This window comes from Thermobia domestica, chromosome 13 (assembly GCF_964235325.1).
Source record: "Thermobia domestica chromosome 13, izTheDome1.hap1.1, whole genome shotgun sequence".
Classification (NCBI taxonomy): domain Eukaryota; kingdom Metazoa; phylum Arthropoda; class Insecta; order Zygentoma; family Lepismatidae; genus Thermobia; species Thermobia domestica.
The window spans coordinates 193574429-194079290 of NC_137466.1; the positions used below are offsets into that span (position 1 = coordinate 193574429).

Consider the following 504862-nt stretch of genomic DNA (forward strand, 5'->3'; position numbering starts at 1 on the left):
GGAAAGCTTTTACGCTAAGTGATACGACATGGCTATCGAGTTACAATAACTGTGCATCCATTTCACCTGCGGCTCAAAAAAAAAAAAATAAAAAAAAGTATGTTCATTACGATCATGGCAATAAATACAACCAAACAATGGCAACAAAATAAATGCAACTTTAAACGTGATCATTGCATTATTCTTGGGTGTTCAGTTTACTACACAACACACCAAAAAAACAAAAAAAAAAAAAATAAGTACAATAAAACCCAAGAAGCAAGTGCTCATAGTATAACAACTGTGCTTGATTTCCAGTAATACCCATACATTAATAATCCATGGTGTATATCACTTATTATTTTTTTGTGTGTGAAGGTAAGACTTTTTAAGGTGTAAGTATATGATTGTACACATGCCCTAACCTAATTTTTCATACTGCATACCTTCGTATTTTATAGTTTATGTAAGCTTGAAGTAAGTCAATTCCAATTGAGCAAAACAACACACATATATATATATATATTGAGAGACAAATAAAAGGAGAAGTGAGTGGTAAGTACGTTCAAAGTACCCATTATTCGGCGCTCTCAGTATTCATTACAATTCTCTTCAAATCATTCTGTCGTTTTGTACGCTGCAATGGTACGTTGTTGCTGGATTTGAGCACGAATAGGCTCTGATTGCCATAAGATCATTGTGCGCTTGTGAACGAATTTTTTTTTTCTCTTTAATTCGTAATTGCGTGTAAGCTGGACTTTCATTAACGTTAAAGCAAAGAATTAAAAGGTAATAAATTAATAAATAAATAAATAGATTCCCTTTCTTAAAAGATACTTACATTACGTACGTAAAAGATACATTACGTAAAATATACTTACGTACATTACTAATTACGGTGTGGCTTTATAAAAAAAAATACATTTTAAAATATTATACAAGAGATGCACACACACATTGGTAGCAATTGCTGATTCAAACCGGGTGAGCAACATTTTTCTACTGATAATTTGGAATCAGACCCATAGCCAGAACACAAAATAAAGAGAAACTGAGATCCTTTGTATGTGGTTCGGATTCCACGTTAATCAATATGTCACGTCTCATATAGCCTCGTTGCTGAAAGAGACGTTAACCTAAAAAAAAAACAATCAAAATCAAAAGTATGATATCATTTGAGGGGAAGGGGGGATGGCCAGTTCTTTTTACCTTCATATACATACCAATAAACAACTCAATGTTTTAGAAGGGGTTAAAGGTGATAGAGTGTGGGACCTATTACGGATATACATTTGGTATAAATTGGAAATGTCAATTGAAACATACGTAGTGATGATTAGATCTACAACTCACTGGTGACCCAGGGAAAATTTCAATCAGAAATAATTCCATTTTATGCTATATACTATTCATTATGGATCTCAAGAAGGAATTCGATTCGATTTGATATGGAGTTTAGCGTCCCGTTCAGCAGCGAGGCTATATGAGACGTGGACCTAGAGTTTAACGTGGGGTGCGAACCACATGAGCTCCCATCTGGGAATCGAATTAAGAAGGAATTGTCTTTTAATACGATCAATTTATTTAGTTGTTATCCCCAGCATTTGTTTTGTAGGACTGGTTGAAAGTTCAAGTAGATTAACCGGTCACAGGATTGAACTCTTCCTGATTGTGAAACAAGAAGAGAGACAATTCAACTATGATTTCTACTATTCCGATCTATAGTCTAACAAGCAACAGTGTCACGTGTACACCACGTGAAGGAGTTTGGTCGTATGGAGTAATATTTTTCTGAATTACCGTAATTGAAACAGGAAGTAGTAGCAGTTCTTCACCACTTCCGATCTAAATAGAGAGATTAGAATAGAGAGAGAATTGGTACACTTAATAAATTGATTACAGAAAACCGTTGCTCGCTATTTATTACTGTTTTTTTGCTCTATAGTGACCAACATAAATATTGGAAATGGTTAATTCCTACCACTTCCGGTTTGAATATAGTATCCAAAAACGAACTTGGTTCCTAATTTTTATCCTCTACATCCTCATCAAAATTTGGTGATGATCCATCAAGTAAGTCTTGAATTTTTTATGTCTCCCGGACAGACGGACGGACACGCGGACAGGGTAAAACTAAGATTTTTTTTAAAAAAAAATTAACACGAGTTTAGCTCACGAACTTCAGCAATTTTATGAAGTGAGAGGAATCTACCATTCTCGAATGAGAAAAAGGATCTTGTTTTTTGGTAAAATCAATAAGAATTGGCCAGCGTTGTAATTGTAACATTTTCATAGGGTACACAGAGGAAAATAAAATGTAGGTGGCGTACTTAAAAAGACAGGTTACATGCGTAATTCCTGTAGTTTTTGGACTTAACGTACAGCAGACGTATAACTGAAAACGCATGTTTTATAATACTTTCTGTATAAGTGTTCCATCTATACGTACTTTCCGTATGAAACAATGTAGGCAACAGGATCTCACATACAAATGGACGTATATAACATATAGCTGACGAAGGTAACATAAGTATATGCATGTGATATACGGAAAACTGTTAGATGTCAGACATCCGGCAACGGCATGATGTAACACCTAAGGGCAGTGCCTATGTAGCATAAGGATAACGTATGCTCCGTACTGATTTCTATAGTAAGCAAGAGGATACCGTATATTTGTACAATATACCGCTGTCCGAAGAACGGACTTTTTTCTGTGTATACGCTGTCTTGTGAATATCTTATGAGTGGCATAAAATTCATAGACTATATGATGACAGAAAAGGCATTTAAAAAAATAACAACTCAAAACGCATGAATTAACAATGCTACTTTTTTTGATACTCTTTAGATAAATCTATTAATAAAAGAAGTGGGTGTAGATACGCAGAAGGAACAGCCGATTAAAGCAAGGAACAGTGAAAATCGATGTACCAGAAGGAATTACGAAAATTTAGTGAGTTATAGTGTGGAAATGCTATTATTATCTAGTATATTCATTCGGATTAGGAATTAGATTTCTGGTCTTATGGCATCTAAGGCCATTTAGCCCGACCCTTATATGAGCGATGAAGTCCCTCAAGGAGAATACTACCCGGAGAGAGGGAAGAAAGAAGGGATTGGAGAAGGAAGGAAGCGGCCTGGGACCTATAAGTTTGGTACCACTCTGACATTTTCCTGGTATGAATGAGGGAAATCCAGGAACACCTCACTCAAGATGGCTTGGCCCGAAAAAGCTGTTAGACTTTGTCGATCGAGCGTCCCCACCGGGAATAGAACCTGTGATCGCTCACACCAAAGGCGAGAGCGTTAGCTACTACCCCATGCGGGGCCACAAGCATATTCATAGGCAGTAATTTATCATATCATAGAATAAAGTATGTTTTAATTAATCTTCTTATATTGAGTTCCAATTACAAGGGATATCACCCAATTGTCCAGCTCCGATTTCAATTTTTTTTTTTTTTTTTTTTTTTTGCTGATAGAGGACATGTATTTATTACTTAAGATGACAGAAATTTTTGCCATGGTGCATGTTTTCTATTTTATAAATATATATCATTTTTAAAGGTTGTGATGTAGTTAATAGAGATTACTGCAGAAGTCCCTTACTAGTTTACCCTTTGTAAACGGAGTGTTAATAATAAAAAAAAAAACAACCATGTAGATACGTATAAGGCTTAGGGGAAGTCGTATGGTACTTATGACCTTGACGGCAACCATCTTGAAATCCGCCATTTTGAATTAAGGCAAAGTTTTTTAAACGGTAATAGGGTAATATGATACATAATTTCGGGCTAGAATTTAATCAGGAAGACAATAGTGAAGTTAGTTTTAAGATACGCCCATTTGGCAAGAAGTTACAGGCATATTCATTGTTTATACTTGCTATGTGCGTAAGTCCCTTACCTCCGCTTCTACCCCGCGTATTAATGATAATAAGGTGGATAAAGGTTTCGATAATACATGTTATGCCTAGAGGGAAGTGATACGATTAGGGTATCCTTGACGACCTCCATCTTGAAATCCACAATTTTGAATTAAAGTAAAGTTTTGAAAAATGAAAACCGTAGCATGTGATACTTCATTTTAATAGTAAATTTTCCCCAAAAGCCAATGGTATGCTTATTTTTGTTCTATAGTTAAGCAGTATGAATTTAGGACTCTTCTAATGTCCACCAAACGTCCATTATTCGATCTTTCAAATTGGCAACACTCCTAATTTTCACCGCATGTTTTAAGATTCCAATTGGCACTTTGCAATTGTTGCTATGCCTCATGTTTTCTAAATTTATTAAATTTTTTAAGAGTTGCCATTTGTCAGTTCATGAGTAGTGTTGGGATAAGCATCCAGCAATCTTTCTGAATTTTGAAGACGATAACGGAAACGATCACTACGTACTAAGTTACAAGAGGTTTACGTCCTATCTGAACGACGCATCCACCGAATCAACTTTTGGAATATCCCATTAAGTTAGCTTTCAGCGTAGCTAAAGGAAACTATGTAACGAGTACTTAGAGTTCTCCGTAGCTGAATGGATAAAGTCATGGTTCGATAACTACAAGGTTCGTGGTTCGAAACCTGTCTCGGAAGTTTTAGGTTCTTTAAATTCTTAATTCCTCAATTCTCAAGATCTTTCTCTGCCTTCGTAATCATCTGATACTCTTAAAAGAGTTCACCTTAATTCGACAACTGCCTAATGTAATCATCGCAGTTCGAAACCTCCCCTTCTTCTGTTTCACAAAATCACAATTTTCGTCATAATACGAATGCTGTCCGATCATTTTTCCCCAATTCTAAATCTCTGTATATAAATCATCCCTCTCTGTCTCCGTACTTGAATCTCTCTCTCTCTCTCTCTCTCTCTCTCAATGTCGCCCAGGAGCTCATATGGCTTGAGATCAAACCTTCGACTCTTGAAACAAAATGTGAACTTTCTAGGAATGTGCTATTGTAACTCTATAGGTTTTTTGCTAAAAGCAGCATCTTTTAGATTTTATTCGGGGGGGGGGGAGAATTCTCCGCCGACATAAGATTTTCACTTTTTAATTAGTGTATTACTATACATTTGATGCGTATTTATGAAGCTTAAGGGAGGGGGAATTACACCCTCCTGTCCTGCCCAAATGACCCCCCTGGAACATTTGCTTGCAATTACTGAAAAGAAATGAAATGAATCATTGAATAACATTCATTTCTGTCAGTAGATATTCTCGAGCTCTGTGCGTGCATTACAGACTTTAGGAAGCACAAAACCTACTGCCGTTATTGGCAATATCCATAGATTTCTTAGGGAGCATCTTACTAGCTTGCAGTCTTTAAAGAAGGGAAAGAATGAAACTAAAGGACTTTATGAAGCTCTGGGGACATTGTGTGACTTTTTTTTTAATTAGGCTCTTAAAAATATTTCAGAACAAAAGAATGGAAAAGACGGTTTTAAAGCTATAACGTTGTAAACTTGATTCCTGTTTCTTTTTCAGCTGAATGGAAAGAGTGTACTACGTCACACTCACTGCTTTAGACAAGGAGAGGGGGAGGAGTTGCATTGAATATTAGAAGTAACTAATCGATTGAGACATGTATTTCTGGATGCATAAGAAAACGGGGCGAAAGTTTGTTATTAATTTGGACTTAGAATTTTTGTAACAATTTCTATGCCGCGAACTGTACCATATGGCTTCCCCTAAGCCTTATACGTATCTACATGGTTGTCCTTTCACTCCGTTTACAAAGGCTAGTAAGGGAGTTCTGCAGTAATCTCTATTAACCACATCACAACCTTTAAAAATTATATGTTATTAGCTTTCAACATGGATATATATATATATAATAGAAAACATGCACCATGGCAAAAATTTCTGTCATCATAAGTAATAAATGCATGTCCTCTATCAGCAAAAAAAAAAAAAAAAAAAAAAAAAAGGAAAAAAGAAAAAATCATTGAAATCGGAGCCGGACAATTAGGTAATATTCCTTGTAGGCCATATTCAAGATCATTTAGTAAATCGCACATCGCACACTAAACATCTCGGTAGTCTCGTTAAGAAAGGTTCAAATGCAATTACAGTAAAAATTCGTTAATCCGCACGCACGGTATTCTTGAGTCTTCGTCTGTACATACGGAACGGACTGCATTTTTAGATCAAAAAAGCAGGTCAAAGAAACGATTAAAGACTTTTTCAAATTACTTTTGTTTATATAAAGTTACTGTATTGTAGTATTTAAAGAACAGTAACATACACTTCCATTTTGTAGTAGGTTTTTATTGTGTAATTTTTAAATTTATTGTACATACATAGATATTAAAATTATGTACGTGTTTTAAGCTTGTTTCGGGCGGTTTTTAAAACATGTCTTACTAATCCGAACTTTTTAATAATCCGAACAGCTCGAGCCAACGAATATTCGGATTAACGAGGTTAAACTGTATACGTTCAAAAATAAAAAATATTAAAGATTGAACGCTTTACTTGGGATTTATACTTTATTTTTTGCTTAGAATCAACTGAACCTTTTATCCTTCATTGACAGTATTAGATAAATCAATTGATATTTTTTTCCTGTACAGTCGTTTGGCCATAATTTGGACTCGATTTCAGATTACTTTTCGTAATTATTTAAACAGCAGAAAACAAAGTTATTATACGTGCAAAATTTCACAAACGCGGTACAAGTCTCCAATCTCTTGTGGATATTTGCTAGTAAAATTAAAAGTTAACTACACCACACAAATACTTTGTGAAACAAAATCACTCATAAAGGAAGTCACGTGCTCTTGTGACACTAGCCCATAGACTTGTAGCTAGTATTTTATTCTTGTAGGTTTGGGAAATATACACTCGTATATAAGTGTATGAACAAGTATTACTAATCTAGTAGCTTTTAGGAATAGGCCCCACCACGGAACCACTGACAAGTGTTAATCCTATATCTGATGTGGTTGCACTGCACTCTTCGAGCCGCATACCAAAATGGACATGTACGAGGTGAGGCAGACAGCATAGATCTATAATCATTGATATATCATCTTCGGCTGATTGAGACTGGACTAGGGCTGTTCCTAATTCCGGAATCCCGGAATTTTTCGGAACGGAAATTCCAATTCCGGAATCGGAACACAGTTTCAAGACGTTCCGGAATTTCGAAACGTTCCGGAATTTTTCGGAACGAAACTTCCAATTCCGGAATCGGAACACAGTTTCAAGACGTTCCTGAATTTCGAAACGTTCCGGAATTTCGGAACATTCGGGAATTTCGGTACATTCCGGAATTTCGAAACTTTCCGGAATTTCGAAACGTTCCGGAATTCCGAAATTCCGCAATTAGATGAATTCCGAATTCCGGAATACGAAATCGAATTCCGAACACCTCTAGACTGGACAATCCAAGGTGAAGAGTGAACTCCGCAGTGGTCAACACAACTAGCAGTTCGGAGAACCTTGCAGAGAAATACTAAAATGTGGATCCAGGGAAGGAAGAACGTTCATAAAATGAATGCTCCTGAAAATCTGTTGGTATCCCACGCATGCAGATGTGCTCTAATTGCAGAGGAAAATGTCGTCATTGGGATGAAAACAACCAAGTATTTGTTGTTTTACTTTTATAATTAAGAAAGATTATTTAATCTTGTTAGTCCTTGTAACGTAATATTGTTAGTCCTTTGAAACAAATTGTGGTTACACTTAAGGTTTATATTTAAATTTTAATTGGGGTGCATTGTGAGGGATTTTTAGTGATTTAAACATTTTTTTTTTTTTGATAGAAGAGTTATATAACATTAATTGAATTTCGTAAATTTAGGTATGAAAAAATATACAAGTTTTAATGTGTGATTGATTTAATGTTTTTGATTAGTTGTTGTGTGTTGTTTGTGAATTGTTTATATGTTGAGACTTACTTGGCAGTTGACATAATTTTTTAAAGCACATAACTGCGTTTTTTAATTGAAATTATTTTTTATAACATAGTTATTTGGTGCATAATTTTAGCGTAAGTATTTAATATTGTTCAGATTTATAGGGAGGTTTGATGTTTGATGAAACTTTTTTTTTTAATTTTAATAGATAGTAGGGGGGTCTAATTATGATGTTTTGGAGTTTGAACATAAGATGTGATTTTAGTTTTTGAGTTATAGTGATGTAGTTAACGATATAATATTTGCTAATACATCATACTATTTCGGAAGTATTATGAGGTTGTTACTTAAAGTGTCCATGTTTATGACGTAGAACCACGAGATTGCAAGATTGACCCAGAAAATTGGGTTTATGCACAAGATGGAATTTGGTTTAGATGATGAAATCTGTTAACGCAAGATTTACAGTATACAATGAGAAAGTTCATTCTATAAGTTAAACTGTCTTTAAAACGAATTTGCAGGCAAAATTATATATATATATATATATATATATATATATATATATATATATATATATATATATATATATATATATTAAATATTTATATATTAAATTATATATATATTATATATTAAATATTTTCTAATAGATTTTTGTCGAATTATGTGAAGGATTATTTTTGTTTTGTTTATTTTTTAAAAATTAATATCAAATTTGAAATCCGGGATTGCGGTGGCTCAGTGGTAGAGCGTTCACCTCTGGTATATGAGGTTCTTGATTCGATCCCAGATCACACCAAGTGAGCTTTGTGGTGGACAAACGCCGTGTGCACGGGTTTTCTAGGAGTTCTCCCGTTTCCTTCCACTGTATTCATTCCACCATTTTATTCATTTCTCAATGTCACCGTCTCCTTTAGCCGGGCCGGTATAACCGTGGGACGTGAAACTTAAATATTTCATTTCATTTCATAAATTTGAAATTAAAGTACAACAGAAATAAAAAGTTTATAAGCGGTCGGTTACAAAATGTACGTAGTACTCTCTTATTAATGTATCTTTTCATTTATTTTTAAGCAATTTGGTCTTCTGGTTTGGAGCTTTATTTCATTTTCTCACTGCTTTGGAAGAAGTTAATACAAAATATACTAAAAGGTTATGTAATCGCCAGTGAAAAACTTAAAAGGATTAAGCTAATAGATAATGAAAATGTTATGAAAACCGCAAAACGTCTCAATGGTTGTCAGGTCCTGATTTGGAGGACAAGTTTGTTTGTTTCATTTTTTTTCCCTCGATGTCTTGTCGGTAGGTAGGCGGACCTTTTAAATGAGAAGAAAAAAATGTTTTGAAAGATTACTACGTTTAGATGAAAGCAAAAGATGGCATTTAGAGCTAATGGCATGGCTTCGCTCTCATCTTGTTGGTCGACAGTAATAGATTAGAAGTGAGGAAAAAGGGTTTAACCTCCCAAGGGAAGGGGAAAAAGAAAGCCCAGCAGCCGCACACATTCAATGATGCCTTTCCTCTCGACTTGCTCGGGTTATGTCAATTCACAGCGTTGACAAACGTTAAAATCTCCGCCGACATTGCACCTGCTCCCATTAATTCCTCTGTGAAAGCGAGGTTGGCTCCCGATCTAACGATTTGTTGAGAAGGCCAATTCGTAGAGTCGGGCTGTCTTCTAGCTTCTTTACTATCACGATTCTTTGCGTCGTCTTCTCTTAATCCTGGATCAGTGTTATCATCTCAAATGTTGTTTAAAATATTTATTATATTCGTTGCTTCTGTCACAATGAAGAAAAAACTCAAGTACTTTTAATTAGAGGCGACGAGAACTATGAATACATTGGATATCTATTCTCTCAACTAAAGTTCGTCCATTTTGTTTAGACGATATTTTCTTACTATAATAGTACATAAACTGCAGTGGATCAGGACTATTCAATTTTTCTTTCGCGTACACTTAATGTTGCTTTTTCATTGAAACGTGTGCCCTCAGGTTTAATTTCTCTTTAATTCAAATTATAGTTAACTATATAAACAAGAATTTTTGGAAAATTAAAAATGGATCAAAAGATTATGATCTTGGGCAAGAATTTGAGGAATAATAAAAAAAATGATCAAGAGATTGTGATCTTGGCTAATAATTAAGTTTTTGGATCAGAGGCCACAAAATTTTTGAACTGCCGCTAAATCGAGTTTTCGTATTTTCTACGGAATAAGCTAACCATGGTGAATTAAGTGATAGTTTGGGTTTGGCTACACTGTATGTAGTTCTCCAGATATAAGACCTACAAGAAATTTTTTGATTGATATATAATGGATCTTTTGATCCAAAAATAAATTCTAGAATTTATGAATTAAATAAACCCAGATTTACTAAAAAAAGAGGAGAATCATGCTTAAATTTAATATGTTATGTAATAGAACAATATTATTTTAAATTTTACGTACAGTACCTTCTCTAAAAAGTCATCCCCTGGAAGTACGCGTACTTTAGGTTGAATACAACTACCGCAAAGGTATAGTAATAATAATTTTTCACCCTTACTTGCTTAGCATTAGAGATGGAAGAGCTATTTTTTTTTTTTAAAAAAAAGCTTCTTTTGAAATAAATCCAAATTATTTCCCAACAGCTTTTATGCCTGGGAAAATTTAGGCTTTTCTGAGATCTTCCCATGATAGTAGCTCGTAAATGCATTTCATTACTGCATCTTGAAGAAAAAAAAATATGAAAAAATACGGGTTCTCTTGTTCAATAGAAGGAATGAAAATGAAATGAAATCTTTGAGTTTTACGTCCCACGTATATGCCGGCTAGGCTAAAGGAGACAGCGATGATGAGAAGTGAATGAAATGGTGGAATGAAGTAAGTGGGAGGAAACGAGAGAACCCCGAGGAAACCCACGCACGCGGTGTTTGTCCACCACAAAGCTCACTTGGCGCGAGTTGGGGTCGAATCAAGGACCCCATGCACCAGAGGTGAACGCTCTACCATTGAGCCACCGCGGCACTCTGAGAAATTCAATGCATAATCGATTACATGACATCGATGGATTCAAGGATAATCGATTACATGACATCGATGGATTCAAGAATAATCGATTACATGACATCGATGGATTCAAGGATAATCGATTACATGACATGGATGGATTCAAGAATAATCGATTACATGACATCGATGGATTCAAGGATAATCGATTACATGACATCGATGGATTCAAGAATAATCGATTACATGACATCGATGGATTCAAGAATAATCGATTACATGACATCGATGGATTCAAGGATAATCGATTACATGACATCGATGGATTCAAGAATAATCGATTACATGACATCGATGGATTCAAGGATAATCGATTACATGACATGGATGGATTCAAGAATAATCGATTACATGACGTCGATGGATTCAAGGATAATCAATTACATGACATGAATGGATTCAAGAATAATCGATTACATGACATGAGAGAAGAGGAACAAATCAGTGAGCACAATGAGTTTCCTAGTTCGAACAAATGTTTTAGGGAAAATTTATAGTGATAGTAATAACTGTTACGGAGCAGTAGTAATTAGACTTAGGGGAACAAAATTATTCTTTAGAATTTATGCACAAATTAAATTTCTTTTAAAATTTCAGCCTTTTGAGAGTTAGACTTCTTGAGTAGAAAGTTACGTATAACAAATGTGTCCATATAAATACCTAGCATTAAAATTGAAGGTCGTTAAAATTCAAGATGCTCCGTACCCAATTTTCCTATTTCAACTATTGACGCAATATAAAGAAAGACTAAATTCTGTAAACAATGAACTTTTAATAACAGTTTTGAACATCATACCCAAAATGGCCGCTTATAGCTTTAATTTATATGAAGTTCTAAATAAGTATCTGAAACTCACAATAAAGTGCTTCCCGAGCAAAGAACGGATATAAGCGGAATTCTACACCAAGACAAATATAAATTTGAATCTGTTTCATGGTTTATGATGCTTTTATCTTGCCTGTCAGTTTGAATTTAGGCCACCCTTACAAATACATGATAAGCTGTATAACTTTCAGGAACTTGATACAGTGGTTAGGCAACCACAATGACTCATGTGATATGTTAGGTTGCATATCTTACATTTGCTGTTCACCAATGAAATGCTAGTTCTAAAACCAATAAATATAGTCAATCCCAGACTGAACATATTCATAAGTAGTGAATGTCGTAAAGGCGCTTTTTTGGAATCCACTACAGAAAATAAAGGTGATACCTGAATAAGGAAATCATATGAAGTCACAAAAAATTCCTTGTTTCCATGTCCAATTTTTTCTTTTTTTTTAAATAGAAAATAAACTTCCATCCCCAAAATGCTCGCTTTTTTTTTAACATTACTACTTAAAGTACACATCGACTTTTCACTTTACTTCCTAGCAACAATAAGACAGAAAGTATGGTGATCGTTAAAAAAATCTAATTCGAGATTCTAGCGGATTTACACGTTTCATGATAGGGTTATGCGATACCCGACTTTGAATATCGAAATTCGATGTCGATAAACTATCGTAGTTGATCGATGTAACGAAATATCAAAACTATTGAAAAATTTTAACATATCTAATATCGTACTCTGGAATGGAAATATCGAAAAATATAATATTGAAATAGTAAGTGTCGAAGTATCAAAAAATATTGAAATATAGATTTCGAAACATAAAAAATAGGAATAATAAAAATATCATAATATCGAATTGTCGAGATGTTAATCAGTATATTTAATACATATTCTTCGTTAGAAATACTTGAAAACATCGATTAGTCGATTGATGTGTTGAAATATCGAATAGTCTTAGTTTCATGTCTCGCCGAAGTTTTTTTTCTACTATTTGTTAGTCTGTTCGTAAAACCCATACCATTTAACGTATTGAAACAAAATTTTAAACTTAAGGTTTTTATAAAGTTCCATTTTTTTTTTTTCAAATTTTCTTCCAATCCCTCAAAATTATGGCATATCGTAGGAAGGTAGAAGTAAAAAAAAAAAAAAAAAAAAAATTGAAGTTTTCTCAGAAATTGCTCCAATGATTTTGTTTATATTTCATAAATCTCAATTTCAATAACAATCTTAAAATATGCTGCGAGACATTTTTCGTAAGAAAGTCCAAATGAGGTAGTTTAATCTTGGGGTTGTGAGGATTTTCTCCAAATCGGACTAAACAGTACATCAAGTAGTATTACATTAACACATCTTACAACTTGGCAATACGTTAATCATCATTAAATCACAAGATGTAGTTAATTCTTGGGGGCGTTAATTTCGGAAGATTTTCTCAAAAAACGACTCACACGATTTTTGTATTTCAAATAAATATTTTATTAACAATCCTGTAACAATGACAAACTATTACGCATGAAAAAAATCCCCAGTTTACTCTTGAAAGTTTTTTTTTGGGGGGGGGGACGAAAACTTACGAAAACGCCCCATTAAAATATTGTTCATACGGTACTTCATAAATAAATGTTTGTGTAATTACTTCAAAATGACATAATTCAATTTGAGAAGTGAGAGTAAGCAGTCTAGTGTCGTGGCCCATTATTATTATTATTATTATTATTATTATTATTATTATTATTATTATTATTATTATTATTATTATTATTATTATTATACAAAGTAGTATTATGTTAATTAATACGAGGTTAATTGTGTGAAAATAGAGTAAACAGATATTATTAAGGATCTGGGAATCACATTTGACAGACAAAAGTAGCAAAAAACCGTAAGTAGCGAAAAACAAAAGTTCTATTTTTAACACATTGACTGCCATGTGTATGGAGTTAATACACATGACCCCCTCCAGCAGCACCACATGTATGGTTTTCCATACATCAACAATATAATTCATTTTTATCGCGTTTGTTTTATAGGTGTGTATGTAATGACATACACATGGATTAGAAGTCAAAATTTAATTTCCGTGTCACATGTATGCAAAACCATACACAGAGTACAGCATACATATGTGCGTAAAACAAACGTGAAACCAAACTATTATTGATGAACTGTTGCTGGCGGCGCACAGGTCATGAAGGTTAATATATATGGTGATAGTCTCTTAATGGAATATATATATATATATATATATATATATATATATATATATATATATATATATATATATATATTAATGGAATATTAATATATAATCCATTAATATATATATGGAATTATTTGTTTTTCAGAACGGTAGAAAATATGAGCATTTGTAGAAATTAATTTTTAGACCTAAATTAAAATTTGAATGTATAATATGGTACAGTATTTCTAAAACTTTGACAAACAATTGAACATGTATAAAAAAGATTATGTTTTAAAATGAAAATGAACTATGTATTATTTTGACACTTATAAACACTGGGATACCTATTGGGCACTATAATAAAGATTAGATTAACTTACAAACACAAGAATTTTGTGATAAGGTTTTTTATAGAAAAAAATACTTAATAATATATATATTAAAGTGAATAATATTTACACAACATTAGCTTCAAAGTTCCAGACGACAGCATAAGAAGGAGTACAATTTTAGTCCCTCTACACTGGAAATTTTAAGCAAATTGACTCATTCTTTTACGTAATTTGACTTATTGTTATAATGTGTCTTCTAGAAGCATTCAACTAGTTGAAATTTTCGAGCTTCTTTTATTTTATTTTTTGTCTGTCTGTTCATTTTTAAATATATATATTGAATTTAAAAAGTTTAAATGTTATAACAACGTAACAAGGCCATTCTACTTTAATTGGCCTTCATTTTCATTATAGTTCGTACGTTACGTTAGTTATCTCCTTTTTTTCTTTTTTCTTTATAATCATACTGTACAGGGTAGCCAGAAAGTCCTTTTACACGAACTAGATGCGTGTAACAATGTAAGATGTTAAGATATTTAAAATTTGAACCTCCCGTCCTGATCAGTGCTTCTCATGTGAATTGTCAGGTGATTGCCACTTAAGAGTCTTCATCCCGGCGAAATTAAAATACCGCTAATTTTACAGTAATTATGTGATATCTTCAAATAGATAAAAGATAATCGAAATGTGGAACAAGAGCGCCCTAGACAATATTATTTTACATGAGATACCTTTATCACGACTCACTTATCTGGTTTCGATTTCGAGCCATTTTGAAAATCGTCATTTATTTTCGCGTTTCTAAACAGATGAAAACGGAAAGGCACTAGGTGACTTGTGATAACGGTACCTCACGCAAAATAATATTGTCTAGGGCGCTCTTGTTCCATATTTCAATTATCTTTTATCTATTTGAAGATATCACATAATTACTGTAAAATTAGCGGTATTTTAACTTCGCCGGGATGAAGACTCTTAACTGGCACATGAAAATGGACTTAGGCCTGCACTCATTCCGGCCAATGGCTATCAATGAACTAACTGACCATGACATAAATCGCAGGCAAAAAACATGCAGGATTTTGTTTTTGTTGGAGGTCTTTCCGAACATTTCAGCTCGGAAATGCGCTTTTTTTTTCTCTGATGAATGTGCTATTTACCATTGTTTACAGAATAGAAACGTCTCCATATGAGCAAAGAAAATCCCATATATATTTCTTTTTTTTTTAAATCAAGAAATTGAGAACAATCCTCTCTGCACATCATGCTTTGGGAGAGAATGACTAAACAAGACATCTTTGTTGCGGTGGCTCAGTGGTAGAGCTCTTACCTCTGCTGCGAAGGATTCCTGGTTCGATCCCCATTCTGATCCATTTCTGAAAATTTTCCGCTATATTTTTCCGGAAAATTTTCCGTTCTAAAAAATATCTGTAATCAAGTAACAATTCCTCAGCAATCATAAAATTGGTTGAATTCGTACAGAGATGTAAAAAAGTGAAAGATCTTTTAAAGAATTGAAAATTTTCATGGCTCAGACAATTTTCAGTATAGTATGTAGGAACAAGTTAAACAATCTTTCATGAATGGAATTATTTTCTCTTATATGGAAAAATTGAATAACTTTTTATGAGTCGGAAAATTTTCATCATTTAGAAGCAAAAAGTAAAACAACTTTTTGTGAATCGGAAAGTTTTATTGCTCTGTAGAAACAAGTGAAACGAATTTTCATAGATCGGAAAATTTTCATCACGATGTAGAAACAAGTGGGAAAAACTTTTAATAAGCCAGACAATTTTGGATATTATGTATAGTGATGTTAGGTGGAAAATTTTCCACTATATTTAACTGCACATTCAGCTACAAAATTGAATTTCTGTAGAGGAAAGTTAGTCAGCAACAAATTATAATTTTCCAATTAGCTTTCGGTAACCAGAAAATTTTCTAATATTTCAAGTTGGGAAGTAAACTTTTACACAGTGTTTCTCTCTCTCTCTCTTCATCTGCGAGCTCCTTCGTTGCTAAGCGGTTAGCATACGCGCCTTTGGCATGGAAGACCTGGCTTCGATTCCCAGTGGGAGTCATGTAGTTCGGATTTCACGTTAATCAGTTGGTCCCGTCTTATATAGTCTCGCTGCTGAAAGGGACGTTAAACTCAAAATCAACTCAACTAAACTCCTCTCTCTCTCTCTCTCTCTCTCTCTCTCTCTGTGTGTGTGTGTGTGTGTGTGTATGCAAAGTGCAGAGAACATACATCAAGTTCATAGAGTACAAATATCCCATTCTATTCTTTAAAATTTCAATTAATTAAAAGTCATGAATGTTTTCCGATTCATAAAATCATACTCCACTTATTCCTACATCGTTGTTTAGTCGTAGAATTTATTGGTAATAAATATTGTCTTAAAAAGTTTCATGAAGTGAAAATCTAACTATTTTTCATTTCAAGAATGTTTCACCATGTAAATTTTTACTTCCCAACTTGAAATATTAGAAAATTTTCTGGTTCCCGAAATCTAATTGGAAAATTATAATTTGTTGCTGTCTAATTTTCCTCTACAGGAGTTGTATATCTCAATGTGCAGTTAAATATAGTGGAAGATTTTCCACCTAACATCACTATACATAATATCCAAAACTGCCCGGATTATGAAAAGTGTTTCACTTGTTTCTACATCGTGATGAAAATTTTCCGATTCATGAAAATTCCTTACATCTGTTTCTACAGAGAAATAAAACTTTCCGATTCACAAAATGTTGTTTTACTTTTTGCTTCAAAATGATCAAAATTTTCCGACTCAAAAAGTTCTTCAATTTTTCCATACAAGACACAAAATATTTCGATTCATGGAACAATGTTTCACTTGTTCTTACATAGTACTGAAAATTGTGTGAGCCATGAAAATTTTCAGATTCTTTAAACGATCTTTCACTTTTTAACATTTTTATACATGATTTCAATCAATTTTATGAATACTGAGGAACTGTTACTTGATCACTGATATTTGTTAAGAACGGAAAATTTTCCGGAAAAATATAGAAGAAAATTTTCCATCTCACATCACTGCTAAACAACGCTATATTAATACGTGGAGTATGTTTTTATGAATCGGAAAATTTTCCGTTTCAAAATTTTCCGGAAAATTTTTATCGCTGTACAGGACAAACAATTCTTCGATTCATGAGACATTGTTTCACTTGTTCCTACATAGTACTGAAAATTGTGTGAGCCATGAAAATTTCAAATTCTTAAAACGATCTTTCATTTTTTAACATTTTTATACATGATTTCAATCAATTTTATGAATACTCGAGGAACTGTTACTTGATCACTGATATTTGTTAAGAACGCAAAATTTTCCGGAAAAGTATAGAAGAAAATTTTCCATCTCACATCACGGCTAAACAACGATATAGGAATAAGTGGAGTATGTTTTTATGATTCAAAATTTTCCGGAAAACTTTCATCACTGTACAGGACAGACAATTCTTCGATTCATGAAAAATTGTTTCACTTGTTCCTAAATAGTACTGAAAATTGTGTGAGCCATGAAAATTTTCAGATTCTTTAATCAATCTTTCAATTTTTAACATTTCTATACATGAATTTAATCAATTTATGAATACTGAGGAATTGTTACTTGATCATTGATATTTGTTAAGAATGGAAAATTTTCCCGAAAGTATAGAAGAAAATTTCTCCCCTCACATCACGGCTATACAACGATGTAGGAATAAGTGGAGTATGTTTATATGAATCGGAAAATTTTCCGGAAAATTTTCATCACTGACGCCACATACGTTTTTTCTCTGTGTATATAGTCAGTTTTCTTTCTGAAATGATCACTGCCTTTACTTTATTTAGAGAAAGTGACAATATATTTCAACAGAAAAAGGATAATATAAGAATCCTAATATAGTTTTGACTGACCCATTATAGTAAACTATTTTTTTTTAGTCAAACTCAAAGATATTTAGGAGAATTACCAGTAGTTGCAATTGCATTAAAATAGTACTGAATGCACAACTTATTTATCAACCAGTATTGAATGAAATAAACACTCACAACGTATTTATCAACCAGTACTAAGTTTATCAATGTCTTAGTAGCAACATGGCTACTACTGAGAAGAAGTTTTCGAGTAGAGAGCCCAGGCCCCCTATAGCCCCGCCACTGTTTCATCACTACGTTCCCTGCATCCATGTTTATATTTTTCTTGTTTCGTTTTTCAAGAAGCTCAAGGACAGCAAACTAAATTAGGTATTCCATGTAATGCTTGCATACTGCTGTTAAGAGAATTAATACGTTTTCAGGGTTTTTCAATTTCAATTTTCAATTTATTAAAGACTGAGTGAAGGTTTGCGCCTTATCTTCCACTCAGTCTGACATAGTTATATTGTCAACAATAACAAATAAAATTAAAATAGAAAAAAAAATCATGTGCAAAATTTGACAAATATTGTCATGAACTGAACCCATGCATTTCTGGGATTAAGAAAATATCTGCAACTATCCAATGAGTAAGTAACTTACCTATGAGTAGTTTTGTTAATAGTATTTAGCAAATAGCTACAGTATCTCATTTTCAAATTTTGAATATTCTTCTCTATCTTTGCGTTACTCACAAAAATTCAAAATCATTGATACGGAGCGTAGTAATGAAGAGTTTATTCCCAGCACGTGGTTAAACTTCTAAATTGACCGTATTGTGAATAGTTTGTCTTATGATTTGAAGTTTCCTGTTACATAATTATTTTCTGTTCGGACATTTTATATAATAATACAAATGAAAATATTTTAAAATTGTCATATTATTACAGGATTTTCTTTAAAATTATGAACAAATAAAATTTAGAGGTATGCATTAATAATAATAATAATAATAATAATAATAATAATAATAATAATAATAATAATAATAATAATAATAATAATAATAATAATAATAATAATAATAGAGTTTATATAATTCCATCTGTATAAATTACATACTTTAAATATTATCGTGGTTCAGTGATTGAGCGTTCATCTCAGGTGCGTGGGCCCCTACGTACCTCATGAACTTTGTGGTCTCAGGGTTTTCTGTGGGTTTTCTCGGGATTCTTCCGTTTCATCCAACTTTTTTTCATTTCACCATTATCATCCATCTCATGATCACTATTGCCCTTACCCTGAGTGCATAAATGTGAGACGTTAAACTAAGAAAACCTATTGCTATATTACCACCATCATGCCTTTCCTATATTTACTTACTCACATTATGTATAGTAATTAAATATATATTTGAACGTTTACATATTATTATTTATTATTATTAACAATTTACTAATGTACTCTATTTTTCTGACAATGATAATATGAGGTTTCAGTCTAACTAAAGTGCAATAAAATTCACACTTTTAAAATACTACCAAAGAGAGGGCGTAACGATATGAAGAAGATTGAAGAAAAAACACGTTGCAATATTAAATATCCAATCTATTCAAGCCGAAATAGCCAAATTCTTTTTAAATCTTAATTGAGGGTTTATATCTTCAGATGCAGGCCTAGGTCCTAGTTATCTATATCACTGAGTGAAATAATTGTTTTCTAATGTCCAGTAAAAATCTAACTATCCAAACTCTAAGCATCCAGATCTCTAAATGTCTGGATCCATATCTGGAAATAAAAATTACATTAAAAACTTATTAAAATGCGGACTGTATATAGTCGTTCATAGAAATATAATTTGCTTGAAATCTCTATTTAAACCAAAGTTAACATTTATGTTCAGTTGGGATTTTCGAAGTCGATACACCTAACAGCACACAAGTGATTATTTACGGCAGAATAATTAACTTCGTTGGACATATTCAACTAACCTTTAAATGTATGTGAGTGAGTTCTATTATATTTTTGTTAGGTTAGTGAAAAATTAGTACAATGGTATTTACTTTTAATTAACCTTCTAAATTACTGTAATTCCCAATGAATGTTGAAGCAACTTCCAGATTATTTCAGCCCTTTAATGCACTTGTATATTTCTGGGTAATTAACATACACTTTACAACCACTAAGGTTCAGAGATAACTACATATCAACAATTAACTTCGACAATTATACAATAAACTCAGCCACCTATGGCTCATACCTAATTTACAAATAATCTCAGCCACTAATGGCTCCATTCCAACCAAAACACAATTACACATTATTTATAATCCATAGTTACGCTAGTTACGCCCTTCATTTGTTCTTATAATTTCCTAACAATTTTGAAACTTGTTTGTGGTTAAAAAAAAAGTGGTCTGTTTTAAACGTACTTTTTATTAAACAAAAGCGATTTTAAAGAATTTTTTGTTTAACAACATAATCTATTTTTGACGACTGTCCAAATTATCTGGATATCTACATATCTGGATTACATCCAGAATTTGTTAGTATGGATAACTGAAGTTTCAATTATTAATTTTAATGTAAAAGTTTATGGAAATGATGGGTGGTGGTGAAAATTGGCGGACGAATTATTTTTCTCTGAAACAGCCAAATTATTCAATTGTCTCGCTTTAGGTGTATGAAACATAGTATACGCATTTTGTATATGCAGGGTTATCAACTTTGGTGAAACCTAAAAAGAAGTAAACATATTTCAAGCATTCTTTGGCGCGGGAACCCTGAGTTCGATAGAACCTGCTTTACTAAAAAAAATAACACGAAATTTACCATTTTTCTTTTGGTTGTTTTTCATAAGTGAAAGGAGATAATGAAATGTAACTTACCACAACCATAGATAATGTTATTCTACAACAGAACATGTGAACCTGAAGAGTTTTCAGTGTTACCACCTATAGAAATTACAGTGTTGCCAGAATAACATTTCCTCCAAAATGTATGTTAAGGCAGAGACTAGAAGAACGAACTTCTTTTTAAATAATAGTTGTATTTTTGTAATAAACAAAGTAGTTTTAACATACAGTTATTAAGATTAAATAACAATGTTATTTAAAAAGTAATTCACAGAATACCCCAGCAACATGATACGTAATCAAACTCTGTTGAGTTCGTTCCTCTAGTTGCTGCCTTAACTTAGATTTTTGGGGAAATGTTATTCTGGCAACACTTTAATTTCTATGGGTGGCAACAATGAAAATTCTTCAGGTTCAGATCTGTTGTAGGTTTAGGATTTTAGATTTCTGGGCTTTCGGCATCTAAGACCACTTAGCCCGTCACGTTTGAAGGGATAACGTCCCTCGGCGAGCAAACTATCCAGGGAAAGGGAAGGAAGGAAGCGGTCTAGAACCTATAAGTTAGGTACCACCCCGGCATTTGCCTGGTGTGAATGAGGAAAACCCAGGAAAACCTCATTCACGGGTGGCCTGAAAAAACGTTGTAGACTTTTTCGACCGAGTGGCCCCACCGAAGATCGAACCCGGGACCAGAACAAAATCGTATGACAAGTACAGTGAAAAGAGGACTTTCGGGAATCCTTAGTATATGTAGGCCTATGTTAAAAAAAAAAAAAAAAAAAAAAAGTAGAATTAGCTTGGATTTACGTATATTTTATGTTGGTTAGCAATACTGCTTTCATTCTCGGAACTGCCCTTTGTATTTATTAGAGAATAATTTCCCTGTGTTGTTTCCAAAGTGTTAAGAAATATGAGGATTTTCGTGAGAAGCTGTTGCCGGTGACAGTGCAACAAATAAACCACTCTTCTTTGTATGTTGTGTGTGCTCTAAATAGCTCGTTAGAGATGTTGGCGGTCTTCTCTACACTTCATGCTCCTGCTCAAGCCCTTTTATCATGGAAAAGCACAGATTGCAGAAGACAGGGACAATTTTGTTACATTCAGATGGTTGTGTATGTAAATAGCTCACTTCATTACCTAATCAGTAATCATTTATATTTAACGGCATCCTTTTGTCTTCGTTTATGCAAAACGAAAAAGAAAGAAAGTAGAAATTAAAAATTAACGTGATGTCTTCGTTGTTTGTCATTTGTTTATTTCAGCATTTTCCCAGTGAACAGAAAGAAAGAAAGAAAGAAATTATGTGGCATACGTTTTAGGTAACTGAAAGCGTTTTTTCTTCTTTTTTTTTTTCCATCAGTGTACTTGTGTTAAAAACAGTCCATCAGAGGAAAGAAAGTATTTTGTAACAGTATGTAACTATAGCATAAAATATGTTCATGAGTATAGAAATTAAACTGAAAGCTTTGGATGGAAGAAAATAATCATAAAGACTCAAAGGTTTGGATTGTAAAACAAATAATAACAATACTAATAAAATATCAAAGATTTGAATGTCAAAAAATAATAACAATAATAAAATATCAAAGCTTTGGATGTGAAACAAATTAATAAAAATAATAAAATATCAAAACTTTGGATGTAACACAAGATAATAATAATAAAATGTCAAAACTTTGGATGTAAAACAAAATAATAAAGACTCAAAGCTTTGGATGTCAAACAAAATAATAACAATACTAATAAAATATCAAAGCTTTGAATGTCAAAAATAATAACAATAATAAAATATCAAAGCTTTGGATGTGAAACAAATTAATAAAAATAATAAAATATCAAAACTTTGGATGTAACACAAGATAATAATAATAAAATGTCAAAACTTTGGATGTAAAACAAAATAATAAAGACTCAAAGCTTGGGATGTCAAACAAAATAATAACAATAATAATAAAATATCAAAGCTTTGGATGTGAAACAAAGTAATAACAATAATAAAATGGAACACACATACGAAATATGCATCTAAAACCAGTTTTTAACATTAACCTGTTTTTGAAGTATAACAAAAACATGACATGGTTTTCTGTTTTGGAAATGTGAGATCTATTTTGAATATAATAGCTAACTCAGAACATGATCACCAATGACATTAATCAAATATTTTTTTTTATCTCCAACACAAGATGGCGCTACTAGATTAGTTTTAAATAGCCTTATGCAGCTGACAAATGATCATAACTTAACAAGAACAAATTTCGTATTCTTAGTCCTTGAAGAATGAATTCAGAGATTCTTGCAATGGCTCAGAAGTAGAATTCTCTGGTTCGATCCCAGGACAAGTACGTTTGTGGTGGATAACACCGTGTCGTGGGTTTTTCAGGGTTTTCCCGTTTCCTCTCAACTCTCATTGCTCCATCCAACTCTCTCATTATTATTCACAATTAATCATTCCTCTCTTCTATCCTAAATTTCTTAACTTTCGGACCTATTTCATTTCATTTCATTTGGCATTATCGAAGTGTAGTGTGTTTGTAGTGTAGTGTTGTGTTGTGTCTAGTGTATTATCTTGAAAAGGAAAGGAAAATTAACATTCGAATTTAGTAGAGGACCACTTAGCAGCAACAGGATCGGAAGTCCAAATTTAACAGAACAAACTATATTAAATAGAAACGGTACGGAGGACCGTCAAGAAAGTAATTATTAAGTCATTGACTTACAAACTATATAATACAGGTGAAACCAAATAGGTTCCATAAGTAACAAAAACTTTATCGATTAATCTAAAACAGGTGAGAAACCAAATAAGTTTTATAAGTAAAAGCAACTAATAAATAAATAAATAAATAAATATTAATCCTCAATGTTTTAACACAGGAGGGAAACCAAATATTTTCAAATTAATAAACCTACACACAGGTGAAAAAAAAAATTGGTTTCATTGTAAAGAAACAAAAACAATCAAATATATTTCTTTTAATAATGTTTTATTAGTAGTTGACATGTGACTTTGTGAATGTTGTATTTTATGTATGTATGTTATGTATTATGTGTGTGTGCTTTGTAAATCATGTAATAACAAATGTATTTATTTCAGTTATGGTCAATAAAAAAAGAAGAAGAAAATAGACCTGAGGTAGTTAGCCAGAACTCAGGTCCAAAAAAAGCCCACCCCCTACCCAAATAGGGAAGGATAATACAGCAAGAGAGAGAGATCTCTATAATAGGAGAGAGATTATTCAAAATCGGCAGTTGCGTCTGCCGATAAGACCAAAATGTTTGGCAAAGGCAGGGGTAGTGGAAGAATATCGAAGCATTGTAAGAATTCAGGAAATTTAAAAATACACATGTACTATGAAGGAAAGAAGTACAGGCCCAGAACTAGTTGTAATTAGATAATTTCGCTAATAATGAACAACTCTTCAATTGATGCTTTTCTATCTGTTAAATTGACTAGCAACACTGTCCAAGTCCAAAAAAAAAAAAAAAAAAAAAACGGCAGCAGTCGAAGGGATCGTCACATGTATAAATATTGTATTACTGCGTCGTTCTCTTAAATAATTTCACTTTGGAAAGTAAATTTAGACGACTGTAAAAAAAAGGAACGGAGCGAAAAATATATTGATTTAGAAAAAAAAATTGCATGTGTGATGTGATCACAGAGGAAACACAATGCTCACATAAGAATGGTTTCTTTCTCCCCCTATGTATGTGGCTGAAGTAGGAGAGATTGGTAAGAGCAATGCAAATTTAATGTTGTTCCAGCAGTTGGTAATTTCCTTCACGTTCATCACGTACGCTCTGCTATAATCAACACTCGATACCAAACAAAACTCGAAGTAAAAGCACGAAACAATTCTACTTACATTCGCATTGCAGTACGTTACGCAGTCTTAAAATATTGACTGCGAAATTCATGCTATAATCATCATGTTTTCTGTGTTTTTTTTTTCTTGTTCTATTTTAAAGTATAAACTTGTGTTTCCTTACCCTATCTGAGAAGAAGAAGAAGAACAAGAAGGTGGTGTCAGAGATAAGTATCTTTATATTTAAGGAGAAAATTAACCATTCATTAATGGCGCTGAGTGGCTAATACAGGAGACATTTTGTTGAAATATTTTCTAAAGATCGTATACGGTATATATATTTTATTTTCCTTTTAACAGAAAATGAAAAAACAAGTATGTGTAATATTTGAGCAAACCATAAATTAATTAGAACCTAATGACTTAACTATTCATATATAATTAAATTGCATGACAATGTATAAGTACAAGGTTTTAGAACTCATTCAGAAAAAGATTCACGCTGCATTTAGCGTACCAAATATAAAAAAATGTTTGGAGTAATCAACTTCTCAAAATAAGGGTTATTACCAATAATTTCGTATTCTTTCCATGCGATATTTTTGCAAAATATTTAGAATGTCGTTTTCTATATTGTAGCTAATTCAGAAGTGAAACATGAAAAAAAAAAAATTAAAATTAATGGACTTAAAAAAACTCTTAAGCAAATACATAGAATAATAAAAGCACTATATAACAAAGCTTCCAGCAGTAACCTTTTTTAAAATCAATTTAACGTATAGGCTTATACAAAACAAATGATTAATTTGCAAATAGGGGAGACGGGGATAGTAGGCATCAGCTGAAGAAAATCTCATAACAAACGGAAACAATTAGTATGTGCTTTTAAATATAATTCTAGCTGAACCTGCGCTCTCTACACAGTGCATCATTCATATATGAGCATGAATCTCCTTGTCATTCCTCACATCTGTACATGTCCCTGTACAAACACAACCGAAGGACATCTTGATAAAAATCAGCAAGGACTGTCATAAAGGGGTGATTTTTTTCAATTATTTTTTCAATATGTTGCACCGTTTGCAAGATTTGAGCCTACTTGCGGTTGGAGTTTCTGATTTATGTATGATCAGTGTTTTGTTTCTTCTTGCATGCAGTAGCTATGTAATAAGCAAATACATTACACACACAATTAATTATAATGACAGTGATAGGCCTATATGGTGTTCATTGGGTAAAACACTCCAAACAATAAAGATTCATCTTAAACTGGAGAAATGGTTATCCTTCCTTTTTCATTATCATTTGGCCATGAAACAAACGCCTGACAGATATACTACTTCCGTATACAAATGTATGTTGTTGAAATACATAACTGGTAGGATATGGTGATTTACGTTTTAAAATACTTCCAGTGTAACCCTGAAAAATATAATAAAGAAATAACGGCCATTTTTTAAAAAAATGTTAAATTAGGACTGAACAATCATATAAACTTTTCTTGATCACAAACATATAAACCTAGTATTTTAATGTATAGATCAGTTATTTGCATACTAGGTACCTTCTGTTTTGTATATGCGTGTATGTTAAGATAAATTCAAATAATAACTACAGCAAAAAAAAAAAAAAAAAAAAAAGGTAACTACATTGATCTCCATTTCCCACCTACGGTAATTTGAATGAATAACTATCCTATAATAATAGGCCTAACATAACGAAAAGATAAAAAAAAAATATAAAAAAATAGGAATCACTGTTTCTTAACACGATAACCATTTTAACTATAAAAATCATCAATCACCATTATATATTAGATAAAGTTAAGACTGTTGAAACAAATAAAGCAGTTTTTCTCATTTTATTTTTTTTTTTTTTTAATGGTGGGTATTCGCTTAAAAACGCAGAGCAAAGAATCATTTTATTGTTGGGATCTGTCGCGGACCCGTGAGAGATATGTGTTGTTTATGGGCTAGATACGTTACCAAAAGCAATAGTCAAAAGATGTCGTTCTGGAAACTTCGATACCCAAAGATGCTCCTTGCAGTAGGCGATCAATCACAGCAAAAATGAATGAAATTCTGGTCAAAAGTGTAGCAAGAGCGGCATCTCGGACCTAAATGAACAGTGTTAAGCCGTTTTGAGAAAGATGGCTACAAAAGGAAGCTTGATGTTTGTGTGTCACATGCATGGGCGTCTCTGGCGGGGGGGGGACGGGGGGACGCTTCCCCCCCAATATTTTGAAATACGAAATATTCAATATTTTACTTTAATTTAATTTATTTAGATACTCACTAGCAGTTAGATCATTTCCTTTGATGTCCCCCCCCCCAAATTTTACATGCCAGAGACGCCAATGGTCACATGATCTGACAATATATATATATATATATATATATATATATATATATATATATATATATATATATATATATATATATATATATAGGGTATGTATATATATATCGAATTTACGTATAGCCCCATCTGCGAATCTCTACTGAAATCTAACGAAGTTGTGCCACTTCTGAAGAGGTTGATTACAAGAGCTGAAAAGTGGATAACCTACGTCATCAATGTGTTCAAAACATCGTGGTCGAAGAGAAGAGAAACTCCACAGCAGTGGCGTAGCTAAAAGCTTGGGCGCCCTCCTGCAGACAGCGTGGGATGGGGCACCTTCTCTAAGTCCCATTTCATGATTTTGGGGCCCCTGACGGCTTGGAGCCCTCCCGCAATGCGGGGCCCTTATTTACGCCTCTGCTCCACAGTCAGTTCCCACATTGCCCAGATGGGTTGTGCTTAGGTTTGGTGGGTCTGGAAGGGCATCGTGCTTCACTAACTGCTGCCAGTTGGCAAAACGATATACTTGAACCTGTACTGGCGACCATTATGGCGAGTACATAAACAATAAGCATGTATTCATAACAGTTCAGTAATGTATGTTGAGCGCTATAATTGCTATTTGTGGCTTTCTAGACTGAAGTTTGCTTACTTTTGTATTAGCTCTGTAAACATCTCACGATACTGAGCTACATCAACAATTCTGTATTCATTCAGAGTCGAATCCAGGACCACGCGCACTATTGGTTCGACGACACTTCCCAAAATTTTAGTTTCAGTTTCAAATATTAACGTTATTAATTTTTAGGAAAGTTTCCGCACGTAACTGTGCACAATATACAGGAGGTGGAAATGAGAGGGAACGTGAGGGGACGGCGTGCCCTTAGTAAAAGTCAAAAAGAAAAAAAAAGAAAGTGAGGAAGAAAAAGTTATTAGAACCCCACAAGGCTATGGACACAGGAACCTTTAGTTTTCTTTCTCTTTTTCGTTCCTTCTTGGAACATAAGGATACTGACTCACAACAAAGTGATTCAGATTACTAAACAGCCAGAATTTTCGTTATTTCTTTTCTTTTTTTAATGTACTTATATAATATTAAAGAATATTTCCGATATTGTATTGCAATAATCGATGATCGTGATTTTATTTGGTTGTATTTATAGTTTGTTCTGCATCAAACGCTGGCGCTCTATCTGGCGTCCATGAAATCTTGCTTGCGCATCCACCCCTAAGCTTGTGTTCTCGTGACGTCATAGCCAAATTAGAGCTGTGCGATATTACGATATATCGATCCATATTTTTCAAATATCGAAAGATTTCCATCTTTTACAATATGTCGAATTTTTTGACATAGCGATATTTTGGGGTATTTTACGATATTTTGATATTTCAATACATCCATCATGTTTTAATATTTTGACGATATCGATTTCCGATGTTCGAATTCGGATATTGCACAGCGCTAAGCCCGATCAGCCCATCTAGTAATGACCTTTCCCTTAGATCTGCAATTCCATTTCCACAGCTGATAATATATATTGTATTTACACAACTATCAGGAAGTCGCGGTCGGAAAGAGGGATTGCCGCCGTCGATGGTGGCGGGCCGCCAGAGGCAGCCGGCACCCGTCCGCGGTGGCAATACGATCTACTTATTCAAAGATGCCGACCTTTTGCCGATGCGGCAAGCGGTCGAAAATCGTAAAATAAAATGCCCTTTGCCGACTCTTTGCCGACCGTCAGAGTTGGCAAAACAGTGGGAAAGGCGTCTTTCCGACCCTGTGCCGACTCCTTATGCCGGCCTCTTTCAGACGGCGGCGCCGACGCATTTTATGCTCATTTGCGACTGTTTACCAACTGCTCGGCAAGGCAACTATTCGTCGCGGTCGAAAATCGCGCGGAAAGACACCGGTGTCCGGCACCAATCCGACCACGGTATTTGGTCGGCATGGACAAATTGTCCGACTACAGGCAGCAGGATCCTGATGGGATCTCTCTCTGGGCAACCTCCATATACAGAAGGTTGTTCGCTTTATATCAGACAATTTTTGACAGGTACTCACCTTAAGAGTTACCCGCCGACACTACCGATCATGTTCTATTGGAAACCTAGCATTGTTGTATCAGACGGCAACGCAGTTTCCATTGCAGCAAACTCTGGCGCAAGACAGGCATGGGAATTCTGCCCACTTTTATTGACCATCCAGGGTGCGCGCGCGGCTATGTTGCATACGTCGTTTCAACAGTACAAATGCGCAAAAATCCATTGGACTGGCATCTGGGCTTTTTACAGTCAGATACAACACTGCTCCACCAGCAAACCCACAGTTTGAGCATGATACACTAGGTGGCAGCACCTAATTGAAAATGGTCGGATATACAGCGAACAACCTTCTGTAGCTTTGAAAGCTTTAAGTTTTACGTCCCACGATTATGCCGGTTAGGTTAAAGGAGACGGTGATGATGAGAGATGAGTGAAATGGTGGAATGAAGAAAGTGGGAGGAAACGGGAGAACCCAGAGAAAACCCACGAGCATGGTGTTTGTCCACCACAAAGTCCACACGGCGCGAGCTGCGATCGTACCAGGGACCCAAAGCACTGGAGGTGAACGCTCTACCACTGAGCCACCGCGCCCCCCAACCTAGTATAGTATTCAGGGAAGTGTAACCGACCAAAATTTCTGGTTTCGTTCCGTGAACAGATATTTTATCACTTTAATAAATACTGTCATTTCATCTCCCATAATAATTATTTAGATAAAAAGAAAAATTTATCTAGGAGAATTATATTTTTATTTCCAAAGATGTTTTATATTTACAAAGGACATGCATCTATATAATATTAGGAGAGATTTCGATTATTTTAATATTTAAAATTATTATACCATTGAATTGATTTCCGTTAAGCTATTAATATATAAAAATTATTATTGTAATTCAGTACAATGTAATTACGTTCTCTTTCGATAACTGTAATTATACTAGGTAGTTATGATGTTATGACTATGATTTAACCTTTAAGAAGAAAAGGAAAAATATATATGCTGTCGTTGATTGAAAAAAAGAAGTAATATATAGATCTAGTTAAGAAAAGACGACAGAATGTAATTAAGAAAATGTTAAAATTGAAATAGTTCGATGAACAAGGATTCTGTTCATTTCTATTAATAGTTAATACTATAAAGTGTTTGAATTTTATTGTGAAATGAATAGCATTATAAACATGTTTGAATAAATCAGTTTCGGGTCCCCTCAACTTCTTCTTTACCTTGCCGTATAATGTGATCATTTCTATATTTCTGGTATATCTATGTATAGGCGTTTTATCTGTCGTTTAAGTAATTTAAGGCGTTTAGGCTAATTTAGGCGTTTAAGTAATTTAATAAAATGCCATAAGGAAGTTAACTTTCGACGTTGAAGCTGTCGTTCTTTGATGGATAGAATCTTGTAGTAGTGTAGAAGTATATATTTATTTCTGACATGTATGGATGGTCAAAAAATATATATATTAGAGTTGACGATTGGTACTGAAACCAGATTCCACATATAAATAATATTTCAAGTTCGAGCCGTAGTTATGCCGAGCTAAATAATGGATGATGTTGAATCCTATGTAATTAATTAGTCACCCTGTTGACTTTATTTTATGATCGCCCCTGTGCATGCAGTTATATTAGTATGTGGTTCCACACTCCTTCGCAAGTTTCAATCTATTAAAATGCTACAATAGCAACAAAAGCGCCTGACCTCCAACCTACAATTTTGCATTTCAACCCTTTCATTTAGGGTTATTTGTGATTTCACGTTTAACAAAGGCAAATATTTTAAAGTATGTGTACTTTAAAAATTATTTAAATATACCTTTCCACAAGCAATGCAAATGAATTGTGCTGCCATCTTTAGAGTTCTTTTAAACTTTACGTTTGTGGATGTTTATATATTTGTGGCCAATCCTTTCAACAATGAGATCTCGGAAACTACAGGCTCTACAAAGATGACGTTTTCACTAATCGATTGCAAATTTTGTGTAGATTGTCCAGTTCTAATTGAATATTTAAAAAAAATCATGGCCATTATTTCTTTATTACATTTTTATGGGTACACTGGAAGTGTTGAAATTAAAAAAGAAAAACTAAAGCATCATATCCTACACGTTATACATTCCAACACCACATAATTGTATACGTGGGTCGCATACCTCTCAGGCGTTTGTTTCATTGTCAAATTATAATGAAAAACGAGAAATAACCATTTCTTCACTCTAAGTTTAATCTTTATTGTTTAGAGTGTTTTGTCCAATGAACACCATATATCACTGACATAATTAATTGTGTATGTAATGTATTTGCTTATTACACACTGCATGCAAGAAGAAAGGAAACACAAATCATACATGAATTAAAAACTCCAACCGGAAGTAGGCTCAAATCTTGCAAACGGTGCGAGATATTGAAAAAATAATCGAAAAAAATCCCCTTTACGGTATCTCCTGCCGATTTTTATCAAGACGTCTTTCACTTGTGTCTGTAAAGAGACATGTACAGATGCGAGGAATAACAAGGAGATTCATGCTCATATATGAATGATGCGCTGTGTAGAGAGCGCAGGTTCAGTTAGTACTTTATGAAAATCCTTACGTCGAGTAAACCTGTTTTTTGAAACGCCTTGTAATACTGAATACCATATATCACCATAATTACAGTCAGGGATTCAAATCTGAAGCGAACCAGGAAATGCGATATCCGTAAACCAAAAATCTTCTGAATTCTTTTTTGATGTTATAAAATACAAAAAAAAATCCTACATTTTAAATTTTATGCTTCTCTATTCGGTGGTTTAAATAAAAACATAATAGTACGTAGTAAAAATATCCCTATTCCCCTTCGGAATGGAATATTACAATTGCCTATAATTATACTAAAGTGCGTAGTGTATTTTAACGGTTAGGAAGAAACACGAACTAATTGTAAATATTTTCGTCTCCTCCACTCGAAGTGGAATTCTGAGACCGAGAAAACCCGTGTCCACGTTACTGGTATACTTTGTCATCTATACGAAAAAAAAAATCATTGAGCGTCTTCGTGGCTAAGCAGTTAGTATACGCGCCCTTTGCATAGGAGACCCGGGTTCGATTCCTTGCGGAAATTCATGTAGTTCGGATTTCACGTTAATCAGTAGATCCATGTCTCATAAAGGCTCGGTGCTGAAAGGGATGTTAAACTCAAAATTAACTCAACTCCGAAAAATCGTTGTCATTCAGAAAATAATTTTAATAGGAAGTAACCAGCAGTTTACAATATTAATTTTCAATGCTATTTCTCATTTAGGGTTATTTTTTAAAAATTAAGTATGATTTTAAACGATCCTTAATTGTTGACATGCCACGATAAAATAATAATAATAATAATAATAATAATAATAATAATAATAATAATAATAATAATAATAATAATAATAATAATAATAATAATAATAATAATAATAAAAGTCATTATCACCAGTGTTCGAAGTGGGAAAAAAGCAGAGGCGGTATGTTTTATTGATTTTGACTCAACATACCGGCTATTTAAATATTGTCTTGATCACTGAAAAACCAGAGACGGTATGTCTTCATTACTGAAAAAGCAGAGGTGGTATGGCATATCATCGCATACCGTCTCACTTTGACCACTGATTATAACAGTTATGTAGGTTCCAGGCAGTATACGAGCCGTGAGAAAAGTCTAAAAAGAAACCGGGGTCTTCCGATCCCTTGTCTCTCTCCGTGAAAGTGAAGAAACAATTGAAATGAAATCTTTCAGTTTAACGTCCCACGTTTATGCCCTTTTAGGTTAAGGGAGACGATTAAAACAAGTGAATGATGATGGAAAAACAGGTAGAATGAAAAAGTGGGAGGAAATGGGAGCACGCCGAGAGAACCCACGGACATGATGGTGTCCCCCTACAGAGCAAGTGATGTACGTATCGTCTCGGAAAATGTATCATTTTCACTTGGAAGAGCTTTCCCTCGTCTGTAACTCCGCGTCACCCGAACTGGCGAACGGCCTCAGCCAATAAGCTCGCAGTGCGCTGTTTGGTACCAAACCTTCAGTGACGAATTTCATCATTCATAATTGTTCACAAATACGAACAAAATCAATTATGAATGATTCGATTCCTCTCTGAAGGTTTAAGAATAGCGCGCTGTTAGCTTATTGGCTGAGGCCATACGCCAATTCGGGTGACGCGGAGTGTATTACGAAAATTGTTTCGTCTTGTCTCATGGACAGCCGACGCATGCACAAGATGTGGACAACGAAGAACGCAGGTGCACCTATGGATAATAATTATATGTAAATGATTAATATTATAAATATCTACTTGTATGTAATTATATAAATATGTAGGCTTACTACGTTATTTCTTCGTATGAGATATACAATAATTTGTGTATGTGTTCCAGTCTGAGGAAAAAAAAGTAAGGGATATATTTACTTCTAAATTTAACCAAACAATACACTAAAAGCCAAACATTTTTTTTTCTTTTTGAAGATTTGAAATACTGTAAAATCGTTAATAACCATAAAGGAGGCTCTATCTATCATGCAGATTCATACATATATTGGAATTCTTTTGCTTGTTTCTGGCGACCCTATTCTTGCTTTAAGAAAAAAGAACAAAAAAAGAAAAAAAAACAGAATTCTAATTAGTTTCGCGATGTAAGATGAACATTAATAACAAAATCTTCACTTCAAATACTGCAGTGTGAAAATCGAAGTTTTAGTACGTTATTTTTATGTTTGTTTCGCGAAGTTTTGACTCCACTGTAAAAACAGATATAATGAACGGTCACTAAAACTGTGACGTTTCTAATTAGCGAAATTATCTGCGCAACGAATGAGTGCAGGTGCGTAGCAATTTGAAGCACGCATCACATATCTTTCTCTCTATCTATCAGGCATTTTTTTCTCGATCTTTGTTTTCCATTTTTTTAAACTGCTTTTAAAGCGCGGTGTACAGAATTTTAAAAAAGAGATATTTCAAAAGTGTTTTAATATCGTAATGCAAAAGTTATATACCTTAATTTCTGATTTTATTTTATTTATTTATTCGAAGGAATCGGTGTCAAATATAGAAATAGGAGGGGAGAAAATAGAACATGTAACTAGTTTTCGATATCTGGGTAGTATTATTACTAATAATATGAAATGTGTGAAATGTGAACGTGAAATAATATAATAAAACTGCATATTATTTGTTTTATATAACATTATATTTCTTGTATTTACAAAGTTACTTGACAGTGTAAAAATTCCCGTTCTATTGGGACTGAGGAAGCAAGCTATGGTTTTTGTATTGTACTTATAATTGTTTAATTGAACAAACAAATTAGTTGGCAATAATCGATTATCATTAGTCGTCCCTAGGTACCGTACAATAATTTAAGTCCCTTAGTGCATGCCCCTCCACCCCCATACCAAGAGACGACATGACTTGCTCGGTTAAAATTGCTCTGGCTCTTGTTATTGCTACAATACCTATATAACTCTTACTGTATGAAACTAAAATATCAGGTTATTAGGAACATATTTTTTTTTCTTTAGCATAGCATAAATATACTCACTTTTCAAAAGCAAAATATAAAAAGTATTCCTGGGGTGCACGACTTCCGCTATTTGGAAATTATTTATCGAAATTTTACTTGGTTGCGGAGTAACGTCGTGTCTGTCTTGCGATATTTTATCCCTCCCACCTTTCGACACCCTGCACAAACATTTTTGGGTGCGTACCTGGTTACAGTTTATACCTTCAAAACCATAAACTTCAATTCATAAATATTATTATTATTATTAATAATAATAATAATAATAATAATAATAATAATAATAATAATAATAATAATAATAATAATAATAATAATAATAATAATAATAATAATAATAATAATAATAATAATAATAAGAAGAAGAAGAAGAAGAAGAAGAAGAAGAAGGAAAAGGAACAAACGATATTGAATAATGACTTTCGAATGGATATTATATGCGTATACAGAGTGGCCCAAAAGTAGGTATACAGTCCCATACTGATCAGCTCACTGTATTTCATATCATTTCTTATTGTTATCAAACAGGTAGACCTAGTTACTTTATTATTTGTTCTTTAACGTCTTTTTACTTATAACTTAAGCCCGGAACAGTCGAATCAAATAAATTCATAAACTAGAATGTTTTACTTGATCAATGCAGGGGTGTATATCTACTTTTGGACCACCCTGTATGTAGAAGACAACAATCACTTGAGTTTAGCACTTCAAGAGTTCGGTTTCCTTCTTTCCTTTCTGTTGTTTTTAGTGTACCTTAATAATTTCCTCTGAGAATCTTAACTATTCAAACATTACTATGCTATAAATAATATAAAAAAACAATAAGACTGGTTTATCATACATATATAAACAAGAAAAAACTTATTACGTCAACTTGAAACAATTACTGAATTACTTGAAACAACATAAAAATAATTTATATTAATGAAGCTATTAAATAAAAAAAAAAAAGAAACGCATATAGCGCAAATTGAGAGATCGCTATACTGACGACTATCACATTGGTCCAGGTATTTTATTACATCCAAGCACCAGACCAGATTAAAAAAAAAAAAAAAAAAAAAAGTCGATAGGAAGACGAGTACAGACACTATTATATATTTCGTGCCTTACTTTCAAACATTTGTTGTGACAAATTCAAAATTTATTCTTAGAATTTTCGCTATACTTGACATATTTAAACATTTTTTTTAAATCTTGATCATTAAATCTTTTCATTTACTGTTGATGGAAATTTATAAGCATTTTCTTTCACAAATAAGTTATGTCCCTGACCTTAGTAATAATTTGTTTTAAAAAGGTTTGTCAGGCCAAAATTAGAAGAAATACAGGCAGTTCCTGGTGCAATCGGTTACGGATGAACTAACTTGACTTTTATGACTTCCTTCAGTCGAAATTTAAGTTAAAACCATTTAGGCCTATTTACTTTTCTCGACACTTTTTTTTTTTAATTTAAATTTTATTTTTTAAAATCTCCAAGTTTCAAGGAAACTGAAAATCAGCATAATTCGTCCCTGTAGACCAGAACTTAGAGCAGATTTCCTTTTCAACTTTACAGCGTGTGAACTTAGAGATACACTACAGTGCGTAAAGTAAATAATTTTTCATTTGCCCTTACGGTTTATAGGAACTTATTTTCCTAAAGCCCTGGAATACTACGGGAAGATAGGATTTCCATTACCGTACAGTCATTCTCTAGTTCTTTCTTTAAAAATACATGATGCTTTTATGTATGGTCGTAAGTTCGAAACAGTCAGTTTACTTTTCTAAATTTCATACTTTAATGTCAAGCATTTCTTCTAGACGTCATGTGGTTTGTTTAGGTCAAACTTTCGGTTCATTAGCATACAGGAATATATTCTCACCTCCATCTCCCATCATATTTGCATGCTTGACGTCACATACACGACCGCAAACAGTGACTTTTTACTTCAGGGCAAGCTATATCTGTATGTGATCGCGGGCATTTTTTACAGAATGTGGATAGTCTACGCAGCCTTAATTCTAATGAGACTTGGTAATTCGTGAGTAGTTCTTGAATACTACTTGAATTTTTACACCGATTCAGGCATTTTAAGAAAAAAAATCTTCCTTTAGGAAATCAATCTGCTTCTCAAGTTGCTGTAATTAATCCACCTTTTTATACCAGCATTCATCAATTGCTTCAATTGTTCCTATAGCATAAGGATGAAAGCATAGATTTACTAAATAAACGCTGCGCCATTGTTGGTTCAAAACTAAGGTTTATATCTACTCATCGTGGCTATAACTTAAAATCTAATACTATCCGAAATAGTTCTACTCAAGTAATCTGAACGTATGTATTCACTAATCTATAACACTTCGTCTAAGAATCTTATTATAACTACATTCTTCCTTATTTTAACTCTACATTCTTCCTTATTGTAACTCTACATTCTTCCTTATTTTAACTCTACATTCTTCCTTATTGTAACTCTACATTCTTCCTTATTTTAACTCTACATTCTTCCTTATTTTAACTCTACATTCTTCCTTATTTTAACTCTACATTCTTCCTTATTTTAATTTTACATTCTTCCTTATTTTAACTCTACATTCTTCCTTATTTTAGCTCTACATTCTTCCTTATTTTAACTCTACATTCTTCCTTATTTTAACTCTACATTCTTCCTTATTTTAGCTCTACATTCTTCCTTATTTTAACTCTACATTCTTCCTTATTTTAACTCTACATTCTTCCTTAATATGATGAACTGGCTACAATACGACATAAATAATCTAAATCTTCATCCATATTTCCTATGTCCGTACGACATATATTATCTCCAATCTTGTTCGGACTATCTTAACGGACAATCGCAAACTAGTGATAAATGCATAATTTTGTGACGCTTTCCGCCAAAAAGATATTAGACAATATCTTAAGACTTTCTTGGTATGTTTTCACAAACGTCAGTGTATTATTGGCCTGTAAGTATACTTATGTCCAAAATGATTGTCCCATATTTATAACTGTCTTCTTGTAAGAATATAATTTGATAATGATTTTGCAGGGTACTTTTACTACTGATACTATGTGTATAATCGGGAAATGTATATTTGTGGTAAATTTCATAGGAAATGAACCATAAATACGAAAATTAGAATGAGTAAAACAAAATGTTGCTTAATGGACAAGAAAAGTTTTATTTTCGTTTTATTGCTCTTATTTACTGCTCTTTTGACATGAAATTTGCCACATATATGTCTTTGCCGATTATACACATACTAACATTATAAGAAATACCGGGCGAAGTCGTTATCAAATTATATTCCTACAACAACATATTTATAAACATGCGACAATAATTTTGGACATGATTGTACCTTGTCGCATATACTATATTTGACTTGTTAAACAAGAAACAATGCATTTACCTTACAATTCAGTTTGAGTTGAACGTGCGGGTACATAAATTTACATAGCGCATGAAATGTTAAGTGTCACAACCAATTTAAGTTACTATGATATCAGTGGCGGCTTTAGCGGGTAGGCCGGGTAGGCAAGGGTCTACCCAAAAATTTTGAAAAATATATAAATGCTGAAAGATACAATAAAGAGTAAATATATTTTTCATTATTTATATTAATGGTAGATAAGTATTTATCAAATATCATCAAACACTACTGTAAAAGTAATTTTCTACTATCATTAAGCAATCAAATGTGTATATGTATCCATAAGTGGGGGAGTGGGCCTACCCAAAATTAAAATCCTAAAGCCGCCCTTCTATGATATAATAAAAATGAGAACCATAGTTGGAACTTTTTTTCTAATGTTCTGATCTGAATTTCCCTTTAATCTGCACCATACTCAAATCAAAGAACATGGTTTCATTTTACAGCTTTCTTTTCTTTTAGAATTCATCTATTTAAAATTTATCCTATTCCCGTTTTAGATGAGTTATGTATTCTGCCTCACGTATTGTTTCTGTCATAGACAATATAACAGTACTATTCTTTTTATTCATTTGCTACTCTATTTATTCTTCCATCGGGAAGCGAAATTTATTCTTCATCTTTTCATATCATCCAACGTTTTCACCAACTTTTATACTAAAATTGTTATACAAATAGGTTCGCCAGATCTTGAGTTTTCCGTAAGTTTTATGTTTTTCTGGGACTTTTACGCTACACTTTTTTCCCCTGCAAAACAATTTCTTCTGATTTTTAAAATTAAATGATAGAAATGATATAGTCCTGGACACTTTAAAAATATTTTATTTAGTGTTTTTTTTTAATTAGAGGAACATTTTTTACAGACCGTCAATAACACAATCCAATGATGGAACTTAATATTCAGAAAGAAAATGGAACAGGTTGTGTTTCTATATTCCATCTAACCGTTACCACAACCTTATCTTTAAGAATAATTTGATTTAACATCTTAGGTTTCGGCTGTCAAATGGCCATTTCCGGAAAAGTGATTTTCCGGTTTCCGGAAATCACATTTTCCGTTTTCCGCTTTCCGGAAAATTTTCCGTCCTCCGTTTTCCGGAAAAATTTCCATCTTCCGTTTACCGAAAAATTTTTCGTCTTCCCTTTTTCCGGCCGGAAAAGCTTCTGTCTTCCATTTTCCGGAAAATTTTCCGTCTTCCGTTTTCCGGGAAATTTTCCGTTTTCAATTTTCCGGTTTCCGGGAAATATATTTTCCGTTTTTTTCGAAAATGTGGCCATCCCTACTGTCAACACCGTCTCATTGATATCGCAGTTTTGACTGATTGTGGTATACCTAGTTATGTCAGGGACAGAAGCTACTGCGAACTAATGAAAACAGGACTCCAAGTGGTTGTGTTTTCGATACTGCTTGGAGCTTCTTCGTGGCTATATAGATAACGTACCTGTCTTTGGCACGGGAGACCCAGGTTCGATTTCCGGCTGGAGCTCATGTGGTTCGAATGCCACGTTAAACTGTAGGTCCACCTCTTATATAGCCTCGCTACTGAAAGAACACTAAACTCACAATCAGAAATCAGAAATCGATACTTTCTGCAGAATTTTTTTGAATATACAGCAAAATGAAACGAGAATGTTAGATATGTAAAATCTCCATTAAAATGCAATTAAAACAGATACCAAAAAATGTTTGTATAATATACTTGGTTTGTGAAGCGCAGGAGGACGGTGACCGTGCTTTAACGCGAAGATGCGTTCGTAGGGAACGGACGCGTCAGCGACGGTGGGAATACGCATAAACAACGATAAAGGAAAAAAGACTTACATATGCATAAAAACACATTTTGCGTGTGTCACATATTTGCGATACTTGCATGATCACTTTCTACATTGTCTTTACGTAGTACTTCATTTCATCATGTCTTCCGTATGAAATACTACGTGGTAAAGGGCACACTTTCTGTTTTGAATCTCTATTTGTTATATATGTGAGAGCTAAGATATCGATATTTTGATTGCTAATAAATGTTATTGTGAAATCAAATAACATTTTTTTTTTAGTAAATTTTACAAATTTATGCCGCCATAAAATGGGATGTCAGCAGAATCCTATTGCAGGATCGAAACATGCTTAAGATACTGATTGAGACATTCGGTGGCCCATTATTACGTATATGATGTTTGAGTGACTGTAGTATTTGGAATATCAGACAAAAAGTTTCGATATGGCAATACTGTGTAGCCTGAGAATGGGGATAACGATCACTGGACTTAGAACCGTACGTGTATGACAGACAGGATGGCGAAATGGTGGGGCTGAACGAAAGAAACATTCACGAACCACTGGATAGCTCGACGTGGGTCTGTGAAGTGGCCTTGCCGAAGACGTTGAAACATCATATGTACATAATTATAGAGCACCCTGTATGTAGTGTTTTTGTTTAAATGTATCCTAAAGTGCTCTTCCGCTCTTCAGTAAAAAGTGTTCGACTCCAGACCAGAGCAGCAAATCACCATGGTTTGAGTTTTGAGTTCTTATACAACATCGAATATATAACAGAGGAGATTTTCTATTATTAATATGAGCTCCGACCAATGAATGGGATTTAAATTCGGTGCAGTTGGCAAGTACACAGACCATGAGGCAAGACCAGCCCTCATAGTATAGGCCGTTTCCCACTGCGTTTTCTCGCCTCCAAAAGACGGCTGTGACGCTAACAACCCATTTTAGAGATGGTCTCTGTAAATTTCGTTTTTCACAATTATTAAAAATAAGGGATAAATAAAACTATTTTCAGTTTGAATTCTGTACTAATTTTTACGCTTTTACTTACATGCTATTTTGAAAGTAAATGTAAAAAAAAAAAAAAAAAAAAAAATCACAAAATCGATAGCACGGGCGCACACATGATGTTCATGACACAAAGTGCGCATTGGAGTAACTAATATATATTTTGCTAGGAGAGAACTGTTCTATACTTCTGAGAATTGAAAGAAACTTACCTATGGTCGAACAGTATTCTATGGAGGCTGGCCCCCTCTTGGTACGCCTTTGAAAGTGCGTCGTTGAAATTTGTAAAGGATGAAAGTTGAACCAATAAGCATATTTTTTTAAAAATCTAAAATGTGTAAAATTTACACAAGAACAACTTTTATCAATCAATCCTGTACACTTAGAAAAATCCGTTATCCGGACAGCGGTATATTGAACAAATATACGGAATGCATATGTTTACTACGGAAATCTGTACGGAGCATAAGTTATACATATGCTACATACGTACTGCCCTTTTCCTCCTTAGATGTTACATCATGCCGCTACAGACTGTCTGACATTTAACAGTCTTCTGTGCATTACATACGTCAGATATGTTAAATACGCCTATCTCTATACGAGATCCTTACCACCTACATGCAGTCATACGGGAAATACGTATAGATGGAACACTTATACGGAAAATACGTATAGATGGAACACTTGTACGGAAAATACGTATAGATGGAACACTTACACGGAAAATACGTATAGATGGAACACTTATACGGAAAATACGTATAGATGGAACACTTATATGGAAAATAAAACATAAATTTTCAGTTATACGTTTGCTGCAGGATGCTATATTTAGTCGTACGTTAAGTCCAAAAAATACAGGATTTACGCATATAACCTACGTTTTTACGTACGCTACATAAGTTTTTATCTCTGTGTATCACAAGCAGGTAGAATAAGGGGGTCAAGGGGCTTAAGAAAAAGAACGACTGAGAAAGTTAGTATTAGATATATGGTTGGTTACTTTTGTGCGCGCACATGCCATTAGAATTTCGGGATGCTGCACATATCTTGGAGGAGAAGAGTATCTCAGATCTACAGACATCTCCTTTTAATAACACACGCTTTGTGTATTGAAGTAAACGTATAACATGGTTTACCAATTTTACTTCAACTTATTATTACGAAAACTTTCTTTTTTTTTTCCTTTTTGAATTATACCTATAGGCAGATTCTTCATAACTTAGACTAAAATTAATTTCTATTAGATTTTAGATTGACAATAACAGCTATTCACGTTAACGAAAAGTGTTATTACATATTAAACATTTTTTCACTAACAATAATAAAGATAAAAGCTTTTAAAGCAATGCTTTTTATAAAATTCACAAAAAAGGGCAATATATAGGGAGCTAGCTTGTTTACCAGCGGGGGCTGAGGTAAAGGGGGAAGAAATTCAACAATTTTTCTGCCTGACTCTTGCAATACTCCCTTACCCTCCTTCTATATGTCAGCGTTGCCAGGGTTAAAAATTTGTCACATGAATGTCATTCTGAAGAGTTAGTGTGAGTTGGTTATTTGTTCTGTACTGTTTTGGTTGCGGTTTTGTTGCTTATTATCCATTTGACAATGGCTTCACAGCGTAAGAGAGGGCAAACTATACACAACGAAGCTAGAGAAGTAATAATGAAGGTCATAGTGCAGTGCGACGAAGCAGCGAGGGAGAAAAAAACCTGAAGCATTTGTTATCACAGCCTAATTTGCGTGTGTCCACGTATACAGCGATCTTCGATAGGGATTGCATAATTGCATAAACTCTTTGAATTAAGTGAGTATTAGCTGAATTTTTTGACAACGTTCTGGCAACCCTGCCCAGGAGAGTCGAGTGGCCGTTTCTTGACGATGGGGTGGGGAACCTGCCAATCAACTCTGAATTCCTCAGCCTCGCATTAAAGCTAGTTCCCTATAATATATATTATTGATTTTAAAAAAGCATTGAACGTGATTGAATTAATTGTAATGGATATCTAGAAATTTCTCGGTGTTTACACTCCGGAATTTTTTGCTATATTATTATTATTTTATTTTATTTTAAGATGTTCTCTGATTCTGTTCTTGATTAAATCTTAGGAATCTGGAGTTAGGGATCATGTAATAACTAGGATTATACAATTATATTATTATCTGGTTTTACGATGTTCTAAATTTTATTGATATAAAGTCAACATAACGCCTAATGGATTGCAACCAACCAAACCTCTAATTACTTGGGTTGCATAAGTAGCAGGCGTTTCACAATGATCTAATTTCTACATATTTTCTTTTTGTTTTACTGTAAAAAAAAAAGATAAGTTAGAGTAGAATTTATGTAAAAATATTGAATTTTCATTGAGTTTAGGTATACGTATAAAATTTCAAAGTTCCAGTTTGGAAGTGCGATAAAGTTAAGTTACAAGATTTGACCTTATTAATAAACACAAAGGAACAAAAGTATTGTAATAACAAAACCACCAAAGTTGTTGTTTAGAAATTTATTGTTTTTTTGAAGTTGCATCACATTACGACCACATAATAGAAGATACATCATATATATACCCTGCTTTCCGTTGTTATATTTTTAAGAAAAATCCGCACAGCAGCTGTTTTCTTTAAATTTAACACTTCTTCATCTTCTTAACATCATAGGGATGCCAACTTCGACATTTTACAACATAGAGGAAAAATGTAATAAGAAAATGAAAACGAAAAAAAAAATACTATTTCAAATTCTACTCTGAAATACAGTTTGTATCTAAATTTTTAGTATACGTTTGTACGATGTTATACTTAGCGAATGAAAGTGATTTTTGTGCTTTTCTTCTATTTGAAAATGTGATTTGTCTCTTTTTTTTTTTAAAAAAAAGGAAAAACGATAAAAAGAACAAATAAAAATCTGAGAAAAATTAAATTTTTAAAAGTCTTGTTAACACTCGCGGCGATCCTTCCATAATCTTTCATGTTCTTCCACAACAACGTTCCAGCAACGTACGAAGAAGATATATAATCACAACATTGAAAAATTGGTTTGTTTAATTTCCTTAATTTTTTTTAGCAGTTTATTTTCTTCGCTCTGATGCACAAAATATACAGTTTCTTAGGCTTTTCATTAAAGCTCGCCGTTTCCTTAAGAATTCATACAATATATATATAATCATCTCTCTATATATAGATAGATATATTTATAATATATTTTATATATATATATGTTTGTACACCCACTCACACGCTTAACACACAAATATATTTATATTTATATATAGATACGCATCGTCCCATAGTCAAAAGGACCAACAACCATCCTATCACACATACACACACGCACTTTGAAAGCACTCGATTTTTCTTCTTTTTCTTCTACAAAAAGTGGGGTTTAAATTCACATGAAACACTTTGGTCTTGGAGATGCGAAGCCTACTCCCATTCCAAGTCGCATTCCTGGGTCCCCGTACGTTCCTGCCTCGTCCTTGATCACTGTAATAATAATAATAATAATAATAATAATAATAATAATAATAATAATAATAATAATAATAATAATAATAATAATAATAATAATAATAATAATAATAATAATAATAATAATGTTATTTCAAATGTTCTTCCCGATTACAAAACTGAACAAATTTCGCTTAACAACACTCGGACACGTACAGGTGGTAATCAGCGGAAATGGAAAATAAATATTAAAAAATTCAAACCTAGTAAAATTGTCGTGTAGTTATTGTTTCTGCTACTAGGGCAATAGGACAGGAAATGGCTGCCAACAAATACAGTAAGGTGTTTTGCCTTGCTTGCTGATAGACGGAAGGTTGACTTTAGCTTACAGATGCATCCATTTGCTTTAAATTCAGAATACCCCCTTACGGATAGCATATTTTTTACGCTCGATTCTAGCCACAGGAACTACATACACATTTCTGATTGGTTGCAGTTTGCGATTGTCCAAACCTTCTGGTGTATGTATTGTGTATTATAGTGATAGAAGAAAACTGTCACTTTGTGTATTGATAAAATAAAAAGATAAAATTATGTTTGGGTTACATTTCGTAAGAACATGAGGCACATTTTTTTCACGTTACTCTAAATATATATATACATTTTGGTCACAAGGAAGCGGGCGGGTGAGGTTCGAAGTTGGACCACCCGAGTATGACGTAGTGTCACGTGGTATTATCACGGGGGTAAAAGTGGAACAAAACGAGCCCTGCGGGGCTTCGAACTCCCTTCACTCGCTGACGCTCGCTCAGCTATGTTTCATAGCGTAAGTAATAATTTTTTATGCATTATCTATTACGTACAAGGGCAAATTAGTATTATTTTTATCTTTCTTTAGTGATAAAAGTGTTACGAAAATTTAAAAAAAAACTTTCTCTGCGCCGGGTTTGAACCAACGCCAAAAGCGACTTTTATTACTAGATCGTTTGCTAGAACGCTCGGCCACGAGGATCGACACCAACAGGCGTTTGATTTGTGCTATATGTATACTACGTGGCAAGAAACTGATAACTTCAACCAAACAGAACCGTGTATTTAGCTCCTCTGGCTAGGGTCGAGTATGATAAAAAATATATTCTTACGTATACTGTACATACTGGGTCCATTGTTGCACAGTGATCACATACTGCCATCCTGTTTTCATTGACAAACAATTTCTCTTCTATTGACTTAGCGGGGTAGAACGAAAACTACACGACAGCTTTACCAGATACTGTTTCTGGAATTTCCGTTTTCATTGATACCACTTTCCGTTATCTCAGTATTGCTAAGTAAGATTTATTCAGGTTTGTTTAATCAGGAAGTTCATTTGTACTATTCTATGTAGAAAATAACGTTATTTTTACGTCTAAACCTGTTTTCAACTAAATTTATAAATGGTATACTAAAATAAGACAACATTTTTCGGTTTTCCAAAATTAGGAATGCGCAGGTTTGATCTGATTTGAGAGTTTTTTGGTTGTATTTTTCAATTTCTGGATTTTTTTTTTCGAACCTGCACTATACGAACTAATTTATTATAAATTATACTGTTTATACCTATGGATTTGATTAAACACCTGATGTTGAAACTAAAGCCTGTGACAAACATCTTGGCATTTCAGCTAACGAATAAAACGCAAGCTCTAACGCGATGTTGCCGACTGCTAAGGGGTGTGGTTATGGCTAAGCAGATGAACTACAGCACGATCAGGTGGCAGGGGGTGAATGTATACAAGATAAACGTGGCAATACCGCTAGCCTCTCATTTGCTAGCAGCATTTAAAGGGAACTTGAGCTCCGCCTTCAAATTCCAAGATGTTTGTCACGCGGTTTAGAAACAGCGAATATACTAGACAAATAATAGTAACTTTAGATAATCCAAGCTTCATGACTGAATTTCTAAACTAACACCTTACTGTTGAACATAATGGTTATTCAGTGGCGTACTTAGGGGGTGGCTATCGAGCTTAATCCCCCCGAAATTCCACGTACAACAATAATCCTTCTTACCATTTCTAAGCAAAAACATTAGTGCCTATTCACGTGTTGTGCATAGCCCCTCCTCCGAAACAAAATCCTAAATACACCACTGGGTTATCTAATTCAGTGGCGGCGATTGGACGTTAAAAATGAGGGCAAGATATGATCTAAATATTTGTATATCAATGTTAGTTTTCCTGATTATTTCTAACACTTTATTTGACGATAGGTTGTATAACTAATAGGATACTATCTTTTTCAGTTAAAATACTATATATTGTATTTCATATTTTATTAAGTAAATTGACAAGAGCAACGCAAGTAGGTACTAGCCCTTTGTACTCTTAAACAACGAAACTGTAAGAAAAGGCTTGATTCCTTTATCATGAACATCCTAAAATTCTGTCTCGAAAATTGTGTAATAAGATTATTTAATAACAAACTTGCAAAACTAATAAATAAAAAGCATAATATTAATCATAGTAATGAATAATGAAGCTTGTTTTGTAGAAGTTATACTGAAACTGCGGATCAATGAACAACTTATATTTTTAATTCCATACATGGTATTAAATGTATGTTACTACTTTTAGAAAATGAATACTACAAGCCTATGCTACGACATTTAAAGAAATACCCGATTGCAATATTAATTGCTTTTAAATGCAATTAAAACGCAATTTCTGTAGCTTTCTTAACTCCAGGGGAAGACAAATAATCAAGACGTACTCTGCAACGGCAAATATTATATGGCATCATTTGTTTTTTGAACAAATAATACATACAAAAACTTTAAAATTCCATGTGAAACTATATACATGAAGGGGTCACTTAAAAAAAAAAAGTGGGGAGAACTGCCCCCTATTTCCCCTAATCGCCGCCCCTGATCTAATTTAAACATAAATCAACATGTTGAACTATGGTAGAAACCAATTAACCCTAGTATATTTCATAGCATGCACATACATATAACACATATATAAGAAAAGACATCACTTGAAGCTATAACATGCAGAGTGCTGGGGTGCAATGCGAGTACATACGCTTTCCTCATGTATATATTTTTTTTTCTTTTTTTGAAAGTGCCAATTACAACGTAGCACAAGAAAAATACTTAAATTGGAAGTACGCTAGGAATATTGTAAGGTGATGGATTTTCGTCTTCCTTGTAATTCTCAATCAGCGATTCCCAAACGTTTTACAAGTAAGAAAATTTATCATTTTAATGATTTGAGTATTTAACAGCATATCAGTACACAGCACATCTCAGTGTACTTTATTTATTTTTTTTAAATATATATTGAAATTCCCTTAATTTTACTGTATATTGATGTTAGGTAAAAAAAAAAGTAACTGCCTGTAGATACTAGATTTTTGAATAACTAAATGCTACTAAGGATCTATAGACTATTAGAATGTATATAATATTTACTTAATTAAAACTGTATAATTAGTTATTTACATAATTTATCTCTGTTTCAGATTAGTGTGTGATACACAATTCACTTGAATGTTATTGCATTTATTTAGGAAGTCGCGGTGGCTCAGTGGTACAGCGTTCATCTCTGGTGCATAGGGTCCTTGGTTCGATTCCAGCTCGCGCCAAATGAGCCTTGTGGTGGACAAACACCGTGTGGCTTTCTTGGGGTTCTCCCGTATCTTTCCGCTTTCTGCACTCCACCGTTTCATTCGTTTTTCATCATTACTGTCTCCTTTAGCCTATCTGGCATAAACGTGGGACGTAAATGTTAAAGATTTCATTTTTTTATTTTTATTTATTACTAGCATTGAGCACTCTTCGTTGCTGGATTTTAATTCCGAACCTAGATAATAAAAGGAGAAACAGGATTTCCTTATAGGAATGTCCAGACAAATATTCCATTGCCCAGATATTTATCATCTGTTGTTAAGTAAGTACACATAAGATATGTAATGTTGGTTGTGTCAGGCAAGGCGTTCTTAAAAACAAGAAATTATGCATACATTTTCGTTTTCTTTTCTTTAAATAAAGCCTTTTTTCCTAGCCCTTGCGTCTCTACCCGTAAACCACAATTAGACAAACGGTATTCCAAATTAATATTCAACTTTCAGAAATGAAAATGAAATGAAACCTTTAAGTTTTACGTCCCACAATTATGCCGGCTAGGCTAAAGGAGACGGTAATGATCACAAATGAATAAAATGATGGAATGACGAAAGTGGGAAGAAACGGGAGAATCCCGAGGAAACCCACGTACACGGTGTTTGTTCACCACAAAGTTCACTTGGCGCGAGCTGGGATCGAACCAGGGACCCCATGCACCAGAGCTAAACGCTCTAGCACTGAACTACCGCGGCCTCAACTTCCAGAAAGAATAGGTAATTATAGAGTATGTAGCTACAGAATAAATCGATGAACTAAACTCCAGTTTGTAAGATCAGAACGCAAGCATCAGTAACACAGATGTCTTTTGGAACTGGCGAAGAATAAAAAGGAATTTAAAACTCCTGTATGCGATCTCTCTTTATTTTTATACATAGCCTTTATACGCTTACGCGGAATCGATTTATTTTCGACCTTGCTCGGTCAGGGGCGGGGATTCAGGACGGACTTCTGTGGGGGGGGGGGCGGTGAGTTGTAATACTGCTACTTAGAGCTACTTTTAAGAGCTTCAAACTCTGGAATGGGTTTTATTTATATATAAAATAAGAGAGCTCTCTCTTCTGGGGGGGGATTGCCCCGATCGACCCCCCTGGATCCGCCACTGTGCTCGGTTTCCTTACATCATTTTCTCTTAAACTCCATTTTTTCAAATCTGTATTCATACAATCTAACAATTTTCTTTTAAGGTAAACGCTAATAGAAATATCACTTCTCTTGCGAAGGATTCCTGGTTCGATTCCAGGTCATGTGAGTCTGTGGATTTTATCGAATATCTCCCTTTCCCACCACATTCTCATTCCACTAACTCTTCGAAAATCGTTCACTTTAATTAATCATTCATTAATCGGAAAACGACCATTAGGAAGACCTAGGCGCAGATGGGAGGAAAATATTAAGATGCATCCAGACGCAGAAATAGAAATGCAAAGTAGAAACTGGATCCAGATGGCTCTAAGGATAGAAATTCATGAAAAGCTTTTGTGAACGCGGCATTGAACCTCCAGGTTCCGTAGGCTATAGAGTTAGTTAGTCAATTTACTCTAAAGTGCATGATCATGGGTAAGACATTAAATAACAGACTTCATTTTCACTCTGGTCTCCCTATTCCTCTTTTACCTTCTATCATCAGTTTCCCCATTCCCGTCATCACAATCCTCATTTCCTCTCCTGATATGACCATATGCCCTTATAATATTTTTTTTTTTCCTGCAGAAGTTGAATGTTGAGGAGACGAAGAAACTGCGATGGATGTTTGTGGAGTGACGCGGAAGGACAAAATTAAGAATGAAGTGATCGGGAGAATAATAGAGATGTAAAGGTGAGACCAGGAGTAGAAAAACTGCAATAAATTAGACTGAGATGGTTTAAGCATGTAAGAAGGAGAATTTTGAAATACGTAGTTCACCAACTAGATGCTATAGAACTTAATGGTAAACGAGCAAGAGACCGGCAAAAGAGAATGATATGATGCAGTGTGGTGTCACGGAAACAGGTTTTAGTGTATCACATTCTGGCATGTATGACTAGAGTACATAACTTTCAGGGGCTATGGGAAAACAATCATTCTACTTCCGGTTCTACGACGTTGCGAATCGTAAGAGTAAACATACTTCCATCTTTCAATATGTTCTTCCACTTGTGCAAATTTCAATGCGATACTTGTCGAGGAGTTGGATAGCTTTCCTTGTAAGATAGAAACAGGTGGAGAGCAGCAATTCGAAAAGCTGACTCCGGCTAACTGGGAAAAAGGCTTAGAAGAAGATAATGATGATGAACTATTTTTAAATTTCAGTTATCTTAGTACACCCTCTTATTCTTTCGTTCTACACAGAACAATGATTTAAATTTTACTGCGCTCTTCTCTCAGTTAATATCTTTAGTGTAGTAAAGTATTCATCCATTTAATCATAGTTCCCATTAATTTCTGTGGCAATTATTTACCATAAAATTTTTCTGCATTCAGTTTTTATAATCAGCTCCGCAGACGGTTATATCGTCTCTCTGGAACGGAAGCTCCTTCGTGACATACACGCCTTTGGAGTGGGAGACCCAGGTTCGATTCCTGGCGGGAGTTCATGTGCTTCGGATTCCACGTTAAACTGTAGGTCTATATCTCATGTAGCCTCGCTTCTGAAGGAGATGTTAAATTCAAAATCAAATCAAATTAAATCTCAGGAAGAGTTTTGCGTGTGTACATTTCTTTAAATGTATTTGTGGTCTACGGGATTTTACTTATCGTTATCGCGGAATTAGCACACATTAATTATATCGAAAATAAATAGTTAACTGTAACATTAATATAATTTGTAAGCGTGTTCTGTAATAGTGAATAATAATAAAAGTGGATGCACAACATCAAAGAATGCAATGTGAAATGTATTAAATATTAATGAATTATTACACAGAGGAGCTTTTTATTTATATAATTAAGTAATTTAATATATGTATTATTAATTTTATTTTAATTTTAGGCACAAAAAAGTATATGTCAAGTCGATTTTTGAATATACATGAAGTATATTAAAAAGGAGCAGAAAACAAGTAGGTCATTCAACAATTTATACGATAAGTTTTCAACTGCTTCACGATTCTGAGATTTGGCCGAAATGGCTCAATGGTAGAGAGTTCAGCTCTGGTGCATGAAATTCCTGGTTCGACTTCAGCCCGCGTCAAGTGAAGTTTGTGGTGGGCAAACAACGTAGCCTATGCGTGGGTTTTCTCGGGGTTCTCCCGTTTCCTCCCACTTTCTTCATATCACCATTATCATCGTCCATCTCATCATCACCGTCTCCCTTAGCCTCGGTGCATAATCGTAGGAAATAGGACGTTAAAAACTATATATATAGGACGTTAAAAAAGATTCTGGGTTGAAGATAAAATATTGTAAGCCAAACTATCGAATCAGAAGCAACACTTACATAGAATTAAATGTACTCTTAGTAAGTTTCCATTAAAAAAAAAAATGCTCTCTCTACAGTAGAAAAAGATTGATGAAGAATTAAAACAATACATTTTTTTTCTATCTAATCGAAAGTTAAAATTTACGATTCCTAGCGTACTTCTTTTTGAACATAGTACTTTGTCATTACCGAAGACGGAAAGCGTCATTTGAGACCTATCTATTAAAAAAAAAAGTGCTTTAAAGCAACCCAAAGAATAGTGATTGTTCACAATTTTAATAAAAAATATAAAATTTATATACACTTAAAAAAAACTGTCCATGTTGGCCACCGTAAGTTGCATTGACAAGTGGTCAAATTAGACAGGTTAGTAACTTACAGAAAATAAGCACATTTTTGAAGAAATAAAAACTATTTTTAGATTCTAATATAATATAATTATAGTTATTACGTCTAAGTATTAACTTGTTTACAAATAGTTGTTGGACAACTATTTCTACAATATAAGAATAAATAACTTTTTTCCCTTCTAGTTTTTAAGCATTTACAAGTTATGCAGTACTTAATAAAAGTACATAATAGTTTGAAATGTTCGTTATTGAGCAACTGGTCGCCTAAGCCTGTGACGTCCACATTTCTTGACAATAAGGAACATTTTGACGAATTTAAATACTACAAGATAACACAGATATGTGATATTTTTTTTAATAATTAAAAAATGGGGAAATGACTACTTAATTACCTTCTTCATAGTATAGCCTAATGCAAATATCATATTGCTGTGTTTCCCTAATTCAATATTAATGAGCGAGGGGCCGAGGTGGCTCAGTGGTAGAGCGTTCACCTCTGGTGCTTGGGGGTCCCGGGTTCGATCCCAGCCCCAGCCAAGTGCCTCGGGGTCCTCCCGCTTCCTCCCACTTTCTTCATTCCACCATTTCATTCATTACTCATCATCACCCCGTCTCCTTTAGCCTAACCGGCATAACTGTGGGACGTAAAACGCTTTTATTAATGAGCGACTTTGGTTTGAGGATCATCCTAAATTAAAACAATTCATATACTCAAATAAGGTTTCACACCATAAGATACAGATTCCTTTTGAATCTTGTATCTCTATTCTTAACACTTGTCTTGAACAACAGTTTTTAGCCGCCCTTTACTTTTAACAGCATACATTTCCCTTGAATACTCCAGGAAGGGCATTCATTGGGGATTGAATCCAATGGGGGGGCGGTAGGGGAGGGCGATCCAACCACATTATAATTCATCACCATATTATAGTTCATTTCCAAGCCTACCGTGAAAGTTTTAGAGGGCAACCAAAATTTAGGGGGACCCGAGCCCCCTAGACTCTCCGTGGATACGGGCCTGGATTCAATTATTGTAAACTATTCTATCGTATTCCGAACAATTATTGCATTTGTCACATTCTTCTTTCCGGTACCCTGTATGTGACTTTTCTAAATCCACAAAGTCCATTCCGTTTCATTTACGCAGTTGTCCACATTTACTTTAACTATGGGATGTTCTATATACGTCCTATGCGTGATACAATACAAGAGTAAGGCCTGCTATACACTATAGGATAGATCCTAGGAAATCTCTTACGATTTATCCTAGAGTCTAAATCTCAATGTGTATGGCATCCGATCGCATGTCATTTCCTACGTTCTGAATGATTCTATAAGATTTCTCTTGTTTGGAGCATGCTCTATTTCGGAACGAAAATTCATAAGATTTCGATTTAAGCGACATCAGGTGAGATAAAGTGAAAACAAATTTGTTTTCTCCCCGCCAGCCGTATATGGGTGAAAGAGTACAAATACTCGTCAAAATAAAGAGTGGTGCAGGGACTGATGAGGTGTTTTGCTAATTTATAGTCTGATTTTTATGCTTTTTAAAGACGTGTGCAATTTAACAACATAGCGCATGGTATCAATATCAGTAGGACGTGCAGTGTAGTTTTGTGTATGGATTTCCTACGAGATATGTTGTAACATTTTTCCTTAGATAAATCTTAAGATATTTCCTAAGACTTAAGAGTCTTCATCCCGGCGAAATTAAAATACCGCTAATTTTACAGTAATTATGTGATATCTTCAAATAGATAATCGAAATGTGGAACAAGAGCGCCCTAGACAATATTATTTTACATGAGAAACCGTTATCACGACTCACTTATCTGCTTTCGATTTCGAGCCATTTTGAAAATCGGCATTTATTTTCGCGTTTCTAAACAGCTGAAAACGGAAAGCCACTAGGTGACTTGTGATAACGGTACCTCACGCAAAATAATATTGTTTAGGGCGCTCTTGTTCCATATTTCAATTATCTTTTATCTATTTGAAGATATCACATAATTACTGTAAAATTAGCGGTATTTTAATTTCGCCGGAATGAAAACTCTTCACTTATAGTGTCTAGCTGGCCTAATTCTTGTCAGTGTTGCTTTCTTGAGTTTTCCTAACTTCAAAACGTCCAAAAGTAAACAAAAGAAATCAACATTTCTGAGTAATTAAGTGTTGTATCATAAACTTTTATAAATAAAGAAAAATAATAATTACACAATAATAATTATAATAATAAAAAGCATTTGCGTTAATAGATAGGTCTCAACTCATCGCATCATGAGATGCGTTGCCAAAGTGCTTCAATTGGAGAATTGGCCCAATGATAGAAAAGTGCGCCCCAGAAACTCATGCCTTTCCTACCCTTCACTGTTTACCGTCTGGCCAGTAGGAGTACCGCATGGCAGTGGCGCCGTCTGTTTCATGCCGACGTCCGCACGCAGGAAACGACGTTGCAAAACCCGAAGAAGCGTTCGATGCACCTGGAATCAGATATGAACATATTATAAACTTCCTGTATTTTTTATTTGTTATCTTGTATTTGCGTTCTCATTATAATTAGCTTAAAAAGCGACATACGAGGCACATCCAGAAAGTAAGTTTCAAAAGTGCTCCAAGATGGCACGAGTGGTCATAGCGGGACGTGCTTGCACAACAGTGGAAAAGAAACATGCAGCCACAACCTGGCGCGAGTGCGGTTGTGGGGAGACCGTGTGGAACAACCGTCGTACGATAAACATTGCTAAGCGCTTAGTCTCATGCTAACTGCGAAGTACGTGCGGTAATCAGGTTTCTCCATCCTAGCGTCAGAGATCGACTGGTAAGTTGTGTGAAGTGTATGGAGCGGATTTCATGAGTAAAAGTATGCTCAAAAGATGTGATTTTGATCTGATTTGGAGCTTAGCATCTCTCTCAGCACTGTGGCTATACGAGACATTGATCTACAGCTTAACGTAGAATTGGAACTACATGATCTCCCCAGAGGACTATTCAGAAGATACTGCAGACAATTCAGAACAGGCTGCATCAAGGTGTACGACGAACATCGTAATGGTCGACCGTCCATGATTACGCCTGAATTGGTGGAAAATGCATACCAAGTAATTCTGCGGAACCAGCGGTTTACAATATCTGAACTCTCATGGCACTTTTCGGAGATCTTGCTGCATGAGATCGTCAACGACTACAGTTTCGCAAGAAACACTATAAGTTCCAAAACAACTGACAATAGAACACAAGTACAAGCGCTTCGAGTCTGCTTTGACCTTCTGCTGCATTACCACTTGGAAGGTGACGTAGCTCCTCGGTCGCATCGTCACTAGAAACGAAACATGAGTTATCTTATATCGCCAACCTCGTGCCCAGCGACTTCAACCTGTTCTTCCACTTGAAGCGATTTCTGGTCGGACAACGTGAGAAAACAACAGCAAAGATGCAGACGGTTGCGACATCTTGAACCCTGACCTTGTGGCAGAATTCTTTGACACACACATAAAAAGTTAGTGAAGCGTTACAACAAGCGCATCAACAAGGGTGATGCAAATGTTGAATAGCAGGTTACGTATCAGTAGTTTTACACTTATAAAATCATTTTCTTCTGATGTCCAACTTTCATTTCCGGTACTTACATTCTGGATGAGCCTCGTATTTTCATTATACACTGTATTTCCTTGAAATTACATACAAGTGTTCTGTATGCTTATCATTTCCTTTACATCTTGTGTAAAAAGCAGTAAAAGTTTGTTAGTCATTATATGCATAAACTTGCCAAACGTAATTACTTAAAAAAAATACTCTTCCGCCTAAAGAATCACTGTATCCTATTTATTTAGTCAACAATGCACATAAACAGGAGTGGACTGGCTCCATAAACAGGGCGGTGGCACAAATATTGGAAGGGTGCCATACAAATTAGTCGTATAGTAAAGAATATTATGTGATTTATAAATGTCTGTTGCTAAAGGTATTTCATATGTATCTATTGTGCAACTACATATACTCGTAACTTGAACTATAAGATAACGTTGAAATAAAAATATTTCAAACAAAAGTGTCAAAATAGATTTTACTTTCACTTAACATTTATAAACATTACACTGCAAAAAAATGAGGTGTTGAAACAACACAAAATGATACCTTTCGCGTGTTACTTGTGTATTAATTCAATATCAAAAGCATCGCCTTCCGAGCATATCAGATATAACTAGTTTACTGGCTGTGAGAATTTGCATTGGTTTTTATTATTTGGTTAAGCAAGTTTTACGCAGTATACTTGCATTTAATGGCCCGTAACAAATAACTTTCTGTACTTTCTGCACTTGGTCACAATAATAGTTTTGTAAACCTGTGAATTTTTTGACAACAGTTACATGAATAGTAGTGCTACCATCTGTTTTCCTTTCTGCTATTCTTATGTCTTAGCACGTAGGAACAGAAGATGGCAGAACTGTTACTCATGTAACTGTTATCAGACAATTCACAAGTTTACAAAACTATTATTATGACCGATTATAGAAACCAGAACGTTACTCGTGGTTTGGTATAAATGCCAAATATACTGCGTAAAGCTTTGCTCATGCCAAACAATAAAAACCAATGCAAATTCTCACAGCTAGTAGCTAGTTATTTCTGATATGCTTGATATGTGATGTCCTTGGTGTTACAAATTACACAAACTCCGGCTCCCGATCTAATTCATCAGACTGGTCACCCACTTCCTTGCAGGCCGAATCACGTACATATCCATCCACTCCAGTCTCTCACATCCACTTTTCTTACTCTCAGGTGTTCCTCAAGGATCCGCTCTTACGCCGTTACCTTATCTCCTCTACGTTGCAGACATGCCACAGCTTCCTGACCACGTCTACAGTTTTCAGTACGCTAACGACACAGCCTTTGTAGCACTAGGAACTACCATTCAACAAATCAATGTTAAACTACAAACTGCTATTAACAGTTGCCACACATGGTGCACCCGCTGGCGCCTCACCACCAACGCCGCCAAAACTCAAACAATCGTTTTCATACCTCCCAAACAGACCACTCTTGTGAGACGTAGTCCACGTCGCCTTTCATTAACATTAGATTCTGTTCCACTTCATCCTAGCAAAACAGTTACATATCTTGGCATTACTTTTGATCCACACCTAACCTGGAGAAAACATCTGCAACAAGTCACTAAGAAAGCCTACAACCGTGTAAATTTACTTAAACGATTGACTGGAACAACATGGGATCTAAAACCACACACCATTTTAAATGCGTATAAGGTCTTTCTTCGCGCAGTATTAACATATGGATTCACCGCTTGGATGTCTGCACCACTCACGTATTACCAAAAACTACTTATCTTGGAAAGGCATGCTTTTTGCATAGTCCATCGCATAAAGCTTCCAAGTCCGATACAAGATCTCTTATCGCCTCATCACTTTTCCAAACCTTGAATTTCACTTTGAAAAATTCAACTGAACGTGCATCAACAAGCATAACATCCCCTTCTATATGACGCCATACATTACATCGCCCTTCATCCTTTCACTCTATGATACTATCATATTCCAATTCCTTACTACTTACTCTTTATCAACTCTCCCTACCGCCAAACGATCCACAACTTCTCTTTCTGAACGATTACATTACTCATACTCATCTTCCTCATAGCTTTCCGTCATTTTCTGCACTCTAACTTTCTCTTGGCATAACTTGGGCTTCATCCGTCCTTCATCACGGTCTAGAGTAGCCCCTAGACCAGAAGATAGTCTCATTCGTCTGTTTAACACATCCCACGTGTTCACCCTATGCACCGCACTTCACCTCATCCTGCATCCTCATTACATCTCTGTTCTATGATTATTGTCCACTTTGCACTATGCATTTTACTACATTATTATGAACTTTCTCTCTTGCCTATTTGTTTATCATGTCAATTCTCCCGTATATGATTGTATTCTTTTGATGTTACTAAGTGTAGTTCTCTGCTTTTTCCCTTTAAAATGTTAAAGAACGCAAAGTTCTTTAAGTCCGTTATTACAATAGAGATTATAAAGCATCCCTTAGGCCACAAATAATAAGATCTAATCCCGCCAATCCTTCTCTCATCTCCTCCCTAAAAGAGGGCGTAACCCTCTCACAGGGTGCTATCCTCCAGGCCAGCCTTTCAAAAATCCTTGGAGTTGAATTAACACGCTAGCAAACGCGAACTGTAGTCATTTTGTGTTGTTTCAACACCTCATTTTTTTTTGCTATGTAGAAAATAAAATACAATAAATACTTAAAAAATATACTTACAGGCAAAGCCTATTACAAAATAATTTTACCTAACTTTACAGAAGCCTTTGCGTTTTCTATTCCTTTTCACATATTTGTTGTCTATAATTACTTTATTGTCGATTTTAGGAAAATGTCTAAGTCATACACGAAATCTGGTTTTCCTGAACTTAATCTTTATTAGAGACTCTTCACATAATATTTGAACTACAGGCAATATAAAAAGATATCTCGAAATTAACTAATTCTGTGTAAAGTCTTGAGTACATATATAACGTTATAGAATCATACCGAAGGCACCCTTGAAGTACAAATTGCATGTAATTCCTACCTTCCATTTCATGGATTTTAAATCCTTCATTTTTAAATTTCTCCTCAGAAGCCGGGCATGATTCTATCAAATCTGTCAGTTCGTCTTCAGAATCTGAAAAAAAGAAAAGTTCGTTTTCCGAATCTTTTGGGGGTGTCATAATGGGGAGAGCGAACCAGGCCAGTCCACCCCTGCAAATATATTCTAATGCATACGACATTTGTCCAGAAAGAAACAGAACTTTCAAAAAAATACCATCAACGAAACTGTCCTAGACTTTCTGCTTGACAGTGCGATGTAATGTTATTCTTCTCAAAGCATTTTAAATAGCAATTGTACCATCCTGCCTGGTGTCATATAAGACTACAAGCATTGAAGTGAAGTTATGTTCCATACTTGTGGCCATTTTGTGGAATTACGAAAATGAAGACTGGAAGAGCAGGGTGTGTGCATAAAATTGAACACGAGACTCACAGAAACTTTGAAAATCTTGCAGGAAGTGTACGGGGAATATGGTTGCCATATTTTTTCCATTGTAGATACAGGACATTAGTACCATACACCACACATCATACACTGCAACCTTCATACAAAGATGAGTGACTTTGGCGTTTCAAAGCAGGAAAAACATCATTCAAAGACAAGACAACACCTGGACGCCATCATCATCATGTGATTACGTTCACGTCGAGAAACTGCACGATGTTGTACGGAAAAATCGTTCTACCGTCTGTGAAATAGCTGAGAAAGCAGATCGTTCTATCATGGGACCTCAGCTGAAAACCTAAACATGCATCGCGTTCCTGCAAAATTCGTTCCAATGTTGCTAACAAGTGAACGAAAAGAAACGAGCGGAAATATGTGAAGTTCTTTTGAATTGTGCAAATGAAGACGATACCTTCTTGAAAAACTTCGTAACAGGTGACGGAACTTGGGTCTAATGTTGAAACAAAGGCCTAATCATCCCAATGGATGGGAAAATCTTCGCCGTGGCCAAGATAGTATGTCCAAGTCACTCAAACGTTAAAGTGATGTCTATTAGTTTCACTGATTTTTGAGGCGTTGTTCTTTATGGATATATCCCAGGTGGTTAAACCACCAACAAAGAGTACTATTCAGAAATAATAAGCCATTTGAAGGAACTTGTGAAAAAGAACAGACCAGATGCTTGGAAAAACGAAACATGTTGCTGTAAAATGAGCTCCTAGCCACTTGGTGCTCCTCATTTATGGAGTTTTTGACCAAGAACAATACGACTATTGCACCACAACCCCTACTCGCCTGACTTGGCACCTATCTCTTTCTACTCCCAAGCTGAAATCCACCCTGAAAGGTCGCAGTTTTCAATCAATAGAAGAGAGAACAAAATTCGCCACAAGATCTCCAGGCTATTCAAAAAAGGAAAAAAGAAAGAAAAAGAAAAGAAAAAAGTGCATTCCAGAAGTGGAAAGTGCGCTGGGAATGATGTATTAATAATCGAGGGAACTATTTTGAAGGACATAAATCTGAATAGCTACCGCAAACAGTGTCACTATATTTAGAAAGTTCGATCTCCTTCTGGACATACCTCGTATTTATATATATATATTTATCGTATGAAATAGTTTATCAATTAAATAACAAAGAAAGATACATTTATTTAGGTAAGCCCGTAGCAACAATACATTAACAGCTGAATGAATTTGGGTATGGATTATCTCAAATAGTTCATTTGTAAAGTACTGATATATGTAGATAATTCCATCGTCATCATTTTATGCGAGAATTTCCATCGCGTCTAAAATGGCGGAAATTCTTATCTTAGAGAAATCAGTGGCTGAAAAGCCGTTAGGCGTGATGAAATTGAACTATTTTCCATCACCGCTTTGGAATCTAGCGGAATAGATTTCTTTAATAGTGTATCATTATCACAATTCAAGTCGTACAGCAGTTATGTATCAGTGGCGGTTCTTGAGGGAATTCACATTAATAAAAATTTCAAGCGTACCGCTACAAGCTAAAAGAGAAAACTTACCTAACGTACCAATTCTTGTATACAACTTTCTTTTCTTCGCTTGTAGTGAAATTCTTAATGTTGTGACTTACCTCAAGAGACGCCATTGTTCAAAACGGTAAAAAAAATTAAAAAAAGTCAATAAATAAAATTACGGCTGTACAATAAGGGCTAACTCTACTTTTTACAGGGGCTGCAGTGGCTCAGTGGTAGACCGTTCACCTCTGGTGCAAGAGGTCCTTGGTTCGATTTGAGCTCGCGCCAAGTGAGCTTTGTGGTGGATAAACCCCGTGTGCGTAAGTTTTCTCGGGTTTCTCCCGTTTCCTCCCACTTTCTTCATTCCACCATTTCATTCATTTCTCATAATCACCGTCTCCTTTAGCCTAGCCGGCATAACCGTGGGACGTAAAACTTTAAAGATTTCATTTTTTTCTATTTTCTTATATATGAAAATTCTTATAAAATCCGTACAGTCCTTACAGTTGGAGGTAAAACTTCGCGGATTAAATTAAGTATAATTATAGCCTGAATTAGAGGTCTGCACGGGCTCGGGTCGAGCCCACGGACCAGACTCAGGCCTACAACGCGTATATCACTTTGGGCCCGGGCCGTAAATTTTAAAATATACAACCACATTTCTCGGGCCTAACTTTGCAAATATAATATACCGTGTACAATGATATTTATCAGACCGCTCTTTCTGGATTTTTAAAGCACAACTGCAAAATTAAACCTCTAATTGCTGTAAATAAAAATACAATTTTGCGTTAATTATTGAGTTTCTATAATTCGGGCTTATTTCGGACTCACTTGAGTATCACACGAGCTCAGGGCTGCATTCGGGCCCAAAAGCTAAACATATTTCGGGCTTCGGATCAGGCCTCACATCACAAATGCACGGGCCTGACGGGGCCGGGCCCGGGCTAAAATTTCTCGCTCGTGCAGACCTCTAGCCTGAACCCAACATTAGCCAAAGGACGTAGCTGAATGTATATAACATTCTCATTTTACAAGCAGGAGGTCCTGAATTTAAATTACATGGCCTATCATACTAAGATTTTCCCAGGGTTTTCCCTCAGTCCTACCTGGTAAATGGTGGAAGATATCTTCTTATTTGAAGGGAGCTTTAGTGCGTTTAATTGTAGTAATCATTAAAATACTATAAATAATTAGTTGAGAGAGAGAGAGAAAAAAAAATAACTTACCGAGACTTGAGCTCAGTTGGTTGTAACCGTTCATAGGTGAGATCTGCATTGGTTGCATCTGTTGGGCTAACTGAGACTGCAGCTACAAAAAGAGAAATACAATAACTGAGACTTCAGCTACAAAGAGAAATACAATAACTGAGACTGTAGCTATAAAAAGAGAAATACAATAACTGAGACTTCAGCTACAAAGAGAAATACAATAACTGAGACTGCAGCTACAAAAAGAGAAATACAATAACTGAGGCTGCAGTTACAAAAAGAAAAAATACAATAACTGAGACTGCAGCTATAAAAAGAGAAATACAATAACTGAGACTGCAGCTATAAAAAGAGAAATACAATAACCGAGACTGCAGCTATAAAAAAAAGAAATAAAATAACTGAGACTTCAGCTACAAAGATAAATACAATAACTGAGACTGTAGCTATAAAAAGAGAAATACAATAACTGAGACTGCAACTACAAAAAGAGAAATACAGTAACTGAGACTGCAGCTACAAAAAGAAAAAATACAATAACTGAGACTGCAGCTATAAAAAGAGAAATACAATTGAGATGCCATACTTTCTGCAATGATTTGTTTTTAAACACAGAGACAACATTGTGAATATTAAACCTATTGATTAACTAAACGCCATGCAAAACATATGTAACCAGTGGCGTAACTGAGGAGTTAAAACGGGACTTGTGCTTCGGGCGCCGGATTGAGGGGCGCAAAATTGGTCATATTGTCATTACAAGGCAAAGAAAGGAGTTTTAGCAGACTAAAGATAATCAAAAAATATCTCAGAAACTTAACAAAACAACGACTCACCAACCTTAGGATCATATTCATAGAGCATAAGTTAGCTTCAAAGCTATCTTTTGAGGACATTGTAAAAGCCTTTGCAGCCAAAAGAGCACGCAAAGTTAAATTTTAGTTCCAGTTTTTTGTGTTTTCATTTAAGAGATTTACAAAATGTCTGAGTATAATACTCGAGACAATATCTTGATTATTTGTCATAATTAAATATTCTATTCTAAAGCAACAGACTGTTGGTTCATTCTTCACATATACACATCCCGATATAATTCCAAAAAACATTGTCATTGGCAGTTATGAAAAGACTATAAGAATATGTCCAGCACGCTACTCTCAGATTATTTGGCAATCAAATACTAATTAGTTTGGTGTTTTATCTTGTACTAAAAATTAAATTATGTACTGCAATTTTGCTTTACCACTTGAAGAAAAAAAATGGAATAAGAGAATTACTTTGTGATACCAATATCAAGTGTAGTCGGGGAGCGGTTTGGTTTGGTTGGTCAAGGGGGGGGGGGCGCTAAGGCGAGTTCTTGTCCCAGGCGACAACTAGCCTAGTTGCGTCGCTGCATTAAGAGTCTTCATCCCGGCGAAATTAAAAAAGCGCTAATTTTACAATAATTATGTGATATCTTCAAATAGATAAAAGATGATCGAAATATAGAACAAGAGCGCTCTAGACAATATTATTTTACATGAGAAACCGTTATCACGACTCACTTATCTGCTTTCGATTTCGAGCCATTTTGAAAATCGGCATTTATTTTTACGTTTCTAAACATCTGAAAACGGAAAGCCTCTAGGTGACTTGTGATAACGGTACCTCACGCAAAATAATATTGTCTAGGGCGCTCTTGTTCCATATTTCAATTATCTTTTATCTATTTGAAGATATCACATAATTACTGTAAAATTAGCGGTATTTTAATTTCGCCGGGATGAAGACTCTTAATGTTATGTTTGGTCAAGAGGTCACGTGTGTTAAAATACAACTCACACCGCTATCTGGACTCAGTGCGTTGGATAATACTCACATTTAATATTTTTCTCGAATAAGACTCTGGGGACCTTTTTAATGCAAACGGAGAAAGACCGAGTCTAGGTCAGGCACAATATTCGAAGTTTGAGGGAAACTTCCCTAATCTAGGGAAACTTCGTACGTAAATTTAACAAAAAAAAAAAAAAGTTTTTTCGATAAAAAGTGAAAACCCAAGGCAATTCTAGCGTTGATTGATTGACCAATATAAATGCTTTTTATTTGTTCTTCAGAAATAGACCAATAGAATAGCAATAGTGGGTATGTGTGTTCAAAGTAGCATAATTTGCACCCATTATTGGTTGGGTAATTTGATTCTTTTGTGAAAAAACGAGTGAAGGAAATTTTACAAAATAGAAGCAAAAAATAAATGTGGCCTCTATTGTTCCCTTAATATAACTAAATTAATCATGTCACATAATGTCTGTCATAGGAATTGGACACTCAGCAATCTAGGGAAAATTTAATAAGGGAAAATTTTTGTCAGTCGAGGGAAATTTTATTAAGGAAACCTACGAACAGTGATCAGTAGAGAGCAAATTTTAAGGTGCAGCACCTTTTCTTAAAATGTGGTTATTATAACAACCAAAGTTGAAAATTTGTATTTCTGGGCATAAAACGAACTGAAATGAACGCACTTTGTTGCACCTTTTTCTGTGAACGTTGCACCTTTTTTTGCTAGATTCATAAAAATTTCGCTTTTTCTTACTTCTTTTAGCCTTCAGCGCCTTTATTGTCCCTTCTTTTCTCTCTTTTTTAAAAATTTGTACAGAACAATATGTTTTATTTTTAATCTAGTTTACACATAACATTCCATAAATTTAGAAGCAATCTTGTCGGATTTGCTAGGAATGAATTTGAACTGAATTTGCGAAACAATTCGAAAAAAAAAAAAAAAAAAAAAACCTTTGGCAACGTCAACTGAACTTCCTGTCCATGCCCTTACAAGGTGTGTACCACTGGTTTCCGTTGATGTCGAGCGAAGTTTCTCCACATACAAGGATCTCCTGAGCTCCAAGCGACAGAAACTCATTTGAAAATATAGAAATGTTATGCATAATCAAATATAACCAGTTTCTGAAGACCTAAAAGTATGTGAAGGTTTCTCAAGCCACAATAGTGCTAAATTAAAGTTTCCCTTTTTAAAACACCGAGTTGGTTTTAACCACAATTTTATTATAAGAATGTTGAATGTTGTACAAGTTTGGGATTAAATAAAACAATTTTGCAATCTATGTCCAATGTTTAAAGCCAACACTTTAACAGTATTTGTTGGTGTAATGAATAAAGAATGTTCATGTAATTGTATACTATAGCACTTAATAAAGATATCCTATTAGTACCTTTTTTGCACCTTTTTGAATGATTTTTCAGCACCTATTCTTCCCTTTTTCCTACCACATTTTTGCACCTTAAAATCCGGTCTTTATTGATCAGGTATAATGTAAGTTTCTCAGAGACCTTCCGCAAGTAGTGGTTGATTAATTGATTTTTTTTTTGTTTGTTTTGTGATAAACTAATTCGGGTTCACTCGCAATTAAACGAAAATATTTATTTGCTTCACATGTAGTGATGAATTGTGAATGGCTTTTGTATGATGAAAGTTGTCAGTTTTTGTTGTTTTGCGGTACTTCGCTGATGAACACAGATGAATATTGTGTGGTAAGTCGTTTATACTTTTTCCATGCTTTTTTTTTTTTAACTGCAATGGTTCAACCGTGGCCTGAAATCTTGAAATCTTAATTTAGCTTCTTTTTTCGATGTCGTCATTCAATGGTCAAATTTTGAACAGCGATATAAGTCTGTAACAACTCAATATTCCATTATTACTTTTATGTATTTCCAGGGGTAAAAGTGGATCAGAAAATGTAGGCTAGCGGTAGGTAGCGGCATGTCACGCCGTTTCCCCTGTCTATCTTTGCCCATTGTAATTTTCTAGGAACTGGGGGGACGCCGTATACATTTTTTCCCGGGATGGCGTCTCCCTGCGTTCCCCCTAACTTTTACTCCTGTGTATTTCTAAATAGTGTCGAAAGACATCGAGTCTTGGGACGCATGTACGAAACGAAACAAACAAAATTGTAAATTGTACAACGATAGAAAATATATTCAATTATGACAAAAAAAAAAAAAAACGAAAATAAAATAAAAATATTAAAAAACATGTTTTCTTTTAAAAAAATAAACAAAATAAAATTATCTTCACTAAAAAAGTAAACAGATTGAAGAATATAGTGGGTGGCTTTCTCTCTCGGGGATACAGAATCGCGAAGTAGTCTCTCGGGCACCATTGCAGAAAGATGGTGACCATCAGTCAGATAAGTATTTTGTCCTTCAGTAAGATAAATATTTAATATAATGCGCAATAAGGTCCATATAACGAAGGTTCCGCCCGCTGAGTTCCGCGCTTGTTAATGACATTCCAAATGCAACATGGGAAGGAGGGTGCAGCGGAAATGCTTCAACCTCTGCAGTGCTGTTCACAAGAACCTTTCCAAAACCTGATCACTATGGATTAGTGCTAGGTGTACCATTACAACCCAGAGACGAAAACGTAACGCAATCAGTGGTGACAGATGAGCCATCAACCTACAAAATAGTTAAGCCCTTGACACCTCGAGAGAAAATCTTCAGTGAATGCTGTAGTGTGATTTTGCGTGATTACACCCACAAAGATCAACCCATAATTCGTCGGCACAACTGGAATCTGCTAACAAGTTATGAGATGCAGTTAAGACGGAACATTGTGGAGTCTCTGCAACAATGTCTCCGACTATTCCGCTCAGAATATGGTAACTCATATAGCCGTTTTAGTTTTCGAAACTGCCCCTCGCCCTACGCATTGCCTGGATCTTGCATTGAGCGACTTTCCTGTGGGAGGCGCTTCAATGATGATGTTGACTTCACTTCTGCGACGAATGATTTTCTGGACAGCCACACTCAGGACTTCTACAATAGCGGCAGCCACCAATTAGTACATAGATAGGACAGTGTCTTACTCTAAGTGGAGGTTAAGTAGAGAAAGACTGATCCATTCACTAAAACTTCGTATGCATTACTTTATTCTTTCTCGGCAATAATTATCAAATTATGAACGTTCCTCGTATATAGTATTCATAATTTATACTTTAGTAATTAATATACACATTTACCTGCGTTGGAAGCTGCGAGTATGCGTTTAATGATTGCGTAGGTGGTGCTCTAACAGCTGCCGACGCTGCTTGACACGATGTGTAGCTGAGCTGAGGATTTTGGACAGGAGGCAACGGCCATGCTCCACTGGAAAAGATCAAACAAAGGAAAGAATTTATTACTCCAAAATTATTACTTTAGCTTCTGATAAACATACAGGTTAAGAGAACTTCCCTCTGCCCCAACCTTATTCTTGGCAATTATATTCGTACCTTTCGAGACAAGAACTACTACATTTAACTTATCCACTCCTCGAGCAAAAAAAGAGAGCTGTCTGCCATATATGTACTGTTGCTGCATTACTGTTGAAGGGAGATCCAAAGGGTTAGAAACTCTTACCAAATCATAACATCACATTTCGCTAGCACATTACTTCAAACATATACAGCAACTAAGCATTGAAATCGGGCCTAATTCAGTTCGCTGGCTGGTAATCGACGTCACCCTACGGCAGGGGTGCCCACAAGGGGGGGCTATGACGCAGACTGCGTCATTGAAATGTTTGGGGGGGGGGTAAAACCTATATAAATATGTTTGATGAGGGGGGGTAAAATTAATCGAAAAGAAGATTTTTTCATGGAAGAACACCTACGGATAGACAATTGGGGGGGTGCGTCATAGACATAAGGGGGGGGTGGGCACCACTGCCCTACGGCAACAAATTTAAAGTATATTGGATTGTCTTGTACACAAGTACTGTGGCAAAAACTTCTTATGTTAGTAGATCAATCAACTCCTTTGGTGCGAAGAAGCTCAAATTAAATATTGCCAACTCTAATTGCTGAGTTTGCTTTTAATATGCGAGAATTTAATCTTGATTAAAATAACGTCTAATATATGTTAGTGTAATCGACAAAACAAACTACAGGGCGTTAAATTAATGAACAATTAGCTACAAACTTATCTATAGTAAGTTAGGGTGACCAGACGTACTGATTTCTGCAGTACAGTACTGTTTCTCAAAGAGTTGTCCTGCGTGTTGCGAAGAAAATCGAGAAATGTCCTTCTTTTTTAAATGTCCCGCGAAATGTCCTGAGTTAACTTACTTGCAATATTTTAATATTTCATTTTTTATTCACAATTTTTAATCACAGGCACTCTTTTCCTGAATGATCAACCGCTGTGTATTTTTTAAAACTCCTCAAAAGGTTAGGGAAGGAGAACAACTAACAAACCATTGTTTGTCAATACATTGTTTCTACTGAGAAGGGCTTGTTGAGATATCGGTAAGATAGAAAAAGTTTATTTTTCAACTTATGACAATGGTGCTAACCAAGTTAATCCTCCTATGGCCTTGGGGTCAATATGACCCAAAGGGACACCTATTTCTTAAATAATTTCATTGTGCGATGTTTTCGGTTACTGATTATTTTAGTATTCCTCGATCTAATCTAGTTCTTTATATAATACAAATATTAAAAGTTTTTACAATACCGTTGTTAAATGAGAAGGTAACGCATTAGACCTTGGGGTCATATTGACCCCAATATCTAATATTATATTTCCTGTTATTATATTTTACTTTTGCACGATGTTTTCGGTTACTCGTTATTTTTCTGTTCCTGGACCTAGTATAGTTCTTTATATAATCAAAATATTAAAAGTCAGTTTAAGTAAACTTGTTAAATAAAAAAGGTAACACTTCAGACCTTCGGGTTGTATTGACCCCAATATCTAATATTATATATTTCCTATTATTCATTATTATTATTATTATTATTATTATTATTATTATTAGAGGAACTGTACCAAACCCGGGCCCGGGTCCATAAAGCGGGCCCCCTCAATTGCTGCTCCGGGTATTGGCGTAGAATGCTAGAAATAAGCTGAATTGTAGTTTACCGTTACTGTTGCATGCAGCGCTAGTTCCTGTGTTGATCAGTTAATCCTTTGTTCTGCAATAAACATCTGACGAGTTTTCATGCAGTGGAAAGTTTTGAAGCTCCGACGAGCAAGCATTGTTTTCCATAGTTAGTAAAGAGATAATTGAACCAACTATTTATTTATTTAATCGTAATGGTAAGAGGTATGTTCTATGTAATTAGCTAGTAATTTAGACGTAGGAGTGACAAATTATTTGCAGCGAAAGTAGAAACATGTATGGTCGTAAAGTGGGCCCCCTTGTCAATCCTAAAGCGAGCCCCTACTATGTTGTGCAAAATTAAAAGATATGTTTCATACCAAATTCTCATGATTCGTGCAATTTATTTACAATCTTCAAGAGGACCAAAATGACCAAAACAAAGCCGAAGCTAATAACTCAATATTGTGGTCGAGGACATGGTAGTGTCAAGTCATTATCAAGATCCTATGATCCAGGAAAGTAAAAGATACCGCTGAAGGTGAAAGGAAGAGCCAAGGAAGACGATTCTAATTGTGGCTCAATCTCTGATATAAGGAAGCATCAACAATATTCTCAACTTTAAACGTTCCACCGGGGAAAACATCGTCCACGGATAACGATGCCACCTGCACGTTCTGCACTGAAACTTTTTTGAGTGATACGAGAGTTGAACTTTGGGTCCATTGTGTCATGTGCTTTTAGTGGGCCCATGTAGATTATGAGGAGACTACCAAAGTCGTTTATATTTGTGACTTTCGCCAGTAGAAGTCTTAACTTTGTGAAACATTTCATTTATCACGCTTAATGTGGAAGTTTTGGTTTTGAAGTTTGAGGATTTTTTTTAATGCCAAATAAGTAGGTTGGAGAAAGAGAGATGTTTAGATTTCTTATTTCTACCAGTAGAATATTGAATATTTCAGTTTTGAAAGTTTCAGTCTATTTGAAAGATTGTTCTAGAGCTTAAAAAAGAAAAAAATACTTTTTGATCTGCTATTTCCGCCAGTAAACTGTGGAATATTTAAGTTTAGACATTTTCAGTTTACAAGTTTAATCTAGAGTGGAGGTTGTGCTGGAGTTAAGAAAAAGACTCTCAGATTGCATTTCGGCCACTAGAATGTAGAATATTTAAGTTTTAAGTTCAATTTTAGTGTGTTCTTTACTTTTCGGAGTTTGTTTCAATTTCTTCTAATAAAGTCTTTTAAACATTCATATTTCATTTTATTTCAATCCCCAGTGTTTAGGATGTTGTTTTTAGCTTCAATGCGTAACTCATTTAAGTAATACAAATTTTCGTTTTGTGCAATTTATCTAAATTTAAAGGGGCCCGGTTTTGGAACAGTTTTTTCGAATGCCGAAAATGCAGTCCATATGAAAATCCATTTTTTCTCAACCTATTTTTTTCTTGATTGTTATGGGAAGAAACAAGCAAAGCAATTACATATCATATTATTTTCAGCCTGAATATTATTTTTTTCTGGTCGATATTTTCTTAGATATATGGAAAAAACAAAATGGGGGCCCACTTTTGGTACAGTTCCTCTATTATTATTATTATTAAGCCATCTCAAGATAGTAGTTTAACTATTACTTAGTATATCTTTCATGTTTGCATGCCCTTATGAGAAATTAAATAATTGGGGTCAAACTGACCCCAAGGACGGGCGTGTGTGTAGATTTGAAGGACCATAGGAGGGTTAAGTAGAAGTTTCTCATGCCAGCCTAAATTTTCTCTCATTCCTTAAAATAATACCACGCTCCGAAAATCGTTTAAAAAAATTCTTTAGCCCTATACGAAGTTTCACTGTTCTTTCATAAAAACAAACTTTCATCATTCATCAAAGCATTTGGAGTTGTGTTGAATTTCTTCAATACTTTTATTCAGTACTTTTCTTTTTAACTAAAACGAATGATTAACTTAAGATAACGTTAAATGAAACCAGGACATGAGTATTGCCAACGCAGTCAGTAAACTAACGTACACTATTATATTTGTGTTCTACTTTTCACTTGTCAGAATCTGGTCACCCTACAGTAAGTACAAATTATCTAAATTCTTCAATTAAGATTTCAATAAATTAATCTTCTTAAAAAGAAATAATAAAGCAAGAATAATACGAAATCTGGATATCATATAACAGTCCATCATCTACAATATTCTATAACAGACTATACGGTAAATATCTTTGATGTATGAGTATTGTATACCACGAAGTAATTATCACTACAAAAAAGTTTGAAGCCTAACCACATTGCCTTCACTGTGTTGTTTCGTTTGCGGTATTCTTATCAAGATAAAGTAAATTTGGAAACAACTTCTTCTTTCATGTATTTTCCTACTCTGAAATAACCGTGGTATTTGGAATCGACCCGACATAAACCAACGTTTAGCGTTCTCGTTCCCCAATAGGAATGTCCCAGGTTTGAATCACATGGTCGGCCATATTGACTGAGCAAGAGTAGAAAATAGGTCGCAGGATAAAAAGACTGTGGAAGAAAGGGAACAAAAAGGAAATAAATGCAGAATGAAGTCGTGATGATGTGAAAAAAAAATCGTGAGAGAGGCCTCGTTTGCACCCAGATCCGGAAGAATCTTGGAATCGGACATTAACGACGGCGATGATTGGTTACTGGGTATCTCTTAAGTGGCGTTTTCACTTAGTCGATTTGTGGTCGATTCAGCTCAACTGATGTCATTTTCTGACTCAGTCAACTATGTAAACAGAGCTTCGACTGAATCTCCTAGCGACCAAACGTGGCGAATCGACTATCAAACTGAATTTTAACAGGTTCTGTGTATTCTCAAAGGATCGATTCGATCTGATCGAGCAGCATAGTCGGCTAGATCGCCTAGCGGAGAAAACATCTGTCGCCAGGAAAGCTCGGTGGAACACATGTGAGTTCCAATCACAAATAATCTTAAATAATGGCCTGTAATGGAAGTAATGATAAAATATTATTTCTGAGTTTGTATGATAAAAATGAGTGTCTATGGAATATAAAGCTCACTTTTTATCAGAACGTTGCGGTTAGAGAGACCACACTACATAGAAGCAATACATTGAACTAGAATGAATAAGAAGCAACTAACTTCGCTCAGCATGGACTCAAAGCTTAAGTAACTTTACTCTTACTAAGTAATAAAGAAAATTAACATAAAAATGTCAATCGTTGAACTACGGACTAAAATTATTACGGTATATATAATACATCAAAATCCTGCAGAAGCTCTTCTCTCGGGCATCTTTGAAATCGATAGTCAATTTCAAATCGACCAGAGAAGAACGAGTCAACAAGCAGGATTCAGTTTTGGTTGAAATAATTGAATAGAACAGATTCAACGTAGTCGATTCGATTTAGCAGCAACTGCAAATAGCCGGAGCATGGCCTTGTGACTAAGTCGAATACGTGAAAACAGGGCTTTCGCTAATCACCTACTTGAAATACGAATTGAAAACCCATTACACATTAACAATATCATTTCCTACTTTCAAAGAAGTTTCCAACACATGACTATCCGTTGAGTACCCGTACCCTAATTTTTGAGTAAATTGAAACATCAACGCATATGACAACATAAATTTTCTACGCTGAAAAGGTTTACTGAATATCCTTTAGGTAATACTGGAATGGAATAGAAATACAACACACAAGAACTTGACAATGTGGACTTATAAAAAACTGACAGCTATTGTCTGTCTACTGAGTACCACTCTCACACTGATGAGCGAGTAGTTAGTACAAGTTGATCAATTCTTGGATCAGAAGCTTATGCTGTAAGCCTAAATTTTAGACCAGTGGTTCTCAACCTAATTCCTATGACGACCCCATTTTATCACATTCTCTTGCCAGCGACTCCCTTATAGTTTCTGGTTTGTAATAATCTTGTGTGGAATTTTTAATATACTTATTGCGGAGATCTCACGATATCCATTTATTTCTATAATAGTAGAATCCATTTCTTGTATATAGTGGATACAGTAACTTCCCTGAAAGCGAAAGGATTAAACTCAAATTTGGTCAGTTCATTCATATTACAAATATCGAATCCGATCTGTCGCACTGTTTCAAAATGGAGATCGTTTGAAAATTTTAAAACTTCTTAACTCCCTTAATTTTGGATCAAAATTTTCCATAATTGGTTAAAAAAACGTGGACAGTTGTTAGGAAAAAATTATTGAATGTTTTAAATGACTTGATAATGTGCGTCACGAAGATTGAACCGGACATTGCCGCACTAGTGAAATCACACCATGCTCAGGTATCCAATTAGCTTTCAATTTTAATTGTATTTCAATATGTAGGTTTTGTTGCATTTCTATTTTTCTGGTATTTCAATATACAGTTGTTATTTTCATATTATTCCTCTTTCATTTAAATTGATTTTTAAACAACTGTGCACCGGTTGAAAATGTTTAGTAGACCTATTATTTTGTTGTTCTTAACATTATGTATAAAAATAAAAATATACCTATCAGAATAAAACTCAAAATAATATTTAAAAATATTTTCCGGTATTAGATTCTAATTATATTCATCTCTTCCGCTTATCTTCGTGATCCCCAGGTTGAGAATCCCTGTTTTATACAATGTATGAAAGCTACCCCGTCAGTGTGAAAATGAGTGGTTTAGCAATAGAAAGTACATCGTATAAAATTAATTATATATATTCGATATATTATATTATATTATATTATATTATATTATATTATATTATATTATATTATATTATATTATATTATATTATATTATATTATATTATATAAATTCGAATCTCTCTCTTGGTACTAAATGAAAATAGCGTGTTAATTTCCATAGTTTGCTGTAAACTGGATTTGTTCATTTTTCACCAAGCAACGAAACGAGTTTTTCTGCATCATAAGGACAAAAAACAATAAAATGTTAAACTGAACCTGTCTTTCTTTGCAGCAAACTCTTCAATTGTTTTTATTTTTTATTTTTTTTTTTTTTTAACTATTGGAGCTCCACATATTCCTATTGGTTGGTTCTTGTCCTGACAGTAACTGTAGAACTTTCCACATTAACGCATCTATAATAATTAATCTGAGAACTCAATATCTGTTGTTTTTTTTCTCTATAGATAAAAATCGAAAGAGAAGAACTTAAATCCTTGTAAACAACAATTGTTACAAAGCGTAAGGGAAGATAATTTGAAATTATTTTGGAACAACCGAAGACAAAAGAGTTCCTCTGTCGTAATAATGTATTATTACCTTAGTGCGTTCCTTTTCCACCAGTGGCCATTGTCATAAGAACATTTTGTTATTATTTATAATCTACTAAATGATAACGGGAGGGATTGTCTTGTAAGCATACAGCATCCTATGGTACTTCTCAACTGAACAGGACAAAGCTAATTGTTTTTATTGCGCTAGATAGCTATATACAGTCGCATATAATAACTAGTACGCTAGGAATAGCCACAGAGTATGTGTATAGTTATCTACGCGTACACAGTATACATTCATCAAATGAATAATTATTGTGCAAAATATTTCGCTTTTGTATTACTATATACAAGGTATTGTTCTCTTCAGGCAGCATCAAATAGGAGTCTTTATAGGTTAGCGTTGCCTCTTGTCCACAATCGCCCACCATTAATAAATTGCAATTTTCTTTGTATGGATATACATACGTTTTGTTCTTTGATTTTAAGTCTAAATTGAGAGGAACAAAAAAAAAATCATTTTATTTCTGAAACTATTGTGTTTCATTTATGTGGCGTTTAATTCTCTTTGTTTTCTACCGTAATGGAATATTGCGGAAACAGGAGTCATATCGAGTGGGATACGGTGGGGATCTGAACATACCAAAGAGTAGAAAATGTTTGCTCCGTCCGAATTATCGAGTAAGCTATTGCTTGCTGACACAGCCGGTGAGTTTTAGTGGCAATTACTCCCTACTTGTATATTCTCTGCTAGATAAATACGACTGCAATGCCTCATAAACAACATTGGCAATTAAAACATTTTCTCCATACCTAAGTGGAATTGAAAAAAAATATTTTATTTTCCGTCGTCCACCAAGTAGCCGACAATATAAAATCCTTATTTTTTCTTAACCTTCTTTTTGTACTAAGAAAAATTCACACTTACATAAAGAAAAAAATGCATATATATACACTATAAGCACGCGCTTATATGTCAATACAATGCCTTGTTTTAAGAACGAAAAATGTTTTTAAATGTGTACTTAACAAATATGGCCAGCAATATAAATGGAACATTTCACTGTTTACAACAACAAGCCTTGTGTGATTTAACTACACTCAACTAAATGCAATTTTATTAGATAATTTACGGTGTTATTTTTTGTTTTGTTTTGTTTATCAAGATTTAAAAGACAGATTATTATGTAATTAAATCCTACCTTATTTTTTTAAATCAAAATATTATTCTAATTCTTTACCATTTTCTTTGCATTAAAATATTATAAGTCAAAGAAGTTTTAGATAATGTCGGACTTCAGCAATCCTAAACTGATATTTTTTTTTTCAATTGAGGAGTTTGATGTACCTAGGTAATAAAGGCGTAAGCGAGTTTACGCCCTTTTTCCATCAAACGCATTTATGGCTTCTGCTATGCTTGTTTAGCCTCCTGGTAACATTTCAATTTAATATCGGAATAAAATACTGCATATTACATTGTTTTATGTAAAAAAAGAAAAAAAAACTACTTATATTTTCAACATCGTTTTTCTCCAACTGTATGTTTCAGACTTACACCTTTATTATATCAATCTCCTCAATTGTCACTCCATGAGATTATTTAACCGATCTGACTGTTTATAGGATTAGATAGGATAGAAGATTAATCTACATATTTAGAAACCCAGACAGTATATTTAAAAATTTGTAGCCCAGAACAAATCTGAAATACATTTCTTGGATCAATGGATCGAAAGATCCAATATATCGCACACCCAGTGGAAGAGTGTTACAACTCAAAAAAAAAATAAATAAGTAAAATAAATAAATAAATAAATAAATAAAAAAGAAAAAGAAAAATAAAAAAAGAAATTTCAGTTATCATCGCTTAAAAGAGAACACAGAGAGAAGAGAACCCTACTTGGTGATATTTTCGCAAAAACGTAACTAAACAAATTAACCTCTAGATGGCAGAAATAACTGTATTCCAGGGAGCGATTTTGATAGGATAACAAACTTTAAAAGTCATGTTTCTACAAATGTATAATTTTGACTTGTAACAGTCTTGCACTGGGTGTGCGATATTTCATTCAATTAAAAATTTTCTTGTACGCCTTACACCTGGAGAACAACATACAGTGTAGCCAAAGCCAAACTATCACGCTTATTCCGTAAAAACTACCAAACCTCGTTCAAAATGTTTGTGGCCCCTGATCCAAAAACTAATTATTGGGCAAGATCGCAATCTTTTGATGCATCTTTTTGGATCATACCTAATTTTTTTTCTTTTATTCAAGTCCGTCCCATGTTTAAATAAGCCCAAATTTTCGGAATCTAGAAATTCAATTTTGGACGTGTCATTCTTTAAAATAAAACAGTTCGAAAAATCCTTACAAACGATCCGAAAGGTTTGAAAAATATGTGTTCGAATTTTCGTACAAGTCCGGCTCAAAGCTAAACTCGTGAATAAGCTGTAATCCTGACCCTGGTCCGAACTGTAACTCAATAACAGGATATAGAATTGATCCAAATCTTCATTCCTTTATACCAGTGATAGCCAAACTGTCGATCGCGAGCTACAAGTAGCTCGAGGGGACACTTTCGGTAGATCATGTGAACGCTCAAGTTGGCTAATCTTGATCCAACAACAAATGTAAGATTTAAAAAAAAAATGTAATTCTTTTTGTTGGAGCTCATAATAGGATTTAGAAACGGTATTGTAGTTTAGAAACTACGTAAGTTTGGCGACCACTGGTTTATACCTTGTAGGTCCGCGTAGACCTCTAATAGTCATATCAAATGTTCATTACTAACTATCGATACAGTCGTCAAATCAGAAGTTGAATTGGATTGGTATGACGCTGAAATCTGGTGACAGTCTTTTAGTACAACGAAAATTAAGTAAATAGGAAAGTAAGCATATCGTACAAATTTGGTATGCCATCCCAATCAACAGAAATTTTTCGTATGTTTTAGGCTTTTCCGAAATAAACGGTTGAAAACCACAGTTCTAGGAAATATAACTACTAATTACGTATCCTTTCCACAATGTCGACGAAAGTGTTATTAAACCAGTTATTTCCAAACGGTTTACTGGGAGAAAATATATTACACAATATAATGTACAATCACCAGCAAAAGTATCTCTCCCCTAAGTGTTCTAATTCTATTACTTGGGGTCCAGATAATTTACAGTTGTGAGAACGCCTGGACAGATGCAACCCAACTTACACGTAACTTTTCTCGACACTGACAGTAGTTGGTAGCACTGAGTCATGTCTTTATGCAAGGAAAATTGTGAGTAAATGACGCATGAAACACTCCTCCATTGTAAGGTGAATCTCTATGGTTCAGAGCGTATTGTCTATTGAACACCATATATTCTCAATATTGATGTGTACGTTATGTATTATTTCGTTATATATTGCATGCTCTGAGAAATAAAAATACTGACCACACATGAATCAGAAAATTCTTGAAAGTAGATGAAAATATCAAATATAGAACAACTGCTGGAAGTAAATTTGATAATGAATGTCTCCATTGATAGAACTTCTCCAATTCCTCATTCCAATATTTTTTCTTTCTGGAGAGAACTTGAATCGAACCCATGACCCCAACGTTGTGAAACTAACGCTTAAGTCATTACTCTAAGATATCACTGTTCTGGAAGAAGGAAAAAGCTGGATGTGCAGTGAATTCAGTAAATTACACACTTTTACGATTCCAATGTGATAATGATAAAATTTTCTGAATGTGTTATGTAGAAAGAATAGTACAGAGAATTCAACTTTAACCCTTATCCGGACAACCATGGCCTCCCAGGCCCACTAACTTCATTTCTTTCGAATTTCTCAATAATCATACACATTTCGATGACATAAAATTCTGAATTCTTCTATCCTTGGTCGAAGTTAAAATCATGAATATATCGAATTGGTAAAGCTAATGGATTATTATTATTTTTTTTTTTTTAAAGTTGAAAACCTTTTCCTGACGTAACCGGGCAACCTGGGCCTATTAGGCCCCTACGTAAACAAAACGTTTGGACCACAGAAAATAGCTCAGTCAAGGGTTTTTGACAAATGAAAGAATGCCGAGCAAGAATTTCTCATTCTCTCTTTCCGTTTCGAATCACCTTTTGTACCAAAGAAGATTTTCGTTTGAAGATATTTTACAGCACGTACATCAATCAGTCTCTACAAGCTTTTTGGCTGTCAAAAAAAAAAAAAAAAAAAAATCCCGTTGGACTATAAGCAGCATCTTGTAGGTCGAACATAACTTCTCACGCAAATTGACTTATCATTAGTAATTCGATCATTTAACTTACAATGGTGTGTGTCTCATCATTGTGTGTGCCTTTCTCAGATTGGTTTGCGGACTCCTTGAGATCGTCTTGCGGACCCCTTGAGATCGTCTTGCAGACCCCAAGTTGGGAAACGGTGTTATAGACCAAAAAGGGTAGTAGATAGCAAGAAGTGGTTTCCTGAGACCGATTAAGCGTCCCAAGAATATATTTCAACTCGATCCATAACTCTCTACTAAAACAGGAAGTAATAGTAATCCACTACAACTTCTGGTTTCATTACTGATCTACATAGAACAAAAACGATAAGAGACCGAGAAGCGTTTTTTCGGTTGATTTACCGTCCTAAGAATAGGTACAACCTTTTTCTCTTAATCTTTTCAAACAGAAACTGTGGAGATGCGGTGGCTCAGTGGTAGAGCGTTCACCCCCGGTGCTTGGGGTCCCTGGTTCGATCCCAGCTCGCACCGTGGGGACTTTGTGTTGGACAAACACCGTGCTCGTGGGTTTTCTCGGGTTTCTCCAGTTTCCTTCCACTTTCTTCATTCCACCATTTCATTCATTTCTCATCCTCACCGTCTTCTTTAGCCTAACCGGCATAACCGTGGGTAGGGATGCGCTCGAGTCGAGTCGAGACAGAACTTTCCGGACAAAATTCGAGTCGAGACACAGCTCTTCCAATAGAAAAATATATAATTTTCGAGTCGAGACATCACTTTTACAGCACATTTTCGAGACGAGACAGTCTCAAATCTTGTCTCGTGCGCATCCCTAACCGTGGGACGTAAAATAAAGATTTCATTTCATTTCATTTTTTAAACAGAAACTTGAAGAAATTAACCACTTGCGGTTTTGACCTTGATCGCTATAGCAGGAGTAAAAGTGGATCTGAAAGGGTAGGGGGACGGTAGGTAGCGGCATAGCGTCAAGCCGTTTCACCTGCTTATCTGTGCCCATTGTAATTTTTTAGAAACTGGGGGGACGTCGTACATACAGATGGTGATCAGAAAAATGGAAACACCTGTAGTTGGCAACACGTCAGATATATGGGTTGGCAGTGGTGTCGGGCGCCCGCAACGCCGAACCGCTGGTGGTGGTGTGTTAGGTCGGTCATCATACTAGGTCAGGCGCAGTGGAACAGCAGTGTCCAGTGGCTGAAGCACACGGAGGTAGTGTAAAATGGAAGACATCTCAGATTTTCAAAGAGGGCAAATTGTTGGTGCACGGTTATGTGGAGTGAGTGTGACGGGAGTGGCTACTGTGTTAGGTGTGTCGCGTGGGACAGTGTCGAAGGTGATGACGGCCTACATAACACACGGGAAAACCACATCGGGAAAGCGGAACAGTGGGCGGAAGAAAATCATGAGTGACAGGTCACTCCGGGTATTAAAGTGCATTGTCACGGAGACCCGTCGTGCCACTGCGGAGCAAGTGACGGAGGAACTTAATCAGCACCTCCCCCACCCTGTTTCGACAATCACAATCCGCCGCGAATTACATGGCATGAACTTACGGGGTCGTGTTGCACGGGCCAAACCGCTCATCAGGGACCATTACGCTTTCGCACGCCGCAACCATGCAACTTGGACCGTTGAGGACTGGAAACGTGTGATACGATCGGATGAGTCATCCTGCACCCTATTCCAAACCACGGGCCGTGTTTATGTGTGGAGAACCCCCAAAGAAGCTTATGATCTGCAGTATCTCCGCCCAATTGTGAAACATGGCGGCGGCTTGGTGATGCTGTGGGCCGCCATATCATGGTTTTCATTGGGTCATGTGGTCACACTTAGCGGACGGATCATTGCCAACGATTATGTCGCAATTTTAGGAGACCACTTGCATCCTATGGTCCCGATGTTGTACCCGGACAATGACGGCATCTTGCAGGATGATAATGCCCCCATTCACACAGCTGGCTCTGTTGCAGCGTGGTTTGAAGAACATCGGGATGAAGTTCAACACCTCCCCTGGCCGGCCAATCCCCTGATCTCAACATAATTGAACACCTGTGGTCCGTCTTGGAAACATGACTCCGGCGACGATTTCCACCTCCATCCTCTCCCACAGAACTGGCCGATGCCCTGCACGAAGAATGGTGTAAAGTTCCACTTACTACCATTCTCGACCTCTATGCCTCCATCCCACGTCGCATCAAGGCTGTTCTGAAGGCGACAGGTGGCCCGACACCATATTAATCTGGTAAGTTGCAATTTCGTTCAGGTGTTTCCATTTTTCTGATCACCATTTGTACTTTTAGAGGTGGGGGACGGCGTACCCCCGTTTCCCCCCGCACTTTTACCCCTGCGCTATAGAGTAAAAAACGCTAATAGATAGCAACCAGCAGTTTTCTGCTATCAATTAAGTGTCCGAGGAATATGTCCTATCTTTAATCTCTCTACTAAAACCAGAAATGGTAGAAATATATTACCACTTCTGGTTTTAATAATAACTGAAGAAATATCATAACATATCAATAAAAGTTCTTCATGTGGTGTACACATTACACTACTAATTGTGTTAAATATGTGTACGTTCCAGTTTTTGACAACATGGCGGCATTCTGAAGAAAAAGCACCTTAAGCCAAACTATCGGTAATGAAAAAGTAAAAATTGTTTTAATCTTTTACTGAATACTTCCTTCACAAATGATTATCCACCGAAAATATCTCAAGAGGAAAAAAATTTCCACTTGGCTGAAAAGTGTTCGTGTAGTTGTCTCCACCGCTAATCTGCAGCCGGTGGAAGAACTGTTGAAGTTTTCTTCTCCAAGTAGAAACTTAATTAAGCGTTTGTAACTTACGAGCGTTCTTCCAGTAGACATTTGTTCTCCATTAGCTGCAGTTTCAATGGACAATATCGTTGTGATTAAAACTCAAATCAGCTAGAAATGTGTTGTCTCTCTCAAAATAAATGTCGGTTCGACGCAATGTCAGCCTATAAAGTGATCTCGATAAATCTCTCCTCCATTAGACGGTTCTGCTACTGACTTAATCAACAATTCTCTTTTTGAAGTCGTTAAAAACAACAACAACACACACAAAAAAGTGGGTTTCAATTGTTAATTAGTGTGACTTTTTCCAATTTTTCCACCGTAAAACGTCTATGGACTATGGTCGAAATTGTCCTTTCTCTTGAAATTTTTGCGCCACAATTGAAACCGACAATAAGAAGTCAATATCCCTGAATTTTCTTTTTTCGTGTAGTTAGCTCTACGAATTAAGTATTACTACCAGAACATCATTTCAAAATTACAAACGCAAAAAATCAACAATTTCACAACGGATTTTTTTTAAAAATTTGAATTTCGCTTTTTTTAACAGTCCGTGAAAATTGGTTATATCAAATTATGTCTCACGTTCACATGTATTAATACATTATTCACATTTTAAGCATTATTGTGAAATAACTGCTGAAGACTAGCAAGGCTGTACTCAGGAAACAAAAAATAGAGACAGGATTATTGCTTAAAAAGGAAACAGAACAAATTTAAGGAACTTGAATCGCCATTTTGTTCAATGTAAACTTAAGAATTTCGACGATGTTGAATTTAATATTATCTCTGGGGGCGGTCTTGAGCTGCAGTGTATTTTTCTGTTTTTTTTTTTTTTTTTTTGTGGGGGGGTCAACACTCTTCCAATTGTTTTTATCTTTCTACTCTTTCCTATCCTCCTTGTAGCGTTATTTCCCAATATCATTCAATTCCTCTATATTCCAATTTCGGTCTTTGTCTTGGGATTTTTCTTTACTTTTCTCCATAACAAATATGATTTTACCATACCTCACTCTGTCTAGTCTTTTGAAATAGTGGTGATTTTGATATGGTTACCTTAGCCCTTTGGTGTTTTCCGCCAGAGACGGATGAAATGTAATACTAAATAAAATTTTTCTCTGACGACATTCTTGTAAAGACTGACAATTTCAACAAAATCAAAACTTATATGAAGAGATATCCAAATAGTACACAGTACCAAATAAAGTAAACGTGGCTTTTTTACTTCCTCCAAAATAATCCGTTGTTGAAAATTGTGTGGACCATTAACCCATTTTCTTTTAACTCTACATGCTCAGGAGTGAAGAAATCACATATATTCCAATAGATTATACGTAGACATCATTAATCTGAAGACGACTGTCTGGTTTATGATTTTCTCAACATTTTCGGGATCATGTTTGGTACTTTCTTAACAGCCAAAAGTCAAAGATACAAAATATAACGTTTAAACACTTTCTTCCACTACATGTATTTCTGAGTGATCTTTGGGAGGTCCACGTATATAAAGAAAACAACGGAACCCAATGCATTTTCCCTATCTACTTGCCGGATCTACTGTCTTGCCGGATGGGTATCAAGGAAAGTGATGTTTACTTCGTACAAAGAACATTCTCTGTTTTTTTTCAAACAAATATAATGTAAAATTATTTCTATACTATATATGTAATAATTATTATTTTATAACTATTCCTCCTAAGATAGACTAAGTACTGCAACGAAGTTCTAGTACGGGTTCATCATAAGAGAGTAAAGGTTTACATCCATTTACAATAATAATAATAATAATAATAATAATAATAATAATAATAATAATAATAATAATAATAATAATAATAATAATAATAATACAGTAAACCCACGTTAACACGAATTCCAAGGGACTGAAAAGTCAGGTGTTCGTGTTAAAAGAATTCGTGTTAACCGAAGACCCAAATTTTATTATTCGAATACATTTTCTCCATACATACGACTACAGTATACAGACTATACATACCACTACAGTATATTATGTATGTCATAGAAAACACTAGAGATGGTATCGAGACGAGACTGAATAGTCTCGGTTCCAAATTCGAGACGAGACCAAGTCTATTCTCCGTCTTGATACCATCCACAGAATTGTATCGAGACGAGACTGAGAGTTTCAGTCTCGTCTCGATTTCGAAAAGCACTCCTCGGTCTCAAATTCGAGTTGAGATCGAGACTAGTTTCGGTCTCGGTACCATCCTCTGAAAAGTGAAAACACTACAGTGAGTTTATTATCCTATCTTCTAAGATTAAAAAAAAAAAAAGTTTCCACACAGAAAATCCAGGTCAAGTTATAAAATGTATAACTCCGCTAGCAAGGTGAGTACCGCTAGTAACGGAAAGGTATTTATGATTGCTGTCGCCAGTTTGGAGTTACAGAGGAGAGAAGATGTTTTGTCTCGAGCTGTCGCCAGCTCGTCTGCCAAGCACCTGCATGTTCAGCGCTTGACGGAGGACAGAATCAACACCTCATAAGAGAGGAAAGATACCTGTTTCTGGTTTTTCTCTTATTTACAAGGAAATTTTCGTCTGTATAAATACTGTATGACAAAAACTGATCTGGAGTGAAATCTGAAATAAGAAAAATGATCTGAAAAAAACAACATCAAAGGATTGAAAGTTCGTAATTCGTGCTAACCGAAATTCGTGTTAACCGATAAAACTTCCTATAAGATAACGTACAGCGATGCCGAGTAGAAAATAGCATAGATGTCCTCAGGAAGTCCGGGTTTGATAAGACTTTAATTCCCATATTAAATCGTATAGTATAGAGTGGAAATTATCATTGTGTGTTCCTTTGAATAGTACTGGGGGAGATTAGACCCGGAAGTGATAAAAATTATCAAGATTGATTAATTTTGTGAGTCGATAATTGGAGCGGAAGAAAGTTTGATACTTTGAAAATCTTTTATGATATTTTAATTAGAGCGGAAGAGGCTGTGATATGATTTCTTTTTCCCCCTTGTAGCGGAAACTGAATATAAGATATGAATAAAGTCACGGAAAACAATATATGCTTTGAGTCACGTAACTTGTGTGTTCGATTAGAATATCAAAGGAAGTAATGATATGTGTATCATATTGTTTTAATTGGAGCAGACTTCCCTCCTTTTGCGTGGGCAAAAGGGAAGTTTTTGGATAATAAGCATAGAGATATTGATTTCGTTTGCATGAACGTGGGATGAAATACGTAGGCGAAGATAAATTCCTTCTCCTTTTGTGGATAAGAAGCAAAAACTGATTTATAAATAAAGTATATTGCCTTACATGATTTTAATGTTGTGTTTTAAGTGCTAAGTTGTTTGTAGACGGTGTAATTTGATTGGAACGACTGGATTTATTATTGAAGGTAAGGAATTTTATTTATTTATTTCAATTGAATATTAAAAAAAAATATAAGATGAGATAAATGCCCTGTTATTAGATATATAATGATAGTACTTTGATTGTTGAGTTGCTTTTGAATTAACTCAATTATTGGCAATTATTAATTATTGGCAGCGAGGCTATATTGTTGTATATGCTTACAAGACTTTGCTTATAATGATTATATTAACAATTTGAAAGACATAAGATGGCGCCGGGAATGGAACCCGGCTTTGCTATGGCAAAGACGCGCACGTTAGCTAATGCCGGGAATGGAACCCGGCTTTGCTATGGCAAAGACACGCACGTTAGTTAACGCCGGGAATGGAACCCGGCTTTGCTACGGCATAGACGTGTATGCTAGCCGTTGCCGCGGGGAATGGAACTCGGCTTTTGTACGGCAAAGACGCGCACGTTAGCTAATGCCGGGAATGGAACCCGGCATTGCAACGGCAAAGACGCGTATGTTAGCTGTTGCGGGGAATGGAATTTGGCTTTTTAAGGAAAAAAATGCGTACGCTAGCCACAACGGATGTTTATTTTGGTGCTGGGGTTTGAAGCCAAGCGATTTAAACTTGAAAGTTAAAAGAGCTTTATTTGAAAAAAAAAAAAACTATTTACATGTAATTTTAAAACAGAATTATAAAAATAATGAAGAGACTTTGCTTGGTTTTTAAAATGGCTGAAGTGTTGTTAAGTATTACTAGCGTTGAATGACAGGAAGGCGGGGCTAAAGATATTGCTATCTGGCAGGGGGTTTGAAAATTGTTCTGAAGGAGTTTTAAGCTGTTGAATGACAGGAGGCGGGGCTGAAAAGAGTGCTATCTTGGAGAGGTATTGAAAATTGACAGGAAGGCGGGGCTGAAAATAGTGCTATCTTACAGAGGGTGTTGAAGACATTGACAGAAGGGTTGACTTTAATGGGTGGAGTGTCGATTACGATAGATTGGTCATTGGTGGTTTTCCACCATTTTGTTTTTTCTTTTAGCAGAGTAAGAAGCAATGGCGAACATAAAGATTTTGAATGAATGAATAAATGGTGTACAAGTTTTAAATGATATTGCCTTATTTAAATATGTAGGGGAAAAAAAGAGACTGTTTTAGCATACAAAGTATGGTACATTTGCGAAATGAGATGTGTGAGTTTAACGGGAGACGTATGATTAAAGTAAGTGAACGATGACGGGCGGAGAAGGGGAAATATTGAGAGAACTATGTAACGATTTTATTGTGTTACGTCCGATGATTATGTCGGTGAGGTAAAAGGCACTATTTATTGGTTTTATGAAACTTGTAAAGAAAAAAGTATATAGAAAGTGGTAGGAACCACGAAAAAAAATGCACGCGCACGGTGTTTTTCCACCACAACGCTCACCTAGCGCGAGCTGGGATCGATCAAAGCAGGAACCCCCAAGCACCAAAGACGAATGTTTTAACATTTTAGCTTGCAGACAATAATGAAATTTAAGTTAGTATATTGTTGTGTTGGTCCGAGCTTATGAATAGTGGAATAAAACAAGAAATAGTTTACTTACCTAATGTGCATATGGCAGAACACATTGATGGCTTAACACACTTTACGTTACGGTAACTGATACTAATGTATAGTAGAAACTGTACATGATTTGAATGAAAGAACACAGGAATTTACTTGATTTTATATGTATGCGGAATATACTTTTGTGAATGATTTTGTTTATGGAACCCTATTTGTTTTGCGTGATTGCTATTTTTGTTGAATAAGAGTTTGTACTGGTATGCGGAATTTTTGTGACGAAGTATATGCGACCCGCCTTTTGCTGTGGTGCGATGAAAAAATGCGGGCATTGCGTATATGGTTTTGACGGTACCGTATTATGGTGAAGCGTGCGTAAGAGATATTTGTGGAAATGGCCGCTTATAGTATGCAAAGTTGCAGATTTAAAACAAAGATGGCCGACATTGCCAAGTTTTATGTACAGTGAATATTAATGGCAATAAATGATTATGACATTGTGAAAAGTATATTATATTGCGTATAGGTACACCGTGAGTAGTAATGTCATTAAATATGCACAACAATAGATGTTGTGCTATATGCAGTATACTATATTGCATATAGGTACACCGTGAGTAGTAATGGTAATAAATGACCACAACAATAGATGCTGTGCTATATGCAGCATACAATATTGCAAATGGGTGAACAGTGTATAGCAAATTCAATGGATAACAGCGGGAAGGCATGATGTGTTGTATATATCGTATGGAAAATGCAAAATACATGTATAATGCGTGTTGGGTGACACTAGTATTAATTGATGATGTATATAGCGTACGGAAAATAGATGGATGCAATGGGTGATAATAGCATGAACGGATGGCGTATATAGCGTACGGAAATGCAAATTTAGCATTTAGTAAATATGATGGTTGAGAATTATATTAAGGGATGACGTATATAATCATATTTATGGATATGTAACTTAGTTGTATAGTGGGTGACAGTAACATGGTATGAAAGATACAGCATTAGCACAGCGGCGGTATGATAGCGAGTGCTATCGTGTACATAGTATACATTAGATTTTATGGATACGGAAAATAGACGCAAAGCGCGTACTAAATAGAATAGCTTTCACATTGTTTATGTTAGCGACTGCTATCGTGTACATAGTATACATTAGATGCTATGAATGCGGAAAATAGACGCAGAGCGCGTAGTATATGCAGTAGGTGGCACACTATTAATGTTAGCGACTGCTATCGTGTACATAGTACACATTATTGCTAATGGATGATCAGTAAACGTATAACATAAGAAAAGAATAGCGTGAGGAATTTCCTTATATACATTATGTGTAATAAACATGGCGATCTTTTATAATACAGACATTGGCGTACACTGGGTGGCATGGATACCTTATAATTTAGTTTGATTTTGTTTATGTATAGCAAATAGGGGCGGTTACCACTTAGTATTGGCACAATTTGATTTTTATACCTCGTATATATATTGATATACATAATACATGGGAAATATACCGCATAATACGTAATATTAGCATAAAGGGTTTATATTAGAATATAATAAAGTATTGGAGATTTGTTACTATAATAAAGTATTAGTAGACCATTGTACATTTATACATTGCCCTGCTAGCTTTTAGTAATCGTGAAACTTTCCCGCCATTTTTATATTAGTACGTTTTAGGTGCTATATGTAATAAAGTATAGTAGATATGATCAATGCATACCGGATATCAGTTAGTACTAATATTAATGTGAACATTTTTACCTTTGCTACGGTATATGGAATAAAGCACAGCACAGAACCGTAGTGGTTGCCATATGGGCCGTATAATTTTACTATGTCAGTGAATAGATAGCAAAACAGTTTGTATTAGGTTTACAGCATAGTTATATTACTATTTGAATGAACGTGTACTAGCTACCACTTTATGTGATACCGACTCATATTGTAGACAGCAAGGAAATATTAACAGGTTTTTATTTTATGTGTATAGGAAATATATACAATGGTTGGCTAGCACTTTGTATGAAGCTTACATGTTCATTTTATAATACATATATTAATATACCATTGCACGTATACGGCAAACATATTTTATTGCCTTTTTTATCCGATATATTATAAACTGTAGTGGGTAACGATAACATTTATAGTAAACAAATATTAACTTCTGTTTATGTATAGCAATTGGTTACTAATTAGTATTCATGTTCCGCCATTTTTATATTTATTTGTTTTATATGTTGTACGTATTAAAATAGTCATAGTGATTGGTATATGTACAGTATGAAGTAGTTAATTTTTCCACCATTTTTATTTTACGTTTGATTTTTAATTATAGTACGTATAGCAAATACGTACAGTGCATATTAATTTGTATTGGGAATATATTAGTTTGTTGTAAGTGGAATGCACAGGATACGTACCGGTTAGTATTAATGTGAATGTTGTGCGTACTATAGGATGTAGTACATATACATATTTTAATTGAGTTGATTATTTAATACTGTTTTAGTATTTTATTGAATTTTAATTGGTTCACTTCATGTTGAAGCTCCGAACAATCTATGATTGTTATTATTTATTGAATCGCTTCTTATATTTTATATTCTCCTTTTCTTTGAAAAGTCGTAAGAACACTTACAGTGTACACTTATAAATAGTTGTGTCGCTTGCTATGCAACTGAGAGCAACATAGTTGCGAGAATATTAAAATTCTTATAGAAGCTCTGAACAATCGTAGTTTGTGATTATTTATTGGATCGTTTCCTTTGGAAACTCGTTGTTAAAATTGATTGTGATCGAATAAAATTATATGTTTCGAACTTGTAAATAAATCGTTTGTTATATTTTATATTCTCCTTTTCTATTTTTCACGGATCGTTTGTTATACAAAGTCGTAAGAACACTTACAGTGTGAACCTACAAATAGTTGAATCGCTTTTTATAGCTCATAAAGAGAAAATGTTGAAAAATACTGAAAGTTGTAAAAGTAAAGTAATAAATAATGTTTTTTTCTACCATTAATAAAGTTTTGATTGACGGTATAAAGAATGCTTGTTTTCGGTATTTTTCCTCCTTATTATCAGTAAAGTATTTTTATTGGTGCGGTATTCGTTTGTTTTTTTCCCCTACTATTGTTTTATCAGCGATTTTTTTTGTTTGTGTTGGCAGATGTGTTGAAACATGCTGAAACTGGTTTGAACCAGTTTATTATCTTGTAGTGTATATATACTGCATTGTTCAGGGAATGTTATCATAGATTTGTTGGCGAGGATAGCTGTATGACGTGTTTTATTGCTTGTGCAAATTTAAGCTAATATTTTTATAATAAAGATATTACAGTTAATACATAAAAGAAGTATTGTAATATTCATTATATTGTTGCAGTTGTACATATAAAAGGAAGATTTTAAGAATAGCAGAGAGTGCAAGAGACAGCATAGAAAACGCTAAAGGGAAAAAGAAGAATTGTTGTGAGACTTCCAGCAGAGTTAGCAGATTAAATTAGAAGAAAATCGTAAGTACATTTATATTCTACATACTTGATTATTTAAGGTTGATTTTGAAAGAAATATTAAATGTTAATGAAAATTATAATTATTAGGTTTGATATATATGCGAGTATTTGAATAATGCAATACAATTATTTAAACTTAATACATTTATGTATAACGATTTTAGCGAACACATGTATTTATTATTTTCAAATCATATTTTTAAATATTTTTTTTGGTTTACACTCATTAAGTGTTTTATTAAAATTTTAATATTTTCACAGTATAGCTGTTTTGATGTTGATTTTTAAGATGAAAATTCTATTGTATATGTTGTATGTATTTGTTTATAAAATACTCAAAATTATTTTATGTATGTTTTTCAGATGGAATTCCTCGGCGCATCGATGGTAAACGAGTTCAATGAAATTGACGAAATTTACTTAGCTGCTGTTATAGAAGGCCTGCACACGAAGGAGCGCGTGTTGGAGACTTGGTGGCGTATTATGGATAAGCAACGCCAAGGCCTACGGGGAACTGAAAGGTATGATACCTTGCTTTCCACTCTGTTTCAATTTTATCAAAATGATCAGGCGGTAATTTTACAATACGCAATGTCTAGTGCTGACATTGTTGATTTGTTTACACACGGATTTTTCCGTGAACAAGTCATGTACCAGTGGGCACATGATAAATTTATACATTTAAATTATTTTAATCAAGGACAGGTTGATAGAATAAATGCAGCAGAGGTAGCCGAATTTTGTAATTTTGGTTCGCGATTTATTTCGATTAATAATGTGGTGCCATCTGTTGTTCAGAATCCCGTAACTTCGGTCCACCAAGAAAGTGAACCCTTGGTAAATACACTTCAAGAAGAAGACTTTAATTTAATTGATGAAATTCTTAATGAACATTTAGTAAATGAAACAGATGGTACACACATGAATCAAAATTCCGCTGTGGTTGTGAATCGTGATGAATACGGAACATCTGACTATGTGGAGGCCTTGTTTAATGAATTATCTGAAATTGGACAAAATCAAGTGAATGTTGTACCTGAGGAAATAGAACAATCAAGTGTACAATGTTCACGCGATACTCGGGGTTACGGGGTGAGGTCTCCACAGCCCGGGACGTCTGGGTACGTCCCTATGGTGCAACGTAGCGCACAAAAAGATGTTGAAAATACAGGGGAAGGTAACTTCGAAGTGGTACGTGAAAGCAGAAAAAGTTTCACTAAGTTTAACTTGGTGGGACATGAAATTGCGGTTAGGCCAAGGGGAAATCAAGACATTAGAAATCCTGCGGCCTATATTGAAAACTTAATGAACTTCGCATTAAATAATGTACTTACTGATGCGAGACCTAACGATTTTGTTGGGATGTACATTGATTCCTCAAATAGTAAGGATAACAAGGCAATGTATGTTCCGTGGAGACGCCGCAAAGATATTTCTGCACAATCCATCTTAGCTTCTATTACTAGAGTGTTAAATAGTAATGAAGACTTCCTTTTAGGTCATCATGTTCTGTTTCGTTTTCAAATAGTAAACGTAATGTTTGGTGCTGGAAAAAGTAGAAGTAATAATTCCTCACTGAACAAATATTTACCCCTGAACGAATTTTTAGTTCAACATTTAGTAGATCTTCCGGGGAGCGATACGGACAAACTTTGTTTGCCAAAGAGTATCGCTTGGGGCATAGCTAAGCATACTGAAAACCGAAAAAATTTAAGTAATTTAACAGACCCTGATCGAAAGACATTAAAGCATAGAGCTATTGCCCTCTGTACGCGTGCAGGTGTTAGTGTTAAAGGAAGAAATGGTTGTGATTTTAATGATGTTGAATTATTGCAAAAACATTTAAGTCCAAACTATCAAATTATTATTTATGAAAAAGTTCCGGAAACAATACGGGAATTTAGAGTACGTTACCCAAGAACAGAAGTAGAGCGAACAGATTTACAGGGTGCAAAACCAATTTACATTTATTATGACGAAAGGGGGAGTATTGGTCATTTTAGGCCAATTAGAACCATTACTTCATTTTTAAGAAGTAGAAAGTATTGTTTACATTGTTTAGTTGGTTATAATGGAAATCCTCGAACACATAAGTGTGAAGTAGTGTGTTCATCTTGTGAACATTGTCATCAGCGAGATATTAACATGTATAAAATGAAATGTAAAGCATGCAACAGATACTTTACTAGAGGTGAATGTTTTGACAATCACTTAAGAGGTAATAAAGTTGGCAAAAGTGTGTGTGAATATGTTAAAGTTTGCACCAACTGTAATGCAATCTATGATTTAAGAAAACGGAAATCGGATCATACATGTGGGGAATACTTTTGTAGTACATGTCATGAACATGTACAGGAAGGTCACACATGTTATGTGAAGAAACTGAAACCAACTCATATCAAGAGGTTTCTTTATATTGTTTATGACGTGGAAACCATGCTCAAGCCGGAAAATGAGCGTGGGGAAAGGGAACATGAAGTTTGCCTAGTTTGTCTTAGACATGTTTGCCATGTATGCATAAACAAAAACATTGATGAGCCCTGCACTACATGTGGTGATGAAAACGGTAATCGTTCGTTTTCTTATAAAACCATTGATGAGTTTATTACGCATATTTTATTAGATAGACCTCTATTTATTAAGATTTGCGTAGTGGCACATAATGGGGGTAAATATGACAACATTTTCTGTTTGAGATCTCTCATTGAGTCCCAGCATATTATTCCAAAAACTTTAATTCAGGGTCAAAAGATTTTTAGTATTTCTATTCGAGATAAAATCATTTTTAGAGATTCTTTTCTTTTTCTTGGATGTAAATTAAGCAAATTACCAAAGACATTAGGCCTTTCTGGAAATTTGAAGAAGGGAGATTTCCCATATTTGTTTAATACTTTAGAAAATCAAAATTATGTAGGAATCGCGGAGTGCTGAAGAAAAGCAGCGGTTGGAGGCATGGCACAAAGAACGTGTGCGTTTGGGAGAGCAATTTAATTTGCAAAAGGAAATGCTGGAGTACTGTGAAAACGATGTGAGAATTCTCACAGAAGCTGTTATCAAATTTACTAATATTATAGAAGAGAAAACGGATGGGTTACAATGTTTTCTTGTTTCGTCTACAATTGCAAGTTTAGCCATGCAAACGTATCGTACATCATATCTTCCTGAAGAAAGTATTTCTGTTATACCACCTTTGGGGTTCCATCATAAAACTAAAACTAGTGAAAAAGCAATAAAATGGCTAACATATATGGAACACCAATTGGGTATAGAAATCCAGCATGCTGGACGAAATGGAGAACAATCTTTTGGAAGGTATAATGTTGACGGATACCACGCAGAGCTTAACGCTGTTTTTGAATTTCTGGGCTGTTTCTGGCACGGGTGCCGGCTTTGTTTCCCGTATAACCGTAATGCCGTAGTAGATAACGCACATGGTCCGTATAGCACATTCGAAAAAAGATACGAACATACGGAACTCCGTCGTAAATATTTCAAGGAAATTCTAAAAATGAATTTGTATGAAATATGGGAGTGCTCTTGGGATGATAAAGTTCGCACAGATGTACAGTTGCAAAAGTTCCTTAAAGAACATTGCACTAATGCAAGCGACTTTCTTATTCCTAAGAGTTGCTATAACGGAGGACGTACAGAAGTCTTTCGTTCGTATGTGGATTGTACGGATAATGAAACCGTAAAATATTACGATATTACATCGTTATACCCCCATGTCATGGCAAGGAAACCTCTTCCGGTGGGACCACCTAAGGTGCATAAGGGGCCAGTTTTCCCAGATGTGGGAAAAACAAATGGGATTATAAAATGTACTGTATTGGCTCCAAAACAACTCTTTTTTCCCATTCTCCCGTACGTGGCACAAGGTCGATTACTATTTGGACTTTGTAGAACATGTATGGAAGAAGAAAGTATTGACAATTGCACACATAGCGATTCTGAACGCGCAATGACTGGAACTTTTTGTACACCAGAGCTTCACCGTGCTCTTGAAAACGGTTATCAAATCGTCAAAATATATGAAATTTGGGAATTCGAACTTATGGGTTCTGAAGATCGGAATTCACATAGTTTATTCCGGGACTATGTGAATACGTTTCTTCAAATGAAGCAGGAAGCTTCAGGCTATCCTGCTTGGTGCAAAACTGAAGAAGACAAACAAAAATACATTGACGATTATTATGATCATGAAGGCATCAAATTAAATAAAGAAAATATTAGGACGAACCCTGGACTTAGGCAATGCGCAAAGTTGTACCTCAATTCCTTATACGGAAAATGGGGACAACGTACAGATATGACGCAGTGTGTGATTGTTGATAGTGGGGCAGAGTTCCATAGGTATCTTACAACACCGCGATATGAGGTTCATAGTGTTATTCCAGTTGGTGACGAACATCTTATTCTCACATACAAAGACCTGGAAACTGAGAATGTACCTCTGGAATTTTCCAACGTCATACTTGCTGGGTTTATTACCTCATGGGCTAGGCTAGAATTATATGACTTGCTTGTAACTGTAGGACCTGATGACGCAATTTACTGTGACACTGACAGTATTATGTTTACGTGCAGAAAAGATAAGGAACCTCCGTTAAAGCTTGGAAACTATTTGGGTGATCTGACTGATGAAATAGAAGAAGGGTGGGAGTTTGTAACATTTATAGGTCTTGGGCCCAAAAACTACAGTATTAGGCTTAAAAATGCCTCTGGGGAATTTCGATATATACACAAAATTAGGGGAATTACATTGAATGATAGAACTTCTCAAAAAATAAACTTTGAGAGCTTCTATGCATTAGTTAGTGGTGAAATAAATTCAACAACTATAGAGAATCCAAATAGTATTGTGCGAAAACAGGGGTTCAGGATCTTTTCACGTAAAGAAACAAAAACACACCAGGAGGTAAACAAAAAACGAAAACGAATTGACGACATACATTATACTGGACCTATACCAAAGACACGAAGTTTACCTCATGGTTATGTACAGTAATTTTAGCCTGACCTATAAGTGATTATTTTATTTGATCGTTTCTTATATTTTATATTCTCCTTTTCTTTGAAAAGTCGTAAGAACACTTACAGTGTGAATTTACAAATAATTCGTGTTATTTATAATAACACTCGTTGTTAAAATTGATTGTGATCGAATAAAATTATACGTTTCGAAAATACTAAAATGTGTGATTATATTAAGAGCTCATTGTAAAATGTTAAGTCTGTGTGTGTGTGTGTGTGTGTGTGTGTGTGTGTTTGTGTGTGTGTGTGTGTGTGTGTGTGTGTATGTATTTGAATGAATGTATATAAAGTAAAGTATTTGTTGTATGCATTCAGTTTAAAACAAAATGTTAAAGTTTCAACATCCTTCTACTATTTTAATTGCTGGTCCTTCACGTGCAGGTAAAACCTGTTTTGTGAACCGTTTATTAAATGAACGCAATGAAATGTTTACTATAAAGTTTAATGAAATTGTATGGTGTTACGGTGCAGTAATACCAAATTTGGATGCAAGTGCACAAATTAGATTCGTAGAAGGAATTCCAGATATGAATAATTTTGAAATACAAGAAAATTCATTACTAATATTAGATGACTTAATGTCTGAAACCAATGGTGATGTTGCAAACTTATTCACAAAATATGCACATCATAAAAAATTAACTGTTATATTCATTGTACAAAATTTATTTCCAAAAGGAAAACATGCACGTGATATAAGTTTAAATGCACATTATATTATAGTATTTAAAAATCCACGTGATAAATTACAAATACAATATTTAGCTAGACAAATCATGCCCCGATATAGTAAACAAGTTGTAAATGTGTTCGAAGAAGTAACACGCCAACCTCACACTTATTTGTTATTTGATTTAACGCAAAAAACAAGTGATGCATTACGATTACGTACAAATATTTTTCCTGGTGAAACACTGCACGTATATGCAAATGTAAAAGACAGTAATTCTATAGTTTACGTTTAGTTTAGTTCAAGATGTTGAAGGTGAAACAACACATTGATAGTCTCCGTGCTTTGTGCAAATGCAAAAGTGCAAAGCGGAAACAAATGATTCAACATGCGTCTGGTGATTTAATACGTACTATTTCACAAGTTGCTAAAAATACAATAAAAGGAAACATTCCGTTAAATTCGCGTCAGAAGCAACGTTTACGTAGACATAAAAAGATCTTGCGTGCTTTATCTGCGCAACGTTCATCACTTAAAAAGAAAAAGAAAATTTTATTACAAAAAGGAGGTGCATTTTTACCATTAATCTTAGGACCATTACTTGGTGCAGTAGCAAGTAGTTTATTTGGAAGGTAGTTATGTCAGAATTTCGTAAAATGATATTAGTTCCTGAAAATGCTATGCAACAAATGCATACAAATATGAAATCAATAGATTCACATCAATCTCGTTTAGATGAAGAAATGAATAATATTTTAAAACGTAATGATCTTAGTATTGATGAAAAATGGAAATTGTATCAACAAGCATTGCAACAGTACTTAAATTATACTTCATCAGTTTCACAAAATCCTATCACATTGCCTATTATTGAAAAAGATGTTGAAACAACAACTGAAGAAAAGAATAATTCTATTTTACCCTTTGTATCTGATATTTTACAATCAGTACCAAAAACACAACGAAGGAAAACAGACCTATTATTAAAACAATTAACAAGTTCCAATAAAATTCATTGGGATCAATCAGGAACAGTGCGTATTCAAGGAAAAACAATACCAGGTTCTAATATTATAGATTTAATAAATGATGTTGTACGTACACGAAAATATTCAAGAAATCCAATAGGCATTCATGAATTTAAAAGTTTATTAGATGATCTTAATGTACCACGTGAATTTATTTCTACTCCTATAGTAAAATCACATAATAAAATTAAAAAATCACGAAGTCCGTCAATAGTAGCCAATATATTTAAAAATTGGAAAGATTATAAAATGTGAAAATGGTAAAATTATCAAAATTATATTATGATTATACCAATCCTGCTTCTTTATCTAGTATTAAAACAATACAACAGAAAACCAAATTATCAAAAAAGAAAATTAAAGATTGGTTAGCTTCTCAAGATGCCTATACATTGCATGCACCAGCACGTAAAGTATTTGAACGTAAACAATATTATGTTAGTGCACCAAATGAAACATTACAAATGGATTTAGCAGATATGCAAAATATTGCAAAGTATAACAACAATTTTAAATATATTTTGTGTTGTATAGATATTTTTTCACGATACGCATATTGTGTTCCCTTAAAAACAAAAACAGGTCCTGAAATGGTAAAAGCAATCACAAAAATTTTAAAAAACTTTAAACTACCCGTGTTTAATGTACAAACTGATTTAGGTACAGAATTTTATAATCGTCATGTAAAACGTTTATTTAAAGAATATGAAATTAATCATTATAGTGTGCATTCAGAAATTAAATGTGCATTAGCAGAACGGTTTATAAGAACATTAAAAGAAAAATTGTATCGTTATTTTACTGCTAAAAATACATATCGTTATATAGATGTTTTAGATCAATTTGTAAAAAATTATAATCATACGTATCACAGAAGTATTAAAATGGCACCTGCTAAAGTAAATGATTTTAATGTAGATCAAGTGTGGAATACGTTATACGGTGATAAACTGGATAAAAAGAAATTAATATGTAAATTTCATCCAGGTGATTATGTACGTGTTAGTAAATATAAACATAAGTTTGAAAAGGGGTATTTACCAAAATGGTCACAGGAAATTTTTATTATTGATAAATGTATTCCAACAAATCCTATTACGTATAAATTAAAAGATTGGAATGGGGAAGAAATTAAAGGTATATTTTATACACAAGAATTACAAAAAGTAAATCTTAATTCAAACAAAACATTTTTAATTGAAAAAGTCTTAAAACGAAAGAAAGATATGATGTATGTAAAATGGTTAGGTTATCCGTCAAGTATGAATTCATGGATTAAAACGAGTTCTGTTCAGTCTTCAAAATGAGTTCAACGATAAAACATGATTTCTATGTTACTCTTCCTTCAAATGCTAGTAGTGATATTTTTAGTAATAATACAACGTCATCATTTACAGTAAAGCTTGCACAACCTATTCACTTAAGTGAAGGAGAATGGTATGTTGCATTAACACAACTTAATATACCATTTAGCTTTTATAATGTTCGTGAAAAGGAAAAAATTGTAATTCAAAGCATCATTGATGATGAACTTGAAATTAATGATATTCATATAATACCAGGATATTATTCTTCCGTTCAATCTATTTTAGATATGATTCCGGAACATGTACGCATGTTAAAATATTATAAAAATAAAAATCAAATTAACATTAAGCATTCTTTAAAATTAAAAGATCAATGTATAATTGGTATAACAGAAGGATTACAACATATCCTTGGATTTCTAAATGAAAATACAAGCTATGCTCACGATACTGTTTTTCTAAAACCTTTTAATATAGAAGTTCCATCAATAACACGAGCAAAATTTCCATGTAATTTAGAGTACAATATACCAAACATTATTAATGTTTGTGTTGATATTGTAAAACAGCAAGAAAATATTGGTCCGATACTTCGTAAAATTAGTGCGTATAATATTGAACATGGGCATGTAAAATGTTTTCTATTTCACACACCACATTATGTAAAAGTTGAAAAATCATATTTTAACACAATTGAAGTAAACTTAAAAGATGAGCACGGTTTAAAATTGCCATTTCAATTTGGAACTTCAAACTTGACACTTCACTTTAAACGAAAATGATTTCTGAAAGTATAGATGATAGTTTTTACATCACATTAGTTTCAAATGCTAGTACCGATGTGTATCCTAAAAATAATCCGTCACATTTTATAAATCAACTAAAAAATAATATTCAATTATCACAAACCGATTGGCATGTAGGATTAACTGAATTACACGTTCCTTTAACATGTTATAATGTTACCGATGGTGAAAATGTTATTTGGTATAAACTAAAGAACAATGAACCGCAAAAAAGTAAAATTGTAAGTGGATATTATCCATCTGTACATCATATCATTGATGAATTAAATAAAGTGTCAAAAGATATAAAATTTTCTCTATCAACTATTGTGCAAGTAGATTGTAATGAACGCGTTGAATCGGTTACTTTGTCACCAACATTAGCGTTACAATTAGGTTTTCCTGAAAATAAAAATCTTGTAATTTATCCTCGCGGAATTAAACAACCGTACGTTGATATTGGTTATCCACATCAAATTTTTATTTATACTGATATCATACAATATCAGTTTTTAGGTGATACAAAAGCACCTTTATTACGTATTGGAACAATATCAAATGTGAAATACGGTAAAGTGCGAACATTAACATTTCAAGATATTCATTATTTACCACTTGCAAAATTTTCCTTCAACACTATTGAAATACTACTAAAAGACCATGCAGGGCGAAATTTGCCATTTCGTTCTGGGACGCTGAGTGTAACACTTCATTTTAAGCGTGCTCCTAATAAAATATAATTTATTTAAAACATGAAATTTAGACGACATTACGGGCATGGTATCCCATACTTTTCAGGACCTGTATATCAACGGGGACATGGCATAGGTAGTTTTTTCCAAGGTTTATTTCGATTTGCATTACCATTTCTTAAACAAGGTGCAAAAACGATAGGTCGTCAAGCATTACAAACGGGAATACAAGTAGCGGGTGATGTATTACAAGATAAACCGTTTAAAGAGTCTGTTCGCGCACGTGTAAAAGAAGCTGGTGAAACATTAAAGACAAAAGCTGCTAACAAAGTTGGTCAGTTATTAACTGGAAGTGGTAAGAGACGGGCACGCAAACGTAAAGCTCCGACCATTATTCGATTTGGGCCTCCAACAAAACATAAACGCACAAACAAAAGTAAAAGCAAACGAAAAAGGAAAATAAATCGTGTTAAAGATATATTTTCATAATGGCATTACTTAATTCAGGCAGTGTAGAATGTTGCACCAATGATTTTGATTTATTTAGTACGCCAATGACACAAACTGCAATTGAGTCTTCAATCAATGCTGAATATCGTCCTATTTCTACATTAACTTCTGATGGTCCTATTGAATTTTTTATACCGGGTGAAACAGGTGAATTTATTCATACTGCATATCTTTATCTATATGTTCGTTGTAAAATTACAAAACCCGATGATACACCTTTAGGTGAAAATGATAAGGTAGCACCAACCAATAATTTTTTACATTCATTATTTAGTCAAATTGACATTTCATTAAATGATAAATTAATTACTTCATCATCAGGATTTTATCCTTATCGTGCATACATTGAAACATTATTAAATTATTCCCGTGATGCTACTGATACACATTTAAAATTAGGTATGTGGTACAAAGATACCGCAAAACAATTCAATACATTAACTGCTGATAATACAGGTTTTCAACAACGTGCTAATTATGTTAAAAATAGTAAATCGTTTGAAATGTATGGTCGTTTGTATACAGACATTGCTGGATTGCCACGAGCACTGGTAAATAAAGTAGGTCTTCGTATAAAATTGCATCGTACTAAAGATGCTTTTTGTTTAATGTCTCCTGCAAATACTTCTTATAAAGTAAAACTTGAAGATGTAACTTTACATATTCGACGTATAGATGTTGCACCCCATTTAGCAATGGAAATTAATACTAACATGGTTCGGGAAACAACAAAATATCCTCTCACAAGAGTTCAAACCAGATCTTATACTATTCCTGCAAATGTTAATTCATACAATCTTGATAATATTTTCTTGGGTAACGTACCTAAAGGTCTCGTTATTGGGTTTGTTTCTAATTCGGCATTTAATGGAAAATCTGAACTAAATCCATTTCATTTTCAACACTTTAACGTTAACAAACTGCAGCTACAGGTCGGATCAAAATCTTTTCCTCCCAACCCTCTTACCCCTGATTTTAAAAATGATTTGTACCTTCTAAGCTACCATTCTCTGTTTTCCGGTACTGGTTTATATTATAAAGATGATGCACATACTATTACTCCTGAAGAATATCCACACGGCTATACTCTTTATGCATTTATCCTATCACCTACAGCAACATTAGATGACTGCACTTGGGACCTTGTGCATGATGCACCTGTAAATATCAAAGTTTCTTTTTCTGAAAATTTAACTGAACCTATAACTTGTATTGTATATGCACAGTTCGATTCCTTAATTCAAATTGATAAAGATAGGAATATATATACCGATAATACTTTTTAAAATTATCATTTTACTAAAAGAAGTATAACTGTAAACTTCTAATCAATCAATCAAATTACATGTGTTCTACTGGTACAAAGTTGGCGCTAGACATTCTATATTGTAATATACTGCCTGATTATTAAAAGAGTTTGCAAGGTGTCATACCATGAAGTGTGTGAAAAGTATTTTCCTATCGTTAGCACCATTTATAATTATTGGTAAAGTTATAAAAATATCTGTCAATAATATTTTCAATATGTTAATTGAATTCATGAGAATATTTCATATACGTCACTAAGTCTTCCAACATATACGCACGTATGTATAAAATGTGATGTGTTCCAAAAAGTCATGTACACGGACGATATAATAAAAGTGTTACTTCGTGATAAACTCACTGGTGCAAGTGTTACTGGAATTTATGCAATTGATAGAATACCTAAAAATGTGCAACCACCGGGTGGACTTATCATAAACTTGGACAGTTCTGCTTCTACTGGATCACATTGGGTGTGTGTATTCATTGATGAAAATCAAAGAGGCTATTACTTTGATAGCCTGGCATTACCAATTCCAAAAGAAATAAAAACGTTTTTAAATAAAAATTGCAAAATATATTTTACAAACAGTTCCGCATATCAAGATGGAAATTCAATCTTGTGTGGATATTTCGTTCTATATTTTCTTCATCATATTGTACGCAAGAAAAATTTTCAAGCATGTTTAAATTTATTCAATATAAATAATCTTAAACAAAATGATAAAATTGTATTTAACCATGTAACTAAAATATTAAAAAAGAAAAAACAAGTAAATTAGATTAATAAAATGTTTTATTAACAATTTTAAATCTTGTGTTTTTATTTACAACAACAACAATAATCACATTCTTGCAAATGCATTAGTTAATGATGTTGATCTTACATGTTTCCACCAAGAACATAATTGTTGTGCATTACGAAATGCACATCCGGATTTTTTCTCAAGTTTAATATTTTGTTCATGAAACGAACACAAATCATTAAATACGTTCGCATGCAATGTGTTTAATGATGGACATTGTTTCCTTTCTAAATCAATAACATTATCTAATGCAAAAATCTTTTTAATCCAAACTGATTTTTCTGCACCTTTGGAATAAAAGGTTGCATCTTGTTTACAAAGTTGATATACAAGGTTACGTATGTGTGATACAGTATAACCACATTTATCATTCCAACTTAGTCCATGTAAGTGTAATGTTAACCAATCAATTTGTTTTTGACAACCTAACGGTAGTAAATTATATTCTATTGGTGATCTTATTAAGCAATGCAAATTTACTGTATCATCACATGCAGTTAAACAAAATTCACGAATAATAAATTCATGATTTGAAATCTTGAAACCTTGTATGTCAATAATGTATTCATTAGCAAATGGTGAAATTTCATGTTTACGTTGCAATAAAAATGGAATAATTTGTCCAACAAATTCAGTGTTCTTTAAACATTCACGCGTTTTTCGTATAAAGTTTATACTTGAGATTTCACTATGTCTTTCTTCAAACACTTCAAACAAATCAATAAGAGTTATTTCATTGGATAAATACTGCACTGCAAAATCACCAACGTTCTCAGGATTCAGTACAATTGGATTAAAGAGTAAGTATACGTTTATAGTTCTCAAAACACATTGTTCACTAATTTCATCATCACTACAATATACACATATACTATTTTCGCAAGACATTTTGTTAACACAGTTCAATCACATTCACTATCAGGATTATATCTGTCTTTTTCAAGTAATATGCGTACGAGATCTTCTCGTGCATTCATATCAACCGTCAGTTCACCATATGTAATATTAAAATAGTCTCTTGTTAATGGACCAATAGCATGAGTTAATCCGTAAATATAAAACAATTCGTCTTGTACACGAGGAGTCATCAACACAGACCATGCACGTATACCTAAAATGTCATCCTCACAATAAAAACATTCATGAGCCCACTGAAATGTTTCATTCCAATAACATGCATAACATATCACATAACCATCGGGAATCCATTTCACAATACAATCTCTAATACAGTTTACATCCACCTGGTTATCACTACATTCACAATTCCAAGCTAATTCCGATGCAGCAGGTGATGGTGCCGACGTATCCACATTTGATACCACGGCTTCGTGTGATTCCGCCTCAAAATCCAATTGATCCTCCGAAAACTCGTATACTTCGTCATCGGATAAATCATTTGTTTCTTCACTATCTGATGATAAGCAAGGATAAACTTCTACATTATTTGCATATCTTTCTAACAACGTTTCATTAAATGATGAATCGGGAGAATCTGGATGGTCTTCTATTTTTAATTTCTTTTTACAAGATGTTTCATTCTCATCTTCAGACTTTCGCTTCTCAACAAGTTCTTCAACCAAGTGATGCTTGTCCATGGCTAACAAAACTATACACTCAAATTTTAACAGTAATATTTAAAGAAAAATTTTCAATGACGTCACGCGCTCGCGCCCGCGCCCGCACATATTTCCCGTTCGCGTCCCTTGCGCCCACACCCCCGCGCCGCGTCGCGTTTTCCGGAACTTATCTTTATTATTATCATTTATATGATACTCACCCCTCTTCTATTACATCCTCTTCCTATTTATCATTTTCTACTTATCAACAACATACCACTCACCCCCTTCCACTACATCCAATTAACCTTTATCATTATCAACATCCGGAAAACATTGATATCAAAACATAGGGTCTCTCTATAACATAATGTATACCAATACCGGAAATACATTGATAAATCAGTCTTATCAGACCGGATATCCTGAGGACATCTATGCTATTTTCTACTATGCCGAGACCAAAATTTTTTCGTCCTAACTGAGTGTTCGGCTTAAGCGAGTTCGTGTTAACGAGATTATACTGTAATAATAATAATAATAATAATAATAATAATAATAATAATAATAATAATAATAATAATAATAATAATAATAATAATAATAATAATAAAGTAGTTCATGAAAATTCGAACCCTAATGTATAGTATACACTATACATTATGTATAATTTAAGAAATCATGGCTCTAACTTATTCTGTTACAAAATTTTTATCTGATTTCTTTAAAGTGAGTGGTAGTTCCGGGATTCAAGTAAGGTCAGTTTCATCTACTAGCTATGAGCGCCTGCGATATGATTTAAAAGCATCTAATTACTTTCACCGTAATCATGTGCTGGTGCAGATATTGCTGCTCTTTATTGTTGAACGCAAGTGCGACTGAATACTACAGGCTTACTTTCATTCATATAAACATTCTCAGTACATCTTTCAGGGTCCTGGAACATTAAAAATAAAAAATAGTGCACACTGATCACAGAGGTAATTCTGGAGCTAAAATCCTGTATATACGAGGGCAAAGCCACTACTCGCATTTTTTTTAAAATTTTGTGATTCTGGCAGCACTTTCTCTTCACAACTACATAATTTAACATCAGGACAATCACAATAAGAAGGAAAAATCCCCTGTTACAGCCATCAACTTTTCAGAACTTGCGATCATCTTGGTGGGTTTGGTCTCTTTCTGCGACTCGAATCGATTATCATCTAGCTCGACGCATCTATTTGCAGAGACCCTCACCAAAGAAAAGGGGTGTGTTGATTCTTTAGCTCCAAACGCAAAACTCCACTTGTGAGAGCTAAAATCGGGGATATGGATGGCTCTACCGATTGTTCTGTATAGGCACTTTTTTTTTTTTTTTTTTGTCTCTCTGGCTGGTTGGGATACTATCTTGCGTGTATCTTCTTCCATGTCTCTCTTCTGTAACTTTACGTCCTCTGACTTGCAGGATCCAAGATTTTATGAAGGTACGCTGATACATAACATTTCCGGGTTGTAGGGTTTTCGGAGGGGGGAGGAGGGGGGTCTTCTATAGTGTAAGCGGACTTGTCTCACAATAGAAGTTTCTTCTCTAGGCAATAATTTCTTTCATGCTTTCATGGTTTACTTGCAGCTTCGTTTTGTTGGACCAGTGAGCCCCTATTATACTGTTTCTTGCATGCCGTAATTCTGATACTTCTGCTTCTAGTTACACTGTAATGGTTTTGGAACTAGTGTGTGTGTGTGTGTGTGTGTGAGTAATGTTATTACCCGCGTACATTCTTGCGAAGTACCACTTTTCGGTGTTCTAACCGAGCATATTGGCAGTTTGCATTTCTACATAGAAAAAAGTCACAAAAACGTATAACTGTATGCGTGTGTGGTGTACTTGTCGTGAAATTTGCGTTTGAACTGATTAGACTCCCGGGTATTGATCTGTCAAACTATATTCCGAAACATGGTTCTTTCTTTGGTGTCGTCCTACTTGCGACAGTCTTATGTGCGACAGGAACTGTTAACTACCTTATGAGCGACCGATTCGATTTGTCAACTGGCCTATGAGTCACCGATTCGTTCACCTCTCGCAGGACTTAACAGTTCAGCTAGCTATAAGGGATTATATCAGGTTGCTATACGACAAGCTTTCATGTATAACGCAAAATAAGGGGGAAGGCGAATTAAACAATTAGTTTACGTTTTGTAGCTTAGAACAGGGAGGAGGTAATTTAAAGAGTTTGTTTACCTTTTGGATTGTTTAAAGTGCACTGCATTGTAATTGGTGGGATTGGTTGGAAATAGCCTATCAGGTGTAAGGGATCTCACAAGCTGTCTTTTATTATTGAAATGTTTTTATCATTTTATTCATAGTCGTAGAAAGTCTTTAAAAAGTAGATAATTGGCGAAACTGTTACACGTTTAAGCTTTCCAAAATAAAATATATTCCTTTGCTTAATGAGTAATTATGCAAATTTGAATTAAATTAAGTACAGGAAGTAGAGCTTTTGAAGAAAGGGGATGTTACCATTAATTTTCAATAATTATTTACATAGAAATATACTTTTCGTGGAAATAGCCCTGTTGTCTCGTTAAGTTATTTGATATGTTTTATGTCAAATCTAACTCAAAATTAAGCTAAGTTTTATTTGAACTCACAGTAGAGGGAAAATATATTTGACGAACAGTATCACTGGCACGTACATTTTCCATAGCAAGTTGTACGGACGCTAATAACGCCAGAGGCAAACATATTTTACGAGAGGAAATCATATCATCTTCCATCATCTCAATGTTAATGAATCGGTCGCTCATAGGACAGATAACAGTTCCTGTCGCTAATAGGACTGTCGCTTCTAGAACTAATTCCTTTCTTTTTCCCATCATATTTTGAACATTGCGAATGCTTTTGTTGCGTTTGTGGCTTTTTTCTTTTAGTTTCTCCAAAATTATGTGTTGTTGACGAGAGCTGGGCCATAAACCCATTTCTTGAACTTCACGTGCACCGGAGTGAAATCACATATATTCTAATAGATTATAGATATTAATCTCGAGACGACTGTCTGGTTTGTGCTTTGCTCATCATTTTTTGGACTCATGTTTGCTACTTTCTTAATAGTCACAATACAAAAATACAAAAGAACGTTTTAGCACTTTTTTCCACTACCTGTATTTTTGAGTGATCGATGTGGATGGTCTATGTATACAAAGGAATGAACGGTATGCAAACGTGTTTCGTTCAGGGAAATTATCTAATAAAAAATAAAATCTTGAAATCACAGAATACGTCATTTTCTACCTCTTTCTACATGTTGGACCAGTACAAATATGAAGCCCAAATTTTTATACTGATTTTTTTTTCGTTATTTAAAAAATACTCTAATATAATAAAGTATGACTGCAAATACACGACGATATTCTGTGATAGTTCACTGTATGTATCACATTTTGAAACACCCGGTGACCACAGAGGATATCCCTGGGTCGACGAGCAGAAAATGAACTAAATTAGCCTTATGGATAGTAAAATTCTTACCTTGGGTCGTACCTGGAGTAACTGCCTGGGTAGTTGGGTGGACTGAAGAGATTGCGAGCTCCCAACGACAGCTGAGATCCGAAGGAATCACCGAAAAGACCTTTAGGATACGGGGCCGTTGCTCTGTACGGTCGTTTCATTCGCCGGCGGCGTCTATAATTTCCATTCTCAAACATGTCTTCGTATTGAGGATCTGAAATAGAGAGAAAATATACACTTTTAACTAATTGTATAGAGCTTTTACATATCTTCTTCTTCTTCTTTTTGTTAGAAGAGGAAGAACAAGTACGGTAATAGTCACAACTTGAGACATGAACAAGTAGGATACCATTAACTCAGCTCAATGTCTTGAATTCTAATATACAAGAGTTACTTTTGCATAGTTCTCTGGTTTTCATTTTAAGATCATTTTATTCGGTTGTTTCTTAATTTCTGTTTTAAGATTTTAACGAATACAAGTAAAAACGCCTCTATGAAAAGAAAATCATAATCGACTTTGTTTCTGAGTTATGAATTCGTAATATGTGGGAAGATGAAACGGTACTGAGTTACGAGATTCGCAATATGATATGTGGGAAGATGAAACGTTGCTGAATTTATGAGATTCGCAATATGTGGGAAGATGAAACATTGCTGAGTTACGAGATTCGCAAGATGTGGGAAGATGAAACGTTGCTGAGTTACGTAATTCGCAATATGTGGGAAGATGAAACGTTGCTGGGTTTACGAGATTCGCAAGATTTGGAAAGATGAAATGTTGCTTAGTTTACGAGATTCGCAATATGTGGGAAGATGAAACGTTTCTGAGTTTACGAGATTCGCAATATATGGGGAAGCGAAACATATCTGAATTGTGGACTTCGTAATATGTTGGGTAAATGAAGCGTTACAGGGATTTGCAATATGTTCGAAAATAAAACTTCCTGAGTTATGCATTTTGTACTATATGGGAAAATGAAATGTTCCTGCATTACGGGAATTCGCAACATGTGGGAAAATGAAATGTTTTTTGAGTTATAGATTTCACAATATATGGAAAAATGAACTTTGAAACCACATAGCACAAACACTTTAGTCATAGTTGACTTACTAATCAATTGTACTTCATTCAAAACAATAAGTATCAATGAGTATGCAAGGATATTTTATGTTGATTATATTTGCCTGGGAGATTATTCGCAATTCTCTACTTTTAATGGAAATTTCTCCTAGTATTATTAATTTGTTGACTTTTCCATACCGCTTTGAGTAAAATCAATATATTTTGTGCTATGTACCTTCAAAGTGCATTTATTCACATATTGGGAACCCATGATACAGAAACGAGGCCGATTTCGATTTTCCTTCATATAGCCTAGATAGTTTAATTTGTTTTGTAACCAGAATTACGTCCCAAACACTGCAAGAGAAATTATATCTAAAATACCCTGTATTTTACTCTTGCCTTACATTAAGGGTAAGGGTGACGCAACTTTAGAGGCAAACAAACAGGAATTTCAATGCAAATAATTCAAATATACAAAACTTACTAGGCGAGATATACGAGAATTACTCAGGTTATATACGATTAATATAGAGCTGCAATATATATATATATATATATATATATATATATATATATATATATATATATATATATATATATATATATATATATATATATATATAACCGCCATAAAATTAAAACATGATCTTTGTGCACGCTAACTCTTGTATGGTATATTTAAAATCCAGTTGAGCGATCCCTTTCATTATATAACAACACGTGACAAATTAAAAAAAAAAAATCTAGAGAAGAATATTTGCAGAAATCGTCCATAATATGAAAACAGACAACTAGTTCAGTTTACTTTAGTTCCTGTTATCAGAAAGAAAGTTCTGTTATTGTATCTTGGAGTCCTAATATAACCTAACCTACTACAAACAATATTAGCTAAACTAACTCTATGGCCTATGAACCCGGAGGTTCAATGCCGCGTTCACAAAAGCTCTCCATTGACTTCTATCCTTAGTCAACTGGATCCAGTTTCTACTTTGTCTTCCTATTTCCTGCGAGATACTCATATTGTCCTCCCATCTGCGCCTAGGTCTTCCTAATGGTCGTTTTCCAAATGGTCTTCTAATCAAGACTTTGAAAGCGTACCTACTTTCTTCCATCCTGCGGCTACATGACCTGCCCACCTGAGCCTCCTAGACTTGGGAGATCCTAACAATATTTGGTAAACCGTATAAATTATGTAGTTCCTCGTTATGAAGTTTCCGCCATTCCCCATTCCCGTTTCTCTTGGGTCCGAATATTCGTCTCAGGATCTTGTTCTCAAATACTTTCAGTCTATGTTCTTCCTTCCAAGTAAGCGATCATGTTTCACAACCATACACAACAACAGACATGATTATCGTTTTATATATTTTAAGACGAAAATTCCTCGACAGAATTCGCGACGACATGAGATTTTGAACTGAATAATAACACGAATTTCCTGCTTTTAGTCGACATGTAGTTTCTTCGTAAATATGGTTTCCGTCTGTTAATATTGATCCTAGACATTTGAAAGTATCCAATTTATCAAAAGTATTATTCGATATTTTAACGCATCCATAATTTGAGGTATTATGATTCCGACGAACTTCCATGTATTTAGTTTTATCTGCATTTACTTCTAAACCAATGTCCCTGCAAGTGTGTAATAAGACCTCTGCATTTCTTTCTATTATTCTCCTATCATCTGCTATTAAATTTACATCATTAGCATATGCCATACCCTGGTGAACCCCACTCAACTCTAGGCCCTGGTTGCTATCTTTGATTTTCCTTTTGCGTATTTCAGAACAAAGTTGAATAATAATGGCGACAATGCATTTCCTCTACAAACAATATACAATTCATTTATACTTTTCGTGTCTTTTTAAATAACGAGAGGATATGCAGACCCTACTAACGTTGTTAAAATTATTCGTATATTTTTTTATCCCGTTATTGGATTATTCCTTTAAAATATACGGATCATTATTAGAATATTAGAGTAATTATTCGTTTTCATAATAATTACTGAAATAACGAACTTCGACCCGAGTATTCGACTAACAAATTTTCGAAGAATTCACTATTCGAATTTTAACAGCAACAATATGTTAGAAAGATTGTGTTAATTGTAACATCAATGTTGCTGCTTCTGTATAATTGCATATTTTCTTAGTTTTTGCGTATTTTAATCGAGAGACGGATCTAGAAGGTGAAAACTGTGGGAGGGGGAGAGGGGCAGTCAGAGCCCAGACTATGATAGGTATATCATGAGTTTACTACAAACTTTAAAAAATATAATAATAATAATGGCTTAAATTATTTTTGTTACTCATAAAACTGGGGGCCTATTCCCCCGCGCTAGATCCGCCAGTGTTTTAGTTGATGTTCTTACACTTATGTTAATTTTTTTCTTAATCCTATACTGTATTTGGCAATCGAAGTTTCTACACATCTTACCTTCCTATCTATAGAGAAACAATATTTAAAAAAGTTCATTTTGGTACAGTCATTTCCCAAATTGTGAAAGAAAAAAGTTTTCGAATATTCAGTCCGACAAAGAACGTTCTCGAACATTAAGTGCAGCTGTGGCTTTAGCGGGTAGGCTGGGTGGGCACGTGCCTACCCCGAAATTTCGAAACATATATATATACGCTAACAGATACAACAAAGAGTAAATGTATTTTCCACTATTTATATTAATGGCAGATAATTATTTAACAAATAGCATCAACCACTACTATAAAAGTAATTTCCTACTTTCATTAATCAATCAAATGTGTATATGTATTCACAAACGAGGGAACGGGCCTACACAAAATTAAAATCCTAAAGCCGTCCCTGAGTAAGTGCTGTCTAAATACCCTGATTTTAACATGTCTTTATTTTAAAAATAGTCTTGTAGAATTGATAGTTTTGCTCGCGAGACCAGAAATAAGGTTTTCTCGTCTCGCTTTGTAAATTTTGTGGAAGTTTCGTTTATTATGTCCTGTTTTTTTTTTTTTTCTTTCTTAATTTCATTCAGAAGTTATTAGAATCTCTTCGCGCCACGAGATGTTCACAACAGAATTCAAATCATATTTAGGGTTGCCAAGTGGACGGTTTTTGACCGGCCTGGCCGAAAATATTGCTATTATTTTGATTAAAGCCGGTGATCGGTACGAACTTCTTACTAACCCCTTTATGGCCGTTTTTTTTTCTCAAATTTGTATCTAGTTCGAAGCAATTTCATCTAGTTCGAAGTATAGATTTAAAGAGTAGCTTTTATTCTGTAAATCCAAAACTGTCACCTTTCACCATCTGTCAACGAATTATATATTTTGTTCATCAGTTTAGATATAATTTTAGAGAGATGACAGGGACTGTATCAGAGAAATTTTGAAATTTGCTTGAATTTGAATTTTATACATTTATTGAGAGTGAAAAAGAATTTCTTAAAGCAACTTCCTGTATAAGTTTAAATAATAAATTTTCATTTTCCAAATCCAAAATTGTCACGTAAAAATTATACACTTTAGTTCATCTGTTTTGATGACTTTAAAGAAGTGGTAATTACTGGTAAATACAATAAAATGATCAATGCCGATTTCAGTTTCTCATTTATAGCACAATATATCTATTAAGATTATCAGTGATTGTACTAAGGATATGCGGAATAAAGGTGCTAATGTACTTTTGTTCACGAAAGTACATTTCCTTCCCATGGATGGGTCCGAACAGAGATACTTCACACTTAGACCTATACCATAGGGAATTTTGAGGGGGTGTCGTTTTTTTATTTTCCAGAGTTGGCAACCCTAATCATATTTATTATTGGAGTATATATTATGTAATACTTGCGTATCTTTAAATATTGATAAATACTTTTCATTATGTTCGTAAAATCAATTTATCAATTTATAGTTTTTTTTAAAATATATTAATCATGCAACATTAAATAAATATTTTTTTTTAGATCTAAGACATGAGTGAACAAGTATTCTCCACGAGACTCGTGAAGATGTTTGTTTCGTCTCGAAAATGAGACAAAGATTTCTCACGTTTCTAGTACCGTTTGGAATTTGAAACTTTACGAGACGAGACATTTCTCATTTCGTGCAGACGTGAGCAACACTAAAAATGAATACATGAGCATGATTGAAGTTGATCGGCGTTGGTCACCAATAAGTAACCTAGATTGGGATTGGATTTGAGTTTAGTGTCCCGTTCAGCAGCGAGGCTCTATGAGACGTGGACCTACAGCTTAATATGGGATCCGAACCACATGAATTCCCGCCGGGAATAGAACCCTGATCTCCCACGCAAAAGCGCGAACGCTATTCTCATTTGCAACTTAGCTATTTAACAGTGTTATCATTACAAATTCACGTTAATAACATGTTTGGTTCATATATTTTTGTTCTGAATAAGATTATTATTATTATTATTATTATTATTATTATTATTATTATTATTATTATTATTATTATTATTATTATTATTATTATTATTATTATTATTATTTTATTATGACCTATTATTTTACAAAAAAATGACTATGTTCACAACCAACTCGGAAAATTAGGACCTCTAGACCAAATTATTTCATATATATCTTATCTCGTCAAGGACTACCGAATCGCCAAGTTTAGTCAAGATCCGACGAGTTTCATCGATCGCGTACGTAGTGCTGCCGATGAGACGAGCTTGGATTAAATATCAAGCAAAATCACGCATTATGTTTAGCTAAAATATGAGTATTTTTTAAAACCTATTTCTCACGGAAATCCTTTATTTACAAACAGGGGAGTGGAATTCACTCTATATTAATGATCACTTCATCATATTACACCAAAATCAACAGATTTTATTTTATGTAAGCTCTTGTACACTTCTGTCCAGCTCTTATCAGACAAATTCGATCAGGTTGAGATCCTGCCCACATATAAAGAAAGGGAGAAGTATCTCCTGTTCGTTGTAAAATACTTAAAATTATATATCTTGGAAGACATTGAGAGGGAGTTTTAATTACAAAACGGATTTTACAATTATAATAATTAATCGTAACAAGACAAATGGCCCATCTTGTGTATAAAAAATTCACATTGTTGAGTAGAAAACAATAAGTAAATAAAAAGCGAATGTTTAAAAGCACTTCCCTTATTTTCAGTCACAGAAGTGTCTCCTTATTAGTTACTTAGTTGGTTTCAAGTGTTGTGTTCCTTTCAGCACAGAGGCTATATGAGACGTAGATCTACACCTTTGTACTACGCATGTCAGCAGGTGAAAGCACCTGCCATGCACGTCACCATATTAAACACAGGCTTTTTTTTATCAGGGGTAAAAGCGAGGGGGTTACGCCGTCCCCCCACTTCCAAAAGTATGTACGCGTCCCCCCAGTTCCTAAAAAATTACAATGAGCAAAGATAGGCCGGGGGACGGCGTAACGTCATGGTGCAACCTGCCCTCCCCCTATATTTTCAGATTCACTTTTACCCCTGCTTTTTATCCATTTGTAGCAACATTTATCGTAAACATTACTACAATACATGAGAACAATGAAATCAAAATTCTGATTCCTAGGTCATATGCAGAAATAAAAATATACATCAAGTATAAAATTATTTAAGAAATTAAAACAGAAATATGGCAATATATTGTGCCATTAAAATTTAGGATTTAGATTTCTGGGCTTTCGGCATCTAAGGCCATTTAGCCCTTCACGTTTGAGGGATGACGTCCCTCGGCGAGCACACAATCCGGGGAAAGGGAAGGAAGAAAGGTTTCGGGGAGGAAGGAAGCGGCCTGGTACCTATAAGTTAGGTACCACCCCGGCATTTGCCTGGTGTGAATTAGAAAAACCCAGGAAAACTTCACTCAGGATGGCTGGCCTGAAAAAGCGTTTTACACTTATTTGACCGAGTGACCCCACCGGGAATCGAACCCGGGACCGCTCGCACCGTGTGTCACTAAAATGTTGGCATAAAACGTATTGCTTTTATTTTAGTTCATTCAAGGGTTATGTGCAGAACGATATATTTGTTAACAGGTAGCATATGTAGACGAATACACTACAAATATTGTTCAGTATGTGTGTCAGTCAGCATGCCAATCAACTTTTACAGAATGAATTGAAATGTGAATATGAAAGACAACACTACCAGGTAGTAATACTCTCTATATAGCTAAATAAAAGAAATTGGTCACCATTTCGATTGATTCAAACGTTTGGTTCAAAATGACTACAAGATTAGGGCAAGCATTCATTTGGTAGGAATAAGCAATCAGGAAGATAATCTGGTACAGTAGAGTCCCGATTAACCGAGCTAATGTGGACCGGATCTAACTCGGATAAGCAAAGACTCGGTTAACACGGATGAATACATAGATAATTTTGTACAGTATTTATTATTGTTGTTTATTGATTATTTCTCTTTACTAGATTAATTACTATTATTGTCTTTATTAGTTTTATTGGACTAACACTACAGTCATAAAGAATTAGCCATAATTTAGTAAAGTGAAGGTTTGTTTTTAAGTAAAACACAACACGAATAAAGAGTGTTTAGCATACACATGTCATATTTTTAAGAGAAAGCATTTCATAGTTTTCTCCGTTGATATATTGCGCAGGCGTCGTAATATCATAATGTCAGCTGGTGCCGTGTCGTCTTGCTGTTCGACGTACAGTACTGCCTTCTCAATCTCGCTCAAACCACCTGTGTGACTGATTCTTTCAACATTTACCATTTCATTATAATCTTCATTATCCGAGCTGTTATCTTCTATGACCAAATTGACAATAGATTCATCAGACAATACATATTGTTCATCATCTCCCATCCAATCACTCATATCTTCATCGTTGTAATCATGATAGTTTTTATTCCGCCATTTTTTTTTGTTTGTTTGGATTAAGCTCAGATAACACGGAACCTCGGTTAATCGAAACTCGGATAATCGGAATTTCACTGTAATAGGTAACATAGGTTCCGTAACAATGTTGGCACTATGCCCCCGCGAGTCTTGCAGCCATTTTTGATTCATTTGTTTCAGATATATTGTTTATAGTCATTGGTCAAAATACGGTGTACTACATTTACATTTCAATTCTGGTACTATCTAGGAAGCGATACTTAAAGTACGTGATATGCATTATTTAAAGTAAACTTAAATACAATAAAAGATCATTTATCAGCTTTTTAAAGATACGAGTATCATTATACAATATCCATACTCAATCTTGCAATTTAATACATTATAATCGTGTTCTATTTCCTAAATAATTTAACCCAATATGAATACATAGTACATTCTGAATGGTGTGCTCCTATCTCGGGTAACAGGCTATCAACCACTGATTTCTTCAAGATATCTATTTCCGCCATTTTAGGTGAGTTGGGAATTCCAATCTTGCGTGCGTAATCTTATCTCGCCTAAAATGGTGACAAAGGCATTTCTGTACTAGATTAACCACTAGCACTACAAAATTGTTAAATCATAAAACGAAATCTTAATAGCTTGATTTCCTTTCAATTAAGGAAAAATTAAAAAAAAAAAAAAAAAAAATAAGATACACGCAAGTACCTCGCCTGTATATGTGCCTCGAAAGGCTAGCAAAAATTTTTCGACCTTTAAGGAGTAAAAAAATTTGCGATAATAACAATAATAATAATAATAATAATAATAATAATAATAATAATAATAATAATAATAATAATAATAATAATAATAAGAAGAAGAAGAAGAAGAAGAACTAGTTGACCCTGCGCTATTTACACAACGCACAGTTCTAATATGAGCGTGAATGTCCTTCCTACTTCTCACTTTATAAACGCAAGTCCCTTTACGTATTCTCTGTCAAGAAAGTTTATGCATGTTTTCCGCGGGATAGTATCTTGCCCCTTGCTGCTATGAAAATAAAATACTACACATTGCCCCATATCATTTCGCCAGTAGCTTCCTATTTGCTCATCAGTTAAAACAGTATTCCTGGGCATTGTGGCGAAAAATGTATTTGTTTTTCCGTGCATTCTACGAAAAACACAGAGTGAACGCAATAAAAACGAAACAAGGAAAAAATACAATGCGATGTAATGTGCTTGGACTCTTTCGACAAATCACTCAATGTAGCGCTTTGTTTGCAAGCAGGTCTTGATGGTGTAATCGGTAAGACCGTGGGCTAAAGTTAACGGGGTTTTCAGGTTGGTTCCCCCTAAAAAAAATACTTTTTATTTTATTTACAACAATAGAACTATCCAGTCATTCGAGAAACGGTAATTGTGTAGAAACACAACATTTCGCTTTTGTATTCAGATTATCGCAAAGAAATATGATCATTTCTTGTAGTTCAAACCGTAGACAATCAGTAAATAATGTTTTTCGGTCTTTTTATAAACAATGTCTAGTGTGTTGTCGTCATAAGAGCTCTACACTGTAGACCTTAAAGTCGCAAGTTTCTGAGGAAAACAGTGTCCATGAACTACTACTACTATTATTATTATTATTATTATTATTATTATTATTATTATTATTATTATTATTATTATTATTATTATTATTATTATTATTATTATTATTATTATATTATTATTATTACTAGAATGACAAAAGAAGGAAAGAAAAAGACAGTTGAAGCTATTGATAGGAACAGAAGAGATATACTTTGTCAGATTCTTTTCAGGTTTACACATGAACGTAACAATATTATTACATTTATGGATTGAAACATAGAATTATTATTTTATGAGAACAAAAAACGGAGTATAAATATGAGTTAGCTGGTAGCATTAATGAATTTTGTTTCTCCCTTCTTCTAGATAGGTTGAGTTGATTTTGAGCTTAACGTCCCTTTCAGCAGCAAGGGTATATGAGATGGGACCTACTGATTAACATGGAATCCGAAACACATGAGCTCCTGCCGGGCATCGAACCCGGGTCTTTTGCTAGATAGGAAGGTGAGGTGACACCTTGAATGGAATCCTTCTTGTGACTAAAGTTGTAAGTTCGATCACTATTTGTAATCTGTGTTATTTCTTTAATCCTTTATCAACGTTGCATGTAACGTTGAAGCTAATAATAACTTCTTAGCGAAATCACGTTTAAAATTTGAAGACTGAGTTAGTTGTGTAAATTCGCACACAGGTCGAGGTAACGAAGCCAGAGTAATGTGCGTATGTGTCTTGAACAAAGAAATAGTTTCTCTGCTCTGGTCATCCTCCCTCGTAGTGTATTCGATAACAAGGTGGTCTTAAGATCTTGTAGTCCACGGACGGATTCCCGCGCACGCAGAACCATTTTCATTTCTTCAGCACAAGTAGGAAATGAAAAAAACAAACGACGCAAGAAGTTTAGAGCTAGCAAGAAAGACCGAACCAAAGATATGGGTCATTACGTGATTTGTTTAAAGAAACAATAAAATGGAGGAAAGTTATTTTGTTTGTGTCTAGAATGGAGTATAAATAAAAGAAGAAACTACAGTTCTGTCCAGAATTTCTTTCGCATATCTTTCAAAATAACTCTTTCTTATGTTAGATAATGTTAAATGTCTTCTTAGAAATATGCAAAAAAGGGAACCACATATTTCATATATATATATATATATATATATATATATATATATATATATATATACACTGTATGTAAAAATTTAAGAATCCTTCCCGTTGGTCTAGCGAATTGCACGTGCGGCTTTGATTTATGCGGTTCCGGGTTCTATTCCCGCCAGAATACTAAAAATAATTACCTTTTCATTTAGTCTTATTAATTGTCTATCATTTTTAACCTGAAGAGCATAAACGTGAAAAATTAAACTAAATAATTCCGTTTCAGTATTGTCCAGTGATTTCATTGTCTTAATCATCAATTATTGCTATCGTACTATATACTACCATGTGTATACAATTGGCTTGTCGCAGCTGATCCGAATTTGATCGTGGTTGTTCAAAGATTCAATGCTTGTTTGTGTTAATTCTTCGGCTATCACTACTGCTGTGCCAAGCTGTCTTTCCTTTAGGCAGTTACCTGCGTGACATGATCTAACTAACCACTAGCTTGTTGCTCGTGCCTACGTGTTCTGTGTTGTCCTTAGCACAGTAGTCTTAACACCAATAAAGCAATCTTTTATTTTCTACATGAAGTCTATCACACAAATCAAATATAAGGAAATTTATTTAGAAACGTCAAAGTTTTCACACGTCATTCACTACAAACGAACTTCTATTATCCAGTTTTGATTGCTGGCAGAAGCTAGTGTTTTATACTGAAAATTGGCATTCAATACACAAATGAATCAGGTTCACTTTAAGTATGAGACTTCCCAACTGTGCTATGGTTAAGCATCTAAAGACTTGTGGAACAGCTATGTCCGTTCGTCCGTCCGTCGACAGGTATCATAGGAAAAACGGTAAAAGATAAAGAGATAACGGATCTTACAATCGATTCACCGTCCCAAGGGTAGGTTTCATTTCCTCTGTTTACTCTCTGTTCAACTCGGAAGTTGATCAAGTTAATCATTTCCGGTTTCAACGTTTATCTCCATAGAACAAAATGATTATTAGATAACAACAAGCGGTTTTCTGCAAATGATTCAGCGTTTCAAAGCAACGTATCATGACAATGGCGAACACTCTACCAATTCTGATCAGCTGCGACAAGCCAATTGTATACATATATGGTAGTATATAGTACGATCGCAACAATTGATGACTGAGACAATGAAATCACTGAACAATACTGAAAGGGAATTATTTAGTTTAATGTTTCACATTTATTCTCTTCAGATTAAAAATGATAGACAATTAATAAGAGTAAATGAAAAGATAATTATTTTTGTGTTCTGGCAGGAATAGAACCCGGAACCGCATACACCAAAGCCGCACGTGCTACTGGCTAGACCAACGGTAAGGGTTCAAAACTAATATTTTATCTGAGGATAAAAAATCTATTCATAATTATTTACAGTACTTTACTTACAGTCATTTACCTCTAACAACAAAAAGAATAAGCAATCTAAGTTGTACGTCCCATAGTTATGACGACTAGGGTAAAGGAGGAGGTGGTTATGAGAAATCAATGAAATGGTGGAATAATGAAAGTGGGGAAAACAAGAGATCCCCGAGAAAACCCCACACACACTCTGTGTCCACCACAAAGTTCACTTGGCACAAGCTGCGATCGAACCAGGGACTCTATGCACCAAAAGTGACCGCTCTACATTGTTTACTTACTGACTTATTCTCTATTTCCATCACATTTCAGGACTCCTAGAATGGACATGGACATGCATTCAGAAACATCGAGGACAATTACAATTCTTCCCTTCCTACTACAGAGGGACTCGAAAACCTCACGCTCGTAAGTCTAATAGTGATGTCAACCGGCTCGGCTCGGTTCAACTGAGCCAACAGCTCGAGCCGGCTCGGTTCGGCTCGGCTCAGCTGACTCATCGGCTCGAGCCGGTTCTATTGCGATGAGCCATCGCCTCGGTTCGGCTCAACACAGGTGAGCCATTGGCTCGAGCCGGCAGTTGGAATAAGCCATTGGTTCTGCTCAGGTGAGCCATCAGCTCGAGGTGACTCGGTTTGGTCCAACTTTGCCGAGGACTCAAGCAGGCTTGGTAGGGTGAGTGTGGGCTCGGCTCACTTCTCGGTTCGGCTCGGTGGCGACTGAGCCGTGAGCCGAGCCGTTGATAACACTACAATCTAACACCTCAGGCTGCTCAGCTACACCCACCGACTTCCACTGGGCCATTGCGGCCCCTAGCTTTGTACTAGTTTGTAGTAATATTCATTATCTACGATACTTACGATACAGCCAAAAGATCATTATTTTTGTAAAATGTTTATTATTTTCATGAAGCAAAGAATGAATTGTCTACTTGGATTTAGAACTATCGCTACTACACTTTTAATTCACAACTAATATAATAGTTCATGTTCATTATTTCTGTCCATTTTCTGTAAATGTTTTACTTTAGTAATGTTTGATTAAAGTTTAGTCATGTGTTAATTACCGTTTAAAATATTTATAAGTTTCCACTTCCGGTCAGAATAACGATTAAAAATCGTTTCCTCTTTTTATAAAATTCTTGATAATTGTAACACTTTATTTAAAGGACGTAATCCTGTATTACAAATAAACTAGAATTAAGACGATAATACTAAGCAACATTATTAGAACAAAACATTGACGTTTAAGAAATTGACAGAATCAAGCTTTTCTTAAAAAAACAGCCTAGGGCATGGGATTCGAACTAATGATGGTGGACAAAAACAAAATCCTCAGGGAGCGTGCGTTAGCCGTCTACTCTACGAATGTATGTTAAGGTTCATTCTCTTAGTAAATACATATTAGAAAATCACTGCAACAAACTGCCAGATCGATTTGCATATTTTGTGGCTTACTTTTATTTGTTTGTTTACGTATAAAATGTTTAATATCTATTATTATTAGAGCTATGCAATATGTATAATAACTAACATTATGTAAGATTCACGTTGTATTTCTAATAAAGCATAAATTTCCCTCTGTGTAAATTTCGCCGCGCTGTTGCCACGCTTAGGAAAATGGAACTTAGAATTTGGCGATGAGTTTCGGAGATTTCTTTTATTAATTACAATTTCTTTATTACTTAAATTTTTACACATACACACACACACACACACACACACACACACACACACATATATATATATATATATATATATATATATATATATATATATATATATATATATATAGGAAATATGTGGTTCCCTTTTTCTGCATATTCCTAAGAAGACATTTAACGTTTTCTATTATAAGAAAGAAGTAATTTTGAAAGACATGCGGAAGAAATTCTGGACAGAAGTGTAGTTCCTTCTTTTATTTATACTCCATTCCTAGACACAAACAAAACAACTTTCCTCCATTTTATCGTTTCTTTAAACAAATCACGTAATGACCCATATCTTTGGTTCGGTCTTACTTGTTAGCACTAAACTTCTTGCGTCTCGATTCATTTGTTTTTTTTTTTTCTACTTGTGCTAAAGAAATGAAAATGGTTCTGCATCCGCGGGAATCCATTCTGGACTACAAGATTTTCAGACCACCTTGATATCGAATACACTACGAGGGAGGATGGCCAGAGCAGAGAAACTCTTTCTTTGTTCAAGAGACATACGCACATTACTCTGGCTTCGTTACCTCGATTTGTGTGGGAATTTACACAACTAACTCAGTCTTCAAATTTTAAACGTGATTTCGCTATTGTTAATCAATTTAATTCTACCCAAACAAAGAGACAGGAAGATCAGTTCTATGATCTCTTGCGTTACAAAAAGTGTATGACTATCGTGACACTACCAAAACTCTTCGATAACCACAAAAGACAATATCTTATTAAATCTCTTTATTTTCAATCTATACCTTGACTATGTTCTGATTCTCTCAACTCTACATCATTCATAAATCAATTATCTTAGCATATCATTCCAATATTTATCGTATTTCTTACATTTATAACCTTCTAAGTAATCTTGAATCACAAGATCAAACCATCTTCAAAACTGTATCTAATATGCATTCTATTTGCACAGGTTATCTCTCATTTTACCTAGTAACAGTCAGTGTCACATTCTTAAGCACTTTGTACCACCATTCCCATATTCCATCATTCTTCGTGTCCATGGGTTTTCTCGGGGTTCTCCCGTTTCCTCGCACTTTCTCATTCCACCAATTCTTCCATCATCGTTCACTTATTTCATTCATCGTCTCCCTTAGCTTAAATGAATAGTCGTGGTACGTTAAACTAAAATATTTCATTTCATTTCTTATTTATACCAAATAAATGCTTGTCCTAACCTTGTAGCCATTTTGGATCAAACGTTTGAACCAATCAAAATAGTAACCAATTTATTTAATTTAGCTATATATAGAGTATTACACCGGGTATTTTCGTCTTTCAAATTCATTGCGATATCACAATTTTTTAAAAATAAAAATTCATTTTATCAATTACGTGCAAATTCTCATTGCTTATCATTAATTAACCTAAAATACATCTGTTGCAGTTATTTTACGACAACGTTGTTGCCAGGGGGCGGGTTTCTGTCAAGAAAAACACCCATTTTTCGTACTTGCATTAAATAACCTTTTTATATGGCAACACTGCATCAACCTTGTTACATTTTCGCATCAATGGATAAATGTAGATGCTTACTGTACATACACACAGGAACCCACCAGTAGGAATTCAGTTTTCTGCAAATGAATATTGATTTCCTTCATTTTGCACATTTTTTTTTTATTTTTATTTTACAGTTACAATAATTTCTTTCATTACTACACAAAAACGTTGGTCATGATTTCGAAAATATCTACATAGACCATGCTTACATTTGTTTAAAGTTTCAGGTCTTTATCACTCTTAGATCAAAAGATAGACTATACGCAATCAAACTCTGGGTTGCGCAATTTTACGGACACACTGTGTAATTTTATACTCGATGTATATTTTTTATTTCTGCATATAAACTAGGAATAAGAATCTTGATTTCAGTGTTCTCATATGATGTTTACAATAAATGATGCTATTACAGGATGTCGAAAGTTTTGAATTTACATTGGAATAACTAATGAATATCACAAAATAATAATAATAATAAATATTAGTAATAATAGTGTTATATCTTAGCTACAAAAAATAAATTGTTTTGCTTTTCAGAAAAAGAAAACTATTGATAAAAATGCACCTGAACTAATAACTTGTGTGTTCTTTCCAGCAATTCAAAACAACATAATTAGTCTTGGCTTGATTAGTGTGTGACACGATACAACTAGGTTCATGGCGTATTTCCACACATGTTATAATTAAAGAGAACATTAATGTAATCTTAGGAACGCATTTTCTTCAGTCTTAGTTTTTTTTTTTTTTTTACAACTGTAGTAACAATTCATATTTTGAAGCGTGCACGACTCTTCTGATTGGAAAATTGGAACTTATTTGATAAGTTATTTTCGTTTCTTTTTTCTTTTTTCATCCATACTTCCTTAGTTTTTTCTTTCTTTCCTTTTTTGGTTTTATTGTCTGTACCTTGTACAGAATTTCCATACATTAATCCGTTGCGAAACAATAAAAAATCTTCGAGCTACAGTCACCATCGTTATTAACTCGGGTCGATCCATAACTGAACTGTTAATAGAAATTAGTGATGCTTTCAGCACAACGCCATTTCAACACTGAAAAGTTTAGTTTTTTTCGTTCTTTCTTTCTATTTATTATTACTACTACTACTATTATTATTATTAGTTTTTCAAAAAGATTCTATCGTATGATGCATTTATGACACATTTTTACACAATACTCCCCCTCCTTTCAACTCATTTGCTCCCTTTATTTATCCAATAGCTGTTAATTATACGTTGAAATCTTTTCATACATTTGCAACATTGATTCATTCGATATAGTTTAAGTATGTACGCTGTTCAAAATAAGAGTACTTAGATCAGGTTGAGTTCACGTCGAATGAACATTTACTATTGAGACAGCACAATACATATATATGCAGTATATATAAGGCTGCGTCAATCGAAATAATTTCCGTTTTAGAATATCCGGGTTCTTCAGTTTGCTCAAATATGAGAAGAGGAACGTAACGAATTAATTAGAATAAAAGTTGTTTAAGAGGGAGAAAGGGTGATTTTATTATGTGCTTGTACGGTTGTATCCATCTATAATATAAAACACGTTTAATGCTTATAATGGAAATCCTTATTAACACACCTCTCTTATGTATATGCATTTACAACATACTTTGGGTTGCCTATGAAACAAGAGGTGAGGTTGTGTCATCAAAATGTGCCTTGAAAGTGATTTCTTGTCCTGAAATGTGCATGTTTATCTTAAAAGAATTTAATTTCATCAAGAAATGTCTGTCTCGTCTCGTCTCGTGCGTAAATCTATATACTACTTATGAACACACACACACACACACACACACACACACAAACACTTTAAAAGAACGAAAAAAAACTGTTTTTTAAAACTTAAAAACAAACGGTTCGTTTTCGTTTTCTAAAAAAAAAATCCTTTCCAAACAGGTTTAATTTTCTATCAAACACTTGTTACGATTTTCCACCTAATTTTTTGCTTCTTCGTGAACTTGTTCTGAGATGAGTACTATAGTAAATAAGAAAGAATACCGGCTTCAGTGAAAATCACCAGACTGGCTTTAGCTTTAAAAAAAATATATTGGAGAAAAAGTGAAAACAGTTTCGGTGAAAAACTTACAAACAGTTTCTGGAAAACCGAAGTCGGTTTCGGCCCAAAATTGAACCGGTTTTGGAGAAAATTGAATGTCGGATTCTTGTTTTCTTTTGTAGAAGCCGGTTTTTGGGTTTATAGAAACCGATTTTGCCCACCCCTTCCTCTTAACATACCTGATGAACTGTGTCATTATCCATTTTCTTAAGTTTCCAATTAACCTTTCAAAGGCTTACTCCACTTTTTTTTTGTAGTAAATAACGATTTGAGATTTTTAGTGTCTATTTTATTAATTTCATTATGCAAAAATCTTACTAAGTCCAAGCAAAGACCTGTGTCCCATCATATTTTTCATATCAACTAACCTCGTCACAGTTACCCAGCATGCCAAGTTAGCTCAACATCGGATGACATATCTAGATTGCGTAAGATATACTTTCATGTGATTTTTATTTATATATTAATCAAATTAAGGGTAAAACTAAATAAGAAAAACAACCCTTAATAAGGCTAAAATAGCGCTATACTCTCCATACCTACGGGTTAAATTCCCGGCGGGACCTATGTAGTTCGGATTCCACGTTAAGCTGTGGGTTCACGTCTCATATAGCCTCGGAGCTGAAAGGCACGCTAGAATCTAATCAAACCAACTAACTCAACTAGTGTTTATGTCATTAGAGTATTAAAATTACGATACCTAGTATTGTGAACGACATTATGATACATAATCATGCAAGGGTAATAATAATAATAATAATAATAATAATAATAATAATAATAATAATAATAATAATAATAATAATAATAATAATAATAATAGACTTTCGAAGCCATCATTTATGGACTTCTTGATCCACAGACCACTATTTGGTTATTAGAACAACATACACTTAGAAGAATTCCACATGCTAATTCTTGAAACGAATGCGAATTTTTGAATCTTGTTTTTCGTAATAGATAGATAGAGAGATCATCTCAGCCGAGGTCGTTAATGGATTCAATCCATTAATATATTCACGGGTACCGATGAGTTTATCGTACTTTAGTGTTTAAAAGGCATGACATTCCCTAATTTCTTATGCAACCTGTACAGCAGCAAAGCATTGTTGGTTGCCTGCAACATAGGTACATTTAGTTTCTCTTAATGCAGAAAGTTCATTAGCTTCCCGTGATTCTCTTTACTGTCTTTACCAAAGTTTATTCAGATTGTTATTAGTACGGCTGGATGAATACCGAAGATTCTTAACTGCCCCAACATGAAACCGAAAGCAAGGTCCTGCTAATCAAACACAAGCACTGTTACGACTAGTCTACACGAAAGCTCTAAATTTTAATGCAGTATGACATTAAATTAAATTAAATCTTTAACGTCGGCTGTTATATCCTTTACGCTGAAGATCAGGAACGATCAGTAACAATTTCAAGAATAATGATGTTACATAAACAGGAGAACCTCGACAAAGCCGATATGATTGTCCAACAGGGATCAAGAACGCTTTACACTAAAGGTTAGCGCTCTACCATCGACAGCCCCAGTTAAAATGTTAATGTAAGGAGAGTTCTCACGTAACATTATGGGTAATTTAAAACTCTAGACATTGAAATGCTATGCTGTAAATGACAGGACCTCTTAAAAAAATTTCTCAATTAACAAACCCTTTCAATTATTTGGTTGACTCGAGGCAAGGGTGAATTTTTTGTTACCTCATCACGCAATAATTACTAAACTAATTAAAATGACATTTTACATGATAAACAACTTTAGACTACAACGATCTTCCTTTAACTACTTTGGGCAAAAGGTGCTATTTAAAAGTGCACAGGATGTGATTACGAAGAAGAGAAAAATATATAGAGCAATATGTTGATGATGTATGATTTTTAACTAACCGCTGTTACTGTAACAACAGATTTACCGTTTTGGGGTTGCTATGACAACCTGTTCTTGTTGATTAGGTGACTGAGAAGGTAGTTATTAAGAAGTTGACATGGCATAAAATTGATGTGTATTATTTCAGTGTATTGCAATTGATATGTCTTGCGGAATATATAGATATAAAACTCCAAGTGTTTGATAGTGTTGTGTGGTTTCATTTAACCTAATATCATATGTATTGTATATCGAACTGGGTAATGTAACGAAAATAAGAAAATATTGTTACAAGACATCCCTAAAATCTTAGGATATTAAGTTCTTAACTTTCGGTATAGGCTGGGCGGGGGGGATTGAAAAGGGGTGACACGTAAAAATAATTGAAAACAACTGATGTTAGTATTGAATCCATAGTATTAAGGGATTGCTGAAATGGAAAGTCCAAATTCATCCCCGATTGGCATGGTGGCAAGGAGTGCTCGGAGAAAAGGGTAATATGTAAAAATAATCGAAAACGACCGATATTAGTGCCCAACCCATGGTCTTCGAAATCACTGAGATGGAAAGTGGTACTTGCAAACCCGTTTAAGGGTCTTCACTACAGCGAAATTAAACTACCGCTAATTTTAAGGTTTTTCTGTAATATCTTCAAAACAAATAAAAAATATTCGAAAAGCAAAAACTAGATAGTACGATTTTGCATGTGATACCGCTATCACAATTCATGTATTTGCTTTCAATTTGCAACTGTAGGTAGATTAGCATTTTTTGCGGATTCTGTAAATAGCGGCATACCAAAAGCAGATAGATGAATTGTTCACTACGTTTTCTGCTTTTCGATTATTTTTATTTGTTTTGAAGATACTACAGAAAAACTAAAAAAATTAGCAGTAGTTTAATTTCGCTGTAGTGCAGATCCTTAAGTGCAGGTTCGGCCCCATCGACATGGTGAGAGTGACAAGGAATGGCATTACGAATTTTTGTGATTGTGCTTTTATTGAAATACATATCCTAAGGCGGGGAGGGTTCAAGTACTCTCCATAAATCTATTCTCCCCATGCAAAAAAGGAGCGTTTCAAATAGTATGAGAATAATCAGTAGAAAAAGTTAAAGAGTTCCGCAAAGAAAAGGACATTGCACGCCAGTGTCTTTGCATACCAAAGTATTAATAAATTTATCGGTTTTGGAAAATGCAAAGAAGATAGCAAGATCCTTCCTACAGACAGATAAAGAGGAGAACAGGAGAATTCTGAAAATCTCTGAATTTGACTGAAGCTGGAAATTACACCCATTCTCAACACCAACACGCTTTTAACAATCAAAGAAAATCTCAGAATTTGACTGAAGCTGGAAATTACACCCATTCTCAACCTTAACACGCTTTTAACAATCAAAGAAAATCTCAGAATTTGACTGAAGCTGGAAATTACACCCATTCTCAACCTTAACACGCTTTTAACAATCAAAGAAAATCTCAGAATTTGACTGAAGCTGGAAATTACACCCATTCTCAACACCAACACGCTTTTAACAATCAAAGAAAATCTCAAAATTTGACTGAAGCTGGAAATTACACCCATTCTCAACACCAACACGCTTTTAACAATCAAAGAAAATCTCAGAATTTGACTGAAGCTGGAAATTACACCCATTCTCAACACCAACACGCTTTTAACAATCAAAGAAAATCTCAAAATTTGACTGAAGCTGGAAATTACACCCATTCTCAACACCAACACGCTTTTAACAATCAAAGAAAATCTCAAAATTTGACTGAAGCTGGAAATTACACCCATTCTCAACACCAACACGCTTTTAACAATCAAAGAAAATCTCAGAATTTGACTGAAGCTGGAAATTACACCCATTCTCAACACCAACACGCTTTTAACAATCAAAGAAAATCTCAAAATTTGACTGAAGCTGGAAATTACACCCATTCTCAACACCAACACGCTTTTAACAATCAAAGAAAATCTCAGAATTTGACTGAAGCTGGAAATTACACCCATTCTCAACACCAACACGCTTTTAACAATCAAAGAAAATCTCAAAATTTGACTGAAGCTGGAAATTACACCCATTCTCAACACCAACACGCTTTTAACAATCAAAGAAAATCTCAGAATTTGACTGAAGCTGGAAATTACACCCATTCTCAACCTTAACACGCTTTTAACAATCAAAGAAAGGCTCTCAAATACGTCAGATTTGTCAGTTGCAACAAGAATGAAAATAAATTATCGGATGATGGCAATTTTTGCTTACAATAGCACAAGTGTTACAATAAGTTTTCGATTTTGTCGCAGATAATACGTTTGGACACGATCCAAAATCTTGTTATGCGAACTATAGTTACGGTACATCTGGCAGCTCTGCAAACTATATGCAAAGGATACATATTATATATAATTCTGAAAATTACATAGAGAAGCTTGAAGTTAGGTAGGCAATTTTGAAGTTTAAAGTATCGTCTAGCACCCAGGCTATAGGCGACGTGGACCTACAGTTTGACGTGAAATCTGAACCACATGAGTTCCCATTGAGATTCAAAGCAGAGTAACCGTGTGAAAAACATGTACCCTAACAATGTAGCCCTGAAGTAACTCGAAGTATTAGTTAGAAATAGCTTATACAAGAATGCTAGTAGCTTTATCAAGTCTGTATATATCAGATATCTGATCAAGCATCAATTTCATTATTTTTCTGAATAATTATAAACTATAAATGATCATTTAACTATGATTCGAGTAAATCTCATTTCTTTCTAACACAATCATTTGCAGGTTTCTGGCGTCGAGGTTGTTTAATCGTAGAGCGTTCACCTGTGGCGTGTGGGGTCTCTGGTTCAATTCCAGCTCGTGCGAAGTTAACACCATGTGAATGTTTTTTCTCGGAGTTCTCGTATATCCTCCCACTTTTTTCTTTCAACTATATGATTCATTATCATCATCATCATCATCTGCTTTGCCCGGGGAGCATAATCGTGAGACGTTAAACTAGAAACATCATATCATTTAATTTCAATTTCAGATTCCATGAAATGGCATTTTCATGATATCAAAATGAAACACGACTACGAACAAATCAGTCCTTTCATGATGCAAATATGGGTGGATTAGAAGGTATAGCTCATAACTACGTACAGCACAGAGCTGGATTTAGGTTTGGTGGGGCCCTTTGTGTGTCCAAATAAACACAGGACCCTATATACAGAAATGAAGAAACTAGTGAAATTTTAGGGAGCAGGCTAGCAGAAGGGGCCCCATTACTTACATCATAGGGGCCTACACGAACGTAGCACTTTGGCTATAGGGCTGTGTAGATTTTATTTTATTATTTTACTTATATTTTGGAAATGTGTATTCATTTTTTCCTTTAATTTTGGGCGCCCCCAGGAGCGTGGGGCCCTGAGTTATAGCTTGTTTAGCTTATACGTAAATCCGGCACTGGTACAGCATACCGTCCTTTAGTTCTAAAATAACTCAATGATATGGAAAAATACTCGGCAATTGATGAGAGTTCAGTTGTGATTGTGCCACATATGGTGACTATTGTATGTACTTAGTCTATGAATATTACCATATAATTTTCATTACACACAAAAGTGCAACCACGTGAGGGTTTACCGGCCCCGGACCCCACTGAAACTTCGTAGCTCGAAATACATATATATATACTTTCTTAATAATACTATACTTGTTCGGCAAAGAACTGATTAATGACACGAATCCTGCTCGAGCAATGCTGTCAATTCTTCGTCTTGAAATTTTTTTGTCTGTCCAGCTCGCTCTTGGTTTGCCAAGCCGAAATCACCACTTCTAAACCGTGCAAACCACTTCTGACACGTTCGCTCAGCTAGAGCATGGTCACCATACACTTCCACCAAAATACGATGACTTTCAGTCGCACTTTTCTGCATGTTAAAGTAATGCAGCAGGACACCCCGCAAAAACACTTTATCAGGCACAAATTGCGCCATGTTTACTTAACTACAAACTGGTGTTGTTGACGCTTTAATCCACTGCCCTATACTACGAACGATACGCGATGACAGGGGTTTGCAACACATGTGTGGATACACGGAACTGTGGGACGCTCCGTTCGTTGCGCCATCTCTTGTCCACCCGCACGAATTAATTCCTAGACCAAATATTATTATTATTATTATTATTCAAACTTTTCTCTAAAATTTGTGAAGTACTTACAGCTAAAACTGTGTTGATGCGGGAGTGGCATCGTAACCTGAGACATGTGGTTATGTCTTGTTCCAACAGATTACAGGTTAACCATCTATTTCATTACTATCCTAAATAGTTAAACTCTAATTCATCATTTCATTAACAATTGGGAGCAAATCTATATAATTATAATGTAGGAACAAAATACTCTACTTGCGAATGTGTACAGATACCAGCAAAAGTATCTCCCCCCTCTTAAATGCTCTAATTCCATTACTTGGGGTCCAGGTCATTTGCAGTTGTGAAAAAGCCTGGATAGATCAAACCCGACTTACACGGAACTTTTTTCGGCACTCACAGAAGTTGGTAGAACTGATTCAGGTGTTTATGCAGCTAAAATTGTAAACTAGGTGACTAAAGAAACAGTTCTCCATTCTGAGATGAATCTCTATAGTTCGGATCGTGTTATCCAATGAACATCATATATTATTCTCAATATTGTTGTGCATGTAATGCATTATTTCGTTATATACTGCATAGTCAGAGAAATAAAAATACTGACCACGCACTTATCAGACAATGGTTGAAAGTAGATAAAAATACCAAATCTAGAACAACTGCTGAAAATAAGTTTGTAAATTATTGCCTCCATTGACTGACCTTCCCCAATTCTCCTCATTCCAACATATTTTTCTTTCTGCAGAGAAGAAGATCTGGCTTGTTACACTGAGTATGCATTGACATAAATTTTGAATCATTTTAAAAAGTTAGAACCTCGCCGGAATTTGAACCCGTGTCCGCTAAATAGAAGTTCAATGCGCTAACCACTTACCTACGGCGTCACTTCATCTTCCCCCTAAGCTAATAGCTAGATAAATCGTTACATGTAAGACTATACATTAGATAATAATGACCGTATAACGAGACGTTCCTTATGTGAGTGTCACAATCACTTACTCGAGATTTCCTCCTTTAACTTAAAAACAAGTTATATAGACCTTCGTGAATGAGGAAAACATCACGAAACGTTCTTCAAGTTAAGGCTACCTCATCGTTTTTAACGATGGTCCCGATTTATGTAACTATTCTTGCTCATCTTAACTTCTAATTTCCAAAGAAGAAGAAAAGACGGCAGACCTTATTTTCTCATCCTTTGAATTTTATCAACACGTATAGAAATAGAAAGTTCTATTTTTGTCTTCCGTAACTACTAGTTTATTTTCTTATCTTTGTATAAGGAATTTGTAATAGAGTGGTAAAGTATGGAACTCGTATGGCAGAGACCGAGGTTCGAATCCCGTCGTGGCAATTATTCTTTCTTTATTGCAAGATATAGTTTACGTAATTGGTATTGTAAATCTGTACATTACGTAATTGATATTATTATTATTATTATTATTATTATTATTAGCTACATATTTTATATTTTGTGAAGTTTTTGATTGAATTTCAAGTTTTTTTGTTAGTATGGAACGTATCTGAAATGTTGAATTGCTTAAAACATTAATATTTCTAGCAGTAGTAGAAGTTGTAGAAACTTACAAGCGATTGCTGGGAAACAATAACGTTTATGTTTTATCAGACCTATTTTTGACCCTTACTAACGATATACCTCCTTACGTATTCATCAAGTGTTCGCTAAACACGTTACGTTCCCAGACAGTACGAATCAAGATTGATACAGTTGGTGTGATCTTGTAGTTGTGTTTCACAGTTCACTTTTCTATTGCGAGTGCACTGAAGAAAGTCATTTCAACTACGGCAGAAAGGAACTGAATATTTTCCATGTCATCTTATATTGAAAGTATCAATGTTACAAATGATAAAAATTGCTTTAACCACCCAGCGGGAATTGAACCCACAACCAACAGGGTGTGAAATCAACGCTTATGAGACAACTGTGAGATATAGCTGTTTATTAACGGGGGAAAACTTGGTGTTCAGTGTCTTCAGCAAAGTCCACTCTTTTAAATTCCAATATTGTAAAACTCTCGTTTCCGTCATAATAAAATACAAAGAGTTATGTAGAAACAATACCCAAGAGAATTCAAATTTAAATTGTCAAAGTAAATTGTTGAAAATGAGTGATAGAATTATTTTTTTGTGGATTGTATTGCTGTATTTACACATGAGGAAGTTTAGCGCTCTGCTTGAACATCGAGGCTAAACGTTACGTGAAACTACAGTTTAAACGTATGTCTTAGAAAATGAAATCATTCCCTGCCATCTCGTTGCATAAGTTCGAAGCAGTGCATTTGTAGGCATCTTCGACGCATAGGCATCTCACCTTCACCCACTCTATGTAGTTCCTCGTTATGAAGTTTCCGCCATTGCCTATTCCCGTTCGTTCCTCTTATGTCCGAATGTTCATCTCAGGATGTTCTAAAATACTTTGTCTACGTTCTTCTCTCAGAGTAAGCGACCATGTTTCGCAACAATATAGCACTACAGGGATGCTTATCGTTTTATATATTTTAAGCTTTAAATTCCTCGACAGAATCCCTGACGACAAAAGATTTTGACCTGAATAAACCGGTATATATATAGGTCCATGAAGTGAAATCTGTAAGTTTTATATCTCACGGTTATGCCGGCTAGGCTAAAGGAGACGATTATATATATCTCTTCGGATATTTCTTTATAATTATATTATTTCATGAGCCATTAATATACATTGCAGATTGTCGAGTTCAACATTTTATCTAGTCTACTCGATATTGGAGAAATCAAAATCTCTAACCGTTGGCCCGTGAAGACGTGATGTATGGCCCGCGCACTCAAATGTACTTTTTGTACATATTTTCCGTTTATTGCGCTATTTTGTATGAACGTTTTTTCATGAAATGTAAAAAAGAAAACTTATAACGTAAGCAACTTGAAACTCTAGCAACCTCATGCCAAAAGCGTCGGTGGACCAGCGATGGACAATTAGCGACTTCTCGGCAAAAATTGAATATCCTGTAGCGACGATCCGCTGTAGCCCTACTTCCTTTCTGAAAATTATACCACCAGCGTCGGTGGACCAGCGATATTTTCAAAATTGTCACTTTTCCGTATAAATTGCAACATCATAAAATTTTAAGTTCATATTAACAATTTTTAAAATTCAGACAACTGCTGAACCTCAGATTTTGGTATTTAACTTTTACAAAAAGGTTGACACAGTTTTAAGAAAGTGATTTTGGAAAGACAGCTTTCAGTCTTTTAATTGTTGCCCGCAACATGATACCCAACTGCTCAAGTGGCCCGATGGGTTCGAAACAACAATAGACAATAGAAAGAGTAACTACAGTCTCTTTACTACAAATGTTCCAAAATATTGGTTAATCGGTTAACCGGTTTGATTACGATTTAAGTTTAAAAACCGAATGTGTTGGTTTATTTCAGAAACCCAACCATAATTGGTTCTGTTCGGTTTGAAACAGACACTGGATTGAACTTTTTGAGAATATCCTTATATACAGTATTTTGATACAAAGCTCGAACTACATGGAATAATTTCTTTTTAGATTAAGTAATTCTGGGTCTGCTATTTCAATTTTGAACGAAATTACGATTCTTCATGTCTTTCTCTTAATAACTAACTTTGGAAGAACACGTGAATGATCAATAGAAAATAGGACTATTTTTCGGTTCGATTTGGTATCGGTTAATCGCTTTAAAGCAGTTTGTATTTCAAACCGAAACTTCGGTTTACGATTCCTCTAACCGTCCAGGTCTACTAGCTTTGACCATTCTCTGGATTCGCGCCTCTCTCTCTCTCTCTCTCTCTCTCTCTATATATATATATATATATATATATATATATATATGTGTGTGTGTGTGTGTGTGTGTGTGCAAAAGTAAAATGTAACGAATACGGTCTCTCAATTGGTCAGGAATGCCCAAAATTGTTTTCAATCCATCGAGTCACTTGCCCAGTTGAGCATCAGGTTGCGGGTCACAATTAAAAAATGAAACCAGTGTCCTTCCAAAACTTACTTTCTCAAAAGCATGTGAAAGTTTTCGTAAATGTAAATACCATAATCTGAGGTTTAGCACTTGTCTCAATTTTAGAAGTTGTTAATATTAATTTAAAACTTTAGTCTGCTGAAATTTACATGAAAAAGTTTCAAATTTGAAAATATCCTTGTTTTAACATTTTTCCATAATGGACATCATTACAAATGTTATTTATTTCAAAATTATTTCAGGTTTCCTTGGGTCATAAAAGCAAATGGCTTGAGTTTTAGTTGTTTATATTAAGGAGCACTGATTGGCGAAATAAAAAAAACACCTCAATGATTTATCTCTACATACGATGTCTCCTTCATCGCCTCCGTGTGGCGAAGCCGGAAGAACACCTGCCTACTAATCGGAAGGTTGGTGGTTTGAGCCGACTCCGGAGCAATTTTTAGTGTTTTTTAAGACACTTTATTGTAAACAAATCATGCATATAGGTGATTTAACATATGGAGCAGTAATTTTGTGGTTCATTTGCGTTTTGTCGCACCTCTGCCGTTGGTGGTATAATTTTCAAATCAAAAGTGGGGCCACAGTGGATCGTCGCTGCACGGTATCCAATTTTTGCCGAGAGGTTGCTAGTTGCTCATCGCTGGTCCACCTACGCTTTGGGCATGAAGTAGCTTGAGTTTTAGGTTGTTTACATTTTAAGTTTTCATTTCCTACATTTCACAAAAAACGTCCATACAAAATAATGTAATAAACGGAAAATATGTATAAAAAGTACATTTGAGTGCGCGGGCCACATATGACGTCTTCGTGAGGCCAATGGTTAGAGATTTTGATTTCTCCATTATCGAGTAGACTGGATAAAATGTATAACTCCACAATCTGCAATGTGTATTAATGGCTCGTGAAAGAATATAATTATAAAGAAATACCCGAAGATATATATATATATATATATATATATATATATATATATATATATATATATATATATATATATAACTGCTCCTTTAGCCTAGTCGGCACAATCGTGAGACGTAAAACTTACAGATTTCATTTCATTTCCTTTTCGATTTAAACTGTAGTTTCACGTAATATTTAGCCTCGATGCTCAAGTAGGGCGTTAAACTTCCTCATGTCTAAATGCTGCAATGCCATCCACTAATACTACTTCTATCACTGATTTCCAACAATTGACGTTGACAATTTAGATCTTAATTCTTCTGATTATTGCTTCAATATAACACTTTAATTTATTATGGCCGAAATAAGAATTTTACATTGGAATTGTAAAACTGTGCAATTTGCTGAAGACACTTCAGCCAAGTTTTCCTCTTAATTAACAGCGATGTGTTAGTGTCATCCTTTTGGTCCTGGGTTCGATTCCCGCTGGGTAACTAAAAGAATTTTTTACCATTTGCAATGTTGATACTTCCAATGTATGATATCATGGAAAATATTCAATTTCTCACGGTCTCAGTGTTAAGACCATTTGATTGAGTTCACTCGCAATAGAATAGTGACCTATGAAACACGTCTACAAGATTACGTCAGCTGTATCAACCTTGATTCATACTGTCTGGGAACATAACGTGTTTGGCGAACACTTGATGAATACGTAAGGTATATCGTTAGTAAGGGTCAAAAATGGGTCTCATAAAACATAAACGTTATTGTTTCCCAGCAATTGCTTGTAAGTTTATACTACTTCTACTACTGCTAGAAATATTAATGTTTTAAGCAATTCAGCATTTCAGATACGTTCCATACTAAAAAAGAAGAAAAGACTTGAAATTCAATGAAAAACTTCATAAAATATAAAATATGTAGCCAATAATAATAATAATAATAATACGGGAATAACAGATCTAAAATACCAATTCAGGGGCGTCATTTCAGACTTTGCTTGAGGGGTGCAAGGGCACCATCGACACAAGACTTTCACGTTTTGTACTAGTATATTAGTAGACAATCAATTAAAGTATATGTATTCCTCAAAATCTTGGGGGGCAAATGCCCCCTCCTGCCCCCCATAAATGACGCCCCTGTACCAATTACGTAAACCATATCTTGCAATAAAGAAAAAATAATTGCCACGACGGGATTCTAACCTCGGTCTCTCCCATATAAGTTCCATACTTTACCACTCTATTACAAATTCCTCATGCAAAGATAAGAAAATAAACTAGTAGTTACGGAAGAAAAAAATAGAACTTTCAATTTCTACACATGTTGATACAATTCAAAGAATGAGAAAATAATGTTTGACGTCTTTTCTTCATTGGAAATTACAAGTTAAGGAAGGTGAGCAAGAATAGTTACGTAAATCGGGACCATCGTTAAAAACGATGAGGCAGCCTCAACTTGAAGAACGTTTCGTGATGTTTTCCTCATTCACGAGGGTCTATATAACTTGTTTTTAAGTTAAAGAAGGAAATCTCGAGTAAGTCAATGTGACACTCATATAAAGAACGTCTCCTTATAGAATCATTAGTATCTAGTGTATAGACTTACATGCAAAGATTTTAACTATCTAATAGTTCGAGTGAAAGCTGAAGTGATGCGATAGTTAAATGGTTAGCGCAATAAAGCTTGGCGGACCTGGGTTCAAATCCCGAACAGGTTGAAACTTTTTCAAAGGTTTCAATTTCAATACATATTCAGTGTGACAAGGATGATCTCTTCTCCAGAAAGAAAAAGACTTTGGAATGAGGAGAACGGGAGATGGTCTGTCAATGGAGGCAATTATTTACAAACTTATTTTCAATAATTGTTCTAGATTTGATATTTTCACCTACTTTCAAGCATTTTCTGATTCATGCGTGGTCAGTATTTTTTATTTCTTTGAACATACCGTACAGTATATAATGAAATAATACATTACATACACAATATTGAGATTAATATATGATGTTCATTAGAAAACACATTCTGAACCATAGAGATTCATCTCAGAATGGAGAAATGTTTCGTGCGTCATCTACTTACAATTTTACTTGCATAAAGACCTGACTCAGTGCTACCAACTGTTGTCAGTACCAAGAAAAGTTACGTGTAAGTTCGGTTGCGTCTGCCCAGGCGTTTTACAAACTGCAAATTATCTTGACCTCAAGTAGTGGAATTAGAGCTCTTAGGGGGAAGATACTTTTGCTGGTGGCTGTACAAGCATATCCTTGAAGATTCAATAAAATTGCGTTTTTGTTTAATTTAATCGTAGGTTAAATATTCCTTATTGGGGTACCACCCAAATCATCACTGCAAATTTTGGCAAGGCAAGGCGGGAAACTGTCAACCGATACAAGAACTTAACGTTTTTTAGTAGTACATTAGTACACAATTTATTAAAAAGGATATGTTTCTCAAATTGGGACGGGGGGGGGGCTATTATCCCTCTCTTCTTCCCTCAAGACAAACCTCATTAGCGAAGCACGTGGCAGCTGTCAGTGTAAGTAATATTATCCAATTTCAAGGTCCTGTCTACTGCATCAGTTGGAGAACTCTGAACTGAAGTTTCATTCGCAGTGAAGTACGCATGCCAGAAAAGCTTCACATACCCCGAGGGTACGATACGACCATTAATTCGAAAAGAAGACGAGGATATAGTCCAAAAGGAATCTCATCCGTTGATATCAAAAAAGCTCTGTATAAAGGTTATGTATCTCATAAACTGTCACATCGCACTCCTAGCAACACTTCTAAAGTTTTTCGATTTTTGTTACGCGAGAAGATCAAATGACACACGTCAAATTCTTGTCAATTCTACCTGGATATTTTACTTATTGGATGTTCTCATTCTAACTGCGGCTAATTCGTCTGCTTATTACAACTGAGTTTATTCTTGTAGTGTATGTATATTCATTGTCCTTTGCAAAGTCAATACATGGATCTCTCTTTCTTATGTTGCTACAATCATTCTACAGGGACTACCTAGGGTTGCCAACTCTGCAAAATAAAAAAAGCCGGCACTCCCTCAAAATTCCCTATGATATAGGTCTAAAAGTGTGAAGTATCTCTGTTCGGATCCCCCCCCCCTCCCATAGGAAGGAAAATACTATCGTGAATAAAAGTGCATTAGCACCTGTATTTTGCATATCCTTAGTACATTGACTAATACGCTTAATAGATACATTATGCTATAAATGAAAAACTGAAATCGGCATTGATCATTTTATTGTATTTACCAGTAACTGCCACTTCTTTAAAATTACCGAAACAGATTAACAAAGGTATATTGATTTTTAGTACGCGACAATTTTGGATTTGGAAAATGAAATTTATTCTTTAAACTTATACTTTAGCTACAGGAAATTGCTTTAAGAAGTCTTTTTTTAGTCTCAATAAATGTATAAAATTGCTTACAAATAAATTTGATTTTTTTTCCTGATACAGTCCTTGTCTTCACTTTAAAATTATCTAAAAAGATTAACAAAATATATTAATCGTTGATAGATGGTGAAATGTGACAGTTTTGGATTTACAGAATGAAAGTTACTTTTTAAATCTATACTTTGAACTAGATGAAATTGCTTCTAACTACATACAAATTCGAAAAAGCCGGTCATGAAGGGACTGGTAAGAGGTTCGTATCGGTCAGGGGACTTTAATCAAAATCTGGGGGTAAAAGTGAGGGGGGACGCCGTCCTCCCGCTTCCAAAAAATATCCGTGGTGTCCCCCACTTTCCAAAAAAAAAAAATCACACTGGGCAAAGATTGGCACGGGAGACGGCGTGACGTCATGCATGCCCCTATCTTTTCAGGTCCACTTTTACCCCTGATCAAAATAACAGCAATATACTATATCCATGAAAAACCGGCCAATTGGCAACCCTAGAACTACCGTACCTACCGTATAAATATTATCCGTTATAGGTTGTTACATGAAAAGAAGTGAAATTGGTAGTTTATCAATGAGTAAAGCTAAACTTAGATCATTCCTTTAAATCTGAAAAAAAAAACTACAGTGAAACATCGGAATAACAGGCACCAATGGTATATGATCATTTTAATGAGAAGTGTCCGTTACTAAAGGGTTATCACAAATTTAGACTATCATAGTTCTTGGGGTATACAATAAATACGTTAGTCATAAAAAAAATTAAATATTAGCTAATATGAAAATACTGTATGTACAGTTGAATTACTGTGGGTGTCTGAAAGCGAATGAGATTATAAATATCTGTTTGAAATTTTATCATAAAACAAATGATGTTTGCTCCTCTATCTTTTGAAATTGCAAGGAATTTGTTACAATAGAGAGAAATTCCACAAAGAATTCTTGGGCACAGGCGCGCACCTAGAAATTTTTGTTTAGAGGGGTCCAAACTTTGGAGGGAATCATTATGTTTATGTAGTACCTTAAATTTATGTAGTATTGAACGGGTATTATTCTGCACTCGAAAAGACGATATGCGATATGTAATTTTAAAACACTTCCACCTATATTTTCATTTTTTAAAAATGATAGAACTATATTGTTTTTATAAAAGAAAGAGTACAGATGAAGTGTAAGATCAAATTTTCATGCTACATCAATCATTTGCCTGTTAAAGAATCATAGGAAAAGTGTAAAAATGTATATCGAGATAGGATGTGTTTTGGGTGTCCGGAACAGTTGGAACCCCGTTGGTGCACCCCTAGTTGGCATTCGGCTAGCTTTCAACGATTGTCTCTACTCATTCGAGATGCCCACAAGAAAGCAAATTATTGTCGACAGAGAGAAGAAAACTGTGAATTCAGCTTTAAACTACGTGATTATAATAGTTAGTGGTTTATCAAGTCACTGACTTACCACAAAACAGTTTGTGGGGAAGAGATTTTCTGTCTACTATACTTTGTGCAGTTTATTTTCAAACTACAGAAAGTACTTTTTTGAATGCTAAATACGTATAGAGGATAATTTCTGTCCACCATGAGAAGGTTACTAAACGCTGGAAAGAAAAAAGAAGAAGAAAAAAACAGGACTGATTGTCCGTGTTCGTATTTGAGAGTGACAGTAAAAAGAAAGTTCTTCCCGTAATAATAGACATATCAGCGACAGAAAAATATGTCCGTATCATGGAGGCATCCGTTAACGGAGGATTCAATGTACTCAGTGGCATGTTTATGATTTTGTTTCGGGCTGGGGGGAGGGGCTTGGCTAACTTTGTTCCTGGAAATGTGAAAATTCTGCAAGATATTTCATTTACTTTAATATAGTAAATACAATTTCGAGGGGAGCCTTTAGCCCAGAAGCCCTCCTTTACATACACCACTGAATGTACTAAATTTCTAATTAGAGTATTAAAAAGAAGAATAGCTGGGTCGAATTAAAAACCAATATTGAAGGTAATTATACAGAGGGAAAGAAACTGATTCGCGCAGTATGTATTTATGCATAACCTATCATGGACCTATATATATATATATACCGGTTTATTCAGGTCAAAATCTTTTGTCGTCGGGAATTCTGTCGAGGAATTTAAAGCTTAAAATGTATATAAAACGATAAACATCCCTGTAGTGCTATATGGTTGCGAAACATGGTCGCTTACTCTGAGAGAAGAAAGTAGACTAAAACTATTTGAGAACAAACTATTTGAGAACAACATCCTGAGACAAACATTCGGACACAAGAGGAACGGGAATAGGCAATGACGGAAACTTCATAACGAGGAACTACATAGAGTGGGTGAAAGTGAGATGCCTATGCGTCGAAGATGCCTACAAATGCACTGCTTGGAACTTATGCAACGAGATGGCAGGGGAATGCCCGCAGCGGAGAGAGAATTGTATGTCTGTTATTTTGCCAAAACCACAAGGTAATTGAAGTAGTGTGTGAACGAAGAGAAGAAAAAAGTGAGATATGCACCCTTTGTTATTGCTTAAAATGGTAGATGAAGTGCACATAAGTCATGGTTAATAAGTAGCTATTAAAGTTATTATTCTGAAATTGCGCAGGAAACGTGAAGACAGATTATGCCATGAACTGATATGAGTCAAATGCAGTTGGCGGCACATGACGTGTAGATAAGGGATTAGACATCTTGAACCGCTGAATGAGATGGTTGCCTAAAAAGTGCGGTGCAAGATGCCTATAACGTTTGATTTGCATGCTGTAGCACAAGATGCCCAGGACAGCAGAAAATGCAAGAGAAATATGTGGATACCTGCAGATTGATACAAATGTAAAAGCTAAGATAACAGTTGCTTTTCTCATTCGATATACACGATTATACTGCTGTCATAGTGACTAAGTATGCCCCTTTTTGTCTTTGCAGATAATTTCACGGATATATCAACGAATGTCTCAACGAGCGGAGTGGTCGGGAGAAAGATTGGAATTCGCAGTAGAACAAATACGAACAGGAGGGATGAATGCATTCCAGTCATCACAATTCTACCAAATTCCATTGATGTCGATGAAACCGTCTCCAGATCAACGCACGTGTAGAACACGTTATTGGTGTTAAACAGTCTCCAACGAAGCAAGTTACGTCTGGCGAAAAGGATGAGACCATTTCTGTCATCATATCTTGCAGAGCAGAAGATGTCTTTCTGCCTCCTACATGCATTTTTAAAGGTAAGAACAAAAAGCAGGAGTGGGCAGACTATGCCCAATGGTGCAACCATAATAACGAATCAAAACTCTGCATACGTCAATTCTGACATTTTCATGACCTGGTTACAGCAGCACTTCATTTCATGTAGACCTGCGCAGACCGGGAAGGTATTACTCATTCTTGACGGCCACGCTTCCCACTGTACAAACCCATATATATATATATAAACTCTACTGATGCTGAAGACATCTCCTGACTAGCTTTCACATGAAGATACGCCAACAAACTCTGCTTCTTCTGACCGCTCTTCAACCAATGTAGAGTTGACTGCTGCAATTCAAACGTCTCCGCAAGTATCTTTCAATGATATTTATCCTCTATCAGATCTCGTACCAAGGAACGTCCGATGTAAATGACAGGCGTCTGTATTGAATTTGGATGTTCCGGACACGTCTGCGAAATAATTTTCCACCAAAACCACCAACAGCACGGAAAGAAGGAAAAGTACTTATGCTGCACAATCGGATAACTATTGCTGTGTTTGTGGGTTGTATTATTTTGATCCAGATAGTCCTAAAGTGGATTGGATAAGGTGAATTCCTGTCAGAAATGGTTTCATGCTACATGTTCTTAAGATCCTGCTAAGTGCTCTAGTTGTTTAATCGTACAGGCTAAGGAAATCCTAGACCCTACTTGTTTTTGCATACAGGTTAACGAGCAGATAAGGTTGTGCTCCTGTCACACTATGTTTCAAAATAATACACCACATTACGTTTACAAGTACCTGTTTGTACGTTATAGTTCCCTGAACATTTCTAGTGCCTAACTGTTTAACATTCCTGACATTGTATTCATTGTCCAAATGTTTATTGTAGTTTCCGGTATTGCCTTAATGTTTATTTAACCTATTATAACTGTATCAAAATTACTTTGCTTTCATATTAAAGGTGCGATTTTCTTTATGTTTGATGGTTTTTCCTATAGTGTGTTGCCTGTCGTATTATTTGCACGCATTCTACATAATTTATTTATCTACATTAGATTAAGCCGCATTCAGTATTGTAAGGATACATAATATATTATACTACACAATAAAAAAAAAATCGTTTTATTTCCCAACGTTACGGTAATAGCCATGCCAAAATGTGTGGCATCTTACCCACATGAAATAGGCATCTTACACCGACAGTGCGGGAAAGATGCCTAATTGGCGATGTTTACTTATCCGCTTTTCTACACCTTACCGTAGACCGTCACACAGGGTCTGGCGAAAGGACTAAACTACTTATCCTGTAAGTGTCAGTCTTCAAGTCGTATTTTTCTGTTTGCTATTGTCTTATGATTAAAAACTATGGCATCTTCCCCCCACCAACTCTAATTTATACCGTTTACCAAACATTATTAAGGACATAAAGTCTAGGTGGCTGAGGTAAGCAGGTGATATACTCAGAATGGAAGGAAAGTGGGAACATTTTCAAAGTTTTGATTGAAAGTTCAACCGGAAACGACCATTAGGAAGTCCTATGCGCAGATGGGAGGGCAATATTAAGATGGATCTCGCAGAAATAGGAATCCAAAATAGAAACTGGATCAGTATATATACAAACACAGAGATAATTTTTTTCAACTTCCATAAAGGATTAGTCACTTGTCTGTCACTTTTTTACACCAGTATTTATTGATATTGTGGGACGCGGTATTTTTAATAGCTCGGGGCGGCAAGGATGTTAAAATATGAACCTGCATTCGGGTATTGTTTGAGAAGACATTGTATGGTAAAGGACAGGACAGAAGGCATAGTGGACGAAAAACTAGGGGAGGGAAGAAAAGAGACCACAGTTGACGAGTGGTATTAAAGTGGATACAACCGAAAACAAAAGCTGAGGTTCGCAGTCAGGGTTCCCAAAGGTCCCAGATTTTAAGGGACAGTCCCTTATTTTATGATTTTGTCCCGTGTCCCGGGAAGCTTCGATACGGGACGGTAAAAATCCCGTATTTTTGTCCAAATGGCAAAATCCCCTGTATGTTTTAAGATCAATGGTTCTAAATCACAAACTCCAATTTACCGACTTATCGGCTGTTGTTGAACAGTTAAAACTTGAAGACAAGGTATCATTAGACAACTTACATGACAAATTTTCTTCAGTAGAAGACTTTATTGATATCTTGGTGGCGGAAAAGGACATAAATATGGGCAGTAAATGACAAATCGTACCGTATTTCAGAAAAGGTCTGAGTTGCTACATTTATTTAAGGTCGTCTCCTTTTTTCTAAGCATCCCATCGTCAAATTCATTTGTGGAAAAAGTTTTCTCATACAGGAATTTGAAATGGACTGACACAAGAAATAGGTGTTCTGACCAGTTGATGAAAGCTGAACTTATAATAGCAATCAACTCTTCACCTTTAAGCTGTAATGAGTTTATCAACAACTTAAAGAAAAATCAAACTTGAAAAAGTTCATAAGTGCAGTTAAGTTAAGCGTGGAGTATGATTTTTTGAAGAAAGTTTAAGTAACCAAAATCCATTGTTTTAAAAGTAAGATTTACCTATTTTTTTTCTTTCTATAATATCTCTTTGTATTAGTTCATACTTTTGTATTTCTTTCAGTCTTTTTATTTGATGCCTGGCTCATTTCTTTTTACCACTGTATCATGTTTCTCAAAACCGTTCCCGTGATAGCCCTACTTATTGAAACTCATCAGCCTATCCCTTATTTTGACTAATTGTATTTTTGCAATCCTGTTCGTAGTACATGGAAACTTGTCACGTTTCGACCAGTAATGAAAGGGTAATTAAAAATTATGGTACTTAAACTCCATCATACGTGCCTAAGCCACCTATCAAAATTCGCCTTTATATAGTGCTGCCAAAATGTCTTGAGCCGTGGCAAAAATGTGAACTAAAGCTCGACCATCCACGGTTGAACTAATAAGGGTTCAGCTGCTACTATGCGAGAGAGCCTTGCAGCCATCCACACCAAAGGGAATGGAATTCCTTCAGCCAATAGCAGCGCTTGAAACGGAAGATCAGGTATCAAGTCCATGTGGTATATCTATACACAGAGAGACTTTTGTTTTAACGTGAAATTAATTATTGAATACGAAAACATCTACTTACCTAACGTCCAGTAGTTTCCTTTCCTTTCTCCACCACCCTCTCGTGGAACTTTGACGAAACACTCATTGAGAGAGAGATTATGCCGTATGGAGTTCTGCCAACCCTTTTTATTCCTTTCGAAATACGGGAATTTAGTGGTGATGTAAGCGTAAATCTCGGATAGCGTTGCTCTTTTCTGTGGACTGTTCTGAATGGCCATTGCGATAAGGGCGACGTACGAGAACGGGGGTTTGGAATTGGGGTCGGAAGATACGGCGCTATCCTTACTGGAATTCTTCTGTTCATCGCTAGTGGACGTCGACACTTGTTGTTGTTGTTGTTGTTGTGATTCCTGGCCTCCTCGACTGGGGCTTTGTTCCACTTTAATAGGCGCCAACGGGGGTGGGTCCGCTTCTGTGTGTGAAGTGAATGATGGAACTGAAAAAAAAATAAAATAAAAACATACTAAATAAGTACGGCACATCATTAAAATAGGATGTTCGTAAGAAGATTAAGTGTAAGTTTAAACTAATTTCTTAAAAAATAATTTCTTCGAGGAAGTTACAGAAACAAGCGTCTAAAGTTAGCTAACATATTACACTTGCTTTTTCTGTCCAAGGATTTATGTGGTTTGTGCTTCTTTCCCTTGAAGTTGGTTAAAAGAGACAAGTTTTGCCGATAGATGGCACTACAGCCTTTGTATCTCTCCCATGTATTTTTTTACCTTTCACGAAAATTCACGATTTCTCTTACAAATTTCAACCTAGTACATACTTCAAATTTTTAGGAAAAGAACTTCATAATTTATCGAAGGCAATAATCCGTGCCGATTTTTTTATTTAGAATTTTCTTCATTGTTGAAAGGCTTGATTCTTGAAATGGATATCCAGACCTTTAAGAATGGAACTGTTTCAACAATGAAGAAAATTCTAAATAAGAAATCGGCACGGATTGTTCCCTTTAATAGGTTATGAAGTTCCTTCTCTAAAAATTTGAAGTCTCTAGGTTGAAATTTGTAAGAGAAATTGCAAATTTTCGTGAAAGGTAAAAAAATGCATGGGAGAGATACGAAGACTGTAGTGACATCTATCGGCGAAACTTGTCCCTTTACACTAACCTTAAGTTTCAATGATATTCTTGTAGCCAGTGCTGCAGTCCTAAAATTTTCAGAAGGTATACGCTGATTTGTGATCATCTATCATTATCATAAAAGACATTGAAGGCATTTTTTAATGAACAATTTAAATCGTATGTATTAATTAATTCAATATAAAGAATATGTCACTGTTTTATAGTCTAAATGCATTTCATGCTATTTTGTTGACACTCTGTACTTAAATCACACCATTAATAACAAATGGGTGTAGGTATGGAGAAGGAACCAACTCACTCCGAGAAGGAACAGAAAAAATAGCGCTGTTTTTTTTTTTTTTTTTTCATGACCCATATATTTGAACACTTGCTAATATAAGAGGAAAATGGTGATATAGTCACTTTATCATTAGAGTCATGGCCCTATTAAACAAATAAATAAATAAACGAAACTATACACTTTGAATCATAATATACACTCTAATGACTAAGACTTAGCAGAGGGTATATGGCATGTACCACTGTGTACCCTCGACTACAGCCCTGCTTGTAGCGTACAATTTTAAGTACATCGAAAAATAAAACAAGTACGACAGCATGGCCACCTGACTTCAATCTCTAAATTTTGAAGTATATGACGCGAAAAACTCGGCGAAATCTGAACCATTTACCGGAAAGGATAACTATTTCTACTCGAATCCTCATACGTCAAATACACTTCAAAAAAACATGATGGAACGTTTGAGAAATTTCATTTAAAATGGCGTTTGGACATTTAAAATACGTATATTTCGCATTAAGATAATATGATGTTTCATAATTAAAAAGAAAAAGAAAGTTTCAATTCATCTTGAAAGAGTGCAACTAAGTTTAATGCAAGTGAGAAAAATTTTCTTGCTTCACTGATTTCAACAAAATATTATTCTGACCTTTGAATGCACCAAAAGAATTATCAATATTGGCAAATTTGATAGTGTGAAAATTTATTTATTTTGCCTGGAGATTTATTTTGCTTCAGAAAGAATTAAAAGTTGACTTCAATACAACATTTCTTCTCATCATTTGACTCTAGTTAGTATGGGAGAACGTAAAATTGAAATTTTAAAATTTGATTTTAAACAAACAAACATTATGCATAAATTATGAAATGAAGTCTTTTAGTTTAACGTTCCCCAAATATGTCCTTTAGACTAACTGAGATTATGATTAAGGCAAGTGAATGATGATGGGAGAATTGGTGGTATGAGGATGTAGGAGGCAACGGGAGTACCCTGACAAAACCTATAGATAAGATGTCGCCTTCCACAAACTTACTTGGAAGGGAATCGAACCAGGGACCCCATCCTCTACTACTGAGGTGAGCGCTCTACCACTGAGCCCCGTGTCCCCTGTGTATACAGTAATTTCAAGACAAAATAAAGAATATCAAATCTTCGGAAAATAAGTCACCTAAAATCTAGAAAATGCATTTAAATGGAAAATTAATTACAACTAGCGAAGCAGCATATACGTAATGTTGGGAGTATCTGTGTCACAGTTCGCAGAACATAAACAAAAGATACAATCTGTTAGTTAACAGTATATATATATTTTTTACATATACAGTACAGAAATAAACAAACTATAACTTGTGGTTGAATAAAAAAATCCTAATTAATACTGGCAACGATTGACATACTTGTTACATTCATAAAAATTATATTTTCTTCCGATTTTCTCAAAAAACCACACATAAGAATTTAACCTAAAACATTTCATTTCGTTCAACTTGTTAAGGATGGCCAATTCCGGAATGTTTAATTTCCGGAATCCGGAAAGTAAAATAAAAAAATCCAATTTCCAAAAAAAATTTTGAAATTAAAAAAATTAAGGAATCAGAAAAATTCCGGAAAGTGGTATTTTCCGACTTTCCGGAATCCGGAAAATTTTGGTCATTCCTAACTATTTATCGACTTATACATATATATCAAGTTTGGACTAGTGTAAAATTTCAGGAAATTTTGAACCGGCTGGTAAAAAAACAAAAAAGTTTTGTTTTTCAGTTTCTTTCCGGAAACTTTGGAAAAATAACAAAAATCTTTGTATTAAGTTAGTTTTAGTAGTAATGGAACCTTTTTTCTCTCCAACGCGTGAAAAATTTAAATTAAAAAATTTCAATATATGAATAGTTAAAAAAGAATTCGAAAATAAAACTGTTGTAATTATCCTTGAAAATTAATAGTCTGCACTCATGTCCTTTATGTGCCTCTTAGTCGTTTACTCCTGGTTGTGCATTAATCACAGAACTTTTACAATTGCATACACATCTACCATCATGAAGCGTTTCTGTTGCAACAAATAGGGCTCTTGAATGAGCTGAGTTTTTAATGTGCTCTTTGTTCTGGTGAAATTTTGTTAATTTTAACCAAATTACTTCTTAGAAGAAAGAGCAGTAGGCAAATTTCACTAATACTCATGCACTAAGACATATAATTACTATTATTTAATATTCAAATACATACTTTAATATAAATTTTATGTACAAAATTTTGTATGTACACAAATACTTGTTTTCCAGTGCGACAAATTATCTACATATATAAAATTGTAACTTAACAACTCCTGAATCACCAGACTGATCTCGATAAAAATTTTCGACATACAGCGGGTCTGGGATGGATTTTATCATTTCACTTTGAAAGTGCAACTTGGAGGAAGGAAGTGGGATATATATTGAAAATTACCGATCTTAGTGTTCAATTTACAGTTTTAGGAATTGCTGAGATGAACAGTGACATTTTCGATAAAGCTTAAATTCAAATTCAGCACTGTAACTTGGGCGAAGAGGAGAGGAGATACATAAAATGATCAAAAATGACCTATATTAGTGTCAAATCCATAGTTTTCGTAGTTGCTGAGATGAACAGTAACACTTCCGATGCTGTTTAAATAAAAATTGAGGCCCGCAACTTAGGGGAGGGAGAAGGGGAGATATATAAAAATGAAAATAGCCGATATCAGTATCGAATCCATAGTTTTCGGGATCGCTGAGGTGAACAGTGACACTTTCGATCCCGTTTAAATCCAAATATATCCCCGCAAACTGGGGGAGGAGGGACATATATAAAAATGATGCAAAATGATCGATATTAGTGTGAATCCATAGTTTTCAGAGCCGCTGAGATGAGCAGTGACATTTCCGATGCAGTTTAAATCCAAATTCAACGCCAAAACTTTAGGGAGGGGGAGGTGTGAAATATATGATCGAAAATGACTTGATATTAGTGTCGAATTCAAAGTTTTCGGGGTCGCTGAGACGAACAGTGACACATCTAATGCCGTTTAAATCCAAATTCAGCGCCGTGACATGGGAGCAGGAAAGAGGAGAGATATACAAATGATCAAAAATGACCAATATTAGTGTCGAATCCATAGTTTTTGGGATTGCTGTGATGATCAGTAACACTTCCTATGTCCAAATTCAGACCCGCAACTCGGGTAGGAAAGGACATATAAAAATATCTGAAAATGGCCGATATTAGTGTCAAATCCATAGTTTCCGGGGTCGCTGAAATGAGCAGTGACGTATCCGATGCTGTTTAAATCCACATTCATCCACGCAACTTGGGGGCGGGGAGATATATAAATATGATCGAAAATGACCAATGTTAGTGTCGAATAAATAGTTTTTGGGGTCGCTGAAATTAATAGTAACACTTCCGATGCCGTTTAAATCAAAATTCATCCTCGGAACTAGGGGGTGGGGGAGAGGGGAAATATATATATAAATGATCGAAAATGACCTATATTAGTGTCGAATCCATAGTTTTCTGGGTGGCTGAGACGAACAGTGGCACTTCCGATGTCGTTTAAATCCACATTCAACACTCATTAGTACTCCTAAAGGGAGATGGTGACATGTAAAAGTAATTGAAAATGACCGATACTAGTGTCGAATTCATAGTTTTTGGGGTCCTTAAGTTCATTGGTGACAGTTTTTGTGCCCTTTATACCCAAAATTAAACATATTTTCCCCGTGCGAGGAATGGATATTCAGTTAGTCTTTAATAATAACAAACGGGAATTTCACATGTTAAATTCTTCAATATATTTGTCGCTGCTCAAATTTACGCCCTTGTGCGGTGTGTGTGTATATGTAAATAATATCCTCTCTCTTTTTAAGTTGTTCGAAAAATATACAAATAATAAAAAGGGGCTTTTATCAGAAATCAGAAAACTAAAAAGTAAAATTAAAAGCTGTTGCTTTAAGTATTTTTCCTGCTAGTGAAATACCTCGTATACATACATGCTGCAGACACGTTACAGAAAATAAGATTAGTATCACGCGATGAAATAGTTTTTAAATTATATTTTGTGGGTTTTGCCAATATTTCCGAACAAAAGATTTTTTTTCTAATGGATTCAAAATTTCCGGATATTTTACACAGCACAAGGACAATACATATCTCCCTAAAATATATATTTGATTTCAACATACTGGTATTAACTAAAATGATTCTGGCCCTGTTATTTAACACTTCCCTGCCATAAAACGGTAACCTTATAAGATTACTTAAGATAATTTAAATGCGTCTTTATTAATTAATCTAACTAGGATTATAATTTAGTATCTTTTGTAGTCATAATTTCAATCTATCACGGTGCTAACTTTAAAGGAGTGATCTTTAAAGGAGTGGTACAAATATATTTGTTACCACAAAATTTCAATATTTAATACAAGAAACATAAATAATCAATGATCTTAACTGTAAACTAGTTTTGATTTTAAAAGCATAACATAGTAAAATATTCGAAAAATTTCAATTTTTCAGTTTTCTTCCAAGCTCGGAAAAAAGGTAAAAAACTTTTTTTTTTACCCAAAATTTCCGTTTTTTTTTTTTTTTTTTTTTTTTTTTAAGGCATTTTCAACACTAGTTTGGACATTATTTTAGTTAAACCGAAATGGAAGTTTAAGAGTTGATAATACATGTAGTTCTTGAGCTATATTAGCCAAGAGTTCTTGAGCTCATGTCCTTTATGAGCTTGACAAATAAAGGACATGAACATGTCATCCGGACATCCGAATCAAACCTAGTTCATTCAATAAACCTAACAAAGATATGTTCATGCACAAAATATTAGGTACCATGGACAACGGAGTAAGTCTCTGGGGCCCATTAAGAGTCTTCATCCCGGCGAAATTAAAATACCGCTAATTTTACAGTAATTATGTGATATCTTCAAATAGATAAAAGATCTATTTTATCTAGGGACATATTTCCTTTAGTTAAGGAGGATGTGTACCACCCAGCATTATCCATAACAGTAAAATTAAGCAAATTATTAGGTATAAACAAAAAAAGTAACATCAGCACATATAATTTTAGAAAAGCTAATTTTAGGCAACTCTATTCTGAACTTCAAAATATTGACTGGGCATTCCTTAGCTGTTATTCTGAGGTTGATACGGTTACAGAATCATTTTATAATACAATATGTAATATTTTTGATAAGTGCATTCCTCTCAAAAAAGAGGTAAATAGAAAGTACCCGTTTTGGTTTACTAAGAATATAATTAGGAAAATAAAAACAAAAGCCCATCACCACAGGGCAATTAAGCACAATAGCAGAAATACAGCTTATCATTTCCTAGAATTTAAGAAGTTACGAAATGAACTTAAAAAAGAAATTAGAACAGAATATAGTAACTTCGTTGCGAATACAGAAAACACGTTACAAACTGATCCTTCCCAGCTCTGGACTTTTGTTAAAACTAAGACCCAACACCTTAATTGTAACACGCTGACATACAATAGCCAAGAATTAGTTAGTAATGACGAGATTGCAAATTCATTTGCTACATATTTTCAGTCAGTCTATAATAAGAAAGATATCATGGATAACAGTAGTAATAGTAACAGCTCATATGAGACACTGGACAAATTAAGGATTCTAAAAATTGAGATGACTGAAATTAAAAAAGCAATAAGAAAACTGAAGGGGAAAGGAACGATAGGACCTGATGGTATTCCAGATTATATAATAAAGGGATGTGAGGAACACTTTCTACTTCCACTCTATATTTTATTCAACCTAATTATTTCTACTTGTAAATTCCCCAGTAAATGGAAAATAACAAAAGTCTGCCCCATTCCGAAGTCTAATAATGGTAAAGATATTCAAAATTATAGGCCTATATCAATATTGAGTACTTTTGCTAAAGTGTTTGAATCTATTATTTATAAACGGATTGAAAATCACATAAAACTATCAATTTCAGAATACCAGCATGGTTTCGTCCAGGGTAGATCGACAGTCACAAATCTCAGTATTCTTAACAATTTTGTAGCAAGAACCCTAGATCAAGGTGGTCAAGTAGATATTATCTACACCGATTTTGCGAAAGCATTTGATAGAGTAAACCACAAGGTACTAATAGAGAAACTTCGTCAATTTAACTTCTCCGCAGAGTTAATTGGGCTCTTCGAGTCGTATTTGAGAGACCGAAGGCAGTTCGTTGTATATAAGGGATACAAGTCAACCGAATACTTGCAACTATCTGGTGTTCCACAAGGGTCAAATTTGGGTCCACTACTATTTGTAATATTTATAAATGATCTTCCTAGATGTATAACGTATTCCCACAAATTGTTGTATGCCGATGATCTCAAACTTTTTAGATGTATAAATTCCATAAATGACTGTAATAAACTTCAACAAGACATAAATTCAGTGGTGCAATGGTGTCAAAGTAATTTATTGAATGTAAATATTAGTAAATGTAAAATCATGAGTATTACAAAACGTAAAAAACCAGTGCAATTTCAATATTCAATTAATGAGACTCAACTACCCGTTGTAGGTACTGTCAATGATTTAGGAGTAATGTATGATACGAAATTTACATTTGAACCTCATATTGATAACATAATAAATGAAGCGAACAGAAGTCTTGGGTTTATTCTAAGAATTAGCAGGGAGTTTCGTAAACCTGCCACACTTCATAAATTGTATCAAACTTACGTTCGATCCAAACTCGAATACGCGACGCTTGTATGGAACCCAGATACAAAAAATAACTCACTAAAAATAGAAAAAATCCAGTCCAAATTTCTTAGATATCTTGTATATAAGGAAACAAACATTTTCCCAAGAACTGAAAGCACTAATTCATTAAATAGGAATTTTGAAACTTTAACCCTGAAACAAAGAAGAACGTTATCTGACATGATATTTTTGTACAAGGTACTTAATAATAAGTTAGACTGCAACGAATTGCTTTCGAGCTTTCAAATAAACGTTCCAGGTAGGAAAACACGTCCAGAAAACTATAACTTCTTTTATTGTGCAAAAGCAAGCACTAATATCCTAAATAAATCGCCAACATGGAGGATTAGTGCAACCTACAACAGACTCTTAAAAATGACAAATATAATATAGATATTTACGCTGATTGCCTCACAAGGTTAAAAAGGGAAATCGTAAATATATTATTTCATGAAAGATGAACACTGTAATTGGGTATAATACCTGTTGTGTTCTGTTTAAATAAATAAATAAATATCTAAATATCTATAATCGAAATGTGGAACAAGAGCGGCCTAGACAATAGTATTTTACATGAGAAACCGTTATCACGACTCACTTATCTGCTTTCGATTTCGAGACATTTTTAAAATCCGCATTTATTTTCGCGTTTCTAAACAGCTGAAAACGGAAAGCCACTAGGTGACTTGTGATAACGGTACCTCACGCAAAATAATATTGTCTAGGGCGCTCTTGTTCCACATTTCGATTATCTTTTATCTATTTGAAGATATCACATAATTACTGTAAAATTAGCGGTATTTTAATTTTGCCGGGATGAAGACTCTTAATGGGCCCCAGAGACTTACTCCGTTTTCCAAGACACCTAATATTTTGTGCATGAACATATCTTTGTTATGTTTATCGAATGGATTAGGTTTGATTCGGATGTCCGGATGACATGTTGATGTCCTTTCCTTGTGAGTACTCTAATGTCATAATGGAAAGCTTTATAAAGTTATACTTTAGAATCAATTGTATATTAACAGCTGACGTGCTTATCATACATCATTAATATTTATAGATTTACAAAAAAAAAATTATCAATTTTCTCGAAAAACTACAGTCTTGGGTTCGATTCCTGATCGGGACATTCGGTCGGAAAGATGTAAAACCCTTTTCAGGCCAGACATCCTGGGTGAGGGTTTTCCTCATTCCCACCGGACAAATGACAGGAAAGTGCATGACATGAAGGTACCAAGCCGCTTCCTTTCTCCCTCCCTAATTCACCCCGATGCACGTCATTACCCCCAGATTCACACATAGGCTGACGTTCCTATGCTGCTTTTTACACCATTTTCCAAGATGGACTGCAAGAAGGAAGACGCTAGTTAACTTCGTGTCGCTTCGTGTACTCCGAAGAAAGCCGAAGGATCGCTGCCGAGAGCCACAACCAGAGTAGTTTCTATTTTAAAAAAAAAGTCAGAACCCAATGAACGTTCAATGTCAGTCTGAAAAGAACCTTCGTAGACCAGAACACGGCATGGGAATGTGTGAACTAACCTTAAAATGGTCATAGATGTCCAGAAATCTAATTTCTAATTGCAATCGGAAACTACGCATGAGGATCCAAACTAATCCATATCGTTTTGTTCAGCTCATAGAGATCTGTGCATTGATACTCGTATATGCTTTATCTCTGGACATTTTCTGCCTTTAAATTTTAATAATATTCTAGAATTATTTTCTACTGTCTTTTCTTACAGCAAAAAAATGTCAGTATACAACTTTTGACGTCACAATTGTTTCGTGCTCGTTTCTGTACACAGGGTGTTCGGAAACAACACCAAAAGTTTTTTGGAAAATCCTCACATGAAAACATGAATAGAAAGAAGTTCTCCAGAAGGGTGCACACAAGTGCGCCATTTCAGAGCTGTAGTCCGCCGAAAATTAGCAGGAGCGATATAATAATAGGTCATAATTCGCTAAACGAATCAAGGTTAAAAAAAGATCATAATGCTTATTAGTGTTGAACCCAAGACGAGACGAGGAATAAGGTTTTTTCGTCTTTCTCCTCTGGTAAATTTTGTAGTTCGACCCTGCCACGAGCTGGACACTGTCATAAAATCATAAGTTGGTCTCTGCTACGTTTGAGTCAAACCGTGGGTTTCGGTACGTAAGGGGGCTGCGCAAACACTAGAAATGGTGGTAGATTGCAACTCGCTAGGGGAGTTTCCTCTAGCAATCGATAGCCTATAACTAGGATATACGCTTCAGTTTATCGCTGTTGATCTGATAAGGGAGAAACTTTCCATTCTATATACATATGAAAGGGGAATTGCGGTTGTCCTTGAATGTGATGCAACTCGGTCACTGGGTACAACGAAGTTTTCCTTTGATTTTTTTTTTAAAAGTCTCAACTTCCGAGTGTAAAAATATAATTCCTGTAATCCGAGATTAGTTTAGGTATAGGACGTGTACAGAATATGAAAAAATATATATTACGTTTACTAAATATGAAAATTTTACCAAAATATTATGAAATATAAACTTTTAAAACACACCATTTCGATTCGATATACCATGAAACTTTAAGATCTTTGTTCCCATTGCTCTATGAGTCATGGTTTAAAATGTGAATTTTAATATTTTACCTTCCTCTACTATTGACCCTCTCCGTATCGTTCCGACCAATTTTCGGCGAGCTATAACTCCGATGATAATTTGTGCACCCATGCTGATCCCAAGGATGTTATAAATAGAGGATGTGCCCATATGTCCATCTTCATCCTATTAAATCGGTGAAGCCAAAAAGCAACCGAGCATCGGCATGTCTGATTGGCTACTCTCGTTTCTGTCATCGTCTGATTGGCTACTTTCGTTTCCGCCATGATTGTTGGCTCAAAACATTGCGATCCTATTGGGCGGAGTGGGCAGAGTAGGGGTGGTGAAACTGTGACGTATGGCTTCAAGATTTTGTTGTAAGGGCAGATCCTCTATTTTATAAGATCCTTGGCTGGTCCGTAATTTTCTTAATTGTAGCGCCGCAAGAACCCGTCAGGGGTTCGAGCTCAAGCGGAACCACCGGTAGGATTTTTCTAATAACAATCTGATCTTGATAAGGTTACACCCGTCCTTGCGTGAAAGGCAAAAGGCTCGTCAAACAGTCGCTTCCTCAATATTACAAAATATTACGAGGTTCTTGAGACAGTATCAAAGTAATAAACTCAATTAATACGAATAAATAATAATTCTCTGATCACACCGATAGCAGTAGTCTGGACAGGGAGTGGTGTGATTTATGATATTAAGTCTGAGACGACGGTCTCAGTACGAGAAGGGTCGTTCAAGCCAAGAGTGGCACAATAATTCAATAACCCGACAGAGGTTATATTACAATATCACCGAGAGATACTTAGTACTTGACTGTCCGTCGGGATGTTCACTTAGACATCTTAATAGTTAATGAAATACATAGAAGAATATCTATAATTATCGTCTGGCCACACAAGTGGCTAAAAGAATCACTTACAGATTAGTACATCAAACAGAGAGAGGGAGGCGCAATAACTCCTTAACCCGGCAGGGGTTATATTGCAATTTTACAGAAAGATATTTAGTGTTAAACTGTCCGCCGTGATGTCTACTCAGATACATTATTAGTTAAAGAAATACATAATAATATCTATAATTTAGGTATGGCCACGCAAGTGACTAATAGAAACACTTCTAAATTTATAAATCAAAAGAGAGAGGGAGGTCAAACACATCCCGCTATAAATGATGACATCACGAGGGGCGGACTAAACAACAAAGTAAAAGTGCGCCTCGTTAGTATTGACAGGGTTCAAGCAAATGGGCAGTTACAGCAGTTAGGTTAGTTGAACGACCAAACGATTAGAACCAAGGATCATTTTTATTCTATCAAGTGATTTACTAGGGCTTAAGAATATCCATTTATATACTAAATATTAAGCCGATTGAGGAAGCGACTCCCCTTGGTTAAATGAATTACTACATTACAAAGAACATATTGAAAAGCCGCAAGGATAGGAAGTCGGTTCGTTGAGATGAACAAACGAGTAAGGAACACATGATTTACACTAAGAGGCACTTTCCTACCAAAGCCCTCTTACACTATGCACTGGCGACACACAACACTACTGCAAATCAAATTACACATTTTAATCACAGATGACGCAATTAACTCCTTCACTACATTAATCTCTTGGAGTTGGCAAACTAGTAGCGGTAGTTGATAGCCCGAGCGGATTGGCTGAAAAGATGTTGCTCTTACCTGTGGATGGTTCAGAGAGGAGGTCGGCATCTGGCATCTCTGTCGGGACAGGATCTTGACTTACCAGGCTCATTGGTAGTCCCTTGAAAGGGGGACGGAGGTCCCCAGGAACAGACAGAACTAGGATCTAGAATATCAGTAGATTTACTCTCACGACGATCCACTGTAAGGTGTCTTACCACTTAATCGCAGTGCGTGATCTTAGCGGAGGCGTCTCTCGATAGATACGAGAGATTGAGGATTTTATATGGTCTGTTATAGTGATAATAATATGGAAGCAGTATGATTATGTTGCGAGTTATTTATTATGAAAGAGTTCAGTTTATTTACAGACCATAATATCAAACATTAAATAGGATCACTATAATTTACTAAGCAAGATTCAGTTACAGGTTTCTACATATCCACAATTTGTACACACACAGGTGTGACGACGTCCAGGAAACGGTTCAACGAAATTAGGGCGAAGTAATTAATTTAGTCCATAAAAGAATTTAAGTCTTGAGTAAGGATAAATGGCTCTCTGGAGAGCTAAGAAACAAACAGTACTTACTCACAATACACAATATCAATTCCAAGAAGTTGGCGTGGAAACGGTCAGCACGCCTGATAGTAAACGCAGCACAGTTTGGCTTTTTATAACTTCCTAGACAGGAACTTCACTATACGGCACTAGGCAACATATATTAAGTTACCACTAAAGTAATGAGAGGCTCTCTCTTTCTCTCTACAAAGAGTGCAGAGGACGGCCCCCCCCCATGAGGGGAGAGAGAGAAGCACGGACTATGTGCTCTTCGGATGTTCGGCGGTAATTGACCAACCGAAAGATCATCCTCGAGGTTTTATGTGTCAATTTAGGATGACTCAATGTTACGACTGATTGTGCAATCGTTTAGAAAAAATTCTTTAGAATCTGGTTGGATGTAAATGATGTAATGGTTCGGAACACTTGGTGAATTCTGATTGGCTAGAGGTGATATCATACTACTTATGATAGGCGCGCGACATTTCTGATATCGTATAGAGTTTCCAGAACGCACACACCTTCACAAAAAAGAAAAAAAATACAGATATGGGTTCCAACTAAAACCAGTTAAAATTACACAACATTATACAAGGAAAGGGTGACACAAGTCCCTTACTAATAATCGGTTCAAGGGTCAATCTAGCAGCTGCGAAAGTATGAAGTCAGCGCTAAATATAGAATAAGGAGTCATATCAGAACTAAGACTCTAAGAGGGTTTGGTAACATTAATATCAGACTGATGATTCACCGGGAAACAGAGAAGTTGTTTTAAAGGGGAAAAAAAGAGAGAAAAAAAAAAAGAATAATCTTATCGTCTCGTAGTTGGTTGGGAAGGGTGTCTGGAGCAGAATGCGACAGACATCTATTTCTGAATACCTCTCGGCTTCCAAGAGTTTTTAAGAAATAAAGTTGTTCCTCTAGATTAGTAAGTGAAGAAATTTGAGAATAGATCTGGGTGATACTCACATAGCAATTGATTTACACAAGTTCTCGTAGGTTATACAAGGGAGAACTTTGTCGTGGAGTACAGGGTGTTTGCAAAAACACCGCAAAAAGTTTGGTCGAAATTTTAGCCACGACATAATGTTTTTATGTGAAGACTTAAATCCCAGTCTTCTGGTATTGTTTCCGAACACCCTGTATACTAAATCTTCAAAACAAATATTAGTTCATATAAATGGAATTCCAAAAAAAAAAAAAAATCTACTGCTACTTGAATTTTAAAGAAAAAGAGGTAACATTGCATTGAAAAATGATGGGAAGCGTAATCCTACAATCTGAATATTTCTTCGGCTTCGAGAGTCCGTGAACTGCTAACGGTTGAGAATTACTCATATCAGGGGCACACCCACACGAGGGTCCACCGGATCTGGACATCCCAAAACTTCCTAACTCAACATATAATTGTACACTTAACTGGAAAATGATTGATGTAGCACGAAACATTGATCTCACACTTGATCTGTACTTCTTTCTCTTATAAAAATATTATAGTTCTATAATTTTTTTCTGAAAACAGGTGGAAGTATTTTATTAGGGATGGCCAGAACCGCTTCCTGTTGGAACCGATATTCGGGTCGGATTTCTAGAAAACCCGGTTCCGGAACCGGTTTTTGGGATCCAGGCCTGGAACCGGTTCTTCGAATCCAGGTCTGGAACCGGTTCCGGAACCGGTTATGAAAACCGGATCTCCAAAAACCGGTTCCACTGGTACCGTAACTTTGTGACCATCCCTACGCTAAACCCGAGCTGCTGGCAGGCTGTGAACAGTGTGCTAGATGAAATGGTGGAAGCGACAGGCAGGCGCCCAGGCCAACTCATTTGGCTAAACACCCACTGGTGGACCAAATTTTTTTTCTGGGGACACAAGCGAATCTGGGCGAAAAGGGCACAAGCGCATGGTCCTCTTTGCAGCGTTTTGAAGGTGAAATTTTGTGCCTCCTTTACGGGTCTTTGGGGGCTTTCGGATCCAGGTCTGGAACCGGTTCCTAAGATCCGGTTCTGGAACCAGGTTTTCGGATCCAGGTCTGGAACCGGTTCTGAAATTCGGATCTCCGAGAACCGGTTCCTCGCGGAACCGGAACTTTGTGGCCGTCCCTATATGTTATTACTCGTCTGATTTTTATCTGCATGTGGGGAAGTTGGGAACTACCTTGTTTACAAGTGGTAGGAACAACATAGCAGAGTCGCCAGTGGTACTAGTTTCTTGAGATTTATTTTATGGCCAGGTTTCCGAGAAAATCAAAAGGATATGAACAGAATCAAATTTGCGTTAGAATAGTGTTTCATATTTCAAGTCGTTTGCGTTACATATTTCAAGTCGTTTTGCGAGGAATATGTAAAACTACGTATTTGATATAAAATCATGGCAGCCTGACCTGAAGACGTCCTGGTAACCCTGTAAAAGAATACAGAAAACCATTCCTGCCTTCCCTCCCACCACCCCCTTCGCCAAGTGCCAAGACATAAACACAACATCAGCGCCACTAGAAAACAAATGCACAGACTCGTGCGACGAGTAATACAATTACTTATCGTCTTTTCGGGTGCAGTATAATATCTGTTTAATATTACATATACGTACTGACATGTTGTATTCCCCCCCCCCCCCCCGAGAGGTTTGAAAAAAATTTGAGTACGTGCCCGACTCATATTAATCTTTCTTTGTATTTGTACAATTCTACGTTGACATCGAAACAGGAAACATCGTTTGAAATATTAGTCACACCTTTTAATATGATAAACAACACTGTACATACTTGGATAAACTGCATAATGTCTGGTGTGAGAAGAAGCACTTTCATTTTGCTTTGCTTTGAGAAGAAGACTTGGCTTCCTGTAACAGAAATGATCAAAGAGCTTCTGTCATTTCGGAGAGAGGAAAATATGATGCGTACGTGATAAAGATCCGCAACCACACAATAGCTCTGTGTCTCTCTGTCTAACCCCTGAAAACTCAACTATCACCTTTTCCCTCATCACTCACGCAAACTCTGCCAGCGATCAACATTCGAATGACCATGAGGTCAACTCCAAAACGTGCTCCTAGGCCTTACTTTGCTTTTCTAAGCGCAACAGAACCACCTGTTTGTCATAAACAACACTTCGTAGTAAGCATCCTTTTTAGAGATAGGACTACATGTGAGGTCATTTTTTTAAAGTCATTTTTAAAATGGAGAGAATCTTCTTCTAAATTAGCTTCTCGTCTCATTTAGCATCCTTCAGTCTAGTGACATACAGCTAGTCCTTCATCAGTAGGGTGACCATAATTTTAACAGTTAAAATCGGGACAACTAAACAGAGAAAAGCAGGCCCGTATCCATCTCTTTTGCGTACCACTGATCTCTCAGCTACTTTTCGAGCTCCCTCGTGGCTAAGCGGTTAGCATACGCGCCTTTGGCGTGGGAGATCCGGGTTCGATTCCCGGCGGGAGCTCATATAGTTCGTATTCCACGTTAATCAGTAGGTCCACGTCTCATATAGCCTCGCTGCTGAACGGGACGATAAACTAAAAAATCAACTCTAAACTACTTTCTGTTCTATGTGTGTGAAGTTGTTAAAATAATAAAAAATTGAGTAAAATCGATGTGCAATCATAGAATTTACGGTGTGCTTCAGTCAACTAGTGTTCTATGTCTTAAAATACAAATGTTCGTGGATAATTAAGTAAAAAGTTCGAGAACAAATTTACTATACTCACTGGCGTCTCTGGGATGTTAAATTTGAGGGGGACACCAAAGAAAGTGATTTAAATGGTGCTACCTAGCCCAACCTGTTTATTATCTTCGATTCCATTCGCTACTTTTCTGCTTACATTCACGGATCTCCTGAGGTATATCAAGAATTATGTTATAATCGTTTCACAGCCTGTCGTTAGTAAAATTAAATTAGAATAAAATATTGAATATTTTGTACTTCAAAATATTGGGAGGGACGCGTCCCCCTCGCCCCCCCCCGTCAGAGACGCCCGTGACTATACTTATACTATTAAATTTTAAATATTTTCCAATCAACTGATTTGTAATAATAATAATAATAATAATAATAATAATAATAATAATAATAATAATAATAATAATAGTAATAATAATAATAATAATAATAATAATAATACAGAAATTGAGAGTTTCCAAAAAATACATGTAAACACAGGCTGTTGGCTATTTTTTTTCTTTATTTCTGACCTACTTTATAAAAATTGCGAGGAGGATCTAATATTATCAATTACCATATTACAGTTTGCACGGGGTTATCACAGAACATAAACGCATTAGACACATATGAAAGAAATACAAAATAGCGTAAAAAAACAAAGATAGGGAAAAAAAAAAGATTGAATAAAAGGCTTGCGAAATATATTAGGGGATAAACTCGTGTTTACTGACGTTAGGACGCATTTTATTTATGTCTCAAAATAAAGCGTATTATGTGCAGCTGTATCTAACAAGTCAGAATTTTATTATCACGGTAAGGAAGGAAGTGTCCTCATTCATTTTGAAGTTAAAATAAGTGAGTTCCGTTTCACATCGCGCAATCTCGGTAGAAATAAACAGAGATGGAGGGGTCAGTGGGTCAAGTTTTTTGAGTGATCAATGGGTCGTGGGTCAACGCATGTGATCTACTGCGACCCATCATTCATCATGACCCACCGACTCAATCTGACCCACCGACCCTGGCTCAGTGGTAGAGCGTTCACCTCTGGTGCTTGGGGTCCCTGGTTCGATCCCAGCTCGCGCCGTATGGACATTGTGGTGAACAAACACCGTGCTCGTGGGTTTTCTCGGGGTTCTCCCGTTTCTTCCCATTTTCTTCATTCCACCATTTCACTCATCTCTCATCATCACCGTCTCCTTTAGCCTAACTGGCACATAACTGTGGGACGTAAAACTCAAAGATTTCATTTCATTTTTTCCACTCTGCTCAGTGCATTGTATATAGCATCTTCTGGACATTAGTGAATTTGTCTACGTTTTACTTTCAAGGGCTCAATTTCCCTTCGTTTTTCATTTGTTTCTGTTTACTTACCTGAGATGAGTATATCTAACTGAAAAAAGAACTTCCGGCACTGTTGGATATTGATATTTGTAACTGTAATAATAGCAATAGGACTTTTGACTTTGGAGACACAGCCTGTGAATTTTTAGAGGAGCTAACTACTAGGAAAAATACATTTTTAAATCACTAATTATATATAAAAAATGACTGTAACTGTGTGCCTGATCATCACGGTCAAATTGCAAAGTCAAATGAAACGACTTTTGGTATATAGTTAGGCCTTAATTCAATCTGGGATGTTATCATATCGTTTTCATTATAATACAGTGAAGGGGCAATTTGGATAACGGCGCATCGATCTATTTCCGGTAAAATGAGATGTACATATTTTCTGCAAGTTTGAGCATGTCCGCATGTGTCTAGGTGGTGTTAAGGTAATATCTCTGCTCTGTAGCGAACGCCTGTCTCCAAAAATGGTGTGTGAATACGTTGGTTAATTGGATAAGTGCGTTTGTTTTTCTGCTCTCCTGAAAAATTGAAGAATTGCTAGTTACGCACTTATCCAAATTTACTCCTCCTAAGGGGTAGTGGGGATCCGAATTTTTGCGAAAAAAGAAATTGAGTATCTTGCAAAACATTAAACTTAGGGAGCTGAAATTCAGTATATTGACTCTTTATTTATTGAAAATAAACAGAACATGTCCTAGCATTTTTTTAAAAATTCTCCTTTATGGAGGGAGGACTTTCTATATATGGAAAATTGGTAGTGGGTTGGTTTGTAAAATAATCGAAAACGATCGATATTAGTTGAGAAACAAATTCAGAAATAATTATTAATTGAGAATCAAAAATACAGTCCGCTTCACATATCGATTGCTTTCTACTATAATAATTGCTGAAACTTATTTTAATTATATGGAGCGCTTAGAGCACAGAGCAATCTATAACATTTTCTCCCTGATCCTTAAAATATTATTGAGCCATTAAGAATAAATCAAATAATTCCGTTACTTTTTCACGCAATATGTCGTTTATTCCAAATATTACAAATATTTAACGTGGAACAAGTTAAAGCAGTATAATTTACGTCTTTATCAGAAGAATCAGCAAGTAATTCGTCGTCTTGGATACCAAAAACATTCCATTATCTATATTACAAAAAACATTTTTATCCTCTTCTTCTTCTTTCCCGGCGGGAGCTCATATGGTTCGGATTCCACGTTAATCAGTAGGTCCACGTCTCATATAGCCTCGCTGCTGAACGGGACGCTAAACTAAAATCAACTCAACTCCTCTTCTTCTTCTATCGGAATAACAGGCTAGTGCATATAAAAATTAAGTATCGCCCAAGAAAAATTACAAGCTTATTGCAAGAAAATGATACAACGAAATGCCCACATTTCGTTGTAAATCAACCAATAAAGTTGTGAGAAAAATAGACATAAAAGTTTGTACTGTAACTTTTTATTATCGTACTCGGAAATTTTACGTTTGGATTGGACGCTTATGGAAAATTTTATATTTTTTCCCCCCTTTACGTTGGTCTACTTACCTTGATTTGGGACTAAAAATTTAGTCCTTTTTTCCACTGAAAAATATCGATAATTCACTAAGGAAATAATTATACTATGATAATTTAATTGAAATTCATCGTAATTTGGACAATGATAAACTCTTTAACATTTTATATCTCAAAGGTCAGATTCATCATTATTGTAACAGAGCGGTCCTTGAGTGATTGATCGTAGAAATTCAGGCTCCGATTAGTTAGAATTTTGCAGCCTTGTTTTATTACAAATGTAAATTCTTTAGTCAGTAGAGAAGAGGCCGTGGATCATGTGTCAGAGTTGATGACGATGGGTTTTGATAGGTAGGAGTGGTCATGGTGGGTGATGGGTCAGAGTGGGTCACGGTGGCTGGTGGGTCAGTCGGTCGTGAGTCAAGTTTTCATTGATCCATGCCATCTCTGGAAATGAAATGAAATTAAATATTTTAGTTTTACGTCCCATGTTTACGCCATGTAGGGTAAAGGGGATGTGATAATGAAATGGTGGAAAAATGAAATTAAATCTTTGAGTTTTACGTCCCACGCTTATGCCGGTTAAGCTAAAGGAGACGGCGATGATGAGTAATGAATGAAATGGTGGAATGAAGTGGGAGGAAACGGGAGAACAACGAGGAAACCCACGCAACTCGGTGTTTGTCCACCACAAATTTCACTTGACGGGGACTGGTATCGAACCCGGGACCCCAAACACCAGAGGTGAACGCTCTACCACTGAACCACCGCTCCCATTGTCGTTTACTGCCGCCCCGGCATTGTTGTTTACTTGCTGTTACCGCATTATCTGCTTTAGAGCTCCGTCATGTCTTACGTCGTTTCTTTCGTTGTGCTTTGTCTGTATTGTACTGTGCAGTTTTAGTGATTATTGTTCGTTGGTTTAGTGCTGAAAATTCGTAATTTTCTCTATTTTCGGATAATCCGACCTGTTTTTTTTTCTTTGCGTTCCGACCATACCCATAGTCCCAAAGATGACGGATTACAGAGGTTCTACTGTAATTTGAATCATACGTACTATTACTGGGAATCAAACCCCGGTGTACTATGCCTGGTATTAACCATATATCATGAAGAAGCTTGAACACATGTGGGAAATTCCGGAAGACTACCGGGAACCGAAACCTCCTATGCATAAAATGGTGGATATGCAGGGCCGGATTTAGCATTTTGGCGCCCCTAGGCCCAATAATTTTTTCCGCCCCCTAGTCTGGTTAAAGTTACTTTCCTAAAAACCTTTATTAAATAATTATATCAGGCCTATATGTTAATTGCTTAAACACCACTGCACGATGCAATTTTATCATTGCAAGTTTTTTGAGGAATTTACTTGGTTCTGGGCTTAACAAAATACCGTTAATGTATTAACAAAAGATTGGTGAATAATTTTGGTTTTGTTCAATTTAGCTATTTGGGCAAATAAATAAAAAAAAACTGTAGTAAAAAATAAGTAAATAAATAAAAAAAAAACAGCCAGTTCTCCCCTGTTTGAGATCAATGTTGTAACGAAGTTGATGCATAATATTGAAAAATAGTTTAACTTTACCAACAATTATTTGTTCCAATGAACTTCAAAATCAGAATGCTTTATTAGCCTGATTTTTTAAATCAATTCAAAAAATATGTTAAGTTATGGCTATTTATTTTTATTTCTAGATATTTTTAAATTTTTTTTCTCTCGGCCGTGCGCCCCCTGGGAGCTTGCGCCCATAGGCCCGGCCCTACCGGGCCTATTGGGAAATCCGGCCCTGTGGATATGATTCTTATGTATGAATGGCAGATGATTATAAGTGTTAAGTAAAATGAGAATTAGGTGAGGTGAGAAGACACCGTTAAAATATTCCTTACTTTTCGTTACATAAAATGCAGGAAAAGGGTGAATTCTCTGTCACTCCTACTTCAAGAAAACTAACATTATTCTGGACCTCTAAAATAAGCCAATATAGTCCCAAACAGGGACGGCGTTAAAGGTGGGCGGGGAGTAGAGTAATGAAGGTGACATCCTGTACTTCAAAAGCAATAGATATTACTTTGGATTCCAATGTAAAAGGTTCTAGGACTCTCTGCAATGAACAATGATTTTAAGATAGATACTTGTAATAATATAATGATGCCAAAAGTCGTGATTAACCTTTAAATTACGAGGGCTTTAAATTCCAGCTCCTCGTGAACTATGAAGCCTTTTGAACCGATTTCGTAGGGTTGGAGAAACTGTAAAAATAATCACTCGTAATTGCCGCAGACACATGAAATAATAATAATAATAATAATAATAATAATAATAATAATAATAATAATAATAATAATAATAATAATAATAATAAAACTTTTGTTACTGAGTATCTCTACTTGAATTTCAGTTATGGACATATACGTGATTTTTATTGTTTTGTGCATTATTAATATCGTTGTTACTGTAAATTTCCTTTTAGGAAAGAAAACTAAAATCCCCCCCCCCCCTCCTCAAATATACTGATAGGAGGAATATGTGTTTATTATTCCTTGAAGTTTATTATTTGACATCACAATCCATGTAAACCTTCCTTTCTAATTCCAGTTTTTACTCCAAAAGAAAATAACACGAAAAAAGTAAAATTTACATGGTGTATCTAGTTTTAAAGGGGGATTTCTCCATCATTCCCGGATAATTCGCAAATTGCTGTGAACCAATTAAGTTAGCATGGCTAGAATTGCTAATATTGTTTCCCCTCGCATGGTGTAAACATGATTGGTAGCTTGTTTTATTGCACATGAGTATAGCTGACTTGCTTTTATCCGAGCTCATCCAGGGGGCGCGGTGGCTCAGTGGTAGAGCGTTCACCTCCCGTGCTTGATCACTTGCACGCCATTATGGATGTGATGTCGATAGTGTAGAGATGGAACTGAAACTTTTCCCGAAAGTTTTGAAACGTTATGAGGAGGAAAAGCAATGCAAAATTACCTCCGTTTCTCAGGTTACTGAAGTAATGGTTCGTTTCAAAATTGCTTTCGTGAAATTCACAAATTAGCCGTAATTGTGTCACCATCCCTGTATCTAGTTCACCATGTGAGCGTTCTTTCTCGTGTCTTAGACAGGTTAAAACATATCTAAGAAATCGAAAGGCAAACGGTTGCCTAAGCGATCTTTGTTTCCTCTCAGTAGAAAGAAAACTTGTAATGAATATTGTTGTAGAGGATGTGGTAAACGCATTCGATGCTGGACATAAAAATCGACGCATTGCTCTTCATTAAAGTGCAGGTATAAAAGTTTATTGTAAGCTTGTTCGTACCATGCGATCACCCCTTCATAGTTTAAAATACATTGCTCTTTCTGTGGATCATGATGAAGTTTTGTTAATTGATATTTACTTCTTTATCCAATTTATAATTGTTTTAGTCGACCTATTTTTTTGCTAACTTGAGTTTCAGTTTCAAAGATATCTATGTAAGCTGTGATCAAACAATCATGCTGTCGAATTTCCCTATTCTTTAATAACATAAGTCTTTGCTGCTACATATAGAAATTACGTCAAAAATCTTGTTTTACTTTACTTACTTATTGTGTATTTTATGTTATTAACGAAAGGTAGAGTATTATCTGTTAGTCTGTGTTGTTTAAACCTTCTTTTATTTCTACGCATTCATGTGCATTCTTGGAGAGAGAGGAGATAAAGCTGTTTTGAACTTAATCGACTACATAGTACACACCGTTGTTATTATTGTTTTTAAAAAAACGAAGTAGAGGTAGTGTGTCTGCCATGCGGAATTCGGTAGGTCGAGCATATAGCCACGAACTCCCGTAGCCCATCCTAAGTCCTGCATTTCTTCAGTTTCCCCAGGCGAATGCCGGAATTGTACCTTCTGTAAGGCCAAAACAGCTGGTTTCCACATCCTTGTTCCTCTTCTATTTCGGTCTGAGTCTTAGCTAGCTAAAGAGTATAAAAAATGAAAATTATTGTCAAAAACATATCTACATTACCCAGTTCTCATTTTCATTGTCCGCCCACCTATCAACTAGGTCCGCCTCTTTCCGCCCACCTCATCAAGCGTTTCTGGCGCCGTCCCTGGTCCCAAAATAGTTTTCAGATTTACGAAAAAAGAAGTTGAAAAAACACGTTACAGACTAACAAAAAGCCTCATTTCCAGTATAGAATTGATTTAGATTTGGTTTATGACCGATAACGATGTGTTACTGATTTTTTCTGCTTTAATTCGGAATAAAGAACAGCACTTACTTTCTGCACCACATTCATCGCAGATGAGAAAACAAAGGTAACTAAAGGTAGGCCTATGCAGGCACGCAGCCAAGGGGTGGGTCCGGGGGGTCCGGACCCTCCCCTTCGAGACCAGAAATAAAAAAATTAAGGAAGGATGAAACAAAAAGAAACAAGTAATAGGAAGAATCAGCGTTAAAAATAAAAACAAAAAACAAAATAAAAATAATTTTTCATCATCACTTCTCTGCAGTATCAAACATGTTATTTGAGAAACAGTTCTCTGCCTTTTTAACTTGTCATTTGGAACAGACAGCAGTTGACGAAATAATAAAAAAAGAGTTATGTGGAAAGAAAGTTCTAGTAACATTTTATTCAACAGAGAAAAGAACCCAGATATAATAAAATATTTTACATTATTGGATACGTACTTTTTTTAAATAGTTGAGGTCATAATGAAAGGAAAATTGTTATATTTGGATGAACAGAAGAAGGAACGTAGATATTGTAAAATCTTTTTTTTTTTTTATCTCTCTTTTTTTTTGGCGCGGTGGCTCAGTGGTAGGGCGTTCACCTCCGGTGCTTGGGGGTCCTGGTGCGGTAGCAGCACGCGTCGTGTAGACTTCGTGGCGGACAAACACCGTGCTAGTGGGTTTTCTCGGGGTTGTCCCGTTTCCTCCCACTTTCTTCATCCCACCCTTTCACTCATCTCTCATCATCACCGTCTCCTTTAGCCTAACCGGCATAGACATGGGGCGTAAAACTTAAAGATTTCATTTCATTTTTATGTCCTTTTTTTAATATTCTTTTATTCGAGATTTCTTCATAGTTTTTACTAAAATACTTACTAACATGTCCTAATTTTAAAGTCTTAACAAACTAATATATGTTGCTATTAAAATACTTTAAATTGATCAAGCCCCTGCTGTGATAACAACAATATTTCGTGTCACACCCCCCCCCCCCCTTCATTACGAAGTCCTGACTAAACGAACCATATGTTATCAGTAAAATAGTTTAGAATAATCGAACTCTAATGTGATAACCACAGTATTTCATGTCTCGGACCCACCCTATTACGAAATCCTGGCTACGTGCCTGGCCTATGTTCTGTTAGGCAGTTAAAATAGGCGAATGTGATTTCCCAAATGAATAAAGCATTTTAAAACAAGTCCTTGTGTGAAAACTGAGACTGGAACCCATTCATGACTCATGTTTCTCTTCGTGTCGAGAATTTGGATCACAGTTACTAAAACCCAAGTTATATAGTCAGTGAATGATCTTTGGGACAAAAGAATAAAAAACAAATCCAATATGACGTCGTTACACGACTTGTGAATTAATTTGTCTTTATAAAAAAGGTTTCGTCGGCCATTTGATACACAGTTTTAACTTTTATTCTTGTTTTCTATTTCCATTTTTTTAAAAAACTCTACATTTGATGTTTTGTTTTGAGTGTATTTGGTATGTGTTGTGTAATAATGTATTGTTATGTATTATTTTTATTATTATTATTTATACGAAACAAGCATTATTTAATGTACATTTTGTTGGCTAGCAAGGGATAACAACTGCGAACTCATAATGTTAAGTTACTGCTTTGAACGGTTTAGTAAACAACTATACATAACAAGGGCTATTAAAATCTGAATAGGTTATTTATTTATTCTGCGAAATATTTTACACACACACACACACACACACATGTACGAACGTCAAGTATTCATATATTAACTAGCAAATCAAGATTGTAAGTAGGAGAAGTAAGTGTGTACCACTGCAAATGGCGGAAATAGAGTGGGGGAGGGGAGGATACTAGAGTGACCAATAAGATAAATCCCCTTGATGATCGACATTAACCACACTGGAATAAGATTGGTTTCCACTAATTGGAGCTTTATAAAGCAGTTTGCTATAAGTAAAAAAATGTCTTCCCTTCCCCATTCTACCTAAATGGTTCAGCTCTTCCGTAGTTTAAAAGACCCACAGTATTATTATGTCAAAGTCGTAACAAAAGATATTGAAAAACTATCATCATAATATCTTTTTCTTTTTCAATTTTTTTTTTAATCTTAACGTTAAAAATTCCGTAGCGTTAATTTTTTTCACAACCCAAGCAAAATAGCTTTTTCTTCTTTCTTTCTTTTAAAGCACGGGGCAACTACAATATATATATATATATATATATATATATATATATATATATATATATATATATATATATATATATATATATATATATATATATATATATATCGTTGGACGTCATTTTGTTTCAGACTTTTATGGTTTACGACTCGTGATCTTGATTCGGTTTTTCTTCTCTTGCCTGTAAAGTTGGTCGTTAACTCACTCGCGACGACAACAGAAGAATGGTTTTATAACTAATGCTTCAACTCGCTGGCGATGCTGGAACCAAAAGAAACACACAGACATACACTAATATATATACATATACATACATCACCAAACTTGTCAAATTGGGAAGATGAAGGCTATTTTCGGTAATTTTTGTCCTTAAGATAGGTAAAGAAGGAAGAACACATTTTGATGTTGAGGCAAAACATAATTCATACGACTAAGTGGTGTGTTATATAGACAGCACAAGTTTGGGTTAAAACCGATTTTTTTTTTTTTTTGAATGATACTGTTATGAAGAATAAGCATATTACTATTATTTGTTATTTACAGTATTTTCTTCATGATTACCAATTTGAAATTAACATAGTAGTAAAATATCACTATATTTGGATCAAAAGATTCAATATATTTCAATCAAAGATTTTCTTGTAGGTCTTATATCTGGAGAACTACATATAATGTAGCCAAACCCAAACTATCACTTAACCCAGTATAATGTACTTATTTCGTAGAAAATACGAAAACCCGATTTCGGGGCCGTTCAGAAATGTTGTGACCCCTGATCCAAAAACTATGGCCAAGATCGCAATCTTTTGATCCATTTTTTGATCATTCCTAAAATCCTTATGTTTTTATCTAGGAAGTGGAGGAGCAATCTTTTGATACATTTTTTGATCATTCCTAAAATTCTTATATTTTTTTAGGAAGTGGATGAACCTCGTTCCCTCTCACTTTTACCCTTGCTCTACAAACAATATAATACCACTCTTTAAATCCGATAATATTTTATATTTTTAAATTACGTGTGAGCCTAATGAGAAATTGTGTTACATCTTCACCTGTCGATTGTGTTTTTATTTATTTATTTATTTTAAGCATTCCCCGAATAACTCTGTACGGCACATTTTCGAATTTACTGAGTTACATCATTCTAAACGGAACATTTTTGATATATACTTAAAGGATCGTTTCTTTTAATTAACCAAGATATGGCAGGCACTATTATACTGGCAAACTGCGCCGGGCATTGCTGTATATGAAAAAAAAAAAAAAAAAATACTACAGTTTTCGTCGTTTTGAAATGTGTCATACAGCGTTCTACAGAGGAATGTTTCAATATACTTTTGCATACAATTAAAAGAAAAAAGAACAAGTAGTAATTATGTTTGTTTTTTTTACGTCAGTAATAAATTTAATTTCGAAATGATATCAATCCTTTTAGAAACAAAGAATAAATTTACGTTTGTATCTTTCCTTTTGTTATTATAAATACACTACAATGGGAAACCAGAATATTACAAAATAGTCAGCTTTAAAAAAAATAAATACACGAGATTTAAACCGTTGTACTATCCTCTAGGGAAAATAAAAAATTGAAAAGCAAATAACTAGTTAACTCTTGCCGTTCTGTGTTTACATTATGAAATAAGTTTAACTCTGTATGACTATCTACAAGGACGAGACGAGACAAGTTTTCGCGTCTCGTTCTCGTAAATTTTGCAGACACCCCGTCTCGTGCAGATTCTCGAAGAATTATTTCGCCATTTGTCTCGCTTTGTAAATTTATGTGCACACAATTTAAGACACTTTTTTTTTTTTTTTTTACTTAATTTCATCCCGAAGCCTTTAGAATCCTTCTACATTACGAGAGCTCCATGGAGGGTGTGATATAACAACATTTAAACAAGGGCTGCCAATTTTTCAAACCTGTTAACCAGTACATTCATAGTTTGAGTGGGGAAACGTCATGCTAAGAATAGGTACCGTGGAGCCAGGTAACTCAACACCGGAAAACAAAATTGCTAGTGGCATGGGGGTAACACAATTACTATTGCGCTTATACAAAGTTACTACTCTGTTCATATCTTACTTTTTGATTCTGATCACAGTAGGATAGGCAAATACGACTATTTTTTATTTTATTTATATATTTTGCTAAATGATAACAATAATGATCGAATTGCTTTTAATAAATAAAAAATCAGTGTCAAAATTATTAGTTCACTCGTACATTTTGAACAGCAACCCATACACCCGTATCTGAGTTGTTAAACCCGTACAGTTGGCAGCCCTGATTTAACCCAGATATGCCTACCGTCCTTTCAAAAGGACACTCTGCAATACTGACTTTAAGGCGTACTCGTCTATGCTCTATCAATCCAATGTGCTTTCTACTGGCCCTTTTTAAAGCACACCCCCTCCCGGTGAAACTGGAAGTGGGGGATCATCTTTTTTGCCTTTTTTCGTCATAAGGCAGTAATATGAGCTAAAATAAAAAGATTAAAACAATTAATAGTAGAAATTTTTTCAGGCATAACTGGGTTAAACCATATTTATTATTGGGCCATTTTATATAATGACTTGCGTGTGTTTAAACGTTGATAATATGCTCTTCAATGTACTTACGCAAAAACTTTTATCAATTTATAATTTTTACACTATAAATCATATAACACTAGACCAGTGTTTGAGATCTTAAAGACTTGGGTCAACTAGTGTGGCACACGAGATTTGAGAAATTCTTCTTCTCGTCTCAAATTTATAAACGTACTTCTCATCCCGAAGAGACAAGAATCGAGACCAGTCGAGAAATTTCTCGTGTCGTTGACAACATCATTCACGACAAATTAAAATATAAAATTTTAACTGAGAAGGGCAAATGAGTGCTTCCCATGCAATCAACTTTAGCACCATTCAATAGATATTATTGAACAGATGGTATAGTGTTAATTCCAAGGATCTTATAAAATAGAGGATCTGCCCTTACAACAAAATTTTGAAGACATACGTCACAGTTTTGCCACCCTTACTCTGCCCACTCCGCCCAATAGGACTGCAATGTTTTGAGCCAACAATCATGGCGGAAACGAAAGTAGCCAATCAGACGATGGTGGAAACGAGAGTAACCAATCAGACGTGCCGATGCTCGGTTGTTTTCTGGCTTCATCGATTTAATAGGATGACGATACATATGGGCAGATCCTCTATTTATAACATCCTTGGTTAATTCGATGTAAATTAGTGAATTGCCAGCAGATTTGTTAATGGTGTCGAGTAAAAAAGTCATCTTTGATTTTTACCCCACTGACTGATATGGGAAAGTACGCCTATTCGTTACTTTTCTTTGAAATGAACTGAAATTTGAATGTTTCACTTTACTGATTTTCCCCCTTATAATATATTAAAATATTCCTTACGTCGTCACAATTAAATTGTGTCATGTATAATGTAAATCTGTAGCTAGATGAACTTGTGCTATTGATACACGCATCATTCTAATATGGCCATTAAATCTTCTTACTTCTTCACTATATCTGTAAGCTAACCAAAGCCCTTTATGGACCTGAGCCCCTCCAACGCCATCTGTTAGCGACCGGCCCAACTATGTCCAACCTAGCGACGAGTGACTGTCACATCTTTTATTCACGTGACTCCTTAGATTGTCTCACGACGTTGGGCGGACGCCGAAAATTGAGAAGCACTGAAAACGAACCCAGGACCACGCGGACGTGAGTCCAACGCTGTAACCATAAGGCTACGCTGTTCTCTCACTATATCTGTACATGTCCCGTTGCAGAAACAAATAAAGGACAGAAGGCTTCAGAAAGAGAGTGAATTCCTATAGACAAACTAGAAAGGTAGAGTTTTAATATATATCGTAGATGCTGGGATGGTTTGTGGCAGACTTGGAGAAGTAGCAGATAATATTAAATGGGAATATACTGTATATACCTTATTATTTTTCTTCTTATAAATCCATACCCGAGTACGCTTCATTGCGGCTCTACAAGCATTTGAATAGATTTTGCCATTCACATTACAGCAAAGCGCCTGCAATATCTATCAATCCTGATACTGGTTGCTTAACACAAGGATCTCAAGCCCAGTAAAGCCCCAACAACAATGTTAATCTTACAGGCTGGGCTCAAAACGACTCCCAAAACGTTGAATAGAAGACTAGACGTTTGTTGAAAAACTGAATCAGAACTGGCAAATCTACACAAAATTTTGGGTCGACCAGCGAAAATAGTTTCTTACGCTTGTAGTTTCCGAGATTTCAATTTCGAAAGAGTTTGGCCACAAATATATATACACATAACTACTTAATAAATTCAATCTGAGAAATAGAGTATTTACCTAAATTTGAAAAAAAAAAAATACGTAAAATCACTTTTAAATTTTAGTTCATTTAAAAGAAAAAAAAAACTGAAAAATAATTTTCTAGATAAATCAATGGACTAGAAAAAACAAAAAATAGTATAGGAAATCAACACTGTCAAAGTATGCATCTCGCCAAGCTTTCTTTCTATGTGTTATATTTGCAATGTAAAATTGAGTTTAGAAGACTCAACCTTAATTATAGCTAGAAATGTCCGTTATATTGTACCTAGAAAATGCTTATTTGGACATTCCTGACTATATAATTCAATACATTTAAGGATCAAGAAAACAGGGAAAGAGAAACAATAGTTTTTGAGTTGAAATCGACCTTATACTTTGCACTCTATTATGACCCTATTAAAATCCTATCTAAACGGAAGAAAGAGAAACGAAGAAACAATTATATTTCTCTATTTTCATTCAATGATTCTCTATTGGTGTGCCTAAAATCCATTCCTAATGCCACTACGAGAATAGAGGATGCCTTATGGACGGAGTGATAGAATGGGTCACGAACCGTGACTCGTGCTCCGGAATATCCATGGCCCACCACAGAACCTGTGACAAGATGTCGTCATATACTCTACAGGGAGACCCAAAAGTAGGTATACAATACCGTACTGCATTTTATATCATTTCTTACTGTTATCCATCCGGTAGATTTAGTTTCTTTATTATTTGTTCTTAATGTGTTTTTACTTACATCTTAAGCTCGGAACAGCCAAAGCAAATAAACCCATAAACTAGAATTTTATACTTAATCAATGCAGGGGTGTATACCTACTTTTGGACCACCCTGTACATGAGGAGTATTTGAGGGCCTGCTAATGCAATTCTAACAAACATGATTCTCTTCTCTCTCTCATTGCCTATTCATTAAATATAATTTTCTTTCTCGCTTGTTTGCGTTGTGTCAAGTGTTGCACTGATAGCTAACTACAAGGTTTATCAGAGTTCACATGAGTCAGAATCACAGAAAAGGTAAGTTACATGTTTCTCTTATGAGGGATCATCAAAATTTAATCAATTTATAAAACTTGTCGTTTAGAATATACAATATACCGCTGAGCCCAAATACTGTATTGTTAATTTTTGTATAGGCTATGTTCTAAGACCAAGATGAATAAACATGAAGTTTCATTTGAAATATTCAAAACATGATATCTTCATTAAGAAATGTGACATCGAGAATCAAGCAACGAACGTTTAGCTCAAACAGTAACTAGCATTAATCAACTATAAATTTTTGAAGAGATATTTCGGCTGTTTCTGGGCCACTGCACGGTGCACAGTGGTCGGAAACTGGGAAAAAGCAGTCAAAAATCGATTTTGGCAACTTCGCCGCCTATGAAATCGGTATTGATATTTGATAATAAGTATCTCTTCTGCTTCCAAACCAGGAGTTTCAGAACATAGGAATATTTTAGCTGTTCACAAAAAGCATGCAAATATGAACAAATAAAAGAACCGAAAATTCAGTAAAAAATTAACCAAATAATATATATTTTAACCATTTATGTCATTTCTGAGGTTGATGAAAGTGGTTGAATAGTACATTGAACTCAAATATTCTGTGTTTAGTGAAAAAATTTATTTGTTATCCATTGTCATATCATTTATATGATACGAGTTTTGTTAGTGCTATCGAAAAGTTACATATACGCTGATGTTAGTAGCTTTGCAGTTTAAGCTTATCCTTGCTTATCTGCAAAGTAAGATTTATTGAGTTGACCATGAATAGTACAAAGGTTGAGCATTGGAAGTAGCTGCAGCCAAGTGTAGCTGAAGGACTCAGCCCCATCTAACTTGAAATGTGTAATGAGTAATGTTGTTGTAGTTGCAATCGAGATCCGCTATCTGAGCCTTACAAAGAGAAGAGAAATATTGTCTCATACGTAATTGGGATTGCCCTTCGTTCCTGAATCAAAGTTTTAGGGAAAGTCTCATACATACTACAATGATAACTATCAGTCATTGGGAGCTACTGTATATTACACATCAGTGCAGTGGTATACATGAAAATTCTATACTAAATCTTTTAATCTTACCGAAACAAAGTAATTCTGAACTAAATTACATTCCAGTAAGTATTAGTGTTTCTTCGAAGATGGTGCGAGTGCAAAATCGCGAACTTTAATTTTGTATCCTAAGGCCAAACACACATTTGTTTTACACTGTCTTTTAATTAGCTGCACGTACAATTAGAGGAAGAGCACATTGAACCTGTAACCGCTTCTTGGATGTATATTAACACCTGTCATAACTTCGTACTGGCTAGCGATGTCCAATTCACATAAGGCGTCAACATGTTATGTTTTCAAAGAAACTGTACGTATGATTCACGATGCTGGATTTCAAGATGGCGGCTTTCACTTTTCTGTATCCTCCTCACTTTCTTTTCACCATTATTACTTCCCTACATTGTTCCTTTGGTTATATTTCCCAGTATTTCACATTTATGCGAGGGGTTTTCATACTTTTGGACCACCCTGTATATATAAATGCACGTATTGCAACAGAAGTTCTTCGAACCACTTTCGCAGTAGTTGCAATCGATTTAGAAAGGACAATTACGTATAGAATGATAGAGAGACGTCAATTTCCATTATTTCGGAATAAACCATTTTTGTCCGCTTTTCCCAAGTTTCCGACCTGGGGCCGCGGTGGCTCAGTGGTAGAGCGTTCACCTTTGGTGCATGGAGTCCCGGGTTCAAACCCTGCTCCCGCCAAGTGAACTTTGTGGTGGACAAACACCGTGTGCGTGGGTTTTCTCGGGGTTCTCCCGTTTAATCCCACTTTCTTCATTCCACCATTTCATTCATTTCTCATAATCACCGTCTCCTTTAGCCTAACCGGCATAACCGTGGGACGTAAAACTCAAAGATTTCATTTCATTTTCCAAGTTTCCGACCACTGTGCGCCGGTTCTCTTCGTGTCACCGGGTCAGACCGATTCTGAGAAGTGAGATCCAGACCAGATGACCCGGACAAAAGCTGTGACCAAAGTGATCTGGGACCAGATGATCTATTCCATGCCTGGGGAGACAGGCAGTGCTTTACGCAAGGAGGGTTCCGGGTTTAACCCCTGTGAGCATGATATTATGGAAAAATAAACAAACACTATATATATATATATATATATATATATATATATATATATATATGTGTGTGTGTGTGTGTGTGTGTGGATATAAATCACGCTTATCCAGAAAGGATATAAGATTAAGTGCCTGAACCCCATGATAAAATTCTGCCTACGCCACTGGAAACAGAATTCCCTTGATGCAATTCTGCATACTCCACTGGAGACAGGTAATTTTTACTTTCTGGTTTTAGAGTCTATTTTTACCATTTTCAAAAGCTAACACTTTGAAAGCTCTTAATGTCTAAACTCCTAATATATATAATCTGTTAATATATATTGGGAATGTGTATTTTGATCGCGCAAATAGTGCCATATCTAAAATTATAACACAAGTATGGGTGGAAGATTCTATCATGAAACCAATCAATAATGTACGTAACGTTTAATATACATCAAACAAACGAATGCTTCATTTCCACTTAGTCTCCGTTAGTCTCGAAAGCTAATCGTGGGACATTGAACTTTAAAAAAAAAAAAAAAAAATGTACATGTAACAAAACCTGATAAAAGTTAATACGAGGAATAAGAAAGTAAAAGATGAAAAGATTGATCATGTTGTAAATGCAGTGTTTACGTATAATAATGATTTGCAATTTTTTAAAAATGTCTGAAGAAGGGTGAGGCAGCAATTGAGTCCCTTGAGTTTGAGAAATATTGGGTAGTATTATAAGTGTTGACTAGCCTTTGGCTAGCTGGGAGCTCTGCCCCTAGTCCCCCAAGTTTGCTCGGCCTACGGCCTCGCATTTCTTACCTATTGGCCTTTGCACCAACAGTGAATTTCGTGAACTTGCTCTTCATATTTCCTGAATTTGCCGATTCGGAGGCTTCGCTCCCACATAATGTCCCTACGGTCTTGCAGCTCTTGAACCCATAATTCTATCGCTTCTTTTCCTATTTCAACTATCTAAAAGATAAGATTTTGTATCCCAAAAAAAGTCCATTTAAATAGTATGGAAATTTCTTCATCCCCCTTTAGATCCCTAAAAAATTAAAAATATTCACTTTTGGCAATTTTCCTGTTGGTTAGTCCTGAAAGGCTATAATCATACCAAATTTCATGATTCTAATCCTGCCGGAAGTGTCTAAACATTTTGGGGTGTAGAAGATGTCCCATATAAATAACACGGGAAAGATTTTTTAGTTCTCCATAAAACCACTCTATTGTTGGAAATTTTTTTATTTCTGATGATACACTCAGGTAACGCTAATGAAAACTTACAAGCATACCGAATTTCAACTTTTTATTCCAATTCTAAATACTTAAAAAATGAGATTTAGATCCAGAAAAATTACCATTTAAATAACATGGGGAAATTCTTCATCCCCTCTTTAGACCCTCTAAAAATTAAAAATATTCACTTTTGGTAATTTTCCTGTGGGTTTGTCCCGAAAACCTACAATCATGTCAAATTTAATTATTGTAGCCCTACAGGAAGTGCTCAATAATTTATGTCAGCTCATGTAGTTTTATATATAGTAAAGATATGAAATATGAACGCGAAATAAAACCAAGGATAGGGATGGCGAAAAAAGTCTAAGAGGAAGAAAACACTATTTTGTGGGAACTTGAATAAAGAGTTGAGAAAAAGACTCAGAAAACGCTTCGCGTGCAGTATTGTGCTGTATGGGTCAGAAACATGGACATCACGCACAAATAATGAAAAACGACTGGAAGTTTTCGAAATGTGGGTGTGGAGAAGAATGGAGCGAATTAACTGGGTCGAGCGGAAATGGTGTTAGAAATGGAGGGAGAGAAAAAAACAATTTTCGATATTATTAAGAAAGAGAAAGAGAAACTGGTTTGGATATTTGCCACGAACGAACTTATCATGAAGGACGTTTTAGAAGGTACGGTGGCAGGAAAGAGAGGAAGAGGGCGAAGAAGACTACAATTAATGGACGATATTAAAACAGAAAAATCGTATATAATCAATCTTATACTAATATACTAATAAAAAGACCTGAAAGTTTTATGTCGATGGAGAGTCCTTGACCCTCCCTTCAAGTAAAATCTGAAACGACGCTGCTGGAACTTACTAGTTATAAAATTATAATTGTTAGAATGAGCCCTACTTTTAGAATAACAAAAATAGTAAATAATAATTTGCGTTGCTTTGCGGTTAAGTGAGACGTCGTTTCTTTGTCGTTGGGGTTACTTCAGTGGAAGCGATATCACTGTGAAAAGAGTAGGCGAACTCTCTTGCTACAGTTTCCTCGCAGTGAAGAGAGACGACGACTGTTGAAAATGGATTTGCTAATGGAAGGGTCGTTAAGTCTCAACCAGATACAGGTGGAAGGATTGAATTTCTTTAATGTACCAAAAAAAGATGGGAATGAAAGGTTTCTTTCGTTGAGGTATTATCTTTCATAGCCTAGAGATACGGTATCTTCTCTCTGGATACGAGTGAGTCAAGTTGGATTTTCTCCTACTTTTAGAACAGTGCATCTCAAGTTATATTATAACTATAGAGCTTTTTTAGAATGTTAATTTCTGTTAGTGATACAGGGAAGTTTTCTCCATGTTAAAAAAAAAAAAACTTGTTTTACATATTCTTCATTGGAATCCAAATCTGACAACAGCATAGAAGGATACTAAGTAAAACTGTTAACTAGTCTCTGTCCCCTCTTAGTTCTAAATGAAAGTAAACAAAACTATTTGTATTCTTCCGAGATTCCAAAATCCAATTGGCTAGTGATAACTTACTTCCACGCTTATACAAGGAGGGGGAAAATTATGCATGTGCCTCTTAACGAGTTTGGATCATGTATCGAACATGCAGCAGAAATTAAACTGGCAGTGTTTTGTAAAACATTTTTCTTTCCTAAAATTAGCTAAGTCCAATGATTATGGTGATTAATATATTCAGCACAAGTGTTTTATTATTATTATTATTATTATTATTATTATTATTATTATTATTATTATTATTAACAATAATACGTAAATACTTTCCTTATTGTTTCACTACAGGACCAACTTAAAACTAGAACATATACCTGTACAGTTAAACTTGCGTCACGAAGAAATCTGCTGTCACCATATTATTGCTTGCAGTATTATTAGGTAATTTCTACTTTCTTATCTCTATACATGGGTGATTTTATTTTAAATTCACGTATTTCATTTGGATCTAGAATTTCTAACTGAAGTCCGACTTCCATGCGATTTGTGGCAAACGAACAAGGAAGGATGGAAGATTTATGGGACTATGTTTACTTGTTTAAATTCATCCGGGGTAGTATCGACCACGCCTCAAAAAAAAAAAAAAAAAAAAAAAATATTAGCCAGTGTACCTTACAACTGGAATGAGGTTTTCGATTTTTGAAGCGAAATTGCAGAATACAAATGAAGTGTTAGTGAGAATATAAATTAAGTGTTAGTTATAACAGCAAAAATTACATGTTGAATAGCTATAGCCGTTTTATATAACAAACGACGGAGAGATTTCTTGGGTGATATAAGGAGTCGATAAGTAACATACTTCACATCTGCCTGAGGGATCCGATGTTTCCCTGTTTCTTAATCCGACCATATTATGTTCCTGTCTGGGGAGAACGTGAGGCAAAGTTGTTTCTAAATGCCCTTTGCGTAGAAACAACAGATTCCGTTCTCCAAAGACTCTTTTAACAGTAAATTCATGTTGCTCCCAAGAGTACACTATTCCCATTGTGTCCTGATCATACTAACACAGTAGCACAGAATTGTACAGCACGATTCCCAATAAGAGGACCGAGTTTTCTGTTTCTTATTGACCTTGCCGAGATTGACATCTAACGAAGAAAACTCTAATCTCCACACTACAGCCCTCCTCATTTCAATATAAGGTACACTGGCGAATATTTGCTGTTTTTATTGAATCGTGGCCGATATTATCCCGGATGAATTTAAATCAGTAAACATGGTCCCATAAATCTCCCATACTTCCTTGTTCATTTGTCACAAACCGCATGAAAATCGAACTTCAGTTAGAAATTCTAGACCCAAATGAAATCCGTGAGTTTTAAAAGAAATCACCCTGTAGTATGTTAGTTATGTTACACTCTTTTATGGTAAAACTTTAAACGATGAACTATTTTGCACTAACAATAGCTCAGCAGCAAATGAGCGTATTTTAAATACACGAGACTTTGTTTGTTGTCGTTTCGAAGTAAGACAGTACAGATAATAGTTTTGGGTATCTGAAGAGTAGCCTATTAGTAGTGTAAAATTTGAACTTTGAACCTCAAATAAAAGCAAATAGGAATAACATTTGTGAAAAATAGAATTTTGAATAAAGAGTGAAAACAAAAACAGGTCAAATGTTTGGATGCAGTATTATATGGATACTGCGCAGTCTAGGGTTTGCGTGTATGTCTTTGGTGCACGTGGTTCCGCGTTTGATTCCTAGTAGGAAAGCACATGAAATTCAATCACAGTTATGTACTTTCATTAACCATCCGTCTCCTTTAGCATAAAGCGCATAATAGTGGGAGTTAAACTAAGAAATTCCATTTCATTCCTAAAAACAATATTTGTTGATATTTTACGTTTTAGTATAATCTGTTTTATTTTGTTTGTTATATATATATATTTTTTTTAAAAAATAGAAAACGTGTTTTTAATTTTTTTCAGTGTGTTACGAGAAATATTGAAAATCTGAAACTTTGTTAGCACTTGCGAATGTTAACTCCTGTGTATTAGATAAACCCGCTGTATTCAACAGTAAAGATGGTTGCATAAGAAACGGCTGATGTCGATCTTTAACCTAAACAAGTGATCTAACTTAAAAAAGTGTATACTGGGCAAGTTAAAAACGATAGATCCAATTTCAGACATTTATTCTGTGAAATCTAATATACATATGTTATTGTGAGGCATACGCTTCGAAAGGTTAACTTCCAGAGTTTAGTTTCCACGCAGTGTTTCCACGTTTACAACTAAGTCAACACCGAGCTTGAAATGAATTGTCGATATTGATCACAACATGGTATAAACATGTACAAAAAGGTTTGGCAGAAGATAGAATATCGCCTTGATGTGTGCTGTGTTTCGTAAGGTGCTGACATAGTACGAGTGTGATATGTTTGAAGCAAACGTTGAAATTTAACCTCTCGAAGCGCATCTCTCACAGTAACATACGAGTCGCTTATTGCAGAAAGCAAATATGTCCAACATTTACACATTTGCTTTTTTTGTGACGAATTGGTTTGTAATAGGTCAATGAATCGTTTACCACCGAAATGACACTTGTCCGCTCAATAACAATGGGTATTACGACGCCTTCAATTTTCATGTTATGGTGGGAATATCGTAAAGATACAGTAGTTTTCTTTAGTTATTTGCCTCTGCTGCAAACATTACGAAATGTGGACATGTTTGTTAGATTCACATGTTTGTTAGGTTTCACAGAATACATTTCTGAAATCGGGTTCATAGTTTTGACTTGTCCTGCACAGAAATAGACAAAAGTAACAATGGGATATTGCATTGTTATCTGACTTCTGTCGCTGTGCAAAATTTCATTATTGTATTACGTCGGAAAGTGAGTTAAGGTTGCGATATTTGAGGACACAACATTTGAGCCATTGTATAAGTGAAAGAAAAGCATTTAAAAAGCACTGGTTACCACATTAGCTGATTTACTTTGACCTACGAGTACAATGTACAATATTGAGAAGAAATACATAATACATAACATACATATAACATAAGAAATACATAAGAAGAATACATAAGCAACAACAACAAAACCTATTTATTAATGAACTTGAAACAGATCTCTAGATAAATGAAAAGGAACACAAAGAAAGAAAGTATAACGTTGTGCAACCCAGCTCTTTTTATTTGAGATTGCAGGCTCTGACATACATTGAAAAAGAATTGCTGACAGAGCTCGACACATAGTCTACGAAATCTCTCCTTTAGATGTGATGACTCCATCTGTGTTAAGTTGTTGCACAACCATTTCTTCGGCTTCTTCTAAAAAAGAACATCTGCACACGGCAAATTCGTGACGACATTAGCTCATGTCAATGCATAGTATTTAACAAATCTTCTTTTGTTGTTGCATAAGTAAATAGTGAGCATATTCACTGTTGTCTAACTAAAATCAAGTTTGATTTAGAAGTAAAAAAAAAAAAAAGAGAGAGAGAGATTAAAACATCATTTTCTACAATGCACTAAGAAGGGGAAATTAACTTTTTGGTGGAATAAAATTTTTAAAAATCGGAAAATGAAAAATGAAACGAAATCTTTAAATTTTACGTCCCTTGGCTAAAGGAAACGCTGTATAACTGAATACTTTGTTATATTTTCCTGACCCTTAACGATATTATTATCTTGTTGAGCCACACAATGAGTAAACTAAATTGACATAATACAAAATGTCGTTTATTGTATACCTTCCTTTTATAAACGTTATGATTCTTAAAAGGTAGTTGACATTATGTCTAACCTTGCTTCTGTTACCATAGTAATTTATAAATATGTCGTCTTGGTGATAATAACAACAAAAAATTCATTGATTTAATACATTGATTTATAGTATATATTTTCTTTTTCTTTTTCTTAACCTAGCTGGCTAGTGCGTATCTTATAGACAAGATCACACATTTTGCCCAAAGAATACAAGAATACAATTAAAAATACAACATATCTGAAATAAATGGAAAGGGGGAGTGAAGAGAGTGTAGGAAACGGGAGAACCTCGAGAAAAGCCACGCACACAGTGTTTGTCCGCCACAAAGCTCACTTGACGCTAGCTGGGATCAAACCAAGGACCCCATGCGCAAGAGGTCAACGCTCGACCACTGAGTCACCGCGGCTCCAATGAAAAATGGACTGAGGTTAAAAGCAGCATTGAGCGCTCTTCCTAAGGTTACGGCCTAGATTTCTGGGAGGCAGGGCTTCACCCCACATCGGGAGGGTCCAGTTCCGGACTCCGCCAAAAAGAAAAATTCCTAACTGAGCATGTATCTGTAGAGATGCAAGGGCTCGGAAAAAAACCGGCTTTTTTGGAAAAAAACTCGGTTTTTTCTGCTTCGCTTTTTTGCTTCGGAAATTTTGGGCTTTTTTCAAAATACTGCTTTAAATTAATAAAACCGACTTTGTATCGCTTCTCTATAACACAAAAAATCATTTAATTAGTGGTTGATGCTGATAATAATATAAAACATCGAAAATAAACTATGAATTTCGAAAAGATATTTCAAACAATTTTTCTTCAACATATTTACATTATGAATTCCACAGGATTAACCAATGTATATAATAAGAATTTTTTAACCTCCTATATACAAAAGTAAGCAGAGTTGGCAAGAACCGTGGTTGTTTTTGAAAATGCCAAAAACCCGCTTTTGGGGGGATGTTTAAAACAGGCTTTTTTGATTTAGATTTTTTGCTTTATGTATTTATATTACATATTCACAGAAATAAGTTTGTTTCGCCTTGGTGTTATTATGCAACAGCGGGGTTATGCCGGAAGAACTCCCATAAGCTTAAAGAAGTCCGGTTAGTAAATTTCTTAAATTGAGAATCTCCCGCCCTAGCCATTGGCAAAATCCCATCATTACTTCAATATAAGACAATAACGGGAAAATCCTGTTATTGCTTTGCATGTAAAATTTAAAGGTCAACGTACCATAATCAGTACGCTAAAACTGAGGTATTAAATTACAAATTTAGTACGTAGATATCATTGAAAGTCCAATCCAAGCTAATGTTGGAAGCTACGTAGGCAATCGATAAATTTTGCCAATTTCTATCAATATATTTAAACAATCTTGGCTTCTTTATAAAACAACACGCATTTAGGCATGCAGAAATATACAATGTGGTTTGTTTCGTATATTTAGGCTTAACATCCTTACGAAATACCGAGGTTATCAAGGAGAAAACTTTCGCTTAAACTGACATCCGAACCGCTACTTGGGTTACGCACGAAAGAAGGTTTGTGGTTCGACCGAGAATTGAACATGGGACACCTTGATTAAAAGGTGAAAGGGAAATAAAACTATTGCAGGTGGTTTGATACCTGGAAACGTCACCATGAAGTTTACACGATTCGCATTTTTCATTCTTTTATTTTTGTGGTTTAAACCAGTTATTAAAAAAAAATTGGTGTAAACCAGCCAACCCTAAAAGTAAACACTTCTTTTAAAAGAATACACAAATAACTAGCAAAATAGTATGTAGTATTTTTACTTCAAAATATTCCATACCCTCTTTTTGAAACAAAATAAAATTAAAATAAAACATAAGAGAAATACTTAGATTTATATGATACACTTAAAGGCTGCACATCTAGAGCTTTTGGTTCTGTATATTCTTGAAATTCTACAGTTAGGACCACCATCACAGTTTACCCAATCCTCAAGTTTTCTGAATTTTTAACAAGAGGGATTCAACAAATCATTACGGAACTCCCCCCCCCCAAAAAAAAGGACTACGGAATATATTTAAGTTAAGCTAAATACAACTGCGCAACAAACATGACTGAGTGATTGGCTTTTGCGCTTGTATCGGGAAGTCCGGGATTCAACCAGCATTCGACCATTCTGACAAAGCTTTTCTTCATTCCATCTGTGAATGTAGAAATAGTGCGTGTACTGAGAGTTGGGCGACTTCCTTTCTTATTGTTTTTAAATCGTTATTATTACTAATTACCAGCAGTGACGGTTTTGCGAAGGTTAGGGGGGGCGGTCTTTCGGACTGAAGCCCGTTCCTTAAAGTTGCGGAATGTCTGCAACAAATGAAATATCTATTATTTATGCCTTTACTCATAAACTTTAAGCTCCCGTCAAATAAAAATTACAAATGTTTAAAAAAAACTAAACATTAGTAAGAAAAACCCTTCCCAAAATACTTTTCTAAATCCGCCATTGATTCTCAGTATAAAATGATTTTTAAAGTTGTATCCGGAAGATTATTGCTAAACATATAAACGAAACGAAATATTAGTTATGCCTGTACTCAGTGGTGTAATGCAAGAATTTTAGGTAGGTATACGCTCGATCATTTTCAAAAGTATAGCGTATACGCAAGGCTACTGGGCGTATACGCACCCCAATATAAGTCATGTTTCTTAAATTTAAAATGAGTATACGCTGGACTATAAAAATTTTAGGTGGGTATACGCCGTATATTTCCGTATGCGCCCCATTACGTCCCTTCCTGTACTCATAAACTTCAAGCACCTCCCAAATAAAATTAGGACTTGTTAGGAAACGAAACAATCAAAAAAAAAAAAAAAAAAAAACCTCCTAAAGTACTTTTCTAAATCCGCTACTGATTATTTGTATAAAGTGGTATTCAAGGTTGTGTCCGGAAAATTATTGCTAAATCACTTCACAACACACACTTTTCTTAATAAGGCAGTAACAATAAATTACTCCACACACATACAAACAAACAAACAAACAAACAACAAAATAACCCCGTTTTAGTGTATTTTATAAAGCAATGTTTTAAAAAAATTTACACATAATAATAATAATAATAATAATAATAATAATAATAATAATAATAATAATTATTATTATTATTATTATTATTATTATTATTATTATTATTATTATTATTATTATTATTATTATTATTATTATTATTATTATTATTATTATTTATTATACTTTATAGTCTTCATTCAATATGATACTTCTAACCTCCTTAACTTGGAAATACTACACGATTTCGATATGTGAGTTTTCATAATTTATTTTCTAAGAATAGTTTGCAACACTTAACAATAGTTCATTCAAAATGTTCGAAAAAGAATAATCTTATACGTATATAAAAAGGAATTTAGTGTGTGTGTTTATTTGTCCGGTTCACAAGTCCCACCGTTGTCTTGACACACTTCTGAGCAGTATCAAAGAGAACGAAGTCTTGAAGACACTGTACACTATTAACAAGTTCTGATGCATATCCTAATGGAGGAGGATAGGGCTGCAAACCGGAAGAGACTGCTTAAAATCTATGCCAAAGAAAGGGTCTCACGATGTTTAAAATTTATGCCAAAAATAGTGTTTCACGATGTTTAAAATTTGTCAAAAATAGTCTCTCGCGATGTTTAAAATTTATGCCAAAATAGCATCTTATGATTTTTAAAATTACGCCAAAACATTGTCTTAGGATGTTTAAAATTTATGCCAAAAATAGTGTCTCACGATGTTTAAAATTTATCCCAAAAATTGTGTCTCTCGATGTTTAAAATTTCTACCAAAAATAGTGTCGCACAATGTTTAAAATTTGACAAAAATAGTGTTTCACGATGTTTAAAATTTATGCCAAAAATAAGTCTCATGTTGTTTAAAATTTATGCCAACATAGGGTCTTACAATTTCTAAAATTACGCCAAAACAGTTTCTCGTGTTTAAAATTTATGCCAAAAACATGTTTAAAATTTATGCCAAAAATAATTGTCTCGCGATGTTTAAAATTTATGCCAAAAATAGTGTCTCCCGATGTTTAAAATTTATGCCAAAAATAGTGTCTCTCGATGTTTAAAATTTATGCCAAAAATAGTGTCTCACGATATTTAAAATTTCTACCAAACATAGTGTCGCACGATGTTTAAAATCTATGCCAAAAATAGTGTCTCACGATGCTTCAAATTTATACTAAAAAATATAGTGTCTCATGAACTCCTCGTGTTAGGGAAAAGAAACTCTGTATACAAACTGTTTTTTAAAACAAATAAACATACATATTTGACTTAAATCTTACAAAAAAAAATTACTGTGTAGGTAAGACATTCCTAGTACGCCTAGGAGGTTGGAAAAATGCATAAATAATCAAATTACCGATATTAGTGTTGAATCATAGTTTTTGGGGTTGCTGAGATGATTAGTGGGACTACCGATGCCGTTTAATTTCAACTTCATAACCTTTCTTCGACGATAGCGGAGTCATTCTCCAAGTCACAGAGGAATCTTGAATGTGAGACGCGCCATCGCTTCTAGCATTTGACGAAAGTAAGACATGTGTAACGTTGTAAATATAGATTTGCACCGATGAAATTATTGACGGTATCCATCTATATGCCCTTGGGTTCGCTACTAAGATTTTACCCCAAACAAAATAAACGCTTCTGGCTCTAGGAGAGAAGGGTCTACTCCAGAAGAGCGACGTTGGACAATAAGTAAACAATCTAGCCCGAAACGCGGATAACATACAATAAAGTATTATCATCATATCTAACAAATTAAATGAAAATACTATATATTATGCACTAAAAAATAGTTCAAGATTATCATGCATTGACAACATCTGAGAACAAAATATGCATGAAACGTATGGAAGTATCAACAGACATTTTAGATTTTATATGCAACATATTAAGGGTCTTCACTGCAGCGCAATTAAACTACTGCTAATTTGAGCGTTTTTTTCTATATCTTCAAAACAAATAAAAAATATTCGAGAAGCAGAAACGTAGTGAATTAGATAATACGATTTTGCATGTGATACCTTTACCACAATTCACCTATCTGTTTTTGGTAAGCCGCTATTTACAGAACCCGCAAAAAATGGCAATACATTTGCAAATCGAAAGCAGATAGATGAGTTGTGATAACGGTATCACATGCAAAATTGTATTGTCTAGTTCACTACGTTTCTGCTTTTCGAATGATTTTATTTGTTTTGAAGATATTACAGAAAAACTCTAAAATTAGTGGTAGTTTAATTTTGCTGTAGTGAAGACCCTTAATACGACAACAGAACAAGAATCATTACATATATAATCACATTCTTCCCAAAATAAAAAAATTCAATTATCACATATATTAACAGCAATTCAAGAATACATAGCATAGACAAGACACTGAACGTTAAGCCATGCAGTTAATTGTGTCAAGTGATGAAGTGAGTTTGCTAGCTATATACAGGATGCACAGAACTTACAAGCAAGGGTTTCCAAGTGTCACACTTCGATTTGCTTGAAACTCCTATAGTGAAAAAAGGAATCAAAAGTAAGACACGTGTTTTATATATATATCGGCCTACGTGGAGGATGAAGGGGGTATACAACCCCTAAACTGCGAACATAGAACAATATGACACATTTCTTTAGCAAGGCCATAACTAGCAACGCACAATGCGGATTTGCTTGAAACTCCTATAGTGAATAAACGGGGAAGGGTTCGCCTCTTCAACCCCACGTTGACCGATATAAAAAAAACACGCACATCCTACTATTACTTACTTTATTCAATGCAGAACTTTAAAACAAATCCGCATTGTGCGTTGCTAGTTATGGCCTTGCTAAAAAGGTGTCATATTGCCCTATGTTCGCAGTTTAGAGGGGTCCACACGCTGATCGATAAAAAAAAAAAGTATGTCGTACTTTTGACTCCTTTATTCATTGTAGGAGTATCAAGCAAATCGGAATATCACACTTGGAAAACTTGCTTGTTAGTAACAGTGGTTATAAATACAGTATAACCACTGTTGCTAATACGCGCTGATATTAATAATGCTCAAAAATAATAAATAAATAATAAAAAAATAAAAAAAGTTAGATGGTTGAACCTGAACAGTGCAATCTAAACAACAAAAAGCGAACGATTTTTTCACTGTTCAAAACTCGATTTTCTCTCTCAGTACGGGACACAATCGAAAATACTTTATATCGATTAAATAAGAATTCGTGTGGACAGCGTATGAAACACATCTAGACAGGACGTAACAGGTAAAATTAAATGTAGCGACTGTCTTATTTTCTGGCTTATAAAATGTACACAGCTTAGAAATGAGGATATTGAGTTTATGAGATCGGAAAATAAAACATTACGATGCAGAAGTTGCACAATAAAGAGACGTACAAGCTTTTATAATGAGCATTCTCCTTCAACAGCGTATCCATCATTACAGGATGTTTACGAACTTATACAGAAGTTAAGCAATGAACTTACAGAATTCAAAAAAGGAAATCGTGAAAGAGAACGCGACTCTGGGAAATCATTCGACGTTATGCATGTGCATGGAAAGCTAGATGTGACTACTACTACTATTATTACTACACTACTGCTACTGCTACTATTACTACTACTACTACTACTACTACTACTACTACTACTACTACTACTACTACTATATTATTATTATTATTATTATTATTATTATTATTATTATTATTATATATTATTATTATTATTATTATTATTATTATTATTATTATTATTATTATTATTATTATTATTATTATTATTATTACTAACAATGTAATAGTCTGAAACAATCCAAAAATGCGCCGAGAAAACAGATGCATTAAAGGAAGTAAATTTGCAATTAAAAGAACACATGAAAGACACACAAGTGAAACTCGAAGAATTAGATCAATACGGAGGAAGAATATATGTGTGCAACCGTAAAAAGAAAACATTGATGGCGCCCTGATATGGAAATTACGAATAAAATGATAAGCGTGTCATCGGTTAAAAAAAGAAAAATTCACAACACAGAGGGAGTTATTGTAAATTTTTTACGCGCACGGATAAAGACAAGCCCATGCGGAGTATAAAGGTAAAATAAATCTAAATGCAAGGCATTTGGGTTATTTCATGTAGTGAAGTAGTATAAATAAATCATAGTCTTACTCCCTCCCGCAAGAGCTTGTTTGGCCAAGCTAGTAAATTAAAAAGTGAGAAGAATTTTGTATAGCTGTGGGTGGATCATGCTGGATCAATTAAAATAAACAGAAGTCAAAATGATGATAATATAGTTGTACTGAAAGCAATTTAAGATACTGAGAAATTATATTAAAACGTATAAAACAAATAAGGTCAGAATTTATTATCAGAATGTAGGGGAATTAAGAACAAAAACAATTTTTTTTTTTTTTTGCTAATACGTTCTTGAATGAGTACGATATTATAATGGAAACAAATATGGTTACATGATAGCGTTTGTGATGGTGAATTATTTAATAATATCTATACAGTGCAAAAATAAAATAGAGATGTTCAAGAAAGAGGGGAAGATGTTTTAATTACAATAAAAACAAATATAGCACCTGCAGATATACACTAAATGACAAACTAGAAACTATTTGAGTGCAGGTGAGTTTTCAAGGAAGATTGTATTATATTAATAATTTGTATTTTACATCAAGATCTAGGGGCGATAAACATATTGGCTTTCTTAAGTCATTCAAAAATGATGTTGCATTTCATAATAGTAGTATTACTATAACAAGTAATTTCAATCTTCCTTTCAAATGCGGGTACTTAAAGGAGCAAGATATAGAGCAGTTGATAGTTTTATGAATTTTTATAATTTAAGATCGATTAATGATGTTAGAAATAAAAATGGAAGAATATTGGACCTAGTTGTAGCGAACCTAAGATTGTTTTAGTAACTGAAGAAGACTCACCAACAGTTCGACCAAATGAACATCATCCTCTATTAATGATCAAAGTAAACCTTAATAAAAGTAATGATTACAGGTACACGAAAAGTAATTCAGGGTACAGGTATAACTTAAAAAAAACAGATTTTCTTTTTTAAAAATGTATGAAATATTTCGTGAAAATGGTTAATCATTTCTGGAGAGAATTAAAACTGTAGATTAGCTGCAGAGCAGTTTAATAAAGTAGTAAAAGAAAATTTTAACATTACTGTACCAAAAAGGAAATCATCTCAAGGAAAACATTTCCCTGTTGGTTCAATAAAGATATACTAGACATGATTAAACTAACGGAATACTATAGAAAACACACACACACACACACACACACACAAAAAAAACAATCGAAATATAACACAATGTTGTATAAAGAATGTCGAAAACAATTTAAAATAATGATGAATAAAGTATATAAAGAGTACGTAAGGAAAATGGAAAATAATATTATTGAGGATGCAAAGGCAATTTGAAAGTTCGTTAATTTTTTTTTAAAAAAAAGGTTTATTTTTATTCCATAAATAAACCAACTAAATAATAAGTATTTAGGTGATGTTAAAAATATACCTGATGGTTTTTATAACTATTTTTAGGTCAATGTATTCTAAGAAAACGCACATCACACTACATGCGAACCTAGCAAACTCTACATAAACAATTTTTTAGTGTTACATTCCTTAAAAATATATGGATATATAGCTGCAATAAAAAAAATTAAAACCGAAGAGGGCAAGTGGGCTGATAATATATTACCACATGTACTAAAAGCTTTCTCTGAAGTATTGATGTATTCTTTGTGTACAATTTACGCTCTAATCCTGAATTCAATCATTACCCAGTACCTGAAAAACTGGAAGAATTTGTCCAATTTGTAAGTCGGGAGAAGAAAATAAGGTAGAAAATTATAGACCAGTAAGCGTAATATGTGCACCTGCGAAAAAATTACAACAAATAATATGCATGCGTATTTTTAAGCATATCAAATGTTTTGTCTCAGAAAACCAGCATGATTTCTACCCGGGTAGATTAACATTGACTAACTTGATAAATTTTACTCGGGGTATATATGATGCATTCCACGGGAAGATCAAGTGAATACTGTATATACAGATTTTGCTAAAACATTCGATAAAATTAACCATGACATCTTATACAAAAACTTTGTAGCTTTGGTAGCCTAGTCAAATAATAAATCTTGTGGTTTCGTATCTTAGTAATAAGAAACAGTATGCAATATAAAAGAATGTAGAATCTTATAAACATGACGTAAACTCGGAAGTTTTGCAAGGGGACATTTAGGAACATTCGTTTTCTTCTTTATAGACGACCTATCCACTAAAATTAAAAGTCCAAATTTTCTGCTATCTGCTGATATCAAAATAGATAGAGAAATTGGTACCGGTAGTTACGAAGATACATTGCTGCTACAATATTATATTAACTGCTAAATACAATTGGAGTGTAGATAATGAATTCTATGCTATAGCACCTTTGGTGCATAGCTGTTTCATTTGTAAATATTTTTGTAATTAAATTAGTATTTAATATAATATTAGTATTGTTTTAGTGGTATGAAAAATCCTTGGCCAAGGTACTTATGTATATAGTGCTAATTTTTTGCTTTGTTTTTATATATTTTAAAATGTTAAGAATCTTGTTTAAATGAATTCTTGTTATGCCTCTAACATTTTTTTTTTATTTAGCAGTTTTAGAAAGTTACAAAATGAGCTCTGGACTTGACTCCCCTATACGCCGTGGGAAGCTTCACTTTCTATTTTTCGTTTTGTTTTTCTTTCTTTACAGGGAAGAAGGGGGAAATTGTGTGGAAAGCTGACCACTTGGCGAGAGGCTTGAGACTATATAAGTCAACCCACCCCTTCTTCCAGGATTCATTTCTTTTAAGATTTTCTTCGGGGACTCTCTTGTTCCGGTAAGAGGGTTGTCTCTATTTCCAGACATAGGTGAATAAAGTACTTTTTTACTTTAAGAATTTTTTGGACGGAGCGGGCGGAATGAGCTGCTCCTGATAGTTTTGAGCAGGTTTCTAAGTGATGAAGCCTGCGACTTCGTAAACAATAGCTAGATCATTATTTTTTTTTTTAGGGACATAGGCCAGAGTAGCCCGTAACGAGGGTTTCTCTTTAGATTTTAATGCTGGCACTGGTTCTGTCTGAGAGAGTGACTTGGGCAGTTACCTTTTCGGTGCTCGCCGGGATGAGAATTTTAATGAGGTTCTCGGATGATTTTAAGGGCTCGGGAATTCACGAAGGCTGGAGTGAGGCTTGAGTTCCTGTTCGAGTCCATAATAATAATTTAAGGTTCTTTAGAGAAATTAGAGGATCTTGTTAGGAGACAGCAGGCCTAATAGTGGAGGTCTCTGCCTTTAGGAGAGCTTGCGGTTACAGAGCGAGTAACCTCATGGTACAGATATTTTAACTAGTCAATAAAGAGTTATTCCAGGGCAATTTCAGGTTTTTATTTAAGCTGATACTCTTTTGTCGACCTTAGTTTATGTTTATAAATTTTTTCCTTGATAGGCTGGAGAAGCGACGAAGGGGGAGGCATTCCTCCCATAATCTATGAATCTTGGCTTCTTTTTTGTTTTACTTTGACATACCCCTAGAGAGCTAAAGAAGCAAGATTCCCGCTTAATACTCTCTTCCAACCTTACTTGTTACTTCTGTGGATAAAAGGTGGCGGATGGATAGGAAAGAAGAGAGAGGGCGGGCTAAGGAATAGCATCTATTTGAATTTTAGAAAGTGTTACTACTTAAAGTAAGCAAAATATATAATGGAAGATCTTTGTATAAAATTAATGGTAATACCATGTCAAGAATATATTAAATGAAATACCTGAGACTTACAATGAATTTTAATTTGTCACTTTATGACCATAAACAAAATAATATAAAAATGCATATAAACAATTTATATACTATTATATATATTTTAAAAAGTATATACAATATGTTTGCTTATGAAAATAAAATACCTTATGTTACACTATTGAAGAAGTTTGACTTGCATCGATAACTAACAGTAGACCACATTTTGAACAACTATTTCTTTACAAAGTCATAAATAGAATAATACAAAACAGTCTCTCTCTCTCTCTCTTTTTTTTTTTTTTAGATAAAATTAGTTTTAATGAAAAACAAAATCATTTAAGAAGTAGAGAATTATTTTATTACAAAGTAGCCAAGACAGAAATTTATAGAAGTTCGCCATAGAAGAAAAACTATGTTCGAAGTTGAATGGAATAATGAATAAAATAGATAGATAGATTTAAATTTTAGTTACAATATTGTGAATTATGAGCAAAAAAATAGACAAAAATAGAAAAGATTTATAGAATTAAAATATTTTATAACAGATTCGATATAATGTTTAATAAGTAAATGAGTACGTAAAATAATTCTTGTTAATATTAAGTTAATTCTCCCCTTCCCTTAATTTTTCCTCTTATTTTCATTTATTTTTCTGTGCTAAAGTGAAAAGTAAAGCTATTGAGGAGTTACATTTCTGTAAATAATGTGGATATTTCCGTTTTTTAAAATTTTACATTATTTTTTCCTTTTTCATTTTGTTTGTATCATTGCAAATACGTACAAATGTATCTGATGTAAGCCTCCTGTAACTGGAGTTTGTACTCTGCTGGGGATAAATAAATCAATATATGCAACTCAGCATATTATTTATGGCAGTAATTGTTAATCAATATAGGTAGACAATTTGTGAAATCCACATGAGATGAATGATTTTCTGCAGAAGATATTTTAGAACCAATAACCTACTTCTTAACAACATTAATGATATTTAGTATGATCTCTATTATGGATTTATTAAAGTATGTAATATATCTATTAAAATTCTAAAATAGCAACGAAGGCGCCTGAGCTCCAACCTATAAGCTTTGATTTCAAATCTTTGATTTACGGTTATTTCTGATTTCACGTTTAACAGAAACAAATATTTAAAGTATGTGTACTTTAAGTAAATTATTTAAGTAGACGTTTTTCATATAAAGTTTATTTTTTAAATTATTGTTCAAAGTCTTTGTATTTTAATAAGCCTTTTCCAAAATCAATGCAAATGAATTGTGCTGCCATCTTTGGAGTTCTTTTAAACTATACGCTACGTTTGTGTGCGTTTATATTTTTGTGGCCAATCATTTCGACAATGAGATCTCGTACACTACAGGCTCTAGAAAGATGGCGTTTTCACTGATCGATTGCAAATTTTGTGTAGATTGTCCAGTTCTAATTGAATATTTAAAAACATGGCCATTATTTCTTTATTACATTTTTACGGGTATACTGGAAGTGTTGAATTTTTTTTTAAAAAAGAAAATTTCCGCCAAGTGAACTATATTGTGGACAAACACCGTGTGCGTGGGTTTCCTTGGGGTTCTCCCGTTTCCTCCCACTTTCTTCATTCCATAATTTCATTCATTTGTCATTATCACCGTCTCCTTTAGCCTAGCCGGCATAATCGTGGGAAGTTAAACTCAAAGATTTCAGATTTAAAACAGAAAGAAACTAAAGCATCACATTCTACACATTATACATTCCAACACCACATAATTGAATACAGGAGTTGCATACCTTTCAGGCGTTTGCTTCATGGTCAAATGATAATGAAAAACGAAGGATAACCATTTCTCCAGTGTAACAGTCTAAGTTGAATCTTTATTGTTTAGAGTGTTTTGCCAAATGAACACCATATATCATTGAAATTATAATTAATTGTGTGTGTAATGTATTTGTTTATTACATACTGCATGCAAGAAGAAAGAAAACACTGATCATACATGAATTAAAAACTCCTAACCGGAAGTAGGCTCAAATCTTTTAAATGGTGCTTGCAAAAGTAATCGAAAAAAATCTCCCCTTTATGGTATCTCTTGCCAATTTTTATCAAGATGTCTTTCACTTGTGTCTATAAAGGGACATGTACAGATGTGAGGAATAACAAGGAGATTCATGCTCATATATGAATGATGCGCTGTGTAGAGAGCGCAGGTTCAGCTAGTATAGATGTAAAAAGGTCACGAATATAGATTGAAATGTATGTATTCTGGTTATATATATTTAACTTCAATCATATATTTTTTATAAATATTACTTTGTATATATTCTTATAAATAAATATTTATCATTACTTTTATTTACATATTCATTATTTATTTAATTTCATTCTTCATATTCTCATTTACTTAGCTATGGTCCTATATAGGCTATAAGGCTGTGCTAGCAGAATACCCGTTCATTGCACGGGGAGAATACGTTTCATTTTTGGACATAAAGCAGTGAATTAGATTTAAATAGCATCGTAAGTATCCGTGTTCGTCTCAGCGAACCTGAAAACTATGTATTCGACACTAATAGCGGTCATTTTCCATCATATATATATATATATATCCTCCCTCAACCAAGTTGTGGAGCTGAATTTAGATTTGAACGGGGACCGCGGTGGCTTAGTGGTAGAGGGTTCACCTATGGCGCAGGGGTTCTTGGGGTCCTTACAACCGTAGGGCGTAACATTTAAAAAGATTTCATTTCATTTTTCGATTTAAACGACATCGGAAGTGCCACTGTTTATTTTAGCAGCTCCGGAAACTATGAATTCAACACTAATATCTTCGATCACTTTTAAATATCTCCCCCTTTCCCCTAAATTGCACCATCAAACTGAAATAATAAAAACCATCCCAGGCCCGAACCTCATCTATGTTGAAAATTTGATGGAGATTGGTCGAGTCGTTCAAGCGGTGCGAAGTCATAAATATAGTCACTTTCATTTATATACCTATCTTTATATCTCCCATTCAAATTGTATTAATCAGGACGCTTCGCTAATTCGTAAGAGATGTTAAGAGTCTTCATCCCGGCGAAATTAAAATACCGCTAATTTTACTGTAATTATGCGATATCTTCAAATAGATAAAAGATAATTGAAATGTGGAACAAAAGCGTCCTAGACAACATTATTTTGCGTGAGATACCGTTGTCACAAGTCACGTAGTGGCTTTATGTTTTCAGCTGTTTAGAAACGCGAAAATAAATGCCGATTTTCAAAATGGCTCGAAATCGAAAGTAGATAAGTGAATCGTGATAACGGTTTCGCATGCAAAATAATATTGTCTAGGACGCTCTTGTTCCACATTTCGATCATCTTTTATCTATTTGAAGATATCACATAATTATTGTAAAATTAGCGGTATTTTAATTTCGCCGGGATGAAGACTCTTAAGGTTCAAAGCGTGGAACAAAAATCATGATATCTCAATCTTGCAGTCTGTAGGAATCCATATGTTAGATGTTAGATGATATTGTAAAATCAATCATTATCAGCCGCATAATCTGTACAACCATTATGAAATATTATTGTTTGACATAACTTTATTTTCAAAATGAGAATTTTGTGGAAGGCTGTCTTAATAAATCCGTAACGAAGAAGTACTACAAATTTTGGCTTGGTTCAAATTACTTATTCGGAAAGATAGATTTTATGTAAGGATAAATCTTCCGGTATTTTGCATTCTACTCGATCATATCATTTTAAAGTATATCTTGTGCCACAGACGCATATTTTAGGTTATGTCAGAAGAAGTTCACTGAATGCAGTTGAAACTACTCAATTCTCACCGCTACTCTCTACAAATCCAATCAAATGTCTTCGGGAATAGTAAGCAACTAACCACTGTTTTTATTTTGAAATCACAAGAATGATTTTTTAAATATATTTTACGTTTTTTTTAACAGAATTGTTTTTGTTACTGACAAAAATTAAAAACATGGGAGATCTGATTTATATTTACTTCTTCTTCAGTAAATTATTTTGAGATTGAAAATTAAAACAATTCACCTACACATAGGTAGATATATGGATTAAACGTAACTGGAAATGCATAACAAATAACACAAAATATGTGAATGAAATAAGAATTTTAGGAATGATAAAAAAAATGCATCAAAAGATTGCGATCTTGGCCAATAATTAGTTTTTAAATTAGGGTCCACAAAATTTTCGAACGGCTTCTAAATCGAGTTTTCGTATTTTCTATGGAATAAGCACACCATACTGAGTTAAGTAATAGTTTGCGTTTGGCTACATTATATGTAGTTCTCCAGATATAAGGCCTACAAGAAAATTTTAACTTGGGCAGGATCAAACCAGAGACCCACGCACCAGAGACAAGCGCTCTACCTCTGAACCACTGTGTCCCCTAATGAAAATGGAAGAAATGGAAAATTGACGTAATCTATAAATGAAATATAGATAACATAGATAAATAAGAAAATATATATAACAAAATCAGTAATCGATTTCAAATAGAATGGAGAAATTGGAAGCAAGGAGTAAGACGATCGAAGTTAACCTGAAAGGAGTCAGACAAGCAGTAATGACAAACAGTCCCGTATTGATCAACTCGTTGCTTTTTATATCATTTCTTTTTGTTATCCATTAGGTAGACTTAGTTTCTTTATTATTTGTTTTTAACGTCTGTTTACTTATATCTTAAGCTCGGAACAGCCGAAGTAAATAAACCTATAAGCTAGAATGTTATACTTCATCAATGTAGGGGAGTATAGACCTAGTTTTGGGCCACCCTGTATAACAAGTGAATAAAATTAGGGCAGAAAGGAAGACAGAATCTCCAAGAAATTAATATGACGAACTGTGAAAGTAGCAAACCTAACACAAGAAAAGGTTATAAATTAGAATTTTTTTAATAAAACTCCAGGCTAAAAGAAGCAGTGGGGGCCAGACAGACGTCAGAGAATATCGTACGTTGAAATAAAGATACTGAATTAAAGAATAAACTCCAACCAAAAAGTGTAAATATTATCAGATATGTGTACACTGAGTGTTTTGATATAGTATGTGTGTAAGCAGCATAGGCAGTTCGGACAATAGGACGTTTTCATTTGGGAACAGGGTTCAGGGTGGCAGAACTTTAAAAGACGTTAACAATACATTAACCACCATCGACGACAATGATGTTTATTCTTTGGTCGAAGGATTTGATGGTTTTCTTTACGCTCGCTAATTGTGAGCAGTTTTGAAAACACAAAAAGCATATCTGCAGCAGTTACCTCGTGTTACTTCTGTTCCATGGTGTAGCCTTACGGCGTGATAACAACACATAGAACTATTCAAATCGAAAACAATAGCATGGCTGCAGTGTTTAGAAAACATGTGTACTAATACAAAGGAAATAAGTGCGTCCCTTTCCCCTCGCACAACTCGCTCACACCGCCCGGTGCCAACCGCCAATGTTCCTACTAATCACCTTGGTGACAATGGGCTGAAATTTTGTTTGATATCATTAAGCGTTTGAACACAATAAAAAGAAATTCTGTGTAGGGCTATTAAATACATTGTATGCATACTGTGTTCACTAACTAACTTCAGTTATGCTTTTAGACTCCGAAAAGTAGTTTCCACTTTTAAATGTGAATTTCAAGCAGTATAACATTATAGACTAAGATATATTGTTTTAGTCTTTCATCCATTTGCTGTATTTGCATAATTTTTCTTGTGTCTGAGGAAGATGGTCATATAGTCAGAAAAGCGTTTATCAATAGGATGCCTTGAGTTTGATACCTGGCGGTACGTATTCTCTCCCTTTACCGGGACCGTGATGGCTCAGTGGTAAAGCGTTCATCTCTGGTGCGTGGGGTCTCCTGGTTCGATCCTAGTTCACGCCAAGTGGACTTTGTGGTGGACAAACACCGTGTCCGTGGGTTTTCTTTGGATTCTCTTGTTTCCTCCCACTTGATTCATTCCACCATTTTATTCATTTCTCATCATCACTGTCTCCTTCACCCTAGCCGGCATAAACGTGGGATTTAAAACTGAAAGATTTCATATCTTCCTCTACCGTTGTGCAAATGCGGCTCACGTGTTCGCCCAGTCTCAGAAAGAGGTGCTTGCTTGTAATTGGTCAAATATTTCACCACATTATTTAATCGGAACTGTTATATATTAATTGTGATTTTCTAAATAGCTTTCCATTAATAAATTCTATTTTGAATGTCAAATAAAATATATACTTTTTCTGTATAAGGCATAATACTTAATAATATACGTGAGGAAAGGATTCATTACTTGTAATTTTTTTTTCTAATCAATGGTCATGAAATGAATAAAATTAATAAAATGAACCACACAAAAAATCTTACTGAAAACGAGTTCAATTACAGTACATAGTGTAACATTTACACTGGCGTCTCTGGCATATAATTTTTTTTTTGGAGGGGGGGCATCAAATAAAGTGATTTAAACGATAGTACCTAGCCCAACTTGTTTATCTTCGATTCCATTTGTTATCTTTCTGCTTACCTTCACAGACCCCCTGAGACATATCAAGAACTCTGTTATAATCGTTTCACAGCCTGAATATTATATTTTAAATAAATATAATTATTATTACTTGGTGTCCCGACAAAACGTACCAGCGACAAAACGTACCACTTGAATTTTCGCGACAAAACGTACCACTTTTGACGACCTGTCATAAATGACAACCTGTCATGGATTAATTAAAGCATTTCTGATATTTATTCCACGACAAAACGTACCACTTATATAAATTACAACCTGTCTTGGACTAATTAAAACATTTCGGATATTTAATCCGCGACAAAACGTACCACTTCAAGCATTTTTTTGTAGCGTGTCCACAGATTATTCTCCAGATCGAACAAACTTCTCTTAAAGGTTCTGTACGTGACAATCGTAACATTAAACACGTTTATCAGCGAGTAAGAGAACACGAGTCTTCCAAAATACATTAGACCAATGTGGGTGCTTACATATCTAACAAAAGAGAACACAATGTTAAGAAACTACTTCCTCATGAACAGGTAAAACAACGGCAGTATAAGGTTAAGAAGAAGAGACAGGTAATGTATCAAGTTGTCAAAGTGCAGAAACTCATTGGTAAAAGAGGGCTCATTTACAGAGGAAATGTAGCAGCCTATAAACTGAAAGACACAGCTATAGATCATGGAAACTTTTTGGATATTATTCCTTTCTTAAGCAAATTTGATCTTCCGCTTAAAAGTAATTTAGATAAGGTCACCGAGAAGAGTCATATATGAGGAAGTAAGCAGGATAGTGGTCGCATAACTTTTACTAAACACGGTGAATTATGTTTTGAATGCTACCAGCACACTTATCAGAGAAGATATTTCGAAAGAAGTCTCTCAAGCTTCAATATTTTCTGTTCTATTAGACACTACTAAAGATATAGTAGTTTCAGGCCAGTGCTCTGTTGTTTTACGGTATGTTGTTAAAATGGTTGTTAAACAAAGTATTGTTGTCATTGTAAAATGTATATCTACTACAGGCCAGTGTCCTTGCGGTTTACTGCTGGAAATTCTGCAGAAGTTGAACCTTGATATTAAGAAGTGTATTGGAAATTCAACCGATGGCTCAAGTAACATGCAAGGACAATATTAGGATTTTTTCAATTCACTTATGATCAGTTACACGTGTGATTCATTTGATTTTGAGTTTAACGGCCCTTTTAGCAACGAGGCTATATGAGACGGGACATTCTGATTTACGGGAAATCCGAAGCACATGAGCTCCCGCCAGGAATCGAACCCAGGTCTCCCACGACAAAGGCGCATACGCTAACCGCTTAACCACTAAGAAACTCAGTTACACATGTGGTGTTACGCTCATATACTCAATCATGTGATCTGACAAAAAATTGCATTGATTCTGTGTCATTTAGGGATGCGCACGAGACAAGATTTGTGGCTGTCTCGTCTCGAAAATGTGGTGTAAAAGTGATGTCTCGACTCGAAAAATGTATATTTGTCTATTGGAACAGCCGTGTCTCGACTCGAATTTTGCCAGGAAAATCCTGTCTCGACTCGTCTCGTGCGCATCCCTAGTGTCATTGTTCTGCTGAATGACTGTGCGATATTTATGCGTGAGCGTTATCAGCGAATGGACTAGGGGCGTCATTTAGGAGGGGCAGGAGGGGCAATTGCCCCCCAAGAGTTTGAGGAATGCGTATACTTTAATAGATTGTCTACTAATATACTAGTACAAAACGTGAAAGTCTTACGTCGGTTGTGCTTTGCCCCCCCCCCAAGCGAAGTCTGAAATGACGCCCCTGGAATGGATATTTGGAAGATCAAATGTTAACAAAGACGTCTTACAGTTATTGCGGAAACAAGATGGTAGAAAACAAACTGTTTTTCAGAAAAAGTTTGGTCATTTTTCGAACCCAGAAAGTGCTTTGTATATAGAGTTGACCATAATAATTAAGAAAATTGCTTCTGCAGAAAATATCAAACCAAAAGCTAGATGTAAAGCGAAAGGATATATAAAAGATCTTCTCAAGTTCAAAACAATTCGGACAGCACAAATGTTCCTTAAGATATTTCAAGTGACGACCTCGCTGTCAAACTATCTCGAAATAGGGGGTGCTGCTAGTGTAGTCCTATCGGATGGTGCAGACTACTCTGTTCCAAGTGAAAGTGTAGAGAGATGATTTTGAATCCGTTAAGAATGCAGCATTAAGATTTGCAGAATGGGCCAATAACAAATTTGAAAACTTAGAACGTGATTTCTTTTCTTTCTTTCTTTTTCTTTCTTTTCTTTTTTTTTTTTTTCTATTGACCTGTCGACAATTCGCCTTCAAAGATGGACAAAGATTTTCCTGTGAATATGAAGATGAAGCTGTTTCTATCCAATGACCAGGTACTGCATGGAAGCATTCAACACAATATTGGACATGGTAGTTTCGAGTATTTCTTCAAGATTCAAGAAGCAATGTACTTTGTGGATTATTTGGACCCTAGACACTTCAACCAAGTAACAGAACTTCCAGACGTGCCTTTCGATAAACTTACATATTTTCTGAAAAACTTCAGTTAAGCAATGAAATGAAAAATGAAATTTTTGAGTTTTACGTCCCACGGTTATGCCGGTTAGGCTAAAGGAGACGGTGAAGATGAGAGATGAATGAAATGGTGGAATGAAGAAAGTGGGAGGAAACGGGAGAACCCCGAGAAAACCCACGCACACGGTGTTTGTCCACCACAAAGTTCACTTGGCGGGAGCAGGGTTTGAACCCGAGACCCCAAGCACCAGAGGTGAACGCTCTACCACTGAGCCACCGCGGCCCCTTCAGTTAAGTAGTTTCCAAGGATACTATAAATGTATTCTCTTGGACTTTTGAAGGACGTGGATATCCTTGAAAGTCAGTCTTGATGACGAGCACAATGGAGAAAAAATGACTGTCCTGATGATGCAAGTGATTCAGAATTAGGAGAAAATACATTTGTTTACAAGGAAAGCGAATACAAAACGTGTTGCAAAATTGTCCAATGTGCTGGTTTTTAATTTTGCAGAATTGTAAATTTTGCAGTAATACTTATCCAGGTTTCCAGCATACAAATTTTTGTTGACTTTGCCTGTAACTCAGGTAACATGTAAAATAAATTTTTCAAAACTGAAATACATTAAAAATAGGCTAACGAGTACCATGTCTCAGGAACATTTGAAAACATTTTGTTGATGTCTATTGAAAAAGATTTATTAAAAAATATTTCGAATGCAAAACTGATAGATACAGTAGCATCAAAAACTAGTACACTAAAACATCTGCTAATTTTGTAATATAGTAGGCCTATACGTTCTCCTTAAACTTCATATATTATTTTGAACAATTCAGAATAATATACTGATGAAAGAATATCAGGTTTTAATTGTCAATTGTTAATACTATTGACTTACTGCAGAAAGAAAGCTGTGCAACTTGATTTGTGACATTGAGATGCTGGTGGCCCTTGTGGGAGAAAGCGCCCGCGCCCCTCTAATAATACCTATCCGTCCCTGGTCCAAAGCCTGGATAAAGTGTGATGGAAATCAGCAAATATTCAAATATTGCATATGCAAGATTCTTGCTGGTCTGGCGAGAATCTTGCAGGTAATGTCTTGGTGTTGCGAGAATCTTGCAGGCATGGTCTTAGTCTTAGCATTAGTCGTAGTCTTGGTCTTGCATCGGTACTTTTCTTACCACCAATCTGTTCAACTTTTAACCTTATTTTGGCCGATATATATATACATATATGCTGTCCTATCAAGTGGTACGTTTTGTCGCCTGTCATTATTTGATGGCTGATTGGAAGACTTTTCGCAAGTAGCCCTCCAGGCAAGTGGTACGTTTTGTCGCTTGTCATTATTTAAAGTGTTTTTAGAAAACCCTTCACAAACATCCCTCAGGGTAAGTGGTACGTTTTGTCGGTGGTACGTTTTGTCGCTAGTACGTTTTGTCGCGTATTCTTATTACTTATATCATATTCTGTCTTTATTAAATAAATTAAATTAGAATATCGAATATTTCGTACACCAAAATATTGGGGGGTCGCGTCCCCCTCTTCCCCCCGCCAGAGACGCCCATGAGCACTTAAAAGAAAACAAATCTGCATTCAAATAACACAGCAGATACTTCACCATATCGTATGAATCATTAAAATAGTTTTTACTGCAAAACTAATGTAACAAAGAATAGTTCAGCGGTAATTTTGCACGGAACGTTTATATTTCAACAGTAAACCATTATACATTGTATATTATGGTGACTCGAAAAAAAAAACACTTCTTTCGGTTCGTTTTTTATTCATTAATTCTTATCACAGAATAAAAATGCATCCAACTCAGATGGATTCATAATGAATCGAATTGGATCGAATTTAATCTAACAGTTCCACATGACAGCAAATGACGCATTTATCTTCTGGTATTTTTTTTTTTTGCAGGTAATCATCCATCAATGGCCGTATCTGACGCACCCGAACAGGAATTTTCTCCATGGCCGCAAATGATGTTAAACCGAAAAAAAACACCAAAGTTGTAATAGGTATATCATATTATTATTATTATTATTATTATTATTATTATTATTATTATTATTATTATTATTATTATTATTATTATTATTATTATTATGGATGTGCCGATTCCGATTCCGATTCTGAAATTTTACTCACGATTCTCGATTCCGGGCTCGATACTGATTCTGGGTAAAATAAGTAATAAAAACATTTTATTAGCCTATCGCAAATGAACAAAAAGTACGTAGCGTAAATTATGTACTTTGATTTAAGCTTTCTGGATTTACGTAGCTTTTCTTTGCAGAAGGTATTTATTTATGGCTTGTTTAATACTTTAAACAGATAATCTGTACATTTCTTAGTGTTTTCGTAAGAAACCATCATAAAAATACATGGTTTTGAGAGTTTTCATTATATTTTCGTCGGAATCGAACGTAATCGGTATCGAACCCGGTAGCGCAAAGAATCGAGAATCGACGATTCCTCGATACCTCCGGTATCGAAGAATCGAGAATCGGAATCGGCCCATCCCTAATTATTATTATGCCTTTTGGTAGGTACTGGAGACTAATGAGTTTTTTTTTTTTTAATTTTAGGTCTCGGTTTCTGTGTTTTTACCTTCCCCTTTTAACTTCAATATTTTCTATTTTTGAAACCTTCCCTTCTATGGCAGTATGAAGAAGACAACTTCTTCGCAAGATGTGTCCAATCCAATTGGCGTTACTACGAGGGATGCTGACTAAAAGCGTCCTCTTCTCTCCTATCCATTTCAAAACATCCACAGTTGTTACTCTCTATGTCTGATTTTACTTTATCAATCTTCCTCCAACACCGCATTTTGAAGTGCTCTAAATATTTATTCTCTAACTTTCTTAATGTTCAAGTCTCTGAACCATACAGTCCAACTCCATATACAGCACTTGACCAACTTCTACCTTAGTCCAACATTAAGGCTGCTAGTTAATACATCATCTGGCCACAGTGGCGAATCCAAGGGGGGCTATAGCCCCCCCCCCTTGACGCTCAAGTATACACTTAATAAAATGGGCTTTAATTCTGCTTTATACTGGATAAAACTGCAAACTATGGTTTAGCCCTTCCCTTGATCACATCTTGGATCCGCCACTGTCTGGCCACATGTATTTTACGAGTTTCCTAAATTCAAACTGGCAGGAAAGAAAACAGTACTACAAACCGAGGAACATATATAAAACCTTTTTATTTTGGTATAAAATTTTGCTTACATCTCAATTAGTCCCTAAAATGTAATTAGTTTTGAAATGTAATTTGAACTCCGTATCTTTTAGCTACATCAAATACCTCTTGTTTATGAAGGTTGTTTTCATAATACATTTGCTTATTTTTTAAAAAATACTTCTGTAACCAAAGCACGTAAATATAAACCACCCAAGTAATACTTTTTTTTTCAATCAAGATCGTACCCACGGAGCGTGAAGCGGTTGGATGATTGAAGATTACTATTGTGTGCGTTTAATACCATATTATATTTTTTTGGAGGGGGGGGGGGAGTAAAAATGGTGAACACATCAAACAGAGATGTGTAGGTGCAAGAAATGAACAATAAAAGGATCAAAAATGTATAGTGGCAAGAAAGGCCTTGTTAGAGTGCCACTGAATTTATTTATTAAAAAGACAAATGAATAATTATTGATTTTAAATGAAGAATGTTTGTTGTTTAATGGTTACGAAGTTGTGATATAAGATGATATAGTGAGTTGAGTGGTTGATAGCACAAGCTTCGTATTGATGGGCGTCGGACATCTTTACATCTGGAGTATCATGCTCCTTCAATTGTGCAATTGTGAATTCGTACATAATTTTAAATTTAGACAAAATGTAGTTTCTTTACAATTTTTATATATTATTACATCTTTTTTATTTGTCCTGAGCCTCTAACTCCCAAGTAATTTTACAAATTGTGTGAAAACAAATTACTTAGAACAGGCGAATTCGTCCATGTTGAAACGCGCCATTTTATTAAAAACTAAGTTTTCAAAAACAATTAAAACAAATTCAGTGAAGCAGTCCACTGGGCTATAAGGCCGGGACTTTCTTTATAAATCTCCCGAAAGGGAGATAACTAGAACTAGAGTTGAATGTTTAGTGGAAGAATTGAGTATCTCAAGAGTCAAAAAGAACGTTAGAGTTACAGTCGTAAGTTCATGCAAGGAATTATATGAAAAGAGTATGGAATAAATAAGTATGATTGAAAATACTGTTAATTCTAAATGCTGTTAATTCTTCATATTGATACGTATGAAGGCGTATACAACTGGTTGTATAAGTTAATGATATTAGAGTAATTCCGGGTTAAGTTCCAAAGTTGGGCGTCCGTTTCCATGAAAATTTTTAAAATTTACAGGAAAGATATGGATAATTTAATCGTTTGTGTGCTTGATAATATATAAGGGTCTCGAAAAATCTGTTTATTTGTTATATATAAGCGGTTATAAATATGGGAATATACGGCGAGCGGAGGGAATTACTTGGCGGAAGGTAATCGAACAGTTGCATTGTGGGAAAATAACGAGCATTTATGTTATCAACATGGCGAATGTACAAGGGCAATGAAGTAACATTTTTAAACATTTGTGAAGCAATACGTCGATAACGAGCAAAATCTTTTAAACAGTTTGTGAAGAGTACGGATTAATGAACCTAATAACAAATTGTAGGAAGTGTGCAAAGGAGATAACAGAGAAAAAACGTGGAGAAAGCGGACGCCCAACTTCGGAATAAATGCCTGCTTGGGTATAAGTAGTAGTAGCGGTAGTAGTAGTAGTAGTAGCAGTGGTAGTAGTAGTAGTAGTAGTAGTAGTAGTAGTAGTAGTAGTAGTAGTAGTAGTGGTAGTTAGTAGCAATACTAGTAGTAGTATAGTAGGAACGGGTTAGAAGCCCCGCAGGGGTTGGTTGGGTTCTGTTCTCGATATAAGTAGTAGTAGTAGTAGAAAAACGGTAGTAGTAGTAGTAGCAGTGGTAGTAGTAGTAGTAGTAGTAGTAGTGATGGTAGTTAGTAGCAATACTAGTAGTAGTAGTAGGAACAGGTTAGAAGCCCCGCAGGGGTTGGTTGGGTTCTGTTCTCGATATAAGTAGTAGTAGTTGTAGTAGTAGTAGTAGTAGTAGTAGTAGTAATAGTAGTAGTAGTAGTAGTAGTAGTAGTAGTAGTAGTAGTAGTGACTCTTCCAGTTCCGGTGACAAAGAACTGGGGGGAGCGGGCTATACACAAGCCTCGGAACGTAACGTAACCTAATTTAAATAGTATCAAGATGTAGCTACGGGGTAATGGGGCCCATACCCCCAAATGAGGTTGATCTGTTATTTGTTTATGGAGGAGAGTACAACTGGAAGAGAACTTCGAGAGGGATGCTGCCTCTCGCCAACATTACTTAATATCTATCTACAAGAGATAGCTTGGGGTCCCGGGTTCGATCCCAGCCCCCGCCAAATGAACTTTGTGGTGGACTAACACCGTGTGCGTGTGTTTCCTTGGGGTTCTCCCGTTTCCTCCCACTTTCTTCATTCCACCATTTTCATTCATCACTCATCATCACCGTCTCCTTTAGCCTAACCGGCATAAACGTGGGACGTAAAACTAAAGATTTAATTTCATTTCATTTCATCTAGAAGAGATAGTGGAAAAGAGCTTACAAAATGAAGACACCATTTCAGTATGAGGTAGAATGATTAGGTGTGTACAGTTTGCAGATGATATGATGCTTGTTGCAGAATCTGATGACAAAATCAACAATATGTTAGAAGACTTGAGGAAGGGCTGTGAAGAATATAGGATGAAAATAAATGTTAGAAAGATAAAAGCCATGGTGATTGAAACGAAGCGTCAGTGTCAAATATAGAAGGAGAAAATAGAGCAGGTGACTAGTTTTAGATACCAGCATAGTATTATTAGTGATGATATGAAGTATGAATGTGAAATAAATGCAAGGACAGGAATGGCGAAAGAAGCCTTCAGAAGGAAAAAAAAAGTACTATTTTGTGGAATTTTGAATAAAGAGTTGAGGAAAAGACTCATAAAATGCTTCGTGTGCAGTATTGTTCTGTATGAATTAGAAACATGGACATTATGCAAAAAATAATGAAAAACGACTTGAAGCTTTCGAAATGTGGGTGTGGAGAAAAATGGTAAGAATTTGCTCGATCGAGCGGGAAACGAATGACAGGGTGTTGAAATAGTGGGGAGAAAATAACAAGTTTAGATATTATTAAGAAGAGGAAGAGAAACTGGTTGGGACGTTGGTTAGGAAGGACGTGCGTATCATGAAGGACGTGCTTAGAGGGTATGGTGGCAGGAAAGAAAGGGAGGGAACGAAGGAAACAACAATTAATGGACGATATCAAAATCGAAAACTCGTACGTGAAGACGAAGAGGTTAGCGGAAGACCGTGGAGCATGGAAGCTTCTGAGTCGCGGCGAGTGACCTGCGAATAATGGCAGAATACCTATGATGATGATGATGATACAGGAAATGAAGGGTATTTATAGTAGAAAATGAAAGAGAAATACTAAAATAAATAAACAGATACGCCATGTCAATACGCTAAAATAACTGAACTAACTCAAGTTAATCAGCCACTTAATACTCTAATTTGCCTTACATGGATGATCATAGTTGGGAATTTATTAATATATTATTCAGGGGCGTACTTAAACTTTCCGTGTTTTAACCCTCCTTGAGCAAGATATCCAAAAGTAAAAGATTTGCCACATTAAGGTATGTATAAAAACACCTTAAATAAGCACTTGGCAGCTTGAATGCCCTTTCCCCATTGATGAAATTCTGTGTACGCTACTGATACTGTTGTATAGCAGTGCCTGAATTTGTTCTTGTTTTTTCTTAGACTTTTTGTACAATTATTTATATCTATATAAACACAGTCAAACAAAACAACTCTCACTAATCGGTGTTTGTTTCCTTATGAATTGCTTATTTGTATATTCCCTACAACCTGTGATTCTGATTTCACACATTGTTAAGATCCTGTTTCAAAAAAGATAACATACTAAAAATATAATAATAATAATAATAATAATAATAATAATAATAATAATAACGTAAATGAAGAAATACCTGATGAAAAACACAGAATATACGGAGACACATCAGAAACTACCGAACACAGGCTCATGCCGTAGAGTGACTCCCACGGACTATTGTAAAAAGACACAACAATGTTGCAAAAGGCATTCACCAGTTTTTGGTACATAATGGAATTGATTGCCGATATCAAGCCATACTACAAATACCAGCCAAGTCCAGTACTTGAAAACGACAAATACAAATTTTACAGGGATCGGGAAATAAGAACGGATGTCACGACGGTACCTGCAAACAGACCCGACATCACTGTTATAAATAAAACTGACGAAGATATAACCCTCATAGATGTAGCAGTACTATACGTACAACATTCAGTACAAAACTAAGTAAATATAAAGACCTAGCTGACGAAATCAAGAAGCTATGGGAATGTCAAAAAGCTACAGTAAGACCAATGATAATCTCAGCTACAGCTATTGTCTCTAAAAGTACTGTGATGCAAGTTGAGCAGATAAACGCAAAACATCTTCTAACAAACCTACAAAAATCAGTAATACTCGACACGTGTCATATGGTCAGGAAGTTGTTTGGAGAAGAAGAACTCTTCAAATAATCTGCACTTGCCAGAGACGGTCGTCAGATAATTAAGACTCTTAATTTAAGAGTCCCTATCACTGCGAAATTAAAATACCGCTAATTTTACAGTAATTATGTGATATTTCAAATAGATAAAAGATAATCGAAAAGTGGATCAAGACCTCCCTAGACGATGTTATTTTGCATGAGGTACCGTTATCACGAGTCACCTAGTAGCTTTCCGTTTGCAGTTATTTAGAAACGCGAAAATAAATGCCGATTTTCTAAATGGCTGGAAATCGAAAGCAGATAAATGAGTCATGATAACGGTATCTCACGCAGAATAATATTGTCTAGGGAGGTCTTGTTCCACTTTCCGATTATATTTTATCTATTTGAAGATATCACATAATTACTGTAAAATTAGCGGTATTTTAATTTCGCAGTGATGAGGCCTCTTAAGCTGAAACCGGTTTAAACTAAGATACATAAATAATAATAATATGTATGCCTGTGATTATATATATATGTTTGAAATTAAATGAAATTTTGCAGTTTAACGTCCCACGTATATTTTATACCCTTTAGGCTAAAGCAAGTGAATGATGATGCAAGAGGTGGAATGATAAAGTGGGAGAAAACTGTAGTACCGCGAGAAAACCCACTGACATGATGTTGTGCACTACAAATTTACTTGGCTGGGGAACGATCCAGGGACCCCACGTACCAGAGGTAAGAGTTCTACCACTAAGCTACCGTGTCCCCCCTTTCCTAGTTTGAACAGTAGAACAACTTGTTGGCTACACCCCTAAAGTCTGGTGAAATTAGTGGATGCGCCGCTGACCAAGCATGTATGGACACTTCCAAGCTGGCTTATGAAAAGTGATCGCATCTTGAGGGAAGGAGAAAAAAAAGAGAGAGAGAGGAAATATATTCCGTTTATAAGCTAAATTTATCTTCCAGCGTTATCTCCACTAGTCGTGCTGTGAAAGAAAGATCTGCAACATTGTCAAAACCGGAGGAAGGAGAAAGATAAAAGGACGGGTGACTGACTCTGTTTAATGTAGCCGAATTCAGAAAAGAGCGACCGCACACACGGACCGCCATGTCAGGTACCTGAGTATGCTCTTATAAAAACGTAACTCTACACTTACCTTCCGCTCGCAAAGTGTGACGTAGGCATCAATGATCTTTTGACCGGAAGTTCGAAACGACCTGCTGAAGGGTCGTGGGAAATTGTAATGTTACACTCTGCAACGACGTCAGTGAGCAGCCGCACTTCTGCAAAATAACGACCTTCACTAAAGAAGAGCACGTTGGTCATCGCCTGTGTCGAGGATGAAGCGTGTCTTGTGTGGCTTATATTGCAGAAGGAAAACTGATACAATGTTATGTATTTATTGACTATCTTTTAATGGATCATGTGTACAATCGTATTCTATATATAAATTTTTTATTACCAGTATACACTATAATATAAACACGAACAAAATAAACACGAATATAAACATTTTAAATGAATAAACGAATATTTAAAACTAAGTTCACTGTGACTTAGCCAGAAACAGGGAGAACTCACTAATTTGATTGGGAATTACGTCACAACAAGTTAAACAAAAATATCTGGCATAACGAAGTTCTGAATAACAGATATTTTCTTCTAAGGGGATTTTCGAAAGGTGTTCGCTTCTTCGAAATATAGCCAATTCCAGGATGACCGTACTTCTACACTGCCCGTGGGCATTGAGAACATATCTATACCTTCTGATTTAACAAAAGAAATGTTTTTCATTGAGTATGTATTCTGAACTACAACTACTGAATTCATAAAGGAAGATAGTACATGATGTATCTGTTCTAAATTTTAACTACTGAATTTAAAAGAAACATTAGATACGTATATCATGAATACTTTTTCTAACTTCTTCATAAATGTAGAAAAGTACGTTTAACAATGAAGAATACTAATTCAAGTTCTATTATATAACAATTAGACCACAAATTATTTAATTTTTAAAATCTTTTTAGCATTTTTTGGTTACTTTCTCTTTTTTTCTTTTTTTTTAAACATTAATCTAAAGTTTGTTAAATGTTTATAATGTAAGGCGCTGGTGCCTAGATAATCCCAACCAACTCTCAGGTTTAATCTAATATCTTCCTCTTCTCATGATCTATTTTATTCCGGAACACCTGTTTCTATTTTACTCTTATCTGAAGATTTTACCCGAGTTTCGAATGAAAGTCTGTGCCTTCTTTTATACGAATAGTTGCAGTAAAACAACAAGAAATTTTAAAATATAGGCTTATATTTTTCCTTGGAAAATTGCCCAACTGTATGGAGATGTGGGAATTGAGACCTTATGTATTTGATTCGCGAAATTACGTAAGTTTTGGAATATGTATTGGCAACATGCTTTTTGAGTACACATGCAAAATAAAATGGCTGAAAAGTATTGAATACATTGAATTCCAACCGCTAATTTTACAGTAATTATGTGATATCTTCAAACAGATCAAAGATAATCGAAAAATGGAACAAGACCGCCCTAGACAATATTATTTTACATAAGATACTGTTATCATGACTCACTTATCTGCTTTTGATTTCCAGCCATTTAGAAAATTGGAATTTATTTTCGCGTTTCTAAGTGGCTGCAAACGGAAAGCTACTAGGTGACTCGTGATAACGGTACCTCATGCAAAATGATATTGTCTAGGGTGATCTTGTTCCATATTTTGATTATATTTTATCGGTTTGAAGATATCACATAATTTCTGTAAAATTAGCGGTATTTTAATTTTGCAGTGATAAGGCCTCTTAAAGCTCTTGCGATATAACAAGTGATCAGAACTGAAATTTACTCCTTCTGCCCCTTTTCCGGTGTATACGCCTTTGGGAACAATCAAAAACAATCATTCCACTATCTTAACGCAGCGGAATCAATCAATTTTGAATAGAGGACATTTTAGACTGGGGTTGGTTTTGTCAAGAATCACATATGTCTGTCTCGATCTTAATCTTGTCTCGAGAAAATCTCGATACATTGAGTCACGATCTCATCACGACTTATAAATACCCCTCTCGATCTCGATACCATTCCTGCATAAATTGAATTCTTACACAATAAGAACTTGAGAGTCTAATTTACTTTGGTCATCATTTAATTCATTTACGATACCTTATAACTGGATTTTGTGAAATCCTACGAAAAACAGTTATGTGCCTAAGACAATAGGTAAAGTAAATGCAAACTAACAAACATGTAAGTGAAGTATTTCCAAAAATTAAAGCGAAATGTAGTATTGAATTTCATTAATACTGCACACTATCATATCATACTCACATGATGATGAACAGGTGCGCATCCAGAAATTTTTGTTGGGAGAAGTCCAAGCTTTGGGGTGGGGGTGGGGGGTGGAATCCAATACCACAAACCATTAGGTGTATGTAGTATTACACGGGTATTATTCTGCATCCAAAACGACGATAAATAATTGTAAAATACTCCCAACTATATTTTTAGGGAAAAAATATAGAACTAGGTTGTTTTTATAAGAGAAAGAGGTAAGGTCAAATTTTCATGCTACATCAATAATAGGTATAGTTTCATTGAGAAAGTGTTTATGTATGTTGAGTTAAGAAGTTTTCTTTTTTGGGGGGAGGGTGACATCGGGGCCTTGTGGTCCCCCCGTGAGCACGCCCCCGAGATATCCGTGTATAAACTTTGGTGGATCTATCTAGCCTCTTTCTATGCAAAAATGTGGTGAGAAACATACATTATATATCGTGAACAGACAGAGACAGTCATGCATTTATATACGTAAGACGCTAGGAATGTATGTTTATGTAATTATAGTTTTGCACTCCTTTATGTACGAGTACTAATGTGCAAAATGGATCATTATCTGAAAATTGCAGTTTGGCTTTTAATCGTTTATTTCCATATAGCCACTTTGTTTAGAAGATTATAAGGAGAAAGAATTAAAAACACAACTATATTTTTGCATGGCTTATTTCTTTTCTTCGTAACGCATTATGACCACAAGGCAATATTTCTTCATTTCCTTCATCCCTGTTTATTCTTTCTTTGTTTCTTCCTCCTTTGCTCCTTCCCTCTTTAAGGCTCTTAATCACAATACGCAAAGTGGTAACAATTACAGCGATATCAATCTCTCTCTCTCTCTCTGACTGGCAAAAATTACCGGTGAATGCCAATTGTTTCCGCGCTACTGTGTCATATGTGTGCACTTATGAATTTCCAAATGATAACAACATATTGACATACTACACATGCTACCTCCGTATATAGACAATAAATATAAGCATAGAAAACCCACATATGTACATGCATATATATATGTATACATACATATAGTCAGTCAGTCAAAGTCGTTCCAACTGCCAAGAAGTATAATACTCAACACATGCTCACAAACCGCAACGAACGAGTTAATAGTGCAAAACGAAATTGTGAATAATTTGCAGACTTCTATTTCTTTCTTCTTTCTTGTCTTTTTCCATTTCTCTCCTCATTTGCTCCTTTTGCTATAGCTTTTCAAATGGAAGACTGAAAAACACACACTCAAGCCACAAAAACTTGAATAATTTTCTACTTTTGTTAACGAAATTACATAATAATAATAATAATAATAATAATAATAATAATAATAATAATAATAATAATAATAATAATAATAATAATAATAATAATAATATGAATTTTGTATCTCCCACAATGATGTCCTTTAGGTTAGATCAATGAAAGCTAATGATTATGAAACAGCTGGTAGAATGAGAATGAGGGAGAAAACGGGAGAACTCCGAGAAAATCAACATAGACCAAGTTTTCTACCACGAACTCAAATGGCCTGGAATCGAACTAAGGACCCCTAGCACTAGAGGTGAGCGCTCTGTATATCATATGGTGGTCAACTTTTGGAGTTATCGATTATTCGCACGTACTTCTCTGCAAGTAATATCGAGTTCGATTCCTAGCGGCTGTAGATACAGCAGTGCGGGATACAATTACTTATATTTAGATGTAGAAGAGTGTAGTACATTTAGATGCAGTTATGAGATAAAGAAACCAGAAATAAGGTATTAGGAATCGATGCCTAACTACCTATCTCCTGCTTCAATGTGACCCAATCATTTCTTATCATAGGGAACAAACTTGGCGTCTTGTCAACGAAAATCAGACTATGGATAACATGAACCAAACATAAAAGTAATCAACTAAGAAGCATATACGATGGTGAATGATAAGTTGGTTTAACCCATTCGATTGTATCATATTGTTCCTGTTACGTGAAAGTACCAAGTGTAACCATGAGTTAGTTTGACGTGTACTGCATATCAGTTACCAAGTAGACATATCTACAACACCTCTTTCTGCATCATAGTAAATTTTAGACACTCAAACTAGGCTCGATCAAATGGTTGTTCGAATAATGTTAAAATATTATTGGAAGAAATGAGATAATATCTACGGTAGCTCCAGAGAAAATCTGTGAAGTGGAAGGGAAGAGAACTGTGAATATTCGAACAGCTCAAGAAAGGTTTAAAAGAAGACACCAGCGTTAAAGGCAAATCACGTAGACCGTTTCCTATGCGACCAGCAACATCCTGGAACATACAGTAGCGGATGATCCATATTCAAGTATCCGTCAATTCACAGCACAGATGGAATCATCCCAAAACAAGTGTGTCGTTAACTATAGTTTGTCTTATGCCTTACGAGATTACACAACCGAAAGATCTACTTTGTGTCAACAATTAATACCGAATCATCATGACAACAGGTTTTGATATCAAATCGTTCCAGGTAATGTAAAATGGATCTTTCTGCAATATACCGTTGGTCATCAAAGCTTGTAAGTAGGCCAAAAGGCATTGCCAACTGTCCGAAGGGAAAATTTTGAAGCAAATCTAATATTGTACGTATATACAGTGGAATATGTGGTCCAGTGTTCAGGATATTAGTTCTCATTCGAATTGGGGCCGCGGTTGCACATTGGTAGAGCGTTCACTTCTGGTGCGGTGTAGGTCGATCCGCGCTGACGCCAAGTGCGTTTTGTGGAGTCTGACAAACACCGTTTTTACAGGTTTTCTCAAGAGTCCTCCAGTTTCCTCCCGCTTTCCTCATTCCCCTATTTCGTTCATTCTCGTCATCATAGTCTCTTTTAGCTTACATGGCATAACTCTGGTACGTTAAATAAAAGAGTTAATTTTCATTCGAATGTATGATATTGATCCTGTTACGTGGATGTACCCAGTACGTCGTGAGGATTATATCGCCCTTTGTAGTACGCAACCCAACTGTACCTAACATCTGGTTGGTTGCATACTATATTGAGTTACTTTCAGTACTACAAACTAGTGTTGCCACGAGACGAGACGAGACGAGACTTCAGGCTGTCTCGTCTCGTCTCGTGTAAAGCGTGTCTCGTCTCGTGTCTCGTCTCGAAAAAATGCGCTCGTCCCGTCTCGTGTCTCGTCTCGAGAGGTTCTGTCCCGTCTCGTCTCGTCTCGTCTCGTCTCGTTTTGTCTCGTCTTGTCTCGTAAAAAATATGGCAGCATACCATGGGAACGAAAGTTAAATGTAGCAGGCTGCCCCATTCTAATCAAGATACAACTAAGTTACAAGTATTAACCAGAACACAAATACAAGAAATGTCACGGTAACTACACCGTGAAGCCTTCACCTCTGGTGTATGTGGTAGTCGGTTCGATCTCGGTTAGTGCCATGTAAGCTTTGTGGTGGACAAACATCGAATGTGTGTGGGGGCCGCGGTAGCTCAGTGGTAGAGCTTTCACCTCTGGCGCTTGGGGTCTCGGGTTCGATCCCAGCCCCTGCCAAGTTAACTTTGTGGTGGACAAACACCGTGTGCGTGGGTTTTCTCGGAGTTCTCCCGTTTCATCCCACTTTCTTCATTCCACTATTTCATTCATTACTCATCATCACCGTCTCCTTTAGCCTAACCGGCATTACCGTGGGACCTAAAACTCAAATATTTCCTTTCATTTCATTTCATTTTTCGAATGTGTGTGTTTTCTCGAAGTTGGCTAGTATCCTACCACTTTCTTCATTCCACTAATTTTCCCATCATCATCCATTCGGGGTGGGCCAAAGTTGCCTAAAGGTCTTAAAAATAAATTCAAATAAGCTCACAAGGCAAGGGCAAATAGTTTACAAGATAATATATCTCTGCTGTTAGTTGTCTGAGGCTTCTCGACCCTGGCTTTTTTTTTTTTTTTTTTTTTTTTTTTTTTTTACATTCTGAAACATTGAAATTTGTTTCACCAGTTTCAGTACACGAATATACAGTAAATTGCCCATAGGTACGTTGAAGATGAAGACACTAATGTCAAATAATGTTTACACGACAAGCAAAGTTCGATGTAAAGGTGTCACCATCCGCGACACTATCGTGTACTATCAGCCCACTTGCTTTATAGTGTCTGTATACATATATATATATATATATATATATATATATATATAGAGTGAGAGAGAGAGAGACATACAGACAGACAGAGAGACAGAGAGATGGAAAGATATATAGATAAATAGAGATAGAGAGATAGATATGTGTGTACACTTTGATTTCATATATTCCAGCCTTTAGGTTTCTTTACCAATCCAAAAACTACTTTTCATTTTAGCATGTTGAGATTTGTTGCAATAATTTTTTTTAAAAAAAAAAAAAAGCTCGGAACCAAATAATTTTATTGAGTAATGGAAAGTATTTGATTGAAATTTCATATGTTACTGCACAGTAAGCTCTACTTAAACTGCCATAGTAATGGGAGCTGAACGACACATCGGACCATAGAATGCTTGGGGCCAGTCTTCACCTCCATGGTACAAATCTGTTCCCATAACCGCAGGGTGTGTGCCATTATATGGTGGTTGCCCCGTTTGTGTAACAAACTCATGACAGTACACCCAGATTAGCTAGTGGTCTAAAAAAAGTTGATTTTTGGGTGGCCATTTTGGATTAAAGTTTCTTATATTGTCGTGATCTATTCGCAATCATACAACGTCGAAATGTTGACACATTGGGTACGGGGATTCGAACTTGTAACCGCAGATGATTGTATAATTTATCAATGAGGCATGTTGTGTTAATGTACGAATGATATCTTAATCAATCCATCTTAGTTTTTTCTTGCCATTCATTAGCATATTTACTTGGCCCTGTATAAAACTTTTTCGTAATATATCCACCACCGGTTATTAACCACTTTATTGAAACGATCACAATATTATATTTTAGAACTGGCCTTTGAAATTAATTCTTTATTATATTTGCTTTCCAATTCTTTTAACTTCGTTTATAAACATATTATTTTGGCTTTGTACATACTGTTAGACTTCAGTTTTTCGTTCTCTTTACGCAAAAAGGAGAGCTCTTCCTTTGGTTTATGCCCCTCACTCTCCACAAAACAAACGAAAAATAACATAAACAAAGAGTTATTTTTTATTTCAGTCACAATAGTTATTTCATCTGGCTGCACCCCAATGTCTGATTTGTTTTTTCTTTAAACACCTAACTTCCGTACATTTAATTCTTTCATTATTTACATCAACACGGTTCCGTATAGTAAAGGTAAGTTTAGTGAAGGCACGTCTTGTTTAAACTTTTTCTTGGGTAGAATATTTAGAAGCTCACATTTTAAATTATGTCCATAAACTTCGGGAATAAAATGATCGGAATAGACGCTGGCGTTTTCAACTTTAAAGATATCTTTCCGACAGCATTTCTTTCGCCAAACTTTCCGCAAAGGAACCGAGGGAAATATATGATAAATAACTTTGGAACCCGTAGTATTTCTACTATAATTGCGACAAATACTTAGTGTAGAATTCGACATGCTTATAGGCTAACACGAGCACTACAGTAATTAATGTTTTCTTAATACAGGAAAGCAAGAATCACTCACTTTCCTGCAAAAATCAAAGAAACAAACAAGGGTGAATGACAAGGACCTTCGGCGAAAGCTGTTTCTGCTCCCGCCGTGACGTCACAATTTTACTGCATCTTCGGTTTTCAAAGAAGGGTAGTTATGACGCGACCTTAAAAGAGGAAAGGAACAGTAGGGTCGGCGAACCTTGGAAGCAGAGGGCAATTTCGCACACTGGTCAGATCAAACATTTCCGCGTAACAAAACGAAGGTCCCCCTGTAAAACCTCTTCATTTAAAATGTTATTGTTAGTATCATAAATTTGCTGAAAGCAAACAATTTGAAGGGTTCGTCGATAATATCTGCTTTTTTTTCCTGCGCCCGCCTTCCAAACGAAGAGGTGAATTTTACAACATGACTGCTGTATAATAAGCGAGCGATTGGTAAAATGGTAAAAGCGTATTTTTATGTGTATGTGTGTGTGTGTGTGTGAGAGAGAGAGAGAGAGAGAGAGAGAGAGAACGAGAGAGAAGACAAAATATTAGTTGCAAGATGACATACTTCAATTGCCGTTTTCGGTTAATTTCGGTTCATATAGCAAAAAGAATACCGCCACCAGAGAATCCGCCATCTCAACCAGAACTTTCAACTACAGCCTGTAATGAGTGTAGACCTTATCCAGTTTTCAAATTGAATAGATGGGGTGGTAGTTCGGTTTCTTGACCTTGTAAAAATCTTCCCTGTCTTTGATTTTGTTTGTCATCATTCCAGCCAGAAATGAAAAAAAAAAAAAAAAGAAATGAGAATTCCTCAGTTTACAGCAAGGGGAATTGGGGACAATGACATTAAGGATGATATTCCTGGAAGCTCATGTATCACGATTGATTCATTCAATAGACAGAGGACACTTTTCTATGAAGGCTTTTCAACATGTTTTCTCACAAAGGGGATTTTCCTTTTGCAATCTATATGACCACTGGCAATTTCAATCTTGGCCATTCCCGCCAGCGTTTGCATTTTCGAGACACGAGACGGGACGAGACATTTCACGAGACGTCCCGTCTCGTCTCGTGTCTCGTCTCGTTTTCGAGACGGGACAAGTAGTCTGTCCCGTCTCGTGTCTCGTCTAAAAGGGTTCCGTCTCGTCTCGTGTCTCGTCTCGTTTACGAGACGAGACGAGACGGGACACGAGAAATGTCTCGTCTCGTGGCAACACTACTACAAACCAAACACTGTCTCATGGTATACATGTGACACTGCTACCTTTTTTTCTTTTTACTTTTAAGAACTTTTGAAATTCTGGTATTAGGTCTTTTGATCAGAACCTTCTGACGCCGGGCCATTTTGACCAAGATCCTTCCTTCTTTGTGGTGTTTTTGATTGAGGCCCTTCTGAAGAGTGGCAGCTTAAACGCAGAGCTCTTTCCTCCAGGAGACTTTTGATGTGGATCTTTTCGACGTGGAGCTCTTCTGATGTCAGACCTTTTTTGACTTGTACCCTTCTTACAAGGGGCCATTTTGGCGCAGGAATCATTGTTCCAAGTCGGACTGACTCGGACTCTTCTGTTCTCGCCCTTGTGTCCGGTACCCTCTGATATAGAATTATGCTTTCAGACGTTAGTTAACTTGTAAGGAAAGCGCTGAACTGAAAGGAAACATTAGAAAGCAACGGAGCCAGAGCATGCACATATATAGATCCACATTTATGTTCAGGGGGCACGTTGGCTCAGTGGTAGAGTGCTTACCTCTAGTACGTGGGGTCCCTGTTTCGATACCCCGCCAAGTAAGTATGTGGTGGACAACATCTTGTCCGTGGCTATGCTCAGAGTACTCCAGTTTCCAGTACAAAGTAGAAATTGAATCCAGCTGACTAAGGACAGAAGTCAATGGGGAGGTTTTCGGTTAACCACTGGGCAGGGCTGGACTAACCAATCTGGAGGCCCGGGGCTAGAAAAAAATATGGGCCGCTACTGACTTCACCTAATACATTTCTGTGAAAGTACAGTACGAAAGCTAAGGGAATATGTTTCATATTTTTGGTCATATTTTATTTTATGATGATGAGTGTATCTTCATTATTCTTTTTAGGTAGCCAATTGATATTTTGATAAGAGTGGAGGCCCGGGGCTATAGCTCCTCCCTTAATCCGGCCCTGCCGCTGGGTTCCATATGCCAAAGATATAGTTATTTTAGTTAGTTTACACGTATTTACCACGAAACAGAGACGATACTAGTTACATATTACTGATTCTCCGAGTTATTCGCAGGTAATTTTGCTTCAGTCGCAAGTTCTGTGGTTTGTTAATTCAGCAATTATTTAAATGTAAGAAATATTTATAGTGGTTTGTTGCGCATCAACTTTCCTTGAGAAACTAAATATAAACAAACTGACGTAATGTATTGTATAAATAAATAAATAAATATTGTACGATCCCTAGTGCTTGGCTGATGATGCGAGAGTAAATGGGTGGAATTTCTTAAGTGAACCCTTTTTGCTTAGAATTCATTTAAATCCTTGGCTATCTTTGTCTTTTGTGGTGTACATTTTTGTTTCATAATGCATTGTGCTATTAAGCTATGTTCTTCAACTTAGGCCTCCAGTGGCCGCTCTGTATGCCAACAGTGCTGATGCTGTAAATAGGACCTATTTATCAATCCAGAGTTCGAACGCATGTTCTATTGTAATAGTTTATAGTTATTGAGCGTTAGTCTTATTACCTTCTATGTTTGTTTAAATATCAGGGACTTTTTTTTTAAGCTTTCGGCCAAAGTTTTGACCGCTTAGAGTTTTTCTTTTTCGAATGTGATACATTTTTGATGAAGATAGGACAAAATACTATGCTATAAACAATAACTGGAAGGCCTGAAAAGGCATTCAAATATCTTTGATATTTAGAAATAAGTTACTTCAAACTTAGGCCTCCAGTGGCCGTTTCGTATGCCAATAGTACTGATGCTGTAAATAGGATCTGTTTATCAATTTAGAGTTCCAACACATGTTCTATTGTAATAGTTTATAGTTATTTAGCGTTAATTTTATTACCTTCTCCTATGTTTGTTTGAATATGAGGGCCTGTTCTCTTGTTTTTCCATTTTTTTAACGTTTTCGGCCAAAGTTTTGACCGCTTGTAGTTTTTTCCTTCTTTTTTTTCGTATGTGATATATTAGGATTAAGTTCACAGGACAATATACTATGCTATAAACAATAACTGGAAGGCTTGAAAAGGCATTCAAATATCTGAGATTTAGAAATAAGTTACTCCTTATTTTGCGTAAACAAAGGTGTAATTTTTTTTCTAGGCCACATAAAACTATTAGTTTCTTTTTAAGTGGAATACAAGTTATATATACCAAATGAAAGCTTGAGTTTTCTTCATTTACACCAAAGCACCCCCGCACCGGCAATGGCTTTATGTGCACCGGGCACCCCCGCACTGGTTTATGTGCACCAGCAATGGCTTTTATCAGTTTGCACCCAATTTCCCCTTTGGGGGTAATTGGGAAATCAGACCAACATTAAAAATGTTGAAGCATCAAAAGTAAAGATGCCGAAAGCTTACCACTACCACAACAAGTGCAGAAGAACCTGCAACATACAATCAGTTCTTAAAAACTCATGTGAGGAAAAAAGGGTTGACAAAAACAATCTTCCCAATTCCCTCCTTCTACCTTAGTTATGACAGATTTTGCCGCCCCATCCAATTACACGTGTTACACATATAGTAGAGGCAGCCCTAGCTGTGGAACACAGCCTCTGTTGCCGTGCCGAGCCTGTCCCTAACCGAGCGCAGGTACCAAATTTTGCTTTCTTTATTCCATAGATGATGAACTATTTTCCAACTTAACTTGGCTCATCCGATTCGGACAATAGTTACAAAGAAATAAAATACCATATACACTCACACATCTGTATATACACATGGAATGAAACTAGATGCGTATGCTTACGCCGGGAACTAAAAATGGGTCTATAAATTTTACTGAACAATACGATTAAAGAAAGTAAACAAAATGACATGTTAAAAATAATGTTTATAGTTTTACCCTCCATAACAACAAAATAATTTACAAGAACATGTTCTTTTTTTCTTACCTTTATTAGTATAACTAGCTACTTTTGTTGTGTAATCAGTTAAGGAGTGCTTTGTTTTTCTTGTAGATAATATGATGTCATTTGTTTGCAATTATATTCTGATCATGAGTAAATGCTATACGGCGGTTCTTTTATTTATTTATTGATTGATTTATGTATACTGCATTTGAATTATTTACATTACGAGAATTCACCAAGCTACTCACTTTTTCGTTTCATTTAATTTATATTTTGCACGTTAACATAAACTAGTAAGTATCCTACAAAAATATTACCATTTTGACCGTGAACAATTCAAAAAAAATTATGGATTCTGGATGAAGCCCAATCTTCAATAACCTCTAGCAGGTGAAACTTAATATCAATAAATTTGTATTGTTTCCTTAAGTAATTGAAAGGTTCATCGTTGCAGAAGCAAAATTTTCTTCTATTAAATTATATTCTGTACGATTTCCCGATTTGAAGTAATCTTCTTTATATCTTTCCACCTTTTTGGCCTTCGAAAAGGTTTCTTTCGAATGTTTCATTATTACAGGAGGGGTAAGAGTGAGGGGGAACGCGGGGATACGTCGTCCACCCACTTCCATATAATATCTATGTCGTACCCCCACTTCCTAAAAATTACAATGGGTAAAGATAGGCAAGGGGGACGGCGTGACGTCATGCATCCTCCTACCTTTTCAGATCCACTTTTACCCCTTGATTACAGGTATGTGAAGCCTGCGTGTGTGATTCCTATGTACACGACGAACGACGAAGGTGTCTCGTTCATTTCCGATATTTCGACTCTATTACCCTAGAGGTCTGCACGGGCCGGAATTTTTAGCCCGGGCCCAGCCCAGCCCGTGAATTTATAATGTGAGGCCCAACCCAAGTCCGAAATATATTTCAGCATTAAGGCCTGAGCCCGGCACGAGCTCGTGTGATAGTCAAATTAGCCCGAAATAAGCCGGAATTACAGAAACTTAATAATGAACGCAAAATTGCATTTTTTATTTACAGCAATTAGAGGGGTTTAATTTTGAAGTTGTGCTTTAAACGTTCTTCAGAAAAAAACGGTCCAATAAATATCGTTGTGTAGTATATTTACAAAGTTAGGCCCGAAAAGGCCCGAGAAATATGGTTGTATATTTAAAAATTTACGGCCCAAGCCCGAAGTGATATATGTTTTGTAGGTCCGAGTCTGGCCCGCGGGCCGGGTCGGGCTTAAGCCTGCGGGCTCAGCCCGAGCCTGCGCAGACCTGTATATTATCCGTATGGCTTTCAGTTGCACATAATATTGAAATATGCATGTTCATCAAGCTAAAATATCACTTTGTTGTCATATTGGTTAAAACACACTGATGTGCAAAAGTTAAGGACGCAAATTTCACATGCTGTGTCACTTCTAGATTGATGAAACTTGAATCATATATAGAAAGTTGTGCTACAGTATGACACAGCAAACAACAGAAAGACGTGATTCGAAGAACAAAAATGGCACCGAGGCAATAAACTTACACTGAGAGCACTGCGATTATTGATGTCTTCCCCTAACATTACAGGCGAGAAATGGTTTGAGTTGTTGATCACCACGGACAGTGATGCATGCGCTGCAACCTGCTAGCGTGCTACTTACGAAATTGGTAATGAGTTGTGGTATGGAGTTCCATTCCTCCAACAGCGCTGTTGATAACTGCTGGATGGCTCCTGATGAATCAGGACGTGCTGCTCAAGACTCTCCCATAGCATCCCAAACGTGCTCTACATGATTCAGGTCGGGGGAACAGATAGACCAGTTCATTTCCCAAATATCCTTTTGTTCGAATAGCTCTGTCACCTGCGCTTTGCGATAGAGTTGCGCATTATTATTCATAAAGAAGATGCACCCCACTTTATCTCTGAAAGGACGCACACGAAGAAGAAGAGTGTTACGAAAAAGTTGACAGGAGTGTATGCTGCGTTCAAAAATTTAGGGGTCGGTATGCCCATGCGACATTATGTTTCCTCACGCAGGAACACAGAACACCAAAATAAGCATGTTCGACAATGTTTCTGGGTTCAATGGTCTTCCCACCTCTCACCAGATGATATCACTACTCAGACTAGGTCAACTCACATTGAAGAAGAAAACGCGACCCCACTCTTCCTTGATTCAGTCCTGATGATCTTAGCACCACCAATGTCCGAAATACAACGTAATGGCCGTCAGGCAAAGAACCACGTTCATGCTGTCGACATGCCACTGTGGAGTGCAAGATCGGGCAACTTGCAATCCTCTTCGGAGTGTTTGCAAATGCACTCGCTGTTTCACGTCAGTTCCTTCTTGCCTGTTTAATGCGGTTGTCCTCTTGCTGTAGTTGACCGTGGTCGACACCACCTGTCTTTCGCACAGCATAGCCTGTGGTTAGGAATGCTCCTCATGCACGTGAATGCTCCTCATGCATGTGTGGGTAATACCAGACAACTAGGACACAGCCTTCACACTTCGAACTTCTTGCAGTTTTCTGACGATTCTTTTCCGTATGTTATTGTAACACCACCCAAAGCACATTAATAGCTTTCTGTCGGACAATGTCTCTTCCTTTTCATTTAAGTGCTTCGCGTTAAGGAAGCAGTCCCATTCGGCGCTACGGTCACGCTACGCAAAGTCTTGAGATATGTGATTGTGTGGGAAAAATTTGGCAACATGCTGCCAGTCTTTCATTTATTTCAATTTGTTACGCGGTATTTCGTGTTCCTTTATTTATTTCGTCCTTAAGTTTTGGACACCAGTGTACATTGGATATAAGCATAACAATAATATCAGATTCACAGATAATTTCTTGTCATAAACTTAAAAGATTCATTAGCCCATCTGGCTAACGGTCCATGATTGTTTTTCATATGTTTAGTTTAAATTATACGATTTTTTAAAACTCTTCTTAATGTATCAGATTTCGAATTTAATGGAACCAATGCCGATCAATTCCTTATTCTGTTATTCTGTAACTCTTTAACTGTATTTTCTAAACAATATTCGGGAAATTATTATTATTATTATTATTATTATTATTATTAATAATAATAATAATAATAATAATAATAATAATAATAATAATAATAATAATAATAATAATAGTTAAATTATTGGGGATTTCAAAGTCTGTTTGACAAGAAAATCCATTAATAAATATTTTTTTTTAAATGGTATTGGAAAATAAGTACCGAAGCAAAGTATTATCGAGAAAATGTAGGTATTAAGTTATAAGGGATCATTCAGAGGCGGATTTGGATTTGATGGGGCCCTAACTATTGAAGGTAATGTGTCCCTTTGTATGTCAAGCTGTCCTTTCTCAGTGGCAAATTGCCTGCACTGCAGTGTCCAGCTGCATCCTACATGTTGCCATGCAACCAGACAATGAAGAACAAAGGCGCCCTATCAGAAATGAGCAAAACAGTGATAATTTTGGGAACAGGCTAGCAGGATTGGCCCCACTACTAATACAGTGCTGGAAATTGGTATAAAGCCAGAGAGACATTTGCGAATAGAAGAAGGCAAGAATGCCGAGGTTGGATAAATGTGATATATTTACAAAGTAATGTTGTATACTGTACAAAATGAAAGGCACCTCGTTTGCAAATACGTCACTGGCACGTGTAGTTTACACAAAAAGATAAATTAGACGATTTTCGGATGGAAATTAGTATAAAGGCACCCAGTGTCTTTGACAAAAATAAAACTATAATTTAAAGTACAGGATGCAAAATGAGTGTCCATTACTTGATTGTCCCTCCCTTCTTCTGAATGAGTTGGAATATGCGCTTCGGCATTGATTTTATGAGATCTGTTAGTTGTTGCCCTGGAATCGCTGAATGTCTTCTCGTATCGTGTTTGTCAACTCAGCAATGGTCCTAAATTGCCGTCCATTGCGATAAACATTGCGCCCAAGGATGACCCATAGGTTTTCTATCGGGTCAAGATCAGGGCTTCTCGCTGGCCACTCCATAACCTTAATGCCTTTGACTTGAAACCACTGTAGAGTTGCTGCTGCCCTGTGGATAGCAGCGTTGTCCTGCTGGAAAATCAGGTTTTGATCGTCCAACTCCTCATACATCCTCAGTAATTCTATTTCTAGCATCTCTGTGTACGTCGATAAATTCATCTTGGTGTTGAGCCATGCAATGTTGGATGTACCTTTAACACAAAACGCTGCCCAAATCATAACACTTCATTCACCAAAATGTCTGCTCATTTGCACTTGCTCTTCTTCACTAAGGTCACGCCAATAGTATTGAAAATCATCCGGACTATCTAAATTGAACTTCTTCTCATCACTAAACACAACGTGATTCCATTCGGATGTCCACAATATATGTGTTTGCGCAAACTGGAGTCGCGCCTGCTTGTGCGTCGCACTGAAGGGTGGTTTACACTTCCGTTTCGTGAATGTAAGATGTGGATCTTGATTCAAAATTTGACGCACTTTCTGGATGTGAAAGGTAACTTGCAAGCAGCAACAATTTGGGAAGATGACATATTTCCGTCCCTTGCCTTGCGCACAATTAATCGTTTCGTCGACTCCGAGAGTTTTCTCGTTCTACCATACTTCCCGTTCTTTCCATATTGTGCAGCCAATCGAACGTAACTATCAACTACACAAGTTCAACGATTTAACTGTTTTGCAATTTGCCGATTTGACAGGCCCATGTCCTTGTACATACAGACACGTGCTTGTTCCTCACTCGACGACAATTTTCCACGAGGCATGGCACACACAACAGCTCACAGACGTTCACACCTGCGCTTCTCTTATCGCACTGTGTCAGCTGAATCTCAAAGGCGTATCAGGGGTAGTGCTGAACGTGTAGAGGGCGCCAAACGACAAGTAACCTTGGGTACCTTTATACCAATTTCCACCCGACAATCGTCTCATTTCTCTTTTTGTGTAAATTACGTGTGCCAGTGACGTATTAGCAAACGATATACCTTTGATTTTGTACAGTATACAATATTACTTTGTAAATATATCACCTACATCCATCCTCGGCATTCTTGCCTCCTCCTATTTTAAAATTTCCCTCTGCCTTTATACCAATTTCCAGCACTGTATATAATAGAAGGCTACTCAACACAAAACACTGTTGATGTATAAGCTTTATTTTACTTGTAGTTTATCTTATATTTTCGAAATGTACATCCGGTTTTATTTTGTAAATTTTTAGGATCCCCAAGAGAATGGGGCCCTAAGCTATAGCTTGTTTAGCTTATACGTAAATCCGGCTTAGGATCAATCGATGATAGTCCCATTAAAATCGAAAAAGAGTTACAAAATGATATAATTTTAATTGACCATAATCATATTTTTAAAAACCTTAGGCTATTTGTCACATAGATTACTCAATATTAAATTTATGACAAAAATTATCTGCCAATCTTAAAAAAAAAAAAAAAAGTGTTATATTTATTTCAGTATATTTTAATGAATACGACAACAAAATACATATTTTAACTTCAAGGGCATGAAAGTTTAGCAAGTAAATACTAACTTATTTTAAATGAAATTTTACTACATTGTTTAGACAATATTGTAAATATTTTTGTCCTTAAGGACAGAGCTAAAACATGGTACATGGGCGATTGGACTTTTTTTTACCACCTAGGAAAGAGAGAGAGGGGGCGAAGGAGACTAGAATTAATGGACGATATCAAAACAGAGAAATGGTACGTGAAGACGAAGAGGCTAGTGGAAGACCGTAGAGCATTGATGGATCTGACTTGCAGCAAGTGACCTGCCAAAAATAATGCCAGTACCTATTATTATTATTATTATTATTATTATTATTATTATTATTATTATTATTATTATTATTATTATTATTATCTCATTTTAAAAGAAAGGAGTTTAATTCACAAAATAATGAATAGGCCTCTCAATAACTAATGATGTGTAGAGATTAGAAATTTGCTTAGGATTATTAGGTAGAAGGTATAGATCAATATCTTCTATATAAAGTATAGAAGTCATCTCAATTTTCTTCACAATCATACCTAAAATAACTGTTTAAGCATAATATTGAAAGTATGGAAGATTTGATTATTTTTGAAGTGTAGTTAGAATACAAATAAAAGAAATATCACAAAAACAGCAATGGAGATTATTAAGTACAGTAGAGTCTGTAAAACTCGCCACTCGATAAGCCGGTAGTCCGGATAACTCGGTTATACCCTGGGAAGGTCAAAAAAAAAAAAAAAAAGGCACGCACGCAGACTCCTTTAAGGTCATTGCCCGTGCGCTTGCAAAAAGGTATTACTCGTCTGATTTTTCTCTGCATGCGGCGAAGTTGGGAACAAACTTCCTTGTTTACAAGTGGTAGGAGCAACATGGCAGGGTCGCCAGAGGTACTGGTTTCTTGAGATTTCTTTTATGGTCAGGTTTTCGAGAAAATCAAAAGGATATGAACAGAATCAAATTTTGCGTGAGAATAGTGTGTACATACAGATATTTCAAGTCGTTTTGTGAGGAATATGTAAAACTATTTGATATAAAATCAAACATTAAAATATCTAGATGGCTGCCTGACCTGAAGACGTCCTGGCAACCCTGTAAAAGAATACAGAAAACCATTCCTGCCCTTCCTCCCACCATCCCCTTCTCCCAGTACCAAAACATAAACAAACAGCAGCGCCGCCACTACAAAACAAATGCACAGACTCGTGCGACGGGTAATAGCTTGGTTTTCCAAAGTCGGATAGTTACGGTAATTTTCATTATAGACATCTTTATGCCTTCATACAATATTTTTCTGAAGTCTGTCTTATCAGGTAAATTACTGTACAGTGTGTACAATTCATTTTCATTAATTAATTTTCGTTTTCATGTATAGTAAAGGCCCTATGCCTTCATAAAGTACGTACTTTCCCTTTGTTTAAGGGTAATTGGGCAGTTTATTCTCTCTTGTATTCTCAAGCAACGAATACATACAAGTAGAGTACTGTATTTTCTGAGGAAATACGCATACTCATTCTTTTTTAACCCTATCTCCGATAACACGGCATTTTCACAAACTCGGCCACCCTTTGGTCTACATTAGGCCGAGTCTTCGGTACTCTACTGTATTTAAAATGGAAACTAACAGAGAGAGAGAAAAAAATAAGACAAAGCGTACACCTTTCTCCATCAGAAAGATAATTATTTAGTACATACTATATAAGTCAATAATGATGACGCATATTGTTGCATCGACAGACTATACAATGTGTTTCGTCACACGTTTGTTTACATGCACCATCTGTCAGTGGAGTGGGTTTCTTTTACGAAACATAACGCTTGTCAATGTCATGTCCAATGCTGTCATTGCAATTTCTTAACTTCTCTCTCTCTCTCTTTTTCTTTCTTTCTAAACATTTCAAAGTCGTAATACGAAGGCTTGATTGCTTTCATTATTGCCTAAGTTGATTGCTCATATTCTTATTTTTTAAAAAATGTACACATTAAGCAAACACATTTTAAAAAAATATTTCATTAAACGTTCGTATCTAATACATGAAAAGCATATGCAATTCGAAAGTATACTGAAAATATTTATTTTTATGCATTAAATGTTATATATATATATATATATATATATATATATATATATATATATATATATATATATATATATATATATATATTTGTAACTTCGCACCGCTTGAACACCCACCAATGTCAATAAAATTTTCAACATAGGTGCGGTTCGAGACTGGGGTGCTTTTTATCATTTCACTTTGGCGGTGTTACTTAGAGGAGGGGAGGGGGATGTATATATATATATATATTAATATATATATATATATATATATATATATATATATATATATATATATATATATATATATATATGAAACTTAATAACTCTTGAACCACTCAACCGACCTCGGTCAAATCTTCAACATAGACGAGGTTCGGACCTGGGATGGATTTTGTCATTTTATTTTGACGGAGGGGAGATACTTAAAAATGATCAAATATGATCGGTATTAAATAGTATCGAATCCATAGTTTTCGGGATCGCTGAGATGAACAGTGACACTTCCAATGCCGTTTAAATCAAAATTCACCCCCTTTATGTCCAAAATGAAACGTACATATCCGGTGCGAAGAACAGGTATTCTGCTAGTGATATACATAGCTTAACAAGGTAAAACTTGTGGATTCAAAAGAAAAAGTACGACAAAAGTGCACTCCGTCTGGTTGATAGTTATACAGTTCAAAAATCGAACTTTCCGATGAAGTTTTTGCTACGTTACGTTAGCTTCCTTTTTTTAAAAAAAAAAATTTCTTCACAGACAATTCTACAAAATAATTAGCGTTTAACAACAACAAAAAGCAAACAAACAAAACAAAACAAGAAATCTTAAAAATAACACATGTATCAATCGAAGATCTTGTTGAGCTGAATAAAATTATATGCGTCAAGCAAAAGGCCATGCGTAGTTTTCGAAATAATGAAAAAAAAAATGAATTCCTTTGTGAAGCTACAAATTGATTCTGTACGAGAACCATGTCAATTATTGAGATGCAACTGATAGGAGCTCTTCATTACTATCAAGATAATAATACATAGTATGATCAATGACAATTACTATAAAATTATCATTAACTCTTATAGTTTAATTTCTGTTTAACTACAATGATGTTGAAAGATGGCATATTGTCGTTTGAATATTCAACAAGAGTATCTCATAAATTGCTATTTTCTGTTACCACCGGTATGTTATATAATTGAACTAGATCTACCGTTCGCTGTAAGGATCTGTAAGAATCATAGCCGACGGAGGCTTTATGCCTGATATATCGAATTGATCAGGAGAGCGATCGGTAATCTCGTACAATCACAGGTAAAGAGGGTTTCATTACTGAGATATCGAGTTGATTAGAAGGGGAGCAAGTAGTAACTTCGTAAATAAAACGCGAAGAAGGCTACATTACTGAGATATCGAGTTGATTAGAAGGGGAGCAATTGGTAACTTCGTAAATAAAACGCGAAGAAGGCTTCATTACTGAGATATCGAGTTGATTAGAAGGGGAGCAATCGGTAATCTCGTACAATCACAGGCGAAGAAGGCTTCATTACTGAGATATCGAGTTGATTAGAAGGGGAGCAATTGGTAACTTCGTACAATAAAAGGCGAAGAAGGCTTCATTACTGAGATATCGAGTTCATTAGAAGGGGAGTAATTGGTAGATCTCGTACAATCAAAGGCGAAGAAGGCTTCATTACTGAGATATCAAGTTGATTAGAAGGTGTTGCCATTGGTAGATGTGATCGAATCATATAAGGTACTGGGTTTGACTCGAAATAGCAATTTTTGAAAATTGGAATAGTTCAGTTTCAGATCTTACGATTATGCTTGTTAGACTAAGGAAGACGAATGGTTAAGTAAGTGAATGATGATGGAAGAATATGTGAAATGAGAATGCGGGAGAAAACGTAGAGTACCCCGAGAAAAAAACACGGGTATGATGCTGTCCACCACAAATTTACTTGGTCGAAGGTCACTGCTGACAAATTTGAATGGCCATCTTCGTTTGCTACATGTCTGTGCTATTCCCCCAATGCATGTTGACTTCGATTGTCATCACCCCGATTTTAATGTGTTTTATACGGATGTTTCCCAAAATGAGAATACTGCAGACGAAGCCCGTTCTGAATTTAGTCTCCATCGCCTGTGTTCAGTATTCACAGCTGAACTAACTGCAATTAAGCTTGCTCGCGACCATGTGCTTCATGTTTCACTGCGCGCCGTGCGCTTATTTGTACTGACTTGCGAAGCGTTAGAGAAGGCTTGCAGAATGACATTAATAAACATTTTTACTCGTACAAGACATTTCTGAGGATTGTATCATCGATATCTACTGGATGCCTAGACATGCTGGCACAGTAAGATCGACGTGGGTAATATATAGAAAGAAGGATAGATAAATAAATAAAATGCAATATGTTTTGGTGAAAATAAATAAAAGTGATGAGACTATGATCTCAAATCGCACAATCTATAGCCACTCCTGGGTTACAGCACAGGGGTGTCATTTGGGGCTTCAGGGGGAGCAATTATTACCACCCGGAGTCTGAGATTAAGGCCCGGCATACACGTTCCGGTATACCGGTGAGGTTTCCCTGTACAGATAAACCGAAGTGTGTGTGCCAGCCGTTGCAGGCCAAATAATTAGATAGGCGTAGCAATTTGTGCAAACGACCGGAGAAGAATAATTAAATCTTCAGGTTTACCCTTGCGTGTGTGTGCTCTAGCCTGCACAGGTATACCGGTGAGGTTAACGTGACAAGTATATCGTAACGCCTGTGCCGGGCCTTATACACATTTTAACCAATAGGATAATACATATTATACCAATGAAAAATACGAAATTTTTATTATATAGGAGCGTCTCGCCATCCTTCTCCCCTCGTCAAGCAAAATCTGAAATGACGATGTTGGTTATATATCAGTCTGATGACTACATTTTCAATGAAGGGAATAACGGAGAAGAGAATATACCATAATATTTCAATCAGAGATTAATAAATCAGAAGATGAGAGGTAGTTAGCTTAGAACATAATGATACTTAATAACCATGTGTCCTTGTAAACGCAGAAAACCAGATCAGTTAAGTAAAAAGAAGAAAGACAAAGCTATTCATAAGAGTCAAGTACGCAGCAAAAAATCAGTAAAAACTATCCAGATAGCCCTTAAAACTCTGACAATCACTATTTTTATTTTCGTATGCTATATTTGAAACAATGCTCATTTACGTAATCATTTTCTCCCTTAATTAGTTAGAGTGAATGAACACTTAATTCCTCTAATGATTCAACTTAGCTTGGCTCCAACTCTCTTCATAGCTAATAAAAAAGAACAGGACAACACAACCAGTACAGAAGAGACAACTAGTATCATGATCTAATGAGTTTTAATGGGTCAGATTATCTTGACTTTTTCTGTCAGCAGACATGATCCAAGTACAAACGATCTATTAAAGAGCTTTCTTGTCACACAATAAAGATTATTCATTATGAACAAACACCAAACTGCTCCTTGTTGGAGTGCAAATGCATTCTTTGGCACAATTAATTTCGTGGAATGTCTTTTTTTTTTTTTTTTTTTTTTTAAATCTCTGTCCTATTTATTCTTCAGACGCAAATTCAGGACTCCATGCGAAACACAAATACACATAATTGTTTTCTAAATTTGCTTTGTTTTTGGGAAACATTAACATATTAACGTTCACATTAATAGTGTTATTCTTTGCTTAAAATACCTAATACAATACCATGTAATGCCATCTGGATCCACAACCGACAATGAGACATCACAAATCAAACTCTCTTCGAGCGGACGGTGTATCTCTACTGGTTTGCTCTTGCATGATGATCAATCATTAACCAACTGAAAGTACACAACCCCCGATTGCGGTTAGTAGCTTCTGTCCTACATAACTTTTGGTCTTGCATTAGGATTGGAATCACAAAAAGTCAAAATCGAAACTAGGGGCACCGTGATTCAGTGGTACGTCGCTCACCTCTGGTACTAGGGAGACCCTGTTTTTTCCATCCTTGCCAAAGTAAGTTTTTTGATGAAGTTCGTGCGTTTTAGTGTTATTCCCTTTCCAGTGCCGTGCCGTGGAAAATCAGCCCCCGCGGCGAGAGTATACGACAGCGGCTCCGTACATATGAGTGAGGTCGACAGACCAGCCGCGAAGTGTAAGAAAACTTTATAAAATAAACCCTGCTTTTCCTTAAGTTTGAGCACATTTATTGCTTTTTCCTTCCATTGTATATACGTGCACATGCATTTTTCTAATGTGAGTAACATTATAGGACCACTTCCTCAAGCTGTTGTTAAACACTGCTGTTGATCTAAAGCAGTGGTTCTCAAACTTTCCGATAGCGCGGACCCCCTGTTCATTCGGGAAGGGATCTGCGGACCCCTTGTTAATTCGGAAAGTGATCCGCGGACCCCCTTGCAATGCTATCTGAAATTTCACATGGTATTGAAAAATATACTAATTAGAATTATTATTGACAAGAGAAAGATCAAGAAAAATAATGCAATAAGTAATTAATTCTAAAGATACATGGTTGTTTCCTAGTGAACGAAGTTTCAATTGAAAATACAGTAACTTTCAAGACTCGAAATCATTTTTAAAAGAAGGAAATTCATTTGATAAACAACGTTCTCAAGTGTGGAGTCACTAATGTGAGGAATGAAAATCTGTTTTTTTTTTTTTTTTTTTCATAATTGCATTGAAATCTGGAATAATTTTTGTCACCATCAATCTTAGGTTTGATTTCACATTAAGAGGATTTCGCTTTAAAGTTTTAATACTGCAAAGGGCAGAAAAGGTCTGCTCACGTAAGTAAGTGGTAAAGAAAGGCATCAAATGTTGAAATGCCATTTTAGACAACTCTTCGTACTCACAGCGCGGATCTAGGAACATGTTTTCAGAGAGGTTTCTCGTCTTTTTTTTTTTTAGAAATCCCAGAATTGCTGGAGAGGCTTGATGTTTATAAGCATAGGAATGACTAACATTTACTTCTTTTTTTTAAAAAAAAAAAAAAAGAAAAGAAAAAAAAGATCTGGAATTGATTATTGTGATGGGAGCTTTCTGCCACTTGAAGATGATGAAATCCACGAAATTCCGAGGCGTCGTACAGTTAATGTACAACTGCTTTTGAAAAAGTGCCCCAACAAAGAAGAAATTTCTCTCTCTTCAAGTAGTCCTATATAACGGTTGATCAGCTTCAGGACAGAAACTTAGTAAAGTAGGAAAACATTTAAATTTACAAACGTAGGTATAATTTCTAATTGCTTTCTTTTCAGTAACTTAAAAAAAAAATACTTCTTGCATAACAGCTTTGAGTTCCATTTTATTACAACACATTTCAATTTTTACGCGTCGCGGACCCTCTGGCGAGGTCCCGCGGACCCCACTTTAAGAACTACTGATCTAAAGTATTCCAAGTAATTTTTCCTATCTCTTTTTTCCTTGTTTTTCTTCCCGAATTTTGCAACCCTTACTTTGGCGCCCGGGGCCGTCGCCCCGCTCCCCTCATGGCACAGCACTGCCCCTTTCCTCCCCCATTCTTACTCTCACCATTTTTTTCATAACTATTCACTTTCATTAAAAACTGAACTGGAATTTTTCAGTTTAATATCCCACGATTATGCTCTTTAGGCTAAGAAAGACGGATGATTAAGAGTCTTCATCCCGGCGAAATTAAAATACCGCTAATTTTACAGTAATTATGATATGTTCAAATAGATAAAAGATAATTGAAATATGGAAGAAGAGCGCCCTAGACAATATTATTTTGCGTGAGGTACCGTTATCACAAGTCACCTAGTGGCTTTCCGTTTTCAGCTGTTTAGAAACGCGAAAATAAATGCCGATTTTAAAAATGGCTCGAAATCGAAAGCAGATAAGTGAGTCGTGATAACGGTTTCTCATGTAAAATAATATTGTCTAGGGCGCTCTTGTTCCACATTTCGATTATCTTTTATCTACTTGAACATATCACATAATTACTGTAAAATTAGCGGTATTTTAATTCCGCCGGGATGAAGCTTCTTAAGGCAAATGAATGGTGATGGAATGAGAATGTAGAACCTCCAAACAATCAGTGTCTCGAGAAAACCCACGGACACGATGAAAACCCAAGTTTTCCACCACAAATTTATTTGGACAAGGATCGAACTAGGGACGCACCTAAGTTAAGTGCTCTACCGCGAATTCAGGATTTGTATTTGGTCACGAAAATGGACGAGGAATAAATACGTGCATATGTCATTTTGTCAGTTGTGAAAAGGATTATCAAGAGTCAAAAATGCTATTCTATCCAGTGTAAAGTTGGGGACTTGAAGCAAAAAGAAGCTATAGTCCCTACATTTCCCGTTGAATCAACGTCTTTAAACGCCAAGGCTATTCAACATCAACCCAACGCTTAAAAACGGTAAGAAGAGTGAGGCCGTCAGGATACAGTGGGTCACGAACTTTGTGACTTGCGACCTGGAAGACCCAGTAGCAGGCAGCCATGACCCACCAGACCTGGTAACTCAAAAAAACCTATATGACCTGTATGACCCGGAGACGAAACATCGTTATGCACATTTGAAGTGTGAATGACGATATTAATGCAATTAAGCACGATTCTCTCCTTTCTCCTTGCTATTTGAATACACAATGTTCTTTTTCACCTGTTGTTTGCGTCTCTATGTATGTCAAGTATTGCACTGAAAGATAACTACAACTAGTGTTTTTGTTGAAATCGGTTAATATTGTTTTTTTTCTTTCTTTAAATTTTTATTGATTCTTCATTGTCTTTCAAGTTCTTTACTATTATTTTTAACATGGAGATAAGATTGGCAAAGAGCCTTAAGAAACGCAGAATGGCAACCCAGAATCGGAGTTTTTAAGAAGTATAGAAAAAGAAAGTACTATACATAGTGTTAATCTGTCAATAACTAATGTTTTAGCACATCTAGCACTACATACACATTCCGGGTGCGAGCTCGTGTGATTCGGACTCCACGTTAAACTGTACATCCACGACTCATGTAGCCTCGCTGCTAAACATTCCGCTGATCTCTAATACAGTGAAACTTCTATGCATAGCGGACAGTAACGGAGAACGTAAAACTGTCCGTTATTAGGAAGTGTTCGCTATTCGGAAAAAGAAGTTTAGGTTGCCACAGAAGAAAAATTACTGCAATGTACACACAAATTTATGCAAAATGTACACTAATACAATTTTCTCAGTAAAAGGAAATTTCAGTATACGTCCTTCCTTTATACTATACTGTACTCGATGTCTGCGTCTTGCAAATGGATCACTTTTAGCCAGCGAAGATAAAATACACGAGAAGTAATTTCATTGTTCAAATTATGCTGAAAATTGCTACTGAACAATATGCACTTAAGAAAAAAAAAGAAATAGAATACAAAAGAAATACAATACCTTACTCAACAATGAGCGATAATGTTAGAAATCCTGCCCGCTATTGTTTGAAATTCCAGAAAATAGATGAGTTTTAATCCTGGTTATCCGTTATTTAGAAGTTCTGCATAAGCGCTGGGGGATAGTTTTCAGTGTCCGCATCCGTTATTTATAGAGTTGCCATAATTTTTTGATTGAAAATACGGATAGGCCTTAAAATGACGACCTATCAAACATACAGTGTCCAAACACAAAACACATTTTAAAATTTCTTACCTAAAAATAACCTTTTTAGGTTATTACACGCAATTGTTTACTGTAATACTTAAAATACTATTGGAAACTAACATGTTTTATTTGTTGTTCATTAACACAAATAAATAAATCATGCCATTCAATTACGTATACTAAATTTAACCAAAAGAACCCTGGATTGGAAAAATGAGACACTTTTCAAAAACATAACCTACTTTATTAATAATAACTAAAATACACCATGAAAACAATTATTTTCGCCCGAGATTTTAGCAATTTCCGACTCGGAAATTTTCGGACAGCTCCAAAAACTGTCAAATACGGACATTTTCCTATTTCATGCTTTGTACGATACAGACACGGACCCAAAAATACAAACAGTCCGTACAAAATACGGACATATGGCAACCCTAGTTATTGAGAATGTCCGCTATTCAGAAATAACTTTTCCATTGTAACGAATGATATTCTGCCGGGTCATTGAAAAGTGGCCGTTATTGAGAGGTGTCCGTTAGGAGAAGTTTTACTGTAAATACATACACATAATAACAGCTAAAATTCAGTCTTAGAATTGTACATTCCCTGTGAATCTTTAAACGCAAAAGATGATGCGAATGAAGTCCAGAAGTGAAGTAAAGGTAAAGGTTGTTATTCTCGACTTTGGTTCGTATAAGACATAAAGTATCTTGCTGCCGCTATATCCAGCGTCCTTTATTCACAACCTGCTCCAGATACTCTGTTCATTTTGCAGAAACTGAGTGGATCTGAACCGCATTTGGGATGAGAATATAACAAAGAATAGACTGATATCTGCCACAACCGGGATTCGAATTTAAATTGCCTGACCGACTCTTAATTATATACATTTTATGAGTTGCAAAATATACATTCTTTTCAAAAGACTGAGATTTTTTTTTTTGGTGGCAAAACTGTAAAGAACAGAACACATTTGACATCACGCAAAAAATAATGGAAAACGATTAGAAAGTCATCGAACGTAGATATGAACAAGAAAAAATGAAATAAAATATTTGTTTAAAGTCCCACGTTTTATGCCCGTTAGGAAAAAGAAGACAATGATTAAGGCAAGTGAATGATATGGAAGAATTGGTAGAATGTCAAAGTGGGAGGAAACGGGAGTACCCTGAGAAAACCCATGAACACGATGTTGTTCACCACAAACTCACTTGATCGCAGATCGAACCAGGAACCTCACGCACCAGAGGTAAGCACTCTACCACTGAGCCACCGTCTTCCCGATATGAACAAAAATGAAGAAAAAAATAGCGAAACCCTAGTCTAAGTCAGAGTCTTCTTTGTTCTTTCTATTCGTTCAGAATTTCATACTAATTTTTTTCTTTCAGAAATTAAAAAGAAAAGAGACGCAAGATGTGCAGATTTTCACAATGAGTCCGGAATGTATAATTATACTGTATTTCTTGTATAAGTAGCAAATAATAATAATACAAAGTTAGGAAAAATAAAACTAAATAATCTTATAAATGTATTAAGATGTAATGTATGTAATGTATTTGTAATGTATTGTAATGTAACGTAAATGTAATGTATTTTAATCTTGTAAAATATTAAGTCACTTCTCACTATTAGCTTTTATTAAGATCAGGTTAGTGTGCCTAGGCCCTGGGAATGTTAACATACGGACATTCGTTACTGCACACAATATCTCTTGAACAAAGAGAAGTTTTGAAATCCTTTTTTTTTTTTTTTCAGTAGATAGATATGAGCGATGATCTGGGTCGAGATCATTAACGGAATCAATCCGTTAACATCTTCGAGGGTAAAGGCAACATACATATTCATTCATTCATTCATTAATAAAATTTTCTCCTACACTAATATGCAAACCTCAAAACATTTCAGACGTGCGGGTTGCATAGACACATAGGCAAAAACACTTATACACTTTAACCTCGTTAATCCGGATATTTGTTTGCTCGAGCTGTTCGGATTATCAAAAAGTTCGGGTTACTAAGGAATGATTTAAAAAAAACTACCCGAAACAACCTTAAAATACATAGTACATAAATTTACTGACAGTAGTTATCACTGCCCATTATTTCTCTGTAAAAAAAAAAATGTAGCCTTCTCTGCAATAATGTCGCCACTTAGCATGTTAAGTTTGACTCTCTGCTGCACTATCCATATATAAAGTGTTTGTTCAACATCCACATTTTCAGCCGTTCTCAATTCTCAAAGTTTGTCCCTTTCCCAGGGAGTACATTCCGTACGAGAACAGTGAGAGATTTATCTTATCTCACGTACTTTTAATGTCAAACACGGTCGATTTTCCAACACCGTATTCTGAAGCAAGTTTTCCTAAACTTTCTTCATTGCCCAGTCGCTTGATAATCTTACACTTGTCTTCTGAAGTTAGAGTAACATGTTTCTTTTTTGACGACATCTTGGTAACGCACACCTACTGTACGAACTACAGTGCGTATTGTACTACATACTGTACACCCCTGAAAATGGACTGATCTTACTAATCCCGATAGCTTTGTTTACATTTGTTTGCGGTTGAATTGTGACATGAAAATCTAAAAATATAGTACGTAGTAAAGACGACGACTGAAGGGCGTCCGGGATACCGTGCGTGCGGATTAACGAGTTTCTGCTGTATTCTTAATCGTTATTATAAACACTTAGCATTCATAAATACGTATGCACTTTACGTCAATCTCTTTACTGTCTTTGGCAGAGTGTTAGTATTGATTTACTAGTATTTTTGTGCAGAAAAATAACCGAATTCTGGCAAAGTTTTAAAATAAATTATGAATTCCCACTCATGATGGATGATTGATTAGTGTTTATTATTAACTAAATAGGTTCAATAAAAGACTAACATTAGTCAATCTAAGTCTAAATTCTGCGGCGCACAGTGGGGCCAAAACAGGCAATTCTTGGCAAAAACTCGAAAAATGAAGTAAAAGATTGACTCGATATAATTTGTTATAATGAAACCTTAACAGTGTACACATACGATAGTGTGCAGGAAAAGAAGTGATAGCAGTTTACAATGAACTCATGGGACGTGTAAATTTGGTTATCCGCCGAAATCGGAGAGGCGCTGCTTAGTGACAGAAGATAGCAAGTTGACTTTGAATGCGACTATCCCTACATTGCGTATAGATATCCAGTGGCTGGTAAATATGGTGACACGACCCACATATATGTCTAGTTTTGTATATTTAGAATATTGATGTGATGTGTAGTAGTACTACTTAATATCATATTTGGAAAATGCTGTGGTACTGAATGCATATAAACTATGATCAAACGATAGAATGGCACTTTGGTAGAAAATATGGTATAACATGTCTGTGATTTTTTTAATATGTCGTAGCAGAAACAGTGTTCTTACTGTATGCGAAGAGAAAACCTGCACATTGCACTTTTGGGAATTATAGCTCATGAAAATGTTTGAGGAAAAACGCATTCTGGATGTAGTTCTGCTTTTGAATTGAGCTGGGATGAATGTGGGAGCAAAGTTAGGTTATTAGATGTATGATTCTTATGCATGCACTGAAAAACTTGAATATAAGTCGATTCTCGGAATTCGGCCCTCAGACCTCATTGGGGGCTTCGTCCCCAAGCAACATCATATTTCCAACATCTAGTCAAATTTCTCTGGCATTCACCAGCAGAAATAAACTCTAGTAACCATATTTGATTAACGGTAGCCAATGTTTGCTAAACAATCTACGGACGATAAGGTAGCACCATATTAAAAATGGTGTTGATCAATTCTTTTTCTTTTTTCTTTTTACTTTATTATTATTATTATTATTATTATTATTATTATTATTATTATTATTATTATTATTATTATTATTATTATTATTATTATTACGTGCACAGAAGTCACATTGGAATCAACTCTAATGAGCCTCCGCTCGCTCCAGCTCAGAGTGTTCCAATCAAAGCCCTGAAAAAATGAGCCCACGTATTGCACGATGCAATATACAAAACAATCTGAACAGGTTACCGATATGTTTAATATATCTGATAATACATTCATATCGAGCTCATTCGTGGCTAAGCGGTTAGCGTACTCGCCTTTGGCGTGGCAGACCCGGGTTCAATTTCCGGTAGGAGGTCATGTGGTTCGGATTCTACGTTAAACAGTAGATCCCGTCTCATTTAGCCTCGCTGCTGAAAAGGACGTTAAACTCAAATTCAACTGAACTCAATATATTCATATCGAGAACTTGTGGTGAGAACTACTTCAATTTTTATGTACTGAAGCGTCCTTGCACCTTCATTGTCATAACGAATCCTCCACAATTTATTTTTTATTATTCTTCAGTTGTAAATTGAATAATTATACATTTTCCTTTCATGCGTAAGAATGTAAGCCAATCGTAAATTGCCAAATCAAAGCATACTGTCCACGTGTATGTTTATGCTAATCATACAATCTGTTATATAATTTAGGCGCGAATATAAGGAATATTTCGTTTGGTGATGTAAAACTCTATATTCTTGATGAAATAATGTCGAAATAACATAAACATTTCAGTCCACGGATCTTCTTTTCCACTTTAAAAGACATGTTCATAAAGCGCATCTTAGTGCGTGCCATCTAAAAATTGTATTTCTTTGTTGTTTGCTTGTAAATTTATTTTATGTCCAAATATTTCTTCTACATATTTGAATACATTATTGTAGCCACTGCACAAACCGAACTAATTGGTTTTCTTACAAGTTTCTGCTTTATATTGCGGATTTCTACTTTTTGCCAAGAATTCAGTGCTTTTGCCCCACTGTGCGGCGTAGTTAACAGAAAAAGAGTACATTTCAATAGTGACTGATTATTATTAGCTGTTATGTTCATTTTCACCTCTGAGTTTATATGAGACACAAAAGTGAAATTCCAATCATTACTCAGTTTCGATTTGAGGCAAACACACCCACCGGATATCGATCCGGGAGCTACGCGCAAGAAAACACCTTAGTTCGCCACTTTACCAAAAAAAAACACACATTGAATTTAGTTTTCAATAGAAGAAAACAGAGCTAAGTTAGCTGCATCAGAAAGAGTATATGTGATTCGTCAAGTTCTAAAACTGTTCTTGTTCATTTACAGCAAATCCCAGAATACTCAATAATAATAATAATAAATAAATAAATAAATAAATAAATAAATAATAATAATAATAATAATAATAATAATAATAATAATAATAATAATAATAATAATAATAATAATAAATAATGTAGGATCTACACGTTTTGTAGAACTTCAGTGTGTTCATGCGAAAAATTTGAACATCCTGAAACATTTCCAATATTATAAAACGCATCGATAATAGTTTTTTCTCCGTTTTATGGGATTTGATATAAATGGACAAAAGCCGTTTTGGGACTGAACGACTCATGTATTCTTTCAGTGTTTCTCGACCTTTTCAAGTATGAGACTCAAATCTATTATTTCAAAATTCACCAAACCCAGAGAATAGAAAGAAAACTTAAAACTCGCTGTAACTGCAGAAATCAAATGCCTCTTAATAAACCAAATGTTGAAAATTGGAACCAAACAGTCATTCCTTCTCTTTCTGTGGCTAGTATGTGAGTCTTTGGTGTACGTAATATCGGGTTCGATCCCCGGTGAGAGAACATTAACATTTGAACGCATTACGGTGGTTCAGATTCCACCTTAAACTCTAGGTCTACGCCTCATATAGCCTCGATGCTGAAAAGGGACTCTGAACTTCAATAACCAAATATTTTCATATTCACAGAACGTTGAGCTATATGTTAAGCTTTCCATCTCTCTTTCTCTCTCATAAGCATGATATGTTGTGGCCAAAATCTGAAAATGTATCAAGCTTTATTTCTGTCCTTCAGTTTCATTTGAATCTTTGTTTCATCCAAACCTACAATGGGCCGCGGTGGTTCAGTGATAGAGCGTTCATCTCTGGTGCGTGCGGTCCATGATTCCATCCCAGTTCGCGCCCAGTAACTTTGTGATGGACAAACACCGTGTGCGTGAGTTTTCTCGGGATTCTCTAGTTTCCTTCCACTTTCTTCCACCATTTCCTTCATCTCTCATCATCGCCGTTTCCTTTAGTCGTAACACTTATAAGATTTCAGTTTTATTTTTTTTCTAAACCTACACAGTAAAAAATGGTTGTGTTAATTCAACTCAATTTTAACACAGGGCAGTGGTTCCAGCGTGACTACCACTATGCGGTGTTAGTTCAACACATACCCCGCGGTGTTGGCGTTTAACACAGGGGGTGTGTTACGTCTTTAACACACAACCGGTGTTGAGCCGTGCCGTAAGCGTTAATGAACCACAAAATTACTCCCTCAAAATGTGTTAAAACGCCTATATGCGTAATGTGTTTACATTATGCTGTCTAAAAAAAAAAAAAAAAAAAAAAAAAAAAAAAAAAAAAAAAAAAACCTCTTTAAACAAGTAAAGAAAATGCACTCCAGTGGCGAAAGGGGGGCGCACGAACCACCAACCTTCCAATTACTAGCCGCGTGCTCTTCCGACTTGGCTACGGAAGCGATGAAAAAAACGTCGCTTGTAGAGGGATAAATTGTTGAGGTCTTTTGAATTTGGCTAATCAGAGTGCTCCTTTAAGCCGCGTATATTCGACGATAACCGTTCGGGATAAGATAAAATCTGCTCGCCATGTAGACCTAATTTTATAACAAAATAACGACTGTCTATTTATTTTATTTTATAGTTCTTCCATATCCACTTTCAAATGATCGGCGCCAGTTGCCATCTAATAAAATTGATGCGTTTGTTGCTTCTAGTACACAATCGCTTAGAGAAAGAAGCGATAAATACATCAAATGTGGGAGATGAATTTAGAACACCTAAATGGCACATTCCTATCACATCTTGAGCTGTTAGGGTTTCTTCAGAAACATTATGTAAGACAATTGAAAACACATCGCGCGGTTTGCATTTTGAAATTTTGCGTATACCTGGATTTGTTTAAGTATTTCTTTCTACTGTGTTTGTCTGTAGCTTCGATTCATAAGCCTTTATAATTAGATGCCCAACATATTTGGCAATCACGCAAAAAACAACACCGAAGATTCTACACTTGTGTTAATTTAACACACAGATTGTGTGTCATTTCAACTACCGGCATTTGATATACAACTCCAAATAGAGAGTGAGTTGTTCTAACCACTTGTTTGTGTTGTATTTTAACACAATCGTGTTAACACATAGGCATGTCGTTGAAATAACAAAACGATTTTTTACAGTGTATAGTAGACGATAATCTCATCCGAATTATCAGAATATTGATCTTTTCATGACACAAAAAAAGGTTAAGAGCTGAGTCTGATGCGAAAACTTCGCGACCCACCAAACATTTTGTCGGCCCCCACTAATGTGTCGCGACCTATAGCTGCTTTGAAAGAATAAGTTTAAATCTACTGCATTTCGGTGACGATAGATTTTAACACAACAGCTCGTAGCTCTAAGACAGAGACAAAAACTTTTAGACTTGACTGCTACAGAAAAAGAGAATGTGATGAAGTCATCAAAAAAGCAAGGTTGAGTATCAGAACGCAAAACAGCATCGAAAATGAGACTTCGGACCCAACCTGATACGATACAAAGCGATGAACTGGCCGATCGTAATCTGTCAGTGACCGACGTTAAAAAAGATCTCAAGTATCTCCCCCGTTGGCTTATCGTCGACAGGCAACCAGGTGACACCTTACACCACATGCACTTGGACTCCCCCATACAATGCTAAGTGTCGTCACGTGTTACAATCTCAGACGACACACAATAAGAAACTCTCGCACGCAGCTGAAAGTCCGGGGTTCGGTTCAAAGCGTGACTTACCTATGGACAAAAGAAAGCTCCAAGGAAAAGAATGGCTTTATTGAGTGGATGGAGTCAGATCGTGCTTATAGTCATGCTGGCAACATACAACGACCTTGACTCGCTGTACTGTATGCAATTACTCATTGCACGCTGGTCATGTTCTCCTGTTCATAATGCCAACTGCAACGACCGTGGCGGTACATACTGCAATTACTCTTGGTAACACGAATAACGTTTTTTTCCAGCCGTCCTTTTTTTTTCTGCCTCTGAATTACCTTTCAGTTGCATAGGCTTGCGAATGCATGTTAATCTGCTTCTTGCTGCAATCTCCTGTTGCATACTATGCACTTGGTGTTCAGTGTTGCCACTTTCGACACAAAGAATCATACATTTACTTCCTAATGCATAGCAGTGTTTGTCAAGTTCGTTTTCCTTCCTCTTTCAAACAACATTGTAATTCTTTTGCATATTTTCTATAGAAATGAAACGAAATATTTCAGGTTAACGTCCCACAATTGTCCCTTTAGGCTAAGGGACACGGATGATTACGACAAAAAAATAATGGAAGTATTGGTGCAATGAGAATGTGGAAGGAAACGGAAGTAGTCCAAGAAAACCCATGGGCACCACCATAAACTTCGCCGGAGATCGAACCAGGCACCCCCATATACCAGAGCTAATTACTCTGCCACTGTGCCTCTCCAATATTTTCTATAGGATAAAGAAGATAGATTTGAGGGTTGCAAACATACAAATGTGATTCATCAATTTAGAAAACTTAGTGAGCAAAACATTTCTTCATTTATTTATAGAGGCATTGAGTTTCAATGTTAGAGCTCTCATTTCTCAAGCAAGGAATCATTGGTTTGATACCAGCCATGCATTTGATTGGTTAAGAGTTTAACGCCCCTTTTCAGCACCGAGGATGCATGAGACGTGAGCTTACATTTTAAGGTGGAACCCAAACCACTGTAATGCACGCAAATTTATAGACTCTTCCAACGGGAGTAGAACCTGGAACCTTATGCATTAAAAGTGGGAGCAATAACCACTAGACCAGCGAGGAGAACAGTAAGTTTGTAATGGAAAATATCATATCCGTAGGGTTTTCCCCCGTTTCCTCCCACATTTTTATTCACTATTTTGTTACCACTATAACCGTCTCCCTTAGCCGCAGTAAATGTAAAACTCAAAACGTATGTTTTATAATACGGTACTTATCGCATAAGTGTTCCATCTATAGGTACTTTCTGTATGAAACAAAGCAATATATATAGACGGTGGGGTTCTCACATAGAGGTGGACGTATATAAGATATAGCTGACGTATGTAACAAACGTAAACGTATGTAATATCAGACTGAGAGATGTCAGCCATTCTGCAGCAGCATGATATAACATCTAATCGGATAGAATATGGATAACGTATGGTCCATGCAGATTTTCCTAGTAAACTTATCGATTCTGTATATTTATACAATATACCGCACCGCTGTTCGGATAATAGATTTTTTTAGTGCATAACACCAACAGAAAAACGAGTAAACCATTTGAAATGAATTTTTGATTATAGTATCTACCTGAAACTTCTTTTTTTTATTGTGTCACTTTGAATAAAATGCGTATCTCAAGAAGAAGGAGGGAGGTTAAAAAGTATGCCACTAAAAAGTAAGCCAAAACTAGGGTATCTCACTAGACATTCACGTGAGGGAGATGAAACTTGGTATATACACTACTTATTAAAAACAAATATTTCTCATATACATAAATGATTGGCATTGCACGTTTCATGCACGGCAAAACCGTGATTCACGCTGATCATGTTCAACGAATAGTTAGCAGTTGGCTTGAGTCGGGATTTTATTATACCACTTTCATTAAAATGTATCCTAAAGGGGGAAGGGCGATGAAATTAGATGCCAAAATACAAAGTGGCCCAAAAGTAGGTATACAATACCGTACAGATCAGCTTATTGCATTTTATATTATTTCTTATTATTATCCATCAAGTAGGCTTAGTTCCTTTATTATTTGTTCTTAATGTGTTTTTACTTGTATTTTAAGCTCGGAACAGCCGAAGCAAATAAACCCATAAACTAGAATGTTATTCTAGGTTGGTTCCTGCCTGTTCTGCCTAATGACCCTCCAGCCCTTTGTAACGCATTTCTGATTTAATCTTATCTCTAGGCAGAACAAGAATTCCTGTTCTGCCTAGTTCCTGTTCTGCCTAATTCACACAAAAAGGGATATTTAGATTTGAGGGAAATTTATTAGTACCTATTTCTCCTTGATTTTCAAATATCACTCAAGAACTCTTTAGATTGAACACGCGAGTAGAACGAATTGTTTCATGTGACCAAATATCCCTAAAAATCATTTTTAATATAACAAATGTAGGGAAAGTGTCCAGTATAATGTAAAAAGCAAAACACCACAATTACGTTGAGTAAAATGATTACACAATTTATTAGAGATAAATACTTCCAAATATCTACAAAGGAAACTTTAGAAGAACAAAGTTTGCTCTAGAATAACAAATTAAAATATCGGAAAGGAAATACAGTTTTAACTTCTTAAAGTCACATATATATCTTTTCAATTTGAGAGAGAACAAAACTTCGAAACACATACTAAACCCACACACAACCTTCATTGTTATAAATGTAAACTGTAAGCTACAGCGTCTACATAGGAAATCAAATCCAATTGACCCGACTCTAATCTACTTTGCAAGGACTTGATTCTCTGCTGAATACGCTTATATTTTAGTTTCTGTTCTCTTGGTTTCTTACCAACTTCGTAGGGACTAATATGTGAGCTATCCACAAATATATGTTTTAGAATCCTGCTGTAATCACGCAACAACTTTTATAGAGGGTGTTTGATTATGGACTCACGAACTACCTCTATAAAAATTGTTGCGGAAGTACCGCAGGATTCTGAATCATGGATATTTGGATTGGACACATACTGGTCCCTAAGTGAAGTCTTGACCCAATTACGGTAGGCCCCATAGTTTTGGAGCTATGGATCTTTAAAGTTCAGTTTTTCATGTTTTCGGCAGCCTATAATTACGAAAGGAAGCACTTGTGCACCCAGGTTGGTCTATACTTTTCGTTTTATCTTGGTTTCGAAACACCCTGTATATATATGAACATTTTGTACAAATTATTACATTAGATACACATATTTAACATGTAAATCAGAGGATGACGCTGTTTTTTTCGATTGTTTTTCATTATTATCTACAATCTCCTTCTGTCTATGTGAATCTCATTGAGTGAAGCAGAGCTCCCTCGTGGCTAAGCGGTTAGCATACATACATTTGGCGGGGAAGCCAGGGTTCGATTTTCGGCGGAGCTCATGTGGTTCGAATCCCACGTTAAGCTGTAAGTTCATGTCTCATATAGCTTTGCTGCTAAAAGTACACTAAAACAAAATTAAAATGACACCCATCGTTGAATCAGCTTTCAAAATACATGCCAAGTTTTTTATGTATTTTATTTTATTTAATAAGTGATTATCATCCCACAGTGCTACGTGCTCTTTTTATTTTTAAGATATCTCTGTATGCTATGGAGCTGAAACGTTACACACAACATATTTTCTTTTGCTTTTGTTTTTAACTATATTGAACTTAAAAATTTTGAAAGTGTCTCGATGAGATTCATATGATTTCTACAAACTTCGCAATAACTTTTATTAACATTCCTTAAGAATTTACTCGAAAGTTTTCAATTTTCTAAAATTTGAAGTAAATTACATGTACCTATACGTTAACTATAGCATCTAGGGGGGAGGGGGAGGACCAAAGAATATTTCCCATTTGAGGAAGGGACGGAAGTAAATCTCCATATTTCAGCGATTTCGGCACTTAAGAACAGTTTTTCTTCTTCTTCTTATTTTTTTTTAATTTTTAAGGCATACTTCCATGGGAAAGAACGAGATAAATTAAATGCGACTACATGTCACTCTTGTGCGAGGCAAGTTCTCTAGCAATTAATCTGCCAGTGTAGCCTCATCATATTTTAATTTTGCCCTCCTGGACAAAATCTTCTGGAGGAAAACCTGGTTAAGAAGATGATGTAATCAGCATCACACTGTCTATAATCCTTCACCCCCTATACTGGCCTCAAGTACGTATTTCAGAAAGGCTGAGTGACTGAAAAGCCCCATTGGAATTGGAACGAGAGTAGAGTAAAAAAAAATTCCCGCCCTTCGGTCGACCAAGTTGGTAGGTAGACAGATGCATCGCAACTCTTTATCATCTGATAATGTTAAATATTTGTTTCCTGTAACGTTTTGTAGAATATGATCTTTGTTTTATTGTTATTTGTCTGTACTGTAACATTTGTACAATATAATCTTTGTTTTATTGTTATTTGTCTCGATTGTAAAAGCATTGTTATTTGTTTCCATTGTAACATTTTGTAGAATACGATTTATATCTGTTGTAACGTTTTATAGAACGTGATGTTTGTTTCAGTGTTATTTGTCTCTATTGTAACTTTTGTAGAATATATATTCTTTGTTTTATTGTTATTTGTCTCTACTGTAACGTTTTGTAGAATATGCTCTTTGTTATAGTGTAATTTGCCTCTATTGTAGCATTTTGCAGAATGTGTTCTTTATTTGAACGTTGTTTGTTTCTTTTGTAACGTTTCATAGAATATGCTCTTTGTTTTAATATTATTCGTCCTTATTGTAACGATTTGTCTGTTTTATTATTATTTGTCTCCATTGTAACATTTTCTAGAATATGGCTTTCCTTTATTGTTATTTATCTTGATTATAAAAGCGTTGTTATTTGTGTCGATTGTAACATTGTTTAGAATATACTCTTTGTTTTGTTGTTATTTGTCTCTACTGTAACGTTTTGTAGAACATGGTCTTTGTTTTACTGCTATTTGTCTCTATTGTAACGTTTAGTAGAATACGATCTTTGTTTTACTATTATTTGTTTCTATTGTAACGTTTTCAAAATATGCTTTGTTTCATTGTTATTAAATAAAAAAGATAAGTAGCTAAACGTTAAAAAAATGCATTCTCAGAATCTATTTAAAATGATTCCGGTACTTAATTACCTTTCATTAAGATTTAATAACTGATTAAAGATGCAGAGTGATGAAATCTAAATTGAACGTGAATGCATATCAAAACTTTAAACAGTTAAAAAAGAAAAGAAAAAAAAAAGTGCGTTTCCTGGTTCATGGCTACAGTTCAGATATTCATTTACTTTATTAGAATTCCACGTTCTTTGAAAGGAGGAAAACACGCTTAGCCATAAAGAGGGCAATGAAATGTATCTGGGGTCAACTCACTTATCTGCCTCTCAATGATAACTCAATAATACCCATCCAAGCTTTCTAAGCATTCAAATTAAAATTATATTAATGACACTAAAGAATACAGCATGGTCTGAAAGTCTTGTCGACCCCCTTTTTGTTTGTATATATGTGTATTTATATTCCAGTTTCTTTTCCAATGGTTGACACCTCCTTTTTTTTTATATGTATATATGTTTGATTTTCTTTTTAGATGACTCGCTTTTTTTTGTACGTACACCCTATGTGTATTTATTCTCCAATTTATTTTCAGGTGGTTGATACAAGTACTTACACAGAGAAAAATCCGTTCTCCGGACAGCGGTATATTGTACAAATTTACGGTATCCTCTTGCTCACTATAGAAATCAATACGGAGCATACGTTATCCGTATGCTACATAAGCACTGCCCTTAGATGTTACATCATGCCGTTGCAGGATGTCTGACATCTAACAGTTTTCCGTATATCACATGCATATACTTTTGTTACCTTCGTCAGCTATATGTTATATACGTCCATTTGTATGTGAGATCCTGACCGCCTACATTGTTTCATACGAAAAGTACGTATGGATGGAACACTTATACAGAAAGTATTATAAAACATGCTTTTTCAGTTATACGTCTACTGTACGTTAAGTCCAAAAACTACAGGAATTACGCATGTAACCTATCTTTTTAAGTATGCCACCTACAATTTTTTTTCTCAGTGTACATTATGGAAGAACGTATTATATCAAGTGCATGGGCCCATGAACGTCCACACACGGGGAAAAACCATGAAAGTTGTGCGACAAGACTGCAGCACGATTCAATAAAGAAGCTCCGCCGAAGCGAGCGGTACTGCGATGGAAACTCTTCCAAACTAAGTCTATTTTGAATAGACCATCAACGCGACAAGAAACATGTGCAGCAGTGGCGGATGCTGAGATAAGATCTCCCCCCCCCCAAAATAAATCATTGCGGAAAAGATCCTGTGAACCTGGACTTCTGAAAACGACCATGCTGACACATATGAAAAAAAAATTGAATTAGAATCTGTTAAGCTACCATTCGTAAATAAGTTAAGTGATAAAGACATGTGACAAAGAGCTTACTGTGATAAGGATATGTGAGCTTACTCAAATTTACTCAGCGATGGCTCAGTGGAAGAGCGTTCACCTCTGGTGCTTGGGGTCCCGGGTTCGGTCCCAGCTCCCGCCAACTGAACTTCGTGGTGGACGAACACCGTGTGTGGGGTTTTCCTCGGGGTTCTCCCGTTTCCTCCCACTTTCTTCATTCCATCATTTCATTCATTACTCATCATCACCGTCTCCTTTAGTCTAACCGGCATAACCGTGGGACGTAAAACTCAAAGATTTCATTTCATTTTCATTTTAAATATACTCAATGTGTTCGTGACGCTCCCACAGCGGGGCAAAATTTCCTTCTCAGGGGAGCTTTTTTTTTTTTTTTTTTTTTTTGAGCAAGGAAACCCCGTATTATTATGAAGAGTTAGAGTAAAATCCCCCACATGTTATGATATGGCCTGCAACGTCCAATAGGCACCACATACGGCTGTATTTTTTTAATGGTAGAGTCAATCAACATTCTTTCCTCCAAATGTTGCAGAATTGGTTTATACCAGAGCTCCAACGACTGAACATTGTCGCTCACTGTTAGTTTCAACAGGATGGAGCTCCAGCGCACTAGGCTCTCATTGTCCGGGAATTCTCATTGAATGAGGTGTTACCCCAGAGGAGACACTGCCAGTTTGCATGGTCGCGCGCGCTTTTGAAAAAAAAAAAAAACTGCAGGTGTGCCTGCCAATATGACATTTTCGTCACGAAAGCTATCGATCTCTTGGCAAATAAATCTACAAACATTGGAAATGATTTGCATTTCGAAATTATTTTGTCGGGACGGTAGGACACAATCTCATAATTAGGGACAATCCTGAAAAGTACGAGACGTATGCAAAACCTAGCTATATGAATTTCCAAAGTTCGTATGCATATGAAAATCAACTAATATTCGCCGATTTATTGTCACCCAAAGTTTAAGAATTTGTCTGTCCGTGTAAGGCTGCCATCCGTCCGGCTTTGGTCGAACAAGTTCTGTTTTTTATAATTTTTCACCAGATCCGGCGAGCATTTATTATAAATTATTTTTGAATTGCCCGGCATTTACTCAGATTTATATTTGGTTTGCATTTCATTTTCAGAAATAGAAAAAATGACAGAAATTCTTAAACAGTTTGCATCATGTGTATAATTTATCCCTTGACTCAATACTGTGGCCCTGTTCTAGTAAGAATTTCTGGTATAGATTTTAAAAAAAGAAAAAAGAAAGTGGTGAGAGTTTTTCAGAACGAATAGCACTAAAACATTTAGGGAACTTCTTAATTGATATCGTCAATGATATTTTTCAATTCCAAGTAATAGCTAATGCAGAGACTGATTACGTATTTTTTTTTCTGATAACACTCGCTATTCCATATACGATCCCCTTTTATCACATCCTCTTGCCAGCGAATCCCATACGTAATTTCCGATTGCAAAGATAACGTTTATGTACACTCATGTCCAAAATGATTGTCGCATATTTATAACTGTCTTCTTGTAAGAATATAATTTGATAACGATTTTGCAGGGTACTTTTAACACTGATACTGTGTGTATAATCGGGAAATATATATTTGTGGTAAATTTCATAATAAAAGGATTATAAATACGAAAATTAGAATGAGTAAAACCAAATGTTGGTAAATTGACAAGAAAGTTTTTATTTTCGTTTTATTTTTCTTACTTACTGCTCTTTTGACACGAAATTTTCCACATACATGTCTTTGCCGATTATACACATACTAACATTATAAGAAATACCGGGCGAATTCGTTATCAAATTATATTCCTACAATAACATATTTATAGATTTGCGACAATAATTTTGGACATGAGTGTACATTTAGTTTCAAGACAACAATGATAATAGTCCGCTACCTTATGATAACAAACGTTGTGACCAGACTTGTTTAAATTTCTTTTTTTTTTTTTATGCTGTTAAAAACAAGTGAGGAAGCCATAGTTAATGGAAATGGATTTTTAATTTCTGCGAAATAAATGATAGACCTAAGTATTAAGGAAATACATACTTTAAAAGGAACAAAAATAGTTTAATTTATGTAAATTATTATCGTAGCAAGTTTTAGAGCAATTTAATCAATCTGGTACCGCAATATTTAATTGTTGCACGATTCGTAATAAGTATTATTATTATTATTATTATTATTATTATTATTATTATTATTATTATTATTATTATTATTATTATTATTATTATTGCCCCTTATTGCTCGAAGTTTCATATTTGTGTGTAAACTCTGCAAAAAGTAACAAAGGACTCCAAAAGATACCAATCCCTTTACAATTCTGAACGTATTCATTTCACCTTTGTTGATTCACGGAAATAAAAAAATGTGCCTATCACAATAACAAATCCAAAATAATTTTTATTTTCACTATTATAGATCCTAATTATATTTATCTTTCTCATCCCTCTTCGCGACCCCCTAGGGATCTCGACCCCCAGTTTGAGAAACTTCGAGTTAAACGTATTATTGTAATAAAACACGCTCCTGTGAAAAAATTTTTTTTTACAAATTCTTGTTGCCAGAACATAATGCAACTTTTGTGTCAAAAGTGAGGATTGTCGGCAAGTCATCGGCTCATATGAATGTACACACACCGGAAAAACCATGATGAAAGATGTGCTACGGGACTATTCCTTTAACCACTATCGTTTTAATATCGAAAATACAATTATATGGTAAACCAGGGATGCAAATAAGCAACAAAATTTTACTAGCCCAAGAAGAAATCTACTATCCCACATCCCACAATAGAAACAATATACTTTAAAAAAATTAAGTACTTTTATACTTTCGGTATTTTAATAGTGATATTAAAAACTCGCCCGAACCGATAAACCACTGGCCCCGGGCGAGTGGTTATTTGCATCCCTGTAGTAAACGGTTTTCAAAATTATAGTTTCTGTTTTCTTTAATGAAAAGTAAGGCGAGCTTCAATCCTCTTGAGAGGATAGATAGTTATGTTTACTGATATACGCCAGTGCAGTGGAACGGAGAGATTCTCTCCGCAACGTTACCTGTGTGGAGGAGCAGGAATGGTTTCCCCCCTCACAAATACGAGGAAAAACCGGTTATACAATCCAATCAGGTGTCGACATTTTGTTCTTGTAGTCTTTCGCGTGAAAATCAACCATTCAGCGGTCATACCATTATATTATCCTGCCTTTTTGTAGCGTAAATAACCCTCCCCTTTCATTGTAAGAAAAGATAATGGAAGGCAAATTGGATTCACTGGCATAGTAAAAAGAAAGTATTCATCTGGAGGTCCAATGATATTCTCACAATACCGCCGTCACTGCAATATCATTAAAATAATTATTAGCACCTCATGAACGGTTTAAAGTTACAGCGGAGTGAGTCACTTTCTCAAAAAGAAAAACTCAGACACAGAAACCAGATCGAGGTAAGTCAATCTGTAAACAGAGTTGAGTTGATTTTGAGTTTAACGTTCCGTTCAGCAGCGAGGCTATATGAGGCATGGACCTACTGATTAACGTGGAATCCGAACCACATGAGCTCCCGGCGGGTCAATCTGTAAACAGAAAACGTAAGTTACAGTAGTGTAAGTCACTTTTTCAAAAGACTAACAGATAAGTCAGTCTGTTAACAGAAGACATAAGTTACGGTAGTCAAGAGCACCGGGACCCCCCAAATTTACAGAAAAATCTGCGCCCTTGACAGTAGTGTAGGCAACTTTTTCGAAAACAAAAACTTACACAAAGAAATCAGATCTGGATAAATCAGTCTGTCAACAGAAGACGTAAGTTACAGTAGTGTAAAGTCACTTTTACAAAAATAAATTTAAACACAGAGAGACCAGGCCTGGATAAGTCAATATGTCACGAGAAAACGTAACCTAGAACTTTGTTCAAATTGCCATCAAAGAGAGTGAAAATTCTACTGATAAAAGAAACATCAGTGTTGTCCTGAATTTATGACAGTTAGTGTTACCAAACGAGACGAGAAATTTTTCATGTCTCGATTCTCGTCTCGAATACGAAACGAGAATCAAGATGAGACGTGCATTTTAAAGTTTGACACGGAACAAGACGAGAAATTTCTAGATTCTCGTGGGCAAAACTATAAATATACCACATTGACTTGACACCTAGTCTTCCGTTTCAGGCGCTGCTATCGGCTGAAGGAATTTCACTCTCTTTCGCTAAGACTCTCTCGCTTAGCACCTGCTGAACCCTTATTGGCTCAACGCGTGGGTGTGTCGGGGTGTGAGCTTTAGTTCGTATTTTTGCCACGGCTCAAGACATTTTGGCAGCACAATAGTTTATCCAAGCCTCCAAGGTTGCAAGTTAATCTTTCTTGCTTTTAAATAGCAATCTTCCTTTTCAATACTTTCCATCAATTGTAGCCCCTTTTCCTTAATCTCTTTCCGCTGTACCTTTCCTTCTTACGAGGGAGACACGCTGAGTGACAGATTGCTTACCTCATGTGCGTGGGTCCCATGGTTCGATCCCCGACCAAGTAAATTTGTGGTGGACAACATCGTACTCATGGTTTTCTAGAGGGTACTTCTGATTCCTCTCACTTTCTCATTCCACCAAATCTTCCATTATCATTCACTTGCCTTAATCACAATCTCCCTTAACCCAACAGCAACGTGACCAGAACTTTTACTTTCAAAAGCGGGACGCATACGAATCGGCGACGGCGGAGGGGGGGGGCGGAGGTTGACTTCCACATTCCATTTTGGGACGACTCAGCAGTGTTTTCAATTTACAAAATACACAAGTAAGAATGATAACACAGCGTTTCTAACTTAAGTACTGCCCAATTCTAACTTGTTACTTCTGAAAAATTCACACGAGAGTAAAATTTTTTATCTACATCAGAAGTGCACACGAGGCCTGAGCCACATTAGATATGAGTCAAATCATAAATACATATTATGACTATATGCTTAATTACTCTCACGAAGCAAATTGCTTAAGAGGCCCTATCACAGCTAAATTAAAATACCGCTAATTTTACAGTAATTATGTGATATCTTCAAATAGAGAAAAGATAATCGAAATGTGGAACAACATCGCCCTAGACAATATTATTTTACATGAGATACCGTTATCACGACTCACTTGTCTGCTTTCGACTTCCAGCCATTTTGAAAATCGGCATTTATTTTCGCGTTTCTGAATGGCTGTAAACAAAAAGTTACTAGGTGACTCGTGATAACGACATCTCATGCAAAATAATATTATCTAGGGCGATCTTGTTCCACATTTCGATGATCTCTTATCTATTTCAAGATATCACATAATTACTGTAACATTAGTGGTATTTTAATTTCGCAGTGATTAGGCCTCTTAAGAATTTCTATCACTAGTGGTAATTTTGAAAAGGCCGAATGCAGAACAAGTGTAAATTCTACGAAATGCCGGGAAATTCAAAAATATTTAAAATGCCTGCCGGACATAATGAAAAAACTATGAAAAGCAGGACATGCCCGCCAACTGCCGGAAGGATGGTAACCTTATTTTTAGACAATGTCCCAACCAGTTTACATTCCTCTTTTTTAAATACATTCAATATTGTTCTTTTCTACCTACTATTGTCTTCCCATCATCTTCTCATTGATTTTCCTTTGCACCCTGCTTAGTTTTCTAATTCTTCTCCACGCCCACAGTTTTTCGTCGCTTTTAAGCAATGCTTATCTTTCTGTCCGATACAATGCGATATACTACACAAATCGTTTGAAGAATTTTTAAAATCAAAGTAGTGTTGCCAACTTCTGAAAATGGAAATACCGGACACCCTCACGGAGTACGTATACGATTAAGATTGTGACGGGACCGCAGTGGCTCAGTGGTAGAGTGTTCACCTCTGGTGCTTGGGGTCCCGGGATCAAACCCTGCTCCCGCCAAGTGAACTTTGTGGTGGACAAACATCGTGTACGTGGGTTTTCTCGGGGTTCTCCCGTTTCCTACCACTTTCTTCATTCCACCATTTCATTCATCTCTCATCATCACCGACTCCTTTAGCATAACTGGCATAACCGTGGGACGTAAAACTCAAAAATTTCATTTCATTTTAAGATTGTGACACCATCGCTCTTTAAAAATGAGAACAACCTGAAAGTGCTTACTTCACATAACATTGAGTTCGAATTTAATAACTTTAGTTACTTTTGAAGCATTTATTAAACTTACTTATTTGAGTTTTGGTTGAGTCGACGTACAGTATGTAATTTTTGTAGTCTACTATCGGTAATGCATCGTGTTTAAAACAGAAGAGCAAATATAATTATGGCAAGCACAAACTATACTTGAAAAATAAGTCTTACCAGCTACGGTGGGACTGGTATTGTTTAGGGATGGCCAGAACCATTTCCTGTTGGAACCGGTTTTCGGGTCTGAATGGATCCGGTTCTAAAAGATCTGGTTCCGGAACCGGTTTTTCGGATATATGTCTAGAACCGGTTTTTCGGATCCAGGTCTGGAACGGATTCCCAAGATCCAGTTCTAGAACCGAGTTTTCGGATCTAGGTCTGGAACCGATTCCGGAACCGGTTCTAAAAACGGATCTCCAAGAACCGGTTCTTCAAGAAACCGGTTCCGCTGGAACCGAAACTTTGTAACGATCTCTACGCTAAACCCGAGCTGCTGGAAGGCTGTGAACAATGTGCTAGATGAAGCGACAGGCAGGCGCCCAGGCGGCGGCCGCTTGTCTCATTTGGCTAAATAAACTGGGTAACTGGTAAACTCAATAATTAAACAGGCAAACTGGCCAACTCATTTGGCTAAACACCCACTGGTGGACCAAATTAATAATAATAAAAAAAAACTGGTGGACCAAATTTTTTTTCTGGGGGCAGAAGCGAGTCTGGGCGGGGAGGACACAAGCGCATGGTCCTCTTTGTAGTGTTTTGAAGGTGAAATTTGTGCCTCTTTTACGGGTCTTTGGGGGCTTTCGAATCCAGGTCTGGAACCGGTTCCTAAGATCCGGTTCTGGAACCGGGTTTTCAGATCCAGATCTGGAACCGGTTCCTAAGATCCGGTTCTGGAACCGGGTTTTCGGATCCAAGTCTGGAAACGGTTCCTAAGATCCGGTTTTGGAACCGGGTTTTCGGATCCAGGTCTGGAACTGGTTCTGGAAGCAGTTTTTCGGATCCAGGTACGGAACCGGTTCTAAAAAGCGGACCTCCAAGAACCTGTTCCGCCGGAACCGGAACTTTGTGGCCATCCCTAGTATTGTTTCATCATGCTTACATACGTTTACTGGATATGGATGCACTATTTAATTGGAAGCTGTAACTGAGGATGAAACAGTGTTAGCTGCACTCTTGAAAATGTAGCTTTGTTGACCTTAAACAGTTTTGATAGCTTTAGTAGATTTTCCTGGCTTCAATTCTTCAGCAAATTCCGCGCACGACAGGTCGATATCAAAGCGAATTATAAGCTCTGCTTTAACCATGTTCATCGACAAACGATTCCTTTCGTCACTTTACAATAACCTGAATAGAACACAGAATAGGACTAGTAAGAGGAAAAATTACCTGACAATTAACGTCCGGTTTTCAGGTCGTACCGGGCACCGGACAAGAAGGTCAAAAACCGAACCGGTAAAATATCGGACGGTTGGCAACCCCAAATCAAAAATACACAAAATATACTTTTATTTCCTAGATGTATACTCGTACAATCGTACCCAGTCCTTGCTTTTATATGATACATTCGTACTTTTCGTCTTTACTAATAAATCTGCCCGGAAAAAGACATCGGGCTTTTATTTTATTTTAGTTCAAGCACAACACAACAGGCTCTAGGCCCAATTATTGTGTTGTCTTTGACAACGAAATACATATTAGTACAGAACAGTGAGATATACATATAATTAAAAGAAATACACATTACAAAATAGACAATTTAAAAATACACATTCATATTGTCTTTAGCATATGTGCGCTTTATATGCCGTTTCCAAAACATGCCTGTTTAATTGTTCTTTTGTACACACTTTCCGACATGCTAAATATATCAATATTGAAGTCTTTTTCGACCTCATTGTGGAGAGTGCTTATCCTACATATAGGAGAATTCCGAAGGATATTTGTTCTTGCCTTTCTTTGATAAAACGTAGATGTGTTTCCTATCCTCGTTCTGGTTGATGGGACTTGAAAACAAAGCAACGAACGCAGCTCAATAGAGTCAATCTTATCATGTATTAATTTATATAAAAATATTAGATCATTATATCTTCTTCTTTCGTATAAAGTGGGTAGTTGATAATTTTCCAGTAACTCTCTGTAAGATTCATATTTCGGGTAAATCTCTGGTTTCTGGTTAATGTGTTCTTTTCCGCAACAAGCTACTGGAATACACGACTCTTCGTCCTGGATGAATATTTTCTTCAAGATGGTTAATATCTTTTTCTACTGCAAGATTTTTTTCTTTCTTTCTGCAGGGGAAACAATTGCTTCCCCTCTCCTCTTATCAGTCTTGATTCTACTCCACACTAAGATGTTTTAGCTCAGCATCCTGGATTATTTACACCTGTAACAAACAGCGAGTCAAATTAATTTCGATGCACTGACGTTAATATATCATCCATCTTTGTCAAGAGTTTGCTTTTGTTGACGCTTTAAAATCACAATAGAATCCATCACTTAACGTGCAAAAGTAAATATCTGTGTAGTGGAGTTTTAATTACTCCAGTCAATATCTGATTACTGTAATTACATCGTACTATATATATATATATATATATATATATATATATATATATATATATATATATATATATATATATATATATATATATATATATATATATATATATATATATATATAATTACTCTCGCACAGTCAATAGCACAAATGGGTATATACACAGTGCATATTCTTACGCCAATAATTACCCAAAAGAATCAATAACTGCGAAAAGAATTACAAGAGAAATGAAATCTGTAAATTTAACATCCAACAGCTGTGCCTCGTACGCTACACGAGATGGATAATTAAAGTGAATGATTATGAAATGATTGGGGGATAAGAGTATGGGAGAAAAACCTACGGACAACAAACCAAGGACCTTTCCTACTACATAAGCACTCTACTACTAAGCCATCCTGTCCCAGCCTCAATTACAATACGATTATAGACCAGACGTTCTGCCGGGGTCAGTGGTACAAAAAAATTAGTTTTTATTTCAATTTTTTCGAGAACTGCACATAAGAACTTTCTCTCAAGCACATTTTGTTCAGCTCGACGTAATTTTTGTCGTTCGATATGTCTTTATCTAAGGATGATCTTATCCCAGTAAGCAAACTACGGTAAGTATAAGTTTATTCTTAATTTCCCTTGATAGACTTAATCTTAAAGATTCTCTCTGTTTATAACTTTGCCAGGTATAAATTTTAAGTCATGCTTCGAATACAGATAGCCTCGACGTATAAACCTGTATACGCTTAGACCAGATGTAAAAATGAAGGCTACGTAAAGTCGCATGCGCCTTAGACTTAGCCCTTGAGATTCTCTCTCGATATTGCTTTTCCAAGTCTTTCAGTATCATTGTTCATCTCAGCGAGCCGGAAAACTATCAATTCGACACTGATATTGGTTATTTCGATCATTTTCATATGCCTCCCCTTCCTCCACCTTCCTTCCGGGGCTGAATTTGGATTTAAACAGCATCAGATGTGTCACTGTTAATCTCAGCGACTCCTAAAATTATAGATTCGCCACTAATACCGGTAATTTTTCATTCTTTTTAAACGTCGTTCACCCCCCCCCCATCACTTAAGTTACACCGTCAAAGTGATATGACAGAAACGATCTCAGGTTCGAACTTCATCTAGGTTGAAAATTTGATCGAGATTGGTTGGTAGTTCAAGAGTCATTAAATTAAGTTTTATTGATTTATATATTTATATATCCCTCTCCCATTCCCTTCACCAAGTTCTCCCGTGAAAGTGAAATGATAAAAATCATCTCAGGCCCTACTAACCTCATCTATGTTAAAAATTTGTTCGAGATTGATCGTTTGGTTCAAGAGTTATCAAGTTTCATTTATTCTTTTTAATTCCTTCCTCCCATCACCCCGAACTTATATCGTCAAAGTAAATAAATGAATACCATCTTATACCCGACCCTCATTTATGTTGAAAATTTGATCGAGATCGGTCGGGTGGTTCAAGGGTGATGAGAGACAAAGACAGTCACTTTCATTTTAAATTTTCTACACATATATCTCCCTGTCTCCGGCCCCTACGTTGCACCGTCAAACAGAAATAATAAAAGTCGTCTTAGATCCGAACCTTATCTATGGTGAAAGTTTGATAGAGATAAGTCTGGTGGTTCAAGAGTTATTACGTTTTACTCATTTTCATATATATATCCCCGCTTCTCCCCTCCTCCTCCCCCTAAGTTCTACCGTTAAAATGAAATGATAAAAAAGCTTTCCAGGCCCGAACCTTATCAATGTTGAAAATTTGATCGAGATCGGTCGGGTGGTTCAGAAGATTAGGAGTCACAAGCATAGTTACTTTCAATATTATACAGTAATATAGGTTATTATTATTATTATTATTATTATTATTATTATTATTATTATTATTATTATTATTATTATTATTATTATTATTATTATTATTTGCGTACTTTTGAACTTACATGGCAAAATTACTGCAAAATATGTTTTATTTCTCGTATGTATTTCCTTTATCAGTGGACACTAATTTCTCTATAGGCCATCGAATAAATGAATTTCGTTGTGCACTTTGGTGCAAATATCGTTACAGGAAGAAGCCGGTTCGTTCCAAAGATCAGCACTAAAGTAAGTAATATTTGCCTTGTAATTTCACATGGCATGATAGTGTAGGGGTAAGGCAATGGCCTTAAGAATAATACAGTTATCGAACGTAGGTTCAAATCCTATTCACGGCAACGTTATTTTTTTACAAAGTGATTGTGAAGATTCGACTTATCATACTGGACAAGCAATACATAAGAATGTGCAAGCAAACACCTGTATCATGACAGAGACGATTTACGAATGTTGGTTGGGAAAGGGCAAGGGAATTATCAGGACATTCCAAAGACATCATTGATCTGCAGTATACACTTTTCATGTTATCGTTTTCAGAAAGAAACACTACACCATTTGTTAAACAAATTTTGATAAAGCAATCGGTGGTGTAGTGGTAACGTGCCAGACTTCCAAATGGAAAATCTTGGTTCGATTCCCCATCAGGTAGTATGATTTTTCGCATAAAATAATGGCTGCAGAGATTTATCTTCTGATGGAGAACTTACAAGGCATCACTGTTGATAATTCGAATAAACAGTGTGACTGATAAATATGTTTCATATTTATATTCGTCCCCCTCTCTGTCTTTCTTGATGTTTCCCTATCCTGTCTTTGCATCTTTGACTTCTCCTCCTCTCTCCCTCTCTCACACATACGCACTTCATGTTCCAAAGTTAAAACGGAGCAAGAATATTTCTGATACAAATTTAGCAGTAAAATAGCACTCATTCAATTTTCTCTCTCTCTCTCTCTCTCTCTCTTCCTTTTTCTTTTCGTTTCGTTTATTTTTATGTTCAGTTTGCATTAGTAGTCTGAAATGGAGGATATGACAAACACTATCTACTGTGTTTATTAGAATGTATTTTGGAACAGTACGTCCAATGAACACTATCGAATTTGGAATCGAACCACGCGGAAACAAAGCATGTGTGTTAAACTTTTGACATTATCCTAGCATCCTCTATATATTCGAATAGTTCTGAAAAAATATGTAAAAACAAACGTTATTTCTATATTACTGTTGGATTTCTGGAAACGGAACTTTATAATGTTAGGCTCTTTTCTTACTACGATTGAATTCCACATTTTTATCTGTTCTCCCTTTTCGTTTTCTTCTTCTCTCCTCTTCTCTCTCTCTCTCTCTCTCTGCATCATTTCTGAATCTCTGTGTAATAGACATCCATTGGTTTCAATTTTTCATTGTGTGTGCTTCAGTTTCTCACTACATCAACTTATGAATCTTGTTTCGTCTAGGTTTCGTTATATCATTTTATCGATACTAATACATGTGTAGTTTGAAATGAGAATTGCCCTTATGTTTTTAGCTAATTTTAGTATAGGAGAGAAGAAAGGAGGAGAGAGGGGGTCTCTTTACCTAACACGATTATGGGATAAGGTGTATATTGGGTGGCCTAACTGCACGGCGTTAGCTGTCGCAATTTTTTGATGCGGAGTGTACAATATACCGCTGTCCGGAGAACGGATTTTTCTCTGTGTGAATCATTTGTACGTACGTGTATTTGTTTTTATTTATCTATTTACAATAATATTACGTACTTATCACAGCTATAAAAATCGATATCACAAAATTAAAATGCTCGTAATTATTGTAATGTGCTCGTGTAAGAAAAGAAAGCAAGCAAATAAACAATATCATTGTTTTCATTTTCTTTCGTTGTTAATAGTAGTTTTAAACTCATGCCGAGGGCGTTTTTTTTATTCGTTGATTTTTTTCTTACACGGTTAATAAACTTAAAACACTCAAACAATAGAAGCAGTAGGTTGTATTTACAATATTAGAAAGGAGAATTTATGATTAATAAAACGTAATAATATTGTAGTAAAGCGATAAGTGTATAGCAATTATTTATTATATTTAATTGGCTGTGTTATATGTATATACTACATGTAAAGTGAGAACTTTTTTTTTTTTTTTAACTTAGCAAAACGAAACTTCTACATTGATTTATCTCTTTCGATGTTCTCCTAATACTAGTACACCAAATGTCAAAAACTTTAGCGCGTTTCACTGTGTACCCACAGGGATGGGGCTTTTAATTGTAGCTTAATATTAGAGCAATCATACTTTTATATATATATATACTGATATATAATTATACTGATATATATATAAAGATCCAATATATTCCAATCAAAATTTTTCTTGTATGCTTGTGGAGAACTACATATAGTGTAGCCAAATCCAAACTATCACTTAATTCAATATGACATGTTTTTTTTTTTTTCGTAGAAAATACGAAAACTCGATTTAGGAGACGGTCAAAAATTTTCTGGTACCTGATCTAAGCTCTAATATATTTCAATTAATTTTTTTCTTGTAGGCCTTATATTTGGAGCACTACATATAGTGTAGCCAAACCCAAACTATCACTTAACTCAGTATAATGTGTTTATTCCGTAGAAAATACGAAAACTCGATTTAGGGGCCGTTCAAAAATGTTATGGTCCCTGATCCAAAAACTAATTATTGACCAAGATCGCTATCTTTTGATCCATTTTTGGTTTTCCTAAAATTGTTGTTTATATGATGTTTTAATTTGTCAGCAGTATATGCTGAAAGCAGGGGTGGATCCAGGACCTTCTTCTAGGGGTGGTTGTCATACTGCTACTTAGAGCTACTTTTAAAAGCTTCAAACTCTGGGATGGGTTTTATTTATATATAATATAAAATAAGAAAGTTTCTTCTTCTGGGGGCAATCGCCACGATCGCCGCCCTGGATCCGCCACTGGCTAAAAGGCATGTCTCTTAAACCTGAGTCTTTCTCTCTTTCAATTTTTAACCTTTCCTTGGTCTGAAGTTAAACGGTAATTCTCGGGAAACGTTTTACAGAAATAGTTCACAAATTGGTTATCGATGTTGTGCAATCTGACAACACTTATGACCAGTGTTCGTAGGTTTCCGTAAGAAACTTTCCCTCGACTGACACAAAATTTGACCCTTTTCTTATCAAATTTTCCCAAGTTTGTTGAGTGCCCAATACCTGCGACAGAAGTTACATCATAAGATTAATTTAGCTATATGAAAGAAAATGTAGTGAGAAAATGTGAACATTTGTTTCGTTCATTTGCTTTTGGCTTTTATTTTTTTATTTTTTTAACTTATTCCTTAATTTTCTTTTACAAAAATATACACAAACACACTTAGCTAACAATGTGTGCAAATTAAGCTACTTTGAAAAATCACACACACACTATTGTTATTGTGTTGGTTTATTTCTGAAGAACAACGAAAAATTTAAGGATTTATATTGGTCAATCAGGGACCTCGAGAATTTCCCTGGATTTTCACGTTTTATAGAAAAAATATTTTTTTCCCCTTTTTGCTAAATTTACCTACGAACACTGCTTGCGACTTCTTTCTTTCGGTTTAAGGTCTTTCCCACGTATTTTGTATGGAGTGACAATGTTCAAAATAATTCAATCAAATTCAAGACATCAATATTCATTTTTTGCCCTAATCATTAATCAGGAAGTAATCTAATTTTTTAAATGTTTATTTATTTATTTATTTATTTATTTATTGGTTGAGATAGTTGTACCATTGAAAGCATGCTTTTGAAGAGTAAAAAATTAAGCGCTTTCAACAATGAATAAAAGAAAATACTTAAAAACTACACGGATTATTTCCTGATTAAGGATTCAATTTGTTTTGGGTGAAAGTATGAACATTCAATCCTTGAATTTGATTGAATGATTTTGACAGAGTTGCCAACCTTAGAGAACAAAATTATCGATTTTCGTCTTTAAAATGATCGTATAACAGGGCTCATAGTAGTCTGGTCTCTTGCAAATAGTTGAAAAGTGACCAAAAGCACACAAAAAAGTGACCAAAAAGTGACCAAAATCTCATCATGCCCCTTTTTTCTTTTGTCAATTTCCCCACCACCTCTCCCTTTGTTTGTTGTTTTGTTTCATCTTTTCTTCTTTACTTCTTCTTTTTGAGCTTCCTTCTTTCTTAGGTATTCTAACAAGTAAACCTTACGTTTGGGTGAATCGAGTTGCTGACTGAGACACATATGAGAAAGTAGTACTAAATGTGGTCAGTATTCAGTGAAGTTGTAGGTGCGAAGCTCCAGGGGCTTAGGAGATACAGCTACCAGAACATCACATGGAAGTACAGAATAGTCTTCATACAGTTGGAGGTAAAAGCTCTGTAAGACCTCTTGTAACGACAAAAGGTGAATAACAAATATATGGGTACATATTAGGACTAGGAGGAAGTCATATAGTAAGGGTATACCTGACGGCGGCCATCTTGAAATCCGCCATTTTGAATTAAGGTTAAGTTTTAAAAATAGGAATAGGGTCATGTGATACATGATTTAAGGCGCAAATTTAATCAAAAGAACAATGGTGACGTTAATTTTGATTTACGCGCAATTGGTAAAAAGTTACAGGGAAATTAAATATTGTTGCAGCATACGTATTAGTCCTTTACCCCACCTTGTAAATTTTGTGTTAATGATAATAATTAAATAAAAGGCTGGTGAATAAATATTAGGTCTATGGTAAGAGTTGATTTGATGGCGGCCACGTTCAAATCCGCCATTTTGAATCAGACAAAAGTTTTAAACAAAACGCATAACAATAACACCTTATCAATAGCAAATTTTACCATAACTCCAACGGTATAACCATTTTGCTTTATCATTAACCAGCACAAAATTAAATGGATCGCTCCTTTCGACTACTGCTTTGACGGAATTGTTAACGACAAATGTCAAGTGTAACTCGATTGAATTTGTCAGGTGTGCTCACCGTGAGCAGAGCATTTGTGCAAGTCATGCACTCTTTTTTGAACTACATACTGATTGTACTAATTGAGGACTTTTCTGAAAGAAAGACTCAAGTTCAATTATGACTCAATTCCACTTTGGTGATTTTCCCTTAAATTAGCAACTTGTTTATGCGATAAGAAATGCTGGTTAATAATAAAGCAAAAATGGTTATACCGTTGGATTTATGGTAAAATTTGCTATTAATACGGTGTCAATGTTATGCGTTTTGTTTAAAACTTTTGTCTGATTCAAAATGGCGGATTTGAACATGCCTGCCATTAAGGCAACTCTTGCCATAGACCTAATATTTATCCATCTTCTTTTTATTTAATTATTATCATTAACACAAAATTTACAAGGTGGGGTAAAGGACTAATACGTATGCTGCAACAATATTTAATTTCCCTGTAACTTTTTACCAATTGCGCGTAAATCAAAATTAACGTCACCATTGTACTTCTGATTACATTTGCGCCTTAAATCATGTATCACATGACCCTATTCTTATTTTAAAAACTTAACCCTAATTCAAAATGGCAGATTTCAAGGTGGCCGCCGTCAGGTATACCCTTACTATATGACTTCCTCCTAGTCCTAATATGTACCCATATATTTGTTATTCACCTTTTGTCGTTACAAGAGGTCTTACAGAGCTTTTACCTCCAACTGTATGAAGACTATTTTGTACTTCCATCTGATGTTCTGGTAGCTGTATCTCCTAAGCCCCTGGAGCTTCGCACCTACAACTTCACTGAAATACTGACCACATTTAGTACTACTTTCTCATATGTGTCTTAGTCAGCAACTCGATTCACCCAATCGTAAGGTTTACTTGTAAGTATGCTTTGTAGTTACGGTAAGCAGACTTAGCAGATGTAAGAAGCTTCTGAGTAAGTGGAACCACTTCTGGCCTATTTCCGAATTTCTTCATCCCAAACATTATATTTAACTTAGCATTGGGAGTTTTCGAAGCCATGAAATATTCAAATTCATCACCTACTCTGAAGAACATGCAAGAAACATAACACAAGACGAAGATGATGAACCACACAAACACAACGTTGAGCGAAGCGTTAACTATTACGAGAGAAAACTAAAAAACTATTATGATAGAAGAAAGAATAGACACAGAAGGGTTCCCTACCCCACCTTGAGAGCTTAAGCATCTACCAACCATCCACTGTGCTTTAGAAAGAATAAAAGCTGAAGTGAGAATAAAGCTGACTATTTCACATGTGGCAGCAAGTACTGAAGCTTTCAGAAGAGTAATGAGTAACAAGTTTCTGCCTTTTTTCATTTGTTTTCTATATTTTTCTTAGAAAACTGCAATTGCAAAACATAAATCACCCGAAAAAGTCACTTTATCTCTCAAAAAAGTAACTTTTAGTGACAAATTTTTAAAAAAGTAACTTTTAGTTTTAAAAAAGGTACTCGCTGTGAGCCCTGGTATAATATAAAAATACTCGTATTATCCTATCTTCTTTATGCACATGACACAGTTGCAGATAATCGTAGTTCGAAGATGGCAGGGCTACTGGAAACAATGTCAAATGTTGAAGTGCGAAGTGTGATAAGGTTTCTGCATGCGAAGGGGAAGAAACCAGTCGAGATCCATCGGGTACTTGTGGAAGTGTACGGCAACCACGTGTTATCGAGGAAACAAGTGTAGTGTTGGAGTAGGGAGTTTGATAATGGGAGGACTGACATCACTGATGAGCATCGAACTGGCAGACCGTCAACGTCTGCTAGCGACCAGAACATTTGTCAGGTGGAGGGAATGATTAGGGAGGATAGGCGAATCACACTGTCACACATTGCAGAGGTATTGAACATTTCGTATGGTTCCGTTCACCGAATTGTTCAAAACACACTTGACTACCGCAAAGTGTGCACATTGGGTACCACGGAATCTCACAGAAACGGACAAAAACAGACGAATGGACGTTAGTCTGAACCACCTGACCCGTTATCAACAAGAAGGGTCTCCATTTCTGTATCACATCATTACGGGTGATGAGACACTTGTGCCATTGTGGACACCTGAATCGGAACGTTCCTCCGTTCCGTTGTGGAAACACCCTTCATCGCCCCCATCCAAAAAACTTTAAAACAGTAACATGTGCAAGGAAAAGAATGACCACTGGCTTTTGGGACTACCTTCGTGTGATTCATCTGGAGTTCCTTCCACCGGGTACCACGATCACTGCTCGGACCTACTGCCAGACGTTAGACAGACAGAGAGGCCATACGCTGGAAGAGACCTGGAGCACAAGGGAGGGTGTCTTGTTGTTACACGACAATGCTCGATCACACACAGCCCATTCACCTGTGACCATGTCACAGGTTTCAACTGGGAGGTTTTGGAACACCCTACATACAACCCGGACCTTGCACCCAGCGATTTCCATCTCTTCGGACCAATGAAGAAGCATCTTAAAAGACAACGCTTCAACACAGTGCAAGAGACACAGGATGCAGTGAAAAGCTGCTTGAACAGCCTTGACACAGATTTCTTCCATAGTGGCATTGATGTATTGGTCACCCGCTGGTACAAGTGTTTGGACACATATGGCGACTATATGGATTGTTAGTTTGCAGTGTCGTGTATGGCCTGTAACAGTATAGGCAACCGAGACAAAGATTTCTAAAAAAAAAAAAAAAAACATTGTTACCTTACTTTTTGATGCTACCTTGTAGTATTAAGGCTTAAATTATCGTATATCACGATAAATTATCGTATGGTTGGCAAGCCTGATTTCGAATATTGTCCCTCCATACAAAACACATTGGAAAGATATAGGACACGTGTTGCCATCTATACTGGCGACAGTAAAGCCTCTACATTCACCTGAAGTCGATGACGGATCCACGAGGAGGTCGGAGAGGCAATTGCCGTCCCTTGCAAACAGATACCGTCTCATAGGTCTATATATAAATTATTGTACTATTTTATTCTGTTTTGATGTACAGTAAAACTCCATATTTGAAGCTTGTAGATAATCACACAGAGGTGATCCGCCCTCTCTAAACGACTCTTTCTGAATCCGCTAAGCGTCCAGAGTTGCCAATCCACATTAGATCCATGAAGTAACCAGGGGTTGAGTAATGCCATGAAAATTCCAATAGTACAGATATTTGGGGGGCTGGGGTGGTGGTGGAGAAAGCTCCGTTGCAGTTGGTCGAAGGGTTAAATGTTCGTTGTTGTATCTGATTGTAGGAATCTCATTTTTTTATTTTTCCCATAGTGTTAATTTTTTTAAATAATATAATTTGTTGGAAATTTCGTATATTAATAATAAATATTTGTTCAATTTTTTCCAAGTTTTCTTGTACGTCAATTTGTTAGTCAAATCGTTATGCAACTAGCTTATATGTGGGCGTAGCGATACTAATGATCAAAATGGATATATTGATCGAAATGGTATCGAAATGGATATATTAAAGGAAATTCTTCAAAATTCTGTAAATTTATACTATTCTAATGTCGTGTTCTAATTATTTAATTTCGTTAGTTGGGATAATTTTTTTTTTTATAATTACACATTCAGAAACTTCCGATGACAATTAGAAATAGGCAGATTATAGTCATAGACTTATATATGTTTACATTCCCATATGTTTTAATGTAACGTTGGTTATCATTCCACCAATTCTTCCACTATCATTCATTTGCTTTAATCATTGTCTCCCTTAGCCTCGAGTTCATAAACGTGTGACGTTAAACTGAAAAATTTAATTTATTCACGAAAATTCTCAAATACATAGCTACATAGACATAAATACAATGAAGCGATACAAGGTGTATATCGTAGCATATATGACGTAGCTACACAGACATGAATACAATGCAGTGATACAAGTAATATATCGTAGCATATATGACGTAGCTACATAGACAAGAATACAATGAAGCGATACAAGTAATATATCGTAGCGTGTATGACGTACCTACATGGACATCAATACAATGAAGCAATACAAGTAATATATCGTAGCATATATATGACGTAGCTACATAGACATGAATACAGTGAAGCGATACAAGTAATATATCGTAGCATATATATATGACGTAGCTACATAGACATGAATACAATAAAGCGATACAAGTAATATATCGTAACATATATATGACGTAGCTACATAGACATGAATACAATGAAGCGATACAAGTAATATATCGTAGCATATATATGACGTAGCTACATAGACATGAATACAATGAAGCGATACAAGTAATATATCGTAGCGTATATGACGTAGCTACATGGACATCAATACAATGAAGCGATACAAGTAATATATCGTAGCATATATATGACGTAGCTACATAGACATGAATACAATGAAGCGATACAAGTGCTATATCGTAGCATATATATGACGTAGCTACATAGACATGAATACAGTGAAGCGATACAAGTAATGTATTGTAGCATATATGATGTAGAGATGCAGTGGTGTATTTAGGGGAGGGGGTTTCCGGGCTTAAGCCTCCCCGAAATCTTACTTACTATAGTAAAGTATATGAAATATCTTGCAGAATTTACACATTTTCAGGCAAAGCCCCCTCCGAAAGTTAGCAATGCCCGCCCGAAACAAAATCGTATATACGCCACTGTAGAAACGTAAGCGCTATTTTTTAAAAAGATATATTTAACTGGGGGACTCGTCAAACCTTATTCTATGATCTGACGAAGTAGCATAACTCTATCTCTAATAGTTTTTCTCCAGTAACAAATTTTCAACTGGCGTAAATAATATTTAGTTTCTTATATAGTTTGATATTTCTTTAAATGCCTCCCCTGCAAAACTACCCTTTTGGTGCTTACGTCTGTACGTCATGTAAGAGACGATATGAGGTACATACAGAGAGACATTTTCTCCATTATCATTTACAATTTGCAAAGCGTATAAAATGGTTTCTTTTGGTAAAATAATGATAATACTAAGGCAAAGAAGAGAAGTAAAATTAAATTTGCTAAAGATAATTCGAACATCTAAAAAGTTTCTTTTGATTTCCACAAAAAAAAAAAAAAAAAAAAAAAAGCTCCAGCATACTGTATATCCATACTGAGATAACGTGGAATAGAAATTAAACAAAGCATACCATTTACCTATTTATGTTGCGAGAGGGAAAATGTTTTTCGTCGTCCGAATTATAGCCCATTGAGTTGCGAGAAGACTGATAAAGGAGTTAATCGGCGTTTAATGTCTGTCTTCGCGGCTGATTACATCAAAGCACCAGTGTTCACATCTCCACACAGAAAAGAACAAACCCATCGTTTTTTGTTTGACAGCCTCAGAAGTATTTTCAAGCTTGTTTGATAGCATTAGCACACTGTAACATAAGAGGAAACAATGAAGGGAATTCCACACACTCGATTTGTGCCTTGCCCTCTTCCTCTCTCTCCACCTCACATCTCTTTCTATTCCTTCTGTGTAAGTTACACATACACATATGTCTGTCACACATATCTTCTTTCTTCCTTTTATGCCCACTTTCTGTGTTGGTGGATTAAAGAAAGATAAAATATGGAAAAATTGTCAACTATTGCAATTAAAAATAGAAAAAAAAAAACAATTACTGCAATCCATAATCTTACACTTTTATAAAAAGATTTATGCTCAAATCGGAAATTCGTTAATCTCCCAGTTTTGGTTCTAAATACGGACAAGTGCGGAGGTAGAATCTATTTTTGGAACATGTACACACATGTGTATATGTGTGTTTTCCATGCAGCAAGTTCCTCTCGTCTCAAAGCACATTTTTAAATTCGAGGAGACGAGAAGCATACACTAAGAAAAATCCGTTATTCGGATAGTGGTATATTGTGTATACAAATATACGGAATTCTTATGTTTACTACAGAAATCTATGTGGAGCATTTGTTTGTTATCCATATGCTACATACGTACTGCCTTTTTCCCCGCTTAGATTTTACATCATGCCGCTGAAGGATGTCTGACATCTCACGGCTTTTCGTATATTACATATGTATACATATGTTACATAGGTCAGCTATACGTTATATATATGTCAATGTGCATGTGAGATCCGTACCGACTATTTACAGTTTTTCCTTTCATACGGAAAATATATGTCCATCTGTATGTGAGAGCCTTACCGCCTATATCAAGTTTTTTCTTTCATACGGAAAATATATGTTCATCTGTATGTGAGAGCCTTACCGCCTATATCCAGTTCTTTCTTTCATACGGAAAATATATGTTCATCTGTATGTGAGAGCCTTACCACCTATATCCAGTTCTTTCTTTCATACGGAAAATATATGTCCATCTGTATGTGAGAGCCTTACCGCCTATATCCAGTTCTTTCTTTCATATGGAAAATATATGTCCATCTATATGTGAGAGCCTTACCGCCTATATCCAGTTCTTTCTTTCATACGGAAAATATATGTCCATCTGTATGTGAGAGCCTTACCGCCTATATCCACTTCTTTCTTTCATACGGAAAATATATGTCCATCTGTATGTGAGAACCTTACCGCCTATATCCAGTTCTTTCTTTCATACGGAAAGTACTTATAGATGGAACATTTATACGGAAAGTATTATAAAACATGCGTTTTCATTATACGTTTGATGCAGGATGTTACATACAGTCGTACGTTAAGTCCAAAAACTACAAGATTTACGCATATAATCTATGTTCCTACGTATGCCACATATATCTTTTTTTTATCCTGTGTGACAATTCTCGTCTTTTTGTAACGAGATGACAAATTATACACGAGTCGCATGGACAACACTACGAGGTCAGAAGCTTAGTCAGTATTTTGCATTTCATATAGGCCCTATTCACTACGAAAATCTGCCTCCTTAAAATATTTACTAATAATTGTATATATTGAACGAGTTTTATGTTCATTTGGTGGGTAACATTGATTTAAAAAAAGGGTAACACGTAAGAAGAAGGAGAAAGAGGAAGGGTATGACATGTAAAAAGGTGAAGAAGAAGGATGGCATAAAAAGGTGAAGGGGAGGGTATGACACGTAAAACAGTGAAGGGGAAGAGTATGACATGTAAAAGATAAAGGGGAGGAGTATGACACGTAAAAAGGTGAAGGGAAGGGGTATGACACGTAAAAAAGTGAAGAGGAGGGGTATGACACGTAAAAAGGTGAAGGGAAGGGGTATGACATGTAAAAAGGTGAAGAGAAGAAGTATGATACGTAAAAAGGAGTATAGGAGGGGCATGGACACGTAAAAGTGTAAAGGGGAGGGGTATGACACGTAAAGAGGTAAAGTTGAGGGGTATGACACGTAAAAAGGTGAATACGAGGTGTATGACACGTAAAGAGGTGAAGGGGAGGGGTATGACACGTAAAAAGGTGAATACGAGAGGTATGACACGTAAAAGGTTATGGGGAGGAGTATAACGCGTAACAATATGTTCGACTGCTAACTCCTTCTGCTCCTAGTTCACTGCATGGATTTTGATATTTTTTTGACAGAAGAGTGAACCCTAGATTTTTAGCACAGTTTTGACAAGAAGAGGAAAAGACGTGGAGAGAGTGGTCGAAAAATAATCGAAAACGACTGATATTAATATCTGACATCAGTTTTCGGAATCGATGAGATTAATAGTAACACTCTCGACGTGTTGAAGTCCAAGTTCATCTCCCATCGGTATGGGGTGGAATGGGAAAAGAGTGACATGAAAAAAATTTCGAAAATTATCAAATCCATGAGATGAATAGTGACAGTGCCTATGTCGATTAAGTTCAAATTTATCCCCCCATGCGTGTCCAAAGGGGAACAAAGGCTTCAAATACTTTACGTTAGTATATTCTTCCGTACGAACAAGTATTTCAACTAGTATATTTATAAACAGTTCCTCTTTATCCAGGGCCGCACCCACCCACGGAGAGAGGGGGTCCACCAGATCCGGACACCGATAAAACTTCAATAAAACTATACTTATTAAATAGGGAAATGACTGATGTAGCATGAAAATTTGGTCTAACAGTTCATCTGGCTCTTTCTCTTGTAAAAACAACCTAGGTCTTGTTATGAGCAAGCTTAACAAAGATATTTTTATTTATTTTATTTTTATTATTCATAAAATTTGCATATGCAATCTAAATTTTATATTCAGATTTAATATATATATTTAATTAGTTTAGTTATTCTTTATACATTATATTTCAAGCAATCATTCTGATATTATTTTATTTTATTTAAAATTTCATTAAGTTTAGTGGCATAACAGAAAACTGCTTTTCTTTGTATATTTGTTGGAAAGTTCTGTATGATTTTTGAAACTTCAGGGAGATAGAGGTTAGTGACCTTTAGGGTACCAAATATTGCCAACCTATAGTAACTAGAAAATACTATAAACAAGATTCTTTCAATGTGTTATAACTATTATAGAAATATATTATAAGAAAAGGAAAGAAATTCTAAGGATGGACAAAACAAAATTGGCGACAGAAAGTCGCTGAGCAATCTTTTGTTAAACTATACACACCTAGATACGAATTTTCGAATACAATACGTGAGAAATTGTTTCACTGACCGCGATTTTCACACTTTTAAGGGAACCGCTACCTCTTCGGTGGGGGTGGTTCAATGGATCTGGGTGCCTAGTCAGCGAACCTTCATCAATTCAATTTTCATATTGTTCCAGGGTTACCAGAAGGTACTGATATATGAAATATATTTTTGAATATAAATTTCCAACCTATAACAATTCTTGGACAGATCCGATAAAGTTAAATTAGTATATAGAATCGCGATCCTTACCGTATTTTCTTTATAGAATAGCTATTTTGGCAGTTTGCTATTCTTTGCTTAATTTTTTTTTACTCAGTGTGTTGTTTCTGGCACTTCCGGCATGCCTTGGAGTGTGATGGAAGGTAGCAGAAGACAATTGTCTACCACCAACAAGTTATTTGGTATTTTTTCTGCTTTTTGACAATGACAACTCCACCCAAGTGTATAAATGTAAAATAGGATATTTAAATATTGGTTTTCAACTTTTGTTACATGTCAATTGTAATTCGTTAATCAGTAATATCATTAAATATAAATGTAAACAGAGAAGGATATCGGTCACTGAGAGAGGTTGTTTACATTCGAAAAAGAAACAGTAACCGCTAGAGGGATACACCTGTCAGGCCTCTCACAAGCAACCCTTTGTGAAAGAAAGTCCCGCTATCCTCTGACAATAAAGAAAGAAAAAAAAAACTTTTGAAAGCCGCGAAGGAGGCGAGTTTTGGTAAAAGATAGCTTTAGTGTGTGCCACAAAAGGAAATGAGAGTAAAACATAGTTGAAGATCGACTGTCGCCAAAGTCAGACAATTATTCTTTGTGAGAAACTGAGAGTTGAACTCATATCTTCATACATACATCACTTCAGCAGTAATAATAGAGCTAATTGTTATTTGGATATCTGTTATATAGAGATAATTATTCTGAAGAACTACATTTTATTTTATGCTAAAGTGAATAATCTTTGACGTAAAATTACAGCTGAAAATGTCTGACAAGTTAACGAATATCAGTTTAGCATAACAAAAGTAAAAAACTATGTTTGCATTGCTGAACTTCAATTTGACATCAGTGAATTGTTATTTTATTAAACACAAGGAATAAGACTGTGTTAAAGATGCCAGTGTGTTTTATCAGCAGTTCCTCTGAAACTGAAACTTTATTCTCAATAGAAGACAAGATCTAAAGACAGTGACTTCCTAAGAAGAAGGATAATAGGACCTCTCCAGGAGAATCATCTGTAGTGAAGTGTGTTTACAGTGACGAGAAAGGAAATATCTTGTTAAAACGGTATAGTGACAGTGAACATTTGAATTGAGAGAGATATCTCTATTATTATTTTTTTTACAAAGAAACTCATTTAAGCAGTTATCAAGTTGATAAAAAAATATATCGATTGAATATCTAGTGTGTATATATATATATATATTGCGTGTGGTGTTGTTGTGTGTTCATTAGTGAAATTAAAAATAAATATGTGTGCATTTTCTAGAAAGTGTGTGGAGTTTTTAATTAAATACTTAGCCGCAGGGTGAGTACAAAATAACTTGTAATATTTTTTTTTTTTTTTTTTTTACTTTTCAGGCATTTCAGGATATGTTGTGTCTGCCAGAGTTAACTAATGCAATTTGATGATAAATTCACATTTTCTTAATATTAAGATAATATCTGACGTAAGTCAGAGCTTCAAGCAGCATTACCGTCCCTAACGGGGTAATGGGACGTTAATATAGAACTCATGTTTACAGGAATGTAAATTCTAACTTTATTTGTAATTTGGCTCTACCGACACTAAATTATTTTTTTTTATTTTTTTTTTGGCTAATCTAAATTTTTATAATTATTTACAACATTTACGTATCATTTGCATCTGTTGTACATTCCTGTAGTGAGAGAATGAGATGGGTATTAAAAGCACCTCCCACTTATCTCATGCTCTTCACAATAATTTGGCGCCCATGCGTGTAAGCTTGATCACGCTGGTCATTGTGTTACATAAAAACTCTCCAGCGTGTTGCTAGACTAAATGCTGCATCTGTCATTTATTGCAAATGAGAATTTATCATCACAAGTCAAAATTAACTATTCGCGAATATATTTTCCCATATCTGGTCCAAGAATTGTTACATAATTGAGTATGAAGATCATTAATACAAAAGCTGTGTGTTAGATGTAAACAATAAAGGGGGAGATAATTTTTTTTTTAGGATTTCAAAAATCTAATTTTAGAGATACTTTTGAGATTTTTTTAAAGAGAAAGTTAATGGTATTGACTCGGTCACAAAAGAGAAAGATGGATGAAAATCTGGTATTCTTAGATTATGCACAAAGGTTGAGTCCTTCAGAGGAAGACATAATAAATGTCCAAGAAATAGGTGAAGTATCAACAGGTAATAGGAGAGAAACATTAGAAGTTAGGCAATCACAAGGTGATAAAGTAGAACGTAGTCAAGAAGAGATAGGAGATAAAGAGAAAACTAGGCCAAGTAATCCAGTAGTACCACCATTAGGAGTAAATAGTGAGGAAATGAGAAATCTAATGGAATTTATAAAATTAACGATAGTTGCTTCACAGAAGGAAATAGAACAGAAAATTGATAGTACAAATCATAAGTTAGATCAAACGAACGCTTGCCAAAAAGAAATAGAAAGTAAACTTGTGCAGGTTGAAGAAAAATTAGAGAATACAAATACAGAAATTAGAAATGCGCGTAGGGATTTTGAAAATGCTCACAAGGATTTAGAAGAAAGACTATCTAAAGCTCTCGAAAATACAAAGCAACAGTTACATAATGATCTTGAGAAAACAGTGAATCAAGTAGATGGTGCATTAGGAAAGGTAAACGATAGGATTGAGGCCACTGAAAATTCAATTGTAAGTGTTAGGACAGAAATAGGTTCAAAACTGGTCACATTAGAAGAGAAAAATAACACTATTCAAAATGAAATAGTTCACACAAGATCAGAATTTGAAGATAAGTTAGAAAATGTAATCGCAGGACAGGTCAGTTTGCAAGAAGACATAGAGAAAAAAATTAGTGAGGCCAATACAGTGTTCAAGCAAGATGTAATAGAAAAAGTGCAAAATTTAGAAGGAAAACTTATTGCATTAGATAATGTTACCAACAAGAAAGTGCAAGAATTATGTAATTCAATAAGCAGGTTACAAGATAGGACACAAGGCGAAGAATGTAGGGGAATGCATGTCAATAATGAAAATACAGGCAATGGCAATAGGTCAGACAGTGTAACCTTTCAATTAGAACAGGAATTGCCATCATGTTCAAGGGCAGTAGGTGATAATACGTTCCAACCAATAACCTCACCACCTGCACAGTCATTAACTCAGATGGATAGTCAGGTTGCCTTGGCAACGGCTATGAATTCCTTTTTACATAGAGATTTAAAGTTACCGTGTTTTCAAGGATTAGAAGATGAGGCCCAGACTTATAGCTTCCTTGTTGACCTAGATAATTATTTTGAACTAACTGGTGTCAACACTGAAGCACGTCTGTCCTTCATCTCTCGCACATTAAAAGGTAGTGCCTTGCAATGGTTTAAAGTCATGAGAAGCAAGATTGTTACATATTCAGACTTTATAACAGCATTTAAAGCCACATATTTGAACCAAGAGAGATTAGCTGCTTTAAGAGCAAACATATTGACAAGTCAATTCAATCCAAAAGTACACAAAAGCGCATCGGAGTACTTGCTCCACTTGCTACACTTAAATGCGGTCTTAGACCCTCCCCTTGAAGAGAAAATCCTGTTAAAGGTTCTTCCGCGCCAACTTTCGCCTTCTCTTTTCAGGATTATAATAGCCGCAAAACCAGAAACTATTTCAGAATTACTCACGCTTGTGACGGAAGTTCAGTATTCATACCAGGATAGGATTAATGTCCCTCAGAGGAGGAGCATTAATATGCTAGAGGTCACACGTGAACAACACGAGACCACTCAGCCACAACGGAATAATCGTGTTCACAGACAAAACCGTGGTCCTTATTCTAGAAATGCAAGAGGTCGCGTAGAAAGAACTGAAAGAAATTCAAATGCAAATGAAGAGACCTCAAGGGGGCGTGGCCGAAATACTGAAAATCAATCCACCAGAATAAACAGACACAATTCTCAAAACGCGCCTCATCAAAACACGAGACCACAGAGAGGTACACGGGGTGTAAATTCAAGGAATTTTTACAGCCGTAGTAATAATAATAATAACAGGAACACATATGATGACACAGAACAAATTCAAGTATTAGAAACATATGACAGCAGACAAACTTCCAACACTTACACAGCACAAGGAAATACAACCAGTGCAAGGGAAAACAATCGCAATGAACAATGAGAATTTCCAGCATGCACTGAGGAAGAGTTGATACTTGACATCCGAAATAACGAACCCAGTATCCAACTAGTGGTCCAACCCCAGTGCGTGCTCGATGACAGTCAAAACAGTAATAATGGTAGTATGATACACAATGAAAAAGAAACTTCATTGAAGATTTTAGAATGTAGATCATTAGAAGAAAAAGAAAATTGTGTCACTTGTACAAAAATAATAGAAAAGAAATATTTTGATCAAAGTAGTGACATAGAAAATAACTCAGTTAAGTTAGTATTAAAAGATGGTAAAAGTGTGTTAATTAGTAAACCAGTATTTGAACAAGCAAATGGGATATTTGATGAATTGCTTGATATTCGAGACGAGCCGGTGACTCGAAACAATATTATACATTTACCGGAAATTAATGTAATGATTTATGCGCAGTCAATCAATGCATTGCTGGACAGTGGATCATCAATCTCAGCATTGAGTGAAAATCTTTGGAACACAGTTAAGGACAGTAATCCCGCACCTCCTTTTTTGAAAAGTAACAATATGAAAGTTACTTCTGCGTTTGGTAGAAAGGTAGCTGTCATATTGGGGCAAACTCTATTAGCATTGTACATTAATGGGAAACTATTTCACACAGTAGGGATCATAGTGAAAAACCTTAATCGTGATTTAATCCTTGGATCTCAGTTCTTTGTAGAAGCACATGCTGTGTTAGATTATTCTAGAGGATTATTAGTATTACATAAGCCACACACTGTAGAAATAAATTTTCGAGACGTGGAAGTAGATAACCAAGATTTAGTATTGAGATATATAGAGGAGACAATTAATTGTGATGCTGATAATGCAATCACGGTAGAGAATTTTAGTGAATTAGAGAGGCATGATGAATTGCAGCAAATGGTTTATGGCAATTCAAGGGAGCAGCTAAATGAGACTGGCCCCAAGCCACAGTTGAAGCTTAGAAAGTTTCCAACAATCAAGGAACTGCAAGAAAGAGTATTGTCACCCTCAGAATGGTTACAGGTGGATACGAAAACCACTGTAGAAGAAATCCACGAACATGTAAACGCTTATGTAGAACTTAATAATGATCAAAAGGCCATGTTAGCTTCTTTGTTAATTAAACATCGTGATATATTTGACGAGAGACCTGGAACAATCAAAGGGTATGAACATTGTATTGAAATAATTGATCCCACACCCATTAGGTCAAAAATGTACAATTTTCCCATGAAATTTCAGAATCAAATTCGAAATGAAATTCACAGATGGCTCGCGTGGAAGATAATAAAAAAATCACCTAGTAGCTATAGTCATCCACTTGTTGTTGTAGAGAAACCAAATGGACAGATTCGTCTATGTGTGGATGGGAGGAGGCTTTCGCAAGTTATAAAAGGACAGACCGACAAACCATTAGTCCCTCTTGACATCTTGCAATCACTTAGTAATAAGAATTATTTCAGTAAACTCGATATAGTTGAATTCTTTGTAAACGTGAAGGTCAGGGAAAAAGACCAACAATTTTTAGGTTTCGTATATGAAGGTATATCATACTGTTTCATGAAACTACCATTTGGAACGAAAACCAGTCTGTCATCGTGCATCAGAGCACTTGATCAAATTCTTGGAAATGATGTCAAATCATTCTGTAATACGTATGTTGATGATACAATTATAGCATCTACTAGTTTCGAAGAGCACCTGTCTCATTTGGACCAGGTGTTGACTTTATTGAAAGAAGGAGGAGTTACACTCCGGCTAAAAAAATGTGAGTTCGCGCAACCAAAAATTAAGATACTTGGTTTTGAATTGTCTCAAGAAGGAATTGGCAAGGATGAGAATAAAATTAAGAAAGTAGTTGATTTTAGACCACCTAAGAATGTAAAAGAGTTACGTAAGCTGTTAGGTTATTTAGGATTTTACAGATGTTTCAGTGCGAAATATTCGGATGTCTTGTATCCTCTTTATGAGTTGCTAAAGAAAAATGTTAAGTTTAAATGGAGTTCACAGCATCAGGAAGCTCTAAATAAAATTAAAGAAATATTTCAAGAGAAAGTAGTGCTTAAAAAGCCACTACCTAACAAAGAATTTATTTTAGAAGTAGATGCCTCCGATCGAGCGAGTTCCAATTTGTTGTATCAAATAGATGATGATGGAGAGAAAAGAGTGATAGGAATGTCCTCGAGAATATTTTCTGGCCCTCAGAAACACTATACGACGACGGAGAAGGAACTTTTGGCACTGGTTGATGGGGTAGCAAAATTTAAACACTATTTGATAGGAAATAAATTCATAATACGCTCAGACCACGAGGCCTTAAGGTTTATTTTACTATGTAGACTCACCAATCAGAGAATTTTAAGATGGGCACTCTCATTAGCGAATTTAGACTTCAGTTTTCAACATGTAAGGTCCCAAGATAATATGGCTGATTATCATTCAAGATATCCACCACATAGTAATGTTGAATTTGACATTGAAGCCAAACCAGTTTTGAAAGAATCGTTAATGGGTATCTTAGAAGAGATTCCATGTGAAATGAGAAGTTTAATTAGCATGTTACCTGAACTACAAACTTCAGATTCATTTCTAGGTCCCATTAAAAGACAAGTAGAAAATGGAGACAAGAATGGTAAAGTTTGTGGGAAAAGCCACCGATATGAAATATTGAATGGTAGACTATGTAAAAGAGATAACATGGGCATACGCATATGTATCCCGGAAGTCTTAGTCAAACCTTTATTAAATTATTATCACGAACAAAGTGGACATCTTTCAGCTAGCAAACTTGTGCCTCAGTTGACAGAGAGTTTCTTTTGGCCAAAGATGCGCACTGTAATTAGGAAATATTGTGGCTCATGCTCCATATGCCAGAAGGCAAACCCTCCTACTTGTTATTATAGAGGTCCTATGCATTCAGTTATAGCAGAGAAGCCAGGTGTCTTTCTGAGTGCTGATTTCTGCGGTCCAATCACTAAAGGATATGGTGGTTATCAATACATATTAGTATTTTTAGATGTGTTTTCAAAATTAGTAGGTCTTTATGCTTGTAAGAGAGCAACTACATCCATTGCATTACAAAAATTGAGAGATTTTCTCAAACTATGCCCAAATGCAGAAATGCTAATCACGGATAGAGGGACCCAGTTCCAGTCCATACAGTGGAAAAATGCAATGAAAGAATTAGGAATTAAGCATGTTATGAGTAGTGCTTACTTTCCTCAGGGAGAAATTGCGGAAACAGCTGTAAAGTCTACAGTCCGTATGTTACGTAAATATTGCTCTCATAACCAAAAAGAGTGGCCGAGATTACTTACTAAAGTGGAAAGGTGCTTAAATACAGCAAAACATTTAAGTACGGGATTTTCTCCCTATGAGCTACATCTAAACATCTCACAAACAAGTGATATAGCTCGTCTGTTTGAGGTACCGGAAGTGGACAGATCTGCTGAAACCAAGTATTACGTGGAAATTGCGCAGAAAAACTTGAAGAAAAAGGCGGAAGCAAGAAAAGCATATTTCGACAAGCATCATCGGCTTGTAGAGTATAATATTGGAGACCTTGTACTAGTTCGTCTCTTTCCAAAATCAGATGCCTTGGCAGGGGTGTCCAAAAAGTTAATGGTTTTATATAGTGGCCCCTGGAAAGTAGTCCACAAGACAGACACCAATGTCTATACACTTGCAGACCTCAACACTGGCAAGGAGATAATTAAGAGAAATGCTTTTCTATTAAAAAAATATAACATGCGAGAAAATTCGCATAAGTGAGAACGTTGTGATATCTTTTCACAAGTATATCCCAACCTTCTCAAAAGGGGGAATTGTTATGAGCAAGCTTAACAAAGATATTTTTATTTATTTTATTTTTATTATTCATAAAATTTGCATATGCAATCTAAATTTTATATTCAGATTTAATATATATATTTAATTAGTTTAGTTATTCTTTATACATTATATTTCAAGCAATCATTCTGATATTATTTTATTTTATTTAAAATTTCATTAAGTTTAGTGGCATAACAGAAAACTGCTTTTCTTTGTATATTTGTTGGAAAGTTCTGTATGATTTTTGAAACTTCAGGGAGATAGAGGTTAGTGACCTTTAGGGTACCAAATATTGCCAACCTATAGTAACTAGAAAATACTATAAACAAGATTCTTTCAATGTGTTATAACTATTATAGAAATATATTATAAGAAAAGGAAAGAAATTCTAAGGATGGACAAAACAAAATTGGCGACAGAAAGTCGCTGAGCAATCTTTTGTTAAACTATACACACCTAGATACGAATTTTCGAATACAATACGTGAGAAATTGTTTCACTGACCGCGATTTTCACACTTTTAAGGGAACCGCTACCTCTTCGGTGGGGGTGGTTCAATGGATCTGGGTGCCTAGTCAGCGAACCTTCATCAATTCAATTTTCATATTGTTCCAGGGTTACCAGAAGGTACTGATATATGAAATATATTTTTGAATATAAATTTCCAACCTATAACAATTCTTGGACAGATCCGATAAAGTTAAATTAGTATATAGAATCGCGATCCTTACCGTATTTTCTTTATAGAATAGCTATTTTGGCAGTTTGCTATTCTTTGCTTAATTTTTTTTTACTCAGTGTGTTGTTTCTGGCACTTCCGGCATGCCTTGGAGTGTGATGGAAGGTAGCAGAAGACAATTGTCTACCACCAACAAGTTATTTGGTATTTTTTCTGCTTTTTGACAATGACAACTCCACCCAAGTGTATAAATGTAAAATAGGATATTTAAATATTGGTTTTCAACTTTTGTTACATGTCAATTGTAATTCGTTAATCAGTAATATCATTAAATATAAATGTAAACAGAGAAGGATATCGGTCACTGAGAGAGGTTGTTTACATTCGAAAAAGAAACAGTAACCGCTAGAGGGATACACCTGTCAGGCCTCTCACAAGCAACCCTTTGTGAAAGAAAGTCCCGCTATCCTCTGACAATAAAGAAAGAAAAAAAAAACTTTTGAAAGCCGCGAAGGAGGCGAGTTTTGGTAAAAGATAGCTTTAGTGTGTGCCACAAAAGGAAATGAGAGTAAAACATAGTTGAAGATCGACTGTCGCCAAAGTCAGACAATTATTCTTTGTGAGAAACTGAGAGTTGAACTCATATCTTCATACATACATCACTTCAGCAGTAATAATAGAGCTAATTGTTATTTGGATATCTGTTATATAGAGATAATTATTCTGAAGAACTACATTTTATTTTATGCTAAAGTGAATAATCTTTGACGTAAAATTACAGCTGAAAATGTCTGACAAGTTAACGAATATCAGTTTAGCATAACAAAAGTAAAAAACTATGTTTGCATTGCTGAACTTCAATTTGACATCAGTGAATTGTTATTTTATTAAACACAAGGAATAAGACTGTGTTAAAGATGCCAGTGTGTTTTATCAGCAGTTCCTCTGAAACTGAAACTTTATTCTCAATAGAAGACAAGATCTAAAGACAGTGACTTCCTAAGAAGAAGGATAATAGGACCTCTCCAGGAGAATCATCTGTAGTGAAGTGTGTTTACAGTGACGAGAAAGGAAATATCTTGTTAAAACGGTATAGTGACAGTGAACATTTGAATTGAGAGAGATATCTCTATTATTATTTTTTTTACAAAGAAACTCATTTAAGCAGTTATCAAGTTGATAAAAAAATATATCGATTGAATATCTAGTGTGTATATATCTATATATATTGCGTGTGGTGTTGTTGTGTGTTCATTAGTGAAATTAAAAATAAATATGTGTGCATTTTCTAGAAAGTGTGTGGAGTTTTTAATTAAATACTTAGCCGCAGGGTGAGTACAAAATAACTTGTAATATTTTTTTTTTTTTTTTTTACTTTTCAGGCATTTCAGGATATGTTGTGTCTGCCAGAGTTAACTAATGCAATTTGATGATAAATTCACATTTTCTTAATATTAAGATAATATCTGACGTAAGTCAGAGCTTCAAGCAGCATTACCGTCCCTAACGGGGCAATGGGACGTTAATATAGAACTCATGTTTACAGGAATGTAAATTCTAACTTTATTTGTAATTTGGCTCTACCGACACTAAATTATTTTTTTTATTTTTTTTTTGGCTAATCTAAATTTTTATAATTATTTACAACATTTACGTATCATTTGCATCTGTTGTACATTCCTGTAGTGAGAGAATGAGATGGGTATTAAAAGCACCTCCCACTTATCTCATGCTCTTCACAGTCTATCATTTTTTTTTCCCTGATAATATACGTGGAAGCGACGGCGCCGACTTTCCAAAATTTATGTGGGTGCATATCAATGGCGGGACGTGTTACATGTTTCCAGGGGAGTTACCTTTTAGTTAAAATCCTTTATGAACACTTTCATAAAGGGATATGCTGTGGCAAAGTAAAATTTACCTGTACTATAAGGATAGGTTGGGATACCCTAGCTCAATCGGTAACACGGCTGAGTTAAATGTAAGAGAAACGGGTTCAAACCCGTGTCCAAGGTTAAGGATAAGTTACTCTAATGAATATTCTCAAAATATGTAATTGTAACTATAAACAACTTACGTGATGCACACTTATTGCAAGAGGGAATGATACTATCAATACGTTATAGAAAGAAAATACTACATTCATACAAATTAAAATGAAACAAATCTTCATAAAAGTAAATACTGTAATTTTAATGGTATTGCAGAAAACACTGTGCAAGGATTTTGTTATGAACATAAACTACAAATTGACTAACAAGTGTGTTGCTTGGTTGCCTTTGCACAAACACATTTGGATCAAACACTAATGTTCTAGAGGTTAGATATTTTATATTCCATTTCAATGTTTTAATTGTTTATTATATTTTGATAATAGCAAGTGAGAAATATTATAGCAAGTGAGAATTATTTTATTTTTTCTATCAAACTAAAAATCTTGTGGGTGCGGCACCCCACGAGATTATTTATGTGGGTGCTGGAGGCCCAGAGCACCCATGTAGTCGGCGCGCATGCGAGGAAGAATTCTACAACTACTTATTGTCTTTCTGGGTGCAGAACACCCGTTCAATACTATCAAGGATCTTATAAAATAGAGGATCTGCCCTTACAACAAAATCTTGAAGCCATACGTCACAGTTTCGCCACCCCTACTCTGCCCATTCCGCCCAATAAGATCGCAATGTTTTGAGCCAACAATCATGGCGGGAACAAAAGTAGCCAATCAGAAGATAGCAGATACGAGAGCAGCCAATCAGACGTGCCGATGCTCGGTTGTTTTTTGGCTTCATCGATTTAATAGGATGAAGATACATATGGGCAGATCCTCTATTCATAACATCCTTGAATACTATATAGACGTAGTGGTTTGTAGTATTGGACCTTCCGAAAGGTTGGTCCCCTCCCAATAAAAAAAAAAAAAAAAATGTGTGTGTGCGCGCCTGTCTTTATCTCGTACCGTTTTTGCTCTAATACCTGCGACAGAAGGACGAACAAACGGGATTGTTCTATAAAATGTCCAGTGGACCCATGTCACGTAGTCGTTAAGGATCTCCTTTTTTGGTGCGAGCGGTATCGGGTTCGATTCCGGGTGCGAACATTCGGTCGAAAAAGCATAAAAGCTTTTCCGGATTAGCCAACCTGAGTGTGGTTTTCCTGGGTTATGCTCATTCACACCAGTCAAATGCAAGGCTGGTACCTACAATACAGGTCCCAGGCAGCTTCTTTCCTTCCCTTTTCTCGGACAGTGTGATCGCCGAGGGACAATCATCCCTCATACGTAACAGGCTAACATGGACATAGATGCCGAAGGCCCCGGTATCTAATTCCGAATTCTAATCCTATAAAATTGTCCACACTTACCCCTACAATAGTTTGCAAAACTAATAAACGGTATTACTCTCGTTAGTTTGTAATTTAACACTGACATTACTTTAACAGTCATTTGTTGTAATTTTACAGATCTTAACAGCGTGCAGCGGCGAAAATTTGTCTTCAATATTTGGGGGGGGGGGAAGTAAGACTTTTTTGTTTGTTAAGCGATGCTCAAAATATTTGTGAAGTTGACAAACAATCCTGTGGAGGATCATGGGAGCAGGCTTGTCTTCAACATTGGGAGGCGGGCAGATTTGAGGCTTATTCTGTGGGGATATCAATTTCATCTCACTTTCCTTTGTGGCAATCGGACACAAATCATCACATTCCTCCCCCCCAAAAAAATCAAATCGGATTATTGGCGGAGACAGTTCCCCCAGTTCCAAGATTGGAGGGGAACATGTCCCCCTCATTCCCCTGGGATTTGCGCCAGTGATAGCGTGTACTAAGAACGCAAAATGATATCTTAAAAGTTTTACGTCCCAAGGTTATGCCGGCTAGGCTAAAGGAGACAGTAATGATTAAAAAAAAATTGAATGAAATGGTGGAATGAAGGAAGTGGGAGGGAACAGAAGAACTCCGAGAAAACCCATGCACACGGTATTTGTCTACCACAAAGCTCACTTGGCGCGATACTAAGAACGCAGTTTGAATTAATGTACAGCTTATTTTTGTGACGCAAAGAGACCAAATGTAAAAACATATTTTTTTTTTAAAGAATCATTTGATATTTCAAATTTATTTTTAAACAAGCAAAATATTTATAAAAAATAAAATTTCCATCTCGAATAACACCCTTATCATTGCTTCCTAGTATCTATGCATCTACCAGCTTCTGTAGGTTACTGTTTCAGACATTGACCTTGCATACAGCGGGTACAAACTATAACATAAACTTTAAACATGGGATGATGCGCATTTTTTAAAACATTTAATATCTTTTCTTTTTTAAATATACAAAAAGCTCATATTAAATTGATACTACAGTTTTATAAGCGAGAACCCAAATATCACCTTGGCCTCATTACTTGGACGCAGAATAATATAAAATGTAATTGACCGACTTTTGACCAAGAAACAGCTGAGTAAGGAAATTTGCAGGAAATATTTAAACACATGACGTATGCTCTTATCACCATCGTTCGGAAAAAGGCTATCATAATTTGCGAAATTGGACTGCGAGGAGTCGTTGTATAATATGAACATAATTTTTCATAAAAGCAATTATAATTTTATTTGTTACACAAAGAGATTACAGCAACATTCCACTGAAATTAAAGCCATGTTATATTTAAAAAAAAAAAAAAAAGCTTAGTCCCTTTCGAATTGTATTCTGAATAATTTAGTGTGAAAATAAATATGTATTAATTTTAGTGTATTTACAGATAATTACCAAACTACTGAAAACAGCTTAACAAATAGGATTGCCCACGACACAACATTTTTTCTGAAATATTCGAGACGAGACGGAACTCTTCCAATAGAAACTCATACAATTTTGAGACGAGACAAAGCTCTCCCAATAGAAACAGATACATTTCTCGAGACGAGACAGAGCTTTTTCAATAGAATCAGATACTTTTTGAGACGAGAAACCTCTTTAAATAGAAGCAGATACATTTTTGAGACAAGACATTATTATCAGAGGAACTGCGCCGGTCTCTGTGTAACCGATCATAGATGTTTAATAATGTTCGAATCTGGGGATTGAGCAGACCAATGGAGGTGTTCATGTTCATTCTGATGTTCCTCAAACCCCGCCTGAATAGGTCTATATAAACGTATGCGTGTGTTGTTCTTAAAAAAAAAAACAATATATTTATACCTACTATAGTATGCTTCTAGTAGCCTAAAATGTTCACGTAGTCAACTGGGTCAGTTGTACCACTTTTGCTCTACAATTCTGAATGACACTCCTCTTCAACATTCAGAGTAGCGCCTCACTTGGGTTCGGCAATTTACCACCTTTCTATCTGATAATGGCTTGCCCCGAGTTCTGTATGCCGCCATCACTCTGGATACTGCTCCTCACGATAGACTTACAGAAGACTGGTAGTCCTTGATATACTTGCACTCAACATATTCGCTCTCCTTCAATAGGGGCTAATTTGGATAAGGGCGTAACTAGCAATTCTTCAATTTTTTAGGAGAGCAGAAAAACAAACGCCGTTTTCCAATTAATAAACGTATTCACACAATATTTGTGGAGACAGGCGTTCGCTACGGAGCAGAGATATTACCTTAACACCATCTAGACACATGCGGACATGCTCAAACTTGCAGAAAATATGTATAATGTTATCTCATTTTACCGGAAATAGGTCGATACGCCCTTATCCAAATTACCCCTTCAATTTACTCTGTTTGAAAAATATCAGGCATCTAACATCTTCACTATCAACATTAAAAAAAAAAAAAATAGTTAACGTCCACGATTATATACTGATGCTAAAGGAGATGAATGGCAATAGTGGAATGAAGAAAATGGAGGGAAACGGAAGAACTTCGAGGAAAACTTCGCACACGGTGCTTCACCACTATAAAACTCACTTGGCGCGGGATGGAATCGAATCAGGTAGGGGCGGACCAAGGGCCGGGCATCCCAGCCAACTGCCCGGGATGAAAAACGAGCCTCAAGAAGTAAATTTTACACCGTGTTTTCTACTGACATCTTTTGGTTTATATTCTTGTAAAGTAGCGTCAATTACATCATTCCACTATAGAAGAAGAGAGTTTCATAGTATTAGGAGGGATGTATCGACAAATGGAGATATGGCATGTAGAAGAAAGAGTGGAGAAGGAGTTGGTATTGTTTATAGCGGGCCATATCCTTTGTGACCTTTCCCAGGTAATAAATGTTATTGGATTTTATATATGTTACTCTTGTAGAATGACTCCTGATGTTATTGATATAACGAAACATTTACAATATAGCAGTAATCATGTCACCATTAGTAGTATTCAATAAATGGTGTTCGGTATTGTTTTTGTTTATACATATCAGTACATAAATAATACTAACAATAATAAAACACAAAGTAATTGATACTATATGTATTTTTAAGTAGTAAATATACCTATATCATGTATTTGAGTATTAATTTTTCTTTCTGAAAAATGAGTTTAAAATATTAAAATCACTGTAATAAAATGTAAAGGACTAGGGGGGGGGCAAAAGGTCACTTTACCCGGGTGAAAATTCTGCCCTGATCCACCCCTGGAATCAGGGACCAGATGGGAACGCTCTACCACTGAGCCACCGCGCCATGATTCCTTTACTGTTTTTAGCAGAGTGTATTATTATTATTAGGTTCAGGAGGCAGCATAACATTTTATACATTTTAGTGTAGAATTAAAAGATGACAGAAATTAACAACTCTTTAATACTAACTGTAGTTATTACAGTGTAACCTCTGAATAACGGACACCAATGGGACATTAATTTTTGTCCGTTACTGAGAGGTGTCCGTTACAAAGAGGTTACAGAAATTTAATTTCTCACAACGTTAATGGTACGCAGTAAGATACAGAAAATACATTATTTTTTAGCGTAAATACGTAAAATTCAATATGAAAATACTCTATTTAGTACGTATTTGAGTTACTGGGAAGGATGAAGCAGAAATGCATTTCTGTTAAATAATATTATTACTGGGGGATGTATTAATATATTCGTATACTACAAAAGATAATGCATGTATGGTAATTTTCTTAAGTACATGTAATCACGTAAGCATTTTTCATTTATTTCAAATTTTCAGAACCTCTCAAAAGATGCGTCAGGAACCAACTAACCGGCTTAACTCTTTTGTTTAGCGAAAAATGCATGCTTTTTCTTCTACAAGGGTAATACAACTCTTTAGGAAGTGTGCACTGAGAATCCTCAGTATGGTTGCAGAAGAAACATGTTGTGTGTGTATTTGTGTATCGCAGAACCGAGAGTAATTTCTGTTCGTTATGAAGAGGTTATTGAAGTGTTTGGGGGGGGGGGGGAAGGACTGTCCGCATCCATATCTGAGAGTGCCCGTAAAAGGGAGGGTTTTGTTCCGTAAGAGAACATGTTTTTGCCGGGACAGAAAAATCTGTCCGTATTATAGAGGTGTCCGTTAAGAGAGGTTTCACTGTATTACAACTTGAGGGGACAACAAGATGGATATCCCAATAACACAGGGAAGAAAGTTTATCCTCTTATTCGCTTTCTATGCGCCAGGGCACGGGCATACCAGTTGGCCAAATTTATAAAGAACTGGTATCTGTGCATGCAAACGACATCTTCGTACTGCAACATGTGAAATAATAATGATGCCGTGAGAATATATACGGACTTACGTAAATAATATATGCTAAATGGAAATATTTTAAGTTGCTTTGAACCCGGGAAAGCCCTAAGCAATTTCCCGCCCCGTGCAAAGTAATCATTTCCCGCCCTCCTTTCTCCAGAAAGAACAAATCTTAAAAGCCACGATTTTAAGTATGCTCTAGATATACCACATTGACTTGACACCTAGTCTACCGTTCCGAGCGCTGCTATCGGCTGGCTGAAGGAATTCCACTCCCTTTTGCTAAGGCACTCTCTCTTAGCAACAGCTGAACACTCATTAGCTCAACGCGTAGGTGTGAGCTTTAATTCGCATTTTTGCCATGGCTCAAGACATTTTGGCAGCACTATACCTCATCATGAACAACGAAAGGGAGGAAAAGGACATTCGCACTTAGAAAGGCCTAAACACTACAAATACAATTTCGTTGTGTCTTTATTTTAAATAATAATAATAATAATAATAATCTATTATTAAGTTAATGAAATAAAAACAAATACATCTGCAGAGGAAAGATGGTAATCCTTTTTATAGAATTCAATACCGACAATATATTAGTTCGCAATTCCAGTATAACTAGGTCTTTTATCTTTATTTCTTGATTTTCGTTTTTTGAAAAATCTGTTCATTTTTTTTTTTTTTTTTAAGTTTCCACTTTCAATGAAAGGAACTTGTTTGTGACAAAGACAAGACTAGTTTTCATATCAAAACTGTGATAACTAACAAAATGGAACGCCTGTTCGAGAATTGGGTACCTATATTTGACAACAATCAAGCAAGTTACGCTGGGATTTGTTTGACCATTTGCTTTAACACTGTCCATGTGACCTTAAACTAATGCGACCTAAACCTGATTTATGAATGTAGTATTGAAATAGAAGGTCAGCTTAGTAAATTTAACTACCATCATCATGAATTCTGTTTCCAACAAGAAATATTTATTTTAAATAATACAATTATGACAGATTTTGCTGCCCATCGAAATTTGCCGACCCATGCAAATACATGTGTCGCACATATGGTAGAGCCAGTACAAAAAGCAATCTCAATATCAACAATGATTAATCAACAAACACAGTGGGCAACTATTCTCAGTCACGAGACGAATCTATTTGTTCCATTCAATTTACATTAATTACAAAACGTTATTTGTATTAATAATTAACGCATGTAACTTGATTCTACAAGGGACACCAGCTAGGTTTCCTCATGTATTATCAGTTTTGGATAGATTTTGAATTTAATTCGGTTAATGGTTCATTTCAGGGTTAGTGACGGATAACATCACGCCGCCTCCAGTGCCTATCTTTACCCATTGTAATTTTTGGGAAGTGGAGGGACGACATATACATTTTATGGAAGTGGGGGAACGACGTCCTCGTATGTTCCCCCTCACTTTTACCCCACGTTCATTTATTAATTGGAATATTAATGGATTTGTTGCAATGAACTGATTTTATACTCTTGGCTAAGGGAGGGCAAAAAATATCAGGTCTGAATCCAGCAGCCAGATCAGAGAGTTTGACATTTGGCAAGCGAAGTAAAGACCAAACGTCTATTCAAACTAAAATATTTAGTCGACGGGGACCCTGGTTTAAGAGAAATTGCGTTATATCATTTTATTCTAATTTCCCTTGCATTTGTACAGTACAGTGAATCAGGCCCGCATCTAGAGGGGACTAGGGAGCCTGTCCCCCCTAAACGTTTCGTGGCCTCTCCAGACCTCAACACAAAAAACACAATTTAGATATGTGCAAGAGAATTTTTAATGACTTGTTCCCCACCCCAAATCTCTATGGCTGGTTGCAGGCCTCCAGTGAATTCACAATTGATATTAATTCCGAATTATTAAATTAATATTTATCTATAATTACTTAAGAAACATTTAAAACTACGCAACTTCCATTGTTTTTGTAATTTCTTGTGACTGTATGAAATAAATTGTCTATACATTTACTTTTTTTTTCCTATAGGCTACAATTATTCTCACAATGTCTTGATTTAAAAATAAAGCAAGGAAAGAAACAAATATGGGTACAACCGGTTTTTATGAAAACAGGAAACCGGTTTCTACAAAAATCCGACATCTGGGTTTCTCCGCCGAAACCCAAGAGCTTTTACGGAAACTGATATGGTTTTCGTCGAAGCCGGTCTCTGTTCTTGTTACAGCTTTCACTTCAAAGCAAGTTAACTAAGGAGCAAGAAAATTTCGATAGAAAATTGAAACGATTCTAAAACTAAAACCGAGTTTTAACAGAAAACCTAATCGGTCTTGGAAAAACAAGTTTTTGAACGTTTTCAAACACCGGTTGATAGATAGATAGATAAACTAGAAAACTTTTTTAAAAAAAATCTAGCAGACACTAGGACTCAGGTCACCATACTACATCAGAAAAGTACGTCTTATCAACAAGCTGTACTGCAGCCAGATTGAAGACAGTTCTGTAATAAAACTATTAGAAAATGGCTTTATACGTACAAGTCACATGTTCGAAAAGGTATATCTCGTGTTACATTAGTTTGGACGCACAAAACCATTATTCGTTTATGTCATCAATTGCCACATCGTTCCACAACCGCGTGTCAAGAAATTATCAAAAATCATAGTGTTTCATAGTGTTAATGGACGTCTAAAATCATATGCACCTGTTCAAAAACGCAAGAGCTAACGAAGAAAAACATGAAGTATCATATTGCATTTTGTCATTGCAACAAAAACTGGACAACAGAAAAATGGAAATCAGTTATGCTTTCCGATAAGAGAACATTCGCGCAGTTCAATTACAACAGTCATGTCAGAAGACCACCAAACACTCGTTCTGTTATTCCAATTCTTAGCAAGCAGTTATAGTAAAGGTATCGGGATCAACTTCAATTAAAGAAACGTTGTGCATTTTGATTAATGCCAAAATAACGGTAGCATCAATAAATGTGATAGTGTATCTTACGATGATTCAACAGAAGGTTCTAGCATTCATGGGCATTCATAGCTGTACACAATTTCAGCACGCTAAGAGTTCCCTGCTATGAGACTAAAGCAATTAAGCAGTGGCTTGGTTCGAGTACATACCGATTGCTTGCTCCATGGCCAGGTATATCTCCGGACTCAAGCATCACTAATAATCCTTATCTCATGAAGACAAAGATAATGACTTAGACAAATGTGGATCAGTGAAATTAACCCCGGAGTATTGTAAGGGCTTGGGTCACTCAATGTTTAAACGAATTGATAAGGTATTAAAGAACAAAAGACGTCCATTCAAATGACATGAATATTTTTGAATGTTGCTATATGACTTGAACGCAAAGGTCATAAATAGGCACCAATGTTTGCTCCCGTGGAACTTATTTCAAGAAAATAGGCAAAAATTAAGATGTCTGCAAGTGAAACCAAACTTTCAGTCACATAAATAAATAAAAGGTAAAAGGAAGAGCGTAATATTGATTTAAATTGCATTGGCTTCAAAATTATACGAGGTATGACAATTTATTTCCAGGGATCGGCTGTGAAAATAAATAGTTGTTGTCAACTAGAAGAGGGGTAGGGAACCTGCGGACTTCAGAATTATAAAGTACAGCCTCCTGGGACAGCTGTGAAAAATGCTAAATGAGCATGTATCATTTAGCTTTTTTAATTATTTTTTTTTTTTTCAAAATGTCTAGGACGCCGCACTTCATGATTCTAAAGGTCTCAATCGGTCTTACGGCCACAAGTTCCTCACTCTTGAAATAAAGGCTATTACAGATCTGTATCCAGAATACTAATACAAGACGGGCTGAAATATTTCCTTTCCAGGAGGGGTAACTTAAATTCACTTTATATTGAGGATTGAGACTTCTGGGCTTCGGGCATCTACGGCCATTTAACCCGTCGCGTATGAGGGATGTCATCCCTCGGCGAGCACACTATCCGGAGAAAGGGAAGGAAGGAAGCAGCCTGGGACCTATAAGTTAGGTACCACCCCGGCATTTGCCTGGCGTGAATGAGGAAAACCCAGGAAAACGTCATTCAGGGTGGCTGACCTGAAAAAGGTTTTACACTTTTTCGAGCGAGTGCCTCCACCGGAAATCGAACCCGGGACCGCTCGCACCGAAGGGGGAGCGTTAGTGACTATGCTACGTGGGGCCACTCACTTTATATTCATACGTACACGCCAACAAACCACTAAAAGTTTCAGTGGGAGTAGAAGGTGGTCGTCAGGGTTGAGTCCCCCATGGGCATTCCCTAGCTCCGTGCTTACGCTACTGTCACCTTCAATGTCGTCCCTTTCTGATACGACTCCACTGTTGAACACACTCTTCGGAGTTCGTTTTTTACAGTACGCCCGCATATCAATATGTTTGCGTCGACACACTGGGGTCATAAAGGTAATCAAATCTGTCCTTATTCAATTTGGGGAACAATCAAAAGTCGCAAGGTCATGTGAATAAGATGGTTAGTCAAACCTCAAAATAGATTTCTGAGCCAAAATTTTATAAACACTTAAATGTATAATGGATAGAAAGCATTCATTGAGACAGGGCCGGCGCCAGCAGTTTTGCCGTCCTCGGCAGTACTTTCACATGCCGTCCCTTTCATCCGCAAACCTTATTTTGACACAAGACGTTCAAGTGTCACGAAAAATAAGTATAAGATGCTCCATTTAAAAACGTGTGAAATGGAAAAGTAAACAAAAAATGAACTACCTCTCTCGAATGCTTACGTAATATTTAAACGACTCCATAACACAATAATCAGTATGCTCGATTTCGCTGTACAGAAAATAAAATTTTAAAAAATATAGGCCTATATTAGAGACGGCTAAGAATTTTACTTTTTACGCTTATTCTATATCAAAAGGAGTTTCCAATAGTGTATGAAGCATGAAGATAATATAGTGAACCAGATATTACGGCAAAACTACGTGATTAGCTTGAGCCTTACATTGTACTAAAACACAATAGAGATACATAAATTTAACATAACATAATTGAAAAAAACTTTTCTTGCTTTGGTATGAGCAAATTCCTTTATCACATTCGCGTAGTCCAATGCTTCAGCCTATTCCTGTTCTATTGATATCATTGTAGACCACTCAAGCATGTTTCTGACATGGAAGAACGTAGATAGTTTTTAATAAGCTCAAATTTCGAAAAACTTCTTTCTCCACTTGCCACTGTTATCGGTAAGATTAACAAAATCCCAAGTGCAACACTGATATTGGAAGCAAAGTCATGTTCCGTAATTAAAGTCTACTTTTAAGCTTAATTATAGCGAATAAACTTTCAGTTCGTCTTTCAAATCACTGGGGTTAATATCTTTCTATTCTTCGTGCTTTAAAATGCTGGAAAGTTTAGTACTCTTATCAGACAAAAGTTCAGGTGGCATATCTGTAATATTACTTATATCGTAAGAAAATCGAAATAATGTTTAAGTTGCTCAAACCTTTCTCTTAAAGCTAACACAATCACGTCTAGAACTTTATAATAAAAATCGATCTTGCATATTGTTTCTGGCAATAGCTTCATCCTCTGTCTCGTACTGAAATTGTCTCTTCTTCTTTCGACTTCGAGCTTGGCTGTATTACCTATCTGTAGATTATCCATATTTAATGCTAATGCCAACTCTATCGCATCAACTAAGTAAGACTGAAACTTTGCATCATTTCTGCTCCTCTCAAGGTACTCAGATATATTTTCAAGAAAACCGACTACATCCAACACACAAGACTCAATGTTCTGGAGATTTTGCTTACTATGTTTATGTGAAGTAAAAAGTCATACCAGATAACAAGTGAGCAAAAGAAAGTGAAGTCACGCAGCTGGTCTACACAGAGCATCGTGGGCGATCATTCTATCTGTTCTATAGGCTGGTGAAGAAAACGTCATTTCCGCTTCCTGTTCAGCTAGCTGGTTACAAACAAACCAGATTTGAGCGGGTTATATGAAGAAGTTCACATGGTACTCGCCTATGAAAATGATTTGTTTCGTTTTCGTATATAACCATAACAGTTTAAGAGGTACATGCAATGTTTTTTTTTTTTTCCAAGAATGAAATTAGAAATATTGTACTATATAACATATTAAAGAGAAACAAAAACAAAGCCACACTGTACAACAAGTGATATAATGATTAATTACTTATTGGGCGAACAGATATATCTCAATCTTTTTGAAGGACACTTTCTCTTCTTGCATATTCTGCCAGAAAGAAATTAAAATACACATATTTTAAGCAAAAGTTCCCTTGTTCTTTCTTTTTTCTTCGTTTGTTTGTGACATTTTTAGGCTAATATATATTAATACTCAGAACACTGTAAAATCGTTTCTAAGTAAACTGATAATTGAATCACACATTTAAATGCATACTATAATCTTCGAACAATGCCTGCCCCAGCATGGAGTATGATTCTCGCCTACCTCCGCTCTTTCCGATTCTCATCAGCGTAAGTTCGATAACAATTTTACCCTTGTAGTTGCATATATGTCATATGTAAAAATTTGAAACTCTTGATACAATTAAGATTTGTAGGCAATGGATGATTTTAAAATTGGCAAATAGGCGTTACGCATATATGTAAGACTACCGCATTTAAGTAAACACAGCTAACCTAACCGTACCTTACCGCATATGAATTTTGGTAAGAGTATAGTACGGGTAATATAGTAAAGTTTAAACTGGACTTGTTAATTTGTCTCATCTCGTTTGACATAAACTATAATTGTTCCACCCTATAGATCTACGCTAAGTACGCATGAAAAATATGGGATTTTTTATATTTATGTCTAATCTACGAAAACAGTTCTGTGCAAGAAAATTATTTATGTAGAGGGAGAACATAGAAACAGCGTTAAAAATGTGTCATAAGAAATTGAAATGCAAATCCACTTATAGTGATTACTAGCCCAAGCTAGTGTACGCTTTTCGTATCTGTCTTTCTTTCCACGCATACCCACCTTCACTGATCAGCCTGCTCCCTCGAGATGACTCTTTACATGCGCTCGAGCTTCAAGAGCATGTTTCAGAATCCTAGGGTACTCACACAACAATTTTTGGAGAGGGAGTTTGGCTACAGTGTTATAATTTGAAATACTCACAAACAACCTCTTTAAAAATTGTTACGGAAGTACCGCAAGATTATGAAACTTGGATATTTGGATAGAGCACATAGTAGTTCCTAAATAAAGTCTTGACCTGACTACTGTAGGTCCCATAGTTTCGGATCTATGGACCTTTAAATTTAATTTTTCCCCTGTTTTCGGTATCCTATAATTCCGAAAGGAAGCAGTTATGTACTCAGGTTGGTCTATGCTTTTCTTCTTATCTTGGTGTCAGAAATCATCTCCCAAACGTTGTCGATGTTGTTTTGAAACACTCTGTATAAATTAAGTTTCGGTACTTCATCGATATCTACAACATGATATCGCATAGACTTAAAAATAGTGATACTAAAAACTTAGGAAATCGTGAAAAAAACAGCTTAAACATTTAAAGTAGTTATTAACTACAAAATTATTTTAAAATTGTATCGCTCTATCCACCTATATAAATAAAAATAAATGTGACTATATTTGTGACTTGAACCACCCGACTGATCTCGATCAAAGTTTCAACATGGATGAGGATCGGGCCTGGGATGGTTTTTATCATTTGATTTTGATGGTGTAAGTAGGGGAACGGGGAGAATATATATAATGACCAAAATTGAAAAATATTAGTATCAAATTCATAGCTTTCGAGGTCGCTAAGATGAACAGTAACATTTCTGATGCCGTTTAAATCCAAATTCAGCCCTGCAACATGAGGGAGGGGAAGATTTATAAAAATAATCGAAAATGATCGCTATCAGAAAGCGCTTTAGTAATAGTAAAACCTGACTGACTAACGGAATATATTACTAATTTTCCTTATTTTAACCCAGTGACGCGGGTAATTGACGTTTGTAATTTATTTGAATAAAATTGATAATGCTTTCTTTTGGGGGTAGACTTGTCAGTACGATAATTTGGGGAAGGGTATGACACTGGACCATGGGGATTTTTTTTTTTTTTTTATTAGAGGAAAACGAACACAAAGATGAGGACATACTAACGACCCATAAATCCTAATTTCTATCTTCCTTTGTTGCATCCTTGTATGCACGTGGAGTAAAAAGAATCTGTTGCATTAAAACAAGACCAAGGCCATGCCATTGGGACCAGGAATTCTACTTGCAATCTTTGTTTACAATTTTATTTTCTTTCATCATTTGTTACTCATGCGATACACATTCAATATACGGTAAGAGAGAGAGAGTGTGTGTGTGTGTGTATGTAAATTGTTTATTACAGAAGAAATGTCATAACAGATCTCCCTTAGTATTTTTCTCGCATTCGGTCTCTCTTTCTCACGATAAAGGAAAATTCCAGCACGTACTGACAGATCGAGCAAACTTTCCATGAATGTAACGAAGAATCTTTCTATAGCATATTCACAATACTCGATGCATAAAATGGTGCATAGTCATCGATTTGTGGGCAGATAAAACTTTTTATCTTAACATATTACACTCACATTAACAAACTGTTTCTCAATATCCGCAACCTAACCAACAATAAGTCTATTAAGCGTATAATAAATAGGGTTGACTACGAAACGGCAAATTCCTCATCTCTTCTTGTAAACGATTCGAGAAGTATATTTTTAAACCCGAGATGAAACTAGCACAGACGTTGTTCCAGACAAAAAAATGTCCAGGGAAGGGGGGAGGCGGGTAAGGAACAAAATCATAATCTGAGGAGCCTGTACTCGGACACTATATTTCTAAAAAACGTGTGTCCTGCACAAGAAAATATTTAATTATAATTTAATATATCTTAACTCCGGGGGAAGGGAGAGGTTAATCAACTCCATGGGGGAGGGGGCAAAGGCCACCTTCCGGAAGTATGCTTGAACACGGCAGGAAAAATTTTAAGAACTTCGTGGGCAAATACTATTTGTATCTCTTAGAGGTCAGTTTAGTCAGCATCTTTGTGTTTCACTGATACTACTCTAGCAATAAATATGTCTTTGTTAACATTAGTTGGTAGTAGTTCTATGCGGTGAACTACTTTTATATTGGTCCGGGTATGAACATTCATTTAGGAGGGGAGGGGCACGGGTAGCTCACTGATAAGAGTGCTTACCTAGTGATGGGTAAATTCCCGGGAAGATATTTTTCGGGAATGTTCCCTAGGAAAATTCCCGGGAAGATTCCCAAAATTCCCGGGAATTTATATGCAAACAAAGAAAATTGAATTCTACTACTACATTATCATTTCAAAGGTAAGTTCGTTTCTTATCACCGTATATTATTACTGTTATGTCGAGAGGATTCTTTAAAATGTATATTCTGAACGGTGTTATGTTATTTTATTATATTTAGAGAGTATGCATAAGTGAATATTTACTTAAATATGTTCTGTGCGAGCAAATATGTGGACAAATGGTATAGTAAGTCCACATACTTTTACACCGCTAAACAGTTTAAATCAGCGTTTCCCAACCTTTTTCAACTTGCGGCACACTACAGGTGTAACTTGAATTTTCGCGGCACACCCATATATATATATATACATATAATTACTACTATTATTTGTAAATATAAAATACCGTGGTATTTTAATGTAATTACTGATCTTCTTACAGAGAAGAAAGCTCGATCACTGATTTTTCCCCGTGGTAAATCATTATGTTTATTTTTCATTCTCATTTTAAAATAGAAAACAATTGCAATGTAATATGGGACTCGGGTTTTAAAAAATCCACTTTCTCTTTCGAAAACTGTATCTAACCTTTGACTAAAAGGGAAGATCACTAAATAGCGAACAAATAAACAAATCTCCTATACTTTTAAAACACAAATGTAGGTAATTTGTATGCATGTTTGCTTTGTTGAATTTATTGAATATGTTAAAATTTCAAGTTACGAGATAGTCTGCAACAATAAAGAAGCAATAATGGTCATGACAATGATAAATACGTTTTTCAACATTAAAAATGTACAGAAAATTAACACAGTATGAAACTTAAAATTGTAGATTTATAGTAGAGGTTCATAGTAATGTGAAATACAAATATACATTTTCCCCTATGTCTTGCAATTTGGTTCCTATAGAATTAATAATTTGTTTCATTTCCTCGCGGCACACCAGCGGCCCATTCGCGGCACACCAGTGTGCCGCGGCACACCGGTTGGGAAACGCTGGTTTAAATTTATATGTAAGTGAATCTTCTAAACTTGACTCTACGACTGATATTATAAACATATATATATTTTTTTAAACGTTATAAACAAATTAGGTTGGGTAACTGTCAGAAGACACACGTCTCACCATGTCTCAGAAGACACATTTGCGCATACATATTTATGTTCACAATATTTGCAAGATACTGACCTAGTTTGATAATTTAGCACGTAACATTGCCACACACGACCTTTCTTCCTACCTATTTTTCGAAATTTCATGCGTTAATTCACATGTAAGAGAAGTCCGAGCAGCGGTCACCTTTTCAGAAATTCGAGTCAGAGACAGGATACAGACCGACGTCTATTACCAACGCTGGTTCGGGGTATACTAATAGTACTTCATCTCTATCTCTACATAATTTCTACATTACTTTACAAACTGGTTATTTTCATCATTTGTAAATTAGTACTTTGATACTTTTTAGTGAAATGGAACTTAAAATATATTATTAGTTATATAAAGTACTGTCAACCAATTTTATTTTTTAATCTCCAAATTATTTAAAACCTAGAAGTAAATAATAGTAAATGAAAATAAAGTAATTAGTCACATGGTTCTTATAATTTAGAAGATAATCTAAAGAAATGGAAATACATTTCTTCCCGGGAATTTATAGCAAGGGAAAAAACCGGGAATATTCCCATTTTTTATTTTCCGTCCCACCAGGAATATTCCCATTTTTTATTTTCCGTCCCACCGGGAATATTCCCATTTTTTATTTTCCTTCCCACCGGAAATATTCCCACTGCCCATCATTATGCTTACCTCCCTGGTTCTATCCCCAACCAAGTAAGTTTGTGGTGGACAACATCGTGTCTGTGGATTTTCAACGGGGTATTCTTGTTCTCTCCGACATTTTCATTCCACCAATTCTTCCATCATCGTCTCCCTTAGCCTAAAGATTCTTGTGGTGGACAACACCGTGGGACGTTAAACTGAAAGCTTTCATTTCATTTAGGAACCTGGAAGGTATGAATGTTGTTTACTTAACGCTTCAACAGTTATCTCTATATAGCATTTGAATTCTTATTCAGGTGGCCCCGCGTAGCGTAGTCGCTAACGTTCTCGTCTTCGGTGCGAGCGGTCCCGGGTTCGACTCCCGGTCGAAAAAGTATAAAAAGCCTTTTCAGGTCACCCATCTCGAATGAGGTTTTCCTGGGGTTTTCTCATTAATGCCAGGCAAATGCCGGGGTAGTACCTAACATATAGGTCACAGTCTGCTTCCTTCCTTCCCTTTCCCCGGATAGTGCGCTCGCCGAGGGACGTCATCCCTCATACGTGAAGGGCTAACAGGCCATAAATGCCAAGAGCACAGAAATCTGAATCCTAAATCTTATTATTCAGTCGAAAATTCTACTAAATCTATTTCCAAAAGTCAAAGTACATAAATTTACAAAATGGGAGACGAGAAAATTTCCTCCAAAATCGAGATAAACTTCTCTACAAAATTTACGAAAGGAGACGAAGAACCTTATTTCTAGCCATGGTAACAACACTAATTTAAAAAAAAAAAAAAAAAAAAAAAGGGACAATGATAAATCACATTGAGGAAAGCGAAATGACATGTTTCAGGGTAATTCCTCATGCGTAGTTTTCGGTAAAAACCAACGAAAATTACTTCTTGGTCAACACTAAACACTGATGCCATACGAGAATCACGCTATTTACTAAGGTAAAACTAACTGATGTAAAAATATATATATATGCCCCTTAAGTTTTCCATTGTGATAATAAAACTACATTACACACTCTCGATAATGAGATATAATATAAAATAATCATTAACCTTTTAACTTTAATTTGTAACAAGTTCGGTTTATCAAAACTAAATATATTTCATCTGTCCGTGCGTTCGTCCGTCCTTTCTTTCTTTCTTTTTCATTCATGTATTTATTCTTTCTTTTTCTTTCTTTTTTATGACCCGTCGCTAACGTTTTCGGTTTTAGTGCAAGCGATCCCGGGTTCGATTCCCAATATGGACACTCGGACGAAAAATGTTATAAAGTATTTTTCAGACCAGTCATCTTGAGTAATATTTTCCTCATTTATACCTGGCAAATGCCAGGATTTTATCTATCAAATTAATCTCAGGCAGTGGCGGCGATAAGGGCCCCGCAGACCCCGCGGTGCGGGGGGGCCCGGACCTGAGGGGGCCCCTACAAAGTACGCTCAGCAAGACTCATTTTACATGTCATTTATAATTTTAATGCATTTTGAAAGCGTTTCTACACAGCCTATAACTAATTCTAACAGTTTCATTGCCATTTTGAGCATCGAACATGAAAAAAAAAAAAAAAAATGGAGAAAATTATAGACAAATTCTTGCTCCTGAAGAACTGAAGGTTAGGTAAACAGTTCCATTCCATTTCAAGTGAAATATAGTGATAGTGACGCTTACAATACCTCTCCTTAGTTTTATCATGTGTGTTTGTGTGTTACGTGTTCCGGTGTGACGATACAAGAAGAGTTTCCATTCCGTTTTATTCTAGGCAATGAGAACACTGTATTTTACGCGAGTACACAAAAAATATTCTACGTTAATTTTCCTCTGTGTGGAATGTAATTACAGTATAATCCCGGATAACCGAAGCCCGAATTATCCGAAATCGCAAATCCAATAAACATGTACTGTACTGTACTGTACGGGAATAATCTAGAAGACGGGGACACGCTAGGCTGTGCCTAATCCATATGCTATAAAGATAAACTATTACAGTACTAAGTATATATAGATGTACTGTAGTCCTAAAAATGTTCATTTAACTTACAAAAACTAAAAACTGAAACCACAGGTGTAACAGACTTAAGTCCTCAGCCGGCCTCAATGCCATATGTTAACGACTGGTGGGCCTACAACCAGGTTGGAAAAAGTCATTATTTAAAAAAAAATAATAATTTTTGTTGATTTTTTACTTAAATTGATTTTTTAAATTTAAATCAAATCTTTCTCCTCGTATAATACAAGTCACAAACTGAAGAAAAACATTATGAATTAGTATTAAATGTTAGTTATGCCATTTAAGTGAAAGTATTGAGGTTGAATTTTGAATTAATCTCCAGTCGTTAACCTATTTCAATCCCAAACAATATTTCTTCAGCATTAAGGAGAAAGTACAGCGACATTTATAAGCATAACACATTTCTTTTCACGAAAGTTACTGATATTTCGCAGGGGCACAGTTAAAGAAATAGGATCTAGCTTGCGGCACGAAATGCATATAAAGTATATATATATATATATCACCTAAAATTAAGTAACTAACTCTATGGTCTATGGAACCCGGAGCTTCAATGCCACGTTTACAAAAACTCTCCATTGATTTCTATCCTTAGCCAATTGGGTCCAGTTTCTACTTTGTATTCTTATTTCTGCGAGATGCATCTTAATATTGTCCTCCCATCTGCGCCTAGGTCTTCCTAATTTTTTCCTAATCGTTTCCTATCGGTCTTCCAGTCAAGACTTTCAAACCATTTATACTTTCTTCGATTCTAGCTACATGACCCGCCCACCTAAGCCTCCTAGACTTGACGACCCTAACAATGTTGGGTAAACCATATAAATTATGTAGTTCCTCGTTATGAAGTTTCCGCCATTACCCATTCCCCTTTCCCTTGAGTCCGAATATTCGTCTCAGGATCTTGTTCTCAAATACTTCCAATCTATGTTCTTCCCTCAGAGTTAGCGACCGTGTTTCGCAGCTATACAGAACAACAGGCATGATTATAGTTTTATATATTTTAAGCTTCAAATTCCTCGACAGAATTCGCGACGATAAGAGATTTTGAAGTGAATAATAACACGAATTTCCTGCTTTTAGTCGACATTTAAGTTCTTCGTGAATATGGTTTAGGTCTGTTAATATTGATCCTAGATATTTGAAAGTATCCACTTTATCAAAAGTATTATTCAATATTTTAACGCATCCAAAATTTACCGTATTATGAACCCGAGGAACTTCTATGTATTTAGTCCATAAATTTCGCTTAGTTTTATTTATTTATTTATTTATTTACTTATTTATTTTTAGGAGAGGGGATCCGACCCCTCTAAATGCGCTCCTATTATCTGGAAACAAAGAAATAGAAGTGGACAGAAGAAAATTTTCGCTTTAAATGCCCATGGTGATTTCCCCGTTGGAATGGTTAACGATTTAAAAACCGTAAGCAGGATTTACCCGTTATCCGTTCAAAATGGGATTTCTCTAATCATCCTTTGCATGATACTCGTTTCCATACTGTGCTTACTTACATTTGAGTCCGATTGTATTATGATTATTATCTTCCATAATCGAAATAACAGAACAGAAATGGGATTTTACTTATTTTCACTTTAAATTAATTTATTTCGGATTTTGATTTAAATCAACGATTTTTATTTAAAAAAATCAAATGATTTAAATCTTGTTTACAATCGTCATTTAAATCAAGCCACCCTGCCTACAACTACTTGGATGACGAACAGGTGGTCAGCCCATTGCGTCACCCTCCACCAAGAGGCGTATCATTCCTCAGTTTTCCTCACGACGCTGGGCAGACGTCAAAAATTTGAAGTATTCCAGCGGATGATTGAACCCAGGATCACGTGGATATGAATCCAACGCTATAACCACTAAATTATGGAACTCCTTAACTTTAATGAAGAACATAAGTGTAGCATACAAAGAGAGTTTTGAAATTATTTGATCTTCAAAACATTTCAGATAAATAAGAAATACTGTAGTACAGGCCCGGTAACAGATGTCCATGACTTAACAGACAAACAACAATAAAAAATATCCGAAATAAGCCCCTACTTTAGATCGGTTAACTGTGGTTATACTGTATTATTATTATTATTATTATTATTATTATTAGTAGTAGTAGTAGTAGTAGTAGTAGTAGTAGTAGTAGTAGTAGTAGTAGTAGTAGTAGTAGTATTCATAGTAGCTGTAATCATAGTGGTAATACTGTTAACAGTGTAAAATGGTATATTAGTACGCATATAGAAATTGTAAATGAAGTTCGAGTAACACATGGACACTCGGTTCAGTTTTTGCGAGGGGGGGGCGAAACCGGTATCGCCGCCACTAATCTCAGGCCGTTTCTTTTCTTCCTCATTCCTTTTCCTCACTCAATTTTCCGTCATTCCTCACACGTGACGTGTTAACACTGACCACAAATGCCGACAGCTCAGAAATCTCGTTCTTACTCCTAATTCCTGTATTTTTTTTCCCTTTTCTTCCTGAAACAATAATAATATTGAAGATTTTTTTTTCTGTAAGCTATGAGAAAATGAGAGAGAGAGGAAAGAAAAATGAAGGAGTGCGCGTCTGAGCATTACTTCAAATACAGCTTATCTTTATCTAAATTGTTTTGTACAACTGATATAGGGATGCGCACGAGACAAGATTTATGGCTGTCTCGACTCGAAAATATGCTGTAAAAGTGATGTCTCGACTCGAATATATATATATATATATATATATATATATATATATATATATATATATATCTTTCTATTGGAATACCGTGTCTCGACTCGAATTTTGTCAGGAAAATCCTGTCTCGACTCGTCTCGTGCGCATCTCTAGACTGATATGATTTCTGATATCTTATTAATACGACTGTAGCCAACCCAAAAATATAGAGGGGGGACAGTAGAAGTTAGAAGGGCGATCCAACCATCCATATTATAGTTCATTTGAAAGACTACCGTAAAAATTTGGGGGGGGGCAATAAAAATTTACAGTAGGCCGGTCCCCCATGCCTCCCTGTGGACACGGCCCTGTTTTTACTACTATATACAATATCAGCCCAATTCAACCACTGATCCATCTACAAAAACGCGAGTGTGTGTAATCAGTTTGATTCCTCTTTTATATTATGCAATACAAATGTAATTCAAAGACTACGTTCCAAATTATTTGAATAAAACAAAAACAAGATGGAGATATTCATTTCTGCTTGTTACTTGATTGCCCATATTAATTAAATTATTTGCGCTTCATCAGACAACACCTAGAAATGTTGGAACTGGAAACTAAGAACTCCTAAAATGGTTTGAAGCGTTATTGGTTCGAATGCTGTAGCATGGCACCCGTTATACAGGGTGACCCAAAAGTAGGTATACACCCCTGCATTGATCAAGTAAAACATTCTAGCTTATGGGTTCATTTGCTTCGGCTGTTCCGAGTTTAAGGTGTAAGAAAAAAGGCTTTAAGAACAAATAATAAAGAAATTAAGTTTACCTGGTGGATAACAATAAGATATAATATAAAATGTAATGAGCTGATCAATACGGGACTGTATACCTACTTTCGGGCCACCCTGTATACCTATAAGAGCAAACTGAAGACCTATATAACAGAGTTATGTCATAGTGAGAGGGAATTAAATACGATACACTAAGACAAAAGAAATTATGTCTTGGAGTAGCTGACTTCGTTGACGCGAAAGAGCACGAACACCCGTAGTTTATGAAGAAATGACTGCTAGTACTACCACCACTACCACTACTACTACTACTACTACAAGAAAAAAAGCAACAGTAAAAATATTAGTATATGAGATATGGAAAAAGAAAAGTAAAGTCAAGATAGCAAAGAAATATGACCAAGTTTATTTTCAACACACACAAGTTGCTACTTGTAAGTGAAGTGTTATATTTTAAACAGGGTGGGAGAAAGACATACGAAAATGTCTGAAGTGAACAGCTGTTACAAAACAGGCTTGATTCAGTGCATGTATGCATCAGCAATTTCATCAATTCTAGCTTTTGCTTTCAACTTAGCAGTAGTTTTATTTTGTTAACTTTAGTCAACAGTGTATCTAAATATATATCTTATAAAGTCAACACACATATAAACTGTTGTCATCGTGTTTTAGCCACGTAATTAGTGGCTCGTTTCCACCTTTTCCCCCGATGTAGGGGAAAGAAACCCAGATTACATGCATAAAAACACGAAAAGAAAAAGACAATATGTTGGAGAGAATGTGAGAATGCGTCTGCTTGCAGGAAAAGCTCCAGATTGATGGCTTCATGTACGAGGTTTTTTTCGCTGCCAGCTTCGCGGTAATGTGGCGGCTAATTTGGGTCCCGCCTACCACATGCTCAACTTGACATTTTCTCTATATTTCACTCCGCGATTTAAACTCCCCAAACATCTTCTTTTCTTTTTCTCTCCCGCTGCTATCAACACTGTTGCCAAATAAGAATAGCTTACACTGTTTATAAACCAGCACTGGAATTACAAGAACGCATATTTTTTTACTCACGGTCCTTTTTTTAAACGATTTTTAGAATTAAGTATCAGCTTATGTGAATATCACTAGCTGAATTGAAAAAAAAAAAGTATGTTCGATGCTTCGAGTTGTAGAGAAGAATTCTTAGGTGAGGTTCTCATAGAAGGAAGGGTGGACACTGCTGATAGACTTAATACTTAAACAGTTTGTTTTCCCTTTCATGTTATACTAAAAAGCATCCATGCTTTTCAATGGGACTCGAACTGACGATCGATTATGTCTCATGATCCGATCCGAACGCCAGAGGACTCTTAGCTACTGGCACCAGTTAAGCTACTCGACTAAGGACGAGTACCTATACGCTGGTTTCATCAATAAACACTTGAGGCGTTTGATAAATTAAGTTGTTCAGAAGGTAAATATTTTAACTCACAATGTGAGGGCCAAAGTTGGCAAAATGCTCGGCTAAGCGGCCATTTACAACGTAGGGCCAACATTAGCAATTGGGTTGGTTGGTAAATGCTCGGCTAAGCGCCCAATTACAGCGTAGGGCAAAACGTTGGCAATTGAGTTGGTTGGCAAATACCCAGCTAAACGGCCAATTACAACGTAGGGCCAACGTTGGCAGTTGGCTAACTTATCATTTCCCACTGCTATCCATGACGCTAGGGAGGAACGGTTTCTTTTGAACGTGACTATACATTTTTCAATTGAACTGGATGTTGCACAGATATATGATACCATCTACTGTAGTTATAGTAGCAAGAAAAGAGAACTCTGCACGTGAACCTTAGTGGCAGTCAGTGAACTTGTCCACTACCTTGAATTTTGCTGCATCAGCTGCTGTAAAAAGACTTGAAGGGTATCAGATGATGATGTTGTATGCAGACTGTTTTAAGATCACGCTCTTTACAGATACCACCAACCAACCAACACGAAGAGACTGAAATCATGGACGCCTTGGTTGTTTTTCTTTTTCTTCTTATCAGCATGCAAGAAGCTCTAGGTGACCGATATAAACTTACGATCAAGCAAACACAACTGCCACTTGCATGCTATAAAAAACAATGAAACTAAAACACAAACAAGGTAGAGCTGCGGTATGTGTTAACATCAAACTCTGCTCTAGCAATTTTATTATATATATTTTCACGAACCACTTTATTTTTACAGCACTTTTTTATCTTTATACGACAAACAAATTGTAAATTACAACCATAACTCTTTCGCTGCAATTTTAAAAATTGTCTTTCGTTCAATATATTTATTGGGATTTCTCCTCCTTGTATTTATTACTGCTTTCTTATATTGTTCTTTTTCTTACCCGGGAACCATTAGGCGAATGTGTAGACAATTTTTACTGTTCTGAGTTATGGCCACAATATCCATATATCCGAGAGAAATAGCTATGAAATATGTAGAAAAAATGTTCGTTTAAAAACTGTATTATGTTTAGGGTGATAACTAAAGTTTTGATGCTCTACTATTTGTTGACAGAAAGATATTTATTTATTTTTTGTTTGCGATAAAAATAAACAGAAGAAGAAGAAACAATAATAATTGAAACTGTGATCAATAACACGTTGCTATTTTTAATGGAAGATATTTAATTCCACGGTTGTATTATTTCTCAGGGTTGGAACGGTTATCTATAACATGGGGAGGTGCGTTTTCACGGTTCGTCGAAAATAATAGACTATATAGCAAACATGTTCTGCAGGTAGAGATGACACAAATGTACGTTCCCTGTCCAGAATCTCATGGTCAAACGTTCTGCTCTGGCGAAAGGCAGCAAACTTACTCCAACATTTCTAACTTGGAAGATTATTGATATAACTAAAGGTTAGGAGCTTAAAGGCTTGGCGTCCATGATTTTCAAAACAGGCTTTTTTTTTTTTTAATAATTTGACCTTTAACAGTTTCTAAATATATGAGATGAACTCTGTCGGAGAGTTCATATAAACGGCAAGATGTTTCGTAGAAATTACGATGTAAAATTAGTCAAGTCTATAAAAAAAAGGAATATAATATCCAGCAAGTTCATTCACTTCTAAGTAGAAAATGAAATGAAATCTTTTAAGTTTTACGTCCCACGGTTATGCCGGTTAGGCTAAAGGAGAAGGTGATAATGAGAAATGAAGGAAGTGGGAGAACCCCAGGAAACCCACGAGGACGGTGTTATTCCCCCCTCAAAGTTTACGTGGCAGGAGCTGGGATCGAACCAGGGACCCCAAGCAACGGAGGTGAACGCTCTACCACTGAGCCACCGCGCTCCCACTCCTACAATAGAATTAGCTGTTGTGGAACAGTTCATCCCAAAGACTGAGAGACATTAAAGGGCAATTATTACAAAAAAAGAAATAAAGAAAAAAGAAAGAAAAAGAAAAATAAAAGAAAAGAAAGTAAGAAAAATTGGGGATGGAAATGTTTCCTTTACGAAATAAGCTCGTCAAAAATGCTGTTTCTTCTTTTCAATAATATTGATTTGTAATTAAACACAAACTCTTTGTTCTTAGCTGCACTTTAAAAACTAACTGCTTTTACACTTAAAACGATGCTATTTAGAAAACTCTTTGATTAGACCATTTTGTAGTATAGTCTTTCGTAGCCGTTTTAAAAACAAATAGAGGTATTGTGTATACACCTCATGAAAGAGTTTTGGTTTCTATGAGGTGATATTTTCCCTATTAATATTGAAAAAAGAAAATGATAGCAGATTTCTACTACTTTCGGTTTTGTTAGAGAGATTAGAGTGGAGATGGAATCTATTTTTGCGACACTTAACTGATTGGAGAAATCATTTTTTCGCTATCTATTACTGTTTTTGATCTTTAGTGATCAACGTTACAACCGGAAGTTGTAGATTTCTAAATTTTGACTCTCTTCATTCTGGCCAAAATTGATTAAATGGAATGAATATTTTCAGTTTAACGTCCCACGATTATGCCCTTAGCCAACGGGAGACATATTAACTCAAGTGAATCATGATGAAAGAATTGGTGGAATGAGAAAGTGGGAGGAAAGGAGAGTATCTCGAGGAAACCTGCGGACACAATGTTGTATACTCCAAACGTATTTGGTGGGGGATCGAACCAGGGATCCCACGCACTAGAGTACGCATTCTACCACTGAGCCACCGTGCCACCTGGCCGAAATTGATGTTGATCTATCAAATAATTCTTGAGGAGCTCCTCCGTGGCTAAGCGGTTAGCGTTCGCGCCTTTGGTGTGGGAGGCCCGGATTCGATTCCCGGCGGAAGCTCATGTGGTTCGGATTCCACGTTAATCAGTAGGTCCACGTCTCATATAGCCTCGCTGCTGAACGGGACGTTAAACTCAACTCAAAGAATTCTTGAGATTTCTGTCTCCTTGAAGGACTCACACACACATGGGCAAGCAAGGGTAAGTATAGCCAGGAATTTTGATACTTTTTCCTTACAAAAAAAAAAAAAAACCTTGAACTATTACTATTATTATTAAAATTATTTTCATGTGCTCTATTTCCAAGAAGATAGTAATGTAGCTTGTTGTTAGATTAGATTGGATAAATATTGTTTAAATGCTTTAAAATGTTAGAATAGGAAAACAAAACAGCATTTATGATACCTTCAGATGCACTACAGGCTAACCTTCCGGCCAACTGTCATATCGTTTTCTGCTGCTTACTACCGATGAATCGACGGCCAGTAACGGAAAAATATGCTCTATATTTAGACGATAAAACCGAATAAACAAAGAAATAATAAGGGCTTCTTCCTTGTTAAGGCTAACTGCGAGATTTGTTTATCTCGTGATATTTTTAAACCTTGATCTGATGATCTGTTGCGAACTCTTGAATTTATAGTCACTCTGTCCCACTGACAGTAAATTAGGCACCTAAAACATACACTGAAAAAAAAGTATATGATGTGCTTAAAAACATAGGTTACATGTGTAAATCCTATAGTTTTTGGACTTAACCTACAGCAAACATATAACTGAAAAAGTATATTTTGTACGTACTTTCCGTATAAGTGTTCCGAATAAACGCACTTTCCGTACGAACGGAACAACTGTATGTAGTCGGTCACGATCTCACATACAGATGGACGTATGTAACATATAGCTGACGTATGTAACAAACGTATATGTATGTAGTATACGAAAGACTGTTAAATGTCATACATCCTGCAACGGCATTATGTAACATCTAAGGGCAGTGCGTATGTAACATAAGGATAACGTATGCCCCTAACTGATTTCCGTAATAAACATAAGGATTCCGTATATTTGTATAATATACCGTTGTCCGGATAACGGATTTTTTCCAGTGATCCTTTCTTAATCTTCGAAGTGAATGGGTCTGTTTTGAGTACTATCTATTGTTATAGCTTGGAGAACATGTCCGCTTTAAGTTACAGAAACACGTATATACAATATATAAAAACATGAAATGGAAACTGTTGCCTCCATCTGAAAGTTGTTAGCGTAAGAAATTGTAAGATATTATCTTATGCTGGTGACTGTACATACAGGGTGGCATGGAGTAACAAATTTTGGTCTGTTTATCTAAGCTTTCTTTTCCCTAGGAAGACACAGTGGCTCAGTGGTAAAAACGCTTATCTCTGCTACGTGGGGCCCCTAAATCGATCCCTGACCAAGTAATTTTGTGGTAGACAACATTCGTGCATTCGTGGGTTATCTCGGAGTACTCCTGTTTCCTCCCACTTTTCATTTCACTAATTCTTCTATCATTATTCACTTGCTTTAATCATTATTTATTTGCTTTAGTCTTTTAGCTTAAAAGTCATAATCGTGGAACGTTATACTCAAAGATTTTTTTTTCTAACATTGACATGTTTTATTTTGTTTCTAGAATAATGAGATTAAGTAAACATTGATGAATGGTCAGGTGAAAAACGTGCATTTCCAGCAAGATCATTTTACAGAAACAATGACTCCAAGACGAGAGTTTCGACACCAGTTTCAACTTCGGCATCACGATAAAGTTCCGATAGCTCATGCAACAGAGACCTACCTAGGTCGATCGAGTATTTTGTAATAATAGGTTCAGCTCTAAACAAGAAACATTCAGAACGAAGGAAAACTATCCGAATATCAGACTGTTCAATATATCAGAACCTCCCCTTTCCTGAATCCGCACAGTGACGACGTCACAAAGAATCCAAAGGGCCGAGCACTTTCCTCCCCGGTGGCTACTCCTAACCCTTAGAGATGCTGTAAGATTTACATATACAATTGAGGAGTTTGATGTAATAAGGGCGTAAGCGAGTTTACGCCCTTTTGGCATCAAACGCATTTGTGGCTTTTGCCATGCTTGTTTAGCCTCCTGGTAACATTTCAATTCAATATCGGAATAAAATGCTGATATTACATTGTTTTATGTAAGAAAGAAAAAAAAAAAAACACTACTTAAATTGTCAACACGTTTTTCTCCAACTACATGTTTGAGACTTACGCCCTTATTGCATCGAACTCGTCAATTATTAAAATCTGCCGTTACTCCGCAACCACCCGGTATTTCTACTAGCAAGAAATAGAAGTAAAATGATCATTATATTATTAATTCTGTGTTTCTGTTTGCTCTCAGGAAAAGAAAGAAACAATAACAAAGAATATATATATACAGAGTGAGTCTTGAGAAAACTAAAGCAAGTGTAGTGGAGAGGTAAATAAACATTTAGCATAAAACAAGTGATGTGATGTTGACTTTTTCAGTTAATTCCTCGCCTAAGCTGTGTTGTTGGTTGGTCTGCTCAAGGCTCAACAAGATTAATTGTGGCTGCTCTTCAGTGCGTTGGAAAGAGTGATAAACTTTTGGCCCTACACTTTACTAACACACACTCGCTTGACAGGTTGCGAACAAAGCTTTGTTTTGTTTTAAAGTGGCAACTGGCAACTACATATTTTAATAATAATAAGAAGAAGAAAGAACACAAGCAGAGTTGGCAAGAAGATTTACGATATTACCTTAACGTTTTTCTACCCTCTCTATACTAGAATTGTATTTTTATTTCATCCCTTTTTGAAAAACAGTGCATCATACAAAGTCGCGAAAAGTGAAGAATGATGAATGCATTTCATACATACAGTGGTTCCCAACCTTTTTTGACTAACGACGGACTTTTCTCAATGCCCACGACATCCCGACACAATGGAGCATTGTGGGTACTGTTGGAAGCGTTCACTGTTACAATCTGTGTCAACACAGATTTAAAGTTATTACAAGCAGACTGTGTATCAGGATTAGCAGCATGTGGACTAAAGATAGAGTTGTCAACTGTCAGGTATTTTTGTCAGGATCAACTATGTTTTTCAAGGTTTAAAATACAATTTCTCTTCATCTGTTTTGAGAATTATGAGTGCTTGCAGACAAGGACAAGGACGCCCTTCAGGGGGAGCAAGGTGGGGCGCTCGCCCCCCTAGAGGAAATTGTACTTCAGAATACCGAAAACCCAATAGAATTTTTAAAATAGTTTCAGCAAAATTTGAAACTATATTTGAAATGTCGCTTTTTCTTGCCCCTCCCCCTTGTAAACCACAACATGGGCGCCCTTGGTTGCAGATAATTTTATTTTTCAGAGTTGGCAACTCTAATCACGGTTAGGAGTATAAGTGATTTGCTGTTAGAAGTATATATGCCACTATCAGGAGTATACGTGCCACCGTTAGAAATATATGTGTCGTTCTTGGGAATACATGTGTCACTGTTAGGAGTATATGTGCCACTGTTACTAGGATGACCATATTCTGATGAGGGAAAAGTAGGACACAAGTATAATAGTAAATGATAGTCTACAGCGTCGGCAATACTTATTTCATTTAACGTTAACCTAATCATTTTTTTTTTTTTTTAAAGTACGCAGCAGAAATATTGAAGGAATTCAACACAATTTCAAATACTTTCATGAAAGACAAATACAAAGATTGATTAAACAAATTAAAACAATTTGATGAAGTAATATAAGGGAGTCACTTTCATGATAAATAAAACTTAAGTATGTTGAAGCATAAAATTTTAATGAAAGATAATAATGCGGTTCGTCTTAACAGTTATTTATCCATTAACTTACATTTTTTTTTTTCGAAAAATGTTAACAAAGTATTTTCATTAATATGTGACATCTGTTCGGCAACTAAACGTCACTACAGAGCTTGGTGATATATTTATCGTTTGAATGTACAGCGCGCATTAACTTACTGTTTTGCAAAATCATGTTATGGAATTCAATACAGGTGCAATTATAGTTACGTTTGGCTATTATTAGGTGTTTAAGAGTTTCAGTTTTTAACTGAGATTTCTTATCAGTCCATAAATTATTCCTTATACAAAATATCCTTTCAGTGGGAACATTTGTGGCAGGGAGGCACGTATTGAACTTCACATTATCACACACTTGGGAATATGGAATGGATTTTTCTTCAAAGTGCTTGAGCAATTCATTCCATCCTAGATCTACCCTCATTTGAGCAGTGTTTAAGAAGTAGCACACTTTTTTACATTCGTAATTTCATCAAACAGGTAGAAATTGTTTCTTTTCTTGACAATTTATTAAGGTGCTTCAAGCTGCTATGCACATTATCCCATTCAATTACAGTGTTCAATTCAAGATGTTACTGTCTGCGAAAGGTGTAGACCACTCCTCAATGTATTTCATACAAGTTGAATAAAATAAACACACATATTTCTTAAAATTCGATTCAGGAGAAAAGAAAACCTGTGATTCGAAATGTTGTCAATAAATAAAACATTAAAGTATTGCAAATAAGTGAAATCAGGACATTTTGCAGGATATTTTTTAAAAAAAGGACACTTCTCGATTTTATAAGGGTCTTTGCAACACACAGGACAGCTCTTTGAAAAACAGTACTGTAGTGCGAAAAATCAGTACGTCTGGCCACCCTACTGTTAGAAATGCGTGTGTCACCGTTAGAAGTGTGTGTGTCAGCTATAGAAAATGGTGGATTTTGCCCGTCATGCCTTGCGTTGGCGCTTACAGTGTTGCTAGCCGTCCGAATGACACGCATTACTTTATAGATGGGAGATTTTATCTTAGCCGTAGTACTTGTAAAATCAGACTCATTCAAAGGAACATAAAAGGCAATGAAGGAATGAAGTTTACTAAACTACCACACGTTCAATGGCTTTCACAGGACACTTTATTTTCAAAGTACCCGGATATCTCGAAATATCTTTTTCAGGACGCTCAAATGTCCCCTTTCTTCTTTCTTTCTTCAACAATGCTTTGGTTTCTAATTCGCTGTACACTATGACCGCTAGTGGAAAGTACATTCATGACACGTGTTCGTCATATCTTTCAGCTTTTAAAACATTTGACTGTTATCTAAAGACGATCAACTGAATTGAACGAATGTCCAGAAATACTGTGGTTTTGTCCAAAGCGTTGTTCCAAGTTTTTCTGTGAATGAAGATGAGCTGTATGTCAAATTGCCATGCGTACAAAACCACTGCAAGAGTACGAAGGGACACAGTATTGAAATAAAAACACGAAATGCCAATGAACAGTGGTGTGAAATGTTTGTCAATTTCAAAAGTAAAACACATTAACATTAAGGCTTTCCACTAGCTAAGCCCATTCCCATTTTTTAAAAATTTTATTTGATAACTTAAAAACAATAAAAATAAAAAAATGTAAAAAACAACAAAAAACAGTATCTTCAAAATGCTATTAAATAAGTCCACAGCAGATCCTAAACTTTTTCTTACAGACTAGATATTTGGGTCTCCACTTTAAAAATGTAATGATTCTTGGGCGACCAAATTTATACATTATACGAGAAATCTTGAAACGAATTTATACAGATTATAGTGTTTTGTAAATACTACATGGCTCACTTTTAAAATTTTGATGTTCTTCATTGTCTTTTGAGTTATTCAATAAAATTGATAAAAATGAGGTTGAGCTTACGAAAAAAATTATAAAATATTGTTCTTTTGGTAGAATATCGCCTGGGAATTCCGAGAACATACTGTTCTAAGTAAATTTTCTATGGTCAAATGAAAAGAGTGAGATGAAAGTTGAAGCTCCCAGATCTTCGATTATTACAGGTGAAAACTCACTTCCATGATTTTTTTAAAGAATTTTTAATGAAAATTTTTTGTTCTTAAAGGAAACTAAACTTCTCGAGCCAATTTACTAATGCAGAAAGTATATCAACAAAGAGGCATCTAACCTCTCCAAAATACAAAAATAAATAAATAAATAAATAAATAAATAAATAAATAAATAAATAAATAAATAAATAAATAAATAAATAAATAAATAAACAAATAAATAAATAAAATAAATAAATAAATAAATAAATAATAAATAAAAAATAAACAGTAATTTAAATTTATTATTTGTCAACATTTTTAATAAATAAATTTGATTGTTAAGAGTGCTTGGATTTTATTAATCTGTTCCAGTTTTCTCGAAAAATATTTCCTTATTTATTATTGTAAATGTTCCCGTGTTTCATAATATTATGTATACCCTAGTGTAAAAGCCAAAGTGAAAAATAGTAATACCAAATGTCGTGACATAGTGTGTACTTTATTGACGTTTCTCAATTAAAATACCATGGTTAGGTTACTTGTACACATTACCAATAGATTGATGGTCAGTAGAGGTAGGGTGGGATTAAGACCCTTAGAGATAGTAAGCATTTAAACATTTTAACGTCCCCATGTCTATATATGAGGGGGTTAGCGCAACAGTGGTCTAACCCACAATTTTATTAATGGAGAAAAATCAAGTTAAACTTAAATACACCTTTTTTGGTACATGTAAGTACAATGTATGACATATTCAACCACTTGTGCTTGCTTTTGGTATATTGTACAAAAAACCACGTGTTTATCTTGATTTTTCTCCATTTTTAAAAATGTGCGTTAGACCACTGTTGCGCTAAACCCCGCATATAGAGTTGCGCTAAACCCCGCACATAGAGTTCCAAATATAAACAACAATAAACTATTGCTCTTGTTACCTGTGTTTGTATTGTTTTCATTCATTTAATGTGGGGGCTTCTTTTGTTGATTCTGGTTCAGCTGCACTGTATGGTCTATGGACCATGGTAAACTCGGCTATGGAAAATTTCTGTAGTGTCCTCCTTCACTTGACGCCCTAAGCACGTGTTAGGCGTAATTTTGCTTAATGGTAAATCCCTCCATTAGTATTAGTTTAAGCAAATGAAGCGCCACAAGGCAGAAAACCTGTTCGTATTGCTGGCATCATAACTGTTAAAATTCTTTTTAAAAAACTGAAAGAGGAACAGTTCTATAAGCGGAGTTTAATTTTGATTTCAAATGCCATTATCCAGTAGACACACATAAAAATGCACCAAATTACCGAACTCTGGAGACTAAGAGCTAATTTATTATAATGGTCACTATATATATATTAATACACAATAACACACTGAGCAAGGCTATGTAATAATATGTAAAAAAAAAAAACACTATCACGTAACAGTTTCAACACAATAACTGTGTCTTCATCAGACTTCCACATCAGAAGGAGTGGAAGTCTGATGAAAACACTGTTATTGTGTTGAAACTGTTAGGTGATAGTGTTTTTTTTTTTTTTACATATTATTACATAGCCTTGCTCAGTGTGTTATTGTGTATTAGTACAAAATGGAAACAAGGCCTGATAGAATATATATATATATATATATATATATATATATATATATATATATATATATATATATATATATATATATATATATATATATATGTATGTATGTATGTATGTATGTATGTATGTAGAATTTCTGTACGACGCCGTACAAAATGGCATTACCCCCTCTCCTCTCCATACATACGCCTATGCTTATTATAGCTTAGTTCGCATAAGGTGGTAAAATTATTTATATACACCTCTGTTTGCATATGACTGTACGTTCAGCACTGCCTTATCGTAAGTTTAGTATAATTATTATTCGCTACGTAGATGTGTTTATAAATTATCAAAATAATAACTAATAATATTTTATATCTTCTTACAATTGAAAAAAATCTAAATATAATCAACTAAATTATTTTCAATTCTATTAAATGGTTCTCGCTGAAGCACAAATAATATGCAAAATTATGGAGTTTATTATGAGGAAAAATAAAGATCTGATCTGGCACTATTTGTTCTTCACGGCGCGCGATGAAAAAGAACAAAAGTGTGACTCGCATCAATCATGCTAAATTATGTTGTAAATATTACCATATCAACTGTATATATATATATATATATATATATATATATATATATATATATATATATATATATATATATATATATATATTGGAGTTTATTATTTATTATTCTTATCGCTATATAAATAAAGCATCGAATAATACACAATAACAAGTTGTATCCATTGTGGAATATTATATGGTAGTAATATACAGAGCGGTCATTCTTTGCGTCATTATCATATTTGTTAAATATATATTACTGCACTGGTGCCACGGTCTGCGTGCAAAGTTCTATAAAACTACCACATACGCGTATCAATGCAAAAGATATTTAAAATTCAAACTTGTTACAGGTTGCATTGTAGCATTGTAGTGCCATGCTACCACCATATAAATAATTATTAGCTTTAATGCCGATCATATTGTTCTCTTATCAGTCATGTTTTTAATCAATAACGTCAGAGAAATTCCACCTAATACGTTAATGTTCCATTTTACAGCTGGCTATATATGAGTAACGTGCTTCTTATCGAGCGCCATAATCGTACCTATGCCTCCCGTGAAAAGTTCTAAAGTCCAGTTTATGTACATAAAATTAGGCGTTTTCCTGTTTACGTCCATTTTTGGAAATTTGAACTCTCTCAGAGTTGTAATTAACGATAACTGCATACAAGACTTCTTTCTTCTTCTTTTTAACTTGTGGATTGTTTGTTATAAAGTTTAATCGATGCTTAACACAGCAACACTTAGTCGAAGCAAAAGAGCCAATTTGAGAATCAGGACCAGAGGTCCACATTCAAATTTCTGTTTTAAACTGTCACTGATACTAACAGGATTAAAAAATCTGGTAAAATTACCGGCATTCGCTCATAATCCTCAAAACAGATGAAGAGTAATTATACTTTAAATCCTGAAACATACACCGTGTAACAAAAGTCCGGGAACTGTTTTAAAAATTATTGCAGCAAAACGAACAGCATTACGAAGTAACACAGTACATCATTTCAGAGAATAAAGTTGTAAGGTTTTTCTCATTGCAGGTCTTACGTGTAGTTCCATATAACGTCGCTAGGCGGAGTCATAATCAAAATGGCGCTTTTTGGACCTGAGAAGGCTTTCTGTGTGGTAGAATCTGACAAAACAAAGAGTGCAAAACAACGAAAACTTAGAATGAAGTACGGGAAAGGTAGCGTCAACCAGGAAAGCAATCTACAAGTGACATGTAAAGTTTGTTCAAACTGGGTGTTTGTGTATCAAGAAGAGAAGTGGTCGGCCACGTGTGAGTGCAAATGACATTGTACGTGTAAGAGAAGCTTTCTCAACGAGTCCGAGAAAATTTATACGCAGAGCGTCAAATGGAAATGTCAACAATAACTTGTGATGTGTTTCGCGCGTAAAATAAATAAATAAAATAAATTAAACATGAAACCGTACAACAGACTACAGTTAGTGCAAAAGTTATATCCTAAAGACAAAGACAAGTTTTATTGTGCATTGCCGGTCAAAGATGATTCTTTTGTGAATTTGGTATTTTTTTTTTTCAAACTAGGCAACATTTCATATAAATGGGAATGAATTTGGGGAACAAAAAACTTGAGCCCCCACTGGAAATCGAACATGGGTCACCCGCATAGAATTGCTGAAGGAGCGTAAGTATCTCTGTGATCTACGAAACAAGCAAGACACATTCAAATTGAGTAAAAATATGTATATCGATTTAATAAGAGATACATCTTTAGACATTTTTGAAAATAAATTACTATTTGCTAGAGAGGGGGGAAATTGGAACGTGATTAAAATCCGGAAATACATCTTCAGAAAAAAATTGCAATCTGCAGATCATGAGCAAATGGATAATTACGCATGAAATTTTAGACCTCAAACAATAAAATTCTTTTAACAATCATGTAAATGTTGATTTTGTCTTCCGAAGGAGCCTTCACTGCTGGTTTCGTAATACATAAAATTTTAAAAATTGACAAAAAGTCTTACCCTCCAATAAATTACCACTATAACAAAAGCAGAAAATCTAAAACTTATGGTGTTCTTTGATGAAGAAAAATTTCCACATCCAAAATGGAAACTGTTTTTAGGATTTAGCAGCACTGGCCTACAATGTGTCACGGATCAATGTGTCTGTGTTTATGTACGCAGATGTGAACTAAGTAAAAATAAACAAGCACTTACCGTGTAAAGGCGTACTAGTTCCACAACTGTCGGGAATGAACTCTTCCTTAATTTTTAAAGGAATGCCGTCATCCAGATCCTGTAATAAATAAGATAAAATAAATAACACATACCTTATTATCTCATTCCAGAAACGAAACTAACTACAATTACACTACCTTGTCAGAAATAAATAGACACTAACAGAGCTCCAAAATTTTATGGAAAGACCTAACGAATGCAAACGGCCGATGAGTATGGCGTAGGAGGTTTGAGAGCATCCAGTACAGCTCACAGATGACGAGAACCCTAAAACAGGGGCAGCGGGGAAAAGTCAACGACACGGTCAAGTCCATTTTCGGTTTTTGAGGTGTGGTCTATACTTAGATGTCGTCTGCCACTCCAGGTAAAGTTATATGTGTGCTATTCCATAGTGTCATTTGAAACCCCCGTGCTTAAAGTGGGCGAGCCCATACCTACGTCACACTACTTCTGCTAGGGTTCTTCTCGTCATCTGTGAGCTGTACAAGAGGCACAATGGCATCAGTGTAACCACCCCGCAAAAATATTTCGTACTAACTTGTGCAAAAAAAAAAAAAAAGTACTAGATCTGGGGAAAAAGTACTATTTTTTTCTGCTCCCGTTTCCCCCTATTTATGACATTTTACGATATTAATATCTAATTATTAGAAAGGTTCCGGCAAATTTCCCTCTCCTGTGGGTGGAGAAGTAACCCCCGCATTCTTGAAAGAACACAAGTTTTTAATTTTTTACAGTCAAAATTCGATACAAACCGTACAAACAACTTATACCCTCCCAATTTTGATTTTACACCTCCAAATCCTGGTGGAATTCCTGCTTAATTGTCGTATTAGAACTCACTGTAAAACCACTAAAGTAACACAAGTATGACAAGTATAGAGGAGGTTGTGAGGAAACAAGAAATATCATACAAAGGGCTTATTGAGAAAATCAAGTTTTAATTCTTTAATAGCCTAATGTTTAAACGGGTTTTTACTGTGGTCATTTATTAGTTTTAACTCTTCATTCTTTGGCACTTCGTACTTTCTATTTTCCGCAATAGAATGAACTATAACTTACAGCAATGGATCTGTTTTCCCTACACTCTTACTGAAATTTTCGTACATTGCCAAATTTTCATGAGATTCCTTTTTCTCTCCCCAAACGTAATTATGAGAAAAGAAGAGCAGGGAAAAAAAGTACTAGATTTGTTGTTGGTGAACGTACTATATAGTCCAGAAGGTATAACGTCGCTGGCTTCCCGCGCTTGGACCTGCTCGTCACTGAGGGTGTGGTAAGAGGGTAGCCAATCACCACCAACCGTCTACTGCGCTCAGCGAGCCACGAGTAACTAACATGGCCACTCCCCATAAACGTCACTACTCGTACAACTTTTCGCGGGAAGCCAACGACGTTATACCTTTTGTACTATAGAACACTAAAATATTATAAAAGGTACCAGATCTAGTGTAAAAGTACTAGCGGTGGTCACACTGAATGGCATGCGGACGTAGTTATTAGAAGCTGGTGGACTTTACCCAAAGTCGCATGATTCGTCACTGGGAATATGGTAGAAGTCTGTACATTATCAACTCTATATTACAACTGCTAACAGAATTATAGGTACACGCAGAAATTTGTGTAGAGCCAAGACTGAGTCGCCTAAGTTGTGAGATCAACAAGAATAGCCTAGTCCAGCAGTATTTACATATTGCGGGGATATACTAGGCCCTATCCAGGGGGTCTAGGGGGCCGGTCCCCCTAAATTTTGGCAGCTCCCCTAAAAGTTCCACGATAGACTGGCAAATGAACTATAATATGGTGATGAGCTATAATATGGTTGCATCGCCCCCCCCCTTAACTTCAGCCGGGCCCCCCTACATTTTGGGGCTGGCTACAGGCCTGGGATATGCTGAAGCGTCGTTAATAACAAATTTTATAGAACCACAGATGATAAGGAGAAACAACTGGACTACCACATGTGCAACAAGGCACACTACCTTTGGAACGATTTTTCATTCTCCGATGAAAGCCGATTTTGCTCATTTTTAGACAAGGATCGACAGCGAGTGTGGAAGTGATCGGCAGACCATGAATCACCAAAACTCCGCCACCCTACGGTAATATACAGTGGTAAGAAGTATCATGGCGTGGGGTGAAATTTGACAAGTTATATTTTGCGATAGGCTCATCAATGCTGTGAAAAACATCGAGGTGTCACGAGACTAACTGCTATATCCTTCTTTGAAAAAGGCAAATTGTCGTCGGCAGGCAATTCATGGTCGGCGGAGCGGTATGTAACTCACTGCAAGAGGCAAAATAGGTTTCAAACTCTATCGTGGCCCAGGAATAAATATTACAGCAATTGCTTGACATATCTACAACTAAAATGCTGACATATCCTACAGTCGAGAAGACCAGCAAATAAGCAACAGTTACCTGAGACATTATGTGACGAATATTACCATCTGATGCAGGATGTAATCGATAACTCACTGGATACTATGCCAGCTAAAGCTTTATGTGCTGACAGACACTGAATAAGGAATGATTTCGAATTGGTACATAGGAACAGATAAATACTTATTTTTTCGGGTGTCTCATTACTTACGTCCGAGGCTTTTGTGAATGTGTATGCCTGTTGTTCTGAATAGTTGCGGAACATGGTCGCTTACTCTGAGGGAAGAACATAGACTGAAAGTATTTGAGAACAGGATCCTGAGAAGAATATTCAGACCCAAGAGGAACGGGAATGGCGGAAACTTCATAACGAGGAACTACATAATTTATACGGTTTACCCAACATTGTTAGGGTCGTCAAGTCTAGGAGGCTTAGGTAGGCAGGTCATGTAGCTAGAATGGAAGAAAGTAGAAACGCTTTCAAAGTCTTGACTGGAAGACCCATCGGAAAACGACCATTAGGAAGACCTAGGCGCAGATGGGAGGACAATATTAAGATGGATCTCGCAGAGATAGGAATACAAAGTAGAAACTGGATCCAATTAGCTAAGGATAGAAGTCAGTGAAGAGCTTTTGTGAACGCGGCATTGAACCTCCGGGTTCCATAGGCCATAGAGTTAGTTAGTTAGTTAATTACTTACGCCAGGGTACTGTAGTACAGTAGTAAGGGTAGTAGTAAGACACAAATTTTCAAAAATTGTACGATATTCTGTCAAGATTCATGAAGGCATGCATCAGAACTCCTTGCAGGGTTTTCAGACTGAATAAAAACAAACAGAGCGACCACAGCAGAATACGGATATAATTACTTGAAGACACTTCCTGAACTTTTCTAAAACAAAGACGCAGTGGATGTAATTGCATCTTTTCACAGCTGTGAGCGTGTACAAACGAATAGAAAACGTTCTGCTTGCTCGATTTTGCTAAAAAATTAGTTCGCAATAACGGTAGAATGAAGTTTCGTACAAAATATAACAAAGATGAATCTACAGAGAAATTCCTAATCGATACAGGAAATCCTCGCGAACTGGATTATTGTATTGCCATATTAACTGACCTAGTTCCTTGCAGAGTTAGATTACAGATTTATTTCTATCGTGTTTGAAAGGAAGAATATATATGCATACTGTAATGATCTGCAAGAACGTGAAATATTTTTGTATCAATTATACACTCCTTACTGTTGGGTCTTTCTTATATTTCTTAAACTACGTCGAGAAACTCCGAAGGAAGTTATGATACACCTACGTACATGTGAATCCTGACTATTTCTACCACGGGCGGATCCAGGACCGACTTCTGGGGGGGGGGGACTTGTCATACTGCTACTTTTAAGGGCTAGAAACTTTGGGATGAGTTTTATTTATATACTATACACGAGCTTTTCCCATGCACAAATACAAACCGATTATACACTTGCCCGAATTCAATATGGTAGATGCAGGATGGAAGGAGGCACTTTTAGTACCTTCGTGTACCGCAATTCACAGTATTTTACGAATCGCACGATGATTTCTTGTTACTTGACGATTCGTCAATTGGGACAAGTTTTTATAATTTCAAATTTTTGAAAATTTCATCCAAAGAGGGAGGGAATTATTTTAAATCACTGGAAGCTTCTTTTAAAGCATTGCGTGCTTCTTTTAATTCATTGCATGTTTCCTCAAAATCATTGGAAGTCTCTATTAAACTACTGTATGCTTCTTTTAAATTACTGCGCTTATTTTAAATCAGTGCATGCTTCTCTTAAAATTGCACATAAACACAGGAAAAGTTTGTTATATCTAATGGGACTTCACAGAATACGAATATCTCACTCTCTTCTACGGATTCAAACTGAGGGCTCGCAAAATAGTGATCCTGTTAATGTGCCGGAGCAATTTCTATTTGTTAATAATAGGGATGGCCAGAACCGGTTCCTCGTGAAACCGGTTTTCAGCTCTGAACGGATCCGGTTCCGGAACCGGGTTTTCGGATCCAAGTCTGGAACCGGTTCTAAAAACCGGATATCCAAGAACCGGTTCTGCCGTAACCGGAACTTCGTGCCCATCCCTAGTTAATAAGTCTTATATGATAGGATGGAGAACAGTTCCTGTCATTCTATTCCTGATGCTTCGTCTCTATAAAGATCTAATGAAATGTGTACTACATTGTATTTTTTCCTTTCCTTTTTTAAAAAAAAAAAATAAACTAATTTTTAATACTTTATGTTTATACAGAGATAGAATAAGATACAGATATTATTTAAAAAAAAAATAACTACTGCACGCTTCTACGACCAATAAACAATGAAATTTCCACTAAGAAAAATAATAAACAGGATACGGCAGTCTTCGATGATAAATTCTTGTTAAACATATTTTATTATCAATATAAATTTAATATAAAAGACAACAAGAGCTTTAGAAGCAGTGTAATATTTCTACAGCCAATAATAAACTGTGAATAAATAAAAAAAAAATACTTTAAAAAATCAAATATGACAAAGTATAAAGATGGCAATGAATTCTAGAGTTTGTTTTCATTTAGTAAGTTAGAATATCAGAAGATAACACTTTAAAAAAAGCTTCAACGATAAAAAAAATTCGGTATTTTCTTTGATTTAAACATAGGCCAATAGTTCAGTTTTTTTGTATATTAGAAATTGTTAAAAATAAATGGCAATTACAATGCTGGAAAAAGTTGTAGTTTTCAATTTCTGTAGGTTTCGATTCCGACAATTTTGGAATTTATAATACTTGATGTATGTTAACTTTTTTTTCTTACTTTTTGTACGCATTTAGGGAACCAATGAATATTTCTGAACTACGTTTTAAAATGTTTTACCTCTGAAATGCTACTTTGAAAGCAAGCATGCGAACCCAAAGACAAAATGTAAAGATGTTAACACAATCAATTGTCTGGTAATGTAGGGCATGATTTAAGGCGGAGTGATTCAATAAATTCCGTCCCTGTTAAGAGTTGCTAAATTTCACTCATGTTTTAGAGCATATATGATAAATGGTTAGCAAACACGTCTTCCGCATGGGATACCAGGTTTCGTTTCCCGGTAGGAGCAAGTGAGATTCAGATTCTATGTTAAGCAATAGGTCTACTTTTTGGTGCTGAAAATGAATGGCCGAATGAAATCTCATTTGCTTCAGAAACAACAGAAATCGAACGCATACTTGAATTTTAATGCTTCATGAAGATGGTATCGTGTCCTTATTTTACAATTTAATAAACGTCATAGACATACCAGAAATGAAAGTAATTAACTTTTCATTATGACTAAGTCTTTCTATATTCGTTACAAATTACACTGTTAATAATTATATATGTTCAAGCGCAGGTAACCAAATTATTTCTACAGTATGGATTGAGAAATTCAAATTGAAGAAGTAGTTTGAACATTACTGGTAATATCAATTGTTTTACACTTCTCGATTAACTTGGATTCTTTGTGCTAGTAAAATATGTAACATTAAGTTAAATAATTCTCTATCTTCGACATATACTGGGTATGTGATTATGTAGTGACAAATTCGTTGTTTTTCCTATAATATTTGTATCTTACATCATAATGTAAAGAATCCTTACAAAGTGAAAAATTACTGGAGACCCCAAAGTTGGGGGAGTTGAAAGTCAGTTTCGCTACCACTGCCCATATGACTTTCCTCTTGCAGAACTCTAAATGCGCCACTGGTTGCCACTATCATTATTTTCTGACCTTAGCCGCTTTGGCCACTGGGATGTTACTAAAACACATGGTATATGTTAAGAGTAGATCTTGATGCTGTTCCTATTTTCCCGTTCCTTCATTCATTGACATAGTTCTCTAATATTGCCCCAGCGTTATTTTTACACCGCTCAACACTGACTCTGTATTAAACCGGTAAAACTTGGCTTGTGTTAACCGCAACACCGACTCCATGGTGTTGAAACAACATACTGAAGTAGCAGTCACGTTGAGACCACTAGTCTGTGTTAAAACTTGAGTCGTATTAACACTATCATCCTTTGTGTGTATTTTCAATCAGTTACACCTACTAAGCGTACGGTATTAATTTTCAGTTTTACAAAACAATTCGCTTCTCTCGATTTTCTGGAAAGATACACATGAGAATTTCGGCTCACTTATATGAGACCCAGGACCGTAACTTTTGCGGGGAGCAGGAGTCGCGGGGGCTCAGTGGTAGAGCGTTCACCTCAGGTGCTTGAGGTCCCGGGTTCGATCTCAGCCCCCACCAAGTGAACTTTGTGGTGGACAAACACCGTGTGCGTGGGTTTCCTCGAGGTTCTTTCGTTTCCTCCCACTTTCTTCATTCCACCATTTCATTTATTACTCATCATTACCGTCTCCTTTAGCCTAGCCGGCATAAGCGTGGGACGTAAAAGTCAAATATTTCATTTCATTTTGTGTGGGGAGCAGGAGGGGCAATTGTACGTCCATTTAACCTCCCTGCAGTTCCAAAGGGACTCACTTCAAGATAAACACTTTCTTAATTCATATACTATACGAACATGAAGCATGGAATAGCTTCATCATATCCGAAAAACAATACATATTTGTTAAATGTAGAAAAAAAAATGTGATCCGAACCTATTTCAGTAAAATGTCTTACTATTTAGGGCCTCCTGAAATAATATATACTTTCTCAAGGCTTTTAAATCTTTCAAATAATGTCTCCTCAATTTAACTTACTATACTATACTATTTCCAAAGTAACTTAAAATGATTTAAAATGCTGCTGCCGCTCTATCATCTGAACAAAATATACTCTTATTTCCTTACGATAAAGCATAATCTGGGTCTACTTCAGTAAAACACTACCACATAGAAGAAATATGGTAAAAATGTTTAAAATCTTACATTTTCTGGAATCCAAATTTCATATTTTAATAAGGGACCCAATTTCGTATTTTTCTAGGGAGCCCAAGTATTAGTACTTGTCGGCCCAGGGAAAATTTCCAAGTTACGGGGCTCATGAGATTTATCTCATCTCTGGAGTTTTTGTTTTAGTTCTATGCTTCCGTGTGTCTACAATAACACTCCCTGATTTGAACTGATTGTATATACAATGAAAACTTTTTGCACTATGCTTGTAAGTAAGGTATCAGAAGGTGTAGTAACTCAAAATATTTTTGTTTCTTCCCTACAGTTGTAACATTTACCCACTTTTCCGCTAGAGGGCAGTAAATTCAAGATGGCGCTCTCCACACAGCAACGCGGATAGTATGTGTTAGAATTCCACGGAAAGTGTTCTGCTGTTCAACGTGCGTTCAGGCACAAATTTGATGTGGAACCACCTCCGAAAAAGTTCGTCGAAGCGGAAAGGAAACTCTGGCCAACCAACAGTCCTGAGCTCGATTGTCGCCTAGATGTTTACCGTGCGACATGTGGGGCACACATTGAGCGCCTGTAATGAACATATATCACATGAAACTTTATGAGTTGTTACACGTCTACTTAAAAAAAATAACACAATATTCCCCTAGGTTTTCATTTTATAACCAAATAAAAAAGGAGTGTTTTTCTGGACACACTGTACTATAGAACTATGTGTTATTGTACTGGAATAGCTGTATACATTTCTACCATAATAGCTGTATATATATCTCTACTATAATATCTAACGATAGTTAAATTGACCGTTATTAACTCGGATTTTTTTTTTTTTTTTGGTCACTGTACGAAGAGGAACCAAAAAGAAACCGGACTTTTGTTCTAAAAAAAATACTTTATTAAATATTTCACAAAATTATTTCAGACTCCTTCAAATACTCTCCATTACATTCGATGCAGTTTTCCAGTCTTCTTTCCCACTGTTTGAAGCACGTCTGGAACTCTCCAATATTGATATCGTCCTGTTCTCTTTGAGAAGCTCTTTTTATAGCATCTACATCACATCACTGTTTGCTTCCTTATTAGATTTGTTTTCATTCTCAGGAACAGAAAGAAGTCGCACGGAGCAAGGTCTGCCGAATGCGATGGGTGGGGAACGATAGCCAATCTCTGAGAGCCCAAACAGCGGTTCACAGACAAAGCTTGTGTGAGCAGGAGAGGTACAAACTTAGCGGCAACATGTCTCGTTTGCAAATCCTCAGTCAAAATCCGCATGCACGAGCTCCAACTGTTCGTTCTGAAATTTCGTCGATGGTGAAACGACATTTCTCATTGATTTTTTGGCGGATTTTTTCAATGTTTTTGACGTTTCGAGATGATGAAGGAAGCCTAGAACGAACAAGATCTTCAACCACTCATTTCACCACGTTTAAAGCGCTCCAACTACTCGAAAACTTGTGTACGGCTCAAAACATGTTTCTTGGAAGCCTATTGAAGCATTTGGTAAGCTCCCGTTGCCGATTTTGTACGGAAGAAGCAAAATTTGAAACACACTCTTTGTTCCTGTAAATCTGCCATACCGATTTTGCAGGCAGCAGACGAGAACAGTTGACAAAAACAACACTACGATCAAACGTTAATCTCTTACGCAGACGCTGATTAGACAAATGATTTGGGAATGTTTCTACTCGACCCATCTAGCGAGAGAACTCTCTACTACGGCTAGGAATAGCTGTGCGCTTTCAAGCCGGTTTCTTTTGGGTCGCCCCTCGTATAAATACTCCAAAAAAAAAAAAGATTTTTCTTTTCGAACTGTTAAAAACAAGGCAGTAGTTGAAAAAAAATAAATAAAGCGAATTTCTGCAACTTTTTTTCTCTCTTCCTTCTGTGATTCTTTCATATTTTGCAGCATCTAAAAAACTAACGTACATAGTGTTTGCGGGGTCTTTGAATCACTTCCTTGATAAAAACTTGACCTGATAAGGAGCTTAATTCCGTCATATCACTAACGTAGAAGAAAAAAAGGTCAGGGCAAGGGCACGAGGACACATTACGCGTACATTTGAGGACAGGAAGAGATACATATTTTAACATATACATAAATTAAAAATAAAAGTGTCAGTTGGTTCTCATTTCTTTAATGAATTCCACAAACTCTTTCCCTTCCATGAAATTATAGTATTTGTCAATATTTTCTACACGTAGTTTGATGTGTTCTTATTAATAAGTAGATTTATGTCAACAAATGAGAAATGCAATGCAACTGTTAGTTTTAAACTAAAATTCAACTTTCTCCCCTGAAATTTATTGTACTATTTGAATGAAAATTATGTCCTTCCAAATATTCTCATGGGCGCAACCTGGGCCCTACAACTCGTATATGGGCGCGCTTGATTTAGTCATAGTTTTATCCTAAAGGAGAAGGATATTGAGGGATAGAAACAAAGAATCAGTTTAAAAGTACTTATTTGATGGGAAGAGATGTCAGTAAAGGAGGATCCAGGAAAGAGATGTCGGTACAGAATATACAATCATCGAAGTCCGACATTTTCGAAAATCCAGCACTCAGCTCCGGAGGTTGTCGGAAGTTTTAATGCCACCTGTATAATAATTATTATTGGCAATGAACGACATAAATTTTAGCGCCATAAAAAGTAGTTTTTTCGAAGTCTACGCATGAGACTTTATCCGCAAGCCTGTCATTTTGTTACAAAGATGGAGTGGGTCAGTGGCTCAACAGGACGTGAGCCACTGCGATCCACCACCCACCGTAACCCACTCTGACCCACCGAACCACTCTACTCAGTGCATTGTAGACAAGTTTCCTGAACACTGGTGAATTTGTCTACGTTTTATTTTCAAAACCTCCAGCTTTCTTCCTTTTTCACTTGTTTCTATTTACTTACCTGAAATAAGTATATCTAAGTGAAAAATATTTCTTGGATATTGATATTTGTAATTTAATAATAGCAATAGCAATTGCAATTCCTGAAAACAATGAAAAACTGAAATTACCATGATAAAACTTTTACTTACATGCACCCGGCAACACTGCTATTCATTTCTATGGGGCTACTTAAAGCAAAAGGTATACAAGAACAATTCTCTACAGAATTGCATAATGTAGACAGATCCTTAACACACTGTAGCGGCCGACCTGAGGCGCCTTCGGGCCGACCAAATTTTTTGCTTTTCTTACTGTTATTAAATTCATAATTACTATTTAAAAACCTTTTAATTGCTTTATTGCCATGTAATTATTGCAGGTATTAGTCAATGTTAAATTTCTCTCTTTATATTTTGTTCTTTCTGTGGAATAACTAAGCCAGACGAATACTTAAAGTTAGCTGTTTTCTCGTAAGAGGAAACTCATATCTTTTTCTCCCCTCTTTGCATCTTGAGAAACAGATCTGAATTGGTAACCTATAACCTTCGATTCGCTGCACGTGCAAGGGAATATCTAACCCTTGTGTCTTATCTGAGAGTCTGATGTTATTTTCTGAATACTCTCATTGTCCTCTGTTTAAGCCCAGATGTTCTCAAAAACATGGTAGACGTATAATTAACATTTTGGCGCCGAAGTTGACACTTCGAAAATACTAAATATGTCTATTTTGACACCGTATAAAATAAGTGTCTTGGGAACACTTGTATTTTTGGTATCATTGTGAAACGATTAAGAAACCTGTAAAATCTGGATAAAGCTTGATTTTCTTTGTAATATCAAATTAACCTTTGACTTTTAATTTGGATATTATGTACTAGATGACGCTAAAGCCTTATACTGTTTGTAATAACGCGCATGCGTGACTATTCTAGTTAACACCCTAAATAGTCGTTTAGATTATCAATACCCAATCTAAACGTAAAGACTAATTTCATTGCACACGAGTATCCGCCCTTTTGGAAAGATACCACCCTACTATACTCCCACGTACGTAACGTGTGAATAAACTCCCTGAATACAAAATAGCTGTACAAGCTGTTCTCAGGGGAAATCATTGTGTGTCTACGAGGCACGAGCTTCGTGCTCGTCGCCGGGGGCTCCGGCCCACTCTTCGGGCTCAGGCTTCTGTCCTTCGCCCGCCGGACTTGCGTTTCTTCTCTGACTTTGTTAGAGTCAAAGAGAGAAGAACTTAGTGCATTCTCAGAGTGTGTTATTACGCTGTGTTAGTGGAGAACTCCGTCATCTCCGTTCTCCTACCAAGGACCATCTCTGTTTTCATTTCGTGTGTGCAATACAGCAAGAACTTTGTTACTGTGCTGAACGTTGTTTCTAGTAAGTTTACTAGTGCATTCTCAGAGTGTGTTATTACACTGTGTTAGTGGAGAACTCCGTCATCTCCGTTCTCCTACCAAGGACCATCTCTGTTTTCATTTCGTGTGTGCAATACAGCAAGAACTTTGTTACTGTGCTGAACGTTGTTTCTAGTAAGTTTACTACTACTACATGCAGGCAGTCGTAATTCAATCTCTTCATTGAACTGCCCTTGTTTCTCTTTTATCATTAGTCATATTCTGGCCCCTCTCAAGTTTCACGCATACGCCACTAGACTTGTGCGTCATCTAAAGTTACCTCTGATGTATAACAACTTATTGCTTATCAACTCTTCTGCGCTGTACAAAAGCAACTTACAATAAAACTCATACTACTTCTAACTCGGCGTCCCAATCATTTAAAACGCCTATCTAACGTTTTCAAAGTACGACCTCACCTACTTATATTCTCTCAGAAAGTACCTCCGAAGAAGCCGTTCGTCGAAGTCATTATTATCACATCTCTTTCGTTCTCTGGTTCCTACGAGAACCACTACACCAGTCACGCCTGTTGAGGACCGAACTCTTTATCTTCTGTAGTTGAGTGAACCATCACCCTTCTGTGTGTGTGTTCTGCGACTCCAGTACTATTCCTGCATTCGCCGTGAGAATTCCGATTGGAGAAAGAACTTCACTCTCCGTAGGAAGTGGAAGCATCTCGTTGGTTTTACCGCTCGAACCAATACAGACATCTTCTGGGAATTCTTGGTTGCAACGAGCATCTTGTTACCACGCTAAGCTCAACTGGACTTATACAGGACTCGACGATATCTCCAGAGGCCACTTGGAACTCTTTCATCTATGTAGGTGTTCAATTGCGAGGTGAGTGATTTAAATTGTTTTAGTGATTTTAATTGTGCATCTTGATTCCTCGCATCGACTCAGAATCACGTCTACTTCTGTGCACCCAATATCCGATTTCAACGTTTGTGTTTTTATAAAGTGATTCTACAACTAAGGTTGTTAGCGATAACTATCTCTTCCATTTTTATTATTTTATCGATTAAATTGTTAGTAGGCTGAATTATTTAAGTATAGCCAAGCCTGACCTTGTCTTGTGAAGTTTTATGTATTTGAGGTCCATTAAGTGTGTTAATAATCCTGTCTCCATTGCATTAGCTTTATTTTTAAATCCATGGTTGTATAATACGTGCCTAATTATTAAGTTGTCGTCCCGCTACAAATATTTATTTCTTTGCACGAGTCCTAGTTGTCTAATATTTTGGTGTGCTAATTAATCTCGTTGTTGTGTGGGCTTCACGTTAACTAGTGACCCCCTTGGAGCCGCCATTGCCCTAAAGTGCTGGCAATTACCTGCGGGACATTCACGGATCAAGGCTCCTTTATAATCTCGTAAACTCGTGCTTGAACTTTGGAATTAATTATTGTCATACATAGGCACTCATCCTGTTCTCTCTCTCCCTATCAAATCACCTTGCCGACAGCCTTGTTAGTCGGACATTGTTTGAACAGGACGGACCTCCTCCTTACCGTACTAATAAATTGCCGAGCCCCATAGACTGCTCAGCTCCATTACAATTTTTAATGTCAGGCAACTCTCTAAGTCAGTGATATTGTTGAGACCTTTCGTGGTCCTTTATTAATTATTCTGTTAGTTGGATTTCGGCTACCTTTGGTAGAGATATTGTCGCTAATAATCTCTTTTTATGTTCGTGACCTGTGGTGGGACTCCCTCACCAGTGGCCGCAAAAGTTCTGATCGCCTCCTGCCACCGGCCCCGACATAAATTTGGTGTTCAACAGTGGGATTCGATCATTAGCTCGTCATCTAATAATGTGTTAATTGATATTGATTATAGAATCCTATGTTGCTTTTGTAAATGACAAAGCAGGAGTTATTTATATTATTACTTTCATTGTGTTATATTGTTTGCTTAGGGTCACATCTATATTCTAGATGAGTAACGTATAATTTAATGTTTAAATTGTGTTAATTGAAATGACAGGTTTCCTATTAAGTTGCTCGAAATTTAAATCTAAATGTAAACATTTTGTGTTGATATGTTGCACTGGGCAAATGCCCCCTTCTACCCTGAAAGTTTAGCTATCATTTTGCTTGTTCTAGAGAAGTCAATGAGGGAAGGAAAAAGAAACAGTCCATATCAAAAGAATAGTTCGTTCCTTTTTCTTCAACACAGAGAGAAAACATCTGTTCTCTGTTAGTTTCCCCAGCTGGGCAAAACAAAAAAAAAAAAAAATATATATCTATATATTTTGTGAAAAGAAAAAGCGAGAAAAAGGAAATGTGTTGGTTAGTATTCCTCGGTTGTGTACTGCCTTAGTATTCTAAAAACTGTAGGGAAAAATATCAACACAATACCTTGAGAAGGTTTAGGGCGCCAAATGCGGGACGGATACTTCCTTCTCCACCTATCGAGATGAAAGCTATTCCGTTCTGTATTCAAAGCTTCTCAACGTATTCTGAGTTCGATTCTTGCAATGGATTTTCGCGAGGTTCATTTCAAGAATCATCAGTCGTAAGGCTGGTGTAGGAACTCCAAGTATTCAAATTCTGCTTGTGTAATTAATGTACAAGTCAGTCAAAACAAACATCATTGAAATTTTGAAATTTATTTTGAAATTTTCATTCTGTGAGTCCTTATACTCACGCGTTGTTAGTTCTTTGATTGTGGGTAAATTCTTGATCTTTCCCCGACTGGCTTCTCAGCGTTAGTGGTAAATTAAATATTATGTTAGGTGCTAAAGAGATTCCTTACACGAACTATACGAACTAAAGCCTTAATATGTTTCGTTTCTCAGTAAAAGTTCATAATGAGATTCATTATTGTGATTTTGAAGTTTTCAAATTATTTTAAATTCTCTTGGAGGCCAATTTAATTTTATTGTTTATGAATGGACGCGCTTTTTGTTAATTATGAGAGGATTAAGTATACCAAGATTGAAAGTTTAAAAGGGCAATAAATTCAGTTAGTAATTTGTTTTAAGTAGAGACCATTCTTAATAAGTTGTTGTAATATTAATCCTAACTCGTTATTTTATTATTTTAAGTCGTGTTTGAATAAAGACAACACTAATGTGGGACACCCCTGAAGTATAGTACCCTGTATTCAAAAACCGCGAGATCCCTTGTATTTTGATTAAATGATAAGAGCGTAAAGTATTAGGATATGCGTTAATGCTTTTGAAGTCCCTGGCATCAAAGTTTTGTAATTTGAATAAAGCTCTTGTAAATTTTAATTGCCAGTGTAAGGCTGTTTTATTAAGGAAGAAATATGTGAACTTAATGTAGTAGAAAGATTAATCCTAATAATTCCGTTTGTGCTTAGCTATTGTTATTAATTAAGGAGACGTTTAAATAATTTACTAGTAGACATTATTAATCAATGAATCTTTTCTTATTCATTATGTTAGAAGTTGAATTATCTATAAATTTATCACTTTCCGGTCACGATAAATTCGACCGTAGTCATTGTGTTAGTAATTTCATTTGTTCAGGACGTAAAACCGTGCTCTGTAGTATTGTTATTAATTTTGCTATTCCTTGCCGAGCGCTAATGCCTCGAGTTGTGTAATTATTTTGTAAATTTTAGCGAGCTATCTAATTTTTGGAACGTGTCGTTGGGAGACACCCTGTCGGAAAATATTGAGACAGTGATCATACCTCTCCCTTGTTCCAGTAATAATTCATGGAGTATAGATTAGGTTAGGATGTGTCAATTCCCTTTCCTAAAAGGAGTACCAATTCCATCAAACGTGATAATTAACTATAATTATCAGCCCCAAAGCGTAAATTGGTCGTTTCAGAAAATTGCCGCTTGTTTCTATCGCTTGTATTAGCTGAGAATCGCGCAATCTCTGATGTGGATCCTCTGTTATATCGACCTTATTGTATAAGGGTGCGTCCGCGTAATTGTAAGGATGTTAAGCCGGATCTTTGAGAAGGCTTACCCCCTTAAAGGTACGGGACCCTCCTATTACATCCCAGGTCGCTATGGACCCCCTAGGTCCCGCAGCTGTTTATTATCGTTCTGTTTACTAACGAACGACCAGAGAATGTTTGGTTCTTTCGGAAGGAAGCCCAGTGTTTCGTTCGAAAGACACCCTATGGTGTTAAAGTTTTAATTATGTGCTTTTCGAGATGGTAATGATATGTATGGAAGCTAATGTTGTATTTAAATGGTCATAAATGTTCTTGCTCGCGAGTGCCTAATCTAATCAAAGGTGCGTTTGTGTAGACCTAATCCTTTTGAGCACTCTTGCTCCCTAATGAGTCCAAGCACGAGTCCTTAAGAAAATCTAAGGTTGTCCGAAGAGATAATTAAATTCACTTGTCCAATGTATCAAGTATTGTTATGTTTTCTAGCTTCCGCGTAAATTAGTGATGTTATAATATCATGAGTAAAAGAAATGCTTCTGCAAGTCCAGGAATCGAGTTATTTTCTAGAATAAAATTCTTATCGGGCCTAAATGTCAAATACAGCCGCCCTGTTTAGTAAATAAGTGCATTATTGATCATTTTGTAATTGCATATAAACTCTTTCTTGTCTCCTATTTGAAATGATAAATCGTTCTTTTGTGCGTATAGATATCCCAAAAGGTCTCTAAAATGTAAATACGCGGTTAAATTCCTCAAAGTTAAAATTATGAATAAATGTGAAGTAAATGTAAGTCCCAGGGTCATATGAGTTAATATTAGAAGATAGGCTAAAAGTAATCTTTATTATACCTCTCTTGCCTCCTGCCGTCCGAGTGCCAACTTAATTTGTATCTAAGAGTCGACATCATGTCTCCTGTAAGGAATTCTCGTTGAATTGTATTAATTGTTCTTAAATGTATTTAAGTAATTATAGTCTATTCCCGTTCGATTGTATTTCTATAAAGTTGTGGCACATTCTATTTTTATCATTTGGATATATTGATTATTGTATTTACTAGGAATAGACATTTTAAGCTGTAATTCTAATAATATTCTAACGTGAATATACATTATAATAAATATGATAATGGCATTTGATATATTATGCGTTATAATGCATATGATAATTGTATTTTGATATCTACTATATGTGATAATTAATATGAATTTTGGTGAATATCCAGGTTGAAATTAAGACCTACCAATTGAATGATATCAATATTTTACTGTAAAAGGTAGTTGTTATCATAGTAAGGCAACAAGATAATTGCCTGAAGTTATATTTAAATTCATTGTTAATTTCTAAACGTCAGTACTTCAGTTATAATTGGTTCCTTTGTTAATAAAATGACGTAAAAGTGAAGTACCTCTGTGCGAATAGTACAATTAAATATATGTTGATTTGAAATTTTATATTGTAACTCTACCTCTCTTATCGATTAATTATTTGTAGCAGTTCCTTTTATAAATTAAGACGATTTATTTGATTAAGTTTATTAAGCGTCTGTTCAACTGCGTTGATTAATTATTTGTAGCAGTTCATTCTATAAATTGAGATGATTTATTTGATTGATTTTGTTAAGCGTCTGTTCAACTGCGTGACAATAGTCACTAAACAATAATATTGAACCACGCGTTAATTGGCATATTGTTAAATGTAAAAGTTGAAAGTTTAGACCATAATTGATCTTGTATATTGGTCGTTTGCGTCATATTGTAATTTAGGTATTTTTTAGACGTAACTATAAACTTGCCATTTAGTTTATGAACACCCTGTATTGAGTCGTGTTCCATATAAATGCTATTTAAAAAGGGTTCATTTTGAAACATTCATACGCTGTCCCGTACTGAATTCTAATTGTTTAAGGGATGAATGTTATAAAGTGTTAAAAAAAATATATATATATATATGTTCTAGTTATCCCTTTCGCGCTAAAAGAAATCAGCCTTCATTTCATTCGAAAGCTTGTATGCAAACATAGAAATTCTTCTTTTAGCCGTTCTCTGTTTAAAGAAAAACCAGACCCTTACCAGACAGGGCTGTAGTATAATTTCTTTTTCTTCACACCACCCTGACCTCAGCGTGGAGTGTAGTAGCAAAAAAAAAAAAAAAAAAAAGAAAACATCTGAGTGTCAATTCCCAACTACCCTCCGGTAGTGGATAACCTTCGACCTCAGGGAGTCCCAGTAACCCAATTTTGGTAAAGACTAGAAGAACATAAAAACAAACTGGCTCCCTTTCTTATCGTATATTTAATGGTTTGTTTTGACAATTTTGGAGTAAGTGATAAAGTGTAAATTTTTAATTAATGTATCCAAAAACAAAACGTAGAGAAAAAGAAAATTTACATATAATAATAATAATAATAATAATAATAATAAAAAAATCATGAATTAAATACTTCATTAACTAATGTAGTTATACTCTGTATACGGTAGTCTTGCGATTCTATGTAGTGTGTATAATCCCTAGAATTTTAAGTAGTTGATTCTTGTACTTTTTAATAATATAGAAGTCATGCAAATCTTTTGTTAAATTTAGTAATTCTGTATATATACCTAGTGGAAATTTCGTTTAGGAAATGTGCAGTTCCTTGAATGTCTAGAGAGGTCAAGAATACAACTATCGTTAATGATTGCAAATTAGTAAAAAAAAAATATATATGCGTGTAAATATTTATTATCTATATATACTTCCTTTGTAGTTATAATTGATTTGTAAAGCATAATTGCATGTTACTTGGGTTTAATATCTAACTATATTATTTTAGTATGGGTCATCCATCCCCTTTACATATAGGTATATCCTTTGTATATATAGGAACTCGTATTATAATAATAATAACTATAAAAACTGAGTAAAAAAAATATATTTTAAATGTGTACTGTACATAATTGAAGTCATTTGTGTTTTCCCTCGCTATAGTGTTTTAATAGGTATAGTGTATTTATACGAAATCAGGTTGTATTGGCCTTGTTAGTCTTTGTATATTTTTATAGACAAAGCTTAGTTTTGTAAATATGTAGGAACAAATCGTACCAACTAGGGAACTCTTTGTATTATACGTATATAACCATTGGTAGAGCTATGTAGTAATTTCTTAAATTTGTGATTCACTCACAATCGAGATTTTATATCTAAATAATTGGTAGTCTAATGATAACTTTGTTTATTAACGTAGTTTAATAATAATTTTGGGTTCTCATATTTAATTCTAGTTATAGGTGTATATATATAAACATTTCTTTAACTTTTTAATTGTTTGGGTATGACCTAGGTATTAGACCTTTAGATAATCGTATATCTTCTTATATACACAAAAATATATATTTAAGCTATTTTGGGATTTTAACGAGTACTTCTGTACTACTGATATAACTACTTTTGTGTCATTATTTAATTATGGTCTTACCTAATACTATATAATTATTTCAATGGGTTTTTACTTTATGGATTTAAGTACTTCGATTATTTAGCTATAATTGTGTATAAAATAATATTCGCTGGTATAAAAAAAAAAAAAAAAAGTTTTACCTTTATGAACTTTACTTAAAGAATTAGTAAGTGTTGCCAACTAGGACTAAGAAATTTTAATTGAATATATCTATGTATGAGTATTAAGCAGTGTTGCCAATCCTAAAGATTAAAAAGTGTTGCCAACTCTAAAGTTTAAAAACAATATTGCCACTTAATTTTTCTTAAAAAAAAAAAAAAATTTAAGCCCAAGTAGTCAAAAAAAAATATTCCTCAGTTCCCTCGTCTATTTTTTTTTTTATTTTACGCGGGAGGACTGTAGCGGCCGACCTGAGGCGCCTTCGGGCCGACCAAATTTTTTGCTTTTCTTACTGTTATTAAATTCATAATTACTATTTAAAAACCTTTTAATTGCTTTATTGCCATGTAATTATTGCAGGTATTAGTCAATGTTAAATTTCTCTCTTTATATTTTGTTCTTTCTGTGGAATAACTAAGCCAGACGAATACTTAAAGTTAGCTGTTTTCTCGTAAGAGGAAACTCATATCTTTTTCTCCCCTCTTTGCATCTTGAGAAACAGATCTGAATTGGTAACCTATAACCTTCGATTCGCTGCACGTGCAAGGGAATATCTAACCCTTGTGTCTTATCTGAGAGTCTGATGTTATTTTCTGAATACTCTCATTGTCCTCTGTTTAAGCCCAGATGTTCTCAAAAACATGGTAGACGTATAATTAACATTTTGGCGCCGAAGTTGACACTTCGAAAATACTAAATATGTCTATTTTGACACCGTATAAAATAAGTGTCTTGGGAACACTTGTATTTTTGGTATCATTGTGAAACGATTAAGAAACCTGTAAAATCTGGATAAAGCTTGATTTTCTTTGTAATATCAAATTAACCTTTGACTTTTAATTTGGATATTATGTACTAGATGACGCTAAAGCCTTATACTGTTTGTAATAACGCGCATGCGTGACTATTCTAGTTAACACCCTAAATAGTCGTTTAGATTATCAATACCCAATCTAAACGTAAAGACTAATTTCATTGCACACGAGTATCCGCCCTTTTGGAAAGATACCACCCTACTATACTCCCACGTACGTAACGTGTGAATAAACTCCCTGAATACAAAATAGCTGTACAAGCTGTTCTCAGGGGAAATCATTGTGTGTCTACGAGGCACGAGCTTCGTGCTCGTCGCCGGGGGCTCCGGCCCACTCTTCGGGCTCAGGCTTCTGTCCTTCGCCCGCCGGACTTGCGTTTCTTCTCTGACTTTGTTAGAGTCAAAGAGAGAAGAACTTAGTGCATTCTCAGAGTGTGTTATTACGCTGTGTTAGTGGAGAACTCCGTCATCTCCGTTCTCCTACCAAGGACCATCTCTGTTTTCATTTCGTGTGTGCAATACAGCAAGAACTTTGTTACTGTGCTGAACGTTGTTTCTAGTAAGTTTACTAGTGCATTCTCAGAGTGTGTTATTACACTGTGTTAGTGGAGAACTCCGTCATCTCCGTTCTCCTACCAAGGACCATCTCTGTTTTCATTTCGTGTGTGCAATACAGCAAGAACTTTGTTACTGTGCTGAACGTTGTTTCTAGTAAGTTTACTACTACTACATGCAGGCAGTCGTAATTCAATCTCTTCATTGAACTGCCCTTGTTTCTCTTTTATCATTAGTCATATTCTGGCCCCTCTCAAGTTTCACGCATACGCCACTAGACTTGTGCGTCATCTAAAGTTACCTCTGATGTATAACAACTTATTGCTTATCAACTCTTCTGCGCTGTACAAAAGCAACTTACAATAAAACTCATACTACTTCTAACTCGGCGTCCCAATCATTTAAAACGCCTATCTAACGTTTTCAAAGTACGACCTCACCTACTTATATTCTCTCAGAAAGTACCTCCGAAGAAGCCGTTCGTCGAAGTCATTATTATCACATCTCTTTCGTTCTCTGGTTCCTACGAGAACCACTACACCAGTCACGCCTGTTGAGGACCGAACTCTTTATCTTCTGTAGTTGAGTGAACCATCACCCTTCTGTGTGTGTGTTCTGCGACTCCAGTACTATTCCTGCATTCGCCGTGAGAATTCCGATTGGAGAAAGAACTTCACTCTCCGTAGGAAGTGGAAGCATCTCGTTGGTTTTACCGCTCGAACCAATACAGACATCTTCTGGGAATTCTTGGTTGCAACGAGCATCTTGTTACCACGCTAAGCTCAACTGGACTTATACAGGACTCGACGATATCTCCAGAGGCCACTTGGAACTCTTTCATCTATGTAGGTGTTCAATTGCGAGGTGAGTGATTTAAATTGTTTTAGTGATTTTAATTGTGCATCTTGATTCCTCGCATCGACTCAGAATCACGTCTACTTCTGTGCACCCAATATCCGATTTCAACGTTTGTGTTTTTATAAAGTGATTCTACAACTAAGGTTGTTAGCGATAACTATCTCTTCCATTTTTATTATTTTATCGATTAAATTGTTAGTAGGCTGAATTATTTAAGTATAGCCAAGCCTGACCTTGTCTTGTGAAGTTTTATGTATTTGAGGTCCATTAAGTGTGTTAATAATCCTGTCTCCATTGCATTAGCTTTATTTTTAAATCCATGGTTGTATAATACGTGCCTAATTATTAAGTTGTCGTCCCGCTACAAATATTTATTTCTTTGCACGAGTCCTAGTTGTCTAATATTTTGGTGTGCTAATTAATCTCGTTGTTGTGTGGGCTTCACGTTAACTAGTGACCCCCTTGGAGCCGCCATTGCCCTAAAGTGCTGGCAATTACCTGCGGGACATTCACGGATCAAGGCTCCTTTATAATCTCGTAAACTCGTGCTTGAACTTTGGAATTAATTATTGTCATACATAGGCACTCATCCTGTTCTCTCTCTCCCTATCAAATCACCTTGCCGACAGCCTTGTTAGTCGGACATTGTTTGAACAGGACGGACCTCCTCCTTACCGTACTAATAAATTGCCGAGCCCCATAGACTGCTCAGCTCCATTACAATTTTTAATGTCAGGCAACTCTCTAAGTCAGTGATATTGTTGAGACCTTTCGTGGTCCTTTATTAATTATTCTGTTAGTTGGATTTCGGCTACCTTTGGTAGAGATATTGTCGCTAATAATCTCTTTTTATGTTCGTGACCTGTGGTGGGACTCCCTCACCAGTGGCCGCAAAAGTTCTGATCGCCTCCTGCCACCGGCCCCGACAACACCTTTTGATGCACTGAAACATCAGCAATGTTGCCAACTCAGAGTGTTAATTTATGAAAACTACGATTTTCCTAGTTCCTCCTTACAGAGGCCTCATCTGATTAGTTGTCGGTGGAAATGAAAATTTTTTCTGCTCCATAGTTTCCAAGCTACTGCAACTAAACAAACTGAAAATTAACAACAGAATATCCATACGTATGAGTTATGAGTCAATTTACATGTTTTACAAAAAAATTGATTTACAACTTTGGCTACATCTGGCAACACTGTGTGGTTCCTAATGTACTTCAATCCTTGCTTCCTAGTTTAAAAATATATGCATGAACAAAGCTTTATTTTGGTATAACAATTATTTGTGTATCGCTTCAGGTTCAAAAGCTCTACTATCCCAAACTCCGGGTTGCATTGTATATTGAACACCCTGTACTGTGCTCTGATTTGTTCTCTCCCTACGAAGCCCAATAGCTGTAGCATGCTTCCTCGTAAAATGTTATGAGGACAGCAAATAGACTGTCTCATAGCCTCGATATTCTAATGGTGAAATCGGTTGTTTGGAAGTCCTCGACCAGTGCAAGATGATCTTCCAATTAGGGATGGCCATTTCCGGAAATCACATTTTCCATTTTCCGTCTTCCGTTTTTCTCGTGTGATATGAAGTATATTCTAATCTCATTCCATATTGCTATTGTTATCCGAGTGACATTTGTATTGGATCAGGTCGTCTTTACATCTTATAATCTTTCGGTATTCTCACATCTGGACTTCACCCCTAGATATGCAGATCGTCTTGTATATCGTTGAATGTAGATGCTGATTAATATATATTACTTATTTAATTCAAAGGTAAATGATAGCTGAATTGTTTTGTAATAATTTTTTAATAGTCATTATTATATTATAGGGTTGACAGAAAGTGAATCTGAACCATGATAGTAAACAGCTTGAAAATGTTCTCGATGTCAATTATATCAGTAGACAGAATATATATTTTCCCCAATACATACAAGCTCTCCCGACCACCGCCACCCCCCACAAAAAAATCGATTCAATATTTTGAGCCCCTTTCAACCTATGATGGTCTGCGAGCACAATTATGAAAAAATAAATTTTAGATGTCGTTTTAACCCTACAATCACATATTTTTTTTTTCCAAAACTGTATCACGGGTATGCCATGCGCAAAATTAGCCAAACACAACAATACCACACCTATAAGGGAGCAAATGCAAAAAGAACAGTTATTCATGTAACTTTAGCATATTTGCTGAGTAAATGAATGAGAAATTACACCCGTAAAACGCAAAACTCACTGAGGCGAGGCCCCATTTGATGGCCTGTGGCGTCTCTATCTCCATTTTTAAGCCAAAGTGAAACTGTTGATATTGGTGTTTATTTCATATGACTGAATCAGCCTGAACATGAATATGAGGTTAAAATTGTCATTAGACCCCCGTAAGTATCCCATCTAAGGATGTCTGAAGTTTCAGTGTGAGTGTTCATATAAAGAATCAATGTTACATATACCTACAGTGTCCAATGAAAGTGAAATAAACCTCAGCTGAAAAGAGAATAATCATCAGCAACAACATAATTTAATGCAACCTTTGTTGTAGTGTCTTCCATAGATCCTGAGAGAGGGGGGACGGGAATAAGAAGTAGAGTAGTGGAAAACAGCAATATTTAAATAAAAGGTATTTTCATCCAAGAAATAGAAGAAAATATACTGCAAACGGAAAGTAAGTTACATGTAAGAAGTACAAGTATTTCGATGTGTGAAACAAATAAGGATGAAAGGAACATTGTAGTACGTACTTCTGTCCTTGTCACTGTTTTAATTTATGACAACACAAATGTCGTGATCGAATATTTTGCTCAATATTTGTGCTGGTTTTGGGATCCTCGATAAATATCTTCCATAACAGTTACTAAGGTAATCAATAATGGCTGCAACATGGGAGCAAGAGCCAACTATTCGCAATCCATTTGCACAATCGCAACAATACCTATGACACTTTTGTAACCTTCTGTATTTGGTTTTAGATGAAGCATTTGTATCTCTTGCTCTGCGTATGTCTTGAATGTACTGTCGTTTTTAATGTCTTGTTGTTATCTTTAACATACCGCATACTAATATTACCTCTTTCATCCAACATTTCAGCCAAATAACATATTGCCTGTTTATATGGGAAGGATCCACAAAACAATCTTTTCAAATATTTTTGGGTCATTCGAGGAAAATCCTCAAGATCCTCTGAAGAAATAGATGTTAACGGAAGTTCTCTTATTCGCAATTTCTTCTGTTCAACAAAGGTTGCGAAGATGTTTTATTTCCCTTAGCAGATTTCATGATTGCGGTGTGGTTTTCATCTGGTGTCACACGTATGGAGAATGTAGGTCTATTGTGTAGAGAACTACAATACGGGCCGATATTACCTATCATTTCATTGTCAAATATTTCATCCAACAGACGATACTTTTCTTGCAGCATTCCATGTGCTTAGCTTCAACTGCCCAACGAATTCTTGTAACAAACCTGGTATCATTTGCTTCTGCAATGGACAACTGTGATTATTTGCCTTTAAATGTAGGCGTAGGAACTTCATAACCTTTGTCCTCAATATAAGTTTTACAGGGTCTATATTTTAATCCATTGATTACTAATTTACTCATATAAAACGTACAATTCTTATGTAGATGGAAGTCTTGCCCCCCAAGAAAATTCGCTCCTGGTGTCCTTTTTCCAGAATTCTTTTTTTAGCGACAAATTCACACAATCAGAAAGATTCATCGTTTCGTGTTTATTTTAAAGTGACATGGGTGTTCATTCCAAATAAATTGTTAAATATCAAGTTTCACACAGGCCATCAAATGGGGCCTCAGTGAATTTGGCACTTCAGGTGTGATTTCTCATTCATTCACTTAGCAAATATGCTAAAGCTACATGAATGGCTGTTCTTTTTGCATTTTCTCCCTTATAGGTATGGTATGGTTGGTTAGTTTTGGCTAATTTTGAGCATGGCGTACCCGTGATACAATTTAGGAAAAAAATTATTTTAACAAAAGAGACACTGAACAAACGAGACAAAAGAGACAAAAAAATTATGTGGTTGTAGGGTTAAAGCGACATCTAAAATTTATTTTTTCATAATGGAGCTCGCAGACCATCATAGGTCAAAAGGCGCTCAAAATATTGAATCGAATTTTTTGAGAGGAGAAAATGGTCGGGGGGAGGTGTTATTTATTTTTTTTTTTCAGATAAAGCCCATGTACACACCTATACATACATCTAAGTTTGAACAAAATCGATCGAGCCATTCTTGAGAAATAAATTAATCCCACTTTTTCGATTTTGCGCCGTTTCTCATGAACCAATGAGAGCTGAGGTTTGAAATGTGAGGGATTAATGTATCTTGGGGGTACCTACATACCACCCATTTGTCGTCCCGAGATTCATCTGGGGCCATTTCACTATACTTATCCATCCATACCCTTACTATCATGAACTTCGAAGAAAATTCCAGAAAACACGATACACCGTTTAGACAAATATTTTATAATTTCGGCTATTAGTATGGTTAAGTTTGTCCAGGTTTTAATTTAACCTTCCATGTTCATTGTTCTTTCATATGCAAATAAATAAAATTTCGTGCTGAATTAAGAAATTTACTTATAAGCAGCAGCAAATACTATGACTTTACTAGGAACACTTTTCTTGTAGATGTTAACGTAACTATATTTCTCTTGTTACTAAGCAACGCTTAAAAAGAAAAAAAAAAAAAATCTAAAAGCATTCATAGTTGCAAACACTACTAAGAAATTGAACTTCTCTTCAAAATTCTAAATAATCTCTGCTTAAAAGATGTTAAATGGTAGCTTGATTCAATTTTAAACTTAGATTTCTACGTGTTGATTTTTAAAGTAATAAGACATTTTACTTTTATAAGTAAAATACGTATAGTTTAATTCTTAATTGTATATAAGTACTGTAAAAATATGAAATAACAAAAACTAAATTGACATTGTAACATTTGGGATAATACAGATACTAGCGAGTGGCCGGAAATTGCCGAAGTCAGGAGACAGACACAATCTTTAATTAAGACATTTAATTAATAGTTAAGAACTTAACGTGCTCTTTTTTTTTAATTCCTCCAAAATAGATCATTACAAAGCACTTGTGTAATTTTCCCCTCTACGCTAAAGAAGGTTTTACGAAACCCGAGCCAAACTCTTGTCGAAACATTTGGGTGAAGACTTTCCAACTGTGTTTGCATAGCTATCAAGTTGATGCTTTTAGTTGCCAGAGAAAGTAGCTGATGTTATGGAAACAAGCATTTTCACGGGAGCATAGCTTGGACATGGCCACCATCTTGTGCTTGGAAAGCAAAGTTTCTGTTTACCAAAACTATCTTCGCTGTAAATTCTTTTCTCAATTGGCTCCGTTGGGTTATCTCGTTTCTGTTGCCGCTCACAAATAGCATGTCGTGATCCTCGCATTTAATTATCCTTGCACGATGTGTACTAAATACCACAAGAATGTTTTATAATCAATGTGTACGTCGCGTGAATCAAATGTATCAAACTTCTTGGCTTGTGTACAAAACTACAATGGAATCCATATAACACTGTGGAATTTCTAACGATTTTTCCCTAATTACCTATCAAAACCGTAAGCAATTTAATTACTTGCCTTATTACATTTGACTGTGGAATTCAGTGCCTGTCGTAGAAAGGAAATTGTCCTTCCAAGCAAGAGGACCGGTAAGCGAATAGTTTAGTTGTTCTTGCTTCGGAATCACGGAACCTGAGTTCGAATACCGCGACAACGTATCTTTACTTTTTTTCCAGCTATTACGTATAGTACCAGTAGCCGAATTATATCTATTTTTCACTTGCCACTATGAATATCTCTCTACATAAAATGTTCTCGTTTCTACCTAGAATTCCCTTTAAAATAAATGAGTTCAGATTAAAAGTATACTTCTTCCTGTTTGTTTATGTTTCGTATCCAGTTGAGGATAGAGCTGTCTTGTTGCTAAGCGGTTAACGTACAAGCCTTTGGGTTAGAAGATCCGGATTCGAAGCCCGGCGGGTGCTCTGATTCGAATTCCACGTTATGCTGTAGGTCCATGTCTCATGTAGCCTCGCTGGGACGCTCAACTAAAAATCAAATCAAATCTAACCAATTAAGAGCAAGTAGTCCACACATTTTACAGAAATCCTTAAATTTTACAGATTTTAAAAAAATATTTTTTAGAACACTGTAGTAGAAATGAATTTCGCTATAGCAGAAAAAAATTCGTCCTTCATTTATTATATAGTAAATACTCATTATAAATACACATACATACTGCATTTACTACATATTTAACAAAAATTCTTTCCTTTTGATGGAATTAGTTTCATAAATAACTTCAGAAAGGAAGGACAATTTGAATACAGTTTTGAGTAAATTAATGAATGTTATTCCCAAAATATACTATATTTTACCAAACAGAAAGGACTTTTGTCGCTGAATGTACAAGCCTTTCTCTAGTTCTTATACTCAACAGCAATAGATGAAATTTCTTTTCGGAAAATTTGACTAATGAAAGTACAAACTTGAACTTTGGTGGCCAATAAATAACTCGGAAATCACAGAGAAAAAAATGACTACGCAAGTCAAAATATACCTTCATTGTAGTTTATTCGCGATCGGCTGGTGATTTCAGGGGGGTATAGCTCAGGGAGGGAATCGCACTCAACCTGAGTTACAAATAATTTCACAGTACTACTTTAACCTCCTGTGTACTGAAAGCCCTCTTGAAAGAAAATCTGAAATGATCACAGAACATTAGAGTAGAATATATAAAATCTTGAAAAGATAATGCTCTAGTATAATTGTAATAATAATAATAATAAAAGATAATTACAATTAAAAATGTACAGGGGCACACCAACGTGGGGTCTACTGTGGCCGGGATCCTCACAATTTCATAACTGTATATCTTCTTAGTAAAGAACATCGTGTCCATGGGTTTTCTCGGAGTACTCCCGTCTCCTCCCACTTTCTCATTCCACCAATACTTCCATCATCATTCACTTGTCGTAATCATCGTCTCCCTTAGTCTAAAAGGCATTATCATTGGGGGTTAAACTAAAAGATTTTATTTTGTTTCTCTTCTTTAATAAAAATTATACTTGTTTAGCACAGAAATGAGTGATATATAGCATAAAGATTTTTTTAAAATCTTAAATCATCTTTATTTTTTGTTTTCTTACAAAAACAACCTTTTCGGGTGTTAAGTTCAACACGACGTAGCTGTCGTATCTTGTATTGTTGGACCCCCCCAAATATTATACCCCTCCCATCAAATATTTCTGGGCCTGGAAATGTATGATATAACTTTACTACATCATACAAGAAAAAGCAATCCGTACGTGAATACAAAGATGAATTTGATGAAAAATTAGTTTTGTTTTATAATCTTTGTGCTGGGTGCCTGGGTTTTCTCAGTGTTCTCCCCTTTTCTCTCATCATCATCTTCTCCTTTAACTTACATGCGATAGCTCAGTGATAGAGCATTCACCTCTGGTGCATAGGGTCATTGGTTCGATACCAGCTCACGCCAAGTGAGCTTTGTGGGTGGACAAACACCGTGTGCGTGGGTCTTCTCGGGGTTCTCCCGTTTCCTCCACACTTTCCTCATTCCGCCATTTCATTCATTTCTCTCATCATCACTGTCTCCTTTACCCTAGCCGACATAACCGCGGAACGTAAAACTTACTAAAGATCTCATACTTTGACCTACACAGATAAGTGTGTTACGTATAATTGAAAGATTTTGATTTATTTAATTTCATTTCTTGTTCGTTTCCCGGCGGGAGCTCCAGTGGTTCGGATCCCACGTTAAGCTGTAGCTTCACGTCTCATACAGCTTCGCTGTTGAAAAGGGCGTTAAACTATAAAACAAATCAAGGAATAAGATGATACTTTATTACGTCCAGTGTTATACTTTAGTATATTTTACAACGATATTTTGGCAGAAAATTTGCCAATGATTCGTTGTAATTTTGATGAACAATTTTGAAATGATGATGAAAATGACATCTTTCAATGTAACGTCCCTCGATTATACCTTTTTAGGCTAAAGAAGACGATGATTAACGCAACTGAATGATGATGGAAGAATTGATGTAATGAGAAAGTGGGAGGAAACGGAAGTAACCCGAGAAAACCCACGGACACGATGTCCACCACAAACTTACTTGCGCGGGGGAACGAATCAAGGACCCCACGAAGCAGTGTTGCCACACTTAGTACAATTGTACCAGATTCAGCCCTTTTTGTCATTCATCGGCTCGTTGGTACCACGCTGGCATTTTCAGCCCCTTTCTTCCTTTTGAATTTTTCGCCCCTTACTTCGGCGCCCGGGGCCGCCGCCCAGTTCCTTCCCTCTAACCGCAATGCACTGAATAGCACGAAAAAATACATTGACGTAGTTGCCGGCTTGCAGGCCTAAGTTGTTTACTAATGACGTCATATTGACGAATATGAAGATACCGGAACATTTCTGCGTTTTATAGATCTATGTTGACGCGTTGTAATAAACTTTATATATAGGCCTTAAGTTAGATCAGGGACGATTATGCGTAGGCTAAAATATTTACGTAAGCGCGTAAGCGCTCTACCACTGAGCAGTAGCGTAACGCAAAAGTCGCCCTCCCTGCAGGATTATTTTTGGGACCCCCTTCCCATGTCCATTAACTTCCCACTATATTATGTCCCTGTAGGAGACAATGGTTAATAAATCCATGGAATATAATAAAATTACAATTAAAATTAATACTCACCAAAAAAGACAAAAAAAAATATTTTTCCTTAACCTTCGAGTGCTAAGATGATTTTTTAAACTTATGTTGGTAGAATGGATGAATTTTCACCCAGAGCACATTTTTCTTTTCTAAAGTAAATAATGTTGTTCACAGAAATGGATATTCCGTATTCAACTCACTTTTTGTAGCCTATAGTTCTTGGCATTTCCTTCGCTGTGGGCCCCGAAACCCTGCGAGCCTCTCCGCACTGCAGGCCCTGCGGGCCCCTCAGTTACGCCACTGTCACCGAGCCACCGTGCCCCCTCCCCCGAGAAAATTTTTGAAACCTAATCAGCAATAAAAATTAATTATAGCTTAACTTTATTTATTTATTTTGCACCGAAAGCAAGAAAAAAAGGACTATTTAATTATTATAAAAATGATTCAAACTATTAACAACTAAAGAACACTTTATCAACTATAGTATATAGTTTTTTAGTGTTCTTAAATTACAAAACAATAGCTAAAATATAAATAATTTTGTTGTTTTATCTGTTTATTTATATACACCACACGCAACTCATTTCTAAACAACTACGCGTTTATTTAGTAACTCTCAAGTATACATATAGCATTTGAAGCCAAATTAGATTCTTTTTTTTTTTCACTTTTTGTTTAATGATAATGTTATCATAAACTTAAGTGACCCTTATTTATACAATCAACACAAGTAGCTTGTGTTTTTATTCCTTTAATACTAAAAAATCTGACTTCTATGAACTCAACACAGAAAAGAGGTATTGAAGTGACATGTTCTATCTTGATCTGCCAATATATGTTTCCTGAATTTGCTTTGATTATTATTTATTAATATTCATATTTGATATAGGGGGTGATGAGGTATTTTTTTATGTCACAATTCTATGTTTTTTTTTTCCTTCTTAATAGTGACATTGCAAAAGTTCATGATCCATTTTGCTCCGAAACAGAGCATTTTATCATACAAGCTGGAATACTTAATAGGCTTAGAAGAATCACAACCAAAATCGCACCATTTATGGGTGTTTGAAGGATAGGAGAGTATTGGTCATTGCTCCCCTGTGAGGTTTCTCGTATGTATGACGCTTTCATTTCCAAAATTACTGACGTTTCCCTAATGTAAGTCATTTCCAACTTACCAATGTGTGACGTAGGCAGGGGCGGATCCAGGACGGATTCTGGGTGGGAGGCGGTGGGTTGTAATACTGCTACTTAGAGCTACTTTTAAGAGCTCTAAACTCTGGAATGGGTTTTATTTATATATACAATAAACAAAGTTTCCTCTTCTGGAGGGGGGCAATCGCCCCCCTGGGTCCGCCACTGGACGTAGGAGTGGGCTTTTACCATCAGAGCCAGGAGAAAGAGAACAGATTGCAACCAAGAAGGGGAGGGAACGAAGTAGGTGGAATGTGTTGGGCGAAGAATATTTTTAATGTTGACACTGACCGATAGAATAAATGAAGAAGTTGTTGCTCATTCAGATGTATGATACTGTTACAAGAATGTAAACTTTATCTACACCCTTTCTATTTCAAATGTGCCCTCGGAAAATAGTATATGAAACATATTTCGGCCCCACCCCCGCCATCCCCTCATAGAGGAAACCTTCCCTTTGCTTTGGGGGAAAAAAGTGAATGACTTCGGTTGTGTTGCCAATTTGTCATTCAGTCGTTTGGTCCTTTGGAGAGCAAAGATCGTAGGTACTTAGAGTGGCTAAGGGGTCGTCTACACATTACGTAACGCGCAGGGGGAGGGGGTTAGGACTTGCGTTACGAAGTATGACAAGGGGGAGGAGGGTTTTTTACGTGCTCGTTATGTAATGCGTGTTTTTTTGCTTTAATTGTTATTTTTATTCTAAGGTTTATATTCAATTTTTTAAACAAATGATTTTATTATTTTCTTTTTTATAAATATAAATAAATAAATATTACTATTGTTTCCAGATATTGTGAATATATAGTCTATATAAATTGCATCATGCAGAAGGGATTCGAAGACGCTACTAGACACCAGCATGACTAGTGACAGACACTTCGTGTATTGCAGTACAATAAAACTCCATTTTGTGGCTATCGCAACATTGCATTTACAGTACACGCTTTTCTGGAATTAGTTGGTGAAAACACCCGATTAGTATTGGTAAAACATGCAAGTAAGTTCTCTGTGTTTCAGAATGGAATAAAATCAGGGTTGGGAGTGTTCGAGTAGTCATGTATCCGCATGTAGTGTATCTGTAAAACCATACATTACGCTTTGTTTGCCTGTCATTATGGTCATCTATCGAAGCTAGGTTTGATGCCTTCTCCTTGCTCTTTGTAGTAGTTTACTGAGAATCTGAGCACCATACCGTGACATCACAGAGCACCCAGTTGATAACAACACTCCTTTATATCATAATATGTACATATTGCACGGTAAAAAGAGGTAACAACTGGGCGTCTCGAGTTCGATTTTCGTTGAGACCAGGATATGTTCTATCTCCATCCAATTGCAACTGAGAGATGAATTCAATCTCTGTCAAATGAGAGTGTGTGGGAAACGTTCTAACGTTAAGGCGACAGCTGATCACATAAGTTTCTCTTGATGTGTGAAGCCGCACCTTTACATCACCTGAGACCTGTCCCAAATGGAAGGCGTACAACCTTTACTTCATGTAGTGCCGTACTGAAACGGCCATTTTGGAGTCGGGGCTCACTTAGCATCAGACTTACTATTCTCAACAGGCTTGGGGGTCGCTATCTTGAACATGACCCCCACTCGCTCGTTCTCGCGCTCGCTAGAAGTAAGACTCTCACTCGCTATTTATAATCTGGCTGGCACTAATATACAAATTTTAAAAAAAATGACTGTGGTAATTCAATACAAATCGATATGTGTAAAATTTTGATACATGGTTGGTGCTAGTCAATTCTATCGGATTTTGGAATATTTTTTTTAAATGGTAGTGAATATTTTTTAAAATCAACTATCTGGCATCCTGACTAGTGGTTTGGAGTGATTTTAATAACTCACCACTGGTGCTGTTTTGTGTACAACCCTGTTTACTGAAACATATTCTTTCTAAAACATAAATGATAATTATGCAGGAAAATAAATTTTGTATCACAAATTAATTATATGCAGTTACAAAGAACGAAATATGGTCTGCGAGGAAAGAACATGGTGGATTTTAATGCTGCAATATCGCAACCAGGACTTCTAAAATGAAATAGCTTCGGGCTAACAACCAGCGAAGTAGCCAATCGCAGCTTAGCGCCATTTTAAATAGTCTATTATGGGCTGAAATACCCGAGACAGAAAATGAAAAAAAAACATCGAAAACAGATGACAGCACTCTTTTGCTAATGTAAAATTTTTAGAAAAAATTCATACGCTTTCAAAACTATTTTCGTGTAACATTACAGAAAATATTACACTTTGTTCATTACTCAATATAAATGTCAAAGATATCACGTAAAGTCTTTGTCCATAGCTTAAAATAAAATCTAATACGAATTCGCAATGTCAGTTACTTAGATATTTATGACATCTCTGCATTGAAACATGCACGCTAAAATTTATAGCAGGTTTAGATGATTTTGAAGCGGCTTTGGTTCTTTTGGTACTTCATTGTTCTTAGCAAATGAAAGATTTGGTTTATCACTGGAAATATAGTAATTAATTTGAGCACCTCAAAGGTTCGCGATCGCTATACGAGCTGGAGAGTTACTAAGAACAAATGGTATATTGAAAAAAACACAACGCCACTGTTCCATTATTCATTCATCTACATCTTTAAGACCGCCTCAGTGTTATTTTCATATTGCAAAATTAACCCTGTAGTCTAATTTCATACAACTCAATAACAGCTCTGTATCAAACCAGTAATACCGGGTCTGTGTTAACTTCAACACCACGCTCTTAGTGTTAAAGAAACATGCTAAGTGGTTGTCACATTGGAACCACTGGCCTATGTTAAACTTGGGGTTAGTACCTCAATGGCTTCGTTCACAATACGAGCTGGGGAGTCACTAAGAACATAGGGTATATTGCAAAAACACAATGGCGCCGATCCTTCATTCATCCGCCTACTTTAACACTGCCTCAGTGTTATTTTCACACTATAAAATTAACATCCTAGTCTACTTTAAAACCGCTCAAAAATAACTTTGTATCAAACCGGTAACACCAGGCCTGTGTTAGCCTCAACACCAAGCCCTTAGTGTTGAAGTTTAACACTGGGTCTGTGTTAACCTCAACACCACGCTCTTAGCATTGGAGTAACACGCCAAGTACTATAGGGAGCTAGCTTGTTTACCAGCAGGGGCTGAGGTAGAGGGGGACAAATTCCAACATGCTTTCTGCCTGACTCTTGCGACACTCCCTTCCCTCCTTCTATATGTCAGCGTTGCCAGTCGTAAAAAAAATGTCACATGAATGTCATTCTGAAGAGTTAGTTGATTATTTGTTGGGTGTTGTTGTGGACGCGGTTTTGATGCTTATTATTTGTTTGATAATGGCTTCACAGCGTAAGAGAGGGCAAACTATACACAGCGAAGCTAGGGAAGTAATAAGGAAGGCCATAGTGCAGTGCGACGAAGAAGCGAGGGAGAAAAAACTGAAACATTTATTATCAAATCCTAATTTGCGTGTGTCCGCGTATACAGGGATCTCTGTGCGAAGTGTGACAAACATACGGAAAGAGGGACTGGAAGCTGGTGAATCATCACTCACCACTCCAGGTAAAAAACGACCTAAAGCGGAAAAGTATAGGTTTCATTGTGATGAATTTGACAGGTGCGTTATACGTGATATTATACAAGACTTCTATTTGCGGAAGAAAATTGTTCCAAGTGCACCAAAGTTATTGTCAGTCATCAAACAAAAAGTTGATTTCCCGTGGAAGGTTCACACTTTACGGCGGTAGCTTCACAGTATGGGGTTTCAGTGGAAAAGATGCAGGAGTAATAGGAAGATTCTCATCGAGCGTCCAAATATTGTGAATTGGAGGGGAAGGTATTTGAGGGCCATTAGAAATTACAGGTCACAAAATAGAAATATCGTTTACATAGACGAAAGTTGGGTAGACAACAATCTGACTTTTGGGAAATGCTAGCAGAGTGAAACTTTACACGGTGTGTCTTCAAACCCAAGTTCTTCGAACAGGTTGATTTTAGTGAATGCTGGAGCAAGTAGTGGGTTTATTGATGGGGCAAGTTTAACTTTTAGAGCAGGAAGGGCTTCTGGGGACTACCACGGACAAATGAACTCACTTAATTTTGAGAAATGGGTTACGGAAAAACTTGTCCCGAATCTTCCTAAAGAAAGTATCATTGTTCTTGATAATGCTCCCTACCACAACATACAAATTAACAAACCACCATCAAAGTATTCTGTAAAACAGGAGATGATGAACTGGCTTCAAGACAACCAAGTTCCCTTTTCCCAAAATATGAAGAAGTTTGAACTACATCAGCTGATTGAACAACATAAGCCACAGGAGAAAGTATATCGCATTGATGAATTATTGAAGATCAATGGTCATAACGTACTTCGCCTTCCGCCTTACATGTGTGAACTTAATGCCATTGAACTAGCTTGGGCAAAAATCAAAAGAATTGTTAGGGAAAATAATCCAACAGGGGATTTGCCTTTGACTAGATTGGAGGAAGTGACCAGAGATGCTCTGAAGTCTGTGACACCGGAGGATTGGGAGGGGTACAACAAACATGTGATTAGAGTGGAGCAGCAGTTCTGGGAGAAAGATGGATTAATAGAGGATACCATAGATAATTTTGTAATTGAACTTGGTGGTATTGACAGTGATGATGATGATGATATAAGCGAAGAGGACGAGAATTCGTCTTCGGATTCTGAACTTGCTCAGCGCATGTCCGATAGTGATGATTAGAGACCGGATGTTAGACAAAATGTCTATTCTTTAATATTAAAAATATAAGCAAAAATAACGTTTTGAAGTTTAAATCGGAGGTTATAGTTTTAATTTAAGACAATTTTATTTTGCCTATTTCGCCCGTTCCTGCCTAAATAATTGCTTTAGTGCCTAATATTGCCTATTCTATGAATTTTCTTCCAAATTAGACTTTATTAGGAGAAAGAATATACCGGTATATAATTTAGAATTTCAAGAAAGGATTCTGCCTCTTCCGAGAAATATAAGTGTTGTTTATATTGATAAGATGCCATAAAACTTTGGACTGCTATGCGTACTGATAAAGTGCTGTAAAAGTTTGGACTGCTGTGTGTACTGATAAATATATAAAATTTGGACTGTTATGTATAGTGAAAAAGTGCAGTAGAGAATGTATTTACCAAATATGCTCGGAATATATCGCAAGCTTCGTTTTCATTGAGCTGAGCGAGCGAAGCTCTTATACTCGGGTTAGCCGTTTGGTTGTCCGCGAACTCCTCCTAGACCGTTTGGCCGATCTCAACCAAACTTAGCACGCTGATAGAGTATGTCGTGGTGAGTGACAACATAGGTCGAAATCAAAAATCCGATGTACCATCGAGGAATAATGACCGAAAAACGCTTCCTCCTAGACCGTTTGACCGATCTCAACCAAACTTAGCACGCTGATAGAGTATGTCGTGCTGAGTGAGAACATAGGTCGAAATAAAAAATCCGATGTACCATCGAGGAATAATCACCGAAAAACGCTTCCATAGACTTAACATGGGGAAAAAGTTTTCACGTGATTTTTTTGTCAACAATTAAAATCTGCGCGTGATTTTCAAAAATTCCGGCGAAGCCCTTTTATTTTTTTAGCGTAAAAATTTACAATTTTAATCACAATTTAAAAACAAATTAACGATTTTTTAAACTTTTTTTAGCCGGAACAAAAGTCAAGACGAAGAATTGTGCGATTGTTATGAAAAATACTGATTGTTTTAAAAAGTCAGAATAAACTGATTACGTTGCTTAAGCTCGCTCAGCTCATTTCATTGCAATCGAGTATATCCATTGCATTTCTAGTATATATAGGAAAAGAAGATATTCACAAACAGGTAGCCTGTTTCTATATTCTTTGAACATTATCTATGACTTGAATTTATTTTTTAATTGTACTATGTATCTTCATTATTTTGAGTTACATTTTAGTGCCTATTTTATAAATTTTAAGTGCCTATTTGCCTACCTATTTTCCAGGTTTTTAATGCCTAAACATCTGGTCTCTAGTGATAATAATTAATTGAAAGTAAACATAAAACATACCGGTATATTCTTCATTGCGCTTGTAAACTGTTACGTGTTAATAGGAATGTATATAATTTATTTATTTCAAGTGTTATATATAAGCTCTGTGATTAGGTTGTAAATAGATATATTATACAAAGACAATGCTATTTTAGAGACAATGCTATTTTAGATATATTATACAAAGACAATGCTTTACAACAAAATATCTTCGAAAGAGCGGAATATTCTTAGATATAATTATTATTAATAAGAATTGAAATTATTATTAAAAAGAATTAAAATTAAAATTATTATTATTATTAATTATTTATAAGAAATAACGCTCTAAACGAGCTTAGAAGCTTATAAATGTAGAACTACACTTTTTCTTGCATAAAGTGGGATTTGAACCATTCCATTCAGCTGTCCCCAGCGGAATTGACCCCTTTATGTTGGAATCGGAGACTAAAATGCTAGACCACTAAGCCACGCAAGTGGCTATAAAATATAGAAGTGAATAATATGCAAAATGTACCCAAATACGGTAGCTGCTTATGCAAATTTGTAAATGACGAGTTAAGAAAAATCTTTCGATAGCGATTGCATGATTTGCATAAACTCTTTGAATTAAGTGAGTATTAGGTGATTTTTTTTACAACGAACTGGCAACCCTGCCCATAACCGTCGAGTGACCGTTTCGTGGTGACGTGAGCGGGGCACCTGTTAATCAACTCTGAATTCCTCAGCCTCGCATTAAAGCTAGCTCCCTATATTACTAGTAATGCTCAGACCACTGACCTATGTTACACTTGAGTTGTATTAACATCATCAGTTTAGTTGTCTAGCCACTTGTACTCATTTTGTGAACTTGAGTCCGAATTTCAATATACCGTCAACTGCAAATAACGAGTAAAATAAACGCCCTTTCGTGCCAGACAACGTGTATGCTCTTCCTTTGTGCGTGATCCCGGGTTTGATCCATAATGAGAATAATAAATCTCGGATAAAACCAAAGTAGTGTTTCAGATCCCACTTTACGCATTAATTAGGTAGGTTCTGTTACATATAGCCCTCCTTGGTACTGAAACGGAACGTTAAACTCGCATCTATCACTGTTTCTCCCGTTAAAGAAAGAGTCGTTACTTTAAGAGGACGAAGAAAAAAAAAAAAAAGGAAATAATAAATCTATTGTTTTTCAAGTTCAGTTCCAACAAAGGGTGTCTTCTTTCGCTTTCATCAAGTAATTCGAAGTATGAAACGAGTTTCTCCTATCTGTCTGATGTGAGTTTCGCTTCATTATGTCCCAAGTTTTTATCGGCTTTCTAAGTAGTATACACTGTCACCTAAACGCCATTTGATGTGTATATGTACAGCTACATATATATCACACCTTACACACGATGGGTCTTCAGGCTATTATCCATGCTCACTGAATATAGAGTGCTCAAAGAGGTACCATTTTCTTTTGTGTTCACTTAAGCGAAAAGGACCCTGGTAGCCAGATGATTGTATAAGCTGTTTTTTTAAATGCTTTTTACAGTTGAGAATCATCTTGATGACAAAAGTAAAAGGACAATTTTGATTCTTTCTTCTCATGCTCTGTACCGATGGAAACGTAACCAACTACATGGAAGTATCGAATATGCAATGTTCCTTTGTGTTTTGCCAACTCCTGACCAAAGGTGGTTGCAAACATACGTAGGACAACGTATTCTTTGCAAAGTTATTACGACATGCGATGATTAAATTGCTTACTCCATTCAATAAAGTTTTTTTCTTTCTTTTTTATCCTCACTTTAGTATCTTTTGCTATCGGACAATAAGCAAAAAATCTGCATCTCTGTGTTTAGAGAAGGAATCTTGATTTCTTTTTTAATCACTATATCTTATTATATCTCCTCAGAACACGTAACTAAAAAAAAATAGGAAAGAAATATATCCCGTACGATCTACAAAACAGGATTTTTTTAGATTAGGAAAATACCAATATGTTTACTGTACTGTAATTTACTGTCGCTGTTTCTTTGTCTTTCTGATTAATTTATTGGTGCATACAAGTAGATAGTTACAATAATAAACGAATAATTTAACTGAGGGGAAACAATTACTTCATTTAAGAGTGTACAAAATGTACAGTACCATTTGTTTTTGTCTAGTGCAGAGCGCTGGCACACGGGCTCCCAGTTTTAACCCAGCTGAGCAAACGCGGGTGGGCAAAAATTCTGTCAATTCTGTCTTTACTTCCGTCAGCTTTATCAACCAACTGAGAGTAAAATATTATAATTACCGCTTGAAATTTTAGTGACAGATAGTCGAAGACAAAGGTAGTTATCATATGGAGTGATGTGTTTTCACTCCCTCTACATAATCTTTGCCATAGTTAAGTATGCTGTCTTATATGCACTATTCTATTACATTAACATGTGTAGCTACAATAAGAAAGGTGAGCCTAGACAGAAAAGAAAAAAAAAATATCAATCAGTAAGTAGGAAGGGAAATTATTTTTTTTTTTTCACTTTAATTGCTGATGGTGTTTCTCGTGCAGTGAAACAAATAAAAAACGGAACATTTTCTCAGAGTAATTACGTATGATGTAATGTAGTATAGAACGGGGAACGTTTTAATATTTTGAAAAGACTTGAAAACAGTAAATGATACAAGTATTTTATAGGTTTATTATCACAGATGTCATTCAAAGTAGTTAACAAATAAAAGAAAGGATAGAGCTCGGCACTTTCAATATGTTCTTTTATATTTTTACCCCCATATATATATATATATATATATATATATATATATATATATATATATATATATATATATATATATATATATATATATATAAGAGGAACTGATTTCTTACAAGACTGTCAATAATGCAAGCCAACGATGTAACTTAGAGTATACATACAGATAATGCAAAAAGTTGCGTTTTTATTTTAATTATCATCCTAACCTTATGTTTACGAATAATTTGTTTTTTTAGCATCTTAACCTTCATCAATCAACGCCATCTTGATCATATATCGTAGATTTGATCGATCATATATTTGGTCTAGGAATTAATTCGTGCTGGTGGACAAGAGATGGCGCAACGAACGGAGCGTCCCACAGTTCCGTGTATCCACACATGTGTTGCAAACCCCTGTCATCGCGTATCGTTCGTAGTATAGGGCAGTGGATTAAAGCGTCAACAACACCAATTTGTAGTTAAGTGAACATGGCGCAATTTGTGCCTGATAAAGTGTTTTTGCGGGGTGTCCTGCTGCATTACTTTAACATGCAGAAAAGTGCGACTGAAAGTCATCGTATTTTGGTGGAAGTGTATGGTGACCATGTTCTAGCTGAGCGAACGTGTCAGAAGTGGTTTGCACGGTTTAGAAGTGGTGATTTCGGCTTGGCAGACCAAGAGCGAGCTGGACAGCCAAAAAAATTTCAAGACGAAGAATTGACAGCATTGCTCGAGCAGGATTCGTGTCAAACGCAGGAACAACTTGCAGCAGCATTAGGCGTTGATCAAACAACAGTCTCCAAACGCTTGAAAGCCATGGGAATGATTCAAAAGATGTCACATTGGGTTCCACATGAATTGAAAGACAGAGACGTTGAAAGACGAAAAACCATTTGCGAATTGCTGCTTCAACGACAGAGCAGAAAGGGGTTTCTGCATCGAATTATTACGGGTGATGAGAAGTGGATCCATTACGAGAACCCTAAACGAAAAAAGGCCTGGGTGAAACCAGGTGAACCAGGTCTATCACAACCAAAACGAGATATTCACTGTGCAAAGGTTATGCTGTGCATATGGTGGGATATGAAAGGTGTGGTGTACTATGAGCTGCTGCAACCGGGTGAAACTATGAATGGAGAACGTTATCGTCGACAATTAATGCGTTTGAAGCGAGCTCTGGCCAGAACACGACCAGAATGGGAGAACAGACATGATAAACTTATTGTTCAACATGATAACGTTCGCCCACATGTCGCAAAACCGGTCAAAACCTATTTAGAAAATGTCGGATGGGAAGTTTTACCCCACCCGCCGTATTCACCAGACGTTGCTCCTTCGGACTACTACTTGTTCGATTGCATGAACAACGATTTGATTGGACAGCGGTTTACTTCTTCAGAAGATATCGAAACATGGGTCTCTGACTGGATCGCTTCCAAGGATGAGGACTTCTTTCGCCACGGAATCCGTACATTGCCTGACAGATGGGCGAAAGTGGTGGCTAGCGATGGACAATATTTTTCTTAAGGTATTTATGTATTTTGTGTCTGTACTACAGCTTCAATGTGTGCGTACCAACCGCACGAATTAATTCCTAGACCAAATATATTGGTGTCAGAAACATAAGCTACTGTTAACCAACAAAAGTAGAACTCGACGTACTTGGAAATTTCGATCTCCTGCAAGGATTTTTAGAACATACTGAATAAGAAAGTATCTGGGACTTTTAAGAGATGTAGTCTTCATTAAAATACTATTTAAAGGGGTAATAAAGATATTTGGTTGTTTGGAACTGAGTTTAACGTTCCTTTCAGTACCGAGGCTATAAAAAATAAGGACCTACAGTTTAACGTGGAATCCGAACCAAATAAACTCCCACAGGGAACTGTAATACACTTTCTTGTGTTTTGTATGTTGCAATAATTTTTAATAAAACTGCCTCACTTTTCAATTAAATTATTATTCCACGTTACTATGTGAAACCATTCTGAATATCACACATCTTCATTTTTTCCCCTCTAAATATCGTAAATTCGTCCTTTTTTCTGTCTAAAAATCTGGCAACCCTAGTTCAAGTTCTTATTTATTTATTTATTGTACTGTATGTGAACTTTATTTCTAGTAACTTTGGCTATTATGAGCTAGCAACGCCTTGGCCTTTGGGATTTATTGGAGAAGTTAGTGTGACCCAAGTCTAAAAAGTTTGGAGACCCCTGCGTTATACAGTGAACCAAGAAAAGCACAAATTTGAGGCTAACTGTACGACCTGCAAAAAGGCTAATAATGGCATTAAGGTAAGCACATATTATTTCCATAAATGAGATTAATTTACCTGTAAAATAATCAATCAGTAATCAGAGCGCCTCAGAACATGTAACAGGTCTCTCGCCGGTGCGCGAGCTGTCATTTACTTCCATGTACGAGATGCATTTAATTATAATACCACCATTTTTTTTTTCTTAGGACTGATAACAGATAGAAAGGTGTTGTACGCGAGCACTCGTCAATGCGTTACAAAGATGGCAACACCGTCCGGTACACAGGACTCCAGCGACAGCGGTAATAGTGATGACTGTTTTTGAAACTTACAATACTTGTCGTTTTTTCCATTTGTGTGGTGTGACACCGCTTCAAATACATTGCCAGTTGAATGAGGCATGTAACAATGGTGTCATGGATGTGTTTAATGTTCGTTCGTGGGTGTGACAATTCAAAAAAGGCAGAACGTCTTGTGACAATGAACTAAGACAATCTCGGCCTTGCACAAGCCGATCTGACGATATGATCGCCGAATGAGTGTGGAATATATCGCCTCCAATGTTGGCATTTCTGTGGGATCTGTGCACACTGCAGGCTGACGTCAGACCGGCTCGTGCGAGGCCGATATTGTCTTGGTTTGTTCTCACATGACGTTCTGCCTTCTTTGAACTGCGCACTCACGAACGCATATCAGATACATTCATGACACCATCATCACATATCTCACTCAACTGTCTATGAATTTCAGGCGGTGTCACACTACACAAATGAAGAAAACGAATGATTACGGCCTACACGCTGTTCTTTAATGAAAACGTCGCCATTTTACGACTATCGTATCAGAAACAGTCATTACTCTCAACATTGCCGCTAGAGTGCTTGTATGCCGTACGGTGCCGCATGCATGGAGTACGTATTTTAAAACAAACAGCACGTTTCTATTTGTTATCACCAGTTCTGAAAAAAAAATGGAGGTGTTATAACATAAATGCACCTCGTATTTTGACCTGTTGCGCAACTGTTACGTCACCTAGCTGTTTCCCTACATAAAGAAACATCAGTGACTTTTCTGTCTCCGTCACCACAATGTACGTACTCCCAAAAGACCCAATGCATTTGACTAAATAACAAAACAGTTTTCAGTGTGCGGAAGGTCCTAATACGCTGCGTGTCAGAACGGATGCATTATAGTAAGTATCGATAATACTGCATTTTAACAAAAAATATACTTTTTTCTCATACACTACATGTCTGCCAAAAATGCATACATTACGATATTTGAGTGTAAATACTTGCATTTAGAAGCATGTAATAATCTTTTCTTGATAATCTACGTGCCTGAAAGGACACATTGCGGTAAATATGAATAATACTTGCATTTAATACATTTCTTTTCACGATACATTATGTGTCTGAAAAGTGCATAAAATGCGCTACATACAAAACACTTGCATTTAAAATCATATGAGAATCTTCTTAATAATACCTTACGTATCTGAATCCCAAGTTTGCGGCAACTATTACACAGTACATAGTCGAAAAGATCTTAGATGGACGAGACAAATCGCTAGAATGGAATATATGTGTAAAATAGTAAAATTGGACTCTTGGCTAGACCAAGACAGATGTAGAATAATATAAAGATATGATCCACTTACAGACTTTTGTTTCTGTGACGATGAACCGTTAAGTTTTTAAGCCATAGACTGAAGTCTATAATGCTATCTAGGGACACCTAACATAATATAAAATTACTAATTAAAATGCTTGCCTTTTTTATTTAGAAAAAAGTCTATTAAAATCCTATTACAAACTGTATTTATACCATGTTAGAATCAATGCTATATATATATTGCATTGATTCTAATATGTTATAAATTCATCATGGCTCTTCATGTCTGTTGCTAGTATTTAAAAAAAATCGCATTGAGAAGCATGCAAACATATTTTTGTGATGAAAACATTCAATATTCAATCTGCAACGAAATGACACCTTATAACCCTGTACGTACATGAAACAATTAAAAAAAAAAAATCAGTTACCGATTCGAACAAGACTTTTCGTTCCTTTCTTTTTTTCTTTTTAAATTCATCCTCCTCAATTTTATACAGTTAGTTATACACCAGCGTCAGTCAAAGTTTTGATAAAATTCCTTTTTCCATCAATGCAATAATAATAATAATAATAATAATAATAATAATAATAATAATAATAATAATAATAATAATAATAATAATAATAATAATAATAATAATAAAGATTAGTAGTTATTTTGTGAGAATTTCTTTTTCTAAAAAAATAAAAATAAAAAGGTCGTCTAGTGATGACAGAAACAATGCATGACGCTACAGTATTAATAGATCCATTCATTTTCCATGCCTCAATTACCTGAACACTTCCATTTAGCTTAAAATGCATTTACGCCTTAACTGCTACAAGGCAATTTTATATTTCGATCCAGTGCACGGAGTGTTAGTAAAACTGCAACCAACAGTATGTATGTACGTTCTATTTGAAAGGGATAAATTAAACAAGAAAGAAAACATTAAAAATAATAATAATAAGACTGGGTACAGTAGTGTTGTTAAGAAACAAAATCAATTCTTGGTAGAAGTGAGCGTTGACTTAATATTTTTTTAATATGCATGGTACTATATTGTAAATATACCTTAACTTTTTTTTTTTTCTGTTCATAAGCGTAGCAGATTTTAATAGTTTATTAATTTATGTTAATTCCTACTTGATAGCTTTCGCATTTGTGTGTGCCTTTGGATAGGCGATACATTAATTGAAGGGTGTGTGGCAGTGGCGTATGTAGGGGGGCTTCCGGGCTGAAGCCCCCCCCGAAATCTTACTTACTATAGTAAAGTATATGAAATATCTTGCAGAATTCTCACATTTTCAGGCAAAGCCCCCCCCCCCCGAAAGTTAACAAAGCCCCTCCCGAAACTAAATCGTAAATACGCCACTGGTGTGTGGCAAGAACATGGTAACCCACAATTTTACTATTTTAAGAAATTAGAGGTTTTCTGCTATACAGTTAATTTCCAAAGTAGGAAAGCTGATTTTTCACATAAGACTATGCATTAAGGATTAAACGGATAAGGTTAAATGAAGCGGTATGCGTTGCTTTCTATCAGGTGCTGCAAAAAGCAGCAATTGCAAAATTGTGGGTTACCATGTTCTTACCTTACACCCTTCAATTAATACAGGTAAGTATCGTACGTAGTAAGACAGTAGCGTTATTTTAGATTTTGCTACGGGGGATTGCTTGAAAACTCTTAAAAACACTGCATTAATAAACCATCCAAAGAATCTAACGAACGATATCAAAAGTACTAAGTTTCTTTAAGTTCCTTCGTGGTCAAATGGTGAAACCCATGTTTGACTCCCGGTGGGAGCTCATATTCGAATTCCCCGTTAATTTACATAGCCATGGTGCTGAAAAGGGACCTAAACATAAAAATAATCAATTAACTCAGTTCCCTTGAACTAGAGGTCTGCACGGGCTCGGGTAGAGCCCGCGGGCTTAAGCCCGACCCGGCCTTTGGGCCGGACTCGAGTCTACAAAGCATATATCACTTCGGGCCCGGGCCGTAAATTTTTAAATATACAATTATATTTCTCGGGACTTTTCGGAAATAAATTTGTAAATATTTACGATATTTATTGGACATTGGACCGTTCTTTTTTAGGAATTTTCTGGAGAATTTCTAAAGCACAACTGCAAAATGAAACTTCTATTTGCTGTAAATAAAAATACAATTTTGCGTTAATTATAAAGTTTCTGTAATTCGGGCTTATTTGATTATCACACGATCTCGGGCCGGGTTCGGGCCTAAATGCTAAAACATATTTCAGACTCGGGTCGGGCCTCAAATTACAAATTCACGGGCCGGGCCGGGCTCGGGCTAAAAATTCCGGTAAGTGCAGACCTCTACCTTGAACGAAAGTGGGAAAATTTGAATTTGTATTTTTATTTTGTTTTTAACACTGAACCGAAACATGAGTTACAGAAACGTCATGAGAAACAAAGTCTCAAATACCTAGAAGTCAATTTTGTATTATACTTACTTTGAAATGTATTTAAGGATTTTTATATACATGGTATGCGAAAGTGTAAAATAAAACAACAAAATAAACTGTCAAGAGCAACCAGGGGTACCACCATTGTGTTTTAAAATTTTCCATTGGGTATCAGAGACCCATGTTTCGGTTAAAGTGTTAAAAGAACTAGGTTCAATTCCCGATTAGCACATATATATGAGATAGGTCTGATCCCATGTTAAGTTTTAGTGGTCAATCTCATATAAAGAATTTCTCTGGTCCGGTGGCTTTGGTGCACAAGGACCTGGGTTCAATTCCCGATGGGAGAATTGAAATTTGAACGCGTTAAGGAGATTCGGACTCCATTTCGAAACATAGATTCATGTCTCATACAACCTCTGTGATAAAAAGGTGCGCTAAACTTTTTTTTTTTTTTTTTTTGTTTTTAAATATATTGCTCCGAGCTTATGTTCTTAAACTAAGGATAATGCAAATACAAAAAAAAAAAAAAAAAAAAAAAAGGTAAAGGACTGCTGGCTACTCTCGTATCTGCCATCGTCTGATTGGCCACTTTCGTTTCCGCCATGATTGTTGGCTCAAAACATTGCGATCTTATTGGGCGGAGTAGGCAGAGTAAGGGTGGCGAAACTGTGACGTATGGCTTCAAGATTTTGTTGTAAGGACTGATCCTCTATTTTATAAGATCCTTGATTTTAACCTCCAGAACGTGTGACTTCCTCCCAAATCCCCTATCGAGTCGAAAATTGAGAAAAAAGCGGCTAAGTACATGATTAGTTCTATATATCTACAAAATTTAGTGATTCTTTTCTACGTGAAAAGCTTATGATAGACAGACATATACAAACACGCACACCATAATACGCGTTCTTCTACATATTAGTAAGGGAAGGTAGATATTTTCGAGTAGAACATAGAACTGAGTAAGTTAAGTTTGTTTAATTTGTGAATCTAATTGTAATAGAGTGTTACAATCTATGATTCACTAGCAGAACCTGAAGAATCCGCTGGAGGGGGTGGATCACCTCCTGGACGATTAATGTACGCTTGAAACCTGGAGTTTTACATCAAATCACAACAAGGTAGCACAGTAACAGTGTCGTGCCGTGGAAAATCAGCGCCCGGAGCGAAAGTATACAACATATTAAGTGAAGTCAACAGATCAGCCGCGAAGTGCTCCCATGGTTGGCGCGAAGCGTAAGAAAATTTTCAAAAATAAATCCTAATTTTCTTTGATTCGGAGAACTTTTTTATTACTTTTTCCTTCCATTTTATATCTTTTCATTTTTGCTTCCGAATTTTGCGCCCCCTTACTTCGGCGCCCGGAGCCGTCGCCCCCCTCGACACGGCATTGCACAATAATTTACATATATGCCTTTAAAAAAAAAGTAGCATTTGAGAGTGTGGCCTTCCCGCGAATCCGCCAGTGACGCTACTTGAGAATACTGTCAGTTTACCATCTTGGTAATTGAGTACAGTAGGCCTATATAGAGTAGCTGTATGAAATATTCTTAATTACTGCACTGAATTCAACTAACAACCCTAACATACGCACAGCCAAATACGAACGTACATTTTTTTTTTCATCGCTGTTTCTTCCCGTCAACCTCACATATGTGAGAAAAAAAAAATGTGCCTTCCCTGCAGGATGAACAGGTATTGGATAAGCACAATATATTACAACCAGTATACAAAGCCAATCTTTCCTTTGTTTCCCATGTGGTTAACAACAGACAGAAGATAAAGCACACCTAAACCAGATAACAATTGACACTCCAACGACCCTTATCAGTATCGAGATGTCGAATGCGACAAATAAAATACGATTCAACTGATTTTATATTTTCTTTATAGCTTTTTCTTTTTCTTTTCTCTCTCTACCAAATGATTACATCACATTTTTAAATTAAGAGTACGCCACAATATTCAATTCAAGCACTAATGATCGTATACAAATTACAATTCAGCTTCGCTTCATGTAGCTGCAAGTATTTATAGCCGTAAGTTAAACTCTTCGCACAGTTCTTTTTAACAAATCTCTTCCAAACTGTCATAAATTATTGTGTTTCCATTACTTTGCTTGACTGGATCCAAACGTTTTTTTTTTTTTTTTTTTTTTTATACTGCTACATGCTTTTATCTGTGAGTGATCCTGAACTTATTGTTCTTTCCTACAGGCTCTATTGACAAACAAACAAAGGGAGAATTACGAGGAATTTTAGGATGAAATAACAAAAGGGAAGAAAAAATTTCATAATCTGCTTTCTCGCTCCTTCACCATGATCTCAATTGAGAATACAGAGTCCGCCAGAAAAATGTATACACTGTTTAAGAAAAGAAAAACCTATATATTAGGGATGGCCAGAACTGGTTCCTGGTGGAACCGGTTTTCGGGTCTGAACGGATCCGGTTCTAGAAGATCCGGCTCCGGAACCGGGTTTTAGTATCCAGGTCTGGAACCGGTTCCGGAACAGGTTCTGAAAACCGGATCTTGAAACACCGGTTCCGCTGGAACCGAAACTTTGTGACCATCCCTACGCTAAACCCGAGCTGCTGGCAGGCTGTGAACAGTGTACAAGATGAAATGGAAGCGACAGGCAGGCGCCCAGGCGGTGGCCACTTGTCTCATTTGGTTAAATAAACTGGGTAACTGGCAAACTCATTGGCTAAACAGGCAAACTGGCTAAACACCCACTGGTGGACCAATTTTTTTTTCTTCTGGGGGCACAAGCGGGTCTGGGCGGGGAAGGCACAAGCGCATGGTCCTCTTTGCAGTGTTTTGAAGGTGAACTTTGTGCCTTCTTTACGGGTCTTTGGGGGTTTTCGGGTCCAGGTCTGGAACCGGTTCCTAAGACCCGGTTCTGGAACCGGGTTTTCGGATCCAGGTCCGGAACCGGTTCCAGAACCGGTTCTGAAAACCGGATCTCCGAGAACCGGTTCCTAGCGGAACCGGAACTTTGTGGCTATTCCTACTATATATATCGTATTTCTGAATTACATTTAATCATTGTTCAAACATGTGTTACAAATTTCAAGTAAGCATGTATTTACATTAGATGTTCAAATTGTTGGCGGCCAAACACCTGTAATCTGACGAGGCAGGACTTGTTGCCATAGGCGTTCTTCTCGATCTTCCTCTGTGACTATCGCAAATCGTTCCATGCGCCTAAAGCTTGTCAACAATGCGTTTGATTGTTAGGTGGGTTGGTGGTTCAGTACCAAACTCCCCTTTCCACTGACGCTGCACTTCGATGGCATTCCCAAACCTGATAAAACACTTCAAACCGTACTTACGCTGCCCGAACGTCAAGCGTGCTCCTGCCATTTTCTCATCTCACTAACTGTGCTGACAGTACCGACATCTGTTAAGCGAAAAACCGTACTACAACATACTTAATTTCAGAACAATTGTCAATGCCAGTATTCCGATACAGGATGACAAAAAGTATATACATTTTTCTGGCGAACTCTGTATAAACTTTAGTACTTTAAGTCTTCGAGATGTAACTAGAGATGCCTTCTGTTGAATTTTGCGATTTTCTTCGTAATTTGTTACCTGTTGCACGGTATGTTAGCAACTGAACAACTTTGGATAATACAAACTCACCAATAAGGTTGGCATATTTCTAAGAATACAGTGTGAAGAAATTACAGTGTGAAATAACGGCAAACTTCCAAACTCTGGGAATATAATACTAAACCTGGAAGTAATACATTTGTAACTTTAACCCGTAACTGTAACCTGTTCCTCGGGTGGTGAATCTATATCAAAAATTCATTACTCGCTATCTCTAATTGTTTTTGCTGTATGGAAATTAATATTGACACCGGAAGTTCAACTATTATCACTTGCGTTTGCAATAGAGGGTTAAAATCAGAAATGAAACATGTTCTTGTGGATTGAATCCATTCTACATACTTCTCGTTATCAATTTCCGTTTTGCCCATTATGAGATTAGTATTGCAACCGAAAAATCGTAATTTTCATCACTTCCGGTTTGAACAGATACATAAAACTTTCTTGGAACACTCATTCCGTGTTAAAAAAAAAAAATCGATATCTCTTATCGTCTTTGCTTCCGTCTCTGGTAGAGTATTGCGGATGATGATGGTATATTGTCCTGAGACGTTGAATCAAATACTGAGAACCGCGTTCTTACTTATTAACGTTTTTGTTTTATGGGGATAACGTTGAAGCCAGTGGCGGATCTAGAAGGTAAAAACTGGGGGGGGGGGTAGAACCCAGACTATGATAGGTATATCATAAGTTTACTATAAAGTTTCAAAATATATATAAATAATAGCTTCAATTATTTTTGTCACTTAAAAAACTGGGAGGCATAGCCCCCCCTCCGGCCTCAGGTTAGATCCGCCACTGGTTGAAGCCGAAAACCGGAACGACTTCCGGTTTCAACAGAGGGTTAACTGAGGAGATAGAAAATATTCTTGGAATGTGGCCTATGTGTCTAGTTCAAATAATCCCCAGAAGAATGTGCATGTCCATCTGTCCTATCAGTTCTGAAGTAACAACTGCGCTGTTTACTCAATAGTTTCGTTTTCGCACTTAACACCAAGGGCGCCGATTACGGGGAGTCGAGGGGGCCCGGGCCCCCAAAGCTCATGTAAATTTTCAATATTTGGCATAATTTGAATGTAATTTGTTTTAAAATCCTCATATATGCTTTCTGCATCTGAATGGGCCCCCCAAATTTGCAGAGAAATCGGCGTCCTTGCTTAGCACGGATTTTATATTAAATCTACAAATCGTACCGATCTTAAAAAAGACACCATGCTTGATGATAAATATTCATGTATAGAAAATATATTCGAGAAAATAATAATAACAAATATTGTAAACTAAAATATATATATAGGCCTACCGTTCATTACCAGCAATGATTGAGTTTTTATTTTCCTGGAAGAAATTATTTATTTATTATGTAATGTTACCCTTTCCATCCAGACGAACTTTTTTCGAAATTTCAAAAACACAAAGGAAACGTTATTACCTAAGCTAGTATAGTCGACTAATCCTCACACTTACGCCTCGAACCTCCCCAGGACCTGACAAAATCCCACCGTATATAATTAAGGATTGTTGCCATTTACTTAAACATCCATTACAGGCCATATTTAATAAATCACTACCTAGTTCTCACTTCCTAACAAAATGGAAAGTTGCTTATATCTGTGCAATTCCTAAGGCCAGTAGAGATAATACTGATGTAAAAAGTTATAGACCAATAGCTATAATCTCTGCACCTGCTAACGTATTTTAAATTATTATTCAGACAAAAAAATATTCCCATGCTTCTACTATTATTTCGCAGAGTCAGCATGGTTTTGTACCCAGAGAATCAACAGTAACTAATCTTGCCGAGTTCACTCACTTATTAGCAAGAGAAATTGACAATAAAAATCAAGTTGACACAATTTATACAGACTTCAGTAAGGCGTTCAATGTTATTAATCACGATATTCTTTTTAGCAAGCTGGTAACATTTAATTTTTCTCATAACATGCGCAAATTTTTATTGTCATATCTCCGTGAACTCAGACATCATATTCGGTACAAAAATGTCCTGACAACTAAATTTTTAGCTCATTCAGGTGTTGCACAGGGCTCGAACTTAGGACCTTTGCTATTCCTCTTATATACTAATGATTTACCTGAAGTAATAAAGTCACAAAAATTTTTATACGCAGACGATTTAAAAAAATTACCGTCTCATATATTCGGAAAGAGACTGCATTGCTTTGCAAAATGACATCAATGCACTTCATGAGTGGTGTGAAATTAACAAGTTACCACTAAACATTGAGAGGTGCAGTGTAATATCTTATACGAGAAAAAGAAATTACTTGGAATTTGAGTATCATATTACTGACATCCCACTGCAAAGAGTTGACCAAATAACTGATCTTGCTGTATCAATAACCTCTTGTTTGATATTAATCTAAATCGAACTGTAAATGAGGCTTACAGAAATCTCGGATTTGTAATGAGACTTGGAAGTGAATTTAAGAACACTTGAACAGCGAAGGATATAGAATGTTTTACTCAGGTAATGAAAAGGGCGGTCATAATGGCGTAGGAATAATTCTTGGAAAGCGCTTAAAGGAGAAAGTAGTGAAAGTAGAATTTATTGATGATAGAGTTATGATGTTAAGACTTAAAGGAAAAACGAAGGATCTAGTGGTGATACAGACATATGCACCGACGACTTCGCATGCAAATGAAAAAGTAGAGGAAAATTATGAGAAAATAGAAGAAATTATAGATAGGGAGAAGAAGGGTGCATGCATAATTCTAATGGGAGATTTCAATGCAGTTGTGGGAGAAAAACAGGAAGGTAGTATCGTAGGCAAATATGGTTTAGGCGAAAGAAATGAAAGGGGAGAGGGACTGGTGAATTTCTGTAGACAGAATTCACTAGTAATTGGGAACACTTGGTTCAATCAGCACAAGAGAAGAAGATATACATGGAAATCACCAATAGACGGCGGAAGATATCAGATAGACTATGTTATGATTCAGGACAGGTATCGGAATAGCTTAAAGAACGCGAAGACCCTTCCAGGGGCTGATATTTTCTCTGATCATAATCTTGTGCTGGCCGAAGTAGATATTCAACTGAAAAATGTAGGCAGAAGAAAAGTAGGTAACAAAGTGTTGAATACTGAAAAGTTGAAAAACGAGGAAATAAGAAATCTTTTCGCTGAAAAATTCGAAGAAAAATGTTCAAACGAGGAAAGCATAGGCGCAGGTAGTAACGCACGGTGGGAACATATTAAATGTTGCTTACAGCAGGCTGCAGAAGAAGCAGTAGGTTACCGCGAACACAAAACTGCTAAGAAACCATGGGTTACAGAGCACATGTTGCAGAAAATGAGGGAGAGGAAGATGTGGAAACAGGTTGATACAGAAGAGGGCAGAAAGATGTACAGAAAGTTAAATAATGAATTACGAAGAGAAACAGACAGAGCGAGGGAAGAGTTTTACAAAAGAAAATGCGAGGACATAGAAGAATTAGAAAGAGTTGTGAAATATGAGGAAATGTACAAGGAGGTGAAATCTATGGAATTTCAGAGGAAACAATGGAGTATTATGATGGCAGTAGAAAATGAGAATGGGAAGGTAGTCAGCGAGAGAAATGAGGTCATAGGAAGGTGGAAAGAATACGTTGAAGACTTATATGAGAGCAGGGATAGACCGTGTAGCCTATATGTTGAAGTGGAAAATGAAGTAGGCGAGGATGATAAAAGATTTAGTATTCTTCGGGATGAGTTTGAAAAGGCTATATCCGAGATTAGGAATGGAAAGGCAACAGGAATAGGTAACATACCAATCGAATTCATTAAAAATATAGGTGACAAGGGAAAGAAAGAATTGTGGCGACTATGCAATGAAATATATAAAACAGGAGAATGGCCAAGAGACTTTTTGAAAACGATCATGATACCGATGGCTAAGAAATCGAACCCAAAGAGATGTGAGGATTATAGAACTATTAGTCTCATATCTCATGCAGCTAAAATTCTGCTCCGAATACTGAACAGAAGGTTATATGGAAGAACCAATAAAGATGTTGAGGAAGAGCATTTCGGGTTCAGAAGAGGCAAGGGCACAAGAGATGCTATTGGATTATTAGGGGTGATCGGTGAAAGATTTATAGAAAAAGGGAAAGAGGTGTATGTTGTATTTATTGATCTAGAAAAGGCTTTTGACCGCGTGAATTGGGAATTGTTGTTGGGAGTTCTAACAAAGATAAGGTTGGAATGGAAAGATAGAAGACTCATAAGAAACTTATACATGAACCAACAAGTAAGTGTTAGAATAGGGGAAGAACTGACGGAAGAGAGTGCAATTGGAAGGGGAGTTCGACAAGGATGCTGCCTCTCGCCAACACTATTTAATGTCTATGTAGAAGAGATAGTGAAAAAGATGATGATGATGGTGATGATGATAGTGAAATGATGATGATGGCATTTCGGTAGGAGGTAGAATGATTAGGTGCATAAGATTTGCAGACGATATGGCGCTTGTTGCAGAATCTGAAAAGAAAATCAATAAAATGTTAGGAAAAATGAGAAAGGGCTTTGAAGAATATGGGATGAAAATAAATGTTAGAAAGACAAAAGCCACGGTGATTGGAACGAAGGGGTCTGTGTCAAATATAAAAGTAGGAGGGGAGAAAATAGAACAAGTGAATAGTTTTCGATACCTGGGTAGTATTCTTAGTAAAGACATGAAATGCGAACGTGAAATAAAAGCAAGGATAGGAATGGCGAAAGAAGCCTTTAAAAGAAAGAAAAGTCTGTTTTGTGGAAACTTGAATAAAGAGTTGAGAAAAAGACTCATAAAATGTTTTGTGTGGAGTGTTGTACTGTATGGGGCGGAAACGTGGACATTACGTAAAGGTGACAAAAATCGACTTGAAGCCTTCGAAATGTGGGTGTGGAGAAGAATGGAAAGAATTAGTTGGGTCGAGCGGAAAACGAATGAGAGAGTTTTAGAAATGGTGAGTGAGAAAAGAACACTTTTAGTTATTATTAGGAAGAGGAAGAGAAACTGGTTGGGACATTGCCTAAGAAGAGACTGTATCATGAGGGACGTCCTAGAGGTTATGGTGGCGGGAAAGAGAGGGAGGGGGAGAAGGAGACTACAATTAATGGATGATATTAAAACAGAAAGATCATACGCGAAGACGAAAAGGTTAGCGAAGGACCGTGGAGCATGGCAGCTTCTCAGCTGCGGCAAGTGACTGCCAACAAAGGCAGAATACCTATGATGATGATGAATGTTCTTAAAATTCTATATGCTGTGTATGTACGTACCAAACTGGAATACGCGTCCATAATATGGAATCCTAGGGCGCAAAAATCTATACACCAATTAGAAGCAATTCAATCTTTTTTTTTTTTCACTATTTAATATACAAAGACACGAGGATCTATCCTCGATACGAAAAATATCTTGAACTCTTAGCAAGCTATTCCATGTATTCTCTCGAAGCAAGAAGAGCTAATTTTCTTCTTTGTTTTCTGCATAAACTTATACATAATGAGATAAATTCGCCAATATTATTGTCCGAAATGTCCCTTCATGTTCCGAACAGGAAAATGTGCTCGCGGCTACAAACATTTCATGAACCACCCCAGTGTACCAAAGCATTAAGTATAGCGCCTATTAGAAGAATGGCATAATATATAATAGTGTAAAAATAAAATGCCCTAAAATAGATATATTTGATGTACATATAAAAAAATACTTTGAGTACATAGTTTAGCATGTAGAACAAATATGTAATGTAATCATTTATGTATACTTAGGGTTGACAACTCTGGAAATAATAATAATAATAATAATAATAATAATAATAATAATAATAATAATAATAATAATAATAATAATAATAATAATAATAATAATAATAATATAAACAGTACCCTTCACAATTCCCTATGATATAGGTCTATGTGTGAAGTATCTCTGTTCGTACACATCCATGGGAAGGAAATGTACTATCGTGAACAAAAGTGCATTAGCACCTGTATTTTGCATATCCTTAGTACATTCACTAATAAGCTTAATAGATTTATTTTGCTATGAATGAGAAACTGAATTCGGCATTGATCATTTTATTGTATTTACCAATAACTGCCACTTTTTAAAAATAAACTAAACAGATTAACAGAAGTATATTAATTTTTAGTACGTGACAATTTGAATTTGGAAAATGAAATTTATTCTTTAAACTTATACATCAACTACAGGAAATTGCTTTAAGAAGTCTTTTTTCACTCTCGCTAAATGTATAAAATTCCTAACAAGTAAATTTCAAATTTTCCCTGATACAGTCCCCTGCCATCTCTTTAAAATTATATAAACAGATGAACAAAATATATTAATAGTTGATAGATGGTGAAAGGTGACAGTTTTGGATTTACAGAATTAGAGTTACTTTTTAAATCTATACTTCGAATTAGATTAAATTGCTTAGAACTAGATGCAAATTTGAAAAGAAGGGGGGGAAAAAAGGTCTTAAAGGGGCTGGAAGAAGTTTGTACCGGTCACCGGCTTTCATCAAAATAACAGCAATATTTCCGGCCAGGCCGGGGGAAAAAGGGCCAGTTAGCAACCCTATGCTGAACACTGTCAATGGGTATACACCTGTTGTTTTTAATATACAATAAATAAATAAATAAACTAGCAGACTGTTGTTTGTCCTTACCCTTTACACACATACTACTTGCAAATAAATAGTAAACTAAAATCTTACCATGTTCAGAATATATTAATAGTATTATAGAAGGCACTGAAAACATGCGACCCCTCCCCCATTATACCTTTGTCTTACGTAATAGTTTGTTTTTATCTAAACGTGGTCAATGATTACATTCAAAGAAATAAAAAAAATAAATAAAAGTGTTATTTCAACGTTTAGTACCCGTGCGAGCGAGTTCAAAAGCGGTGACTATGCAGTGCTGTTGACGCGATGCTCCAACACCTTCTTACCGAGAAGTTTTACAGCTCAGAGACGGTCACGATCCGATCACAGTCCTACTGCTATTATTTCTTCGTCACTTTTTTAATGTCTTTGTTGCATAATACTTCAGTCATCTTAACTTCCGTCTTCCACAGTGATATAATGGCAAAAAAGAATATTGAATTGCTTACTCTGCCGGCAGATGTAACACCAACAGTACTTATAGATAGATTGATTGATTGAAATAAAGATAAAAAATATTTTTCAATCTCACGATTTTATTAACCGATGCGCGCTTTTAATTTTTTTGAATTACTCACAAGGTGATTAGCTATTCAATATATAGAAACAAGGATGCAATGAAATACATAGAATCCAAATACGGAAACATAAGATTACATTTAACAAAGTGTTCTTGAGGGGTCAGTTCATAAATTATTAGCATACTTGCACGTAATCCTAGTTTTGGACTCGGACAAAATTAGCTGAGAATACCACAATGAACTTAAAAAGAATTAATTTTTCTTATTAACTTCCACAAGCTTTATATCAAGTGTTCTATGTACTTTGTTATTATACTCATTAAACAATTCTTGTAATATATCTATCCATTTATAATTCCCTTGAATACTTTTTTCCCACATGTTTTGTTTAAGAATTCTGTTAAAACGTTCTACGATATGTTGTTTTACGAAGACATGCTCAAAATTGAAAAATTCGAAAAATATCATCTCTCTATGACTTACGGTAACCGTGATACGGCTCCTTAAATGTCCCGAAATCCGAACTTCTTTTGGCCAATATCTTGGGAACGGTGGCTAGTTGACCAGTGGCCACCGGTTACTATTTGGTACCAAAATGTTCATCATCCTCTTAGGTATTGATCAACACTAATACGATCTCTCTATGACACACGATACCCGAGATATGGCTCCTTAAATCTCCCGAAATGGAAACTTTTATTGCCGAATATCTCGGGAACGGTAAGAGTGACACGAAAAATTCCTTTACTTCTTTGAGATAGTTTATGATGCTCTTTCGAATGGAGGGCTCAAAATTGAAAAATTCGCAAATAACAGACACACACACACACATACGTATAGAATTCAGTAACGAACTTTTTAAGTTCCTTGATTATCGCAGCTAAATGGTTTATGCCAGCACAAATATTTCGAATCCCATGTTCGCTAAGTTCACTCCAACTGTTTTTGAGGGGGAGGAGTTTAGTTAGTGCCGGATTTACGTATAAGCTAAACAAGCTATAGCTTAGGGCCTCACTCTCTTGGGGACGCCAAAAATTAAAGAAAAGAATTGAATTTACATTTTCAAAATATAAGAATAAATAAAATAAAATCTATATATAGCAACAGTAGTTCGTGTTGTGTAGGCTCCTATGACGTAAGTAATGAGGCTCCTTCTGCTAGCTTGCTTCCCAAATAACACTAGTTTCTTCATTTCTGTATATGGGGTGCCTACGTTCATCTGGACACATAAAGGGACCCATTACTTTCAATAGTTTAGGACCCCACCAAACCTAAATCCGTCACTAGGTTTAGTGATTAACTTAAGGCCATTAAATAACATCAGACATTTCGGAAATAAGCAGGACAGTATCTGGAAAATGATATTACAGAACATTGCTAGTAGAATGCTAGCAGAAAATGCTAAGTATATACGAACGAAGAACGGTGCTGGTGTAGTTTTGGCGCACCACATTTTGGAAGATTTACAGGTAAAATTCAATACTTTGCATAAAAACATATGTTTATAAGGAAAAATTTTCTGCAAATGACAGAATTAAATACAAAGTAATAGAGCTGTATTTTAGGTTTACAAATATAGGATTACTAGTGTAAAATCATTACAAATTGTTTGACGGATAAAATAAGTGAGTGTATATGAAAGATGAGTCTCGTCCGTATATTTCTGCACAGTGTACAGAACTTGTATTGTATGTTTACAACTGAAGCGTTACTAGTACAAAACCATGACAAACGCTGTTGAAACTCGCATCATTGCCAAAACCTATTTCTTTTTACTACCTTTGCTAACGAGCATAACCACCATCGCTGACGCCACCAGGTTAGCTCTGCCCTGACTCGGTTAGATAGCATTGGTACTCTTCAGCGGCCACCTAGTACAACTTGATTTATATTTTTGCACTGTAGTTTTTATGGCACACATCCGAAAGCCATATTTATACGCAAATCAAGAATTGTAAATTTTTAATAATCATTTCTGGTGGTCCTCTTGAATTATATTTATTCCAAGTAAAATATTTTCATATCACCCAGCGGAAACCTTTTACGGGACAATAAGAAGGAAATTAGTGAAAGAATTATAATTTTTCAACAATTCTTTCTAGTGGTGCGCTAAAAGTAAACCAGTGCGCTAAGAACTGTTTTCAAGATCTTTAGTACAGTTTGACGCCTAATAATTATACCATCATAAATTACCCAAAATTCTCGTCGTCCTATAGATTAAGAAAAGGTTTAGAAACAGTTATTGGTTTATTTATTTATTTATCGGTATTAAAATAAAAACAAACTTCTACCCCACACAATTTTAGATTAAGAATTAGACAATCTTAGTTTTTGGAGGGAATATATATATATAATCAGTAACTGTGCCACAAATTACTCTTAACTTATGTTCAGAACTGAGTACCTCCACATTTATAAGAGTACGTTCCTAAAGTTCTGAGTTAGGCTTAAGCATCTGTACAATACGAAACATCAACACCTATTTAATATTTACAGAAGAAATATTAATTACTCTCTACTTCCACATTTCGCATAAGAGTATCTGATTATAATCGTGCTTCAACTAATTGTCACATAATCATATTAACATTATGAAAGACAGAGATTTTACTCCATGAGCAATGCCGTGCCTTGGAAAATTAACGCCCGGGGCGAGAGCATAAGACGGCACCCCCATACATATGAGTGACGTAACCAGATCAGCCGCGAAGGGCCATCATGGTTGGCGTAAGAAAATTTTCAAAAATAAACCTTGCTTTTTCATGATTTTGAGCGCTTTTATTATTTTTTCCTTCTTTTCTTTTCTTTTTTACTCTCGAATTTTGCGCCCCTTACTTCGGCGCCTGCTCGCTCCCCTCACGGCACGATACTGTACATGAGGGAACATATACAAGACTCCATCAGTTCTAATCCATCTTGATCTGACTGCAATCCATCATGATTTTGTTTAGATCCTATCCTAGCAACCAATATTCTACAGGGTGGTCCAAAAGTAGGTATATACTCCTGTATTGATCAAACGTAACATTCTAGCTTATAGGTTTATTTGCTTCGCCTGTTCCGAGCTTAAGATGTAAGTAGAAAGACATTATAAGTAGAAAAACATGAAGAACAAATAATAAAGAAACTAAGTGTACCTGATGGATAACAATAAAAAATGATATGAAATGCAATGAGCTGATCAGTACTTTACTGTATACCTACTTCTGGGCCACCCTGTATATAGAGGCATGAGTCAGTATTCCGTAACGTTGTGTGTCCGTTAGGGATGCGCACGAGACAAGATTTGTGGCTGTCTCGTCTCGAAAATGTGCTGTAAAAGTGATGAAAAAATGAAATCTTTAAGTTTTACGTCCCACGGTTATGCCGATTAGGCTAAAGGAGACGGTGATTATGAGAAATGAATGAAATGGTGGAATGAAGAAAGTGGGAGGAAACGGGAGAACCCCGAGAAAACCCACACACACACCAAGTGTTTGTCCACCACAAAGTTCACTTGGCGGGAGCAGGGTTTGAACCCGGAACCCCATGCACCAGAGGTGAACGCTCTACCACTGAGCCACCGCGGCCCCTTGTAAAAGTGATGTCGCGACTCGAAAAATGTATATTTTTCTATTGGAAGAGCCGTGTCTCGACTCGAATTTTGTCTGAAAATCCTGTCTCGACTCGTCTCGTGCGCTTCCCCATTGTCCGTAGCCTTATAACCTCATTCTCAAGAACTGGCATTTTGAGATACTACCTGGTTCATCTTCTTTGGTTTGGATATCCTTAATTTAACATATTCACTAAAATGTTTATTTATTTATTTTTAAAAGTAAGAGTGAATGTAGGGAAAAGCGTAAATTATATATACGTCTCATATTGTTCCTATGTTGAAAAGGTGCGTCGAATTACAGATCAAAGCAAACAAACAACTGGAACAAGTAATTATAACTATCTAGGATTAATATTAACAGACCAAAACCATATTCAAAAAGAAATTATATACCGACTAAAAGCACGGAATTCGTGTTATTTTTCAGTTCAAAATCTTTTGTCGTGGCGAATTCTGTCGAGAAAGTTGAAGTTTAACAAATATCAAACGATAAACATGCCTGATTATCGTTTCTTGATATAAATGATATAAATGGTTCTCTATCTTTGCGAAAGTTGGTCGCTTACTCTGAGGGAAGAACGTAGACTGAAAGTATTTGAGAACAAGATCCTGAGACGAATATTCGGACCCAAGAGAAACGGGAATGGCGGAAACTTCATAACGAGGAACTACATAATTTATACCATTTACCAAACATTGTTAGTGTCATCAAGTCTACGAGGCTCAGGTGGGCAGGTCATGTAGCCAGAATGGAAGAAAGTAGGAACGCTTTCAGAGTCTTAACTGAATGACCAATCGGAAAATGACCATTAGGAAGACCTAGGCGCAGATGGGAAGATAATATTAAGATGGATCTCGCAGAAATAGAAATAGTCTACAAAGTAGAAACTGGATCCAGTTGGCTAAGGAGAGAAGTCAGTGGAGAGATTTTGTGAACGGCGGCATTGAACCTCCGGGTTCCATAGGCCATTGAGTTAGTTAGTTAATTATAACTTGTATGCCCACAAAAACTTGGAACATTAAACTATTATATTTAATTTAAAAAAAAAACTACAGTGGCAGGCACGTAGCCAGGGGGGTCAGGGGTCCGTCCCCCCCTTTCGAGACCAGAAATGAAAAAAATTAAGGAAAGATGAAACAAAATGAAATGAGGAAAAGAAGGATCAGCGTTAAAAATTAAAAAAAAAAAACTACAGGAAACTTTTGGTTACTCTTTCTTTTGAACAGATTTGTATTACTTGCAATACATGGTTGCGAGGTGGGCGATATATCCTGGAAGAGTCAGGGAATTTGAAATTTCTAGAAAAGTTGCGGAATTCTCAGAATTTCTGCTACTAGTCAAAGAGATTTCAAGCTTCCGAAAGCATAGTGCCATTGTGTAACAGCGTGGACATGTTTTTATCATAATTTTTCGTCATCGCATCCTTGTAATATCATACATGTTATTTCAAAAACAATTTTCTACTGCTTCTTTAACTTGTCCTTTGAAACAGACAGTAGTTGACGGAATAATAAAAACAAAAATATATGTGGAAAGAAAGTTCTGTTAACATTTGATTCAACAGAAAAAGGAACGCAGATATTGCAAAATATTTTACAAGACATTATTGAGTATGTATTTTTTATAATACTTGAGGTCATAATGAAAGGAAAATTGTTATATTCGAATAAACAGAGGAAGGATGTAAATATTGTATAATCTTTTTCAACCCTTATTTATTTAGTTATTTTATTCGAGATTTCTTCATAGTTTATTAAAATACTTACGAACATATCCTCACAAACCAATATATGTTTATAGTAAAGTAGTTTAGATTGATCGAGCTCCTGGGCCTTCAGAATTTCATGTCACGCCCCCCTCCGCTCCCCGTTACGAAATCCTGGCTAAACGAACCAATATATGTTCCAGTAAAGTTGTTTAGAATGATCGAGCCCCTAGTGTGGTGACCACAGTATTTCATGACACGGACCCCCTTCCTCTTCACGCAATCCTGGCTACGTGCCTGTACAATGGGAAGATATCCATCAATCAAGTCAACCGATACCAACCACCGGATGAAGATAACGCGTTATCTTGTATAGGGGCTACTTTGCCCGATTTTTTCGTCTTTAAAATATATATTAGTTAACACCAAAATACGAGTATTTGTTTCGAATTGATATTAAGAAATATTGTACAAATAAAACAACACGTTTATGGTGTTTGAAATTATGAGCACAATGGATGTAATACCAAATTAACAACCAGTAACATTGTCTCATTTATATTAACAAATAAATTCGTCACTATGACTAGTGAAGTGTTGTATAGATAGCCTCCAGGCCCAAGTAATAAGAAACTTTATTGTTTTATCTTTGTCATCATGGAGTCAGTCCAACTGTATACAAAATCTTATTCGTTTCCAACAACGGAGTGGTTGATTATTTACCTTGTTAATTTATTGTCGAGATCAGTTTCATGACGTCACATCAAGGATAAACAGGTACTATCCATTTCCATTTAATAATAATAATAATAATTTTTTGCATTTATTTTTGCTACAAAATTAAAAAAAAAAATAATTTATAGCAATAAACCTTAGGCTCGCAGCTATTTCCTAGATACAACAAATACCACTATTTTTTATTGCAACTCCATTATTTTTTTCATTAATCACCACGTTAATTTAGCTTTTTCTCTTTTATTTTTCCGTCATTAACTTCATTTATGCCTTCGATAGTCTCTTTACTCGAGCGTTTATCAAGTTATACTTCATCAAAGGGCTTTAGTCTCAAAATCTACGCAATATTTCCAGGCTTTTAATTTTCCGAGGATGTGCTAAAGACAATTTTTACCAGCGCCGTGCCATGGAAAATCAGCGCCCGGGGCGAGAGCATACGACGCACGCACGACGCACGAGAGCATACGCACATGAGTGAGTTCAACAGACCAGCCGCGAAGCGTAAGAAAATCTTCAAAAATAAACCCTGTTTTCCCTTGATTTTGAGCACTTTTTATTACTTTTTTCCTTCCATTTTATCTATATATATAAAAGAGAACGTACAAATCCTTTGTGAACTCATCACGCTAATACGGCTGAACCGATTTCTTTCATTTTTGGGGGGTTGTTAGGATTTGGACCCTAGATGGTTTTTATCATATCACTTTAATTTTTAATTACCAGTGTCTTGAGATAATGGACCATTCAAGTCTCCATAGTTCATCATAGGTAAAAATAAACGTATGTATATGCAACCCGCATGACCCCGTGACTCGGCGGGTTAACATAAATGACAGGCGCTTGCAATTTGAAAGCGAAAAAGTAAAAATTATCTAAGTAACAAAGTTTATTGCGTTCCGGGGTGACCGCAGCGAAGCGGGGTGAACGCTGCTAGTATTGTAATATTGAAATCTATCTATATATATAAAAGAGAACGTACAAATCCTTTGTGAACTCATCACGCTAATACGGCTGAACCGATTTCTTTCATTTTTGGGGGGTTGTTAGGATTTGGACCCTAGATGGTTTTTATCATATCACTTTAATTTTTAATTACCAGTGTCTTGAGATAATGGACCATTCAAGTCTCCATAGTTCATCATAGGTAAAAATAAACGTATGTATATGCAACCCGCATGACCCCGTGACTCGGCGGGTTAACATAAATGACAGGCGCTATAATGTAAATATTTACTGCAATTTGAAAGCGAAAAAGTAAAAATTATCTAAGTAACAAAGTTTATTGTGTTCCGGGGTGACCGCAGCGAAGCGGGGTGAACGCTGCTTCACTCGGCGGGTTAACATAAATGACAGGCGATATAATGTTAACATTTACTGCAATTTGAAAGCGAAAAAGTAAAAATTATCTAAGTAACAAAGTTTATTGCGTTCCGGGGTGACCGCAGCGAAGCGGGGTGAACGCTGCTAGTATAATATAAAAGAGAACGTACAAAATTTTGTCCGCTCATCACGCTAATACGGCTGAACCAATTTCTTTCATTTTTGGGGGGTTATTAGGATTTGGACCCTAGATGGTTTTTATCATATCACTTTACTTTTTAATTACCAGTGTCTTGAGATAATTGACCATTCAAGTGTCCATAACGTACAAATCCTTTGTTATTAGTTCATCATAGGTAAAAATAAACGTATTTATATGCAACCCGCATGACCGTTAACTCGGCGGGTTAACATAAATGACAGGCGATATACAGCGGAAAATAGCTTGAATCTTCTGTTTAAAATTTTTTAATTGATTTGCTTATTTTTACAGACACTTTTACAATATGCCAGCACCGGGATGACCGCAGCGAAGCGGGGCGGGTTAACATAAATGACAGGCGATATAATGTTAAGATTTACTGCAATCTTCTATGGTTTTTATCATATCACTTGAAAGCGAAAAAGTAAAAATTATCTAAGTAACAAAGTTTATTGCGTTCCGGGGTGACCGCAGCGAAGCGGGGTGAACGCTGCTAGTTTTATATATGTGCACATGCATTTTCCTAACATGAGTAACATTATAGGACTACTTTCTACAAGCAGGAAGACCATTTAAAGACACGCTAGTAATATTCCAAGTAATTTTCCTCTCTCCTTTTCCATTTCGTTTTCTGCCGAATTTTGCGCCCCATTACTTCGGCGCCTGGAGCCCACGCCCCGCTTCCTCCCCCCCCCCAGCACGGCACTGACTGACATGATCGCTAGTTTCTTTGCCCGATTTGTAAGCACGACCTGATTTTCTTTCAGCCTTTGAAAATAACCGCATCGTTTAGAGTTGGTCTGTTATCAAGGATAAAAGTGGGTAAAATTCCCTTTCAATAATAATAATAATAATAATAATAATAATAATAATAATAATAATAATAATAATAATAATAATAATAATAATAATACTGTACACAAGTGTGACATTGAAATTCTTGCGAGCTGACAAAAGAAAACGTATCGATTGTGTTAAAAAAAAGTCCACATGACTAATAAATTGATGACAAAGTTTACACTATTTCGACGCACCATATTGACATTATTTATAACTTATTCTGCAATAAACAAAAATGACACTCCCCTCCTCCAAATGTCAAAGTATTTACATGTGAACATGAAAAGTTAAAGCAGACAGTGACTGACTCATATTGGTGCTAAATGACATTAGAAAAACGATGTACCACCTGTCATTTAATTCCCACTTAAAGGAATGCAGCGATAAGAAAAGACAAGAAGTCTATTCGCAATACTAACGTCTATGATTCTACAGTATTTTACAATAACAAGCAGTTATTTATTTATATTATGATTTAACTAACAAGGAAAGCTATCCAACTCCACGACAAGTATAGCATTGAAACTTGCACAAGTAGAAGGACATATTTAAAGATGGAAATATGCTTACTCTTACGATTCGTAACGTCGTAGAACCGGAAATAGAATGATCGTTCTTCCATAGCCCCTGAAAGTTATGTACTCTGGTCATACATGCCAGAATGTGATACACTGGAACCTGTTTTCTCACAAAGACAAATATTGCAAACAAGATGATAACAGTCGGTTATTACTGTATTATGATATATGATAACAGTCGGTATATTATTATTATTATTATTATTATCATTAGTAGTAGTAGTAGTAGTAGTAGTAGTAGTATGATTAGTATTATTAATATGAGCAGTATGATGAGTAAAAATAATAATAAGGAGAAGAAGACAAGAAATAGGCTATATTGTTGGGCCTGTTAAGTAACGAAGGACCTCAGCCTGTCTTAAGTGTTTTCTAGCACTGCTATAAAAATTTTCAAACCCACAAACAACCATACCTCAGCCGGGATTCGAAGTCGGGACCCTTGAACGCTGGCTTGACTCCTCAACCAACACGGACACGAGGTCGGCAATAAGAAATAATAATAATAATAATAATAATAATAATAATAATAATAATAATAATAATAATAATAATAATAATAATAATAATAATAATAATAATAATAATAATCCTATACCAGTGTTCTTAACCTAATTCCGATCACAACCTCCATATTATCACATCCTCTTGCCGGCGATCCCTTATAATTTCTGGCTTGTAATAAGCTTGTGTCGAATTTTCAATATACCTATTGTGGAGGTCTCACTACATACATCTATTTCTATAATAGTAGGATCCATTTCTTGTATACAGTGGATACAGTAAATTCCCTAAAAGTGAATGGATTAAAACCAAATTTGGTCCGTTCATTCATATTACAAACATCGAATCCGATCTTCATCCTGTTTCAAAATGGAGGCCGTTTGAAAATTTTAAAACTTCATAACTTCCTCAATTTTGGGTCATATGATAAAAAGAATGCAATTGCATTCTTCTGGTATTTCAATATGCAGTTCTCATTAGTTTCACATCGTACCTCTTTCATTTAAATTGATTTTGTACCAACTCTGCACCTGTTCAAAATGTTTAGTAGACCAATTTTTTGTTGTTTTTGACAGTATGTATACAAATAAAAAATTGTCTATAAGAACAAAATTCAAAGTAATAATTATTTAAAAATAATTTCTGGTATTAGATTCTAATTATATTTATTTCTTTCGCTTATCTTCGCGACCCCCAGGTTGAGAAACTCTGTCCTATACTATTTCTTCTTCTTGCAGACCTCGTGTTCGTGTGGATTGAGGCGTCAAAGCAGCGACTCAAGTCCAAACTTTGAATCTTGGCTGGGGAATGGTTGTCTCTGGATTCTGAAACCTTTATAGCAGGGCTAGAGGACACTCAAGACGGGCCGAAGTCCTTCGTTACTGAACGGGTCCAACAATACATTTGTTGTCTTCATCTTCTCATTATTATTATTTTTACTCATCATACTGCTCATATTAATAATGCAAATCATACTACTACTACTACTACTATTACTACTACTACTACTAATACTACTACTACTACTACTACTACTACTACTACTACTACTACTACTAATAATAATAATAATAATAATAATAATAATAATAATAATAATATCATCATCATCATCATAGAAAGCATTTTTGCTTTGTGGTTTCAGTGTGTCTCTTTTGTCCACCGGGTAAAGCGTGTTTGTTTGCAACTTACGATTGGTGTATCGTATCGTGTTCCATTTGACGTCGGTTCGCATCAATGACGTACCAGAGATCCCAATCACCACCGACTGTTATCATCTTGAGTTTGCAATATTTGTCTTCGTGAGAAAACAGGTTCCAGTGTACCACATTCTGGCATGTATGAACAGAGTACATAACTTTCAGGGGCTATGGAAGAACGTTCTACTTCCGGTTCTACAACGTTACGAATCGTAAGAGTAAGCATATTTGCATCTTTCAATATGTCCTTCCACTTGTGCAAGTTTCAATGCAATACTCGTCGAGGAGTTGGATAGCTTTCCTTGTAAGTGTTCTTCCTGAAGGCATATATCTAACAATGTAATTATCTAACGTAGTTGCTGGAGTCCAGGCGCGGATCCAAGGGGGGCTATAGGGGCTATAGCCCCCCTTGACTCTCAGGTATACACAGGATAAAATGGGCTTCAATACTGCTTTACACTGGGTAAAGCTGCAAACTATGGTTTAGCCCCTCCCTTGATCATATCATGGATCCGCCACTGGTGGAGTCAGTAAACAGCACAGCAGGAGTAACTCAAGAGTTTATTTTTTTCTGTGGTTCGAAATATTAGCTAAAAACATCCTAAAATCACTTAAAAGGCTACATCATTATTAAATCATTATTATCATTCAACGAAGAAGTAAACTTGTCCAAAGATAAGAAACAGACCTCAAGTTGAAGAAAATAATACGAGGGAGTGTAAATTTTCATGTGTAGTTTCAGATCGGTAGCCAGCCCAAAAATGTAGGGGAGGGGGATCCAACCATAGTATAGATCATCATATTATTGTTCATTCGCAAGCCTACCGCGAAAATTTTAGGGGGGAAGCGAAACTCAATGGGGGCTGGGACCAACCTGCCCCCCCATGGATACGGGCCTGTGTAGTTTTCGAGATATTCGAGAAAAGCAGGTTTTTTTTTTCTATAAGTTGTACGATACGCATGTCATCTATTTAGATGAAACTGACATTGAAATGTACCGTCATGAAATTTTTCATTATGAGACTAGCAAGATGATAGTATACAGTGTGGTTAAGAAATATAGCCCAAAAAATTTATTAATCTTTGAACTGTAACTTACTGTTGTCCAACGATGACACATCAAGCTGATATCAGGCTGAACAAAATGAGATAATTGATGGGTAAATTCAAATGCGTATTTTTTGAGAAAATCGAAAAAACGAATTTTTATGGAGTTAAAAAGTAAAAAAAAAAATTGTTGTCAACAATAATCATATCAAATTATTGGCATTACCGTAAACTCGTCGAGATTATAGCACTGTATGATTAAGCAATTAATCCTCCTGTATTAATACGATATCAGTCCTCTATTACATGTACTGAGGCAACAGGTTTTTAACAATAATTAGAAATTCTATGACCTATAAATAAGATCTGGATTAAAACGAGATAAAAAGTGTTGCCATGATTATCACTAACAGTACAATGGCCACGTACCGCGGCTATACAGAACCAAGCACAAGCACCAGGAGTTTGGCAAACCGGGTAACTGTCCAGGGCGCCAACGTCAGGGGGCGAAAAACGACCACCCTAAAATAAATTTTCGAACGTATTTTCTAATATCACTGTAATAAAATGTTAAATATAGGCTAGAACCAGGTGGGAGAGGGCAAAAAGACATTTTGACCGGGTGAATATTTTGCTCATGAATTGGGCATCTCTGATCTGACAAAAGAATTTGCACAAGCAAAAGTGACAAAGAAACACTTCTGATTCTGTATACAATTTGTCGATTTAAAAAAAAGAAAACTGAAAATAGAAAAAAAAATGCTTATAAGCGGGATTTAGAGATTTAGGATTTAGATTTCTGGGCTTTTGGCATCTAAGGCCATTTAGCCCTTTACGTTTTGAGGGATGACGTCGCTCGGCGAGCACACAATCCGAGGAAAAGAGAAGGAAGGAAGCGGCCTGGGACCTATAAGTTAGATACCACCCCAGCATTTGCCTGGTGTGAATGAAGAAAATCCAAGAAAACCTCATTCAGGGTGGCTGGCCGGAAAAAGCATTTTACACTTTTTCGACTGAGTGCCCCCACCGGGAATCGAACCCGGGACCGCCCGCACCATGCTTATAAGCGGTTTTACAAAATTTTATAATTACGTAAAATCGTAACATACTATATATATTCATTTTAAATCCTTTGGGTAATACTGGTTGAAACACTACTGTTTATTTACACTACCACTACAAAAAAAAAAAAAAAGTCCGAAATTTACATGAGTATATTTTTAATGACCAGGGCACTCTGTCCAGTTTACTTTTAAAATTCATACCATAACGATACAAAAGCGATCAATACTCTCCCACCGATAATTTTCGGTTTATGGCTGTTTCTGCGCGTACGCATAAGTTATAGATAATCATACATGGGGACTATTCGTTTGGTGTGGCGGCGCCACTAGGGATTTTGCCTACGGGCGCCAAAGACTATTGTTACGCCACTGACTTACATCGAAAATATCCAAATAGGGCTGAATTTTGAAAATTTTATCTGTACCTCATTGACAAGAAAAGTATTCGTGGGCTAGTGTTCAGCATGAGACGAGACTAAATTTTCATGCCATGATATGAGACGAGGAGGCTTTCTCGACTCCAAAAGGTATCCTGAAAATGGTGACTCGTCTCGAAAAGTATATATATATATATATATATATATATATATATATATATATATATATATATATATATATATATATATAGATAGATAGATAGATAGATAGATAGATAGATAGATATAGATATATATACTTTTCGAGACGAGTCACCATTTTCAGGATACCTTTTGGAGTCGAGAAAGCCTCAAATGTTATCTCCTCAACGGCAACACTAACTTTGGTGTGGAGACATTAATAATCGGTGTCTAATGGATTGGACATTTCCTTTCCAAAGAACAGAAAATACACTAAAAATTTTTTAGTAAAATTACACACAAATCACTGAAAAATAGAACATGCTGTCATTCCATGTGTAGACAGACCTTAACAAGACGTAAATTACTAGATTAAAGGGGCAAAAAAGAGGAAGCAACTGCTCCCCATACAATATTGCTGGTACTGTTTAGTGATTCATTGTAAAGTTATTTTATAATCACAGAGCGGGAAGAAGCAAACATACTAAGGATCTGTAAAATAAAACAGTATTTTTAAAAAATCTAAATAATTTAATAAAAGCCATCATAAAAATATCTTCGCGCATATTTAATTCACAGACCATGCGTTTGGTTGCAATACTAGAATGGAATTTAGAAATTACATATGCAAGTAATCGAGTTTCGCAACGAAAAGTAAGAATATTAGGTAATTATAACTTAATGTAACACCGTATGAGCCAACCGTATTGGCACAATAGTATAAAATTAGCTCATAAGAATCTTTCAAAATATACTGAATAACCTTCGTCTCATATATGACAAATCTAATATTTAATACTATCTCTGAAGATCATATGGCCTACTTACACTAAATACAGTTGTGTGATATCCGAATTTGGATGTCAAGAATCGATATCGGCAAAATATCGAAATACCAAGAAATATGAAAATATCGAAAATACCGAAATACCAAAAAATCGATAGACTATATCACTCAGAAAATTTTTTCGACAGTATTCGATATTTTAAAATATCGATCTATCGATATAACGAACTATCACAACCCTAACATATATTCAATTCCCGTAGATGAAGACTTTCATGGCAAAGTGGTTAGCGTATGCGCCTTTGGCGTGGGAGACCCGAGTCCGATTCCCGGCAGGAGCTCAAGCGGTTTGGATTCCATTTTAAGCTGTAGGTTCACGTCTCATATAACCTAGCTGCTGAAAGGAACGCTAAACTGCAGATCAAATCAAATCAAACCTGATAGCTGAACTCTAGTCTAGAAGAATGAAAAGAGCAGCGTTGACTAGACTTACGCAACTAGACATCACGCAACTAACAGTCCCAGTCATGGCTGAATGATTGGCTTCCACGCGCCTAGTTATAGGTTAATTGACGAGTAGGGAAACTAAACTCAGATACGAACCAAATTAGATTCGATTGGAACTGATTTCGAACCCACTTCCAATATTAGATCCTGTTTCATAGAACCTCGGTGCTGAAAAGGAACGTTAAACTCCTATAAAGAAAATACAATAAGTAAATAACAATCCGTAACAATTCTAGGGACTTGGTATTTTATGATCTATGCATCTGGACGATTTGAATCTCCTCTTCGATGTTACTAACTCAGGGTTCAGTTCCAGCCGGGGATATTAGTATTGTTGCCAATGACAGAAACGAGACAAGAAGAAATCAAGATTTTCCCACATCGTATTGTTTTGTAAAATATGAACAAAATTTATGCTCTGATTTGTTTATTTATTGCATCTGGGAGTTATCAGAATCCTTGAGCATCACGAGAGGTATACAAAGGGTGTGATATAACAACATTTGAAACATATTTCTTATTCAAGTACATTCTGTAACAATTTGTGTATCTTAAAACGTTGATAAAATGCTCTTCATTCTTTTCGGACAATCATTTTATTAATTTATACTCTTTATACTATGAACCATATAACACTAATCACTTTAAAATCTAAGACTTGGGTGCACTAAGACTTGGGTTGCTGAGACTAGTAAAATTTCTCGTCTCGTCCCGTCTCGAATTTAAAGAGGAAACAAGACGAGAAAAGAAAAAACTAACGATCATATCACTTTTAAAAAAGCGTGCATCCTTAGATATATTTCTGATTGCAGTTCTTATACTAACTTAAGAACGCTGAAGCAAATGGAACTAATGTTAAACACACGGGTCCATAAAGTTCCTAGAAAAGTAATCTCGAATGCGGAATATACGTAAATTTAAAAAAAAAAAAAAATCCCAAAACTTGAGGTCATTTTTCAGGTGATCCCATGTACAAATATGTTTAAAAAAATAGTTTCACTAGCATCAGTATCCTTAGATTAGTATAAATACGCAATTAGAAAACTTATCCAAGTATGAACACTAGTTCTTTCTTGTCGCATGTGCACCATTAAAAGCAACCAACCAATCGAGATACACCCAAAAGCAAAAATATATCCCCCCCCTCCCTAAGTGGTCTAATTCCATTACTTCGGGTCCAGATAATCTGCAGTTTGTAAAACGCCTGGACAGATGCAACCAAACTTACACGTAGCTTTTCTCGGCACTGACAGGAGTTGGTAGCACTGAGTCTTTATGCAAGTAAAATTGTGAGTACATGACGCACAAAATATTTCCCCATGTGAGATCAACCTCTCTGGTTCAGAGCGTGTTGTCCAATGGAGATCATATGTTAATCTCAATATTGCTGTGTATGTAGTGTATTATTTCTTCATATGCTGTATATTCAAAGAAATAAAAACACTGATCACACACGAATCAGAAAATGCTTGAAAGTAGCTGAAAATATCAAATCTAAAATAAATGCTGGAAATAAGTTTGTAAATCATTGTCTCCATGACAGACCTTCTCCAATTATCTTCATTCCAACATCTTTTTCTTTCTGGAGGGTAGAAGATCTTTCTTGTCACATTGAGTATGTTTTCAAATTGAAATAGAAACATCTGAAAAAGTTTGCAACTGGCTGGGATTTGAACCCGGGTCTGCCGAATAGAAGTTCAATGCCCTAACCACTTACCTACCGCATCAATTCAGCTTCCACTCAAACTATTTGCTAGTTAAACTCGTTTCATGTAAGACTCTACATAAAATACTAATACTCGTATGTGTGTGAGTGTTGCAATGACTTACTAAAGATTTTCTTCTTAACTCAAAAACAAGTTGTATAGACCTTCGTCACTGAGGAAAATATCACAAAACGTTCTTCAAGCTGAAGCTTCCTCATTGTTTGTAACGCTGGTCCCGATTTACAATACCATTCTTTCTCACTCTTACGTCAAATTTCCAAGGAAGAAAAGCAGGTAGACATTTTCGCATTCTTTGTATTGTATCAAAACGTGTAGAAATAGAAAGTTCTATTCGTATCTTCCGTAACTACTAGTTTATTTCTTATCTTTGCATGAGAAATTTGTGGCATATTCCTGACGATTGTACGGTAAAGCACATTAGGTGTTCGAATCACTCTGAAGAGAAAGGTCGGAATTTTAACTGTCCTCGATATCTCTATGTTCGAGTCTCTGTCTTATTTGGAACAAGTCGAAGGGACGTGAGGTGGCACTGGCGAACAATACCACAGTTGAGGCGAATTAAAAAAAAAAAAAAAGATTGGCAAAGAATGAAACTCATATGCAGAGACCGAGATTCGAATCTCTTCGTGGCAATTATTTTTTTCTTTATTTGAAGGTATTGTTTACGTAATTACTATTCTAATTTTGTTATTCCTTTATTATTATTATTATTATTATTATTATTATTATTATTATTATTATTATTATTATTATTATTATTATTATTGGAAAGTAGAGACTTGGCTACATATTTCATATTATATGAAGTTTTTGATTATTCAATTTGAAGTCTTTTTGTTGATATGGAACGAATTGTGAATTGCTTAAAACATTAATATTTTTTTAGCAGTAGTAATAGTAGAAAAAGTAGTAGAAACATAAGAAATTTCTGTGAAATAATAACCTTTGTTTTTGATCAGTCGTATTTCTGATCTATACTAACGATATGCCTTACGTATTCGTCAATTGTTCGTTACACGTTTTAAACGTCAATTGTCGAGTTCAACGTTTTATCCAGGTTACTCGATATTGGGGAAATAAAACTCTCTAACCGTTTGCCCTCGAAGACCTGGTGTGTGACTCGAACACATCAAATGTACTTTTATATACTTTTTTGTTTACTGCGTTACTTTGTATGGAAGTTTTTTTGGTGAAAGATAGAAAAAAAATGAAATGAAATCTTTGAGTTTTACGTCCCACGGTTATGCCGGTTAGGCTAAAGGAGACGGTGATGATGAGAGATGGGTGAAACGGTGGAATGAAGAAAGTGGGAGGAAACGGGAGAACCCCGAGAAAACCCACGAGCACGGTGTTTGTCCACCACAAAGTTCACTTGGCGGGGGCTGGGATCGAACCCGGGACCCCAAGCACCAGAGGTGAACGCTCTACCACAGAGCCACCGCGCCCCCCATGATAGAAAAAGAAAACCAATAATGTAACCTGGATAAAACGTTGAATTCGACAATCTGCAATGTATATTAATGGCTCGTGAAAGAATATAAAGAAATACTCGAAGAGATATATTTAAAGTGTAGTTTCACTTAACATCAGCCTCGATGCTCAAGCAGGACGTTAAATTCCTCATATCTAAATGCTGCAACAACATCCACTAATACTACTTTTATCGCTCATTTTTAACAATTTACTTTAGCAATTTAGATTTGCATTCTCTTAACTATTGTTTCTGCATAACACTCTCTATTTTATTATGACCGAAACAAGAGTTTTACTACATTGAAATAGTAAAAGTGTGCCAGTTGCTTAAGACACTTTACACTAAGTGTTTCCCCTCTTAATTGACAGCGATGTGTTAGAGTGATGGGATAAGCGTTAGTTTCATATTCCGGTGGTCCTCGGTTCGATTGCCGTTGGCTAATTGAAGGAAATTTTTAACATTTGTAATGTTGATAGTTCCAACGTAAGATAAGATAGAAAATATTCAATTTCTCTCGGGTCTTAGTGTTGATACGATTTTCTTGAGTTCATTCACAATAGAACAGTGGCCTACGAAATACGTCTACAAGATGACGTCAGCCATATTAACTTTGATTCGTACTGTCTGGGAACGTAACGTGTTTAACGAACAATTGACGAATACGTAAGGCATATCGTTAGTATAGGTCAAAAATACGACTGATCGAAAACAAAGGTTATTATTTCACAGAAATTTCTTATGTTTCTACTACTTTTTCTACTATTACTACTGCTAAAAATATTAATGTTTTAAGCAATTCACAATTCGTTCCATATCAACAAAAAGACTTCAAACTGAATAGTCTAAAACTTCATATAATATGAAATATGTAGCCAAGTCTCTACTTTCCAATAATAATAATAATAATAATAATAATAATAATAATAATAATAATAATAATAATAATAATAATAATAATAATAATAATAATAATAATAATAATAAAGGAATAACAAAATTAGAATAGTAATTACGTAAACAATACCTTCAAATAAAGAAAAAAATAATTGCCACGAAGAGATTCGAATAATAATAATAATAATAATAATAATAATAATAATAATAATAATAATAATAATAATAATAATAATAATAAAGGAATAACAGAATTAGAATAGTAATTACGTAAACAATAGCTTCCAATAAAGAAAAAGTAACTGCCACGACGGGATTCGAACCCGTGTCTCTGTCATACGACTTTCATAATTTGCCCATCTATGATACCACAAATTCCTCATACAAAGATAAGAAATTAAACCAGTAGTTACGGAAAATATAAATAGAACTTTCTTTTTCTACAGGTGTTGATGCAATTCAAAGAGTGCGAAAATAATGTCTGCCGGCTTTTCTCCCTTGGAAATTTGACGTAAGAGTGAGAAATAATGGTAATGTAAATCGGGACCAGTTAAAAACGATGAGGTAGCCTCAACTTGAAGAACGTTTCGTAATATTTTCCTCATTGACGAAGGTCTATATAACTTGTTTCTGAGTTAAAGAAGGAAATCTCGAGTAAGTCATTATGATACTCAAGATACTTTAGTATTTTGTGTCTAGTCTACATGCAACCACTTTAACTAGCTAATAGTTTGAGTAGAAACTGAAGTGATGTGGTACGTAAGTGGTTAGCGCATTGAACTTCTATTCAGCGGACCCGGGTTCAAATCCTGGACAGATTCAAACCTTTCCAAATGTTTCGATTTCCATTTTAATACATACTCAGTGTGACAGTTAGATCTCTCCTCCAGAAAGAAAAAAAAATGTGGGGAATGAGGAAATTGGATAAGGTCTCTCAATGGAAGAAATCATTTACAAACTTATTTCCAGCAATTGTTCTAGATGTGATATTTTCAGCTATTTTCAAACAGTTACTGATTCATGCATGGTCAGTATTTTTATTTCTCTAAACATACAGTATATAAAGAAATAATACATTACATACACAGCAATACTGAGATAAATATATGGTGTTCTTTGGAAAAGACGAACCGAACCATAGGGATTCATCTTAGAATGGAGAAATCTTTCGTTAGTCACCTAGTTTACAATTTTACCTACATAAACACCTGGGTCAGTGCTACCAACTGCTGTCAGTGGGAAGAAAAGTTTAGTAAGTTGGGTTGCATCTGTCTAGGCGTTCTCACAACTGCAAATTACCTGGACCCCAAGTAATGGAATTAAGGGGGAGATACTTTTGCGATTGGCTGTACATATCCCACCAGAGATCGCACGCGAGATTAGAGTTTGCTATAAGGACAAGAGTTGGGGCTGCTTCGTCTCGAAAGGTGTCGTATGACAGTGATATCTCTGCATTTGTTTCTATTTTGCCTCGTCTCGAAAATCTTGAAATGAAATAAAACGTTCCACGATTAAGCCCTTTAGGCTAAGGAAGGCGGATGGTTAAGCAAATAATGACAGAAGAATTGATGGAATGAGCAAGTGGGAGGAATCGGGGGTACTCCGAGCAGAGATGATGTTCTCCACTCCAAACTTGCTTAATTGGGGATCGAACCACGGACCCCTCGCACAAAAGGTCAGTGCTCTACCAATGAACCACCGTTCCCCCTGCCTCATCTCGGACAGGTATTATTTGAAAGTGATGTCTCTGCATTTGTTTCTATTTGGATGAGATATGTCTGAAAAATCTTGAAAAGAAATTAAATCTTTCACTTTAACGTTTCCTTTAGGCTAAGACGAATGATTACGTCACGCGAATAATGACGGAATTGGTGGAATGAGAAAGTGGAGGAAACGGGAGTACTCTGAGAAAAACCCACGGACACAATGTTGTCCACGAACTAGGGACCCCATGCACCGTGCCCCTTGTCTCGTCTTGGAAAGATCTCTACATTTGTTTCTATTTGGAAGAGATCTATCTCTTCGTCTCATACCTCGTCAAAAAAAAAAAAAAAAAAAATCTGTGTGGAGGGCAAACCTACCCGGATCACGAGCGGCAGAGAAAGAAATTACGTGACGCTCATGACAATTACAGGGTTAATTTTATAATAAAGGGTTTATATATATATATATATATATATATATATATATATATATATATATCAACATGATTGCTTTCACGTAGGGTTCTGTCTAGTAACCTCAGCACAATCCTCACACATAAACGGATTGCTTGAATAAGATGTATTAATTTTTTTTTTTTAAAAAAAAAAGCTTTACAATAACAGTGAGGAGTATCATAAAAACAATGAAAAATGAGATGACTCATTGTACAGTATTCTAACACTAAAAATGAGTAATATCAAAATATTTTTATACATATTAATTAATTACAGAAAAATGACCTTCCAACATATAGGCTACCTTCAAAATGCAGCTGTTATATATATATAAAAAAAAACAGTATGTAGAAACAAGGTTTTATGAGTTTGTAGCAGTAAAATAATATACACCACTGCAAATATTTTTCCTTCCTTTTTCTAAAATCTTATATGGTATGTTCACTCTTCTATATTTACAGAATATAGCCCATTTCATAAGTACAGCTAATTATATTCTGTAATGGCATTTAGTACATTTTCCGTTGAGATTTGCTTTTCGGTAACAAAAAGTGTCACGAGGTGCAAAATCAGGCGAGTACGGCGGATGTTCTAACACTGCAACGTTTTTTCTAGCCCAAATTACTGTACGCATAGTGCTTTATAAGCAGGTGCACTGTTCTATGTGAGCCGAGGATTGTATGAGTTTGCATAATCTGAATAAATTATCAAAATCATTAATATGCAAAAATGCTAATGTGGGATGAATCTTTATATTTAAACTGATATTTACTTTAATAACTGTAACCTCCTGCCACAAAGTTAATTTAGTGAATTTAGTCAGTCGGTAGAGTCTTAGAATGAATAAAAGTTAAAATTTTGAAACAAATAAATAAGATTCCTGCTAGGCATGACACTCTAATTTACAGGTAAATATGGTTTTAACACCCATCCTGTATGCGAAAGATACCCACAATATGCTCATCGCAATTACGATCCATGGATAGACCCAGCTCCCGGCCTGAAAAGCAAACAAGAAAGACAAAAGGGTTACACATTACCTTGCGGCCAACTGCAACAATAAAAGAAGCCAACATTCCAGTGGTAATCCTGCTTTAATGCTCCACTTCCGTAATTGAGAGGCACACAAAAATTATATTTACAAAGGCACTCGCGCGCGTGGTCTCGCTAAGGGACCTGAGCAAAAGTAAAAAAAAAAAAAAAATATATATTTCTTTTAATATTTCTTTCTCACACTTAGAGCTCTCAATTAATACTGTTTGTGCACTTTTGTTTTCATCACGCAGCACTCTTCTTTCTTGAAGTGTCTCTAGTTTGACGATTCACTGCGCTTCCGGGTCGAGTTTCTTCCAAAGTTGTGGACCATCCTCTTCCTAGGTTCTGCTAACCGTCAGGTTTCCTCTCCCATGGAATTTCAGTAAACACCAGAGGCGGTTCAACTGGGTCGTCCTTGACGTGATACAATGGTAAAATACATTTGTTATTTGACGACAGTTCACATGACGTTCTCTCGCACAAAACCCGCCTACTTGATACAAGCAAAAATAACTCAGTTCTTGTATTTTATGGGTTTTAATTAAACTATACTATACGATAGCATTGGTGATTTCTTACAGAACACGTCAATGCTTTTTCTTCACTAAGAATGTTATTCGCTTCCACTTTTACTGTTAGAAGCGTGGACAAGTGATATAGTGTGTGACGTAAACATGGCACAAAATTTATACTGGTGCGAAGCACTTTACGAAATATGATGTAAAGCTTTGTCTCTTCTCACTAGTACATGGCGATATATGTCGCACTTTGTCTTATATCACTTTTGTGAAAACACAATTTTAATATATATATATAATCGGTATCTCCCACTCTCCCATTCTATCACAAGAATGTTAGTCCGGAGAAAAACGAGGAAATACTGCAAGTAAACTAGCTATGATTGCCCATTCTACAGCACACACGCACAGAATATCAGTGTGTAACTCACGCACTATTCTTATACACGCATCTCTAAATGGTACGAGTACCAAATAGCTGACGGTCAACACGATTGCGACTTGCAGTGCTTTGATCTGCACTGTCTCGCGATTTAGCAACAACTGTCCTCTCTGGTTGTCCCGAGTACTGTTATATTCCTCTGCAGTTTCATTGTTTCTTTCAACTACTGGGTTGGGCCGAACCAAAGTAGCCCGCTCCACTCGAATAGGGGTGAAGGCGCATCACTTACTTGTGAGTTTCCAGTGACCTAACTAACTTAAAAAAAAAACACACTTGTTCATGTTCTTTTCCACTTTGTCTATCACTTCAATGGCATCGTTGTCTGTAACTATGTTTGTTAACTTGCTTAATAACCAAGCTTCAATTTAGTATCTGTTACGCACACATACTGTGCCGTAATTACTAGAAATATTAACAAAAACACCAACATTATTTAAACTCTGTCACTTGACATGTTTACTTCGACACCTTTGTCAGGTGAAGCCATCTATCGTCGACAGCAGGAACTGCTTGAACAAGTGACATTGAATATGATGAATTACAGAAACGGATGCATTGAAGGGATTTGGTTTCTGAACAAATTAATGATGTTAATTAGACAAATTAAATGAACTATGCAAAATGCAAACAAATTAAAATGACTTTAGATAAGGCTGAAGTAGCCTGACACATGATAAACAACATAGTATTACTGGTTGGAAGGTCGCTTTTCCTTTGTAACAGTATTGCCTTCTTGGTTATATTAAAAAAAAAAAAACAAAGGTATGTGTTCGTCTCCCTGCATACCTTCCATAACCACAAACTAGGCCTAAAACTGGTATTAGTACAAGCCATTTTACAAAACAAAATATATATATCGAACTACATATATCTAATACTACCGAAACACCCAGAAAGTTTATTTACATAACATAACACATATTCTCATTCAAATCATATCAGCGGTGCAGACGATAACTATATTTTTACAGAGACATCTAGTGGATGTCATGAAACCAATACAAACAACGTTCTCGACAGCTTCCCCTCTAGTTCAAGTGGACTCGTCAATAATTTTAAAATTGTCACCTTCTCTTGGTTTGAGAATGTTCCGTTGGCAAAACGACGCTTCGAGAGTCCTAGATGCTAAAAATGGGCGTGTTTAAAAAAAATAGCACTTCTTTGTATGCAGGTTTCTCTCATGGACATGCTAAAAATTATATGGCTTTTCAAGCATTGTCTTCATAGGAATTGTGTCTCGGCGGTTCTAGTGTATGCTACTCCCTATAACAACACTAAGAAATACAACTAGCAATACATCTAAGCAAAATCTGAATCTCATAGGTTTTCTATCCTTATTCAGATGGTTATATTGATTTCAAAAATCTTCTCAACTTGGGTGTCCAACGCTCCGTTAAGTACACCTGCTTTCTTTGAGTTTTTTTTTTCTCTGGGAAGCTTTCTCTGCCTCTATCCAAGCAAGCTAGCATATCAAATACAAAATTCGCTATCTTCATATACGTTAATATTAAATAATATCAAATTCTCATTGCTTCTCGCTTGAGTCCTGCCCTGTTGTTCGTTACTATACATTTACATATCATAATAAACCATAAATATACATAGAAATATTAATAAAAGTTATATGCTCCCGCTGGTAATTATTTAAATCTCAAAATTATTTATATGCAAATTCCTAATTAAATTGAAATATTATTCATAATTTCACGAAAAATTTAAATATGCAAATCATCTTATAACACAGATAATGTGACGTTCACATTTATTCCCCTCCTAAGGAAATGCAACCGTTAATCGCTTAATCGTTTGCATTTTCTCAGAAGTTGTACTAACCTACTTTACGTAAATCACCTACATATTCCGTATATACCAACTTTATACAAAAAAAATTTCCCTAAATACATCAATATATCATAGCAATAATAAAATGGTAAACTAAGCACTAATAACACATAAAAATAATCCCTAACCTATCATAACCACTTTATCATCATAATTCTATACAGAATTCATCTCTTTCGTAATATCCTGATTCAGCTGTTGTATTACACTCCGCGCAACTACTCTCTTGAAGGCCAGACGTAAAGAGGTGCGTCTGGGAGTGATTCTTTCTTCTTCAGCTCTCCATCCTGTATGACGTGCTGTGTTTATTTCCTGCCTTTCCTACGTCATCAGGTCAGCTGTGTCCTGAGGAGGCGTGGCTTCACGCTGAACGTATTTTTTCAGGTGGAACACGTTTCTCTTCATCAATGCTTCTCTAGTCTCAGGATCATTCTTTGTTTTGTGGCAATGCTATTTCGAATACTGCGTACTGAACTTTGCTCATAACCGACGAAAATGCGTTCTTGATATTCATTCGTGAGAGGCTACAATGATTTAATTTCCCAATATACTTTATTGACACTTTCTTTACTCATCAACCCTAGTGGTTGAGAGGCACCCACACTAGCGAAGCCCACCACGGCTTCAAGCTTTTAAATGATTTCTTCATCTTTTCTACGTTATACTATCGTGTAGGAAACTTAATTATTACTGGCTAATTGTTTCTAATAAGTTTGCGCAATGATCTGTGCTTCTCTTGCACTCAACAAGCGGACTCTTACACGAAGTGGTATTCTACTGTACGAATCCCCACGTCATCCATCGACTAAAGGTATTCTCCAAAGCAGTTCTGGCTCGAGGAGTGTAAAGATACATCCTTGTCTTTATGGGTCGATCATCGGTCACCTCAATGGAATGCTGGTAATCCCTAATGGTACCGGGCTTCTCGTCGAATATGCTTCGATGTTTGTAGAGCACGTCGTACAACTTTTGCTTTTCCTCCCCACTCAAATCAGTATACTTTTCGACATGATCTCTAATTTCTTCTGGGGTAGCCTGGGTTCGAACCTTCGCCCATTCCTGTGGCGAGTATACGACGTTTGCAAGTTCGGCTGCAGTTGGGAACTTCCCATCTTCCAACTGGCTGCGCAGGGTAGCCAACTCTCCCGGGTGGCCTCCGCCTGCTGACGCTCGCTCGAACTGCTCTGTAGTCAGCGGTCCTCTCCTCGACACGCACATACTACTCAGTGTGGGATTCTCACAATCAACCACATCCTCTTCGAACTCCCAGGATAATTTTCTTATGAAAAGGTCTTCTTCCTCTATTTCGATGTCTCGAAAAGAAACTTCTATATGGTGGGGATGGTTAAGCGAAAGGACGTTTCTCTCATAGTCTAGGATCGCTCTACTTTCTACAAAGAACTGTGAACCCAAAATGAGTTCACGGTTCAGCCCTTTCACTACTATTGCCGAAGTATAGTACTCCTTTTCTGCAATCACTAACTCTAACAATACTTGGCCGATGATCGAAGCGACGGCGCGACCGAACGCTGAGCTGACTCTAATGTTCGCTGACTTAATGAACGCTGGTGGGGGGTCTCGCTTACGTATTTCTTCCCAACATTGTAATGATATAGCTGAGATGCTCGCGCCACTGTCCAATAATGCCAGAATCTTATTGTTAAATAGACCTACTTCTACCTCAGGAAGTGTAACCAAATTGTTATTGGGTAGCTTTTCGGTCGAACTATCTAAAAGGTTCCTAAAAATCGCATTCGTCTCTTCAAACAACTTTTTGTTTATTTTAATTTTGTCCCCATTTCTCTGTAAAAGCATGATCTCGGGCTGACGAATGTCGTTATTTCCTTCACGACCGAAATGTGTCGTGCTAATTATACGTCTACAGGTTTCACAATCCCCATTCTCGAGTGCCTCTAAAGTTTTCACTAATGTCTCACTACTTTCTTCTTTTCCTTCTTCTAAAACATTGTTATATTCAATAACACAATTACGCATATCCTCAGACATACAATTCGCCGGTATATCTTGAATATTCAGTACTCCAGTATTCAAGTCACCGCTCTGAGAACATGCGGACAGTTCTCAGTGGCGTTGACTAGTTCCAGGGCTGTTCGCACGTGAATTCCCACGAGACGAGACTTGTCTCGTGGACTGTTCAGTCCTATCGTTATGAACACGGAGCTCATTAACCTCCGCAGCATAGTCACTATTTCTATCGTTATTGCGAGTTTGTGTATTCCCACGACCTCTATTCCTTCCACGCCGTTGTCCTCTATTATTCTGATTTCTCGTTCGAGAATCTCCAGTGTCACGCTCCTGACCACTGGAATTTCTCGAACGCCAATTGCCGTTATTATTGCCATTTCTATTTCCATTGCCTCTTCGTGAACCCCTATTGTAATAAGGCCCATTGTCCCTGTGGAACCTCCTGTCTCTGGTGGGGTTACTCGGCCTACTGTTTCGTGGGGGGGAAGATCGTCCTACATCTTCTTCTTCTTCCTCGACAGTAAGTGAATTTATTCCCCTCCTACTGTTGTTGTTACTTGGTGGCTGATAGGTGGACTGCAGCTCACCAACAATGTTCAACAATTCATCTATAGATCGAGGTTTAGATGACACAATACATCTATAGATTGAGAATGGCAATTGCCGTGGAAGAACTCGCAAAAGTACCTGGGGCGGTAACGGGGGGTCAAGAATACTGTTGGTATGCAGTAGTTCTAACAAGTATTCTGTCGGCTTCTTGCTTCCCCGTGTCTCGAAGCGTGACGTCAAAATAGAGGCACGGAGATTAGCAAGTTTCTCCTCGCTAAGATAGGCATTCTTGAAATGTCTGACGAGATCCTGATAATTAGAACATTTCTTTAAGGTCACCTGCATCCATTGGCGTGAGATGCCACGGAAGCAGTGGGAGGAAAATGCCAACCGTCTTTCTTCTGGTACACCCGTTAAATCGAAATAATTATCTAGCTCTACTAGAAAATTATGGGCCTGTATCTCTGATTCAACTCCTGTAAAAACAGGAAGTGACAAATCTCGATGTAACAGCCCTAAGGCTGACGCTACCTGGCAATTCGCAACACTGCTATTGCTACTGCTTACGTTGTTTATGTTTGGAGGGGGAGGGGCAGCCTGCTCGTCTGAGTTCTCACGCCTGGGAAGCTCAGGGAACTGTCCCGCATGGCTCGGTCCAGCGACCGGCGTTTCGATTCTCTCATGCGAGACAGAGGCTGTGTTTTGACAGCTGGAACTGTTTTCTCGCACCGACTCCTTTAACAGTTCCAGCTGTTCCTCCCATCTCAGTTCTGCTCTACGCAACTTTGATTGTAAGTGGCCCACTGAACTATCTACTGTAGCTTTTACCCTGTCTATTTCGGTAGAAACGGCGGCTACATTTTCCCCCACTCTCTCCATGTCACCACGTAAATGGTTGACATCTCGAGAGACCTGAGCGAGATCCGAACCAAGGACCTCTGATATCTCGCCTATCCTGTTTTCCGTGTGTGCCTCCAATTCGCAGATTTTATTCTCAGTTGCCTCAACTGATGATTTTAATTCTTGGCAGGATGCTGTTATCTTGGATTCCAGAGCTTCCGCTGAGGAATCGATCCTGGCCTCTAGCTCTGTCACGTTTTGCATCATTTCACGCCGGAAACTATCAGTGATCTGTTTTTCAACAGCCTCCAACCTCTCTAACATGGTTCTGCTAGCGTTCTCCTGCCTACTTGCTAATTCCGAAAAGGTTCTCTGATGCGTCTTTTCTTGGGTTTCTAATTTACTTGAAATTTCTAAAAGTGACTTTTCGTGATTCTTTTCCTGGTTTTCAAGCTTATTCGCAATCTCTAAAAGTGATTTATCCTGCTTCTTTTCTTGATGTTCTAACTTATTCGAAATTTCTAACAATGACTTTTCTTGCTTCTTTTCTTGAGTTTCTAGTTTCTTTTCTTGATTATCTAACTTGCCTGCTATTTCTTTCAACATGCTAAATAATGACGCGAGACACGGGTCAGGTACAGTTGTGACTTGCGCTGAGGTGCTAGGAACCGGTTCCCTAACCTGCTCCGATTCATTAGCCCTCTCATTACTAACTGTACCTTCTCCAGGCGGAACTACTTCCTGGAGAGAGGTGTTTACATTCCCTACTGAATCGCTTCCGGTGTCCTGAGACTCCGATGGAAATTCTATTACTTGCGCATATTGATCGTCAATAATGTTGTCGCCTACAAAGCCTTCCATCGCTCTAGCTTGACTTCGCGTTACTACCATCAAGTGATTATGAACTCAAATAAGTAACTAGGTTCTCTAATATGCCTAAACTTGATTCGCTAAATGTTATTCCCCTCCAAGAGGTTTAAAATTTGGCAATACACTTCAACAAAATAAATGCATATAACACAACAATAATACACACAGAAATAATAAACTTTCTGGATGGCAGCGCGACAACCTGAAAGAAAAACCACATCTACTGCTACCCGCGTCTGGCTTGCACTAATTATCGTAAAAACGTTGGGTATCTTTCATTTCTTGTGGCGACATTCTTTACTGACCAGCAAATGAAAAAGAACACAAGACTTTACTTTAATTCTCTTGCCACAAGATTTACTATCAAAAGCAAAATTTAGCAAAGGACATTTCTAAAAACAAAACAAACATCCAGGATGGTGTGTGTGTCGTGCCCCACGCGTAAGGCAGCCAAGTTCTTTGTGAGCCGAGGATTGTATGAGTTTGCATAATCTGAATAAATTATCAAAATCATTAATATGCAAAAATGCTAATGTGGGATGAATCTTTATATTTAAACTGATATTTACTTTAATAACTGTAACCTCCTGCCACAAAGTTAATTTAGTGAATTTAGTCAGTCGGTAGAGTCTTAGAATGAATAAAAGTTAAAATTTTGAAACAAATAAATAAGATTCCTGCTAGGCATGACACTCTAATTTACAGGTAAATATGGTTTTAACACCCATCCTGTATGCGAAAGATACCCACAATATGCTCATCGCAATTACGATCCATGGATAGACCCAGCTCCCGGCCTGAAAAGCAAACAAGAAAGACAAAAGGGTTACACATTACCTTGCGGCCAACTGCAACAATAAAAGAAGCCAACATTCCAGTGGTAATCCTGCTTTAATGCTCCACTTCCGTAATTGAGAGGCACACAAAAATTATATTTACAAAGGCACTCGCGCGCGTGGTCTCGCTAAGGGACCTGAGCAAAAGTAAAAAAAAAAATATATATATATATATATTTCTTTTAATATTTCTTTCTCACACTTAGAGCTCTCAATTAATACTGTTTGTGCACTTTTGTTTTCATCACGCAGCACTCTTCTTTCTTGAAGTGTCTCTAGTTTGACGATTCACTGCGCTTCCGGGTCGAGTTTCTTCCAAAGTTGTGGACCATCCTCTTCCTAGGTTCTGCTAACCGTCAGGTTTCCTCTCCCATGGAATTTCAGTAAACACCAGAGGCGGTTCAACTGGGTCGTCCTTGACGTGATACAATGGTAAAATACATTTGTTATTTGACGACAGTTCACATGACGTTCTCTCGCACAAAACCCGCCTACTTGATACAAGCAAAAATAACTCAGTTCTTGTATTTTATGGGTTTTAATTAAACTATACTATACGATAGCATTGGTGATTTCTTACAGAACACGTCAATGCTTTTTCTTCACTAAGAATGTTATTCGCTTCCACTTTTACTGTTAGAAGCGTGGACAAGTGATATAGTGTGTGACGTAAACATGGCACAAAATTTATACTGGTGCGAAGCACTTTACGAAATATGATGTAAAGCTTTGTCTCTTCTCACTAGTACATGGCGATATATGTCGCACTTTGTCTTATATCACTTTTGTGAAAACACAATTTTAATATATATATATAATCGGTATCTCCCACTCTCCCATTCTATCACAAGAATGTTAGTCCGGAGAAAAACGAGGAAATACTGCAAGTAAACTAGCTATGATTGCCCATTCTACAGCACACACGCACAGAATATCAGTGTGTAACTCACGCACTATTCTTATACACGCATCTCTAAATGGTACGAGTACCAAATAGCTGACGGTCAACACGATTGCGACTTGCAGTGCTTTGATCTGCACTGTCTCGCGATTTAGCAACAACTGTCCTCTCTGGTTGTCCCGAGTACTGTTATATTCCTCTGCAGTTTCATTGTTTCTTTCAACTACTGGGTTGGGCCGAACCAAAGTAGCCCGCTCCACTCGAATAGGGGTGAAGGCGCATCACTTACTTGTGAGTTTCCAGTGACCTAACTAACTTAAAAAAAAACACACTTGTTCATGTTCTTTTCCACTTTGTCTATCACTTCAATGGCATCGTTGTCTGTAACTATGTTTGTTAACTTGCTTAATAACCAAGCTTCAATTTAGTATCTGTTACGCACACATACTGTGCCGTAATTACTAGAAATATTAACAAAAACACCAACATTATTTAAACTCTGTCACTTGACATGTTTACTTCGACACCTTTGTCAGGTGAAGCCATCTATCGTCGACAGCAGGAACTGCTTGAACAAGTGACATTGAATATGATGAATTACAGAAACGGATGCATTGAAGGGATTTGGTTTCTGAACAAATTAATGATGTTAATTAGACAAATTAAATGAACTATGCAAAATGCAAACAAATTAAAATGACTTTAGATAAGGCTGAAGTAGCCTGACACATGATAAACAACATAGTATTACTGGTTGGAAGGTCGCTTTTCCTTTGTAACAGTATTGCCTTCTTGGTTATATTAAAAAAAAAACAAAGGTATGTGTTCGTCTCCCTGCATACCTTCCATAACCACAAACTAGGCCTAAAACTGGTATTAGTACAAGCCATTTTACAAAACAAAATATATATATCGAACTACATATATCTAATACTACCGAAACACCCAGAAAGTTTATTTACATAACATAACACATATTCTCATTCAAATCATATCAGCGGTGCAGACGATAACTATATTTTTACAGAGACATCTAGTGGATGTCATGAAACCAATACAAACAACGTTCTCGACAGCTTCCCCTCTAGTTCAAGTGGACTCGTCAATAATTTTAAAATTGTCACCTTCTCTTGGTTTGAGAATGTTCCGTTGGCAAAACGACGCTTCGAGAGTCCTAGATGCTAAAAATGGGCGTGTTTAAAAAAAATAGCACTTCTTTGTATGCAGGTTTCTCTCATGGACATGCTAAAAATTATATGGCTTTTCAAGCATTGTCTTCATAGGAATTGTGTCTCGGCGGTTCTAGTGTATGCTACTCCCTATAACAACACTAAGAAATACAACTAGCAATACATCTAAGCAAAATCTGAATCTCATAGGTTTTCTATCCTTATTCAGATGGTTATATTGATTTCAAAAATCTTCTCAACTTGGGTGTCCAACGCTCCGTTAAGTACACCTGCTTTCTTTGAGTTTTTTTTTTCTCTGGGAAGCTTTCTCTGCCTCTATCCAAGCAAGCTAGCATATCAAATACAAAATTCGCTATCTTCATATACGTTAATATTAAATAATATCAAATTCTCATTGCTTCTCGCTTGAGTCCTGCCCTGTTGTTCGTTACTATACATTTACATATCATAATAAACCATAAATATACATAGAAATATTAATAAAAGTTATATGCTCCCGCTGGTAATTATTTAAATCTCAAAATTATTTATATGCAAATTCCTAATTAAATTGAAATATTATTCATAATTTCACGAAAAATTTAAATATGCAAATCATCTTATAACACAGATAATGTGACGTTCACATCTAACGCAAGATCCTCCCACTTTTCCACAACTGGAGTCTTTTTTTTTTCGAACCCTTTCATGAAAATTCCCCAACACCTGAATGAATATTGATTTAGTTTGTTAGGAACCCAATCAATCCCACGAATGTCACTATTCTAAGAATGTCAAAGAATACTAATAACTTTGACTGAAATTTTGGACTTTGACATTGGAGCCTCTTTGGTTCGGGAGGAGTGGGAGCACTTCTGCATCGATTGTCGCTTTGTTTTCGGGTCGTAGGTGTAAATCCAAGTTTCGTCGACAGTTACAACTAAATCCAACAAATTTGAGTTGTCGTGGATCCCGAGCCACGATGTCCGTACACATTTTTTTGTCGGTACTCTTTCTGATCATGTCACAACACTTTGGGAACTACTTTTCACATTTTTTTTTTTCTTATTTGCAATTCTTCCGTTAAGAGGCGTCGAACTGACTCCCTGTCCAAATTCACAGCCTCAGCAATTGCTTTAATACTCAATCTGCGGTCATTTCTCATAACACGACACGTTTGTTTCAGTCACAGAAGAATACGGGCAACCTGGTCGTTCAATATCATCACAACTCTCCCTACCCTCCAGGAATCTTTTGTGCCTCTCGAAAACTCATGTCCCTGACATGCACACTTCAGCATAAACTTCTCTCAATATTTGAAATATTGAAATGTTCCAGCAACACATTTTCGAAGTTTCACGAAAAACGCGTATCTTGCGATTGGGTGTATTTAATTCACGGCGCTAGGGAGGGTAGACCTGCAAAAGCAATAAGCATCAAGTTAATTATTATTAGTAATACAACCAGAATCAGTTTTTTTTTTTTTTTTTTTTTTTGTCAGATATCGTATATACTTGGTCTCCCACAGGATGTCTTAAAAAAATCAAATGTTGCATTCCGAAACATGTAATTTTCCATTAGAAGATTTTTTTTTTATTTTGTTCGTCTGCGTTACACAGTTTCCGTTTAGTGAAGGAAATTTAGTAAGTTTTACATACCTACTTTCATGGGGCTATATTTTTTTTTTCGTTTACGATAAACTTTCGTTAAATAAGGGTCCGTTGAAAACAGATTTTACTGTATAAATATTATTCACACTTTGCGGCAAGAGCGGAATTCTAACGATTTTCTCAAGTGTCTTGTGGAATTCTTGTGATTTTATTTATGAGTCTGGTGGAATTACGTGTGATATCATTCGCAACATTTTCAAAGACTCAGTAATAACAGTAGATCCAAAGAATACACAGTTCTAAGTGCATACACTTTTCATGAAAGTCCTGCTGGCTTGCTTATTCTAACAAAAATTGTCCCATGTTTTCCTTAGTCGAGACTTGTAGTTAACAATAGGGAAAATTTGTTTGAACGATAATATCAAATTAGGTATAGATCAACTGAAACTAATGTAAATAAATACGTATTACGCGAATGTTGGCTTCTAAAACGCGACGCAAAATTCTGCTTTATACGATTTAGACGGTGTTTTGCGCGACTAATATATTAAAGAAATTTCAAATCATGAATTAGAGGTAGGATATGAATTATTCAAAGGTACAGTTCCCAATAGCTTATACTAATCGCTAAAATGGTCCTGAGGGAAGTCACGCCTATTAATACGTCATAGTGGAAGCAAAAAAGTTAAATATTTCTTTAAGGTAGATTTTATTTATGTACTATTTTATTTTTTGAGCTACAGAACACTGATGCAAATCCCGGGGGATGAGGGGGACATGTCTGCAATCTTGGAACTGAGAGGGACTGTCCCCCCAATGATCCGATTTTAAATGTGTTTTGGGGGAGAAATTTGATGATTTTTGTCCGATTGCCACAAAGGAACGTGATATGAAATTGATGTCCTAGAGATGCCCGCTGCCCACCGTTGATAACAACTCTGCTTCTCCCATCCTCTACAACATTGTTTTTCAACTTCGTAAATATTTTGGACAACGCAAAATAAATAAATAAATAAATAAGATTATGGGAACGGTCTTACCCGTAACCCCCAATGTTGAAGACAGATTTGCGCTACTGCTACAGAAGTTCAGGATGCCAATCTTCAATAGAGTCCAAAGGAGTATGCAGATTAGAAAAGAAGAAGCAGAGATTACCCTGAGATTTGCGTTAGAAGAGTTAACGGTTGTATGGATTCCTTAGTTGAATATTGCTTATGAAATACAGTAGATTCCCGAGTATTCAGCCTAATGTGGAGGGAGAGCAGAACCGGGTAGACAGGAATTTTGTAATTAATGAATTCCTGACCCAATTATATTATTAAAAAACACAATTTTTATTACAAAACCAACTGTTATTTATATTTTCTGACCTCTCAGTACAGCATGGTACTTCATAAATGTTTCGGCACTCGTGTATGTATTGAATTTGTACGTTTTAAGAATTTGTCACAGAAATGGAAATCTAAGAATAAAAATATTGTACACATTTTGTGATAAATTTCATAATGTGTAAGTTAATTGTAGGAAACACAAAATGATGTACAATATGAATAACACAATTTAAAAATATAGGAAACACTAACGCAAAACGTGGTGTGTAATTATTTATAAGAAATGATCTAAACTTATTTCACGGCTTACTGATTAATGTTGAAAAGGTAAGCCTAAGATAAAATTCAATATTTACAGTTTTAAGTTTTTTGAAAAAGTTCTTTATAGATAACCTGCATTTTCTTGGTAAAGTTGTCTTTTATAAATACGTTAAAAGTAAAGTAGAGCGTTGAAAAAACTCACTTTATAATGGAAAATTCTATTCTTCTTTATTAAAAAAAAAAAAAAACAACAAAAAAAACTAGATCGGATAGTCGAGAAACTACTTGTTTTTACATTACACTGAGAAAGAGTTGGAAGGAATTTTAGTTATATTAACTATGCATGTGTTAGAAAAGTACTCACCCTGATGGTAGAATTCGATAGTGGCCTGATGGTGGCGCCACCCTGTATTATTTATTGATTTATTAACAAATATATAATAAATAGTTTAATATGGGTACATCCTGTTTATGAACCTTCATACATAAAGTTTCACAAGAGAGGAACACTCCAACTTACAAATAACGAGTATATGTGGCAATGTACTTACAATTACTTATTGTAATCGTAATGGTGCTTTCTCCTTATTCTGCTAAAGATTGTGCTTTAAATAATTTTTATCTTAACTTTCTTCATTACAGCGAAATTAAACTACCGCTAATTTTAAAGTATTTCTGTAATATCTTCAAAACGAATAAAAATATTCAAAAAGCAGAAACGTAGTGAACTAGACAATCCGATTTTGCATGTGATACCGTTATCACAACTCATATAGGCCTATCTGCTTTCGATTTGCAACTGTAGATAGATTTAGCATTTTTTGCGGGTTCTGCAAATAGTGGCATAGCAAAAGCAGATAAGTGAATTGTGGTACATGCAAAATCGTATTGTCTAGTTCACTACGTTTCTGCTTTTCGAATATATTTATTTCTTTTGAAGATATTACAGAAAATCTCTAAAATTAACGGTAGTTTAATTTCGCTGTAGTGAAGATCCTCAAGAGGTAGAAGATTTCAATGCTGGTGACGAAAAGGAGAAAAATCATTCAACCATGAATTGCTCAACTCTGAAGAATTTGAAGTGTGATAGTAACTTTTGCTGAACTAGAAACCTGACTAATTATTCAGAACATATTTGAAGATTATAGAGATAATAATGTGTCCCTTCCAAACGGTCTTTACCCCACAATTTTAGTTAGGATTAGAATTAGAATTAGATTTCTAAGTTTTCGAGATATTATGGTGCCCTTTGGAACTACTAGTGGCACGACACGCACTTGGCTAGAATCACAGTCAATCACGTCAGAGCTGTTGCTGACGTTCAGAAATAAACTTGTTCATAAATCTTTGTTAAAAATCCCTCAAACATTAAATATCCCTCGTGGAGTGAGTGTAGGCAAAATGGGAATAGGCCAAATGGGAACGGACCCGTTTGACCTACATCTAAGATGAGATTGAGCTGGAAGATCCGTAGGCGAAACGGGAATAAATCCAGTCAGATACTTATGTACTGTTATGTAAATTACTGGTAAGATCAAAACTAGAATATGCATCGGTGATTTGGAACAGCCTAACAAATACTCTTGTGAACGAACTTGAAATGGTACAAAAGTATTCTCTTAGAACAATTTGTTTTAAGTTAGGACTGGATTATTACTCTAGCATGTATAAATACTGGAAAACATATTTTAACACGTTCAGCCCGACATCTGACAGTAATAAAGAAGCTATCCTATCCTATCCCGTGCGCCACCGTTAGTGCAGGCCATTCTTCCTTAATTACTGACGTGCGCCACCGGTTGTACACAATCTGATATTCGTGTTTATAAGTTGCCTTTGGGTTTTTAGTTAGAAAAGTAGAACAGTGTTACGGTTTTTATGTTATTATCTACATCGTAGGCAATCTATAACACAGATCTGTAACTCTTTTAAGAGAAATATACCTGACATTTATTGTGCATGAAGTATGATTAGTATGACATTTTGTATAGATATAAAATACGTTTGTAAATAAAACTTATTGAGAGAAAATTGTACACAAATACCTTTTTAAAATCAATAAAAACACTAATATTTACTAGAAAATATACTTTTAAAAATCAGAGATACGTTATTTTGTGTTGAAATGAATACAATGAACAGACCAGTGGCGTAGGGAAGGGGGGCCAGAGGATCCGCCCCCCCCAGAGGTCCGACAATGTACTTTGGTACTTTGATGTTTGTAATTTTTTGTATATTTTTATGTTCATATATTTTTTTGTTTGTAATTTTTCTATATGTACCTATAACAGCACTTGCTTCCCGCCCAGAACACACATCCTGGCTACGCTACTGGAACAGACCGTCTACTGAGTTACTTACTTGATTTTTCCTTTTTGAATTTTCTTAATTTTTCTCATTGAAGCACTCAAGATAAGTAGTGGGGTTACCTTCACAGCTATTGCAGTATGGATCTTGCATCGTTTGGCCTAATCCTCGTTCCGCCTAACCAATTATCTGATACTTTTATGACAGATAAAAGATAAGCTTTATGTTCGCCATTTTAGGCGAAATAAGGATACTCGTTTGGCCTAATCCTCGTTTTGCCTAAAATGGTGGACTATAAAAAAATCGTGGAGATAAAGCTGGAGGGAAATTATTCGAAAAAAATATTCCCTACTATGTGAAGAACTGAGAAGTACAGATGCAAAACCAATTAAATCCCTCTTCCGTATTCAGTTTCATAAACTGTTAAATCCCAAACCTGCAAATAACCTATGAGAAAAGCAGAATCAAACCCGGTTAATTCCATATTTCAAACAATTTGAGGTTTCGTACTGTATAGGATTAGTTTAGTAATCTGAATATTTATTGCAACTCTTCGTAAATCAATCGAAATTTTATTTGGAAGTATTTGAAGTGTGTGCTTTCATTATTTTTTTTATTTTTGGACTGAAAATTGAAAAAAAAAGTAAATGAAATCTTTAGTTTTACGTCCCACGGTTATGCCGGTTAGGCTAAAGGAGGCGTTGATAATGAGAAATGAAGAAAGTGGGAGGAAACGGGAGAACCCCAAGAAAACCCACGAGCACGGTGTTTGTCCACCACAAAAATCCACATGGCGCGAGCTGGGATCGAACCAGGGACCCCAAGCACCGAAGGTGAATGCTCTACTACTGAGCCACCGCGCACCCTGGAGTGAAAATGGAGACATTACACGTCTTAACCTAACTGTTCGTGAAACTTTTCTGTGCTTATTAGCTTTTCTTTAATAATTACTAGACAAATGCGCGCAAAATCGAAAGTAAACGATACTCTAAGCAGCGATGATCATAATTTTGTTATCAGACAACACCAAAATTTTCTAGATAACGTACAAAACACATGAAAAACTGGAAACGAAATGTAGCCAAAAAGACAAGGTGAGTGGACTATCTATGGTTAAAAATCGTTTGTTTTGTATTTCAGGGTTTTGTTGGATTTAGTGGCGACTAATGTTAGTGTTGCAGCGTTGCGCAACGACCAAAGTATTTCAAGAAAAAAAATATTATTATCAATAGTAGTAAAGAGCAGAAAGAATACTTTTTAATACTCGCATATATACACTTTAAATAACATATTTTTTTACTTCTGTAACTGTCCGTTCCGTTAATCCGTTTTAAAAAGCGAAAAATAATCCGTCACAGAGTCTCTAATTTATATTGTGTTGCAGCGAGCATACAACGACCAGATTCCTTTAGCCCGGGAATTGGAGCGAATGTTAAGTCTCCTTTCCCCTATCTCAGAAGTTAAAGGGACTGATCGTTGCAGTGCTTCTGCAACACAGCACGGTTTCCAGTGAACGAGAAGGTTTCTCGCGCTAAATAAAATTCCTGAATTTTATTTCATTAGCAATTAGCAAATGAAATTTGTTTTTATGCATTCATATTTTTAAATTACGGGACCATACTGAAGCAAATCAATATAATGACAATTTATAAAAGTGATTGCAGAATTACAAAATAAGAAAGAAAATATCTAGTAGAGCAGAAAACACATTAAAGTACACCCGCATTTACAAGTTAATTCTTAGCTTATATTGATAATGAAGGCTTCTTCTACAGTAATTTGTGAATCAAATATTAATAAGTCAGTATGTAGAATCGCCCCCCTCCCCTTCTGTGGATAGTATTTTAGTATATACATATTTCTTTTATAAAATAAGTATATTTTATTTTTTTGATAATTTCCACATAAAACTGTATGATAGGAAACTCCACATTGAATTTGGGACTATAGTTAGCAATGCTCAGGGGTGTAGCCACGAGAGGAGTCCACCGAGTCCGGACCTTCGAAAAATTCGAAACTTGACTGACATTTGTAGACTTTCCTAACGAACTTGTTTAACAGAGAAATGATTGATGTAGGCTAAATATTTTATTTTATACCTCATCATGTACTCTTTCTTTTCTTATAAAAATAATCGTTCTATCATTTTTTCTAAAAAATATATGATGACAGTAAGTTAAGTAAGAATTACTTATCGTCTTTTCAGGTGCAGAATAAGATAGGTTCGATATTACGTAGAGGTATTGGACCTTCCTCAAATACTTTGGACCCCTCCCAGCTAACATTTCTGAGCGTAGAACTGGCAATGCTGTTTGTTTTGATGTTCTTTGATTTTTGGCTTCTGTTACACGCTGATCCTACATCTGACGGGTTTCGAGGTTTCCTTTCCAGAACATATGACATTGATAAGCATTGTTTTGCCTCATGTGGAAGTATATTGTGGAAGTGCGGATGAACTTATAACAAACTATAATAAATGCATATCTTAAAATGTGACTTTATTTTTAGAATTTCTGATATACAGTATCTTAGTAGTTGCTTTTATCTTTACTTTTATTTTTTGACGTCTCAGTGTTTTGGAATTGACATAAACTACACTGTCGAGAGTTTATCTTATTATCAATCCATGTAAAAAGTTATTTATCTCTTTTACTACATTATATGTTAAAATAATGTAGAATTTGACAAAGTGCTGTACTTTTGCTGCATTTCAGTTGTTCTCAGCACGTAAAATAAAGTTTATTATTATTGTTATTCCGCTAACAACGACACACATATTCTTAGCAGTGATGCAGATTGGTTAGAAATTAACTGTAAAAGAATCTTCAATAACTATTGGCAGATTTTATTATATAGAAAAAAAAAAAAAAAGAAAAATCCTTAAACATCTTTCAAAAATAAAGTTACTTCTCTATTGACATGGGCGCGAGCGAGTTTTCTTTGAAACTCGACTCAATTCGAAACAGGCATCTTTGACCTCGATTCGAGAACTCGGCTCGAAAAATTTACTCCAACTTGACTCGAACCAAATCGAGTCAAATTGGGCGAAATCTTGTGTGTAGTTTCAAATACTGTCTTCCAGTATCTTACATATGCAATAAAATGTATACAGTATATCTTACATATACATATACAATGATTCTACTACTACTACAACTTATTATTTTTATTATTAATATTATTACGTAATTATTATCATTATAACAACAACGTGTATAACCGTGAAAGGTAGGTGGTTTGTATCTGAATACTAAAAACTAGTTTGACTGTCGATCTCGGTCGTCGAGAAATCTTCAGAAGGCAAGCACATCGTTCACGACGTTCTAGGTTTGAGTTCCGGAGGAGTAAGTATTTGGGCTCGAGCCAAAAATTGTTAAAAGTTATAGGGCGCCGGCCAAACATGTTCAAAACTGCTCGGCCTGGGATAAGGGTTGTCCACGGCTCGAGCGGCTCGGCTCACTGCTCATTCACTATCGAGCCGAACCGAGAAGTGAGGCAACAGCTCACCCAACCCAGCCGGGCCGATGACTTACCCGAGCCGAACCAAACCGACCTGAAGGTTGACCCCAACCGAACCGGTTCCAATCATCGGCTCAGTTGAGTCGAGTCGAACCGAGTGGATGGATTCGTTTCAACGGAGCTGGCTTGAGTTGATGGATCACCTGAGCCGAGTCGGTGGCTCATCCCAACCGAGTCGGCTCGAGCTGTTCGCTCAGTTCAACTGACCCAAGCTGGTTGCTATCACTACCCGGGTTGGGCTGCTGTTTGAGCTCAAAAATTCGCTCGTGTAAGTCTCAGCCTTGATAGTAAGAACTACAGTATATACTTATATTGGTGGTCACCACAACATTTGAGGCTCTCTCGTTACAAAAATCTATTGTCGTCTCGTTATCGAGATGAGACGAGATACGACTAGTGTCCGCTATCGTAAGCAATATTAAAGTATTGTACATTACTGCTTACATTTCTCACGGATTTCGCTTTCCAGTCTAATTAGGCCATGATTTATTAGTAATTTAATATGCCCTTTCGAGCACGTAAAAGTTTTATCAGATATGGACCAAACAATTTAACGTAAAATTCGGAGTCTCTGAGCTAACATTGAGAACTGAATACAATTTTACCCTTGCACTAATCCTTCAGCCATACGATGGTTCCATGTCTTTACTGGGTTTAGGACTGTACGCACGAACATCTAGGGTAGAAGTTCAAAACGTTCTTCTTTCCGAACGCCCTATAACTTTCAAAGAGTAAAATGCTTTTTTAAAATAAATTGAACGGCTATGGGCAAAAACACGAAAAAAAATGACAAAAGATAAAATTACGATATACTGAAATCTTTTACAAAGAACTGGTGATAAATTTTTAATACATTTCTAAAACTTATCTATATTCAGGCTTTCTTTTGACTATATGGCAGGAAGAAATTAATAAACTCCAGGGCGACAAAGAGGAAATGCTGGAATAAATTAGCATTCTCGCTCCGTAATCGGCAGTTAACAGGCGCTTCCTGTCTTGGAATCTTATGATAAGTTATCCCGATTTTTTTTTCTCTAAGATTTTCTTAATTTCTATTAAGTGAATATTGGGAAGCTACTTTTTAACTATGATAGCACATTAAAATTTCTTCTCATGTTTTAATGTTAGTTCTTTAAGCTCAAACGGCATTATAACTGCGTGTAACTGGAACCTGATACGGAAAGTTTATCCTTTGAAGTCCCATTAGAATTATCCTAAATCTAAATTTCAAGCATACACTATAGATAAAAATAGAGCAAGCCTACGTATTTTCTACAGAAAAGAACTTAAAAACATACTTTGCGTATCGAACAAGATAATAATTAGTTGAAATGAAATTGCTTAAGATGTTCACTATGAATGTTTAACACCGCCATTTGAGTAGAATGGTCTATAAATCCTATCCTAACTATATATAAAACTACATGAACTGACATAAAATAACGGGGTACTTTCGGTTGACATGGAAAGTTGAAATTTGGCATGATTGTAGCTTTCCGAAACTAACCCACAGGAAAATTGCCAAAAGTGAATACCGTACATTTAGTTTTTAAGGGGTCTAAAGGAGAAATGAAGAAATTTCCCATATTATTTAAATGGACGTTTTCTTGTGATACAAAATCTTATCTTTTAGATAGTTGAAATACGAAAAGAAACTTGAAATTTGGAAGAATTGTGGGTTTAAGAGGTGCGAAGCCGTAGGCCGAGTAAACGCGGGGCGAGGCCTCCAGCTGGACCAAGTTCAGGAAATGTTAAAGCAAATGCACGAAATTCATTCTTGATGCAAAGGCTGATACATAAAAGACGCAAGACCTTAGGCCGAACAAACGCGGAGGGATGGGGTCGGAGCCCCCAGCTAGCCAAAGGCTGGTCTATGTTATAAGATTGAAAGTGACTGTTTGTGACTCTTAATCTCTTGAACCGCCCGACCGATCTCGATAAAATTTTTGACGTATATGCGTTTCTGGCCTGGCCTGGGAGTGTTTTTAGCTATTCACTTTTACGGTCTCGTGACGGGGATATATAGCCTCGATGCTGACGTCCCCATTAACCCCCTACTCATTCATTCATTCACTTTTACGGTAGTTGAGTTAAGTTGATTTTGAGTTTATCGTCCCGTTCAGCAGCGAGGCTATATGAGACGTGGACTTACTGATTAACGTGGAATCCGAACCACATGAGCTCCCGCCGGGAAAGGAACCCGGGTCACTTTTACGGTAGAACTTAGGGCAGGAGGAGGAGGGGGAATTATAAAAAGATTAGTAAAACCTAATAACTCTTGAACCAAACGACCAATCTCGATCAAATTTTCAACATATATGAGGTTTGTACAAGTGTTTGTGTGTGTGTATGTGTTTTTTTTTTTTATCATTTCACTTTGACGGAACAACATAGGGGAAAGGGAGATATACTAAAATCAATACATATATTTTCTAAAAATAAATGTGACTATGTTCGTGAGATTATAACTCTTGAACCACCCAACCGATCTCGATCAAATTTTCAACATAGATGATGTTCAGACATGGATTTTTTAAAAAAATATTTTTACTTTGAAGGTAGAACCTAGAAGAAGGGGAGGGGACGGGGATATTTCCATATAAAAATAAATAAACTTACCTCTTGAACCACCCAACCGATCTCGATCAAATTTACAACCCAAATGAAGTTTAAACCTGATATAGATTTTCTCATATCACTTTGACGGTGTAATTTAAAGGGGGAGGGAGAGTAATTTAAAAATGATCGATATTAATGTCGAATCCATAGTTTTCGGGGTCTCTGAGATGAACAGTGACACTTCTAATGCCGTTTAAATCCAAATTCAGCCTCGCAATTTGAGAAAGGGGGGAGATATATATAAAAATGATCGAAATGACAAATATTAGTGTCAAATTCATAGTTTTCGGGGTCGCTGACACTTACAATGACACCTCTGATACAGTGCCCCGCAACATGGAGGGAGGGGACATATAAAAATCATCGAAAATGACCGATATCACAGAGCGCTTTAGAAATAGTAAAAAGTGATTGAGTAACGGAACACGTTACTATTTTTTCTTATTGTAACCCAACGAAGTAGGTAATTGATGCTAATATAAAAGAAGTAATACACCACGAAACAACTTTTAACAGGGCAGGGGCGTAGCCACAGGGGCCCATTGGGGCCAGACCCCCCAAATGATTTCCTGGGCCTCCAAATGACCAGCTTTTAAGACATCATCGTAAAATTACCTCGCTTCAGTCATTTAAAAATATCGAAGTTTACATATAATTAATAATTTACGGTAAATTATTTACCGGCCCTTTTGAAGACAAACGTTTTAACAAGATACTATAAAAACTGCCATAAAGCAATGGTACTAAACTGATTTGTAAGTACATTATGTTTTTTATATGCTGTAACTAGTGTTTTAAAAAACATGTTTTTTATAGGATGGAAAATTTGGTGAAAAACAACGTTTTTATTAAGTTTTTCAGTTTGAATTTCATTCGCTTTTTTTTTCTACTTGATGTAAAACAGGAAGTGAGATATACTGTAGCTGTTAATAAAATAATTATAGTGTTTTTTTTGTCTCTAATAATAAATAAATATTTTTGCCATGAAAAGAAATTAAGTGAAATTTCAAAGGAAATTAGTTTTATGTAGATAGGATCTGTGTACAAGGGCTTAAATTGAAATAGTTATGCAGAAAGGTATAACGTTTAGTCCGGAGCAGTAGATCTTGGTTAAATATTATAAAAACTACCTGGTATATAATATTTATGAAGAAAAAGCAAAAAATATATATATATATATAAAAAACAGTGTAGCTGGCCCCCTTCAAAACGACGGGCCCCTCCTAGATAAACTTGATGGTTACATCCCTGTAAAAGGGGTGCATACAATGGGGAACATGGCGCAAAGTGTGAATTATATTTTAGAGGACTGGGGAATAAAAATCCAATCCCCAATCATGTTGTTCTCCGGTTTTATAGGAATGTCGTGCTTATTTGAATTTTCAGCCATTAATGTACGATCTATTATTCCCTCTATAAGAAAGTCCACAATGTTAAAAAAAAAGCTGGGTTTGAGAAGAGAGGATATGTACTTAACACGTACTCGCTCTCTTGACCAAGTTTCCTATTTTAGCAAGAATGATTTCACACACGACCATATCACGTTAGATCTCATCATCCCTTCTCATTCCAAACAATTAGATCTCAGAGAAGCAACTGGGGTTAAAACTGCGTATGTCGGGTGCGGCGTCCCTCACCGGCGGATCATCATAGTGCCATCCATCTATGGCAGTGGCGGCGATTGGACGTTAAAAGTGGGGAGGCAAGACATGATCTGAATATTTGTATATCAGTGTTAGTTTTCCTGGTTGTTTCTAACACTTTGTTTCATGAAAGGTAGTATAACTAATAGGATACAATATTTTTCAGTTAAAATATTGTATATCGTATTTCACATTTTATTAAGGAAATTGACAAGAGCAACGCAAGTGGGTACTAGCCGTTTGTACTCTTAAACAACGAAAGTGCAACAAGGGATTTGATTCCTTGCTCATGAATATCTTAAAATTCTGTCTGGAAAATTGTGTGATCAGATTATTTAATAACAAATTTGCAAAACAAATAAATAGAAAGGATAATAATAATCATAGTAATGAATAATGAGGCTTGTTTTCTAGAACTTACTTTGAAACTGGGGAACTGAACAACTTATATTTTTAATTCCACACATGATGTTAAATGTACGTTATTACTCTTTACGACGTTCAAAGAAATACGCAATTGCAATATTAATTGCTTTGAATTGCAATTAGAACTCAATTTCTGTAGCTTTCTTAACTCCACAGGAAGATAAATAACCAATACATACTCACGCAACGGCAAATATTATATGGCACCGTTTTTTTCTATGAAGCAATAATACATACAAAAACTTTATATTTCCAAATAAAACTATATGCATTGAGGGATCACTTCAAAAAAAATGCGGGGGCATCTGCCCCCTCTTTCCCTCCAGAATCGTCGCCCCTGATCTATGGTACCCCTGAGGAAATATTGGTTTGGGACAAACTCCTCAGATACCATCTTCAAAGCATTCGCTAGCTTCCCACGTAAATAATCATACAGAACCAGATACTCAACCCGTGGACGATCACTCCTTTTATATGGACAAGAAGGCTTGTAGGGTCCAAGAACAATAATCACTATCATTCAATGCCTCGCAGAACAAGTACGTCGTTTTAGATTATGCCAATCCGGACAACAACACGGATATCTCAGCCCCCTCAAATGAATTCACCATAGAAACTCCACCACAACTGGATTTATAGTCTACTTACAACCAGTGGCGGATCCAGGGGGGCGATCGTCCCCCCAGAAGAGGAAACTTTCTTATTTTATATGTATAAATAAAACCCATCCCAGAGTTTGGACCTCTTAAAAGTAGCTTTAAGTAGCAGTATTCCGACCCCCCCCCAGAAGCCCGTCCTGAATCCACCCCTGCTTACAACTGTCAATATCATCAACGATGTGAAAATAGAACTGAAATTAAAATTTTCAGCTTAACATTCCACGATTATGTTCTTTAGGCTAAGGGAGACGGATAATTAAGGCCAGTGAATGATAATGGAAAAATTGGTAGAATAACAATGTGAGAGGAAACTGGAGTACCACGGACACGTTTTCACCACAAACTTACTTGGCCGGGGATGGAATCAGGAGCTCCACGCACCAGAAACAAGCCCTTTACCATTGAGCTGCCGTACTCTTATCAATGATGTGAGTTATACGGACACATTCTAGATGTCTGCCAGAATAAACCCAGAATTAATATTCATCAAAGATTGTTTGAAGATCAAGTGCGAAACAAAGGAAGACTTTGAGATCACCACCAAATTCTGTAAATTCAATAAATTAGAATTTTCTACAGAAATGAAGAAAGAAGCACCACAGTTAGAAGTGGTCCTGTTAAATGTGCAATAGTTTTGCTAAATGGCTGGTATTTTCCCAGCAAAATCAATACTTTTATCAAGCTCAACTACAGGCCTATATTCCAAAGTTTAAAATACAACTAATTATTCTTCTCTGTTTTGAAGATTATGAGTGGGTACTGGTAATTTTACTTTTTTGTGCGAGTGAACACAAATGATTGTTATGTGAAATACAAGTAGACTTTTTTTTTTTAATATTAGCTTTGTCATTTGCCTTTAATTTAACTGATAAAGGTTAAACTTCCCACAAAATCAAAAAAATATTGACCGAGGCTTCAATATAATGTCAATTTCTCAATTTTTTTTTTTTTACATAGAAGAGAATATTCTTTTGTAATTTCCCTATAGTTTTTTTTAGCGATTTTTTATTGCTCGCTATTTAAAACGTAACCAGAGCCAAGGCCAGCCGCCCTAGGCAATTTGCCGCCATCCCCATTTCTCCAGAAAAAACAAATCTTAAAAGCCAGGATTTTAAATATGCTACCCTATCATGAACAAAGAAGGGGTGGGACTCTCACTAACAAAAGCCTAACACTACAAATACAATCTCGTTGTGTCTGTATTTTTTTAAATAATAATAATAATAATAATAATAATAATAATAATAATAATAATAATAATAATAATAATAATAATAATAATAATAATAATATCAGTGAAAGATCATACCTACACAGGAAAGATGATAATCTTTCTTTATAGAATTCAATATCGAGCTTCAATCTCAATATATCAGTTTGCAATTCCAGTGCAACTAGCTGTTTCATCTTTATTTATTGATTTTCCTTCTACATTTGTTAAAAATTTAGAAAATAAAACTGTTTCCACCTTTAATGTTAAGAAATTTGTGACAAAGACTAGTTTTCATATCAAAACTGTGATAACTAACTAAATGGAACAGATATTCGCTACTGTTCGAGAATTGAGTTCTTGTATTTGACAACAATCAAGCAATTTACGCTGGGATTTGTTTGATCATTTGCTTTAGCACTGTCCATGTGACCTTAAACTAATGCGATCTAAACATGATTTATGAATGTAGTATTCAAATAAAAGGCCAGCTTAATAAATTTAACTACCATCACTATGAAGTTCGTTTCCAATAAGAAATATTTATTGTAAATAATATGACAGATTTTGCTACCCCGTGCAAATCCACGTGTTGCACATAATAGAGCTGACCCTGACCAGCGTTAGGTAAAACAAGGATTCTTATTTTACGTAAAATGGCGGGCACAAATTTCGTCTTTTATCTGTCATAACTGTGTGTTAAAAAAAAAAAAAAAAAAACGATCCGAGACGAAATTAACAAGTTTTAACAAAGGACATATCTAGGGAAGGGGTATATAGATGTCATAATTATTAAATACATCGTAATGCTTTTTCTGGGGAGATAGCAGCGGAACCGATTTCTGTACGACTTTGGTGCATCAGATTTAAATGTCCCCCCCCCCCCAAGCATTTAAACATACATGTTTCAGTGTCAGATATTCAGATCGTGGAAGACTTAACTCTTTGGAGTTCTAGTGCCTACTTTTAGGTACCGTGTCTTCATTATTCGATTTAAAATGTACCAATAAAGGTTTTTACTTCGCTTTTTGTGTTTTTTACAAACACAGAGGCATTGTGGAATACGTTACGTATGGTTTCACGTCTTTCTGTGTCGAGATATAGAGGGTGATGACGTCATAACTTTAAAAAAAATATTTTTGTTAAGCCTGGTGGGCTTACTTTTGCATCTACATGAGTGACATTTTGCGCAAACATTCAGTCCACCGAGTGGTATTTATCAGATTTTTTTCTGATCTCTTCATTAACACAGGGGTGTCCAGAGGGGCAAAAAGGTAAAAAAAAAGAAGAAGAAGAAAGAAAAGAAAAGGGACATTTTAACCAAAAAAATTCTTTTTCACGATTTTCCCGCCTCAGATATATGATGGAGACATGTGGATGGAACCATTGGAAAGGATGTCATATTCTGAAGAGAACAAGATACAAAGTATGACTCTAGGATAAATAGGAATGTCTCAGGATTATTATTATTATTATTATTTACCTGAGATCACGGTCTTTTGCGGTAATCTGGGGCATTGTGGGGATCATTGATAAATATTTTTCCTGTCCTTACTGTTCAAGATAGAAGCTCGAAATTTTTGTACACACATTTAGTACACCCTTTAGTATGTTTCAGTTTTCAGATCTCTACGTTAACACATAAGGGTGCAGAGAGTATCAAAATTTACACAAAAAAAAAAATAATTGAAAAATTAGAAAAAATCCGATTTTTCTCAAAATTTCCCGCCTCAGTAACATGACAGGGAATTGTGAATGGTACCGTTTGAAAGGCTGCTCTATTGTGAAAAAAAAAAAAAAAAAAGGTATAAACCATGATCCACGATAAATAGGGTAGCCGCTGAAAGTCTATAATTTATCTCTAAAAAGCCGGAATTACAAGGGCTAAACAAACTTTGGGAGCGACAGGCCCTCTCGCCCCCCACGAACATGAGGGGGAGAGGATTCATTGATAATGGAAATGGCCATCACTACTTTTTATGTGCCCTTAAAATCTCTTATACTTTTATTTGCAATAATGCATGCCTTCTTTATCGCAACCGAAATCGTTATTTCGTTTAGAAGTACACATTTTTTAAGTCTCTGTCATACACAAGAACCACACATGCTTTCCCAAACATATTAACTCTTCATAACTACCTTCTCTCCCTCTCCCACCGTTTTTTATTTCCTTTTTTTTTTTTTTTTTTTTTTTTCCTTTTTTGTTCGTTGAATTGCAAGATCGTTAACAACCCAATTGGCAGCGAGTACTGCGGTTGATAGTTATCTTAATGGGTTGCAAGTTCAAAGGTGGGAATTTACGAGAAACAAACAACATGCATTTCTGGTGACATGCTCTTATAGCAGATAACACAATACTTCAATACTGTTTGATTGCTTTCTATTATCACTAGATTCACTCGCATTTAGTCATACATACCACAAAATTACAAATGAATAAATATATCTTAGAGATGGGAATGACTTCCTCAATTCTCAGAGATATCTACATTAAAAAAAAAAAAAAAAAAAAAAAAAGTAAAGAAGAAAACAACAATGACACGTACTAGACAGCGCTGTAACTTAGATAATTTCTATGGGGGACAAGCATTAATATTTGGGCCCCCTAGAAAGAAAAATAGGCCCCTCCTTTTCATCTTTCTCTTACTCTTTGTGGGTCTCCCGGAGCCTGTGGGCTCTCCCGCACGGCAAGGTCTGCGGGGCCGATAGTTACGTCCCTGGGCCCCCGTTCCATACATGAGAAATTAATTAAGGGGACAGTATTGACAAATCTCAAAGCAATATGAATAAAAATTATTTCTAGGAGCCCTACTAGTAGACATTTTTTTACTGAAATGGGGCGACGACTCATTTTTGTTTTAGTTACACTGAAAAAAATGTAATTAAATTGCCAAACATCAATGTAAAATCATTGACCGTTCATTTTGTAAGTTGATATACATTTCGTTACGTTAGATTACATTACAAAATTTGCTGTATTTTTTATACAAATTTACAGTAAATTATAGAAAGTATGAAATGTTTATTAATAAAAATGTAATTTTCCACCATTTCATATTAGTAATTTTATTTTATAGGTGAAAACTGATTTACATAGAGGAGTGGCACACAAATTGCCACTGTTTTTTGTAAATTTACCTATGAAATTTTTTACAGTGTACCTTTTGTGCGCTGTTTTGTTTATGTAATGTAATGAACCTGTTTGATGCTTCATTTATAATTTCATGTTCGTATCGTACATGGAGTAAGAAAATTTTTTGTCTTATAGTGTCCCCTTTCGAACGGCAGGGAGCTTCTTTGGTGGGCAGTTGCCCCCTGCCCCCACAAGTTACGACCCCGGTACTAGATCTATAAGGTGATTCAAAAAAACTTGAAATTTTGAAAATTAAATAATTTCATGAAATCATCATCTTAAAAAATATTTGTCATTTAACAGTAAAAAATAATTCCATTTTAAAGTACATACAGTACTTTAAAAAAAAAAAAAGATTGCATCTGTCCTTTACACAAACATTCCTGCAGTGTCTTTGTTACATTGTACGGTTCGCATACGACCTGGAGGTTTCTTTCTCACTGCCGAATGAGTTTGTTCGAAATTACGTATCTATGTTTTAATTTGCATATGCTGATGGAACACGAACACGGCGTCCTAAATTAAAATGATGGCGGAATTCTCGACGTGTAACCTTCACGCTGTTATTGTTCTTGTAAAAAAAATAAAAAGCTTTGATCGCGAAAGCACGTGCGCACCACTCCAAGCATTCATGATCATCGGTGTCGTTGACAGGGTGGCGTACGTTATTCAGTGTTACCAAACGCTCACTGTTGCCAATACAACTTTAAACATTTCCCGTTTCTTTGAATCACCCTGTATAATATAAACCAAGGGATACTCTTCCTATTTAAGCTATAAGGTTACTGTTTTGGCAATACAACCTGAAGATAATGCAATCTTGCAATCAGAATGCTAACTTCCAATATTTCAGCCAGTCCCACCCAACAATCGAAAGTCAGAAATGTATAACTATTAGCATATTATTATTATTATTATTATTATTATTATTATTAGTGGTAGTAGTAGTAGTAATAGTATAGTAGTAGCTGAGAGGCCAGTGCGTGCGCCTTTGGTACACATAGTCTCCTGGGTTCGATTCCTGGGAGAGCACAAAAGATTTAATTTAACAATCGTTCATTTTCAGTAAATATCCGTCTTCCTTTAGCCCAGAGGGCATACTCATGGGATATTAAACTAAAAGGAAAAAAAAAATCAATTATTATGTTTTATTATTGGGATTGCTCACGACACAATAGTTAAGGCTGTCTCTGCTCGAAAATGTGAAAAATGATGTATCGAGAAATTTATATTTCTACATTGTACGAGCTCTGTCCCATCTCGAATCTCGTCACAAAACTTTAATAATAATAATAATAATAATAATAATAATAATAATAATAATAATAATAATAATAATACCGAGCGAAGTAGCTCAAGTGGTAGAGCGTTAGCTTCGCATTCGGTAGGTCGCGGGTACGATTCCCGCTGCCGACCATCCTGACTAAGGTTTTCCAGGATTTTCCTCAGTCCTACCAGGCAAATGCCGGGATGGTATGTACTAAACAGGCCCTGGCCGATACCTTTCCAAATCCTTCCCATTGTTCTTGTTGTTGTTAGATATCCAGTATAAAATGGCCTCTGAGCTGTATCTGGCGATTGTTAAATAAATAAATAAATAAATAATAAATATGACAAGGAAGTTACATAATTTGCCCTGGTGGGTGAAAGATTGACATATTTTGTGTAATGAAACTTTATTTCGTACTTTCATTGTTTTGTAAGAAAAGAAAATTATTGTTATTATTACTTTATTTTTAACAAGTAGTGTTATGTCTACAACATGTGAAGGAGCTTGGTTAATATATATTTGAAAGTAACTGAATAGTATGCAACCGATCGTTATTTTAGATATCAATGAGTTACATACTACTAAGGGGAAACACACCTATAATGGCATCCTATGAGAATACAAGAGGGTCGCTTGTATATTAGGATCAACTGGTTGGATCACCTGCATCTACGAACTCGATTACTAATCTTTAACCCTTTACATCCGGTCAAAATTGATGGTACTCCATCAAGTAGTTTCTGACATTTTTTTGTGTCCCGGAAGAACGGATACACGGCCAGGCAGAGTAAGGATGTAAAGGCGTTTTGGTCAGTGCATAACACGTATCGTCATATGAAACCTAATCTGCTTATTTTACATTATATTAGTTTTTTTTAACTTGTGTATAATGATATCTATTAATATTAATATAACAACAAAGCGTTATACTCTTGTCTACAAACTGTTTGCGGCGTAACAAATGACTTATTACGTAACGAAATTGCAGATACTCGTACAGTTTCAGATTTGATGCCATTTTATGCTAGAAAATAATCAATAATGATACAAGAGGAAGAAATTACAGGAAAAAGCTGTTACACCTATATATATTAAAGATATGATCCAGTTCGTATCGTAGGATTGAAGAAAAACCTGGAAGAAACTTTAGGATGATTGGTAGTGGGATTCGAACACAGGAACATTCGATTGAAAAGCAAGAATACTAACCAGTTTTCTTATTTGCACTCGATAATGTTTCTAGTGTACAATGCAAAAATAAATAAATCAGCATTTGGATATTTTTGGAAAACGAATTTTGATAAATGTTTACGTAACATATTAAAAAAAACTGAAATGTCCTATCAGTAAACAAAAATAAATAAATAAAAAAAATGAAATGAAATCATTAAGTGTTACGTCCCACGGTTATGCCGGTTCGGCTAAAGGAGACGGTGATGACGAGAAATGAGTGAAATGGTGGAATTAAAAAGTGGGAGGAAACGGAAGAACCCTGAGAAAACTCACGCATACGGAGTTTGACCACCACGAAGCTCAATTGGCGCGAGCAGCTGGGATTGAACCAAGGACCCCATGAATCATAGGTAAACGCTCTACCACTGAGCCACGCGGCCCAAATAAATAAATAAATCAGTGTTTGGACATTTTTTGAAAACGATTTCTGATCATTGTTTAGCATGTTGAAAACATTACCGAAATCTTCTATCACATTAAACAAAAAAATGTCTAGAATTAGGAGCCTACGAGCAATTAATTGGAACTGCCCTAAAAGTATTCAGAATATACTTGAACTTGCCCCAGACATTTCTGTCCAATGACTATAAAGCTTCTGAATGTGTAAATGGTAGTGTATAATATGTTCTAAGGGTATTTAAAAAGCTGTTTCTGCACGTGTACTCATTGTACAGTCAGCAACAAAAGTTCTTTCTTTTAATGAAATTAGTTTTTTGAAATAACTTCAGAATGGAAGGACGTTTTGAGTATGGTTTTTCAATAAATTAAAAAGAATGTAAATTTGTATAGGCTACGTCCCAGCCTTGGAACTCAGACGTTCCACCGTTATTTTTTCCAAAAGAAATTTTACCAAACAGAAAGAGCTTTTGTCGCTGTCTGTACCGGTACATTACATACTAGAAGTTCATGCACATTTCGAACACTCCTAGGGAAATCCCAGATAACCGCTATTAGGATGCATTATAGAGATTATTTGTTCACTGATATAACACTTTAGGACAGCTTTGGATGTGTTAAACAATTACGAAAAATGGTTTGTAAAACAAAAAAAGTCCTAAGCACGTTCAAGCACATATTTTTTTGCAGTAAAAAAAAAGAAAAAAAGAAAAAGAAAAAAGGAAATAATCATATTCGGATTTACAACTGGAACTTTGAGACCAAATTAATTAGATTAATTGTATTTTCTCTGCTTTACAAATAGTTTTAACTTTAAAGGTTTATAAATTTCAATAAAATGGAAATAGCTATATCGCAAACAAGTGTATGGAGACAACACTGTCAATCTCGTTTCCAAAAATGCATCAAATCATGTAGTACTTATTACATAGAAAATAAAGAGTGCACCTATTGACACGTATAATAAGGGTGATAATTTCTTATTTTAATTTATGACATATGACTGTATATACATAACAGAAGAGAGAGTGGGAGGATCTAAGGAGGTTACAGAGTACAACACAGCAATATGTACTTTGGACTATAAATTGGCACTGAATTAAATGAAATGACACTTACTTACAAGGGATCGTGCACTTCACAATTAACAATGTTACCTGCATATAGGCCTACTCCGGCATAATACTTCTCCCTGTCCTTCGACGAAATGGCAAATCGAAGTCAAGGAAGAAGCTAAGAAACTAAACACACTTTATGTGCCATTTTGTGTGCCGTAAGTACTACTTTATCTACTGAAAATTTAGATCTTAAGGGTATTCACCACAGCGAAATTAAATTACCACTAATTTTAGAGGTTTTTTCTGTAATATCTTCAAAACAAAACAAAAAGTCGAAAAGCAAAGACGTACTGCACTAGCCAATATGATTTTGTATGTGATACCGTTATCACAACTCATCTATCTACCTGCTTTCGATATGCAGCTCTCAATAGATTGAACATTTTTTGCGGGATCTGTAAACAGCGGCACTTTGGTGTTGTGGTAAAGGTATCACATGCAAAACCATATTGTCTAGTGCACTATGTGTTTGCTTTTCGCTTATGTTTATTTGTTTTGAAGATATTGCAAAGAAATTCGAAAATCTGAGGTCGTTTAATTTTGTTGTGGTGAGGAGTATAGTTCTATCTGTAACCCTCTTGCGGATTTCCGTCTAACTTCTTTCGAAAAGAAAATCTATTGAGAAATATAATTTTGTTCATTTTATAACTGTATCTGTAGTTGATACACAAATGACTGAAATATATATTTTCAAAAAAATCTTTTTTTTGTCTCGTATTCAGTGGCGGATCTAAGCCAGGGCCAGGGGTCCTACCCTCCCCCCCCCACAGTTTTTTGAGGAACAGAAGTTATTTAAGTTGTTATTTATATATTTTTTTGAAAGTTTATAGAAAAACTCATGATATACCTATCATAGTCTGGGTTCTGCTTGTCCCCCCCCCCAGTTTTTGCCCGGGTTCGATTCCCGGCGGGAGCTCATGTGGTTCGGATTCCACGTTAATCAGTAGGTCCACGTCTCATATAGCCTCGCTGCTGAAAGGGACGCTAAACTAAAATCAACTCAACCCCCAGTTTTTACCCTCTAAATCCGCTACTGCTCGCATTGTATAAATTTATGTTCGAAATGTATGCCTTTTTTTTTTTTTGTTAAATTTCATTTACAAGTTATCAGAATACTTCCCTGTAAGAGAGGTCCAGATAGTCTGTGATATAACACTATTTAAGCTTTATTTATTATTGGAGTACATTGTGTATTGTGTTCGTATAATTCCTTTATCCATTTATAGTTTTTATACTATCAATCAGGTAACATTAAAAGAATATTCGAGATCCAAGTCTTGGGTGAACTATAGTATTGTCTTCGAAATTTCTCGTTTCGTCTCGTCTATAAAAACAAGACGAGAAAATTGTAATGTTTCTTGTCTCGTTTAGCATTTAAAAGAATAATTCTCGCCTCAACTCTTGTCTCGTTTACAAGAGGAGACATTTCTCCTTTCGTGGCCAACATTACCAACAATAATAAAATTCTACATATAGAATGCATTTATCAAACACATGTGATGCACCACTTAGATGATGCACAGTACTTTTCGATAAGTTTTTTTTTTTTTATTAATAATTTCTTCTGACAATTTCCGAACACAAAAACAACAATAAATAATTATCTATTTTCCAGTAGCGTAGTGTGGTTTTATACCTCGGGAGAAGCTTTTACTTTTATTCTTAAAATTTAATGCATTCTATATCATTTTAAAATCATTATTGAATTATTTATATTAATACTATTCTGTTGACTAAGGGAAGGACGCAGCTCCTCTGTCTCCGCGAATGCTACGCTTTAGCTAGGAAGGGGCTCCTATAAAACAGAACACTGTAGAGATTTTTGTTTTCAAACTTTAGGCAAATCAATACTAGAAATGAAATCCTTGCAATCTTATGTGCCACATTATAGTCAATTTAATGCATTTTACTCGTTTCTGCGTAAAATGGCATATTTCTTGCTAGATACACTGCACATCTTGCATAAGATATTAAAAAATATGCAACTGAATGATAAACCTTTTGATTATTATTATTATTATTATTATTATTATTATTATTATTATTATTATTATTATTATTATTATTATTATTTAATGATGAATCTTCGTAGTTTTGGATGTGTATACTGTAATATCTGTCAGTATGGTACTCCATGGGGCGCATACCCATCTAATATTTATACATTCCACAATATAGCTACTCACCCTACGAAAGAATGACCATTTACTGGGGTAAGTATATGATATACTTTTCAAAATGGTGGAGCGTATACTTACCAAAATTCTAACATTGCACTACTATGCAGATCCTTTTTAAAAGGAGCTGCATGCCATAAATAATAAATAAATAAAGTTTTACGATGTTCTTTAATACTTTTGACATTGATCCCTCAGGATTTCCTTCCACAAAGAAATTGCGCTGAAGACGAGCCTGCATCCCTGCTAGTTTCTTTTTAAATGAAACAACGGTGTAGCTCAGTACTCAAGAAAATATTACAAGATGAAATCACGTTCCTCAGGGGCATATCACGAAGACATTTTCATCTGCATCTATACATTGAATAATTCATAAATCAATAACAGTACGATAATAATAATAATAATAATAATAATAATAATAATAATAATAATAATAATAATAATAATAATAATAATAATAATAATGTGCATAGATGGAGTTGGCCAATTTACGTTGAGAAAGATCATGATTTTATAAAAAGTTTGTCTGTGAAAATAAACAGAAAATAATTAGTTTCGAAAATTTCCTTATGCCTCTTCTGTATCTCCATCTATGCCGTCACACTCTCAAAATTATAAAACTGTTTCTATTTAGTTCTGCTATTTTGGAAATTTACAACTGATATGCCTCTAAACAAATGTTCGATGAATTTTACAGAAATTCCACATTATTATTATTTCAAAATAATACTGCAAAAATAATTAAATAAAAGATATTATTTTGATTCAAAGCAACTTTATAGTATTTACAAAATGTAAAAACTAAAATATAAAACAAGTTAATGTTTCCGATTATTTATTTCTTGTTAAGAAGAATATGACCAACGAGTATGATACTGCAATTTATCTTCCACAAATAGAAAAAAGGGGGAACAAAGGATATGGAAAATGTTACATTGCAGCATTTTTAAGTACTATAAAATTATATTATTAAAAATATACATTTTTTATTTGTTTATTTGTTTTTGCAGTGTTTAAAAACTGTGAAAACATGTTGTAAAACTCAAACGAGCAAGTCTTACCAACATAAACCTTTATTACTAAACAACTATATAATAAAATAAAAAATAATTCTTCTTTAACATAAAACAGTCCCATTCTATTAAAACAAATTTTGCGTCATACCAGTTCCGTAAACATTACGTTGACCTATTGGACATAGCTACTCATATATATGAAAAAATAGACCACTTTCATAATAATAGGTATATTCGCACAAAGAAGTCTTGAATGTGGCAATTATACGGTATGGGAATAAAAGTCGCTAGCAAATTACATCGCGCAGGTATCACCGGGTTTAAACGGTTTCCGAAGTACGGCACCCCGCTCCTGAGCGGACTGGACTACCATAGAGTAATGCACGCAACAGAAATTTGCTCGCTCAACTAAATCTAATGTCAGGGAATTTAGAATTAATATTATTCCTATTATTACATTGCATAGATATGCATTAATTCTTATTTTAAAATGATAATTAGCCTTTAAAATAGCTCCAATATAGACTATGAATTTTGTGTCATAAAAAAAATCCCAGACACAATTCAGAAATTACTAAAACATAACTTACTTTCAGCTTTTTATTCATAGAATTTATTCCATAACCAAATTGACATTATAATAAATAACATTTGTAGAATAATAAAACTGGTATCATTGAAAAACAAAATAATGCATAGGGGTCTATGGCGTGGTCATCGAATAGGTTCGTGCTCGAGATTCCACTGTGGCTTATCAACGCTCTGAAAATTAGCCAAATTAGTACATTACATATTTTTCAATTAGTAGATCAATATGAGTCACACACACACATTTCTGTTGCTAATGACTGTTACGGTCATGCTCCGTCCAAGAATTTTAATGTAAGAAGAAAGCAGTTAAAAAAAAAAGTCAAACTGAAAATCATTTTAATGTTTTATACTTGAAATGATAAATAACGTGAAACGCTCTTTATCATCTATATATTGATGACTGACGGAAAAACGAAATGACCCTATAACCTATTTTACTAAAATTTTCTTCCACTGTCGTAACTCTGCAATAATTTATCTTAATTGTGTAAGCTTCTGTATCAGTTTTAAATTATGATATGAATCAGTAAAACTCAAATTCCGCTCAAATGTAGTTTCATTTGAAATTTATTTCATTCTTAGGGTTACCATATGACACACTTTAAAAGTAATACTTTTTTTTTTTTTTTAAAGATTTCACAAAAATATATATACATAATTGAACAAAATCTCTTAATGGCATAGCGAGAATATTCATTTATACATAATCTTCTACAATAACGCTTATGGGAAGGATTTTTTTTTTTTTTTTTTGTTCGAATAAATACGATTCTTGAAGTATTTGTCTGCATCTCCTAAATAGAGAATATTTTCCCATTTTCCTAAAATTCCGCCCAGACCATATTTAGGGTCCGAAAAAGAGGACATGTTCAGGTAAAAAAGAATGTCTGAAAACCCTACTTTTTTTTTTTTTTTTAGTTTATACCGTAGTATGAAGATCCGTTTATTCATGTCGAAAGCGTATAAAAAAGCAAAATAAACGAATCATAATATAAACTATTTCGTATGATGTATAGAAACATCTACATAAATTTGAAGTTCTTCCTGAAAGAAGAAATTGACGCTATACAGTAATATAATACTCCTTAATTCATTGAATGTTTCAAATTTATGAACGCACGTTTACAGAAATGTACATTGTGGCTCCCGTAGGTATACACAGGAAATTTTACGATTCGCAGCCTATATCATAGCTTATTTGTCACGTTAAAATAAATAAATAAATATATAAACATGAAAATAGTATTGTCAACCAAGAAAATTCGTAAAGTTTGGTTCGTAAATATAAACATCCATAAGCATATTCACATTGTCAGTAGATTTAAAAAAAAAAAAAAATGCCAGTGAATTTGAATAATTCAAAACGAAATGTTCATTTATACGAGGAGACCGATGCAGTTCTCTGTTTCCCTATCAAAGATTTCCCCCAAATTATTTAAAAATTCATACGACAAAATAGCAATTCGCTAAAGGTCCATCTTTCCTTGCTTGGGGAGTAAAGTTATGATGACGATTATGTCAGTTCTCAAATTCCACACATACATACACAATATTGCACTTGTGTTTTATAGTGACTTTTTATCTTAGTATCCAAACACTAACACTAAATATATTTATATAACGCAGAACATAGAAACACGCGCACCAGCACCGTTCTCCGAAACACAATAGGGCTAATATAAAATGAAAGCACTCAATTTTACACTTGTTCGCCATGTACATCAAATTTGATTTTAAAAAAATAACATTTACACACATAAAAATGTTAACAAACCGTATTCTTTCATAAACGGTTATGAAACACGATTCATTATTAAAATCATTTCGTTCTGATTGGTTCGGAAAAAAAGTTTCTATTAGAAATCATAATTTACAAGTTAAAATACATAACACGCGTGTATTGTGGAAGAAGTATTGTAGGTAGTTAACATCTAACGTCAAGTATAAAAAACTTTAAAAATGTTTTCTCTAAATATTTACTAATGTTATTACTAATTAAATAAAACATGTACGACAAACGAATTGTTTGAAAACATTTGAAACTATTTGCATACTACTCACAGGCGTTGAGAGAACGTGTGACACCATTCTGATGCTCTTCTTGCGGTGTTATTTGTTTTACAACACGACAAGCAAGCAAAAAAAATAAAAGATAAAATATATAACGACACATACACTACACGAGACGGGCTTCGGTGATACTGCATAAAAATGACTTAGCTTTCCGCAAACAGCACACTGATCATGACGCCGCCATGCGGAGACTTTCTGACACGCCCGCTCTAAGCTCTCAGTGGCTATACAGGATGAACGGTACGTTCCGTGATTGGTTCGAGCGCCTGCGCACCTGATGTAATAGGCGGTACAAGGTACACAGCCCATAATAGACTTCTGTGTGTTCGTCTGCATGTGTGTATGTTTTGTATGCAACACGCGTGCGTGGTTTTGGTGTTGTCATTTTGTCACTTCATTGCTGACATTGCTATTATTCGTTTGTTTATGAAAACAAAAGCTTTCTTCTTTTCTTTTGTTATGATGCACTTGTCCTGGATTTAGTTGCAAGTGCAGAAACGCACGGCTGACGTCTCCCTCCGAGCTCCTGACACAAATAGTTAAAACGATGTAGAAAGAAACACTACAAAAATGAAGTGAATAAATTAGCACATTTAGGCCAATTTTTTTGCATGGTATTTGTAGTTTGTATCCTTCTCCTCGGATCTGTTCTAAAATTCCTTGCCCCATATTTATCAAATGACTCTAAATATTATTTTATTTTAATAAATTTACGTTTCCCGTCAAGACTACGATAAAATAAAAAAATAAATAACTGAAGATGTTCTTTGGAGGGATACGTGAGGTCGAAAGTAATGTGTTGTCCACAGTGAGCCACATGACTCCAGCCAGTGAACTAATTCACTCCATCATATAAATCGAATTACTTGTAGTTTTAAAAGTTCTAAAGTCGAGAATTGAGGTTAAATGATAAAGTATTAATATATACATGGAATGTATGCGATGTGAGTAATCGAGTCGTATGAATATTGGTGCATAAAAGCACTTTATATTATCTGCATGCTGCATGGGTATGTATATACTTCATTTCAGTGACGGGTCCTGTCAGTACAAGGGGAGTGTTGCCCGAAGACAGGCTCCAGGTCATTTGCCTAGTCAGCCTGCAGATGACACACCATTGTTAGAACAGGGGTAGGAAGGTCAGTTTTTTTTGGACCATGTGAATTTTTGGTAGACAACACCGTGTCCGTGGATTTTCTCAGGGTACTCCTCTTCCCTCCCCCATTATCATTCCACCAAGTCTTCCACCATCATTCACTTGCTTTAATCATCCGTCTCCCTTAGCCTAAAGGGCATAATCGAGGGACGTTAAACTAAAATATTTAATTTGTCAGCTAGATTGCAGTTTAACCCGCGTTTACTGTACTAAGGCTATAAAAAACATGGACCTACAGTCACGGGCGCCCGAAGGGGAGCTGACCCCTCTGGAAATGTATAAAGCATATTCCAGCACTGGGACCCGTAAACCAAACGTAATATAGCAACCAGGGAGATGGCCCCCTAGAAAATTTTCTTCGGGCGCCGAATTATAGGCTATGAGCTCACAAAGGGAATTGATCCCAAGTTTCAAGCATCGAAATCGCTTAGGCCACTTTCACATCCATGAGGGAGCTGGTCTCTTGTGCTTTAGGAATGGAAAATTCGCAATAGTCGGTAGAAGAGGCTTGTAGATCGAACACAATCTGTAGTGGAAACATGGTATTTCCTAGCTAAGTGCTACATTCAAATTCGGCTAATATAAGTTAATCGACCTTTGCATTATCTAAATTACACACAGAATTCTGAATATTTGATTTCTTTTTATAAACAGATTAAACAAGAAATAATAATAATAATCATCATAGGTGTTCTACCTTTATTGGCAGGTCACTTGCCACAGCTGAGAAGTTTCCATGCTCCACGGTCCTCCGCTAACCTCTTCGTCTTCGCGTATGATCTTTCTGTTTTAATTGTAGTCTCCTTCGCCCCCTCCCTCTCTTTCCCGCCACCATACCCTCTAGGACGTCCCTTATGATACAATCTCTTCTTAGGCAATGTCCCAACCAGTTTCTCTTCCTCTTCGTAATAATATCTAAAAATGTTCTTTTCTCACCCACCATTTCTATCTCACAAGAAATAAAGAAGGTTCGAAATTAAACCCTTGTACTATGTTATTACATGATTTAATGATTTAGAGTTAAGATAACTTAATTATGCAATACTATTTATCTATTGAAATGCTTAAGCTATTTATGTGATATTTAGTTTTTTTTTTTTTTTAATTAAGGAAAATATTTCCATATTAAAGAGTAACGTGCCTACTTTCTACATCGGTTATATCTTAATGGAACACTTTTGATTAATGTTTGATAAGTTCTTAAGTTGTATATCATTACTTCCGTTACATTACTGATAACCTACAAAATGTCAGAAGTTTATTCAGTACTTTTCCATTTCATACATAACCAGGAAATTTGCCTTTTGAAATCAGTCACTAGAGCCTTTTCTATTTCAAGTGTGCTCTCGGAAAATATATGAAACATTCTTCGGCCCCATCCACGTCACCCCTCTTAGGAAGGAAATCTTCCCTTTGCGTTTGTGAAAGAAGTGAATGACCTCGCCTGTGTGACCAATTTGCCATTCAGTTGTTTGGTTTCGACGACGTGTGAAGATCGTAGGCTACTTAGAGTGACTAACAAGACAGAGCACAGCGAAGTCCGAGAAATAATTCGTTGTGGCAACGCTTCCGCATCCAACAACTGAAAGATCTCGGGCAAAGCAACTTGTCTCTCCTCATTCAAGAAGGTACGGGAAACCACACATCGACAGCAGCGCCAGAAGAGGCACAGTTGAAATAAAAAGGCTATAGTAGTTCTGTACTGTGAATGACTTTTATGTTCGTTTGTGTATGAGTATTGATTAAGGAACCTGGATAATATGTGGCTTGTTTAACTAATGCTAATTAAATATTACATAGTTATCCGTATTTGGCATTTGAATTTCTTATTATTGAAGTACAAAATTCAATCAAGATTGCTTCCAAAGCCAAGCATATAAAGTTATGGAACGAGACGAGACAAGCTCTTTGAGAATGGAGGCGAGACAAAATGCTTTGAGAATCGAGATGAGACGGAAAAATACGTTATTTCTCATCTCGTGGACAACACTAATAATAATGAACGAAATGGTGGAATGAGGAAAGTGAAAGGAAAACGGTAGAACGAAGGAAACCCATTTCGCCCGAACTGAGAACGAATCTCGCACCCCAAACACCAGAGGTGAGCGCTCTACCGCTGAGCCCGAGGAAAGAATTTGAAATGAAATTAGGATTGAAAATTGAAAATTAGGATTAGAACCCAGGCAAAACCCGAGTAGTTTGGAGATATTATTTTGCCGAATGACACACTAGTGTGAGTAAAAAGAAAAAATGAAATGAAATCTTTGAGTTTTACGTCCCATGCTTATGCCGGTTAAGCTAAAGGAGACGGTGATGATGAGTAATGAATGAAATGGTGGAATGAAGAAAGTGAGAGGAAACGGGAGAACCCCGAGAAAACCCATGTACACGGTGTTTGTCCACCACAAAGTTCACTTGGCGGGGGCTGGGATCGAACCCAGGACCCAAGTGAGTAAAAAGAAGTTGAAATATTTTGTAAATCGTTTTCCCCACAAGACGAGACGAGGAGATAAATTAGATTTTCTCGTCTCGATCTCGTAAATTTTGTAGAAGTTTCATGTCTGGATTCTCAAAGAATTCTTTCTTGTTATATAAATTTATGTCCTGACTTTTTAAAATTTCTAGAAGTTATCGGAATTCTTTCGTGTCACGAGAAAAAACACATTTACTATTAGTTTATATTGTTTATATTGTTTATATTAGTTTATATTGTTTATATTGTTTATATTGTTTATATTAGTTTATATTGTGTAATGACTTGTGTGTGTGTCTTTAAACGCTGAAAAATGTTCTTCATTGTGTTCGTACAATCACTTTACCAATTGAATATTTTCAACGAACTTAAAAAGTTCGTTGCTGAATTCTCTATGTCTGTGTGTGTCTGTCTGTTATTTGCGATTTTTTTTTTTTTTTCAATTTTGATCCCTCCTTTCGATAGAGCATCAAAAATTACCAGAGAAAGTGATTAAATTTTTCGCGTCACTCTTACTGTTCCCGACATATTGGCCAAAAAGTGACCAATTTCCAGAGATTTAAGGAGCCATATCTTGGGAACCGTAACTCATAGAATGATCATATTGGTGTTGATCAATATCTAAGAGAACGGTGAAGCTTTTGGTATCAAATAGTAACCGGTGGCCACTGTCCAACTGGCCACTGGTTTGGCCATTGGCCACCAATTATAATTGATACTAAAATGTTTACCATTCTCTTAGGTATTGATTAACAGCAATATCATCTCTCCATGGCTTACCATTCCTGTGAAATTGGCCAAAAAATAGTTCCAATTTCGGGAGATTTAAGGAGCTATATTTCGGGAACCGTAACTCACAGAGAGCTCATATTGGTGTTGATCAACACCTAAGAGGATCGTGAACATTTTGGTAACAATAGTAACCGAAGGCCACTGTTCAACTTGCTACTGGCCAACTGTTTACAATTCCCCAGATATTGGGCAAAAAAGTTTCGAATTTCGGGAGATTTAAGAGCCATAGCTCGCGAACCGTAAGTCAATAAGAGGTGATATTTTGCGAATTTTTGCGAGAAACAGAAGAAGGTGATTTAGGGTTATATGTAGGAACAATCACTGTTTTTCTTCCCGCTCCATTTCTTCATTATTTTTAAGTTCGTTCTGGCAATTCTCTTGGAGCATTCTCAGCTGGTTATACTTTGAATCAGGGGCGGATCCAGGACCGACTACTGGGGGGTGGGTTGTCATAATGCTACTTTTAAGGGCTCCAAACTCTGGTATGGGTTTTATTTATATATATATAAAAAAACAAGAAAGTTTCTTCTTCTGGAAGGGGGGCGATCGCCCCGATTGCCCCCCCCTGGATCCACCCCTGCTTTGAATCATGTAACACTAGAAGAGGGTTTGAGACCTAAGACTTGGGGGAACTAGTTTTCCCCACGAGATTCGAGAAAGTTTTCGTTTCGTCTCGAAAACGAGACAGGAATTGTCATGATTCTTGACTCTAATTTCAAAATATATTTTTTTTTATTTTTGAGACGAGACGAAATATTTCTCGTCTCGTAGACAACACTAACTAGGCTACTAATACTAATAATAACACTGATTTACAAAATAAAACTTTTTTCTCTTAAATACTTTATTGGGTGTTTTTTTAAAGGAAAATTTGCGCTGAATTCAAACATGATAGCATTTTTTCTATCACATATAAGTTTCCTTGTAACAATCAAGTAAATATTTTACTGTCATATCATTTACTGTATACTGAAGAAATAAACAAATGATCAAGGCATATAAGAGGTATTAATTGATAATTTCCTAGTGTATTTTGCCTCAGGAACGTTTATTTACAGAATCCAGCAGTGATCTGCCAACATACTTGACCTGCACTGTCCTTGATATATTTTTTTTATGGTTGAAATATCTTTCCAACATGATGTAAAGAAAACTCAAGAAAATGTTCCGCCCTTTCTTCCATGGGCTCAAGAAAAAATGTCACTTTCCCAGTTTTGTGTTCGTATTCAGAATTGGACTAAACAATGGAGCTGCGACCACTTATATTGAGCAAACAATAGGATGGGGTATACAGAACCAAGTGCATAAATTTCGTTTTCAGTCAATAAGCAATAACCACAGATCCTGGCGCCAGTAGCTTGTAGAAAAAGGAGAAATCAATTTGCGCTGTGATACGTACCAACATTGCTTTTACTATAGAACTTCTCTCTCACACACTGAAGGATCTTTCCGCTCACCATATTTCAATTTCGATTTTTAAATTTCGGGGAATTCGGGAAATTCGCCTCTCTGAGCCTGGGCCTGGCTTTACCCATTGGCATGGTCCTGCTTCATATCTTAGAAATCAATAGATAATTAAACCATCGATTTTAGAATTATTTTTAATGTTTATTGTAAACAGGCTACTCTTGTTTGCTTCGCTGGGCAAGAATACAGTTTAATTTTTTAAACAATTTTTGTTCGCAAAACCATAATTTGACACTTGAGCGTAGGATTATGCAATATCTGGATTTGGATATCAAAAATCGATATCGCCAAAATATCGAAACTTCAGCGATATATCGAAATATCAAAACTTGTAGGATATCGAAATAGATCTATCAAAAATATTTAATTTCAAAATATCATTTCAAAATATTTAATTTCATTTCACAAGCGCAGCCGCGAATACACAAACACTTTGATGCACGTGTGCACATAATCATCACATAGAACCAGGGGTAAAAGTGAATCAGAAAAGGTTTGGGGACGCATGACGTCACGTCGTCCCCCGTTCCATCTTTGTTTTTTTATTAGTAAGTGGAGGGACTCTATAGATAGTTTCTGGAAGTTAAGGAATGGCGTTCCCTGCGTTTCCTTTACTTTTGCCCCTGTATACAACAACAGCTATTTAGGCACATATCCTTATTTACAGTAAATAAACTATAGTTAATTTAATTTAATCTAACTTAATTTAAATACACTAAATATTATAGTATGTGAATAAGCAAATTAGTGTATCTTGGCATGTACTTCCAAGAAATGAACGCCATTGAAAATCAAGCGGGGCAATTGCCTTTCCTTGTCCTCGATAAAGGTGGACATTAGGGTGGTCCGAAAATATCATTTTTTTGGAATTTCGATTGGCCAGGTTGCGGAAAAGTTGCCTCGTGTTAGTGGCAGTCAACACACAAAATTTGGATTTTTTTCGGTCAACCCCTTCCTTTGAGTCATGGGACTTGAATATTTTTATAGCTGCGGTTATGTAACCCGCACGACACTACGAAGAAAACTGTGGTACACAGCTATAACCTCTGGTTCTTTTTCACCCTGAAGCATTTTGAGGCTGAAAATAAAGCGCAAGAGAAAAGTGAGATGCGATATTGTTCCTGTGTGGTTAAAAATTATAATCAATTAGACGAAAAATTGTATTTTTATGTTTCAATTCATGTTCTTAATATATAGCATGAAAAATATGTTGTCAACCTTACATTGCAGCAATTTCTTTTAGACCCGTTGATATTATAAATCAAATTTTAATCAAGTAATCTGATATGAAGTAATTTTGAAATCGACTATGCAATAATAGAAAATATATATTTACCTACAACATTGTACACGACTATAACAGTAATTAGGGACCGGATTTTAATGTGCAAAAATGTGATAGGAAAAAGGAAATAAAAGATACTGAAAAATCATTTTTAAAAAGTGGAAAAAAGGTGCTCATGGGATATCTTTATTAAGTGCTATAGTTCACAGTTACATAAACATTCTTTATTCAATACAGCAGCAAACATTTTTTTAAAATCTTGGCTTTAAACATTTGACATAAATTGCAAAAATTGTTTTATTTAACCTCATAAACTTGTACAATATTCAACATTCTTGTAATAAAATTATGGTTAAAACCAACTCCGTATTAAAAAAAAAAAAAAAAAAACTTTAATTTAGCAATATTGTGGCTTGAGAAACCGTTACATACTACTGGGTTTTCAGAAACTGGTAATGCTTGATTATGCACAACATTTCTATGTTTTCGAATGTTAGTTTCTGTCGCTTGGAGTTCAGGACATCCTTGTATGTGGAGAAACTTTGCTCAATATCAACGGAAATCAATGGTGCATATCTTGTAAGCACATGGACAGGAAGTTCAGTTGACATTGCAAAGGTTTCTATGTCCGGATTGTTTTTCAAATTCAGTTCAAATTGGTCCCTAGTAAATCCGTCAAGATTGTGTCTAAATTTATGGAATATTATGGGTAAATCAGATTGAAAATAAAATATATTGTTGTTTATTAAAAAAAAAAAAAAGAGAGAGAGAGAGGGGACACTAAAGGTGCTGAAGGCTAAAAGAAGTAAAAATAAAAAAGGGAAATTTTATTCATTTAGGAAAAAAGGTGCAACATTAACGAAAAAGGTGCAACAAAGTGCGTTCATTTCAATTCTTTCTTTCTTTTTTTCTTTTCCTTTCTTTCTTTCTTTCTTTTTTTTCCGGAAATGCAAATTTTGAACTTTGGTTGTTATTACAGCTACATTTTTAGAAAAGGTGCTACGCCTTAAAATCCTCTCTCTAATAATAATACTTAAAGCATTTTCTTTTTATAAGAAGTCAGAAACATTGTAATTTTATACACAGTCCAGCTTCCTCTGTCTTTCGGCACCTGCCTGACCTGACAATATGGTATTAAAAGATTTGAGTAACGATCAGCAATATCTTTTGGACATTTGTCGAGCCGTTTCAGCAGTTTTGTGTCCGCCAGACCAACTGAAGGAAAAACATGGACCAATTGCCATGTCTCAATGGTTGACGGCAGCTTCTCATATTCTCCGATTATATATTAGCACCGATAATCCCGAAGAAGCACTTCGTTGGCTTGCACAGTATGTCAGCAAAGTATTTGCACAAGTTTCGTTTGAAATAAAGCGAAATTCTTTTGTCTCTCACCAACGGGACGCGACACTTGTGGCTACTCGTTCGATCTGCATCATTTCTTCCAGAGGAATTACGAAGAATACTGTATATTGTTATTAGCTCCAACGCTTACTTTGAACATCCGGAAAACTTGTTGCTGGCAATGATCACCGACAGGAGCTAGGACATCCAAGCTCTAGGATGGAGAAGAATAAAAAAGTATCGACACAGAAAGAGATTAAGTCTACGTGAATTCGCTGTTTCGAAAGTAAACTTAGACGCAAGTAAATATCATGAGATGATCGAGTAAATACCATGAGGTCACGTACTTTATGACCCATTAATCGGAAGATCGGTGACCCAACAAACTGTGACTCGGATAGACCTGGAGACCAGAAAACTTCGTCCCCCTTTCTCTCTCTTTTTCACTCTTAATCATGTCATTTATGTATCTTCTTTCAACACATACGAATAAGTTTGGAGTAGGGATGGCCAAAATTTTCCGGAATCCGGATTCCGGAAATTTTGTTTTCCGGAATCGGAAAATTTACTTTCCGGAATACGGAAAAATTCCGGATTTCGGAAAAATTCCGGAATTCGGAAAAATTCCGGAATTCAGAAAAATTCCGGAATTCGGAAAAATTCCGGAATTCGGAAAAATTCCGGAATTCAGAAAAATTCCGGATTTCGGAAAAATTCCGGAATTCGGAAAAATTCCGGAATTCGGAAAAATTCCGGATTTCGGAAAAATTCCGACATTCGGAAAAAATCCGGAATTTAGAAAAATTCCGGAATTCGGAAAAATTCCGGAATTCAGAAAAATTCCGGATTTCGGAAAAATTCCGGAATTCGGAAAAATTCCGGATTTCGGAAAAATTCCGACATTCGGAAAAAATCCGGAATTTAGAAAAATTCCGGAATTCGGAAAAATTCCGGATTTCGGAAAAATTCCGGAATTCAGAAAAAATCCGGAATTTTTCCGAGATCCGGAATTTTTCCGATTTTACTTTCCGGATTCCGGAAAGTAAAAATTCTGGAATTATCCATCCTTAGCTAATAGCTGTTAAAAGAGAAACACAATAATGAATAGGCTATATATACTGTATTAATTTCTTGTAGTTGGATATGTCTTTATCATTTACGTAGACAATTGCTACTGCAGTTATTTACTACTTTATGAGAAAGGTCTTATTTTCACACACAAAAAAGTCGCCGGTATGTCTCAAACATTATCGCGTTCCCACCTGCAGCTGCTCCAAAGCACTGCAAACTACTTTTTAATCAGGCGAAAGGCAGTGAAGGAAAATAAATCTCAACAAATATTCTAATAACATTCGCTTATTGTCAACATACCTACAGTGAGCGCAGAAAGTGTTCGTACACCGTGCATAGTTTATATTGAAAACAGCTAGCATGAGAACGGGAGGTGGAAAAATATATATATAACCAGAATTAAGACTACACATTCATACATTTTATTTCTATATACAAGAGAAAGGCCAAACAAACACAATCACTGTTTTGTTCAGAAGAAAAGAGAGAATTCCTTTTTTGTAAACGCAAAAAGTCACCGTACACTTATGCTTGAATTAATGCTTATAAAGTATATTACGTTATTTACTATTTTGTGGGATTACCCTGTGCGTTAATGATTGTCTGTAATCTTCGTGGCATTGATTTCACCTGTAGTAGTTCGTAGTTCTGTAGCTTCGGGACTGATTAGGTCCCATTCTTCTTGAATAGCTTTTCTTAGGCCTTCTTTAGTAGACAAGCTGTGCCTTCTGATTCTTGTCTCCAGAACAGATCATAGATGTTCTATGGGGTTCATGTCTGGGGATTGGGGAGGTGTGCGAAGCTGTTTCAAGGTATTATAGAGTCAGGGGCGGGTCCAGAGGGGGCAATCGCCCCCCCCCCACAAGAGGAAACTCTTATTTTATACATAAATAAACCCATCCATAACAAGTTTGGAGCTCTTAAAAGTAGCAGTATTACCGCCGACCGCCCCCCCCAGAAGTCCGTCCTGGATCCGCCCCTGGCAAACCTTGCAGACAGGCCTTGTTCAACAGTACAAACAATAATTGCGATGTATAATGTTTCTATCACTGTGCGAAACCATAAAAAAAATAATAAAAAAAGAACTCGAAGACCAAGAGTGTTGAGTGAACAAGTTAAACGTTACATTATTAGGGAAAGAAAAAAGGTTCCAAAAAGTAGTGCTGTGCAATTGGCAACGGATCTGGAAACACGCGGTGTTAAAGTATCAGCCAGTACAGTGCGGAATATTTGCAGGGTATCATGGTCGGATAGCCAGGAAAATGTTCTGGGTGAACAAGACAAATCGTATAAAGAGACTAAAGTTTGAAAAAGAGTATAAAGGTAAGGGATCAGGCTTCTTTCTGGAATAGGGTCATATTTTCGGACGAAAATAAATTTAATTTTATCGAGTCCAATGGGAGGCGTATGGTATGGCGCAAGGTGAATACAGAGATGAATCCTCAAAATCTCGTCTCTAAAGTAAGACACGGAGGAGGGTCCGTGCTCGTCTGGGGTTGTATGAGTGCCTCAGGAGTGGGTCGTCTCCACCTTATCGATGGAGTGATGATCCACAAAGTGTATATTAACATATTAAAAGAATATCTCCATACTAGTGCGCAGAAGATGGTTCTTGAAAACAATTTATTGTTCAGCAAGACAACGACTCCAAACATACAGCGGAAAATACTCGATTGTGGCTACTCTATACAGGGGCGGATCCAGGACGGACTTCTGGGGAAGGGGCGGTCGGCAGTAATACTGCTACTTTTAAGAGCTCCAAACTTGTTATGGATGGGTTTATTTATATATAAAATAAGAAAGTTTCCTCATGTGGGGGGGGGCGATGGCCCCGATCGCCCCCCTCTGGATCTGCCCCTGAGGTTTGCTATCTTTCTCAAAGACTTACCCTTCTTATGCACTTTAATAATTACTTTTCTTGTCTCCTCATTTGTTTCTGTTCGGTTGCTTCCCATTTCGACAGCCCACCGTGCAGTTTTTTCACTCCTATTCACAACTAAACTCATTCTGTTACTCGTCATGCTATACAGAGGTGTATACTCAGGTGAATACTAGTGAACCCCAGTTGTGGTATCTTTGTTTCGTATTCGTACGTCAGGTGTACGATCATTTTTTGCGTCTACTCTATATATTTTCTACGGAATTTTTTTTACTTTCTGACCATTAAACTTGTCTTTGTGGTTCTTTATTGATATATTCATAAAGCTTAGTTTTCATTATTCATATTGTGTGTGTTATTACACTTCTTAAATTTTCTGTTTCTTTTTCGCAGGCATTCTCGTTTCAATAGCATAGGTGTACGAACACTTTCTGCGCTCACTGTATGTACAGTAAATACAAATTTATAATTTTTGACTTTACGAAGTATACAATGTAATTGTTCAATAATTAACATAAGCAGGCATTCATTAATTTATATTAATATAATAGTTAACAAAACTAATAAGCGGGTGATTGATGACTCAGTGGTAGAGTTTTCATCTATGGTATTCTAACCCAGGACATGTGGGTTTTCGATGGCTAATTTTGTGTTCGAAAATTTTCCCGGTGGTACTCTTGGTTCCCTTTCTTATATTTGTTCCATCATCACTCATTAACGAATTTAGTTTATCAAAACTCTATAGCCATATATTCATTCTGTCCGTCAGTGAAACAAACAGTCTCAAGAACTATCTGATGGATTACCAATCAATTTTGGCCATGATGTACAGAGTCAATAGTTAAGAATCGAGTTCCCTGATGAATGTAATATTCAAACCGGAAGCGGTACAAATCAACCATTTCCGGTTTTAACGTTAATCATTATATAGTAAATATGGTAATAGATAGCGAGAAGCGGTTTCCAGTAATCGACATATATAACATTCATGTAGATAGCATGTTACCCAGTTTGTGCATCTGCTGAAAATAATGAGCTTAGGTATTTAGAGAGCATTTTCCGCTTTAGAAAATGTGTGCTTGGTAAAGAATGTAGAGATTTAGCTGAGTCAGGCACGTAGCTAGAATATGGTAATAGGAAGGGGGGGGGGTCTGTCACGAAATACTATGGTTATTTACCAGGGGCTCAATCATTCTAAACTATTTTATTGGCAACATATATTGATTCGTTTAGCCAAGATTTCTAATGGGGGCATGATATGAAATACTGTGGTTACACACCAGAGGCTCGATCAATCTAAATATTTTACTGACAACATACCCATATTGATTGGTTAGGACAATAAAATGAGGATATATTAGTAAGTATTTTAATAAGAAGCTATGAAGAAATCTCGAGTAAAAGAATATAAAAAAAGTATTGAAAAAGATATCGTCTTCCGAGGTCATTCGAACGGTGTCGAGAATTTTGCGTCTGGGAAATTTGCGCCCTACCTCAAGAACAGGGAAAATTGCGCCTGCGATGTACCTCCACCGGGAAGTTTGAGACCTGCGAAATAAAAGAACCTATTGGAGCTTACGCATTTCCTCGGAGGGGCTGACATTACAGCATAAACAATCCTCCCCCCACAACCATGCCATTTGTGATTTATTTTCATTGTGGCTATATAAGGGGAGAATAAACTTCAATATAAGCCAAAAGAACACAACGGATCAACGCAATCACTGCTTCTTCCAGAGATGATTTTGGGGGAACACTGGCCTCCCCAGAGCTCTCAGAGTGCCCCCTCGGAGGAGACCAAAATAATACGTCTATAATATAATAATAAATAGAATAGTACCAGCAGTGACCCCCCTCCGGAATACTAAATGTGCCCCCCGGAACATTTTTCCTGAAAGAACGACTGAACGCAATTGTGTGTTTGAAGTGTAATTCCAGCAAGTAAACACACTGTACATAGTTTTCTTGATAATATTACTGAACTGATTTTACATTCACTTTACATTTTCTTTTCTATATTTTGTGTCCTGAAAAGCCAAACAACTCTCAAGGATTGTGAACAGAGATATCTGGGTAGAGCCAAACAGCCTTTTGTAGATTAAATTATACTCTTTGATTATATTAATAAATAATTATATATCAGTCATTTATACGTTTATTGTAAATTTTGTAGTATAATGAAAAATTGTATTTGTATGGATTGCCCTTTAGTGAACTAAAATTGTATTTTTTTTTCATTTGTTCGGAATATTATAACGGATGGAGTAACTCACTGAGACGATGAGAGGCAAGCCTAGTTCAAGTGCGAGTGGAAGTTACTTTACACAATACAATAATAAGTTGAATTGTAGGGCGCTAACATCCCAGTGCAAATATATAGCCGGCGCATTTTCCCCTCTTTTTGGGGTAGGGCGCAAACATTCCAGTGCAAATATATTGCGAGTGCATTTTTTCCTATTTTTGTGGTAGGGCGCAAAATTCTCGCATTCAAGGAAAATATAATGTCCGTGAAGTTGACAAGCCACTTATGTCAGACTCCAATTTCGACTTTAAACGTCGCTAGTGCTACGTTAGTGTTCGATAGTGACGCAAATCGTTAGTACTCCAACTGCATGCCAACACGCCCACTTCTAAGAATCATCTCAAAAGTGAGGTTAACCATTAGAGCAAGTAAGTGCTCATTGGTGCCATTAACATTAACGTTAAAGCCTCCATCGTACGGCCCTTTGAGTAATAATAACACCACGTTTTTTGCTAGTCTCAATGCGTCCCTATATTCTCGCGAATATTCTGACGTGCCCAAGTTAGTTACTTTTTTTTGGGACTATTGTTTATGTTATTGTTTATTGTTTATTGCTAGTCTGCAGAGTAGTCCTTACATTAATATGCCATTGTCCTTGATAATCATTGCGTATTTACAAGCAATTTGTTATTACTGTTAGAAGATATCAAAAAACAACAGATAAAATCTACTACTTAACGGTTCATATTTTTCTTTTACAGTACATAAACGATTAATAATAATAATAATAATAATAATAATAATAATAATAATAATAATAATAATAATAATAATAATAATAATATTAACAATAATAATAATAATAATAATAATAATAATAATAATAATAAGAAGAAGAAGAAGAAGAAGAAGACTATTCCAGCATAAAAGTTATCAATTGCATCACACTGGCAACAAGCGACGCATATTTTAACTTCATAAAAAATCGTTTCTCACGATTTTCTGGAAAACTACGTATGATAACATCTTCATTATGTCAAGTTGTTTATCTCAGTGTGATATGTCTTACATCTGGACAATATCACAGTAAAACGAAAATTAAATATTAGGAGTACATCGTACTTTTGGACTACATCTCATTAACCATGGGAAGATTGAGTAGTGTATACTTTAGGATGTAAGTTTCAGCTTAACTTGCATCATACATTCTTAGGATTACAAAAAGGAAATTTGTTCGTTTGCATTTGAACAAAATTCTTAGGATTACAAAAAGAAAAAATAATTTTTCCGAATTCCGGAATTTTTCCGAAATCCGGATTTTTTCCGAATTCCGGAATTTTTCCGAATTCCGGATTTTTTCCGAATTCCGGAATTTTTCCGAAATCCGGAATTTTTCCGAAATCCGGAATTTCTCCGAATTCCGGAATTTTTCCGAATTCCGGAATTTTTCCGAAATACGGATTTTTTCCGAATTCCGGAATTTTTCCGAAATCCGGAATTTTTCCGAATTCCGGAATTTTTCCGAATTCCGGATTTTTTCTGAATCCCGGAATTTTTCCGAATTCCGGAATTTTTCCGAAATCCGGAATTTTTCCGAATTCCGGAATTTTTCCGAATTCCGGATTTTTTCCGAATTCCGGATTTTTTCCGAAATCCGGAATTTTTCCGAAATCCGGAATTTTCCGATTTTACTTTCCGGATTCCGGAAAGTAAAAATTCCGGAATTGGCCATCCCTAGTTTGGAGAAAAAGAAATGAAATTTTATATCCCACAATTATGTCCTGTAGGCGAAAGGAGATATATCAGTGGTGTATGGAAGAGAGGTTCCGGGTTTTACCGCTTCCTTGCGCAAGATATTACACAAATATAAACGCATATCATATTAAAATACGTAGGATCGTGTTTTATGCTTTTGCCGAATCGAGTCAGTACAAAAACGCCGGACGGTACTAAATAACCAATATTTAAGTAGAAAAAAAAACGTGGGTTCCTGTCACCACGGCATGGCGCGTCCTCAGGTTGCGGATCGAGGAGAAGGCCTCTAGATCAGCGTTTCCCAACCGGTGTGCCGCGGCACACTGGTGTGCCGTGAATGGGCAGCTGGTGTGCCGCGATGAATTGAAACAAAATTATTAATTTTATAGCAATCAAATTGCAAAACGTACGAAAAAAACTGTTTCACATTACTATGAACCTCGACTATGAATCTACAATTTTAAGTTTCATACCGGGTTACTGTACTGTACATTTCTAATGTTGGAAAAAGTATTTGTTATCATTGTTATGACCATTATTGCTTCTTTATTGTTGCAGACTATTTCGTAACTTGAAAATTTAAAAAATCATTTAATCCTTTCGACAAATTACCTACATTTGTGTTTTAAAAGTAAAAGAGATTTGTTTGTTCGTTCGTTATTTACTGATTTTCTGTCTTAGTAAAAGGTTGGATACGGTTTTTAAAAAGAAAGCGTATTTTTAAAAACCTGAGTGCAATATTTCATTGCAATTGTTTCCTATTTCTAAATTAGAATGAAAAATAAGCATAATAATCTTCCACGGGGAAAAAACAGTGGTAGAGCTTTCTTTTCTGTGAGAAGGAGACCAATAATCGTAGAAAAATACCATTGTGTTTCATATTTACAAATAATGATATCTATAAGTGTGCCGTGAGAATCCAAGTAACACCCGTAGTGTGCCGTAAGTTGAAAAAGGTTGGGAAACGCTGCTCTAGATATAGAGGTTAGCTGCGAATATACTGAATAAGCAGTCGCGGACAGACGACTAGGAGTGGTCCTCCAGCTTGGGGGTTTGGGTAAGGCTAACACCCTCATCCTGTAAAAAAAGGTACTTGTTCAGAAACATTCACAAAAGCCTCGGACAAGGACTGATAACTTGGCACGACATCAGCAAAAGAAAATGGACATGAGATTTGGAACATGGAATATTAGAAGTCTTTATAGGGCAGGCGCGTTAAAATCTGTAACGAGTGAGTTAGAGAAATACAGGATGGACTTAGTAGGAGTTCAGGAAGTTAGGTGGGAAGGAAATGGATCTGAGAATTCCGGAAATTTTACGTTCTTTTACGGGGAAGGAAATAAAAATCACCAGTTAGGAACAGGGTTTTTCGTTCACAAACGAATATTACCAGCAATTAAACGGGTTGAATTTGTTACTGACAGACTTTCTTTTATTACTCTTAAGGGACGGTGGTGTGATATTATTGTTTTAAATGCACATGCTCCAACTGAAGATAAGGGTGACGATATAAAAGATAGTTTTTACGAAGAAGTGGAACGGATATTTGACCAACTCCCGCGATACCATATGAAGATTCTATTAGGGGATTTCAATGCAAAGGTAGGACGAGAGGATATTTTCAAACCGATTATAGGGAACGAAAGTTTGCATAAGGAAAGTAATGACAACGGGGTTAGACTCGTGAACTTTGCAACATCCAAAAACCTAATCGTGAAGAGTACAAAATTCCCACATCGCGACGTTCATAAATATACTTGGACATCACCAGACTGAAAAACACATAATCAAATTGATCACGTTTTAGTAGATAGAAGAAGACAATCTAGCATAATTGACGTCCGGTCGTTTAGAGGGGCTGATTGTGACACTGATCACTACCTGCTAGTAGCGATAATACGGGAGAGATTATCGTTGAATAAAGGTAATATTCAATGTCCGAAAACGGAGAGATTTAATTTAAAGAAATTAGAAGAGAGCCAGGTAAAAGAGGAATACCAGATTGAAGTTTCGAATAGATTCGCGGTTTTAGAAGACTCGGAGTGCACTAGTGTTGAGGATACTTGGATTGAAATTAGAGATAGCATTAAAAGTTCAGCAATAGAAAAATTGGGACACGCGGAAATACGTAGGAACAAACCATGGTTCGACCAAGAATGCATTAAACTAGCAGAGAAGAGAAAACAGGCAAAATTACGGTGGCTACAAAATCCGAATGAAACAACTACACAAAATTTCGCAGATATCAGGCGGGAAACTTCCAAAACTTTTAGAACTAAGAAACGGGATTTTTTGAAAGCTAAAATTAAGGAAATTGAAGATAATAGTAAAAATAAAAATATTCGGGACATGTATAAGGGGATCAGCGAATTTAAGAAAGGCTATCAACCTCGTGCTTATATATTAAAGAAATCTGACGGAACAGTTCTCACCGATACGGATAGCCTCTTAAATAGATGGAAAGATTTCTTTGACGATTTGCTGAACACGCAGCCAAAAACTAATGTGCATGGAGAAAAGGAGATACACACCGCAGAACCGTATATTCCAGAACCCAATCGAATAGAAGTGGAAGCCGCTATAAAGAAATTGAAGAAACACAAATCTCCGGGTGTAGATGAAATTCCGGCTGAGTTAATTTTAGCTGGAGGCGAAAAATTGTGGAACAAGATACACAAACTCATTCTCCTTATCTGGAACAAGGAAGAATTGCCACAAGAGTGGAAAGAATCAATCATTGTTCCAATTCACAAGAAAGGCGACAAAACTGACTGTAATAATTATCGAGGCATTTCTCTTCTGTCAACATCCTATAAAATCCTTTCAAATATTCTGTTAGCAAGATTGACCCCATACGCAGATGAAATTATTGGAGATTATCAGTGCGGATTTAGACGAAATCGATCAACTATAGACCAAATATTTACCATTCGCCAAATACTCGAAAAGAAGTGGGAATACAATACCCCGGTACATCAACTATTTATTGATTTTAGAAAGGCTTACGACTCGGTTAGGAGAGAAACATTATACAACGTTCTTACAGAACTTGGAATACCGAGTAAGCTAATTAGATTAATTAAGATATGTTTAAGTGAATCCCAAAGTAAAGTCCGGGTAGGAAAATATTTGTCCACGAGCTTCCGCGTCGAAAATGGCCTGAAACAAGGAGATGCGTTGTCGCCATTATTATTTAACTTTGTGCTGGAATACGCCATAAGGAAAATCAAAGATAGCAACCAGGGCCTAGAGTTGAACGGCATTCACCAGGTTATGGCATATGCTGATGATGTAAATTTAATAGGGGATGATAGGAGAACAGTAGAAATAAATGCAGAGATCTTATTAAACGCTTGCAGGGACATGGGTTTAGAAGTAAATGCAGAGAAAACTAAATACATGGAAGTGCGTCGGGACCGTAATACGGCAAATTGTGGAGGCGTTAAAATATTAAATAATGCTTTTGATAAAGTTTATACTTTCAAATATTTAGGATCAATATTAACAGACGAAAATCATATTCACGAAGAAATTAAATGTCGACTAAAAGCAGGAAATTCGTGTTGTTACTATTCGGTTCAAAATCTCTTGTCGTCGCGAATTCTGTCGAGGAATTTGAAGCTTAAAATATATAAAATGATAATCATGCCTGTTGTTCTGTATGGTTGTGAAACATGGTCGCTTACTCTGAGGGAAGAACATAGACTGAAAGTATTTGAGAACAGGATCCTGAGAAGAATATTCGGACCCAAGAGGAACGAGAATGGGGAATGGCGGAAGCTTCATAACGAGGAACTACATAGTTTATACGGTTTACCCAACATTGTTAGGGTCGTCAAGTCTAGGAGGCTTAGGTGGGCAGGTCATGTAGCTAGAATGGAAGAAAGTAGAAACGCTTTCAAAGTCTTGACTGGTAGACCCATAGGAAAACGACCATTAGGAAGACCTAGGCGCAGATGGGAGGACAATATTAAGATGGATCTCGCAGAGATAGGAATACAAAGTAGAAACTGGATGCAATTAGCTAAGGATAAAAGTCAGTGGAGAGCTTTTGTGAACGCGGCACTGAACCTCCGGGTTCTATAGGCCATAGAGTTAGTTAGTTAGTTAGTTAAGTAGAAAAAAAATATTTACATGGACACTAGATGAAGAATTTGCCCCCAGACCCCCGAATTTTCTCGGTCTACGGCCTCGCACCTCACGTTTTAGTTTTTGGTTAAGTTCTTCGTACGGCAAGAATACTGATATTGTTCTTTACTAAAAATTTCAAACCGTTTTCCCTTAGAATTCACATTTCAATTAAAGTGAAGTGATAAAAACCCGTGTGAGTTCAAATGCCAACTGTGCTAAAAAAAAGTCATTTCAAATGTCCAAATACAAAATTTCGAGATGTGACTATTTTGTTTTAACACTTGTAAATTCCACCTCACCTTTTGGTTTCCGCCTTTTAATTCCCTTCTAGGAAAATACCAAAACAACCTGAAACACTCACCACAACAAGTTAGTGTGTACTTCAAATTATCTGCCCGTAGCCAAACTGCCTAAAAAAAATTGTTGCAGAAGTACGGGAGGATTCTGAAACATGGATATTTGGATAGGGCACATAGTAGTAGTAGTTCCTAAATAAAATCTTGACCCGACTACGGTAGGTCTCATAGTTTTGGAGTTACGGACCTTTAAAGTGCATTTTTATCATGTTTTCGGCAGCCCATAACTCCAAAAGGAAGCATTTGTACACCAAGGTTGGTCTATGCTTTTCGTCTTTTCTTGGTGTCAGAAATTACCTCCAAACGTTGTCGGTGTTGTTTAGAAACACCCTGTAATATATATATATATATATATATATATATATATATATATATATATATATATATATATATATATATATATATATATGTGTGTGTGTGTGTGTGTGTGTGTGTGTGTGTGATGTTTCTACCCTTCTGAGGTTCGGAGATATGGACGTTTTATTATAATAGTTGCCACAACTATTTCTTCTCTTTTTCGTAAAATTAAAAAAAAAAAAAAAGCTTCCTCAGTAGTACATTACGTCACAGATTCTATATCCTATCAAAATTTCAAGTTTCTAGCTCAACTGGTTTTGTCTTGAGCGTTCATCAGGGAGTCAGTCGTTCAGGATTTCTTTGTAGAGAGAGAGAAATGAAAATAAGAGGAAAAACGGAAAATACTACCTTTTTCAGCTTGAGATGGTCGTGTAAAATAGTGTGCACTACCGAGAATCCAATGCCAAGTGCCTCCTCTATCAACGCATACGTACGTACACCTTGGATCTTTAGAGACCATGTCTTGCACAGCAGCTACTAAATCTGGCGTTGTTAAATACGGAGGTCTTTCTTTACGGGTTTCATCTTACAAAGATCTCCGACCTCTTTGAAAGTCCTTGTACCATCTAAACATTGTTGTATATGATGGAGCGGTATCTCCAAACGCTGACCTCAATCTTTGGTGACAGTCTTTCTCGTTTAGGTCAACGCGAAAATCATAATAAATCATGGCTCGAAATGCTTCGCGTGAGAATTTCATTCCAGTCACCATTTGTCCCCACTTTTGATTACAAATGTCACTCTTACACAAAACTCATAGATTGGAAAATGCAGTTCCGTATGTTTTCAATACTTCAGATGTCTCACCTGCAACGAGAGAAAAAAATCATTGTTTTATTTCTCATAGTACTTGCGTATTGCAAAATATATGGAATGGCCCTCGTATATATATAATACAGCTCAGAGGCCATTTTATACTGGATATCTCTAACAACAACAATAACAATGGAAAGGATTTGGAAAAGTATCGGACAGGGCTTGTTTAGTAGGTACCATTCCGACATTTGCCTGATACGACTAAAGAAAACCCTGGAAAACACAGTCAGAATGGTCGGCAGCAGGAATCAAACTTTCAACCTCCTGAATCGAAGCCAAATATCTGAAATGATATGATTTTGGGAGGTTGAAACCCTCCCTTGACGAAATTCTGCGTACACTACTAAGACAGATGAGTAATGAAATGAAATGATTATAAAAGAATGGGTAGAATGAGACTGTAGGAGGAGAATCGAAGTTGTCCATTACAAACGCCCATTGACTCGGTATGAAGTGAGAAAATTTGGTAAAGACATTTATGACCTGTTTGATATACAATATAAATATATTCTCACTTCTGGCCGTCGTAGAAGATCCGGGTTCAATTTCCAGTGGGAGCACATGATATGTTAACTCTTTGAGGCACGGTGGGAATAGTGATGGGTAAATTCCCGGGAATATATTTTTGGGAATATTCCGGGAATTTATGTATAAACGAAAGAAACTTGCATTCTATTACTATATTGATTTAAAAATCAAATTCCTCTTTTTAATTGTAGTATATTTATTACTTTTGTCTCCAGAGGATTCTTTAAAATGTATATTTTGAACGGTATTATGTTTAGAGAGTACACACTCATGTATATTTACTTACAATATATTTTATGGGAGTAAATATGTTAAAAAACATTTGGTATACGAAGTCCACATAATTTTACACCACTAAACAGTTTATATGTAAATGGATTTTCTAAAGTTGACCCTACTACTGATGTTATATTAAATTTTTAAATGTTATAAACAAATCAAGTTGGGCAACTGCCAGAAAAGACAAGTCTCACCATTTTATCAACATTTGCGCATACATATTTGTCCACAATATTTGCAAGATACTGACTTATCTTTAGAATTTTGGACGTAACATTGCCACACACGACCGTTCTTCCTACCCATATCTTGAAATTCCATGCGTTAATTCACATGTGAGAGAAGCCTGAGTACCCATTCAGAAACTCTCAGTCAGACAGCGTACAGACACGTCTATTACTAACGATGATTCGGGGTGTATTGACAGTACTTCAACTCTACCTCCACAGAATTTCTAGATTATTTACTGAGTTGTTCCTTTTCATTTATAAATTAGTGTTTTGCTACTTTATAGTACAAACGGAAATGGAAATTTAAAAATCATATTATTAACTATTATAAAAAGTACAGTCAACAAATTTTAATATATTAACCTCCAAATTATTTAAAACTTGGTAGTAAATGATAATAAATGAAAATAAAGTAATTAGTCATATAGTTCTTATAATTTAGAAAATAAAATAAAGAAATAAAAATAAATTTCTTCTCGGGAATTTATTTTATATGCCAGGGAAAAACCTGGGAATATTCCCAATTTTTATTTTCCTTCCCACCGGGAATATTCCCACTGCCCATCACTAGGTGGGAAGTTGTGCTTACCACCTTTGATATTCACTTTTTTTTTTTTGTCCAGCTATTAACTGAAAAATAAAATAAAATGTATTTGGTGTGTTTGAAATTGTCTACATGTATAATTTTCATGAAATTTTTTTAAAAATCCAGAAGAAATTTTTTTCATGCAGCAAAAGGTACAAAATAACGTTGGCACCCGTACCGCAAAGAAGTTCGCATCTTGAATGAGATCGAACTCTGATCGACTATATTAAACGTACCATAATTAACAAATAACGTCACACCGGGAACCGAACACGGCTATTCAAGTTTGAGTAATGGACACCACTATAACCACTGATTGGAACCCAAGAGCTTTTAAATATTATGCACTTGCTCCGTTCAGTCGCAGGTTTCGGATTTAAATCAGGAAACTTTTTTCCTTGAGGACCTGAGTTGTTTTCTAAACAATCCTTTCTGAAATTGTTTGTTTATTGAAACTGAAACCACAAAACAGACAAACTGAGGGCATGTCCGAAGTCCTCCACGCCTTTGCCAACTTTTTTTTTTTAATTTCTTTTTGGCACTGAGCTTGCAACCCTGTATGGGGGATTGTGGCGATGACAGATGGCGAACAAGCGGTGTGAAGTTTCTCCCCCTCCAATCCATTCGTAATACCAGAATCCACAACAGTCATAAAAACACTCACACATCTACATATTTCCCCCTCCACACACACACACACATACTAAACCTTCTCTTTCTGAATCCAGTAGCCGCAATCCGAGACAGACTGCAACGATTGGAATGAGGTGTTTGTTCCTTCAGTTTAGAAGCATTTTAGGCAACAAGCTGTCAGTCGTAGCATTTTTGTGCTAGTTTGTTATTAAACAGTGCGGAAACTTAAGTGTCAAACAACCCCAGGACCTCATATTATACTCAATAGATCTGCCTGTTGCCCTTTTGCGAAATTACTCCAGTCATCTCTGTTAAGAGCCACTCTTCAGCTTCCGGAAATAGATTATATGTTTCAACAGCAGAGAAAAAAAAGAAGACGTGGACAATTTCTTTGACTGTGGAGATAAATTTATTGAAACTAATAAAAGAACAAAGTTCGAATAAACGTTAAATTATGGAATTTTCTATATTTGGGATTACGATATGGTATATATTAAACTATTATAACTGCCCGGGTTCGCACGAGAAAAATAATGTATGTGCAGTCTTTGGAAATAAAGAAATTAGTGAATTATTTAAGACGAGATCGATTTTCGGGCCAACTGACGTGCTCATTCTTCGGACGGGAAGAATAAGGGTTAACGCAAAAATATTGAAAAATCAAAATGCTGTGCAATCTGGGACAGAGGGTAAAAAAGTTGGGTTGCTTACCTAACAGGGAATATGGTTCACTGTGCACAGGGTTTCTCAACCTAGGGGTCGCGAACCCTAGGGGAGGTCGCGACAGGATTTCGCGGGGTCGTGAAAATAAGAGGGAGATAGAAACATAATTAGAATCTAATACCGGAAAATGTTTTTAAATATTATTTTGAATTTTATTTTGATAGGCATATTTTTATTTTTACACATAATGTTAAGAAGAAAAAAATAGGTCTACTAAACATTTTCAACATGTGCAGAGTTGTTTAAAAAATAATTTAAGTGAAAGAGGTACGATATAAAACTAATGAGAACTGCTTATTGAAATACTAGAACAAATGCAAATACAACAAAACTTTCATATTGAAATATAATTAAAATTGAAATTTAATGAAACTCCTGAGCATGGCGTGATTTCATTAGTAGACAATGTCCGTTTCAATCTTCGTGACGCACATTATCAAGTCATTTAAAATACTCTATAACTTTTTTTTTTAACAACTGCCAAAGATTATATTAACGAAAATTAGAAATCACTTAATTTTTTAAAAAAAATCATATGACCCCAAATTAAAGGAGTTATAAAGTTTTAAAATTTTTAAACGGCCTCCATTTTGAAACGGTATGATGGATCGGATCCGATATTTGTAATATGAGTCAATTGACCAAATTTGGCTTTGATCCATTCTGTTCTAGGGAAGTTACTGTATCCACTATATAGGCCTACAAGAAATTGATTCTACTGTTATAGAAATAGATGGATATCGTCAGATCTCCGCATACAAACCAAAAATTGTAAGGGGCTTGGTGGCAAGAGGATATGATAAAACGGGGGTTGTGAAAGAAATTAGTTTGAGAACCATTGCTCTAGGAGGATCCTTTCTATGCGAAAATTTCATGACACACGCACACACACGTTTCCTATATAATAGTATAATAAACATTCAAAAAAAAAATCCTATGATTTTCATTCAAACAAAGTAACAAACTGTCATAAATGATACACCTAGAATGTTGATTATATGGATAGGATTTTAGCATTGCTTTCAGCACCGAGGTTTCATAAAACATGGGCCTATAGCTTAATGATGACATCCGAACCACATGAGCTCGCGAATGGAATCGAACTAGGTCTGCGCCGAAGACGCGTACATCACGAGGGAGCTATGCAAGTAGAACGTGCGTCACTGTGTGTCACTGTTACAGTATTACTGTTAGGAATATGTGTGTCAGTGTTAGAAGTATGTGTGTCTCTTTTAGGGATGTGTGTGTTACTGTTACAAGTGTGTATGTTACTCTTAGAAGTATAAATGTCACTGTCAGGAATATATGTATCACTGTTAGGAGCAGATTATCACTGTTAGAGGTATATGTCACTGTTAGGAGTATATGTCACTGTTAAAAGTGTGTGTCACTGTTAGGAGCATGTGTCACTGTTAGGACTGTGTGTCATTGTTAGGAGCAGATTGTCACTGTTAGGAATATGTGTGTGTCACTGTTAGGAGCAGATTATCACTGTTAGAGGTATATGTCACTGTTAAAAGTGTGTGTCACTGTTAGGAGCATGTGTCACTGTTAGGACTGTGTGTCATTCTTAGGAGCAGATTGTCACTGTTAGGAATATGTGTGTCACTGTTAGGAGCAGATTATCACTGTTAGAGGTATATGTCACTGTTAGGAGTATATGTCACTGTTAAAAGTGTGTGTCACTATTAGGAGCGTGTATCACTGTTAGAAGTGTGTCACTGTTAGGACTGTGTGTCATTGTTAGGAGCGGATTGTCACTGTTAGAAGTGTGTGTGTGTGAGTAACTAATAGGAGTATATGACACTGTTAGAAGTGTGTGTGTGTGTCACTGTTAGAAGTGTGTTTGTGTGTCACTGTTAGAAGTGTGTGTGTGTGTCACTGTTAGGAGTATATGTGTCACTATTATTACTATTATTATGAGTCTCTCTGTTAGAAGTGTTTGTGTCAGCGTTGGAAGAAGAAAAAAATATCCAGCACATAAATAAATATAGAGGTCTAGCATTTTCCAGAAATACGAGGCGCATCCAGAAAGTAAGTTTCCCACGCGTCCCATAGCTAGGAAACCATATGTTGCGCGAAGCGACTACGTGTACGTGAGAGAGTAAGGTCCTAGCATGGCACATGCACTAGCGAAACTTCTCTAGTGCTCTCAGTAGCGTCGTGGCAGTGGTTGAAGATGGACGTTCCTATTTCAGCTCCCGCTGCGTGTGAAGTGCGAGCAGTGATAAAGTTTTTGAATGCACAGGGCATATCACCACTCGAAATCTGTCGTTAGCTGTGCCAGGTCCATGGGCCTAACGGCATGAGCAAGCACTTCCTGCAGATTTTCCGCTCCTTATTGCACACCACTGTCACGGAGTGCCTATTGATCAAGAAATTTTGTGTTGAAGCAACTTACCTTAGAGCACAAAGCAAGGCACACAGAGTTAGCATTGACATTTTTGCAACGATACAGCTGACGATGGATTTCAATCGGTGCTATGCCATGTGCACTCAGAAACATTATCACTGCTCGCACTTCACACGTGGAAGGAGCTTAAATAGGAACGCCAATCTTCAATCACTACCAAGACGCTACTGAGAGAATTAGGGAAATTCTGCTGGCTCATGTGCCATGTTAGGACCTTACTCTCTCACGTACACGCAGTCGCTTCTCGCAACATAGGGGTTTCCTAGCATTGGGACGCGTGGGAAACTTACTTTCTGGACGCGCCTCGTATAAAACCTATAAATTTTTATTGACAACGGACGCCATACTTTTAAGCGCCATAAAAATTCGATTTTCTCAAAAAACACTCATAAGAATTTATCTTCAAACATGTCATTTTGTTCATCTCGATTTCATATATCAATTGATATCTCATATCAGCACCATAATATAGTTAAAGAAAAATGAAAGTGAGCATGAGTTCCGAACTCATGAGCACCTACCTCATGAGTTCGGACACCTTTGATCGCCGTACTAATGCTTTTCCCCGTTTACCCACTTTCTTTTACGATCGCACTTGATAGGCACTGCGTTGGCTAATGGTTGGGAAGGTTGCGAATTTGCTAAAAATGAAATAAAATATGTTGGTCCAACTTAGTTTAAAGCGTATGTTGACCAATAAACAATTTGAAATCATTTATTCAATAGTTTGTACTTGTATAGTCCGCAGCAAAAAACCTGCAACATGAGCATGTAAGTTTATTGTGAAACGACGAAGTGTTTTGCTCCAAAATGAGTGTGCAGAAGAGGACGCCGTGGTTTCTTCTGGCGTGATTCGTGCCACTACCGACCGAAATTTACGACATCAATTTACGGACCGAAATTGCGCGCTTAAAAATACGCTAGTGTATGTTGAGCTTACACGTTATGTTGATTTCCTGTGCTGTTAGGCGTAGTTTCACAATAAATTTACATGCTCATGTTGCAGGTTTTTAGCTGCGGACTGTACACCAATAGCAACTGTACTTCTTTCGAGTTCCTATGCTGGCAATTCAATTGCTTTGAAAATAGTCGGCTAAGCTGCTGTTATAACGTAAGATCAATGTTTGTAGTTGTAACGGACCATTTTTACATATGGTCCTTACAGTATATTTATGCTTTAATGTAAATTCAGTTTGTCAACTCTTGCATTAGCTGTTTATCTGAAAGTTTGAAAGAGTTTGTTTATTTAGTATATGTTATCATTTTGTCAAAGATTATTTATGTCTAGATGTGTAATATATTAGTAAGCTTGTAGATTCGGGATAATGAACTATGTAATAAAATTTAAATTGTCTATTTAAATATTGATCGAAATTATATAACAAAAATAATTATACATTTTAATATTTTATCTATGGTCAATTTAATATACAAAACGTGTGATTTAATGAAAACTAAAGCCTTTATGAAATGTTCTGTAAGAGGAAGAAGAAAAGTAGTAGATACAGATGTACTAAAAAAAAGGATAGATTGATGTATTAAGTTCCTGTCATGAAAATTGTTATTGATGATTTATAATTGAAACAAGGTGAAAAGAATACATAATATTATTACAAGAATAGTGTTAAATCATTTGGTGTATCTGTACTGTGAAATTTATATTATAATATTTATATTTTACTGAAGGTGATATAAATATGATAAACATGTATGAGTAAATAGTTAGGATCCCTGACAATATCTGAATATGTCGAACTTCTTTCGTTTACTTATGTATTTCCAGATGAGTAATAAGCAGATGAATATAGTTGTTCTTGGCAGATGATCTATAATGATGAAGCATACTGATGGTGGATGTGGCCGGGTACCATAGTAATACAACATTAGTCGGTAATGCATATTCGTCAGGAAACTGTAATGTTCACGGTGAAGTCTAATACTTGAGGCAATGCTGCAATATATAAATGCATGGTGCCGATAGAGCCCTATCTAGTTTGCATGTAGCGTATTGCCCTCTTTGAAGACTTCACGTCTGTGGTATTTAAATAAGTTTACAGCCTGATTGAGACATGTAACATTAAGCGGCGTTATAGTGAAATGTACGTACTTCCTTCCCATACCATCATCTGATGTTTCCTTCCTACAAGTTACACTGATAAATCTGTTAACTGCCAATCCAGCTATATTTAATAATTATCATTATGCCACGAAGACCATCTGGAGATTCCCAATCCCGACCACATTGCTACGCACCACGACCAGGGAACTTGGCAGCGTATTTAGTGATATCCGGGCCAAAACAAAATATTAATCTATTTGGAACCGTCTTGTGTTGGTTTGATGATGTCTAGAGTTGTGACCCAACAAAATGAAGGGGCGGCTACATAGTCCGTTAGCCTACTGTTTACCAGTATTGCGTCTACTGTCTGTGCTAGTAAGATAGGTATTCACCAACCCCAGCGCTGCTTGACTTACATACAAGATGGCACAAAAGTCCTCCAAAAAAATAAATAAATAAAAATAAAGGATCTGCGAATGTATTTCTAGGGAAAATTGTGATAACAATTAGCGCCATCTAGGTAGAGACTCCTGAGTTGCAAGGATCTTGTGGTGGCAGTAGGAACTAGTGGAAGCAAATGAGCAGAACACTGCTTTTGTTGTGCGATGTGACTGGCCTCCTCACTCATGCTTACATTGCGCCTTATACGGACGGTATAATTTAGAATGCAAAACCACAAATGAATGAATAAATGAATGAATAAGGGGATTAATGGGGACGTCAGCATCGAGGCTATATGTTCCCGTCAGGATGAACGTGATTGCTCAGAACTGTAAGATTAAAAGAAGAAGAAGCTAAAACGAATAGAGTTCAGTGAACAAAAGCGCTGCTAAATGCGAAACCACAAAATTTGAACGATTTACGACAAGACATTGAAAATACTTTTGATGAACTTGCACAATTAAAGGTTCACTATCAAAAAGAGTGAATGAATGTATCATCCCGGTTTAGAACGCAAATGATGGATGATGGGAAACATGTCAAGCATGTAGATTGCGGTTCTCTTAGTTTTTTTCAGCAATAAATGTAGACTCCCTTGCTACATATGGGGTGCTCAGTACAAGGGATTCAAGTTGACCTTTGGTCATTTTGGCGATACTTAAGATATTTAAGATCACTAGCTGAAGCTGCTTTTAGTACTTGAAAAATTCATATCCAATTATTGTAAATAAATTTTATAGTGTACAAAAACAGTGCTCACTTTTCCATGTATTTAAACGAAGCGTACAAACTTATGACAATGGTGGATTTAGAAGATAAAAACTGGTGGGGGGGGGCAGCCAGAACCCAGACTAGGATAGGTATATGATGAAAAACTTTCAAACTATGGTATAAACTTTCAAAAACATATAAATAGTAGCTTAAATTACTTTTGTCACCCAAAAAACTAAAGAGGGCCTCAGACTAGATCCGCCCCGGACTAGATTCGCCACTGCTTTATGGCTTCTTTTCTTACAACTTTGGTAATTGGGTTTGAATCCCTTGTGCTCTGATCTCCTCATATATCATAATTATGTTCTCTCCTGAGGAAACTGACTTTTGGGTCAACCTATACATAAGAAAACGCTGGAAACGAGAGAACCTCAAGAAAACTCAGGGGCACAATGTTATATATATATAATGCATCAAAATTTACTGGCAAGGGCAAGTAACCTTGATGCTTACTATTTCATTGACTCATCTGTCCTACCAAAACTCACGAATGAAAAGTTATAGTTAGCTTGATTGGTCAAGGTATAAATATTTCTATTACCCTCCTATATTACCCAGAACAAGGTGGTTTTTGTTTGTTAAGTTTACATTCAGTTAATAGGGTTATTCATTTTATGTTGCTGTCATTGTAAAGCCCTCCACTATACTTCTGTTGTTAAAACAAATTGGTTTCCTTGGAGTGATACAATGCTATTACACAGAGAAGAAATATTTCGTTCTCGGCATAACTGCATCCTCTGGCATATAAATTACGAGTCGCATGGACACGGAAAATTTCCACACGTCCCTGTTACATGACCTTTTCGTTACCCCGTGAATCGTAAATTTACAAGGAACTAATTAAAAGCACCAGTAGCTCTAAATATGAATATGACACAGGTTTTAAACGAAGAACAGAGTTGCCAGACCTTGATGAAACTTACGTGCTGTTTGTTTACATTTGGTTCATTGCTCATTGGTTCTCTTATTATTTTTTTCTTTTTTTAAATTGAATTTATTCACCAAATAACAGACAAGTTTTACAATACTATAGTAAAACTGAATAACATTACAAAATGTGTTTTAATTTAAAATACACTAGTTGTTGTTACTTTCAGTCCTATGCATGCAAATCCTGTTTAATTAAAGCTCTAATTCTTTACTTGTCCTAATAATAAACAACAAAACGTATATCGTCTAAAAACAATTAGAACGAAGCAATACAGTTTAAGTTCCAAAATTACAGCGTAACAATGTGTTAATGTAGAAACACACAAATGTTTATGGTAAAATCTAAATATGAATATGTCTCTTGCTTCGTTTTGAAATAATTACATTGAAACCATTAACTCATTATTACACTGGCTTACAGTGGTTTTGGTGCCGGGTGTTTCTTAGCTGATTTGAAGTAGAATTGGGACGCTGAATCCAAATATGGCGTTAGTTTTCCCCTAACAGCTTTAGTTTTTGAGATATAGGAATTGCAAGACTGACCTGCTACAACGTTGAAAATTGCATAGGTGCTGTTTTACTGTAAGTGAAAAGAAAACTATGACATTTAAATCTGTTATTTGGAACACTTTGAAAATAATGAAAACCATATAAACACAAACATCAAGTACATAATAACTCTGTAACTACATTTTATAATAGTTTTTATGAATAAAAAATCAAATAATTTGTTCAAAACGATCTATTCAACACTTCGGAAGCTTCGTTTTCGTGACATCCTTGAATGTTTCTTTGCACAGTCTCTTTTTAGGTTCCAGCAGTAATCTGCCATCATATGGGCATCCCATCTTCCTTGGTAGCGGTCCTCCATTGTTTTAATATCTTGGTGAAATCTTTCACCTTGTTCTTCACTCAGACTGCCTACGTTGTCTGGGAAACGGTCCAAATGGCTGTGCAGGTAATGAATTTTGATACTCATATTACATCCAAGTTTTTGGAATGCATTAAGCATCTGGTTCACTAGCTCAACATAGTTATCAGCTTTATTATTGCCAAGGAAATTCTTGATAACTTCTACAAATGAGGTCCAAGCTCTACGTTCAGTCTCATTCATGGACTCCACGAAAGCCGGATCTTTCATGAGTTGTCTTATTTGGGGACCATCAAATATTCCAGCTTTTAATTTTTCTGTGCTGATCTGAGGTAGCTTATTTCCCATGTAAGCGAAGCACGGCCCGTCCTTATTTAGCGCCTTTACAAACTGCTTCATCAAACCGAGCTTGAGATGTAGAGGTGGCAAAATGATTTTGTCACACTCAACAATAGGCATGTTAATAATATTTGTCTTACCAACAACCATGTCGTCTCTCTGCGGCCACTCTTTTTTTGACCAATGGTTTGCTTTGTCTCTGCTATCCCACAGACATAGAAAACAAGGATATTTTGTGTAGCCACTTTGCTGTCCAAGAAGAAAGTTCACCATCTTTAAATCCACACAAATCACCCACTGATGGTCCTGATATTTAATTTTTTCCATAACCAAAGCAATTGCTTCATATTCTTCTTTCAGTCGTGTTGAATGAGCGATTGGAATTGAGCCATATTTATTGCCATTGTGTAGAAGGACGCATTTTAAACTTCGCTTGGAGCTATCAATAAACAGGCGCCAATCATCTGAATTTGTATTCTGGAAGACCCATGTGTTCTAGGAGACCTCTAACATCGTGACAGAATACGAGATTTGTGTCTTCAGTGAAAAATGGTAAAAACTCCTTTTCCCTTGTTCGGTAGAATGTGATTTTAGTTCCTTGTTCTAGTACGTTTTTCTCCTTCAATCTGGAAGCAAGTAATTCAGAAGATTCTTTTGAAAGATTAAGGTCCCTAACTAGATCATTTAGCTCATCTTGATTAAACTGTTGAGGAATTGTTGACATTCCCTCATAATCACTGTCACTTCCATCATCCATGTCACAAGAATGTTCACTACGTTCGTTTTCAGTCTCACAAAGCTCTGGCAAGTGGTGAAACGTTGGGATTGGTATTTCATCGGAATGAACAACTGGACGTCTTGCTGAAGGCAGATCAGGATATGTCCACTTGTTCCGGTTATTTCTATTCATACCCGTAACATTTACCAGGCAGAAATAACAGTCATCAACATGGTTTGTGGGTTCCCTCCAAACCATTGGAACACCAAACTTAAGACTTTTTCTTTTTCCAGTTGTCCACTGTCGCAAGTGTTCAGTACACATTTTACACACAATATGTGGAGCCCACGTTTTATCTTGGTACCCTAGGCGTACACCAAAATATGCATGATATGCTCTTTTTACAAAGTCACTGATATGTTTTCTATTGTCTTTAAATGTGTACTCACCACATATGTAGCAAAACACATCAGGATGGTTAACACAACTTCTTCGACTTGAACTCATTTTATGTTCATGCCACTAACACGGATGTTAAATATAAAGCCTTAGTATACGCGATACAAGTTATGATTTCAGAACAAAACTCACATGTTCCAACATGTCACTCCACCTGCAAGACAACAACTACGATCCACTAGCCAAGTAGAATACCAATGCAATCTAGTGGACGTTCCTGGAACTACTATATGACTAGTTTCCGTTTAGTACCGACAGATAGCAGCACTAATGAGAAAAGAGCGCCGTTCTTCCAAATAGAAATCTCTATAGAGCACAGTAGGATTTATTTGAGTTGCAGAGTTTATAAGATCATATTCAAACTTGTTATTACGAGAATATTTGTATTTCTTTTGCTTATTTTGTATACTATTGCAAGAAGCATGCAGAAATAGTGGTTACATCATTTATAATTTACATATTTATTTTGGATTGTAATATTTCTTCCACATACATTGTAACGTAAATAACACTACTGGTACAGTAGCCTGTATCTACCAAAGTAGAGCTGATAGAAAAAAACTGCTTACATTATTGGATTCAGCGCCCCACACATAGTTAAAATCAGCTCTAAAATTTTAGGCACCAAGAAAAAATTTTTTTTCTGTAGGCCTGTGTTATTTATTAGTTTTAAATTCGCGTATTGCCTGCACGCTAGCGACATCTATCGGCATCAGACAGATATCGATGGTAGAGACACCTATTAGCTGGACAATGTACTATTAGGAATTTAAATATTTTTGTAGTATAAACAGAATTTAAATATACGTAATATTCAAATATAGGGTGTTTCAAAACAACACCGACAACGTCCCTAGTAGCAAGAAAGCTTTCAGCCAGTTGGCGCGTGCTTAGCTTTTGGCTTTCTACGCTTGCACTTGAAACGCATGTTTTCATACAATTTGCCTTTTGTTGAACTCGCAAGCGATGCTTTAGACTCTTCGCAGAGCGTCATAGCATCACTGGCCGTTCATTGGCTATTGACTTGACATGACATGTAAAATCCAGCTTACGGCATACTTGCACGTTTTCCAATCAAGCTGGATGCAAGCTTGGCCGACTTGCAATCCAAACTTATAGCAACTGGTTCGCAAATTGTCTCTGCTACTAGGGGTTTGAGAGGTGATTCCTGATACCAAGATAAGAGAGAAAGTATAGACTAACTTGGGTGCAGAAATCCGTCATTTCGGAGTTATAGGCTGCGAAAAAAAAAACTTTAAAGGTCCATAGCTCCAATACTATGGGACCTACCATAGTCGGGTCAAGACTTCACTTAGGAACTGGTATGTGCCCTGTCCAAATATCCATGTTTCAGAATGCTTCGGTATCTCCGCAACAATTTTTATAGAAATAGTTAGTGAGTACTTCAAATCATATGTTCGTAGCCAAATTCTCTCCATAAAAATCGTTGTGTGAGTACCGCAGGATTCCGAAACATGTATTTTTTGATAGCGGACATATTAGTTCCTCGGTGAAGTCTTGACCCGACTACGGTAGATCCCGTAGTACTGGAATTATGGGTGTTTAAAGCTAATTTTTTCATGTTTTCGGCATCGTATAACTCCAAAATGACGGATTTGTGCACCCAGGATGGTCTGTAGTTTTTGTCTTATTTTGGTGTCAGGAGTCACCTCCCAAACGTTGTCGATGTAGTTTTGAAACACAGACCTTTCAATTAAGATTGACTAAAATTCGTTTAAAACACCATTTCATTTATTAATGTACAAACATGAAGACATTTTAAGTTTGAACAAAGCACCGTGCACTCTGTAGATGTCTGTATTATAAAAGGGAAATGTCTCACAGTAATTCCTAATTGGTAACAGTCACCGCTTTGCTACGTTCGCAACCTGCCTGCCAGGGGCGGATCCAGGACCGACTTCTGAGGGGGCGGTAGGTTGTTATACCGCTACTTTTAAGGGCTCCAAACTTTGGGATGGATTTTATTTATATATATAAAATAAGAAATTTTCCTCTTCTGGGGGGGGGGGCGATCGCACCCCCTGGATTCGCCCCTGCTGCCTGCTGTTTATTATTAACACAAAGGCCTTGTTAAATATGAATAAGGTTGTAATTTCCATGTCAAGTACAATATAAAATTTATTAATTAAGTAACATGAACACAGTGGCGAAGCACACTTTTGCGCCCTCCCCCCCGCAAAGTATAGAGAAGGTGCCCTACTTGTAAAGCCGACAGAAGTAAGGTTTAAGTTCTACTTCTTTAAAGCTTTATTCATCGCAAGACTTCGGGGCCACCTATACCTCGGCCCCTCCCCCGTACTGCGGGAGTTGCGGGGGCAGCTGCTACGCCATTGCATGAACATAATATACAAACTAAATACAGTTGTACTATTTACATTTAGAACAGTACAATATTTAACTAGCTTTACCGCCAACAAATTAGTTGGTAGGCCAATTAAAAACAGAAGTTACAAAAAAACAATTGACCACAAAACGAGGAATTTATATTTATTCTAAGGATCATATTGATTTGATTTTCTTTAAGGAAGGTTTTTAGAGACATTTAGGAATATTTTATGTGGGCCAAGAAGCAATTAATCTATCATTCATACGTGTATCCATGAAACCGAAATTAGGCCTATAACCGGAAAGTTATTCATCTGAAAATAAAAAAGAATATAAGTTGTTTTTTTCAACACGAAATTCTCCTTTCTTTTGTTATCAATGTTACATGTTCTACCACCATGAGGCGCTAGAGTCAGTGAAGTGCGGATCAAAAGTTAATTTGACGAAGTGTATACTATTTACTGTACTTGTGAGCGTGTGGCCCCCCTCACTCCCATTCCATTTTAAATTTTCCCAGTTTTTCTTGGCTGAATTGGAATGAGGCTGCATGGATTATACGTCGACGCAAACTTTGTGTTAGTTTTATCCTTTTTTTTATGAGTTGGCAGTGCTGTGAGCAGTAACTTGTATTTCCGGTTGACCGAACAAAAAGGATGTGACATGGTGATGTTCCGAAAAATAGTACCACAGTTTCAAAAGCCATCCTAAGATGTTTTTATTGATTTCAGTATTTTAAGTATAATATGTTAATGGCAAGATTATTTAACACCCATGATCCATATTTTTTGTAAACAATACTGCTTATGGATATTTTTTTTAAATAATCCTTTGGTGTGATTGGAGTAAGCTAACCGACGCTAGAGGAAGAAGGCGGGAACGGTGTGCGCGAAAATGGATGTAGTAGTAAAGAGAAGAGGTACATGGCACAGCATCAAAATCTTAAGTTAATTTAACAATCCTTTGTGAAATCGCATCAATATAAGTAAGAGTGAACTGCAGAAGTTGTGTTATTTTATTATTCACGCAAGTTGCAGTGAAGTTCTACGAAAATAATACAAAATGCTTCAACTCAGCTCAAACTAAGTACGAGCACACCTTTTCAGTTTTGTGACAGCGTTGTTGTTCAGACCTAAATAACAAGTCTAATGTTGAGTTTCACTCGTGTTTATGATAAAGATACGTAGGTAAAACCAGAGATCAATTTATTTTATAGATTGTTAATCAGTGGAAACATAAGTAAGTACAATGCCAACTACACAGCTGAATAATGAAAATAGAAATTGAATTGGAAACAGGACATCCCTTCGAAGAAAAATGGGAAGAAGATTCTAAAGAACTGCCCTCCAATACATCTATTGACCCCCCTTCTTTTTTTTGAAATCTCCAAAACCCAAGTGCGTGTGTGAATTGGTGATTTGTTAAGTAATTTGCCGGCTTCGTCGTTATAGTTTAAAATTCAAATTCAAGTTTTCAAAATCCTTTTTTTTATTTTTTTTTAATTCTCCAATAAAATTCATGGGCTTGTTTTCAATATGGTAAATGACAAAAGAAAATCCTAAAATATAAAACTTACAGAGGTATCAAACTAAAACGTTGAAGTAAGTATGTATGCTGTATGTATAATACTTGTGTTTAAGTAAATCAATATCATACATGTATTATGTTTCAGTTGCTCCATACCAGTTTCTCACGCAAACCACTACTGGAACGGTAAGAATATTTGGTTGGTGTAGAAATTGTACGGATGTGTATCGGGCGTGTCACTGAGCGTGGGTACGCGCATAAACAGACTTGGATCGAACCCATCTTAATTAATGACTATGTGCAATTCATCCCACAATCTCTAACCACTACTGCACAAAAAAAAAAGAAAAAAAAGAATCTTATACTCCGTTCCATCATTCAAATTCATTACAAATGGAAACTCTCAGTGTCTAAATAAAATAATTATACTTAGTGAAATCATAATACAGGCGCACCGAACAAGACACGAATCCTACCGGTCATAAGAATGCCTGCCCCGAACCGGAACCGAACCCAACACAATCCAATTGTGTTATAAGAATGGCGCTCCGAAACAGGAACAGAACTCCCTCACCGTACATGCAAAAGTAGTGATTTATGTGTAGAAACGTAAAGGTATAAAGTATCTGACTCGTACTTAGAAATTTTACATAACTGTGAATAATGGATGCAAGTAACGTTAAGTCACTTTTAGAGGCAATTAAAGCTGAAATGCAAACTTTGCACGAGTCGTTAGAAACTAAAAGTGCTGCTTCTAATAAAGAAATGCAAAATTTACGCGAGTCTTTAGAAAATAAAATAGAAAAAAGTAATACATCTTTAGAAAACAAAATTGAAAGGGTTAGCGAACAAACTAATAATGTACGGGAGTCTTTAGAAAACAAAATAGTGGAAATCTCTGAAATAACAAAAAAGCAGATTGATGATAAACTTGAGGTGCAATTAGAAATATTCAAAAAAGAATGCGTAGGTAGATATGAACAAATATCCAAAGAAATAGATGAGAAATATGAAAAGGTTAATGATAAATGTGAGAAAATATGGGGGAAAACACTTCAGAATTATCAAGAACTTGAGAACATTACGGTCGATTTGGGTAAATGTGAAGAAAAGGTGGACCGAGCTTTTGAGAAAATTGAAGCAATCGAGGGGTCAGTAAATAAAATTGAAGATAATTTGGAAAATAAAGAAAAAATGTTAGTGGGATTAAATGATACGACCCATAAGTTAGAAAGAAATGTCGTAGTCTTGCACAGTAGGGTTGATATTTTGTCACAGAGCGCTATCCCTCCTGGTATTGATATCGTTAATATGAACCAAAATATTGCTTTAATAGGTGACAGGTTGTCAAGTTTAGAAATTAAGGTAGATGAAACCCAAACGAAGTTAACCTCATTAGCGGAGAACGCTAGCAGAGAAGTGAGTGAGCGTAATTGGCGTAGATTAAGTATATCCGGTGATGATAGGAGTAGTCATAAGTCGAAATACAGCAGTAAGGAAGAAACTAGTAGTGCCAACCAAACAGATTGTAGTTCTTCGACAGCTAGTGAGACAACAAAACTAAAGAAGCGTATTAAAGTAAGAAAATCAGATAGGGGTGACGTAAAAAGGGCTAAACGACGAATATTGCGTCACGGTGACATCGAAATGTTCCCGAAATTTTCTGGTTTAGAAGATGATGAGTCACCAACTTCGTTTTTAGAGCAGTTTAAGATCGCAGCGCACGCTGTAGATGTACCTGAATCCCAATATTTAGATGTATTAGGATTTATTTTTACCGGTAACGCTCGTGAGTGGTACAAGTCAAAATTAGGTACATTTCGTTCATTTAAAGATTTTACTAAAGAATTCAAAGCGCAATTTGGTTCTGAACAAGTCATCGCAAGTAAACTTTCAGTGTTGCAATCGCAAGCGTTCAACCCAAAAACTGATGGTACTGTTACCGACTTTGTTCACAAAAGGTTCAATAAGATACGTGGTTTGTCACCTAATATACCGGATACTTTCATTGTGAATACGATTAAACAGTTGATCCCTATTTCTTACCGACGACAATTAGCGTTGTTCCCAAATTTAGATTTCAGTTCATTTTTAACAGCCATACAAAATCTTGAAGCACTATATTATGACAGCAGAAATACTAATGATAGAAACAATTTTTATGGTAGAACTGTACGTGTCAATCAGGTAGATGAAGTGCAAGGGAATTACGAGAATTTTAATAAAAGGGAAAATTATGGTAATGAAAACCACAAAAACTCAGGCAAAGGTAAGTTTGACGGACCCAGAAGAAAGGGAACTCCGAACAAGAGAAAGTTCCATTGGAACAAAGGTAAGAATAATCATAGAAGGAATAATGATTGCAATGAAGGTCAGGGTAATAATCGTAGTAATTACGAAGACGATCACGAGTATGAAAATTCAAATCAAAACGAAAGAGTGAGCTTTGTAAATAGTAACCATGATGAAGGTATGAACCGAACACAGCCAATGTCTACATATACTCAATCTGCACCACAATTTCCGTATTATAGTCCAAGAGTTGTGTTCCCTCAAAACAAAGATCAACATTTAAACTAAAGTTGCTCTCCAACGCGAGTGCGGTTGGCAGAGTTGGTAATGTAAATGGTAAGTTTGGTACTGAAAGTCAAAATGCACTCAATGATCCGCAATGCGAGCTTGTTGTAATTGGAAAAAATGTAGTGAATGTTGTAAGCTGGGACACTGATTCATCTGAAAGTAGTGATGAAGAACAGAAATTTAATAGTCAAGCTAGGTCAGCTGAAATAAAAGTACAGATCTTAAATCAACCAGTAGTAGCCTTGTGTGACTCTGGAGCTTCGGTTAGTATTTTGTCGTTAGAGACATGGAAACGTATAGCGTCAATCATATCACACCTTCACTTGCGACCAGCTCCACATATTTTGTTGGTGGATTTTTCAGGTAAGAAAAAGAAACAGGTGCAAGGTGAAACAATATTGTGTATTGAAATAGGGAAAGTTAGTTTTGACGTACGTGTGCTAGTTGTCTCTGATTTGAATACTGAATGCTTATTGGGTAGAAATTTTCTCACACAATCCAAGGCAAAGATAGATTTTGGTGATAATTCTATTACGGTTGAAAAGGAAGGAGAAATCGTTAACGTACCTATGCTAGGTGCTCAAGCTGACAACGTGAAAGTTACAAAAATTCTAACTAAGGGTGATGTACAGAAAAAGGTAAATTTTGTATCTCAAGTTGGTATTGAAGCTAAAATGAATGTTACTAGCGACAGTGATGATGAATCAGAAATATTATTTGAGATTGGAAAAGTAAATGTAGAGTGTCCCATAGTAAATAATTTGGTCAGTGAAAAACAAAAACTAGAAAAAGAATGGGTTAATCATGTTGTTCTTTCTGATCAAGCTTATAATAAAGCTCGTAATTCTTGTAGTAATGAAAAAGAAATGAAAGTGTTAAATCTAGAAGTTGCTAGCGAAGATAAATTTTTGTTTGATTACTATTCACAGCAAATTTCAGAAATAGACTGTGAGATCGAAAAATCGCATTGTAAATCGTTAGATAGAGCTGCAGTTTGTAATACATTTGATAGTAAAATTGAAAGTGAATTTGTTCCAATTTCAGAAATACGGGAAAGGGTTATGGAAGCACAATTGTCTGATTTTGAGAAAGAGAAATTGTTCAAATTGTTGTTGAAACATAGGAAAATTTTTAAAAATATTCCCGGACGTTGTACCAAATTTGAATATGAAATTGAGGTAGACACTGATCAACCTTTGGTTAAAAGGCAGTATACATTACCATATAAATTCAAAGAACATATTGATTCACAAATCGATGAGTGGTTACAATGTGGCGTAATAGAATCTTGTGTGTCAATCCACTCACACCCAATCTTTTGCGTGCCAAAGAAAAACACTAGTAAAATGCGAGTAGTGGTAGATTTAACTGTTTTGAACAAGCATGTAAAAATAAAACAATTAAAGGTAAATAAAATTGATGATCTGTTGTTAAAGTTTCAGGGTGCTAAGTACGTATCAAATATTGATTTAGTAGGAAGTTACACACAAGTTCCAATTTCTGAAAATTGTAGAGATTACACAGCCTTCTCGTGGAATGGCAAAATGTATAGATTTACATCTATCCCTTTTGGATATGCAAATGGAGGTGTAGGATTAATGGCTTGTCTTTTGGTTGTCTTAGGTCATGCATTGTTTGATAAATTAGTTACGTACATCGATGACATTTCTGTACCAACATTTTCTTTCGATGAACAGTTAGAAATTTTAAATTTGTTGTTTACAAAATTAGAAGAAGCCAATATGACTGTAAATTTAAAGAAATCTTCATTTTGCAATACGAGTTTTCAATTTCTTGGTTTCGTAGTCACACCTGAAGGCGTGAAAAAGGATCCGTCGTATGTAGAAACAATTCGAACATTGCCTCGTCCGAAGAATGTAAAGGAACTTAAGCGAGTGTTAGGTTTGTTTGAGTGGTGTTCGAAATTTGTATATCATTTCGCTCATTTAGCCAATCCGTTGTTCGAACTTCTGAAAAAGAATAAAAAATGGGTTTGGACTGACGAATGTGAGCAAAGTTTTACTCAGTTAAAAGCGTCGTTAGCTGAAGAAGTGTTGTTAAATCATCCGCTGTTAGATCACGATTTTTGTTTAGTGACAGACAGTTCCTTGGTAGCAGTGGGAAGTATATTATTCCAAGAAGTTAACGGTGAAAAACACATACTTGGTTTTTACAGTAAAACTTTGAATAGTGCACAGCGAAATTTCACTATCACGGAATTAGAGGCGTATGCAATCGTTACAGCCGTACGTAAATGGGGACATTTATTATATGGCCATCACGTGAAAGTTTACACAGACCATAACTCATTAGTGTTTTTGAATAAAATTCGCCATTGGAACTCTCGTTTGGCTCGGTGGAGTCTTGAACTACAGGGATTTGATTTAGAGATAACGCACATTTCAGGGAGTGAAAATGTAGCCAGTGATGCATTGTCCAGGATAGTTTTAGCTCCTCCTAGTGAAATTCTGGATATAAACAATTTAGAAGTACTTCCATCATTCTTCAGAAATCTCACACCAGGAGAGTTAACTGAAAAACAAAAGGAACACCCTGAGTATAATAAAATTATCAAATTTCTAGAGAACCCAAACGATCCCTACAGTAAGATGCAAAACAGAAATGTAGAAAAATTCTACAAACTAGAAAATGGTATATTGTTGTATAAGAACTTTCACTTTCCCAATAGTTGGAGAATTTGCATCCCACCATCTTTAGTAAATCTGGTAATTGAGGAAATGCATAATAACCGTGGACATTTCGGGTGCGAAAGAACAGTAAGCTTCATCAGCGAGATCTGTTATTGGAAATCTATGCGGCGAGACGTGATGAACTATATAAACGATTGTCTCGAGTGTAAACGAACTAAAGTCGATACTCGACCCCCGGCGAGACCTTTAGAAACCATACAGGTGAAAGGCCCTAGGAGATTAATTTCGATTGACATTATCGGACCTCTTGTGCCATCTCCCTCAAAGTGTAAATTTATACTCTCAGTTTTGGATGTCTTTACTCGCTACCTTGTTCTTTATCCGATCCGGAACGCTACTACGAAGTGCGTAGTTAAATGTTTGGAGACATTGTACTTTGTGCACTTGGGAATACCTTCAGCTATATTGGCGGACAATGGTAGTTGTTTTATCTCTAAAAACTTCAAACAGAAAATGGAAGAATATGGTGTTAAGATATTTTATTCAACGCCTTACCATCCGGCGTCGAACGCAGTGGAGAGAATCCATCGGGAGACGAACAGGTTGTTTAGACTATTTTGTAAAGATGATCATGGTTCTTGGGAGAAATTTATACCACAAGTCGTTGTGTTGCTGAACTATTCCATATCTAGCAGTCTTGGCGCGAGTCCAGCCAGTTTACATTTGAACATACAGGCTGAAAAACCTATCTTCGAACATTTTGGCATATTTACGAATGATACGACCGAAAACGATAATGAAAGTTGGGACAATAAATTGGTAATGGCAGATTTTAAAAGAAAAGAAGTGATCCGAAAGCGAAATGAAAGGTATAACTTACAACAGGAGAGTAAACACAAAATACAGGTGAATGATTTGGTTTTCTTGAAACAGACAAACTTAAGTTCCGCTACAGACAAGAAAATCGCCAAATTTTTCAATGTGTTCAAGGGACCCTATCTTTGTGTTAACAAACCATCAAATTCAGAAAAGGTGTTCGAATTGTTAGATCCTTTAACTGGTAAATCAATTGGTCCACATTCTGTGGATAGACTTAAGGTGTGGAAGCCTACGAAACAAACTCGTAAAATCTGGTTAAATCTTGCAGTAAAACATAGTTCTGAGAAATACCATGATGTAATTTCAAGCGAATTTAAAAATTCAGATCTAGAAAGCAGTGTTGAAACTGTTCTTTGCAATGCATTAACTACAACACCAGTATGTTTATCTCAAAGTGTTCAATCGAGAAGTAATAACCAACGAATACATAAAATTTTAGAGAAATTGCTAGATATTGATAAGTATTTGAACTTTCTGTACTGTAAAAATTTATGCTCATCTGATGTATTGGAATTTGCGTTAGTAAATCTACAGAATCCTTATGTGGCACTAAATGAGCAAGTACAAGGAATGTAAAAAAAAAAATGTTTTATATGATTTATGCAGGCATCTGTGACCCGCTATGCGACTTCCAGATGGCCGTTGATATTTCTTTTCCAAAGTAATGGAAAAACCAGCAAAGAAATATGCCAAGTCATGGAGATGAGGTTTCCCCCCCCCTTATGTGTATTGGGTAATGTAACATGTTTTTAACGCTCGGAGTAAGCTATTTTAGTAAATCCCATTCTTTATTATTTTACGTTTTTAACCTTGTGTTCTTTAATTCAGCCTCATCTCAGGGTGGTAAAATAAATAATTTATTGTGGGTAGGTTTCTTCAAAATTTAGCCAGGCAGATCCCGTCGAGTGATCAGAGAGAGTCATAACTGAATTATTACGCTGTAAAAATTTAGCTGTGAATCTTTAAGGCGCCGATAAATTTTATTAAATCTCGACAAAACGTATATTACTCAATAGTGTGTGAAATAAAGTTTTTAATATGTAATATGTTTTAAAAATTTGTTTACGAATGAAAGATTTCATTTCATATATTCGTGTTACTGTATTATTGTATTGTGTTTGAAGTTAATTAACTAATTAATAGTGCTGTTTAAATGTTGTATTTTAAAGGTTTGAAGAATGAAAATATTACATTATTAGGAGTTATTTTGAGAATTAGTTATAAGGAAGCATATATTGATGAAAAGGTTATTTTTGCATTTCATGTGTCATTTTTCTCAAAATATTGAAAATTTTATGTGTTCAGTATGATAATTATATTTAGTGTGAGGTGTAGTAATACGAGTCAGATACTTACAAAAAAAAAAAAAAAAAAAAAAAATTGAAAATTTTGATTTAAGTAATAGTGTAAGAAATATATTGGTTTGATGTTAATAAATAAAATATGAATAGGATATAATATAAAATGAAAATGTAATAGATAATCAATATTACTCAACTTATATTGAAATATTGTATTATGAAAATAAATGTAATCTTATATTTACACATACAAAAGGAGAGCCCATTTGAAGTATATAGCCCATAAAATAAAAGCCCATCTACGTTTGTGTAAAGTGTTAGTGAACCGTAATGAATCAAACATTAATAATGGAAGAAAGAAGAGGAATAATAACCGGACAAAAAAATAAATTCAAGAAGAGGAAACCCAAAATTCCAGGATTCTGATAATCTTCGAAGAAGATCATCGTCCCTATCGCACGCCATCTGTGAGCGTGTGGCCCCCCTCACTCCCATTCCATTTTAAATTTTCCCAGTTTTTCTTGGCTGAATTGGAATGAGGCTGCATGGATTATACGTCGACGCAAACTTTGTGTTAGTTTTATCCTTTTTTTATGAGTTGGCAGTGCTGTGAGCAGTAACTTGTATTTCCGGTTGACCGAACAAAAAGGATGTGACATGGTGATGTTCCGAAAAATAGTACCACAGTTTCAAAAGCCATCCTAAGATGTTTTTATTGATTTCAGTATTTTAAGTATAATATGTTAATGGCAAGATTATTTAACACCCATGATCCATATTTTTTGTAAACAATACTGCTTATGGATATTTTTTTTAAATAATCCTTTGGTGTGATTGGAGTAAGCTAACCGACGCTAGAGGAAGAAGGCGGGAACGGTGTGCGCGAAAATGGATGTAGTAGTAAAGAGAAGAGGTACATGGCACAGCATCAAAATCTTAAGTTAATTTAACAATCCTTTGTGAAATCGCATCAATATAAGTAAGAGTGAACTGCAGAAGTTGTGTTATTTTATTATTCACGCAAGTTGCAGTGAAGTTCTACGAAAATAATACAAAATGCTTCAACTCAGCTCAAACTAAGTACGAGCACACCTTTTCAGTTTTGTGACAGCGTTGTTGTTCAGACCTAAATAACAAGTCTAATGTTGAGTTTCACTCGTGTTTATGATAAAGATACGTAGGTAAAACCAGAGATCAATTTATTTTATAGATTGTTAATCAGTGGAAACATAAGTAAGTACAATGCCAACTACACAGCTGAATAATGAAAATAGAAATTGAATTGGAAACAGGACATCCCTTCGAAGAAAAATGGGAAGAAGATTCTAAAGAACTGCCCTCCAATACATCTATTGACCCCCCTTCTTTTTTTTGAAATCTCCAAAACCCAAGTGCGTGTGTGAATTGGTGATTTGTTAAGTAATTTGCCGGCTTCGTCGTTATAGTTTAAAATTCAAATTCAAGTTTTCAAAATCCTTTTTTTTATTTTTTTTTAATTCTCCAATAAAATTCATGGGCTTGTTTTCAATATGGTAAATGACAAAAGAAAATCCTAAAATATAAAACTTACAGAGGTATCAAACTAAAACGTTGAAGTAAGTATGTATGCTGTATGTATAATACTTGTGTTTAAGTAAATCAATATCATACATGTATTATGTTTCAGTTGCTCCATACCAGTTTCTCACGCAAACCACTACTGGAACGGTAAGAATATTTGGTTGGTGTAGAAATTGTACGGATGTGTATCGGGCGTGTCACTGAGCGTGGGTACGCGCATAAACAGACTTGGATCGAACCCATCTTAATTAATGACTATGTGCATTTCATCCCACAATCTCTAACCACTACTGCAAAAAAAAAAAAAAAAAAAAAAAAAAGAATCTTATACTCCGTTCCATCATTCAAATTCATTACAAATGGAAACTCTCAGTGTCTAAATAAAATAATTATACTTAGTGAAATCATAATACAGGCGCACCGAACAAGACACGAATCCTACCGGTCATAAGAATGCCTGCCCCGAACCGGAACCGAACCCAACACAATCCAATTGTATTATATACTACAGTTGTATACTTCGAGCTTGTATGCTCAAAGTGTGAACTTTGTACTTTTAGGCACAGCCTTAGTTTAGTACACATATTACTTACAGTCTGGAAAAGAGTACTGGCAGGATAAAACCCCTCTGCCTCACATACGAGGAAGAAAATGGGGAAGACATATAAATATGATGAAAAATGACAGATATTAGTCTATACATTATTCGGCGTAAGCTCTAAACTACGATAAACAAAGCCACGTGAAACTAAATCTCGCTGATTTGCTGTTGTCCTACCGACGCTTGTACTCCTCCGCAAAATAGTTCGTGTGATTGCATTATTACTTTTACTATGAAGCTTCATATAAAACTGATTTATATTATTATAAATGACAAAAATATAATACGGATTATCTAATAATACTGCAGTCGAGTGTGGCTAATGAAACAATAGAAATAAACACTAAACATGTGCAGTAATTATGGCGCCAACTCAACTGTAGATGGGTGTTCTGCTTTTAAAGTCTAAAAGATGACTGGCATGAATCCCGGTTCCGCGAGTGTTGTGGTGAAACACCAACAAGGCAAACTTTTACTCACTAAGCAACAATTGTTTACGAGCGAAATTCAAATACTTTTTTTTTTTTTAATCTTTCGAGTTTCTTTTCTTTCTTTTCTGCTGCTGCTGTAATTATCTGGACAACACGAGACAGTATTGCCAAAATGCACGTGTATAATTTGCTCCTCCCCGTGGGGAGTGGGAGTGATACATCACTAGCCAATCGTATTCGTGACAAGCGGAAGGATACAAATATGTTGTTTATCGGAGTTTAGAGCTTACGCTGAACAATGTATAGTTTCAAATCCATAGTGTTCTAGTACAACGATCCCCCACTCGACTGTGGGGTATTCCAAACACCTGGAAGGTCCGCCCCACAGCAGACAACCCCTAAATACGGCCATACTAAAAAACACGGCATTTATATGCATTAAGGCAAGAAGACACATACATACACAAGAAAGAAACAATTCAATATGGCACATCAACATATAAACTAGGTGAACTTCATTAAAAACACCTCATTTTAAAAACAAAAGGTAAAAAAATGTCGGTGTTGTCAACTTAGAAAATAATTTCCACATGAGAAATAAAATCTTTACGTGCAAAGCTATTCATCAATCGCTGTATATAAAAATAGATTTATTAAAGGTAATTAGCATCTACTTCTCAGTGACGGTATGTTTTAATCATTGAATAACCACAGACGGTATGCCTTCATTACTGAAAAAAAAACAGAGGGGGTATATACCACCGCATACCGTCTCAGTTCAACCACTACTTAAATGTTATTATATCATACCTTTCGTTCATCTATCATGACGCGGAAGAATTCTGATAACTTTTAGATGAAAATAAGCCAGAAAAAAAAAATCAGGTCACATTAATTACCACAACAATACGAGGCTGAAAGAACTTTCCGAGAATCGAGACGTGACGAACGAGAAAGAAATTCATCGTATTTCTCGTCTTGACGCGTCTCGTGGGGGGGGGGGTGCTACACAGACCCCAGTATGAATTTGTAGGCTTAAAGTGCAAAATAAGTACAGTATATTTGAAGTATGTATATAACTATTCTATCAGATCTTGTTCCCATGTTGTCAAACTAAACACAATAACACACTGAGAAAGGCTATGTGATTAAAAAAAAAAAAAAAAAAAGAGTATGTGATATAAATGGACAAAGATCGAAAGAAGAGGGTAATGTGAGATTCGCGGAATGTAACAAAATTTACATAGAAACAACAAAAAAGATGAAAGAAAGGATAAAGCACAAGAATGATGTAAGACTGAAAACAGACAACAACAAAATAGGCCTATATAAGCATCAGAAAGAGACAAACCACAGGATAAGCTGGAAAGAAGCAGAAGCAGAGATCATGACATTGGTGAGAGAATGGAAAGAAGGCGGGTAAAGGAGGAGACAAAGTGATGAAGTGGAATGGAAGATGTGTGATAAATAGAAAATGGGAGAGAATTTTACTTAAAGAAGAAGAAAGGAAAAGGAAGAAGAAATAAAATCTTAGAGTTTTACGTCCCACGGTTATGCCGGTTAGGCTAAAGGAGACGGTGATGATGAGTAATGAATGAAATGGTGGAATGAAGAAAGTGGGAGGAAACGGGAGAACCCCGAGAAAACCCACGCACACGGTGTTTGTCCACCACAAAGTTCACTTGGCGGGGGCTGGGATCGAACCCGGGAAGAAGAAATAATAATTAAAGGACAAGAATGTATCCAACTAAAAGGTATATATTTAATCGGACAAGTGTGCATAAGGATGCGCACGAGACGAGTCGAGACAGGATTTTCCTGACAAAATTCGAGTCGAGACACGGCTTTTCCAATAGAAAAATATACATTTTTCGAGTCGAGACATCACTTTTACAGCACATTTTCGAGACGAGACAGCCACAAATCTTGTCTCGTGCACATCCCTAAGTGTGCAGTTGAACAGGTGAAAGTGAAAAAAAAAGTGTTTCATTTTAATGAAGGGGCGGAGCCTAATTAAAAGTTGATATTCGGAAGATATATAAGAGATAAACAAATCTCAATTAGCCAGGAGTAGAAGTCTGATAAAGACAGCTAATGTGTTGAAGCTGTTACATGGTTATGTTTTACATGTATAATCACATAGGATTGTTCAGTGTGTTGTGTTTATATTTGAAGTGTATTGATAAGAAGCAAACAGAACATTTTTACAGTATAAAATAATATATGTTGCTAGAATTCATAAAGGTGATTCCGCATAACAAATATAGTACGTTAGCTCTACATTTTTGGCTGACTTAATTTTAATATTTCTCAGGAAGATACAATTCCTTCCAGGAAAACTCCTTGTTGATAAATAGCGTACCCATCGATTCTTGGTACAGTACTGCGCAAACACAAAGGCTTGCACGTGAGTCAGTAAGAGATGGTTACTTCCTACTGGTAGTGCCTGGCACCATTTATCAATAGATTAGTGACGTACACAGTTGGCTAAAAATAAAAATTAAATCTCTATGCTCATTTCCTACTACCTTCACGATAACCAAAAGCACAGTATTTTAAAAAAAGCCTGGTGGCGTGGTTTATTAAGTACTTTTGAAAAGAAAAAAGTATATGAAATTATTTCCTTTGCTCTCAAGAATTGTTTGTTTTTATTTAAGGAGTTTGGTCTGTCTCTGTGCCCATCCGGCCGGGAGACAAAAAATTCTAAAGAGCTATTTCAGTGGCGTATTTACGACTTTGTTTCGGGGAGGGGGGCTTTGTTAACTTTCGGGGGGGGGCTTTTCGTGAAAATGTGAAAATTCTGCAAGATATTTCATGTACTTTATTATAGTAAATAAGATTTCGGGGGTGCTTAAGCCCGTAAGCCCCCCGTAAATACGCCACTGGATATTTGATGGATCACCATCATTTTTGGCCAGGATGCACCGAGTCAAATGCTAGCAACCGAGTTCGTAAATTGAGGTGATCTATCCGCTGAAGCAGGAAAAATTCAAGCATATTCGGTTTTAACGTTAGTCACCATAGAGCAAGAAAGCCAACAGATAATGTAAAGCTATTTCCTGCAATCAATGAAACGTATCAGGGCGAGGGGTAAAAGTGCGGGGGAACACCATCCCCCACCTCAAAAAAATATGTACGGCGTCCCCCAGTTCCTAAAAATTACAATGGGCAAAGATAGGCAGGGGGAACGGCGTGGCGTCATGCTGCTACCTACTGTCCCCCCACCTTTCCAGATTCACTTTTACCCCTGATCAGGACCATATTTCACCTCCGTCCTTAATTCTCTACTAAAACCGGAAGTGATAAAAATCCACAGTAACTTCCGGTTTCAATATTGATCTATATAGAACAAAAACTAAGAGATAGACTGAAACTTTTTTTTTTTTTTTTTTGGTAATTGATTTAGCATTCTAAGAATGGGTACCATCTTTTCTCTTTCCGGAAGTTGCAAAAATCAATCAATACCAGTTTTAATATTGATCGCTATAGAAAATGAAATGAAATGAAATCTTTAAGTTTTACGTCCCACGTTTATGCCGGCTAGGCCAAAGGAGACTGATGATGATAAATGAATGAAATGATGGAATGAAGAAAGTGGGAGGAAACGAGAGAGCCCCGAGCAAACCCAGGCACACGGTGTTTGCCCACCACAAAGTTTACTTGGTGCGAGCTGGGATCAATCCCGGGAACCCCATACACCAGAAGCGAACGCTCTACCACTGAGCTACCACGGCCCCATTGATCCTAGAGTGTAAAAACGGTAATAGATAGCGAAAAGCTGTTTTCTGTAATCAATTAAGTTTTCAAACAATATATCCATCTCTAATAACTTGCTTACTATAGGGTTATATGAGAAAGAATTAAGATACTATGTACACAAAGCCTCCACTCTGATCAAAATATCAACTAAGAGTCTAAAAAGAATCATATAAGATACCGTTATCATCATAAGATAAAATATGACCAAAAATATGAAACAAATTTCTTCATTTGTTACATCCATCGTGTTAACTTGGAAAGTTCCATTAGGTATAAATTATCTACAGTGTGCGCAAAGAAAGGTGGCTTCTGACAGTTGGGTAGAGCACGTGGAGTATTGAAGGCGCTGTTGCCAGAGGCTCAGCAACAAAGACAGTAGCTCTGGCAACAAACTTAAGACGTTTAACAAGTCGTCTCAAGTGCCGGCAACAGCGCGGTCAGTGACCTTCGTTGCCTAGCAACAGCGTGAAAGAATACTGCTGTGATTGGCGAACAATCCTCTCTCTCGTTTAGTTTACAACATGTGCAGCTATCTGTCAGATAATAATACTGGCAGTAACTCGATAATAATGCTGGCATGGTTGATGTCGTAGAACTATACTTCTACGTGTATTCTCGAACTTCCTTACTGTAGCTACTTTCACAGAAATGTATTAGCCGAAGTCAGCAGGGGCCACACATTTTGTCTAGCCCCGAGTCTCCAGATGGGTTAATTCGGTCTATAACGATATGGAACAATAATGACCACTTAGAGCAGCAATTTTGACAACTCTAAAGAGCATCTCTATTCCTGATATTTTTGCACAATTTTTGACATGAAAATCTATAGAAAGAGAGAGAGAGAGAGAGAGAGGGAGGGAGAGAGAGAAAGGACTAAAATAGTAAATGTTTTACTCCCAACTATCACCAACCTAACAGAAATAAATATTTATAAAATGATCTTGCTTTAGCACATCGGCGATCTAATTTAATTGTACAAGAAGACGGATAGTACGTTTACTCAAACATCACATTTACAATAACATAGATTTTAAGTGGATAAAAACAAGAAACCACATATATGCAAGGGCGCCGATCCTGGGGCGCAGAGGAGGCCCGGGACGCCCCAAAGCTCATGTGAGCCCCGCATTGTATTTGTAAATTTACAATATTTGGCATAATTTGAATGCAACTTGTCTTAAAATCCTCATATATGCTTTCTGCATCTGAATGCCCCCCCCCCACCCAAATTTACAGAGAAATCGGCGTCGTTGCATATATGCCCATATGCTTTTTTTCGTCTCGCTTTCAAAGCTTTGTAGGCTAGGCACTCTCATCTCGTTTCTAGTATCTAGTATTTAATGATTCTTTCCAATTTCATTTCTATTTTGAAGTGCTTCTGGTCTCGTCTTGTCTCGTGGCCAACACTAATTTCTTTATAATTGTAAACACAAAAGTCCAGACAATGTGACAAGAATAATTTTGAATTAAAAAAAAAAAAAAAAAAGTCCTGTCAATGTTTGGGGTAGATCCAGGTTAAACATTTTAGACGGGCAGTACAGTAGTTAGAATTTTTTGAGGGTGATGGTATTGCTCGCACAAACGTTAAAAATAAATAAATAAATAAATAAATAAAAATAAAAAATAAAAAAAAAATCAAGAGCACAAATTGTCATTGAATAGGACGATAGGGAACTGTCATTTACTTTCGAATCAGCGGCAGCGAATTCTTTGTTAGTACAAACATGTTTGTTGACTCATGGTAACATCGTACTTATTTCTACGTGTATTTTTTTAAAAAACACGACAATTACAATTTAAATCAGTTATTTTTACCGGTATGCCATACCGGCCGATTTTCTAACTTTCGGATGCATAACCGGATAACTTTAAGCACTGCTTCTACCTGAATATCTGGAATCTCCATCTTAAAAAAAAGAAAAGAAAAGAAAAGAAAAGAAAAGAAAAGAAAGAAAGAAAAAAAACAAAGAGAGAGAGAAGAGGAAATATTGTTTGTGACTTTTTTTAATTCATAGGAACCCATAAACAGCAATCCACTGTTCGAATCCTTTAAAATGAACCTAAACCGACAAAATTTATTCGTTTGAGGATTGTTTTCAAGCAAATGATTGCTTGTTCCTTCGGTTACCGGACACGTGGCAACTATAGCTTTAGATGATTAGAGGACGGTAAATGCTGAGTAGCATTCGATAATTTATTGACAGATCTCATCAATGAATTGCGTAAAACAAACCCAAATCTTTACATCATTCTCCACCACTACAACGCCAGTTCTCGTTCAGCAAAATATGTATAACTGTTGATAACTAAAAATTTCGAATTATGGATTCATTGTTCGTATTCATCTGATTGATCACCAAATGATTTCCTTTTTTGTTCCCATACATGATACATGGAAAAATTCCATGCTTGGTGAGCGATTTGTGTTACCTGAAGCAGCTGTCGACACAGTCCAAACAACGGTTTCTGAGGTAGCAGCCACAGAGTGGGAAAAAATGCTTTCAAAATTGATGTAAGCATATAAAAAAGTGTATAGATCTTAAAAGTGATTACCTTGGAAAACAATAAAGCCGTTTCCAGCATTTTAACGTCTTTTTATTATTATTATTATTATTATTATTATTATTATTATTATTATTATTATTATTATTATTATTATTATTATTATTATTATTATTATTACTTTTTTGGATCAAAAGATCCAATATATTTCAGGCAAAAATTTTCTTCTAAGGCCTTATATCTCGAGAACTACATTTAGTGTAATCAAACCAAAACGAACAATTTACTCACTATAATGTGCTTATTCCGAAAAAAAAAAATAAAATAATAATAATAAAAACTTGATTTAGGGGTCGTTCAAAAATGTTGTGTCCCTGATTCAAAAAATTCAATGTATTTCATTCAACCCAAGATATTCTTGCACGCTCCGTATGTTGAGAACTACATATAGTGTAGTCAAGTCAAAACTAACAATTTACTTAGTATAATGTGCTTATTCCGTTAAAAAAAAAAAAAAAAAAAATCAATTCGCGGGCCGTTCAAAAGTGTTGTAGACCCTGATCCACAAAATTCAATATATTTAATTTAATCAAACATATTCTTGTACGCTCCATATTTTGAAAACTACATACAGTGTAGCCAAACCAAAACTAAAAATTTACTCAGTATGATGTGCTTATTCCGTAAAAAAAAAAAAAAAAAAAAAAAAAAAAATCGATTTAGGAGCCGTTCAAAAATTTTGTTACCGCTGATCCAAAAACTAACTATTGGCCAAGTTCGCAATCTTTGGATCCTTTTTTTTTTTTTGATCATTCCTAAAATTCTTGTTTAATATTGATTGTAGAAACTTTTCAAGCAGACCTCGTATTAGACTTGTGAGTAGTGTTGTCAGTTGTGGAAAATAATAAATAAATAAACAAATTAAAAAGTTTAGATCAAATCACATCCGACACTTAAATTCGACAGGGGCAGGTTTCTTGGGAAATTGACACACACTCTTAACTCTTAAAATGATAAGCCTTTTTTTTTTTTTTTTTTTGTAACACAAAATGATGTCGTGAGTCCATTGGACTCAACTTGTTTCTCCTAACTATTTTGAATTTTAGGCATGTTTTTACGTAATAAACTTTCCACATGCTTCAGGGCTGCTTGCTTATTCTGCGATGATAGTAAACAAACGGGTGATATATTGACGGTGGTATCTGTAGTGATTATAGTAAAAGACTGAAATTAATGTATTTTCCGAGATGTGTAAAATGGACTCACTTTATCATTTTAAGGGTTAAGAGCGAGATTTCCATTGAATAAGCTATTACAATGTGTTACAACATTCTGCCAGCATCATCTTCTTCTTCTTTTAGTATTAAGGTTCAGTAACATTAGATTTGTGTAATTTTCCTACTATTAAAGTGTATTATTTATATCTAATGATATAATTTTACTCGATATATAAGTCTATGTATGAAGAATACTAACAGTCGTACAATAGGTTTTTGACTAAAACGTATAGAATATACTGTTCTATAACTTAGTGAAATGTAGAAAACTTGTGTATGTATAAACTGCAGATTTTCTTTCTTTTTCGTTTTTGAAGTTTTGCGTATATGTTTTCAGGAGATTCCAAGATTTGTTCTTAATTCTTAATAAGTTCTATGTGACCACCCATTGATAAAGTTCTGCGTACACTACTGCAAACTTGTACAATACTACACTGTGAAAGCAACATCATCCAAATGAACTTAAAAAAAAAAAAAAATGATGGTTTTCATCTTGAAAATTCTTGGAAAGATGTGAAAACCTAAAATTATTCCGAAATAACGATAAATTCTCCTGTAATTTCAAAATAAATTCAAAATAAATAAATAAAAATCTTCTATAATCGATGAGTTGTTAGTTTATTTAAAAAAAAATCGTAACCCTAATTACTGTGGACTCTCTGTAGTCACATCTAAATCAAATTTTAAAGTTATGAAAATGCAAGTAATGTATTAAATTCTTTCTCGGAGTATTAAAAGAAAAGAAAAAGAAAGAAAGAAAGAAAAATCTACCCATTACAAAAGCTGAAGCTACGCTACTGATGTTTTTCACTTTATAGCATTACATTAAATATCGGTCCATTTAAATTTTGAAAATCGTAAGTAATGTTCATATGTATAACTTTAAAAATAAGGGACAAAGCAACTTATACTAGTTCCTTTTATGTAATCTTCTGACATCTAGCGTTGAGTATCTGAATTAACAGAATAAAGACAATTCGGAAAATGAAAGGATTTCATTTCTCTGACATCTAGTGCTAAAAGTAGCAACTAGTAGAAAGATTTCTGGCATTTTTGTCACATGCAAACTGAGGTAGAATCGAGTTATATTAGAAAAACAACCTTCACGACTCACGACTATCATTTTAAAAAAAAGTTTAACAACAGCCCTTATTACAGCACATTGAAAATGACACCTGAAAGAATATATATATTTTATATTAAAGTCATAAAATTTTCATAATTTACTGCGGTTTCCTTTGAGAGTTATGATCACCACGCTTTTGCTTAGCTAAACTTTGAAACTCTACAGAAAAAGAAAAAAGCTAATAGCGATAATAAAGACGGTCTTAAATTCGTTGGTTGTGGGATTACAACATTCCTTTCAACGCCACCCGCCAAGGCTATGAGACATGGACCTACGGTTTAAAGTAGAGTTCAGATCGTTTTAAGGCTCTCCCACGGACAAACGGGAAGGCCCAGCAGTCTTGAAATTTACATAGGAAATCAAACACGCAGTTTTCAAAATTCTCATTCCGGACAACTACGTATGGTATTCCTTAAGGGGGTAGACTACTAAATATTTTTGAAAAACTAATAATTTTTCTTTTGTTCGTTTTTCGTAAGTGGAAAGAGGTAATAAGATGTAACTTACTACAATAATAGATAATGTTATTCTACACCCGAAAATACGAATCGGAAGAATTTTCAGTGTTGCCATCCATAGAAATTACAGTGTGACCAGAATTTGAATTACTCGAAAATCTAGATAAAGGCAGCGACTTGAAAAATGAACTCAACGGTAATTGATGACTTATCATGCTGTCTACCTTTCTTGTTTACTACTTTTTAAAAAAATGTTTCTACTTATTTTGTAATAACTTATTTATTTTGTAATAATTTATGTAAGTTTTATAAAATAAATAGAAATGTTATTTAAAAAGTAGTAAACAAGAAAGGTAGACAGCATGATAAGTCATCAATTACCGTTGAGTTCATTTTTCTAGTCGCTGCCTTTACCTAGATTTTTGAGTAATTCAAATTCTGGTCACACTGTAATTTCTATGGATGGCAACACTGAAAATTCTTCCGATTCGTATTTTCGGGTGTAGAATAACATTATCTATTATTGTAGTAAGTTACATTTTATTACCTCTTTCCACTTACGAAAAATGGGCAAAAGAAAAATTATTAGTTTTTCAAAAATATTTAGTAGTCTGCCGCCTTAACGGAACTAAGGAATTGGAAGTTCTGTGAAGGAATGGTAAGTCCAAATAAGTAATGTAGAAGAATTAGTCATCAAGGAAAAATGCTTCGTGTAAGCCATGTCGATATTTTCCACGCACGAAAAATAATAGGGAATTATATTAAGAATTGTTCGGGTTGCATACCTCCAGCAGTACAAAGTGGCTTGGAAGTAGGAAATTTGAAAAACATGGTTCAATTATAGATTGTAACGATGTCATAACTCAGTAGCTCAATGATCGTTTCTAAGTAGAGTTGCCAACTCTGGAAAATAAAAATCCGGTACCCCCTCAAAAAATGAAATGAAATCTAAGTTTTACGTCCCATGGTTATGCCGGTTAGGCTAAAGGAGACGGTGATAATGAGAGATGAGTGAAATGGTGGAATTAAGAAAGTGGGAGGAAACGGGAGAACCCCGAGAAAACCCACGAGCACGGTGTTTGACCACCACAAAGTCCACACGGCGCGAGCTGGGATCGAACCAGGGACCCCAAGCACCGGAGGTGAACGCTCTACTACTGAGTCACCGCGCCCCCGGCACCCCCTCAAAATTTCCTATGATATATGTCCTATGGTGTGAAGTATTTCTGTTCGGACCCATCCATGGGAAGGAAATGTACTTTCGTGAACAAAAGTGCGTTAGCACCTGTATTCTGCATATCCTTAGTACATTCACTAATAAGCTTAATAGACACATTGAGCTATAAATGAGAAACTGAAATCGGCATTGATCATTTTATTGTATTTACCTGAAACTGACACTTCTTTTAAAAATATCGAAACAGATGAACAAAAGTATATGAATTTTTAGTACGTGACAATTTCAATTTGGAAAATGAAATTTTTTCTTCAAACTTAGACTTCAATTACAGGAAATTGCTTTAAGTAGTCCTTTTTCAGTCTCAGTAAATTACAAAATTCCTTACAAGTAAATTAAAAATTTTCCCTGATACAGTCCCTGTCATCTCTTTAAAATTATCTAAACACGTGAGCAAAATATATTAATTGTTGATAGATGGTGAAAGGTGATAGGTTTGGATTTACAGAATGAAACTTACTTTTTTTAAATGTGTACTTTGAACTATATGAAACTGCTTGGAACTAGATACAAATATGAGAAAACCGGTCATAAAGGGGCTGGTACGAAGTTTGTACCGGTCACTGGCTTTAATCAAAATAACAGCAATATTTCCGGCCAGGCCGGTGACAAACCGGCCAGTTGGCAACCCTATTTTTAAGCACTTGCAGTATTGGTATGGCCAGAGGAGCTCAAGTTGTTTTGAGGCCCGTCCAAGTTACAAATATAACTTTTTATAGATCGGAGTTATTGAAAATGTATTTTGGTAAATGTAAATTAAAGTTTTTAACAGCCTGCCTCCAAACACATGTAATATCATGCGAAAATATAGAAACTGATAATTTCGAGTTTATTATTGCTAGAACAAATTTATAGATATACATTTGTTACAAAACAAACACTTGTGGACTGGTTCATTTTACAACAGTTATAAAAAATACTGGAAACAAATACTGGAAACAAAAACTGGAATGCGTTCGTTACACAGGGGCGGATCCAGGACCGACTTCTGGGGGGGGGCGGTGGGTTGTCATACTGCTACATAGAGCTACTTTTAACAGCTTCAAACTCTGAGATGTGTTTTATTTATATATATAAAATAAGAAAGTTTCCTCTTCTGGGGGGGCGATAGCCCCGATCGCCCCCTGGATCCGCCACTGTCGTTACACTTCTCGATTCATGTGCTAAGTAGTAGATCGAATATCGAATCGAATTGTGATTTCAAAACCTCTGATGGGTACCAACACGGTAGCGTGCAAAAAAAAAAAAAAAAAAAAAAAAAAAAAAAAAAAAAAAAAAACTAGGCCCCAAGCAATAACTAATGAAAGAGGGAGAACTCGTATTATTATTATTATTATTATTAATGTACAGGTGTTATAAAGGATAGCGGTAGCCCAAGCCATCAAACCAGTATACGCCACTGAGTGGTAGTAGGAATAGCAGTAGGTAGGAGGAGTAGAAGTAGTAGTAGTAAGAGTAGGGGTAGTAGTAGTGGTAGTAGGAGTAGGAGTAGTACTAGAAAATATAGAGCATCTCACTCTTAGATTGCAGTACAGAGTAAATGGAGCGCGCTGTTGCCACATTTCGTACGCCGTATGTTTTCTTTTGAAGAAAGAACAAGAAAGACAGAAAGAGTGACTGAGTCTGTAAATAACGCCTTTCTTAAATGCATATATTTTCATCGCTTTTGCCATTTCATTCGCTTAAATCCACTTGGAACGGCAAATTGGAGAGTACGAAACACCAGTCTAATGATTGTGTGTTAGAAGTTTCCTTTTATGATGGTTTATAAACCGTTGGAATAAAATTTTGATGGAAGCAATGCGAAATTGAGAGAACATATGAAACGAATAGAAAGCATATGATTGAAATAAGTGAAAGACTAAACAGTTCCACACAGAAATTTCCTGTACCGATTGTGCGGCAAACTAAGCAATAGCAATGGGTAAGATACTGCTACTGAAGTTGGATAAGAGTGAAAACTGGAGTAAGGCGATAGTGATAAGTGACGAGAAAATATGACGTACGAAAACGCTCATTCGTCTGTGTACGCAAAATATCCGCAAATCCAATTCCGTTTGTCAAACAAGTTATATCGTAAAGTATCTTGTGAAGGCGCCTGCTCCCCACTTCCAATGTTTTAGATCCGATTTTCCCCGCGGAACAACAGTATGATATTTTAACAAATACCAGGAGGTCTAAATGAAACATTGCACTATAATAGAAATTATAAATGCATTTGTGAATATTAACGAAAGATTTGTAAATTTAAAACGAAAGAAGAAGAAACGAACGCATGCTAAATACCTTTTCATCACTTTCATTGCTTCCCCTTCCATGTAGCTGAAAACCCGAAGAACATAGAAATGTACAGCTCACAGATGACGAGAAGAACCCTAAAACAGGGGTAACTGGGAAAGATCAACGACACGGTCAAGTTCATTTTCGGTTTTTGAGGTGTGGTCTATACTTAGATGTCGTCTGCTATTCCGGGTAGTTATCTATGTGCTATTCCGTGGTGTCATTTGAAACACCCGTGCGAAAAGTGGGCGAGCCCATACCTACGTCACACTACTTCTGCTAGGGTTCTTCTCGTCATCTGTGAGCTGTAAACGTGAAATAATAGCAAGGATGGGAATAGCGAAAACAGCATTTAGGAGGAAGAAGTATATTTTGTTGGACTTTGAATAAAGAGTTGAGAAAAAGATTCATGAAATGTTTCGTGTAGAGTATTGTACTGTAAGGGGAAGAAACATGCTCATTACGCAATAAATAAATAAATAAATAAAATAAAATAAATAAAATAAAATAAATAAATAAAGAAACGACTGGAAGCTTTCGAAATGTCGGTGTGAAGAAAAATTGAGAGAGTTAGCTGGGTGGAACGGAAAACGAATGAGAGTGTATTAGAAATGGTGGGAGACAAAAGAACAATTTTAGATATTATTAAGAAGAGGAAGAGAAACTGGTTGGGACATTGGCTAAAAAGGAACTGTATCATGAAGGAAGTGTTAGAGGGTATGGTGGCAGGAAAAGTAGGGAGGGGACGAAAATAGACTATAATAACTGGACGATATCAAAATAGAAAAATCATACGTAAAGACGAAGAAGTTAGCGGAAGACCGTGGATCATGGAAGCTTCTGAGTTGCAGCAAGTGGCCTGCCAATAAACTATGATGATGATGATGGTGATGACAAATGCAATGGTGAAAAGCAACTGAACCTCCCCAGTTTCTATACTCACTTCTGACACCTCAGACACACAATGTCAGTCTGGAAACAGAAGAAAAATGAAAAGAAACCCTATTATATCTGTTCTAAACAAACGCACAAGTTGTGACTTTAAATCACGTACAATGACAGCCAACAAGATACAGATCGTTCGGCGAGGAAACAAAACCAAACAGAATGATCAAATCCTCTGAAGATATATTTTGTTTCTTTCATGCTTCCTAAAGAAACATAGGAAGGGGGGGGGGGAGAACAAAGAGCCCTTTCATTCTGCTTTGTGAGCTCATGAAGTTATTTGTTATGAACGCTTTTTCCATTTTCATCTGCGTATTCAAAGTAAATAAGAGAAGTGGAATTACAAATGAAACCAACTTTTATTGTCAGAATTGTCAGCATCCGAAACAACATTAAGGACCATGTGCGAACTGAAAATGAATCAATTACAAAGACTAATAACTTTTTTTTTATCTCTTTATCACCAGGAATGAGGAGTTTTTATTATTAATATCTATCTATCTATCTATCTATCTATCTATCTATCTATCTATCTATCTATCTATCTATCTATCTATCTATCTATCTATCTATCTATCTATCTATCTATCTATATGTATATGTGTGTGTGTGTGTGTGACGGATAAAACCAAGAATATTTTACAAGCACAAAATCAAATAGGAAGATTTGCCCTAGGAGCAAATAAATTAAGTGCAAATGTAACAATAACAGAAGAGATGGGATGGAGTGATTTTGAAAAAAGAGAAATTATGAGTAAAATAAAATATCTTGGAAGATTAAAATTTATGGAAGAAACAAGATTAGTAAAAGTTGTGCATAAAGCTACTAAACATGTGAGAAAAGGGGAGAACATAAAAAAGTTCAGGAGAGTTAGGATATTAGAAAGAAAATATGATCAAACTACCCGCTGGCACAGAGAAGAGAATTATAAAAATTGGGAAAAAATCACCGAAAAAAACATTAAAGAAAAAGCACAGGGAAAGTGGTATGAAGAAGTAGTCAAGAAGAGCAGTTTAAAAGGAATATACACATATAAAAAGCGTTATGAGAAAATAAATTATATGGACAATGATTTACGGAGCATTTTATTTTTCAAAGCCAGGTCAGGGAGCCTTGAAACAGGGGTCAGATTGAAAAAAAATTAAAGAAGTGAATGAAAAATGTTAACTATGTTTTAAAGAAGATGAAACATGGATATTATGATAAAAACACAAACTAAATACAACTTTCTTACAAGGCTGTCTATAATGTTTATTATAAATTAATTATAAATTGATTATAAATTAATTAGAAATTTCAGTTGGATTAGTAGTCTGAAGAAGGAAGTGATATACTTCCGAAACTGTAACATTTCTAATTAATTTATAATAAACATTATAGACAGCCTTGTAAGAAAGATGTGTTTAGTTTGTTTTTAAGATGAAACACTA

The 504862-nt window shown here is 35.6% G+C and overlaps 1 protein-coding gene across 6 annotated transcripts; it reads right to left on the minus strand.

The window, feature by feature from the left end:
• Positions 1 to 43395: 43395 nt before the first annotated feature.
• On the minus strand, positions 43396 to 443093 carry LOC145668910 (uncharacterized). 6 transcript variants are annotated; one of them, XM_081737188.1, is made up of 9 exons: positions 442859 to 443093; positions 325365 to 325443; positions 144199 to 144615; positions 106306 to 106486; positions 66535 to 66661; positions 61541 to 61622; positions 58364 to 58456; positions 54144 to 54248; positions 43396 to 44389 (listed from the first exon to the last, which is right to left on the minus strand). In XM_081737188.1, exons 1-9 carry the CDS (start codon positions 442883 to 442885, stop codon positions 44295 to 44297), a joined length of 1206 nt encoding a protein of 401 aa, XP_081593314.1. In that variant the 5' UTR covers positions 442886 to 443093; the 3' UTR covers positions 43396 to 44294. The 6 variants fall into 6 exon arrangements, with proteins under 6 accessions (XP_081593314.1, XP_081593315.1, XP_081593313.1 ...); XM_081737189.1 differs by having other exon boundaries at positions 54130 to 54248; positions 106294 to 106486; positions 442859 to 443091; XM_081737187.1 differs by having other exon boundaries at positions 106294 to 106486; positions 442859 to 443090.
• Between the last annotated feature and the right edge of the window lie 61769 nt (positions 443094 to 504862).

Bases quoted from the DNA above. Each gene is read 5' to 3' on its own strand.
- LOC145668910 (XM_081737187.1), bottom strand. From the start codon at position 442,885: ATGGTGTCACACGTTCTCTCAACGCCT. The intron at 66,662-106,293 runs GTAAGAATTTTA...GATCTTTTCCAG, and splicing joins TACTCCAGGTACGACCCAAG to TGGAGCATGGCCGTTGCCTC. The intron at 58,457-61,540 runs GTAAGTTATTTT...TCTTTTTTTCAG, and splicing joins CCAACTGAGCTCAAGTCTCG to ATTCTGAAGACGAACTGACA.